The sequence below is a fragment of the Esox lucius genome, chromosome 19 (assembly GCF_011004845.1).
Source record: "Esox lucius isolate fEsoLuc1 chromosome 19, fEsoLuc1.pri, whole genome shotgun sequence".
Lineage (NCBI taxonomy): Eukaryota > Metazoa > Chordata > Actinopteri > Esociformes > Esocidae > Esox > Esox lucius.
Genome location: NC_047587.1, coordinates 1472246 through 2048961, shown reverse-complemented (window position 1 = coordinate 2048961; position 576716 = coordinate 1472246). Strand labels below are relative to the sequence as shown.

The window sequence follows — 576716 nt, the reverse complement described above, 5'->3', positions numbered from 1 at the left end:
CTAGCGTCTTTACACTGGCTGTCTGTTAGGGTTAGGGCTGATTTTAAGGTTTTACTCTTAACCTATATATTCAGGGACTTGCTCCTACTTACCTTGCTGAAATGATCCAGCCATACATACCTACACGCAACCTACGATCGCAAGATGCAGGCCTTTTAATTGTACCTAGAATTTCTAAACAAACAGTTGGCGGCAGGGCCTTTTCTCATAGAGCTCCACTACTGTGGAATGATCTGCCAATTAAGGATAGAAATGCAAACTCAGTGGAAACTTTCAAGTGTCTACTAAAAACTCATCTCTACAGCACGGTTTATAATTAGGTGTAGCCTGGCCCGGGGGCGTGAAGGTGACCATTAGGCTTGATACTGTCCACCCTTGCTGTCTTGCCAGGTGGGCTCTCGTCGCCACTGGGATGCCCTCCCTCCAATGCCTTTCGGGGGAAGAGTCACTGGCTTGTTGTTGTCTCTCTATTGCGCACCTGTGCAATTGGGCTGTACGCTGCTGGCAATACTCGGCCGTCTTTCAGGGGGGTTGCGGTTGTTGGGTGTCCCTTTGGTTGATGCCTGGCAATGTGGGTGGATTGATTTCCTGCCTGTTGGGCCCTGTCCGGGGCCTCCCCCGGGTAGGGCCACAGTGTTGCCGGACCCCCCCGTCTCAGTTCCAAGGTGTTACGCTGCTATATTATTGTGCTGGGGGATATGAAGAATGCACTTCTAACTTTTCTCAGTCTCCTTCAGTTTTAAATTTTAGGAGGAAATGAGGTTCTGATCCACACCTTTGGAGTACCTGGTTTGGGGGGCCCGTTACTGTCCCTGTCCTTGTCCATCTGGTCATACTTTTGACCTAGTCTAGAATCAAATAGACTCTGGATTTAGCCCAGAGAAATGTATTTATTATTCTAATTGGACTCTTAATATCTCACCCGGCACAGCCAGAAGAGGACTGGTCACCCCTCTGAGCCTGGGTCCTCTCTAGGTTTCTTCCTAAAATTCTGCCTTCTTAGGGAGTTTTTCCTAGCCACTGAAATCCAACACTACTGTTGTTTGCTCCTTGGGGTTTAAGGCCGGGTGTCTCTGTAAAGCACTTTGTGACAACTGCTGTTGTAAAAAGGGCTTTATAAATACATTTGATTGATTGAGATCTTCAGAGGTGGCCTGGGGAAGGGAATGATGGGAGATCTTCAGAGGTGGCCTAGGGAAGGAAGGATGGGAGATCTTCAGAGGTGGCCTGGGGAAGGGAATGATGGGAGATCTTCAGAGGTGACCTGGGGAAGGGAATGATGGGAGATCTTCAGATGTGGCCTGGGGAAGGGAATGATGGGAGATCTTTAGAGGTGGCCTGAGGAAGGGAATGATGGGAGATCTTCAGAGGTGACCTGGGGAAGGGAATGATGGGAGATCTTTAGAGGTGGCCTAGGGAAGGGAATGATGGTAAATCTTCAGAGGTGACCTGGGGAAGGGAATGATGGGAGATCTTTAGAGGTGGCCTAGGGAAGGGAATGATGGGAGATCTTTAGAGGTGGCCTAGGGAAGGGAATGATGGGAGATCTTCAGAGGTGGCCTGGGGAAGGGAATGATGGGAGATCTTCAGAGGTGGCCTGGGGTAGGGAATGATGGGAGATCTTTAGAGGTGGCCTGGGGAAGGGAATGATGGGTGATCTTCAGAGGTGGCCAGGGGAAGAGAATGTGGAGTTTGAGGGGGCAGTCTGTTGAGTCACCGGACATCAGTAGGATTTCATCTGGAGAGAGAGGGGATGTGACCAGTAGACACAGTATTCTTAGTTGATGACGTGCATATGTCAGTCTTGTTTTCAAAGTGATTGAGACGCTAATCCACAGAGGGAAGATGGATGCGGAGGAGAGAGGAGAATTTTGCAACGTTTCCTGGGGTTAGAGGAACAAGTTGGACATTTGGAGTCACAGAAAGTGGTTTTACAAGTGGATAGATGAAGAGAAGGTAGCTAGGAGGAAGAGGAAGGACGATAGGTCACCCAGAAGTTTTGTTTTGAACTCATTTGCCAGCAGCCCTGCTCTGACAGCTGGCATTTAGCCACAGAGCAAGTGGGGAAGGCTCAACTGGACAGGAAGAGTGTGAGTGTCATAGAATATGGAGAGATAGTAGGGTCAAAGAATAAGGCTGAATCAGACAGATTCTCAAAGGGGGTTGCAGAGAGTTTAGTCGACAAACAGAATCTAGTAAGGATTAGGTAAATCACATTGCCTGCCTTGTGAGTGGGAGGGGGCTGGGAAATGGTGACGTAAGAAGAGGAAAGTAGTGGAAAGAACGATGTGGAAAGAAATTAATCAAAGGCAGACGTCAGGAGATTGAAGTTGCCCAGTATTATGGGTGGTGAGTCATCGTCAGGATATTAGCTTATAAAGGTGTCAAGCTCATTAAGAAAGTCAGAGATATTAGCTTATAAAGGTGTCAAGCTCATTGAGGAAGTCAGAGATATTAGCTTAAAAAGGTGTCAAGTTCATTGAAGAACTCAGAGATATTAGCTTATAAAAGTGTCAAGCTCGTTGAGGAAGTCAGAGATATTAGCTTAAAGAGGTGTCAAGCTTATTGAGGAAGTCAGAGATATTTGCTTATAAAGGTGTCAAGCTCATTGAGGAAGTCAGAGATATTTGCTTATAAAGGTGTCAAGCTCATTGAGGAAGTCAGAGATATTAGCTTAAAAAGGTGTCAAGTTCATTGAAGAACTCAGAGATATTAGCTTATAAAAGTGTCAAGCTTGTTGAGGAAGTCAGAGATATTAGCTTAAAGAGGTGTCAAGTTCATTGAAGAACTCAGAGATATTAGCTTATAAAGGTGTCAAGCTCATTGAGGAAGTCAGAGATATTTGCTTATAAAGGTGTCAAGCTCATTGAGGAAGTCAGAGATATTTGCTTATAAAGGTGTCAAGCTCATTGAGGAAGTCAGAGATATTTGCTTATAAAGGTGTCAAGCTCATTGAGGAAGTCAGAGATATTAGCTTAAAAAGGTGTCAAGTTCATTGAAGAACTCAGAGATATTAGCTTATAAAAGTGTCAAGCTTGTTGAGGAAGTCAGAGATATTAGCTTAAAGAGGTGTCAAGTTCATTGAAGAACTCAGAGATATTAGCTTATAAAAGTGTCAAGCTCGTTGAGGAAGTCAGAGATATTAGCTTAAAGAGGTGTCAAGCTTATTGAGGAAGTCAGAGATATTTGCTTATAAAGGTGTCAAGCTCATTGAGGAAGTCAGAGATATTTGCTTATAAAGGTGTCAAGCTCATTGAGGAAGTCAGAGATATTAGCTTAAAAAGGTGTCAAGTTCATTGAAGAACTCAGGGATATTAGCTTATAAAAGTGTCAAGCTTGTTGAGGACGTCAGAGATATTAGCTTAAAGAGGTGTCAAGCTTATTGAGGAAGTCAGAGATATTTGCTTATAAAGGTGTCAAGCTCATTGAGGAAGTCAGAGATATTAGCTTATAAAGGTGTCAAGCTCATTGAGGAAGTCAGAGATATTAGCTTAAAAAGGTGTCAAGTTCATTGAAGAACTCAGAGATATTAGCTTAAAAAGGTGTCAAGTTCATTGAAGAACTCAGAGATATTAGCTTATAAAATTTTCTCCCAAATTTTTTCCCACTATTTAGTCTCAGTCTCCCAATGGCCACAACAATTGAGGCTGATGAATATGGTTTATTGACAGAATTAATGCTGTTTTGGACATTGAATATTCAATTCAAACCGTGAGATGTGTTTAATGTCTTTTGTGAAGACATGGTTGGCTCTTTGAAATCTGACCATCTACAACAAGCTCCCACCTCTCCTCTTGCCTCTAATTAGATGATTATATCCAGAACAACATTATTTTTACTCAGAGACCCTTATTGCAGAACGGTAAATTCCTCCTCCCCACCAAACAGCTCCAGTCTGTCAAATCACTGCCAGATCCTCTCACAGAGGCTGAGGCGTGACATCTCGGACCTAGATCACGTGTGTGTGTGTGAGAGAGAGAGAGAGTGTGTGTGAGTGCTTCAGTGTGTGTCACTCTCCACCCATGAGAACATGGTGTGTTAGAACATTAGAGCAAAATGTAGACCAAAAGTCTCCATACACACATTTTGTATACATACAGTGTTCTGTATCTTCACACAGTGTTCGGTATCTTCACACAGTGTTCTGTATTTTCACACAGTGTTCAGTATCTTCATACACAGTGTTCAGTATCTTCATACAGTGTTCTGTATCTTCACACAGTGTTCTGTATCTTCACACAGTGTTCTGTATCTTCACACAGTGTTCAGTATCTTCATACAGTGTTCAGTATCTTCATACACAGTGTTCAGCATCTTCATACAGTGTTCTGTATCTTCACACAGTGTTCTGTATTTTCACACAGTGTTCAGTATCTTCATACACAGTGTTCAGTATCTTCATACAGTGTTCTGTATCTTCACACAGTGTTCTGTATCTTCACACAGTGTTCAGTATCTTCATACAGTGTTCAGTATCTTCATACACAGTGTTCAGTATCTTCATACAGTGTTCAGTATCTTCATACACAGTGTTCAGCATCTTCACACAGTGTTCAGTATCTTCACACAGTGTTCTGTATCTTCACACAGTGTTCAGTCTCTTCATACACAGTGTTCAGTATCTTCATACAGTATTCTGTATCTTCACACAGTGTTCTGTATCTTGATACAGTGTTCTGTATCTTGATACAGCATTCAGTTTATTCATTTCCAATGTTCTGTCTTCACACAGTGTTCTGTATGTCTTCACACAGTGTTCTGTATCTTCATACAGTGTTCTGTATCTTCATACAGTGTTTTGTATTTTCACACATGGAGTTCTCTAACCAGTCATCTGTTAGAATCAGCATCAGAGGCTTTTCCCAGGAGGTTTCAGAGCTGAATCCCAACATCACCTAGGTCTTGCAAAGAGCTGTTATGTACAAATTAAATGGGTCAAACCCTCTCACTTGTCTCTTTAAAATTAGGCAATGTGTTTTTAGTTTCTGAACAAACATTGACAGGAATAGCAAGTGAAGCGCTGAGTGAGAAACACTGGTTTAGGTTGTTCTAATGTTCTAAAACAAGGAAGAGGATGTTTGCTGTGCAATTATTCTGAGTTTAGTCTCATTCAAAGTGCTCTTTGTCATTTCAGCAAGAGAAGTTTTATTAGTGGTCTGCTAGGGAAGCTATTGAGTATGTAGCATTACATATCTTCACAGAATGGATTTGTATTTTAAAAATACATTTTAGTCTTGTCTAAATGTTTGCTGACAGGAAGAATGATAATATGCCATATAAATGTATACTTCTAGAAATAGGAATATTAGGAAAGAACTATGAACCAACTTCACCCTGACAAACACACACACACACATTTCACACTGACAGTGTGTGTATGTGTACATTTTCCATGGCCTGGTTTAGCACTGGCAAGGCAAAGGGAAAGTAGTGGCATATAACACGCACCACACATATGCACACACATCACACACACTTACACACAGCATGCTTCTGTAGCCAATATAACTTTGGGTGTTTCCGTTGAAGTCCTTTAAAACAGCATTACGAAAAACGTGTCTGTTTGCATGTGTAACCAGAACTACTGCAACAATGACATGATCACATTCAAATTTAAACTTTAACATAAGAATGGTAACATTTCAACTGTCACAAAAGACAGCACTATCAAACTGTAAACTGTTAAATGTAATACTTCAGAAAGAAGCTGTACTTTTTAACTATAACCTGTTAAGTGTGACATTAAAACTACATAATTTCAATTGTCACATTTAAACAGTAACATTTTAACTGTTGCAAACTGTACAGTCATACTGTAAACTGTCATATTTAAACCATACTCTTAAACTGTTTAATTGTAACATTCAAAATGTAGCATTCAAACTTTTGCAAACAAACTGTGTAAACACATTTAATCCTCCCTCAACTCCTTTATAACCACACTTAACACCCCCCACCTCCTTTATCAACACACTTATCACCCCTTCCTTTATAAGCACACTTAACATCCCCCACCTCCTTTATAAACACACTTATCACCCCTTCCTTTATAACCACACCTAACACCCCCCCACCACCTTTATAAACACACTTATCACCCCTTCCTTTATAAGCACACTTAACACACCCCCACCTCCTTTATAAACACACTTAACCCCCCCACCTCCCTTATAAACACACTTATCACCCCCACCTCCTTTATAACCACACTTAACACCCCCCCACCTCCTTTATAAACACACTTATCACCCCTTCCTTTATAACCACACTTAACACCCCCCACCTCCTTTATAAACACACTTAACCCCCCACAACCTTTATAAACACACTTAACACCCCCACCTCCTTTATAAACACACTTATCACCCCCCACCTCCTTTATAAACACACTTAACACCCCCCCACCTCCTTTATAAACACACTTATCACCCCCCCACCTCCTTTATAAACACACTTAACACCCCCCACCTCCTTTATAAACACACTTAACCCCCCCACCTCCTTTATAAACACATTTAACCCCCCCTCACCTCCTTTATAAACACACTTATGACCCCTTCCTTTATAAGCACACTTAACACCCCCCCACCTCCTTTATAAACACACTTATCACCCCCCACCTCTTTTATAAACACACTTAACCCCCCCACCTCCTTTATAAACACACTTAACACCCCCCCACCTCCTTTATAAACACACTTATCACCCCTTCCTTTATAAACACACTTAACACCCCCCTCCTCCTTTATGAACACACTTAACACCCCCCCACCTCCTTTATAAACACACTTATGACCCCTTCCTTTATAAGCACACTTAACACCCCCCCACCTCCTTTATAAACACACTTATCACCCCCCACCTCTTTTATAAACACACTTAACCCCCCCACCTCCTTTATAAACACACTTAACACCCCCCCACCTCCTTTATAAACACACTTATCACCCCTTCCTTTATAAACACACTTAACACCCCCCTCCTCCTTTATGAACACACTTAACACCCCCCCACCTCCTTTATAAACACACTTATCACCCCCCACCTCCTTTATAAACACACTTAACACCCCCCTCCTCCTTTATGAACACACTTAACACCCCCCCACCTCCTTTATAAACACACTTATCACCCCCCACCTCCTTTATAAACACACTTAACACCCCCCACCTCCTTTATAAACTCACTTAACCCCCCCACCTCCTTTATAAACACATTTAACCCCCCCTCACCTCCTTTATAAACACACTTATCACCCCTTCCTTTATAACTACACTTAACACCCCCCAACCACCTTTATAAACACACTTATGACCCCTTCCTTTATAAGCACACTTAACAACCCCCCACCTCCTTTATAAACACACTTATCACCCCCCACCTCTTTTATAAACACACTTAACCCCCCCACCTCCTTTATAAACACACTTAACACCCCCCCCACCTCCTTTATAAACACACTTATCACCCCCCACCTCCTTAATAAACACACTTAACACCCCCCCACCTCCTTTATAAACACACTTATCACCCCTTCCTTTATAAACACACTTAACATCCCCCACCTCCTTTATGAACACACTTAACCCCCCCACCTCTTTTATAAACACACTTAACCCCCCACAACCTTTATAAACACACTTAACACCCCCACCTCCTTTATAAACACACTTAACACCCCTCACCTCCTCTATAAACACACTTAACACCCCTTCCTTTATAACCACACTTAACACCCTCCCACCTCCTTTATAAACACACGTAACACCCCCCACCTCCTTTACAAACACACTTAACACCCTCCCACCTTCTTTATAAACACACTTAACACCCCCCCACCTCCTTTATAAACACACTTAACCCCCCCACCTCCTTTATAACCACACTTAACACACCCCCACATCCTTTATAAACACACTTATCACCCCTTCCTTTATAACCACACTTAACACCCCCCCACCTCCTTTATAAACACACTTAACACCCCCACCTCCTCTATAAACACACTTAATCACCCCTTTCTTTATAACCACACTTAACACCCCCCCACCTCCCTTATAAACACACTTAACACCCTCCCACCTTCTTTATAAACACACTTAACACCCCCCCCCACCTCCTTTATAAACACACTTAACACCCTCCCACCTCCTTTATAACACACTTAAATCCTCCCCACCTCCTTTATAAACACACTTAACACCCCCCACCTCCTTTATAAACACACTTAACACCCCCCACTTCCTTTATAAACACACGTAACACCCTCCCACCTCCTTTATAAGCACACTTAACACCCCGCCACCTCCTTTATAAACACACTTAACACCCTCCACCTCCTTTATAACACACTTAACACCCCACATCTTTTATGAACACACTTAACACCTCCCCACCTCCTTTATAAACACACTCAACACACACCCACCTTCTTTATGAACACAATTAACCCTCCCTCACCTTCTTAATAACCACACTTATCACCCCTTCCTTAACAACCACACGTAACACCCTCATGACCCCACTCATAAAAGTTACTTTGCCTTTTTCTGACTGTGCATCCCTTTGAACAGGAGCACCACAAGGATGTATGTTCTGTCATGCAGCCACTTTGACACAGTTCCTCACATGGCATTTCCACGAAAGCCCAACCTCTTTTCTCAGGCTCTTCTCCAACCATCGCTAGTACTGTCGCTAGTATTGTCACTAGTACCGTCCCTAGTACCGTCACTGTTACCGTCACTAGTATTGTCACTAGTATTGTCACTAGTACTCAGTGTCAATGTCAACTTTATTTATAAAGCACATTTAAAAACTTGAAACAATACAAGCTGCGCTACTGGTGTTTATCAGAGAGTTAAGAGAGTTGAAGAGATCCTGAGGCCTATGATTATTGTTGGAGACAAGGTTTGATATAAATTGTGCTTTTGCAGCTTTAACAGCTCTCTGATGGTTAGTACAACTGTCACGTAGCATTCCTAGGGAAACCTGGAGTTTATCCTTCTTCCATTTTCTTTCAGCTCGTCTAAGTGAACGTCAGAGTGCGGGTACTGTCGTTTAGCCAAGGCTCTAAAGATGGCTTTGCACGTTTAGATTCGAACAACGCGAGTCTAAGATATCAGTGCACGTGGAGTGCATGAGAGTAGTAAAATCATCAGCGCTAAGAGCACAGCTGTCATCTAGATTACACAACATTGACTTGTTAAAAGTATTAGAAAAATGCAATGAAGTTAAGGGGTTAATCGCACGCAATTTACATGCAGGAACACAATTGTCAGCCTTAGAGCAGGGAACTGTGACCGTGAACAAAACAGGCAGGTGATCTGATGTACAAATATCACAAATGTCAGTGACATGGACACACAAACCTTAAGACAACACAAGGTCCAGTGTGTGCCCTTTATCATGAGTCGGACCAGTCACTGACTGAACGAGATTGAAGGAGTCTATAAGACTCAATAAAAAAATTATCATAATCCAACAAAATCGCAGGTAATTTAGATGAGAAGGGAGGGAGATCTGTAATCTGCTCTCCCAAGCCGTGCTTTAGCAGCAGCAGTTCAAATGTCTCTACGGATGCTTGACGATCATATATGAATAATGAAGAGACATGAAGTACAATGACAAATACATAAAAACAAAGCAACAGCAAACACAATACTGAGCAGACGATTCCCGGAAACACTGGCACCATCTTGAATCAGTTGTACTGTCACTGATACCATCACTGATGCCGTCATTGGTACTGTCACTAGTACCTTCACTGGTATTGTCATTAGTACCATCACTAGTACCGTCTCTGGTACTGTCACAAGTTAATTTGTTTGTTTGCAAAAGATTCAATATGGTGCCCTGTCTTGAGTGTTGAATGACCTAACCAGGTCACACTAATAAAAGACCAGATATTTTTTAAGCTTTAACTTATAAACTATCGTTATGATCCTTGAGTTCCCCAAATATAAAGAGATATTCAGAAAAAGGTCAATCAGCGAACTGATTTACCCTCATTGTAGTATATTTTATTCCCTTGGCCTCTTACGGTAGATTCACATTAATTGACAAATGAATTATATAAAATACACTCAAAGCTAATTTTACAACAGTTTCGCTGTGTAGGCAAACTAGTTAGCCATGTTTTACTTCTTCTATCTTTGTGTTTAGTTGCAACATAAAAAGTCAATCTGCAACATTAAAATTACAACGTTTTTCTTCAAAATGTTTGCATTTTTGTTCAAGGTGAAGCATTTCCAAACCTATGGACCAAATCTTTAACAGTCCCCTTTGTGGATGAATTGGGTACAATGGAAATCAGTTCTAGAACAAATGTTTGTGAAAAATATTTGTGAAATTTGCATCTTGGACCAGAGCATTAGAGACATATCCAGTCCTTCACAATCATCTTGGACCAGAGCATTAGAGACACATATCCAGTCCTTCACAACCATCTTGGACCACAGCGTGAGAGACACATATCCAGTCCTTCACAACCATCTTGGACCAGAGCATTAGAGACACATATCCAGTCCTTCACAACCATCTTGGACCAGAGCATTAGAGACACATGTCCAGTCCTTCACAACCATCTTGGACCAGAGCATTAGAGACACATATCCAGTCCTTCACAATCATCTTGGACCAGAGCATTAGAGACACATATCCAGTCCTTCACAACCATCTTGGACCAGAGCATTAGAGACACATATCCAGTCCTTCACAACCATCTTGGACCAGAGCATTAGAGACACATGTCCAGTCCTTCACAATCATCTTGGACCAGAGCATTAGAGACACATATCCAGTCCTTCACAACCATCTTGGACCAGAGCGTGAGAGACACATATCCAATCGAGGGCGATTCAGTGTTTACACGACTTTGAAGGATTTCTCTCCTCGCTGCCACGGCATAATCTCACCACACACAGACACACACACACACACATACAAACACATACACTTCCACACAAAAGTACACATAGAGGCACAAACACACACATCCGGACAAATCTCTCCAAACACGACCACACTGACATTCATTTTCTCTTCATCCCGTTAGCTTACTCTGACCACACAGAGACGTTGTTGAGAGCGAGAATATAGTTGGACTGGAGTTTTGAAATCACACACACATACACACACACACACACACATACACACACACACACACACACACACACACACACATACACACACACACACACACACACACACATACACACTTAAACTCACTGGAGCTTTGAAATCAGCATCAGCAGCTTAAAGACCCAGAGTAGAGTATACTGATGATGTCTTCTCACCATGAGGCTGAAATAATACCCTCAAATTTGGAAAATTATGGTCAAACCCTTTTTGTGTGCGAGCTGCTTAAAAAAACCAACAACTAGAATTTCAGCCTGTTTGGGTGGGCGGGTCTTTTTGCCAACAATTTCATTACAGAAGACCAATGACTCTAGGTAATGGAGTGGGGTTTAGACCAATATCGTCTTCGTTTTCCAATACTCACAGAACACCGGGTTAAGCCTTTGTACACTTTTGTTCAACCCAATATTCCAGAGTTTCAGGGACTAAGTGTCCAGGCTATGATTCAACAACACAAAGATGACCAAATTAGTCTGGGAGATATCTGGTACCAGGAATAGGACCTTTCTGATAAATGCAGAGCTATTTGGTCCATAGATGTATTAGTAATGAGAAGGGCCACCATTCTCGCCCTTGCAGAGAAGTTAGCGTGAAACTCTTGGCCTACCCATAATGCATTTGAATTCTACCAGGTATCCCGTTATAGGAGTCATTACAGCCAGTCTACAAAACAAATTATTCAACTGATTCAATCAATCATTCTGGTGTCTGTTAATCTAAGCAGAAGCTCTGCGTATGTTTCGTTTAATGCTGTGTCTTTCATAACAATCAAATATTTACTGCCAACCTAGCAGACCATGTCACTGGAAATCCAATGTATATATTCTGCTACTGTATATCATTCCCATTTAATAAAAAAAAATACAGTTTAGTAAACATACTGGGATAAAAATAAATAAATTGACCCATCAGATGATATGTGGAGTAAATGTAATACAGGCCTGGGTAACAGTAATCAAAACCATCTGAAAACATATACTTTAATTGTCAGGCTATAAAATATCCTTAAAGCTAAGCCCTCTGTGTTCAACATGTATGTAAAATATATTTCCCCAGGATCAGAGAGAGAGCTCCCTCTAGAAGAGTTGGGTTGCCACGTCAACTGCCATGGCTATTGTCATATGTGGTGAGTTGGCATGACAACCCTTCTGGGAACAGATAACTTATTATGGGTTGGCCGGGGTTTCTGCTTAGATCAATCTTGCTACCTCCCTCCATCACCCACTTCCTCACTCCCTCTATCGTCCTCTCCCTCCACCTCTCTCGTCCTCTCCCTCCACCTCTCTCGTCCTCTCCCTCCACCTCTCTCGTCCTCTCCCTCCACCTCTCTCGTCCTCTCCCTCCATCTCTCTCGTCCTCTCCCTCCACCTCTCTCGTCCTCTCCCTCCACCTCTCTCGTCCTCTCCCTCCACCTCTCTCGCCCTCTCCCTCCACCTCTCTCGTCCTCTCCCTCCACCTCTCTCGCCCTCTCCCTCCACCTCTCTCGTCCTCTCCCTCCACCTCTCTCGCCCTCTCCCTCCACCTCTCTCGCCCTCTCCCTCCACCTCTCTCGTCCTCTCCCTCCACCTCTCTCGTCCTCTCCCTCCACCTCTCTCGTCCTCTCCCTCCATCTCTCTCGTCCTCTCCCTCAACCTCTCTCGTCCTCTCCCTCCACCTCTCTCGTCCTCTCCCTCCATCTCTCTCGTCCTCTCCCTCCACCTCTCTCGTCCTCTCCCTCCACCTCTCTCGTCCTCTCCCTCCACCTCTCTCGTCCTCTCCCTCCACCTCTCTCGTCCTCTCCCTCCACCTCTCTCGTCCTCTCCCTCCATCTTCCTGTCTCTCCTTATACAACCCCTTCCTGTCCCTGCTGGAGATTAGTGGCGGTGGTGAACAGGGCAAATCAGAGAAAGATGGCATCAGCAGATTTGACAAGAATGCTTTCAAGATGTTAACTATTCCTGTGCTTGTTTGACATTCTAAAATCAGCCTGATCTCAATCACATCCTTTATGCAGGACTTAGTTCCTGTCCTGTTCTAGCTTGTCTGCTGTGAGTGTAGAGAAGAAGGGATAGAGAAGACCTAGTGTGAAAGAGGAAACCTACATGTATCTCTTCTCTCCCTCTCCTCTGCCTTTTCTCCTCCTTCTCTCTGTCTCCTCTACTCCTCTTCCCTCTGTCTCCTCTACTCCTCTTCCCTCTGTCTCCTCTACTCCTCTTCCCTCTGTCTCCTCTACTCCTCCTTCTCTCTGTCTCCTCTACTCCTCTTCCCTCTGTCTCCTCTACTCCTCTTCCCTCTGTCTCCTCTACTCCTCTTCCCTCTGTCTCCTCTACTCCTCTTCTCTCTTTCTCCTCTACTCCTCTTCTCTCTTTCTCCTCTACTCCTCTTCCCTCTGTCTCCTCTACTTCTCTTCTCTCTGTCTCCTCTACTCCTCTTCCCTCTGTCTCCTCTACTCCTCTTCTCTCTGTCTCCTCTACTCCTCTTCTCTCTGTCTCCTCTACTCCTCTTCTCTCTGTCTCCTCTACTCCTCTTCTGTCTCTCCCACTCTTCTTCTCTTCCGTCTGTCCCTCTCTTCTTCTCTCTTCATCTGTCCTCTCCCCCTCATCTTCTTAGCCAGAGGTATGTTTTTAAGTTTCCTCTTCTAAAAAGATTTCTCTCTCATCTCTGCTTTCTGGTTTAAGCAATCATGGCTGACATTTATTACCAATACTCTTATGGAACTACACTTTCAATCATCAGATCTCCCTCTCCACCCTCTCAGGGCTGAACACCTCTCCACCCTCTCAGGGCTGAACACCTCTCCACCCTCTGGGTAAGGGTTTGGATTAGGGTTGGGGGTTAAGGTTTGGGCTAGGGTTCGGAGTAAGGATTGGGGGTTAGGGTTAGGGGTTAGGGGTAAGTGTTACCTCACCCTAATACATTTTGCAAGCAGTTGGAATTTGAAATGAAATTTGGAGGGGAGCTTTATAATTAAGTGATAATCACTTTCATCACAATAGTTTGGGGTTTACAATTATTTTGCCATTATAATTATTGTAAAAACAGCTTCCATCATGTCTCAATAAAGACACTTCGACCAAAGAAAGATCCATTCTGTTGAGTGGTTAAACATTTATTTGATGTTTAGACATCTTTCCTAAACATACATACATTATTTTTGTTGAATAACATTCTGTAATTTCTCATCTTCTCATCAAACAAACATAGTGCCTGGAAGTGTAATGAATGTATTTTGATTTGTTTATTACTTTTTTGGTTGATACATGATTCCATATGTTATATTTTATAGTTCTGATGTCTTCACAATTATTCTACATTGTGGAAAAGAGTAAAACTGAAGAAATACCCTTGAGCTGTTTTCCAGTGGTTTGCATGTGTTTCTACAATAAAATATTAAATGAATGTTAAAATGATAGTTTATGTGTAAATGATAATATGATATGAATTGGATACTCCACAGTCCCAATGAAATTCTTGTTTTGTATCCCCGATTGTTTTTGAGAACATTTGTGAAGATATTTTGTTGAGTTATGTTAGTTGGTATGAATAAATAAAACAAAATACCATCAGACAACAGCACCATCAACTGGTGACAACTCGCTACTTCCAGAAGATGAAGGTTCTGTTACAGGAGAAAGATTCACACATCCAGAAAAACACAATATCTATGGTCTCCAATTTTAGGTACTTAACCTCGCCCACCCATTTAATGAGCTAATCTTTTTCCGTGTTGCTTATAACCCACTTGTGTGGTATTTCTTGACCAGGTGAATGCAGTCTGTAGCGCCCCCTTGAGCCAGGGTAGATATCACCCCTGAACAACCCTAGAAAGAGGATATAAATATTCATGTCCATAAGGGTCTTCTTATAAAAACGTTTTGATCAATAAACAAATTTGAAAATAATAAATGAAATAATATACTGATGACATAGATATACAATAAAATCGGCAACTAAAAACAAAATAACAATCCATAATATTGGAAGATGCAATTTAGTTCCAACATCAATATATAAAAGTTATGTTAAAAAAATGACCTAACTTCCAGTTAGATTCAGGATTAGCCATGATAAAGGTCTTCATCAGTATGATAAAGGTCTTCATCAGTATGATAAAGGTCTTCATCAGTATGATAAAGCTCTTCATCAGCATGACTGCAGCATTTCCCTCTAGGAATGCCTCTGCCAGCAGCAGCCAGCGATGGGAAGCATCAGAAAACCCAAGTGCACATAATGTTACTGTACATCTGTCTACCTAAAGGGTTTGGGGGCAGGATTTACTACCACTAGAAAGCTGCTTGGGGGTGGGGGGGGGGACGGTAACAGAAGCCTTTTCGCCACACCTCATCTTCAAGGAGACCAAAACCATCACCATCTGAGTCATCATAACCCACATTAATCTCTATCTCAAAAAGTTATTGGTTATTGCTTTAGAGGGTCTCTAATATTACATTTGTTAAATTTATTAATTACAAACCCGATTCCAAAAAAGTTGGGACACTGTAAAATTGTGAATAAAAACAGAATGCAATGATGTGGAAGTTTCAAATGTCTTTCAAATGTTTTATTCAGAATACAACATATATGAAATATCAAATGTTTAAACTGAGAAAATGTATCACTTTAAGGGAAAAATAAGTTGATTTTAAATTTCACGGCATCAACACATCTCAAAAAAGTTGGGACAAGGCCATGTGACCACTGTGTGGCATCCCCTCTTCTTTTTATAACAGACTGCAAAGGTCTGGGGACTGAGGAGACAAGTTGCTCAAGTTTATGAATAGGAATGTTGTCCCATTCTTGTCTAATACAGGCTTCTTGTTGCTCAACTGTCTTAGGTCTTCTTTGTCGCACCTTCCTCTTTATGATGCGCCAAATGTTTTCTATGGGTGAAAGATCTGGACTGCAGGCTTGCCATTTCAGTACCCGGATCCTTCTTCTATGCAGCCATGACATTGTGATTGATGCACTATGTGGTCTGGCATTGTCATGTTGGAAAATGCAAGGTCTTCCCTGAAAGAAACGACGTCTGGATGGGACCATATGTTGTTCTAGAACTGGATTGTGTTCACCGACAATGTTTTCTGGAAGTATTCCTGAGCCCATGTTGTGATTTCCATTACAGAATCATTCCTGTATGTGATGCAGTGCCGTCTGAAGGCCCGAAGATCATGGGCATCCAGTATGGTTTTCCGGCCTTGACCCTTACGCACAGAGATTGTTTCCAGATTCTCTGAATCTTTGGATGATATTATGCACTGTTTATGATGATAACTTCAAACTCTTTGCAATTTTTCTCTGAGAAACTCCTATCTGATATTGCTCCACTATTTTCTGCCGCAGCATTGGGGGAATTGGTGATCCTCTGCCCATCTTGACTTCTGAGAGCCTCTGAGAGGCTCTTTTTATACCCAATCATGTTGCCAATTGACATAATAAGTTGCAAATTGGTCCTCCAGCTGTTCCTTATCTGTACATTATATATTACTATATTCTATTGTGAATTAAATATAAGTTTATGAGATTTGTAAATGATTCCATTCCTTTTTTACTCACAATTTGTACAGTGTCCACTTTTTTGGAATCGGGTTTGTAGAATTTGACCAGCTATTGCCAAGGGATGTAGCTAAATATAGTGAAAGAGCCAAGTACTGCATTTCGTTCCACTGTACTTGTACTGTTCAATGACAATAAAGTTGAATCTAATCTAATCATATTACTGGTTGAAGTTAGTGTTTAAGCCTTGTATTAAGCAGTACATTTAAATCTTAAAATCAAAAGAATAATCTGAATAGAGTGAAATGCCCTCACAAGCAACCTGAAGGAGTTGAGTTCTACAACATAATAAAAGGTAGGAGGCAGAGACAAGGTCAATATAATGTCTTTCTGTGAAATATAATTCATAATTGATGGTCTGAGATTTTGAAGGATGAAATTATGCAAAACTGTGGTTTGGTCTTTTTGCTTTCCCACCTGTTATGTCAGCTGTAAACCGACCTGACCCCTGACACGCGCACGCCCACGCACACACACACAGTCATACAAACAAACACACACCCATACAAACTGACCCAAACCTATACAAACACACACACAGATAAACATGCAAATAGCAAATCTAACAGGGTGCAAAGTCCTCTATTTTAGTGGCGGTTGCCATGTGAATTGCATATGCTTTCCTATTGGTCTGTTTGTATCCTCTGATTGGTTGCAGGAGTGGCTGAGGAGAATGCACCTGGTATAGTATGAGTACTTCTGTAATAGACACCCCAGATCATAGGCTGTGTCAAGGCGACGTAGAGTAACAAAGCTTGTGCGCAAAAATACTTCTTAGATTCTAACAACTCTAACAGGCCATCCAATCAAACTCATTCCCATAAAAACACACACACAGCAAGTCTTAACAGGCCATCCAATCAAACTCATACCCATAAAAACACACACACAGCAACTCTTAACAGGCCATCCAATCAAACTCATACCCATAAAAGCACACACACAGCAACTCTAACAGGCCATCCAATCAAACACATATACCCATAAAAACACACACACAGCAACTCTAACAGGGCACCCAATCAAACACATATACCCATAAAAACACACACACAGCAACTCTTAACAGGTCACCCAATCAAAGGCACAACATTGATGTGAAGTCCTTTTTTGACTAAACTACAACGTGTCAGTAACTTTCCAATAGTTGCAGTAATAAGAGTGATGTCAACTGTGAACAAACGTTTATCAGGATTTTGTTTGGTGAGGATTAGAGACCCTGTGCCCTGTGCTCCTTCTGTCCAGGAAAAGCATTCAATTAATTTGTAGTACCAGGTGGACAGGGAAGCTTTAAACCCAGAAGCGCCACATCGGGAGACTTGTGTGAAGACCTCAACTGGAGTACTAAAATGTCTCCTGGTTTGATTAATTTCTCAATATCTAAGTTGTTGTGTATTATTTTAATAATCTATTTCATGTGTTTTTCAGCATTGTCAATTAGGAAAGTGGAAGAAATTGTTTATTTGGTTGAGGTTATGTGTCCTGTACATTATGACACAGGAAGTTGAAACAGTACACACATATAAAGCATTTATGTGCAAATTTGAGATTCCTTGCTGTTAACGGTGGTTAGAGCATTCGTGTGATCCAGATGAAGAACCCTAATGGTTCTCCATCTGCAGCATCAGGATGGACTCCCCACAGGTAGACGAAGCCAGATACCCCATCTGAAGCATCAGGATGGATTCCCCACAGGTAGACGAAGCCAGATACCCCATCTGAAGCATCAGGATGGACTCCCCACAGGTAGACGAAGCCAGATACCCCATCTGAAGCATCAGGATGGACTCCCCACAGGTAGACGAAGCCAGATACCCCATCTGAAGCATCAGGATGGACTCCCCACAGGTAGACGAAGCCAGATACTCCATCTGAAGCATCAGGATGGACTCCCCACAGGTAGACGAAGCCAGATACTCCATCTGAAGCATCAGGATGGATTCCCCACAGGTAGACGAAGCCAGATACTCCATCTGAAGCATCAGGATGGATTCCCCACAGGTAGACGAAGCCAGATACCCCATCTGAAGCATCAGGATGGACTCCCCACAGGTAGATGAACCCAGATACCCCATCTGAAGCATCAGGATGGACTCCCCACAGGTAGAAAAAGCCAGATACCCCATCTGAAGCATCAGGATGGACTCCCAACAACTAGATGAACCCAGATACCCCATCTGAAGCATCAGGATGGACTCCCCACAGGTAGAAAAAACCAGATACCCCATCTGATTTTATCACAGATAAACAGGGTGTTGACATAATATGTGAGGGTAAACTGTAAAGAATTTACCAAAAACATCAGGGTTTCAAACATGGGTCAAAATATTATGAAAACAATCTGTTATAGTCCTTAAACAGTCACGCCAACTGTTTAAGGACTATTTATTGCAAACAATGCATTGATATAATGGGATAAAATGCCTTTGTGAATGATGAAAGAAAATGTATTCATTATTATTAGTCATAAAATATTCTGCATAATTTCCACCGGATTCAATCAGTTGCTCTACTTGGCTTAGACCAGCTTACACAACCATTAAAACCTTCCCCAATGTGTTACATTGGGAAACCTCATCTACAAAATGTATCATCATACTTACTTTATTACACAGGTTTAATCTTGTCCAGCCTGGCAATCTTTTGGCTAACTGAGTAGTAGAGGATAAAAATATCAATACCAGTCTGTGCATGGACCCTACATAATGTTTGGTATAAATATTTGTTCAGAGTAGGGAGTTTCAATGTTCTACACTGCTTCTGATGGTTAATCACTAATCCCCCCAAAAATTGCAGAAAATGACTGAGTAGAAGAAACATGAGTCAAACTGCTATTATCTAATGAAAGTATGATCAACTTCACAGTGTTATTTCAGTTTCCATTACCTGGTAAGTGTAATTGAGAACACCATTCTGATTTTCAGCAACACCCTGAGAGAAATTAGGGTTCATTGCCTTGATTAGGGACCGAATTGTCATTCTTTTTTCTCCTTTGCCGGCTTGGGAAATTAATCAGAAGTAAATGAAGTTGATGGCTGGGGGACAGCAACCACCTGACATGGTAATGGATTACAGAACCCACAGCAAATGGTCCAACCATGCTGTCACCCAATTTTAATAGACAATCAACCTAGTCTTTGTTAGGACCAACACCACCAGGTCTTTTAATAGACAATCGACCTAGTCTTTGTAAGGACCAACACCACCAGGTCTTTTAATAGACAATCGACCTAGTCTTTGTAAGGACCAACACCACCAGGTCTTTCAAGGTGTCTGAACTCAATATCTGGACTGGACTCTTCACAACCATTTTCAAAAGCTCTGTTTTCCTCCTGTTCTCTCTCGTTTTCTTCTTTCTTCTTCTTCATTGCCAAATTCAGTAGAAGTCTTGCCTGTTCCCCTGGTATCACCCGCATTGCCATAGTCATGTCAGGGAGCCTGTGATGTTTCGTAGCACACCGCAGGGAATGTTTCCTCTAGACACAGGTAGATTCATCTGTCATACGGCTGTGGGTGGGCGGGTCTATGCAGTACATGACCAATGAGTCTGACAGGTCTGTCATGTGGCTGTGGGTGGGCGGGTCAATACACCACATGACCAATGAGTCTGACAGGTCTGTCATGTGGCTGTGGGTGGGCGGGTCAATACACCACATGACCAATGAGTCTGACAGGTCTGTCATGTGGCTGTGGGTGGGGGGGTCAATACACCACATGACCAATGAGTCTGACAGGTCTGTCATGCGGCTGTGGGTGGGCGGGTCAATACACCACATGACCAATGAGTCTGACAGGTCTGTCATGCGGCTGTGGGTGGGCGGGTCTAAACACCACATGACCAATGAGTCTGACAGGTCTGTCATACCGCTGTGGGTGGGCGGGTCAATACACCACATGACCAATGAGTCTGACAGGTCTGTCATGCGGCTGAGGGTGGGCGGGTCTAAACACCACATGACCAATGAGTCTGACAGGTCTGTCATGCGGCTGTGGGTGGGCGGGTCTATGCAGTACATGACCAATGAGTCTGACAGGTCTGTCATGCGGCTGTGGGTGGGCGGGTCAATACACCACATGACCAATGAGTCTGACAGGTCTGTCATGCAGCTGTGGGTGGGCGGGATAAACACCACATGACCAATGAGTTCTGACAGGTCTGTCATGCAGCTGTGGGTGGGCGGGTCAATACACCACATGACCAATGAGTTCTGACAGGTCTGTCATGCGGCTGTGGGTGGGCGGGTCTATGCAGTACATGACCAATGAGTTCTGACAGGTCTGTCATGCGGCTGTGGGTGGGCGGGTCTATGCATTGTTTATAAAACTCTGACATCCCAGAGTCGCCTTTTCACTGTTGACGTTGAGACTGGTGTTCCGCGGGTTCTATATAACAAAGCTGCTAGTTGAGGGCCTGTGAAAAACTTACTAGACACTTCATCACATTTGTCCACTTGCACAGTTGAGCACCGGGGCCTCCCACTCCTCTTCATGTTCTGGTTAGAGCCAGTTTACACTGTTCTGTTCTGTGAAGAGAGTACTACGTATCGTTGTACGAGATCTTCAACTTCTTGGCAATTTCTCATATAGAATAGCCTACATTTCTCAGAACAATAATCAACTGACAAGTTTCAGAAGATACTTCTTTATTTCTGGCCATTTTGAGCCTGTAATTAAACCCACAAATGCTGATGCTGAAGATACTGAACTAGTCTAAAGAAGGGCAGTTTTATTGCTTCACTAATCTGCCCAAACATTTTCAGAGGTGCTAACATAATCGCAAAATGGTTTTCTAATGACCAATCAGACTTTTCAAATTATAGACTTGGATGAGCAAACACAATATGCCATTGGAACACAGGCATGATGGTTGCTGATAGTGGGCCTGTGCAGATTTTCCATGAAAAAAATCTGCCATTTCCAGCTTCAGTAGTCATTTACAACATTAACAATGTCCACACTGTATTTCTGATTAATTTGATGTTATATTAATGAAAAAATAAAATGACGTCATGTTGATAATATCATAAATGTCAAAACAATGATTTAAGACATTGCAACAGTTATCGCTCAATTATTATCAATAATGACAGTAATGATTACATTATAATGTATCTACAGGAATCTGAAGAAAAAAAAAATATATATATATATATTCAATAATATTATAATAAACAACCACAAATTGGGTATCCATAGAAAGTACTTTCTGGACAATGGGCCTCAAAACCTATATTAGAGAGGCGGGAAATAAAAGACCAGGTCTATATCTACAAACCAGGTCTATATCTACAAACCAGGTCTATATCTACAAACCAGGTCTATATCCTTGAGAGAAGGCTGGTTGAGAGAATGCCAAGAGCGTCCAAAGCTGTCATCAAGACAAAGGGTGGCCACTTTGAACAATCTAAAATATAATTGTATATTGATTTGTTTACACTTTTTGTTTAATACATGACTCCATATGTGTAATTTTTAGTTCTGATATCTTCACTATTATTCTACAATGTGGAAATAAAAAACAAATACCTTTGAATGAATGTTTGACTGGTACTGTAAATCCAAATGAACATTTTCAGCTTAACATCAAGACTGTATTTTTTATTTACTTTTATGGAGAAAAAAAACATCTGCTTTAAAGAGTTTAGTATGATATGTTTTTGTATACAATATTCTCCAGAGACATGATTAAAATACTTGATTTTCAACAACTATTAAAGTTAAATGATCTATAATGAATTCCATACTTTGCATATCACAGCAATAGTATAAAGATATTCATGATCTATATTTTTTCAGAATATGTTCAAGAAGCTTATAGACAAATATATTAATTTTTTGCTGCCTTAGTTAAAGAAAAGATTGAAGTAAAGTCGAATTTCTTCAAGGATCAGCTGATACTCTGGGGAATCCCGCTTCAGGTACTCTTTTTGATCCACCCATAATTTCAGCTCACATATTTCCCCATCGCTGACGATCCCCATCCTGTGGAATTCTTGGAGCAGGCGGCGATAACCACGTCTGTAATAATCCCTTGAATCGTCAGCAGAATAATCACCACTGGCCAGTCCTAGAACAAGTGCATATTTTGAAATGAACAAGAGAATTAAGAAACCACCTGTATTTTATTGTAAAACCAAGGAAGGGTCCTGAGAAAGGTAACAGATAAAATCATATAACGTAAGCATATTTGACGCCACATATTTGCATTTCAGTTATTTATCAGATGTACACAAGGGCCTTGCCAAGGGCATGGATTGATTCATTGAAACCAGGTACGCTTTGGTTACAGGCTCAATGCTCAAAGCACAAAACCTTCTGCTGCTATATTATACTGTATAATGTTTCTGTTTACAAACAGTGAATAAATACATTAAAACTGAGTCCATATTTTGGGTTAGGATAGAGTGCCACGGTTAATATGCTAATGAATAAAGCAAATTCATCATATAACTCAAACATTTACATTAACAATGAGAGCTATTTCAACTCTAGGCATCTCTGCATTATATTTCTGGTTGTCCACAATTAGAAGCAGCTGCCCTGTGCTGCCTCTAATTGGGGATCTTATTGGTATTTAGTTTAGTTCTGTTTTTCCTCTGTACTGGGTGGATCAGTTGGTACTGTGCCTTTGTTTTGTTACTTTGGAAGACTAATAAAGGAATGTCTCACTACTATTGCACTGCGCCTTGTGTCCTGACATCAAGCCGTGACGGTCAGGCTCAATTATTCTACAGATAATTTATAGAATATATGACTGATGCAGTGTGCAGTATAGAATCCTACAGTGTACTACAGGTTACAATAACACCCTAATATTCTGAAGCAAACTATAATGTTTTCACATGGGAATGTATTGAAGTGATATTCTTCAGGAATGAACAGGTATATACATTAGATACATTTAACTACAGTATATAAAGTCACCATCTCAAATACTGTCACGTTTCATTGAGGGAGACGGAGGCAGGTGCAGAATTTCAAGGCGTTTCCTTTTTTAATGAACAAAAGCAAAACAGGCACTATGAAATACTCAGGGTTTCAGGAGTTCAGGAAAACATAAAAACGACACGCAGACAAACACAAGGACCGACAGGGAGAAAATGCCTGAACTAAATACACAGACTAATGAGGAGAACAGAAACCGGTGGGGGCTAAACACAGGTGAAAGGAACATACTGATTGACTGAAACAAGAACAGGAAAGACCATACAAGGACATGACAAGAACAAACAGAAAACACGAAGTGGAACAGCCCCCTCAGGCAGGGACCGTTACAAATACAGAATACAAAGACAACATACAATAAAATTTTTTTTTACAAATCTAAACTATTGATTAATAGAAATGAAGAAAATAATTTAAAAAATATTACCTGCATCTTTTCTGATGTTCCAGCTAGATTGAGGATTACTCATAAGAGTGAGGAACTTAAACACTTTCCCACCGTTTCCCTTTAGCATTGTATCTGCGAGCAGCTGCCTGTAAATGAATGGGAATCAATCAATCAATCAAATTGGCCCTGCCAATCTAGGTACAATTAAAAGGCCTGCATCTTGCGATCGTAGGTTACGTGTAGGTATGTATGGCTGGATCATTTCAGCGAGGTAAGTAGGAGCAAGTCCATGTATTGATTTATAGGTTAACAATAAAACCTTAAAATCAGCCCTAACCCTAACAGGCAGCCAGTGTAAAGAGGCTAGTACAGGAGTAGTGTGTTTTTAAAAATATATTCTAGTTAGGATTCTAGCAGCCGTGTGCAGCACTAATTGAAGTTTATTTATTGATTTGTCAAGGTAACCGGAAAGAAGAGCATTGCAGTAATCTAGAAGTAACAAAAGCATGGATTCGTTTTTGTGCATCAGTTTTTGGTATGTATGTTCACTTTTCCATATGAATATTGAAATCGCCCAAAATTACAATGCTATCTGCCATGACTACAAGGTTAGACAATAATTCTGGAAACCCATTGAGGTACATTGTGTATGGCCTGGAGGGCCTGTAAATAGTAGCTATGGTAAACAATTTATCAGCCTGGTTAACTTTCATGAGTAAAAATTCAAAATAATGAAAACCAGTGATATGTTTGAGAGTAAATTTATATTTACTGTGATAAATATTAGCAACACCCCCTCCTTTTCGGGATGCACGAGGGATAGAATCACTAGTATAACCAGGAGGAGTGGCCTCATTTAACGCAGTGAATTCATCAGGCTTTAGCCACGTTTCACACAAGCCAATAACATCTAGTTTATGATCAGAGATTAATTAATTCACTGCAACTGCCTTTGGAGCAAGGGATCTAACATTTAAGAGGACCCATTTTGAGAGGCGAGGTGATACAGTCAACACAATTTGCTAAATTCTACTCCAATGAGAAAAACACCTCTACAGATTTGCACAACATTACACACAATGTCTGCTTCACCCTTTTTGCAAAACATTACACAGTGATTTTTAAAACTCTACACACATTTTCACACAGATAAGGATTGTGAGGTTACTTCCTTGTAATTACAAAGCACCGGATTGCCAATGACCACACTAATGAACAAATTGGATAAACACATCTACCAGGTGTGGAAGCACACATGCTAATTTGAAAACGCAGCACTCAGGTGTGCTATAAAAGGCAGCAGGTGAGTTCACCTGTCTTCAACAAAAATGAAGGAGCTAGAAGAAGAGTAGTGAGAGGGGGAGCTCAAAGAGGAGTTAGAGGAAGAGGCCTAGGTAGAGGAGGAGAAGGAGGAAGAGGCCTAGGTAGAGGAGGAGGAAGAGGCCTAGGTAGAGGAGGAGGAAGAGGAAGAGGCCTAGGTAGAGGAGGAGGAAGAGGCCTAGGTAGAGGAGGAGGAAGAGGAAGAGGCCTAGGTAGAGGAGGAGGAAGAGGAAGAGGCCTAGGTAGAGGAGGAGGAAGAGGAAGAGGCCTAGGTAGAGGAGGAAGAAGAGGCCTAGGTAGAGGAGGAAGAAGAGGCCTAGGTAGAGGAGGAAGAAGAGGCCTAGGTAGAGGAGGAAGAAGAGGCCTAGGTAGAGGAGGAAGAAGAGGCCTAGGTAGAGGAGGAAGAAGAGGCCTAGGTAGAGGAGGAAGAAGAGGCCTAGGTAGAGGAGGAAGAAGAGGCCTAGGTAGAGGAGGAAGAAGAGGCCTAGGTAGAGGAGGAAGAAGAGGCCTAGGTAGAGGAGGAGAAGGAGGAAGAGGCCTAGGTAGAGGAGGAGGTAGAGAAGGACTTGAAGAGTTGACAGAACCTGAACAAAGAAGATGAGGACCAAATTTGACTAAAGAAATCTGTGCAACACTTATTGACCATGTTATCAACCATGGACTGACACGGATGGAAGCTGGACAAAGAGTTCAACCAAATCTCAGCATAAATACTGTTGCGTCAGTAATTCAGACATTTCATCAAGGTAACAGGTAAGCTAACCACACAGTACATTGAAACTGAAGCTTGCTGTACTTATCATCAATATTTTTTACTGTGACATTTGACAGAAGGCTGCATGTGTATTTTTTTATATATTTTTTTTTACATGGAATTGCGGGTCGAGGACACCAAGGTGGAAGGGGCCCTATGTTCACTTGTGCACAAGAGGCCGCCATTGTGAACATGGTTTTGACCAATAATTGTATCAGGCTGCGAGAAATCCAAGCCAATATCATCAATGATGACCATATTTTCAATAACATCCAACGAGTCTCTCTGTCAACATTAGGTCGAATCCTCAAGAAAAATCTAATATACATGAAGCAACTGTATCGGGTACCATTTGACAGAAATTCAGAGAGAGTGAAACATCTGCGCAATGAGTATGTGCAGGTATGTATTGTTCATCTGACTAAGGTGTGGTATTGTGCACTACTCATAATGTTCTGGCACAAACAAATACTGTGCTATAGATATTGAATAGCATCCTATTGTCTTTTACTTTCAGAGTCTTGCAAATGGGTGCTGCAGAAATTCAACATGAATTTATATATGTGGATGAGGCAGGATTTAACCTTGCGAAAACAAGGGTGTGAAATGTAATTGGACACAGGGCAATCACCAATGTGCCAGGGCAGCGAGGGGGTAACATCACCCTTTGCGCTGCTATTACACAAACTGGGGTCCTCCACCACCATGCAAATCTGGGACCCTATAATGCAAATCTGATACTTGCATTTCTTGACAGATTGCACGAGATTGTCACAGCATTAAACCAAGTGGACCAGATGTGGTACATTGTCGTTTTTCTCAGCATGGCGGTGGAAGGTATACGACCTGAGGCCCTGTGACCGTTTGCCCCTCATTCAGGCCATGGAGCCTGTGATCATATCGAAGCAGCTGTGCAGGGGTGGATTCGTCACACGAGGCGATTCTTCCAACGGGGCCTTGCCAATGAAGACAGCCTGTGATTTGGATGAAATCTTATGGCCTGATCCAGCCAGACGGAGAGATGATGAGTAGTTACAGTATTCTTGTTGCTTTTACAGTAGTTTTTCTTCAGTGTCTACAGATTTTATTTGTTTCATTGATTTGATCGTTGGTTGATTACTGTAACTGATTATGGTAAAAAATATTGAAATAAATACTTGAAATATTCAGTCTGCAGCATCAGTATTGTGCAGTGCTTGGTAAGTTTATAGTAGGCCTATTTGTGTACGTTCTCCCTATGTCTCAAACTAATCATGAAGAATGTTGTGGGTTTGTCACAATTTTTTTTGTCATCTAAATTATCCCTTACATAACAATGTCTGGCCAAAAATCTAGCACTATTTCCCAAAATTAGTTTTTTATAAATGTTTTTTATTTATCGCAGCAGTGTGAAACTGGCTGCAATAATGTCTGATCATTGAGGACTGTTTTGGTTAAATGAAAACTAATAGCATTTTCACAAATATGTGTATATGTTTTGACTGAAGTGTTTCATTTTGCAAACAATCTAGGAATTATGAAAATTGAGTGTGGTGTTTGGATAATTGTGATTTATATTTTGAAAAAAATAACCCGGTTTTCAAAATTGCGTGTGAACAATTGAAAAAAAACCTGTAATACGGTTGCTATTGTTAGCACTACCTTGTTTAACTTTTCTCAGCCTGGAACGAGTCACAGTGGCAATAGGTAAAACTGTACTAACTACTCTGGCTATGCTATCGACAGACACACACTATGCTAGCAGGCTGGCTAACAGCCTGCGGCCTGACCTGCACCCTATCTCATGGTGAGGCTATAGGAGTGAGACTCCTGTCAATGTTCCTAGATAAAAGAAGAGCACCACTCCAGCTAGGATGGAGTCCGTCGCTCTTCAGCAGATCAGGCCTGGCCCTATTTCTGGGAGAGTCCCAAAAAGAAAGTCAGTTATCTACTAACTCTACCTCCTGTGATGCATCAGAAATGGGAAGCATCAGAAAGCATCAGACATTTACATAATGTTACTTCTCAGGCCCTGCTCCAGGATGACATACTTCTCATGCCCTGCTCCAGGATGACATGTACATAATGTTACTTCTCAGGCCCTGCTCCAGGATGACATGTACATAATGTTACTTCTCAGGCCCTGCTCCAGGATGACATGTACATAATGTTACTTCTCAGGCCCTGCTCCAGGATGACATGTACATAATGTTACTTCTCAGGCCCTGCTCCAGGATGACATGTACATAATGTTACTTCTCAGGCCCTGCTCCAGGATGACATGTACATAATGTTACTTCTCAGGCCTGGCTCCAGGATGACATGTACATAATGTTACTTCTCAGGCCCTGCTCCAGGATGACATGTACATAATGTTACTTCTCAGGCCCTGCTCCAGGATGACATGTACATAATGTTACTTCTCAGGCCCTGCTCCAGGATGACATGTACATAATGTTACTTCTCAGGCCTGGCTCCAGGATGACATGTACATAATGTTACTTCTCAGGCCTGGCTCCAGGATGACATGTACATAATGTTACTTCTCAGGCCTGGCTATCAATGGGGGGCATATCTAATTCATATACCATTGGCAGTGTTTATGGGGAAACAAAACTGGGGGGAACAGACTATCTGGGTGGGAAATGCCTGACTTGGTGGATCCTCGCGGATGCCCCTCATGGATCCGGGCCTGTTACTTCTGTCTACATAATGGGGTTTGGGAGGGGGGGGGTTACTGTGGCAGGGCCAAGGGATTCACAGCCACTGGATAGCTGCATGGAGGGGTGAGAAACCACGATCTAACAGAAGCCTTTTCTACACATAATGGCCATTTAAGTGACCGAAGGCCGGCCACTGACACCTGCATCTAGTCATCGTAGCTAAGCCTTTCAATGATTATTTGTAAACAAACAAGAGACATTGGCTCTAATACACTTGCAATAATGTTTTTATTATTGCTTCAAATGTCACAAAGATTAGAGTTGGTTAGTACATGTTTTAGATACATCAGTGGTTAGGTACAATGCCATAGCATGTAGGAAATAGGGGTGTCGAGACACACCAGTTTTGACGATAACTGTGATATTTAAAACATTAAATATTGATATTATGTTAATAATATCGTATTCACTAGAAAAAAACGAAAGTTGTATTTTTCCAAAAAAAACTTTTGGTTTTTCGATACCTTATTCATGTCAGCTGTAGATAAATGCATGTGCTTAAACGAGGAGACTGGACTGGCATTGAAATCAACACGTTAGCCCAAATAGAACCCCTGGGAGAGATCCGCAAAGACGTTTTTATAGCCTATTTACATGGAAAAAGGATGTTGTATATTTCCCAAAACTCCTCTCGGTTTTTCCATAGCTTATTCATGGACAAACGATGCATGTGCTTAAACAACGAGTCTGGACCTACACACGAGCGTTTGAATTAACACATTTTCGTAGCCTATTCACTAAGCGAAAATGTTTTGTATTTTTCCAAAAACTCCTCTCGGTGTTAGGCCTGTTTAGCAGTTCATCTGGTTGCATTTTCACTATCCATTAAGTGTCATTGTTATTTTTGTACGCTTTTATTTTTTTATTTGTACAGAATCTCACCACCTCCATATACTCATATTTTGTGTGTAATTCATTTGCCAAAAATGAGAATAAAAACACATTAAACAAAGTTGAAGATGAATTTGACTGAGCATTTTTATACTTCAAATTTTCTATATGATTATTTACTAGGGTACCACTAGATACCACTTTTTCATTGTCGGTACACATTCTGAGTACTGAACTTTTAGAGTCTGTCGATACCAAGTACCGATCCAGTGCTGCCATTTTTATTCTGTAAACATGTTATGATTGGTATACTTTGTTTACAAGACTTAATTTTATGCCATACAATGTTTTATTGACAACCTTCTCAAAATGTAAGATTATGGAATTTTTAATAGGTTAAAAGACACTCCAAGGTAGAGCAAGGGTTTTGTGGAAATTCTATAGCAATGCAGAATGGGAAAGTGGATACGTTTTGGACAAATAAGTCACTGCAGTGAAAATTAGGCATATACAAATATTGATATTTAGTTGTAATCACAAAATTACATTTGAATTGCACATTGTCGTCTAATCACAACTTTATGAAACTAGCACTAGAATAGCGATAGGCTGTTTAGGATAACTGATCTGGCTAATCCATTGAAAAGAAAACTAAAAGGAATGGTTGTACAGGACCAAACAGGTAGACTTGCTAATTAGTTATGAACCTGAATGGATATCGAGATTAGAAATTGCACAGTTTAAAGTGATGTACTTTCCATTAGTCTGATGTTAATCAGCTGGCGTTAGCTAGCATCAGCCAACCTTAGTCAATTTAACGAACATTAGCCAACTTAGCTACCGTTAGCCTACTTAGAGATAGCGTTAGCCTAAGCTTCTCTACTGTCATCCTTTGAAACATTTGCTAGTTTTATAAGTTGCTGTTTCATTTTTGCCCAGTATTAGAAACATTTCAGATGACAGCAGGCAGAGGGCCCCAGGCAGGGGTTAAAAAACATTTTATAAAGGATCCACAGGCTAAGTGCCCCGTTGACACTAGGCTACATTATTTTGTTTATTTAATCAAATTAGGGGCCCTGGAAATTGTATTAATCATATAATTAGGTGATTTGCTGCCTACTGTTGGGCATTTGCCAGTATTTGGAATTATGACTGGTTGCCATGTTTGGCAGCTATCATTAATGTTCTTTAAGTTAACCCTAGCTAGTAGCTGGTAGTTATTTTGGGACGGGATTAATTCATTCTAATAATTTTTTGTTTTGCATGAGCACTAAAAAGCATAAGAATGATTTTCATATTTCTTATGAATTATTATATTAAGACCAGAATGTTCTCCACTAATGATGTCTCCTTGATACCCATGAGCTTTAACATTTGAGCGCACAATATTGCTTAATGGAACTAAATGCTACGTTTGTAAGTATTTTATTTAATATTTAATGTTGTTCAATAGCATTGTTTTTATTTTATTTAAAGCAATGTACTTTCTTAAAAAAATAAAAATCTGACAGCTTCTTTTCTTTTGTCCCATGTTATGACATAATGTCCTTTGGTGTGACATTAGAAATTGGAGTATTAAAGGTTTTTGTCCCCCGGAAAACAAGTGATCTAAACATCACCCTCGGGCAGATTTCAGCTTTGTCAAACATAATGCATATCTAATGTACAATCCTGCCAATAAACAATATCTCCTCCTCGTCTTCCAAAAATTACTTTCAAACATTAAGTACATTGCTTGAGTTTATGCTATTAGTATAGTAAAAATCTTACATATTGCCCCTTTAATAAATTGTGAAAAAATATTAAATATGAAACCATTGATTCACACACTGATTCCCTCCACCTGTGCTGTCTTTGTAGTTCACCCCCACCAAGTGTCTCTCATTTCCCCATTTTCCCTTGTTTACTTAATCTGGGCCCTTCCCTTGGTACTGTGCCAGTTCAGCTTGTCTTTTGCCAAGGGTACTCACGTTTTCGTGTTTGTTCCTATTTTCCCAGTGTTACCTCTAGATTCCCGTGTACCGAACCTCTGCCTATCCATGACCACGAGCCTGTTTTACGCCTGCCTGTCCTAAAAGACTTTAAAGCCTGTGTACCGAACCTCTGCCTGTCCTGGACCTACCCATGCCTTTGCCCACAATAAACAGTGTTGGAACAATTCCCCTGTGTCTGTTTGGGTCTCACTCCTGAGCCCTGATTAACCGACCACATACATCAGACTTAGTAGCATAACACAATATACGTTTTTTATATTTACACTTACAGGAGCCACTGTTCCATAAAGGAATATAATTCCATATAAAAGCATTTACCTGCTCAAACAAGATTCCATGCTTCTGCCGGTGGTTAGAGCCATTCGGTGATGCCTGCGGCGAACTAGCATGGCTAACAGGTCCTGTCCGCGTGGGTCAGTATCGAGGCTCATGATCATCCTATAAAGGCCTGGATTCACGTCTCGGAGTCGGTCCAGCAGGTAATCATCCTCTCGGGCTCTCCTGAGTGACGCCCGTGGTGGAATATGATCTGCGTCTTTTCTGGTTCTCCCTTTTTTACTGCGCATACGGTGTCCTTTTTTAACCCTATACGTGGAGAAAAATATATATTAGGATGTTTGAAATCTTTTTGTGTCAATCAAACATGCATTCAAATAAATTTTTATTTGTATTTAAAATAGATGGTATTTTTTATTTCCTATTTATTTTCTGTGAATTTGAAATTTTGAAAAGAAAGTTTGTATGCGCCTTTTACCATTAACATTAGGGTTTCATATCCCTGAGTCATATTTCAGCTCCAAGGGGGACTTCACCCACCCCTTCACACTACATTATCAGTGGACACATTCCAATCCGTGCATTCCTTGGCGCCACCTGGTGGTGTCTATTTAAACAACAACCAAGCCTGAACAAATAAAGCATTTGGTCAGGGATGTGCGTACATAGACCAGCAGCAAGCAGTATTCAAATGATATTATACAGCATTATATAAGGCACATAAAGTACATATCATAGGATATACAGGTGCTGGTCATATAATATCATCAAAAAGTTGATTTATTTCAGTAATTCTATTCAAAGCGTGAAACGTGTATAATGTATACATTCATTCCACACAGACTGTTATATTTCAAAAGTTTTTTCTTTTATTTTGATGATTATAACAGTATCTCAGAACTTTATGGAGATGCAGATTTCATTTTCCAACAGGACTTGGCACCTGCACACAGTGCCAAAGCTACCAGTACCTGGTTTAAGGACCATGATATCCCTGTTCTTAATTGGCCAGCAAACTCGCCTGACCTTAACCCTATAGAAAATCTATGGGGTATTGTGAAGAGGAAGATGCAAATAGCCAGACCCAACAAAGCAGAAGAGCTGAAGGCCACTATCAGAGCAACCTGGGCTCTCATAACACCTGAGCAGTGCCACAGACTGATCGACTCCATGCCACGCCGCATTGCTGCAGTAATTCTTGCAAAAGGAGCCCCAACTAAGTATTGAGTATCCGGTTTTTGTATTGGTCTTAAGAAATATTCTAATTTTCGGAGATACTGAATTTGGGATTTTCATTAGTTGTCAGTTATAATCATCACAAATAAAAGAAACAAACATTTGAAATCTATCAGTCTGTGTGCAATGAATGAATATAATATAACATTTTCACTTTTTGAATGGAATTACTGAAATAAATGAACTTTTGTATTTAACCATTTTATGGATGGTAAATAAACATATAGTAAACTTTTTCTGTTCCTTCACTGGGTAGTTAAAAACTTAACTGCAGAAACAGCAGAATATTTAAATTGTCTAGAAGAAACCACGTGTTCTACCTATTTAGAGCTGGTGTGAATTAAGCGTTTGCCCTGTCTGAACTCAGAACCTCTCTTAAATCTCCAGCAGATATTTGCCAAGACAATCTATTGACCATGCTTCCTTGAACCACCCTGTTTTGAGACTCTTTTCTTAGTTCTGTGTAGATGTGACAATTATTAAAAAATAAATAATAAAAGAGCACATTACAAAACATTCACATAACATTAAACATCATATTAATTTGGAAGTTTCAAGGTCAGCAATTAGTTTTATAGCAGGCTTGGTTTTAACAAATCTTAGTGAGCATACAAAAATATAAAACTCTCGTTCAAAAATATCTACCAAGGGGAAGGTTTTAAGAAACCTACATTTATGTATGAAGAATTTAGCTAATAGAACTACAATATTGACAAGAAAACTCTCTCTTCTCTCTTCAACAAAACCACATTTTTATAACAGAATAAGTTAAGTAGGGAATATGAATATCAAATTCTAATTGTCTATTGCGACTACAAAAGATTTTACTGAAGGAAATTGAATATTTCCGAATCTCGTATTTCAAATATTCCCATTTACTTTTGTGCTTGCCAAACTCAAGGCTGGATTTCATTTTTCCAATCATATCTCTAATTTCTTTACAATAAGATTCATCTTTAAGGAGGTCATTACATTTCCAGTAGGCTTTCTTACCAGGTTTGTGCATTGTGGGTTTCAAACATATTTGATATAATACAGTGATCAGTGAGGGGAGAGGCTGAAATGGAAGTGTCATGAACATATGTAGCTGAATTATTTGAAATTAGCCAATAATCTATTCAGGATTTACTGATACCATTGGGTTTAAGCCATGCAAATTTATATCTGGGTTTTGAACTCTCCAGATATCCATTAAGGCATGAGCACGGTCCTCTTTAGTAAAGTCCTCAGCAAACCGAACGCCATGTTCCTTGCATACGGGAGATGTCTTCGTGATTTTCTAAAACTCATCTCGGTATCGACGCATGCTGAATTGTATAGTCACCTGTCTAAGTTTCTTTTCTTCCTTCCGACCTATCCGATGCACAACATCCACTACGTCCTCGAGCTTCCCTGACAAGTAGGGTGCAATCTTCGCTAGAAGACGGATGATTTCCTCTCTGGTATTTTCCTGGTGTGAATGATTCTCTTTCATTCCGTTTATTCTGAGGTTCCATCTGGGTTTATAGTGCTCCAGTTCCGCAGCTTTGGTTTTCATTTCCTGGTTGTCTTTGAGGAGTAGTGAATTTCTTTTCCAAATTGACAGTTTTCTCTTTATTTTCTTTTATCTCCGCAGCATTAAATTCAATTGCCTTTGTTGCATTGGTAATTAAAAGGCTATTCTGCTTAATTATGTCCTCGAGAGTCTTGTCTTGCTTATCAAATCTGATTGTAAGCATGTTGATGGCATCAAGGAGTATCCTATTGGAAACATCCTCAACTCCCGATTCCATACCTTCTTCCTCTTCGTGCTTATCTTTTTTTGAACGAAGTCCCTTAATAGGGGTAAGGTGTGATGAATCCCTTCGTTTCTCGTTCGGTCCCACTGAAGGCGAACTTAGGACATAGTCGTGGTCAGAATAGTTTCCACTTGTAGTAACCTTAGCGCCGCTGCCAATGGTGCTATAGGTCCTTTAGCGTTTGTATAGACATTTCCTGAGGTAGATTTTGATCTTGACATGTCGTGTTTAAATGTTATTTTAGATTTATCTGAGTATATTTAGACAAGAGAAGTTTGAGATATCCGTAAAAAAAGAGACTTCGATAACTAGCTTTGTGTACCTAAGACGCCATCTTCCTCATCCGCTTCCCGCCATTTCTTGTTCGTTATAGTTTGACTCCTAAATAGTTGTCAGGGGTTCACAGTGTCTCGGCAGACATAACAAGTGGCTATAACACGTTTATTTTACTCCAGTTTAAGATCATTCTGATTTATGTTCTGATTTAGTTATGTCTGTGAGTTTTCACCAGTACTCTTCTGCTACTGTTAGCCTACATTAGTAGTTATTTCTATTTAGAAATGTTATTATCATTGATGTTAATCATAGTTTCGTTTTCTAATCTAGCAATTTTCCAATGTAGTTATTTTCTAATTTAGTCGTGTACCCTACATTATAGTACTGTAATATACCTAGTGTAGATATATTTTAAGTTTAAGTATCTAGGGGTCCTAAGTATCTAAGTATCTAGGGGTCCTGTTCACGAGTGAGGGAAGGATGGAACGGGAGATTGACAGACGGATTGGTGCAGCTTCTGCAGTAATGCGGTCGATGTATCGGTCTGTCGTGGTGAAGAAAGAGCTGAGCCGCAAGGCGAAGCTCTCGATTTACCGGTCAATCTACGTTCCTACTCTCACCTATGGTCATGAGCTTTGGGTCATGACCGAAAGGACAAGATCCCGGATACAGGCGGCCGAAATGAGCTTTCTCCGCAGGGTGGCTGGGCGATCCCTTAGAGATAGGGTGAGAAGCTCGGTCACCCGGGAGGAGCTCAGAGTAGAGCCGCTGCTCCTCCACATCGAGAGGGGTCAGCTGAAGTGGCTTGGGCATCTGTTTCGGATGCCTCCGGAACGCCTTCCTGGGAAGGTGTTCCGGTCCCGTCCCACCGGGAAGAGACCCCGGGGAAGACCTAGGACACGCTGGAGGGACTATGTCTCCCGGCTGGCCTGGGAACGCCTCGGTGTCCCCCCGGAAGAGCTGGAGGAAGTGTCTGGGGAGAGGGAAGTCTGTGCATCCCTGCTTAGACTGCTGCCCCCGCGACCCGGCCCCGGATAAGCGGAAGATGATGCTATGCTATGCTATGCTATGCTAGATATATTGATTGTATAAGTTAGTGAACTGTTGTAAGCTGTTGTAAGAAATGAAACAAAATATTAATTGTTTGAGCTGAAACTGAAGGTGCAAGTAGGAGAATAGGTAACCCTGTTCAAGCGGTTGCCGGGGAGAGAAAGACTTAGTATGTCTGTCTTTTGAGAAACAGGGCACAGGTCAGACACACACACATAGTCGGACAGACAACACAGAAACCACAAGGGAGGCAAGGGGATACTTGCAGTTAACCTATAAGGAATAGAACTGGGATTGGGCCAATGGCACACTTGCTGTGTAACTTAACGCCTCTATCTTTTGGGCGTAGTGGAAGTATAAAATTATGTTTTGACTGTTGATCCTTAGACTTGTGCGGCGACACCTTGTCTCCAAAAGCTTTTGTAATAAACTGAATATGCGGTACGATAATTGACCTGACTCCTGGTGTTTTATTCTCCTTTCCAACAAACCAACTCGGGGAAGTGTTAGACTTCAACACTAACTAACTACTGCAGTTAGGGCAAGTTTTCTTTTAAGGTACACCTGGCTAGATTGCTACTGGAGATAGCAAACGGTACTGTACGACTACGTTAAACAAACATCAATTTAGTTCATTAAGACGACATCATTTCTGGAGCACCGTAATCATTTCTGGACAAGAAATCTCAGGTAAGCGTATTTAACTTCTTCACAAAGCAGATATATAACTATCTGTTAGGGATGCACCGATGCACCGGTTGGACATCGGTATCGGCCAATATTTGCCTTGTTAACTGCCATCGGCCATCGGGAAATAAATATGACATTCGCCGATGTGGAGATTATTATTTTTTTTTATTTTTTTTTTTGGCGGGAGGATACCGAGGCGGAAGAGGGCACCCGTGAACTCTCTTCAGTAACTTAGATTAAACAAAGAAGATGGCGGTCGTGTGGCAATATTTTAAAGTTTCAGAGAAAGATCAGCGTTTTGCAGTTTGCAATACGTGTTCCGTTGAAATCTCAAGAGGGGGGTCTGTTAGAAAGTCATTTAACACAACAAATCTCATTGGACATTTGAGAAGCAGGCACGAGGCGGTGTACGGGGATTACCTGCAAGCTGACCAAAAACGGAAAAATGAAGCCGCTAAGGAAGCGCAAACCCCTGTTAAGGCTCAGACTTCAATTGACACGGCGTTTGAGAAAGCCAAACAGCTGCCTCCAGACAGCACCAAAGCGAAACAGATAACAAACAAGGTGATGGAGTTCATAGCTTTAGATGACCAGCCTTTCTCTGTAGTGGAGGACGTGGGTTTTCGGAGTCTGATGAAGTTTATGGAGCCACGCTACACGCTGCCGAGCCGACGTCACTTTGCCGAGGTCTGTCTCCCCGAAATACACAACATTGTGGCCACGCACATTCATGAGCTACTGGCTTGCGACATCGCTGCAATCAGTTTCACCACTGATATATGGAGTTCAGATGTAAGCCCTGTGAGCATGCTTAGCCTCACGGCACAGTGGATTAATAAGGACTTCAACCTGGTAAAGGCAGTGTTGCACTCCCAGGAGTTTGCAGGTATCCACTCAGCATCTGCTATCTCGGAGGCTTTTGAGAAAATGTTCCAGACGTGGAAAATCGACAAAACCAGAGTGCATGCTGTCGTGAGAGATAATGCTAAGAATATGAAAAAAGCTATGATGGACAGTGTTCTGGCTAGTTTTGGCTGTATGGCGCACACACTGCAACTGGCAATTCATGACGGTGTTTTTAGCCAGCGCAGCCTCACTGATATTGTGTCTATATGCCGGAAAATCGTCGGCCACTTTAAACACTCACCCCTTGCCTATTCACGTCTCCAGGCTGTGCAGATCCAGTTGGGAATGAAACCAAAAAGGCTGCAGCAAGATGTTTCCACACGCTGGAATAGTACATTTTATATGATGGAGAGCTTGCTGGAACAAAAGCGCGCACTTGCTACATATGCCGCAGACTACGACCTCCCGGCCACTCTAAATGCGCACCAGTGGCAATTAATTGAAAACTTTATAACACTCTTCTCCCCATTTGAACAATTGACGAGAGAAGTTAGCTCATCAGAAGCATCAGCTGCAGATGTCCTCCCCTCTGTGACAGCCCTGAGACGTCTTCTGAGTAAGCAGGCTGACACCGATCACGGCATTAAAACAACAAAGACCTCATTATTAGAGGCTATAAATAGACGCTTCGATCAAATCCAGTACGATCCCATGTTCTGCATTGCCACCTATTTGGATCCCAGATACAAGGATCGTTACTTTGATGAGGATGTTAAACAACGCGCTCGAGAAATACTTGAGGCACACCTGTTGGCTGATGCCGGTGCAGAGGATGTGACGCGCGATGGAGAGCGCGCACATCACACAGAGCGCAAAAGGCAACGATCCGACAGAACAGGGCCCTCCCTGCATGATGTGTTTGAGGAGATTCTGGAAGAAAATGGATCAGAGAGGACAAGTACCTCGTCTGTATCCCAACAACTGGGTATTTTCCTGTCAGAGATCACTATTCCGAGAGGTGAGAGCGCACTTTGCTATTGGAGAAATAACCATCTGCGTTTTCCAGAACTCGCACAAATAGCACGCAAATACCTTAGTGCGCCATGCACCAGCGTAGAGAGTGAGCGGTTATTCAGCTCTGTGTCTCATGTCTTAGATGAAAAGAGAAATAGGCTTTGCTGTGACAAGGCAGAGATGCTTATCTTTGTAAAGAAAAACATGCATCTTATTAAGAAGTAGGCCAGAGATACAGCAGGTGACTTATGTGTCATTAATGATCAGAAGTGGAGGTACTGTTTTGTTTTATAAAATGCCCCGTGTTCGAGCCTGTGAGTTCTGAAAAAGTAATGTTTTATTCTGCATGAGAAATACACAAGGTGAAAGATAGCTTAAATAATATAATTTATTTATTTCACTTGTTTTTGCATTTACACTTGAAGTATTTTTTTTTTATTTATCAGAAAAATATTTTTTATTGGGCCATGAAAATAATCTCATTGAGAACATTTTTGTTTATTCTGTATGAGAAATACACAAGGTGAAAGATAGCCCTATTTATTTTTGCATTCATGAATAACATAATTTATTTATTTTAATAACATATTATTTAGCCTATTTCACTTGTTTTTACATTAACACTTGATGTTGTTGTTTTTTTTTATTTTATTTTTTATCAGAAAAAATATTTTTTATTGGGCCATGAAAATAATCTCATTGTTTAAGTTTTTGTTTATCAGGCTAAAAGCATTCAAATAATTTTGTTGGGCAATGTACTGCTGAAACAATCTTTTCATTGATTACTTTTAGTTAGCAGTCAAAGGTTTTTGAATGTTATATTTTTCAGAAAATAACTTGTTATAAATAAGATTATAACTGTCAACCAGAAAGTGACAATAAAGGTGTTTTTTGTTTCATAAATTGGTCTGATTGAATTTGTGCTCATTCTAGGATAGTGTGATCAAGAGCCAAAAGACTTTTGTAGCACAAAAGAAGGAATAAATAACAAAAAAAAAAAAAGCATCGGCCATCGGCCAAATTGTTATGTTAAACATCGGTATCGGTATCGGCCCAGAATTTCCCAATCGGTGCATTCCTACTATCTGTCATATTGCTAAAATCACTTTGGTAGTTCCCATCGAATTGCAGTACTGTCTAGCAAGCCAACTAACGCTAGCGCAAACGTTAGCAAGCTACAGTACAGTAAGTCAACTACTAACTAGCTTAGTTGGTAACTTTTTTCAAACATAGACGAACATCAAGTCACCTCACAAGTACTCAAATGTAAAGATTTTGACTATGAGTTCCACAAGTAATGATTCAACAAGATATTTGACAAAATTGTAAAAGTGATATAAATAAATTATGAACGAATTGAAACAAATGTTTGACACTTTGTTTTATACTGTTTTTAAACTGGTTTTCATTGTCCAGGTGCAGCAACGGGTCCAATGGCAGAGGAAGGTGTATATATATATATTCTATAGAATCTAAGACCACTCTTTTCTGACAACAAGGAAGAGTAAAGTGTCCATCTTTGCTTGTGTGATTGTATTTTGTCAGTTGGATAATATTGTTTGTTTCAATTTATTGTACATTTTTTCTTATCTTCATGAGTTTACAATTCTTCACCATTTGAAAGAAAATAACCCATTGAAGAGTAAAGCATTCATATTGGCTTGTGTTCTTATATTTTAATTATTTGTAAAATGTCCAGTTTGATAATATTTCAAAATTGTATCAGTTGATAGCTGGAACAAAATGTCAATGATTGGAGAAGGATAGAACTCTACTAGCGGAAAAAAATACTGTTTATCATGGCTATTGCCATTGAAGATCTACAGTTTCATTGGAGTTAACTAGATGAGATTTGCTATTCATCCTTCCTGATGGTTATGAAGTTCCACACAGTTCTGATATTAATTTCTGTGCTGTTGACCAACTTAAAAAATTAAAAATACATTACAGAAATGTTCTGGTTTGTTTGTAAATGTATATATTTTTTGCTACATATGGGGCGCTTGTATATTACAGAATATGTCATGTAATTTGCTAGGAGAAAATGTCTGGACAGATGATCTCACAGCATTGCCATTATTATATGTGGGAAGGGGTTGATAAAATAAATGTATAATATTTATACATAAAACCTCACTGTAAAACTAAACGTCGGTGTAGAACATTGCTGAAATGTGTTGTCCACATTTAAGATTTCATGGAACAGTTGGAGCAGGTAAACACAAGGTTGGAGAAACCTGTCAAGAAGTTGCCTGTACAGAAATGAACTTAGCTGAACATATTCTAGCTGTATGTATGAATATAGAAAATGTAATAGGAAAAGAGCAATGAATGTTCAACTGGATAGGATGCCTGGGATTCGCGATTACCAACAGACAACCTTAGAAATACCACGTTGCTACGACATGCTAACGACCAACTGACAAGTCAATTAGTTATGTCGTAGCGACAACAAGAAAACAACGTGACAACGTAGCTGACAACGTTGCTGCTACCTAATTTCAGTCGCCAGATAACGTCGTAACAACATTGTGACAAAGGAAAATTGTTAGCTGGGTAGTAATATTTGAGTATTGTCACGAAGATAATATCGTCTTGTCTCGTTTTTGTCAATCAAAATGAAAACTATTTTTCGTTTTTGTTTTTTCTGTTTCTATTTACAGTAGTCAGTTATCGTCTCGTCAACTACCACTGAAAAATAGGCATTTAACACATTTTTTGTCACTATATTTGTGGACAAAAATTAACACTGACGTTGGGAATGCTGGTTGCTGGTGAAGACGTGCTGTTGATAGCTATCGGCGGCGGCAGTGTTTCGTCTGTGACGGTGTTGATGATAGCTTTCTCTCTGGCTTGTCTAAATAAGGATGTAAACTTTGGGTGTTTACGCGAACATGGTCAGACAACACTATTGGTGCGCTTTTGAGCACCGGCTGCTTTGCGCGCTGCTTTGAAATGCGCGCTGCTTTGTGGCCCACCATCGAAAAAGCAAGGAAACAAGGTGAGAAGGCGTTCTACAGAGGTCCACATGGATGCATATAAGATACGCAAAGGCCATTGTTGCCTGATTCAGGGATTTTGAGACTATTAAGATCCCTTTTTGACTGGAAAGGGATGAAGATCTGTTATGTAGCCTACTTCACGGGATACCTGGCAGTCGAAACTCAAGGGCTCTCAGCGAGCGGAGCATTCACGCCCTCAACATTATTACATTTTTTATACAAGCTTAATTTTTGCTATGAAGGGAGGGGGTACTTGGGGTGTGGGGGGGCACAAGTGGCTGTGACACAAATGTCTCTTTTTTTCTTCACTTTTATATAATGAAATGGGGAATTATTAAAGTCTTGAGAAAGGTGTGAATGTTTCTGTCCGCAACTACATAGCATTCTTAGTAGCTAGAAGCAATTCATGAAAAAGTTGTGAAGATCACTGGGACTGCAGTGTAATCTATATGTAACCTTCCAAATGAGAATACTTTTTTGCTGAAATACTGTGGGCAACAGAACGTTTATTAATGTAACTTAAGTGTACTCTTGTACACAGATTACTGTCGATGGCTAGCTAATAGCTATAGCGTATCTATAACGAAAACAATGACTCCAATCACTCCATGGCTGGTTTGTTTCTTTAGAAAACAATAACAGTATAAAAGAGTCACGTAATACAGTTACTCTTTCAAATATATAAGATTTGTGGTATCACAGAGTGGATATACACTCACCTAAAGGATTATTAGGAACACCATACTAATACTGTGTTTGACCCCCTTTCGCCTTCAGAACTTCCTTAATTCTTAAGTCTCCCCTGTTGTCCTGTGTCCCTTTACTCCATGACACTGACATCATTTCTGGTGAATAAATATTGTGAGACACTGTCATTCCACTATTACTGAAGACATATTATGGATATTTTCTTACATCACATTGCATAAATTATACATATGGTCCCTTTAAGCCTAACTTGACCATTTCTGTTCATCTGAGTAGATAGAGGACTGAAGTGTCAGAGCAGCTAGCAGAGATGTTAAGATCACTTGACAATTTCACAACAGGATGTAAAGATGCTGATGGAAATGTTATTATGCTGGTGTTTTTTTCCTTTGTGGACTGAAGATATGGCAGCTTAATCAAATTATCTCCCCCTGCACAACACAGGGTTGTTCTATGAGGTTCAACAGTATGTGAGTACTAGGTCAAAAACGTGCACCCCTTTGGTTTTAAGAAACGGATTAAGAAACACTGGATTAGCATCATGCAGGCAACCTTAGAGATTTGCCAGCAACAATAAGACAACAGATTTTTGTATTTTGCCTTCAAAATAAAGGCCTGCAATGGATTATGTGTGTTGTTTATTTCAAAGGATAAACTATGTGGGGTAAAATCTAAATTAAACAAATTACTATTTAAATAATACATTATATAAAAGAACACTATCAGATTTTTTATGTTGTTGTTAATTTGCTTTTGCTCATTAGGTTTTGAGAGAGATTGTAAATCTGGGAGGCGATTCATCAACAGTTTCAAAGAATGGTTAATTGAGGGGGAGTAATTATGTTATTAGGGAATTATGTTAAATAAGTATTGTCAAATAATGTTAAGTTGACAAGGAAGAGAGACTGATGTAAAGGGATGACGTTATTGCAATACATAAAAAACATGTTTGTAAGATCACATAGAAAAAATAAAGTTTTGTTAGAATTGGAGGTTTGGAGATAAAGGAGTTTCAAGAGGCTGGTTACAGTACGATGCTGAGGCTGTGGTGACGAGTTGTTCTGTGTGTGGCCAGTATGCTAAAGATAAAAGCAGAAACAGATCATTTGTCATTGGATATAAGAAGTTTGTATTCAACAAAATACATTATTATCTCAATGAAATGTACTGAAATTAATGTATACATGACATGAAAAGGAAAGTTATTATTTTGGCCAGTAAAAATATGCTTGGCTGGAAGATTATTTCATCTACCTGTCCCTTTAGCAGGCGAGTCAAAAAGGTAATTTTGGACACTGTATGCAAGTATTGGGACTGATTGGGACACACTAAATTCTCATTAAACTGTCTTGACATTAGATCATTTTGTCACGCATTAACATCACGCCAAGTTTGAATATTTAACTAGAAACCACTAAGCATTGTGTTAAACTGACTAACGTTTCTTATGAAGTTTACTTACATTTATAGCATTAATAGCATCAATCAACTGTATGGCTTTTCCCACTGGCTCTATAAATAGCATATTAGCCTGTAATAGGCCTACTAGTATCTTACTACTTGGAATAGTCATAATTGCTAGTGAGACAGAAGACAAACTTTACACTGCCAAAGCTATTTAATTTCATGGCATGGTTTTTCTTTCATTCAGGAATGAAATTGATACAATAACTATCAATATACACTCACCTAAAGGATTATTAGGAACACCATACTAATACTGTGTTTGACCCCCTTTCGCCTTCATAACTGCCTTAATTCTACGTGGCATTGATTCAACAAGGTGCTGAAAGCATTCTTTAGAAATGTTGGCCCATATTGATAGGATAGCATCTTGCAGTTGATGGAGATTTGTGGGATGCACATCCAGGGCACGAAGCTCCCGTTCCATCACATCCCAAAGATGCTCTATTGGGTTGAGATCTGGTGACTGTGGGGGCCATTTCAGTACAGTGAACTCATTGTCATGTTCAAGAAACCAATTTGTAATTATTTGAGCTTTGTGACATGGTGCATTATCCTGCTGGAAGTAGCCATCATAGGATGGGTACATGGTGGTCATAAAGGGATGGACATAGGTCAGAAACAATGCTCAGGTAGGCCATGGCATTTAAACAGTGCCCAATTGGCACTAAGGGGCCTAAAGTGTGCCAAAAAAACATCCCCCACACCATTACACCACCACCACCAGCCTGCACAGTGGTAACAAGGCATGATGGATCCATGTTCTCATTCTGTTTACGCCAAAGACTCTACCATCTGAATGTCTCAACAGAAATCGAGACTCATCAGACCAGTCTTCAACTGTCCAATTTTGGTGAGCTCGTGCAAATTGTAGCCTCTTTTTCCTATTTGTAGTGGAGATGAGCGGTACCCGGTGGGGTCTTCTGCTGTTGTAGCCCATCCGCCTCAAGGTTGTGTGTGTTGTGGCTTCACAAATGCTTTGCTGCATACCTCGGTTGTAACGAGTGGTTATTTCAGTCAAAGTTGCTCTTCTATCAGCTTGAATCAGTCGGCCCATTCTCTGACCTCTAGCATCAACAAGGCATTTTCGCCCACAGGACTGCGGAATTCTGGATGTTTTCCCTTTTCACACCATTCTTTGTAAACCCTAGAAATGGTTGTGCGTGAAAATCCCAGTAACTGAGCAGATTGTGAAATACTCAGACCGGCCCGTCTGGCACCAACAACCATGCCATGCTCAAAATTGCTTAAATCACCTTTCTTTCATTCAGTTTGGAGTTCAGTTTGGAGTTCAGGAGATTGTCTTGACCAGGACCACACCCCTAAATGCATTGAAGCAACTGCCATGTGATTGGTTGATTAGATAATTGCATTAATGAGAAATTTAACAGGTGTTCCTAATAATCCTTTAGGTGAGTGTATATTGTTTTGCGATGGCTGAAAAGTACAGAGTGGATAAATATTTCGGAGAGACAAAACCTGGAACATCTGAGAGTGGAATCGAACCAGGGTCTGGGGAATCATTGAAGGTCGGGGATAATCCCACAAGACCAGAGGGCTTGCTTGTACGAAGTCCACCTCCGTACAGTCTTCAAATTTTATTTTTCCCCTTTTAAATCAGCTATTACATTTTTGCTGAAATCACGTGGGCAACAGAACGTTTATTAATGGAACTCAAGTGAACTTTTTTTAAAAGATTACTTTAGATGACCATCTACAATAACAGTTGAATAGCTAACCACTACGCTATGTGAACCACAAGGAAATCGAAAGCATTGTCTGAATCTCAAATCGCATACTACATACTACAAGTAAATACTTTGCGGATGATGGTTAAGTAGGTACTGTTTTGTATATAGTAAACTAGTATGCCAGTATTGGGACTGATTGGGACATACTACCTCGTCAGGAATTTGCATCTCAACATTAGATCATTTTGTCATGTATTAACATCACACCAAGTTTGAATATTTGGCTAGACACCATTAAGCATTGTGTTAAACTGACTAACATTTCTTATGAAGTTTACCTCCACCACAAATAGCATCTATGAACTTTATGACATTTTATTAGCCAGTAATAGGCTAGTATCTACTTTTTACTTGGAATAGTCATAAGAATAGTCATAAGAAGTCAGTCTCGCAATTACTAGCGAGACTGAAGATGAACATTACACTGCCATAGCTGTTTCATTTCATGGCACAAAGGTCGTTTTTCTTTCATTCATGAATGACATTGATACAATAACTATCAGTATAGATGAAAATAACTACTCGTCAAGTGAAAGAGAATCATGGAAACCCCTCCTCTTTTACTGCAAAGTGGGTTGTGATCTATAGGCAATTACCCCAAAAAGCATGCACGGATGTGTACTTCAAAAATCCACCAAAAATAGTCGCAATATAACCGTAAACAGTTTTACTACAGTTTAGCTACTGAAGGTTGGTAGCCAGCGACATTGAAAATGGCAAATCTAAGGGGTGTACTCTAGACAAGGAAGGTCAGTGACCATAATACAAGTGGTTTTAGATGTAGATGTCATGTGATTAGGAAGCTATTAAACATAGTTCATGTGAACTAGGTACACACCACACTTGTTTGTAGATCCCTTCTCATTTGGATAGTGAGGTATACATTTTTTTTTTACAGAATCACAAACTCTGGTAAAATCATGGAAATTCAAAATGGATTACCGAATGTGTCTACTCTAGATACCAAACGTCAGTGACCAAAATACAAGTGGTTTTAGAGGCATGTGTAATCTCTAAAGGAAATCTATTCAAAAAAAATTATATATCAGCTTCAAAACACAAAAAGTGTCTGCACGTATTGTATGGTGGTAGAAACGTTCTTATTCTATAGTACATTAATACCATATTGCTTATTCTAAGTATAATCCAGTCATTTAGTAAGGCCATTGTGTGTTTCGACTCTGCTCTCTTGTACAGGATGTGTCAACATGTGGATAACTATAGCTTTAGCTAACTTCTCAAGGGCTGTAGACATCTTGTTATCTTGGTAAGCGAAGTTCGCAAAGCAGCGGGTGAGACATGTAGACTAACCATGCATGGGAGGGGGACACAGTGGGCTGTACTGAATGTGTAGGCCTGAGCTCAACCTTCAAAGGAGAGCGCTTGACCTGATTCAGTTGAGAGTGTTGTTAACTTCTCCAGGTTTATAAATCTTGAATAAAGTTTTACTTGTTAAAATACTCTACAGACTCTGTACCTTTCCCATTAAAGTGATTTAAACGACAGTATGTTTTTCCTTTTGGAGGAGAAGGTATAAGCTGACACAAAAGAGAATATATAAATTTTTCCTCATATTCAATCAGCGGTATTGCACTTTTATGACGATTCCGAAACTACTGAACCCACATTCAACAGCGTATTGCAACAATTCGGGCTCTGCTAAAATCAGACTAATCAGACCCAATTTCATATACATTCCCGTCATCTTTGTACGAATTTTTTTGGAAGAGGTATTGTTGAGCAAACTCCGAATGTCATATATAAAACCAAATTACCTCTGTGCTCTCTACCGTAATCTGCTTCTGGATATCAAAAGTGAAAGTACATTACCTGCAGAAGCGTTCACTTCCCTGTTTTAAGCATTTCTTTTTTAACCAGTTACTTTTTGAATGAAATAATAGGCCTACTTTTTATATGGACCAACATCTCCAAGGCCTTCTTCATTGCTGCTGGACTCTTCTTCGCTGCTGGACTCTTCGTCGCTGCTGGACTCTTCATCGCTGCTGGACGCTTCATCGCTGCTGGACTCATCTTGTCCTACTCCTCCTGCCTCCTTCCTCTCTTCTTTCTTTCTTTTCCTTGTCTCTTCTCTCTTCTCTATGCTTTTTAAAGTGTAGATCTTTCTTTTTCTGGAAATACCACATTCTACTAGGTCTTCTTCATCACTGGGGTCTACTGTATCTTCTTCATCCCTGGGGTATACATTTCTTTGGGACACCACTTCAAGTGTCGGATTATTTCCGAGGACACCAATTAACGCCACCCCGCCTAAAACGCCTGCAGCCAACCCTACTGGCCCCAGCAATCCTAAACCGACCAATGGTAGACCCATTTCCACTCCTGGTCACCTACAATGTCTTAAGGAATTATTCTGTGAGCGAACTGTGAACGTTATGCTCTTGGTACACCTAGATTAATGAGTGTCTCATGCGGCTGAGGGTGGGTGCGGTGTGGGGAAGTACCGGGGGACCATTTCGTTCGACGAAAACGGTTTCCAGGATGTCACGTGTCTATGATTTTACGTTTCAAAATGATGGTCGTTTATATTTAACATTAAGTCCACACAGCTATCAAGTTAACGACTAATTAAAAAAAATTACAAATTGCTTTTGGGAAACTATGAAATATTGAAAAAAGCTGAGGGTACAAAACTGCACCTTTCGGAATGAGAGGGAAAAGGAAACGACTCTTCCCATGTAACATTGCAGGATTTAGTGTCCAATCACCGAGTTAGATAATAGTGATGGGAAGTTTTCTGGTCTTATGTTTTAGGGGGACCCAGTAGGTGCAATTATCAGTTGCAGCTCGTTTAGTTCATTTTTGGATTGAGGTGAGAAAAACATGTCAATCTTGAGAGTCTTTAACAGTTTGTTCCTATATATAGGCGGCAGCGAATTGGAAAGAGTGTCAGCGGAAGGAAACCCATGCTTTAAGAGCGACCAAATTGAGAGACTGCTTACAGAATCACAGGCCTACTGGGGTTAAATACCGATGATCAAAGTAGACCTACGCATTTTTGTTCACGAGCACATCCTAACATTTGAACTGAATCTCAAATCGCATACTACATACTACGTAATACAAGCACGTACTTCACGGATGATGCAGCTATTCCCTACAAATCTGCGGTTTTTCTGTTCTACCTCATCATTTATTGGACCCACCTGGTGTCTTAAGGCTGAATAAGTCCCTGATTAGAGGGTTGCAATTAACAAATAGAGTGGAACTGGCTTTGAGGGCCAAATTTGAATACCCCTGCTATATAGTATGCAAGTATGCAATTAGAGCTTCTACCATAATGTCATGAACGCAAAGACCACAAGGGGGCATTCAAGTATCATCCCACTATGTTGTGGGCGGTGATTAATACCGGAAATGTCTAAAATGCAGCCCACGTGAATAAAATGAATAACAGGGACTGCAGCAATATACTGCCGCTATTATCTAAAGCTAAATTCCTATGTGTAGCTTAAACTAGTTCAAACATTAAGTAGCAGTTTATAAACCGTTATAACGTAGCTCTGTAACAAATGACGTGAGTTCGTTAGGTGCTAAGCTAATCAATAACATTAAACCAAACTCGCACTTCTGTGCACGTAGCAACCTGCAAGTGGCCTTGTATTTTTTGTTTTTTACAGCAAAAAGGAGTTTTACAAACGAGCGCTTTAACGGTAAAGCATTTGTTGTGAACTATTTAGAATATCAGTGTGCATGATTTGACAAAACCGAGTTTGTTATTAGCATGTATTTTCTAGCTTCAGATGACGTTACGTTATTTTTACTGAATAAATCAGTTACGGACAATGGACGGTTGTTAGCATGTTATAGAATGTTCCATACCTGTTTAATAGGAACATAGTTTCACGATAATATTAACTAGATGATTTTGTGCACTGTTAGCTTTGCTGCTTTGAGTAGATTTACCACATCCCTCTTTTAACTCTTAACAGCTAATACAGCTAGTTATCTCTTGTATTCCACTTCTGTAGCTGTATGTCTGCCGTGATGTGAATGAGTATGCAAGAATGTAGTAGCAGATCGCAATGACAAGGGAGTTCATTTATCTAGTGTAACATGCAAATCGGAACCAATCAGACATTATGAGTAAACAACAGGAGCTGAAGACGGGTCATACTAAGGCTCTCTCGTGCTTAATATTACTTTCACAAACCCTCTCTCCTTCTCTGTGTTTTTGTCTTTTATTCTATCCATCTCCCTCCATCACCCTCTCCTCTGACCATAAATCACGTCGTCGCCCCCCCCCCTCTCTCTCTCTCAGTATTTAAGAATGTTTTAGCCAGACCCGCCACAATGTTAAGTCGTCTACAGGAACTGAAGAAGGAAGAAGAGACTCTGCTGAAGATCAAAGACATGTTACAAGACCAGCTCAACAGACTCAAGGTATAATGTACTGACAGCAGTCATTCCTTGTAATGTACTGACCACTATAATTCCCTGTAATGTACTGTCAACAGTGAATCCCTATAATGTCCTGTCCACAGTTAATCCCTGTAATGTACTGTCCACAGTTAATCCCTATAATGTACTGTCCACAGTTAAACCCTATAATGTACTGTCCACAGTTAAACCCTATAATGTAATGTCCACAGTTAATCCTTATGATGGATTGTTCACAGTTAATCCCCATAATGAATGCACCACAGTTAATCCCTATGATGTACTGTCCACAGTTAATCCCCATAATGTACTGGTTATAGTTTATCCCAATAAATCACCTGTCGTAATATTGATAGGGTGGGCATAACGATTATTGATGTCAGCTTTTAGTTTTGCTTCAATATGTCTGTCCTGTTTTAGTTTGAAGAAGGCGCCCTGAAGTCTATTATCAACGCTCAGACAGACGACGGCCCTTCACAGCCTACCAGTCCTGCTGAGGTACCTTACATAAATACATCTCAGACAAACAAGTCTAACACACAAGGGCTCTTGATATTCAACAGGCAAGTCAACACAAGGCTTCCTATGCAGTAGATTTCAACTGTGTTCTAATTAAACAAATGGAAAGTCAGTTCCTGGGTCCACTTAGTTTCATGTCCAGAGGGTGTGACGTCAACTGGTATTGTGTAATCACATACGTGTTAGTATAATCACATACGTGTTAGTATAATCACATACGTGTTAGTATAATCACATACGTGTTAGCATAATCACATACGTGTTAGTATAATCACATACGTGTTAGTATAATCACATACGTGTTAGTATAATCACATACGTGTTAGCATAATCACATACGTGTTAGTATAATCACATACGTGTTAGTATAATCACATACGTGTTAGTATAATCACATACGACCCTGTGTTAGTATAATCACATACGTGTTAGTATAATCACATACGTGTTAGTATAATCACATACGACCCTGTGTTGGTATAATCACATGCTACCCAGTGTTAGTATAATCACATACGTGTTAGTATAATCACATTCAACCCAGTGTTAGCATAATCACATATGTGTTAGCATAATCACATATGTGTTAGCATAATCACATACGTGTTAGCATAATCACATACGTGTTAGCATAATCACATACGTGTTAGCATAATCACATACGTGTTAGTATAATCACATATGTGTTAGCATAATCACATACGTGTTAGTATAATCACATATGTGTTAGTATAATCACATACGTGTTAGTATAATCACATGCGACCCAGTGTTAGTATAATCACATACAACCCAGTGTTAGTATAATCACATACATGTTAGTATAATCACATACGACCCTGTGTTGGTATAATCACGTGCTACCCAGTGTTGGTATAATCACATTTCTATGAGTACAAGTACATGAGCCCAGTATTGGTCCGCTACTTGCATGCACACACCCCCCCCCCGCACACACGCACATACAAACACTCACAAACTGCATCTAATAGCTACTTCAGGCTGGGTGTTTTTGTAAAAGCACTTTGTGACAACTGCTGATGTAAAAAGGGCTTTATGAATACATTTGATTGATTGACTTCCTGTTGACTTCCTGTTCCCTGCAGGCTCCGGTGAATCCGGACGATGAGGCAGAGATCAACCAAACTAAACTGCTCCTGAGCGGCCCGGTGGACTATGACATGGAGGAGGAAGAGGAAGATGATGAGGAAGATGTAGATGACAACGAGCTTGAAGCAGTGCCTGAGGAAGAGGAGTATTACTGAGTTTCTAACAGCTCCAAGTGGCCTGATCAACAGGATGTGGATAAAGGCACTGGACAAAAGTGCTGGACTGTTTTGGGAATTGCAGTACCTGTAGCACCGAAGAGGACGTGTGGATAATATAGAAATATATTCCAGGCGGTTGGTTTTCTACTGGATCCCCATCCTATGACTCTGATTTTATTTATTAGTTAAGCTGTAACATGACATGTAGCCTGGAACCTCACAAACACGTTTCTTAACTCCTTACAGAACTGATATAGCCCGGAGATAGTCCCTTAATGCTGAGTCCTTATGAAACGGACATAGCCTGGAGATGTTTAGTCTCTTTGTGCCAACTCCTTATGAAACTGACATTAGATTTCTTCTCGTTTCTGAATCCACAGTTCTTTCTGTTTGGTTATCTTATGTTTTAGCTTTAAAAACAATATTAATTGCAACAGACAGAATGTTTACTCTGAACATTCTTAAATGTGACCGAAATGTTGTTTAGTTCTGTGACTAAGTTAAAGTTCAGTTTTCAAATTATTTTTGCCTCTCGTTTTTTGCCATATAATTTTTTTTGAGACTGGTTGGTTGCAACATTGGCCTCACCGACCCCTACATTTTCATTCAAATCATAGCCTTTTTTCACATAGTTAAAAGCAACAAAGAAATCAAACATTAGCATATTAATCTGAATGCTTCTTCGCACCGTTTATACCTGCTTTTAACATGCGTCATTTAACCCGATTAGATCTGATCTTTGCTGTTTCAGATCACAGTGCATTTATTATTCATATACACTTGTGGCACAATCACAATGTGGATGAAGTCATAACAAAGGACGCATGTTAGAACCAAGTATGAATGAAGCTCCAGAGACATTTCATATGTAAGCTCATACTGTATACATACTGTTACAACTAAATACACAGTATATATGACCTCTTGAGGTCAATCAAGCTTACACACCACTAATCATAATTGGTTTAGAAAAATTCTGGGTACTTTGAGCACATTGGTTTTTTTGTGGTTTTCAGCTTTACTGATTTCCTGCTTATTTGCTTGTGACTTCGGGAATCCTCTTATTGCAAACCAGGTCATTTTGTATCCCTACAGTATAATACATTTCTGGCAATTGTAACCTGGATATATCCAGTATCTTTGTACCAATATTCCAGGTTAATAACAAGGAGTGGAATGTTAACACACGTTCTGTATTGCATGCTACAGTTACTGCTTTGGAGTTGTCATGAAGAGCATTTCTTGCATCTAGATAATCAGTATAACAGACAGAACAGGGACAGGACTGAAACCGGTGTTCTTCCTGTCAGTAGTTTAGGTGTCTTCTAGCCTGGTTTCAGATCTGTCTAAACCTGGAATTGTAGCAGTGCTCTCTGAAATGAGCCACATTACAAATCCAGTGGGTTAGCTATACTGTCTGAGGCGCAGGGTCTCTACCTGTCCCTCCGTTCACCACACACCATGCTATGTCTTATCTACCACACAGGTGTTGTTCAAACCCTGGTACTGTTCTATGGTTTCGTCCCAAACAGCACCATATTCCCTTTGATGTGCTCTGAGCAGAGCTCTATGGGCCATTATGACGCATTAGGTTGTGAATAGACTGTTGTTTGGGACCCAACCAGTCCCCAACTGGAGCAGCAGCTGGGATCCAGTTCTAGTATTCACTTTACAGTTGTGTTGATGATGTTTGTTCATCTCCATGAATGATGAGGTATGGTTCTGTTTCTGCCTGAGCCAGCAGGGTTGTGTTGATGATGTTTGTTCGTCTCCATGAATGATGAGGTATGGTTCTGTTTCTGCCTGAGCCAGTAGCGTTGGGTCGTCATTAGCTGCTCTAGCCACAGTCATAAGCCCTGCCTGACTCAATTAATCTTGTTATAATGTGATTTTAAACTTAACCCTAAAGAAGCACATTGGTTTTCCAAATATGTTTATTTACTAGCTAGAAAATGTGGTTATAGAATGTAGTGGAAACTTAACAGGTTGTGGGGAAATTACACTTCAGTTCAGGAAGTGAGCTGAAATTTCAATTACAAACAGTCTTTACTGGAAAAGCTTTGAAGAAGCAGCAGTTGGTGACTTCAAATAGCCTTTAATTAACCACAACTGAGGGTCAAAGGAACTGAATTTATGTGTCTATTTAAGCATGGCTGGGCCATACAGGGACCAGGGGTCCATAGAGGGGTAGAGGTAGAACACTGTGTATGGAATAGGGACCCATAGAGGTGAAGTGGTATAGCACTGTGTATGGAATAGGGACCCATAGAGGGGAAGTGGTAGAGCACTGTGTATGGAATAGGGACCCATAGAGGTGAAGTGGTAGAGCACTGTGTATGGAATAGGGACCCATAGAGGTGAAGTGGTAGAGCACTGTGTATGGAATAGGGACCCATAGAGGGGAAGTGGTAGAGCACTGTGTATTGAATAGGGACCCATAGAGGTGAAGTGGTATAGCACTGTGTATGGAATAGGGACCCATAGATGGGAAGTGGGTGGAGTTTGGGGCACAGACTACAGAACGATGCATGTCACAGGGACCCTCATGTGAGGGTCTTCCCTTCTTAATGAGCACAAAATAAAGAACTTCCTGTCATCACGGTAGATTTCTTCTCATTTCTGCATTAAAAGCTGTTTAGTTCTGTGAAATGTTAGTTGAAGTTTAGTTTTCAAATGTTGTTTTGGGATCTGGGAAGTCAGCTAATCGTTCACATCATTGGCCTAAAGGTTCACAGCCCACTAAATGATCATTCAAATCATAGCTTATTTTCATATAGTTGGAAGCAACAAACAAATCAAAAGTGTTAGCATATTAATATGTATGCTTCCCCTTTGCATTTAGCTTCTAACATGCGTCCTTTATCCTGATCTGAGCTGATCTGTTTACACTTACAACATCTGATTACATTCCCTACATTATAGTACAAGTCTGTCCTAAGACTATGCTAGTTGGGTTGTCAGTTCCACCCATCCAGTGACAGCCCTGTCATCTGACCCACCTCCACCCATCCAGTGACAGCCCTGTCATCTGTCCCGTTTACCCCCATGCATTGTCAACCCTGTCGTCTGACCCACCTCCACCCATCCAGTGACAGCTCTGTCGTCTGACCCACCTCCACCCATCCAGTGACAACCCTGTCATCTGACCCACCTCCACCCATCCAGTGACAGCTCTGTCGTCTGACCCACCTCCACCCATCCAGTGACAACCCTGTCATCTGACCCACCTCCACCCATCCAGTGACAGCTCTGTCGTCTGACCCACCTCCACCCATCCAGTGACAGCCCTGTCATCTGTCCCGTTTACCCCCATGCATTGTCAACCCTGTCGTCTGACCCACCTCCACCCATCCAGTGACAGCTCTGTCGTCTGACCCACCTCCACCCATCCAGTGACAGCTCTGTCGTCTGACCCACCTCCAGCCATTCAGCATTTTCCAAACAGGCCAAAACAAAACAAATTTCCTCACAATAAGGCTTGGTGTTTTCAACCTGCCCCCAGAGACAACTCTGGCGAAGATTGGCAACATCACCTCATTCTGGAACTGGAATGGGATTATAGCTGGTATATACTGTTTTATAAACAGCACCCCGGCCCAGAGAGATCACAATCTCCTCAGGATGACGGGGCTAGGATACCCTGCAAATGGTACAGGTTCTGCTGATCACTGGAAATAGAGGGTACAAGTTCAGCTGATCACTACTGGAGACAGGAGGTACAGGTTCAGCAGATCACTACTGGAGACCGAGGGTAAGATTTCAGCTGATCACCACCAGATACACAAGGTACAGGTTCAGTTGATCACCACCAGATACACAAGGTACAGGTTCAGTTGATCACCACCAGATACACAAGGTACAGGTTCAGCTGTTCACTACAGAAGGTAGAGGGTACAGGTTCAGCTGTTCACTACTACAGGTTCAGCTGTTCACTACAGAAGGTAGGGGGTACAGGTTCAGCTGTTCACTACAGAAGGTAGAGGGTACAGGTTCAGCTGTTCACTACAGAAGGTAGAGGGTACAGGTTCAGCTGTTCACTACAGAAGTTAGAGGGTACAGGTTCAGCTGATCATTACAGAAGGTAGAGGGTACAGGTTCAGCTGTTCACTACAAAGGTAGGGGGTACAGGTTCAGCTGTTCACTACAGAAGGTAGGGGGTACAAAAACAGCTGTTCACTACAGAAGGTAGAGGGTACATGTTCAGTTGTTCACTACAGAAGGTAGAGGGTACAGGTTCAGCTGTTCACAATCTTTTCTGAGCAGAAACAAAGGTTCTCAGACTTCGTTTCTAAGTAGATTTTTCTGCCTCATGTTGTACCAAGTTTAATGGATATAGTCATAAGATATGCCCCCATTAGTTATCAATCACCTGCGTAAGTTAACCAGAGCATTGTTTAATGTCACTATATAATACATCCCAGTTCTCTGCAGCCCCTGTTGCCCACAGCCTTTGTCCCAGCCATTAGACAACCACCAGCCTCCGTCACAGTAGCTTTGCTTACAGAGTCAAACCAAGTTTGTAAGAGATCTGCGTGTCTAAGCAGAATGTGCTCACACACCATTGAGTTTCAATGGGGTTGCATTTGGAGCGGTTGGCCCAGGTTCGAGGTCACAAGACCCCCTGTATAGAATGATATGGGCTGGATGCTTCTGGCCGGTGGGTGGGCGGTGACACAAGCAGGTGACTCCTGGAGGTGAACCAGTTACAGGCACTTTAATCAGGCTCTTTATGCTGTTTTATGCCATCTACCAGAGAGGACTGATGCTAAACCTTTGACAGGTATGCCTCTGTATGTGTGTGTATGGGGGGGGGGGGGTTATACAATATAATGCACTGTATTTGAGTATGCTCAGTAGAGGTCTTTGACATAAAACTGATCTCTGTTTAGGCCTGGTTTTAAATTGCTGCCGAAAAACACAGAGAAGTAGAATGTGGCTAGTTTCAACTAATCTGATTGGTCGCCTGATCTTTTTGTGCATGTGGTTCATTTTCTTAGAAAGGACTGAATGGAATAATATATTGTTTTGTATACCTGAGGTCTAAGAGTCCAGACAACACACTTCCGGCAGGGCCAACTGTCAGCCTGTTCTCTCTGTATCTACATGCCTGTCTCCCTTGCTTCTTCCTGTTGTCCTGTCAATAGGAAATAATTAATATAAGTAATATTTAAAGAAAAAGACAACAGCTACAAAGACCTGTTTTGCAAAGCTTATGCATGTCACATTATAATAGGAAATGTACTGGTGTAATTGTCACACTGGGGAAAAAGTGGGAGAGAAGAAGTTCATAATGAGTGTAAGTTAGGTCTCATCCTTCTCTGTTGCTGGTGTGTCTGGAACAAACCAGATTGAGACGGAGCGGTAGAGGATCCATCACTTGGCCAGGAGGACCGTCATGCTGTCCCACTGCGCCGTCACGGCGTGCTGCTATGTGTTTGTGCTGGTGTTGCGTCTGTCTGCGGCTGAGGACTTCGACTGGACAAAGAACGACCACGGCTCCTTCTATTATGGCACTTTTCCAGCTGGTATGTTACGAAACCCTGCACCACTCACATCCAACCCTGCAAAACATCAACTTACCAACAATGTCAAACCTATCAAAAAACACAAAGAAATGTCTAACCATAAAATTCTAAAGGTATATTTCAATTTGTATTCCAGAGGTTCTATCAGAATAATTGGCTGACTGACCAATCAATCTCCCTCTATGTACATGAGCAGAATGTTTGTGGGGGTTGGCTGTAGTTTGGCCTATTAAACTAACTCTCTGATTGGTTGATTGATTAATTGCAGGATTTTCGTGGGGTGCCGGAAGTTCAGCCTATCAAACAGAAGGAGCCTGGGACCAGGATGGTAAAGGACTGAGCATCTGGGATGTGTTCTCGCACAAGAAGGGAAAGATTCTGCAGAACGACACGGGAGACTCTTCCTGTGAGGGATATTACAAAGTCAAGGTAATCACACATCTCTCTGTTCTCTCCTCTGTCCAGGATGACATCTCTCTGTTCTCTCCTCTGTCCAGGATGACATCTCTCTGTTGTCTCCTCTGTCTAGGATGACATCTCTCTGTTCTCTCCTCTGTCCAGGATGACATCTCTCTGTTCTCTCCTCTGTCCAGGATGACATCTCTCTGTTCTCTCCTCTGTCCAGGATGACATCTCTCTGTTCTCTCCTCTGTCCAGGATGACATCTCTCTGTTGTCTTCTCTGTCCAGGATGACGTCTCTGTTCTTTCTTCTGTCCAGGATGACATTTCTGTTCCTTCTTCTGTCCAGGGTGACGTCTCTGTTCTTTCTTCTGTCCGGGATGACATCTCTGTTTTTTCTTCTGTCCTGGATGACATCTCTGTTTTTTCTTCTGTCCAGGATGACATCTTTCTTTTTTCTTCTGTCCAGGATGACATCTTTCTTTTTTATTCTGTCCAGGATGACGTCTCTGTTCTTTCTTCTATCCTGGATGTCATCTGTTTTTTCCTCTGTCCTGGATGACAACTCTGTTTTCTCTTCTGTCCAGGATGACATCTCCCTGATGAAGGAGTTGAAACTGAACCACTACCGTTTCTCCATCTCCTGGCCGCGCATCATGCCCACTGGCATCAGGGGTAAGGTGGTTCCATAGGGGGTGATTAGATCCACTTCAAATGAAGAATTTATTTTTCTCAGACTCAGTATTTTGATAAACATGTACATCTCTTAAGGGCAAGGGGGTCATTGTCAACATATTTGCATACATTTTAATGATAAATATAGTGGATTTAATATAGTGGATTATGATTCATACTGTGTCAACAGGGGTAGACGCAATGTTTACTTAGTAACCCTTTCACCCCAATCATAGGGCTCCTCAATATCTTTAACTGTAGTTTCTCTACTGTTTAACTTTGACCCTAAAGGAACCTCCAGGAACAGATTTGTTTTAAGTGTAGGTGTGCTGTGCTAAAGGTTGGGCTATGGACACTGGAGAATACAGTTGATCTCCACTATGGATGTTTTCACAGCTGACCATGTGAATGAGAGAGGGATTAAGTACTATGATGAGCTCATTGATAACCTGTTGGAGAACAAGATCACCCCAATCGTCACTCTGTACCACTGGGACCTCCCTCAGGTATGTCTGTACCACCGGGACCTCCCTCAGGTATGTCTGTACCACTGGGACCTCCCTCAGGTATGTCTGTACCACCGGGACCTCCCTCAGGTATGTCTGTACCACCGGGACCTCCCTCAGGTATGTCTGTACCACCGGGACCTCCCTCAGGTATGTCTGTACCACCGGGACCTCCCTCAGGTATGTCTGTACCACCGGGACCTCCCACTGGTATGTCTGTACCACCGGGACCTCCCACAGGTATGTCTGTACCACTGGGACCTCCCTCAGGTATGTCTGTACCACTGGGACCTCCCTCAGGTATGTCTGTACCACTGGGACCTCCCTCAGGTATGTCTGTACCACTGGGACCTCCCTCAGGTATGTCTGTACCACTGGGACCTCCCTCAGGTATGTCTGTACCACTGGGACCTCCCTCAGGTATGTCTGTACTAGGCCGGACAGACTTGGATGGGGCCAAAATGTCTGTTATCTGCTCCTTTAGTCCTGAACGTCTGTGTTCCTCTATCTCCTCCTCTAGTCCTGACTGGCTGTGTTCCTCTATCTGCTCCTCTAGTCTTGACTGGCTGTGTTCCTCTATCTGCTCCTCTAGTCTTGACTGGCTGTGTTCCTCTACCTGCTCCTCTAGTCTTGACTGGCTGTGTTCCTCTATCTGCTCCTCTAGTCTTGACTGGCTGTGTTCCTCTATCTGCTCCTCTAGTCTTGACTGGCTGTGTTCCTCTATCTGCTCCTCTAGTCTTGACTGGCTGTGTTCCTCTACCTGCTCCTCTAGTCTTGACTGGCTGTGTTCCTCTATCTGCTCCTCTAGTCTTGACTGGCTGTGTTCCTCTACCTGCTCCTCTAGTCTTGACTGGCTGTGTTCCTCTATCTGCTCCTCTAGTCTTGACTGGCTGTGTTCCTCTACCTGCTCCTCTAGTCTTGACTGGCTGTGTTCCTCTACCTGCTCCTCTAGTCTTGACTGGCTGTGTTCCTCTACCTGCTCCTCTAGTCTTGACTGGCTGTGTTCCTCTATCTGCTCCTCTAGTCTTGACTGGCTGTGTTCCTCTACCTGCTCCTCTAGTCTTGACTGGCTGTGTTCCTCTATCTGCTCCTCTAGTCTTGACTGGCTGTGTTCCTCTACCTGCTCCTCTAGTCTTGACTGGCTGTGTTCCTCTATCTGCTCCTCTAGTCTTGACTGGCTGTGTTCCTCTACCTGCTCCTCTAGGTCCTCCAAGAGAAGTATGGTGGATGGCAAAACATCAGCATGGTGAACCATTTCAATGAGTTTGCCAACCTCTGCTTTGAGAGATTTGGAAACCGGGTCAAATATTGGATCACTTTTAACAACCCATGGGTATGTTGTTCTTGTGAAACCTTTGGGTTTTTGCAAGAGCCATGTGGTTTTTATTGATATTTTACATTTTAGTCATTTAGCAGATTAGCTTTTTTTCTAGAAATGTATTTCATTCTTGCTGTATTTGATGAGACTGGCAAGTTGACAGACTTGTTGGCTGACTGACTGGTTGACAATCTGGATGGCTGACTGATGAGTTTATTTCCAGTCAGTAGCGGTAGAGGGCTATGAGACAGGAGAACACGCTCCTGGACTGAAGCTGAGAGGAACAGGAGCCTACCGGGCTGCGCATCACATAATTAAGGTCAGAGGTCTGGTGCTGTATATGCAAAACAGATGTATGACTTGGCAAGACAGCACAAACATGTTTGGCACCAGGCTAACTATGTGCTTTCACTTCTTTAACAAAGTCAATCAACCACAACCCACACGCTCTTTAAAATGCAGATGCAGACAAATAGTATGCAAAGCCCAGGAAGAAGTAACTTAAACTTTTAACCCAACCACCCTTAGCTAAAGAGGTATGAAGGGCAGCCTGAAACCCAATGAACTCTCTTACTCAAAAACAGAACAATGTATATTTAATTTTGCCAGCTTAGGATTAAATATAGCAGTGTTTCTTAGTCTATATTATACACACATCTTTTAACTTTCAGAAATAAGAATTAAGATTTTGTCAAGGACACTGAAAATAAAGATCAACCTCATGGACACTTAGTTAATGAAAAGTGGTGTGTGGGAGACATTGTTACATTATAGTGATTCTAATATGACAGTACAGGGATTCACGTTAACTTTGCAATATAAACATATTGTTTGTATTGTATTTAGTGAAATTCTGCTTGTGATACCTGCTACAAACCCAATTCCAAAAAAGTTGGGACACTGTACAAATTGTGAGTAAAAAAGGAATGGAATAATTTACAAATCTCATAAACTTATATTTAATTCACAATGGAATATAGATAACATATCAAATGTTGAAAGTGAGACATTTTGTAATGTCATGCCAAATATTGGCTCATTATGGATTTCATGAGAGCTACACATTCCAAAAAAGTAACAATAAGAGGCCGTAAAAGTTAAATGTACAGATAAGGAACAGCTGGAGGACCAATTTGCAATTTATTATGTCAATTGGCAACATGATTGGGTATAAAAAGAGTCTCTCAGAGCGGCAGTGTCTCTCAGAAGTCAAGATGGGCAGAGGATCACCAATTCCCCCAATGCTGCGGCGAAAGATAGTGGAGCAATATGAGAAAGGAGTTTCTCAGAGACAAATTGCAAAGAGTTTGAAGTTATCATCATCATCTACAGTGCATAATATCAGCCAAAGATTCAGAGAATCTGGAACAATCTCTGTGCGTAAGGGTCAAGGCTGGAAAACCATACTGGATGCCTGTGATCTTCGGGCCCTCAGACAGCACTGCATCACATACAGGAATGATACTGTAATGGAAATCACAACATGGGCTCAGGAATACTTCCAGAAAACATTGTCGGTGAACACAATCCACCGTGCCATTTGCTGTTGTCGGCTAAAACTCTATAGGTCAAAAAATAAGCCGTATCTAAAAAGGATCCAGAAGCGCAGGCGTTCTCTCTGGGCCAAGGATAATTTAAAATGGACTGTGGCAAAGTGGAAAAGTGCTCTGTGGTCAGACTAATCAAAATTTGAAGTTCATTTTGGAAAACTGGGACGCCATGTCATCCGGACTAAAGAGGACAAGAACAACCCAAGTTGTTATCAGCGCTCAGTTCAGAAGCCTGCATCTCTGATGGTATGGGGTTGCAAGAGTGCGTGTGGCATGGGCAGCCTACACATCTGGAAAGGCACCATCAATGCTGACAGTTATATCCAAGTTCTAGAACAACATATGCTCCCATCCAGACGTCGTCTCTTTCAGGGAAGACCTTGCATTTTCCAACATGACAATGCCAGACCACATACTGCATCAATTACAATGTCATGGCTGCATAGAAGAAGGATCCGGGTACTGAAATGGCCAGCCTGCAGTCCAGATCTTTCACCCATAGAAAACATTTGGCGCATCATAAAGAGGAAGGTGTGACAAAGAAGACCTAAGACAGTTGAGCAACTAGAAGCCTGTATTTGACAAGAATAGGACAACATTCCTATTCATAAACTTGAGCAACTTGTCTCCTCAGTCCCCAGACGTTTGCAGTCTGTTATAAAAAGAAGAGGGGATGCCACACAGTGATAAACATGGCCTTGTCCCAACTTTTTTGAGATGTGTTGATGCCATGAAATTTAAAATCAACTTATTGATACATTTTCTCAGTTTAATCATTTGATATGTCATCTATGTTGCATTCTGAATAAAATATGAAAATTTGAAACTTCCACATCATTGCATTCTGTTTTTATTCACAATTGTAAAGTGTCCCAACTTTTTTGGAATCGGGTTTGTACTAGGCATCAAGGAGGCCCTCTCCTCATGGGCCAACTCCCCAAGGTGTTCCTTGGTTTGCTTATTAGGAAACAATATCCCTGAGAGGCAGTTATCTTGGCAGCTAAGTAATATCTCCCTGGGAATCATGATGTTGTCCATGTCCTTTGTCTTTATTTTCAAAATTGTTATTATAATCTTAAATGTGTATTCTGTCATTTGTGGACACTGGTTGTTAAAGTGGTGCTTTTGAGCAAAAATAGGTCTCTGAAAATTGCGCACCATGTTGAAAATCCATAAGTGGTCAAATGCTGTAAAAATGTATTTAAGAAAATTTAAAGGGTGTCTAAAATATGAATTTGTCTCCATCTGTATTTTCTGTCTTTGCACAGTTCCAGTCTACTAATGTTCAGTATAATGTCATGTGTGATTTTTGTGAGGACCCCAGAAAGTGTAGCTGCTGCTTTTGTCTGTAGCCTACATGGATCTTAATAACATTCAGAATCCTTTCCTTTTCAGGCCCACGCGAAGGTCTGGCACGCATACGACACACAGTGGAGGGCAAAACAGAAAGGTACAATCTACAGGCAGGGTGCCAGAAGACTATCAGTCATTTACAGGAAAATAAATGGACATGTTCAGTACTCACATTTGACCACAAATTGTTCCCCGGACAAATAAATAAAACAATTAAGATAAATCTCTGCCTCCTCCCCCACTGTCCTGTCTCCTCTTTTTCCTCTGTCTCCTCCCCCATTCCTGTCTCCTCTTTTTCCTCTGTCTCCTCCCCCACTGTTCTGTCTCCTCTGTCTCCTCCTCCACTGTCCTGTCTCCTCCTTTTCCTCTGTCTCCTCCCCCACTGTTCTGTCTCCTCCTCGACTGTCGTCTCCTCTTTTTCCTCTGTTTCCTCCTCCACTGTCCTGTCTCCTCCCCCACTGTTCTGTCTCCTCTGTCTCCTCTTTTTCCTCTGTTTCCTCCTCCACTGTCCTGTCTCCTCTGTCTCCTCCCCCACTGTTCTGTCTCCTCCTCCACTGTCCTGTTTCCTCCTTTTCCTCTGTCTCCTCCCCCACTGTTCTGTCTCCTCTGTCTCCTCCTCCACTGTCCTGTCTCCTCCTTTTCCTCTGTCTCCTCCCCCACTGTTCTGTCTCCTCTGTCTCCTCCTCCACTGTCCTGTCTCCTCCTTTTCCTCTGTCTCCTCCCCCACTGTTCTGTCTCCTCTGTCTCCTCCTCCACTGTCCTGTCTCCTCCTTTTCCTCTGTCTCCTCATCCCCTTCAGGTTTGCTGGGAATCTCTCTGTCTGGAGACTGGGGAGAACCGGTGGACATTAGCAACTCCAAGGACATTGAGGCAGCAGAGAGATATGTCCAGTTCTACATGGGCTGGTTTGCTACTCCCATCTTCCATGGGGACTACCCGCAGGTCATGAAGGACTTCATTGGTAAGTCACATCAAATGTACATGACAAGTGACACAGAGCTGGAATAGAAAACGTAGCTATTCCAAAGGAAATGCCTGCTAGCAAGTACTGAGAGGATTTCACTAGCTTTGTGACTGTCTTTCTTAGTTTTCATTAGTTGTATGCTTGAGACAAACCACACAACATTCTTGCTTGGGTGTTCCTTTCATGGTTAAAACACTTATTTTTTTACTAAATCAATAATACTATTAACAACATTTTAAAAACAGTATTTAGTGTAGGTCAGTGTATTTGGTCAGTGTAGGTGGGCCCACCTCTTCACCCCCCCCAGGTCGTAAGAGCAGCCAGCAGGGTCTGAGTTCCTCCCGGCTGCCCACCTCTTCACCCCCCCCCAGGTCGTAAGAGCAGCCAGCAGGGTCTGAGTTCCTCCCGGCTGCCCACCTTCTCCACCCAGGAGAAGAGCTACATCAAAGGTACCAGTGACTTCCTGGGCATCGGCCACTTCACCACCCGCTACGTCACCCAGAAGAACTACCCATCGGGGCGTGGAGGGAGCAGCTACTTCACTGACAGGTAGTCCATCAGAACCTCCACCTTCCTCGAGGACTCCGTTAACCAAACTTCTCCTCGGGGACCCACAGCCGTTCAGTTTACCAAACCTCTCCTCAGGGACCCACAATCATTCAGTTTTTACCAAACCTCTCCTCAGGGACCAACAATCATTCCGTTTACCAAACCTCTCCTCAGGGACCCACAATCATTCAGTTTACCAAACCTCTCCTCAGGGACCCACAATCATTCAGTTTACCAAACCTCTCCTCAGGGACCCACAATCATTCCGTTTACCAAACCTCGCCGTTCCAGAACTTGAATGTGATTTGCCTGTTTAAGGGCTTGATAATTAGTTTAACCAGGTGTGCTAGCTGTGGAAATGTTCAAATATATGATATAGAAAAGAAGAGTGTGTGTATAAGAGACCATTTTGGGCTGAACGTGTAGTATGTTTTTATACAGCTCCGGAAAAAAATGAGACCACTCCACCTTTTTCTTTCCTTTCCAAAAAAGTCAAAAAGGAAGGTTTTGAGTGAGGAACAGAAGGGATAAAATTAAGAGGCCGCTTCTGTTCCTCACTCAAAACTTTCCTTTTCAACTTTTTGGGACAGGAAAGAAAAAGGTGCAGTGGTCTTTACATTTTTTCCGGAGCTGTGTGAACACTACATGTAGTAGTAGAATCACTATCATATCTTAGTTCACGTACATTCAAGTCTGAAAGTGGTTTAGATGACATAGCACACCGTTTTCAGGGGCCCTTTTTGGCTTTACATTGTACATTGTACATTGTACCGTTGCAGAAGGCAACAATTGCAGAATGTATCTTTTAACACTAACCCAACATAATAGTAAAATAAAAGACGTTTAACACTAACCCTACATAATAGTCAAATAAAAGACGTTTAACACTAACCCTACATAATAGTCAAATAAAAGACATTTAACACTAACCCTACATAATAGTCAAATAAAAGACGTTCAACACTAACCCTACATAATAGTCAAATAAAAGACGTTCAACACTAACCCTACATAATAGTCAAATAAAAGACGTTTAACACTAACCCTACATAATAGTCAAATAAAAGACGTTTAACACTAACCCTATATAATAGTCAAATAAAAGACGTTTAACACTAACCCTACATAATAGTCAAATAAAAGACGTTTAACACTAACCCTACATAATAGTCAAATAAAAGACATTTAACACTAACCCTACATAATAGTCAAATAAAAGACGTTTAACACTAACCCTACATAATAGTCAAATAAAAGACGTTTAACACTAACCCTACATAATAGTCAAATAAAAGACGTTTAACACTAACCCTACATAATAGTCAAATAAAAGACGTTTAACACTAACCCTACATAATAGTCAAATAAAAGACGTTTAACACTAACCCTACATAATAGTCAAATAAAAGACGTTTAACACTAACCCTACATAATAGTCAAATAAAAGACGTTTAACACTAACCCTAAATAATAGTCAAATAAAAGACGTTTAACACTAACCCTACATAATAGTCAAATAAAAGACGTTTAACACTAACCCTACATAATAGTCAAATAAAAGACGTTACCACTAACCCTACATAATAGTCAAATAAAAGACGTTACCACTAACCCTACATAATAGTCAAATAAAAGACTTAACTCTAACCCCATCTAAGGATTAAATTTTTTAAACTACCATAAAGTAAAACTAAACACACAACGCCCCAACACCAATGTGGTTTGATTTCCCGCTTAGGCTACTGATTAGTAAAATATCTGTATGTCTCTTTGGATAAAATCTATATGTTTTTAAAATTGCCAGAGACCTAGCAGAGCTGGTTGATCCTCGTTGGCCTGATCCAGGATCGGAGTGGCTCTACTCCGTCCCCTGGGGATTCAGACGCTTGCTCAACTTCGTCAAGGTATAAGTTCAACAACCATGACTACCCCACTAACTGGCTGTGTTTAGGGTTAGGATTAAGTTTTGTTAAAGGTTTCCTGAACTACGGTCCAGAACATTCTAAAACTAATTGCAAACTCTGCCTACAGTGTATTAATGGTGATTATTCCAGAGTTTGATAGCACCAGTCATCTAGTGTCCCAACCAAACTCATCAGTGTTGAGCCTGGCTGTGACTCTTATCTTTATGTAGACCCAGTACGGTAATCCCTTGATCTACGTGACGGAGAACGGGGTCTCTGAGAAAATTATGTGTACGGAGCTCTGTGATGATTGGAGAATACAGTACTTCAAGGACTACATCAACGAAATGCTGAAAGGTTAAACTAAATCCTTACCGCTGTTATTGTTATCATAATTATAGGAGTATACAAATATTTTAGTTGGTCTTCTTAACTGAATGACTTGGCTGAGAAAAATATGTTGTTTACATGTGCATAATCTATAAGTAGAATCACTATCTTCCCTGAGCCATAAAATTCCAAGTTAGTCATGTATATGCAGATATGCCCCATGTCATCTAAATTTCTAAGTATACCATGTTTTGGGACCCGTAGCCTCATAAGGGCAATGTGCTCTTTTACAACTGTATCTTTAAGCGGATTGGATTTGGTTGCGTGAAGTCAATCTGACTTGATCCTGTTAAGTGAATCAGACTTTTCTGTCCCTCAGCCATCAAAGACGGAGTGAACGTGCATGGCTACACTGCTTGGTCTCTGCTGGACAAGTTTGAGTGGGACGAGGGCTACTCGGAGAGGTTCGGCCTGTACTACGTGGACTTCAGAAACAAAAATAAACCACGTTACCCAAAAGCCTCTGTTCAGTACTACAAACGCATAATCGGTTCCAACGGATTCCCCAACCAAAGAGAGGTGAGAAAGTGTTCAACGCCGGCATGCGTCTCAGTATTCAGTGTTCAACGCCGGCATGCGTCTGAGTATTCAGTGTTCAACACCGGCATGCGTCTGAGCGTTCAACACCGGCATGCGTCTCAGTATTCAGTGTTCAACACCGGCATGCGTCTGAGTGTTCAGTGTTCAACACCGGCATGCGTCTCAGTATTCAGTGTTCAACACCGGCATGCGTCTCAGTATTCAGTGTTCAACACCGGCATGCGTCTCAGTATTCAGTGTTCAACACCGGCATGCGTCTGAGTGTTCAGTGTTCAACACCGGCATGCGTCTCAGTATTCAGTGTTCAACACCGGCATGCGTCTCAGTATTCAGTGTTCAACACCGGCATGCGTCTGAGTGTTCAGTGTTCAACACCGGCATGCGTCTCAGTATTCAGTGTTCAACACCGGCATGCGTCTCAGTATTCAGTGTTCAACACCGGCATGCGTCTCAGTATTCAGTGTTCAACACCGGCATGCGTCTCAGTATTCAGTGTTCAACACCGGCATGCGTCTCAGTATTCAGTGTTCAACACCGGCATGCGTCTCAGTATTCAGTGTTCAACACCGGCATGCGTCTCAGTATTCAGTGTTCAACGCCGGCATGCGTCTGAGTGTTCAACACCGGCCTCTAGCAACTCCTTAAAGTCCCTTAAGTTAGAAAATCTGCATTTGACAAGTACTGTTATATATCTTTAATACATTTTACAGGTTCATATAAAAAAATTAAAAATACATTGTTTAATGTTGTTTACAGTTTTATTTCACGCTTTTGCAATGAAGTTAATGTCTACATTGAACTCCATCTGCACCCAGGTCGATTTCACTAAATCACACACACACACACACACACACACACACACACACACACACACACACACACACACACACACACACACACACACACACACACACACACACACACACACACACACACACACACACACACACACAGAGAGAGAGACAACAACAAATCATTAGAACATTCTTTGTGATGACCATTGTCTGTATTCCATGTTATTATTAGTCCTGACCTAATCCCTGTCAAGGCCAACTTAATACCTATAAGGTATTTTTGCACACAATTCCACATTATCAAACACCATTATTAACACACAATTCCACATAATCAAACACCATTATTAACACTGTTATGATTTTTTTTAAACAAATCAATATAACACATAACCAGTGGATAAAGACAGTGATTTTTAAACCTGTGAGGATGATATACGGTTTCTTCCAACTGGCTCATTCACCCCCTTTTCCTCCCCAGTAACATAAAGGAGCGTGAAGGTGTGTGACTTCACTAATGTATACACGTCTCCTTCTGTTGCACATTGGTAATCCATTTGTTAATGGCACCAGTCATGAAATGAAATAGGATTGGTTTGATGGCAGAACTGTATAACTGACAGGCCAATCAGACTTTTTAAGTGCTAACAAACAGGCGTCCTAACCCCTCCTATAGGTGGACAGCTGGAAGAGGAGGGCCATCGAGACCTGCTCCTCCAGTAACCAGCTGTTGGCTGCAGGTAAGTTTACATGTAATATGGTACATCATAGTGATATTAACAGGGGGCAAACAAACAAAGATTCTGCCTCCAACAACATTTATCTGGGAAAATATAAACAAATGTGCGTAAGAGCATCTAAGTTCTTACTGTGTAAAGTTCCAAGCTGAATGACTTAACAATAGTAATAAATCATGAAATCAATGACCTGTTGATCCAGGGAGGTTTTAGATGGAGAGACAAGGGGCTCCGTGTGACGACTGGCATTGTAGCAGTTTACAGTTAAGGAGAATATTTTCTTTCCAAGCAGAGTCTCAAAACCCCTCTGACTGAGGCCAGAACGCTGACCTCCGGGCCCAGGCATCTGCTAACAACCCACATATAAAACCTCTAACAGGATATTTCTTTGTTTGCCCCTCCAGCCAAAAGAAGGTCCAAGGAACATGCAGAAAAGCCCAGGGTGGGGCAGGTGCATGATGAGGTTTAGACAGTAGGCTATTTATTTATACATATGGGTGATCTCAGTGTGGCTGTGTGCCTTTGGGTCTGGCTTGCTGTGCTAACACAGCTCTGCTTCGGCCCGGCCGTAACCCCAGCAGCATCAAGCCCCACCGCCATCAGGACTGACACTTCCTGTGCAGTCCTGTGAGTTCCAGTAACAGGGAAACAAAACGGCCGGGCAGCTTTTGCTTTAGTGCAGGTCCGCGCTGCGCTAGCCCCCTGGACGTGACGTGGCGGTTCTCAAAGGGTTAACATGCTGTGGCTGAACTGTCAGTTTGTTTCTGTCTCTCTCTTTGGTAGAGGAACAGCGGAGTACTGCTGCCAATATTCTAAGACTTATACATGGTAAGACCCCGCCCACTGTTGTTATTAACTAGACCACGCCCACTGTCATCATTAACTACGTGTGTTTAACCCTTTGAGCGCTGTGCTCGCTTCAGCAATAGAAGTCAAATGTGACCTGTAGTGAAATGGTTGTGCTAATTTATTTGTGTTTCTGTGTGTCACAATGTGTCTCTCTGTCCGCGCTTCTCTGTATTTGCTTTTGTTGGTGTGTGTCGCTCTGTGTGCGCGTGTTTGGCTCTGCGTGTGTGTGTGTGTGTTTGCTTGGTTCCAGACCCTCTGACCAGCCACATGGAGATGGTAACAGAGATCGTGGTTCCCACTGTCTGCACCTTGTGTATCCTGCTGTCAGCCGTTTTCCTCATGTTCCTACTGAGGAGACGCAACTAGAACACAGTCCTACCGATGAGACGCAACTAGAACACAGTCCTACCGAGGAGACGCAACTAGAACACAGTCCTACCGAGGAGACGCAACTAGAACACAGTCCTACCGAGGAGACGCAACTACAACACAGTCCTACCGAGGAGACGCAACTAGAACACAGTCCTACCGAGGAGACGCAACTAGAACACACACCTACCGAGGAGACGCAACTACAACACACACCTACCGAGGAGACGCAACTACAACACACACCTACCGAGGAGACGCAACTACAACGCACACCTACCGAGGAGACGCAACTACAACGCACACCTACCGAGGAGACGCAACTACAACGCACACCTACCGAGGAGACGCAACTAGAACCCAGTTCTACCGAGGAGACGCAACTAGAACACAGTCCTACCGAGGAGACGCAACTACAACACAGTACTACCGAGGAGACGCAACTACAACGCACACCTACCGAGGAGACGCAACTACAACGCACACCTACTGAGGAGACGCAACTAGAACCCAGTTCTACCGAGGAGACGCAACTAGAACACAGTCCTACCGAGGAGACGCAACTAGAACACAGTGCTACCGAGGAGACGCAACTAGAACACAGTGCTACCGAGGAGACGCAACTAGAACACAGTGCTACCGAGGAGACGCAACTAGAACACAGTCCTACCGAGGAGACGCAACTAGAACACAGTCCTACCGAGGAGACGCAACTACAACGCACACCTACCGAGGAGACGCAACTACAACGCACACCTACCGAGGAGACGCAACTACAACACACACCTACCGAGGAGACGCAACTACAACGCACACCTACCGAGGAGACGCAACTACAACGCACACCTACCGAGGAGACGCAACTAGAACACAGTCCTACCGAGGAGACGCAACTAGAACACAGTCCTACGGAGGAGACGCAACTAGAACACAGTCCTACCGAGGAGACGCAACTAGAACACAGTCCTACCGAGGAGACGCAACTAGAACACAGTGCTACCGAGGAGACGCAACTAGAACACAGTGCTACCGAGGAGACGCAACTAGAACACAGTGCTACCGAGGAGACGCAACTAGAACACAGTCCTACCGAGGAGACGCAACTAGAACACAGTCCTACCGAGGAGACGCAACTACAACGCACACCTACCGAGGAGACGCAACTACAACGCACACCTACCGAGGAGACGCAACTAGAACACAGTCCTACCGAGGAGACGCAACTAGAACACAGTCCTACCGAGGAGACGCAACTAGAACACAGTCCTACCGAGGAGACGCAACTAGAACACAGTCCTACCGAGGAGACGCAACTAGAACACAGTCCTACCGAGGAGACGCAACTAGAACACAGTCCTAACGAGGAGACGCAACTAGAACACAGTCCTACCGAGGAGACGCAACTAGAACACAGTCCTACCGAGGAGACGCAACTACAACACAGTCCTACCGAGGAGACGCAACTACAACACAGTCCTACCGAGAAGACGCAACTAGAACACAGTCCTACCGAGAAGACGCAACTACAACACAGTCCTACCGAGGAGACGCAACTAGAACACAGTCCTACCGAGGAGACGCAACTAGAACACAGTCCTACCGAGGAGACGCAACTAGAACACAGTGCTACCGAGGAGACGCAACTAGAACACAGTGCTACCGAGGAGACGCAACTAGAACACAGTGCTACCGAGGAGACGCAACTAGAACACAGTCCTACCGAGGAGACGCAACTAGAACACAGTCCTACCGAGGAGACGCAACTACAACGCACACCTACCGAGGAGACGCAACTACAACGCACACCTACCGAGGAGACGCAACTAGAACACAGTCCTACCGAGGAGACGCAACTAGAACACAGTCCTACCGAGGAGACGCAACTAGAACACAGTCCTAACGAGGAGACGCAACTAGAACACAGTCCTACCGAGGAGACGCAACTAGAACACAGTCCTACTGAGGAGACGCAACTAGAACACAGTCCTAACGAGGAGACGCAACTAGAACACAGTCCTACCGAGGAGACGCAACTAGAACACAGTCCTACCGAGGAGACGCAACTACAACACAGTCCTACCGAGGAGACGCAACTACAACACAGTCCTACCGAGAAGACGCAACTAGAACACAGTCCTACCGAGAAGACGCAACTACAACACAGTCCTACCGAGGAGACGCAACTACAACACAGTCCTACCGAGGAGACGCAACTAGAACACAGTCCTACCGAGAAGACGCAACTAGAACGCCACCTACCGAGAAGACGCAACTAGAACACAGTCCTACCGAGGAGACGCAACTGGAACACAGTCCTACCGAGGAGACGCAACTAGAACGCGTACCATGTAACCTAACGACCTAGGTGCCATTTCAATAGTTCTGAAATTGAGTTTCAATTTTTTTATTAATTAAAAATTGATGTGACACTGTTTGCTTTATTTCCTAAATCTAGTCGTAACCTCTTGTACAGCCCATTTCCTGAAGGGATTCAGTTAAGATGTGAAGCTGAAGCATCTGCATTGCAATTTTATAATTTAACATCTTCAATCTGAGGGTTAAGGTGTTGTGACATGACACACTTACACTTAGAAGCACTTCAATTGTGTCGTTTTTGAAATGAAAAATAAACCATTTAAAACCTACTTTCTGCTGTAGTTTAATATTTCACATACGGTCTCAGGCCAGGCTTTACTTACTTATATGTGTCTGTTTTTTACTAAACAGAGAAGTTGACCAGGCTGCAACATGTCATTGTGGTGAAATAGGCCACCTCCTCACTGTCCCGGTTCACCGTCACCTCCTCACTGTCCCGGTTCACCGTCACCTCCTCACTGTGCCTGTTCACAGTCACCTCCTCACTGTGCCTGTTCACAGTCACCTCCTCACTGTCCACGTTCAACGTCATCTCGTTCTGAAAGGCTGAAACAAAGTTAACCGTTATTTACATGTTCCCGTTTACTGTCCTCCTTATTCTAGGATCATGAGAAATACTAAAATACAACGATAACGTTTTACAAGACAACAATAGTGAGGAATATAGCAAGGACTTTCTGGTAGCCGTTCTAATCGGACCTACATCTCTGCTAGGTGGCTCTCAGGCTGTGAATTTGTTCTACTGGAGAGTTCCAGAAGGACTCGCCAGCTAAACTACCTGACTAAAGAGCCTTGCCAAAGTAATCAGACCAATTCTCTCATTATTGAATTACAAACGATACACAGACAATTTGTTCTGTTTGATATTTTCTTTCAAAACATTGAAACTCAAAATCTGTTATTGTAAGGTAACACTGGTTTTGCGTGGAAATATTTAAAAGATGTAAAATATTGAATAAACAATACATAATTGTAATTCTATGTGAGTGTGGAATAAGACAGTAATCTGTTAGCCAATCAATTAATATTTAGTTGGCGCAATAGAAGAGGATAAGTTATTTTCAATAATTTGATTTATACATAAGAGGAATCACCTGTTTCAAAAACAACGTGATTGACCAGGGGCTTGTCACTCAGCTGCCAGGATGTCTTTACCTCTCTGGGACCGTGGCCGCTGGAGACCTCCACACTCCAGGACACTGCCGGCTCTCTGCCAAAGATCCATATTACAGTTAGACCACATACATCAATACATTACATTTAGACTCACGCCATTCACTAAGACATTCTCCGTGTCCTGGCACTCCCAAGGGAGAACCAGCTTTCCATGGACAGCAGAGTCCATTGCCCATTTAATAATTGTGGAGGATTCCCTAGAGAGAATTAATGAAGTAGAAATCAATGCCAATGTTGGATATTGTCATCATATCTCATTTCTAGTATTGTCTACACAGCCTTTATCACCATTATGAAGAGTGACAATAATTTTGGAGGTGACACTCTACTAGTGGGGGGGGGGCTGCCAATCATTTTGGTGGTGACCCTGTACTAGTGGGGGGGGCTGCCAATCATTTTGGTGCTGACACTGTACTAGTGGGGGGGGTGCCAATCATTTTGGTGGTGACACTGTACTAGTGGGGGGACTGCCAATCATTTTGGTGGTGACACTGTACTAGTGGGGGGGACTGCCAATCATTTTGGTGGTGACACTGTACTAGTGGGGGGGACTGCCAATCATTTTGGTGGTGACTCTACTAGTGGGGGGGCTGCCAATCATTTTGGTGGTGACTCAACTAGTGGGGGGGCTGCCAATCATTTTGGTGGTGACTCTACTAGTGGGGGGGCTGCCAATCATTTTGGTGGTGACTCTACTAGTGGGGGGGCTGCCAATCATTTTGGTGGTGACTCTACTAGTGGGGGGGCTGCCAATCATTTTGGTGGTGACTCTACTAGTGGGGGGGCTGCCAATCATTTTGGTGGTGACACTGTACTAGTGGGGGGGACTGCCAATCATTTTGGTGGTGACTCTACTAGTGGGGGGGCTGCCAATCATTTTGGTGGTGACTCTACTAGTGGGGGGGCTGCCAATCATTTTGGTGGTGACACTGTACTAGTGGGGGGGGACTGCCAATCATTTTGGTGGTGACTCTACTAGTGGGGGGGCTGCCAATCATTTTGGTGGTGACACTGTACTAGTGGGGGGACTGCCAATCATTTTGGTGGTGACACTGTACTAGTGGGGGGGCTGCCAATCATTTTGGTGGTGACTCTACTAGTGGGGGGGCTGCCAATCATTTTGGTGGTGACTCTACTAGTGGGGGGGCTGCCAATCATTTTGGTGGTGACTCTACTAGTGGGGGGGCTGCCAATCATTTTGGTGGTGACTCTACTAGTGGGGGGGCTGCCAATCATTTTGGTGGTGACTCTACTAGTGGGGGGGCTGCCAATCATTTTGGTGGTGACTCTACTAGTGGGTGGACAGTTACTTTTGGTAGAAGTGGCTGATCAGGGCAGGTTTGATTGGCAGTTTGAACTCGTGGTCTTCATCATAGGAGCAGGTTTTGTAGTACTGCAGACACGACCTGGGATTACAGGAAACACATGATAACAACGTTAATGAGTGACAGATGACAACCAACTAGTGATATAACATGTCTGTGACTGGCTGGGTCAATATTACATAGAGAAAATGTGAGAGGTTGAATAGTGTTCCTGTGTCAACTGCAATTTAGCCAGGGTCCGAACATCATTCAACAAGCAGTGGGGTGGATCTGAGCCTAACCAACGTTTCCTGCAATTGCTGTATGAATAAAGGATCAATTTGAGTAATCAGGCCTTTCTCCATAATTTGTCATAATTTCCACTACAACAGGAACAGCCTGTCATAGGGCAGACAGACAGGTCTTACTGTGTCAACAGGAACAGCCTGTCATAGGGCAGGCCCAGGAAGCTGCTGCAGGTCACCATGATCTCCAGCAGATGGTGTAGTTTCCTCAGTCTGATCACCTGCTCCTGAAGATCCACCTCAGTATTCAGGAAGTAACTCTGGGAAAAAAAGACACCTACATATAACGTTTATCTTTCCTTCTCTCTCTCTTTCTCTCCTTCTCTTTATGGATCTTCTCTTAGTTCAATCTGAAATGGAAGTCTGGGTACACTTCCTTTCCATACATTTGCTGAATGTTGAACCATAACAAGCAAATCTTCATTGACCCACTTCAGCTAGCCACTGTTAACCATGCACCAACTTACCATCTTAATGAGCAATTCATTCATAATTAAATCAAAAGGTCATGACCAAAGGTCTCACAGGTGAAAACATAAACTCGGACTCACCAGATGGTTCAGTGTGGTAAGTTCTTGACCTGAGGAGAAGCAAACATGAACTATGTCATCAGACTGTGTAAGTTAAGAATAAGATGGTATTTGGGGCCCAGAGTGTCCAGGGGTGCCGGCTGCTAGACAGCCACAGTACAAACTGTTTGTAAAAAGTACAAATGCCTAAAAAGTTATGTTGTAAAAATAACAAAGTATGTTAGTATGTCTGGAACCAACGCACAAGGAGCCCAAAACCATGACGACATTTATATCTATCTATAGCTATCTGCTGTCCTGGATACGACGGTGTTGTGTTGTCATGGACACACAGTCTGGAACCATCGCACAAGGAGCCCAATTGGTTGGGTTGTGTCGGTGTGCACCAGTATCACTATCTGTGGTGTCCTGGACAACAGTACACCACTCAGTATTAAAGACACCCTGAACCACCACAGCCAGAAGATACAGGATTTGAACCCACAACCCTTTGGTCCATGGTGTGCAGTGCCTGTTAGCTATGAGACAGGGCACCAAACTAGGGCTGTGACATTTGATTAAATGGGAATATATATATATACACACAGCTCTGGAAAAAATGTGTGTTTCTTAAATCAGCATCTCTACATGTATGGCAGCCATTCCATTCCAGTGTCTGTTAAATTACAACACAGGCACACCTAATTTTACTTAATGGGGTACTGATTACGTGATTACCTGAACCAAATCTAATTTAACGTAAAAAAGTATTTAAAAAAGAACTCTGCTGTGGTCACCATTATCCTCTTGCAATAGCTAGATGGCAAAACAAGTGCAAGTAGTACCTCAAATGTAATTTGAATAAAAAAATAACTATTCAGCATGACAAAAAAGTTGAAAAGAAAAGCTTTGAGTGAGGAAAAGGAGGGTTCAATTCCAGCTTTACTGGCAGAGGGATACAGTGAGCGTTAGGTTGCTTCCATCCTGAAAATCTCAAAGACATCATTGATAAGCAAAGAACCAGGCTGAAGTTTGCAAAGGTCATCGTAGAGGAACATAGAGGAATGGAGTAAGGTCATCTTCTCTGACGAGTCATATTTTCAGCTTTGCCCAACACCTGGTTGTCTAATGGTTAGACGGAGATCTGGAGAGGCCTACAAGCCATAGTGTCCCGGAAGAACACCTGCTTCCTTCTGCTCAGAGAATTGTTTTTTCCAGCAGGACAATGGTCCATGCCACACAGGCAGGTCAATCAAGGTGTGAATGGAGGACCACCAGAACAAGACCCTGTCATCGCCAGCCCAATCTCCAGACCTGAACCCCTTTGAAAACCTCTGGAATTTTATCAAGAGGAAGATGGATGGTCACAAGCCATCAAACAAAGCCGAGCTACTTCAATTTTTGTGCCAGTAGTGGAATAAAGTCACCCAACAGCAATGTGACAGACTGGTGGAGAGCATGCCAAGACGCATGAAAGCTGTGATAAAAAAATCAGGGTTATTCCACCAAATATAGATATCTGAACTCTTCCTAAGTTAAAACATTAGTATTTTACATTTAACTCAAACACGTACCTATGAGTAGTAAAATTAATTTGGCAGTGGTGTCTTAATTTTTTCCAGAGCTGTATATATGTTAAAAAAGGCTTTCTGAACACATCAATTTTTAACATAAAGATAAATTCTGTAATTTCAATAGGTATTATGGGTAGACTGCAGTCCTTAACATCTGTGATTATGCTACTAGCACAGGCACATCAGACCATCACTGTTAAGGAACTCATGGCTACTGTACATATAATAGAGCATTTGTGGACAGCATTGGACATCGTCTTGGGTTGACTGATAATCTTACATTTTAGTAAATGTCTTGTGTACTGACGTGTTTGATTGCAACACGGCCAGTGACGAGGAATACAAATCTATTTACAGACTCTTTTTAATCTTGCAGTCGTTCAGCGAAAAGCACAAATCCTTAGATTTTATTTAAGTTAGGAACACTCAGAGCAGTATGCAGGCCTTACTACATATAAAACCAGAGCTATCCAGTTTCCCAGGAGAGGTGTGTTTGTCAGTGTGTAGGGGGTGAGGCAACTTTGTTTACAGTATATTTGTTATAATGTGCGTTATGATATCAATAAACAGGGCACATGGTATCTTTAGCATTAACGAGCTGACAAAGAACCAACCTCAGCTGACCTCAGAGTTTTGTGTTGATGTGTTACCTATTAGGTAGTTGATGTAGTCCTTCCTCATCTTGTCTAAGCCCATCTCCAGCAGCATGTGAACAGGAGTGAGGCCGCTCAGAGAGACAAGGTCCATCTGATGGTGGTACGACTGGAGAATCAGCTTACTGAGGGAGCTACTGCTGTCCCTGTGGATCTGTGTTCATACACAAACACTACTCAGCAAATGGAAGGCAGTCCCGCGAACACACAGTAAAAACACTACAGATACGAAGTCTTTACTTGACAGATGTGAAGTCTAAAATGATATACCTGAAAAACTGATAAACCAAGTAAATAAGTAGTACATTTTGTTGCCACCATCCTTCTCACTGAGCATAACACAAAAAACACAAGCACCCACAAAAAACACCAGCACCCATAGACAACATGTTTACATATACAAAACAGTTGATTTTCTGTGACAAATCCTACCTAGTGCAGCTTTAAATAACAGTAAAAAAAATACAATGACAGCCTTTTGTGGCATACTTACTCGGGGTAACTATTTCTGGGGGGCACTTTACCTCCATGCATCCACAGCTTTAATACATACCCATGGTTTAATGTCACCATACTGCAGTGCTTGGATGACCAGTTTCAGACAGTCTCTAACGTCCTGGTATGAAGTCACACCTGTGAAAAAAGAAATCAGCAATCTACAAAACATCTCTCACAATGTTGAGAAAAATGTAAATGTATATATTTTACGTAAAACTAATTGTTTAAGCTCATTGCGTAACTAGAGACGAAGTACTTGGTAAATGTACGCACTCTTCCTCATGCGCACCCAGAGCTGCTCTACGAAGTCCAGGTCTCCTCGCTCCATCAGGTTGGTGAATATGGACGCCTCTACAGCTGAATCCACCTTCACCTTTTCTGTCTGGAGGACGACAGGATCAATACATTATTACGACATTCTGTACATCAAATCTACCAACTTTCACCTATTTCATTACCATAAGATGGGAACAGAAAGAGATTCATTAATTTATAATGCCTTTATTCAACTTAGTTCACACAATCTTTCCTCACAAATGTTGAGGTCAAAATATCAGAAAAAGTTGTATGTTAAAAAAAATTGTTGAACAAAGGACGTAGTTGTGTGGTTTATCTGGTGAATCCTGAAATTCGATTAATAAAACAAACCTCCACCTCTTTAGCGGTTTGGTCCTGCAGGGACTTCACTGTGTTCTGGACTTCTGGAGAGGGAGAGAAGATCGTTTCACTTGGAATTAGTAACAAATACATCTAACAAACCAATGGTTTCCCAATAACAATACTACAAAAACAGCAAGATGGACATTAACCATCCATATATTCCCGGGTTAGATCCACAGCAGACCTACCATCCAGATATTCCCTGGTAAGATCCACAGCAGACCTGCCATCCAGGGGTTCCATCCACTCAGTCTCCCCGGTCCTCAGACCATCAGCCAGAATCTAGCAAACACAACAACAGTCTTTGGGTTCTACTATAACGCAACAAGAATCGTTGGGTTCTGCCACAATTTTGTAGCAGTGCTTTACTCTATAATCAGCCATTTCCAGCTACAATAGTTATTTACAACATTAACAATGTCTACACCATATTTCTAATCAATTTTATTTTATTGGACCGAAAAAGTTATTTCGCAAAGCTAGGACATTTCTAAGCGACCACAAACCTTTGAACAGTAGTCTATTTATGAATATAGAATGTGCCACAGTGGCATAAATGTAGCCAATGTTGTGGGGTTTTCTATCTCTAACTACAACAACTTTATTATAATAAACGTCTAACTAGATGTCGTTTTGATTTCTCTATCAACATTTAGATCAAGTGAATAAGATGGAAACCACGTTCATCATCAAACACAAAGAAATAAAAATCCAGCCCTATAGATGAATCTTCATTTGTAAACAGTCCTGATACTATAGTAGTCATAGTGGGTCAGGCAGCCATTGTAATTGTACATATAACTGAGGCTCTAAGAACCATGATTCTGTTGATTAAACCAATCATTAAACACTTAAATGGAAGCTTGTAATAAATGGAAGCGCATGTTAGACTGAATAAGTGAAATTCATATTTGGTATTAGGTTACTTCAAAGGGATGTGGTTGTTTTTCTTATATGGATGATGAGCTTACTGTTGTTGATTGTTGTTGTTCAGGGTGATATACTTTATATAATATCTGGATACACTCTGTGATATACTTTATATAATATCTGGATACACTCTGTGATATACTTTATATAATATCTGGATACACTCTGTGATATACTTTATTTAATATCTGGATACACTCTGTGATATACTTTATATAATATCTGGATACACTCTGTGATATACTTTATATAATATCTGGATACACTCTGTGATATACTTTATATAATATCTGGATACACTCTGTGAAATACTTTATATAATATCTGGATACACTCTGTGATATACTTTATATAATATCTGGATACACTCTGTGATATACTTTATTTAATATCTGGATACACTCTGTGATATACTTTATTTAATATCTGGATACACTCTGTGATATACTTTATATAATATCTGGATACACTCTGTGATATACTTTATTTAATATCTGGATACACTCTGTGATATACTTTATATAATATCTGGATACACTCTGTGATATACTTTATATAATATCTGGATACACTCTGTGAAATACTTTATTTAATATCTGGATACACTCTGTGAAATACTTTATTTAATATCTGGATACACTCTGTGATATACTTTATTTAATATCTGGATACACTCTGTGATATATTTTATTTAATATCTGGATACACTCTGTGATATACTTTATATAATATCTGGATACACTCTGTGATATACTTTATTTAATATCTGGATACATTCTGTGATATACTTTATATAATATCTGGATACACTCTGTGATATACTTTATATAATATCTGGATACACTCTGTGATATACTTTATTTAATATCTGGATACATTCTGTGATATACTTTATATAATATCTGGATACACTCTGTGATATACTTTATATAATATCTGGATACACATTTGAAGACAACTATGATAGTGTTAAATCTGCCCTGTTGTCCATGTTCACTTGAGCAACTAATGCACACTACAATGTCCTCCCTAATACAATAGTAACCAAAAAACAAGCAATAAATCTATTCTTTACATATTAACATGTTATGTATTTGATATTTTATTTTTGTGTTTCATACAGCTCCGGAAAAGATTAAGAGACCACTGCACCTTTTTCTTTCCTTTCCAAAAAAGTTGAAAAGGAAAGTTTTGAGTGAGGAACAGAAGCGTTACATTTGCAGTGGTCTCTTAATTTTAACCCTTCTGTTCCTCACTCAAAACCTTCCTTTTTGACTTTTTTGGAAAGGAAAGAAAAAGGTGAAGTAGTTTCTTCATTTTTTCCGGAGCTGTATGTAGGATTTTACCCTCATGTGTTGTTTGTTCTCCTCTGCCTGTCCAGGACTAGTAGACATTTTATTGGATTTTAGTGTATCCAGCCTGTAGTTTCTGCTTGGCTGTTTTCCTAGGCACCCAAACACATTGCATGCTAGAAGCATTGTGGAGACAGAGCATATCATTCCCTTGTCATTATGTCTGAGCTACCAGAAAACATTTTGCAATTCAGCATCAAAACCATGTTCATCAAGCTTTATAATTAATCACAGTCAATATTAATGTTGTCTATTTTCATTGTTATATTGTGTTCCTGTTATTTTTGACCTGCATTAAAAAGGCTAAAGAGCTGCATATATTACAGCCTTGTTGCATTGTGTTGCGTTGTTCTCCTCCATCCTTGCCTTGATGCCTCATCATTTATCCGCCCCTTGACTTCTTTCAGCTGTAGGCTACTTGGCTGTGCTGCTTGCGTTCATTCAGCATCTTAACGTTCATATATTCATGAACAAAGACGCTATATTTCCAAAATTTCTCATTTTGATTACTGTTTGACTACCTGGTCTCTTGCCTGCCCCACAACACTTAAAACCATAGAAAGCCTATATAAAAAGGCATTAAAAACATTAGATAAAAAACCGCTATCCCACTACCACTGTCAAGTTTTAAAAAAACATAGACTATTGGATTTTCAAAATATGATTAATTTAAAAATGGCCTGTCTGATATACAAGGTCCTTCACTCCCTCGCTCCGCCACCTCTGAAGGACTTTATTAAATCTAAAGAAAATTCTTTGAGGATCACGCGAGCCTCTACCAGAGGAGACTTGATAATACCTCACAGGCGCACCACCTTCGGTCAGACGGTCCTGTCTGTCCGGGGTGGGAACCTGTGGAATAGTCTTCCTCTAACACTAAGAGAATGTACTACATATAGCTTGTTTAAAGTCCAGTTGAAGAAATGGCTATGGGAAAATCAAAGTTGCACACATTAGTATGTATGTTTTATCCTTTTTTAAATTGTTTTACTTTGTAATGTGTATATGGATTAGTGTTTGTGAAGTTGAATGTAGTTTTGTGTGAATATTGTATATAGGATTTAGCAAATTTATGAACTGACTGTAGATGTAAATTTTATTTTGCAATGTTTTTGTGAGCTGTGTGATCTTAGCCTGTGGGACTACGGATGGAAATTAGCCCTTGGCTATAATGCCCTTGGCATTTTTACATGCATGTACTCCATGTTTTGTTCATTAACATGCACTGTCCCAATCAAATAAAAGTATGTATATGTATATGTATATATATATATATATATATATATATATATATATATATATATATATATATATATTGTTAGTGATTTACATTTTTTTCTTGTATATTTTTACACAGTATATTTTAAATAAAATGTGGTTGGGGACAATAACCTACATATAATCGTATTTTCACCAGTCATCTTTGTCACGAACTCTATTGAAAAAAATCTGTGATTCTACTAGATCTAAAACGTTAACAAATGTTATTGCAGCATTCGCTGCAGTATTTCACTAGTAGGCTATTAAGCATATGAGCGCAAAAATTATGTTTTACCATGATTTACCAAATTGTGTTTTACCATGCCGACACGCAGAGGCGGGGCGATATTTTGGGAAAGCGGCTGCCTTTGAGTTTTATATGCAGGAAAATGCCTGTTGTTGATATGGATTATTATGGATGACATGATTATTATTGTTGTTGATGGTTGTTGTTTTTTACATGGATGATATTGTTATTATTGGTTGTGATGATGGATGATGATGATGTTGACATGGTTGTTGTTGTTTGGCACCAACCTGCAGAAACTCCAACTCCTTGAACATCTGAAACATGGGGCTCCTCATGTCTCCACTGGACACCCTGATGTTCTGCAGCAGAGAGGGAATGGTTAATAATCACAGAGACACTCATCTCTCAAAACAATACGGCTGTGACAGGACACCATGATGTTAGCAGGCAATGAGTTTAACATAGGAAGTAAATTCATATCAGGCTGGAGATTAGACCAAGAATGTATTCAAGACTATTCAGACTTGAGATTAAAATTATTGGATGGCTCACACATAAAATACACAAAACACACTCCAACACCCCAGACTGACCAGAGTGGCCATCGAGGAGAGAGGCGGGGCCTCCAGGATGCTCTCCACATTGTTCCACCTGAAGTCTGCCGTCACACTGCTCTGAGACTGGATGGTTGTGTTCTCCACCACCGTAGAACCAAACAGGCTGTACTGGGCCGAGCCCCGAGACACCACCTGGAACGGAGAACCGCTATCATACCTACTAGAACCTCATTTCCATTTCAAAATGCTTCTTCAAAAATAGGCAATATAAAACAAAATACATGACCAAAATAGTAAACTCTTGAATTAAGGAAAATAATCTGATAATTGGGGGAGAAAACTGTACTTGTAAGAAGGTAGACATGAAAACAAGCTACATAGTCAAATTCAGACACAAAAAGGCTGATAATCTTGTTTTCATACTCTTTTTCAGACACCATTTGTAAGATTCCCACCATTCAAATGCAGGGAAATGCTGATTATGAAGGGAGTACTTCACAAATAGTTTGTTTGGATTTACTTTCAGCATTCATGGAGTCGGCGTCTTCCCAAATAATTTATCTTTCTTATTTTCGTCTGGTCTTTTATATAAAAAGTGTTTGATAGGCTATAAAATCAGCAACTCTAAACCAAATGTTGTAGTTAGATAGTTGTTACATAGTTAGCAAAAGTAAGGTAAAAGGTAAGAACATTGCTTATGCTATTCCCCTTATAATTGCTTGAGGGAGTAACTTACCAACTTCACCTTAAAAAATCTAACTGGTATTTGAATTAGACTATACAGCATATTTTCAGTATTTCAGGTCTAAATATAGATATACTTCTTTCAACAGATTAGCTTTATTCAGTTTTGTTGTTTTTGTTATTTTTCAATCCTTTTTTTAACTTATTTTTGAGGAAGACACATTCAAACATAATGAAATTGAGGACAGAAGATGAAAAAGGCATAATATCATGAAATTATGTTTTATCCAGGTCACAGAAAATATGAATCTACGAGTCACATAGGGAGGTGGCACTGAACAGCGTTGCTTGGCCACTCAAGAATGAGTCTTAACATCTGAAGTGCAGTTTCCTAGCAGCAGAGGGCCGAGATTCAGGCCTTACCGACGACTGATGGTGTCGCTTCTTATGTTCCTGTTTCAGCTCATCTAAGGTGATGAATGTGCCTTTGTCAACAGTTGAACCTGCGTAAGAAAATGTAATATGACAGATTAGAAGAACACCAAAGAGCTGTCACTTTGTATAACCACTTCTTTCCAGACACTGGATCCAAGCACTTAAATTGATACTTCTGTTTATTACATGCTTTATGTAGAGAGTCCGGTGATTGTATGGAGACTGCAACACATCACAGATTACAAAGGGAGAAATAGCAATGATGCCCATCCTGCCACTTCGCTCCCTGATGAGCTCAACACCTTCTATACATGGTTTGAGGCGACCAACACAATTCCTTCAGTGAGGCTTGCTGAGGACCAGGACAACTACACTCTGTCCCTAACCACAGCTGAAGTGAGGAGAGATTTTAAAGATTAAACCCTCGGAAATCACCAGGGTCAGATGGTATTCCAGTGTCCTCAGGGGTGCGCTGACCAACTAGCGGAGGTTTTCACCTCCATACTCAACCTCTCCCTCTATCTGTCTGTAGTCCCCACCTGCTTCAAACAGACCACCATCGTCGCTGTACTGAAGATACTTTCCATTACCTGCCTGAATGACTACCGCCCTGTAACACTGACCTCCACCATCATGAAGTGAATGACTACCACCCTGTAACACTGACCTCCACCATCATGTAGTGAATGACTACCTCCCTGTAACACTGACCTCCATCATCATTAATGACTACCACCCTGTAACACTGACCTCCACCATCATGAAGTGAATGACTACCACCCCGTAACACTGACCTCCATCATCATTAATGACTACCACCCTGTAACACTGACCTCCACCATCATTAATGACTACCTCCCTGTAACACTGACCTCCACCATCATGAAGTGAATGACTACCACCCTGTAACACTGACCTCCACCATCATTAATGACTACCTCCCTGTAACACTGACCTCCACCATCATGAAGTGAATGACTACCACCCTGTAACACTGACCTCCACCATCATTAATGACTACCTCCCTGTAACACTGACCTCCACCATCATTAATGACCACCACCCTGTAACACTGACCTCCACCATCATTAATGACTACCTCCCTGTAACACTGACCTCCACCATCATGAAGTGCTTCAAGCAGCTGGTCAGAACTCACATCTGCTCCACCCTTCCTGACACCTCCGACCCTTTCAATTTGCACACCACCCCAATAGATCTACGGAGGATGCCGTCCCCCTGATGACACACCGCCCTCCCCCACCGGGAAAAAGACAACACATATGTGGACTACAGCCCTGTATTCAACACTATTGTGCCCACCAAGCTTGTTCCTAAGCTCAGGACCCTGGGACTTAACACCTCCCTCTGCAACTGGATCCTGGACTTCCTGACAGGCAGATCCCAGGTGGTGAGAATGGGCAACCTCACCTCCTCTGCGCTGACCCTGAGCCTCGGAGCTCCCCAGGGCTGTGTACTCAGTCCCCTCCAGTACCCCCTGTTCACACATGAGTGAGTGGCCTCACACAGCTCCTACATCATCCTCAAACTCGCAGACGACACAACCATCCTTGTTCCCATCTCCGATAACGATGAGACTGCGTACAGAGAAGAGATAAAGAACCAGGCTACATGGTGCCAGGACAACAACCTGTCTCTCAACGTCTGTAAGACTGAAATGACGATTGTAGACTTCAGGAAGCGGGGGGGGGGTCATGCCCCCATACACATCAATGGAGCTGAAGTGGAAAAAGTCTCCGAATTCAGGTTTCTCTGTGTTTTCATCCAGGATGACCTCACTTGGTCCAGACAAGCAAACTTGGCAGTGAAAACTGCCCCAAAACAATTATACCTCCTGAGGAGAAGTTTGTCATGTCTGTAAAAACTCTCACCATTGAAACCATCCTCTCAGGCTACATTACTGCCTGGTACGGCAGATGCTCTGCTGCAAGTCCCTCCAGAGGGTGGTAAAGTGTCCGTGCAAGGCATCTACCATACACGATTACTGAGGAAAGCATGTAACATCATCAAAGATCACAGCCATCCAGCCTATAGTCTGGTCACACTGCTGCCGTCTGGCAGACACTTCCAGATCATCAAAGCACGCACTTCCAGACTCAAAACTGTTTTTCTTCAGGCCATAAGGCTTCACAACCAGCAACATTGATCCATGATCATAATGGTCACACACGAACATTCCAGATGCTCTGATCCCCTTTCATTATATTACCGCCATATTTACAATATTCAATACTACTACCAATATTGCTGCTAGTTTACAGTAGTCTTTTTAAACTGCTGCTATTTACAGTGTTATGTATATTATTGCTTTATCCTCTTGCTATAATTTTAATGTGTGTAAAGTTCTTCTTAATTGTCACTACGTAATTGTAGTGTGCTGTGCCACCATTTATAAGCTTATTGCACTCATGTGTATTTAGAATATTCAACAACTCTACAAATTGCTGCTAGTTCACATAGTATGTATATTACTGCCATATCTAAATGTTCAGTAATACTACCCAGACTACTGCTAGTTTACAGTACTCTTTTTTAAACGGCTGCTAGTGTACAGTGTTATGTATATTGTTTCTTTATTTTTTATTTAAAAATTTCTGTCTGGTTATATTTTTGCTTATGCATTCTTCATAACTCTCACTATGTGGATTGTCGGGTGCCATGTCACAGGAATGTCATTGTGCAGGATGACGCTGTGTTGTTAGGTGCATTTGACAAATAAACCTTGAAATCCAGAACTATCCCTTTAAATGGTTAACATCTACTGGGCCCCTGACCTTTACAACTGTCCCTTTAAATGGTTAACACACATCTACTGGGCCCCTGACCTTTACAACTGTCCCTTTAAATGGTTAACACACATCTACTGGGCCCCTGACCTTTACAACTGTCCCTTTAAAATGGTTAACACATCTACTGGGCCCCTGACCTTTACAACGGTCCCTTTAAAATGGTTAACACATCTACTGGGCCCCTGACCTTTACAACTGTCCCTTTAAATGATTAACACACATCTACTGGGCCCCTGACCTTTACAACTGTCCCTTTAAATGATTAACACACATCTACTGGGCCCCTGACCTTTACAACTGTCCCTTTAAATGGTTAACACACATCTACTGGGCCCCTGACCTTTACAACTGTCATTTTAAATGGTTAACACACATCTACTGGGCCCCTGACCTTTACAACTGTCCCTTTAAATGGTTAACACACATCTACTGGGCCCCTGACCTTTACAACTGTCCCTTTAAATTGGTTAACACATCTACTGGGCCCCTGACCTTTACAACTGTCCCTTTAAATGGTTAACACATCTACTGGGCCCCTGACCTTTACAAATGTCCCTTTAAAATGGTTAACACATCTACTGGGCCCCTGACCTTTACAACTGTCCCTTTAAATGGTTAACACATCTACTGGGCCCCTGACCTTTACAACTGTCCCTTTAAAATGGTTAACACATCTACTGGGCCCCTGACCTTTACAACTGTCCCTTTAAATGGTTAACACATCTACTGGGCCCCTGACCTTTACAAGTGACAGAGTACAGCTTCACCCCGGACACCTTGTTGCCGGTGCAGACGGGCTCCGCGGCGAGCCAGGCGGTTGCGGCGGCGTCTGCCATGTCACAGCGCACCCAGAGTGGCAGCAGAGGGGCCAGGTTCACGGCCGGAGGTGTCAGAAGTGGTGTGGACCCGGCCGGAGGCACGGCGGTGTTCTGAGACATGGTGTACCAGGACAACAGCTGCCTGTGAACAGACACACAACAGCTCGGATTCTGACCAACAGACAATGATAATCACAGGGTGATGTCCAGTCACTGCACAACTGCGACTGTAGGGGAAACTAAGGAGGAGCAGGCAGTCACCTTGCTTTCGAGAGGGTGAGAGGCTGTGGTCCTGGTTCTATCCGGGCCTCCTGACTCATCTCATCTCCAGAGTGTGACTCGTCCATTTCCTCATCATCAGGGTCTGGAACATCTGGGGCCTCATCCCCGGACAATACAGCCTCATCCAAGGAGATTACAGTAACAAGTATAAAGCATAGCACCTACCGAGCCATACGTCTATAATATTAACTACCGAGCCATACGTCTATTATATTAACTACCGAGGCATACGTCTATAATATTAACTACCGAGCCATACGTCTATAATATTAACTACCGAGCCATAGGTCTATAATATTAACTACCGAGCCATACGTCTATAATATTAACTTCCGAGCCATACGTCTATAATATTAACTTCCGAGCCATACGTCTATAATATTAACTACCGAGCCATACGTCTATAATATTAACTACCGAGCCATACGTCTATAATATTAACTACAGAGCCATACGTCTATAATATTCACTACCGGGCCATACGTCTATAATATTAACTACCGGGCCATACGTCTATTATATTAACTACCGAGCCATACGTCTATAATAATAACTACCGAGCCATACGTCTAGTATATTAACTACCGAGCCATATGTCTATAATATTAACTACTGAGCCATACGTCTATAATATTAACTACCGAGCCATACGTCTATAATATTAACTACCGAGCCATACGTCGATTATATTAACTACCGAGCCATACTACCGAGTACATTTGCTGTCCCCTCAAAATAACTCAACACACAGCCGTTAATGTCTAGACCGCTGGTCTTGCTTTAGCTTTTGTCTTACTAAGACTCATAATCAATTAAACATCTCAGTCTGGAAGCTGACCGGACAGATATTTGACCTCACCAAACCTCTCAAGAATCGGTGATGACTATGATATGCAGCCATATAATACGGACTGACTGATTGCAATTTTCCAGCAGATAGCGGTGTAACTTACAATTTTTTCACAGATGAAGACTGGTCTGTCGCCATTGTAGATGTAATGTAATGGTTTAGCTCCATTTACTTTCAGAATCTGGATATGGTCCTCATAAAAACATGAGTCTCTGCCTTCATCCTGAAGCGTCCTAAAAGGATGAACACAGCCAACAATGATGATCAATTAGGTAGTCACAACACCCTGAATCCTGTCTTGTTGGATAGCTACAACTCTTGTTGGAAGCTAAATTTCCTGACTTAAAACAACAGAACACAAAAAATAACAAACACAAAGCGAAGGTTGAAAGACATTTTAGCGAAATTCGATAAAAGAAAAAACTCACCTTAGAATTTTTAAAAACTGTAAAGCATCAGCGATTATCTTGGAGCCCATTTTATTACATACATATATTGCAGCTGTTGTGAATTTTGAAAAGACATCAAAACATTTTGAAAAGTGAATGCCAAAGTTAGCAACGCCTACGATTGAATTTGACGTTCGCGCGAAAATTGCCAGCAAACGTATGACGTAATTGAGGTCATCCGCACCACGAACAAGTTTTTTATTATTATTATTATTATTATTTTGTATTATTATTTTTACATCCGTAATGACAATGCAATTTTAAAAAATCTGACTCTTATGAATCGTGCATGCATTTATGAAAAGAAAAATAAGTATCCAGAAAGTAGTCCGGTCGGTGCACTTTTATTCCCTCCGCCGTACTGCGAAGTGGAGACCGAGTTAGTCCGAATTATGAAATATGTTTAAACGGTTATGTAGTATTTACAAATCAAAATTAAATTTTTATATGTTTAAATAATACTTTTTTTGCCTTTTAAATGAAATATTTTAACTCCAAAAGTTGTCTATCGTAAATGTTGTATTTATCGGAAGTGTGACGTCGTCGGAAGCATATGACTTGAGTGAGTTGCATTACCAACTTCCTTTTCTACTGTGGCCGCCATTCAGTAAGGAGCGTGGTTCCCGGCGAGCCGAGATAATAATACAAAAATGGTGAGAATCTTAATCCTTTTTCAGTCTCATGTACCATTTTATATTTCTTTATTGGTCAGTGTATAGTTCGAAATGTATTATTTGTTTCGAGAAAACGTTTTAAATTCACTAAATTCTCACTAATGCATTTGTCGAGTCTAAACGAAGTTGACACGAGGAGCCATTTTGGATATGCAGAGTCTTGTTAGCCGAGTCACACGTGTACTTTCCTAGCAACCACAGGCCTGTGAATCGGGACGTTTTTTGACACGGGAATGCGTATAATTTTTTTATGCCTGTTTTTGTGGGGTTTTCCTCAATGTCTGCTCAGTAAAGTATAGGTGAATAATTTACTAAAACGACCTAAATAAATCTAAAAAGAACGCGTTAACGATCTAGCTAACGCCGGCCAACATGGCTTCTGCGGTAGCCAAACGTTGCTACGATTTAGTTGACATTTTTACAGTATTTTAATAGCATTGCAGGCTTACATGCTATGATGGTGTAATTTGCGTCCTACTTTGCGATCAGTCGACAGATGCCTACTGTCAAATGCTGGTGCAAGTGAATGACGACAATTGATTCTGAGCAAGTTGGCTAACTATTGTATCGCTTCAGAAGTACTGTAGCCTATTTCGCTACCTGCTTTGGATTAGGGAAATTGTGGGGTCTCGTTGCATATGTTTTCAGATTTTCACTGGCACTATTCTCTTCCTCAGGCTTGTGCCCGGCCTTTAATCTCAATCTACTCCGATAAGGGAGAGAGCTCAGGCAAGAATGTCCTTATGCCTGCAGTGTTCAAGGCTCCTATACGCCCGGACATCGTCAACTTCGTGCACACCAACATGCGGAAGAACAGCCGCCAGCCCTATGCCGTGAGCGCACTGGCAGGTGAGTTTGGACATTTTCATTTAAAACAATAATCAGTGCTATTTTTGGAGAAGTCTTACTGATGAGTTTTAACTTTGTCCGTGTTGCTGAGAGCAGTGATTGTACTAGAAGTTCTGAGAGGCTTGGTCTGTTTCAAGAGGTTAATCTGTTGACCGGGATGTTTATTATACATGCTTGATGTGTTGTGTTCTCCATGTTCCAGGTCACCAGACCAGCGCTGAGTCCTGGGGCACAGGCAGAGCCGTGGCCCGTATCCCCAGAGTGAGGGGAGGCGGTACCCACCGTTCTGGTCAGGGAGCCTTCGGGAACGTATCCTTTCCTTTATAGTCCACCTGTTGAGCACCTGCATCCAAAATTCTTCAGTGGATCTCGAACCTCTCCTGAGGGACCCCCACCCCCCTCGACATTCCATGTATTTGGTGTATTCCAGACCTAGTACACCTGAATCCAATTCTCTACTGGCTTTCGTGCCCTTGATTCGGGTGTGCCAGGTCTGATCTACGGCTGAGTTGAGACGGCTTGGGGTCCCCAGAGTTCTGAGTACCACTGTTCTACTTGTGTTGTTCACTAAGCAAGGAATTAATTATCGATGCATACCCATGTGTACATAATGTGCCATGGCTCCCCGGACTGGGGGACTTGCCGTGATGGTGTAATTTGCGTCCTACACTGTGATCAGTGACATTATGCCTGATGTCATATGCTGGCACAAGTGGCTGACGAACCTAAAGTCTGAGCGAGCTTCTCTTCATGTGTCTGGGGGAACCATTACCTCAAGCCAAAGCTCCTTGACTGTGTGGCTGTAGATGTGTCGCGGGGGTCGTATGTTCGCCCCCACCAAGACCTGGCGCCGCTGGCACCGTAGGATCAACACCACCCAGAAGCGCTACGCCATCTGCTCCGCCCTGGCTGCGTCCGCTCTGCCCGCCCTTGTCATGTCCAAAGGCACGTCCTCCGCTGGCGCTCACCACACAGCGTGGCAACGGTGTTGTTAAAATTGCTTCTAATTTGTTTCTGCTCAACGCCAATTGTGTTAGACACCTGTCCGTGGGAATGTTCCTGACCCGGGCGGCTTGCTATGATGGTGTAATTTGCGTCTTACTCTGCGTGCAGTGACGGTTTGCCTACTGTCTTATAGCTGGCGCAGTGGGCTGACGAGAACGTGATTCTGAGCAAGATTTAGTATGTTTCTGAAGTACATGACGTCTGTGTAGCGAGATCAATGTCATATGTTCATGTGTTTTGAAACCAAATCCCATTTTTCTGAAATTAGTCTTGAAAAGGTTCTCCAGGGCGACGCTAGACATTCCAAAACATGGAGAGATTTTATTTAATCATTTAGACGTCTAGGTGCGTTTGGTTATCTCCTCCTCGGTCTGGACACTGAAGCTGCTGAATGAGTCTGTACATCTAGACACAGAACACCTTAGATAGGCATTACTAAGAGGTCTCTGGATGTTCAGGACACCGCATTGAGGAGATCCCAGAGGTTCCTCTGGTGGTGGAGGACAAAGTGGAGGGCTACAAGAAGACCAAGGAGGCCGTGTTACTGCTGAAGAAGCTGAAGGCATGGAATGACATCAAGAAGGTACATTAAATGCATGTATGTGAAAATGCAGTCAAATAAAGCCTTGATGAGTTTCCACTTCAGGTCCGTGTTTCTGAACCCTGATTTTACTGGAAGTCCTGAGCCTTTTGTCATGATAAATTAGTTGTAATGAGCACATGTGGAACTGGGTTATGACCCCATATGATTGTTCTCTCTATACTACATCTCATTTTTAAACCCCATACTAGGGTTTCTTTTCAGACACTGCTATTTTGCCATTTGCAGGTGTACGCGTCCCAGCGCATGCGTGCTGGGAAGGGTAAGATGAGGAACCGCAGGCGTATCCAGCGCAAAGGGCCGTGTATTATCTACAACCAAGACCAAGGCGTGACCAAGGCCTTCAGAAACATCCCTGGTACGTTGAGCCCTCAAGCCCAAGTTTAGCATAGCGCACCGCTCTATTGGAACCATGTGTTCTGCTGCACGGCCCTCTTTGGTGTACTTGGCTTCTGTTTTGAACGGTCCCTTGTGCCCCAGCCGCTGTGATGATCCCCACTTCTGGTCCGTGTTTCTGAATAACATGATTGTTGTGGAAGTTCTGAGCCTCTTGTCACCACGTTTTCTCATGAATCTGTGCACATTCTCATTAAAGAGAAGACTGATTTTCACTTGAATAGCATCTGCTAATCAAAATTTACATATAGATGCTTTTCCCTGAGTTGTAGTTGCCAACATTTGTGACCCAGTGGTCAGTGTCTCTGGTTAACATGGTGGGGGCTGGATAGTGGTGTAAATGCTGTCCTCTGCCAGGAATCACCCTGCAGAACGTGAACAAGCTCAACCTGCTGAGGCTCGCCCCCGGAGGTCACGTCGGTCGCTTCTGCATCTGGACCGAGTCCGCCTTCCGCAAGCTGGACAACCTCTACGGAACCTGGCGTAAGCCCGCCTCACTCAAGGTCGACTACAGGTCAGTGAACCGATGGCTCGCTGTGCCGAATAGCTTGGTTAGTAGCAGATTTGAATGCCATTTTAATTTCTACAGTGATGAGCTTCCACTTCGGTCCGTGTTTCTGATTCCTGATACCCAACAGAAGTTCTGAGTTTGGTTAAAAGGCTAACTGTTACTGAACCACATCCTGATGTTCTATGGTGCTGCTGGGCTTTGGGTTCTGGCCGCGTTCTGATCTCTGCATCTGTCTTGACAGTTTGCCCATGCATAAGATGACCAACACAGACCTGAGCAGAATTCTGAAGAGCGAGGAGATCCAGAAGGCACTTCGTGCACCAAAGTAAGTCCCAAGACATTTTGGGTACTGTAGTAAAATTGTCCTCTGCTATTTGTTATCCGGCCATGATGAGGTTCCACTTCAGGTCCGTGTTTCTGAATCCTGATTTTAATGGAAGTCCTGAGCCTTTGTCCCCTGAATCAGTGTGTCACTTTTGGTCTGCTTGGTCTCAGTAATTTACTGTTGGAATGGAGTGATTGTTTGGAGTAATCAACTTTGAATGCCCAGAAATGTTAAATCCTTGTCGTCCTACTGACCATCTCTTTCCTCTTGGCTCACAGCAAGAAGATCAGGCGTAGAGTTCTGAAGAAGAACCCACTGAAGAACCTGAGGATAATGTTGAAGCTCAACCCCTACGCCAAGACAGCCAGACGTCACGCAATTCTTCTGCACGACCCGGCTGTGAGTAAACAGACTGGCTTTGAGATGCTTTTTGTCCTTCACAGCGTTTTGGTTTCAAGGGTGGTTTCCCAAAGTCTAGGCCTGGGCTGAGGTAGGTGGGGAATCTTTAGACCACTGTCTGGGCAGAAAGTCCTGGATGCCAACCTGAAACTATAAATTTGGTAGCAGTGAGTTGCTTGTAGCTGATTGAGCCATTTTAATTTCTGCAGTGATGAGCTTCCACTTCGGTCCGTGTTTCTGAATCCTGATACCCAACAGAAGTTCTGAGTTTGATTTTAAAGGCTCTTTAATAGTCACTTCCTGAAACAACCACTTACACATCAATCTGTGTACTACCCTGGGACAGCCTGTTACTATAAATGCATGCTTTAGAAACTCTTCATTAACCTGTACACCATTCTCTTATCCAGATCAAGGCCAAGATGCTGAAACCCAAGAAGAAGAAGCCAGCCAAGAAGCCAGCTGCTGCCCCAGCCGCTCCCACCAAGGCATAAAGAAGCTCTTCTCTAAGGGAAAAAGACTGTGGGGTTCCAAGATGGTTTCCAATAAAATCTATAGAAAAATAACATTTGTTGTGATTTTTCAATCCTTGCCCCTTGTTGTGGCAAATGCATTGATATTAGCAAAAATGTATCAAGTTAAAGATGCACTGACTTATTAGTGCAACATTCTGTCTAATAGTTTGCAAGCAAATTGTAGCATAGGAATCCTGAATGGTGGCTTTTACTTGTGGTATATGTAAGCAGTAATGCAGTATACCTTGGCTGTGAGTTTTCTTATGCCTGGAGACAGACGTCAGTTGTGGTTTTTAGGCAGTGTATCGCTGATACTTGCGCTAATGAGTACCACTGACGTCTACTGGCTGTAATTCAAATTTGACATTGTCTACTTTTCAGCATAAAATCTTGGGATTTCAGTAAAACGTTCTGCTTGAAGTTTTGCGAACTGCTTGGTGGAAGGTGTTCCACTGCATATTGCTCTACAGCAGAGGCTGTGCATGTCTGTCTTGAGAGGTATGCTGTAGTTTAGGGTAAAGCCCTTGAATTTGTGTTAATTGGGTGGGGTTGTTTAGATGTGTATACAGTGTATAGAGTTCATAGTATCTCATTGGTGTCTGAACTGGAGCCTCAGTTCATGAACAGTACACCTGTGGAGTACCTGGTTTTGGGGTCCCATTGCTGTCCCTGTCCAAAATCCTGGTTGTGTTGCAGATCAAGATGATACCTGATGATTTCAGTTGACCCTCCCCTGTTTTGTCCTTGTCCATATGGTCATGCTTCCGATCTGGACTGCGTTGAAATAGACTCTGGACTCTGCCCACATGCATTTATAAATTAGTTTATGCTCTTAATATGTTCACCCGGCACAGCCAGTAGAGGACTGGTCACCCCTCTGAGCCTGGGTCCTCTAGGTTTCTTCCTAAATTTCGTCCTAAGGGAGTTTTTCCTAGCCACTGAAATTCAACACTACTGTTTGCTCCTTGGGGTTTAAGGCCAGGTGTTTTGTAAAAGCACTTTGTGTCAACTGCTGATGTAAAAAGGCTTTATAAATAAACTACATTGTGTTGTGGTGGTGGTATTAGTAGTTGTATTAGAATTGGTAGAACATGTTTAGTATTTATGTTTGTTTGATTTAAAGTCATGGAAACAACTACATATTCTGTGTACATATGTCAGCAAGAGAAATTATTAGGTTTAAAAGAGAGAAGCTTTAGATCATTAAGTTGAATAAGAACATGTAAGATCTTTCTATCAGCATCTTTTACATCGTGTTGTGACGTCCTCATGTGATGGATTTCAGCATCTCTGTTGACTGTTCTGACATGTCACTCCATTCGCAAGACTCCTTATTTATCAACATGGTGGTGTGGAAAATTAAATATGATGAATGACCCCCAAAAATTGCAGGCTTTTCTTGAGTTGCCGTAATGAAATTCAAACAAGTTGGAACAACCTGTGATCTCAATAGTTTACTTAGATTTTCGGTGTGAGTTTGAATCCAGCCCTCAATCGCTTGGTGATTTTGGTTTCCAGTGACCATTTACCTTTTGTGTTTGGTTTTCTTTGGTTATGGTGTTTGTTTTTTCATTTGGCTTAATAAATACACTCTTGGGTTACTGTGTCTCCCCTGTTGTCCTGTGTACCTTTACAAAACACTGTCATTCCACTATTACTGAAGACATATTATGGATATTTTCTTACATCACATTGCATAAATTATACATATGGTCCCTTTAAGCCTAACTTGACCATTTCTGTTCATCTGAGTAGATAGAGGACTGAAGTGTCAGAGCAGCTAGCAGAGATGTTAAGATCACTTGACAATTTCACAACAGGATGTAAAGATGCTGATGGAAATGTTATTATGCTGGTGTTTTTTTCCTTTGTGGTCTGAAGATATGGCAGCTTAATCAAATTATCTCCCCCTGCACAACACAGGGTTGTTCTATGAGGTTCAACAGTATGTGAGTACTAGGTCAAAAACGTGCACCCCTTTGGTTTTAAGAAACGGATTAAGAAACACTGGATTAGCATCATGCAGGCAACAATAAGACAACATATTTTTGTATTTTGCCTTCAAAATAAAGGCCTGCGATGGATTGTGTGTGTTGTTTATTTCAAAGTATAAACTATGTGGGGTAAAATCTAAATTAAACAAATTACTATTTAAATAATACATTATATAAAAGAACATTATCAGATTTTTTATGTTGTTGTTAATTTGCTTTTGCTCATTAGGTTTTGAGAGAGATTGTAAATCTGGGAGGCGATTCATCAACAGTTTTAAAGAATGGTTAATTGAGGGGGAGTAATTATGTTATTAGGGAATTATGTTAAATAAGTATTGTCAAATAATGTTAAGTTGACAAGGAAGAGAGACTGATGTAAAGGGATGACGTTATTGCAATACATAAAAAACATGTTTGTAAGACCACATAGAAAAAATAAAGTTTTGTTAGAATTGGAGGTTTGGAGATAAAGGAGTTTCAAGAGGCTGGTTACAGTACGATGCTGAGGCTGTGGTGACGAGTTGTTCTGTGTGTGGCCAGTATGCTAAAGATAAAAGCAGAAACAGATCATTTGTCATTGGATATAAGAAGTTTGTATTCAACAAAATACATTATTATCTCAATGAAATGTACTGAAATTAATGTATACATGACATGAAAAGGAAAGTTATTATTTTGGCCAGTAAAAATATGCTTGGCTGGAGGATTATTTCATCTACCTGTCCCTTTAGCAGGCGAGTCAAAAGGGTCATTTTGGACACTGTATGCAAGTATTGGGACTGATTGGGACACACTAACTAGTCATAAAACTTTCTTGACATTAGATCATTCACACATTAACAGTCACACATTAACATCACGCCAAGTTTGAATATTTAACTAGACACCACTAAGCATTGTGTTAAACTGACTAACGTTTCTTATGAAGTTTACTTACACCATTAATAGCATCAATCAACTGTATGGCTTTTCCCACTGGCTCTTTAAATAGCTTATTAGACTGTAATAGGCCTACTAGTATCTTACTACTTGGAATAGAATTGAGCAATTGCTAGTGAGAAGACGAACTTTACACTGCCAAAGCTATTTCATTTCATGGCACAACAATGTTGGTTTTTCTTTCATTCAGGAATGTAATTGATACAATAACTATCAATATACAGTAAGTATTTGATCACCTACCAACCAGTAAGAATTCTGGCTCTCACAGACATGTTAGTTTTTCTTTAAGAAGCCCTCCTGTTCTCCACTCATTACCTGTATTAACTGCACCTGTTTGAACTTGTTACCTGTATAAAAGACACTTGTCCACACACTCAATCAAACAGACTCCAACTTCTCCACAATGGCCAAGACCAGAGAGCTGTGTAAGGACATCAGGGATAAAACTGTAGACCTGCACAAGACTGGGATGGGCTGCAGGACAATAGGCAAGCAGCTTGGTGAGAAGGCAACAACTGTTGGCACAATAATTAGAAAATGGAAGAAGTTCAAGATGACGATCAATCTCTCTCGGTCTGGGGCTCCATGCAAGATCTCACCTCGTGGGGTATCAGTGATCATGAGGAAGGTGATCAGCCCAGAACTACACGGCAGGGACCTGGTCAATGACCTGAAGAGAGCTGGGACCACAGTCTCAAAGAAAACCATTAGTAACACACTATGCCGTCATGGATTAAAATCCTGCAGAGCACGCAAGGTCCCCCTGCTCAAGCCAGCGCATGTCCAGGCCTGTCTGAAGTTTGCCAATGACCATCTGGATGATCCAGAGGAGGAATGGGAGAAGGTCATGTGGTCTGATGAGACAAAAATAAAGCTTTTTGGTCTAAACTCCACTCGTCGTGTTTGGAGGAAGAAGAAGGATGAGTACAACCCCAAGAACACCATCCCAACCAGGAAGCATGGATGTGAAAACATCATTCTTTGGGGATGGTTTTCTACAAAGGGAACAGGAGGACTGCATCGTATTGAGGGGAGGATGGATGGGGCCATGTATCGTGAGATCTTGGCCAACAACCTCCTTCCCTCAGTAAGAGCATTGAAGATGGGTCGTGGCTGGGTCTTCCCGCATGACAACAACCCGAAACACACAGCCAGGGCAACTAAGGAGTGGCTCCGTAAGAAGCATCTCAAGGTACTGGAGTGGCCTAGCCAGTCTCCAGACCTGAACCCAATAGAAAATCTTTGGAGGGAGCTGAAAGTCCGTAATGCCCAGCGATGACCCCGAAACCTGAAGTATCTGGAGAAGGTCTGTATGGAGGAGTGGGCCAAAATCCCTGCTGCAGTGTGTGCAAATCTGGTCAAGAACTACATGAAACGTATGATCTCTGTAATTGCAAACAAAGGTTTCTGTACCAAATATTAAGGTCTGCTTTTCTGATGTATCAAATACTTATGTCATTCAACAAAATGCAAATGAATTACTTAAAAATCATACAATATGAATTTCTGGATTTTTGTTGTAGATTCCATCTCTCACAGTTGAAGAGTACCTATGATAAACATTACAGAATTACATGCTTTGTAAGTGGGAAAACCTGCAAAATCGGCAGTGTATCAAATACTTGTTCTCCCCACTGTAGGTAAAATATTATTTCTCATGTAGATCACCGGTTGTGTGGTGAAATCAACGGTAATGACGGTGAAACTGGAAGTACTGGGGACATGACACTTCCTGTTGTGGTGCGTGTTGTTTTGGTTGCATGCTGGACATCGAATAAAGCACAACCTTTTTCTGTCTGGTCTGCAAAAGAAAGTTCTCAAGTCATGCTCTGTATGCACAGGCCTCCGAGTCCTCTATGTATGATGTCAGATCTTTTTCCGCTACTGAGGGCCTGGCTCCAATAGTCACGGTTCGCCACTGAAAATATGTGATATTCTCTAGATCACATAACTCAGATCTAAATCATTTTTGTACCTTTAACTGGATAACCCACCCAATTTATCATTTGAATAGTTCCTTGTTGTGTTTGGAAACAAATATAAGAGAACTAGTATTAGTAAAGAGCTGGATTCTCGGTCCCTAAAAACCAGGGACCAAGTGCGTAAACTTGGTGTTCTGATAGACTCAGACCTCGGATCTCACATTCACTAGTCATATCAAAGTGGTCAGTAAAACAGCATTCATCTTAATGCTATTTTATCATCTTAAAAATATAGCCAGAATCAAGGGCTTGGTGTCCCAAAAAGACCAAGAGAAGCTCATCCATGCTTTTATCTCCAGTAGGGTTGACAACTGTAGTGGCCTCTTATCTGGACTCCCCAAAAAGACTGTAAAACAACTGCAGCTCATTCAGAATTCTGCTGCTAGAATGTTAACCAGGACCAAGACAACAGAGCACATCACTCCAGTTCTTAAATCTTTGCATTGGCTTCCAGTCAGTTACAGAACAGATTTTAAAGTGGTGCTTTTAGTCTATGAATCACTGAATGGTTTAGGCCCCGATTATATTTCTGATATGTTTGACGAATATAAACCGAGCAGGGCTCTTAGATCCATGAACACAGGTCAGCTAGTAGAGCCCAGAGTCCAAACTAAACATGAAGAAGCTGCGTTGTGCTGTACACAACTGGAATAAACTACCAGACGATCTTAGACGTGCCCCAAACTTATCAATTTTTAAATCCAGGTTAAAAACACTTCTCTTTTCACGTGCCTATGACTGAGCACTTAAACTTAACCACACTGTTTAGCCTTAAAGCTTCTTCATGGAATCTACTACAGACTCTACCAATTTAGTATGTTTTTATTCTATTTAGTTTTTATTCTATTTCTATTTTCTTATTCTATGTCAATCAAATTCCAATCAAATTTATTTATAAAGCCCTTTTTACAACAGCAGTTGTAAAAAGACACCCGGCCTTAAACCCCTTCAAAATGTAAGACACATTGCATATTGGATGTATTTTTCTTTGTAAAGCACTTTGAATTGCTTCTATGTATGAATTGTGCTATATGAACAAACTTGCTTGCTCAACCAAAGAAAACATTACCTAAAAAAACACATGATCCAAGCAACATTAAAATGATACATTGACAACAACCATTCTCAGCAAGGTGAACAGAGTGGCTGGGGAATATCACAATATTATAGTGGTCAGGAAGGAATAAGAGAGCCACTGCTCTCAAAAATGAATATCAAGACACAACTAACATTTGTCAGAAATCACCTGGGCAAACAAAAAACCTATTAGAACAATGTGCTCCGGCCAGATGAGCCTCAGTTGAAGATGTTTCGCCACAATGCCAGACACCATGTGGGGAGAAAAAGAAACACAGAAGAACATCAACCGTAAATCATGGAGGTGGAGGCATTGCAGTTTGGGGCTGCTTTGAGCTCTGGCCAACTTGCCATCCTTGAGTCAATCCGGTAGAAAGATACGTTAGAAAATTAGTTACAGATAAACAGTTACAAGAAATGGCTAATGTACATCAAGTTATTTTCAGCCCAAGGGAGCAACAGCAGTTATTGATGCTTGGGGTGTACTTGTTTCTCTCACATAGGGTAAAATGCATTTCTGCAGATTTTTAAACAATCTTTTAACAAGTGAAAATTTAAATATCCATGTGTCCAAATGCATAAACACAAGGACTTTCTAGGGGGTGTACATACTCAGCATTGATTTAACTGCTATAAATATTGTATTGATTGTTGCAAATCTACTATTAAAACATTGTTTTATTTGTAGAAAAAGCATAAGCATGCAGTATCAATACTATAAGATTACACCAAAATGTAAATACTCAACCACTTTGTCTACTACTTAGTTATAAACTGTTATGATTATTACTACAACAACTACAAGTACTAAAACACTATATGAAACAAACACTATAAAAGTTGTATAAAGTTAACAACATAACTATCTATAAGCAACGCAATTATCTTACCTTTCTCAATAAATCCCTTCTACATAGAATATTCAGACTGTTTTGCAATCTGGCAGCAAAGCATTTCTGTTTCTTGTGGGTCTTTAAAATACAGTAATAATGAGACAGGCAAATATGAAAGCAGTAAACCACAAGGTTGTGTGGTATATGGTCACTATACCATGTCTACTCCTGAGATGTGATATCATAGCTGGGGTATATGTGAAGTTGTGATATCATGTGATGTCATTACCGGGGTATATGTGATGTCATGTGATGTCATTACTGAGGTATATGTGATGTCATGTGATGTCATTACTGAGGTATATGTGATGTGGTGATGTCATGGCCAGGGTATATGTGATGTGGTGATGTCATGTGATGTCATAGCCGGGGTATATGGTCTTTAATAAACCAGGTGGATTGAGTCCTGATGCTTATTCGCTGATAGTCGTGGTATATGAGGTTATTCTCTCTTCTCTTTTTTTATTTATTGTCTTTTCTGTCCTCTTCGTCAACCTCTTCTCTCTCCTCTTCCACTCTGCTGCTCCTCTGCCTCTGTGTCTGGGCTGCAGTCCTCCTGGTCCTCAGGGTCACAGTGATCAGAACACAGACCATCCCCAGCAGAGCACAGGACATCAGTGAAGAGTAAACTCTGTAGAACGTGGAGTTGATGCCAAAGGGGTCCCACACCAGTAAGAGTGTCTTAGTAACTGAGACACACACCCCTTCATAGAAGACACCACACCAGTACTCCCCAGTGTCCATCAGGGAGAGATTAGAGAGGGCCAGAAAGGAACGAGTGGCAGTAGCATTAATTCGTCCATCCAGGTCTTGGGCCAGGTTTACTTGTGGATATTTTGTGTCCAGAAAGACATTGTCCCCTTCAGGAGTCCGTCTGTACAAAACCACCCTGTCAGACTCAATGAGATCAGAGTCACATCTGAGAACAACCTCCTCACCCACTGAGAAGAACACTGTGAGAGGCTCAGACTTGGGGAACACCAAGACAAAATGGGATTTTATGTCTGTACTGCATCTATACTTCCCTGAGTGGTTGAGCATCAGTGATGTGATGACCAGGAAGTAGTTTCCTGACCTTCTTCCATCTGTCATGTACGTCTGTTTATCTGTCTTAGTGAGAGAATCAGAGTCCCATCTTAAGGCACCAAAGACACTGTTAAAACAGGGCAGTACAGCCTCCTCTCCAACTGAACCAACTACATAACATACTATAGGTAACAGACTAATATACTGGAAGGAATAACATTTTCTTTCTAGGACTAAACATGTATATGGCTTACTTCTAATGTGTTCCAGTGTGACTTTGAAGTGGAGATCCAACTTCTCCATGTTATTGATTGTGATGGAGGTGAAATACTGGAACCATTGTACTGACATTTTGTCACCATCTCTGCTCCCGTCACACTGCAGTTCTACTGACTGAATCAGATTGTTGAGACTGATGTTACAGAGCCCCTCTAACCTGCTTCAGCTCCAGTCGACCTCTGAACTCTGCAGTCAGGGTGGAATTCTCAGGTGAAGGGTTAGAAGTGTTCCACAACAGCAGGTTCTCTTCATCTGGAGATTGAAAGAACAAACAGTAGTCTTCATCCTCATTAGGAATTTTGATCATATAGTTATCCACTACATCTTATATCACATCCTTCATGTTATGTTTCCATGTTGTCTCTGTTCTATACCACTACATCCAATATCACATCCTTCATGTTATGTTTCCCTGTTGTCTCTGTTCTATACCACTACATCCAATATCACATCCTTCATGTTATGTTTCCTTGTTGTCTCCGTTCTATACCACTACATCCTATATCACATCCTTCATGTTATGTTTCTCTGATGTCTCCGCAATCTACCACTACATCTTATATCACATCCTTCATGTTATGTTTCCCTGTTGTCTCCGTTCTCTACCACTACATCCTATATCACATCCTTCATGTTATGTGTCTCTGATGTCTCCGCAATCTACCACTACATGTTATATCACATCCTTCATGTTATGTTTCCCTGGTGTCTCCGTTCTCTACCATTACGTCCAATATCACATCCTTCATGTTATGTTTCCCTTTTGTCTCCGTTCTATACCACTACATCCTATATCACATCCTTCATGTTATGTTTCCCTGTTGTCTCCGTTCTCTACCACTACATCCTATATCACATCCTTCATGTTATGTGTCTCTGATGTCTCCGCAATCTACCACTACATGTTATATCACATCCTTCATGTTATGTTTCCCTGGTGTCTCCGTTCTCTACCATTACGTCCAATATCACATCCTTCATGTTATGTTTCCCTTTTGTCTCCGTTCTATACCACTACATCCTATATCACATCCTTCATGTTATGTTTCCCTTTTGTCTCTGTTCTATACCACTACATCCTATATCACATCCTTCATGTTATGTTTCCCTGTTGTCTCCGTTCTCTTCCACTACATCCTATATCACATCTTTCATGTTATGTTTCCCTTTTGTCTCTGTTCTATACCACTACATCCTATATCACATCCTTCATGTTATGTTTCCCTGTTGTCTCCGTTCTCTTCCACTACATCCTATATCACATCTTTCATGTTATGTTTCCCTGTTGTCTCTGTTCTCTACCATTACATCCAATATCACATCCTTCATGTTATGTTTCCCTTTTGTCTCCGTTCTCTACCATTACATCCAATATCACATCCTTCATGTTATGTTTCCCTTTTGTCTCCGTTCTCTACCACTACATCCAATATCACATCCTTCATGTTGTTTCCCTGTTGTCTCCATCCTTCCTGTGTTTTGTAACAGCCATACAAGCCTTAATATGCAGTTAAAACATTATTAATTCCACCTCTTTCCCATAAGTCCATCCTGTTCTTCACTACTATTCTAATAACATGCTGTTAAAACATTATTCATTCCTCTTTCACATTAATCTATTCCTGTTCTTCACCACTATTATTTTAACATGCTGTTAAAACATTATTCATTAAACCTCTTTCACATTAGTCCTTCCTGTTCTTCACTAATATTCTGTTGGTAGAATTTAGCAGTTACGTATAGTGGTTAAATAATAGGGAACCCTCACAAATCAAGGGAAAAAATACATTCAGTATTTAGTGGAATAATGCAGCAGAATTGTCCTGTTTCAACGAACTTTCCAAAATGTTCTCACTGTATGAATGGTTGCTAGCTGGTATATTGAGGGGCGTTTCTACGAAGGACAGATCATGTGTCCAAGACGACAACCCCCATGCCAGATTGTCAATGTAAACATACGGCTCTGGAAAAAATAAAGGTACCACTGCAATTTTTTCTTTCCTTTCCAAAAAAGATGAAAAGGAAAGTTTTGAGTGAGGAACAGAAGCGTTCAATTTGCAGTGATCTCTTAATTTTAACCCTTCTGTTCCTCACTCAAAACCTTCCTTTCCAGCTTTTTTGGAAAGGAAAGAAAAAGGTGCTGTGGTTTCTTAATTTCCTCCAGAGCTGTAGGTTTGGAAGAGCGCAACCTACTGAAAGAGAGAATCTAAACACAGATGTTCCTACTGTTCTCATTACCTAGGCGCATTTAACTCTCAATGAAACATAGCTTCATAATATGTTTAGAATACTACATTATTACACAGATTCTACACTATTAACATACAGTAAAAAACATTCCTCATTCAACTTCTTTCAAATAATTCTTCACTAATACTTTCATGAGGACTTAGTTACCAGTAGGAAGTGTATGGGGACCTCTAGTGGCCAGAACCTGCAATCTAAAGTTATTAAAATACAATGTACAGAAAAGATTAAACAATCTGGGTGACCAGATACAGCATTCTGCCAAAGTACAACAACTGTTGGATTAACAAAGCAAATGTAATTTAAGCAAGTGAGAATACCTCACTCCAATATCCCCCAGTTTCTTCATTTAGCACTACATTTACATTTTCTTTTTTTGATCCACCTCATTTTGTCATAGGTAGTGCCATCATATTTAAACAAACATTACCTGTGTGAGATACTGATGATAAATGGATACACCTGTCATGAAGGTTAATGTAATCAATATTATGTGTACTTCTATTCAGCAAAATAATCACTAATGCCCACTTAAGTAACATTTGCATGAATATGTAATAATGTTTTTCTTAATTTGACCCTTGAAATGCTTAGTCTGATTTTATCGACTAAACATTATTTAAGGTACCGAATCTGATCATGTTTGGCTATTTTATGCAGTCAAACATACCTAACTGTGCCCATAGCTGGAGGGAGAATGGGTGCTGAAGGGGGACAACTCCACTCTGGAGGTGAAGCAGCTCCCCCTGGTGGTGAGACTGTAAAAACTCTGGTGTTTTCAAACTGCCCTGCAGCACCAGTTGACCAACGGTTTGTTAAAGAGACATGAAGCAGCCCCCACCCAGCAGCCCCCACCAAGACATAAGATAGTCACTGTCCCAGCAGCCCCCACCAAGACATAAGACAGTCACTGTCCCAGCAGCCCCCACCAAGACATAAATAAGACAGTCACTGTCCCAGCAGCCCCCACCAAGACATAAAAAAGACAGTCACTGTCCCAGCAGCCCCCACCAAGACATAAGACAGTCACTGTCCCAGCAGCCCCCACCAAGACATAAAGACAGTCAATGTGCCAGCAGCCCCCACCAAGACATAAAGCAGACAGTCACTGTCCCAGCAGCCCCCACCAAGACATAAATAAGACAGTCACTGTCCCAGCAGCCCCCACCAAGACATAAATAAGACAGTCACTGTCCCAGCAGCCCCCACCAAGACATAAAGACAGTCACTGTCCCAGCAGCCCCCACCAAGACATAAAGACAGTCACTGTCCCAGCAGCCCCCACCAAGACATAAAGACAGTCACTGTCCCAGCAGCCCCCACCAAGACATAAAGACAGTCACTGTCCCAGCAGCCCCCACCAAGACATAAAGACAGTCACTGTCCCAGCAGCCCCCACCAAGACATAAGACAGTCACTGTCCCAGCAGCCCCCACCAAGACATAAAGCATATTTTCTCTTCTAGGGGACACAAGACAGAGGGGTTCAGAGATGGTTCCCAAAATAAAAAGGGATTCAATGCGATTATTGTTTTCAGTCAGTCAAGGCCCTTGAAGTCAATCCTTTGTGACAATAAATGTATTTTGTGACTTCCTCTATTATTACATTTGCATAAGTTAAAGCTCTGATGCTATACATTCATTTAGATATAATTTGTGAATCACTTGCAATATTTCAACGTTTCACACTGACAATGAAGCATTCATGAAGACATACCATATGGACACAATGACTAATTAAGCATTTATAAAGACATACCACATGGTCATGAGGACTAATGAAGCATTTATACAGACATGGTTACATGGTTGTGGTGTGATACTGGCCTGAGGTAAACTAGCCTGTTGCATAATCTGTTTGTACTATTACCATTCTTTGTCTTGCCAATGAGATGACAAAGAAGAATAGGGGAAGGATCAGTCCAGATCAGTGAACTGCCTTTATAGTTTACAGCTTTTATTTTAACAGACAACAAAAATAAACCATAGCACATAGTTCAGCTGTCAACTGCTGTCTGGGCTGGTGGTGTCATTAGTGAGTTTGATGCCTGAGCTGTGGTAGGATTCAAGGGAGATTTCTTCATCCGTAAACATTCATCCTAAATCCTCTGACCTCTCACATGAGCAGACTGTGGTGAGGAGCAGTGTTTCTCAAGTGGTGTGTCATGACCCAAATTTTGATGCAGACTTAATATAATAAATAAAGAATAATTACATAATCAATGTTACATTTTTGAAAGACCATAGCCACATACAGGAGCACATTTCATTACTTGTTGTTGCTGGAGACATACAAAAGTCCAGTAACAGGACATTGAGGTGCCAACACAGGCTTGAATAACCAAACTAACAAAAATATTATATAGCATTAGTACAGTTGGGTTTGGTAATAATTGAACACTGACATAAGTTTAGGTATTTTGGCTTTTTACCAAAATATATTAAAGTTACAGAAAAATATGAATAAATATGGCCTTAAAGTGCAGTCTCTCAGTTTTAATTTGAGGGTATATACATCCAAATTAGAGGAAGGGTTTAGGAATTACAGCTCGCTAATATGTAGCCCCCTCTTTTTCAAGGGACCAAAAATAATTGGAAATGTGACTCAAAAGCTGTTTCATGGACAGGTGTGGGCTATTCCTTCGTTATGTCTTCATTAATTAAGCAGGTAAAAGATCTGGAGTTGATTCCATGTGTGGCATTCACATTTGGAAGCTGTTGCTGTGAATACACAACATGAGGTCAAAGGAACAATCATTATAACTGAAACATTTCATTATCAAAGTCTACCATAAATAGAAAACTTCACGAGAGCAAATACAGAGGGTTCACCACAAGATGCAAACCTTTCATAAGCCTCAACAATATAAAGGCTAGATTTGCCAAAAACATCTAAAAATGCCAACCCAGTTCTGGAACAGCATTCTTTGGACAGATGAAACTAAGATCAACCTGTACCAGAATGATGGGAAGAAAAAAGTATGGAGAAGGCTTGGAACAGCTGAAGCAAACCACATAATCTATAAAACATGGTGGAGGCAGTGTGATGGCATGGGCATGCATGGTTTCCAATGGCACTGGGTCATTAGTGTTTATTGATGATGAGACAGAATAAAGAAGCAGCCGGATGAATTCTGAAGTGTATAAGGATGTATTGTCTGCTCAGATTCAGCCAAATTCAGTGCAGTTGATTGGATGGTGCTTCACTTTACAGATGGACAATGATCTAAAACATACTGCAAAAACAACCCAGGAGTTTTTAAGGCAAAGAAGTGGAATATTCTGCAATGGCTAAGTCAATAACCGTATCTCAACCCGATCAAGCATGCATTCCACTTGCTTAAGACAAAACTTAAGGCAAAAAGACCCACGAACAAACAACAATGGAAGACAGTTGCAGTAAAGGCCTGGCAAAGTATCACAAAGGAGGAAAACCAGCGTTTGGTGATGTCCATGTGTTACAGACTTCAAGCAGTCATTGCCTGCAAAGGATTCTCGACAAATTATTAAAAATGTGTAAATTTGTCCAATTACATTTGAGCCCCTGAAATAAGCGACTGTGTATGAAAATGGTTGCAATTCCTAACATTTCATACGATATATTTGTTCAACTCCTTGAATTAAACCTGAAAGTCTGCACTTCAATTGCATCTTGGTTGTTTCATTTCAAATCCATTGTGATGGCTTACAGAGCCAAACTGTGTCAGTGTCCAAATATTTCCGGACCTAACTATATGACTTTTTTCTAAACTGTGCATTTTATTTATACTGAAATGCTGTTCATTAATGCCAAAAACATTCCACAGATTCTGAATATACAGTATACAGCGAAATCTATTGTGACATCTCCCTCTTTTTTAATGGTGAACAGTCATTACAGTATAGCCTATTTATTTTACCTCTATTTAACAGAAAAAACACCCAATACCAATTTTGGTTCCTGATGCAAATCCAGCTAAGAGCCACCTGTGTAGGGAAGGAACAGGGTCAAAAGACCAGACTGTGGTGTAGAGAAGGGACCGGGTCAAAAGAATAGACTGTGGTGTAGAGAAGGAACAGGGTCAAAAGACCAGACTGTGATGTAGAAAGGAACCGGATCAAAAAACCAGACTGTGGTGTAGAGAAGGGAACGGGTCAAAAGAACAGACTGTGGTGTAGAGAAGGGACTGGGTCAAAAGAACAGACTGTGGTGTAGAGAAGGGACCGGGGCAAAAGACCAGACTGTGGTGTAGAGCAGGGACCGGGTCAAAAGACCAGACTGTGGAGTAGAGAAGGGACTGGTTCAAAAGACCAGACTGTGGTATAGAGAAGGGACCGGATCACATGACTAGACTGTGAGTGGGGGTGATTGGCTGGTTGAGTCCTATGGTACTACACAGCCAGCCAGCAAAGTCCACCTCCTCTGCCTCCGACTGCTTGATGAACTGATGAACCTAGGAATCAATACACAAAGATAAAAATAATTGATTAACCTAAAGAGTCAATACATAAATACATGATGATCAGATGAACCTAGAGGAGTCAAGACACAAATATATAATGAATTCATGAACCTAAAGAGTCGACACACAAAGACATCATGAAGGGATTAACCTAGAGAAGTCAACATTGTTGAAGTGTATGTTATGTTTAGTTTACAACAGACCATCTGTTTATCCGTACACAGGAAGTCACGTTCATTCAAAGTGTGTCAGTAATTTGCCAATAGGCTTACAGTACCATGGTGTGTATTCCAGGTTGGGATGTCTATAGGGAGAGGACAACCAGAAGTTTCTCTGAGATTGAATGAGATGAGCTTGAGTTTGTAAGTCAGAGTGTCGTGTCTGTAACATTATGAACAACATACTATCAAATACTGCAATAAATAATTGAATTACTCTTTTCCTTGACGACCGGGTACACAATCATTATTTCAACCACTATAGGACACAAAGACATGATGAACCAATGAACCTAGAGAAGTCAAGACACAAAGAAATGATGACCCAATGAACCTAGAGAAGTCAAGACACAAAGACATGATGACCCAATGAACCTAGAGAAGTCAAGACACAAAGACATGATGAACCAATGAACCTAGAGAAGTCAAGACACAAAGACATGATGAACCAATGAACCTAGAGAAGTCAAGACACAAAGACATGATGAACCAATGAACCTAGAGAAGTCAAGACACAAAGACATGATGAACCAATGAACCTAGAGAAGTCAAGACACAAAGACATGATGAACCTACAGGAGTCAAGACATAGAACCTCTATATATGTCCCTATTTATTTATCTCTCATTCATTATTTCTGAAGGCTAAGCTCTGAGAGATCTAAACCTCAATGAGTTATTAGAAAATATCCCAAACATAGAACAAAAACATATGAAATTGTTTTACTGTTTATTAACCAAAAAGGGTTTATTCAACAAATCTCCATGTTGTGTTTGGATTGGCATTTACCTGATCTATTATGTTTCTTGTGGCTCTTGAAGATATTTTGGACGGGCGTCCACTTCCAGGCCGAGTCATTACACACATACAGTAGATGCTCTCTATCTCTCAGTGATTTGCCTCACAGTGGACTGAAGGAGCTCAAATCTTTTTGAGGCGTTTGTATAGCCAGACTGATGTGCTATCACTCCCCTCTTCCTGCTGTCTTCTGAGATTGACTTTGTTCTCTGAATGCATTATTAGGTGGGGCTGAACAGGTCTTTTCACCTGCTCCAGCAGCTTGACTCAGCGAAGGGAGCGAATTGTCACGAATGAAACACTGCGACAGTGTGAACAGTGGGCAATAAATACAGGGACAGACAACATTATGAACTCTGAGTGGGATTTATACAGTCTTAATAGAGTCGCACACAGTGAAAGAAAACTACTAATAACGTGCAACAGGCAGCTGATCTGGACACAATAGGTGCTGGAACAATTGGAGCCAAATCTGAGGTACTAGATCCTTTTCAGGCAGGATCCAGCTCAACTTAAATAATGGGTCACACCAAACTGAACAGGTTTCCAGTCAATGCTTATTAATCACGCCAAAAATCTTTGCTAAAGATCCTGTTTAGATTGGTTCATTTGGTACCCGTTTATTGACCCACCTGATTCTACTCACCTTCTTAATAGAACCAAGGCAACTTGGGGTTTACTTATTTTTGCACCTGTACTAATTCATGTTAATTTAGTTTTTCTACTACACATGATTTCCTACAAACCAACATACGGAGTTGGTAACTATAAACCTGTTATGTCAGACAAAAAAGACAGGTTCTGATTAAATAAAGATTTCATGATTAACACAAAGAAAATTTATAGTTGCAAAAGGGATTCACATATTTTTTAGCAGCACTGTAAGTCAGTCCTGGAAAGAAGTCTGTATAATAAACACAAGTTCTTATTAAACACAAATCATTGAAATCCTTACTAAATACGTACATAAAACAGTGTTGAATATGTTTTTCTTCTTCTGTAGTACTGGGATATGAGCTTGATATCACAGGTACACCGATCAGCCATAACATTATGATCAACTACCTAATATTGTGTAGGCCCCCATTTTGCCGCAAAAACAGCCCTGACCCGTTGAGGCATGGACTCCACTAGACCTCTGAAGGTGTACTGTGGTATCTGACACCAAGATGTTAGCAGCAGATCCTTTATGTCCTGTAAGTTGTGAGATGGGGCCTCCATGGATCGGACTTTGTCCAGCACATCCCACAGATGCTCAGTTGGTTTGAGATCTGGGGAATTTGGAGACCAAGGCAACACCTTGAACTTGTCGTTGTGTTCCTCAAACCATTCCTGAACAATTCTTGCTTTATGGTAGGCTGCATTATCCTGCTGAAAGAGGCCAGTGGCATCAGGGAATACCGTTGCCATGAAAGGGTTAGTCTGCAACAATTATCAGGTAGGTGGCACCTTTCTATCAGTACCAGCATTCCATTTTTCAGCAATATGAGCTACAGTAACTCATCTGTTGGATCGGACCACACAGGCCAGCCTTCACTCCCCATGTGCATCAATGAGCCTTGGCCACCCATGACCCTGTCGCTGGTTCACCGCTTTTCCTTCCTTGGACCACTTTTGATAGGTACTGACCCCTGTAGACCGGGAACACCCCACAAGGGCTGCAGTTTTGGAGATGCTCTGACCCAGTCATCTAGCCATCACAATGTGTCCCTTGTCAAAGTTACTCAGATCCTTACGCTTTACCATTTTTTCTGCTTTTTACACTTTTTTAAGCAACTTTGCAGACAGAATGTTCACTTGCTGCCTAATAAATCCCACCCACTGTCAGGTGCTATGATAACGAGATTATCAGTGTTATTCACTTCTCCTGTCAGTGGTCATAATGTTATGGCTGATGGGTGTATATAACGAACCACTAAATAAATCCACTCACCATTAACTGCTTCAGGTCTGCCCTGTCTGTGGGGTTCTTGATCAAGCTGCCAAGAAGAAATAATATAAATATTATATTCATGAATAATATAAAATAGACATCAATCAATCAAATTTATAAAGCCCTTTTTACATCAGCAGTTGTTACAAAGTGCTTTTGAAAAACATTCATCCTGAAACCCCAAGGAGCAAACAACAACAGTGTTGATGCACAGTGGCTAGGAAAAACTCCCTAAGAAGCCGAAACTTAGGAAGAAACCTGTAGATCAGGATCCAGCACATTTTCACTCATTATTGTGCTTTGATGGTTTGAATCAGCTGTCACAGTGTTAGGACAAAGAAAGCAAACGTACACTCTGTGCAACATACATTTTTGTTTGCTTGTTTTGTAATTGGCAAATTAGGTTGAGTAAAAAAAAGCGTAATAAATATTTTAATCAGTTTGTTATCTTCCAATACAAACTAACTTCTTTTAAAGACCACGTGTTTTAGTGTAGGCCTTGCACAACATTTTTAAAGGGGGAATATCAACCAGTCAACCGTTTGTCTTATTTACAATTCTCTAGGGGGGTGGTTTCTTAGTCAAAAGCAAGTTGCATGCCAAAAAAGGGCAGTTATTTGAAAATGTACAGGCCCACTATCATATTCACTTTCTGCATTGGATGCGGAGGTTTACTGGACCAGCCCTGTACTGCCAACTTGCTGCTGGCTGACTGTTGACAGATCAACTAAGTTCAAGGGGCAATCTGTCAGTGTTTCAAATTATCATGGTTTTTATTTGTTACTTGTTTACGTTGTCACTGTTCTACTAAACAGCTGTTTTGATGGGGAAAACAAAGAAAGTTCTGCAGCGTTGTTCTCCAGAGGAAGGTACGAGAGGAAGACCACACACCAGTCATATGAGCATTTACAGTATCTTAGAGGTTACTGTTCTTCTTCATCTGCTGTCAACAAGCTCAGTTCGTCTCGACCAACACAACCGTTCAAACCTTTGGGGTCATTTAGAAATGTCCCTGTTTTTTAATGAAAAGCAAATTGCTTGTCCATTAAAATGACATCAAATTGCTCAAAATTTCCAAAAACAAAGAACTTTCTTCTGAAATTCGTCAGTCAATTCTTGTAATGAGAAATGAACAAAACAAGAATAGACTGACGAGTTTGAAAATGCTTCTACAATCTCTCTCTGACCGACTTTCCTGTTACCTCCCTGACCAACTCCACGCGGCCCTGACCAGTCAGGCTTCCAGACGGATCAGTGAGACTGCACTTATTTTAGATCTGTCTGTTGCCTTTAACCTGTGAATCATCAGACCCTCGTCTCCACCCTATTAAAGTGGGGCACCTGGCAGGCTGCTCCTTTAGATGGGGACTCTAAGTTGCTCTGGAAAGTCTACAACATTTCTGAAATGTAAAATGCTGTCCCTGTGTTGTCTTACTCACCATTTATTCACAAAGTCTTGAAATTCCAAGCTGAAAATACCAGGTAGCTTAGGAGGAGGCTGTAAACAAACAATATAAACAACAACAAACATTGTTACTTCCGATCAGATCACAGCAGAGGGAAGATTAAAGAGGTTATGAATCATTCAGCCTGGATGACATTATACTGACAACAGCAAGGCGTCCTACTCACCAGCCTTTAGTTGAATTCTTTCACAGTTTACTGCACCACGGTAACATAATAACCAAAATATAATTCCTCTAACAAAAGAAAACTAACAAAGAACTCAAAACAAATGCAGGTGGGAAATAAAATGGGTTCTGAGGGTTGTTGGTTCGGTTCCCACAGTGGGCCGGAAAATAGAAACGTAGACACCCGCTACTGTAAGAGTGACTAATAACAGAGCCAGCCTGCAGAGACATGGACAAAGGCTGCACATGGTCTGCAACAATGCTTAGGTAGGTGTTACGTGTCAAAGTAACATCCACATGAATGGCAGGACCCAAGGTTTCCCAGCAGAACATTGTTCAGAGCATCAGACTCCCTCCACCAGCTTGTGGTCTTCCCACAGTGCATCCTGGTGCCATCACTCCACCAAGCGCACGCATTCACAGCGGTGCACGTGATGTAAAAGAAAACGGGACTCATCGGACCAGGCAATTTTCTTCCACTGCTCCATGGTCCACTTCTGATGCTCGCTTGCCGGTTGTAGGCCCTTTCGACGGTGGACAGGGCTCAGCATGGGCACCCTGACCGGTCTGTGTCTACACAGCCCCATATGCAGCAGGGTGTGATGCACTGTGTGTTGTGACATTCCTCCTGTAACCATTCAGGTTTTCTGTGACTTGTGCCACAGTCGACTTTCTGTCGGTTTGGACCAGATGGGAAAGACTTTGCAGACCTTGTGCATCGATGAGCCTTGGGCGCCCAACACCCTGTCGTCGGTTTGGACCAGATGGGAAAGACTTTGCAGACCTTGTGCATCGATGAGCCTTGGGCGCCCAACACCCTGTCGTCGGTTTGGACCAGATGGGAAAGACTTTGCAGACCTTGTGCATCGATGAGCCTTGGGCGCCCAACACCCTGTCGTCGGTTTGGACCAGATGGGAAAGACTTTGCAGACCTTGTGCATCGATGAGCCTTGGGCGCCCAACACCCTGTCGTCAGTTTGTGGTATGTTCCTCCTCGGACCGCAGCCAGTAGGTTCCCACCACTGCTGACTAGGAGAACCCCACAAGCCTTGGCGTTTCAGAGATGCTCTGACCCAGTCGTCTGTCCATAACAATTTGGCTCTTGTCAAAGCCACTCAGGTCTTTACTCCTGCCCATTTTCCCTGGCATCCAACATGTTGACAACTATAACTGATCATTCCTTTACTATCTAATCTATCCAGACCTTGACATGTGCACTTGTGAGGAGATGATGAATGTTATTCGCTTCACCTGTGAGTGATCATAATGCTTTGGCTAATCAGTGGATACACTGGCTGGGTGAACTATTTCAAGAACACACCCCAAAATAAGAATAAGTTGCTTTACTCACCTCATTGACTATGTAGTCCAGTAGCTCAAAGATAGCCATGGGAGGCCTGCTGTCTGAGCTGTAGGCTGAGGGAAAACACAATTAGAAATGTGACCCAACAAAAACACCCTACATTTGAATCTGTGTCCTCCAGGAAGTGAGCTCACGGCATCCACCAGAGACTCACAGCTGCCTGGCCGTCCCGGAGGTCGGGGCTTTGGAGAGGTGTTGTCACTCGAAGAGGCTCCCCCCTCCACCGGGAGGCCAAAGATCAGTTCCAGTTGGTGGGCATCAGGGGGAGGAATCGGGAACCGTCCGATGGCCATCTCCACCAGAGACAGCCCCATGCTCCAGATGTCTGACTGGACCGAGTAGTGGGTTCCCTGTAGACGCTCCGGCTGGGCCAGAAAAAACACGGCATGTAAAGCAGCATTTCCTAAACTCAGTCTTGAGGTAGACTTAGATTTTTTTGCTGTAGCACCACACAGCTAATTTAACTAGTCAAAGGCTAATGATTATTGTTTTTGGGTTAGGGTTTCTGTACTGCTTGCTATGCTGCCATCTTATATGAACAGGAGATGCCAGTTACGTCCTAATCTGAAATGGAATATTTTCAACTGTAATGCAGAGGAAAACATCAAAATATGTAAACATTTACCAAACTGGCAACATTTTAAATAAATTGTGATTAACTACAGAAGATCATTGGATTAATCCTTATTAATTACTTTTATAGTTTGAGATCACTAATAAATATCCCCCTTGTTAATGTGAGCGGACTGTGTGACAAGGACAACATCCTTATGTAATTCCCTATGGTCTGCATCCCACTGAGCCCTTTATACAGGTATAATTTATTTAGACTGTGTTGACACTAGTTACCATGGTAACTTACAGACATGTAGGAGCGGGTTCCGACAAAGGAGTTGGCCATGGAGTCTATGAGCTGACCACTCACTCCAAAGTCACACAGCTTGATCTCTCCACGGGAGTTAACAAGGATGTTAGAGGGTTTTACATCTGAAAGAGATTGAGAGACAGAGGAACCGAAACGGAGAGTCAGAGGAGAGGGGAAGAGAAAGAGGAGAGAGAGGAGAGAGAGGAGAGGAGAAAGAGAGAGGGAGAGACCGAGAGGAAGAGAGGAGGAAGGGACAGGAGGAGGAGAGAGGAGGAGATAGGGAGAGATGAATCATTTAGATAAATGTGGCAACCTGTCCCAGTTGGGTTCCTAAGCTTTACCATTTATCCTGACCTTTAAACTGCACCTAACTAGAACCTTTGCCCTTGGCCCACCATCCTGACCTTTGCCCTAACTTTACCCTGGACTTAACATTTACCTTTCCCCTTGACCCTAACTTTACACTTTATCCTGAGCTGTGCCCTTGACCCTAACCTTTACCCTTTATCCTGAGCTGTGTCCTTGACCCTAACCTTTACCCTTTATCCTGAGCTGTGTCCTTGACCCTAACCTTTACCCTTTATCCTGAGCTGTGTCCTTGACCCTAACCTTTACCCTTTATCCTGAGCTGTGTCCTTGACCCTAACCTTTACCCTTTATCCTGAGCTGTGTCCTTGACCCTAACCTTTACCCTTTATCCTGAGCTGTGTCCTTGACCCTAACCTTTACACTTTATCCTGAGCTGTGTCCTTGACCCTAACCTTTACCCTTTATCCTGAGCTGTGTTCTTGACCCTAACCTTTACCCTTTATCCTGAGCTGTGTCCTTGACCCTAACCTTTACCCTTTATCCTGAGCTGTGTCCTTGAACCTTTAACTTTGTTACACAGACTGGTGACAAATTAAATGAAAAAACAGAATAAAAGACTGAAGGATCACAACAAGATGCTTCCTTACAGGTGTACTGCACGATACAATTAAATAATGAACATCCTATCATGCTCTGTGGCATGTATGAAAATGCTGAGCAGGCCCAGTTGACCTTGATTTTGGATCTAGATAATGATTTTTTTAAAACAGACTGAGACCTGGATCTCTGTTGACAAGAACAGTTTTAGGAACACAAAGAAAACATTTAGAGAAAGAAAATTTCAAAACATACACAAAGACATTCAATTTAACAGAAACAATCACAGACAACATCATATTGATCCTCCATTACAGATCTAAAATGGGCAAGGGACACTCGAGTTAAGTTGGATCTGCAGTTTGTTCCATAAATAAGGAGTGAAGGAACTGAAAGCAGTCCTACACAACTCTGTGGAGACCACAGGAGTCTATAATGTAATCCATGTCTGTGATCTGGTTTTGAAATTTGTTAGTCAAATTGAAATTAAAGATGATATATATGGAGGTAATTTTAAAATAAGTGCTTTATAAATAAACAAGAGAACATAATGCTCTTGCTTCACAGAAAGAGAGACCCCACCCACATGTTGATGTAGAATACAGCGATGCGTTCTGTAACTATCACCAGTGATTAACCTGAGTGCACAATGGTTTTAATGTTCGCCGAAGCAGGAATGTAGATAATATCATAATAATATCATAATCAAAGACGGGCATAAAAGTAGCCTGAACAATTTGTCTTCTATTTACAGAAGACAGACAAGCTCAGTTTCTGTAAAGGAACCCAATCTTGAATCCAAATTCAGCGACGTGTTTTTTTAAAAGAAAGCCTGTCTAACCATGCCCCTAAGTATTCAAACAAACATTGATTGATTGATTGATTTCAGTCTCTGGGGTGACCTGCTAAGGACAGGAGGCGTTTCTGTCTCTGGGGTGACCTGCTAAGGACAGGAGGCGTTTCGGTCTCTGGGGTGATATCCAGGTGTGTGACATCCAGGTTTTCAGGTATGTGTGACATCCAGTTTTCAGGTATGTGTGACATCCAGTTTTCAGGTATGTGTGACATCCAGTTTTCAGGTATGTGTGACATCCAGTTTTCAGGTATGTGTGAGCTCCTGGGTTTTCAGGTATGTGTGACATCCAGTTTTCAGGTGTGTGACATCCAGTTTTCAGGTATGTGTGACATCCAGGTTTTCAGGTATGTGTGACATCCAGTTTTCAGGTGTGTGACATCCAGTTTTCAGGTATGTGTGACATCCAGTTTTCAGGTATGTGTGACATCCAGGTTTTCAGGTATGTGTGACATCCAGTTTTCAGGTATGTGTGACATCCAGGTTTTCAGGTATGTGTGACATCCAGTTTTCAGGTATGTGTGACATCCAGTTTTCAGGTATGTGTGACATCCAGTTTTCAGGTGTGTGACATCCAGTTTTCAGGTATGTGTGACATCCAGTTTTCAGGTGTGTGACATCCAGTTTTCAGGTATGTGTGACATCCAGGTTTTCAGGTATGTGTGACATCCAGTTTTCAGGTATGTGTGACATCCAGGTTTTCAGGTGTGTGTGACATCCAGGTTTTCAGGTATGTGTGACATCCAGGTTTTCAGGTATGTGTGACATCCAGGTTTTCCGGTATGTGTGACATCCAGGTTTTCAGGTATGTGTGACATCCAGTTTTCAGGTATGTGTGACATCCAGTTTTCAGGTATGTGTGACATCCAGGTTTTCAGGTATGTGTGACATCCAGGCTTTCAGGTATGTGTGACATCCAGGTTTTCAGGTGTGTGTGACATCCAGTTTTCAGGTATGTGTGACATCCAGTTTTCAGGTATGTGACATCCAGTTTTCAGGTATGTGACATCCAGTTTTCAGGTGTGTGTGACATCCAGTTTTCAGGTATGTGTGACATCCAGTTTTCAGGTATGTGACATCCAGTTTTCAGGTATGTGACATCCAGTTTTCAGGTGTGTGTGACATCCAGTTTTCAGGTATGTGTGACATCCAGTTTTCAGGTATGTGACATCCAGTTTTCAGGTATGTGACATCCAGTTTTCAGGTATGTGACATCCAGTTTTCAGGTATGTGTGACATATGGTTTTTGAGTCGGTGGAGATGATCCATAAATTGTTGATCAATATAAAAACTTCAAATTGTTGATCAATGTAAAAACTTAGGCCCCTTCAAATTGTTGATCAATATAAAAACATAGGCACCTTCCTTAACACTAAACTATTTTTTGAAACCAACAGGGATGTCATTTGTGGGAAATCAGCGCCTGTTCTTCCTGATGAAACAAGGCACTGATTTAGATCTACTGAATCCCTTTATAATCTGCTGTTTTGGTAACTTAAACTTAAAATGTGGGAATTGATTGGGCAACATTACCTAAGGAACAATAAGGCTTTTGTCAGTGATGTGTAACAAACACATACATAAGGAGCAATCCTTTATTTATCGTCTTTATTCTACTTCCCTCTGAGCAAAGTTATTAGGCTCCCAAACTGAAAAACAAACAGGCAAATCTATTCCATCTCTGATCACCTTTCTCAATAAGCTGCAGAAGTATTGCGTACATATTGTTTGGTTGTTGTATATAGTATGCATTGTGGCGTGAATGTGCCTAAATCAGCATCACACCATCGCTTCCAAGAGAAAACACTGACAGGTGCCAGAACGTCCCGGAGGCCGCTAGAAGGGCATGCCCCTCCCCTACATAGCCCCTCCCCTAGACAGACCCTCCCCTAAACAGCCCTAAAGTATTCTTGGGGTGAGTAAGTGGAGCAGGATGGCATGCTGGGTACTAAACCATCAACTCTCACTCACTGAGTTCTACTAGTCAAATAAACAGAAAACTATGTTGAAAAGAAGATGGGTCCAGTTAAATTAAGACTATTCTAGAAATAGGTTGTGTGGTTCCACAGGGAAATAATATATTTTGTCTGAGTTGTATGTACGTAAATGACTCACTAAAAACCTGCAGTTTTAAAGTACACCAACTTCATTTGAGAACACACATGGTTAAAAGAAATGTCTCTGTTCCACAAGTCTTACCTCTATGCATGATCTTGTGTTTCTCCCTCAGGTAGGACAGTCCTTTAATTACCTACAGTAGATGATAAGCAGACACCATCAGCATACAATAGATCAGGGGTGTCAAACCGGTTCCACCGAGGGCCGTGTGTCTGCAGGTTTTTGGTTTTTCCTTTAAATTGGTTCCCAGTTCAAACCTAAACTACCAGGTGAGGGTAGAAACTAACCAATTAACTAATCAATCAGGTAAAAAGTGAAAGCGAAAACCTGCAGACACTCGGCCCTCCATGGAACCAGTTTGACACCTCTGCAAGAACAGACACCATCAGTATACAGTAGAAGAACAGACACCATCAGTATAAAGTAGAAGAACAGACACCATAAGTATACATTAGAAGAACAGACACCATCAGTATACAGTAGAAGAACAGACACCATCAGAATGCATTAGAAGAACAGACACCATCAGCATAAAGTAGAAGAACAGACACCATCAGTATACAGTAGAAGAACAGACACCATCAGTATACAGTAGAAGAACAGACACCATCAGTATACAGTAGAAGAACAGACACCATCAGAATACATCAAGCATACCTTTGCATATTTTGCAACAAAGTCAGCTAATTTCCATCAAAGGATATAGACAGAGGGACAGATAAAGAGGACGAAAGAGGGAGAGAGAGGGGGAAAATAGAGAGCAAGAGTTGTCAGAGATACCCACTGCAATGCTGACTTTCCCCAGGATCTGTTCTGGTATCTTTCCGGCTTTCTTCAGAGACTGATCCAGAGAGCCCCCATCCTGTGGACAGAGAGACAGACAAGAATAAAGGGAGAGGAGGGGAAGGGGTTAAAGTATATCTCTACCGACCATCCAGTCAAGCATTCGGACAACAGAATATTGGGAAACACCATTCCAGCAACATTGATGGATGCCTTGTCTTGCAGCTGTGATGGTTGTCATGTTAGTAAGGATGTCTTGCAGCTGTGATGGTTGTCATGTTAGTAAGGATGTCTTGCAGCTGTGATGGTTGTCATGTTAGTCAGGATGTTTACAGTTGTGATGGTTGTCATGTTAGTCAGGATGTCTTGCAGCTGTGATGGTTGTCATGTTAGTCAGGATGTTTTCAGCTGTGATGGTTGTCATGTTAGTCAGGATGTTTCCAGCTGTGATGGTTGTCATGTAAGTCAGGATGTCTTCCAGCTGTGATGGTTGTCGTGTTAGTCAGGATGTTTACAGTTGTGATGGTTGTCATGTTAGTAAGGATGTCTTCCAGTTGTGATGGTTGTCATGTTAGTCAGTATGTTTCCAGCTATGATGGTTGTCATGTTAGTCAGAATGTTTCCAGCTGTGACTGTTGTCATGTAAGTCAGGATGTCTTCCAGCTGGGATGTCTCTACACTACCCAGGATCTACACTACCTAGGCTCAACACTACCCACTATTTATAGTAATGTTTAGTAATGTATAGTAACAGCATGTGTACCATCATCATAGTAATATTATAGTAATACTGTGTAGTAATAGTATAGTAGTGTTACATCAGTGTAGTAATAGTTTATTAATAATATGTGTTCCATCTCTGTAGAAATAGTATAGCAATACCATGTGTTCCATCTCTGTAGTAATAGTTTCGTAATACTGTGTTCCATCTCTGTAGGAATAATTTAGTATTACCATGTGTTCCATCTCTGTAGTAATAATATTGTTGTAACATGTGCTCCATCTTTGTAGTAATGATATTGTAATACTATGTGTTCCATCTCTGTAGTAATAATTTTGTAATACTATGTGCTCCATTTCTATAGTAATAGTTTAGTAATATTATATGTTCCATCTCTGTAGTAATAGTATAGTAATACTATGTATTCCATCTCTATAGTAATAGTATAGTAGTAACATGTGTTCCATCAGGGTAATAACAGTAATAGTTTAGTAATACCATTTATTCCATCTCTATAGTAATAAGGTTGTAATAACATGTGTTCCATCGCTGTAGTAATAGTATAGTATTAACATGTGTTCCATCAGTGTAGTAGCAGTACTAGTATAGTAATACCATGTGTTCCATCTCTATAGTAATAGTAAAGTAGTAACATGTGTTCCATCTCTGTAGTACTAGTATAGTAATACCATGTGTTCCATCTCTATAGTAATAGTAAAGTAGTAACATGTGTTCCATCTCTGTAGTAATAGTTTAGTAATACCATGTGTTCCATACAGATGCTGATCTCTCCATCGCTGTAAAAGGCCCCATAGAAGCCCACTATGTAGGGGGAGTTACACTCATGCAGCACCTGCAGCTCTCTGATTATTTGGTTCCTGATGGCCGGCTTGATCTCCAGGTGGATCAACTACGGGACAGAACATAGAAAGGCTTGATCTCTATATGGATCAACTACAGGACAGAACACAGAACACAGGCAAGACAGAAAACTGACAGAACAGAAGACAGACAGGACAGAACACAGACACGTTGAGAGGACTCAGTACAGCCTACATTCTGAAGATAGGACTCGGCACAGTCTATAATCTGATTAGATGACTTGGCACAGTCTATGGTCTGACTAGAGGACTCAATACAGTCTACATTCTGATGAGAGGACTCTGTACAGTCTATATTCTGATGAGAGGACTCTGTACAGTCTATATTCTGATGAGAGGACTCTGTACAGTCTACATTCTGATGAGAGGACTCTGTACAGTCTATATTCTGATGAAAGGACTTGGCACAGTCTTTATTCTAAGAGGACACAGTACAATCTATATTCTAATGAGAAGAGTGAGTACAGTTTCTAACCTGATGAGGACTCATTACAGTCTATAGTCTGATGAGACACACACACACACAAGCATAATGAGACACACACACAAGCAGACATGCATACAGACACACACATGGAGACAAAGCCGTTCCATCCTGTTACCTTCCGGGCCATGATGAGGCCTGATGGTCTGTGTGACACCTTGAAGACCACCCCTCCATTACCGGCACCCAGCTCACAGATCTTCTCCATGTCGTCATCCTTCAGCTCTCCAACCTTCTGCTTCTGAGTGAAAAAGGCCTCCAGACGCTTACGCTGCTGTTCGTCCAATTCCAGCTCTTCAAGCTTCTTCTGAAGGGCCTCTAGGTTGGTCCTGAGAGGGAGGGAGGGAGGGAGGGAGGATGGATGGGTGGGAGTGAGGGAGAGGTTAAAGAGATGAAGTGTCATGAAGTCACTGGATGCTGCCATTCATCCAAGCCATTCATCCAAGCTTCTTCTGCAGGACCTCTAGGTGGGGACAGGCTGAGGTCAGGCCTTGTTGAGAAGGAGATCCAAGAGGAGAGGTGGAGGGAGAGACAGATGAAGAAAGAGCCTTTTCCCTCTAACAAGGCAAAAGGAAACGTGTCCTGGCCAAAGAGCAATGCACCTCCTGAGCCAGCCAGAGGATTGTAGAAAGGCTGGATCTCCATTCGTAAGGCACATCATTCGCCTTGGCATTCAAGGTTTAGTCAACAGTCTGCTAGTGACGTCTGAGGTACCACACAAGATAATGAGATATAAAGATCAAACAGATCTAGAAACCAAGACCAAGAAATGTGTCTGTGCTGCCCCTCCCGGCCTTCAGGAAGTTCTCAGACCTGACATCAGACCGACACACGTTCTTTGTTCTGACCTCTGGTCTCCTGGCCGTCCCATCCGCTATGTGAGTGCAGCTCCCACCAACTTCAAGCTAGGACAGCATAGTCCCTGTCATTTCCAAGAAATGTCAGAAATTTCTATTTCAAAAAGTGCCAATAACAACTTATCAGTTAGCCCTTATATTTCTCTCATGAACTAACGATTGATATGTTCATTATGTTTCTTATTTGAATAGTCTGGCATCCGGTTCTGATTTTTTCTGACTACTCCTTAATTGAGCAGAATGTAACTACTAATTATGAGTAGGGAGGTTGTTCCAACTAGCTTCTTAAAATGTCTGTACTAACTATAAGTGGCTCTGGGTAAGAGCATCAGCTAAATTACTAAAATGTAAATGTAAGGCCGAAAGATGACAGAGAGATTGCTCCATTAGCTTGCTACATAAATATATGCCTAAACATAGAGAAGCAAGTCCATTAGCTAGCTACATAAATATAGGCTCAGAGATAGAGAAGCAGGTCCATTAGGTAGCTACATAAAGACAGGCCTGACAGACAAACATAGCCAGGGCAGAGATGTGTGGAGTAAAGACGCTTCCATCAGCTGAGTGTTTTTCTCCCCTGGTCCTGCTAACTCTGACTGTTTCACTTTCTACCTCGCTCTATCTTTCTCTCCTGGCTATGCTTTAGCTTTGCTTTTGTCATGGAGATGCATTTCCTTTTGTCATCAATTGTTGAACTCAGCAGACCTTCGATTGACTCGCCAGTCTCCTGCTAATCCTTCCTGTCTCTTCTCCCTTCCCATTTAAATCCTTAATAACAGTTCAACAACAGCACCTGCACATTATCAGCATGTAAGGTGTAGCCTCGCCCTGGAGAGCAGGATTTAGCGGAATGGAAATAGAAGAAATATAACACAGGTCAGACCCATCACAAATATAACACAGGTCAGACCCATAACAAATATAACACTGGTCAGACCCATCACAAATATAACACTGGTCAGACCCATAACAAATATTACAAAGGTCAGACCCATAACAAATATAACACTATTCAGACCCATAACAAATAGAACACTAGTCAGACCCATAACAAATAGAACACACGTCAGACCCATAACAAATAGAACACAGGTCAGACCCATAACAAATATAACACTAGTCAGACCCATAACAAATAGAACACTGGTCAGACCCATAACAAATATAACACAGGTCAGACCCATAACAAATAGAACACTGATCAGACCCATAACAAATAGAACACTAGTCAGACCCATCACAAATAGAACACTGGCCAGACCCATAACAAATAGAACACTAGTCAGACCCATCACAAATAGAACACTAGTCAGACCCATCACAAATAGAACAATAGTCAGACCTATCACAAATAGAACACTTGTCAGTCCCATAACAAATAGAACACTGGTCAGTCCCATAACAAATAGAACACTGGTCAGACCCATAACAAATAGAACACTGGGCAGACCCATAACAAATAGAACACTGGTCAGTCCCATAACAAATAGAACACTGGTCAGACCCATCACAAATAGAACACTGGTCAGACCCTTCACAAATAGAACACTGGTCAGTCCCATAACAAATAGAACACTGGTCAGACCCATCACAAATATAACACTAGTCAGACCCATAACAAATAGAACACAGGTCAGGCGCATAAGAAATAGAACACTAGTCAGACCCATCACAAATAGAACACTGGTCAGTCCCATAACAAATAGAACACTGGTCAGTCCCATAACAAATAGAACCCTGGTCAGATCCATAAGAAATAGAACACTAGTCAGATCCATAACAAATAGAACACTGGTCAGATCCATAAGAAATAGAACACTGGTCAGGCGCATAAGAAATAGAACACTAGTCAGACCCATAACAAATAGAACACTGGTCAGTCCCATCACAAATAGAACACTGGTCAGACCCATAAGAAATATAACACTGGTCAGATCCATAAGAAATAGAACACTGGTCAGTCCCATAAGAAATAGAACACTGGTCAGATCCATAAGAAATAGAACACTGGTCAGATCCATAAGAAATAGAACACTGGTCAGACCCATAAGAAATGGAACACTGGTCAGATCCATAACAAATAGAACACTGGTCAGATCCATAACAAATAGAACACTGGCCAGACCCATAACAAATATAACACTATTCAGACCCATAACAAATAGAACACTAGTCAGACCCATAACAAATAGAACACTAGTCAGCCCCATCACAAATAGAACACTGGTCAGACCCATAACAAATAGAACACTGGTCAGTCCCATAACAAATAGAACACTGGTCAGACCCATAACAAATAGAACACTGGTCAGATCCATAAGAAATAGAACACTGTCAGCCAACAATAGACACTGGTCAGATCCATAAGAAATAGAACACTGGTCAGATTCATAAGAAATAGAACACTGGTCAGACCCATAACAAATGGAACACTGGCCAGACCCATTAGAAATAGAACACTGGTCAGACCCATAACAAATAGAACACTAGTCAGACCCATAACAAATAGAACACTAGTCAGACCCATCACAAATAGAACACTGGTCAGACCCATAACAAATAGAACACTGGTCAGACCCATTAGAAATAGAACACTAGTCAGACCAATAAGAAATAGAACACTGGTCAGACCCATCACAAATAGAACACTGGTCAGACCCATAAGAAATAGAACACTGGTCAGACCCATCACAAATAGAACACTGGTCAGACCCATAAGAAATAGAACACTGGTCAGACCCATAAGAAATGGAACACTGGTCAGACCCATTAGAAATAGAACAATAGTCAGACCAATAAGAAATAGAACACTGGGCAGACCCATAGGAATTAGAACACTGGTCAAACAGGAGGTGGTCTAGCTGTTATAACACTATGTGGAGGTGGTCTAGCTATTACAACACTATATTGAGGTGGTCTTGCTGTTATAACACTATGTGGAGGTGGTCTAGCTGTTATAACACTATGTGGAGGTGGTCTAGCTATTACAACACTATGTTGAGGTGGTCTAGCTGTTATAACACTATGTGGAGGTGGTCTAATTGTTATAACACTATGTGGAGGTGGTCTAGTTGTTATAACACTATGTGGAGGTGGTCTAATTGTTATAACACTATGTGGAGGTGGTCTAGCTGTTATAACACTATGTGGAGGTGATCTAGCTGTTATAACATTGTGTGGATTTGATTAAGCTGTTATAACACTATGTGGATTTGGTTACGCTGTAATAACACTATGTGGATTTGTTTAAGCTGTTATAACACTTTGTGGATTTGTTTAAGCTGTATGGAACTATGTAAAAACAGTCACCAAGGAAACAACATGTTACATGTTCAAAACTAGTCAAACTTAGATAACAGCAGATTATATTTTCACTGGAATAAAATTTGGAACACTACAAAACCAGCTGCAACACTACCTCAAGTTCAAACCCTAGAAAATGGATTCCCAAACCTTTTTGCACCCCCCCCCCCACCTTTCAAATCAGATAATGACCAGCCCTCCTTCATTTAGGGGGACAGCCCCAGGACACAGAAATCCTTGCCCTAGAATACACATCGGAACACTACAGCACACTGTAACACTAGAACATGTAGGAACCATAAAAAACATGTTAGAACACTAGAACATGTCGGAACACTAGAACAATCCCCACAACACAGAGACAGTTAAAAGAAACTGCTGTTTCAGCTATTGCAGAATCAGTTTCTAATCAGGATGAGAACTGCACTGCTTTCTACATTTACAGTGAGGTACTGTCATAGTGTTATAATCATGTTTTCTTTGAAGTATTCAGGACAGGTAATTAGTTATGTTAAAACTCACTAATTGGAGAGGTACTAGAATGAGATACACACAGAAGAATACCCACACACACACACACACACACACACAGACACACATAGAGCAGGAAGGGAATGGAGAGGAGAGAGGAGAGGGTTAAGTGTTTTTCTTTTTGACAGCAGGCCTGTATATCCATGGAGACGAGATGTTAAGAGTGGGGGGGTGTTGGTGGTGGGAGGAGAGAAGCGTGGGCACACAGACTACCAACACTGTTGACTGGAGAAGAGGGGAACAAATAAAAACTAAAGGACCGAAGAGAAGAAGAGAGAAGAGGCAAGGAAAACAAGAAAGGAGTGAAGAGGAGGGGAGGGAAAAGAAAAGATGAAAAGATGAGAGAAGAGAAGAGAGGAGGAGAGGAGACAGAGAAGCCTTGGCAAGGTGAGGTGTGGGAGGGACACCGTTCGGTGAAACACTGCAACCCACTGCACTCACAAATGAAAAGTACTTCAAGTTCACAACAGGTTTTCCGAAGCCTTCCAAAGTCCCCAACAACAGGTCTGCTAATCTGCAGTTCAGTGGTTCTACATCGTGGCTCTGGTCCATTTCTCAGTGTTCTAGTGTTCCACTCCACACCAACATAACTCTGTCTTTCCTGCTTGTCCCAGCCTGCCGACAACAGGAATGTGTCCTCTTTCAGCTCACATCTCTCCACCGTAAGAAAATGAAAAAACATCAGTCGACACACAACTGCAGAGACATCGGCTCACAATAATAATGTTTGCTGGTGAACATGTCCCTGAACCTGCAGGAAGTGATCTGTTTTGCATAGACACCCCGGCCGATTGGGTGGATAGGCCAAGCAGCTCGTCAAACATAATATTGCAGGTAACATTGTGAATACAAGTAATACATGAATAAAAGCAACGTTGAAACTGCTACATTGCAAGCAATTAGCATTAAAAGTACCAAATGTTACCCCTGCTGTCAGAAAGGGTGTGAACAGTTTGGAGTTGCAGAGGTTCTGAGGTCAGTGTTCATGACAAACTTTGCCCCCAGCAGGGTGTGATGAGGCTTAAACACCTGGGATTAGTTTCTTCATAGACAGATGTGTTCTTGTAGACATACAAGAGGGTATTTATTGTACACAAAAGATAGGACAAAGTAATGCACATTTCGCACACTAACAACCAAACGCAGATGCTCACAAACACAAAAAACAAGCTCACAAACTCACACTCGCAAACTCGTTCCCACACACGAAAATCCCACTGAAAAAAAGGAAATCTGTTATACTGAAAACATCAGAATATTGCTGAACTTGCACGTCTGCACGTCTTTCTATGTATTTTTTTATTTCCTATTAACATTCATCATTCTGATCTTTTCTTTTAGGAAAGAAAGCGGATGGTGATAATTACATTTATATTATTTTCCTATATCTATAGAAATCAGTTCAAAGTCTACTTACTCTGTCGCACCGGTTCCGTTGATTGTATTTCCATCCGGGATCGGGTTGAGTTGAATTGGTTCGGGCTTTCTTCTCTTCTGCATCCTTTCAGTAACTCTTTAGTTTGTTTAAAAACGATAAACTGGATCAGGCTAATGACTGGGATAATGTTCCTGTAACACAGTTCGCTGTCGAGAACGACCTAACCCATGCAGCTCGGTTTGAATAACTCCACAAAATGATAGCTAAAGTCAAACGTGAATGATTTGTAATGTTGGTTAATTCACATATGCAATAACTTTTTGCAAAATAATGATATATAAGAATACTGTAAAAAATGTAAAGTGAAATAGATGATTGTTATGGCTTTCCTGTTCTTGTTAATGGGTGAGTAAAATGTTCTGAGATGTTACGTCACTGCAATATTTACGCAAGTCTTTCGGACCGCATGATTTAGTGTGGAGAAGGGTGGCTCCTACTGGATCATACTGGTAGTTTCAGGATTTATTTTTCGTATGATCAGGATGAGCAAGCTTCACCCTGGCTCCACCTGTCATTGACAGCACTATTAAGACAGAGAACCGAATCACACATGGTCAAGATTTAGCCTACACAAATGCCAGCTTTGGTTGACTATCACCTAAGACATGTTTATGCAATCAAATAAGGACTATGTATATGCACACATGCATGTAAGCACTACAACACTACAAGTGAAAATCCATCTGCTCCAAACTGGGCAAACGTTATGCATTCCCATATTGGCAAGGTTCTGTCAGGTAAAAATACAGTTTCATCTTAAATATTGACAAAAGTCCACTCTTAAGGTAAGTTGTGTCTTTCTAACTGAAATGTATTTTTAATTGAATTTAAATTAGATTAGATTCAAGTTTAATGTCATTGAACAGCACGAGTACAGTACGATAAAATGCAGTTAGCATCCAACTTACAAGTATTATGTAAAGTGTATGTTAAAAGTGGAATGTATACAGTAGATGTGCAATGAAGGCAAATACAGGGCATAATGGCAATTCTAAATGAGCAAAGAAGGTAAATAGGGGAGGAAAGAAAATGTACAAATATACAAGTATTAAGTGTATGTATGCGCAAGTGGGAAAGAGTAGTTGTGCAATGAGGCAAATGCAAGTACAAATGGCAATTCTGACTGCAATCAAGCAAGTTGGAGGTTTAAGGTTGTCAGTGCAACTGAAATGCAGGCACAGTAGCAATGAGGTTCCCAAGGTAGACAAGTAGTACAAGGGAGTAGTGCAACAAGGTCCCTGAGAGGCGGTACTAAGTGGAGGGTGGGTGGGTGTGGTTAGTGATGGGATGGGTACAGAGTTCAGCAGGGTTGCAGTAGAAACTGAAACTGTTCCTCAGTCTGCTGGGGTGGGACCAAAGAGACTTGTACCACCTGCCTGATGGTAGGAGGGCAAAGAGTTTGTGGCATGGATGTGAAGGGTCCCTGGTGATGCCGCATGCCCTGTGCAGAGACAGTTTACGCTGGAGGTCTATGATGGTAGGAAGCAGGGCACCAGTGATGTGCAGGGCGGTTTTCCCCACCCGTTGCAGGGCCTTCTGGTCGGCTACGGAGCAACCGCCAAACCACATTGTGGCACAATTAGCCCTCAATTGTGCAGTCAATTGTGCAGTGCAACCAAACAAGCAAGCACATTTATTTATATAGCACAATTCATACATAGAAGCAATTCAATGTGCTTTACAAAGAAAAAGAAAAAATATAAAAATACAATGGCATAAAAACAAATACTTAAATGAAAACATCAAAAGAACATCATAATAATAAAATTAGAAAATAGAAGAAAGAATAAAAATGAAAACAAAACATAGGAAGCTATAAAAGCTGTAAGGCTGAACAGTGCGGTTAAGTTTAAGTGGTAGAAGTTCATGACGATCTGGAATGACAAGCGGACCTTCTTCAGCCTCCTCAAAAAATACAGGTTCTGCTGCGCCTTTTTGATCAGGGTTAAGGTGTTGAGGGTCCAGGAGAGGTCCTTGGAGATGTGGACACCCAAGAGTTTGAAGCTGGACACATGACCCACCTCAATGACATGGATGAGAGCTGGGAGGGGGCTGGGAGGGGGGGCTGGGAGGGGGCTCAGCACACAGCCTTGTGGAACACCAGTGTTCAGGATCAGGGTGGAGGGGGCTCAGCACACAGCCTTGTGGAACACCAGTGTTCAGGGTCAGGGTGGAGGAGGTGAAGTTGTCTAACCTGACAGACTGGGGTCTGTTGGTTAGGAAATCCAAAGTCCAGTTGCAGGGAGAGAGGCTGATCCCCTGGTCAGCCTAGAGGGGATGACCAGAGTTGTTTTGTTTTTACTCTGTCTCTCACTGTTCAAATAAACCTACCTTTAAAATTATAGACTAATAATTTCTTTGTGAGTGGGCAAACTTACAAAATCAGCAGGGGATCAAATAATTTTTTCCCTCACTGTAAAAAAGTAAGTTTGTTAGATAATTTCACCATTGTCTAGAATATGAAGCAGCAGTTGAGTAACTAAGATATTTTCTGATGGATACCGCAAAAAAAATCTTACCCTGCTAAGACCTGAGCTTTGATAATGTATGTATTTTTTATTTCTCTTAGCTATTTGGGATAAGTAGGACCTGATCAGTATAATATCTAAGCATGGCGTAGACAACTGTCCTCTAATAAGGACAATAGGTTTAAGTTAAGCAGAATGAAGTACATGGTGCAGGAAGCCTAAAACATAATGTCCTTATATGTGGACACAGGGTCTCAGGAGGTTAAATTGGTATAGTAACCCAAGCTGATATTGAATTGTTGTTTAAACATAATCAACATGATTTACAAAACTTAAAAATGTAATCCAGAATCTAAACTCAAATCCAGATGTAGATCAATCAACAGTTTCAAGCCTTGTTTTATCACTTGTATACATTATTTGTCATCAATGTCAAAACAAATAAATACTTACCATTATTAGGCTGTTGTTTACATGGTAATGAAAGAAAATAGACAATTAGTAAGGTAGAAGCAGATGCACGATAATGAAAGAAAATAGACAATTACTAAGGAATATTAATACATAAGTCAAATAAATCAGGAAGAGACGCCTAGCCAAGGTGTTGGCAGTAAATATTAGGTATCCTAATAAAATATTTGAAGATATTGGGACTTTGGCGTTTAACAAAATAATTTCCTAAACCTACCATTTTTAGGGGGCTGGATGTATAATCTCACCTCATATTATCTCAATGTGTAAATTATATATACGTTCAGTCACTATCATCCTTCAGTTATCCATGAATTTCCAAGTTTCCACAAATATTCGCATAAATCACACAAATGTCACACAATGGATATTTTTCAACTCAACAACGGCACTTTTACAACCAGTGGCCAGAAACTGCGGACTTCATCTTCAATACTACACATCTTTTAATAGGCAACAATGTTTTCCTGGGCTAAATTGATTCTGTTCTTTTCTGTTTTATTCAGCTCTATTTTATTATTCAGTATTCTATTCTATTATTTTCCATTCCATTCTATTCTGTTTTGCTCTGTTCTTCTATGTTCTGCCTTGTTCTGTTCTGTCTGTCTCAACATATCAGCCTACATCTCAGTTGTTTGTGTAACAGAATGGTAGAATAAGGCTGTTTGGCATCATCACGACATCACATTAATCTTTCAGAACAGACACAGGAGAGCCGAGCCTGGCCTTGATACCACCACTGAGAGAATACATGAGAGGACAGAGACGTTCCGCGTCTCCAATAGATCCCTACGCTGTATTCAGTGCCCTACTTTTAACCAGGACCACTAGGGCCACTCGGGGACTAAACAGGGACTAACGTTCCATATAGAAGGCTCGGGCACAGATTGAGGAGCGGCATGCATGTTAAGGGGAACTAGCTTATTAAGACCTGCTGGCCTGAATACGTCTGGGCCACCATTCAGGACAGTGGTACTAGGGCAGATGATCCAGATCATGAGGAGTAAAGACAGGGGCACAACCTGGTCTTGGGTCAGCCCTTCTGTCTGCTACGCGATTTGTGGTTAAAGGGTTCTGGAGTTCTGAAGAGAGATCAGGTTGCGTCCCTAATAAGAACATATTCCCTAAATGGTTATAGATGTATGTATACTGACAGCTATTACCAGAGAGGTAACTTACAACTGACCAAAGAATTTAATCAATCTACACACAATAATCATATAATAGCAAAGTGAAAGCATGTTTTTTTTTATGTCTACCAATTTATTGAAAATAAAGAACCTGAAATAGAAATGTACTTAAATATTCAGTCCATTTATTCAATACTTTGTAGAAGTGCCTTTGGCAGCAATCAAAGCTTTGAGTCTCCTGGGGTATGACTCTACCAGCTTTGCACACCCAGTTTTGGGCAGTTTCTCATATTATTTTTTGTAGATCTTCTTAAGCTCTGTAAAATTTGAATGGGGAGATCTTTAGGTCTCATTTCATTCCTTCCTCAATCCTGGCCAGTCTACCAGGCCCTGAAGCAGAGAATCAACCCCCATAGCATGATGCTCCCACCATCATGCTGTACTGCTAGGACGGTATTAGCCAGGTGATGTGCTGTACCATGTTTTTGCCTAATAGATCAATTTGAGCTTTATCAGACCAGAGAATCTTTTTCCTCACATTCCTTTGGGTGACATGTCATAAGCCTTTTACACTGCTTCCGTCTTGCTGCTCTGCCATAAAGGCCTGATGGAGTGCTGCAGAGATGATTGTCCTTCTGGCTGATTTTGCCATCTAAAATTCTGAAGTTTTCTTAGAGTGGCCATTGGGTTCTTGGACACCGCTTTTATCAAAGTCTGTTTTGTTAGTTAGTTTGGCCTGTAGGTCGTACTTAGTTTGGCCTGATGGTCGTACTTAGTTGGTCTGACGGTCGTACTTAGTTTGGCCTGACGGTCGGTATGTGTTGTGATCCGAATTAATATAGTCTAGTTTTAACCACACGTTACATTTTTGTGTGTGAAAATAACATTCTAAACTCAGAGTATCCCCCCGGAGACAGATCTTGGAGCAGTAACTTAGCAACCGAAGTAGCCTAAAACATGTAACGCAGCTTCGTAAATAAATATGGAGAACACAAATGACAAGCCAGAGCTTGAGGACCCACGTTATCCTTCAGGTCTCCCGTTTGGGAAAATTATGGCTTTTCCAGTTAAAGCTCTATTATGTAGGATTTGTTCAGTAAAAAAACTCAGGTTTTGTCCCCTATAAACATGTTGTGTAAGCTGATGAGGCCCCCTAGGAGTTAGTTGTTTAGCAACACAGACAGTTCAGTGCCAGTGGAATGTCAATCTATCATTTTTGGAGCCTGCCACTACATTCCAAACAATTCTGTTTCAGCCAGTCACCTTCTGTGAGGCAGGCTTTCCTCCTTGGTTTATTTTGTGAATGTGCATTTTACCTGGATTATATAGCTCAAAACTCTGCAAAACTCTCAGTTCCTCAGGTTTTACTATTCATAGATATGTGTTTGAATAAAATGAAACATTTTGTTATATTCTATATAACTAGTCAAAATAACCAAAAAAAGATGCATTGTTTTCAGACCTCAAATAATGCAAAGAAAACAAATTCATATTCATTTTTCAACAACAGAATACAACTGTTTTAACTTAGGAAGAGTTCAGAAATCAATATTTGGTGGAATAACCCAGATTTTTTATCACAGCTTTCATGCATCTTGGCATGCTCTCCACCAGTCTGTCACATTGCTGTTGGGTGACTTTATGCCACTCCTGGCAAAAAAATTAAAGTAGCTCGGCTTTGTTTGATGGATTGTGACTATCTTCCTTGCATCCATCTTCCTTTTGATCAAATTCCAGAGGTTTTCAATGGGGTTCAGGTCTGGAGATCGGGTTGGCCATGACAGGGTCTTGATCTGGTGGTCCTCCATCCACACCTTGATTAACCTGGCTGTGTGGTATGGAGCATTGTCCTGCTGGAAAAAACAATTCTCAGAGTTTGGGAACATTGTCAGAGCAGAAGGAAGCAGGTGTACTTCCAGGATAACCTTGTACTTGGCTTGATTCATGCGTCCTTCACAAAGACAAATCTGCCCAATTCCAGCCTTGCTGAAGCATCCCCAGATCATCACCGATCCTCCACCAAATTTCACAGTGGGTGTGAGACACTGTGGCTTGTAAGCCTCTCCAGGTCTCCGTCTAACCATTAGATGACCAGGTGTTGGGCAAAGCTGAAAATGTAACTTGTCAGAGAAGATGACCTTACTCCATTCCTCTACGGTCTAATCATTATGGTCTTTTGCAAACTTCAGCCTGGCTCTTCTTTGCTTCCCATTGATGAAGGGCTTTTTTCTATCTTTGCATGACTTCAGCCCTGCCCCTAGGAGCCTGTTTCGAACCATCCTCGCCGTGCACTTCACCCCAGCTGCTGTTTGCCATTCTTTTTGTAGGTCACTTGATGTCATCCTACGGTTGTTGAGTGACATTCTAATGAGTTGACGGTCATCTCGGTCAGTGTACAGTCATTTTCGCCCCAATGTCTGATGCTTGACCTTGTTCTTATGAACTGCTGTCTTTGAAATTTTCAGTATGGAAGCAACCTGACGCTCACTCTATCCCTCTGCCAGTAAAGCCAGAATTACACCCTTATTTTCCTCACTCAAAGTTTTTCTTTTCAACTCTTTCTGTCATGCTGAATAGTAATCCTCTGAGACCCCAAAACAATCTCAAACATCCAGGTAACTGGCCACTTCAGAACGTTCGCCTTTTTCTGCTGTAACCACTGGAGGGTCAACTTGGCCTCGTGCTTAGGGTCATTGTCTTGCTGGAAAGTCCAAGAGTGTTCCATGCACAGCTTTTGTACAGAATAATGCAAATTGTCTGCCGGTTTGTTCTGATAACATGCTGCATTCATCTTGCCATCAATTTTCACTAGATTCCCTGTGCTTTTAGAGCTCACCCCCCCCCCCCCCACACACATCAGTGAGCCACCACCATGCTTCACAGTGGGGATGGTATTCTGTTCACTATAGGCCTTGTTGACCCTGCTCCAAAAATAGCACTTACAGTTGTGACCATAAAGCTCTATTTTTGTCTCGTCACTCCAAATTACAGTGTGCCAAAAGCTGCGAGGTATGTCAAAGTGTTGGTGCAGTAAATTCCTCTTTCTGGCAACTCCTCCATGTACCTCATTTTTGTTCAAGTATCATCATATTGTGCTCCTTGAAACAACCACACCGTTTTTTCTAGAACAGGCTGTATTTCACAGGTTACCTGTGGGTTTTTCCTTGTATCCCGAACAATTCTTCTAGCAGTTTTGGCTGCTTGGTCTTTCTTGGTCTACCTGACCTTGGCTTGGCATCAAGAGATCCCCAAATTTTCCACTTCTTAATAAGTGATTGAACACTACTGACTGGCATTTGCAAGGCTTTGGATATCTTTTTATATCCTTTTTCATCTTTATAACGTTGCATTACCTTGTTACGCAAGTCTTTTGACAGTTCTTTTCTGCTCCCCATGGCTCAGTATCTAGCCTGCTCAGTGCATCCACGTGAGAGCTAACAAACTCATTGACTATTTATACAAAGACATTAATTGCAATTGAAAAAGTCACAGGTCTGGGAAATTCACATTTAATTGCCATTTTCACCTGTGTGTGTCACCTTGTGTGTCTGTAACAAGGCCAAACATTCAAGGTTATGTAAACTTTTGATCAGGATCATTTGGGTGATGTCTGTTATCATTATGGTTTAAAAAGGAGCCAAATAACTATGTGATAATAAATGGCTTCATATGATCACTATCCTTATATAAAAGACAGTTTTTTGCATGATCAGTCATATTTTCAAAATCACCGCCAATATTTCACAGTTTCTGCCAGGGTATGCAAACTTATGAGCATAACTGCTCTTACTACTTAGTATAGTCATAAGAATTGAACAATTTCTAACAAGACTGAAGTTGAACTGAAAAAAGCTGCCAAAGCTGTTTCATTTAATAGCACAACAATTTTCATTTTTCTTTTACTATGCAAGGGGCTATGATCTATATTACCCCAAATGCACCAATGCATACTCCGAAAATCCACAAGAAATAGACGCCACATAACCGTAAACAGTTTTATTTTAGGTTTACTAAAACATAGCTCCTGAAGCTTGTAGCCAGGGAAGTGTTTGTTGGTATGGAACAAATCCTAGTGAATCATTTGTTTTGTTCGTGGCATGGCTTAAGGCTTAAACACCGGTCACCTGCATGGCAGTCTGCGTATCTAACCATTACACTATTTAACAACGGGTGGCCAGTCAGTCAGTCACTAACTCAGTAAGAGATTTTCACTCTTCTTGGCCGGCTCCTCTTACACGGTCCAGCAAAAAAAAAAAGTACAGTGGGGAGAACAAGTATTTGATAAACTGCCGATTTTGCAGGTTTTCTCACTTACAAAACATGTAGAAGTCTGGAATTTTTATCATAGGTACTCTAACTGTGAGTGATGAAAAATCCAGAAAATCACATTGTATGATTTTTAAGTAATTCATTTACATTTTATTGGATGAAATGAGTATTTGATACATCAGAAAAGCAGAACTTAATATTTGGTACAGAAACCTTTGTTTGCAATTACAGAGATCATACGTTTCCTGTATTTCTTGACCAGGTTTGCACACACTGCAGCAGGGATTTTGGCCCACTCCTCCATACAGACCCTCAGGTTTCGGGACTGTTGCTGGGCAATACAGACTTTCAGCTCTCTCCAAAGATTTTCTATTGGGTTCAGGTCTGGAGACTTGCTAGGCCACTCCAGGACCTTGAGATGCTTCTTACGGAGCCACTCCTTAGTTGTCCTGACTGTGTGTTTCGGGTCGTTGTCATGCTGGAAGACCCAAACACGACCCATTTTCAATGCTCTTACTGAGGGAAGGAGGTTGTTGGCCAAGATCTCGCGATACATGGCCCCATCCATCCTCCCCTCAATACGGTGCAGTCCTCCTCTCCCCTTTGCAGAAAAGCATCCCCAAAGAATGATGTTTCCACCTCCATGCTTCACGGTTGGGATGGTGTTCTTGGAGTTGAACTCATCCTTCTTCTTCCTCCAAACATGGCAAGTGGAGTTTAGACCAAAAAGCTCTATTTTTGTCTCATCAGACCACATGACCTTCTCCCATTCCTCCTCTGGATCATCCAGATAGTCATTGGCAAACTTCAGATGGGCCTGGACATGCGCTGGCTTGAGCATGGGGACCTTTCGTGCGCTGCAGGATTACTAATGGTTTTCTTTGAGACTGTGGTCCCATTTCTATTCAGGTCATTGACCAGGTCCTGCCGTATAGTTCTGGGCTGATCTCTCACCTTCCTCATGATCACTGATGCCCCACGAGGTGAGATCTTGCATGGAGCCCCAGACCGAGGGACTGGTTGGTAGGTGATGCAATAAAATCCAAATTAATTATTTAAAATCATACAATGCGATTTTCTGGATTTTTGTTTTAGATTCCGTCTCTCACAGTTGAAGTGTACCTATGATAAAAGTTACAAACCTCTTCAATCGGCAGTTTATCAAATACTTGTTCTCCCCACTGTATTTATGCATACATACTTTCAATGGTACCATCAGTGATCATGTCGCTGGTGATAAATAACAAAGCATTTTTTTTTCCTAGCCCCTGAAATTCAACACTACTGTTTGCTCCTTGGGGTTTAAGGCCAGGTGTCTCTGTAAAGCACTTTGTGACAACTGCTGTTGTAAAAAGGGCTTTAGAAATATGATTTATATGTGATTTATGACAGGATTTCCTTAAAAAAAGTAGTTACTTATAAAATGTCATATTTTATGTCATGCTTTTTGTTATATATGCAAAAATAACAATTCCATTTGCTTTCCTTGAATTTTCAGACAATAGTGAGAATGTCTATGTGAATTAAATTGCCCCTGTAATGAAATACATGGTTGGAGTTTATGATAGTGCATTTCAGTTTACTATTGGTGATAGGTTGAACCACAGCACCTAACTTCTCTCTTGACATGCAAATAGTCATCTGAGGCTCTTTCCAAAGCATAATCTGACAGTCTCAGGAACAGGGTCCAACCTGCTAGCTAAATTAGCTTTCAGTTTGTTTTGGGAATAATCTCTAAGCTACTTTAACACTGGATGAATTGGTCCTTGGAGGGCAATTCAGAGGGAGGTTTTCTTTTTTTGTTGTGTTTAGATGTTTGTGATTGTGTTGTAGACATGAACTGGTAGATATGAACAGTGTGTGAAGAGTTTGTGTTTGATGTTTTCAGGGCACCTCAGTAAAATACCTTAAACACCCAAATAAAGGTCAGATATCAGAACAGGGAACGGGGTACTTTGAGGGAACACTCAGGCATACAGTCAGGCAATGCAGTCAGATTATTCAGTCAGTCTGTCACTCAATATATTCATTCAATGTAGTAAAAAAAAATAACAGAAAAACTTTGAACATGCAGAAGAAACAAACTATGGGAATAAATCTGTAAAGTGTTAGCACTGACCTTAGGGTTCATTTAGGGATTAAAGGCATTGTTCATGGGAATCAGAGGATTTTCAAGACAGAACACTATTTACTACTGTATCTCTGTTAAGACCAACACTGCTGTCCTCCCTCGCATCTTCTCCTCACTACTTCTTTTCCTGTTTCTCTCTTCCTCTCTCCCTCTCCCTCTCCCACTGTATTTTTCTCTCCCTCCCACTCAATTCAAATGGAGTTACATTTACAACCCTGATTCCTAAAAAGTTGGGGCTTGTGTAAAGTGCAAATAAAAACAGAAGTGCAAATCATTTACCCTATATTTAATTGAAAATACAGCTCCAGAAAAAAATTAAGAGACCACAGCAACTTTTTTTTCTTTTCCAAAAAAGTTGAAAAGGCAGGTTTTGAGTGAGGAACAGAAGGGTTAAAATTTTGAGACCACTGCAATTTGAACACTTATGTCCCTCACTCAAAACCTTCCTTTTCAACTTTTTTGGAAAGGAAAGAAAAAGGTGCAGTCCTCTCTTAATTATTTCCAAAGCTGAAGTACAAAGAAAACATTCAGCTGCTCAACAGTTCGGGGTCTCCTTTGTCATATTATTTGTTTCATAATGCGTTTAATGTTTTCAATGGGTGTCAGGTCTGGACTGCAGGCAGGCCAGTTTAGCACCCAGACTCTTTTACTACAGAGCCATGCTGTTGTGCTAATGTGCAGAATGTGGTTTGGCATTGTCTTGCTGAAATAAAGCAAGGCCTTCCCTAAAAAATATGTTGTCTGGTTGGCAACATATGCTGCTCCAAATCCTGTATATATTGTTCAGCTTTAATGTTGCCTTCACAGATGTGCAAGTCAACCATGACATGTGCACTAATGTGCCCCAATACCATCACGAATGCTGGCTTTTTTAAATGTGCGCTGATAACAAGCTGGATGGTCCCATGATTCCCAAAAATAATTTCACATTTTGATTTGTCAGACCGCAGGACAATTTTCCACTTTGCCTCAGTCCTTCTTACATGAGCTCGGGCCCAGAGAAGGCGACAGTGTTTCTGGATCTTTATATCTGGTTTCTTCTTTGCATGGTTTTACCTTGCATTTGTGGAAACAGCGACGTACTGTGTTCACAGACAATGGTTTTCGGAGGTGTTCCTGAGCCCATGCAATGATTTCCATTACAGAATCCTGTCTTTTTTTAATACATTGCCACCTGAGGGCCCGAAGATCACGGCCATCCAATATTGTTTTTTGGCCTTGTCCCTCGTGTACAGAGATTTCTCTGGATTCTCTGAATCTTTTAATGATATTATGTACTGTAGATGAAACTCTTAGCAATTTTCCTTTGAGAGATGCCATCCATCCATCCATCCATCATCTTCCGCTTATCCGGGGCCGGGTCGCGGGGGCAGCAGTCTAAGCAGAGATGCCCAGACTTCCCTCTCCCCACACACTTCCTCCAGCTCTTCCGGGGGGACACCGAGGCGTTCCCAGGCCAGCCGGGAGACATAGTCCCTCCAGCGTGTCCTAGGTCTTCCCCGGGGTCTCCTCCCAGGAAGGTGTTCCGGAGGCATCCGAAACAGATGCCCAAACCACCTCAGCTGACCCCTCTCGATGTGGAGGAGCAGTGGCTCTACTCTGAGCTCCTCCCAGGTGACCGAGCTTCTCACCCTATCTCTAAGGGATCGCCCAGCCAGTATCCGGGATCTTGTCCTTTTGGTCATGATCCAAAGCTCATGACCATAGGTGAGAGTAGGAACGTAGATTGACCGGTAAATCGAGAGCTTCGCCTTGCAGCTCAGCTCTTTCTTCACCACGACTGCCTTACTGCAGAAGCTGCACCGATCCGTCTGTCAATCTCCCGTTCCATCTTTCCCTCACTCGTGAACAAGACCCCTAGATACTTAAACTCCTCCACTTGAGGCAGGAACTCTCCACCAACCTGAAGTGGGCAAGCCACCCTTTTCCGACTGAGGAATGTTATTCTTATTGTTGTGCTATTTGCTTGCATAATTTTTCACAGAGTGGTGAACCACTCCCCATCTTCTAAAATACTTTTTTTTTTTTATAGCCAATCATGTTATGGATTTGTTGTCAATTAACCCATTCAGTTGTGAGATGTTCCTCCAGGTTTGTTTTTTAGCATTAAACAACTTTTCCAGACTTTTTTCACCCCATGTCCCAACACTTTTAAAACGTATTGCTGCCATTCAATTCTAAATGGGCAAATTTTTCAAGAAACAAGAAAATGTCTCAGTTTCAACATTTGATATGTTGTCTTTGTACCATTTTCTATTGAATATAGGGTTTAATTATTATTCGCACATCATTGCATTCTGTTTTTCTTTACATTGTACACAGCGTCCCAACTTTTTGGGAACGTAGATGTAAATTTAAAGGGTTTAATCGGCATGAGAAACAGTTCCTTTCACTATCTCACTCTTTCTATATTCCCCTCTGTCTTCCTCTCTATCTCACTATCTTGGATGTGTTGGTATTAGGGTATGGTTTGATAAGGTCAGTAAAGCTTTCTGCTGATGTTTTGCTGGTCAGTCAGTCATTATAATACAATCCCATCATGTCACACACATGTACTCTTGACATTATGTTTTTATATGTAGCAAGAAGACCTGCTATTCTTTCTTCATATTACAGGAGATAAATACTTCTAACTGATCATGTTTTGAGCCAATTAGAGTTAACTTCCTACTTTTCCCACAGTGTTCACCGAGTATTTATTTCTGACATCCATGTATTTATGGCATCCTGTCTCTATGGCCAGACTATGTTCACTACATAGTTTATGACTTTATTTGATCCATTATTTTACAAGGAATTGTGTCAATTTAATATCTCTATTCAGAATTCTGTAATTGCGACATTTGTATTACATGTAATTTATTTTGTCCAGCAATTAGTGCACAAATATTTGTATATATTTGGGGTTTGTTATTGATGGTCTACTCTATGTTTGAATTATTAAATTATTCTCTGCAATTTGCCCTAAAGTGCCTCTCTGGGTTAATCTGTTTCATAAGAATGCCTAGTTAAATACTCTGGATTAGAGTGTGTTATGAGAGTCATAAATGTGGTGGGTCTTTTCTCAACAACAATAAGTTCTGCTGTATCTCTCCTCTTTACTTTTCTCTCTCAGTTTAATTTAAATTTAAAGCGATTTATTGACATGGGAATCCTATTTCAATTGCTAAAGCATGTGAAAAATTAAAGGAATAATAACAAAAAAAAGCAAAAACAAAAATCTGTTTTAATTAAGCATTACTCAGGTTTAAACATTTTTAAAGGCATTTCAAATGTTATGTGCTTTGTATAGCATGTAACAGCATACACATCTCTATCTCTCTTTCCTCTCTCTCTTTCTTCTCTATTGGTCTCTCACTTCTGCTCTTAATTCACTGTCAATTCATAGGTTTTTTTTGGCATGGGAAACATTTCTTTTACATTGCCAAACCAAAAGACAATTTATTATCGACCAAATGCACACAAAAATATTTCAACAGGATACGGTCAGTTCAAATGTTGTATTAGTTATGCACAGTTATCTAACAATGGTTTATGCATTACATTGAAAAATAAATAATATGAATATTGCTTACGTTTACATGCTTTTTGTGCTCCACTTTCACTCCATTTCTCTCAGTAATATGTGAAAACTTGTTGCTGTCATTACACATCAGATACAGGGGTTTGTCATTGCTTGATTTGTTTTCAACTTATTTGTGGGTCTGAATGATCTGTGAGAAATGTGTCTCTAATGTGCTTATAGTACATTTGACAGGGGATTTGAAAGTGCAGCTCTGTTTCCACCTCATTTTGTGTGCTATGGTCAATCTTACGGGTTCTGGAGGAATTTGAATAAACTCCTCTAGCTCTGTCTTTTTCTTTCTCCTCCTCTGTCTTTCCTCCCTATAATTCTTTCATCGCATTCCTCTGACTCTCTCTCTCTGTATTTGCTCTCTTCCATCTCTCCCTTTTCATTTTTCTCTCAGTCTTCTCTCTCAGTCACTCCCCTTCTCTCTCTCCCACAGTCTCATTCTACTCCACCCCAAGCTGGCTCAGCAAACAGCGGTATAATCAACAGCAGCTAGTGGAGGGAGGTGAATATTATTCATGCCAAACAGAGGTGTGCGAACGTTGGCAGTCTGCCCTACAGCAACACATAATTTCCTGTTTGTTTTGATGAATAAAATCTGTCACTGGCTATTCGATTGACAAAATATAATAAATATGCCTCAGTTTCTGCTTTTGCCTCATATTTACCAAATGCGCACATAGAGATTGTTGTTTGAGAAGTTGTCGGGATAGATGCGTTTTGTTTTAAATGAGCACTGCACTTTTCTTAAAAAAATACAACCGAAGAAAGTAAGTGAACAGAATCTGTATAGGATGTAGATGTGGGCCATTTGTTTCTCTGCGCGTGCAGCCTCAGCACCAGCCAGCGGTCTGTCCTGACGTCACATGCTTTTAAAGTGGGCCGCGCTCTCCTCAGCGCGAGGGAGATGAGAGAACAGACCAACCGTCCGCCGTAGCTGAGCGGAGAGGGATGCTGCTTCACAGAGCTATTACACGTATCTCACTGACTTCGGCACATTTATATCTCACAAGAAATCGGTCCAAAGTCCGTCAAACATTGTTCCACATTTTTGCTGCGTTTATTGTTAAATATTTTGGAAGAACGTTGTATTACAATCTCTTTTTATTTCAGTAAAAGGACGCAAAACATCCAAACCGCCGTACCTTCTGGGTACTTTCCAGTCATAGAAAGAAATATCACATCTTCAACTGGTAAGTTTTCTTTTTTCCAGTTATTCGGATTTTATGGTTACTCCCACTCAATGTCGCTTTCCCTTGCTCTCTTTCTCTCTGGTGCAATGTTTTGTCCAATAGGCTACACCTGTTTTGCCACCACAGCTGTCAGCTTGTTCAGGAACACTCAGCAATTAATTTACGTTTCAATGAAACGCTATTCTCTTTTTCAAACTGAGTAAATAGATGAGTGTGCTTCTTACTAATGCAGGCTAGACTACTTGTGATTGATAGGACTGTCAAACTGCTTCTCTGCTGTTGTTATTCTGCACAATTATTAAGAAGACTGCCCTAGTTCAGTTGAGTAGCTAGCTAGCTACTTTAAATTGCACAGACTGTGTCTTACGCTCGAATATTAATTGAAATGTTACGCATGATGTAATGGAAAGTAATTTGAATTTGCCTACAAATAGACTACATTATCAGGATAGATTCCCCATGTTCCTCTAAGTCACAACCCTAAGAGATAACTGAGCAACGTAAATACAACCCTGTCCCATATTACGCTAGTCCCCTAGACCAGCCTTTCTTTATTCCGGTCCTGGTTCCCCAAAGGGGTGCACATTTCTGAAAGTGCAGTGTATATAGAATAATTTCCGTCTCCGTCTCCAGAAAGTAAATTGTTTGTAGTTAGTCTAGTTAACGTTGATTGAAACGGACAGAGGGGTCAAGTGTTCCCGTTATCAGGCGGGACAGTTGTCCTTCAAACCGGCCTGGAGGGAGAAGCATCAGTGGAATAGAATCACTATTGATTTTACTGCATCAGAAACTAAGCGTTTTTAATGTGCTGTATTATAATGAACCGCTAGATGGCGCTGCGGGATTAAGACGTGCCAGGTTATCGTTTACTGGGAGTGAGAACCCATCAAATCAGCAGCCCAACTGTTGACAAATAAGCAACTTGTAATTTGTCAAGAATTACAAAAAATGAAAATTCATGCCCCCCTCCCCCAATGTTTCTTTCATGAGAAACAGCGTTTGAAATATAATGAGAACATGCGCTTTCAGCATTTAACTTCATGATTATGGAGTTTCAGCTGACAAAAGAAAAAGGTTGTCTACCTGTTTTTTAAAAGGTACTTGAACATTAGCTAGGAAGGCCGTTTTGCCCTGTGGAATGGGCTGATTATTTCCAATATTTACTGATTGATGTCTTTATGTCAACATTATTTTTATATTTTTATTTAAATTAGGCTATATAGTGTAATAATTATTTGCAATATTTCACATCCATTGTTATCATTTAGTTAAATATTGACAGGTCTAATATTCTGACTTCAATCTGCCTTCCTAAATAAATAAAGGTTAAATGAAAATAGAAGATACTAAAGAGATTCTATGTTTAATGATTTATAGGTTTACAATTTTTTTGATGATGTAGTGTAGAAACGGAGCTTGTGTGTGTTATATGGTGGAGGCTGTTGTCTCTCATAATGACAAGCCAGGGCCTTTATGATCTACTGTCTCTACTGTCTCTATTAGCTCTGCTGTCTCTACTGTCTGTACTGGCTCTAACATCTCTAATGTCACTACTGTCTCTACTGTCTCTACTATTATGAAAGGCCAGGGTCTGCCAATTATGCCATCTCTACAATGTCTATCGTCTCTACTTTCTCTCTATTATAATGACATGCAACATGAAATACATGCTGTCTATTGAATGCTTTTGTAAAGTACTATGTGTTGCGGTGAACGTCCTTTTCACATATTACAGATGCTCACAAGCCCTCATACACACGGAAACACTGTGCAAAAATAGCATGGCGGGTTAGCTATAATTCAAAAATTAATATACTTTAATAACTTCCTTCAGCATGCTGTGATATGTAAATAGCTCATTCTTTGTGAGTGGGTTTGTAGCTGCATTAAGGTAACCTGTCACCAACTCGTTCGTCAAAACTGCACTTTCGCTTTACAGTATTACAGTCATGCAGCTTTTGTTTTCTGACCTGGAGGAGACCAGAGCTTTTAGTATAATGAAACAGCTTTCTGTTTTAAAAGAATCATTCATTAGTTCAGTTGTATTCCTGTTCTTTAAAGAAGTGACTGCTTGGTCCCTTGATGCTGGTACTTAACAGTCGGCTCAGAGGGAATATCCTGGACATGTATTCCTCTTCATAATGTAGATGGATTGTAACCTCCTTCTTGCTCTCACAAGGCCTTCATAGTATGATTTGTTTTCCACTGCGCTGCTTGTCAACATGTTTCTGTTCTGTATTACTGGTCTTATAGACCTGCTAGTTTATAGATGGTTGCCTCCATTGCTAGATCAATGTTTTGACTTACACATTAATAATACTGTTTACCCATTGATTACTAAAGAATGATACTTAGAAGTTCCCACAACACAGATGGGTTGACTTGTAATAGTTCAAATTAAGGATCACAGATTTAACCTTAATAATTAAGTGCAGAAAAAAGAAAAAAGAAAGTTTGTATGCTTGCTTACATGCATGAAACAAAAGTCTACAGATAGTTTTCCTGTATGGAATTTAGACCAGAGGCAGAGCTCTTTCTTGTTTAGCTACTTTAATCTTTACATCTTTTGGGGCTATTTATAAAATTGACTTTGCTCTTGTGTTCTGATTCATCTTTGCTGGTGATTCTTTTAAATCTGCTGCATGAATGTTTTTGCAAGTGTCTTTTTTTTCCAATATTAATCAAAAAACACAAAAAATGTCAAACACTTCTCAATCTGAACAGTGAAATCATGCAGTACTGTACCTGTGAGAGGTTTGCCCTGCTGAATGTGTTTAAGAAAGGTATGGTTGTAGTTGTGAGTTCCCGACAGGTCTGATAGTAGTTACATATGTTTAAGACAGGTTTGGTGGTAGTTGTTGGTTTTTAAGACCACTCTAGTTGTAGTTGTACACGTTTAAGACAGGTTTGGTGGTAGTTCTATGTTTTTAAGACCATTCTGGTTGTAGTTATATATGTTTAAGACAGGTCTGGTGCTAGTTGTATGTGTTTAAGACAGGTCTGGTGGAAGTTCTAGGTTTTTAAGACCATTCTGGTTGTAATTGTATGTGTTTAAAACAGGTTTGGTGGTAGTTGTAGGTTTTTAAGACCATTCCGGTTGTAGGTGAATGTGTTTAAGGCAGATTTGTTGGTAGTTATAGGTATTTATAAAGTTGTGCTAGACTACTGGAGCCCAGTACAATATGCTACCAGTCAACCAGCCACCAACCAGCATGGCAACCAATCAGTCAGCCAGTTAGTCAGCCACTCAGACAGCCAGTTAGGCAGTCAGTCAGCCAGACAGTTAGTGAGTCAGTCAGTCAGCCACATTGTATTTTTCTGTTACAACAATTTACTGTTGAATCTTTCATGATTTTTCTGTGTTTCATAGTAGAAGTAGAATGTGAAATTAGAGGGGTAAATTAATTTATTGCCTGTAGAATAACTTTATAGTGCACATTGATAAAGTGTAGAATTATCCACACCTTAAAGTGAGTATATTACTGTATTTCTTTAAAGATACTGACTTTAACCCCCCCAACTTATTTTATTTTATTCACACTTTACCCAGTTTTAGTTGAAAAATATTAGAATTATTTCCAGGAGTGCCTTGTCCTTCACACATATGGTCATGGATGGTAACTCTCCGTTGGAGTCTGGCATTCCTGTGGAGGAAACGCACATAAATCACTTAACAGAACAAAACGTTTATGACTCACGGTTCAGAACTTTTATTTTGAGGGTGGGAAATGTTTAATATAAAGAGGAAACTTTATTTCTGTGGGGTGAGATAGATAATCATCTTCAACACAGTGAGCAGGAACTGTCCCTCTCCCATATGGGAGGAGCATACTGACACTTAAAAAAATAGGGATGGCCACGGTAAGTCAAATATTTGAATAACCAAAATTAAGTTAGTCTTTGAGTACTTGTGTGGATTTATTTTTGTCCCTCAAAAATGATCTTACATTTGTTTTTGTTTGTTTTTATATATAGTTCTGTACATGATTTTTGTAAATACATTTCCTATATACTATTTTACATAAGATGACATAGCTTCACATTTGACTAAATATACAATGTTTCTAAGTAATTTTTATGGCATGGGTTCCTTCACACGTGTTTTTGTTTACAGTCGTCAATTTGAGCCGTAGTGGTGTGCGGGCCCAGTCAATTTATGTTTAGTCTACTGTTAGCAAGTGGATGAAAGTTAACTTATTCAAGGGAAGATGTAATATATTTTCGGAAATAATTGTTACCTATCAAAATATTTTGGCTACAAAATGCTATGCAAAGTTTGTGTTTTTAAAAAACATGTATTTTGGGTAACCAAATATTTTTCTAATAATAACGAATACAATTCGGACAATAACAATGCAGACCTCTATTGAACATGTAAGTACAATCCCATTAGCGTTTCTGCCAGCCGGTGTAACCTTACACAGCTAAAGATATCAAGTATCTAATATGTAGCTACTTTAGTTGCGGTGTAAAGCTACTTCAACCTGCATGTAGTCACCACCCTTCATCCACAAAATATTTAATGACTCTACACTCGCCTGCCTGCCCTGAGGATAAAACCACAAAGACCGTAGGTTAGGAGTCAGCCTGCGCGCACAGACACACACACACACACACACACACACACACAAAACACAGGGTGCAACACTAAGCATACTGAGCCGTTCTGACAGACATTTAATGAGAAGCAAGCAGAAACGTCTTTGTCTCTGAGCTGTTCCCAGAGATACACATGTGTCCTCCAAGGATGCATGAGGGGTTTGTCTGTTTCTCTAAAATCCACATACAGGCTGCCTACTACAATAGTCTGATGGTGTCTGCACTTTACAGTCTAGTAAACCTTTTCAGCAGGAGGCTTGGTGTGGGGATCAATCAATACATTTAATTAGGACTGATTAATGAAGAGGGGTTTGTTGCTTTGAATTCCCAAGGACAACATGTATTGGCATCCTGGGTGGATGCATGGCTTTGTATGGGATGAATGTGTGTGTGTTGATTTTCTGACTCAGAATTACTGTATTTCTATGAAATAATCAGTTCACACTAGAGTGAGTGAAAGGCATTTTAATTACTTAATTCATTTTCTACTGAGATTCTAGTGGGTAATAAAATACCCAGCATTCAGTAAGGCAAAGAACACACAGGCCTAGTTGTTATAGCAAAGTGTTTAACACTTGTAAATTAATACAGGTTAACACACTTTTTTGAATACTTTTGAATACTTTTTAAAATATTTTATAGTACATTTATAGTAAATATCCACATACAGATTCATTGATTACTCTGTGCTTGAAAGTGGAGATTTTACTACCGGTTTTGATCAGTTGGAATAATGATCATTTAGAATAACATTAAATGCTGATTGCAACAATATGAAACAGAAGTGTTCAGTTTTTCAGTGGTCTCTTAATTTTTTCCTGGAGCTGTATATTTATATACAACGATCAGCCATAACATTATGACCACCTGCCTAATATTGTGTAGATCCCCATTTTGCCACAAAAACAGCCCTGACCCATCGAGGCATGGACTCCACTAGACCTCTGAAGGTGCTGTGGTATTTGCCACCAAGACGTTAGCAGCAGACTTGTTTGTCCAGCACATCCCACAGATCCTCGATTGGATTGAGATCTGGGGAATTTGGAGGCCAAGTCAACACCTTGTTGTCGTGTTCCTCAAACCATTCCGGAACCATTTTTGCTTTGTGGCAGGGTGCATTATCCTGCTGAAAGAGGCCAATGCCATCAGGGAATACCGTTGCTATGAAAGGGTGCACATGGTCTGCAACAATGCTTTGGTAGGTTGTACGTGTCACAGTAAAATCCACATAGATGGCAGCACCCAAGGTTTACCAGCAGATCATTGCCCAAAGCATCACACTTTCTTTCCCATAGTGCATCCTGGTGCCATATGTTCTCCAGGTAAGCGACGCACACGCACCTGGCCATCCATGTGATGTAAAAGAAAACATGATCATCAGACCAGGCCACCTTCTTCTATATATATATACACACTCACCTAAACGATTATTAGGAACACCATACTAATACTGTGTTTGACCCCCTTTTGCCTTCAGAACTGCCTTAATTCTACGTGGCATTGATTCAACAAGATGCTGAAAGCATTCTTTAGAAATGTTGGCCCATATTGATAGGATAGCATCTTGCAGTTGTTGGAGATTTGTGGGTTGCACATCCAGGGCACGAAGCTCCCGTTCCACCACATCCCAAAGATGCTCTATTGGGTTGAGATCTGGTGACTGTGGGGGCCATTTCAGTACAGTGAACTCATTGTCATGTTCAAGAAACCAATTTGAAATGATTCGAGCTTTGTGACATGGTGCATTATCCTGCTGGAAGTAGCCATCAGAGGATGGGTACATGGTGGTCATAAAGGGATGGACATGGTCAGAACCAATGCTCAGGTAGGCCGTGGCATTTAAACGATGCCCAATTGGCACTAAGGGGCCTAAAGTGTGCCAAGAAAACATCCCCCACACCATTACACCACCACCACCAGCCTGCACAGTGGTAACAAGTTATGATGGATCCATGTTCTCATTCTGTTTACGCCAAATTCTGACTCTATCATCTGAATGTCTCAACAGAAATCGAGACTCATCAGACCAGGCAACATTCTTCTAGTCTTCAACTGTCCAATTTTGGTGAGCTTGTGCAAATTGTAGCCTCTTTTTCCAATTTGTAGGGGAGATGAGTGGTACCCGGTGGGGTCTTCTGCTGTTGTAGCCCATCCGCCTCAAGGTTGTGCGTGTTGTGGCTTCACAAATGCTTTGCAGCATACCTCGGTTGTAACAAGTTGTTATTTCAGTCAAAGTTGCTATTCTATCAGCTTCAATCAGTCGGCCCATTCTCCTCTGACCTCTAGCATTTTCGCCCACAGGACTGCCGCATTCTGGATGTTTTCCCTTTTCACACCATTCTTTGTAAACCCTAGAAATGGTTGTGTGTGAAAATCCCAGTAACTGAGCAGATTGTGAAATACTCAGACCGGCCCATCTGGCACCAACAACCATGCCATGCTCAAAATTGCTTAAATCACCTTTCTTTCCCATTCTGACATTCAGTTTGGAGTTCAGGAGATTGTCTTGACCAGGACCACACCCCTAAATGCATTGAAGCAACTGCCATGTGATTGGTTGATTAGATAATTGCATTAATGAGAAATTGAACAGGTGTTCCTAATAATAATTTAGGTGAGTGTATATATATATATATATATATATATATATATATATATAAATACACATATATGTGTATTTGTGTATATACACTTCCGTTATGTGTACTGTACATACAGTGGGGCAAAAAAGTATTTAGTCAGCCACCAATTGTGCAAGTTCTCCCACTTAAAAAGATGAGAGAGGCCTGTAATTTTCCATCATAGGTATACTTCAACTATGACAGACAAAATGAGAAAATAAATTCAGAAAATCACATTGTTGGATTTTTTATGAATTTATTGGTAAATTATGGTGGAAAATAAGTATTTGGTCAATAACAAAAGTTAATCTCAATACTTTGTTATATACCCTTTGTTGGCAATGACAGAGGTCAAACGTTTTCTGTAAGTCTTCACAAGGTTTTCACACACTGTTGCTGGTATTTTGGCCCATTCTTCCATGCAGATCTCCTCTAGAGCAGTGATGTTTTGGGGCTGTTGCTGGGCAAAACGGACTTTCAACTACCTCCAAAGATTTTCCATGGGTTTGAGATCTGGTGACTGGCTAGGCCACTCCAGGACCTTGAAATGCTTCTTACGAAGCCACTCCTTCATTGCCCGGGCGGTGTGTTTGGGATAATTTTCATGCTGAAAGACCCAACCACGTTTCATCTTTAATGCCCTTGCTGATGGAAGGATGTTTTCATTCAAAATCTCACGATACATGGCCCCATTCATTCTTTTCTTTAAACAGATCAGTCGTTCTGGTCCCAGAAAAACAGCCCCAAAGCATGATGTTTCCACCCCCATGCGTCACAGTAGGTATGGTGTTATTTGGATGCAACTCAGCATTCTTTCTCCTCCAAACACATGATGGTAGCCTTTGTTACTTTGGTCCCATTTCTCTGCAGGTCACTCACTAGTTCCCCCGTGTGGTTCTGGGATTTTTGCTCATCGTTTTTGTGATAATTTTGACCCCACGGGGTGAGATCTTGCATGGAGCCCCGGATCGAGGGAGATTATCAGTGGTCTTGTATGTCTTCCATTTTCTTATAATTGCTCCCACAGTTGATTTCTTCACACCAAGCTGCTTACCTATTGCAGATTCAATCTTCCCAGCCTGGTGCAGGTCTACAATTTTGTTTCTGGTGTCCTCTGACAGCTCTTTGGTCTTGGCCATAGTGGAGTTTGGAGTGTGACTGTTTGAGGTTGTGGACAGGTGTCTTTTATACTGATAACAAGTTCAAACAGGTGCCATTAATACAGGTAATGAGTGGAGGACAGAGGAGAACTCTTTCTTGTTTGTAGGTGACCAAATACTTATTTTACTGAGGAATTTACCAATAAATTCATTAAAAATCCTACAATGTGATTTTCTGGAGAAAGAAAATCTCATTTTGTCTCTCATAGTTGAGGTTTACCTATGATGAAAATTACAGGCCTCTTTCATCTTTTTAAGTGGGAGAACTTGCACAATTGGTGGCTGACAAAAAAGTGTTTTGCCCCACTGTATAAACATATTATTATTTTATATTTTTGATATATACAGATTTGTGTGAGAATAAGAATTCTATCATAAGCCTTCAATTTAAACAGCCACTCTGACCTTTATTCTGCACATTAAGTTATATGCCTCCTAAGTAGCCCTCTATTCTCCTAATGGTGCCCTACTGTTTACCAGGGCGGGCACAGGCAGGGCACTACAGTAGTGCACTACACGGAGCAAGGGGCTATTTGGATAGCAGGCGTTTTCTTCAGCAGTATGACTGACTTTCAGCATCTTAAAACGGCACCCAATGCCCTGTTGAGTGCCCTACATTTCACCAGAGCCGTGTTTGGCCCAGGTGAAAGGTAGTGCGCTATCTAGGCATTAGTGTGCCATTTCAGTCACAAGCACTGACTGATAGATGATATGTTATTTTAGCTGAAAGTACACTGAACGTTGAACTAACAGCCTGGAGCCACAGTAACGACTGTATTAGCAGAAGTTAATGAAAAATATGAGTATATGAGACTAAAACCCCTGAACTTTTCAGGGGCGAAAAATCTCAGTCTATATTTTTGTGAAACCAGGATCTAATTTAAATTTCCTTAACCCCTGGGGGATGCAAAGGGGGGTATTAATAATAAAAGCATCTCAATAGTAAATATTACAATGCTGTTTGGCAGAGCTGGAATACTCAGACCTCCGTCTACCACTGTCCCACTGTCGAGTGCTTGTGTCCAGTATCAATACAGTTTTCTCAGACAGAACTATGTTGCATTTTGCCAAACAGTGAATGTGTTTACAAAATGTAGCTGCTTTTTTCAAAGTGTAAATACATTCATAACAAATATTTCTTATCATCAAAATTACAAATGCATTCATTATAGAAGCATGGCTGTTTGCAAAAACTGTACATAAGCACAAACACATTTCTGTAGAGACCAAGCAGATCAAACAGGATGTCAGTCTGGGTACAGGCGCCTGTTGCAGTCACTAAATCATGATTATCAAAATTGGATATCCGATTATCAAAATTGGATATCCGATTATCAAAATTGGATATGCGACTATCAAAAGGGGCAGAACTGTGGGAAAGTACCTCACTTCTACAGCTGTTTCACCAACAAATCAAATGTAATCCCTGATCCAAAACAAAATGAGACAATCTGTGATTGTGTTGCTTTCATGAAACTGCTACACTGCACCCACGGCACACTGAACGCTGCCACGGCAACATAAATTAGCATGAAAAAATATCAAGATGCTAGAAAAGTCACATATCATATTCCTCTGCAAACATACAACTGAGTAATGAAACCCTTAGTCAAATTTGTTTATCTGTTACTTATAGGCTTTTTGTGGTAGTGTGTGCTCCTCAACAGAAATATTCCTTGTCTTAAGGCGCTTTCAAGATGTGAACGCCATGGGAGGGAATTTGGCATCTAGGTTTAGCTCAATAGGTTATGCAGAAAGGCAACGCCGAGCTTCAGCTAATTTGTATTTATAGACACTATGTTTCATTAGTTGAGCATCATATGATAATATACATCTTATAGCATACCTAATAAATTATGTATAGGCTATGGATCTACTATGGTACAATTATTTTAACAGTGTTATTGGGCTCATTTCTGGAAGTGGAAATAATATTTTGAATGGCATCAGCATTAGTTATTTTTCAGTTGTTTGGAGTACTAGGAATGTCCTAGTAAATTCCCCAGAACTTAGCTTCTCAGTATATAGCAATTCTCTCCACACCTCCAAAACAAGGGAACATGCCCAACAGGGAACAATTCATAATGTGGATTTATTCATCGGTATCATCAAAATCCAATTCCATGTTTTCAACACAAAGGATGGCCTGCTCATAGGTTTGGCAAGTGGAAACACAACCCTCTATAGAAGCTTTGTAATGGGAAGGACACAATGTTTAATTGATGTAAAAGTAGAAGTGAGCCAACTTATTCTTCTGACTCTCTTCAAGTCCACGATGGCTGTTGTTTAGATCTTTCTCTATGTTGTACCTGACCTACTACTGACAAAAACATTCCAGATTTTGTACAGCAGTATTTACAAAAACAGAGAACGCATTGCAACCTCTTCTGCTGTGCTGAGAACAACATGTCGGTGTCCTGTGAACAAAACACTTGACAGAGAATTGTTTTTTCATGGATGACAAGGGTATTTACTTTTTACTAAAGTGAATCTAAGATGAGCAGTCCAAACATTGCATTCAAGCTATTTATTCACAAGTATTTTACCACTGTTGTTGTGCAAAATGTATTTGTAATGACATTTCCAAAAAAACCTCCTGTAAGTCATAAAGAAAAACTACTGTAAGTCATTAAGAATAATTATTGTAGGTCATTAAGAAAAACTCTTGTAGGTCATTAAGAAAAACTCTTGTAGGTCATAAAGAAAAACTCTTGTAGGTCATTAAGAAAAACTCTTGTAGGTCATAAAGAAAAACTCTTGTAAGTCATTAAGAATAATTCTTGTAGGTCATTAAGAAAAACTATTGTAGGTCATTAAGAAAAACTCTTGTAAGTAATTAAGAATAATTCTTGTAGGTCATTAAGAAAAACTCTTGTAGGTCATTAAGAAAAACTCTTGTAAGTCATTAAGAATAATTCTTGTAGGTCATTAAGAAAAACTCTTGTAGGTCATTAAGAAAAACTCTTGTAGGTCATTAAGAATAATTCTTGTAGGTCATTAAGAAAAACTCTTGTAGGTTATTAAGAAAAACTCTTGTAGGTCATAAAGAAAAACTCTTGTAGGTCATTAAGAAAAACTCTTGTAAATCATTAAGAAAAACTCTTGTAGGTCATTAAGAAAAACTCTTGTAAATCATTAAGAATAATTCTTGTAAGTCATTAAGAAAAACTCTTGTAGGTCATTAAGAAAAACTCTTGTAGGTCATTAAGTAAAACTCTTTCCTGACTGCAGCAGCCAACAGCATTGATGTCGGTCAGCTAGGACTCTGCAGAGGAAAAGCTGGTGATCAAACGCTCACACACTCTCTCTCTCTCTCTCTCTCTCTCACACACACACACACACAGACACACATACACACACACGCACACACACACAGGAATAGATTATGATGGCACAGCACGTTGAAGTAAGCTGCTATCACTGTGAGGAGGCAGTTTGTCCAACACATTCAGAGGGTCTGGAAATTCTACTAATTACAGAAGACTCCCACATAACAAATAAAGGTCCTTTTATTAGCATGAACAATCTTAGTCTGGAGTTCTCCTCTAAATGTACAATATTAGGACGACTGCTACCCCCAACACTTACTGTGTAAATGAAAACATTAGGTATTATAGGCACACACACACAGACGCACAATACACGCACACAGCAGACATACACACACACACACACACAGGCACACAGACATATACACACATGCACAGACAAACAATCACAGACAAATACACACACACACTGATGCACACAAACACAAAGACACACAGAGAGACACCCACACACACACACACACACACACACACACACACACAGCGGACACACACACACACCACATCTGCCCACAAGCACACTACAACTCATACACACCCCACACGCAGAGCAGCACTAAGCATGCTGAGCCCTCCTGACAAACAGTTATTGAGAAGTGAGCCCAAATGTGTTTGTCTCATTCTCCTGTTGCAAAGTGAGGTGTGTCCACCAACGGCACACATGAGGGGTTTGTCCATCTCTCCAGGATCCACGTCCAAGCAGGCAGCTGCTATAGTATGACTCGATCTGAAGCTCCATCTCTATGGTGAGCTAAATGTCTTTATTATAACTTTATTTTTCTAGGTCAATCTCACTGACAATTATAAATCGATTTTCCCAAAGAAACCATGGCCAGAAATGCAGCTAACAGAGTTGCAAAACACATTAAAACATGAAGCACAAAGCACTTTAGTTTAAAACCTCAAGTTACACATTGAGAAATGGATGTTACTTACTGGGTTGTGTGGTGGAGCTATGGGTGAAAACACTGACAGCTTCATTGTCCATGATTGTTTAAACTAATTCAGAGAGACTGACCTGATATTTCATGTCTTTTGTGGTTCCTTCCTTCCAGTACAACGGGATTGCTTTTCCCCCAAATCTATACAGTACGTGCCTTAGGGCATAGTTGACATGTGTCTGCTGGACAGTGTAGGTGCACAGGTAAAATGGCAGCTGTTCCAGCCTTATGACGGGTGAGAGTTTGTAGAGGGTTTGTTTCAAACCTCAGCACCCCAACATACACAGTGTCCAGGCTATGTACTCAAACCACCGGGGCTAGTGTGTCCAAAGCGTCTTCATAGTCATTAACCCATTGCTTTCTACTTGAATTTAATAATGTGATTTGACTATATCTGTAAATCCCAAACCAATATTTTTTTCTATTTATTCCAAGTTAATCCATTTTTCCTTCACCAATTTTGAAGATATTGATATTTATGTGTTGTTGTGACTTTCTGGTAATGGAGGACTCACACTGAGCATTTATACAGTTTCTTTTACGATTGTAAACAAACATTATTTATTACTGCGGATACAATTGCAAAACTCTAAATACAGTTATCACAACACTTTCTGTGACACAAAATGCATTCAAAGATAACATCATACAAAAACATATTTACTAACAAAACTCTATGTATCTACAGGTCATTTTGCAAATGTTAAGATACCCTTATCAAAACTGTTAAACATAAGTTCAAAAGCTGTTTAAAAGCTACTCAAAATTGGATTAGACTGCAATTGTCTGCAATTTCTACAGTAAAATAGACAATCTAAAATAATAACTTTTCATTATTCACTGCAAATTTTCATTCTACATTACCTAACTGAAGATCTACCTGGGCCATATGGTGTGATGTGGAGGAGAACTGTGGCCCAATGCAGCAGACAGGGTTGACTAGCATTGGTATATATCTGTTTCATTTGGACATTGTGCTATGCATATTTATAGGGGGTAGATACTCTTTGTTTAACAGTAATGTAAGTATTTTTTTGTGTATTTTGGAATTACTCAGCAAAAAGCGAAAATCCAGTAAATTGTATTGAAGCATATTGCAGCCTTTCAGACTTATTTATACTTCTTACAGAACATTCTGTACTGTACAGATTGTGCCACTCTTCTTTTGTAAAAATGGTTGAATGGGTCATACCACAGATTCTCGATTGGATTGAGGTCTGGGCTTTGACTAAGCCATTCCAAGACATTCAAATGTTTCCCCTTAAACCACTTGAGTGTTGCTTTAGCAGTACACTTAGGGTCATTGTCCTGCAGGAAGGTGAACCTCCATCCCAGTCTGTAATCTCTCCAAGACTGAAAGAGGTTTCCCTCAATAATTTATCTGTATTTAGCACCATCCATCATTCCTTTGAAACTTTTTTACTTGAAGCAACAGCTTTTTTCTGGCCACTCTTCCGTAAAGCCCAGCTCTGTGGTGTGTATGGCTTAAAGTGGTCCTATGGACAGAAACCCCAAAGTCGCTGTGGAGCTTTGCAGCACCTTCGGGTTATCTTTGGTCTCTTTGTTGCCTCTCTGATGTATGCCCTCCTTGCCTGGTCTGTATGTTTTGGTGGGTGGCCCTCTCTTGGCAGGTTTGTTGTGGTCCCACTCTTAAAACATTTTTATAATGGATTTAATGGTGCACCGTTGGATGTTCAAAGTTTCAGATATTTTTTATAACTCAATCCTGATCTGCACTTCTCCACAACAAAAAAAAAACTGACCTGTTTGGAAAGAAAAAAATGACCAGTTGGGATAGCTTCTTTGGTCTTCATGGTGCTGGGGCTTTTCAGAATTGGTGAATATATACTGAGATCATGTGACAGAACATGTGGCACTTAGATTCCACACAGGTGGACTTTATTTAACTAATAATGTGACTTCTGAAGGTTATTGGTTACACCAGATCTTATTTAAGGGCTTCATAGCAAAGGGAGTGAATACATATGCAAGCAGGACTTTTACGTAGTTTATTTTTTCTGTAACATAACTTTTTTTAAATTTAAATTTCACTTCACGAATTTGTAATATTTGCTGTCCTGCTTTTATGTCTATTACATGAAATCCTATTAGAAATCAATTTACATTTCATATTGTAATGCAACATAATAGGAAAAAAGCCAAGGGGGATAAATACTTCTGCAAGGCTCTGTACATTTCACATTTTTATTTGAAAATAAAAAGCTAATTCTAAAATAGAAAGAACATCGATTTGGTAACGCTTTACCACATCTCAGAATTATCTTGTATATTCTTTGGCTACTTTGTGAGCCAACGTTTTCAGCTATTTAATTTCCATGAGTGATTAAAACTTCTTTTCTCAGGGCTCTTGGTTGTCTTTCTGCATAAAACATACAGTCAGCAATATCTCTGGGACATGAAATGGCAATACAATTGCTGTATTGAATTGCAATATATAATGGTTGGAAGCAAAGTGTACGGCAGTTTATCGGCACCTAAGCATTGGGAGCTAATTTCCAGGTCTAATATACAGAATGTGTAAATCAAACACTAAGGTCTCTTTCCTTTGGTGAAATAAGCCTGTGGTGAAATAAATAAATAGATGGATAAATAGAGGTGTGTGAGGGGGACAGAACCAATAGAGCTTACAAATAGTTACTCCTCTATCTGCCTTAACATCAACCCCACAGGAACTTCAAGGCTGTAAATGACCTGAGAGACATTGCAAGAAGGGCCTTATACATGATCAAAAATAACTTGAATTCCCTATTAGAATGTGACTTAAAACACCCCAGTTGGTCTTAGAACCCAATGCCTTCAATGGTTGTGAGGTCTGGGTTCAGTAAAGTATAAAGGAGCTGTAGAATTTCACAGCCACCTAAAGGAAAGTGATTTTCAAACCTATCCAAACCAATCCATAACTAATCCTTCATCTATAGAGGGATGAACCTAGAGAAGATCTTTCCAAGCCAGCTGGTTTTGGGACTCGTTTCACAAACACAAACAGTCCCAAAAGGACAGCGAAACAGTTAGATCCAGACACATTCCTACTGATCATACAGACCCATAAATAATATGAAAACACATGATAAACGAGTAACCAGTGGAGCATAAATAATACTGTAAACAAAATAATAATACCTGGTTGTTAATTGTTACAACACTGTATATTGCTAACAATTTAAAAACATTTTATAAAATAATTTTGACTAAAGATGCAGAATGTCACTGAAGAGCATGAATATCCAACAACAAAAAGGCTCCAAAAGGATTTTACCTTTTTTCGTATACACAGATAATATAAAATAAAATGCAAAAGTTAATAAATCACTGAAAAAGCAAGCAATGAACAAAAGTCCTTTTGGTGTAGCGGTACGAGTGACAACTATGTTAGGATTAGCCACAGAAACATATTCGGTCTAGTTATTCATATGGTGTAAGATAGCCAATTGCAAAAGTGCAATTCCATAATGTGTAACAAGGCATTGTGTTCACTAAAATAATAATATTTTGTAATTAACTGTTATTTTTCCACAAGTGTACTAACATATACCAATAAATCATTATTCTATTGTTATTACAATGTAATACCTGTGGTATTACACTGTTAATACAGTTGTTAATATGTGTTTCTATAGCAGTTTCATAGTAATAAATGTCAACTTAAGGGAACGTCTTACCATGAGTTTTTATTGAGGATTGTTTTTACTGGTTGGACAAAATATGCTTACAGTAGCATTTGTAACATTGTGTGTGAAAGCAATGAGAAATGACTAACGGTTTTCAAACAAAGAATACGGCAGTACTCATTAGGTTATAATAGAGATAAACTTGACCTCAGTTTCAGTTAAAGAATCTTAGCAATTGAGAACAACTGGTCATCTTAAATTTATTAACTTAAAATATTATAGTCTACACTGTGGTATTTGTCATTGTATAACACATCTTTGTCATTATTGAATATTCTTAGTAAATTCTTACAACAGTTGATCTAATAAAATTGGGCTGAACCTGCTGCCTGCTTTTCTCATTAAAAGACCTAATTTACAATGTGGTCAATAAAAGTACCACAGATTGAATCTAAAACCACAGGTGTTTGTATTCACTTTGAGCTACTACATCTGAACCCGTTTTCCCTCCCTTGTCCCTGCCAGAAGATGTTCACATTCAAGGGGGTAGTTTGTTTCAGTTGTGACCATAGGTTTTAATTTAGTTTGACATTTTTTATTCAATATTACTGCTGTGCTCATTAGGTTACAATGGAGATCAACTGGTACCCAATTTCATTAAACGTATCTCAGCCATCTAGAAAAACTGTGAGAAAGTGAAAGAGAGAGTGAAATGGAAAAATATAACTAATATTAGTTTTTTTACATTTCATTTCTCTTGTCACTTGCATATTGTTACAACATTATACATACCTAATAATATAATATTTAAAATGTCCTTAACATTTTGAAGATTTTGCTTGTGTAATGTGTTATTGAAATCTAAATGTTTATTCTGAGCATTATTCCTTTTTTTAAATTTTGTTTTAAAGCCACTTGCTTTGGCAATGCAAACAAATTATTCCATTGTGAATAACATAATTTAAGTAAATAGATGGATATAGACAGACAGACATACCAATGGAAACAAGACTCAAAATATTTAGTCTACAATTGAACCAGTTGCCTCATATGGAACCTTAAACCAATAAAGATTATAAAAATTAGCAAAACATGAAATTTAAATCTTATGGGAAAACCCCAAATGATGCCTGCTGGGCAGAATTAGGCCAATATCCATTATTTATAAATACCCCAAAATGAGCTTATTAAATAACAACAAGCCACAATCTGTACCATTCCAAATCCCTGATATGCCAAACATTTTATATAAAGAAAAGTCCCTTCTTCAGTCAATCAATCAATCAAATTATTTGACATCAGCAGATGTCAAAAAGGGCTTTTGCCCTTCCAATTAGTCCTGAGGCTATGTTCACAAACCACTGTGAACACAACTCAGATAATCTAGCCCAAACAAATTAGAACCACAAAATGTTCCTGCCGTTCCTGCCGTTTTAAATTTAGGAGGACATGAGGTTTTGGCAAACACCTGCGGAGTACCAGGCTTGAAAGTCCTGGTTGTGTTGTAGATCAAGATACCTGACGATTTCAGCTACCACTCTGCTGAAATTGTAACTAGTCATCACAGACAAACCTGGTTGTGATCATTCTGCTTCCAGGGAGAGGTGGAGAGCGAGCTGCATTTCTTAGTACACTGTGACAAATACCAAGATCTAATCTTTCTTTACCAAAATTATCAGTCGCTACAATGAATTCAAGACTAGAGAAAAGGAAGAAAAAATCTAATACTGTTTAGAAGAAAAAAATCGAAGAAATTTCTTGAACTGATGTATTTTTTTGGATTCTACACAAATGTATAGAGGAATGCTAGAGGAGATCTGGTCCTCGTTGATTTGTGACATGTCTGAATGATATCATTGGATCATTGGGTCCTCTAACCATTTGTTAATCTGCATAAACCAGATGTGTCAAACTTGTGGAACAGGTTTGACACCCCTGGCCTAAACCATCAGTGTGTCTGTTCTTTGTTATTCAGGAATGTTGCCGGCAGTCATTTACAATCTTCCCCTAGCCCCTCTGGGGAAGTTGGGGCAATTTGCTCATTTGGGTAAACACTTGGGACAGGACAGAGGAAGAGACAACCAGGGAAGGGATAAACCAACAAATGTTGTCTTTACAGGATATATATGCAGATTCTTACCTCCACCCATTCTTGTGTATGTATTGAATGTATTTCCAACCGACCCCAGAGATGTCTCACGGTTTGTTCTATACATTTCCATGCTCCAAATTTTCTTTACCCCAATGACCCAATCTGAGGGACAGCAAATTAAATAATTAGGGGGCCAAGCAATGAAGTTGCTGGAACCCTTTTATGTTTCTATGTTTTATTAGGGGGCCAAGCGACGAAGTTGCTGGAACCCTTTTATGTTTGTACATTTTATTAGGGGACCAAGTACCGTAGGTACGGTACCCTATTGTTTTTGTTGGTTTTATTATTTATTTATTATTATTTTTAGTATTAAGTCTCTGGGGTCTTTCAAATTCGCCCCTTGGATTTTCCTCCATTTTGAATTTGGTGAAAAACACATTAACAACATTTCCTCCGAGACCGCTGAACGGATTTGCATGCCGTTTGGTGGGAATGACCTTTGAACCATTATCTTTAAAAGTTATATAAGAAAAGTTTATATCTCAAATAGTATGGCCGAAATCAGCGAATGAAATAGAGCTGGGCGGGTCTATGAATTTAGAAGTCCATTAATCCCAAATGGAACATCAAACAGCTATGAAACGAAACATACACGTAAATGTGTCTGTCACGAATGGACAGAAAAAGTCCCATACAGAAATACCTCTTGGCGGTGCTACAAACATCACCAATGTTTCTCACGGTTTTGCTGTTAACAAAAACACACTTAAACAGAATCTCCTCCGAAACCGCTGAACAGATTTGGTTGACAATCAGTGTGAAGGACCACTGGACCATTGTCTTTAAAAGATACATAAGAAAAGTTGATATCTCAAACAATATGGCCTCCATTTTGAATTTGGTGAAAAACTTGTTAATGACATCTCCTCCGAGACCGCTGAACGGATTTGCATGCCGTTTGGTGTGAATGACCTTTGAACCATTATCTTTAAATGTTATATAAGGAAAGTTGGTATCTTAAATAGTATGGCTGAAATCAGCAAATTAAATTGAGCTGGGCGGGTCTACGAATTTAGAAGTCCATTAATCCCAAATGGAACATCAAACAGCTATGAAATGAAACATACTCGTAAATGTGTCTGCTACGAATGGACAGGAAAACTCCCATACAGAAATACCGCTTGGGGGCGCTATAAACATCACTGATGTTTCTCACGATTTTGCCGTTGATCAAAACACACTTAAACAACATTTCCTCCGAAACAGCTGAATGGATTTGGATGTTAATTGGTGTAAAGGACGACTGGACCATTATCTTTAAAAGTTCTATTATTGTAAATGTTTCTGGTGGATTTTCAAAATAGGCATCTGTGTGCTATTTCAGTTATTATAGATCATAACTCGGTGAGACTGTTCAGCCAGCCAGCCCTGTGGTGTAGTGGGAACATCCCGGGCCTTCAAATTTGTGACCCCTGTTCGATTCCCTTCTCCAATGTTCCAAATTCTGTATCTCATAAATGCTTTTCCACAAGGTGCTTTTTTGCCTTCACACAGCAATACATATGTGAAATTCCATGATTTTCATTTATTTGCAAGAATAATTGTTTTACGTGACCCTTTTATGCTGTTATTGTTTTCCAAAGAAAGGAACCAGCCATGGAGTGATTGGAGTCAATGGTTTTGTTATAAGTAGGATGTATAACTAGCCATCTATAATAATCTTTGTACTACAGTACACTTTAGTTCCGTTTCAAACGTTTTGTTTCCAACTTTCTCAGCAAAATTGTAATGGCTGGGGTAAAATTTACATTTGGAGAGGGTAGAGAGCTGTAGGGCCAACCTGTAGCCCCTGTGGTGTAGTGGGTACATCCCTTTTCTGCAATACTCTGACCCTGGTTCTATTCCCCTCTGAGATGTTCCAAATATTGTATTTCAGTTATGTATATCCACTCCGTACTTTTCAGCCTTTACACAACAATATATATCCCCTCTGTAATACCATGCTTCTCATATGTTTAGGAGAAGAATTGTTTTATGTGACCCTTATATACTGTTATTGTTTTCCAAAGACACAAATCAGCCATTAAGAAATTGGAGTCACTGTTCCATTATAAGTAGGATGTATAGCTATTAGCTATATAGTCTTTGTGCAAGACTACTCTTTAGTTCCGTTAATAAATGTTATTTTGTCCACGTTATTTCAGCAAAAATGTAATGGCTGAGGTAAAAGTTACATTCTGCTGTTTAAATTGTGTAATGATTAAAGACAGTCTGCCACATAGAAAACCAGGGATTGAAACCTGCCAGCCACAACAACATTCAACCCTCTTAATCGCCTGAACTAGGATTGCCTGGTTCCTTTTCTGGTTTCAAGGTTTTGTTTTGATTTCCTCTCCTTCGATTGGACATCCTGACTACTAGCGGTGTTTGGCATTTTTAAATAGCAATACATTTCTCTAGTGAGAGCATGCAGTGAGATGCTTCCTGTGCCCTGCTTGGCCCCCTGAAACGCTGCTCGCAGCTTGAATTTGTTTTTGTTTTTCATGTAACACCTTGAGGCTTTGCAGTAATTTCATACTGACTCTTTAATCGTCAGGTTACTCACTCAGTCTGATGTGTGCTGGTCTACTAGCATGCGGGTGGAAACCCACCCTTGTCTCCCCCCTGTCTCCCCCTGTCTCCCCCCTGCCTCCACCCCTGCCTCCACCCCTGCCTCCACCCCTGCCTCCACCCCTGCCTCCACCCCTGCCTCCACCCCTGCCTCCACCTGTTTGGTTCTGTTTCCTTTTCATGGGGGGGATTGGTACTGCATACCTTGCCCATTGCCTATGGGGATTGTTGTAAATTATATTATGGTGTATATATCGTTATTAGTATTATTGTATACATAAACATGGGGTGACTGTGAGGAACCCCAGAGGGGCTGACCCTAATGCCAAGACCTGTAACAGTATGTCTTGCATGTCGCCAATAAATGGTTGAACTAATACATGGCGTTATCTGTCTGAACTATTCTCATTAATGATAAGACCTGTTAGTAAAGCTGTTGGAAATGGTTTAATATTATTACCATTATTATTGTCTCTATGCTGTTGTTCTGACTTATGTAATTTAATGTATACTATGACAACTTAAGCAACCTCGCCTTCCATGTCAATACATTTTGTTGAATTGAATTGAATCGCTAGATAGACATGCAGACATAGACAGATAGACAGAGAGAGTTATATATAGATGGAGAGACAAATATATAGACAGATAGGGAGATAGATACTTGCCCATTGGAAGGAGGAAGAGCCAGAGCTCTCATCTCTCCTCCAACTCCTCCACCTCTGCCTCCTCTGTCCTGGGTCTGATTAATGCACTCATCAGTTCTTTTCCTGTTTGTCCTAACGACAAGCAAACCCCTCCAGGGAATCCTCTGACTTTTTACAAATACTGCTGATTCATCTGTCCTGTTCACATCTGATGCTGTTTCTCCTGATTCATCTGTCCTGTTCACATCTGATGCTGTTTCTCCTGATTCATCTGTCCTGTTCACATCTGATGCTGTTTCTCCTGATTCATCTGTCCTGTTCACATCTGACACTGTTTCCCTCCTCCTGTCAAAGATACTACTAACATGAACACTAGCAGGCTGTTCTCTCTTCTCTCTTCTATTTCTCTCCTGTCCCCCCATTTCTCCTCTCTCACTTCTGTCTGACCTCTCTTATCACTGTATGCATATAAGAAGCAGGTATAAATCTTCACGTTTTTTATTGTCTGTATGGACCCATAGATCAGTAGTAGTAACAGTAGTAATAGAGGCCCTGTTCATACCTAGTTCTAACATGCAAACTTCATGCTGTATATTCTAACATGCAGACTTCATGGGCTGGATTTGCAGACCAGACTGTGAAGGTTTTTGGTCCTAGACTGTATCTGTGAAACTGGACCCATATGTTCTAATATGCATACTTCATATGTTCTAACATGTGTCCTTCATCTTTTCTAACATGTGTACGCCATCTGTTCTAACATGTGTACGCCATATGTTCAAACGTGCCCTTCATATTGTAGCACCCTTGGCCAGGATGCTGAATCAGGAGATGGAGTTAGAGGTAGAGAGCCCTGGGTAGAATATATGAATCTAAATACAGACAGCTGTTGGCTACTGTCTATGACCAAACCCAAACAGCACACATACAATAGAGACTCTCTCTGTGAACATTAGGACAGTAACAGGCTAACTCACAGGTAGATGGTTCTCTCTCACACATGGGAGTGGTGCCGAAAGAGGCAGATGCTCGACAAAACCTCACTTTATATAAGCTACGGCCCGGGGAACCCTAGACACACCCCTGCTGTCCCCACAGGCCACCTGGAGCTTGCACCTCACCGCAGGGCTTCATCTGTTCTGTTGAATTGTCTTTAATTGCCTTACTTCGTCTGTTTAAAAAGTATTTATTTGGCTGCTTTTTTCGTAACACTGTTGTTTGTGAGGTAGATAGCTAGCTAGAACCAAGCTAGGTAATTTAGCTACATAACAGAGATTGGCTGTTAAATGTCCCGCAGATAACATGGGAAAATGCTAATTCAATCAGAAGTGGTTGGACAACAGCAACTTTGCTTTGTAGTTGAAATCTGTTGAAGGGAAAAAAATGAAGCCCGCTGTTTTTTTTTGCAAGAAGTCTTTCGAATTTGGCACTATGGGAATTAAATCTGTGGAATCCCATATGAAGTGTAAGGAACACAAAAACAACAAAAACACATCGAAAAGCCTCCAACAAATACCCGGCATTTCTCAGTTCTCTTTGGTCGTATCACAGACGACAGTCCTGTGAAGTACAGCCAGTAACGTTATGGTTAACAGTAGGCCTATGGTGGGTACTTAAGTCAAATTGGTGTTCTTATGTATTATTTGAATGTGGTGTTGTTGTGAAATGTATCTTAAATTGAATTCGAAGTGGCATTAAAAAAGTAATAAAATGACTTTAAATTTAAACTTCAATTTTAATTGTTGAAACCTGCAGATACCCTGTAACATATTGGGTTCAATGTCAGGTTCATACTTTCTGAAAAAAATATATCAGAAATTTGTGCCAATAAGATTACAACCCCGTTTCCAAAAATGTTGGGATGCTGCGTAAGATATAAATAAAAAGAAAATGATGTGCAAATCATTCAAACCCTGTATTCAATAGAAAATAGTAGAAAGACAACATATCAAATGTTGAACTGAGACATTTTATTGTTTTTTGAAAAATGTATGCCCATTTTGAATTTGATGCCAGCAACTCGTTTAAAAAAAGATTGTGCCGGGCATGTTTACAAATGTGTTGGATACCCTCTTCTTTTAACATTAGAACCGCCAGGCCTTACAGACCCCCAGTATCTGCCAGAGCCGAGCGCCATTTTCACAGCATTAGCATACGAATCGTCCCTTTTAGCATTACACATACAGCATCACCATCCAGCCAGAGCATCAGTTCATCTATCAAACTATATAGAATAGTCTAAAAAATATTGAATTACAGAATGTGTTTATTTTAAATGGTTAATGAATTTGAAAAATACAAGAATGTGTTTGTAATGAAGGTTTTATCATACGGAAATAAAACGATTAAGAAAAGCATATGAAGACTGATTATTTCTAAGAACACAGGCTATAGTATTTTCACATGTTTATTAGGCCCTACAAACATAAAAAATAAAAATGACACAACATCTAAATTATTCAAAGATAAATCCATTAGTAAATAGTTTTAATTTTGATCTCATTTTGATGAGATACAAGGTAAAATAAGAGACATTATCAACCAGTTTGTGACGATCAAAGGATATACAGGGGTACTCATGTAACCCTAGTTATAAGGGAGGTTCTTCTTGCAAACCCTGGTTCTAATGAAGGTTCCTCTTGTTACCCTTATTCTTACAGAGGTTACTCCTGTAACCCTGGTTTTAATGGAGGTTACTGCCTTTACCCTGGTTCTAAAGAGTTTACTCCTGTAACCCTGGTTCAAGTTATTAAGGACATGCAAAATTCTAATGCTAAACTATTGTCACCATAGCTTGGACTTTAGAAACCTAAATGTGTTTTGCTCTTGGATTAAGCTGTACTTTTTCATCCTAAAATATATTATGGAACCTGATCCACTACACCAAAGGAGAATACATTTAGAAGTTATTCCTCCGGCATCTCCACTCGCTGGTCATGTATGTAGTGTTGGTAGATAAGGCTCCTTGCAGAAATGAGTGGGGTTGCTACTAGGCATACTAGATCCTTGAGTTGACAAGGTCCCCTACCATTAGTATTCCAATGTCATATTGTAATTCTGCAGTATGCGCGGTAGCCCAGTTGCGGATAGCTATCAAGCCATCATCTCAACAGTCTCACGCACACACTCCATTATCGCTCTTGGACCATAGAGAAGTGGGAATGGGCATGGCACATTACGTCTTAATTCTGATTTGATTTGATACATTTATCTCAATAGGGGCAGATTACCCAATGTGCCATTTGTTAAAGTGTGTAAGGTCAACCTCAGACAAAGGGAGATTTGGTCTTGTAAAAGGCTCAGCCCAGTCAAAGTGTATGCCATTTCCAATTCCTACTTGCCTGTAATTTCAGCCTGTTTGTTTTGGACTTTTGTTTTACTGCATGATGTCACACAGTGCTCTGGGTCCATCTTTAAGACCACTAGGCCCATTGCCTAACACATGCGGTCATGACCGAAATCTAAAACAGTAAATCTGCAAATAATGGATAAGCAAGTCATAATCTTTTACAACTAGTAAAGTTGTTTTGTGGACTGATCAGTATTTTAGTAAGTATGATGATGTCACATAAGCTAACATGATAACACTCTACACCCTGCTAAATGTTGGTAGATTTGTTTATACTGCAACTGCCATCGATGACATCATATGAAATTACCACAGTATAGTAAAATGTCAGGATAGCGTGGGGCAATGGAAGACATTTTCTGACAGATAAAACACACAACAATGACAGACCAGAACCGCTAGGGCAGAAGGAACTTCAATAGAGACATAAACTAGACACAAGTGAAACCAATAAACACAGGGGATCCAAACTGAACATAGAAACAGAGAAACTAGACCTGAAATACATAGAACATAGAGATGTAACAGGCTGGGTGCTTTGTAAAAGCACTTTGTGACGACTGCTGATGTAAAATGGGCTATTTAAAATACATTTGATTGATTGTAACAGCTTGCGCGGCACAGCCCATGACTGGCCATTACACTGCCGAACTCACATGGCTAACATCTACAGAAACCTCTCCTTGCTAACTCGTCAACTCCACTAGCTACCATAACATCCTATCCTGACAGGATGAGGTTGCGAACTCACATGGCTAACATCAACAGAAACCTCTCCTTGCTAACTCGTAAACTCCACTAGCTACCATAACATCCTATCCTGATAGGATGAGGCTTCGAACTCACATGGATAGCTATGAATAGCTAACGTAAACAGAATCCTCACCTTGCCATGCCCGAGTCTAATGACTCTTTTTTTTAGATGTTCCAGCATTGATGATGTGCTGCTGTAACATGCTAACAGTTTTGCATGAAATGCTCTGAATCTAAGACAAGGTTCAGTACTATTAAAATTGAATTAAAAGTCAAATAAAGAATTGTTTACTAAATACCTATTTTAGAGACAATTATGGGTTATTTGAAGAAAGTGCAAGGCTTACAGCTTTTTTGTCCATTGCAGTATATGTTTACATACAGACAGTGCTGTTGGGCTAGATTGAGCTAATGGGTTCGGATAGCTTGGGAACTTTATAGCTAAAATTCCACTTATGTACTCCATGTTTGAAGAGGATTGGAAGTTACCTAGGCTAGGATGACACTAACCTATGGCATCTTCCATAGTGATATTTTTTCAGTGTGACTATAGTTAGCTGAGATGTTGTATGGGCTTTGTTGAACCTAGCAAGCTAGCCAAACAATGGAATTGTTCCAAAATGTATCAACAGGGCTGCCAATAATTGTAATTGATCAATAGGGCTGCCAATCATATCTGATTAACCTGAAATTGTTTTCAAAAGTTAACGCAGGTGGATTTTGCGAAAGCATAGGTGAATACATTGAGAGTTGTCAGTGAGCCTGCATTGAGCTCTACATAACACGGTAATATATTGAGACTTATAATTGAGCCTGCTGTGAGCTCTACTTAACATTTTGCACAAACAGTAATGCAGTTTCCCTGCTCTCAGCTTATTCAGCAACATGCAGGGTCCCTGGTGTGAGTGTGTGTGTGTCGGTGCGTCTGTGTGTGGTGTGCGATCAATTTGGGTCTGTCAGAACAGTAAATTGGGAGTGTTAGACCCACACCTGGGGGTTAAGAGCTCTGCTTCCCCACTGGCACCCTATCCCCTACATAAGTAGTGCATTACTTGGCCACTGCCCTGTGAGTTCCAGTCAGAATTAGCATCCTATGTAGGGAATAGGGAACCATTTCAGACAAAGATGCTTAATCCAGAAGAATTGTTCAGTCAACACAAGGCCCGGGTCATGAATTATACAGTAGACTGACCCTCACCACCATTTTGCGTGTGTGCGTGCTTTAGGGGTGTCATAGTGGTGTCACATGGGGGTCATAGTTGTCCTATAGTGATGTCATAGTAATCTTAACATGGTGTTATAATGGTGTCATAGGGATTTGATTGTGCTGCTGTATTGTTGTCTCAGTGGTCTATAGTAATTGTAATAGTGGTGTCATATTTCTTCTTGATGCATGCTCTTTTGGGTTTTATCCTGGGTGTTACTTTGTTACAACTGCTTCATAAAAACTTTGGTTGTTAACTTTTGGTGGTAGTTGTGTTGTAGGGATGTTAAAATAATGTCATACTGGTGTCATAGTGGTGCCATAGTTATATTGTAGTAGTGTTGTAGGGGTGTTATAGGAGTGTTGTAGTGGTGTTATTGTCTTATTCTTGTGTCATTCTCAAATCAGAGACATTCTCTGTTATATATTATATTTTTGTAACCCTGTGTATAATGACAAAACAGTATATATTTGTGTGCGTTGGTTTATTTATAATTAGTTGCAGGTTCCCTTGTCATGTCAACCTTGAATAGGATGATCTGTTATGATGTTGCAGACAGTGGTTCCCTCACCTTGCCTCTCCCTTCCCTGCTAAATTCAATACTTAACTGGACTGACTCATATTGCTAGCTGCTGGCAATCCTGCTTTCATCATAATATTCAGTTCAGCGCAACAATGGCACCAGCATAGAACTCATTTATTGCTGAAAAAGAATAATATAGATTCCTTTTACTAAAGTGCAAGGCTGTAAAACTGTTGTCAGACATGACATCAAGTGTACAATGTCATTTTAAAACGAGACGTGAGAAAAACTTCCCTGATGAGGCAGAGAGGGCTGTTTCAAGGTATGAAAAGCAAAGCAGTGTGTTCAAGAATCAAGATGCAGAAAAAAAAAATCTAGCTACAGAAGGGAGCTACAAAGTTGTGCGGTGCATTGCTGAACATGGAAAACCATTTACTGATGGAAAATATATCAGGGAGGCTTTCCTGAGTAGTAATATATCACAGAGGCTTTCCTCAGTAGTAATATATCATGGAGGCTTGATGGATTGTCTAAGACACAATCATCTTAAACAAACTGTAGCGTTAATACCTGCTCCTGGGTTTAGTGTGGTTCTCGGTAAGTGTGGACGTGAATGACATTCTACGCCTAGATCTCAATAAATGCAGCTGATCAACAGAATAATGTCCATAAATCAAATCCACTACTAAGCATGTCTGCGAAACAAATCCAGGTTGGCCTGTTAAAGCTACTAACATGCGGTAGTGACAATGCAGACTGACAGCGCGTCAATTGTCTGCATCAAAATAACTGGTGCATTAAATACTCATCATCAGATCTACACACATTGTGCCCTGAAATTAAATACCCAAAAGGAACGAGTTAAAACATCGAAGTGCCCTGTAAATAAAAACCTCTACACATGCCTTTATAAAGTCTGCTGTGGATCCAGCTTCTCAGAGGAGCCAGTTCTCATGCGATGCAGGTAGGCAGGCCTAGATATACTGGGGTGACAATTAACTGACTACACTTTTGTTGTAGAGTTTTTGCTTATCCCAGTATCCTGTGACCTAACATTACCGGGTCAACGGAGCAGGGCCCCCCACTCAGTCCATGATCCAGCTGGTGTTGTCCCTGGCCAGGCTGGGAGTTGGACATTAGATTAGATTAGAATCTACGGTTCAAAACCCCCTTAATGATGAATCAAATTTTGAGTACCGTGACGTCGCCCGGTATGGCGCAGCCGGGGCCCCACCCTGGAGCCAGGCCTGGGGTTGGGGCTCGTATGCGAGCGCCTGGTGGGCAGGCCTTCCCCCATGGGGCCAGGCCGGGCTCAGCCCGAACGGGCGACGTGGGGCCGCCCTCCCGTGGGCTCACCACCCACAGGAGGGACCATAAGGGGCCGGTGCGAAGAGGATCGGGCGGCAGTCGAAGGCGGGGGCCTAGACAACCCAATCTCTGGACACGGAAACTGGCTCTAGGGACGTGGAATGTCATCTCGCTGGCGGGGAAGGAGCCTGAGTTAGTGCGTGAGGTTGAAAGGTTCCGATTAGAGGTAGTCGGGATCACCTCTACGCACGGCTTGGGCTCTGGAACCACACTCCTTGAGAGAGGATGGACTCTTCACCACTCTGGAGTTGCCCATGGTGAGAGGTGGCGGGCTGGTGTGGGTTTGCTTATAGCTCCCCAGCTCTGCCGCCATGTGTTGGAGTTTACCCCGGTGAACGAGAGGGTCGTTTCCCTGCGCCTACGGGTCGGGGATAGGTCTCTCACTGTTGTTTGTGCCTACGGGCCGAACGGCAGTGCAGAGTACCCGACCTTCTTGGAGTCTCTGGGAGGGGTGCTGGAAAGTGCTCCGACTGGGGACTCTATTGTTCTACTGGGGGACTTCAACGCCCACGTGGGCAACGACAGTGACACCTGGAGGGGCGTGATTGGGAGGAACGGCCCCCCTGATCTGAACCCGAGTGGTGTTCAGTTATTGGACTTCTGTGCTAGTCACAGTTTGTCCATAACGAACACCATGTTCAAGCATAAGGGTGTCCATCAGTGCACGTGGCACCAGGACACCCTAGGCCGCAGGTCGATGATCGACTTTGTTGTCGTCTCATCTGACCTGCGGCCGTATGTCTTGGATATTCAGATGTGTTTTAGTTAGGCTTTCACTGTCATAGATCATCTAGCTGTGGTAGTGTGTCTTGATCTTTGTAATGGCTAATATTGTTTGCCTTTGTGCATGCATGTGTGTGTGCTTTTTCTCACACTCTCAGACATACACTCAGGTTAATGCCACGTGTAGTCTTTTGAACTAGGCCAGGGCAACCTAGCATACATGCCCAGCATTTACGTAGTTGTAATAGTCATGATAGCTGGTAATGATGACTGGACATCCTGGAGGTTAATTGGCTGCCATATTGAAAGGAATTAATCTACCAGAAACAGAATGATTTACAATGACCAAGGCCCGTCAGACAACAGGAATTTCACTGGACACTTGTAGGTCATTACAGTAATCAGACGCTGATATCCGGTATGTTTGGGAGGAAGAAGGTTTGGCTCTGGAGAGATGGACTCATTGAAAGGTCATCACTACTGCAGATCCTCTGACGATGCCAGTCTGGTCACACAGTACCGTGTCTCATGACAGTGCACCCTTCACTACGTCTGACAGCATGGGTGGGAAGAACTTGTTTGTTTCAGTCCAAAGTGATTAGTGGATAGGATGATCTAGAGCACGCCTCCTTACCCATCTGAAAGTTCATTGGTCTAGTATAATGGGTTCAGCCCGGTGACACCAGTTGGACAGAAATACCATTCCTCTGAAACATACAGATATTTCTAGGCTTTCCAGAAACTGTTCATCAAGAAGGGAATCATCATTTGACCCATTTCAGAGTGTTATTTCAAATTTATAATCTGGAAATATCATCCCAAGAATCTCATTATGGACTTTACTTTAAGATGCTAGTTGTATTTACTCTTACACATTTCAGTAATTTAGAAGCCACGCTTATCCAGAGCGACTTCACTGTGTTCATATTAGTTGAGACATTAACAAATCACAAGTACAGTTATGTTTTAATGGTATGCTGTCAGTAATTTCTATGTGTTACAGGACAGGAAAGAGCAGTGGGCTGCATTTAACCACGATGCAGGAGCCTATACCACTACACCATCCTAGACCACCTTAAACCAGCCTAGACCAACCTAGACCACCCTAAACCAGCCTAGACCAACCTAGACCACCCTAAACCAGCCTAGACAGCTAGACCACCCTAAACCAGCCTATACCTCTACACCCGCTTAGACCACCTTAAACTGGACTAGACCAACCTAGACCACCCTAAACCAGCATAGACCGCTAGACCACCCTAAACCAGCCTATACCTCTACACCCGCTTAGACCACCTTAAACTGGCCTAGACCAACCTAGACCACACTAAACCAGCATAGACCGCTAGACCACCCTAAACCAGCTTATACCGCTACACCACCTTAGACTACCTTAAACCAGCCTAGACCAACCTAGACCACCCTAAACCAGCCTAGACCAACCTAGACCACCCTAAACCAGCCTAGACCGTTACACCACCCTAAACCAGTCTATAACGCTACACCACATTAGACCACCTTAAACCAACCTAGACCAACCTAGACCACCCTAAACCAGCCTAGACCGCTACACCACCCTAAACCAGTATATACCGCTACACTACATTAGACCACCTTAAACCAACCTAGACCAACCTAGACCACCCTAAACCAGCCTAGACTGCTACACCACCCTAAAGCAGCTTATACCGCTACACCACCTTAGACCCCCTTAAACTAGCCTAGTCCGCTACACCACCCTAAACCAGCCTAGACTGCTGGACCACTGTAGACCACCCTAGAGCGCTAGACCACCCATAGACCAGATATCAAGTAACATTTCCCTTCACAAGGTACTTATCAGCAAATCCAGTGCTAGTTATGTTATGCTACTACAAGAAAGGATGGAAATAACAGATACAGTTGTTGTGCTACTACAAGAGAGTAGGAACTAACATGGACAGACGTTGTGCTACTACAAGAGAGAACAAACTATAACTACCTTATAGACTCAGCAGCTGGTGTATTCTGGGACACAACAGCCCTCCTGCAGAAGGTTTAAAATGGAAAATATATGGATGTGCCCTTGAGCAAGGTACTTAACCCTCATTGCTCCAGTAAGTGGCTCTGGTTAAGAGCGTCTGCTAAATGACTTAAATCTAAATGTAAATGGTTTCAATGTGGAGCGTATATCATTATGACAGTATTTAACACAGTAGTTGACCGGCTGTGGTTATGTGAGAGCAGAGCTTTTAAGGCTGTAACCATCTGAACAACAAAAAAACATTTCCATTGAGATACAGGATAGCCTTTAGAAGGGCGTTAGAAGGGCGTTAGGATGGGTTCAAATGGTGTTAGGACAGTTTTATGATGGGTAATCAGGGGGTTATTACTGGGTTTGGATGGGTTAGGAAGGGGTTAGACTGGGATTAGGACATGGTAAAGATGGGGTTTCACTGTGATAGGAAAGAACACGTGTGGAGCACTAACGTCCCTTGTCGCTGAGCCTATGACATGCAGGATGCTGGGTTCTCTGTTCAGCCTCATCCTGGCCCTTCTGATACTAACACAAACTCTGAGAGGGTCCTCTTATGTGGAACACTGTTTGGGTTAGGACACTAACTGTTTGGACTGCTCTCTCACTATTTTCTCTCTCTTCGCTCTCCCTGTCTCTGTCCCTCTGTCTTTCTCGCTGCAGACAGAGGGCTGAGGTGTGAAACAGGCTGATTCTCTCTCTCTCTCCTATGAGGGAGGCTGGCTTGTGGACAGAGGGCTGAGGTGTGAAACTATCAGGCTGTAAAATTAACCTGCTGGCGGAAAGACAGGCTGTTGTTTCAGCATTTCATGGGCCGAAAGTTGCTCTCTCTTTCTCTTCTTCTCCCTCTCTCTGTTCCCTGTCTCTCTTTCTCTTCTTCTCCCTCTCTCGGTTCCCTGTCTCTCTTTTACTTCCACTTTCTCTTGCTCTCTTCCTCTCCCTTCCTCACTCCTCTCTCTCCTTCCTGTCTACCTGTCTATTTCTTCATGACATGGTCCAGCCACTCTCTAAGTTCTGCTGACTTTGGCCCTGGTCAGTGGGGCTGGAACTAATAATAAGCTGTTTAATTTACACAGACTGCTCTGTATGCAAAACCTGTGCAGGCGGTTGTGTGTGTGTGTGTGTGTGTGTGTGTGGTATGTCCTATCTTGAGCAAAACACCCAAAGACCTGTTCTGGCTTTTAATTGACCCCAGTAGGACAATAACAGGAAAATGGTGGGTCTCCTAAGTTACACCCATTTCCCTATGTAGTGCGCTACTATTTGAGCAAAGAGATCAGCACAACTCATAGTGAATCGAACTGCCAGGAAGATGAAGTGTGGCAGGGGCTTGGTGACTGCAGGAACCCGAGGAGAAAATCCCCAGAGTAAACTGACATTACATTTGGAAAATATTGGATGTTTTGTCAATGTTGTGATTACTTCAATTAGATAGATTCTGCTGCCCTAACAGAGACTGCATATTGCAAACAAATGTTAACATGTTTGATTTGGCTTGATAGCCAGTTACCCTAACCTTAAAGGGGAGAGTCTGATGACTAGAGTAACCCTAACCTTAAAGGGGAGAGTCTGATGACCAGAGTAACCCTAACCTTAAAGGGGAGAGTCTGATGACCAGAGTAACCCTAACCTTAAAGGGGAGAGTCTGATGACCAGAGTAACCCTAACCTTAAGGAGAAGAGTCTTATGACCAGAGTAATCTAAGCTTAAGGAGAGTCTGATGACCAGAGTAACCCTAACCTTAAGGAGAATATTCTGATGACCAGAGTGACCCTAACATTAGGGAGAAGAGTCTTATGACCAGAGTAATCTAACCTTAAGGAGAAGAGTCTGATGACCAGAGTTACCCTAACTTAAGGAGGACAGCCTGATGAACAGAGTAACCCTAACATTGAGGAGAGGAGAGTTTTGATCTATACAAATTGAGAAGTCTGTGGATGTGCCCACGAACAAGGCACTTCACCCTAATTCCTTCCATAAGGTCCTCTGGAGGAGAGTGCCTGACTAAACTGCAAAATGGAAAACGTTTGAGTGAAGAGGAGATGAGAGCTCATTTAGTATTTGATCAGGATCTGTATCCGTTGCCAAAACTTGGTGCCCACATGGTTAGCTCAATGAAGCCGACACAGAAACACGAGAATTACATTTGTACCTTTTAGTAAATTAGCAGATGCTCTTATCCAGATCAGCTTACAGTTAGTGCCCCCCCCCCTCCCTGCACACACGCACCCACACACACACCAACGCACACATTCAACCCAGTGAATTCCAGGTGCATCTCAGCTTCTGAATCATAATTTCTTTATTTACAGCAGCAACCCCCAAAATCAGTCTCCTGTAGCTTGACTCAATTTGCTCCCTGTATAATGGAAATTATATAGAATCATTCAGAGCTCCCATTCAAACTCTGGACTAGAGTTCCAGAAAGCACTGATTTCTATTTTCCTTTAAAGATTGACTCAGCAAAAGGACGTTGTCATGGCAGATATCAAGATGAGCAAGATGCCGGGCTTGTCCCTCATGTAGTCTCTCACAGTGCTCTGCATGTGGACAGGTCAGCTTCCAGCTGTTATTGTGAGGTCAGCCCGGGCCTAAATAGAGGCGGAGTGGTGCATTACTGTTCAATGCTCTGTGTTTTTCTGGAAATTGACCCACACATTTCTGAATATACAGTGTTATTTGTTCTTGAACTGTTTTAATATTACTGTAGAACACTTTAAAGCAGTGTTCTTCACCAATTCTCTGACGTGTGCCACTATGGTGGATGTGAGGGCCTCCACAAGACAATTATAATCAATCCTTAATGCAATGGGGGGGCAGGTAATGGAGCAGAGGGCCACCCAACAAAGAGCCAAACATTTACAGATAAAAACTGAATTTTGTACAGTTTAAAAGTACATTTGTGCTCATAAGTTTGCATACTCTGGCAGAAATTGTGAAACGTTGGCATTGATTTAGAAAAATATGACTGATCATGACTGATTAAGGATAGTGATCATATGAAGCTATTTATTATCACATAGTTGTTTGGCTCTTTTTTAAATCCTAATGATAACTATAATCTACCAAATGGCCCTGATCAAAATTTTACATACCCTTGAATGTTTGGCCTGGTTACAGACACACAAGGTGACACACTCAGGTGAAAATGGCAATTAAAGGTGAATTTCCCACACCTGTGGCAATTAGTCTGTGTATAAATAGTCAATTAGTTTGTTAGCTCTCACGTGGATGCACTGAGCAGGCTAGATACTGAGCCATGGGGAGCAGAAATGAACTGTCAAAAGACCAGCGTAACAAGGTAATGTTACGATACTTGAACAAAAATGAGCTGCATGGTCGAGTTGCCAGAAAGAAGCCTTTACTGTGCCAATGCCACAAAAAAGCCTGGTTACAATATGCCCAACAACAACTTGACACGCCTCACAGCTTCTGGCACACTGTAATTTGGAGTAACGAGACCAAAATAGACCTCATTGGTCATAACCATAAGCGCTATGTTTGGAGAGGGGTCAACAAGGCCTATAGTGAACAGAATACCATCCCCACTCTGAAGCATGGTGGTGGCTCACTGATGTTTTGGGGGTGTGTGAACTCTATAGAGACAGGGAATCTAGTGAATATTGTGAAAATTGATTGCAAGATGAATGCAGCATGTTATCAGAAAATACGGGCAGACAATTTGCATCCTTCTGCACAAAAGCTGCGCATGGGACGTTTTTGGACTTTCCAGCACAACAATGATCCTAAGCAAAAGGCCAAGTTGACCCTCCAGTGGTTACAGCAGAAAAAGGTTAAGGTTCTGCAGTGGCCATCACAGTCTCCTGACCTTAATATCATCGAGCCACATTGGGTTCATGCAAAACGACCAAAGACTTTGCATGACCTGTATTAAGAACTAAGGGTAGGGAGACTTTTGAACAGGGGTCAGTTCATTTTTTCTTTGTTGCCATGTTTTGTTTTATATCTTGTACCAGTCTGTTATGACCTACAGTTGAATGTGAATCCCATAAGAAATTAAAGATGTGTTTTGCCTACTCACTCATGTTTTCTTTACAATCTGGTACAGATATTACCAATTCTCCAAGGGTATGCAAACTTTTGAGCACAACTGTATAATGAATTCCCAGATGATACTGCCTGATGTTTTTTGTGTGATAATATCTGTTTATTGTGAGATAATATCTGTTTATTGGGTGATAATATCTGTTTATTGTGTGATAAAATCTGTTTATTGTGTGATAATATCTGATTATTGTGCTACATGCTTGGATACATTTCTTAGCTGTGATATATCGACCATTGACCACATCACAGAGGTACCTTTTATTAACCAGTTACCAACGCGGTTCTAAAAGTACTTATTTGTCTGTCTCATACGTCATAGCACCAAGGTTCAAATCCGCAAATCAGCATTCAGGGTTCAAACCAGCTGGTGTAGTGAATTTAAATGTATAAGGCAGGGGCTTAGGTGGTGGGTATGGCCAGAGGTGGCCAAGTGCAGGGTGATCATCCCATGGACTTAAATAATCTTAAAGACCCTCCCGTAGAGCTCTGTTCCTCTATACACCTTTCAACCAGCTACACCTGTAACTATAGTGAACTGGGCAACTGGTTCCAGTGTTGATAACATTTGAATAGACCATTTCAATACTTCCACAGTTTAAGAAACATTTTCTTGCCACCACTTGTTAATTACTAGTTATTGATTGTTCAGAATGAGTCGACTAATTTAAGCGAACATGAGTCATAAGGGACGCCTTAAGAAAAAGGAACGCCCCTTCACTACCAGAGTAGGGGTAAACAGATTACAAAGAAACGGTAGGTTAACTGTAATCCTTTACCTTAACATCTAAAATATTGTTATTGGATTACAGAAACTTACCAATACTATACTACTATTACTTAAATAAAAATAATAATAAGTGCGTGAAATAATTATGACACGTTGCATGTTTGATTTTTTAAATGTATTGTTTTAAAAACGTGTTACTTTGAAACCAAATTACATAACCAGATTAGTGGTGGATGAAGCACAAGTTAAATTTTCTCTGGTTTTGGCTGGTAAAAAGAGTATGTTTAGGATCAAATTTGCCCACCCATATTAATGTGATTTAGTAATCTACTATGGACGCACCAATGATAGGCGATACCTGGTGTTTATCTTTTTCAGATAGGATTTAGAAGATTAGCTATTTGTCATGTAGCTGTAACATGGCGCTGCCTTCAAGATAAAACATTATGTAATTCATCATGATATTTGAGAAGGAAAGGTGTGTCGGGAAGTACTCAGCCAAAGGATGTCCATTTGCTTTTGATGCAGCCACCTAAACTTCATACAGGCAGGTCATGTGATTCTGCTTGCTCTGGATCTCAGAAAGTGCGGTCATTGGTTATCTTTGGATACCGACAACATTGACTTTAAGCTAAGTTTGCAGATGCAAATTCTAGTTTATTTCTGTAATTTGCATTTTGAAAATACATCGCTGATCCTTCACCAACCTGATAATGATGGTGGTGTCGCCATCATTAAGTTTGCTGTCGACACCACCTTCATAAGCCTTATCTCTGACAATGACGAGTCAGCCAATAGAGACGACTGACTTTGTGGTGTCAGGAAAACCACCTCCAGCTCAATGTCAGCAAAACAAAGGAGATTTTTGTGGATCACAGGAAGCAGCGGCGGGGAGACCACGCCCCCATACACATCAATGGATCTGCAGTAGAGAGAGTTCATAATATCCGGTTCCTTGGTGTCAACATCAGCGATAACTTAACCTGGTCTCATCACTCTAACATTTTGGTGAAGGAGGCCAGGAAACGGCTCTTCTTCCTATGCCGATTAAGGAGATTTGGCACAGATTCTAGGATACTCTCCAACTTCTACAGATGCACTATCAAGAGTATCCAGCCCGGCTGATTAAAACAGCAGAGCCCATCACTAGTTCTGACCTGCCATCCCTGCAGGATCTCTACACAGAGAGATGTAGGAGGAGGAGCAAACGGATCATTCCAGATCCCTGCCACCCATGCCACGGACTGTTTACCAAGCTGCCGTCAGGCAGAAGATACAGAGTATTCAGTCCAAAACAAACAGGCTACAGGACAGTTTCTTTCCTCAAGCCGTAAGGCTGCTCAATTCAGGAACCCCTCCTCCTTTCCATCCATAATACATACACACCTTTATATCATGCTCATTGGCCAATCATATCATGCACACCTGTCACTTTTACATTGCACTACGGTTGTACAGTTGTATAGTTATTATTATTGATGCAAGTTTTTTGTATAGTGTTATTATGGATAGTTTGCGTAATCTTCTTATTAATATATTATAATTACTGTTACATTTTAACTTTTAACTGCAATGTCGGGAGTAGGAAAACCAAGAATTTCACTGCCATAACTTGTTATTACAAATGACAAATAAACCTTTTGAACTTGAACTTTGAACTTAATTGCAGGTTACGTTAGCGCCAGTTAAACGTATTTGTGTGCAGGTGTTCACGGTTGCAAACGTGCATTTGCGTGCCTGGGGTTTCTGAAACATTTGGACAATGCTGGGGGTTGTTGAGCAAAACATCGACTGCTGCAAATTTAGTAAATGTGTGAAAAGTCTGGATTTTTGGGACACTGTACAAATTGTGAGTAAAAAAGGAATGGAATAATTTACAAATCTCATAAGCTTATATTTAATTCACAATAGAACAATCGATAAAATATCGATTGCTGAAAGTGAGACATTTTGTAAAGTCATGCCAAATATTGGCTCATTTTGGATTTCATGAGAGCTACACATTCCAGAAAAGTTGGGACAGGTAGCAATAAGAGGGCAGAAAAGTTAAATGTACAGATAAGGAACAGCTGGAGGACCAATTTGCACCTTATTATGTCAATTGTCAACATGCTTGGGTATAAAAAGAGCCTCTCAGAGTGGCAGTGTCTCTCAGAAGTCAAGATGGGCAGAGGATCACCAATTCCCCCAATGCTGCGGCGATAAATAGTGGAGCAATATCAGAAAGGAGTTTCTCAGAGACAAATTGCAAAGAGTTTGAAGTTATCATCATCAACAGTGCATAATATCATCCAAAGATTCAGAGATCTCTGTGCGTAAGGGTCAAGGCCGGAAAACCATACTGGATGCCCGTGATCTTCGGGCCCTCAGACGGCACTGCATCACATACAGGAATGATACTGTAATGGAAATCACAACATGGGCTCAGGAATACTTCCAGAAAACATTGTCGGTGAACACAATCCACCGTGCCATTTGCCGTTACCGACTAAAACTCTATAGGTCTAGAAAGAAGACGTATCTAAACAGGATCCAGAAGCGCAGGCGTTTTCTCTGGGCCAAGGATCATTTAAAATGGACTGTGGCAAAGTGTTCTGTGGTCAGACGAATACAAATTTGAAGTTAATTTTGGAAAACTGGGACGCCATGTCATCCGGACTAAAGGACAACCCAAGTTGTTATCAGCGCTCAGTTCAGAAGCCTGGATCTCTGATGGTATGGGGTTGCATGAGTGCTTTTGGCATGGGCAGCCTACACATCTGGAAAGGCACCATCAATGCTGACAGTTATATCCAAGTTCTAGAACCACATATGCTCCCATCCAGACGTCGTCTCTTTCAGGGAAGACCTTGCATTTTCCAACATGACAATGCCAGACCACATACTGCATCAATTACAATGTCATGGCTACATAGAAGAAGGATCCAGGTACTGAAATGGCCAGCCTGCAGTCCAGATCTTTCACCCATAGAAAACATTTGGCGCATCATAAAGAGGGAGGTGCGACATAGAAGACCTAAGACAGTTGAGCAACTAGAAGCCTGTATTAGACAAGAATAGGGCAAGATTCCTATTCATAAACTTGAGCAACTTGTCTCCTCAGTCCCCAGACGTTTGTGGTCTGTTATAAAAAGAAGAGGGGATGCCACACAGTGGTAAACATGGCCTTTTCCCAACTTTTGTGAGATGTGTTGATGCCATGAAATTTAAAATCAACTTATTTTTCCCTTAAAGTGATACATTTTCTCAGTTTTAACATTTGATATGTCATCTATGTTGTATTCTGAATAAAATATTAAAATTTTAAACTTCCACATCATTGCATTCTGTTTTTATTCACAATTGTACAGTGTCCCAACTTTTTTGGAATCGGGTTTGTAAATAAAAGCAATAAAAAACAAAATAAAACACAAATTGCAGAATAGGCTAAACCATTTTGGGTTATGTCCACATAAAATGATGGCCATTTTGGGTTATGTCCAGATAAAAAAAAATATTCTGAAAGGATTATTGGATTAATTAGAATGACTGAATATCTGATAGTCTTTTAGTGTGTAATGTAGAGATATAGCCCAATCAATAAAATAGAAAGCAATGGTTTAGAAACCCTTTCCAAATGCACTGTACATAACCCTTAAGGTAAAATGTAAATTCCGTTTTTGGCCAACTATGTAAACTCTAAAGTTGATTGATCCCACAAAAGGTGTTCAATTGGTTATATTCCTTTTTGTCTTCTAATGCTTTTTAATATGTTAATTACAAGCTGGTAGCAATACATCATTCAGCCCAAGGCACAGGGAGGGCGTCTGTGAGCCAATTGGCTAACTTGGTTCTTGTGACACACATTCCAAACCCACCTTCTGCTGAGGAGGTTACCATGTTATGTCCAAAAATGATGCCTCATTTCTGATTTAGTAATGTTTTTATTTGTGAAGCCAGGCTTCAATTTGTCATGTTTGTTAATAGTCTTGCAGAAAAAAGTTTAGCCGGCCCACCTAAGAGTTTCTATGGCGGATGAAATCCTGACCAGTATACTGAAATATTGTGAAACAAAACCTTCTGGTCTTAGACCATGCAAAGAAACAAAGACAAGCAGATAAATAATGTATAGCTATTTCAGGTCTGGTCCTGTACTATATCCAAGGGGTAGCAAAATTACGCTACAACTAGTGTTAGCAAACTCAATGCGCTGATCAAAACAGCCAGATGTTTCATTTGCTAGTCTCATGGATCTGATTTCCCCCATATCTGTCCCAAAGACGACGAGTTCCCAGCCGGAGGGCGCTTAAGTAAGATAGACTCAAGAGAGTTGGTAATGAACTCAGGTGAATCAAATCATCTCTGTTCACCCTTATGGCCGGGCACCCTCTGTGTTCTCCAGTCCCCAGGAAGCTCACTCATCCTTTCATATGAAAGGAGGAGTGACTTGCTGGTTATTGAATGTTGTTAGTAAGACCTATTAATGATCTGCATAGAGACCAGTGAAATTAGCAATGATCTACAGGTTCCAGCTGGCCAAATCATACCACCCACTCAAGCACCTCATTACACAAACACACACACACACTTTGATGCTTGTGGGTTTGCTCATTAACTGTCAAAGCTGATCAGAATTCATTTATCTAGCTGGCCTTGATCATAGTCCGGGGCTACACTCATCTTGCTGGCCTTGATCATAGTCCTGGGCTACACTCATCTAGCTGGCCTTGATCATAGTCCTGGGCTTCACTTATCTAGCTGGCCTTGATCATAGTCCTGGGCTACACTCATCTAGCTGGCCTTGATCATAGTCCTGGGCTACACTCATCTAGCTGGCCTTGATCATAGTCCTGGGCAACACTCATCTAGCTGGCATTGATCATAGTCCTGGGCTACACTCATCTAGCTGGCCATGATCATAGTCCTGGGCTACACTCATCTAGCTGGCCATGATCATAGTCCTGGGCTACACTCATCTAGCTGGCCATGATCATAGTCCTGGGCTTTTAATATTCTGTGTTTGTGTGCGTGAAAATGTGTATTTGAGGATGAGGACATGAGCTTGAACACACCTGGCAGCCCCCATACTACAGGTCATTTAACAGAACTTAATACTGGTTGCATATTTTATTCATCACACAGCCAGAAAACAGAGAGATGAAGTAAGCGACATTGAGAGAGAGGGAGAGATGGAGAAATAGATGTAGAGAGTGAGAGAAAAAGGGAAACGTAAAGAGAGGGAGATTGAAAAGGAGACATGGGAGGTATAAAGAGACCTGCAGAGAGAGAGTGAGATGGAAAATGAAATGTGGAGAGAAAGAGTGCGAGTAGCCATTAGTTGATCCTCACAGCAGTCATAAATCACAGAGCAGTGTGCCACACTGCCTGGCGACCACAGCCGGCACAGGGCCAACACCACGCCGTAACACAGGCACAACACCACGCCGTAACATGGGGCCAACACCACGCCGTAACACAGGGCCAACACCACGCATTTACCCAGGGCCAACACCATGCCGTAACACAGGGCCAACACCACGCCGTAACAAAGGGCCAACACCACGCCGTAACACAGGGCCAACACCACGCCGTAACACAGGGCAAACACCACACTGTAACACAGGCACAACACCACGCCGTAACACAGGGCCAACACCATGCCGTAACACAGGGCCAACACCATGCCGTAACACAGGCACAACACCATGCCGTAACACAGGCACAACACCACACCGTAACACAGGCACAACACCACACCGTAACACAGGGCCAACCCCACACCTTTACCCAGGGCCAACACCATGCCACAACACAGGGCCAACACCATGCCGTAACACAGGGCAAACACCACACTGTAACAAAGGGCCAACATCACACCTTAACACAGGGCCCACACCATGCCGTAACACAGAGCCCACACCATGCCGTAACACAGGGAAACACCACACTGTAACACAGGGCCAACACCACACCTTAACACAGGGCCAACACCACACCATAACACGGGGCTAACTCCACACCTTAACACAGGGCCAACATCACACCTGAACAGTTTTTAATTCAGTCAGTTAGCTCTGATGTGGAACATTATAAGGGACAGTCAGTAAAACTAAGTTAAACAAACCCCATGCAACCTGGTAACAGCACTGTGCTGTCCTGACTGTCAAGTCAGATGTTTTAAATGAGTTCCATCACTACACTATGGTGATTTAGACTAGCCCCATTAAACAGTGTGTATGAGAAACAGACTTCTGGGATTTACCATTGGAATCATCTATTTCTTTTAATGCCTGGTCAATGTGGGCTGAGCTTTGTAAGACAAAGTTGTCTCCCGAAAGGTCCTTCCAGTTGACGCAGTTGTCCAAGGCGGGCTTTAGCAGCACCAAGCTGACCACCGCAGTTAAATAGCTAAATAGCTAAATAGAAGGACTGGATATGCAGATAAATGAAAGTCAAAAAAATCAAAGGGGGATGAAAGAAAGTTAGATGAATAAATGTTTGGTGAATTGACAATGGATGAATGAAAGACAGATTGACTATTCAGAAATTACTATTTCTTCTTGGGACAGATAGGGTTAATGCCAAACCCTCTGGTTTCTTGAATTGAATGTAGTTCTGCCACAAACCGTCTTCTGGAGCACCGAGGTTCCACCAACTGTGGGTGTGTTTGGGACTGTCCAATTAGCGTTATAATAAGTGGTATTGGTTTTGAATCAGGAAATCTGTTCTTTTCCACATTCAGCAATTGTTTTTTAAAATAAAAATATACAGTTGTGCTCAAAAGTTTGCATACCCTTGGAGAATTGGTAATATATGTACCATTTGTAAAGAAAACATGAGTGAGCAGCCAAAACACGTCTTTCATTTCTTATGGGATTCACATTCAACTGTAGGTCATAACAGAATGGCACAATCATAAAACAAAACATGGCAACAAAGTAAAAAATTTAATAGTTGTCTATGAGGCCCCGAATTCTTGCAGGTGGTATAGCTGCCCATTCTTCTTGGCAAAATGCCTCCAGGTCATGCAATGTCTTTGGTCGTCTTGCATGAACCTTATGATTGAGATCTCCCCAGAGTGGCTCGATGATATTAAGGTCAGGAGACTGTGATGGCCACTCCAGAACCTTCACCTTTTTGTGCTGTAACCACTGGAGGGTTATCTTGCGCCTTTAGAGCTCACAATCCCCCAAAATATCTGTGAGCCAGCACCATGCTTTACAGTGGGGATGGTATTCTGTTCACTATAGGCCTTGTTGACCCCTCTTTATGGTTGTGACCATAAAGCTCTATTTTGGTCTTGTCACTTCAAATTACAGTGTGCCAGAAGCTGTGAGGCGTGTCAAGTTGTTGTTGGGCATATTGTAACCAGGCTTTTTTGTGGCATTGGTGCAGTAAAAGGCTTCTTTCTGGCAACTCGACCATGCAGCTCATTTTTGTTTAAGTATCATCGTATTGTGCTCCTTGAAACAACCACAACGTCTTTTTCCAGAGCAACCTGTATTTCTCCTGAGGTTACCTGTGGGTTTTTCTTTGTATCTCGAACAATTCTTCTGGCAGTTTTGGCTAAAATCTTTCTTGGTCTACCTGACCTTGGCTTGGTATCAAGAGATCCCCAAATGTTCCATTTCTTAATAAGCGATTGAACAGTACTGACTGGCATTTGCAAGGCTTTGGATATCTTTTTTCCATCTTTATAAAGTTCCATTATCTTGTTACACAGGTCTTTTGACAGTTATTTTCTGCTCCCCATGGCTCAGTATCTAGTCTGCTCAGTGCATCCATGGAGAGCTAACAAACTCATTAACAATTTATACACAGACACTAATTGCAATTTATAAAGCCACAGGTGTGGGAAATTCACCTTTAATTGCCATTTTAACCTGAGTGTGTCACCTTGTGTGTCTGTAGCAAGGCCAAACATTCAAGGGTATATAAACTTTTGATCAGGGCCATTTGGGTTATTTCTGTTATCATTATGATTTTAAAAGAAGCCAACAACTATGTGTTAATAAATGGCTTCATATGACCACTATCCAAAGCAGCAGAAGCGGAAGCAGCAGAAGCGGTGAGGTCAACCTGGTGTCAGGTTCATGGCTGAAGATTTTCAGAAAAATCAAGACAGGCACACACTCTCACACTTTTATGGGATAAACGATGAAAAAGATATTAGAGTGCTCTATGTTTGGGGTAAGCACTTGAGAGTGGTACTGTGAAGGAGGTAGAAATTAAAATCATTAAATGATCTACATACCAGAAAAAAGAACCAGGCAAGCGCAGTTCATCTGGCCCACAATTAGAAGGGATGAATGTTGTTTCTGGTTTCAGTTTTCTGTGTGACAGACTGTTCCTTTTTACCATTATGCTGAAATGGACAACAGAACATTTATTAATGGAACCAAAGTGTATTCTTGTACAAAGATTACTGTAGGTGGCTAGCTAATAGCTATTCAGCACCTATAATGAAAACAATGACTCCAGTCAATCTATGTCTGGTGCATTTCTTTAGGAAAAAATACAAATATAGGGTCAGGTAATACAATTATTCTTTTAAATATATGAGAGTCATGGTATTACTTGAAAAAAATAAAAATACCACTGCACCTTTTTCTTTCCTTTTCAAAAAAGTTGAAAAGTAAAGTTTTGAAAAAAGCGTTACATTTGCAGTAGTCTCTTAATTTTAATCCTTTTGTTCCTCACTCAAAACCTTCTTTTTCTACTTTTTTGGAAAGGAAAGAAAAAGGTGCAGTGGTCTCTTAATTTTTTCTGGAGCTGTTGAACAACAGAGAGGGGAATTGAACCAGGGAGGTTCACACCAGACCAGGCCTGGTTGCACTCAGTTCAGCTCTGTATCATCTCCAAAATATTTTCCCAGCCATTAATTTTCTTATGAAATAATGTGGGCAACTGAATGTTTATTAGTGGAACTAAAGTATACTCTTGTACAAAGATTACTGTAGATGGTCATCCATACAACAACAGTTGAATAGCTAACCACTACCCTATGTGAGCTACGAGGAAATCAAAAGCATTGGCTGAGTTTCTAATCGCATGCTACATACTACGAACTACAAGTACATATTTGTGGATGACGGTGAAGTACGTACTGTTATGTATATAGTTTGCTAGTATGCCAGTATTGGGACCGATTGGGACATACTACCTCGTCATTAAATTGCGACTTTAGATTATTTGGTCACGCATTAGCATCACGCCAAGTTTGAATATTTAGCTAGATACCATTTCTTATGAAGTTTACTTCCACCAGATATAGCATCTATGAAATATATGGCTTTTGCCACTGGCCGTTTTAATAGCTTATTAGCCAGTAATAGGCCTACTATTATCTTACTACTTGGAATAGTCAGAATTGAGCAATTGCTAACGAGACTGAAGATGAACTTTACATTGCCAGAGCTATATCATTTCATGGCACAACAATGCACATTTTTCTTTCATTTGTGAATGATATTGATACAATAACTATCAATAAAGGTAAAGATAACTGACTATTCTAGTCAAGATGAGAAAATATGAAAAGATGAGTCATGGGGTCGTGATCTATATGTGGTCTAACTGGAGTGACTTAGTGGTCCAGCGGTATAACTGGAGTGACTTAGTGGTCCAGCGGTATAACTGGAGTGACTTAGTGGTCCAGCGGTCTAACTAGAGTGACTTAGTGGTCCATCGGTCTAACTGGAGTGACTTAGTGGTCCAGTGGTCTAACAGGAGTGACTTAGTGGTCCAGCGGTCTAACTGGAGTGACTTAGTGGTCCAGTGGTCTAACTGGAGTGACTTAGTGGTCCAGCGGTCTAACTGGAGTGACTTAATGGTCTAATCTGCAGCCTTTGCTGGTGACGTAGGATTTTGGTGACATAGTGATTTTTTTCTCAATCACAGCGATGTGTCTGTCAACAAGGATAATTAGCCTTTCTGTTCTTTTTCTCATAGATTCACGGTCACATATTAAGTAGTGCTGGACAAAAAAATAGTTTCATGGAAAATCTCCATGGGTATTTATTTGCTAGACTAGACTAATCTCTGTACTGGAAACTGCCACTTTGAGTTTGTTAATTGTGTCATTTGTTGTAGGTAACAGCAGCCCCCCATCTCCATTCGTCTGGGAACTACATTTCTGTCTAAAAACCAATAGCACTTGTGACACAAATGGCTCATTTGGTTGTTCATTTCCAGTGAAACACAGGCTGCAACTGCAGATCTGACTCAGATCAAAGCTAGATCAATGCTGAATCAATGTCTGCCAGATCACATGGCAATAATTAAATATAGTAGCATAGTATGACAGAAAAAGACCACCACAGTAAATCGTAAATGATAACTCTTTATCGTCCATGTCACAACATGTCAAGTCACCGCATGTTAGCAATTCTGTGATCACTCAGTGTCAGTTGATGGATATACATTTACATCTTTCTGTGAGCTTATCTGTGTATTTCTTTTTGGAATGGGTACTGTTGAACTTGGTCAGCACATGCCCAGAACACTTTGCCCAGAACACACCGACTGGATGTTTGATTTAATGGACAAAAGACAACAAAAATTACACTAAAACAGAGACGGAGAGAGAGGGACAGAAGGACAGGGAGCGAGAGATGAATGATGAATGTTAACAGTCCAACATAGGGTCAGTGGTAACAGCAATCCAACATAGAGTCAGGGGTAACAGCTGTCCAACATAGAGTCAGGGATAACAGCAGTCCTAGATAGAGTCAGTGATAACAGCAGTCCAACATAGAGTCAGTGATAACAGCAGTCCAACATAGAGTCAGGGGTAACAGCTGTCCAACATAGAGTCAGGGATAACAGCAATCCAACATAGAGTCAGGGGTAACAGCTGTCCAACATAGAGTCAGGGATAACAGCAGTCCTAGATAGAGTCAGTGATAACAGCAGTCCAACATAGAGTCAGTGATAACAGCAGTCCAACATAGAGTCAGGGGTAACAGCAGTCCAACATAGAGTCAGGGGTAACAGCAGTCCAACATAGAGTCAGGGGTAACAGCAGTTCAACATAGAGTCAGTGGTAACAGCAGACCAACATAGAGTCAGTGGTAACAACAGTCCAACATAGAGTCAGTGATAACAGCAGTCCAACATAGAGTCAGTGGTAACAGCAGTCCAACATAGAGTCAGGGGTAACAACATTCCTACATATAGTCAGTGGTAAAAGCAGTACAACAGAGTCTGGGGTAACAGCAGTCCAAGAGTCTGGGGTAACAACAGTCCTACATAGAGTCAGGGGTAACAGCAGTCCTACATAGAGTCAGGGGTAACAGCAGTCCTACATAGAGTCAGGGGTAACAGCAGTCCTAACAAAAACTCTGGGTTTTGATGAACAAATAAGTTGTCTGTGTTTCAAGTCTTGTCCCTCCCTGGCTAACCAAAATATACTATATGGCTACGTCATAGTCTTTTTTGAGCTGTTGCCTTGGCATCAATCTAATTCAAGTTTATCTGGATTTGTTGAATATAAACATTGACAGTTGGGCTGTCATGATGATGATTAATTGTCACACAAATATAATTGTGATTAACCTTTTAATTACGTAAATTCTATACATTTCAGATTTCTGTTTTTTGGGCTTGTGAGCTCCACCTTTCTAGTGCAAATCCAGCAATTCGGCTCCTCAGAATTATTGGTTTCACTTCTTTCATTTAGCTTAAAACCAAAATCCGCCCAGGGCGGTGCAGTTGTGTTCAGCTTTGGAACTACCACTAAATCAATGTTGTTAACGAATGCTTTTAACAAAACGCAATCGCAATGACAATTACATTTTCCAACGCATCATGATGTTTCACCTCTCGCTCTGCTGTAAATATTATTGCCTAGTTATTGAAATAGCCTTTTTTACGAGTTTCAACGCTCAGTTAATTCAGTTTGAGTTGATGCGACAATAAGCGACTGAAACGCGTTTGTCTATTAAATAATAATGTTGTGAAATTACATTGTGGTGCACCGGAGCAAACAATCCTAAACTACATTAAAACAGGGAAATTAAGAAGTTTCAGTACATGATCTGCGCGCCTTTCTGCAGAGCTTGGAATACTCAGCCCTCATTCAGGGTGTTTGCGGTTGGTGGGTGTCCCTTTGGTTGATGCTTGGCAATGTGGGTGGATTGATTTCCTGCCTGTTGGGCCCTGACCGGGGCATCCCCCAGATAGGGCCACAGTTTCCCCGGACCCCCCCGTCTCAGTCCCACGGTCTTACGCTGCTATATTATTGTGCTGGGGGAGTAGGGTCAGTTCTCCTTCTCCACTAAGTTCTCCTCCTCCACTATAAATCCTTGTTGATATGAGGGATGCTTTTTCTGAATTTTCCCAGTCTCCTCCCGTTTTGAACTTAGGGGCCCATGAGGTCCTGGCACACATCTGTGGAGTACCTGGCTTGGGGGAACCATTGCTGTCCCTGTCAAGAGTACTCCTGGTTCTGTTGCAGATCGAGACGATGCCTGACGATTTCAGCTGCCACTGTGCTGACACCTCCCCCTCCCATTTTTGTCCCTTTCCTTGTCCATCTGGTCATGCTTCTGACCTGGACTAAGTTTAAATAGACTCTAGACTCAGCCCACACCTATTTGTTAATTATTACAATTGTAATCTTAATCTGTTCACCTGGCACAGCCAGAAGAGGACTGGTCACCCCTCTGAGCATGGGTTTCTTCCTAAACTTTGGCATTCTTACAGAGTTTTTCCTAGCCAACGGAAATTCAACACTACTGTTGTTTGCTCCTTGCGGTTTAGTGCCGGGTGTTTTGTAGAAGCACTTTGTGACAACTGCTGATGTAAAAGGGCTTTATAAATACATTTGATTGACTGATTGCACCATGCACTAGACATCTTAATGCCTGATGTCCACCAAATGCTCCAAATTTTGCATATGTTATTTTTGTCGGATGTCCTTGAGTATTTTGTTGTACTTGACTCACATGTGCTTTCACAAACACAATATAGGTTTGAAACGGCCAAAATGCTCACTGGAGCAGGATTGCTACTACAGTTGGGTTATCTGCACAGTTTAATGTGATACTGTAATTAGCTGTGGACTGTAATTAGCTGTGGAGGTGTGGGCTAAACTACAGCAGAATGGTTAACTGATACAGTAGTTTGATAATAAGATAGCTGACTTGTTAGCTATCAAACTAGGCTAATTCGTTTTTGAGTTGGTTAGGTACTATAGCTTCTAAAATAATTTTTTTTAGCAGATTATAACATGTTGCCTGCCCAATGTAGATTTGACATTGTAAATAATATAAAATGTGATAAACCTGACATTTTCTGACTAGTTGGCTATGGTCTTGTACACAAAAGGCCTATTCCTCTAAAATATTGTTTATGACACTGAACCCGAAACTTTTAATAACCATATTGTTTTCTATGTGGGACAGTAATTCTTGGTGCCACTCGCTAACTTGAAGCAGACATCTTCGCTAGCAGGTGCAGTGTTAACTCAAACTAACATTGAAAATCCATCAAGTATTTAACCAAAATTAGTCCAGGTATTTAAGTAATCTACAAAAATACTAAACAGCACCCACAAGAAAAACAATTATGGATGTACGATGCATTGTTGCCTTTGCGTGAAGCGCTAATCATTCAACGTTTTTGGAACTGAAAATCACGTAAGTTGGGAATTTGGATATTGCACATGCCAATATAGCTATTTTGATTATATTTCTATTAATTGTGTTGTTACCCCTGACTTTTTATAAGACTGTTGTTACCCCTGACTCTGTGTAGGACTGTTGTTACCCCTGACTCTATGTAGGACTGTTGTTACCCTTGACTCTATGTAGGACTGTTGTTACCCTTGACTCTAAGTAGGACTGTTGTTACCCCTGACTCTATGTAGGACGGTTGTTACCCCTGACTCTATGTAGGACTGTTGTTACCCCTGACTCTATGTAGGACTGTTGTTACCCCTGACTCTATGTAGGACTGTTGTTACCCCTGACTTTTTATAAGACTGTTGTTACCCCTGACTGTGTAGGACTGTTGTTACCCCTGACTCTATGTAGGACTGTTGTTACCCTTGACTCTATGTAGGACTGTTGTTACCCCTGACTCTGTGTAGGACTGTTGTTACCCCTGACTCCATGTAGGACTTTTGTTACCCCTGACTCTTTATAAGACTGTTGTTACCCTTGACTCTATGTAGGACTGTTGTTACCCCTGACTCTATGTAGGATTTTTGTTATCTTTGACTCTGTGTAGGACTGTTGCAACCCCTGACTGATTGGTGTATAATCAAATCTTGGTCATTTCAGAAAACAAACTAATATCTTAGAAAGGAGAGACAAAGACTCTTGACTTGTGCAGAATGTTTGTCGTGTTCCTGGCACTTTGTTTCTTTCAGTTGTTGAACAATGGTTGCTTTTTCAGCAGTTGGTGGTCCTCCTGTAATAGCCTCCTCCTGTTGTGAGGAGAGAAACTGTGTGTGAAACGGTCCAGTTTCCTGAGTAATCACAACAGCTGTAAACACACACACAGCCAGAGGTGAATAGGCCTTCTGACTGGGATGATATTGTGTTGCTGTTGTAAAATCTACACCATTGGAGATGTCGAAGAAACAAGTTGTCCATATTGTGGTCAGGCAGAGGGGGTGCAGTAAGACACATGCACAGACAACCACATACACACGCACACACACACATACAAACAGAGAAAAATTCAGAGAACAGCAAAATATTGATCAGTTTTCTTCCTGTTATTGTTGTGTTGGAGTATTGGAGTCTTAATTCAGAATGATCATTATGACACCACAACACCACCCTCATCCCTGTGGCTTTGGTTAAATACTCCAACACCACAACACCACCCTCATCCCTGTGCCTTTGGTTAAATTCTCCAACACCACAACACCACCCTCATCCCTGTGGCTTTGGTTAAATTCTCCAACACCAAAACACCACCCTCATCCCTGTGGCTTTGGTTAAATTCTCCAACACCACAACACCACCCTCATCCCTGTGGCTTTGGTTAAATTCTCCAACACCACAACACCACCCTCATCCCTGTGGCTTTGGTTAAATTATCCAACACCAAAACACCACCCTCATCCCTGTGGCTTTGGTTAAATACTCCAACACCACAACACCACCCTCATCCCTGTGGCTTTGGTTAAATACTCCAACACCACAACTCCACCCTCATCCCTGTGGCTTTGGTTAAATACTCCAACACCACAACACCACCCTAATCCCTGTAGAACACCACAACACCACCCTCATCCCTGTGGCTTTGGTTAAATACTCCAACACCACAACTCCACCCTCATCCCTGTGGCTTTGGTTAAATACTCCAACACCACAACACCACCCTCATCCCTGTGGCTTTGGTTAAATACTCCAACACCACAACACCACCCTCATCCCTGTGGAACACCACAACACCAACCTCATCCCTGTGGCTTTGGTTAAAACCAGTGTACTACAGAGAAACTAATGTGCAGTTTGGGATGCCGAAAAACTCAAACCCAAAAATGGAAATACTACTCTTTCCTCCAGTCCTTGTTTCTCTATTATCCTCTCCATTCATGTCAGATGTCAAATTGTGGATGAAGTCAATTGTAGTAAAGTAGCCTATACAGTGACCAACTAGATCGGTCTCTGTAGAAAGATTTGTGTCTGACTAGATGTGTCTCTGCAGAAGGTGAGGTGCTCCCTATATTTTCTCCTAAAACTCAGATGTTGAAGCCTGTGCCAGCAGAAATGACACAAATATCTTTTGTCAGCTCAATATCTGAAATGTGTTGCTTGTTCTAATAGTTTGATGAAATTATTTATGAACTGAAACCGCGTGGCTTTTGGTTGGTTTGAATCATATCACACTACTGTTTTTATTACATAAAACTTCCATTGGAAGATGCACTTTTCCCCACCACTTGGCTCCAGAATGATGTAACATTCTGTACAGTAATGACAAGTTGAGTAAATGTCATTTTTGTATTACTTTCCTTGGCAGCAGTTCAACAGCTCTTAATATCTATTAATTATAACTCTATTAGTTGTGTTAGTTATATCTTTTTTGTTTTCTATTGGTTTTCCCTTCATTGGTTTTCACTGGTTATACCTTTTGGGGTTTCTACCAGTTCTAACATTATTTGTTTCAATTGGTTATAGATTATATTGATTTCTATTAGTTATACCTTTATACAACCCTTGGTTTCTACATTCTGTTGGTTATAATAATACACAATATTATTGTAATAATACTCTTTATTGTGTTGGTTAATGAGGACGTTTAGTTAAATAGATTTTAGAATAAGGCTGAAAAGGCATCAATTTGTGGACGAAGTGAAGGGGTCTTTCTGAAAGCACCCTAGTTTGGAGGTTGCAGGTGGTTTATTTGGAATTAAGGGCCTTTGAGGTTGAAGAAACATAGCTGTCCTGTGCACCATACTATTTCTAAATTCAGATGCATTAATATTGGTATGGTTACCTCTTTGTAGTGATAGCCACCACAAGGACTTCTTGTAAAGGGTTTCCACTGTATGTTGGTACATTGCAGCTTGGATTTCCATTCAGTGTTTTAGTGAGGTTGGGCACTAATGTTAGGCGATGAGGCCTGTTTCAAATTTGGCATTGCAAGTCGTCCCAAAGCTGTTTGATGTGCTTTGACATCAGGGTTCTGTGCATGCCAGTCAAGTTCTTCCACACTGAGCTCGACAAACCCTTTCAGTGTGGTCTTTGTGAGTATTGTCATGAGGAAATATGAAAAGACCTTCCCAACGACTTAAGACTTCACTGGAACTAAGGGGCATAGGCAGAACCATAAAAAAAGCCCACGGACCATTATTCCTCCTCCATCAAACTGAATGTTGGCACTATGCATTTGGGCAGTTTGCGTTATCCTGGCATCCGCCAAACGCAGATTTGTCTGTTGGACAGTAATATGGTGAAGCGTAATTCATCACTCTATAGAACACGTTTTCACTGCTCCAGAGTCCAGTGGCGGTGAACTTTACACCACTCCAGCTGACACTTGGGATTGCCCATGATTCATCATCCATGGAAACCCATGCCATGAAGCCCCTGACGAATGGCTCTATGCTTTCAGAGGCAGTTAGAAACTCAGTAGCGAGTAGAACTACTGAGCACAAGTTTTTCACACTTCAGCACTCTGTGGTCCCGTACTGCGAGGTTGTGCGTCCCACCACTGCGTCCCACCACTTCTGTTGCTCCTGGACATTACTACTTATCTCATCATAAAATAAGGCAACACACAAATATTTTTATAAATTTCTAATCTAAAACCCACTGATCAGATATGCCCTCTGCACTTCCCCGATCCGCAATGGTGTCCAGCTGGTGTCCAGTAGCCCATTTATATATTACAGTATTGCGTCACACTGGTGATGGTGGTACAGTAGTAGACAATTCTTTCTGAAGAATTGTTTCTGAATTATAGATGGACTTAATATCACTCTCAAAAATAGATATCTGTGTCAACATTCTTCAGAGTGTAGAAGAATGTTAGTGGGGATTTTAATAAATATTTTTTTAACTTCCCTAGGATGTTACAGGGAAGTCTCTAGGATGTTACAGGGAAGTCTCTAGGATTTTACAGGGAAGTCTCTAGGATGTTACAGGGAAGTCCCTAGGATGTTACAGGGAAGTCTCTAAGATGTTACAGGGAAGTCTCTAGGATGTTACAGGGAAGTCTCTAGGATGTTACAGGGAAGTCCCTAGGATGTTACAGGGAAGTCTCTAAGATGTTACAGGGAAGTCTTTAGAATGTTACAGGGAAGTCTCTAGGATGTTACAGGGAAGTCTCTAGGATATTACAGGGAAGTCTCTAGGATGTTTTAGGGAAGTCTCTAGAACGTTATAGGGAAGTCTCTAGGATGTTACAGCCTCTTCACTACAGGGCACCTTACACATTTATTTGAAAATACTTTATAAAATGCTTATTTTCTTTTATGTCTATGGTTGTTTTGTCTAATATTGTCTATATGTTTATGGTTGTAATGTCTAATATTGCCTATGTATGTCGGATTGTTATGTCTGCTATTGTCATGTATGTTTCTGGTTCTTATGTCTGATATTTTTATGTGTGTTCAGTTTTGTTATGTCTGATATTGTCATGTTTGTTCAATGTTGTTATGTCTGATATTGTTTTGTGTTTATTGTAATATCTTATATTCTCATGTATGTTTATGGTTCTTACTTATATTATCATGTATGTTTATGGTTGTTTTGGCTAAGGATCTGAGTGACTTTGACAAGGGCTAGACGACTGGGTCAGAGCATCTTCAAAACCTGCAGCCCTTGTGGGGTGTTACCGGCCTGCAATGGTCAGTACCTATCAAAAGTAGTCCAAGGAAGGAATAGTGGTGAACCGGCGACAGGGTCATGGACGGCCAAGGCTCATTGATGCACGTGGGGAGTGAAGGCTGGCCCATGTGGTCCGATACAACAGACGAGTTAATGCTGGTTGTGATAGAAAGGTGTCAGAACACACAGTGCATCGCAGTTTGTCACATATGGGGACGTATAGACGTAGACCAGTCAGGTTTACTGCCGAAGGCGCCTAAAAAGGGCATGTGAGCATCAGATCTGGACCACGGAACAATGCAAGAAGGTGGCCTGGTCTGATGAATCACGTGGGCCGGGTGTGCATCGCTTACCTGGAGAACACATGGCACCAGGATGCACTATGGGAAGGAGGCAAGCCGGCGGAGGCAGTGTGATGCTTTGGGCAATGTTCTGCTGGGAAACCTTGGGTCCTGCCATTCATGTGGATGTTACTTTGACATGTACCACCTACCTGAGCATTGTTGCAGACCATGTGCACCCTTTCATAGCAACGGTATTCCCTAATGGCATTGGCCACTTTCAGCAGGATAATGCGCCCTGCCACAAAGCAAAAATGATTCCGGAATGGTTTGAGGAACACTATGTTATGGCTAATGTGTATGTTTATGGTTGTTATGTCTATTATTGTCTATTTATGGTTGTTATGTCTATTATTTTTTATGTATATTTATGGTTGTTATGTCTATTATTGTTTATGTATATTTGTGGTTGTTGTGTCTGTTATTGTCTATGTATATTTATGGTTGTTATGTCTAATTTTGTCATGGATATTTATGGTTGTTATGTCTATTATTGTCTGTGTATATTTATGGTTGTTATGTCTATTATTGTCTATGGATATTTATGGTTGTTATGTCTATTATTGTCTGTGTATATTTATGGTTGTTATGTCTATTATTTTTTATGTATATTTATGGTTGTTATGTCTATTATTGTTTATGTATATTTGTGGTTGTTGTGTCTGTTATTGTCTATGTATATTTATGGTTATGTCTAATTTTGTCATGGATATTTATGGTTGTTATGTCTATTATTGTCTGTGTATATTTATGGTTGTTATGTCTATTATTGTCTATGGATATTTATGGTTGTTATGTATATTATTGTCTGTGTATATTTATGGTTGTTATGTCTATTATTGTCATGGATATTTATGGTTGTTATGTCTATTATTGTCTATGGATATTTATGGTTGTTATGTCTATTATTGTCTATGTACAGTATATTTATGGTTGTTATGTCTATTATTGTCTATGTATATTTATGGTTGTTATGTCTATTATTGTCTATGTACAGTATATTTATGGTTGTTATGTCTATTATTGTCTATGTATATTTATGGTTATGTCTGATTTTGTCTTGGATATTTATGGTTGTTATGTCTATTATTTTCTATGTATATTTATGCTTATGTCTATTATTTTCTATGTGTATTTATGGTTGTTATGTCTGGTTTTTTCTGTGTATAATTATGGTTGTTATGTCTGATTTAGTCTGTGTATATTTATTGTTGTTATGTCTATTATTTTCTATGTATATTTATGCTTATGTCTATTATTTTCTATGTATATTTATGGTTGTTATGTCTGATTTTGTCTGTGTATATTTATGGTTGTTATGTCTGATTTTGTCTGTGTATATTTGTGGTTGTTATGTCTATTATTGTATATGTATATTTATGCCTATGTCTATTATTTTCTATGTATATTTATGGTTGTTATGTCTGATTTTGTCTGTGTATATTTAAGGTTGTTATGTCTGATTTTGTCTGTGTATATTTGTGGTTGTTATGTCTATTATTGTATATGTATATTTATGCTTATGTTTATTATTGTCTATGTATATTTATGGTTGTTATGTCTATTATTGTCTGTACGTAGGAGGCGGTCAGTAATCGTAACCAACCATTACACAGTCTATTATCCTCCAATAAGAAAGGTTTATCCTACCTAATACCCTTGTATTTACCCCTATGGTCCATTGGTCGATCGATAGAATATATGACAGTCAGATGAACAGATTCTAGTAGGAGGTGTGGACAAGGTGTGTGGGGCCTATCAGTAACGGCCACCCCATGTCTTATCTATTGTCCGTTGTCCAGTGTTATTCAGCACTGATGCATTGTGTTGTTTCTCATGCCCATAATCTCTCATTGTCTAATATTGTCTATGTAGCCTATGTTTACAGTTGTTATGTCTGATGTTGTCTTTTTATATGGTGAGCACTTGGGATGAGACAGCCTGTATGAATAAAGGTTTAATTTTAAAATTAAATAAACAAATTAATTTACTATATTTAGGCCTTTTGGATGTAATTATTGGTTTGATGGAGTTTTCCTTTATCTGACAGATAAAATATAAATTAGTTTCCGGACCCAAATTGGATAATTTTCCTTTTTCTGTGATTTTAACAGTTTATTGAGAAAATGAATAGATGTGGCTACCTTCAAACAGCTCACAGACAATTCCAACATCTGTGTTGCTAGGAATCCACTGACTTTAACTATTCATTTGAATCTCATGTAATGAGTTTTTTTTTTTTATAGCTGAGAGGACATTGTAGTCATGGAACCTGTTCTTATAAAGCAGCTCTCTCTTGTAGCCTACAAGCTCCATGTTTTTATTCATCAGTTGTTTGTAGCGCACGGTTGCAGTTTTACAGAAAAAACTGGATGTTGTTTTATTGTCTTATGTTCACTCTGATGAAACACTAGCTATTCTCTACCTCCCTTCTATGGAGTGAGTGAATGCAGCACACGAACAGATTATTTAGAGAACTATGGTCAGTAAAACAGTGTTAAAATGTAATTGTGTATCCAGAGTACCAAATAAATGTGAATTAGGACTTGAATGCTGAATTGGGGGTTCACTTACTCAGATGAGATGTGTAAGTGGCTATATACAATTATAAACGTGATTTATAATTATAAACGAGAGAATGCGATGTGCTGACATTTCATTCAGTGTAACTTTAGTGTTATAAACAGGCATTACTACATGGGACCTTTTGGTTTGAATGAGAGGCTCGAAGGCCCAAAGGAACACAATAGTTACAATGAACTTCTCTGTCTCTCTGTGGGGAATAAATTACAGCAGCAGAGAGTGGTTGATGAGTATTTTAACACAGGAGCTACATTTTATGAACCCATACCTAATGTTACACTGTACATCCACAGGTAGGTAGGGCCATTCATAATAGGAAGGTCCACATTACGTAACCTTAGAGAGTACAATATATAGAAGAGACGTCTAAGATTGAGAAACGAGTTACAGTGGGGTATGAAGACTGTCTGTCCCATGCAAGTCGGTTGTATCTTCTGGTTTGTGTTGAGAAGAGTATCGGCCTCTTTGACCTCACCTCTTTTGAATCTTTCTCCTTTTTATGCATATCTGTAATATCCATCTGTATAACCATCTGTAATAACCTCAACCTGAGTAGGTAGAAATCATTAGAATGTACATTTACAGTGTAAATTGGGTGCAAATAAGGTCACCTATTTTTGTATACAGTTCAATGGGGACACTGGTGTTTTTTCCACAATTCAGGGCTTCTATGTTTGTTTAACAATATATTTCTGTTGGTTAAAAATGTGTTTCTACAGTTGATAACTATTGTTTCTATAGTTGATTTCTATTCGTTTTAGTTCTATTGGTTTCTACTGGCTTTAAATCCTTTCCTTTCAGTAACTCAGCAGTGTCTTAGTTACATTTACAACAATATTGATTCCCCCTTACCTTCAATGAAGACATTTTGTTTCCTATTAAAATGTTCCACACACTCTATTTATGAAGTGTCATTAGTTGTTTTCAGACATTGTGATTCCAGGACCGTTTTAGGCTCTTAACACGGTCCTTCTCCCCCAGTCCTCACCCCTCTTCACCGCCGCCTCTACTGGGCCCTGACACACATCATTAACATCTCTACATCTGATGGAAAACAAAATGATGAATTATTTATTGAGTTAAAGAACAAAAACAGGACAGCAATTTTATTGTAATGTTGTTTTGATCATGATTCAGATCACAGCACCAGAGCACAGGGTAGAGGATCTTAACACTGACCTCTGACCCTGTCTCTCACTAAGAATAATTAGTGTGTGAGTCTGTGAATGTGGGTCTGGGTACGGGTGTGTTTGATTTCTATGAGTGTGGCTGTCTGTGAGTGTGTTTATGATCCAAGTATAACATTACTTCTGGGGATCAGAAATACAAACCTGACAAATAAGTCAGGTTGTTTGGGTGATCCCCACAAGATTTTTTGGTGTATCCCCACAAGGTTGTTTGAGTGATCCCCTCAAAGTTGTTTGATTGATTCCCAGAAGGTTTTTTGGGTGATCCGCTCAAAACTGTTTGGACATTTCTCAAAAAGGTGTTTGGTCGATCCCTGCAAGATTGTTTGGTCGATCCCCACAAGATTGTTTGGTCGATCCCCACTAGGTTGTTTGGGTGATCCCCACAAGGTTGTTTGGTCGATCCCCACTAGGTTGTTTGGGTGATCCCCACAAAGTTGTTTGGTCGATCCCCAATAGGTTGTTTGGTCAATCCCCACCAAGAATAATTTGTTGTGGAACGACGTAGAGATTCTACAGTAACATAGAGTATGGAAATAGACTCACATTTGCACAAATAATAGACACTGTATTTAATATAAATAAACAAAAATGTGTCAGTCTTGAACACTACACGGACCAGTGTACCACATTCACTCAGAGATACTATAGGGATTATATGCAAATTAGCCATCTCATTTACTGAAATGTTTGTTTACCCCCAATATCAAAAGCACAACTTTAGATTACAAAATCTTTCACTAAAGCCCTAATATTCCCTTTAATGTTTTTCTGCAAAAATGTTAATTCCATAGGAGTGCTTTAGGAACATACCAGTTCTGACAGGTAAGATCCAGGCTCTCTCTCACTCACTTGTGTACTAACAACACAATTATATCAACTAGCCAGAGAGCTAGTCAGAGAGAGGTGAGCAAATAACGTAACGATGGAACCGTAAATAAAGTTTTAAACTTATTCAGTGTGTTAACATTTCACTGGTACTTCTTCAGCCTGTTTGTTAATGTGTGTTTCTCTCCCAATCTGGTGTCAATCCATATTACAATAGTAACTTGCTTGTCTGACTATATACAGCTCCGGAACAAAATTAAGAGACCACTGCAACTTTTTCTTTCCATTCCAAAAAAGTCGAAAGGGAAGGTTTTGAATCAGCAACAGAAGGGTTCAAATTAAGAGACCACTGCAAATTGAACGTTTCTGTTCCTCACTCAAAACCTTCCTTTTCAACTTTTTTTGGAAAGGAAAGAAAAATGTGCAGTGGTCTCTTAATTTTTTACGGATCTGTATGTTAAATGTGTATAAAGTTCATTGAATTTGTTAGGTAGTTAGTAAAGTGATTCACATTTCTTTCAATTTAGTGAACCAAATGGCCCCTGCATACAACCATTATTATCTGAACATAGATGCTATCTGAACATAGATGCTACAGCATAGCTGTAGAATAGATACTGAATAGAATTTTTTTTTTAGAATGCCGGTTTTGCGGTATACAAATACAATTGATATATTTTACATATTATGATTATCTGCTTGCTTCATACCTGCAAAGTACTTTAGAGGGTGTCAGTTCCACTTTAACAAAGAGTGTGAATTCCACTGGGATTATGGTCATTATTAACTCAGAGATTAAGGTATTTATCTCAGATTATGTGGTCATTACTAACTCTGTAAGTATGTTCATTATTTACTAACCCTGTGATAATTTATGGTCATTATTAACTCAGAGATTAAGGTATTTATCTCAGATTATGTGGTCATTGCTAACTCTGTAAGTATGTTCATTATTTACTAACCCTGTGATAATTTATGGTCATTAGTAACTCTGGGATTATGGCCATTATTTTTCTAACTCTGGGTGTATGTTCAATCCCTACCAACTCTGGGTATATGGTCATTCTTTACTAACCCTGAGATGATGGTCATTCTGTACTAACTCTGGGATTATGGTATTTTATTTACTAACTCATGGATTATGGTCATTCTATATTAACTCAGTGTTTGTTTCTCCACCACAGGTCCAAGACCCATCGACTCTTCTGTCCGTGTTTGTCTTTGACTAGTAGAACATTGGGACAACACAACCATTTGATCATCAGAGCAGTTAAACATTGAAACATCAGAATTTCAGAACATTAGTCAGAACATAAGTAGTAAAACAGTTGAAGAGCAATGCCACTGAACACCTGAACCTCTGAACATTAAAACACCTTAAAATCAAACAGTAAAACACTATAGCCATACAACATCAGAACAACCAAACAGTAGAACACTATAGCCATACAACATCAGAACAACCAAACAGTAGAACACTATAGCCATAAAACATTAGACAAACCAAACAGTAGAACACTAGAGGCATAGAACATCATAACAACTGAACAGTTGAACACTAGAGGCATAGAACATCAGAACAACCGAACAGTAGCACACTACAGCCATAGAACATCAGAACAACCAAACAGTAGCACACTAAAGCCATAGAACATCGGAAACAACCGACCAGTAGAACGCTAGAGGCATAGAACAACAGAACAACCGAACACTAGAACGCTACAGCCGTAGCCCAACAGTTATCTGACCAGTGTTCCAACAGTCTCTCCAACTATTATCTACACCACCCAGGGACCATAGGAAATATCCTGGGATTACGTTGAGGTGAGCTAAATCGCTGAATCCCCCAGGCACATACAGCTGTTGTCGTTTCTTTCTTCAAAATGCCCTCACTGACATCTCACTGTGGGATGAAAGCTCTCTCTCAGTTCTGTCAAACCGAGTTACTTCCCTGGAGACTTTTAGTCTTGCAGGCCTGGGTACGTATGAGAGTAAATGTAGGTCCAAATCTTAAAAAGACTGATAGGCTGGAAGAGAGGCCTTAGAAGAGAAGAGTTCCACAGATTTCCCCAGGTCACAGAAAAAAGGATTTGGGGTTTTTGTGGAAAGTGTTCTGCAATTTACATGGATCCTAAAATGCTCCCACCTGCATCCCAAAAAGTTTCTGCCTGGATACTGAAATGTTTTTTCAAAGGGTTCTCGCATTTGAACAGACAGAGAACCCATTCAAAAGTATTTTTTCTAAAGTGCTTACGATGCTGCTGTGGTTCTATAAAGCAGGGTCCATTGATATTCTTACATTCTGAACAAAAGAGTCCACAGGTCTAGTGAGAGAAGAGCACTTATTAATTCTGCTGAGGAATTCAATGCAACCATCAGGTTTAACGAGCATCAAAATTGAACAAGTCACTCAGAAAAGAAATCATGACTCTGGAATCTGTAAAAAAAAAAAGATTACCCCCAAAAAACATTGGTCCGTCTAATAAGAATGTCTAGACACATCAATTACCCCATTCTTTAAAACTCTGAAGTCTTCACTTTCATTTGATAGTTTGGACACTACTGGTAGTCTCCAAACTGTCGTGCCTAAAACAACTTAAGCCTAAACTTATTCTGAATTGTAAAATGTGTAAACATGAATCATACCTATTACACAACATACTTCTTAATTCAAGTAATTACATCCTGTGTAATTTTGAAAGACGTTTTAAACATATGGGTGTTCTTGAGCCTTAGCAAACAGAACTAAGAAGGTTCTAATCTGGATCCCATATACAACTGATCCATAATTTGTGACTCAAAAATATGCAGCACTCCTCACGGCCCTCACTGGAGCAACTCACAAGTACACTGCTCTAAAATATTAAGGCAACACGTCATCACAGTGTAACACCAAGTAAATTAAATGTCCAGATATCAATCTGTCCCGTTAGGAAGCATAAGCGATTGTGCATCAGTGTCACCTGTTTTAGTGCAATTGAAAGTGACAACAGGTGCACTGAGGAGGCAACAGCAAGACAACCCCCCAAATAGGGAATGCTTTTCCAGGTGGTGGCCACCGGCAATTGCTCTCTCCTTATCCTTCCTGACTGACTCTTCTCGAGTTTTGCGTATTGCGAGTGTCCTCGTCACTGCTGGTAGCATGAGGCGATACCTGCAGCCCATTCAGGTTGCAAAGGAAGTTCTGCTCCTCCAGGATGGCACATCCATATGTATAATCGCAAGAAGGTTTGCTGTGTCTCCCAGTACAGTCTCAATAGCATGGAGGAGATACCAGGAGACGGGCTGTTATGCAAGGAAAGCTGGACAGGGCATCAACCAAGCAGCAATTGGACCGTTATCTGCCCCTTTGTGTGAGGAGGAACAGAAGGAGCACTGCCAGAGCCCTACAAAATGACCTCCAGTGGGTTTCTGGTGTGCATGTTTCTAACCAAACTGTCAGAAACAGACCCAGTGTGGGATTTAAGTGTTCCTTTAATTATTTTGAGCAGTGTATTTAAGTCCTCTCACATATGTAATTCAAGTCACAAATCTGTAAAATGCAGGTGACAAATGCTGTAACAATCACAAAAACATGTTAGACCATTAAAAACGGTCTTACATTTATTTTCTTATCATCATTTGTTTTTGTTAATGATTCATCATTTGTTTTTGGATTCTAAAATGTTTGTTAAACCATATGCACATACACTCACCTAAATGATTATTAGGAACACCATACTAATACTGTGTTTGACCCCCTTTCGCCTTCAGAACTGCCTTAATTGTATGTGGCATTGATTCAACAAGGTGCTGAAAGCATTCTTTAGAAATGTTGGCCCATATTGATAGGATAGCATCTTGCAGTTGATGGAGATTTGTGGGATGCACATCCAGGGCACGAAGCTCCCGTTCCACCACATCCCAAAGATGCTCTATTGGGTTGAGATCTGGTGACTGTGGGGGCCATTTCAGTACAGTGAACTCATTGTCATGTTCAAGAAACCAATTTGTAATTTTTCGAGCTTTGTAACGTGGTGCATTATCCTGCTGGAAGTAGCCATCAGAGGATGGGTACATGGTGGTCATAAAGGGATGGACATGGTCAGAAACAATGCTCAGGTAGGCTGTGGCATTTAAACGATGCCCAATTGGCACTAAGGGGCCTAAAGTGTGCCAAGAAAACATCCCCCACACCATTACACCACCACCACCAGCCTGCACAGTGGTAACAAGGCATGATGGATCCATATTTGTCATTCTGTTTACGCCAAATTCTGACTCTACCATCTGAATGTCTCAACAGAAATCGAGACTCATTAGACCAGGCAAAATTCTTCCAGTCTTCAACTGTCCAATTTTGGTGAGCTTGTGCAAATTGTAGCCTCTTTTTCCTATTTGTAGTGGAGATGAGTGGTGCCCGGTGGGGTCTTCTGCTGTTGTAGCCCATCCGCCTCAAGGTTGTGCGTGTTGTGGCTACACAAATGCTTTGCAGCATACCTCGGTTGTAACGAGTGGTTATTTCAGTCAAAGTTGCTCTTCTATCAGCTTGAATCAGTCGGCCCATTCTCCTCTGACCTCTAGCATCAACAAGGCATTTTCGCCCACATGATTGCCGCATACTGGATGTTTTTCCCTTTTCACACCATTTTTTGTAAACCCTAGAAATGGTTGTGCGTGAAAATCCCAGTAACTGAGATTGTGAAAATCTCAGACCGGCCCGTCTGGCACCAACAACCATGCCACGCTCAAAATTGCTTAAATCACCTTTCTTTCCCATTCTGACATTCAGTTTGGAGTTCCTAATAATCCTTTAGGTGAGTGTATTTCTTAACAGTGACTTTTATTTAACAGTTCCATTATCCATTATATATTTGTGACTCACTGTATATATTTGTGACTTGCTGCTTACAAGTTTACAACATTTTAATAGAAATTAGTCTTTATTGCTATGGAGTATACAGATGCATTAAAAACTGCATACTTAACATAGCTAAAATGTATACAGTGCCAGTCAACGGTTTGGACATATTTGCTCATGGGTCGTTTTTTATTTTTATTATTTTCCACATTTATTGAATAATAGTGAAAAAAATCTAAACTATAAAATAACACATGCAATCATATAGAAATCAAACATATAGAATCATATTGTTATCAAACATATGGAATCATATAATAATCAAACATGGAATAATGTAGTAATCAAACATATGGAATAATGTAGTAATCAAACATATGGAATAATGTAGTAATCAAACATATGGAATCATGTAGTACTCAAACATATGGAGTCATATTGTAGTCAGAAAAGGTCTTCTTCAAAGTAGTCACCCTTTGATGACATCTTTTCATCTCCATTATGCATCTGAGAGATTGCTCAGCTTACTTTTAAATGCATTCCAAACCCAGTATTTGTGGTAGAAGTATAATTCTCCTTAGTTATATTGCAACTTCTCAGGCAAAAATGTATTTTGATCATTCTGAGCACCGTGGATGGACACTAATGGGTTACACAACCAGTGCACCTAAATGACCAGTACATTTCTCAAATATTCGGTCAGTTAATATGCTGCCAGTCACTATTTCTTTGCACCATATTTTCCTAATGGAAACCTGGTAGTGTGTGAGTATGTCTTTGTAGGTATGCTTGTATAAGTGTAAGTATGTGTATATGCATGTAAGTGAGTTTGTGTGTGGGTGTTTATGTGCCTGTCCGTATATGTGTCTGTGTTGATAAATATTTCTGTTAGAGAAGTGACCATGTTAGAGACGTTCAGGTACCATTGAACTACTGTTAGAGACGTACAGGTCCCATTGAACTACTGTTAGAGACGTTCAGGTACCATTGAACTACTGTTAGAGACGTACAGGTCCCATTGAACTGCTGTTAGAGTCATTCAGGTCCCATTGAACTACTGTTAGAGATGTACAGGTCCCATTGAACTGCTGTTAGAGTCGTTCAGGTCCCATTGAACTACTGCTAGAGATGTACAGGTCCCATTGAACTGCTGTTAGAGTCGTTCAGGTCCCATTTAACTTCTGTTAGAGACGTACAGGTCCCATTGAACTGCTGTTAGAGTCGTTCAGGTCCCATTGAACTACTGTTAGAGATGTACAGGTCCCATTGAACTGCTGTTAGAGATGTACAGGTCCCATTGAACTGCTGTTAGAGTCGTTCAGGTCCCATTTAACTTCTGTTAGAGACGTACAGGTCCCATTGAACTGCTGTTAGAGTCGTTCAGGTCCCATTGAACTACTGTTAGAGATGTACAGGTCCCATTGAACTGCTGTTAGAGTCGTTCAGGTCCCATTGAACTACTGTTAGAGACGTACAGGTCCCATTGAACTACTGTTAGAGACATACAAGTCCCATTGTAGTGTTGTTTGAGATGTACAGGTCCCATTCAACTGCTGTTAGGGATGTACAGGTCCCATTGAACTACTGTTAGAGATATACAGGTCCCATTGAACTACTGTTAGAGACATACAGGTCCCACTGAACTACTGTAGAGGCGTACAGGTCCCATTGAACTAGTGTTAGAGACGTACAGGTCCCATTGAACTACTGTTAGAGACATACAGGTCCCATTGAACTAGTGTTAAAAACGTACAGGTCCCATTGAACTAGTGTTAAAGACGTACAGGTCCCATTGAACTACTGTTAGAGACGTACAGGTCCCATTGAACTACTGTTAGAGACATACAAGTCCCATTGTATGTTGTCAGAGATGTACAGGTCCCATTCAACTGCTGTTCTGGATGTACAGGCCCCATTGAACTGTTGTTAGGGATGTACAGGCCCCATTGAACTACTGTTAGAGACATACAGGTCCCATTGAACTAGTGTTAAAAACTTACAGGTCCCATTGAACTAGTGTTAGAGACGTACAGGTCCCATTGAACTACTGTTAGAGACATACAGGTCCCATTGAACTAGTGTTAGAGACGTACAGGTCCCATTGAACTACTGTTAGAGACGTACAGGTCCCATTGAACTACTGTTAGAGACATACAAGTCCCATTGTATGTTGTTAGAGATGTACAGGTCTCATTCAACTGCTGTTCTGGATGTACAGGCCCCATTGAACTGTTGTTAGGGATGTACAGGCCCCATTGAACTGTTGTTAGGGATATACAGGCCCCATTGAACTGTTGTTAGGGATTTACAGGCCCCATTGAACTACTGTTAGAGACATACAGTTTCCACTGAACTGCTGTTAGATACATAAAGGTCTCATTAATTTACCCTTAGAGACATACAGGCCCCATTGAACTGTTGTTAGATACATACAGGTCCCATTGAACTGTTGTTAGAGACATACAGGCCCCATTGAACTGTTGTTAGAGACATGCAGGTCCCATTTAACTGTTGTTAAAGACAAACAGGTCCCATTGAACTGCTGTTCGAGAAGTATTGGGTAGCATGTGCAACTGAAATACAGGGATAGCAGAAATTAGTTTCTTTAGGTAGATATATATGTAACAATTGAAAATGCAAGTACAGTGGCAGTTCTAAATGTGCAAATTAGGTGCATTTTGGCATTTGCAAATGAAATACAGGAATAGCACGTACCTGTACGTGTACAAAGTCTGAAAACTTCCTTATCAGACTTTGTAAGGCAGTGACAGAGTTCAGTAGTACAAAGGCTGGGTGTGGTTAGTGATGGGTCACAGAGTTCAGCAGGGTTACAGCAGATGGAAAGAAACTGTTCCTGAGCCTGCTGGTGTGAGAATGGAGAGACCTGTACCGCCTGCCTGATGGGAAGAGGGCAAACAGTTTGTGGCATGGATGTGAAGGGTCCCTGGTGATGCTGCGTGCCCTGCACAGACACCGCTTGCGCTGGAGGTCTGGAATGGCTGGGAGCTGGGTACCAGTGATGTGTTGGAGGTCTACGATGGCTGGGAGCTGGGTACCAGTGATGTGTTGGAGGTCTACGATGGCTGGGAGCTGGGTACCAGTGATGTGTTGGAGGTCTACGATGGCTGGGAGCTGGGTACCAGTGATGTGTTGGGCGGTTTTCACCACCCATTGCAGGGCCTTCCGGTCGGCTACGGAGCAACCGTCACTGAACTGCTGTTATGGTCTTACAGGTCCCATTGAACTACTGGTAGAGACATACAGGCCCCATTGAACAGTTGTTAGAGACATATAGTTCCCATTGAACAGGTATTAGATATGTTTAAGTCCCATTGAAGTGCTGGTAAAGACACTTATGTTAGACACGTAAAGGTCCCACTGAAGTGCTGTCAGAGACATACAGGTCCCATTGAACTGCTGTTAGAGACATACAGGTCCCATTGAACTGCTGGTAGAGACATACAGGTCCCATTGAACTGCTGGTAGAGACATACAGTTCCCATTGAATAGTTGTTAGAGATGTACTGTTCCTATTGAACTGCTGTTAGATACATACAGATTCCCATTAAACTACCCTTAGAGACATACATGTTCATGAACATGTTCACATTTGCCTACAATGTGTCATGCCCAGGTGCATGTGACTGTCCAGAACTCTAAAGCCTAATGTATCGTTCACAAGCCCAGGTGGATGTTACTAACCAGAACTCTAAGGCTTAATGTATCGAACACAAGTCCAGGTGCATGTTACTAACCGGAACTCTAAGGCCTAATGTATCGAACACAAGCCCAGGTGCATGTTACTAACCAGAACTCTAAGGCCTAATGTATCGAACACAAGCCCAGGTGCCTGTTACTAACCAGAACTCTAAGGCCTAATGTATCAAACACAAGCCCAGGTGCATGTTACTAACCAGAATTCTAAGGCCTAATGTATCGAACACAAGCCCAGGTGCATGTTACTAACCAGAATTCTAAGGCCTAATGTATCAAACACAAGCCCAGGTGCATGTTACTAACCAGAACTCTAAGGCCTAATGTATCGAACACAAGTCCAGGTGCCTGTTACTAACCGAAACTCTAAAGCATAATGTATCGAACACAAGCCCAGGTGCATTTTACTAACCGAAACTCTAAAGCATAATGTATCGAACACAAGCCCAGGTGCATTTTACTAACCAGAACTCTAAGGCCTAATGTATCGAACACAAGCCCAGGTGCGTGTTACTAACCCGAACTCTAAGGCCTAATGTATCGAACACAAGCCCAGGTGCGTGTTACTAACCAGAACTCTAAGGCCTAATGTATCGAACACAAGTCCAGGTGCCTGTTACTAACCGAAACTCTAAAGCATAATGTATCGAACACAAGTCCAGGTGCCTGTTACTAACCGAAACTCTAAAGCATAATGTATCGAACACAAGTCCAGGTGCATGTGACTAACCAAAACACTAAGGCTTAATGTATTCAACACAAGTCCAGGTGCATGTGACTAACCAAAACACTAAGGCTTAATGTATTGAACACAAGCCCAGGTGCATGTGACTGTCCAGAACACTAAGGCCCAAATGTATCGAACACAAACCCAGGTGTGTGTGACTATCCAGCTAATCTTTATATTTTCAGTCTACCCTCCCTGGATCTCAGTTGGATCACAGTTGGATCTTTTTCAGGAACACACCCTACTGTCCATCTCCAACTGCTTGGAACAGCATGCTAGCCTGTCCACTTTGCAGAAAGATTGAAGTGAAGTGGCCTGCCTGAAAACAAAGTTGCTTATTTCTCAGAATGAGTATGAGTTTCCAGTTCCTTAAATTGCATAGCAGTCTGTGTCTAAAGAACAGCTAATGATACGTGCTACTGGAATGGAGCATTCATTCTCCAGAATCAATGTTCAATACTAAAGGTCTAGCACGTCCTGCTCCGTGTGCAATCTGAGGAGTTGAGACATGAAAAGGGTTTTCTAAATATTAAGTTCTATATTACAGAAAACAGTGTAATTCCTTATGACAGAGGCTGACTAAACCTCAATGCAAATAGCAAGTTGAAACTTGGAGGAAGAGGTGATCTTTGGTCTTAAGTAGTTGAGTGCCAGAGAGAGGGGCTAGATTGTGTGTGTGTGTGTGTGTGGGTGTGTGAGGGAGGGAGAGTTAGATAGCGCAAAGGAATAAAGGAAAGAACAAATCGTAAAACACAATTATGTTTGTTGTTGTGATACAAGCAAAACACATGAGTTCAAAAAATTTGACACAGGCCCAGCCCTAATGTGGTGACATTGACCTATGATGTCACGTATGTAATTCACATGCATTGTGGTGTCTACATGTGGGACATGCCTGTCTTCTAAACAGATCTTCATAATCCTCTCTCATAGGTTGGCACGCCCAGTCTAACTCTCCCTCATTCAGGGTGCCAACATGGATACTACTATCAGTCCCTTCTTGACCCGAACCCTGACCCTGGTGGTTGTCCTGGGGGTCACCACACCCAGTGTCTGGTCCCTAAACCCAGATGACCCCAACGTCTGCAGCCACTGGGAGAGGTGAGCAATGAACCATTATTCTTAATTTACCAGGTAAGAATGACAAGAAAATAATCTCATTGAGAGGAACAAGTTGGGAGCAGTTGGCTAAAACTGCTTTACTTACTAACAGAACAACTGATTCTCTACCCATTTGTGACAACTATTGACAGGTTATGTTAACTACAGACATGTGCTGACTACAGACATGTCATAACTACAAAACTGGTTGTGCTGAGTACTGACAGAAAGTTCCGAAAGCCAGCTATAAACAGACATATAAGGAAGATCTCAATGGCATCTTCCTATATCCTCTCTCTTTGTTTTCCTCCTCAATCAATCAATCAAATGTATTTATAAAGTCCTTTTTAAAACAGCAGTTGTCACCAAGTGCTTTACAGAGACACCCGGCCTTAAACCCCAAGGAGCAAACAACAGTATTGTTGGATTTCAGTGGCAAGGAAAAACTCCCTAAGAAGGCCGAATTTTAGGAAGAAACCTAGAGAGGACCCAGGCTCAGAGGGGTGACCAGTCCTCTTCTGGCTGTGCCGGATGAGATATTAAGAGTCCAATTAGAATAATAAATACATTCCTCTGGGCTATATCCAGAGTCTATTTGATTCTAGACTAGGTCAAAAGTATGACCAGGTGGACAAGGACAGGGACAGCAACGGGCCCCCCAAACCAGGTACTCCGCAGGTGTGGACCAGGACCTCATCTCCTCCTAAAATGTTAAACTGGAGGAAACTGAGAAAAGTTAGAAAGTGCATTCCTCATATCCCCCAGCACAATAATATAGCAGCGTAACACCTTGGAACTGAGACGAGGGGGTCCGGCGACACTGTGGCCCTACCCGGGGGAGGCCCCAGACAGGGCCCAACAGGCAGGAAATCAATCCACCCACATTGCCAGGCATCAACCAAAGGCACACCCACCAACCGCCACCCCCCTGAATGAGGGCCGAGTATTGCCAGCAGCGTACAGACCAATTGCACAAGTGCGCAACAGAGAGACAACAACAAGCCAGTGACTCTTCCCCCGAAAGGCATTGGAGGGAGGGCATCCCAGTGGCGACGAGAGCCCACCTGGCAAGACAGCAAGGGTTAAATGAGACAAACAATGGTTCTTCCCCAATTCTTTGTCCAGTGAACTTTGAGAAGGAGAGCAGGGAACAGGATGCTGTGCCTTTACAGACAGATAGTAGGGTGTGGAGTCTAGAGTCATTTACAATGCCACTATGTGATGGTGTTGTGGAAAATCACAGAATGATAGAAATATGGATACCAATAGTAAACCTGTATGCTTGGAAGCAGTGATCTACCATTGTAGAAGCCAAACTTCATGAAGGATGGTCACCCCAGCTTTTATCCAGAGAGAAAGGAATACGTCTGGGAGTGGACAACGAATGTCTTGAGGCCAGGGGAGATTCGTTTCCTGACAAATCCATCAGTCATTCAGGGTTAAAGATAATTCCTTTATCCATCAAAAGGATACATTCCTAGCCTCTGCACCCTGATTACCAGTGATAATATTAAAAAAAAAATGTTTATCCACAATGGTACTCTTCTGTCTATGTAATTGTACCTCTATGATTGTACTGACCTATCCGTAGGACGGTACTGACCCATCTGTAGGATGGTACTGACCCATCTGTAGGACAGTACTAACCCATCAGTATGACGGTACTGACCCATCAGTAGGACGGTACTGACCTGTCCGCATGACAGTACTGACCCATCAGTAGGACGGTACTGACCCGTCCGTAGGAGGGAACTGATCCATTTGTAGGACGGTATTGACCCATCATTAGGAGAGAACTGACCAGTCCGTAGGACTGTACTGACCCATCCGTAGGAGGGAACTGATCCATCTGTAGCACGGCATTGACCCATCTGTAGCACGGCATTGACCCATCTGTAGGACGGTATTGACCCCTCTGTAAGATGGTACTGACCTATCCATAGGAGGGAACTGATCCATCTGTAGGACGGTACTGACACATCCATTGGACGGTCCTGACCCATCCGTAAGAGGAAACTGATCCATCTGTAGGACGGTACTGACCCATCCGTAGGACGATACTGGCCCATCTGTAGGAGGGAACTGATCCATCTGTAGGACGGTACTGACCCATCAGTAGGACGATACAGGCCCATCTGTAGGAGGGAACTGATCCATCTGTAGGATGGTACTGACCCATCCGTAGGAGGGAACTGATCCATCTGTAGGACGGTACTGACCCATCCATTGGACGATACTGACCCATCTGGAGGGCGATACTAGCCCATCTGTAGGGTGGTTCTGACCCTTCCGTGGGGCAGTTCTGTTCCATCGGTAGGATGGTATTGACCCACTATTGATCCGTTAGAGAAGGAGGAACTGCATCTCGAGCTGGTGATGAAAAACAGTCCATAACTCACTGAGTTGGGTGCTGCCAAATCCCAGGATGAGAAAGGATTCCATTGACTTATTTACTTTGATGTATTATCAGTAGTCAGAATAGATTTGTTTTGGCCATCAGGACGTTGCCAAGTGTTCAGACCGATCCCTGGACAGGAGATCATTTTCCACTCTGCAGACAGGCAGGCAGAAAACAAAGACAGCCTGGTAGACAGGCAGGAATACGGACGGACAAACAGAAGGTGAGCCAAGGAATGTTGATCCATTTCCAGTGCGTCTGTGGGACAGTATTGATCTGTCAGAGGAGAATGAGAGCCATGCAGCCGGTACCTACAGGTCCAGATGAAATTCCCAACCGGATAATTGATCAACCAACGACTTCTCAGCACTCTCATCCTAATCAATCAACACATATCAGCCATGTTGCCTGAATAATTATTAGTTGTGCAAGGTGGTGCCTGCAATTTATGAGAAATCTGAAGGAATAATTCCTCCTGAAGAGGGGAGGAGAGGGCTGGTAAGATGAATTGTCTCTCTGAGGTGATTCCTGGCCAACTCTCTGTGGTGAGGATAGTTAGGGATGTCTGATGACACTAATTAATTCCTCACTGGGATTACATATACCACTGTCTACCTGAGGTCTGTTATTTGGACTTATTGTTTTGTGGTCTTTAATTTGGACTGTCTGTTGTGGTTCGGTGATTTGGACTGTCTGGTTAAGGGTCTGTGATATGGACTGTCTGGTTTGGTGTCTGTGATTTGGACTGTCTGGTTTAGGGTCTGTGATATGGACTGTCTGGTTTGGTGTCTGTGATTTGGACTGTCTGGTTTGGGTCTGTGATTTGGACTGTCTGGTTTGGTGTCTGTGATTTGGACTGTCTGGTGTGGGGTCTGTGATTTGGACTGTCTGGTTTGGGGTCTGTGATTTGGACTGTCTGGTTTGGGTCTGTGATTTGGACTGTCTGGTGTGCGGTCTGTGATTTGGACTGTCTGGTTTGGTGTCTGTGATTTGGACTGTCTGGTGTGCGGTCTGTGATTTGGACTGTCTGGTGTGCGGTCTGTGATTTGGACTGTCTGGTGTGCGGCCTGTGATTTGGACTGTCTGGTTTGGTGTCTGTGATTTGGACTGTCTGGTGTGCGGTCTGTGATTTGGACTGTCTGGTGTGCGGTCTGTGATTTGGACTGTCTGGTGTGCGTCTGTGATTTGGACTGTCTGGTGTGAGGTCTGTGATTTGGACTGTCTGGTTTGGTGTCTGTGATTTGGACTGTCTGGTTTGGTGTCTGTGATTTGGACTGTCTGGTTTGGTGTCTGTGATTTGGACTGTCTGGTGTGAGGTCTGTGATTTGGACTGTCTGGTTTGGTGTCTGTGATTTGGACTGTCTGGTGTGGGTCTGTGATTTGGACTGTCTGGTTTGGTGTCTGTGATTTGGACTGTCTGGTTTGGTGTCTGTGATTTGGACTGTCTGGTGTGAGGTCTGTGATTTGGACTGTCTGGTGTGGGTCTGTGATTTGGACTGTCTGGTTTGGTGTCTGTGATTTGGACTGTCTGGTGTGAGGTCTGTGATTTGGACTGTCTGGTGTGGGTCTGTGATTTGGACTGTCTGGTGTGGGTCTGTGATTTGGACTGTCTGGTTTGGTGTCTGTGATTTGGACTGTCTGGTGTGAGGTCTGTGATTTGGACTGTCTGGTGTGAGGTCTGTGATTTGGACTGTCTGGTGTGGGTCTGTGATTTGGACTGTCTGGTGTGGGGTCTGTGATTTGGACTGTCTGGTTTGGGGTCTGTGATTTGGACTGTCTGGTTTGGGTCTGTGATTTGGACTGTCTGGTGTGCGGTCTGTGATTTGGACTGTCTGGTTTGGTGTCTGTGATTTGGACTGTCTGGTGTGCGGTCTGTGATTTGGACTGTCTGGTGTGCGGTCTGTGATTTGGACTGTCTGGTGTGCGGCCTGTGATTTGGACTGTCTGGTTTGGTGTCTGTGATTTGGACTGTCTGGTGTGCGGTCTGTGATTTGGACTGTCTGGTGTGCGGTCTGTGATTTGGACTGTCTGGTGTGCGTCTGTGATTTGGACTGTCTGGTGTGGGTCTGTGATTTGGACTGTCTGGTTTGGTGTCTGTGATTTGGACTGTCTGGTGTGAGGTCTGTGATTTGGACTGTCTGGTGTGAGGTCTGTGATTTGGACTGTCTGGTGTGGGTCTGTGATTTGGACTGTCTGGTTTGGTGTCTGTGATTTGGACTGTCTGGTGTGAGGTCTGTGATTTGGACTGTCTGGTTTGGTGTCTGTGATTTGGACTGTCTGGTTTGGTGTCTGTGATTTGGACTGTCTGGTGTGAGGTCTGTGATTTGGACTGTCTGGTTTGGTGTCTGTGATTTGGACTGTCTGGTGTGGGTCTGTGATTTGGACTGTCTGGTTTGGTGTCTGTGATTTGGACTGTCTGGTTTGGTGTCTGTGATTTGGACTGTCTGGTGTGAGGTCTGTGATTTGGACTGTCTGGTGTGGGTCTGTGATTTGGACTGTCTGGTTTGGTGTCTGTGATTTGGACTGTCTGGTGTGAGGTCTGTGATTTGGACTGTCTGGTGTGGGTCTGTGATTTGGACTGTCTGGTTTGGTGTCTGTGATTTGGACTGTCTGGTGTGAGGTCTGTGATTTGGACTGTCTGGTTTGGTGTCTGTGATTTGGACTGTCTGGTTTGGTGTCTGTGATTTGGACTGTCTGGTGTGAGGTCTGTGATTTGGACTGTCTGGTTTGGTGTCTGTGATTTGGACTGTCTGGTGTGGGTCTGTGATTTGGACTGTCTGGTTTGGTGTCTGTGATTTGGACTGTCTGGTTTGGTGTCTGTGATTTGGACTGTCTGGTGTGAGGTCTGTGATTTGGACTGTCTGGTGTGAGGTCTGTGATTTGGACAGGTGTGAGGTATTGTGTATTGGATTGGTGTGAGGTATTGTGTATTGGACTGGTGTGAGGTATTGTGTATTGGACTGGTGTGAGGTATTGTGTATTGGACTGGTGTGAGGTATTGTATTCTTTAAAAGCATGTTGTAGTAGGATGGTGTTGCTTATTTGTAAATGCTGTTTTAATCACGGTCCTCTAGCTATGCTGTGACAGTCCAGGAGACCTACGCCCACCCCTTCGACCAGGTCTATTATACCAGATGCACGGACATCCTCAACTGGTTCAAGTGCACCAGACACAGGTGGGTACCAGGTGTTAGAATACAGTGTGTCAGATCCTCTTGTGCAGCAGCCTTCTGAAGTGTCCCCGTTCATTATTGTCCTGAAGTCATTTTTATACCCATGGTTACCCATGGCAGGTAACGCTTTTTGTAGACGTCAAATGCTGTGTCCCTAAGATTTTATGGCTTTGTCTGCTGTAATGCGTCTAACTGGGCCTTAATCCCAAATCACATACTACTCCCTATGGACAATGGCCATGAGAAGGTCGCTAGTGAATATTGTGCCGTTTGTGCCTGACAGTGATGTGGCAGTGTGACCGTCATCATACGCAGCATCACATTTAATCACCGCATTAAGGTTTTATAGTCTACTGTGGACATCTCAACTCAAAGCTAAGCGCATAGTGAGTGAGTCACTGGTCAGGATATAAACTTGTCTAAAGTAGATCGATTCTGCCTCCAGGTGTCCTTCAACCCAAAGGAGACTGGTCTGTTTTCTGTCATCTTTAATTCACTTTGTTTGTTTTCTTCTCTAAAGACTTGGCAGTAGTGTGAATGTTGGGCAAAAAGTTAAGGCGCATTTGAATATCTCTCTGTCTCTGTCCGCCCATTAACTTTCCGTATCTTTCTCTCTATTCTTCCTTTTTCTCTTCCTCTGCCTGTATTTCTCTCTAGCTAATTTATCTGTCTCGATCTGGATCTCTTCTTTCTCTTCTGATGGTTTAGTTTGTCTGGCCCTTGAGGGATTGAAGGGTTGCTCTGTGTCCTCTCTCTCCCAACGTGACACAATGCCTCTCCTCTGTCTTTGGTTACAGGATCAGCTATAAGACGGCTTACCGGCGGGGTGTCAGGACCATGTACCGCAGGCGATCCCAGTGTTGTCCAGGTTACTTTGAGAGCGGAGACTTGTGTGTCCGTGAGTTCCAATTTTCTGCTTCCTGTCATTGAAACAGCTTGAACAAAGTCCTGTTGTGAAAATGCGAAGACATCAGTTATAAGAACTGAAAACCATCAGATATATCAACGGACAAACCATCCGTTATGACACCTGAAAAACAGAATGCCATCAGACACAGGGAATAAAATCTAAATCAAACGACTACTCACTGTCTGCCTACGAGGCCTCATCGCGGTACTTAGTTGAGCACTGTAAAAAAGTCAGTCAGGCAAACGCACCAACAATCTTAGAATCTTCAATAGCTACTTTAAATAAAAATCTTAGAATCTTCAATAGCTACTTTAAATAAAAATCTTAGAATCTTCAATAGCTACTTTAAATAAAAATCTTAGAATCTTCAATAGCTACTTTAAATAAAAATCTTAGAATCTTCAATAGCTACTTTAAATCCGGTGTATTTACATGAAGACACTGAAACTGTTGAGAGGGCCTTCTGAAATGTGCACAGTTCCACAAACCGTCCACCATCATCCATCCTCAGCCTCTTCTATCTCCTGGACTTAGGCCGTTGTTAATGACCCCTAGTCCCTATATATTTCCTCTGGAGAGTCCTGAGGATGCTGGTCAAGTCCAGTGGTTTACACACAGAATGGTCCTCCTGGAGCACTTTAATTGAACTTCCAGAACAATGAGAGAAATTAATGACCCAGAATGTCCTTAGTTACAGGCACTGGGTGCCAGATATTGTTTACTGTTGGAGCTATGGAGTAGCTTGGCAACAACATCTTGCTGACAACTATGAAGTAAAGACGACCAAACAAATTGACTTGACAACTAGAATCCAAGTTAGCTGGAGAACTTCATAATCCTTTGATGAATGTGAAACCCCCGCAATTTCTTAGAAGCAGAAGTGTTAGCTGGTGAAATGTGTGTACCACTACTGAAAACCTCTACAGGGCTAGCTCTACAATGCCACATTTCACTTGCATATGCAACAAAAAATGTCAGTGCGCGTAGTTACAAAATAAGGTATTCACTAATGTGCGAGTGCCGATTGCTGTGATACTGTGATGCTGATTCATACTACCCTGCACAGCTGAAATGGAAAGCTGGTCTTGGAAACAAGCTCTCCTCTGCTCTTCTTTCACCCGTTCCCAGCTGCTATCTAATGAATGCACCAATGAAATTATCCAACCTCTGTTTAGCCAGTTTTGGCTTCAGCCCTTAACCCAATTGTATTTCTGCCAAATACATGTTGTTCGTCTGTGGTGCAAGCATGGTTATCAGCTGGTAGCTGTACAGCTCCGTAAAAAATTAAGAGACCACTGCACCTTTTTCTTTCCTTTCCAAAACATTTTAAAAGGAAAGTTTTGAGTGAGCAACAGAAGCGTTCTATTTGCAGTGGTCTCTTAATTTTAACCCTTCTGTTCCTCACTCAAAACTTTCCTTTTACATTTTTTTGGAAAGGAAAGAAAAAGGTGCAGTGAGGCTTGTATGGTGCAATCCTTAAACATTACCTCCATGCAACAGTTGCACCTGTGACATCGCAAATGTACACTGAGTTACAACATCATTTGGATCCATTTGTTATTCGTTTAAAAGAGCAGCTGAAATAGGCTACATTTATCAAAGAATACACATTTCTCTTTTGCCTGAAGCACAATGAAAGGATAGATACAAATCCTAAAAAAGAAGGATAAGCCAGAAAAAATACAACTGAGAAAAAATTATCAGAAATATAATTTATAGGGCCCCTTAAGAGTCATTTATACACCCAGGTGTATTGAAAGAAAATGTGGTACATTATTTTCTACAGAAGAATGTGGCTGGTTGAAAGCAAAAATAGTCGTTCACAACATTTATTTGTTTTTATCTGAAAAGATTGAAGACAGACCCCTGAAATACACATGTATGTATAGTATGTCCAGATCTTTGTTATAGACTGACCCCTGTAATACACATGTATGTATAGTATGTCCAGATCTTTGTTATAGACTGACCCCTGTAATATACATGTATGTATAGTATGTCCAGCTCTTTGTTAAAGACTGACCCCTGTAATACACATGTATGTATAGTATGTCCAGATCTTTGTTATAGACTGACACCTGTAATACACATGTATGTATAGTATGTCCAGATTTTTGTTAAAGACTGACCCTTGTAATACACATGTATGTATAGTATGTCCAGCTCTTTGTTAAAGACTGACCCCTGTAATACACATGTATGTATAGTATGTCCAGATCTTTGTTATAGACTGACCCCTGTAATACACATGTATGTATAGTATGTCCAGATCTTTGTTAAAGACTGACCCTTGTAATACACATGTATGTATAGTATGTCCAGATCTTTGTTAAAGACTGACCTTTGTAATACACATGTATGTATAGTATGTCCAGCTCTTTGTTAAAGACTGACCCCTGTAATACACATGTATGTATAGTATTTCCAGATCTTTGTTATAGACTGACCCCTGTAATACACATGTATGTATAGTATGTCCAGCTCTTTGTTAAAGACTGACCCTTGTAATACACATGTATGTATAGTATGTCCAGATCTTTGTTATAGACTGACACCTGTAATACACATGTATGTATAGTATGTCCAGATTTTTGTTAAAGACTGACCCCTGTAATACACATGTATGTATAGTATGTCCAGCTCTTTGTTAAAGACTGACCCCTGTAATACACATGTATGTATAGTATGTCCAGATCTTTGTTAAAGACTGACCCCTGTAATACACATGTATGTATAGTATGTCCAGCTCTTTGTTAAAGACTGACCCCTGTTATACACATGTATGTATAGTATGTCCAGATCTTTGTTATAGACTGACCCCTGTAATACACATGTATGTATAGTATGTCCAGATCTTTGTTATAGACTGACCCCTGTAATACACATGTATGTGTAATACATGTTCTGCTCTCAGTTTTTGTCCATCATTGTTGTGGTTAGTTGTCAGCATCAGAGAGCACCAAGACCAAATCCCCACTAATGCTAAATGTATTCCAAATGTTATAGAGATGTAAACATTTCTTTAGGAGAAAAGGCAACTTTGACATTTTCAGTAGGACTTGGCTCAAGTAGGACTTGGTTGGTTTGGAATAACTTGATCTTGTTGTCCTACCTGACACACTGTCCTACCTGACACACTGTCCTACCTGACACACTGTCCTACCTGGCCCACTGTCCTACCTGACACACTGTCCTACCTGGAGGCCCATTGTCCTACCTGACACACTGTCCTACCTGACACTCTGTCCTACCTGGAGGCCCACTGTCCTACCTGACCCACTGTCCTACCTGACCCACTGTCCTATCTGGAGGCCCACTGTCCTACCTGACCCACTGTCCTATCTGGAGGCCCACTGTCCAACCTGACCAACTGTCCTATCTGGAGGCCCACTGTCCTACCTGACCCATTCTCCTACCTGGAGGCCCACTGTCCTACCCGACCCACTGTCCTACCTGGAGGCCCACTGTCCTACCAGGCCCACTGTCCTCTCTGGAGGCATGCTGTCCTAATTGGCTCACTGTCCTACCTGACCCACTGTCCTATCTGGAGGCCCACTGTCCTACCTGACCCACTGTCCTACCTGGAGGTCCACTGTCCTACCTGACCCACTGTCCTACTTGGCAGTATAATGTCCTACCTGACCCACTGTCCTACCTGGCCCACTGTCCTACCTGACACACTGTCCTGCCTCGCTGCATACTGTCCTGTCTGGCCCACTGTCCTTCCTGACCCACTGTCCTGTCTGGCCCAGTGTCCTACCTGGCCCATTGTCCTAACTGACCCACTGTCTTACCTGGAGATATACTGTGTTATGTGATCCACTGTCCTACCTGGATGCATACTGTGCTTCCTGGACCACTCCTACCTGGATGCATACTGTCCTGTCTGGCCCACTTTCCTACCTGACCAGAATTTTGAATCAGGATTTATATCAGGATTTTGAAGGAGAATAATACGTTCATATGTACTTTAAGCTATTAATCTGAATAGAGTATATATCAATATATTATATTCATTATTTGGGCGCTAACGAGGGTTTTAGGTTATCCTTTTCAGTAATTCCCTGCAGGAACCTTGAGCCGCCACTGGTTACAAGCTGCGGATGTAGAACCTGCTCCATAACCCCCCCATGAGGATTCTCTCACACACACACACCCACACACACTCTGAGGGAAAATGCTGAATATTAATTTATCTTATTTTGATAGACTTATTAATGATAATATATTTCTGTGTTCATTCCTGCATTTAAAAAATTAGCTGTTTGCTTTCAACATTTTCTTTCAAATGTTTGACTGTACAACAACTTAGTTTGATATAAATAACAGAACAATATATATCGATTAGGGATTTTCTTGCATATAAAACTCTAAAGCACCCAAAATCTCACACCGCCTCTGTGTGTTGCCTTGATAAAACATGATTTTGTGATGATACTCTTAATAGCCTGACAGCAATATACTGCAGCGAATGTGACTGTAGGAGGAAACTTTTCATAATAGCAGTGTTGCCTTACAGGTCCTGATGTTGCGGAGATGAGGAATGTGTCAGAAAAACAAGTGGATCCTAGTGGATTCTTTTACACACAAGCATATAAATTATTAAAATAAATATCGCCTAAACTACATCCATTTAATGTTTCAGATGACAGATTTTTATCAGTAGAGTTTGTGTGGCAGGTATAGTTGACTGGTGAAATAACGATTACATTAGGGTATGTAGGGTACTGTCCCCAACAACTGTTTAAATGCATTATACAGTGTAAAAACTATACAATGAACATAATTAAGTCACTAACAATATAAATATAGGAATGTGAAGACGCTGGATGAGCGCAAGCAGCATAGCCAAGTAGCCTACAGCTGAAGGCAGTGGAGAGAGGGGGATGAATGATGTGGTGTCAAGGCAAGGATGGAGGAAAACACAACCCAACAAGGCTCTAATATATACAGTGGGGAGAACAAATATTTGATACACTGCCGATTTTGCAGGTTTTCCTACTTAGAAAGCATGTAGAGGTCTGTCATTTTTATCATAGGTACACTAAAACATTGAGAGACAGGATCTAAAACAAAAGTCCAGGAAATCACATTGTTTGATTTTTTAATTTTCAATTTGCATTTTATTGCATGACATAATCATTTGATCACCTACCTACCAGTAAGAACTCGTTACCTGTATAAAAGACACCTGTCCACACACTAAATCAAACAGACTCCAACATCTCCACAATGGCCAAGACCAGAGAGCTGTGTAAGGACATCAGGGTTAAAATTGTAGACCTGCACAAGGCTGGGCTACAGGACAATATGCAAGCAGCTTGGTGAGAAGGCAACAACTGTTGGCGCAATTATTAGAAAATGGAAGAAGTTCAAGATGACGGTCAATCTCCCTCGGTCTGGGGCTCCATGCAAGATCTCACCTCGTGGGGCAACAATGATCATGAGGAAGGTGAGGGATCAGCCCAGAACTCCACGGTAGGACCTGGTCAATGACCTGAAGAGAGATGGGACCACAGTCTCAAAGAAAACCATTAGTTACACACTACGCCATCATGGATTAAAATCCTGCAGCGCACGCAAGGTCCCCCTGCTCAAGCCAGTGCATGTCCAGGCCCGTCTGAAGTTGGCCAATGACCATCTGGATGATCCAGAGGAGGAATGGGAGAAGGTCATGTTGTCTGATGAGACAAAAATAGAGCTTTTTGGTCTAAACTCCACTCACCGTGTTTGGAGGAAGAAGAAGGATGAGTACAACCCCAAGAACACCATTCCAACCGTGAAGCATGGAGGTGGAAACATCATTCTTTGGGGATGCTTTTCTGCAAAGGGGACAGTAGGACTGCACCGTATTGAGGGGAGGATGGATGGGGCCATGTATCGCGAGATCTTGGCCAACAACCTCCTTCCCTCAGTAAGAGCATTGAAGATGTCGTGGCTGGGTCTTCCATCATGACAACGACCCAAAACACACAGCCAGGGCAACTAAGGAGTGGCTCCATAAGAATCATCTCAAGAAGCATCTCTCCAGACCTGAACCCAATAGAAAATCTTTGGAGGGAGCTGAAAGTCCGTATTGCCCAGCGATAGCCCCGAAGCCTGAAGGATCTGGAGAAGGTCTGTGTGGAGGTGTGGACCAAAATCCCTGCTGCAGTGTGTGCAAAACCTGGTCAAGAACTACAGGAAACGTATGATCTCTGTAATTGCAAACAAAGGTTTCTGTACCACATATTAAGTTCTACTTTTCTGATGTATCAAATACTTATGTCATGCAATAAAATGCAAATGAATTACTTAAAAATCATAAAATGTGATTTTCTGGATTTTTGTTTTAGATTCCGTCACTCACATTTGAAGAGTACCTATGATAAAAATTCTACATGCTTTGTAATTTGGAAAACCTGCAAAATCGGCAGTGTATCAAATACTTGTTCTCCTCACTGTAGGCCTACAGCTCTGATGCGTTTTTAATGCAGGTCAAATAACAACAAAATAGTATAACAATGAAAATAGAAAACATCACTATTGACTGTGATTAATGATAAAGATTGATGAGTGATTTCATGTTTTTTTATGTGATTCCAAGATATTTTAATAAACATTGTTCTGATGCTTAATAGGAAAATGTTTTCTGGTGGCTCAGACATAATGAAGAGGGAATTATATGCTCTGTATGCTAGATGCATTGTGGAGACAATGTGTTTGGGGGCCTGGGAAAATAGCCAAGCAGTAACTGTAGGCTGGATGCACTTAAATCCTATAACATGTCTACTAGTCCTGGACAGGCAGAGAACAAAAAACAACACATGTAAAGGTAAAAATCTATATATGTAAAATATTTAACATGTTATTATGTGCAGAATAGATGTATTGCTTGTTTTTTGGTTGCTATTGTATTAGGGAGGACATTGTAGTGTGCATTAGTTGCTCAAGTGAACATGGACATGGATAGAGTGTATCCAGATCACCGAGGGGCGTCCGGTAGAGTGCAGGGTAGCAGGGTACCACCTTTGACTAATTTTCAACCAGGAGAAACCCTGATTGATGCGTTGTACTTAAATAGTAGGAGATCATCTTAGATGTTTATCTGTTTCATTATATATCTTCGTAGGTAGTTCCCATTATTCTCAAGATGTTATCATAACATTGCTGATTTATTGATAGAAGGATGTGAACCCAGTCATGTGAATAGAACTGGTGTTTTAATGTCTGAGACACAACACAACAGTGGGGGAATGAACATTGTTGTACCGTTTTAAACTACAACTTCACAGGCTAATTTACATTCCATTTAATAAGATGAATTACCATCATCTAAATGGGGTTTTGGTCATTCTGGGCACAGTGGGTGGATAATAGGTTACGCACCCTTTGGATCCCCAGCTCATTTCTCAAACGTCTGGGAAAATCAAATGCTGCTGGTCAGAGACCCTAAAGGATGTATAGCCATTGTAAGTAGTCTGTAATTGTCCCCCAGCCAACATAATGTGCAGGTGTGTAGCAGGATCCCTCAATTGGCTACAATTTTGTCTTTTACACCAATGTGTAGAAAACACCTTTTCATTTTTAGTTTACCACCATTTGCATCGAGGTTCCTGTAGCCTTTGACTATCTAGGGTCATGGTTGTGACCTCTAAATGTCTAGGATCATGGTTGTGACCTTGGACTATCTAGGGTCATGGTTGTGACATTGGACTATCTAGGGTCATGGTTGTGACCTTAGACTATCTAGGGTCATGGTTGTGACCTCTAAATGTCTAGGGTCATGGTTGTGACCTCTAAATGTCTAGGGACATGGTTGTGACCTCTAAATGTCTAGGGTCATGGTTGGACCTCTAAATGTCTAGGGACATGGTTGTGACCTTGGACTCTCTAGGGTCATGGTTGTGACCTCTGTAATGTCTAGGGTCATGGTTGTGACCTCTGTATATGCTGAGAAGTCTACCATAACAGAGTTTTCTTTGATTATACCAACAAACATTAACATTTACATGTTTTTCAAATGATAATTTCATTTTGACAAACACATTCCTGCATAGGAGTCCTTCTCATAAGGTGAAATGTCTATTAAATGGGTAGGTTTCTGGGATAAAAGTTAGGGTTAGTAAAAATTGGCATTATACTTTGTTGTATACTTGTTTCAACAGTTGAATTAGGACCAGAAGTCCTTACAAGCATAGAAAAAACTGAAATATCTTCCCCTTTTCCAGCTTAAAGGGTTTAGGTTTAAAAGAGTTAGGTTTCTTCAAGGGGTATGAAATATTTTGAGTACAACTCTATGTGTATATATGTGTACATATATTCAAGGGGGCGGTCTGCGACGAGGCATACAAGTTGCAGTGCTGTGCAGCATGGACAAAAACATAAAATAAAATATATAAATGGCCACCAGGAGGCATCTGTGAGAATGTCGACACCCGCCTGAAACTGCTGTTATTCAAGCCTGCTTCTGTATTTATATGGCCAGAATGTGAGGCATGTCAAGGTGTTGTCGGATATATTGTAACCAGGCTTTTTTGTGGCATTGGCGCAGTAAAGGCCTGTTCCTGGCAACTTGACTATGCAGCACATTTTTGTTCAAGTATTGTTGTATTGTGCTCCTTGAAACAAACACACCGTCTTTTTCCAGAGAAGCCTGGATTTCTCCTGAGGTTATCTGTGGGATTTTCTTTGTATCCTGAACAATTGTTCTGGTAGTTTTGGCTGAAATCTTTCTTGGTCTACCTGACCTTGGCTTGGTATCAAGAGATCCCCGAATTTTCCACTTCTTAATAAGTGATTGAACAGTACTGATTGGCATTTGCAAGGCTTTGGATGTCTTTTTATATTCCTTTCCATCTTTATAAAGTTCCATTACCTTGTTATGCAGGTGGTTGACAGTTCTTTTCGGCTCCCCATGGCTCAGTATCTAGCCTGCTCAGTGCATCCACGTGAGAGCTAACAAACTCATTGACTATTTATGCAGACTAATTGCAATTTAAATCATTATGATTTAAAAAGCAGCCAAACAACTATGTGATAATGAATGGCTTCATATGATCAGTATCCTTCAAGATAAGACAGTTTCTTTGCACGTCATCAGTCATATTTTCAAAATTAAAGCCAAAATGTCACTATTTCTGCCTGGGTATGCAAACTTATGAGCACAACTCATACTGTACTAGTCTATATATATACAGCTCCCGAAAAAATTAACCGACCACTGCACCTTTTTCTTTACTTTCCAAAAATGTTGAAATATATATATATATACACTAGTACCGTATGTATATACATACATAGTGTACTAGTCTATATATGTACATGTATATATACATACATAGTGTACTAGTCTATATATGTACATGTATATATACATACATAGTGTACTAGTCTATATATGTACATGTATATATACATACATAGTGTACTAGTCTATATATGTACATGTATATTTACATACATAGTGTACTAGTCTATATATGCACATGTATATATACATACATAGTGTACTAGTCTATATATGTACATGTGTATATATACACTCACCTAAAGGATTATTAGGAACACCTGTTCAATTTCTCATTATTGCAATTATCTCATTGTTGCTTCAATGCATTTAGGGGTGTGATTCTGGTCAAGACAATCTCCTGAACTCCAAACTGAATGTCAGAATGGGAAAGAAAGGTTAAGCAATTTTGAGCGTGGCATGGTTGTTGGTGCCAGATGGGCCAGTCTGAGTATTTCACAATCTGCTCAGTTACTGGGATTTTCACGCACAACCATTTCTAGGGTTTACAAAGAATGGTGTGAAAAGGGAAAAACATCCAGTATGCGGCAGTCCTGTGGGCGAAAATGCCTTGTTGATGCTAGAGGTCAGAGGAGAATGGGCCGACTTATTCAAGCTGATAGAAGAGCAACTTTGACTGAAATAACCACTCGTTACAACCGAGGTGTGCAGCAAAGCATTTGTGAAGCCACAACACGCACAACCTTGAGGCGGATGGGCTACAACAGCATAAGACCCCACCGGGTACCACTCATCTCCACTACAAATAGGAAAAAGAGGCTACAATTTGCACAAGCTCACCAAAATTGGACAGTTGAAGACTGGAAGAATGTTGCCTGGTGTGATGAGTCTCGATTTCTGTTGAGACATTCAGATGGTAGAGTCAGAATTTGGCGTAATTCTGTGCAGGCTGGTGGTTGTGGTGTAATGGTGTGGGGGATGTTTTCTAGGCGCACTTTAGGCCCCTTAGTGCCAATTGGGCATTGTTTAAATGCCACAGCCTACCTAAGCATTGTTTCTGACCATGTCCATCCCTTTATGGCCACCATGTACCCATCCTCTGATGGCTACTTCCAGCAGGATAATGCACCATGTCACAAAGCTCGAGTCATTTCAAATTGGTTTCTTGAACATGACAATGAGTTCACTGTACTGAAATGGCCCCCACAGTCACCAGATCTCAACCCAATAGAGCATCTTTGGGATGTGGTGGAACGGGAGCTTCGTTCCCTGGATGTGCATCCCACAAATATCCATCAACTGCAAGATGCTATCCTATCAATATGGGCCAACATTTCTAAAGAATGCTTTCAGCACCTTGTTGAAACAATGCCACATACAATTAAGGCAGTTCTGAAGGCGAAAGGGGGTCAAACACAGTATTAGTATGGTGTTCCTAATAATCCTTTAGGTGAGTGTACATACATACTGTACTATTCTAAAACTTGGACACATACTCATTCAAGGGTATTTCTTTAGTTTACATTTTTTTTGCGTTGTTCAACAATAGTGAAGACAACACATATGGAATCATGTAGCAACCAAAAAAGCATTTGTTATTGTTGATTCTTCCAAGTAGCCACCCTTTGCCTTGATGACAGCTTTGCACACATTCCCTCAAGCAGCTTCATGAGGTGGTCATGAACAGACCGCTGACCAACATCAGATTAGGGACAGTGTCTGACAGACAAATAAACCTACAAATGCCATTGTTATTTTAAATGTCACATGTAATATAATTACTTTTTTCACATTGATTATTGTTGTACTGATTGTTTTGTTGTCACTTGACTATTAATATAATTATTTTAATGATTTTGTATTATGAATCAACATTTAATTTCCAAATAATGTTTTGGCAATATGTACATTGTTACACTTTAAAAAAAGCAATTTAAATGGAATTAAAGGGGAAGAGAGAGAGTAATACATGAGAGCGACAGAGACAGGCAGAGATAGAGAAAGAGACAGACAGAGACAGAGAGCAATACAGAGAGATAAAGACAGACAGACAGACAGACAGACAGAGAGACAGATTGAGAAACACAGAGAGACAGAGAGACAGAGAGATAGAGAGAGAGGGAGAGATAGAGAGAGAAGGACAGAGAGAGAGAGAGAGAAATTAGAATTCTATAATGAGTCCTGTGTGTTCCAGGATAAATTATGTAAGCTCACTTCTCTTCCCCTGGAGCTGAAGTATATTGTATGCCCTTTAATTTGAAGACGGTACTGTAGTAATTGGTGTGTGTGTTTTCAGTATGTGTGTTCAGTGTGTGTGTTTCTTTGACTTTCACTTCATTCCTAACAAATCTAATTATCGCAATCGTTGAATAGAAAGAAAGTCATTGAAGTGGTGTAATGAGCAGTGTTATCTGAAGACCTATGCAGTGTTTTATAAGTCTTCTGAAGACCTTTATCAGCCCCTATGCCACCTCTACGAAGGCTCATCTGTCTTTACAGTGTTCCAGTTATTTCCATATCAGACGTCTCTGCAGGAGGAATGGAGCCTCCTTTCTCTCTGTCTCTTCTAGAGATTGTTATTAAAATGACAGAGGAGTACCAACCATCCATTGATGGTGATGTGGAGATAGTTGGAGATAACCCTTCTTATCGTCTATTCAGGTCTATTACGTCCAAAGCAGCCTTCCATGAAGGGTTGCACCATGTCCTAGAAGCCTCTGAGTCAATAGTAAGGAGACTAAAGGAACTGTTCCACTGAGTTACACTGTAGAGGTAGTTGATACATTATTATTAATATGGTATTTGAAGTAGTTTAGAAAGTTAGTTGATACATTATTATTAATATGGTATTTGAAGTAGTTTAGAAAGTTAGTTGATACATTATTATTAAAATGGTATTTCAAGTAGTTTGGAAAGTTAGTTGATACATTATTATGAATATGGTATTTCAATTAGTTTCGAAGGTTAGTTGATACATTATTATTATTATTATGGTATTTGAAGTAGTTTAGAAAGTTAGTTGATACATTATTATTAATATGGTTTTTAAATTAGTTTAGACAGTTAGTTGATACATTATTATTAATATGGTATTTGAAGTAGTTTGAAAGTTCGTTGAAGGGGGTTTCATTATTTAGTTGAGGGAGGTTTGATAAGTTAGTTGAGGGAAGTGGTTTTAATAAGTTATTTGAAGGAGATTTAACAAGTTAGAAGGAGATTTCTTTAGTTAGTCAGTCACAGGTTTTAAAGTTTACAGTTTCCAACACACTGACTTGTACAGTAAGCCCACATGTCATCTTTAGAGGAGATGACAAAGAAAACTGTGACTGACATTTATTTCACAAAGTTCTATCAAATCCCATTAGAGATGTAACGCTCTGACGCTGCACTCGTGCTTGCTCGACTGTGCTCACCCTGGATGAGGGAGTTGCATGCACAGAGAGGCAGTCCAACAATTACTTCAAGAACTTATCTTAGATATTCGTCATTATTCTCCTTTATTAAGTTGCTTGAAGAAGGTTAAATATGTTATTTGAAGTACGTTTAATGTGTCATTTGATGGAGGTCTTGTAAGTTAATTAAGGGAGGTTTAATAAGTTATTTGAAGGAGGTTTAAAATTTGATTGAGGGTTTAAAATATATTAGAAAAAAAGTGACTTATGTTTGTTACATGCAGGGCTCCTGAGTGATGCAGGGGTCCACGGGACAGCACCACAGGGTTCCACAGGGTTCCACCTCACCCAGTCACACCACAGGGTTCCACCTCACCCAGACACACCACAGGGTTCCACCTCACCCACATGCACCACAGGGTTCCACCTCACCCAGACACACCACAGGGTTCCACCTCACCCACATGCACCACAGGGTTCCACCTCACCCAGACACACCACAGGGTTCCACCTCACCCAGACACACCACAGGATTCCACCTCACCCACACGCACCACAGGGTGACCAGTCCTCTTCTGGCTGTGCCGGGTGAACATATTAAAATTACAATTGTAAAAATTAATAAATGCATGTGGGCTGAGTCTAGAGTCTATTTTAACTTAGTCCTAGTCGGAAGCATGACCAGATGGACAAGGACAGGGACGGGGGGGGTGTCAGCACAGTGGCAGCTGAAATCGTCAGGCATCGTCTCGATCTGCAACACAACCAGGAGGACTCTGGACAGGGACAGCAACGGTTCCCCCAAGCCTGGTACTCCCCAGGTGTGGGCCAGGACCTCATGCCCTTCTAAGTTCAAAACAGTAGGAGACTGGGAAAATTCTGAAAATGCATTCCTCATATCAACAAGGATTTATAGTGGAGAAGGAGAACTGACCCTACTCCCCCAGCACAATAATATAGCAGTGTAAGACCTTGGGACTGAGACGGGGGGGTCCGGTGACACTGTGGCCCTATCTGGGGGATGCCCCGGACAGGGCCCAACAGGCAGGAAATCAATTCACCCACATTGCCAAGCATCAACCAAAGGGACACCCACCAACCGCAACCACCCTGAATGAGGGCCGAGTATTGCCAACAGAGTACAGCCCAATTGCACAAGAGTGCATCAGAGAGACAACAACAAGCCAGTGACTCCACCCCCGGTGGCAGCCAGTGTAAAGAGGCTAGTACTGGAGTAATGTGTACAATTTTTTTTGTTCTAGTTAGGATTCTAGTAGCCGTGTGCAGCACTAATTGAAGTTTATTTATTGATTTGTCAAGGTGAACAGAAAGTAGAGCATTGCAGTAATCTAGTCTAGAAGTAACAAAAGCATGGATTAGTTTTTCTGCATCCATTTTTGATAGAAAGTTTCTGATTTTTGCAATGTTTCGAAGATGAAAATTAGCAACTCTTGAGACATATTTTATATGTTCATCAAAGGAGAGGTCAGGGTCAAGGGTCACACCAAGGTTTCTTTTTTTGAGATAATTTTAATCTCATTTTGATGATGTGGCTCTTCACTATAATGCACACCTGTTCCTCATCAAATCACTCTGGACTTCCCGTTATTGCACACACCTGTTCCTCATCACATCACCCTGGACTTCCCATCATTACACACACCTGATTCTCATTACTACGGCCTATAACTGCCCTTCAAAACCTTCTCTTCAAGTAAAAACATTGCAGTGTATTAGTCAATTAAATGTATTTGTAAATTCGATTAGCAGAGTAAAATGATGATCAAAGGATGATTTACAGTAGCCTACATGAGACACTGAATATTTGATAAAATATAGAAAAGTAAAATTCAAAAAGAGATGTTTTTCTCTTCTAATCTTAACAGTAATGGTGTAATAAGATTGTTGAATTGGTGTTTGCTAAAGCATGTCTGGTATTTCGTTTCCTGAATAATTATTTAGATTTACATTTTAGATTTACATTTGATAAATTTGCCTTCACAAGAATGCTGAATCTCCTACTGAAAAATGGTAAGGTGTGATACTATATTATTCATCTGGGAGTATCATGCATTCATCCATTGACATCATGCAATCAGTGAGGGGTGATTAGCACCTGGGTACCATTTGGGTACCAACGCTAAGTGCCATGGGCTACTGGCGATTATGTCGGAAAGCAGGGTAAATAAAACAGGTAAATAGTCTCTAAATAGTTTTCTGTTTGTGAGTTTAGAATTCTAACAATGAAACAATGTAATATACACCTATTTAGGAAATGTAATGGATGGAGGAGGGTGTAGCTTTCAAAATGGCAGTTTTATTTACAAACTCATATGCCAAGTCCCCTAGGCATTTGATCATCCTAGTTTTAAAGAGGGGTAGAAAACATTGTTTTTCTGGATGTTGCACCATGGCTTCACATTATTGTTGTATCTTTACAAACTCTCCTGATTATTTCGCAATATACATTTACACTGTGATTTTTTTATGCAAAAAGTATTGCTTGTACATTAGGGGGGGCTGGATATATAACACAATCCCTCTCAAAAGCTAATGAGCACAACCAAATTAACAACAATAATACCATCAAAATCTGATTTTTTTATGTTAACTTAAGCTCTAACTACAGTGGATATAAAAAGTCTACCCAACCCTGTTAAAATGCCATGTTTATGTGATGTAAAACAATGAGACAAAGATAAGTCACAACTTTTTTCACTTTTAGTGTGACCTATAAAGTAAACAATTCAATTGAAAAACAAACTCAAATCTTCGAGGGGGAAAAATGAAAAATAAAAACCTTACAATAACCTGGTTGCATAAGTGTGCACACCCTCTTATAACTGGGAGTGTGGTTGTGTTCAGAATTAACCAATCACATTCAAACTCATGTTAAATAGAAGTCATTACACACATGGCATCATTTAAAGTGACTCTGATTAATCACAAATAAAGTATAGCTGTTCTAGTAGGATTTTCCTGATATTTTCTTAGTTGCATCTCAGAGCAAAAGCCACGGTCCACAGAGAGCTTCCAAAGCATCAGAGGGATCGCATTGTTGAAAGATATCAGTCAGGAGAAGGGTACAAAGAATTTCCAAAGCATTAAATATACCATGGAACACAGTGAAGACAGTCATCATCAAGTGGAGAAAATATGGCACATCAGAGACATTACCAAGAACTGGACGTCCCTCCAAAATTGATGAAAAGACGAGAAGAAAACTGGTCAGGGAGGCTTCCAATAGGCCTATAGCAACATTAAAGGAACTGCAGGAATTTCTGGCAAGTACTGGATTTGTGCTAAATGTGACAAAAATCTCCCGTATTCTTCATATGAATGGGCTATGAGGTAGGGTGGCAAGACGGAAGCCTTTTCTTACAAAGAAAAACATCCAAGCCCGGCTGAAGTTTGCAAAAACAAACATCAAGTCCCCCAAAAGCACGTGGGAAAATGTGTTATGGTCTGATGGAACCAAGGTTGAACTTTTTGGCCATAATTCCAAAAGTTATGTTTGGCGCAAATCAACTGCACATCTCCCAAAGAACACCATGCTTTGGGACTGTTTTTCTTCAGCTGGAACCAGGGCCTTAGTCAAGGTGGAGGGAATTATGAACAGTTCCAAATACCAGGCAATTCTGTCTCAAAACCTTCAGGCATCCGTTAGAAAGCTGAAGATGAAGTTCACCTTTCAGCAAATCAATATCCCAAATCACACATCCAAATCCACAAAAGCATGGCTTCACCAGAAGAAGATTAACACTTTGTATGTGTTGACATTAGTTAGCTACTATACTGTACTGTATTATACATTCATCTAGCATGGTCAGGATTATAAATACACTACAAATCAGTTACTTAAAATTTGACAACATTACTGCTATACTTTTATTAACCGCACAGCCCCATCTGAACCCACATTTTTCTTCTTCAGATGCCTTTTCAACAAAGTCCTGATATGCATTAATGGTCGTGTTGTAGAGCTCTGGGATTTTGTTAATCAAACAACTGGACCACACACTGTATTCTCTTATGTTGCCTGTATGACGTTAATCTGTTGTAGCTGAATGTAGCTATTGAGATGTGACATTTAGCTAGCTAGCTAGCTTCTTACCTTTGGTTGTCGCTCTGATGATGGCTACCTGCTTTATATCATTGTGACAGTCTCTGACAGTTCAACAGAAACGTGTGTATGCACAGACACAGAGAGTTATGTTTCTCTGACCTGACTCGCTTGCTTGATGCTGAGAACGTTGGATGCAGGACGTTGTTGCTCTGCTGTGATGCTTGTGTAAGGGTGAACTACACTCTGCTTGGTAAAACAAATTCATAAAATTATTCTGTTTTTCTGTGGCGGTGCAACATTATTTGGCAGCTGTGGGGAGCCACTGTTATTACAATTAGAGGGAAACAGTGGCTTACTGTGGCTGCATCTGAAATGGCACCCTATTCCTCATGAAATCCACTACATTTGACCAGGGCCCCTTAGACTGTGAGAAATAGAGTTTGATTTAGGCTTATCATATCTGTTATTTAGTCATGACCTGAAAAATATTTCACTCAGGGTTAGTTTCAGCCATGGTTTATTTCAGCCAGTGTTTGTTTTAGCCCGGGTTGGCGGTAGCCAGGGTTAATTTCATTCAGGGTTAATTTAATTGAGGGTTAATTTCAGCCAGAGTTTGTTTTAGCCAGGGTTAGTGGTAGCCAGGGTTATTTTCAGTCAGGATTAATTTCATTCAGGGTTAGTTTAAGCCAGGGTTAATTTAATTTAGGGTTTGTTTTTGCCAGGGTTAATTTAATTCCGTGTTCGTTTCAGCTAGGGTTAAATTCACTGAGGGTTCGTTTTTGCCAGGGTTAATTTCACCCAGGGTTAGTTTCAGCCGAGGTTTATTTCACTCAGGGTTAGTTTCTGCCAGATTTCGGTTCACTGAGGGTTAGTTTCAGCCAGGGATAATTTCACTCAGGGTTAGTTTCAGCCAGGGTTTATTTCACTCAGGGTTAGTTTCTGCCAGATTTCAGTTCACTGAGGGTTAGTTTCAGCCAGGGATAATTTCACTCAGGGTTAGTTTCAGCCAGGGTTTATTTCACTCAGGGTTAGTTTCTGCCAGATTTCAGTTCACTGAGGGTTAGTTTCAGCCAGGGATAATTTCACTCAGGGTTAGTTTCAGCCAGGGTTTATTTCACTCAGGGTTAGTTTCTGCCAGATTTCAGTTCACTGAGGGTTAGTTTCAGCCAGGGATAATTTCACTCAGGGTTAGTTTCAGCTAGGCTTAATTTCACTGAGGGTTAGTGTTAGCCAGGGTTAATTTCACTGAGGGTTAGTTTCAGCCAGGGTTTATTTCATTGAGGGTTAGTTTCAGCCAGGGTTTATTTCACTGAGGGTTAGTTTCAGCCAGGGTTTATTTCACTGAGGGTTAGTTTCAGCCAGGGTTTATTTCACTGAGGGTTAGTTTCAGCCAGGGTTTATTTCACTGAGGGTTAGTTTCAGCCAGGGTTTATTTCACTGAGGGTTAGTTTCAGCCAGGGTTTATTTCATTGAGGGTTAGTTTCAGCCAGGGTTTATTTCACCAAGTGTTAGTTTGCATTAGCTCCCTAATGCAAGAATCTTACAGTAGGACGCAGTACGGAGGAAAGGGGATGGAGCTCTCTAGTGGTGTGTGGCGCCCGCTTTGCCATAGCGCCAGCGTTTAACAGAATAGACTAAAGGACATCTCTTGTAGCGGACATTTTAAATGACTGATTTTAATTTGACGACTGTGGATGGAAGAAGAATAGAATATTACAATTATTAACACCTAGCCTGACAATCACCAATTACGTTCATTGTTCTCTTGTCCGCTAGCTACAGTACATAATGACTTAGATTATTCTTTTATCTTCATCAAAGAGCCCCGTCTCCAGAAGATAGTGTACTGTAGGACGACATGGTAGTCTTCCAAATGGCATGCTTTTTCCTTTATACAATTGAGACCCTATTTCCTCATAGATCTGCTGAGGACTAGTGCACTAAAGAGGGACAGGCTGCAATTTGGGACTAAGCCACTCTTTTAACAGAGTGATTCATGAATTTAAATTAAATTAAAATGAAAGACCTATTTCCTTTTTTTTTACTTTTATTATATTAGCAACCTACAGTAGGCAGTTAGTAGAAGTAAAGCAGTGAATCGGTCAGACACACACACACACACACACACACACACTCACACACACTTCTCTCCTCAAGTCCTGGTCCCTCTGGGTCAGGATTCTATATGTTTCTGGTCTGGGGTTGGTGGTGGGAAGAGACAGACTTCTTCTCTCCTCAAGTCCGTTGTCAGTTCTCCCCATTGTGGGGTCCTTTACTTATGCCCGGTTTTCTCCATTCTGTGGTTCTGTAGGATTAGCTCTCATCCTAAATGGCATCCTGTGTTCCCTGTCTAGTGCATTCCTTCTTATGACACCACTTTAGCCACCCTGATGCTGGATTTTGTTGTTTCCACCAGTCTGCTGCAATATGTCTGATATGAGTCCTTTCTGTGTGTTATTTGAGATGCCCCTATCGTCTGGTCCCTCCTCTGACCACCACAAGCCTCCCCAGCCCCTCCGCCATCCACGGCCCTCTACCAATCGAAGTCTGATTGAGTGATAATCAATAAAGTGTTGGCCAGGAGGCCTAGGGCTCAGGGCCAGGTCCCACTAACCACTCAGCCTGCAGTAGATTCCATGCTGATCCAATTGCCCAACACTTGTGATTCTGCTTTTCACACAATCAACTCTCTTTCAAAATCAAAGCTAAAGGAAAACTCTCTTGGAGACCTTTGTAGAAGATGTTGCACTGGGCTGTTTGCCTACTTCCTGCCTTTAACCTTGCTGGTCGGCTGGCTGACTCTTTGTTTAAACATCTGTAACTGACTGTTTTAACCTGTCTAGATGACGGTTTGTTTATTCACCTGTCTGGTTGACTGTTTATTCACCTGTCTGGTTGACTGTTTATTCACCTGTCTGGTTGACTGTTCATTCACCTGTCTGGTTGACTGTTCATTCACCTGTCTGGTTGACTGTTCATTCACCTGTCTGGTTGACTGTTTATTCACCTGTCTGGTTGACTGTTTATTCATCTGTCTGGTGACTGTTTATTCACCTGTCTGGTTGACTGTTTATTCACCTGTCTGGTTGACTGTTTATTCATCTGTCTGGTTGACTGTTTATTCACCTGTCTGGTGACTGTTTATTCACCTGTCTGGTTGACTGTTTATTCACCTGTCTGGTTGACTGTTCATTCACCTGTCTGGTTGACTGTTTATTCACCTGTCTGGTTGACTGTTTATTCATCTGTCTGGTTGACTGTTTATTCACCTGTCTGGTGACTGTTTATTCACCTGTCTGGTTGACTGTTTATTCACCTGTCTGGTTGACTGTTTATTCACCTGTCTGGTGACTGTTTTTCATTCACCTGTCTGGTTGACTGTTTATTCATCTGTCTAGCTGACTCTTTGTGATACAACATTCAGTCTAACATTTACTGCTCTGCCCTGTAATGAAAAACAAATGTGTGATTTTGCTGGCTCAATGGAGAGGGGGGAGCTTGCATTTCTGAATGCTCTGAGAAGACATTTGACCAGGGTTGGTGACACCTCTCCCTAACCTTAACCCTTTTTTAATGTGAGAATGTAAGCTACGCCTGCTATGCCCTCTCCACTTTGTCTACCAGTAAAGAGGGCACAGCTATATTCCCTCATATATGAGTCTTTTGGCTTTCCCTAGTTGGAAAACATTTTTAGAACCCTTTTTGGAACTACTTGGAAAATAAAAGGGATCTATCTAAAATAATGAGGGCTCTATCTGGACACACTCTGGTACCCATTTTTCTATGGGTACAGTTGAATGATTCCTATTTTGGAACCCTTTTCTTCAAAAGATTTTAATAGCCTTTTTATAAAGTGGGTGTAACCTGCCTGTCTGTGTCAGCACTTCTCATGCTGCCTTTTGTTGTTTGACTGTTCTTTGGGCACCACACATAACCTGGCCTCTACGCAACACACAAGTCTTGTTGTTCCCATAGAGTAGAAACTCTGGTGAAGAACTAATCTGGGTCTAATCAATCCACAGACTGCCGGATTGATCAATCCCAATGATCAGGAAAACTGCTGCACACCTAGTAAACATTTTGTGCGTGGGTGTGTGTGTGCTGACAAGCTTCCCCAGCCCCTCCACCAACATTATCACCAGCCAGGGTTGAGTAGGTGGATGTTGGAGATGTTTCCTGAACTTTATTACCGGCTGGTGTTGTAAAGATGGATGAGACATGTCTCCTGAACTTTATCCCTAGCTGGTGCTGAGTAGGTGGATGAGACATGTCTCTTGAACGTTATCACCAGCCAGTTTGAGTAGGTGGATGAGACATGTCTCTTGAACGTTATCACCAGCCAGTTTGAGTAGGTGGATGAGACATGTCTCTTGAACGTTATCACCAGCCAGTTTGAGTAGGTGGATGAGACATGTCTCTTGAACGTTATCACCAGCCAGTTTGAGTAGGTGGATGAGACATGTCGTGTTGAGTAGACGTCAGACATGTCTCCTTTTAATCCTCTAATTAATTTGAATTCCTTTAACTCCTCTAACTCTTGTGACTCATGTGACTCCAATATCTCCTTTAACTCCTCTAACCTATTTCAACCATAATTTAACTCCTATAACCTATTTCAACCATAATTTAACTAATCTAGCTAATTGATGTCCTCCAACTAATTGAACCCCTCCTTAAACTTATCTTACTTATTTAACTTTTTCAGGCTTGTTTTCTTCCTCTAACTCATTTAATTCCTCTTTATCCTTTAACTCCTATAACACATTTATCTCCTCAAACTCCAAATTCCAATAATGTATCACTCCTCTAAATGTATCACTCCTCTAAATGTATCACTCCTCTAAATCCTTTAACTGTTGCATCTCTTACTCCTCTTTGACAGAGTGGGACACTCAGTTGCACTTCTTTCTGTTTCTGGTAGAGTTTTCTTAATTTGACCACTCCTGATGTCTTATGTTACTGTCCTGTTTATGCAGGTGTAATGTTGAGAGCAGGAGGTAGGACACAGGCATAGGGAGAATAGAGGACTTTTAATAAAAATACATACAACTAAAACGCACCAGAACAGAACAGACGTTACATAAGAATGGAACCATACAATGCCTGACTAGAAACACGGGAAGATGGAACTAAAACATGGACAGTGGTACGGAACACACGTGAGGCAAATAATAACAAACAGATGTCCGTGCTCCAAATGAGGAAGAGAGGGGTTTGGGGCATGGCAGGCTTGCCAGGATGTGACAGCAGGACTTTTCCCCTGCTAAACAGGCAATTCAAAATTGTGCTCTATTCAAGTATTCAAATATTCAAAGGCTTCCAAAGTTTGTAATTTATACTTGATTTGCCCTAAACTAAAAATGTATCAACCTCTACAAAGATTTAATTAGTTGTATTCCACATAATAATTCACATTAACAGAGATGTGTTCAGCTGGCAGTTAATTTTATGGCACATTCTCTTTCTACTTTTCTCTCTCTTTCCCTCTCTCTTCTCCCTCTCTCTTTCCCTCTCTCTCCTCCTCTCTCTTTCCCTCTCTCTCCCCCTCTCTCTCCTCCTCTCTCTCCTCCTCTCTCTTCTCCCTCTCTCTTCTCCTCCTCTCTCTCCTCCTCTCTCAAGATAGATTTGGACATTACATAGACTTAGCCAACATTAGGTGGGTACAGTTGTTAATGAAATCCCTGTGTGTGTGTTCCAGCACTGTGTACTGAAGAGTGTGTCCACGGAAGGTGTGTGTCTCCTGATACGTGCCAGTGTGAGCCAGGCTGGGGTGGTCTGGACTGCTCCAGTGGTAAGTGCATCTTACTAAACTCTAAGTTGCTGTGTATGACAGCGTCTTTAAAACAACATGCTGGTTTGACACGTGCACCACAACATACACAAACTCAGAAGTTCTTCAGGAGGTAAGGCTGGATCGGACGGCATATGGCATCGTATCGTATATGGCTTCATATTGCTTCAGATATTGATATTTCCACTTACAAACCTTGGCAAATTAAACGGCTTACAGGTAAGTCACAACAGATTCATTTATCTGTTGAAAGTGGAAGTATTTGGTTTTGGTGGGAATGAATGTAGCTGAGAAACATCTGGCTGCCACCTACTCATTTCACCAGTTACAGGAGAGCCTTGGGCTGTGTCCCAAAAACAACTCTGTACTCCACTGCTGTCAGTAGATACAACAGGTACCTACTGACAAAATGTCACTACTAACAAGTTTCTACTGACACCATATCACTACTGAAAACAGGTATCTTCTGAGAACAGGCATCTACTGACACCATTGTAGAGTAGTGGTTATGTAGGGTCCTAGGCTCTGCTCCCTGGTAGAGTAGTGGTTATGTAGGGACCTAGGCTCTGCTCCTTGGTAGAGTAGTGGTTATCTAGGGACCTAGGCTCTGCTCCTTGGTAGAGTAGTGGTTATGTAGGGACCTAGTCTCTGCTCCTTGGTAGAGTAGTGGTTATGTAGGGACCTAGGCTCTGCTCCCTGGTAGAGTAGTGGTTATGTAGGGACCTAGGCTCTGCTCCTTGGTAGAGTAGTGGTTATGTAGGGACCTAGGCTCTCCTCCCTGGTAGAGTAGTGGTTATGTAGGGACCTAGGCTCTGCTCCCTGGTAGAGTAGTGGTTATGTAGGGACCTAGGCTCTGCTCCTTGGTAGAGTAGTGGTTATGTAGGGACCTAGTCTCTGCTCCTTGGTAGAGTAGTGGTTATGTAGGGACCTAGGCTCTGCTCCTTGGTAGAGTAGTGGTTATGTAGGGACCTAGTCTCTGCTCCTTGGTAGAGTAGTGGTTATGTAGGGACCTAGGCTCTGCTCCTTGGTAGAGTAGTGGTTATGTAGGGACCTAGGCTCTGCTCCCTGGTAGAGTAGTGGTTATGTAGGGACCTAGGCTCTGCTCCCTGGTAGAGTAGTGGTTATTTAGGGACCTAGGCTCTGCTCCTAGGTTTGGTTAGTTGGGTCTTTATCATGATTAGACCCTCTTACTTGTTTTGCAGTGGGAGGAATCGATACCAGGTTGTAACAAACTGACCACTCTGTCTGTCCTCTGGTGTTACAATAGGTTCAGAGGGGAGGGGGGTGGTGCTGCCGGAGGTGGGATGAGGAGAGGAGGCAGGAGGAGGAGAGGAGGTGGGAGTAGAGTGTGGGGTGGTGCTGCAGGAGGAGATGAGGAAAAGAGGTGGGAGGAGAAGAGTGGGGGGGTGCTGCAGGAGGAGATGAGGAGAGGAGGTGGGAGGAGGAGAGTGGGGCGGGAGTTGAAGAGAGTGATGAGGAGGACAAGGAAGTGGGATTGAGTTCTTATCTTGACTTATTCCTTTTAGTTCCTGTGGAGCAGAAGGACGTATCTCCTGGTCAATCAGTTGTTCAATCAGCTAAATGCAGAAGCCTGTTAAAGGCAGACAAGAGATGGAGGGATTGAATCTGCAGTTGTATATATCTGTGGAGAGATGGAGACTGAATGATGGAGAGTTGGAGGGAAAGAGAGGAACAAATTGAGTTATATAGATGGAGAAAGAGTGATATACGAACGGAGAGAAAAGAGGGACAGTAAGAGAAAGAATGGTGATAGATGAAGAGAGAGACAAAAGGATGAAGAAAGATGGAGAGAACATTTTTGGAGAAATATTTACAAAGAAACAGCGCGAGAGAAAGGGATCTTGATAAATGCCTGTGTCTCACAATATCCTGCAATGTAGAATCCCAGCAGCAAAATGTGTTACCTGTTGCTATGAGGAAACAGTAACCAGTGGAGGATAAACAACATTGGGAACATGATCAGTATTTATCTCTTTATATTCTGGTCGTTCATACTCATAACTACCGGGAATGCACCAACAAGAAATGATTGTCCGATTCCCGATTGCCGATATTCGTACATCAGAACCAGCCAGTGTAAAATAAAATATTCCTTTTGATGATGCTTCTAATTTCAATTAAATCACACAATTTTTCTATATATTTTAATGACACAAGATTAACCAAAGAAGTTGGATAATGTATAAAAATGTATAAATTATATTTACTTTATTTATTTAAATGTGTTACATTTTTGATACAGATAAATCCACTGAGACCAAGGTCTCTTTTACAGAGTCCTGTATAACAACAGTAAAAACAAAACATAAATAAAGAAAAACAATCACATTTGACAGTAAAAAGATAATTTATAAGAAATTCTAAAGGTCTTATTTGCACTAAAACATTTAATTTAAGATCACTTAGGATGGCATTCCGTGAGTTAATATTCAAAAGCAGTTCTGAACCGGCTTGCGGTATATCCATCACTATCCAGTTCTGAACCGGCTTGCGGTATATCCATCACTATCCAGTTTTGAGAGCATGTTTGGCAACTGCTATTCTTCTAACAAATATTCTCTGTTGGATATTCAGGACGTTTTTAAACGACTGCCTTGTATAAAAGAAATGCCCTTTCTCCCACTATTCAGAGCACGGACACCTGTCTATATTTATTACCCTCATCTGTGTTTCTGATCACTGTTAAGTTCCTCTTTTCCTAGTGTATCTTGTTGGTCTTTGCTTCTGCTTTTTGTTTCAGATGTAACGTGTCTTTCTGTTTTTGTGTCTTTGTTTCACCCTGTTTCTGTCCTTCCTCGTATATGCAGTGTTAGAGTGGAGTGGTTGGAGTCATCCAAAGGAATATTCTGCGACCTAGAAAATAGCATGTAGATGTGCTTTCTTTGACATGATCATAAATATAAATAAAGATACACTTTATGTTTCCATATCTTTAACAATCCCGGGATAAAAATGTAAAAAATGTGGTATTTGACAACATAATTCTGAAAAATATATTGCTGGAACATTTTGGAATCCCTGGTCCCATCATTGTTACCCTTTACTTTACATCCTATCCCTGGTCCAATCATGGTTACCCTTTACTTTACATCCCATTCCTGGTCCTATCATGGTAACCCTTTACATCCCACCCCTGGTCCTATCATGGTTACCCTTTACTTTACATCCCATTCCTGGTCCCATCATGGTAACCCTCTACTTTACATCCCATCCCTGGTCCCATCATGGTTACCCTCTACATCCCATCCCTGGTCCCATCATGGTTACCCTTTACTTTACATCCCATTCCTGGTCCCATCATGGTAACCCTCTACTTTACATCCCATCCCTGGTCCCATCATGGTTACCCTTTACATCCCATCCCTGGTCCCATCATGGTTACCCTTTACTTTACATCCCATCCCTGGTCCCATCATGGTTACCCTTTACTTTACATCCCATCCCTGATTTCATCATGGTTAACCTTTACTTTACATCCCATCCCTGGTTCAATCATGGTTACCCTTTACTTTACATCCCAGCCCTCGTCCCATCATGGTTACCCTAAAATTCCCGCTTAGCAGTGACAGATCTAAATATAATTTATATGTTTGGAATTCAAATTAATTGTATTTTGAGAGCAGTTTGTTAAAATTTACTCCCATGAACCATTGCGTCTCAAACAACTGCTTGGATGCATTACAGGCTTATGGGCTGTGTGCCTGAAGGCCAACTTAGGCACTTGATGATTCATGTCATTTTTTGGACCCAACATCCAACACTTTAACTCCTCATCTGGACAGCTTTACCGTCTAGTGCTTATCTACCAACTGCCTTTACAGGACATATTCTGGCTTAAAGCATCTGCTAATTAGCATATATTATCCATATATTATCCATCATAATCATTCAGCTATATCCATCTAGTGAGGTGGTAGTCTGCAGTTGGAGCTGGTCTGTATCCTTAATCACACTCTACATCCTGTCACGTTAGCTTGTGCCCTATGGCCCAGGTCCACTACAGATATAATGTAGAAATCCTAGATCTTTGCTCTCCATACAGAACAGCTCTCTATACAGAACAGCTCTCCGTACAGAACATCTCTCTATACAGAACATCTCTCCATACAGAACAGCTCTCCATACAGAACAGCTCTCCATACAGAACAGCTCTCCATACTGCTCTCTATACAGAGCAGCTCTCCATACTGCTCTCTATACAGAACAGCTCTCCATACAGAACAGCTCACTATACAGAACAGCTCTCTGTACGGAACAGCTCTCTATACAGAACAGCTCTCTGTACAAAAAGTTTCTTCATACAGAACAGCTTTAGATGCAGAATAGCTATTTATACAGGGCGGTTCTCTCTCTATACACAGAACAGCTCGTAGGTGTTGATTAATTGAATTTATATGATGAAATGACACAACTGAGCTCTTGTTTTAACTACACACAAATTCTATATAGCCAAGAAGGATTTGGCTGAAGCAGAATTTTGCAGCATTTCTTAGTCGTGAACCTAGTGTGCTTGTAGGAAGAACGCTGCAGGAAGAAATCTTATTATCAATGAAATTTTGTATCATGTGGTGAATAAGATGAATGTCAGGAAATGAATTGTCTCTGCACCATTATAAATTGAATACTGGGAAACCCCTTGCCATTATGGTTATCTGTCACATTGGAAAGCTCGGGAAAGCCCATCACAGCTGTTATCAGTTTTTCTAGTTCATGCTCTATTTATACTCTGTTTTCTAGGTTAATAACTTTGTTGGACCATTTATTGATTCGACAACAGGGAAGAAAGTGTAGTAGGACATGCTCAAAATGCTAGGATTTGTTGGCACCGAGCAAACATTGCCAAGGATTTGCAAGTTTTAAAAAGCCAGATTAAATGAGAAGAGATCAGAACATGGCGATCATCAGTGAATGAAGGCAGAAATAACACTACAGCCCCTAACCCTTTATTCCTGTCTTCCTGTCTTACTGTCTTCCTGTCCTACTGTCTTTCTTTCTTCCTGTCTTACTGTCTTACTGTCTTCCCATCTTACTGTCTTCCCGTCTTCCTGTCTTACTGTCTTCCCATCTTACTGTCTTCCTGTCTTACTGTCTTCCTGTCTTACTGTCTTCCCGTCTTCCTGTCTTACTGCTTCTCGCAGTTTCTATTGAAACTTCTCACAGTTTCTTCCAGTGCAGTTTCCCATCTTCTCCACAGTATCTTGCCAATTCTGTTTCTTATTTTCCCTGTGCTCGCATCGCCACCCAGGCCCCCGCCCACTTCATAAAAAGTGAATAGGAATCTGATGTGGCTCTGGTCTGAAGGGCACTGATAGGAAATAGGGCTCTGGTCTGAAGGGCACTGATAGGAAATAGGGCTCTGGTCTGAAGGGCACTGATAGGAAATAGGGCTCTGGTCTGAAGGGCACTGATAGGAAATATGGCTCTGGTCTGAAGGGCTCTGATAGGAAATAGGGCTCTGGTCTGAAGGGCACTGATAGGAAATAGGGCTCTGGTCTGAAGGGCACTGATAGGAAATAGGGCTCTGGTCTGAAGGGCACTGATAGGAAATAGGGCTCTGGTCTGAAGGGCACTGATAGATAATAGGGCTCTGGTCTGAAGGGCTCTGATAGATAATAGGGCTCTGGTCTGAAGGGCTCTGATAGGAAATAGGGCTCTGGTCTGAAGGGCTCTGATAGGAAATAGGGCTCTGGTCTGAAGGGCACTGATAGATAATAGGGCTCTGGTCTGAAGGGCTCTGATAGGAAATATGGCTCTGGTCTGAAGGGCTCTGATAGGAAATAGGGCTCTGGTCTGAAGGGCACTGATAGGAAATAGGGCTCTGGTCTGAAGGGCACTGATAGGAAATAGGGCTCTGGTCTGAAGGGCACTGATAGGAAATAGGGCTCTGGTCTGAAGGGCACTGATAGGAAATATGGCTCTGGTCTGAAGGGCACTGATAGATAATAGGGCTCTGGTCTGAAGGGCACTGATAGATAATAGGGCTCTGGTCTGAAGGGCACTGATAGGAAATAGGGCTCTGGTCTGAAGGGCACTGATAGGAAATAGGGCTCTGGTCTGAAGGGCACTGATAGGAAATAGGGCTCTGGTCTGAAGGGCACTGATAGGAAATAGGGCTCTGGTCTGAAGGGCACTGATAGATAATAGGGCTCTGGTCTGAAGGGCACTGATAGGAAATAGGGCTCTGGTCTGAAGGGCACTGATAGATAATAGGGCTCTGGTCTGAAGGGCTCTGATAGGAAATAGGGCTCTGGTCTGAAGGGCACTGATAGATAATAGGGCTCTGGTCTGATGTAGTGCACTGCTTAGGGAATATGGATCTGGTCATAATTAGTGCACTACTTAGGGAATAGGGTGCTATTTTAGATGCAGTCAGGGGCATTATTCATGACTGTGAAAGATTTCCATACTGGGCAGCCAGCCAGGCCTTTTCATTTACGAGCTTTCATCTATAGAAATAAAGGAATGTAATGTGTGCCAAGTTTTAAATTAAAATCTGCCCCCCTGTTTTCCACACTATAAATGACTGGGTTTTTTTGGTTTTCATTTTAAATGTGACTGTGTCCCCTTGGGGCTGGTGGTTAGAGGTGATGGACACTTTCCTGGTTAGTCTGTATGAGTGTGTTGCTGTGTATGTGTGTGTGTGTAGAGAGGGAGCGAGAGAGAGGATCCAGACATCACATCAGAGACCTATGACATGCACATAATAAAACTCCTGTTTTGCCTCAGAGGCAAAGCCTGGGACCTGCCTGGGACTAGCCTGGGACCTGCCTGGGACTAGCCTGGGACCTGCCTGGGACTAGCCTGGGACCTGCCTGGGACTAGCCTGGGACCTGCATGGGACTAGCCTGGGATTAGACTGGGACCTGTCTGGGACTAGCCTGGGACCTGCATGGGACTAGCCTGGGATTAGACTGGGACCTGCCTGGGACTAGCCTGGGACCTGCATGGGACTAGCCTGGGATTAGCTGGGACCTGCCTGGGACTAGCCTGGGACCTGCATGGGATTAGCATGGAACTATCTTGGGACCTGCCTGGGACTAGCCTTGGACCAGCCTGAGACTAGCCTCGGATATCCTGGGACCTGCTTGGGACATGCCTGCGATTTGCCTGGGGCCGGCCTTTGACAACCTGGGACTAGCCTGGGACTTGCCTAGGACTTGCATGGAACTAGCCTGGGACAAGCCTGAGACTAGCCTGGGACCTGCCGGGGACTATCCTGGGAACTGGCTGGGAGGACATCAGTCCTCCTGCTAAAGGCACATAAACACCTATTCAGCTCAGCTCAGCACAATCCCAGGCTGGTTTATGGCGGTCACATCTCAACAGTAGACATTGATAAAGAGTGAGAGAGCTATTTGTTTGCATTAGAAAACAAATAAAAGGCCTTTTCCCTGGAGAGGGGAGGACCGGATGATTAAAGGCCCAGAATGGATAAAAATGTGATATTATTTATTTCTCCACTCTGAGGATGATGACTCTATAAGGTCAAAATAACATGAAGATAAAAATAAAAATGTTGGTAATATGGTACTTTTAGAAATCTAAATGAGTGAGAATTCAGGAAACAGGGACCTATTGGAAAGTCTGAGTTTCTTTTTTATACATTTTGTAAAGGTCCAGATTCTGAGCTTTGTAATGATATATAATACAATACTGTTTGATAAAGTTATGGGAAAAATATTCTGCTTTAAAAGTAAATAATCGGCTCCACCTAGTTCTGTGAAAAAAGGCTTGAAAGATTTTCACACTTGGCAGAGAGCCGGTCTTTGTTTACGCCCATTCAGCGTAGGTCACACCCTCTTAGGCCCTAACCCCACCCAGCTACAGTGGGGAGAAGTATTTGATACACTGCCGATTTTGCAGGTTTTCCCACTTACAAAGCATGTAGAGGTCTGTCATTGTTATCATAGGTACTCTAACTGTGAGTGATGAATTATCCAGAAAATCACATTGTATGATTTTTAAGTAATTAATTTGCATTTTATTGAATGACAAAAGTATTTGATACATCAGAAAAGCAGAACTTAATATTTGGTACAGAAACCTTTGTTTGCAATTACAGAGATCATATGTTTCCTGTAGTTCTTGACCAGGTTTGCACACACTGCAGCATGGAATTTTTCCCACTCCTCCATAAAGACCTTCTCCAGATCCTTCAGATTTTGGGGCTGTCGCTGGGCAATACGGACTTTCAGCTCCCTCCAAAGATTTTCTATTGGGTTCAGGTCTGGAGACTGGCTAGGCCACTCCAGGACCTTGAGATGCTTCTTATGGAGCCACTCCTTAGTTGCCCTGGCTGTGTGTTTCGGGTCGTTGTCATGATGGAAGACCCAGCCACGACCCATCTTCAATGCTCTTACTGAGGGAAGGAGGTTGTTGGCCAAGATCTCGCGATACATGGCCCCATCCATCCTCCCCTCAATACGGTGCAGTCGTCCTGTCCCCTTTGCAGAAAAGCATCCCCAAAGAATGATGTTTCCACCTCCATGCTTCACGGTTGGGATGGTGTTCTTGGGGTTGTACTCTTCTTCCTCCAAACACGGTGAGTTGAGTTTAGACCAAAAAGCTCTATTTTTGTCTCCTCTGACCACATGACCTTCTCCCATTCCTCCTCTGGATCATCCAGATGGTCATTGGCAAACTTCAGATGGGCCTGGACATGCGCTGGTTTGAGCATGGGGACCTTGCGTGCGCTGCAGGATTTTAATCCATGACGGCGTAGTGTGTAACTAATGGTTTTCTTTGAGACTGTGGTCCCAGCTCTCTTCAGGTCATTGACCAGGTCCTGCCATGTTGTTCTGGGCTGATCCCTCACCTTCCTCATAATCATTGATGCCCAGCGAGGTGAGATCTTGCATGGAGCCCCAGACGACGGTCAGGGGAGATTGACCGTCATCTTGAACTTCTTCCATTTTCTAATAATTGCGCCAACAGTTGCCTTCTCACCAAGCTGCTTGCCTACTGTCCTGTAGCCCATCCCAGCCTTGTGCAGGTCTACAATTTTATCCCTGATGTCCTTACACAGCTCTCTGTTCTTGGTCATTGTGGAGAGGTTGGAGTCTGTTTGATTGAATGTGTGGACAGGGGTCTTTTACAAAAATTACAGACCTCTACATGCTTTGTAAGTAGGAAAACCTGAAAAATTGGCAGTGTATCAAATACTTGTTCCCCCCCCTGTATGTAAGTATTCAAATGGAAACACATAACGTGTCCTAAACTGGTCTGGTTGGTCTCTGATTGTGACGTTGTTAGTGTAATGTGGGCGTATAAATGAGTCAGTGAAAAAAAAAGAGGAAAAACAACCAGAAACAGTTCCCAACTTTATCTATGAAAAACACACCTCACGTAATGACAAGCAAACAATAATCCGTGCTGAACAGTGACTAACAGAACCAATATACACTGAACTAATGACTAAGTGAAAACAGGTGCGTCCTCTGGGAGTGGTTAGTACACCGACGAGCTGGAGCGCCGGAGAGGAAGAGGAGCTGCAGTGCCATGCGGAGTGGACATCACACTAATAAACACATACTATATCAAACCAAATTCTTCACATGCACTTGATACACCAGGTATAGACAGTAGAGTTAAAGGTAAAGTGGCTTACCAGAATGATTCACAATAAATAGTAACAGCAATGTAATTGCAGATATTTTGAGGGCAGGTGGACAGCCACTGTGCTGTTAAGCAGTCTTACTGTACTGATGGAATGGGTTGTCTACATCACACATCATAATCAGGTAGCTTATTATCAAACTAAGTAATTTGCTCACTTTTGTGAAGAAAAGCTAGCTACCCAACCAACAAGCTAGAAAACAGAAAAACTTGGCTAGCTGGTAAGTTAATGTTGTTATCTAGCTAGCCAACGTTCACAGTAATGTCAGTAGCTATAGTAACATGTGCACATTCCACTTGTAATATACCCTCACCTAAAGGATTATTAGGAACACCATACTAATACTGTGTTTGAACCCCTTTCGCCTTCAGAACTGCCTTAATTCTACATGGCATTGATTCAACAAGGTGCTGAAAGCATTCTTTAGAAATGTTGGCCCATATTGATAGGATAGCATCTTGCAGTTGATGGAGATTTGTGGGATGCACATCCAGGGCACGAAGCTCCCGTTCCACCACATCCCAAAGATGCTCTATTGGGTTGAGATCTGGTGACTGTGGGGGCCATTTCAGTACAGTAAACTCATTGTCATGTTCAAGAAACCAATTTGAAATGATTCGAGCTTTGTGACATGGTGCATTTTCCTGCTGGAAGTAGCCATCAGAGGATGGGTACATGGTGGTCATAAAGGGATGGACATGGTCAGAAACAATGCTCAGGTAGGATGTGGCATTTAAACAATGCCAAATTGGCACTAAGGGGCCTAAAGTGTGCCAAGAAAACAACCCACACACCATTATACCACCACCACCAGCCTGCACATTGGTAACAAGGCATGATGGATCCATGTTCTCATTCTGTTTACGCCAAATTCGGACTCTACCATTTGAATGTCTCAACAGAAATCGAGACTCATCAGACCAGGCAACATTCTTCCAGTCTTTAACTGTCCAATTTTGGTGAGCTTGTGCAAATTGTAGCCTCTTTTTTTAAATTTGTAGTGGAGATGAGTGGTACCCGGTGGGGTCTTCTGCTGTTGTAGCCCATCCGCCTCAAGGTTGTGCGTGTTGTGGCTTCACAAATGCTTTACTGCATACCTCGGTTGTAACGAGTGGTTATTTCAGTCAAAGTTGCTCTTCTATCAGCTTGAATAAGTCGGCCCATTCTCCTCTGACCTCTAGCATCAACAAGGCATTTTTGCCAACAGGACTGCCGCATACTGGATGTTTTTCCATTCTTTGTAAACCCTAGAAATGGTTGTGCATGAAAATCCCAGTAACTGAGCAGATTGTGAAATATTCAGACCGGCCCGTCTGGCACCAACAACCATGCCACGCTCAAAATTGCTTAAATCACCTTTCTTTCCCATTCTGACATTCAGTTTGGAGTTCAGGAGATTGTCTTGACCAGGACCACACCCCTAAATGCATTGAAGCAACTGCCCTGTGTTTGGTTGATTAGATAATTGCATTAATGAGAAATTGAACAGGTGTTCCTAAGAATCCTTTAGGTGAGTGTACAGTATCTGACAGAAGTGATTACACCCTGCACATTTTTGTAAGTTTTTTTGATTATATCTTTTCATGTGACAAGAAGAAATGACGACACTGAAGAAATGACACTTTGCTACAATGTAAAGTAGTGAGTGTACAGCTTGTATAACAGTGTACATTTGCTGTCCCCTCAAAATAACACAACACACAACCATTAATGTCTAGATCGCTGGCAACAAAAGTGAGTACACCCCTAAGTGAAAATGTCCAAATTGGGCCCAAAGTGTCAATATTTTGTGTGGCCACCATTATTTTCCAGCACTGCCTTAACCCTTTTGGGCATGGAGTTCACCAGAGCTTCACAGGTTGCCACAGGAGTCCTCTTCCACTCATCCATGACGACATCCCAGAGCTGGTGGATTTTAGAGACCTTGCGCTCTTCCACCTTATGTTTAACATGCAGCTAGCTTGGCATTTTAGCTAAGGTTATACGTGTGTTCTGATATAATTATATAACTGTCCCAGGCTTGTGGTGCAGGACAGAGATGCTATGTGGGTGTCTGCAGCATCTCTCTCAGGTGGATGGTGTCCATGATTTCATATGCCTGCCGCATCAACCAAAGGTGGCAGCTCTGAGATGTGGGAGCTGGTTATGGTGTCAGTGGCCACAACAGGCTTTCTGTGGGGTTAGACAACACACCAGCAGTCAAGCCCTGATCAAGAAATGTTTTTTCAAAAAATGTTGTCTCACGGTGATTGGAACCCTGGTATTTAATACTCCATCCATTAAGAATCCCTCCAGTTTCTTGGTCCTCAGTTGTGGATTCTTATCTTCACATACCGACACAGGCAATTTGGGTCAGAAAATTGGGATGTTCATTTTTGAAATGCTTGACTCTTTAGTCAATTTTAGTGCAGATTTGGAGCAATGCTTTAAATCATTGTCCTGCTGGAAGATCCAACAACGACCCAATTGTAGCCTCCTACCAGGGGAAGACATTTTGCCCCAAAGTTCATGATGCTGTGTATCATAACAAGGTCCCCAGAGCTATTGGAAGGAAAACAACACACCATCATACTTACAGCTGGGAAAATCTGCTGTTTGTGGCCAAGATGCTCTATTTCTGTGTCCTTTAATTCCACCTGGTTACAAAGATCCAGTTTAGCAAAAACCAGACGTTGATGCTTGATATGTTGATACTTATTGGCATTGAAGTGGAGTCTAATTGTAATTTTCATGACATGGTATCTTCAACTTCTGTGATTCTTTGATCTTGGTGTAAAAATGCAATAAAATGCAAATTAATTACTTAAAAATGTGATTTTCTGGATCTGGATTACAGACTTCTACATGCTTTGTAAGTGGGAAAACCTGCTAAATGGGCAGTGTTTGCGTTGCTTACCATAGTAACAACAATGCTTTGGTCAAGCTAGGTTTAGTATGTTGTCAAAAAATACTTTATAGATGTTGTACGTTATTGTAAATTGAAAATAATGAAATAATGTTGTTGGCTAGGTAAGTAGATTATTTGTATTTTTTATTTGTGTGCAATATTATTATTTTTTGGATTATTAGACTATATGCCCATTGTTATAGTTGTATTAATTATTAAAGTTAATAGTTGAACAAAAGTCCAAGATCAGAGATCACTAGCCCTTTTGGCATCGAGATGATAAACCATTATGTTCATGATGGGGACACTTGGCCACACACTGGAGGGAATTAAACAAAGTTGTACGGAGATGCAGTAGCCTACTTCACTAACAATGCATATCAGTGCTACAGTCATGCTCTCCTGTCGTTGCACGCAGATACGGAAGCACCTTAAACAGCTGCTTGTTTTGGTGCTCATCAACAACTAAAGTCTGTAGGTGCCTTACTACAGTCAAATTGGTGTCCTTATGTATTTTTTGCGTGGGGTGTTGTAGTGATCTTAAATTGAATTCGAAGTGGCATTAAAAAAGTCGTAAATTTAACTTGCTGAAACCTGCAGATACCTTGTTTAAAGTCACTGCCATCTGCACGCACTGGACCTGATTCAGCCTCATCCACGGACACATCATGGTTCTTCATGGCATTAGTTAGCAATGAATCCCACTCCTAATGTGGGCTACAGTTTAGTAAACGAGGCCAGTTGCTGGATAAATCCTCCTTGCAGACAGATTTGTGTTGGTTTACCAGCAGCTAATAGAACTTCTTGGCATTTGTCTTTGAGCTAGTATTTTATTCTAGCTAACATGAGCTACAGTTTTGTAAACAAAGCTGGTTGCCGGATAAATTCTCCTCGCAGACAGATTAGCATTACTAGCAGCTAATACAACTTGCTAGCATTTTTGTTTGAGGTAGGAGTCTACACTAGCTAACATGAGCTTCATTTCTGTAAACAAAGCCGGTTAAGGATAGAGCCTCCTCACAGACAGATTCATCCACATGGCAGCTGCTTATACATTTTCCAGAAAGAATAAACAGCGATAACCATTGATACCATGCTCATTTTGACACTAATTGTTTTCTGAGGACATATATCAATATACCTTGGCCTTTCCGGCAATAAACCATGGACTCCCGGAACATGCAACCTCAGTCAGCATTCTAAAATGCCTAAATGCCCAACAATGTAATGATTTTCTTTTTTTTATAATGATTCTGCATTTACATTATCTAAATAACTGCATAACGATGCCTTGCCAGGCATCATTGTTTCAAACCTAAACCTAAACATTTTACATAGCCTATCTTAGCTTCCTTGAAGCCCATAGCCAAAATCCGACCATAGAGCAAAAGCAGATTATTTTGAAGACTTCCAGATTTACCAGTAAAACCAGCATTTCTTTCCTATTTGGTTTACAAAAACGTTCTCTTGATTTATTCATATAGCACAATTCATACATAGAAGCAATTCAATGTGCTTTACAAAGAAAAAGTAAAGAAATATAAAAATACAATAGCATAAAAACAAATACTAAGATGAAAACATCGTCCCGATGAACGCATTGCAGTGCTTGTTATGTGACTCAGTTATTCATAGTTAATTAACTTTTTAGCTAAATATGATGATTTCATCGGCTCACAGTAACCCCGTAACTCCAGCACGGTTAACAGTGACTTCACTTTGATGCGCAGCAATTTGAGTGTTCTGGAGGGCAGCGAAACAAAGACAAAGAACCTTAGCTGATGTTACCGGATTCTGCCTTGGCTTCTCTAGGGCTTCTGGAAGTTACGGCAAAGAATCACACATATTTTCTAAAACTAAAACTACATAATTGACTCAATATGTACCAAAAATGAGTTATGGACTTTTGCCTTTGCACAGCAGTAGACACTTTTCACATCCAACACTACCCGCTATTTAAATAGCGTAAGGGTTCAAGACACACATAAAACCGCCAGATGAAAACCAGCCAGGGAGGACAACATTCATCCCTTTTAATCGCGGGCCGGCTGAACTAGGTTTGTCTGGTTCCTTTTCTGGTTTAATTTAATTGTACTTCAATGAAAGGATATATTTCTTCAAGGGTTTGAGTGTAAGATCAAGCTGATGAATAACAGTCAAAGGTTTTTTGCTAATCTTTATTGCTGAGGGCACTGTGATGCACACCGGAGGCTATGGCCATGAAGTCGGCTCCAAACCAAATGATATGAGGTCTGAGCAGGGCATTTATTGTTTGATGTAATATTATACTGACACATGACTGATATATGTAGTTCATCTGCGCTGCATAGCTGCATTTTCCCGGTGGCCAAGTAATGTAGAGTCGTCACAGACCTGATCTCTTGGTGTTATTGGGTTGTTTCTGTTTGTTGGTGAATTGACTGCATCGATGACTAGCTCTACTATGATCGTAATACCCTCTCGATTAAGATGATTTCTTGTTAAAAGCTGAGTATCAATAAAGGTTTCTAAAATGTCGACCTGATTACGAGGTGGATTGCTGGCAGCAGCCCTTTTAGGATTGTTTGTGACTTGGTCTTAGTGACTCCTTGACTACCCATAACATGGGTAGAAGCTGATTTTAGCGCTACAACGCTTTGTGAAATATTCTTAAGTCAAAAATGTGGAGTTACTCTTAAATCAGCAAGTTAGGAGCTACTTGTAGCCTTAAGATGTTTTGTGAATACAGCCCCAGAGCAATTAACACTAGAACCGCCAGGCTTTTCAGACTGCCAGTATCTGCCAGAGCTGAACGCCGTTTCACAAATCGTCCCTATTAGCATACACCTCCTCCGCAGCATCACCATCCAGCCAGAACATCAGTTCATCTACTGGGTGGTCATCAAGCTATACAGAATAGTCAATGATTTACAGAATTTGTTTGTTTTAAATGGCAAAAAAATACAAGAACGTGTTTGTATTGAAGGTCTTATCAAAGAAACATACGACTAAAAAAGAATACTTAGAACGATTATTTCTAAGAACACAGGCTATAGTATTGTCATTAGTTTATTAGGCCCTGTAAATGTACAAAATGAAAATTACACATCTCTTAAATTATTCAAAGATAGATCCATTAGAATTTAGTTTTCATTTTGATCTCATTTTGATGATGTACAAGGTAAAATAACAGACATTATCGACCAGCTTGCGACGATCAAAGGATATCTGCATAAAAAGCGATACCCAGGCCTAAAGCACGGTTGCTTGATAAACATTTCAATGAATGAATAACACAAAGGCTACAGCCTAATCATAGAAATAAAATTGATAGATCCAAGGATATGTAGCCTCTCTTCAAGTAAAAACATTGCAATGTGATACAATTCTTATTGAAACTTACGCAACTAGCTTATTGTAAGGTTTTTATTTTTGCCCCTCAAAGATTTGAGTTTGTTCACATTATAGGTCACGTTATAAGTGGAAAAAGTTCTGACATTATTTATCTTTGTCTCATTCTTTTACATTACAAAAACCTGGCATTTTCACAGGGGCGTGAAGACTTGTTATATCCACTGTATCTTTTTTCTCTAATTTAGTGATGTGTTTCTGAGCCTTCATGAAGGCGTGATGTCTTTTGACACCTCTGACATGGTCCCACTCATCGCAAGTCACATTGTTATTTGTTGGTTCTACTGTCATTCCAAGATCAGGGAAAATATGATTGGATATATATATTTTTTTTTTTTTTTAACCCTTCCCTTACTAACACAAATCCTACAAATTGAAAACGACCATTAAAAGTAAAAAAATTATTAAATCAATAAAAAAGTAATAAAATAATACAAAATGATAATATACATAAATCCTTATTTGTCAATCCTTGGACCATATCCGAAGACATAGAATGCCCTGATGGGTCCTCGGTGTTTATTTCAGTTGACAGTCTTTGAGCTGGATCAAAGGCTCAGTGACCCTGATTCTGTTTTTGAGCAGCACAGGACACCAGAGAGAGAAAGATGATGAGAGAAGAAGAGAGAGAAAGATGATGAAAGAAATAGAGAGAAGGCTGCTAGCATGACTGTATGTGACTATCTGGGTCAGGTGGAATATAAACAGATGGACTGGTCAAGGAGAAAAGAAACGTGGGACGAGAGGGAGGAGGGAGACGGATAGACCTAACAGAGTTTATGTGCCGGGAGAGGAGGTGTAGTAGAGGAGGTTGGAGGTGAGAGAGGAGGTGTGGTTGGGGAGGTTAGAGGTGGGAAAAGGAGGTGTTGTAGGTGAGAATGTGCGTTGATAATATTGTTGTCAAGTTCTGGTAAACAGGTGTTCATACTGTAGTCAATATCTGACCTGTATTAATAAATACTGTAAAAAGAAAATAGGCCTGTATTGTGCCATTTTTAGGTTTCTTTGGACAAATTGTGAAATATACAGGAGAGTGTTGGTGCTGAAAAAAGCAGTGGGACTGATTCAAAACCATGCTGCAGCAGTACATGTGCATGGAAGGCAACAGTTCAGACCACTGGACCTCCCTAGACCACCGGACCACACTAGATCACTGGACCACCCTAGATCACTGGACCACCCTAGACCACTGGACCTCCCTAGACCACTGGACCTCCTTAGACCACTGGACCACCCTAGACCAATAGACCACCCTAGACCACTGGACCACCCAATACCACTGGACCACCCTAGACCACTGGACCTCCCTAGACCACTGGACCACACTAGACCACTGGACCTCCCTAGACCACTGGACCACCCAAGACCATTAGACCCCTGGACCTCCCTGGACCCCTGGACCTCCCTAGACCTCCCTAGACCACTGGACCTCCCTAGACCACTGGCAGTTGAATCTGCCTCTGCCAAATAACCCAGAAGACTGACAGGAACCCCCAGCTGGTAATTACTAGTGGGGATATTCGACTATCACCCTGCACTCCCATTTTTCTCCCATACTGTGACCTCTAATGTCACTGACAAATGAAATGACCTTGAAAACAGTCATTTTGGCTGTTAAGTGCCTCAATGTAAAGTAATGTATATAAAGCAATCAGTTTGTGTTTTTGTTTGTTTGTTGTTTTACTTTATAATTTGTTTAGAATCACATAGCTGTACTTTTATGGTTGTCACAGCTTGTTGGCCATTAGCCATCAGCATTTCTCAATGAATTCAAAGCACATTAATGCACCCAACTGGTATTCATGACAGCTGGTAATTAACACTTTCCACATGGTTTTGAAGGGAGCAGGGCCCAACAGAACAGTTCTACCACCGCAGACAAAGCCAGGAAGATTTTGAATACTGAACACGGTAAAGGTTGTTACATTTTCCTTCTGTACTGAAACCTAACCAAGCTGTGATCCTGCACAGCAAAAAAAAACTCACTATTAAAACTCACTATTGAAGTTGTACATTAGCCAGCCAATAAGCTATGTGTTGAAATCCACTGTACTATTCATGCTTAGTTCATGTAATAGTGTAGCTAGTTGACTGGAAAAATATCTGCTTGTAATTAGGCAACACATATAATTAGCATCAGAATTCACAAGAGCCCAACATTTGGATTATTTTTAATCAGTACATTTTAAGAATCTAAGTCTACAGTACGGCACATAGGTGGGCTGGCAGGCTCCTCTTGGACTTCAAAGTCCTGGTGAACATTTTCTGGCATGACTTCACATATCTAGGAATCCTGAACTAGGACGTGTACTTTTGCATTGTGACCCTTTAATCTTCCAGAAAGAGCACTTGTTTTCCTGAGTGTAGGGACAGCAGCGAAATTATCAGATCAATGAAAGACGGTGAAAAACTTAAGAGACGCCAGTTTCTGTTTTTCTGAGTTTGTTTTTCAACTTTTGAAAGCTGCAGGCATCTATTCATACTGATGACTGTGTGTCAATTGACTCCCTAATCCATGTCAAATGGCTCCATAAGGGATGACGTCAGAAGTAGCACGCTATTAAGGAATATATGAGTGGGGCATTTGAGCCACGCTCAGGCTCCGGCCCTTTGTCTTGAGGGCCGTTGGTTCTGTGAGAGCCTGGCTGCGTCTTCTGAAAGCATCTAATATCAAGCCCTGTCTGTCCCTGTGCCTTCCGGGCTTCTGCACTCCTCCAGAACTTTTCCTTCAGCGCGTCCCACTTGGCACCCTATTCCCGTGCACTACTTTTCACTGTGTACACCGTTGAACCCTGGTCCACAGTAGTGCACTATGCAGGGAATAGAGGGCCTTTTGGGACAGCCGGTGTATTTCATTGGCTGTGATGTGGCCCTGTCACACTGCCTGTCACACAGTAATACCAGCCTTCCAATAAAGAGCACGATGAAGACAGATGATTCTCCCACACTATATATTTAGGCCAGACCACTGTAGCTTCAGACATATTAGGTGCGATGAAGCGCTATCATTGATTTCGTGATGCTTCGGTGGGATAAATGATCGGTTTAACCTAAAGCTCTTGGTAGAAGAACTCAGCGGAGAAGTGGGAGGTTTTGAACAGTTTTATCTTTTTACAACCACCTCCATAACTGAGACTGAAACTGAGAGGACATGTCTAACCTAGCGATCTAAAAAGGGACACCAAAGTTGATTGACCTTAAAGATTTGAGTTGTACTAGATTTATCCCAAATTTCAACCTCACCACTAAACTTAACTCTTAATCTCTAATCATAAACCTGACCCCAGGTTTTACCCTAACCTGAATTTTTACTTCTAGTCTAAGCACATAAAAAAAAAACTAAATAATTCCCCATTTGTTGCCTTTACACCATCGTATGGTTTATTATGTAGTGTCAATAACATGTGTGTGGTTTAGTGTTTAGGGTATTCAAGTCTAGACTCAAATTAAAAGACAGCAAATGATTATCTCTGCTTCCTATGAGATTTTCCCGTTGTGGTTTGTAGCGCAAGCTACCCGTTGCATTGTAATGAACAGACAGACAGCCCACTGTAATGTTAATGGGAAAACTCCAGCATTTGTCTCTGTGAATAGTTTCAGAATAAAATAAAATATACACATATTACAAAATAAAAATAAAATAAAATATAAGGCGAGGAGATACCAAGTGAACACAAAATTCTTATTTTACTTTTGTTTAGGAAATGAGTTATCCAACACCAACTGGCCCTCTGAAAAAGTGATCAATCAGCACATTAACCAAATTCAATTGATCTTTGGATTAAATTAGAGCAGAGGACATGCAGGCTTGATTACAGCCAGCCCAGTTCAATCTAAATGTGACTTACATAGAACTTCACCATCAATGTGAAGTAGCCTTCAAGGTGAAGGGGAATGTCCGGTCATCAGTCTGTGATCTGAAGGGGAATGTCCGGTCATCAGTCTGTGATCTGAAGGAGAATGTCCGGTCATCAGACTGTAATCTGAAGGAGAATGTCCGGTCATCAGACTGTAATCTGAAGGGGAATGTCCGGTCATCAGACTGTAATCTGAAGGGGAATGTCCGGTCATCAGTCTGTGATCTGAAGGAGAATGTCCGGTCATCAGACTGTAATCTGAAGGGGAATGTCCGGTCATCAGTCTGTGATCTGAAGGAGAATGTCCGGTCATCAGTCTGTGATCTGAAGGGGAATGTCCGGTCATCAGTCTGTGATCTGAAGGGGAATGTCCGGTCATCAGTCTGTGATCTGAAGCTGAAGCGTAAGTAGGTTATGTGATCCTTTTAGGACAGTGATCCTAAACACGAGTAAGTCCATCTCAGAATGTCTCAGAAGCCATTTTAAAGGTTTAGATTGGCCTAGTCAAAGTCCTGACCCCATCGACATGCTTTGGCAGGACCTTAAACAAGCAGTTCCTCTCTAGGTTTTATCCTACATTTCACCCCTTTCAGGGAGTTTTTCCTAGACACTGTACTTCAACACTGTTCTTGCTTGCTCCTTGGGATTTCAGTCTGGGTGTTTTGTAAAAGTGGTTTGTGACAACTGCAGATTTAAAAAGGGCTTTATAAATACATTTGATCAATTGATTGATGCTCAGAAACCCTCCAATGTCACTGAAATGCAACAATTCTGCAAAGAAGAGTTGGCCAAGATTCTTCCGCAACAAAGTGAAAGACTGCTCTCCAAATATAGGAAGAGTTTGGTTACAGTTGTTCCTGCTAAAGGTGATTGCAAGCAGTTATTAAGTTTAGGAGGGTTGGATTACTGTTTTGCTTCAATTAATACAATTATAATTTCAACACTGATTTTTGTGTTTTCCTGGGTTCTCTTAATCATGTATTACATTTTGTATTAAGATCTGACACCATTCAGTGTGACAAATATGCAGTAATAGAGGAAATCGGGGAGAGGGTAAATACTTGTTCACGGCTCTGTATTAGCAACCCAGTGGGATCCCTTAATGTAAGAACTAATTTCTCCTGGACTCATTACACTACCATAACTGCTGCTGTAGACCTCACGACACAACAGCTCTTCGTTTGCTATGACCTCTTCTCTTTGGACATATACTTACGACAAACATTAGCTCTTGGTTATCCTGCGTTAAATAAGAATAGACCAAAAGGGTTGGGTGAAGATAGACAAAACCTGCCCAATACTGATATGAATGATCCTGAATCTGATCAGGTTCAGTCAGAACCTCACAGCATCATGTTAAAACAGATCTGAAATGTTTGGTCAAGTATGTAAATTCAGATGGAGTGTCCAGGTGTACGAGAACTCTGGGAGAAATACTTTATCTATAACGGCAATTATTATGTCACTATTATGTCACTCATTACTTTCAAGTCAGTAGAAATGGTTGTGCAAAAACTCATTCTCAAGCTGCACGTTAACAGGCCTTCTTACGATGTCTAGGCAGGTATTCTATCAATCAACTTTTATCAAAAAGCCCCACAACAGAATAGCTTTCATTTTGATATGCCAGAAAGGCATAGTAATACACAATCAAACGCGCATAAAGAAAACAGAGTGGTGGAACAACTTCTCAGCCTAATTTCCATTCTATTAAGATAATTACCATAAATTAAGCATGATTTTGGTCATTCTGAGACTGTGGATGAATGCACTAATGGGTTTCCCAGCCATGCACATGGATGACTGTCCGGTCCATTACACATTTTCCTTATGTAAACCCTGGTGTGTGTGTCTGTGTCTAAGTGTGTGTGTGTCTGTGTCTAAGTGTGTGTGTGTCTAGGTACAGTATGTGTATGTATGTGTGTTTTGGCACCCCCCTGGGACACCTGGACTCATTAGAGTAGCAGATGGTTAATTGGTTAATTACACTAGGTGACACAAGTCAATGGCTGCTGTTGTATTCAAACACAGTGAAACGGAGGGAAAAGAGGATTTATTTTTATTTTATCTTTATTTTATCAGGGGAGGTCATTCTGAGACTAAAGGTCTCTTGTGGATGAGCCCTGCATCAACACAATTATTAAACAATAGAAAGTATGGGATGCACCCATCAAAAATAAACACATGAACACACAATTCATAATATACAAACACATTCTGTAGGATGAAGGCCGCCAGTATGTTAACGCACTGCGGGGGAGAGATGAATTCTCAGACGACTCAGTTCTCACGGAATCAGTCACTGAAATGAGGTGTGTCCTTGTTTTTCAGGGTGGGGCCATGGGAGTGTGTGACGTGGTGCGGATGAATGGCATTAGAAACCTTTCAAGAAGTTAAATATTCACAACTAATAAAGTTGAATCTGAACTCCAGTTACTGAGGAATAAACCCTGTCTGGGTGGGAGTAGTGAAGACACTGTCATTGCTGGCCTGCAGGATTCTAATCAGCTGCCATATTCCCTGACCACCACATTGTGGGGTTGTCAGTGATGGAGCTGGACGTGGTTTTCAGACGGTTAACTGAGGTGCAGCTGAGGGTTGGTGGGAAGACGGTAGTGTGGTCTGGTACTGGCGGGCTGCCAGGACACACCATGGCCTGGCAAACCAGCACCGTGGCGAGTGCCTGTTCATTTTCAAGTGTTTGACAAGCATTTGCTGGATATGTAAGAAAAGGGAAATAAGCCATATTGCAGTCCACGAGTAGCACCAGGGATGTTAATACTGAAGAGGAATGGCTTAATCAGGTTCTGTGCAGATTAAAAAAGGTTAGATGAGAACAGTGTGAAAGATGCATATTCACTTTCTGAGATAAAAGAGACCTTGGACTCACTTTTCAATGCTCAGTGTAAATCCTTTTTAAACCTGCTGAGATGCAACTCGATCATTGAATCATTGGATCCATGAAAAACTGTATTTGTGACATAGAGAGAGCTTTTTAAATTCCAGGTGTTAAGGTTTGGGACCTGGTTATGGAAGACTTACAGTGGATCATAACAGATGTGCTTAAACAATATTAGTGTTTGTTCATTCCTCCCAAGAGCATGTTAAGCTCCTATAGCCTAACCCTAGACAAGCTGCATGTGCTTGGTGTCTTATTAAAATAGGTTCATACCAGATTCTGCAGCTACGGCCAAGCCATGAACAGACTGACAGATAACATATCCCGTTCTAGCTTTCCCTGACCCAAATTTAGATGTGATCCTCTATCAGAAACACAAGGGTGTGGACATAGTACCTGTAGCAATATGCCAGAAAAAGGAAATACTCAGCTATCTAAAAGGAGTGTCTTTCTGAGGAGGGGTTTCTGAAGTATTTCAGAACTTTCTACTGAAGAGATTTCTACTGAGAACTGATCACTTCTTATTGAGGTGGTTAAGTTCAAACAACCAGAGGGACGGCTAGCTAGATGGCTATAGAATCTGGATCAGTCTGACTGTAATATTGTCCACAGGCCAGGAAGACATCTGCAAACACAGCATTGGCACAGAGGCCATCTCACTCAACCTCATGGCGTCACTTTAGAGCCTGCAGTCAGATCCCACTCAGTCCCAACATATTCAACGTATTTCTTGGAAGCAGGACAGAGATTCAGTGGCCTCTGTGAAATATTTCAAAATGTTGATCAAAGAGGGTAGAGCAGAGCTCCCTGTTGAAATGTAATCTGAGCCAAAGCCCAAGACTTTCAAACTTTCAAGTGTTTGAAAGCATTGCATGTGAGAAATGGTGAGTTATGTCTGGAGAGTCAAAAACCTGAGCCACATTACACCATTTGGAGGGGAACCAGATGAGCTTCTTACCTTCATCAAACATGAGATGCTTACCTTCATCCAACATGACAGAATGGGAGCTGTTTCAGAGTTGAACAACCCACCAGTCAAATCAGAGATATTTTATGGGCCCAGCCAGCAGGGAATCATAAAACAGAGCCCTGATGACTGGTTCTGTCACAGACCGCCTTTTGGAGAACATGGCTACAGTCTTAATGGGTCCTTTTACATAGACTGGATGAGGTAACCAGCACATGATGGAGATGTCAGATGGTTTTACTTGGTGGTCAGAGGCATATGCCATACCCAATCAGGAAGCAGACACAGCAGCATGTGTTGAAACTAGGCATTTCTCTTTCTATCCACAGTCATCAGAGGACACATTTTCAATACACTGTTTTTAAAGTGTGCAATCTGTTCGTAATGAATAAAATAAAAAACACTCGTATAACCCCCAACTTAAGGTTAGAGCAGAACTCCAGAAAGAGTCACTGTTTGTAGATGACAATAAATAGACAAGGGTTGATTCTTCCCCTCATCCTGCTCCATCCAGGAGTAGTGTTCAGTCTTCCCCTGAATTCCTGCCATCGAAGGTGCTGTTTCAGGCAGACATTACTTTACCTGTTGATGTGGTTTTGGGAACACAACAAAACAAACCAACCAATGTGTTAACCACTATCTTTAAATAGTATTTAATCACTGTAGGGGACGTTGTAAAGAGAAATACCCTTAAAGCCACATCTAAACAAAAGCAGTGCTTTGAAATTCAACACTACTGTTGTTTGTTCCTTGGGGTTTAAGGCCAGACATCTGCTGATGTAAAAAGGGCTTTATAAATACATTTGATTGATTGATTGATTGATCTAAAGGTGACACCTCAGAGGTACGAGGAAAATGAATACGCTCAGAGCACACAATAGTAGAAATAGTCCTGTCACAGAACATATGCTAGTAAGTTACCTTTCTCATTATGTTAGAGCATCCGGGTCTAGTTAACTTAGGATGGGTGCCTTTCAATGGCTTTTTGCAGGAACCGTGTAACATACTTTATTGGTATGCTAAAACTAGGGTAAAGCTACTTACACATTAAAAGATTCTTTTAGTCAAACTGGTAAACATAAACAACCCAGATATACAAACCAAATGCTTTCACATAAGACAAATGAGCCATATTGAAACATGTTATTACATTATAAATGCCTCATTCAAAGATATTCTGCTTTATTTTGTCAGTTGGACTGTATTTCAGATGTCGTCTAAATTGTGGTGGGTTGATATCATTTTGAAGGATGTTGTTTTGAAAATCATGTTTTTGAGACGACATTCAACAGGCTACATGTTCATTGGTTCTCATCACACACAAACTCACACTCCACAAGTTCTCCCAGTGCTAATCACAGCAGAAGAGAGTAGGCCCATCAGCTCTGGAGATCTCCTGACCAGTTCATTAAACACGATTTATTGTTCACCAAGTTGTCAGCATCATTTACTCTACAGACATCTCTCCCTCTCTCTGTCTTTCTCCCTCACTATGAAAACCCGAAGACATCACCAAAATTTAGTACCCCATGGCAGATCTGGCAAAGTTCAAAGCTGTTCTCGGTTTCCGTACTTTAAGGAAGAGCTGAATGCTATAGTACAATAACTCCATGACACTAAAACACATTACTTAAGTGTGTGTCACGGTGTGTTTATTTCGTAGTCTGAGAGTCATTATTTCAGGATGTAATTCATTGGTAATGAATTTCATTGCTAGTCAATTTCTATTGCTATAGATTCAATTGATTTCATTAGTCATTACGTTTCATGGCCTCCTCGTTGAAGGAAATAGTTATCTAATTCAGGAAGGCAGTATCTCTGAGGATGTAAAGCTGTTAAAGTTACAGTGAGAGGATAGAGTAAAGGGACATGTTACTGTTGTAGGATAGAGTCAGACCTGATAACAGTAAAAGAACATGTTACTGTTAGAGGAGCCAGTCAGACCTGATAACAGTAAAGGGACATGTTACTGATAATAGTGTAACACTAGTTCTTCAGTGTGATGTGATGATTAAGGGATGAAGATAAAAAGGTTATACTACTTGTTCCATGTGATGTGATGATTAAGGGATAAGGACAATAGGGTAACACTAGTTGTTCCATGTGATGTGATGATTAAGGGATAATGATAATAGGGTAATACTAGTGGTTCTGTGTGATGTGATGATTAAGGGATAAGGACAATAGGGTTTTACTAGTGGTTCTGTGTGATGTGATGATTAAGGGATAAGGACAGTAGGGTAATACTAGTGGTTCTGTGTGATGTGATGATTAAGGGATGAGAATAAAAAGGTTATACTACTTGTTCCATGTGATGTGATGATTAAGGGATGAGGATAAAAAGGTTATACTACTTGTTCAGTGTGATGTGGGTGTTTACAGAAGAGTGGTCTGGGGGATATTAGCAGTCTGGTGAACCTTCATCTCCTGGTGTTTAACCCAGACACTATTGGATCTCTGCAGTGATTACACACACACATACACACACACACAACATATACCCACTAACAGATACACATTCTTAAAGGACAAACACACACTCAGGTTTGTCTGTAACACCTGATTGTTTTGAACTTGCAAGGTGAGGGGAGCATAGAGAAATTCTCTCACACACATGCAATCTAAACAAATGCACGCACGAACACACACACACACACAGCCAGACAAAGTCACACACAGCGCAGGGCTGATGAATTAACTCATGGCCCTGCCAAGTCCAATCAACCATCAGTGCCGCATCAAGCACTCTCTCTCTCCCTCTGTTATCCTCCCCTCTTCTCTCTCCCTCTGTTATCCTCCCCTCTTCTCTCTCCCTCTGTTATCCTCCCCTCTTCTCTCTCCCTCTGTTATCCTCCCCTCTTCTCTCTCCCTCTGTTATCCTCCCCTCTTCTCTCTCCCTCTGTTATCCTCCCCTCTTCTCTCTCTCTCTGTTATCCTCCCCTCTTCTCTCTCCCTCTGTTATCCTCCCCTCTTCTCTCTCTGTTATCCTCCCCTCTTCTCTCTCCCTCTGTTATCCTCCCCTCTTCTCTCTCCCTCTGTTATCCTCCCCTCTTCTCCTTTCACTCTCCTCTCTCTCTCCTCCCTTCTTTTCTTTGCTGTCTTCTCCCCAAAAAGAGAAGCTCCTCTTCTCTTTCTCCTCTCATGTACTCCTCTCTCCTCATCCCCTCTTCTCCTCCTCTTCTCCTCTCTTTTTTCTCTGTCCCATTTCTCTCCTCTACTTTTGTCTCCTGTTCTCCCTCTGTACTCCTCCCCTCTTCCCCTCTCTTCTTCTTCTCTTCATTGTCTTCTCTCCACTTTTTTCTCCTCCTTTTCTCCTCACCTCTCTTTCTCCTCTCCTGTTCATGCTTTGTCCACATCCTTCTCTTCTCCTCACCTCTTCTCCTCCTCTTCGCTTTACTTCTAATCACCCCTCCCCCTCTAGCTCCCTCTACTTCATCCTTTGCTTCTCCTCCCCTCTACTCTTTTATTCTTTCTGTCCTCCTCCTTCCCTCTTCTCCTCCTTCCATCTTCTCTCACTCCCTTTTTTCTCCCTTTCTTCCCCATCTGTCTGTCTGTCCATTTGTTTGTTGAGGACAGGGAGAAGAAAATAAGTTTTAATCAAGTTTGCCCAGGGGTATGTGGGTGGTATTTGACATTCTGCTCTGTTTTCTCATCTGTTCCTCCCACAGCCTGCAGGTTGAACAGACCCACACAGGGAGGACATCTGACACTTTAGTCATTTAGCAGATGCTCTCATCCACACTGACTTATAGTAGTCAGTGGCACCCTATTCCCTGTTTAATACACTACGTTAGTCCAGAGGGCTATTCACTATATGGACTAATTTAGACCAAAGCCTTATTCCCTAAATAGTGCGCTACGTTTTTAACAGAGCCCTGGATGAAGTGTACAAATGAATGTTAACAGTCTATCTGGATTAAGTGTATGGATGAATGTTAATCGTCTGTCTGGATGAAGTTTGGGGTTGAATGTTAACTGTCTGGCTGCATGAAGTATATGGATGAATGTTAATCCTCTGTCTGGGTGAAGTTTAGGGATGAATGTTAAATGTCTGAATGGATGAAGTGTATAGATGAATGTAAACTGTCTGCCTGAATGAAGTGTATAGATGAATGTTAACTGGCTGTCGGGATGAAGTAAGTGGATGTATGTTAACTGTCTGAATGGATGAAGTGTATGGATGAATGTTAACTGTCTGCCTGGATGAAGTGTATGGATGAATGTTAGAATGAGGGAAAAAAATATTTAATCCCCTGCTGATTTTGGACATTTGCCCACTGACAAAGAAATGATCAATCTATAATTTTAATGGTAGGTTTATTTGAACAGTGAGAATAACAACAAAAAAAATCTTTAAAATGTTATGTCAAAACTTTTATAAATTGATTTGCATTTTAATGAGTGAAATAAGTATTTGACCCCTCTGCAAAAACATGACTTAGTACTTGGTGGCAAAACCCTTGTTGGCAATCACAGAGGTCAGATGTTTCTTGTAGTTGGACACCAGGTTTGCACACATCTCAGATCTTTGCAGATCTTCTCCAAGTCATTAAGGTTTCGAGACTGCCGTTTGGCAACTCAAACCTTCACCTCCCTCCACAAAATTTGACTGCCCTGAGTACACTGGACTAGACTGACCTGGACTTAACTGGGCTGGACTGACCTGGACTTAACTGGGCTGGACTGACCTGGACTTAACTGGGCTGGACTGACCTGGACTTAACTGGGCTGGACTGACCTGGACTTAACTGGGCTGGACTGTCTCTGAGGCTGATTTGGATCAGACCTCATACTGTAGGTAACAGGATCCAAACGGAAAAGTGAATAGGACTTATAGGCAATGGGAACCATAGGTAATAGGACTCATAGGTAGTATAACTCATAGGTAATTGTACATATAGGCAATGGGAACCATAGGGAATAGGACTCATAGGTAATATAACTCATAGGTAATTGTACTTATAGGCAATGGGAACCATAGGGAATAGGACTCATAGGGAACAGGAAATATAGTCTTGATTACAGTGATTAGAGTCATGATTAAACTAATGATTAGAGCCATGATTACACTAATGATCAGAATCATGATTACACTAATGATTTGAATCATGATTACACTAATGATTAGAATCATGATAAAATCATCATTACACTAATGATTAGAGTAATGGAAAGAAGAAAGGACAAAAGACAGGTCTGGTTGGAGCCCACAGACACACAAACACACACACATATGTGCATATAGTGTATAAACAATAGCAAGCACCACACACACAAACACAAATACACACACACAGCTGACATGGTGTAACAACAGAGTAACAGCCAGTCTGTGATCTGTGCAGCATCTACAAGGCCGGATGATAAGGATCAAAGAGGAGGACTTTAAGAGGATGCTTAATCGCCCCCAGACACAGAGGTGTGTGTGTGTATGGGGGGTGGGGGGGGGGGGGGGGTGTTTAACTGCAGATGAGGAATGCCAAACATATTGTGCCTGGTTGCGTCTTCCTGACAAGCTACTATTACTGGTCTGGTCCACTACTTTAACTAGTCTGGTGTACTATATTAACCTGTCTAGTGTACTACTTTTACTTGTCTAGTGTGCAACTTTAATCAGTCTAGTGCTCTACTTGAATCAGTCTATTGCACTATTTTAACTAGTCTAGTGCCCTACTTTAACCAGTCTAGTGCACTGTTTTTATCCAGTCTATCCAGGGTATTATGTCCAGTCTATTTTATCCAGTCTATCCAGTGTATTATATCCAGTATATTTTATCCAGTCTATCCAGTGTATTATATCCAATCTATTTTATCCAGTCTATCCAGTGTATTATGTCCAGTCTATTTTATCCAGTCTATCCAGTGTATTAAGTCCAATCTATTTTATCCAGTGTATTATATCCAATCTATTTTATCCAGTCTATTCGTGTATTATGTCCAGTCTATGTTATCCAGTCCATCCAGTGTATTATGTCCAGTCTATTTTATCCAGTCTATCCAGTGTATTATGTCCAGTCTATTTTATCCAGTCTATCCAGTTTATTATGTCCAGTCTATCTTATCCAGTCTATCCAGTGTATTATGTCCAGTAAATTTTATCCAGTCTATCCAATGTATGTTGTCCAGTCTATTTTATCCAGTCTATTCAGTGTATTATGTCCAGTCTATTGTATCCAGTGTATTATATCCAAACTATTTCATCCAGTCTATCCAGTGTATTATGTCTAATCTATTTTATCCAGTCTATCCAGTGTATGTTGTCCAGTCTGTTTCATCCAGTGTATTATGTCCAGTCTATTTCATCCAGTCTATCCAGTGTATTATGTCCAGTCTATCCAGTGTATTATGTCCAGTATATTTTATCCAGTCTATCCAGTGTATTATGTCCAGTAAATTTTATCCAGTCTATCCAATGTATGTTGTCCAGTCTATTTTATCCAGTCTATCAAGTGTATTATATCCAATCTATTTCATCCAGTCTATCCAGTGTATTATGTCCAATCTATTTTATCCAGTCTATCCAGTGTATGTTGTCCAGTCTGTTTCATCCAGTGTATTATGTCCAGTCTATTTCATCCAGTCTATCCAGTGTATTATGTCCAGTCTATCCAGTGTATTATGTCCAGTATATTTTATCCAGTCTATCCAGTGTATTATGTCCAGTCTATTTTATCCAGTCTATCCAGTGTATTATGTCCAGTCTATTTCATCAGGTCTATATAGTGTATGTCGTCCAGTATATTTCATCCAGTCTATCCAGTGTATTATGTCCAGTCTATTTCATCCAGTCTATCCAGTGTATTAAGTCCAATCTATTTTATCCAGTGTATTATATCCAATCTATTTCTTCCAGTCTATCCAGTGTATTATGTCCAGTATATTTTATCCAGTCTATCCAGTGTATTATGTCCAGTAAATTTTATCCAGTCTATCCAATGTATGTTGTCCAGTCTATTTTATCCAGTCTATCAAGTGTATTATATCCAATCTATTTCATCCAGTCTATCCAGTGTATTATGTCCAATCTATTTCATCCAGTCTATCCAGTGTATGTTGTCCAGTCTGTTTTATCCAGTGTATTATGTCCAGTCTATTTCATCCAGTCTATCCAGTGTATTATGTCCATTCTATTTCATCCAGTCTATCCAGTGTATTATGTCCAGTCTATTTTATCCAGTCTATCCAGTGTATGTTGTCCAGTATATTTCATCCAGTCTATCCAGTGTATTATGTCCATTCTATTTCATCCAGTCTATCCAGTGTATTATGTCCAGTCTATTTTATCAGGTCTATATAGTGTATGTTGTCCAGTATATTTCATCCAGTCTATCCAGTGTATTATGTCCAGTCTATTTCATCCTGTCTATCTAGTGTATGTTGTCCAGTATATTTCATCCCGTCTATCCAGTGTATTATGTCCAGTCTATTTTATCCAGTCCATCCAGTGTATTATATCTAGTCTATTTTATCCAGTCTATCCAGTGTATTATGAATCACAGTAACACTAATATGAATCACAGCTGATAATAACACTAATGTAAATCACAGTTGAAAGTAACACTAAGGTTCTGTGGGAGTATATTATCATGATGTCTCCATTCACACTTTAAACTTTAAGCAGTGTTGCATGTTCTTAATTTAAAATTTCAAATGCCTATCCTGTGCAGATCACACAGCTCTTGCAGACAACAGGGAAGTGCTGATATACTGTTTTAGACACATACACATCTTCAAACTGACAAATTCTCACTGAGCAAAATAGATTTGCTAAGGATAGAATGCTATAGGATAGAATGTTTGGTCACACATTGAGCTATAGGACAGAATGTTCTCTCACACACAATGAGCTATAGGGCTCAGCTTGTTGCTTAAAGATGGAAAATCAAGCCAAGATCACTGATCTAAGAGCTGAATGCTTCTCACAAAGATACTCTAATGAGATTAGAATAGTTGATAGTAAATCATATCTCCTAGCAATTTCTTCACGCTACGTAAAGAAAGCAGCAGCTGACACAGGGATCTACAGTTATGTTTCTCTAGTGGGCGTCCTGGAAGTTTTAAAAAAAAAACTCCTAATAATGTCATCCCTCAGTTGCAAATGTATCAATTATTATCTTTAGTGGAATACCATTCATGACATTGTCGAATTGACTAAATACTGATCATTTGACCACAAAACTCTTCAACCACTTGGAAAATGTCATGTCTATGACAAACTTTTTAAACTTAATCAGCGTTATTTATATTATTTAAAGATCTGTAATTTTTGGTTATTGCCGGACCACGTAAGCGGAGCCGGCCAAAAAGAGTCTCTTACTGAGTGAGTGAGTGACCTCCCCTTGTTAGATAGCATAGTTGTTAGAGATGCCGACCTACAAACAAAGGTCCTGCGTTTGAATCTCATCACAGTCAAAACAAATTACATTACGATTTGTTCCAGATAGAAAAATCTTCGCTGGATACAACCTTCAGTAGCTATGTTATAGTAACCCTAAAATAAATTGGTTTTTGGTTATATTGCGACTATTTCTGGTGGATTTTCGAAGTAAGCATCTGTGCATACTTTTTGGGTCAGGATAGACAGAAACATTGCTGGCTACAACCTTCAGTAGCTACATTATAGTAAGCCTAAACTGAAACTGTTTACGGTTATATTGCGACTGTTTTAGCATTAAAACCAGCTCCTAAATCTGTGACACATCCTTCTCCGTTATTGCTTTGATGTATTCACTGACAGAGACCCTTCCCCTATCAGCCAAACACTGTGGGTATAGTTATTAAGCTTGTTCGTGGAACACAACATCATCCATAGCAACAGGGTCAACCCCGCCCTTTCTGTTAGCTTAAGACCCCATTCCTTAGTAAAAGTTGGTCTTAGCATGTTTGTGAATAGGTTTTAAGAGGAAACTCTTAGCTAGGAACTTTTAGTGCTGATTAGGAGTCCTCCTAGTGGTAAGATCAAATGTTTTGTGAATACAGCCACCAGATTGATATGCCTGAAGTTTCATTGACTTTGTGTTATATTTGCCCTCTATGCATACACCCGAACAGTAATAATCTGACTGGCCCCATATCTGAACGTGATGATAGCAGTTGGCTGTAAATCTGCATTCTCAGATCTGGGACCAGGCAAGTACAATTCAGCATTTAAAGAACGAACTCCTTTACTACCTGCCAAGAGTGCGATGAACTCATGGATGCTATGTCTCTGTGTGTAGTTTGAAGGAAGTTTTGGCGTTAGTGCATTTGCTAATTAGCTGTTTCCATGGGCTTCCAGTCATTGTGGTAACACTAGTTAGTTGTTTCCATGGACTTCCAGTCATTGGGCTAACTCTAGTTAGTTGTTTCCATGGACTTCCAGTCATTGGGTAACTCTAGTTAGTTATTTCCATGGACTTCCAGTCATTGGGTAACTCTAGTTAGTTGTTTCCATGGACTTCCAGTCTTTGGGTAACTCTAGTTAGTTGTTTCCATGGACGTCCAGTCATTGGGTAAATCTAGTTAGTTGTTTCCATGGACTTCCAGTCATTGGGTAACTCTAGTTAGTTGTATCCATGGATTTCCATCCATTGTGCTAACTCTAGTTAGTGGTAATTCCTGAAACCTCCTCGCGCTTCCTTAACATTGGATGCTGGGACCTAACAATCGTATGTCCATGAGACTCCTCATCAGAGTTTGGTGAACTAGATAATGGCTTAATTGTGAAACCCTGAACATTTTAATTTGAAATTTATATTTCAGTCCTTTTGCAGACCCCTTATCCAGAGCCAGTGCCAAAAAGAAAAAAAAGCCTCATTGTACCTTTTTCAATATTACATAGCAGCCTAATCAATACATTTCAAATGTGGTAAAGACAGAAATAATGTGGTAAAGACAGATAATTCAGTAACAGAGTTTCTTTAAGTCACTGTTTGGCACCAAATAATGACATTCTTAACAACGTGTGGGTTGCATATACTTATTTTAGTGATGTCAAGGACAAGGGGACAACTTTAAAACATGAGAGATATTTAAAAGTTTTTCCATTTCCAGTGTTTAAGGGCTTTGTGGTAACTGATTGTCCTCCTGAGTCTGATTCCATTGTATTGATGATAAGATGTTCAGACAGGAGCCAGAAAACAGACAACTGTCCTCTCTGCCTCGCTGATTGAGTTTTACCTGTTGTCTCGTTACTGCTGCTCTCAGACTGGCACAGGACAACAGACAGATGATTTATCTACTGATGATTTATCTCCCCCCTCACTCCTCAGTCTCCATCTGTCTCCCCCCTTTGTCTCTGCCTCCCCCCCCTCTCTCCCCCTCTCTCTCCCCCTTTGTCACCCCCTCTGTCACCCACTCTGTCACCCACTCTGTCTCCCCCCTCATCTCCTCATTTCCCTCCGTCTCCCTCGGTCTCCCCTTCTTACTCCTCAGTCTCCCTCTGTTCCCCCCTCAGTCTCCCCCCCCCTCCCAGTCTCCCCCTCTCCCCCCCAGTCTCTTCCCATTTTTCCCCTCTGCCCCCCCCCAGTCTCCCCCATCTCCCCCTCCTCCCCCCCTCTGTCTCCCCCTCTCACCACCTATCTCTGTCAGGTTTTTTCTCTACCTGTTTCTCAACTCTCTCTCTCTAGTTATCTTTCTGTGTATGTATCCTTCTGCCTCCTCTTTCTTTACAAGTCTCTCCCTCTCTATCTCTCCCCTGTCTGTCTGTCAGTCCATTTCTCTCTCTTTCTCTCACCCCTCCATACCCCCCTCTCTCTACATCCCTTCCTATCCTCTCTCTCTTTCTCTCTCTTTCTCTCTCTCTTTCTCTCTCTCTTTCTCTCTCTCTTTCTCAGAGTTATGTTGTTACCTTTAACTTCTCTGTGACTTTGACGATCCACAGGAATAATTCATGTTGTGGTGGCAGCAGCCGAGTCACTCAGACAGAAAAAGAACAAAACTGCATTCAGAGTGTCATGGTGGGAGTTCATCTGGGATCATTCTGCAGGGAGTGTGGGGGCAAAGTGCTGATTGAAGTGTAGTCCTGCTGTCACTTCATACTCTTGTATAACGGGGAGGGATGGTACTTTTTTTCGGGGGGGGGGTTGTTCATTTTTACCAACAAAGCTGTAAGAACAAAAATTTAAAATAAAATAATCACTGCTTCTTACAGACTTTTACAACAGCGTAAGCAATGACTAAATACTGTAAACTGATATATTTCGTTATTGTTGACACCTGGAAACTCCCAAAACGCTCCTGCCGTTTGCTGACCCTTCCTTGGCCTGGTCATAGTCCATTATTTAGTCCAGTTCAGTAACATTGTAGGGTGTTACTGAACTCCACCAGACCCTGGTACAGTAGGATGTTACTGAACTCCACCAGACCCTGGTACAGTAGGATGTTACTGAACTCCACCAGACCCTGGTACAGTAGGATGTTACTGAACTCCACCAGACCCTGGTACAGTAGGATGATACTGAACTCCACCAGACCCTGCTATGGTAGGATGTTACTGAACTCCAACAGACCCTGCTTTTGTAGGACGTTACTGAACTCCACCAGACCCTGCTTTGGTAGGACGTTACTGAACTCCACCAGACCCTTCTATGGTAGGATGTTACTGAACTCCACCAGACCCTGCTATGGTAGGATGTTACTGATCTCCATCAGATCCTGCTATGGTAGGATGTTACTGATCTCCATCAGACCCTGCTATGGTAGGATGTTACTGATCTCCATCAGACCCTGCTTTGGTAGGATGTTACTGATCTCCATCAGACCCTGCTATGGTAGGATGTTACTGATCTCCATCAGATCCTGCTATGGTAGGATGTTACTGATCTCCATCAGATCCTGCTATGGTAGGATGTTACTGATCTCCATCAGATCCTGCTATGGTAGGACGTTACTGAACTCCACCAGACCCTGCTTTGGTAGGACGTTACTGAACTCCACCAGACCCTTCTATGGTAGGATGTTACTGATCTCCATCAGACCCTGCTATGGTAGGATGTTACTGATCTCCATCAGATCCTGCTATGGTAGGATGTTACTGATCTCCATCAGATCCTGCTATGGTAGGATGTTACTGATCTCCATCAGACCCTGCTATGGTAGGATGTTACTGATCTCCATCAGATCCTGCTATGGTAGGATGTTAGTGATCTCCATCAGACCTCACTTAGGATGTTACCCATTTCGTTCCTTCCAGAGGATCTTACAAAATAAAGCTCTGACAACTTAAAGGCCTACTGTGATACTATGAATTTATCTCAGTGGATACATGCCATGACATGCCCTTTGTTTCCATTATTTCCATTCCTGAACAAGTAAACAGACTGCTTCATGGAGGTGTACAGGTAACCTTAGAAAACCTCTAATGCTTCAGAAAGGCATTCAGTTGTTGAATGCTAACTCTAACTATGACATGTCACCTTAAATGGACTCAGAGCTACTTATTTTTAATAATTTTAATTAATCTGGTTATATATTTAAGTCTGCATCAAATCCAGGTAAACATACTCATGTAGACATGTTGATGTAAGTTAGTTGATGTTTGTTGAAAGCTTCTGCTTTTATTATTTTTGCAGTAGGGAAGTGGATTGCTGCCTTTGATTCATACTGGCTGAATGAATCAGTAAGTTCCAAAACATTTCCATGTAGCCGTCTGATCAGCTAGACGTCTACACTCTCCACAGTTCCTACAGAATGCTTTTTCAGTGCTCCTTTCTTCCCTGCTGTCCTTTGTGAGATCCGAGTAGCAGGAAGTAAAAATTGCTTCATGATTGTAGAACATTTCAAAATGCAATGGCAGAAAAACATCTTGAAAGCATCCACTGCTTCTGTCGAAGACAGAAACCAAGGCTTATGTAACATACAGCAAAAGTCAGAAACTGCGGCCTATGTAAAATTCAGCATCACCCAGGGATTTTGGGCCTGTGTGAAATACAACAACACCTAGGGATGGCTGCACATGTGAAATTCCGCAACTTCCAGGGTTTGCAGCCTATGTAAAATACAGCTACACCCTATGTAAATTATAGCAACACCCAGGGATTGGGGCCTACGTAAAATACAGCTACACCCTATGTAAAATACCGCAACACCCAGAGATTGCGACCTATGTAAAATACAGCAACACTCAGGGTTTGCAACCTATGTAAAATACATCAACACCCAGGAATTGCGGCCTATGTAAAATACATCAACACCCAGGGATTGTGGCCAATGTAAAATACAGATACACCATACAGCTCCGAAAAAAATTAAGAGTCCACTGCACATTTTTCTTTTTTTCCCCAAAAAATCTGTGAAGTGACCGGGGTACCAGTGATGGACCCGCCAACTCTGGTGTTCTTTGGCGAATGCCATTCAAGCTGCACAGTGCTGGGCTGTGAGCACAGGTCCCACTAGAGGACGTCGGGCCCTCATGCCACCCTCATGGAGTCTGTTACTGACAGTTTGGTCAGAAACATGCACACCAGTAGCCCACTGGAGGTCATTCTGTAAGGCTCTGGCAGTGCTCCTCCTGTTCCTCCTCACACAAAGTAGCAGATACCGGTCCTGTTGCTGGGTTGATGCCCCTTCTACGGCCCTGTCCAGCTCTCCACGTGTAACGGCCCGTCTCCAGAAAAAATTAAGAGTCAACTGCACATTTTTCTTTTTTTTCCAAAAAAGTTGAAAAGGAAAGTTTTGAGTGAAGAACAGAAGCATTCAATTTACAGTGGTCTCTTAATTTTAAACCCTTCTATTCCTAACTCAAAACCTTCCTTTTTGACTTTTTTGGAATGGAAAGAAAAAGGTGCTGTGGTCTCTTAATTTTTTCTGGAGCTGTATGTAAAATACAGCAACACCCAGGGATTGCCGTCTATGTAAAATACAGCAACACCCAGGGATTGCCGTCTATGTAAAATACAGCAACATCCAGTGATTGCCGGCCATGTAAAATGGGCCAACCACCCAAGTGAGACCTATATAAAGTAGAGCAACTGCTAGAATCAAATGCTTTTGGAAATGGAGTACAGCTACAGGCAGAAACTAAGGCCTAGGGAAAAACAGCCTAATTGTCAAACCCAAACTCCATAACATGATTGTCACTAGTTTAGGTTACACATGCAAATATATAATACAGTTGTAGCCGATAATGTGTACACGCTTGTGCAGTTGTTTTTAATTTCATTTTACACTGCAAAGCAATCTATGAGTTTGGGTTATAGTTGACAAAAGCAGTTTGATTTAACTATGAATTAGCATGTAGCACCTCTAGTCCTATGAGTGTGTTTGATAACTGACACACTGGCTGTTTACCAAAATATATTCAAGTTAAATAATGAGTATAGCCTTAAAGTGCAGTCTCTCAGCTTAAATTTAAAGGTATTCACATCCAAATTGCAGAAAGGATTTAAGAATTACAGCTCTTTAATACAGTGGATATATAAATTCTACACACCCCTGTTAAAATGCCAGGATTTTGTGATGTAAAAGAATGAGACAAAGATAAATCATGTCAGAACGTTTTCCACCTTTAATGTGACCTATAACGTGAACAATTCAATATAAAAAAAAACTGAAATCTTTGAAATTAAAAATAAATAAAAATAAACACCCTTAAATGAATACTTTGTTGAAGCAGCTTTTGATTTTATTACAGCACTGTCTTTTTGGGTAGGAGTCTATAAGCATTCTTCTTCTGGTGAAGCCAGATGTGTGCTTTGGGTCATTGTCGTGCTGAAAGGTGAACTTCCTTTTCATGTTCATCTTTCTAATGGACGCCTGAAGGTTTTGTGCCAAAAATTGCCTGGTATTTGGAACTGTTTATAATTCCCTCCACGCTGAATAAGGCCCCGGTTCCAGCTGAAGGAAAACAGCACCAAAGCATGATGCTGCCACCACCATCCTTCACTGTGGTTATGGTGTTCTTTGGGTGATGTGCAGTGTTGTTTTTGCACCAAACATACCTTTTGGAATGATGGCCAAATAGTTCAACCTTGGTTTCATCAAACCATAACACATTTTCCTACGTGCTTTTGGGGGACTTGATGTTTGTTTTTGCAGACTTCAGCCAAGCTTGGATGTTTTTCTTTGTAAGAAAAGGCTTCTGTCTTGCCACCATACCCCATAGCCCATTCATATTAAGAATATGGAAGATTGTTGTCACATGTAGCACACAGCCAGTACTTGCCAGAAATTCCAGCAGTTCCTTTAATGTTGCTGTAGGCCTCTTGGTAGCCTCCCTGACCAGTTTTCTTCTCGTCTTTTCATAAATTTTGGAGGGACGTCCAGTTCTTGGTAATGTCTCGGTTGTGCAATATTTTCTCCACTTGATGATGACTGTCTTCACTGTGTTCCATGGTATATCTAATGCTTTGGAAATGCCTTTGTACCCTCCACCTGACTGATATCTTTCAACAGTGAGATCCCTCTGATGCTTTGGAAGCTCCCTGTGGACCGTGGCTTTTGCTCTGAGATGCAACTAAGAACATGTCAGGAAAATCCTACTAGAGCAGCTGAACTTGATTTGTGATTAATCAGAGTCACTTTAAATGATGGCTGGTGTGTAATGACTTCTATTTAACATGAGTTTGAATGTGATTGGTTAATTCTGAACACAGCTACATCTCCAGTTATAAGGGTGTACACACTTATGCAACCATGCTCTTGTAAGGTTTTTACTTTACATTTTTCCCCCTCAAAGTTTGTTTTTCAATTGAATTGTTCACATTATAGGTCTCATTAAAAGTGGAAAAAGTTCTGACATGATTTATCTTTGTCTAATTTTTTACAACACAAAAACCTGGCTTTTTCACTGGGTGTGTAGACTTTTTATATCCACTGTATGTAGCCCCCTCTTTTTCAAGGGACCAAAATTAATTGGACAAATGACTCAAAATCTGTTTCAAGGACAGGTGTGGGCTGTTGCTTTGTTATTTCTTCATCAATGAAGCCCCATACGCAGCAGGGTGCGAAGTGTGTTGAGACACATTCCTCGATAAACATCATTAAACGTTTCTGTTACTTGTGCCACAGTCGACCTTCTGTTGGTTCAGACCAGATGGGATAGCCTTCATTGCCCTCACACATTGATGAACCCTACGCACCCAACAGTGATTGTTCACAACCAACACCCAACACTGATGGTTCACCTGATCTACCCAGACTTTGACATGTGGCCTTGTTAGGAGATGATCAACATTATTCGCTTCACCTGTGAGTGGTCAGAATTTCTTTTTTCTTATAGGTTCATGTATTGCCACAATTCTATGCAGTGACACAATATCTATGGTCTGTAGAGTGTTCATTTGACTTTCACGGCTTGATTTTTTTCTCTGACATGCAAAGTGAAGTATGGGACCTTATATAGACAGGTGTGTGCCTTTTTAAATCATGTCCAATCAACTGAACTTGCCACGTTTCTAAAGACATCTCAATAATTATTACAGTAGAGAGAATGCATATGTGTTTGATTTGGAGAGGCATGTCAAAGGGTCTGAATTCCTGAGATTAGTGATGGCCATTCAAGACTTCATTACCTTTCTTCTAGCAGCAGGATATGATGCTAGCAGTGCTAACTCAGATTTTCTTTTTCAAAATAAAAGCCATCATAAAAATATATAAGGTAATATAGTTAACAATCTAGTCTGTACATTTTATGTTTAATGTCCGTTCCAATGTTATTCTTCTCTGTTCTTTTTCACAGACTAGATTGCTAACTATATTGCTTTATACATTTCAATGATGGCTTTTATGGTGATAAAGAAAATCTGAGTGCTGCCAGCATAATATCCTGCTGCTAAAATTACACTAATGAAGCCTGGAATGGACATCACTACCTGAGATGAGAAAGGAAAGAGTTTTTGCTTAGAGAGCAGTGGGTGGGACTCAAACCCACACCACACCAAACATGTAAACAAGGACACAGATGTGCTGTAATTTACAAATGGTTAATCCCACATGGATGAAAAATACAAACAAATTAAAAAATATGTTGTGCCTTTCAAGCCCTTAATCATCCTTTCATTTGAAGTCCCAACTGCTGGAATATAAATCCAAAAGAAAATTATAGAGCAGTGTTTCTCAACCCTGCTCCTGGGCACCCCCCTGCCCTGCATGTTTTAGGTCTCTCCCTGCTCTGTCACACCTGATTCAAATGATCAGCTCATTATTATCAAGTCCTTCATGAGCTACATCAGGTATGTAAGGGCAGGGAGACCTAAAACATGCAGGGCGGGCGGGCGGGGGTTTGGGGGGGGGGGTTCTACTATAATATCCTTCTCTGTGTAATTCAACTATAATATCCCTCTCTGTGTAGTTCTACTATAATATCCATCTCTGTGTAGTTCTACTATAATATCCCTCTCTGTGTAGTTCTACTATAATATCCCTCTCTGTGTAATTCGACTATAATATCCTTCTCTGTGTCATTCTACTATAATATCCCTCTCTGTAGTTCGACTATAATATCCTTCTCTGTGTAATTCTACTGTAATATCCCTCTCTGTGTAGTTTTACTATAATTTACATCTCTGTGTACTTTTACAATAATATACATCTCTGTGTAGTTCTACTATAATATCCCTCTCTGTGTCATTCTACTATAATATCCCTCTCTGTGTAGTTTTACTATAATATTCCCCTCTGTGTAGTTCGACTTTAATATCCTTCTCTGTGTCATTCTACTATAATATCCCTCTCTGTGTAGTTTTACTATAATATACATCTCTGTGTAGTTCTACTATAATATCCTTCTCTGTGTAATTCAACTATAATATCCTTCTCTGTGTAATTCAACTATAATATCCTTCTCTGTGTCATTCTACTATAATATCCCTCTCTGTGTAGTTCTACTATAATATCCCTCTCTGTGTAATTCGACTATAATATCCTTCTCTGTGTCATTCTACTATAATATCCCTCTCTGTAGTTCGACTATAATATCCTTCTCTGTGTAATTCTACTGTAATATCCCTCTCTGTGTAGTTTTACTATAATTTACATCTCTGTGTACTTTTACAATAATATACATCTCTGTGTAGTTCTACTATAATATCCCTCTCTGTGTCATTCTACTATAATATCCCTCTCTGTGTAGTTTTACTATAATATTCCCCTCTGTGTAGTTCGACTTTAATATCCTTCTCTGTGTCATTCTACTATAATATCCCTCTCTGTGTAGTTTTACTATAATATACATCTCTGTGTAGTTCTACTATAATATCCATCTCTGTGTAGTTCCACTATAATATTCCTCTCTGTGTAAGTTTACTATAATATTCCTCCCTGTGTAGGTTTACTATAATATACATCTCTGTGTAGTTCTCAACAGTTCTTGCTGACAGTCTGATCACATCCTACACTGACATTCTCAGTCACCTGGAAAACAGTTTCTCTTCTGTGTATCCTTTCAAACAGTAGAAAAGCATAACGGTCACCGAATGTGCTCTTCTAATCAAGATCTAAGTGCAGATGTAACTTCACAAGCCAGTTGAGCAGTCTTTGTGACTGAAGCTCCTGCCATCAACAATGAACCCTCTTTCAAAGTCACTGAGATCCTTTCCTCTTGCCATCTTGATCTAATAGGTCAACTGGGCTTCTCAGATGTGCAGTGGGGAGAACAAGTATTTGATACAATGACCATTTTGCAGGTTATTCCACTTACAAAGCATGTAGAAGTCTGTACTTTTTATCATAGGTACTCTTCAACTGTGAGTGACTGAATCTAAAAAAAACATTGTATGATTTTTATGTAATTAATTTGCATTTTATTGAATGACATAAGTATTTGATACATCAGAAAAGCAGAACTTCATATTTGGTACAGAAACCTTTGTTTGCAATTACAGAGATCATACGTTTCCTGTAGTTCTTGACCAGGTTTACACACACTGCAGCAGGGATCATGGCCCACTCCTCCAGACAGACCTTCTCCAGATCCTTCAGGTTTCAGAGCTGTTGCTGGTCAATATGGACTTTCAGCTCCCTCCGAAGAATTTCTATTGGGTTCAGGTCTGGAGACTGGCTAGGCCACTCCAGGACCTTGAGATGCTTCTTATGGAGCCACTCCTTAGTTGCCCTGGCTGTGTGTTTCGGGTCGTTGTCATGCTGGAAGACCCACCCACGACCCATCTTCAATGGTCTTACTGAAGGAAGGAGGTTGTTGGCCAAGATCTCGTGATACATGGCCCCATCCATCCTCCCCTCAATACGGTGCAGTCGTCCTGTCCCCTTTGCAGAAAAGCTCCATGCTTCACAGTTGGGATGGTGTATCAAATACTTGTTCTCCCCACTGTAAATATTAATGTTTTTTCTTTTTAATTTCTGTTTTGGGACTCAAACCAGCAAGCTTTTGGTTACACTATCTGGGAGATCTAAATTCTCTTACAAACCTGAAACCCGGGTTTTGGTTTAATAAGCCTGCATGTATGAAATGAGAGCAATCTAAAACTAATTAAATTGCTTACAGTACTGATTAGTTTTCATGTAAATGTAATTATTTACAGATGTTTTTACGTAGTATGCCCAACCTGCCAGGACATGTCCCTGTAGTGTTTCTGGGTATGCAGAATATTGTGTACCATGAGGTTTGTTCCAGATTCCCCAACCCTCACCCATCACTGTACCCTCTAGCCTTCCCTAGCTCTACAGATATTAACTCATTGGTACCTTTTCATATACAGTATGAGGCTACTATAAGGCAGGTACCATTATACCTAAGATTAATACACTGGTACGTTTTCATTTATAAGGCCATATTTAGACAGCTTCCATTTTACCTGTGTTCATACATTGTCCAGCAGACAAATTATACCAACATATCGCGTGGGCTCTTAAAATTGTTTTTTCTCTGATGGCCTAAGGACCCTCTCTAGTCCTTTTCCCAACGTTACCTGGAATGAACTATAACAGGTCTTGAAATAACATGATCATGTTTCCTTCAGTGATTTTTAACCTGGTGAGTTATGGTAAATTATGAAGTGGGCGGTGTAAATGTTTCCAGGTTAACCCCAGCTTGCATCTCGCTGTGTGTCCAGTATCACTGGGCAACCAGACACCTGCTGTAAACTCTGTACAAGACATAGAGCCTGATGACGAACATTTGCATAATGTTAGATCATTAAAAACCTATTACCCCCAATAACACACACACACACATAGTTTGAGATCAACACACAGACACATAGTTTGAGATCAACACACACAGACACATAGTTTGAGATCAACACACAGACACATAGTTTGAGATCAACACACAGACACATAGTTTGAGATCAACACACACACACATAGTTTGAGATCAACACACAGACACATAGTTTGAGATCAACACACACACACATAGTTTGAGACCAACACACAGACACATAGTTTGAGATCAACACACAGACACATAGTTTGAGATCAACACACACATGTTTGTGACAGGAGGGGGATGTCTCAAGATGCATTTATCATGTTCCAGATGTTGGGAACAAACACATTTCTCCACCCTCTGACTAAACATGTTCACCTGTCTGCAGTAACAGCAGGACTGACAATACATCACAAGGAAAGGAAGAGAGAAAAGAGAGACAGACAGGGGGAGGGAGAGAGAGGGAGAGAGAGTCAGGGGTAGACAGAGAGAGCAAAACACTGAGATGGAAAGGGAGTGAAAGACAGAAAGTTGGATGTAGAGAGGGAAAGGGGGAGGGGTAGGGGAAGACAGAGAGAAAGAGGGAAGGAAAGAACAAGAGGGGAAGACAGAGAGGAGGAGGGAGGGAAAGACAGAGAGGAGGAGGGAGGGAAAGACAGAGAGGAGGAGGGAGGGAAAGACAGAGAGGAGGGAGAGAAAGACAGAGAGGAGGAGGGAGGGAAATACAGAGAGGAGGAGGGAGGGAAAAACAGAGAGGAGGAGGGAGGGAAAGACAGAGAGGAGGAGGGAGTGAAAGACAGAGAGGAGGAGGGAGTGAAAGACAGAGAGGAGGAGAGAGGGAAAGACAGAGAGGTAGACAGGAGCGATGGGAGGATAAACAGAGGAAAGGAATGGGAATTGTTAACAGACAGACAAACATCTGGTTACCAGTCTGCTGAACAGCGGCAAACAGTGGAATTATAGTACAGGCCAACTAATAACCAGGCTAACGTCTGCCTGCATCTGGCAATACAGTTTAACTAGTAACCAGGCTAACATCTGCCTGCATCTGGCCAGACAGTTTAACTAGTAACCAGGTTAACATCTGCCTGCATCTGGTCAGGCGTATTTTGCACATCAATCTTTGTAAGAATATTGAGTAATTTGTCAATTTGGACTTTTATAGCACATCTCAATATCAAATGTATGTCTGACCATTCCTTAAATTAAGTTATAATTACCAGCATTTTGCACCCACTACCCTCAAGATGAATGGGTTGACAACTGAAGTCTTGCTTTTCTAACCCAGAGATTATGGAAGCTACACAGAAGAAATGCTTTGATTCAGTGCAGCTGTTTCACCATTGACTTCTTCATAAATGTAATTTTTGTAATTGTCTTCTTGACTATTGTCCTCTTCACAAGTGTCTGTTCCACCAGTGGCTATCTATCTAACTATCTGTAGTCTCACAAATTGTAGACCCATTCCAAAAATACTAAAAACAATGTGTTGAATAAGGATATGTTTTAGTACCATGTACTGTGAGCATGAATATGTAAAACAACTGACACTTTGTATAAAAAACACAGAACATGTTGGTCAGCTACAGTGACGTGCATCTCAGTGTCAGTCAGATGTTGGTCAGCTACAGTGATGTGCATCTCAGTGTCAGTCAGATGTTGGTCAGCTACAGTGATGTGCATCTCAGTGTCAGTCAGATGTTGGTCAGCTACAGTGATGTGCATCTCAGTGTCAGTCAGATGTTGGTCAGCTACAGTGATGTGCATCTCAGTGTCAGTCAGATGTTGGTCAGCTACAGTGACGTGCATCTCAGTGTCAGTCAGATGTTGGTCAGCTACAGTGATGTGCATCTCAGTGTCAGTCAGATGTTGGTCAGCTACAGTGATGTGCATCTCAGTGTCAGTCAGATGTTGGTCAGCTACAGTGATGTGCATCTCAGTGTCAGTCAGATGTTGGTCAGCTACAGTGATGTGCATCTCAGTGTCAGTCAGATGTTGGTCAGCTACAGTGACGTGCATCTCAGTGTCAGTCAGATGTTGGTCAGCTACAGTGATGTGCATCTCAGTGTCAGTCAGATGTTGGTCAGCTACAGTGATGTGCATCTCAGTGTCAGTCAGATGTTGGTCAGCTACAGTGATGTGCATCTCAGTGTCAGTCAGATGTTGGTCAGCTACAGTGATGTGCATCTCAGTGTCAGTCAGATGTTGGTCAGCTACAGTGATGTGCATCTCAGTGTCAGTCAGATGTTGGTCAGCTACAGTGATGTGCATCTCAGTGTCAGTCAGATGTTGGTCAGCTACAGTGATGTGCATCTCAGTGTCAGTCAGATGTTGGTCAGCTACAGTGATGTGCATCTCAGTGTCAGTCAGATGTTGGTCAGCTACAGTGATGTGCATCTCAGTGTCAGTCAGATGTCGGTCAGCTACAGTGATGTGCATCTCAGTGTCAGTCAGATGTTGGTCAGCTACAGTGATGTGCATCTCAGTGTCAGTCGGATGTCGGTCAGCTACAGTGACGTGCATCTCAGTGTCAGTCGGATGTTGGTCAGCTACAGTGACGTGCATCTCAGTGTCAGTCAGATGTTGATCGGCTACAGTGATGTGCTACTCATTCTCAGCTGGTCTATCATCGGATGGACATCATCTCGATAGGCATGCCCATAAAACCCTCTCCGACACACCCATGGTCATCATTATAGCTTTGTCAAGATGACCATGACAACTCCCCAGGCAATATAAATCCATGGAGCCTCACCTCTTCGGCCTGCTCAATGGTCTAATCTATTTAGGGACAATTTGTTGATAATCACCCATTTTGATGCTGACTGCAACTCTTGTTAAGAGTCTCAGTGAGTCTCTGGTTTCATGGGCTGATTTATAACACATGGAGTAATTGGCATAGATTAATTTAGAACATGTTGAAACGTAACAGGGTACAGATCACCAAATAATTTAAAACGTTGAAACGTAACAAGGCATAGATCACCAAGTCATTTCAAACATGTTGAAACGTAACAAGGCATAGATCACCAAGTCATTTCAAACATGTTGAAACGTAACAAGGCATAGATCACCAAGTCATTTCAAACATGTTGAAACGTAACAAGGCATAGATCACCAAGTCATTTCAAACATGTTGAAACGTAACAAGGCATAGATCACCAAGTCATTTCAAACATGTTGAAACATAACAAGGCATAGGTCACCAATTATTTCAAACATTTTGATAAGTGACCAGACACTTTAGATGTCTGATTATTGAACACTTTGAGTTGTGTTGTATAATTAAGTCTTTTAACCGCTGGGGATGTAAAGTCATAACACATGAGTTGTTCCAGAACTGTTTGATTAATAACATCAATGACTGAATGGCTCCAGCTATCATCTTATTATTCAAAGAAATGTTGCCTGTGATCAGTCATCTGTTGAATGCTCTTCTTCATTCTGACAGTCCAGGTTAAAGGGCCATTGTAATAATAGACAAGGTGCGTATCTACAGTAAAAGTGCAACGATATGCTTTTCTTTTGGGTGGATACAAGAGTGTTCTGAAATGGAAATGTTTTGCCCCCCCTCCCTTCCATTGGAATCTTCTGTTCTCAAACAGCCAGTGGCAGACAGGGGCAAGCAAAATCAATTGGTTGCTGAAATTCTCCAAAGTTCACTGTATGTCTGTTAAAGTGGGACAACAAGCCCTAGATTGTGTAGGGAGTCATATGCTTTAAGAAATCATCAACAAATAATTTTCCTCCATGCCATGCCCTAAAATTTCCCAGAGACACACTGTTGTCATTTCCGTTCTGCATTTTACCACCAGGTCAGTAACATAATAATTGAAATGACTGGCAATATAAAGGCTTAGTTATAAAGGACCCCTCAACTTTAATTAAGGATGGAGATTTATTGGGTTCACTGCCTCTTTAATCATTCGTGGTAAGTCTTTTTACATTGTGACTTGTTTTGGTAATGTAACCTATTTTGTCTATTGTTTAGGACAAACCATCCATTATCTTAGATGAGTCTATTGTTTAGTACGTAGACCTCTCTGGTCAGACCATCCATTATCTTAGATGAGTCTATTGTTTAGGGTGTAGACCTCTCTGGTCAGACCATCCATTATCTTAGTTAAATCTATTGTTTAGGGTGTAGACCTCTCTGGTCAGACCATCCATTATCTTAGATGAGTCTATTGTTTAGGGTGTATACCTCTCTGGTCAGACCATCCATTATCTTAGTTAAATCTATTGTTTAGGGTGTAGACCTCTCTGGTCAGACCATCCACTGTCTACTTAGATGAGTCTGTTAGCATGTACTTGAAATGTACATGGTCCACTCTCGTAACTACCAGCCAAGCAGTCCCCATGCAAAACTATTAGTGTCTGTTTGGATGTTAGCATCACGATCTTACACCAAACAATAACATTAACAATTTAGTCAGTAAGGTCCTACACTAGTGTCAAAGGGTAACTATATCCAAAGTCAGGTGGAGACAAACGTAGAAATAAACCCTTTACAAGCTTTCAAATACAACAAACTGAACTGTGTCACTGCATCATTCAGTTTGTCAAGTACTCTGCAGGTATTCTGATCCCAGGTGGCTGAAACTTATGTTTTTACTTAGTACATAACATCAGTCCCACTGCAAAATTTTTTTTTTTTTACAGCTGCAGACTTTAAAAATATATATGAAATAGTTATTTTGGATGAGGCCCCACACAAGATTCTGCACCTGGAATTTTACATTCAAATCAACAAAGTCTTATATTGTATTTAAGGTCTCTGTATGTGAGGTCTACTAAACCTACTGATAATGCCTCATTGTCAACTCCACACTGCAAGGCCACATGAAGACCACACACCCGAATGTAGGTTGCACCCACCTTCACTACTTATCTCCCCGTCTCATTTCCCAAGAGGGTGTGCGACAATAACGGTGCCATGAATTTTAACCAGCCCTGCCCTCAAGGCCCTCCACCTCACACCTCCACCTGACCGCTGTTGCCCCTGGCAAAACAATTTACTCCGTCCTGATTACAATTAATAATTGAAAATTGGAAATCGATGGGTGCAAATTAAATGGAGGCAGGAGGAGTTGACTAAATTGGGTTGACATTGTCCTGGGTTGACAGGCAGAGTGCTGCTGGCTGGTCACCTCTGACATTTTTACAGGGTGTTTTCTATTGTGTCTTTTGTTGGCACAATCAAGGCCTCAGGAGAGGCTGGCGGTCGTTGTTTGTGGCTGCATGTTGTTATTGAGACCAATCACAGGACATAACTGAAGAATATCAAATGTTATATATCATGATACCCCCATACCCCCCTGGCCATACCCTTGCTTCCAGCTAGAGAAATAGGAGACTCCTCCCCTATGGGCTGTTCTGCCTTATACTACAGACACAGGAGATAGACTCCTCCCCTATGGGCTGTTCTGCCTCCCACTACAGAAACTGGAGAGAGACTCCTCCCCTATGGGAAGTTCTGCCTTATACTATAGACACAGGAGATAGACTCCTCCCCCTATGGGCCGTTGTGCCTCCCACTACAGAAACAGGAGACTCCCCCCTTATGGGCTGTTCTGCCTCCCACTACAGAAACAGGAGATAGACTCCTCCCCAATTAGTTGTTATGCCTCCCCCTACAGAAACAGGAGATAGACTCCTCCCCAATTAGTCATAATGCCTCCCCCTACAGAAACAGAAGACTCCTGCTCTATGGGCCGTTCTGCCTCCCACTACAGAAACAGGAGATAGACTCCTCCCCAATTAGTCGTAATGCCTCCCACTACAGAAACAGAAGACTCCTGCTCTATGGGCCGTTCTGCCTCCCACTACAGAAACAGGAGATGGACTCCTCCCCAATTAGTCGTAATGCCTCCCACTACAGAAACAGAAGACTCCTGCTCTATGGGCCGTTCTGCCTCCCACTACAGAAACAGGAGATAGACTCCTCCCCAATTAGTCGTAATGCCTCCCACTACAGAAACAGAAGACTCCTGCTCTATGGGCTGACAAGACATAGGACAGGACATTCTTAATTTTAAGCATTCTGCACTTTATTACTGGAGCTGTGAGCTGTCCCAAAGAGACACATATTGAGGGAGCACAGAGTTGTTTTCTGGACTAGAGGGGAAGAAGAGGTGAATCACTAATTGGCAGAAGAGAAGGGAATGAATGTGAGGAGAAAGCAAGAAAAAGCAAAAGTGTATGTGTGTGTGTGTCTATGTGTGTCTATGTGTGTGTGTGGGTGAATGTGCGCGTGTGTGTATGGGTATGTGTGTGTGTGTATGTGTGTGTGTGTGTGTGTGTGTGTGCATGTGTGCATGAATGTGCGCGTGTGTGTGTATGGGTGTGTGTGTGTGTGTGTATGTGTATGTGTGTGTATATGTGTGTGTATGGGTGTGTGTGTGTGTGTATGGGTGTGTGTGTGTGTGTGTATGGGTGTGTGTGTGTGCATGTGTGAATGAATGTGCGCGTGTGTGTGTGTATGGGTATGTGTGTGTGTATGTGTGTGTATGGGTGTGTGTGTGGTTATGGGTGTGTGTGTGTGTGTGTATGGGTGTGTGTGTGTGTGTGTGTATGGGTGTGTGTGTGTGTGTGTGTATGGGTGTGTGTGTATGGGTGTGTGTGTGTATGGGTGTGTGTGTGTATGGGTGTGTGTGTGTGTACTGCGGGTGAGGATTCTTGTACTGTTTTGCCCTCACTAGCTTGGTGCCTTTTCAGACCCTACAAGACAAGGCAAACAGACATGAGACCAGGTTATGAGCAGTAAGTGTTGGAGTGTGGGATTATTCCTCAGCTGTCATCTTTTATCGCTTTGAATCCCTCAGCTCTCTAATGGACACTATTCCCCGACTGTGATCTCACTGTAAAACATGATGTTATCCTGAAATAGAATCCCCTGACTGTGATCTCACTGTAGAATATGATGTTATCCAGAATTATAATCCCCTGGCTGTAAACTCACTGTAAAATATGATGTTTTCCAGAATTAGATGCCCTTGACTGTGATCTCCCTGTAAAACATGATGTTATCCAGAAATAGAATCCCCTGGCTATGATCCCTGTAAAACATGATGTTATCCAGAAATAGAATCCCCTGGCTATGATCCCTGTAAAACATGATGTTATCCAGAAATAGAATCCCCTGGCTATGATCCCTGTAAAACATGATGTTATCCAGAAATAGAATCCCCTGGCTATGATCACTGTAGAACATGATGTTATCCAGAAATAGAATCCCCTGGCTATGAACACTGTAGAACATGATGATATCCAGAAATAGAATCCCCTGGCTGTGATCACTGTAGAACATGATGATATCCAGAAATAGAATCCCCTGGCTATGATCACTGTAGAACATGATGATATCCAGAAATAGAATCCCCTGGCTATGATCACTGTAGAACATGATGATATCCAGAAATAGAATCCCCTGGCTATGATCACTGTAGAACATGATGATATCCAGAAATAGAATCCCCTGGCTATGATCACTGTAGAACATGATGATATCCAGAAATAGAATCCCCTGGCTGTGATCACTGTAGAACGTGATGTTATCCAGAAAATATTTTTCTGTTTTGCTCATGTGTCCTATCCTTTCATTGTTATTATTTCTTCCTCTGTTGTATTTTTGTTGATAAAGTAATAGTAATATTTACAAGAATAATATTAATGAATTGTATAATGTACAATTTCAGATTTTTTTTTAATATACTAAATGTCCCATTCAGAATCACATTTTGTAAATTATATATCTACATTTTATTTGTTATAAAAATATTTTGAATTGAATAATGTTAAAATCCAAAGCAACATATTAATATTGTTAATGCCAGGGTACATTGGTACACAAATGACAAAACATCAACATGGGCAGATTGTTTTATTTATATTGTCCGTCTGTATCAGCCAAGGTTTGTCTTATCGGTGCATGGCTAAAATACGGTTTACACATCTGCTAGCTGTTCCTGTTGTTGCTGGTTTAGATCAAATTCCAGGGAAGATGGCTGACAAATTGCTGCATTTGAAAGTGCAGCGGCTCTATGACATCAGCCTGTCTACTGTTTTAATATCTATGGTGATCAGTTTGTTGAGAGAACCTGGTTACTGTTGACTGCTGTAGGGATCTGTATTGATCCAATAGGTCACCTCCTTCCTGACCAGCCCAGAGACTAGGTATTTCTCTGACAAAAACAAATCTAATGCTTTGGGCCTATAAATGTATCAGTATTTTGTTGCTAGTGATTCTCTTTGTTTTTTCTGAAGCCCAGTTAGACTGCTGCTTTAGCAGAAGCTAATGGGGATCCAAATAAACAATAAAGAACCAGTCAAGACCCAGACTTTCTAATCAGGTAATTGATCGCCTTATAAGACTACAGATTATTATTCAGTCATTAGATGTGTGCTACCAGGCAGACAATAGCCGTCCCACCTGGTTAACCTCTTGTTCAATAACGAGTTAGAATCGGCACTGAGCTCTCATATCAACGAAGATATTGGGTTCAGTGTAGTTCTGCTGGTAGACCATGGGGCTTAGAATACCAGGGTTGTTGGTTTGTTTCCCGGCCTTAGGGGACAATATGAAAATATAGGAATCTACTACTGTTGTTAACTGATTTAAATGTTTAACAATGCTGCCTCAAGTCCCCCAAATATTCTGCTAGTCATTATTGGGTCTACTGTAAGACTCTTCACTGCCCCCCCCCCCCCCAGTGGACACACTGGAGTTAAACTGAAACCAGCCTTTAACAGATTTGTACCAACAAAAACCCTAACTACAGGTGACAAAACTCGACTTCTGTTATGCAGGCCAACCCACAAAATATTTTTGGCAAACCTGACCACAACTCAATTCTCTTGCTTGCTGTCTACCAGCAAGATGTGTGAAGGTGATGCTAAACTACAGGAATGTTTCATGAACAAAGACTGGAATGAGTTCTAGGATGTATCTGGTAACATCAGTGAGTTGACAAAAGCCGTCACATGATTAATTTATAAATGCACCAATGACATTGTCCCCACTTTGACCACACTAACACATCCTAACAGAAAGACAAAATATGAAAGGCAACATCTGCACAACTTCAGAGTTGCTGCTTTCGAGGAGGTAGACATAAATATTGTTGCTTACAAGGAATCCCATATAAAAAAACTGTTGAATAGTCAATACACGACTAATAGAATCCTGGTACGCCAGCTCTGATGCTCATTGGATGTGGCATTGCTCGCCAACTTTCAGGAACTACAAAGGGACATTCTGCTCCCAGCTGCCTGGCGACGCCAGTCCAACAGATGAGCTAAACACCTTATTTGCTCACTTTTGAGGCAGGTAACATTGAACCGTGCTGGAGAGCACCTGCTCTTCCAGACAGTTGTGTGATCTCACTCTCCGTAGTTGATGTTAGTAAAACCTTTGAACAGGTAAACATTTGCCAAGCCAGACAGAACACCAGGACGTGTGGTCAGATCAGCCATGGACCATCTGGCAAGTGTTCTCATGAGTATTGGCAAGCTGCCTAAAAGACTATTGTCCAGTAGCACTTTGATACCTGCATGTAGCCGTGAGTTACATTGATAGACTGGACATGTCTCACATCAACCTCGTCCTCCCAGACACATTGGCCAGCCACCAATTTACAGGCTTCCCCAACAGATCCATAGACAAAGCACACTACCCTCTCCCACCTGGACCAGAGGAATATGTGAGAATTATTTTGTACACACTAAAGCTCACCATGATATCATCCAAGCTCATCACTAACACAGGCCCTGAATACTGCATCTACTACATGCAGCAGTGCTTAATTCCTGTGAGTGTTTACTCAAATTACTATTAAAGTGTGGACCTGTTTGCGTTTTACGCTGTTTTAGTGAGAACCGTTTGGGAATTTTACTTTTTTAAGCATGGGGTTAAGTTTAGGGTTTGGGTTAGGTTAAAGGTTTGAATTAAGACTGCTAAGAAATAAAAGTTAGAGCCGATATACAGCTGGACACCCAGGGGTTAAATTGAGTGCATGCTTACCTTTCTTAGGACTGCATACTGAAAAGCAGTGGAAGGTGTTAACATTAGTAATGTCACACACAGCTCACAATTATAAGGAGTTTAGCATTGACTTAAAATAGTGCATGTAAATGTTTTCAATTATCTGAGCTGAAGAAACACTGTACCAACAGCTTCTTTAGCAAACATTAATTCCCAGATCTGGGCTCCAAAATTAAATAGTAAATGAAATGGCAGTGTAGATGTAAAACCAGTACGTGCAAATGTTTCTGCTAAATAATTTGTGTCTATAAAGTGTAGGTTGTTGATTCTGTGTGTCGTTCCACCCGTGTCTTCATGTCACGTGCATTCAAGTCATGTATGCAGCCCTTCCTCAAGGGCTGTTGATAACCGATCGAGGAATTCAGATGTTAGTACCTGGGCCATTTGGAAAATGAGAGTCGGGGGGGCTTGTAAAATAAACAGGTCATAATATCTAATTAGACATTCTTGATTATTTGAGCATGGTGAAGAGTGACCTTTGCAAATATAAATACATCTGATTATCCGATCTGGTATCATACTGGGTCAGTTCACATGCTGGTGTCCATGGATATCAGATCGTTGTGATCACGGTCCAACATTAACACCAGCCTAGGGCCATATGCGTTGCAAAATACAATTTAACATCCATTTTATTCAATTATTGTTTCTACACAGCTCACTCCCGTCAACTAGCGTCTGCAATGTCCTGTGCTCAAATAGAACTTCTATTTGTTCTATTTGGGACACTCAATCTGCTGCCAGTCCCACTCTCATTGGTTGACTCCACGTGGGACACTAAAATATGAACAAATAGGAATTAGGCAAAGTTATTGGCAAAGAAACAATATAGATAAAGCTAAAAATACAAGTGCTGGTCATAAAATTTGAATATCATCAAAAAGTTGATTAATTTCAGTAATTCCATTCAAAAAGTGATACTTGTATATTATATTCATTCATTACACACACTGATATATTTCAAATGTTTATTTCTTTTAATTGTGATGATTGTAACTGACAACTAATGAAAATCCCAAATTCAGTATCTCAGAAAATTTGAATATTACTTAAGACCAATACAAAAAAAGGATTTTTAGAAATGTTGGCCAACTGAAAAGTATGAACATGAAAAGTATGAGCATGTACAGCACTCAATACTTAGTTGGGGCTCCTTTTGCCTGAATTACTACAGCAATGCGGCGTGGCATGGAGTCGATCAGTCTGTGGCACTGCTCAGGTGTTATGAGAGCCCAGGTTGCACTGATAGTGGCCTTCAGCTCTTCTGCATTGTTGGGTCTGGCGTATCACATCTTCCTCTTCACAATACCCCATAGATTTTCTATAGGGTTAAGGTCAGGCTAGTTTGCTGGCCAATTAAGAACAGGGATACCATGGTCCTTAAACCAGGTACTGGTAGCTTTGGCACTGTGTGCAGGTGCCAAGTCCTGTTGGAAAATGAAATCTGCATCTCCATAAAGTTGGTCAGCAGCAGGAAGCATGAAGTGCTCTAAAACTTCCTGGTAGACGAATGCCTTGACCTTGGACCTCAGAAAACACAGTGGACCAACACCAGCAGATGACATGGCACCCCAAACCATCACTGACTGTGGAAACTTTACACTGGACTTCAAGCAACATGGATTATGTGCCTCTCCTCTCTTCCTCCAGACTCTGGGACCTTGATTTCCAAAGGAAATGCAAAATGTACTTTAATCAGAGAACATAACTCAGCAGCAGTCCAGTCCTTTTTGTCTTTAGCCCAGGCAAGACGCTTCTGACGCTGTGTCTTGTTCAAGAGTGGCTTGACACAAGGATTGCGACAGCTGAAACCCATGTCTTGCATACGTCTGTGCGTGGTGGTTCTTGAAGCACTGACTCCAGCTGCAGTCCACTCTTTGTGAATCTCCCCCACATTTTTGAATGGGTTTGGTTTCACAATCCTCTCCAGGGTGCGGTTATCCCTATTGCTTGTATACTTTTTTCTACCACATAATTTCCTTCCCTTCGCCTCTCTATTAATGTGCTTGGACACAGAGCTCTGTGAACAGCCAGCCTCTTTAGCTATGACCTTTTGTGTCTTGCCCTCCTTGTGCAAATTGTCAATGGTCGTCTTTTGGGCATGTCAAGTCAGCAGTCTTCCCCATGATTGTGTTGCCTACAGAACTAGACTGAGAGACCATTTAAAGGCCTTTGCAGGTGTTTTGGGTTAATTAGCTGATTAGAGTGTGGCACCAGGTGTCTTCAATATTGAACCTTTTCACAATATTCAAATTTTCTGAGATACTGAATTTGGGGTTTTCATTAGTTGTCAGTTATATTCATCAAAATTAAAAGAAAAAAAACACTTGAAATATAACAGTCTGTGTGGAATGAATGTATACATTATACAAGTTTCACTTTTTGAATGGAATTACTGAAATAAATCAACTTTTTGATGATATTCTAATTTTATGACCAGCACCTGTATATATATATATATATAGATAAAAGTATAGATGTCCTCTATAGCTTTTCATATCAATGTAATATATTATAGACCTACTGCTGGTAACAATATTAATACTATATAACATGCATTTATGTAGGTCTTACCCATGTTAATAATCCCAGAATGAAGTTGAAATCAGAATCAATGTCAACTTGCAGGATGGTGGAAACCCATCTTCCCACCCACACAATAAAAACTTGGTTCAGAGTTTGTTTTGATATTTAAATTGATCGCATCTGGTGAGGACGGGAAAAATTGCTTGCGCGATGGTGCACGCAGACGCTCATGCGCATCCAGTGCGGAATGCATGTTAGAGATTCGGCAGCAGCAATAAGACCTCCGGTTTTCGTATTTTGCCTTCAAAATAAAGGTCTGTCGTGAAACTTTTCGCGTTCGTCAGCAACAATAGGACTTCCGGTTTTCCTATTTTGCCTTCAAAATAAAGGTCTGGGATATGTAGTGTGTATTGTGTATATTTTCAAAGGAAAAACTATGTGGGATAAAATATAAATTAAATAAATTACAATTTAAATAATGCATTATGTGTAGGTAAGGACTATTACAAGGTGTAGCACATTGAGAAATGGTTAGAGATTTCTCATTAAAAAAATCTGATTTTGTTAATTTGCTTTTGCTCATTAGCTTTGGAGAGGGATTGTGTTATAACTCTGGGAGGCGATTCATCAACAGATTTAGATAATGGTTAATTGAGGGGGAGTACTTATTAGTCATTATTAAGGAATGATGTTAAGAAAGTATTGTTAAATAATGTTAAGAAAGTTGACAAGGAAGGGATGACGTTATTGCTATATCACATAGTAAAAGAATGCTTTGTGAGAATTGGAGGTTTGGAGGTAAAGGAGTTTCAAGAGGCTGGTTACAGTATGATGAGGCTGGGATGACGAGATGTTCTGTGCATGGCCAGTATGCTAAATATAAAAGCAGAAACAACTAATTTGTCATTGGAAATAAAAGATTTGTATTCAACATAACCTTATCATCTCAATGAAATGTACTGAAATTAATGTTTATGTGACACAAAGAGGCATACCTACCTATTTTTTACAAATATTGCTACGTCTCCTAGATACAATGTATCCATATGCTTTCCAGCATCTCCCCAGCAGACCTTAAGTCTTTTCTTGGCCTTCTTCATAAAAGTCTTGTGCAGGGCACTGCAACTTCTTTACCAGTATCTGGCGATCCCCAGCATTTTAAAAATATCCTTCAAAGATCTGACCACCACATTCTGGTCTTTATATAATCTCTTCTGAGAATTATTGAGTTGCAACTCCTCAGCTAAGCGTAGGTGAAAGTTGTTGTTGTTGTCCGCATTGAATGCACAGGAATTTGGGGGGGGATTACTCTGTTACTGCCAAAGTTGACCAATCTTGATAAAACAACATGGTTTCAGACATGGTTTCGGACATGGTTCCGGATATGGTTTTGGACGTGGTTTCGAATATGGTTTCGGATATGGTTTCGGACATTGTTTTGGACATGGTTTCAGATATGGTTTCGGACATTGTTTCGGACATTGTTTCAGATATGGTTTCGAGCATGGTTTCGAGCATGGTTTCGGATATGGTTTCGGATATGGTTTCGAGCATGGTTTCGGATATGGTTTCAAATATGGTTTCGGACATGGTTTCGGATATGGTTTCGAGCATGGTTTCGGATATGGTTTCGGACATGGTTTCAAATATGGTTTCGGACATGGTTTCGGATATGGTTTCGAGCATGGTTTCGGACATGGTTTCGGACATGGTTTCGGACATGGTTTCGTATATGGTTTCGTATATGGTTTCGGACATGGTTTCGGACATTGTTTCGGACGTGGTTTCGGACGTGGCTTCGGACATGGTTTCGGACATTGTTTCGGACATTGTTTCGGATGTGGTTTCGGACGTGGTTTTGGACATTGTTTCGGACATGGTTTCGGACATGGTTTCGGATATGGTTTCGGACATGGTTTCGAGCATGGTTTCGGATATGGTTTCGGATATGGTCGGTATTTACATATTATCACACCGATCCAAGATCCTTTGCCACCATTTGTGATATGATTTGGGATCCTACAGTCAACTACATAATGTTGCTTCCAAACCAATTGGATGCTGGATTGGATCATAGATTATTGAATTTGGATACAGTAAGGTCTGGAAATATTATGACACTCTCACAATTTTCATAATGTTGGCTCTGTTCAGCAGATTTTCAGCTTTAATTCAAGGGGTTGAACATAAATATTATATGAAACGTTTAGGAATTGCAACCATTTTCATACACAGTCCCCTTTTTCAGGGGCTCAAATGTAATTGGACAAATTAACACAATCATAAATAAAATGTTAATTTTTAATATTTTGTCGAGAATCCTTTGCAGGCAATGACTGCTTGAAGTCTGGAACGCATGGACATCGCCAAACACTGGCTTTTCTCCTTTGTGATGCTTTGCCAGGCCTTTACTGCAGCTGTCTTCAGTTGTTGTTTGTTCGTGGGTCTCCGGCCTTAGGATTTATCTCGATCGGGTTGAGATCAGGTGATCCAGTGACTGCAGAATATTCAACTTATTTGCCTTAAAAAGCTCTTGGGTTGCTTTCACAGTATTTTTGGAGTCTTTGTCCTTCTGTAAAGTGAAGCACCATCCTATCAACTTTGTTGAATTTGGCTGAATCTGGGCAGACAATATATCCCTATAAACTTCAGAATTAATCCGGCTGCTTCTGTCTTCTTTCACATCATCAATAAAAACTAGTGACCCAGTCCCATTGAAAGCCATGCATGCCCATGCCATCACACTGCCTCCACCAATGAGGGACCATTTATTCCATGTCAGTGCCAGTTATTTCATGTCAGGACCACTTATAAAACATCAGGACCAGCAATCCCATGTCAGGTCCAGTCAAAGAATATCAGGACCAGTTGACAGATGATGTAATATGCTTTGGATCATGAGTCATTCCATGTCTTCTCCATACTTTTTCTTCCCATCATTCTGGCACCGGTTGATCTTAGTTTCATCTGTGCAAAGAATCCTTCCTCCAAATTGGATGTGAATACCTTTGAAGGAAAGCTGGGAGACTGCACTTTAAGCCCATATTTACACTCACCAAAAGGATTATTAGGAACACCATACTAATACTGTGTTTGACCCCCTTTCGCCTTCAGAACTGCCTTAATTCTATGTGGCATTTATTCAACAAGGTGCGAAAAGCATTCTTTAGAAATGTTGGCCCATATTGATAGGATAGCATCTTGCAGTTGATGGAGATTTGTGGGATGCACATCCAGGGCACAAAGCTCCCGTTCCACCACATCCCAAAGATGCTCTATTGGGTTGAGAGCTGGTGACTGTGGGGGCCATTTCAGTACAGTGAACTCATTGTCATGTTCAAGAAACCAATTTGAAATGATTCGAGCTTTGTGACGTGGTGCATTATCATGCTGGAAGTAGCCATCAGAGGATGGGTACATGGTGGTCATAAAGGGATGGACATGGTCAGAAACAATGCTCAGGTAGGCCATGGCATTTAAACGATGCCCAATTGGCACTAAGGGGCCTAAAGTGTGCCAAGAAAACATTCCCCACACCATTACACCACCAGCCTGCACAGTGGTAACAAGGCATGATGGATCCATATTTGTCATTCTGTTTACGCCAAATTCTGACTCTACCATCTGAATGTCTCAACAGAAATCGAGACTCATTTGACCAGGCAAAATTCTTCCAGTCTTCAACTGTCCAATTTTGGTGAGCTCGTGCAAATTGTAGCCTCTTTTTCCTATTTGTAGTGGAGATGAGTGGTACCCGGTGGGGTCTTCTGCTGTTCTAGCCCATCCGCCTCAAGGTTGTGCGTGTTGTGGCTTCACAAATGCTTTGCTGCATACCTCGGTTGTAACGAGTGGTTATTTCAGTCAGAGTTGCTCTTCTATCAGTTTGAATAAGTCGGCCCATTCTCCTCTGACCTCTAGCATCAACAAGGCATTTTTGCCCACAGGACTGCCGCATACTGGATGTTTTTCCCTTTTCACACCATTCTTTGTAAACCCTAGAAATGGTTGTGCGTGAAAATCCCAGTAACTGAGCAGATTGTGAAATACTCAGACCGGCCCGTCTGGCACCAACAACCATGCCACGCTCAAAATTGCTTAAATCACCTTTCTTTCCCATTCTGACATTCAGTTTGGAGTTCAGGAGATTGTCTTGACCAGGACCACACCCTTAAATGCATTGAAGCAACTGCCATGTGATTGGTTGATTAGATAATTGCATTAATGAGAAATTGAACAGGTGTTCCTAATAATCCTTTAGGTGAGTGTATGATTTAAATGTAATTTGAATATATTTTGGGAAACAGCCAAAATAACTAAACGTATGCCGGTGTCCAATTATTTCTGGACTTAACTGTATTTCCTGAAAGCCCTCTAATTCTTTGTTCAATTTGGCCTAGTGTTGCACGGAACTAATCAAGTACCCCTAATTGTAAATTTTATTGAATATAGACCTGTCTGTCTTTTGGAAAGTGATTGAGTCATTCCTCAGTAATGTACTTCAGGTCGAACTGTAAAGAGCTTAACTGAGCTTTTTGTACCCCATGCATCACTCACATTTTTCTAACTGTTTCAGAACATTCTGCAGAAAAGGCCAAGTCTAGGAGCCAGTCAGACAGTCAGCCGGCCAGTCATCCAATCAGCCAGCCAGTCAATCAACCAGCCAGTCAGCCAGCCAATCAGACAGGCAGACAGCCAGTCAATCAGTCATCCAGCCAGCCAGTCAGACAGACAGCCAGTCAGACAGGCAGACAGTCAGACGGTGAGTCACCCAGCCAGTCAATCAACCTGTCAGCCAGCCAGTCAGACAGATAGTCAGTCAGCCAGCCAGTCAGACAGGCAGACAGCCAGTCAATCAACCAGTTAGTCAGCCAGTCAACCAGTCAGTCAGCCAGTCAGTCAGCCAGCCAGTCAGTCAGCCAGCCAGTCATCCCGTCAGAGAGTCAGCCCTGGGGTTCCTCATGCTTCACTGCATCATGGAGGGCTGTGTCCTGGTCTGGAGGCCTGTGTTGCCCAATTTTGTTCCCGCCTCGGGACTCTGCAATGGGATTTTGTGTGAGGTAGGGGTGCACAATATATTGACTTCATACCATTGTCGTAATATCACGTTGCGCAATATCACATCGAAATGTTGTGGAAAGTATGCAATATTATGTTTATTTTGTGGAGAGACGCGGCCGTTGGCTGTGTGATTTAGTTGTGTTAGAATTAGAGCCCGCTTGAAACAACTATAGAATGACCACGTTTCATTGGCCAGTTGCCCGGTCACATGCAAGTGTGAGCGCATGGGTCCACTACATGAACCTACCCCATGGAGCACATCATGTGACGTGTGTGCGTACTAATGACAGCGTGTGAGTGAAGAGAGAGAGAGAGCGAAACGAATCAGAGGGGCGAAAAAAAGAACAGAAAAGTAAGATGAGTGTGGCTCAGGGAGACAATTAAACAATGGAGATGGAAGAGGAAACATTAGTGGCCAAAAAGTTACGTGATAGACTGTAACTGTCCTTTTGTTCCATGTCACAAAAAGCATTACAAAAGTATAATCAAAAATAAATGTAATCATCTTGGCATTAAATGTCGGGAGTTTAGAAGACTTCGTGATAAAGAATGAATGAGTGTCTGGTATTAGCTATGGATGCAATGCATCTAAAATATTTTTAAAAATCTTAAATGATGTACGCGCTGCCAAGAAATACAATAGGCACCTTCACATTGGCTGAAACACCGGACTCTTCTAGCGAACAGCGGTCAGATTCCCTTTGTGGTAGCCTACAAAGCTTTGTGGAGCTAGTTTGCAGTCTGTGTCCAAGAGATAATTTGTTTTCATCTTTTAATGTTGATTAGGTATGATGTCTAAAAAGCTAATACCTGTGATTGGCCTTGTTTGAGAGTTGACAAGCATTCCTCTACTGTAGAGACCCCCCCCCCAAATGTCCCTGATGTCATCGGAAACAAAGTCCCAGTACCAGGTGTGCTCATCAGTCCCACGGCATTAGGGGGTATCTTTAGGAAGTATCATTAGGGGGTATCTTTAGGAGGTATCTTTAGGGGGTATCTTTAGGGGGTAGCTTTAGGAGGTATCTTTAGTGGTTATCTTTAGGAGGTATCTTTAGGAGGTATCTTTATGGGGTATTTTTAGGAGGTATCTTTAGGAGGTATCTTTAGGAGGTATCTTTATGGGGTATTTTTAGGAGGTATCTTTAGGAGGTAGCTTTAGGAGGTATATTTAGGGGGTATCTTTAGGAGGTATTTTTAGAGTGTATCTGTAGGAAGTATCTTTAGGAGGTATCTTTAGGAGGTGTTCTGCCCTGCTGTGACTCTCGGGGGACTCCTCTTGGCCTAATGGCTGTGACAGCATGTCTCCTGCAGGTCCCAGAGTCCTGTCAATCAGTTCTTTCTAAGTTCTGTCATTTATCATTCGGACACATCGTAGGTATTTGTATTTTTTGAATATGGGAAATGTAAGTGGACCTTTCTGGGGAATTTCTGTTTTGGTGGGTAATTGGCTAGCGCAAATGCAGAAACCTAAACCTACAGCTTATCAGTAATGCCTAACCTTAATTCCAACCCTACCTCGAAGAAAACCTTTTTTCAAAGTAGGGAGAGGAAAGAAATCCCCAATATATATATTTTTCAGATTTAATCACAATTTTAGGGCATTTTCGTCCCAGTAATGTAGTTTAGTTAAAAACACACATACCGACACACACACACATAGACACACACCTCAAGAAGGTTCATGTACATTATTATAATGTATAATTTCATGGTATATCTTTATTGAACAATGACAATTAATTCTTCTTCACCATATGTTTTATTCAAGTCCTGACACAGTCCTGACTCCTGACATACCCTGACTGGTCCTAACACATTCTGACACAGCCCTGACACAGTCCTGACTCCTGACATACCCTGACTGGTCCTAACACATCCTGACACAGCCCTGACACAGTCCTGACATGTTTCAATCTGGTCCTAACACGGTCCTCATTGGTCCTGACACAGCCCTGATACAGTCTTAAACTGGTTCTGACATGGTCCTGACACTGTCCTGACATGTTGTTAAAAGTCCTGAAATGGTCCTGACATGACTGGACTTGACATGGTATAACTGGTTATGACATTGTATGACTGGTCCTGACATGACTGAACATGTTCTGACATGGTCCTGACATGATTTAACTGGTTCTCACATTATACAACTGGTCCTGACATGGAATTGCTGGTCCTGATGTGTTATAACTGGTCCAAACATGCTTCTGACATGGTATAACTGGTCCTGACATCGTCCTCCCATAATTTAACTGGTCCAGACATGGATCTGACATGATATAACAGGTCCTGACAAGGTAGTGCTGATTCTGAAATGGTATAAGTAGCCCTGTGATGCTTGAATGGTGGTCCTGCCATGGTAGAGCTGGTCCTGACATGGTTTAACATGTCCTGACATGGTCCTGACATGATATAACTGGTCCTGACATGGTCCTGACATGGTTTAACATGTCCTGACATGGTCCTGACATGATATAACTGGTCCTGACATGGTCCTGACATGATATAACTGGTCCGGACATGGTCCTGACATGATATAACTGGTCTTGATGTGACATAACTGGTCCAGACATGGTCCTGACATGACATAACTGGTCCTGAAATGACATAACTGGTCCAGACATAGTCCTGACATGATATAACTGGTCCTAACATGGTCCTGATGTGTTAAAGTTGGGCTGTTGATTATGAAGGAGGTGAAAGTGCAGTAAATGGTATCTTAAGCAGATAGCATACAGTGAACTTGCTTCTGTAGACTTCTTTATCTAAGAAGGCACTGTTCTGATTTAATAATGAATGGTTTTAAATTATGTAGCCATGTTTGGCATTTCTACCACTCCTGTCCTTCTCCTCCACCTGCATATTATAGCATGTATTCTACCACTCCTGTCCTTCTCCTCCACCTGCATATTATAGCATGTCTTCTACCACTCCTGTCCTTCTCCTCCACCTGCATATTATAGCATGTCTTCTACCACTCCTGTCCTTCTCCTCCACCTGCATATTATAGCATGTCTTCTACCACTCCTGTCCTTCTCCTCCACCTGCATATTATAGCATGTCTTCTACCACTCCTGTCCTTCTCCTCCACCTGCATATTATAGCATGTCTTCTACCACTCCTGTCCTTCTCCTCCACCTGCATATTATAGCATGTCTTCTACCACTCCTGTCCTTCTCCTCCACCTGCATATTATAGCATGTCTTCTACCACTCCTGTCCTTCTCCTCCACCTGCATATTATAGCATGTCTTCTACCACTCCTGTCCTTCTCCTCCACCTGCATATTATAGCATGTCTTCTACCACTCCTGTCCTTCTCCTCCACCTGCATATTATAGCATGTCTTCTACCACTCCTGTCCTTCTCCTCCACCTGCATATTATAGCATGTCTTCTACCACTCCTGTCCTTCTCCTCCACCTGCATATTATAGCATGTCTTCTACCACTCCTGTCCTTCTCCTCCACCTGCATATTATAGCATGCCTTCTACCACTCCTGTCCTTCTCCTCCACCTGCATATTATAGCATGTATTCTACCACTCCTGTCCTTCTCCTCCACCTGCATATTATAGCATGTCTTCTACCACTCCTGTCCTTCTCCTCCACCTGCATATTATAGCATGTCTTCTACCACTCCTGTCCTTCTCCTCCACCTGCATATTATAGCATGTCTTCTACCACTCCTGTCCTTCTCCTCCACCTGCATATTATAGCATGTCTTCTACCACTCCTGTCCTTCTCCTCCACCTGCATATTATAGCATGCCTTCTACCACTCCTGTCCTTCTCCTCCACCTGCATATTATAGCATGTATTCTACCACTCCTGTCCTTCTCCTCCACCTGCATATTATAGCATGTCTTCTACCACTCCTGTCCTTCTCCTCCACCTGCATATTATAGCATGTCTTCTACCACTCCTGTCCTTCTCCTCCACCTGCATATTATAGCATGTATTCTACCACTCCTGTCCTTCTCCTCCACCTGCATATTATAGCATGTCTTCTAGTGTATCGTGTGTCTGTGCTGTGCACACCTATACCACTCAATTCATCCATGATTGACATCCGTAGTTTTGCGTGAAACGTCTAGAACATGATGGTGTAAATTAAAACGCTATGGAAACGCTGTGGAAACGATATGGATACACTATGGAAACGCGGTGGAAACGATATGGATACACTATGGAGATGGCTATGCAAACCAAGATAAGACGATCTAGTGTTTGATTCTCCCTCTCATAATGTAAATAAACCCAAAGTTATTACAATTTCACAACATAACCCATGTAAAAAAAACCATGTCGGCCAGTGGGTTTGAATTTTTTTTTTACTGTCCCTCCTTCCAAAATGTATTTATCAGTGCTACAACATAGAACCAAATACTTTTGTCACTAAACATGATTAATCATTTATGAAATGCATTCTGGATATATAAAACCAAATATTTTTATATTTATTTCATTTTATATTTATTTCATAACATTTCTAATTATAAAAATGAATAAAAAGATAAGTCAACAAATCATTTGACTTTCAAACAAAACTAACTAATTCACCACAGGGAACAAGGCAACCGGATGGTTTGTCAGTTACTAGGTATGTGGTTGTTATGTCTGCAATCACCCAATGGGCATCTGCATTTAAATTCCAGATAAAACCAAGGGCCCTGAAGACAGATTGCCAGGACGAAGTGACTGAGGGGGCAGAAAATAATAAATATTTCTCCATAAAACTTAAACTGGGGGGCCAGAAATTCACCTGAGGGGGTTAAGCCCCCTCTTGCCCCCTTGTGAAGGCGGGCATGAGGAACATTCTTTTTTGCACTGAGGTAAAACCGCTCGCTGTCATTTGAGCTCGTAGTTATCCTTCACTGCCTTTTTCAACTGACTGACTCGCACAAGTTTTTAAATGTTTTATTGAAAAACAATACAAGACATCCACGCGTCACGTCACTGCTCAACTATTGACTGGTCAACAGCGCACAAAAGGAACTGCAAGGTAGTTTTGTGCATGTGCCAGAATACAAAACAACTGGGGGATGTCGAGTTTATAATGCAATTAATATTTTACAATCTCTATTTTCTTTATGGTGGCCCAATTGGGACAGTGACTTGCTAGTTTGATTAGTCCCGACTTGACTTTTTCTGGCCCAGGGCCATTGGGCCATCGTTATTTTTGAGCCCTGTAACCTAAAGGTTTTTTTGCAGGTCCCCTCTAGAGAAAATTATATTTCCTGCTTAGAGGTGAGGTTGGATAAAACGTACGATCAGGGTTACTTTTAGATTCAAGCATTCATTTGGTTATTAGGGTTAGCAGGTAGGGAACATGACTTTCTGGGTTTTCGGTGTCCACAAACTTATAAATAAATGTGTGTGAGTGCGTGTGTGAGTGCGTGTGTGTTTGTGTGTGTGTCTGGCAGGTGAAAAGGGACTTTAATAAGCTTTTTAAGCGACCTAACGTGTATACCACCGCATATGCGTCCGTGTATACATTACATAGACGTATACACAAATACACGGTCCCATACGCGGTGGTAAACACTACATACACGGTCGCATACGCGGTGGTATACACTACATACACATATACACGGTCGCATACGCAGTGGTATACACTACATACACATATACACGGTCGCATACGCAGTGGTATACACTACATACACATATACACGGTCGCATACGCGGTGGTATACACTACATACACGGTCGCATACGCGGTGGTATACACTACATACACATATACATGGTCGCATACGCAGTGGTATACACTACATACACATATACACGGTCCCATACGTGGTGGTATACACTACATACACGGTCGCATACGCGGTGGTATACACTACATACACATATAAACGGTCGCATACGCGGTGGTATACACTACATACACATATACGCGGTCGCATACGCGGTGGTATACACTACATACACATATACGCGGTTGCATACGCGGTGGTATACACTACATACACATATACGCGGTCGCATACGCGGTGGTATACACTACATACACATATATGCGGTCGCATACGCAGTGGTATACACTACATACACATATACGCGGTCGCATACGCGGTGGTGTACACTACATACACATATACACGGTCGCATACGCGGTGGTATACACTACATACATATATACACGGTCCCATACGCGGTGGTATACAATACATACACGGTCGCATACGCGGTGGTATACACTACATACACATATACACGGTCCCATTCGCGGTGGTATACACTATATACACTACATACACGGTCGCATACGCGGTGGTATACACTACATACACATATACACGGTCGCATAAGCGGTGGTATACACTACATACACATATACAGGTCGCATACGCGGTGGTATACACTATATACACGTATACAGGTCGCATACGCGGTGGTATACACTACATACACATATACACTGTCGCATACGCGGTGGTATACACTACATACACATATACACGGTCGCATAAGCGGTGGTATACACTACATACACATATACAGGTCGCATACGTGGTGGTATACACTATATACACGTATACAGGTCGCATACGCGGTGGTATACACTACATACACATATACACTGTCGCATACGCGGTGGTATACACTACATACACATATACACTGTCGCATACGCGGTGGTATACACTACATACACATATATGCGGTCGCATACGCGGTGGTATACACTACATACACGGTCACATACGCGGTGGTATACACTACATACACATATACACGGTCGCATACGCGGTGGTATACACTACATACACATATACACGGTCCCATACGCGGTGGTATACACAACATACACGGTCGCATACGCGGTGGTATACACTACATACACATATACACGGTCGCATACGCGGTGATATACACTACATACACATATACGCGGTCGCATACGCGGTGGTATACACTACATACACATATACGCGGTCGCATACGCGGTGGTATACACTACATACACATATACGCGGTCGCATACGCGGTGGTATACACTACATACACATATACACGGTCCCATACGCGGTGGTATACACTACATACACATATACACGGTCGCATACGCGGTGGTATACACTACATACATATATACACGGTCCCATACGCGGTGGTATACAATACATACACGGTCGCATACGCGGTGGTATACACTACATACACATATACACGGTCCCATTCGCGGTGGTATACACTATATACACTACATACACGGTCGCATACGCGGTGGTATACACTACATACACATATACACGGTCGCATAAGCGGTGGTATACACTACATACACATATACAGGTCGCATACGCGGTGGTATACACTATATACACGTATACAGGTCGCATACGCGGTGGTATACACTACATACACATATACACTGTCGCATACGCGGTGGTATACACTACATACACATATACACGGTCGCATAAGCGGTGGTATACACTACATACACATATACAGGTCGCATACGTGGTGGTATACACTATATACACGTATACAGGTCGCATACGCGGTGGTATACACTACATACACATATACACTGTCGCATACGCGGTGGTATACACTACATACACATATACACTGTCGCGTACGCGGTGGTATACACTACATACACATATATGCGGTCGCATACGCGGTGGTATACACTACATACACGGTCACATACGCGGTGGTATACACTACATACACATATACACGGTCGCATACGCGGTGGTATACACTACATACACATATACACGGTCCCATACGCGGTGGTATACACAACATACAAGGTCGCATACGCGGTGGTATACACTACATACACATATACACGGTCGCATACGCGGTGATATACACTACATACACATATACGCGGTCGCATACGCGGTGGTATACACTACATACACATATACGCGGTCGCATACGCGGTGGTATACACTACATACACATATACACGGTCCCATACGCGGTGGTATACACTACATACACATATACACGGTCGCATACGCGGTGGTATACACTACATACACATATACACGGTCCCATACGGGGTGGTATACAATACATACACGGTCGCATACGCGGTGGTATACACTACATACACATATACACGGTCCCATTCGCGGTGGTATACACTATATACACACATACACGGTCGCATACGCGGTGGTATACACTACATACACATATACACGGTCGCATACGCGGTGGTGTACACTACATACACATATACACGGTCCCATACGCGATGGTATACACTACATACACGGTCGCATACGCGGTGGTGTACACTACATACACATATACACGGTCGCATAGGCGGTGGTATACACTACATACACATATACACGGTCCCATACGCGGTGGTATACACTACATACACGGTCACATACGCGGTGGTATACACTACATACACATATACACGGTCCCATACGCGGTGGTATACACTACATACACGGTCGCATACGCAGTAGTATACACTACATACATATATACAGGGTCGCATACGCGGTGGTATACACTACATACACATATACACGGTCGCATACGCGGTGGTGTACACTACATACACATATACACGGTCCCATACGCGATGGTATACACTACATACACGGTCGCATACGCGGTGGTGTACACTACATACACATATACACGGTCGCATAGGCGGTGGTATACACTACATACACATATACACGGTCCCATACGCGGTGGTATACACTACATACACGGTCACATACGCGGTGGTATACACTACATACACATATACACGGTCCCATACGCGGTGGTATACACTACATACACGGTCGCATACGCAGTGGTATACACTACATACACGTATACACGGTCGCATAAGCGGTGGTATACACTACATACACATATACAGGTCGCATACGCGGTGGTATACACTATATACACGTATACAGGTCGCATACGCGGTGGTATACACTACATACACATATACACGGTCCCATACGGGGTGGTATACAATACATACACGGTCGCATACGCGGTGGTATACACTACATACACATATACACGGTCCCATTCGCGGTGGTATACACTATATACACACATACACGGTCGCATACGCGGTGGTATACACTACATACACATATACACGGTCGCATACGCGGTGGTGTACACTACATACACATATACACGGTCCCATACGCGATGGTATACACTACATACACGGTCGCATACGCGGTGGTGTACACTACATACACATATACACGGTCGCATAGGCGGTGGTATACACTACATACACATATACACGGTCCCATACGCGGTGGTATACACTACATACACGGTCACATACGCGGTGGTATACACTACATACACATATACACGGTCCCATACGCGGTGGTATACACTACATACACGGTCGCATACGCAGTAGTATACACTACATACATATATACAGGGTCGCATACGCGGTGGTATACACTACATACACATATACACGGTCGCATACGCGGTGGTGTACACTACATACACATATACACGGTCCCATACGCGATGGTATACACTACATACACGGTCGCATACGCGGTGGTGTACACTACATACACATATACACGGTCGCATAGGCGGTGGTATACACTACATACACATATACACGGTCCCATACGCGGTGGTATACACTACATACACGGTCACATACGCGGTGGTATACACTACATACACATATACACGGTCCCATACACGGTGGTATACACTACATACACGGTCGCATACGCAGTGGTATACACTACATACACGTATACACGGTCGCATAAGCGGTGGTATACACTACATACACATATACAGGTCGCATACGCGGTGGTATACACTATATACACGTATACAGGTCGCATACGCGGTGGTATACACTACATACACGTATACACGGTCCCATACGCGGTGGCATACAATACATACACGGTCGCATACGCGGTGGTATACACTACATACACATATACACGGTCCCATTCGCGGTGGTATACACTATATACACACATACACGGTCGCGGTGGTGTACACTACATACACATATACACGGTCCCATACGCGATGGTATACACTACATACACGGTCACATACGCGGTGGTATACACTACATAAACATATACACGGTCCCATACGCGGTGGTATACACTACATACACGGTCGCATACGCGGTGGTGTACACTACATACACATATACACGGTCGCATAGGCGGTGGTATACACTACATACACATATACACGGTCCCATACGCGGTGGTATACACTACATACACGGTCACATACGCGGTGGTATACACTACATACACATATACACGGTCCCATACGCGGTGGTATACACTACATACACGGTCGCATACGCAGTGGTATACACTACATACACATATACACGGTCGCATACGCGGTGGTATACACTACATACACATATACACGGTCGCATACGCGGTGGTGTACACTACATACACATATACACGGTCCCATACGCGATGGTATACACTACATACACGGTCGCATACGCGGTGGTGTACACTACATACACATATACACGGTCGCATAGGCGGTGGTATACACTACATACACATATACACGGTCCCATACGCGGTGGTATACACTACATACACGGTCACATACGCGGTGGTATACACTACATACACATATACACGGTCCCATACGCGGTGGTATACACTACATACACGGTCGCATACGCAGTGGTATACACTACATACACATATACACGGTCGCATAAGCGGTGGTATACACTACATACACATATACAGGTCGCATACGCGTTGGTATACACTATATACACGTATACAGGTCGCATACGCGGTGGTATACACTACATATACATATACACTGTCGCATACGCGGTGGTATACACTACATACACGTATACACGGTCCCATACGCGGTGGTATACAATACATACACGGTCCCATACGCGGTGGTATACACTACATACACGGTCGCATACGCAGTGGTATACACTACATACACATATACACGGTCGCATAAGCGGTGGTATACACTACATACACATATACAGGTTGCATACGCGGTGGTATACACTATATACACGTATACACTGTCGCATACGCGGTGGTATACACTACATACACATATATGCGGTCGCATACGCGGTGGTATACACTACATACACATATACGCGGTCCCATAAGCGGTGGTATACACTACATACACATATACACGATCGCATACGCGGTGGTATACACTACATACACGGTCGCATACGCGGTGGTGTACACTACATACACATATACACGGTCGCATAGGCGGTGGTATACACTACATACACATACACACGGTCCCATACGCGGTGGTATACACTACATACACGGTCACATACGCGGTGGTATACACTACATACACATATACACGGTCCCATACGCGGTGGTATACACTACATACACGGTCGCATACGCAGTGGTATACACTACATACACATATACACGGTCGCATACTCGGTGGTATACACTACATACACATATACAGGTCGCATACGCGGTGGTATACACTGTATACACGTATACAGGTCGCATATGCGGTGGTATACACTACATACACATATACACTGTCGCATACGCGGTGGTATACACTACATACACGTATACACGGTCCCATACGCGGTGGTATACAATACATACACGGTCGCATACGCGGTGGTATACACTACATACACATATACACGGTCCCATTCGCGGTGGTATACACTATATACACACATACACGGTCGCATACGCGGTGGTATACACTACATACACATATACACGGTCGCATACGCGGTGGTGTACACTACATACACATATACACGGTCCCATACGCGATGGTATACACTACATACACGGTCGCATACGCGGTGGTGTACACTACATACACATATACACGGTCGCATAGGCGGTGGTATACACTACATACACATATACACGGTCCCATACGCGGTGGTATACACTACATACACGGTGACATACGCGGTGGTATACACTACATACACATATACACGGTCCCATACGCGGTGGTGTACACTACATACACATATACACGGTCCCATACGCGATGGTATACACTACATACACGGTCGCATACGCGGTGGTGTACACTACATACACATATACACGGTCGCATAGGCGGTGGTATACACTACATACACATATACACGGTCCCATACGCGGTGGTATACACTACATACACGGTCACATACGCGGTGGTATACACTACATACACATATACACGGTCCCATACGCGATGGTATACACTACATACACGGTCGCATACGCAGTGGTATACACTACATACACATATACACGGTCGCATAAGCGGTGGTATACACTACATACACATATACAGGTCGCATACGCGGTGGTATACACTATATACACGTATACAGGTCGCATACGCGGTGGTATACACTACATACACATATACACTGTCGCATACGCGGTGGTATACACTACATACACATATACACGGTCGCATACGCGGTGGTATACACTACATACACATATACACGGTCCCATACGCGGTGGTATACACTACATACACGGTCGCATATGCGGTGGTATACACTACATACACATATACACGGTCGCATACGCGGTGGTGTACACTACATACACATATACACGGTCCCATACGCGATGGTATACACTACATACACGGTCGCATACGCGGTGGTGTACACTACATACACATATACACGGTCGCATAGGCGGTGGTATACACTACATACACATATACACGGTCCCATACGCGGTGGTATACACTACATACACGGTCACATACGCGGTGGTATACACTACATACACATATACACGGTCCCATACGCGATGGTATACACTACATACACGGTCGCATACGCAGTGGTATACACTACATACACATATACACGGTCCCATACGCGGTGGTATACACTACATACACGGTGACATACGCGGTGGTATACACTACATACACATATACACGGTCCCATACGCGGTGGTGTACACTACATACACGGTCGCATACGCAGTAGTATACACTACATACATATATACAGGGTCGCATACGCGGTGGTATACACTACATACACATATACACGGTCGCATACGCGGTGGTGTACACTACATACACATATACACGGTCCCATACGCGATGGTATACACTACATACACGGTCGCATACGCGGTGGTGTACACTACATACACATATACACGGTCGCATAGGCGGTGGTATACACTACATACACATATACACGGTCCCATACGCGGTGGTATACACTACATACACGGTCACATACGCGGTGGTATACACTACATACACATATACACGGTCCCATACGCGGTGGTATACACTACATACACGGTCGCATACGCAGTGGTATACACTACATACACGTATACACGGTCACATAAGCGGTGGTATACACTACATACACATATACAGGTCGCATACGCGGTGGTATACACTATATACACGTATACAGGTCGCATACGCGGTGGTATACACTACATACACATATACACTGTCGCATACGCGGTGGTATACACTACATACACGTATACACGGTCCCATACGCGGTGGTATACAATACATACACGGTCGCATACGCGGTGGTATACACTACATACACATATACACGGTCCCATTCGCGGTGGTATACACTATATACACACATACACGGTCGCGGTGGTGTACACTACATACACATATACACGGTCCCATACGCGATGGTATACACTACTTACACGGTCGCATACGCGGTGGTGTACACTACATACACATATACACGGTCCCATACGCGGTGGTATACACTACATACACGGTCACATACGCGGTGGTATACACTACATACACATATACACGGTCCCATACGCGGTGGTATACACTACATACACGGTCGCATACGCAGTGGTATACACTACATACACATATACACGGTCGCATACGCGGTGGTATACACTACATACACATATACACGGTCGCATACGCGGTGGTGTACACTACATACACATATACACGGTCCCATACGCGAATGGTATACACTACATACACGGTCGCATACGCGGTGGTGTACACTACATACACATATACACGGTCGCATAGGCGGTGGTATACACTACATACACATATACACGGTCCCATACGCGGTGGTATACACTACATACACGGTCACATACGCGGTGGTATACACTACATACACATATACACGGTCCCATACGCGGTGGTATACACTACATACACGGTCGCATACGCAGTGGTATACACTACATACACATATACACGGTCGCATAAGCGGTGGTATACACTACATACACATATACAGGTCGCATACGCGTTGGTATACACTATATACACGTATACAGGTCGCATACGCGGTGGTATACACTACATATACATATACACTGTCGCATACGCGGTGGTATACACTACATACACGTATACACGGTCCCATACGCGGTGGTATACAATACATACACGGTCCCATACGCGGTGGTATACACTACATACACGGTCGCATACGCAGTGGTATACACTACATACACATATACACGGTCGCATAAGCGGTGGTATACACTACATACACATATACAGGTTGCATACGCGGTGGTATACACTATATACACGTATACACTGTCGCATACGCGGTGGTATACACTACATACACATATATGCGGTCGCATACGCGGTGGTATACACTACATACACATATACACGGTCCCATACGCGGTGGTATACACTACATACACGGTGACATACGCGGTGGTATACACTACATACACATATACACGGTCCCATACGCGGTGGTGTACACTACATACACATATACACGGTCCCATACGCGATGGTATACACTACATACACGGTCGCATACGCGGTGGTGTACACTACATACACATATACACGGTCGCATAGGCGGTGGTATACACTACATACACATATACACGGTCCCATACGCGGTGGTATACACTACATACACGGTCACATACGCGGTGGTATACACTACATACACATATACACGGTCCCATACGCGATGGTATACACTACATACACGGTCGCATACGCAGTGGTATACACTACATACACATATACACGGTCGCATAAGCGGTGGTATACACTACATACACATATACAGGTCGCATACGCGGTGGTATACACTATATACACGTATACAGGTCGCATACGCGGTGGTATACACTACATACACATATACACTGTCGCATACGCGGTGGTATACACTACATACACATATACACGGTCGCATACGCGGTGGTATACACTACATACACATATACACGGTCCCATACGCGGTGGTATACACTACATACACGGTCGCATATGCGGTGGTATACACTACATACACATATACACGGTCGCATACGCGGTGGTGTACACTACATACACATATACACGGTCCCATACGCGATGGTATACACTACATACACGGTCGCATACGCGGTGGTGTACACTACATACACATATACACGGTCGCATAGGCGGTGGTATACACTACATACACATATACACGGTCCCATACGCGGTGGTATACACTACATACACGGTCACATACGCGGTGGTATACACTACATACACATATACACGGTCCCATACGCGATGGTATACACTACATACACGGTCGCATACGCTGTGGTATACACTACATACACATATACACGGTCCCATACGCGGTGGTATACACTACATACACGGTGACATACGCGGTGGTATACACTACATACACATATACACGGTCCCATACGCGGTGGTGTACACTACATACACGGTCGCATACGCAGTAGTATACACTACATACATATATACAGGGTCGCATACGCGGTGGTATACACTACATACACATATACACGGTCGCATACGCGGTGGTGTACACTACATACACATATACACGGTCCCATACGCGATGGTATACACTACATACACGGTCGCATACGCGGTGGTGTACACTACATACACATATACACGGTCGCATAGGCGGTGGTATACACTACATACACATATACACGGTCCCATACGCGGTGGTATACACTACATACACGGTCACATACGCGGTGGTATACACTACATACACATATACACGGTCCCATACGCGGTGGTATACACTACATACACGGTCGCATACGCGGTGGTATACACTACATACACGTATACACGGTCACATAAGCGGTGGTATACACTACATACACATATACAGGTCGCATACGCGGTGGTATACACTATATACACGTATACAGGTCGCATACGCGGTGGTATACACTACATACACATATACACTGTCGCATACGCGGTGGTATACACTACATACACGTATACACGGTCCCATACGCGGTGGTATACAATACATACACGGTCGCATACGCGGTGGTATACACTACATACACATATACACGGTCCCATTCGCGGTGGTATACACTATATACACACATACACGGTCGCGGTGGTGTACACTACATACACATATACACGGTCCCATACGCGATGGTATACACTACTTACACGGTCGCATACGCGGTGGTGTACACTACATACACATATACACGGTCCCATACGCGGTGGTATACACTACATACACGGTCACATACGCGGTGGTATACACTACATACACATATACACGGTCCCATACGCGGTGGTATACACTACATACACGGTCGCATACGCAGTGGTATACACTACATACACATATACACGGTCGCATACGCGGTGGTATACACTACATACACATATACACGGTCGCATACGCGGTGGTGTACACTACATACACATATACACGGTCCCATACGCGAATGGTATACACTACATACACGGTCGCATACGCGGTGGTGTACACTACATACACATATACACGGTCGCATAGGCGGTGGTATACACTACATACACATATACACGGTCCCATACGCGGTGGTATACACTACATACACGGTCACATACGCGGTGGTATACACTACATACACATATACACGGTCCCATACGCGGTGGTATACACTACATACACGGTCGCATACGCAGTGGTATACACTACATACACATATACACGGTCGCATAAGCGGTGGTATACACTACATACACATATACAGGTCGCATACGCGTTGGTATACACTATATACACGTATACAGGTCGCATACGCGGTGGTATACACTACATATACATATACACTGTCGCATACGCGGTGGTATACACTACATACACGTATACACGGTCCCATACGCGGTGGTATACAATACATACACGGTCCCATACGCGGTGGTATACACTACATACACGGTCGCATACGCAGTGGTATACACTACATACACATATACACGGTCGCATAAGCGGTGGTATACACTACATACACATATACAGGTTGCATACGCGGTGGTATACACTATATACACGTATACACTGTCGCATACGCGGTGGTATACACTACATACACATATATGCGGTCGCATACGCGGTGGTATACACTACATACACATATACGCGGTCCCATAAGCGGTGGTATACACTACATACACATATACACGATCGCATACGCGGTGGTATACACTACATACACGGTCGCATACGCGGTGGTGTACACTACATACACATATACACGGTCGCATAGGCGGTGGTATACACTACATACACATATACACGGTCCCATACGCGGTGGTATACACTACATACACGGTCACATACGCGGTGGTATACACTACATACACATATACACGGTCCCATACGCGGTGGTATACACTACATACACGGTCGCATACGCAGTGGTATACACTACATACACATATACACGGTCGCATAAGCGGTGGTATACACTACATACACATATACAGGTCGTATACGCGGTGGTATACACTATATACACGTATACAGGTCGCATACGCGGTGGTATACACTACATACACATATACACTGTCGCATACGCGGTGGTATACACTACATACACGTATACACGGTCCCATACGCGGTGGTATACAATACATACACGGTCGCATACGCGGTGGTATACACTACATACACATATACAGGTCGCATACGCGGTGGTATACACTGTATACACGTATACAGGTCGCATATGCGGTGGTATACACTACATACACATATACACTGTCGCATACGCGGTGGTATACACTACATACACGTATACACGGTCCCATACGCGGTGGTATACAATACATACACGGTCGCATACGCGGTGGTATACACTACATACACATATACACGGTCCCATTCGCGGTGGTATACACTATATACACACATACACGGTCGCATACGCGGTGGTATACACTACATACACATATACACGGTCGCATACGCGGTGGTGTACACTACATACACATATACACGGTCCCATACGCGATGGTATACACTACATACACGGTCGCATACGCGGTGGTGTACACTACATACACATATACACGGTCGCATAGGCGGTGGTATACACTACATACACATATACACGGTCCCATACGCGGTGGTATACACTACATACACGGTGACATACGCGGTGGTATACACTACATACACATATACACGGTCCCATACGCGGTGGTGTACACTACATACACATATACACGGTCCCATACGCGATGGTATACACTACATACACGGTCGCATACGTGGTGGTGTACACTACATACACATATACACGGTCGCATAGGCGGTGGTATACACTACATACACATATACACGGTCCCATACGCGGTGGTATACACTACATACACGGTCACATACGCGGTGGTATACACTACATACACATATACACGGTCCCATACGCGATGGTATACACTACATACACGGTCGCATACGCAGTGGTATACACTACATACACATATACACGGTCGCATAAGCGGTGGTATACACTACATACACATATACAGGTCGCATACGCGGTGGTATACACTATATACACGTATACAGGTCGCATACGCGGTGGTATACACTACATACACATATACACTGTCGCATACGCGGTGGTATACACTACATACACATATACACGGTCGCATACGCGGTGGTATACACTACATACACATATACACGGTCCCATACGCGGTGGTATACACTACATACACGGTCGCATACGCGGTGGTATACACTACATACACATATACACGGTCGCATACGCGGTGATATACACTACATACACATATACACGGTCCCATATGCGGTGGTATACACTACATACACGGTCGCATACGCGGTGGTATACACTACATACACATATACACGGTCGCATAAGCGGTGGTATACACTACATACACATATACAGGTCGCATACGCGGTGGTATACACTATATACACGTATACAGGTCGCATACGCGGTGGTATACACTACATACACATATACACTGTCGCATACGCGGTGGTATACACTACATACACGTATACACGGTCCCATACGCGGTGGTATACACTACATACACGTATACAGGTCGCATACGCAGTGGTATACACTACATACACGTATACAGGTTGCATACTCGGTGGTATACACTACATACACGTATACAGGTCGCATACTCGGTGGTATACACTACATACACATATACACTGTCGCATACGCGGTGGTATACACTACATACACATATAAACGGTCGCATACGCGGTGGTATACACTACATACACATATACGCGGTCGCATACGCGGTGGTATACACTACATACACATATACGCAGTCGCATACGCGGTGGTATACACTACATACACATATACGCAGTCGCATATGCGGTGGTATATACTACATACACATATATACGCGGTCGCATACGCAGTGGTATACACTACATACACATATACACTGTCGCATACGCGGTGGTATACACTACATACACGGTCGCATACGCGGTGGTATACACTACATACACGTATACAGGTTGCATACGCAGTGGTATTCACTACTTACACATATACACGGCCCCATACGTGGTGGTATACACTACATACACATATACACGGTCGCATACGTGGTGGTATACACTACATACACATATACACGGTCGCATATGCGGTGGTATACACTACATACACATATATACGGTCGCATACGCGGTAGTTTACCCTACATACACATATACACGGTCGCATACGCGGTGGTATACACTACATACACTATACAAGTCGCATATGCAGTGGTATACACTACATACACGTATACAGGTCGCATACACGGTGGTATACACTACATACGCGTATACAGGTCGCATATGCGGTGGTATACACTACATACACATATACACGGTCGCATACGCGGTGGTATACACTACATACACTATACATGTCGCATACGCGGTGGTATACACTACATACACGTATACAGGTCGCATACACGGTGATATACACTACATACACATATACACGGTTCACAATTGTGAATGATTGAATTCAAATCAGTTTTTGGACGTTGTTTGTTTTAATATACTTCAAGGAAGTATTTTAAGGAACAACCCTGTGTTGACTAGGGTATAAAATTATATGCAGTTGATGAGTGGTAAATGCAAAATTTCTCTTTGTCAAAAATCGCTGTGATGACTTCGAAGGAAGGAGAAGCAGGAGAACGAGGTGATGTGTATTTGCTGTGTTTAATAGGAAAGACAGCTGCGAAGCTTAACAGCACTCTTTTCCATAAGAGAGACAATAACACACAAAGACAGGGGAAGCAGAGGGAACATATATACTGGGGGGAATAATGAGGATGAGAACCAGGTGCGCTAAACAAGACACAGGTGAAATGCATAATGAGATGGGCGGTGGTGTTAGAAGACCGGTGACGTCGAACGCTGGAGCCTGTCTGCTGCAGGGGGAGGAGAGGCAGCTGAGGGCGCAGTTGTCACAATCGCTAAGAATTGCTTGGATTATCTCAGTTTCAAATAAGAACTGTTGCTACAAGAACTCTGGATAAAAAAGCCACTTAATAGCTAAAATAGTTTCCTGTTTTATTAATTTAGACATTTAGAATTGAATGGAATACAAAATAATAGGGAGGGTGTTTAGTTACCAAATGGTTATGGAATTACTATTTGTGGAGCCGTGACTATTCTAGCATAAAGTTAGGCTAGATTTAGAAACTGAGACCTAAGCAATTCTGAGTTATGTATGACAGAGTATCCTATCGTACTTAGTACTTAGTCTGTTAAATCGATTTAAGATGGCCATAAACACAATTAAACAACGTCCACATTCGTTTAGGAATGGCATAAAACATAGCTAATAGCTTGGTAAGACTATTTTAATATATTTGTATTCATCTATGCTAAGTTTATCGCAATTGTGCCACATGGTAATGCAACAAACTTATTTATTTACCGGCACATATTTTACCGCACAAATTGTTTAGCCAATTGTCGCCAGAAACCTATACCGACATGAAGAATGACTGGAGTCGCGGTTCATTTTGACAGTAGGCCTACATCAGCACAATTTCGAGACTTAATACAGCCAATCGCAATCCCAAATAAATGACTTAATATTTCTTTAGCCAAGGCATGAAAAAATTACAACATGCTATATGTCTGATTTTACACGAACACAAATAACATTCTTTTCATTTTATTTATCTGCGATAAGTTTCCACTATAGCATATCTGTGATGTTTTTCACCTTCTTAAACGAAGTAGCCTATAAATGACTAATTAGATTTGCGGGGTGTTGGTTGAACCACGTTGTCATAGCTGGCTAGAATTTTCCTGTTGTTATTTAAATAAATGTATTGATAATATAAAACTGGAAATTGTCAAAATGTTTAAAAATGAAAAAAATTTAAGGAGTACACAATTATTTATAATATTCTCTCGAGAAATATGACACTGCACATGTTAGGGATTGCTTGAAAATTCAAGAGACACGACATAACGTGTCTTTTGAATGTGTATATAGTACATTTATTGAATAATAACCAGTAATTAACCAGTCGTTAAAGCATTTATTTCCATATTTACAATGTACATTTACAAGATATCTACAATACCGAAAAATTATGTATAGGGCTATAGACTACACATTACAGGTTGACCTATCAGTTTTCTGTGAAGACAAATGTAGGAGAAAGAAGACCTGTTTACAGAAAAGGCTAAAATAAAATAGATTCTTCATTGGAAACCTGAAAGAGAGATGCAAAATTGTAGATTATAACATGTTGATGTCTGCGATTTCAATTCGTTGTCTGTGGTTTTAACTAGCCACCCAGTCTCCTTGCGTTAAAACATATACAGAGAAAGCAGCATAGCAAAGACAATAATACAAAAAAATTGTCAACCAAAAATTATAAGCCTAAAAAACATGTTGCGGTTATAGGGCTACACAACATTATTAAGGAACAACAAGCTTGATTGAGGAATGGACAAGAACTTTGTTTTAGGAAGGGAGGATGTAGGCTGTATGCTATAGCCAACAGCCGATGGTTTAAGGCCACATTGATGAAATGTTCGAGAGTGAAAAAAATTATTACAATGTCGCTAGCAAACCAAGGCAACAAAACCCAATGCTAACTAGCTATATTGCATGTAACCAAGCACCTCCAGTTAGATTAATGACTACCTTCACTCTCCTATAGAAAAACGAACCCATTCTTCATCTCTTTGTCGGAGGTGTACTTCCTATTTGTAGAGATCCCCGGGCTACTGCGCCCTCTGCTGTATAGAATAATATCTACACGCGTATACACGTGCATTCAGTCGTCTGGGTAGGTCGTCTATGACAGTGGACTGAACGTGTATACTGATGCGTCGTGTATACGGGTATAGGAACGTGTATACATGGGTGCATACATGTATACACGGTTACATAAGCAGTGGTATGCACGTTAGGTCGTTTAAATAGCTTATTAAAGTCCCTTTTCACCTGCCATAGTGTGTGTGTGAGTGTGTTTGTGTGTGAGTGTGTATGTGAGTGTGTGTGAGTGTGTTTGTGTGCGAGTGTGTTTGTGTGTGTGTGTGTGTGTGTGTTTGTGAGTGTGTGTGTGTGTGAGTGTGTGTGTGTGTGTGAGTGTGTGTGTTTGTGAGTGTGTGTGTGTCTGTGTGTGTGAGTGTGTGTGTGTGTGAGTGTGTTTGTGAGTGTGAGTGTGTTTGTGAGTGTGAGTGTGTTTGTGAGTGTGTGTGTGTGTGTGTGTGTGTTTGTGCAGTGAAGTACTAGTAAGGACCAGAACTCCTCAAAGCCTGACAACCAATCCAATCTTCCCTCTAATTTCTTCGGTTACTTAGAAAATGTCTAGTCTCTTGAGTGGAAACTGAAGGTTCTGAATATTCTGTGCAACTTGTGAACTTGCAAGTAGCCAATAGGCTATTGTGACTATTTGAGCATAATGTCAATCTGTGTGTGCCAAAACCAGTGGAGCATAACTATTAGCACTTTCATATAGAAATGCTTCTTTTTTATAATCTAGCCTTTGGTTGGTGTGCAATGGAGGCAAACATTGAATTAAACATTTGTACATTAGATCCTGACAGTCAGGATGTTGTGCTTGGTCTGTACCACTGTGGCCCACCACTTAAGAACATGAACGCCCATAATGCCTTCTAATTACCATACAGAGAATTAAACTGGGTCTAAATTGCAACAGCATTTGAAGTATTTTACAGATGTGAAGCAAGGACAATAATTTATGTAAAACACCAAAAATAGCTGTATTTGTATATCAACATTACATGAGGTTATATTTTACTAAACATTTTATGACAGCCTAAAGCCAACAATTATGAAATTATTTACATTTTCCTATTAGTTTTTAATGGAAATTGACCATTACAGAAGTAAAATTACATATTTTGCATATGAAATAATATTTAATAACTAATTGTCTGTAAAATAATGTAAAAGAACAAAGAAATTGGCACAAGTAAACGTATTTGAAGTCATTTATTGGAATTTCTTCATATTGATGCCATCTTGCTCTACCTACAAAAAAACGAAATGCGTAGTTACAGTTTGTTGCGTTATGGTTACAGAATTAAGGTTTAGGGCACAGTTTTAGTTTTTCCAGCTTCTAGACCAGAGGTGTTCCACGGAGGGCCAAGTATCTGTAGGCTTTTAGTTTTTCCTTTTAACTGGTTCCCAGTTGAGGATACAGGTGGCCGAAATGAGCTTTCTCCGCAGGGTGGCTGGGCGATCCCTTAGAGATAGGGTGAGAAGCTCGGTCACCCGGGAGGAGCTCAGAGTAAAGCCGCTGCTCCTCCACATCGAGAGGGGTCAGCTGAGGTGGCTTGGGCATCTGTTTCGGATGCCTCCGGAATGCCTTCCTGGGAAGGTGTTCCGGTCCCGTCCCACCGGGAGGAGACCCCGGGGAAGACCTAGGACATGCTGGAGGGACTATGTCTCCCGGCTGGCCTGGGAATGCCTCGGTGTCCCCCTGGAAGAGCTGGAGGAAGTGTCTAAGGAGAGGGAAGTCTGGGCATCTCTGCTTAGACTGCTGCCCCCGCGACCCGGCCCCGGATAAGCGGAAGATGATGGATGGATGATGGATGGACTGGTTCCCAGTTCAAACCTAAACAATGAGGTAAGGTTAGAATCTAACCAATTAGTGACCTAATTAGTCAATCAAGGACAAGGTGAGAGTGAAAACCTGCAGACAATCGGTCTTCCATGGAACCAGTTGGACACCTCTGTTCTAGACCACTGTTAGAAGGGAGAACTTAAACATCAGGAACATTAATAGAAATAACAACATTTGGGTTGTTTTGGCAAAGAGCTACTAAAAACATTCTGATCCAGATTCTGATTTTGTTTCTGTTTCTTACGATATAATGGCATCATGCCTTTAGTTCACTGCCTTTTGAATGTAAACATTTTGATTTATCGTGATTCAGTACAGAGAAATCACATTGTTAATCAAGATGAATTGCATTAACTAGTTCAACCTTGTGACAGACTAGTTAAAGGAGGAACAAATCTACGGTTAGGTTGAGGCCTTCATTTCCAGAGGTCACGGTTGGGGTCGACAACCCTGATGACTGGAATATCAAAACAGAATGTTTCAGGAGACACAATATATTAGGGCCCATTTGATGCACAGTAATGGCTCTATCAGATATGCAGCACCACGGTTAGCAGATGGATTAAATTACCACCCAATCTGACGGTCAGGGTCACAGAGCCCTGGGCTGGACACAGTCACTGTCTGCTAGCGTCTCAGGGAGAATGGAAACCTCCGGAGGCTGCGCTGCCCAACTGATGTTACTATGTCATTCAAATTGTCAGACATGGATATATTCTCATTCAGTGGGGATATCCATCAAGCCCCACAAGTAATAGAATAACCAGTGAGTGTTAGAATGCAAATACAAATGTTAATTTTGGACAATATTTATGAAACTTTTAAAATTAAAATAAAGAGATGTCTTCCACTCCTACCCTGAGCTGCACTTTTCACTCAGCCAGCTTTCCACTTTAGCATATTACCATGCTCAAAAAAACGTGAACACATAATCATCCCAGTATAACACCAAGTCAATTGAACTTCAGGGATATCAATCTGTCCAGTTAGGAGGAAGTGACAACAGGTGCACTGGAGAGGCAACAGCAAGACAACCCCCAAAAAGGGAATGGTTTTGCAGGTGGTGGCCACAGACAATTGCTCTCTCCTTATGAAATTCAACACTACTGTTGTTTGCTCCTTGGGGTTTAAGGCCGGGTGTCTCTGTAAAGCACTTTGTGACAACTGCTGTTGTAAAAAGGGCTTTATAAATAAATTTGATTGATTGATTGATTATCCTTCCTGACTGATTTTTGCGTTTTGCTAGTGTCCTTGCCACTACTGGTAGCATGAGGCAGTACCTGCAGCCCATTCATGTTGCATAGGTAGTTCTGCTCCTCCAGGATGGCATGTCCATATGTGCCGTTGCAAGAAGGTTTGCTGTGCCCCCCAGTACAGTCTCCAGAGCATGGAGGAGATACTAGGAAACAGGCCGTAACACTAGGAGACTGGCCCACACGTTCCCCAGACCTGAACCCAATTGAGAACCTCTGGGACGTTATGTATCAGTGCATTCGACACCGCCAAGTAGCACCACAGACTGTCCAGGAACTCACTGATGCCCTGATCCAGGTCTGGGAGGAGATCCCCCAGGACACCATCCACGATCTCATCAGGAGCATGCCCAGATGTTGTTGGGAGTGCATACAGGCACTTGGGGGCCATACACACTACTGAGTCACATTATGAGTCGCCGTGATGATTTACTTACTTTGATTCTCTCTGTGAGTTTGAATCCATCCCTCAATCGGTTGGTGATTCTGGTTTCCATTGACCATTTTTACGTTATTTTGTTCTCAAAGAATTATACAATGTACTGTAAAGATTTTGATCTTAAATATATTTAGTTCATTGAGACCCATTTAAGAGTTCTCATCATTGTTTGGACCAGTGTATATTGAAGTGTTTATTTTTTATTCTTTATTTACGGTTATCTTTCCCTTTAAGTTGATTGAGAACCCTTAAGACAGTGACCCGAAGGAATGATGACCCAAGGAACAATTACAGGGTAGGAAGAGGGGGTGAAGGAGCCAATCGGAACCTGGGGATAATTAGGTGTCCATGTTGGTATGACAATTAGCAAGGACATCAGAGATAACACTCCTACTCCCAGAATAAATGTCAGGACACCCATTTAACCTCCCATCCAAAAGACAGCATCCAATGCTGAGCTAAGTGATCTACCCTCCTGAACACTGGGATTTGATATTCAGACCTCTCCAGCCCCCAAGCCAGCCTGGCTTCCTGCTTAAGACGATGGTCCAGTGGAATAAGCCTCTGACTCCAGGCAGCATCGTTCCGTCTCATTGGTGATTGGTCAGAGCTGTCTAGCCCCAGGAGCCCAGCAGGCTGGAATAACCGCCCAGCATGTGGCCCTGCCAGACGGCCACCAGGACAGGAAATATTTCACCATTAATTCCCTTATAAACCATATTTATGAGGGAAATAATATAGAATTTCAACCAGCCAGACCCAGTGACTTGATCAGGAAATATAACATCGGATGGCTGTAATTGCAGTAGTTCACAATCGCTAACACACTAAAACTGGTACTATGAACAATGTCCACAAAATCATTCTGCAAACCTCTAGAAGCCAGAATATTTACCTAACCCGTTAAACGCTAATTACCTGTCAATATAGATTTTGTGTCATGTATTTAAAGTTTCTGAGAATCACAGTGCTTTTTGCAAAAAACTGAATCGGTAAAAATTGAAGTGTGTTTCAGTTCTGGCCTGCATGTTAAAAATTTTGAAATATGGTTGGACAAAAGGACCAAAATATCAAGAAAACTGTAAAAAAGGGTTTTACCATATTGGTTGTTAGTTGTAATTTGTAATTACTATTTATTGGAACACATAATTGACACTTTGATTGTTATTACTTTTCATTACTTTTATGGTTTTGATGTAAGCATTTTATTTTCTGTCATGTATTTAATATTTTAGAGTCTTAGTGCATTTGCAATTAAAATGGTTTATTTCTGCCGAATGTGTTTCAGTTTTGGTCTTCATGTTAACTGTTTTGAGAAAATCAACTCTGGTTAAACAAAAGTACTTAAGCAAAAAAAAAAGCTATGATTGGCGCATAACCTTAATGAAGGCTGTCTGATGGCTATGATCAGGGGGCGGAGCCTTAATAAAGGCTGTCTGATGGCTGTGATCAGGGGGGCGGAGCCTTAATGAAGGCTGTGTGATGGCTGTGATCAGGGGGGCGGAGCCTTAATGAAGGCTGTCTGATGGCTGTTATCAGGGGAGCCTTAATGAAGGCTGTTTGATGGCTGTGATCAGGGGGGCAGAGTCTTAAAGAAGGATATCTGATGGCTGTGATCAGGGGATGGAACATTAATGAAGGCTGTCTGATGACCGTGATCAGGGGGTGGAGCCTTAAAGAAGGATGTCTGATGGCCGTGATCAGGGGGTGGAACATTAATGAAGGCTGTCTTATGGCTGTGATCAGGGGGTGGGGCCTTAAGGAAGGATGTCTTATGGATGTGATCAGGGGGGAGGATCAGGCATGAATCCAACAGCTACACACATACTCACACAAATATACAGACACATACACGCACACACAATAAGCACAGCAGTAGGGAACCAGGCACCTGCTGGCCTGATGATGGGTCTGAAACCAGGCTGGACGCAGTGGGAGCCAGGCTATATAATAGTCTATGGTTGTCTGTCTCAGGGTGGACAGAAATATCCAGACACTCAGGCTGGATGGAGCGGGAGCCAGGCTATATAATATTCTATGGTTGTCTGTCTCAAGTTGTACAGAGATCCAGGCTTATTTTATCATGGAAAGATGTTTATCAATGTCCTTCAAACCGGTAATTGTGACCTATTTTGCACAGACTATTTTACCAGAACCCCTGATGATGAGAAAAACAGTACGAGGCCGTAGCTGACTTGATGTTAAATAGAATTATTGATGTTTTCTGTTGTTAGACATCTCTAACCATAGCCCTAACCATAAGCAGTAGGAGTTAATGGCTGAACTTTTAACGTCAGACGTATCTGTTTTCTAAACGCCATCGCATCGCCTGTGAGGTCACACTGAGAGGGCAGCTGTCTTCTAAACCCTATCGCATCGCCTGTGAGGTCACACTGAGAGGGCAGCTGTCTTCTAAACCCTATCGCATCACCTGTGAGGTCACACTGAGAGGGCAGCTGTTTTCTAAACCCTATCGCATCACCTGTGAGGTCACACTGAGAGGGCAGCTGTTTTCTAAACGCCATCGCATCGCCTGTGAGGTCACACTGAGGGCAGCTGGGCCACATTTCTGGTTTTCACTGGAACCAGACAACTTTCTGATGCAATCTGCTTCTGGCATCTTCCTCTTTCTTCAATCTCTTCTGTCTTTATCTTCTTCTACCTACTATCTCTTCCTCCTTTTACTCTTTTCGCTCAATTTTATTTCAATTTCAAGGCATCAGTGGCATGTAATGCATTTTCCATGGCCAAAGCAAATGTAAAATAAAAGGTTAATAACTGAAGTTAAATGAATTATATTGTAAATCTAAGGTAAACATTACTTTATAAATAAAGATACTGTCACATTTTATAGCAGCAGGACACAGGCACACTCAATCTGCAACATCACATACAATGACCGACACCAAACACAGGGAACTGGGCAAACTAAATAGAGGGGGAATCGGGTGCAAACAAGACACAGGTGAAATCGATCAAAGAACATAGAATCAGAACAAACAGAACCAAAATACATTTAACATGGAAGTGCAATAGCTGTTACAGATATCATTTCCAATGTTATTTTATATGGTATGAACAGTTTTGCAAGGATGTGGACATGAAGTATGATACAAATATTCATTTTAATATACATGTTGGTTCACTTTGTTCCTTGAGTTCTCTGATTATCACATAACAACATGTAAAATATATTTCTGCATTTATTGCACGTTACGCCTCGTATCCATCGACTGTGTTACGCCTCGCGTCCACCGACTGCGTCAAATGCATTGCTTACACTCATTTGTTGTCAATGGAGCTCTCCGATAAAATGTATTGGGAATGCTCCATTTGTCTGCATTGCATTGTGGATGATGCATGCATTCAATATTTTCAACTGTTGCATGATTTTTACTGCTGAGATATAGCTGAAGCTTTGAAATATTAAAGGAATTATTATAAGTTGTATATTCCTCAATGGCTTCTTGATGAGGCACCTCATATTATATATACATATATACACTCACCTAAAGGATTATTAGGAACACCATACTAATACTGTGTTTGACCCCCTTTCGCCTTCAGAACGGCCTTAATTCTACGTGGCATTGATTCAACAAGGTGCTGAAAGCATTCTTTAGAAATGTTGGCCCATATTGATAGGATAGCATCTTGCAGTTGATGGAGATTTGTGGGATGCACATCCAGGGCATGAAGCTCCCGTTCCACCACATCCCAAAGATGCTCTATTGGGTTGAGATCTGGTGACTGTGGGGGCCATTTCAGTACAGTGAACTCATTGCCATGTTCAAGAAACCAATTTGAAATTATTCGAGCTTTGTGACATGGTGCATTATCCTGCTGGAAGTAGCCATCAGAGGATGGGTACATGGTGGTCATAAAAGGATGGACATGGTCAGAACCAATGCTCAGGTAGGCCGTGGCATTTAAACGATGCCCAATTGGCACTAAGGGGCCTAAAGTGTGCCAAGAAAACATCCCCCACACCATTACACCACCACCACCAGCCTGCACAGTGGTAACAAGGCATGATGGATCCATGTTCTCATTCTGTTTACGCCAAATTCTGACTCTACCATCTGAATGTCTCAACGTAAATCGAGACTCATCATACCAGGCAACATTCTTCCAGTCTTCAACTGTCCAATTTTGGTGAGCTTGTGCAAATTGTAGCCTCTTTTTCCTATTTGTAGTGGAGATGAGTGGTACCCGGTGGGGTCTTCTGCTGTTGTAGCCCATCCGCCTCAAGGTTGTGCGTGTTGTGGCTTCACAAATGCTTTGCTGCATACCTCGGTTGTAACAAGTGGTTATTTCAGTCAAAGTTGCTCTTCTATCAGCTTGAATCAGTCGGCCCATTCTCCTCTGACCTCTAGCATCAACAATGCATTTTCGTCCACAGAACTGCCGCATACTGGATGTTTTTCCCTTTTCACACCATTCTTTGTAAACCCTAGAAATGGTTGTGCGTGAAAATCCCAGTAACTGAGCAGATTGTGAAATACTCAGACCGGCCCTTCTGGCACCAACAACCATGCCACGCTCAAAATTGCTTAAATCACCTTTCTTTCCCATTCTGACATTCAGTTAAATCAATTAAATCATTCAGGAGATTGTCTTGACCAGGACCACACCCCTAAATGCATTGAAGCAACTGCCATGTGATTGGTTGATTAGATAATTGCATTAATGAGAAATTGAACAGGTGTTCCTAATAATCCTTTAGGTGAGTGTATATTTATAGATATGCCTCTGTCTGCTCTGCCTTTCTGGTCTCTGCCTCTATGTTCTCTGCCTCTGCTCTCTGTCTCAATGTGATCTGCATCTGTGTACTCTGTTGAGTGGAAGGTAGCATTCCAATTTGATTTGTTTTATAGTTGGTTCTTTTCAGTGGGCCAAATTGTTCTCTCTTTTTTCTTTGGGTCTTATTGTGTTGCCTTCCTTGGGCTAGACCAGCTGGCTCAAGAGGTTTTTTGCTAGGTTCTCCCCCAGTGGATGAGGGCTTAGTTATGGTTGGTTTGAGAATCTCTTTCCTTTATATGGGTGTGAAATGTAATGTTTTCTTTATAGGTTATGATAACTAGTTAGTCCTAGTTCTGCTCTGTCTACAATATTTAGGATAATGTATCATACTCTGAGGATACTTTTAAATTACTTACATCTCCCCTTTTACTCTCTCTATTCCTCCTCTCTTTATCTCTCTATCCCTCCTCTCTTTATCTCTATTCCTCCTCTTTTTATCTTTCTATCCCTCCTCTCCTCCTCTCCTCATCTCTCTATCCCACCTCTCTTTATCTCTCTATCCCTCCTCTCTTTATCTATTCATCCTCTCTTTATCTCTCTATCCCTCCTCTCTTTATCTCTCCATCCCTCCTCTCTTTATCTCTCTATCCCACCTGTCTTTATCTCTCTATCCCTCCTCTCTTTATCTCTCTATCCATCCTCTCTTTATCTCTCTATCCCTCCTCTCTTTATCTCTCTATCCCTCCTCTCTTTATCTCTCTATCCCTCCTCTATTTATCTCTCTATTCATCCTCTCTTTATCTCTCTATCCCTCCTCTCTTTATCTCTCTATTCATCCTCTCTTTATCTCTTTATCCCTCCTCTCTTTATCTCTCTATCCCTCCTCTCTTTATCTCTCTATCCCTCCTCTCTTTATCTCTCTATCCCTCCTCTCTTTATCTCTCTATCCCTCCTCTCTTTATCTCTCCATCTCTCCTCTCTTTATCTCTCTATCCCACCTCTCTTTATCTCTCTATCCCTCCTCTCTTTATCTCTCTATCCCTCCTCTCTTTATCTCTCTATCCCTCCTCTCTTTATCTCTCTATCCCTCCTCTCTTTATCTCTCTATTCATCCTCTCTTTATCTCTCTATCCCTCCTCTCTTTATCTCTCTATCCCTCCTCTCTTTATCTCTCTATCCCTCCTCTCTTTATTCCAACTCTCATTATCTCTCTAACTCACCCTTCAGTGTCTTTGTATCCCTCCTCTCTTTATCTATCCATCCCCTCTCTTTATCTCTCTATCCTTCCTCTCTTTATCCCCCCTCCCCTTCCCCTCTGTTTCTATTTCTCCACTATCTCTCTTCTATTTATCCTCCTATACCCTCTTTCTTTTCTTTTCAGTCATTTTTAAATTAAAGTGCTTTATTGGCATGGGAAATATGTATTTGCATTGCCAAAGGAATTTAAAAATATCTAAAGCTATAATAAATAACAAAAGTGAAAACAAAAATAAAATAAAGCTGCAAGCAGTTCCATGCTATATCAGGGTACCCCCTGTGCCACCATCAAGACAAATTAGACATTTGCCAATAATTAGCTTACTCCTTTGCACACATTCCATAACATAACAAATACACAATAAAAGATTGCATGGTTTTGTGAAGTAGGTTTTTAATGTACTTAAATTTTTCAGAATGTTCTATTTTGCTACGTAATTTACAATGAAGCTCCAGTAGTTCTAGGTAAATCAATATGGACGCTATTTGGTCACAGTGAAAACACAACATTGGCAATCCCCAAAAGATGAATAGATGATTGAATGGTACATACCATTTAAATTGTAAATAATGAATGACAATCACAGGTTTTATAGTTTCTAACACTTTTTTTTTTCTAATCTCCATCATGGGCTTACTGCACAAGCCAACGAGTCATCTTTGATTTCAAATTCTTTGTGGGTCTGTAAGGTCTGAGGAAAATATGTGGTTCTAATGTGGTCATACATTTGGCAGGAGGTTAGAAAGTGCAGCTCAGTTTCCACCTCAGGTTGTGTGCAGTGTGCATAAAGTCTGTCTTCTCTTGACAGCCATGTCTGCCTATGGCAACCTCTCTCTATCTCTCTACCCCCTCTCTTTTCTTTCTTTCTATCTCCATCTCTACACTCCTCTTTCTCACTCTAATTGTTATGTTTTTTTATTATCGGATTTATGCCAGCCTATTAGGCATTGTAATTATACATAACACCATGTATTGAGTTCAGATTTCTGTTTGGACTCCTGGAGGAATAGGGTGTGTTGGGCACACACACAGGCTGATGGGGATCCTAATAGATACTACTCTCACCACTTCTCAGTTCGGTCTTCTCTAGATCAGCATCAATACGTTTCCTGAGGTTTGGAGCAGCTGCCACGCAAATGACCCTGAGCTGTTAGGAGTGTATGTGTGTGTTAAGCCACCCTGGCACATTAAGGTTGAAGTGGTGGGGGGGTTGGGGCCATAGGGAGCCAGGGCAGTTGTCAGATTAATGGATAAGGAGTTCAGCCTGGGTTGCCCGGTTCTGTTCTGCTTTATGTTTGCCCATTTATTAACACTCATCAGTCTGGCTGGGGTCCAAATGGCACTCTGTTCCCTAGATAGATAGGGTTCCACCATTGCCCAGAGCCCCATGGGTCAAAGCTAGTGCACGGTGAAGGCGCTAGGTTGACAGTTGGGACTCTGCCTCATTCAGCCACCATCAGTCAGTCAGAGCTCATCAGTGTTCTAGTGCCTGCTCAGCCCACACAGGCTAACACAACATTCACACCACCACTTCCAGACTGACACAGGCCAGCGCCACCCACCCAGAGACCTCACCCAGATTCAGACAAATTTCCACCACCCACGCAGGCCCAGCTCCAGGATGACATGGGGGCATTTCTTCATCCACGGGTTTCATAATTTTTCTGTCAGCATTTGAAAACTTTAAAGCTTATGTTAGTGGCTTTAATAGGTATATGGTTTTGGGGTAATTTTTCATTGAATTTATTGGAATATTTGTTTGAATGTTTAATGTGAGCATTTTGTTAGATAATCCTACTAATATTAGAATCATATACATTGTTGATTAAATATAAATGTACATTTTTGAAAGTATTATTTTGACTGTATAGCCTAATGTACTGCCTTTTTTTAACTTACAGTGAATATTTGATCCCCTGCTGATCTTGTACGTTTGCCCACTGACAAAGAAATGATCAGTCTATCATTTTAATGGTAGGTTTATTTTAACAAAAAAATCCATGTAAAAAATTTTATAAATTGATCAGCATTTTAATGAGTGAAATAAATATTTAACCCCTCTCAATCAGAAAGTTGACTCCCATGTGTCTTTTAGTCTTGAAGGGAGTACTCCTAGTCTCAGCTTGTTACCTGTATAAAAGACACCTGTCCACAGTCAATCAATCAGATTCCAAACTCTTCACCATGGCCAAGAATAAAGAGCTGTCCAAGGATGTCAGGGACAAGATTGTAGACCTACACAAGGCTGGAATGGGCTACAAGACCATCACCAAGCAGCTTGGTGAGAAGGTGACAGCAGTTGGTGTGATTATTCGCAAATGGAAGAAACACAAAAAAAACTGTCAATCTCCCTCGGTCTGGGGCTCCATGAAAGATTTCACATCGTGGAGTTGCAATGATCATGAGAACGGTGAGGAATCAGCCCAGAACTACACGGGAGGATCTTGTCAATGATCTCAATGCAACTGGGACCATAGTCACCAAGAAAACAATTGGTAACACACTACGCCATGATGGACTGAAATCCTGCAGCGCCCGCAATGTCCTCCTGCTCAAGAAAGCACATGTACAGACCCGTCTGAAGTTTGCCAATGAACATCTGAATGACTCAGTGTTGTGGTCAGATGAGACCAAAATCGAGCTCTTTGGCATCAACTTAACTCGCCGTGTTTGGAGGAGGAAGAATGCTGGCTATGACCCCAAGAACACCATCCCCACCGTCAAACATGGAGGTGGAAACATTATGCTTTGGGGGTGTTTTTCTGCTAAGGGGACAGGACAACGTCACTGCATCAAAGGGACGATGGACGGGGCCATATATCGTCAAATCTTGGGTGAGAACCTCCTTCCCTTGGCCAGGGCATTGAAAATGGGTCGTGGTTGGGTATTCCAGCATTACAATGACCCAAAACACATGGCCAAGGCAACAAAGGAGTGGCTCAAGAAGAAGCATATTAAGGTCCTGGAATGGCCTAGCCAGTCTCCAGACCTTAATCTTATAGAAAATCTGTGGAGGGAGCTGAAGGTTTGAGTTGCCAAACATCAGCCTTGAAACCTTAATGACTTGGAGAAGATCTGCAAAGAGGAGTGGGACAAAATCCCTCCTGAGATGTGTGCAAACCTGGTGGCCAACCACAAGAAACGTCTGACCTCTGTGATTGCCAACAAGGGTTTTGCCACAAAGTACTAAGTCATGTTTTGCAGAGGGGATGAATACTTATTTCACTCATTAAAATGCTAATCAATTTATAAAAAATTTCACATGGGTTTTTCAAAAAAAAAAATCTGTATCTCACTGTTCAAATAAACCTACCATTAAAATTATAGACTGATCAATTTCTTTGTCAGTGGGCAAACGTAAAAAATCAGCAGGGGATCAAATAAATTTTTCCCCTCACTGTAGGAATTATCTTAGTTTCAGCAGTCACAACTACATCAAAACATGTCCACAAACTACGTCTGGGTCTACATTATTCCTCCTCCGTATTCCTTATTTTCCAAGCGACTAGGATCGAATCAGCAGCACATGCACAAAGCACAAAGCACACCCCCACAATTGTTCTTTGGTGCATAAAATTGTGTCGACAACATCTTGTCAGCTGGGGCCATAAGGTACAAGTAGAATAATTAAACAGCAGTGTAGCCTCCTTTTTGGACACTTCCACCCAAATTGCATGATAAACCTTGGAACAAGGTTTGCAGCAAACTTATGTTTATGGATAAACAATCCTGGGGGACAAGAAACCCAGGCTTCCACCCACCCAGAGACCTCCTCACCATAGGTCCTAACATACTTCAACAACACTATCTTGACTGTCTGTCTGAAGCCAGAGTACACTCACCTGCCCGTCTGTCTTTCCCCAGGTTGTGAGAGTGACTTCTGGGGACCCCACTGCAGTAACCGGTGCCAGTGTCAGAACGGGGCCCGGTGTAACCCCATCACCGGGGCGTGCGTGTGCACAGACGGGTACCAGGGCTGGCGCTGCGAGGAGCCCTGTGAGCCAGGTCACTATGGCAAGGCGTGCCAGCTCACATGCCAGTGTTTGAACGGGGCCACCTGCCACCATGAGACTGGGGAGTGTATATGTGCCTCAGGGTACTCCGGGGCCTTGTGAGTATTGACAGTAGACACCCACACTGTCTCAGCAGGCTTCTGCCAGGGTGTGTTCTCTGTGTGGTGACGCTGTGTCTCTTGTAGCTGCGGAGAGCGGTGTCCCTCTGGTAGTCATGGACAACAATGTGATCAGAACTGCCCCTGTCAGAATGGAGGAGTCTGTCACCACGTCTTGGGAGACTGCTCCTGTCCTGCGGGCTGGATGGTAGGACCTGCTGTCCGCACATTTTTAACATTCAACGTTGTAGTTCCTCCCCTGATTCCCAACCTGTGTGAGCGCAACCCCCCTCCCCCACCAAATACCCACCCAGGTCCTGACTATAACCCCCTCCCCCACCAAATACCCACCCAGGTCCTGACTATAACCCCCTCTCCCACCAAATACCCACCCAGGTCCTGACTATAACGCCCCTCCCCCACCAAATACCCAGGTCCTGACCATAACCCCCCTCCCCCACCAAATACCCAGGTCCTGACCATAACCCCCCTTTCCTCGCCAAATACCCAGGTCCTGACCATAACCCCCCTTTCCTCGCCAAATACCCAGGTCCTGACCATAACCCCCCTTTCCTCGCCAAATACCCAGGTCCTCATTATAACCCCTCCCCCACCAACTAGCCTGAAGATAGTATTTTTATGTTTGTTTTTCAACTGCTATCTCTTTCATTGTGTGGGTCAGTTTTTTGGGGTATTTGTTGTTATGACATGCATTTTGACCGTGAGAAGACTTGACCAGATCATTCTCTTTGTCTTTTTCATTTTTAATTATTATTGTCAGTCTTAATTGTATTTTAAATGCAGTAAAGAGGTTAATAGATCGCTACGAAACAACCAAAATGACATGACAACGCTTGATGGAAAGATGCCTTAGAGAACAGCTTGTGAATCTCTTCATTGCCCCCCAGAAAAATGTGCCTACATTTAGGCTAGAATTGTTTTGAGTATTTCACCCTTTGTTTAGGTAAAAGTCTGAGTGGGATGTTTGTATGGATGTGTTATGGTGTCAAACCAAATATATGAGTATTTTGTTTGTATGGATATCAATCCAAATGTATGAGTATTATGCTTGTATGGATGTCAATCCAAATGTATGAGTATTATGTTTGTATGGATGTCAATCCAAATATACTGTCATTGACAACTATCTGCTGAAACCATCTTTTACCACACTCAATTTCTTTATGCTAGCAATGCAATTAGCTGATTCTGTAGGTACGTTCTCAACCTAAAAACTGTTTCTGAAATATATATCAACGAAAACAACCGAATAAATCTAAATTTAGTCATTATTATTGTGGGCCTGTTATAAAACATACATCATAAAGGATCTGACAAATATTAATCTTATTGGATAAGAGTTTTTGACTATGAGCCAATGACAGTGTCCTAATGGTTATCCCTAAAGAGGGTGTGGCTTTCAGCATTCTATTGTGTTCCAACATCCTTACCATATCTATTATCAGTCTCATTCTTAATGGACATTTTAATTATTGTTCTCCTTGTTACTCTCATTCTTATTTTCATGAACATTTCATGAACATTTTATCTGGTTGTCATTGTCATTCATGTCTCTGCATGAGAAAGATGTATATCTCTGCTTGTTTCCAGGGCTCTGTCTGTGCCCAGCCGTGCCACGCAGGCAAGTACGGCATCAACTGCAGCAAAGACTGCTCTTGTCGTAACGGTGGACTGTGCGACCATATCTCCGGGCAGTGCCAGTGTACCGCGGGCTACAGTGGACGAAGGTACATCACGTGCATTACTCTGCCTTATTGACTTCCTGATTGATTACTTCCTGACTGACTACTTCCTGATTGACTACTTCCTGATTTACTACTTCCTGTTTGACTTCTTCCTTATTGACACATCTAGGACAAAGCGGCTCAATTGAAGTAAATAAAATAAAATGTTCCACAAGTTGTCATGAAGGCATCTGAATCCATTGTGTGACAAATACTTATTAACCACATTCATTCTCCTTGGGAAATTTAGTCCACCACCCTCATATGTATTTATGGATGTCCACCACCCTCATATGTATTTATGGATGTCCACCACCCTCATACACATTTATGGATGTCCACCACTCTCACACATGTTCATGGACGTCCACCACTCTCACACATGTTTATGGATGTCCACCACTCTCACACATGTTTATGGACGTCCACCACTCTCACACATGTTCATGGACGTCCACCACTCTCACACATGTTTATGGATGTCCACCACTCTCATACATGTTCATGGATGTCCACTACCCTTAAACATGTTTATGGACGACCACCACACTTATACGTTTATGGATGTTTACCACCGTCATACATGTTTATGGATGTTTACCACCGTCATACATGTTTATGGATGTCCACCACCCTCATACGTGTTTATGGACGTCCACCACCCTCATACGTGTTTATGGACGTCCACCACCCTCATACGTGTTTATGGATGTTTACCACCGTCATACGTGTTTATGGATGTCCACCACCCTCATACGTGTTTATGGACGTCCACCACCCTCATACGTGTTTATGGACGTCCACCACCCTCATACGTGTTTATGGATGTCCACCACCCTCATACATGTTTATGGATGTCCACCACCCTCATACGTGTTTATGGACGTCCACCACCCTCATACGTGTTTATGGACGTCCACCACCCTCATACGTGTTTATGGACGTCCACCACCCTCATATGTGTTTATGGATGTCCACCACCCTCATACATGTTTATGGATGTCCACCACCCTCACACATGTTTATGGATGTCCACCACCCTCATACGTGTTTAATGGATGTCCACCACCCTCATACGTGTTTATGGATGTCCACCACCCTCATACATGTTTAATGTTTATTTAGCTCTGATAGCACAAAGTCAATGTTTCTTGTCCTCTCCTGTTTTCCTCTTTTGTTCTCACCTCTCTATCGATCCCATTCTGCATTCCATCCTGCCTGGTATGTACTCATCCATTACAAATAATAGGCTTATGTAAGGGACTCCTCTGAAACCCACATATCTACACACATGTTCACACACACTTCCATTATTTTAGACTAAGCTGTCCTGTATGAAATGATTGCTGCAGCCTAAAGCCTTTGCCTCCCGGATCAACATTCTTCCTCCCAGAACAAGACTACTCTTTTCTTCTAATATTTCCCTCATTCATTGGGGAAGTGACAGGGGAATTAACCTGGAAGTTTAAGTCTCCACCTTCACGTCATCCACCTCACCCCACCACCCAAATGGTGCTATAACCACAGCACACCCCAACATTCACCCTATTCTAATAATAGTGGCACTAATTTTACTCAGACTAGATCAGAAGCACCATAAACAGATGACGGTGCCTTTTGAGGCAGGCTGATAACATGGACACGATGTAATTTAAACATGAAGCATAACTAGTCCATTTGACAATGTAATTGAGCCATTTATCTGGCTGCTAATGGCTCGGCTTGACACCTGAGATTGATATTGTGTCATGCAGAGTGTTACTTAAGGTCTTGTAAAAGTCTCCTATCTCACGTCTCTTTCTGCTTTCTCCTTTTCTTGGTCTCTGTCCCTCATGCTGAGAATCCACCTGTCTGTGATTACAGTCATGCTGTTGCTAAATGCTGATGGTGACCCTGCTCACCTCCAACTCCCCCTGTAGAGTAACATATTTGCCCTGATTTAAAGGTGTGGGGAGGGGGGCTGGTAGCTGCATGGAGGAGCCTGGGAAGAAGAGTTTTCCTGGGGAGTGGGTCTGCTGATGATGCAGCTCTCTTACAGACTACCTCATCTAGACCTTCTGATCTAGACTATCTATCTAGACCTTCTGATCTAGACTACCTCATCTAGCCCTTCTGATTCAGTCTAACAGACTACCCATCTAGACCTTCTGATCCAGACTAACAGACTACCTCATCTAGACCTTCTGATCCAGACTAACAGATTACATATCTAAACTTTCTGATCCAGACTCCCTATCTAGACCTTCTGATCTAGACTACCTCATCTAGGCCTTCTGATCAAGACTAATAGACTACTTATCTAGACCTTATAACTAGACTTTCTGATCCAGACTAACCGACTACCTATCTAGACCTTCTGATCTAGACTACCTCATCTATGCCTTCTGATCCAGACTAACAGACTACCTCATCTAGACCTGATCCAGACTAACAGATTACCTGATCTAGTGTCTCTGATGCAGACTAACAGGCTACCCCATCTTGACCCTTTGATGCAGATGAACAGATTTTGTGTCTCTGATCCATTTTTACTGACTAAATCATCAAGATTCCCTGATTCAGACTAACATAGTAATCTACACCCTCAGATACGGTCGTACTACATCACCTGTTATCTCCTATTATTATCACCTATTATTTGTTCTGCATCCAGTCCAGAACAAATTACCTTGTCTAGACCCCCTGATCCAGTATAATATAGTAGCTCCTCAATACTTTTGTATTAACAGGAAACACATTTTTTAATTGTAGCAGAATCATAGATGCTAGGAACATTCTTCACCTAGTGAAAGGTGAAATTCTGCTTAGAAGAATGCATCTTCCTGTGTGAATCACAGCTGGAGATGTTCAATCTCAAACATAGCAATTCTGGCTCCTGTAGTCTATCAACAATATTCTCTCTGTCAGGAGGAGTGCCTGGTCAGTGTAGGTTGATGTGTATATTCTCTCTGTCTCCAGATGTCAGGAGGAGTGCCTGGTCAGTGTAGGTTGATGTGTATATTCTCTCTGTCTCCAGATGTCAGGAGGAGTGCCTGGTCAGTGTAGGTTGATGTGTATATTCTCTCTGTCTCCAGATGTCAGGAGGAGTGCCTGGTCAGTGTAGGTTGATGTGTATATTCTCTCTGTCTCCAGATGTCAGGAGGAGTGCCCGGTCGGCTTCTACGGCCCTCAGTGCAGCCTGCAGTGTGACTGTTATAATGGGGCTAAATGTTACCATATCAACGGGGCGTGTCTTTGTGACACCGGCTTTAAAGGACATGACTGTCAGGAGCGGTTCTGTCCTCCAGGCCTGTACGGACTCATCTGTGACAAGTACTGTCCATGTAACGCCTCTAACACTGTCAGGTAACCAATTCACCTGTCAGTACTGTCTATGTAACTCCTCTAACACTGTCAGGTAACCAGTCAGTCAGTCAGTACTGTCCATGTAACTCCTCTAACACTGTCAGGTAACCAGTCAGTCAGTCAGTACTGTCCATGTAACTCCTCTAACACTGTCAGGTAACCAATTCACCTGTCAGTACTGTCTATATAACTCCTCTAACACTGTCAGGTAACCAGTCAGTCAGTCAGTACTGTCTATATAACTCCTCTAACACTGTCAGGTAACCAGTCAGTCAGTCAGTACTGTCTATGTAACTCCTCTAACACTGTCAGGTAACCAGTCAGTCAGTCAGTACTGTCCATGTAACTCCTCTAACACTGTCAGGTAACCAGTCAGTCAGTCAGTACTGTCCATGTAACTCCTCTAACACTGTCAGGTAACCAGTCAGTCAGTCAGTACTGTCCATGTAACTCCTCTAACACTGTCAGGTAATCAGTCAGTCAGTACTGTCTATATAACTCCTCTAACACTGTCAGGTAACCAGTCAGTCAGTCAGTACTGTCCATGTAACTCCTCTAACACAGTCAGGTAATCAGTCAGTCAGTCAGTACTATCTATATAACTCCTTTTACACTGTCAGGTAATTTGTCAGTCAGTCAGTACTGTCTATATAACTCCTCTAACACTGTCAGGTAACCAGTCAGTCAGTCAGTACTGTCTATGTAACTCCTCTAACACTGTCAGGTAACCAGTCAGTCAGTCAGTACTGTCCATGTAACTCCTCTAACACTGTCAGGTAACCAGTCAGTCAGTCAGTACTGTCCATGTAACTCCTCTAACACTGTCAGGTAACCAGTCAGTCAGTCAGTACTGTCCATGTAACTCCTCTAACACTGTCAGGTAATCAGTCAGTCAGTACTGTCTATATAACTCCTCTAACACTGTCAGGTAACCAGTCAGTCAGTCAGTACTGTCCATGTAACTCCTCTAACACAGTCAGGTAATCAGTCAGTCAGTCAGTACTATCTATATAACTCCTTTTACACTGTCAGGTAATTTGTCAGTCAGTCAGTACTGTCTATATAACTCCTCTAACACTGTCAGGTAACCAGTCAGTCAGTCAGTACTGTCCATATAACTCCTCTTACACTGTCAGGTAATCAGTCAGTCAGTCAGTACTGTCTATATAACTCCTCTAACACTGTCAGGTAATCAGTCAGTCAGTCAGTACTGTCTATATAACTCCTCTAACACTGTCAGGTAACCAGTCAGTCAGTCAGTACTGTCTATATAACTCCTCTAACACTGTCAGGTAACCAGTCAGTCAGTCAGTACTGTCTATATAACTCCTCTAACACTGTCAGGTAATCAGTCAGTCAGTCAGTACTGTCTATATAACTCCTCTAACACTGTCAGGTAACCAGTCAGTCAGTCAGTACTGTCTATAGTACTTAACATTCAATCAAATCAAACATTGGTTATTTATAATGCTGTTTTACATCAACGGTTAGTCAGCCAAATGTCATGTGTTTTTACAGTCCTGATTATTTGAACAGACTACGTATCCACTGGCTTTATCTCTCGCTAACACTAACCTCATCACCCTAACACTAACCCTAACACTAACCTCATCACCCTAACACTAACCTCATCACCCTAACACTAACCTTACCACCCTAACACTAACCCTAACACTAACCTCATCACCCTAACACTAACCTCATCACACTAACCCTAACCTCACCACCCTAACACTAACCCTAACACTAACCTCATCACCCTAACACTAACCTCATCACACTAACCCTAACCTCATCACCCTAACACTAACCCTAACACTAACCTCATCACCCTAACACTAACCTCATCACACTAACCCTAACCTCATCACCCTAACACTAACCCTAACACTAACCTCATCACCCTAACACTAACCCTAACACATACCTCATCACCCTAACACTAACCCTAACACTAACCTAATCACCCTAACACTAACTCTAACACTAACCTCACTACCCTAACACTAACCCTAACACCAACCTCATCACCCTAACCCTGACACTAACCTCATCCCCCTAACACTAACCTCATCACCCTAACATTAACCCTAACACTAACCTCATCACCCTAACACTAACCTCATCACCCTAACACAAACCTCATCACCCTAACACTAACCCTAACACTAACCTCATCACCCTAACACTAACCTCATCACACTATCCCTAACCTCATCACCCTAACACTAACCCTAACACTAACCTCATCACCCTAACACTAACCCTAACACATACCTCATCACCCTAACACTAACCCTAACACTAACCTAATCACCCTAACACTAACTCTAACACTAACCTCACTACCCTAACACTAACCCTAACACCAACCTCATCACCCTAACCCTGACACTAACCTCATCCCCCTAACACTAACCTCATCACCCTAACATTAACCCTAACTCTAACCTCATCACCCTAACACTAACCCTAACAATAACCTCATCACCCTAACACTAACCTCATCACCCTAACACTAACACTAATCCTAACACAAACCTCATCACCCTAACACTAACCGAATCACCCTAACACTAACTCTAACACTAACCTCATCACCCTAACACTGACCTCATCACCCTAACACAAACCTCATCACCCTAACACTAACCTCATCACCCTAACACTAACCTCATCACCCTAACACTAACCTCATCACCTTCACACTAACCCTAACAATAACCTCATCACCCTAACACTAACCTCATCACCCTAACACTAACCCTAACACAAACCTCATCACCCTAACACTAACCCTAACACTAACCTAATCACCCTAACACTAACCTCATCACCCTAACACTAACTCTAACACTAACCTCATCACCCTAACACTGACCTCATCACCCTAACACAAACCTCATCACCCTAACACTAACCCTAACACTAACCTCACCACCCTAACACTAACCCTAACACCAACCTCATCACCCTAACCCTAACACTAACCTCATCCCCCTAACACTAACCTCATCACCCTAACATTAACCCTAACACTAACCCTAACACTAACCTCATCACCTTAACACTAACCTCATCACCCTAACACTAACCCTAACACTAACCTCATCACCCTAACACTAACCTCATCACCCTAACACTAACCCTAACACTAACCTCATCACCCTAACACTAACCCTAACACTAACCTCATCACCCTAACACTAACCTCATCACCCTAACACTAACCCTAACACTAACCTCATCACCCTAACACTAACCTCATCACCCTAACACTAACCCTAACACTAACCTCATCACCCTAACACAAACCTCATCACCCTAACACTAACCCTAACACTAACCTCATCACCCTAACACTAACCCTAACACTAACCTCATCACCCTAACACTAACCTCATCACCCTAACACTAACACTAACCTCATCACCCTAACACTAACCTCATCACCCTAACACTAACACTAACCTCATCAACCTAACACTAACCCTTACAGTTTGGGCATCCACCCTAACACTAACCACTGTCAGAATATTTTTTTAATTTAAAAAACGACTTGGTAACTCATTTGTTTGACTGTCTTGTTCGGGTACAGAACAACAAGCTGACTTGATTGAGGCAGAGGGGCCATGGAAGACACCATACATGTACTGCTCTAACATTTATTACAATTAATTAAATCGACATTATCATGGAGGGATGTTTTGGCCTCAGAGTTTGGATACTTCAGGAAAGGTATAGTTTTAGACCTAATTGGCATGTAGTCTGTTCAAATAACTGTAAAAACATAATGAATTACTAACTGTTGAGATAGAAACAGCTTTGTAAATAACTGTGATGTTTGAGTGATTACATGTTAACTTGAAAATGGCTTCATATGTGTAAGTGATGTTTTAATTGTTGCTTGTCTCTGGTCCAGCTGTCACCCTCTGACTGGCGAGTGCACCTGTACTGCTGGGTGGGCGGGGCTCTATTGCAACGAGACCTGCCCACCTGGTTACCACGGAGACGGATGCCAGATGCCGTGCAGCTGCTCCAATGGGGCCAGCTGTCACAGAGTGACTGGAGCCTGTGTCTGCCCTCCTGGTTACATGGTAAGGGTTTGTGTCTGTCCTCCTGGTTACATGGTAAGGGTTTGTGTCTGCCCTCCTGGTTACATGGTAAGGGTTTGTGTCTGTCCTCCTGGTTACATGGTAAGGGTTTGTGTCTGTCCTCCTGGTTACATGGTAAGGGTTTGTGTCTGTCCTCCTGGTTACATGGTAAGGGGTGGTGTATGTCCTCCTGGTTACATGGTAAGGGGTGGTGTCTGTCCTCCTGGTTACATGGTAAGGGGTGGTGTCTGTCCTCCTGGTTACATGGTAAGGGGTGGTGTATGTCCTCCTGGTTACATGGTAAGGGTTTGTGTCTGTCCTCCTGGTTACATGGTAAGGGGTGGTGTATGTCCTCCTGGTTACATGGTAAGGGGTGGTGTCTGTCCTCCTGGTTACATGGTAAGGGGTGGTGTATGTCCTCCTGGTTACATGGTAAGGGTTTGTGTCTGTCCTCCTGGTTACATGGTAAAGGGTGGTGTCTGTCCTCCTGGTTACATGGTAAGGGGTGGTGTCTGTCCCCCTGGTTACATGGTAAGGGCTTGTGTCTGCCCTCCTGGTTACATGGTAAGGGTTTGTGTCTGTCCTCCTGGTTACATGGTAAGGGTTTGTGTCTGTCCTCCTGGTTACATGGTAAGGGTTTGTGTCTGTCCTCCTGGTTACATGGTAAGGGGTGGTGTATGTCCTCCTGGTTACATGGTAAGGGGTGGTGTCTGTCCTCCTGGTTACATGGTAAGGGGTGGTGTCTGTCCTCCTGGTTACATGGTAAGGGGTGGTGTATGTCCTCCTGGTTACATGGTAAGGGTTTGTGTCTGTCCTCCTGGTTACATGGTAAAGGGTGGTGTCTGTCCTCCTGGTTACATGGTAAGGGGTGGTGTCTGTCCCCCTGGTTACATGGTAAGGGCTTGTGTCTGCCCTCCTGGTTACATGGTAAGGGTTTGTGTCTGTCCTCCTGGTTACATGGTAAGGGGTGGTGTATGTCCTCCTGGTTACATGGTAAGGGGTGGTGTCTGTCCTCCTGGTTACATGGTAAGGGGTGGTGTCTGTCCTCCTGGTTACATGGTAAGGGGTGGTGTATGTCCTCCTGGTTACATGGTAAGGGTTTGTGTCTGTCCTCCTGGTTACATGGTAAGGGGTGGTGTCTGTCCTCCTGGTTACATGGTAAGGGGTGGTGTCTGTCCCCCTGGTTACATGGTAAGGGCTTGTGTCTGCCCTCCTGGTTACATGGTAAGGGTTTGTGTCTGTCCCCCTGGTTACATGGTAAGGGTTTGTGTCTGTCCTCCTGGTTACATGGTAAGGGTTTGTGTCTGTCCTCCTGGTTACATGGTAAGGGTTTGTGTCTGTCCTCCTGGTTACATGGTAAGGGCTTGTGTCTGTCCTCCTGGTTACATGGTAAGGATTTGTGTCTGTCCTCTTGGTTACACGGTAAGGGGTTGTTGTTGTCTTCTTCAATCAGTCACATATATTTTGCAAATCCCTATTTACATCAGCAGTTGTCACAAAGGGCTTTGACAGATACTCAGCCTGAAATTCAAAAGAGCAATAAATAACAAGGATAGGATAACTGCACAGTGGCTAGGAAATATTCCCTAGTAGGATTGAAACCTGGGAAGAAACATAGAGAGAGGCTGGATACAGGGACTGGCCAGACCTCTTTTGGCTGTGCTGGTGAAGATTATAAGAATGCATGACCTGATGTGGGCCACATCAATGTTTTTGTTTGTTCAGATGACCAGCAGGTCAATATATGCAGGGGCGCTGTGGCCAGAGTCTTTAGGCAGAGTCCATATCAGCTATAGAACCAGCTGGACATGGACAGGAACAACCAGGTGGGGTTTGACCAAAGTCTTTGAGCAGACTGCATATCAGCTGTAGAACCATGTGGACAAGGACAGGAACGACCAGGTGGGCTGTGACAGGAGGAATCATCAGGCAGCAATTAGATCAGCAACCTGACCAGGAAGACATTTCGGTCCGGGACATCTACGAGTCGTCAAGCCTTATAGTCCTGAGACGTTGTTCAAGGGCTCATGTCCTCCTAAGATTAAACAGGACCCAAGACAAAATACTAGAGAGACCAAAGGATACCTCGGCATATAGTTCAAACTGACTCATATCCCAGTTTTACAGTGTAAAACTACAGGGCAGTCAGACACTAGTTCTGCAGTGTAAAACTACAGGGCAGTCTGACCCTAGTTCTGCAGTGTAAAACTACAGGGCAGTCTGACACTAGTTCTGCAGTGTAAAACTACAGGGCAGTCTGACACTAGTTCTGCAGTGTAAAACTACTGGGCAGTCTGACACTAGTTCTGCAGTGTAAAACTACAGGGCAGTCAGACCCTAGTTCTGCAGTGTAAAACTACAGGGCAGTCTGACACTAGTTCTGCAGTGTAAAACTACAGGGCAGTCTGACCCTAGTTCTGCAGTGTAAATCTACAAGGCTGATTACTGTGTTCTGTTTCTATTACTGAACACTGTCAAGGCTGAGTGTTGTGTTCTGTATCTGATTACTGAACACTGTCAAGGCTGAGTGTTGTGTACTAATAATATCCTAAATCTTGAAATCCCTGAAAAGCAGGTTTGATTCCTGGGACTAACATATGTTAAATGTTTGTTTAAAATAGGAAATACAAATGCTTATGTAAAAGAGGTGATACAGTAATATGTTGCATATGGAAAAACAAGAAAGGTACAAAAACACATGCAAAAGCATACACACACATCAACACGCGTATACAGAGGGTTAACTAAACATTATTCTGATTAAAAAGGAAATGCTGATGATGAAATATTAATGCAAGCTGTAACCCAGTTGGTAGATAATGGTCTTGATTATGCTGGGACAGTGGGTTTGATACACTGAAGATGTATAGGTACATAAAATATGGCATCTGCTATATTTTATATATATACATATATATAATATGTGTAGATATATATATATATATATATATACTTATATATACATTTGTATATATATATATACAGTACAGGCCAAAAGTTTGGACACACCTTCTCATTCAATGTGTTTCCTTTATTTTCATGACTATTTACATTGTACATTCTCACTGAAGGCATCACAACTATAAATGTGGAATTATGTACTTAACAAAAAAGTGTGAAAACATGTCTTATATTCTAGTTTCTTCAAAGTAGCCACCCTTTGCTGTGATTACTGCTTTGCACACTCTTAGCATTCTCTTGATGAGCTTCAAGAGGTAGTCACCTGAAATGGTTTTCCAACAGTCTTGAAGGAGTTCCCAGAGATGCTTAGCACATGTTGGCTCTTTTGCCTTCACTCTGTGGTCCAGCTCACCCCAAACCATCTCAATTGGGTTCAGGTCCGGTGACTGTGGAGGCCAGGTCATCTGGCGCAGCCCTCCATCACTCTCCTTCTTGGTCAAATAGCCCTTACACAGCCTGGTGGTGTGTTTGGGGTCATTGTCCTGTTGAAAAATAAATGATGGTCCAACTAAACATAAACCGGATGGGATGGCATGTCGCTGCAGGATGCTGTGGTAGCCATGCTGGTTCAGTATGCCTTCAATTTTGAATAAATCCCCAACAGTGTCACCAGCAAAGCACCCCCACACCATCACACATCCTCCTCCATGCTTCACGGTGGGAACCAGGCATGTAGAATCCATCCGTTCACCTTTTCTGAGTCGCACAAAGACACAGCGGTTGGAACCAAAGATCTCAAATTTGGACTCTTCAGACCAAAGCACAGATTTCCACTGGTCCATTCCTTGTGTTTCTTGGCCCAAACAAATCTATTCTGCTTGTTGCCTCTCCTTAGCAGTGGTTTCCTAGCAGCTACTTGACCATGAAGGCCTGATTCGTGCAGTCTCCTCTTAAGAGTTGTTCTAGAGATGTGTCTGCTGCTAGAACTCTGTGTGGCATTCAGCTGGTCTCTAATCTGAGCTTTCTGAGGCTGGTGACTCGAATGAACTTATCCTCAACAGCAGAGGTAACTCTTGGTCTTCCTTTCCTGGGGCGGTGGTTCCTGCCATAATATGAATTCTAACAGTTGTCCAATAGGGCTGTCAGCTGTGTATCAACCTAACTTCTGCACAACACAACTGATGGTCCCAACCCCATTAATACTGGAAAAAATCCCACTAATTAACCCTGACAAGGCACACCTGTGAAGTGAAAAACATTTCAGGTGACTACCTCATGAAGCTCATTGAGAGAACACCAAGGGTTTGCAGCGCTATCAAAAAAGCAAAGGGTGGATACTTTGAGGAATCTAAAATATAACACATGTTTTCAGTTATTTCACACTTTTTTGTTAAGTACATAATTCCATAAGTGTTCATTCATAGTTTTGATGCCTTCAGTGAGAATCTACAATGTAAATAGTCATGAAAATAAAGAAAATGCATTGAATGAGAAGGTGTGTCCTAACTTTTGGCCTGTATTGTATATATACTTAAATATATAATATATATATATACTTATATACACACTCACCTAAAGGATTATTATGAACACCATACTGTGTTTGACCCCATTTAGCCTTCAGAACTGCCTTAATTCTACGTGGCATTGATTCAACAAGGTGCTGAAAGCATTCTTTAGAAATGTTGGCACATATTGATAGGATAGCATCTTGCAGTTGATGGAGATTTGTGGGATGCACATCCAGGGCACGAAGCTCCCGTTCCACCACATCCCAAAGATGCTCTATTGGGTTGAGATCTGGTGACTGTGGGGGCCATTTCAGTACAGTGAACTCATTTTCATGTTCAAGAAACCAATTTGAAATTATTCGAGCTTTGTGACATGGTGCATTATCCTGTTGGAAGTAGCCATCAGAGGATGGGTACATGGTGGTCATAAAGGGATGGACATGGTCAGAAACAATGCTCAGGTAGGCCGTGGTATTGAAACGATGCCCAATTGGCACTAAGGGGCCAAAGTGTGCCAAGAAAACATCCCCCACACCATTACACCACCACCACCAGCCTGCACAGTGGTAACAAGGCATGATGGATCCATGTTCTCATTCTGTTTACGCCAAATTCTGACTCTACCATCTGAATGTCTCAACGGAAATCGAGACTCATCAGACCAGGCAACATTCTTCCAGTCTTCAACTGTCCAATTTTGGTGAGCTTGTGCAAATTGTAGCCTCTTTTTCCTATTTGTAGTGGAGATGAGTGGTACCTGGTGGGGTCTTCTGCTGTTGTAGCCCATCCGCCTCAAGGTTGTGCGTGTTGTGGCTTCACAAATGCTTTGCTGCATACCTCGGTTGTAACGAGTGGTTATTTCAGTCAAAGTTGCTCTTCTATCAGCTTGAATCAGTCGGCCCATTCTCCTCTGACCTCTAGGATCAACAATGCATTTTCGTCCACAGAACTGCCGCATACTGGATGTTTTTCCCTTTTCACACCATTCTTTGTAAACCCTAGAAATGGTTGTGCGTGAAAATCCAAGTAACTGAGCAGATTGTGAAATACTCAGACCGGCCCGTCTGGCACCAACAAACATGCCACACTCAAAATTGCTTAAATCACCTTTCTTTCCCATTCTGACATTCAGTTTGGAGTTCAGGAGATTGTCTTGACCAGGACCACACCCCTAAATGCATTGAAGCAACTGCCATGTGATTGGTTGATTAGATAATTGCATTAATGAGAAATTGAACAGGTGTTCCTAATAATCCTTTAGGTGAGTGTATAAATGTATATATATATATATATATATATATATATATATATATATATAGCATATTATATGTATATATATATATAGCATATTATATATATAGCTATTTAGCTATTATTGTTTCTATTAATATTAATATTAACCCCACATATTAGTTTACTGGAGAACATTTATTGGAGAACTATGCAATGCAATGTTTTGGCATTAGGTTCTGCTCCTCTGGGGTAACTCACAGTTGTGTATTAGATCCTGGCCAGTTGACTAGATTCCAATGAGTTACAGTTGAGCAAGGGTGGGCTGGCCCTGCTGGCTGCCCAGGAAGTTTCTACCAACCAGCCTTCTTCCTTGGGGGCATTGGTGCGACACAGAGGAAGCAGGCAGGGGCACATTCAAGCCACTGTATTTCATAAAATAAGATAAACAGAATGTACTGTAAATATGTTATGTAGTCAGGTAAACACAATATACTGTAAATATGTTATGTAGTCAGGTAAACAAAATATACTGTAAATATGTTATGTAGTCAGGTAAACACAATATACTGTAAATATGTTATGTAGTCAGGTAAACAAAATATACTGTCATTATGTTATGTAGTCAGATGAACAGAATATACTGTATGTTATATATTCAGATGAAAATAATATATTGTATGTTATGTAGTCAGATGAACAGAATATACTGTAATTATGTTATATAGTCAGATGAATAGAATATACTGTATGTTATGTAGTCAGATGAACAGAATATACTGTAATTATGTTATATAGTCAGATGAATAGAATATACTGTATGTTAAATAGTCAGATGAACAGAATATACTGTATGTTATATAGTCAGATGAACAGAATATACTGTATGTTATGTAGTCAGATGAACAGAATATACTGTATGTTATATTTTCAGATGAACAGAATATACTGTATGTTATATAGTCAGATGAACAGAATATACTGTATGTTATATAGTCACATGAACAGAATATACTGTATGTTATGTAATCAGATGAACAGAATATACTGTATGTTATGTAGTCAGATGAACAGAATATACTGTATGGTATATAGTCAGGGGTCGTATTCACAAAACATGTTATCTTACCACTAGAAGGACTCCTAAACAGCACTAAAAGTTCCTAGCTAAGAGTTTCCTCTTAAAATCTATTCACAAAGCTGCTAAGTCCAACTTTTACTAAGGATATCTTAATTTATCGTTTCATGTAATATTCTACTGACAGATGACTGATATGCATAGTTCGTCTACGCTGCATATCTACATTTTCCCTGTGGCCAAGTAGCGTAGAGCTGTCACAACCTTGATGTCCAATGTTAATGGGTTGTTTCTGTTTGTTGGTGAAGTGACTGTAGACTAGGTCTACTATGATCACAATACGATTAAGATGATACCTTGTTAAAAGCTCAGTATCACCAAGAAACCAGGCAAGCCAAGGTCAGCCGGCCCACCCAAGAATTTGAACCAGGATTGCCCACATTAAAGGCTCTGTCTTTAACCACTATGCCACCAAGCTTAACATCTGCCAAGTGTTGGTATATCCTCTTGACATTAAATAATTCTGTCACGCATGAACATCACGTCAAGTTTGAATATTTCTTTAGACACCATTAACCATTGTGTTAAACTGAGTAACATTTCTTATTAAGTTTTCCTCCACCACAAATAGCATCTATGAACTGTATGACTTTTGCCACTGGCCGTTTTAACAGCTAATTAGCCATTCATGACTGACATTGAAAATCCACCGGAAATAGTCGCAATATAACAGTAAACAGGTTCATTTTAGGCTTCTATATAACGTTGCTATTGAAGGTTTTAGCCAACAAAGTTTTTGTCTATCCTGAACAAATCATATTTTGCCACAGGACGTTTCAACAGCTGATTAGCCATTTGTGAATGACATTGATACAGTATCTATCAATATAGGTGACGATAGTGATGGCCATTAGAGGCTTCATTTACCGTTCTTCTAGCAGCAGGATATGCTATCCGTGCTAACAAGATTTTATTTTTCTAAATAAAAGCCATCATTTTAATATATGAGGTATTAAAGTTAACAATCTAGTCTGTACATGTTTAATGTCCGTTCCAATGTTATTCTTGTCTGTTCTTTTTCACAGTCTAGATTGTTAACTATATTGCCTTATACATTTCAATGATGGCTTTTATTGTGCTAAAGAAAATCTGAGTGCTGCCAGCATAATCGGCAGTGTATCAAATACTTGTTCTCCCCACCGTAAAAGTGTCAGCTAAATTTCTAAACACCATAAAAATCTAATCTATCTAATCTGTATCTTAAATGCCCTCCTCTTCATGTGGTTACCCACGTCCCTGTCCCCTTCCCTTGGCCTGGGCTGCTTCAGACCCCTTAGAACTGAGAGGCAGCAGAACAACATCGCAGACATCAGGATTAGGTGCTGAACCAGGAACACATAGTTGTAAATAGAAGTTTTAGCCATAAAAGTACAGAACAAACAAGACTCGAACCTGTATCTCATGGGTTTGTACTTCAGGAAAGTGACAGGATGGACCACTGCCAGGTAGCGCTCCACACAGATACAGCTTTGAAACAGGGGTCGGCCAGTGTTCAAGAAACCAAAAGAACATTTCCAAAAACATGCAAATGCTGTGGTTTGGATGTATAGGTAGACAAAAAGAAGACAGAAGACAGGCAGAAGAAGACTTCCGGCAGGACCAGATTGAGAGCCAAGAAGTCGGAGGCCATTGTCCCTGATGCTCCATTCACTATCAGCCACAGGACGTAGGCATTGGTTGGGAAGCCCAGGAGGAGATTGAACCAGTGATGATAAATGTTTTCAGAAAGGGTCACTTATATGTAGGCCTCTGAGATGTTCATGTCTTAAAAAGGGGCAGCTACTGAGATGTATTTCATGAGATGTTCTGGTCTTAAAAAGGGTCAGTTAGTAAGATGTATTCCTCTGAAATGTTCTTGTCTTGCAAATGGTCAGACAGATGTATTCCTCTGAGATGTTCCTGTCTTGCAAATGGTCAGACAGATGTATTCCTCTGAGATGTTCCTGTCTTGCAAATGGTCAGACAGATGTATTCCTCTGAGATGTTAGAATTCTACACTAGAAAACTGTGGCCGACTACCTGACATGACATGCAAATGTACACCATTGGTTTTGACAACACTTGTGGCTTTTAGTAAAATAAATGAGAATAAGCTGTGCTGTTTGGAACTAGATAGGACAGGAGACAGGTACAAGGCAGGACAAGAGACAGAAACAAGTTAGGACAGGAGACAGGTACAAGGCAGGACAAGAGACAGAAACAAGTTAGGACAGGAGACAGGAACAAGTCGAATGAAAATGCACAGTAATAATGACCAAATCTGGAACTGTTAAAAGGAAACGTATTTCTAATTGCTGAATGGTTATTTATAGAAAATTGTGTTGTGTTGCAGAGCAGTGTTAGTCCAGGGATTTAGATTATTGATAATAAATATGTGGTAAATTGGCACTCTTTCTATTTTATTTTGATATTGGATATTCAGCCAGCAACCATCTTACATTTTTATATGAATAATTAAAAGATGCTTTTCCACAGAAGGTTATAGTAGTTAGCTTTTGTCTGTGGTGATCCTTGTTCATTGTAGAAAAATCACAGAAATGTACAATAATAACAGTTGTAGAAATAAAGTTGCCCATATTCCAATCAGATGTTTTAACTGCTAGTGTTTTTGTAGGATTAGCCGTATTAGTTAGCTAGCTAATGTTTACCAGCGATTTAGCTAGCTAGTGTTTACCAGCGATTTAGCTAGCTTGTGTTCAGTAACTATGTACACAAGCAACTGAACATCACACTTAGTGATCGTTCAGCAAAAAGCTATGTTAAAAAAACAAAATAATGATAACAATTTAAGCTGTTGTGTGGTTATATTATTTTAATTACACTCTTTTAAATACAGTCTGAATGGATATTGTACCAGGCCTAGCACCTACTAGACTCACACAGGATTAATAATGTTAAGGTTAGGGTTTCCATGGGGATTGACCAGAGGAATGGCAATTGGCCAGATTTGGCAATGGCAAATAAATCATATTTGACTGACATTCCATTTCCTTTGGGTGGAGTCTTAATGCCAATGGTGTCATAATCCACAATCAGCCCAGAGTGAAGTAGGAATATAACAGGAATCAAAATAACAGAATCCAGTTGAAAAAATAACAACATTCTTTGCTTGCAAATGCAGCTGCAGCAAAAAAATAAAATCTTGATCCATTCAATTAATTTACCTCCAATCGTGCTCATACTAATGTTCACCCAACAGTTTTGTTCACAGACGCTATTATTCCGCATTCATTTCATGCGCCAAGGGAAAGTGTCTATTTCCTAGGTCTTCAAACCTGTCCTCAGGGATTGCTTGAAATGTCACTGTTGTGTTGTTGCCCTGAGCAGGCACACCTGATTCATTAATCAAGGGCTTGATGATTAACTGACAAGACTTATCAGGTGTCCTGTCTCTGGAATGGCTGTGGGTGCCTGAGGGAGTGCGTTTTATGAATGCCGTGACTACGTTAGGGAAATAGTGCCAGATCTGAGAAATCGAATTCCAGCACTATTTCAGCAGTTTGCAGTGAAAAAATATCTGCTAACACAATATATTTGAAAATTAGTTTGAAGTGTTTTCCAGGAGGTTTCCACTTGCAATGTAGCTTTTTCTACAGCAGTGGCATGGTTTCCATTCATGAATTCATGAAATCATGAAAACAATGCTAAGCATACTCTGGGCTGGGAAAGAGCAAAACAATGTTGATTATAAAACCATTAGTCTACAGACACAACCCAAATATGATTTTTAGATAACTAGCGCTTTAAGCTATGGGTATACTTAACGATTAGGAAAGTTTAGGGCAGACTTAAGGGTTTGGGTTTTCATAGGGATGGGTTAAGGCTAGGGTTGTCATTGGGATGGGTTAAGGCTAGGGTTGTCATAGGGATGGGTTAAGGTTAGTGTTGTCATAGGGATGGGTTAAGGCTAGTGTTGTCATAGGGATGGGTTAAAGCTAGTGTTGTCATAGGGATGGGTTAAAGCTAGGGTTGTCATAGGGATGGGTTAAGGCTTGGGATGTCATAGGGATGGGTTAAAGCTAGGGTTGTCATAGGGATGGGTTAAAGCTAGGGTTGTCATAGGGATGGGTTATGACTAGGGTTGTCATAGGGATGGGATAAGGCTAGGGTTCTCAGGGATGGGTTAAGGTTAGGGTTGTCATAGAGATAGTGGATGTACACTGGTTTCATTTCAAATACTTTATACAATTCTTCTTTAGCTGGTGGTGATGTTACATTTTCTGACACCTGTCTTTTTTTTAATTGGTTTATTGTGTTCAAAAGTTACAGAGACTTTTCTGCCAACGCAACATGTCTGGGTAAATGGCTTCTCAGTATGTGTCTGTTTAAGCTGTGTGTGTGTGTGAGCAGGTGTGGTGAGAGCTGAACCTCCCAGCCAGGGCCCAGGGTGCATCTTAATTTGTTCCACCTGTTCAACATGGCGAAGGCTGGCATGGGACTGGCTCATGCTGAAGATGGGTGCCAGATCCATTAAGTAGAACAGGCCTGGAGGGCAGGAGACTGGAAACTACAGCTACAACAGAAACCAATCCAAGACCATGTTGTGCTACAACAGTACATTATTCAGTGAGAAAGTTGCATTCTTTTATTTATTTTTTGAAGAAAACATAAGCTGCTGTATTCTCCTCTACTGACAGCCCAGTCATTCAGTCCTCTTCTGACAGCCCAGTCAGTCTGTCCTCTACTGACAGCCCAGTCAGTCTGTCCTCTACTGGCAGCCCAGTCAGTCTGTCCTCTACTGGCAGCCCAGTCAGTCTGTCCTCTACTGACAGCCCAGTCAGTCTGTCCTCTACTGGCAGCCTAGTCAGTCTGTCCTCTACTGGCAGCCCAGTCAGTCTGTCCTCTACTGACAGCCCAGTCAGTCTGTCCTCTACTGGCAGCCTAGTCAGTCTGTCCTCTACTGACAGCCCAGTCAGTCTGTCCTCTACTGACAGCCCAGTCAGTCTGTCCTCTACTGACAGCCCAGTCAGTCTGTCCTCTACTGGCAGCCCAGTCAGTCTGTCCTCTACTGGCAGCCCAGTCAGTCTGTCCTCTACTGACAGCCCAGTCAATCAGTCTGTCCTCTACTGACAGCCCAGTCAGTCTGTCCTCTACTGGCAGCCCAGTCAGTCTGTCCTCTACTGACAGTCCAGTCAATCAGTCTGTCCTCTACTGGCAGCCCAGTCAGTCTGTCCTCTACTGACAGTCCAGTCAATCAGTCTGTCCTCTACTGGCAGCCCAGTCAGTCTGTCCTCTACTGACAGTCCAGTCAATCAGTCTGTCCTCTATTGGCAGCCCAGTCAGTCTGTCCTCTACTGACAGTCCAGTCAATCCGTCTGTCCTCTACTGACAGCCCAGTCAGTCTGTCCTCTACTGGCAACCCAGTCAGTCTGTCCTCTACTGACTGCCCTGTCAGTCAGTCCTCTACTGACAGTCCAGTCAGTCAGTCTGTCCTCTACAGACAGCCCAGTCTATCATTCCAGTCCTATAAAGACAGCCCTGTCAGTGATTTATTTTTCAACTTAACAACTGCCTTGCTTTAGTAAACAGCTTTAAGATGAGAACTAGAAATATAATGACAGGAGGAAGACTGACAGTCCATTTTAAATGTTTCGAATGTGGTTTAAACTATGTTCAATTATTTTATTCGTCACACCAGGTTAAGAAAGTTGTGCTGTGTTCATAAGGCATTTATACATACTATCCCAGAATATAATCTTTGGTTGGATAATTTAAATGACCATTGCACAGATACCCCGATCCCGAACTGTAGCATCAAGCTCTGGTTGCTATAGTGTTTGTGTAATCATTTAATCTTTTCCTCCATTCACTGAAATGTTTGCATTGCAAAATTGATCTCAGGTCCATAACAGACTGGCCTCCCTGGCGGTCTGATGAACATGATGCTTTCCAGCTGACTAACATGACAATGAAGCCTGCAGTGCTGTATCACTGGCAGTGTGAGGGGTCTGACATATCAAGTGAGACTAATGCAGTGGTCCTTTAGTCTCTCTCGGGGCCCAGTTCAGCAGGCAGGCCCTGCGTATTCTGTTTGGTGCTGATGTTGCCGTGATGAGGTTTTAAAATAGACTTAAACGTGGTTGTGTGTGTTTATCAACTGATAACGCACATCCCTCCCCCTGCCTCCAGCCAGCCTTTCCTGTCACATCAGGGGGTTAACCAACCCAGTCCTGAGAACATCCAGCCTCTCATGTCCCATCAGGGGGTTAACCAACCCAGTCCTGAGAACCAACCATGTCTTCAGGCTTGATTTAGAGTATCTGGTCACTGGGGTAAAAATATGACAAGCTGTTGTGTTCTACAATCAGTGATCCGCAAAGTTCTATAGTCAGTGATCCTCTGTATTCAATAGTTAATGATCCTCTATGTTTTGCGGTCAGTGATCCTCTGTGTTAAAAAGACAATGATCCTCTGTGTTCTACAGTCAATGATCCTCTGTGTTATACAGTCACTGATCCTCTTTGTTCTATAGTCACTGATCCTCTGTGTTCTATAGTCAGTGATCCGCTGTATTCCATAGTCAGTGATCATCTGTTTTGTACAGTCAGTGATCATCTGTTTTGTACAGTCAGTGATTGACTGTGTTCTACAGTCAGTGATCCTGTGTTTTTCTACAGTCAGTGGTCCTCGGTTTTTCTAGTCAGTGATCCTCCGTGTTTTGCAGTCAGTGATCCTCTAAGTTTTACAGTCAGTGATCCTCTGTGTTCTATGGTCAGTGATCCGAAGTATTTTACAGGGTGTGATCCTCTGTTTTCTACAGTCAGTGATCCTCTGTGTTCTACAGTCAGTGATCCTCTGGGTTCTACAGTCAGTGATCCTCTGTGGTCTATAGTCAGTGATCATCTGTTTTGTACAGTCAGTGATCCTCTGTTTTCTACAGTCAGTGATCCTCTGTGTGCTACAGTCAGTGATCCTCTGTGTTCTATGGTCATTGATTCTCTTTCTTTTACTCAGTGATCCTCTGTGTTTTACAGTCAGTGATCCTCTGTGTTCTACAGTCAGTGATCCTCTGTGTTTTACAGTCAGTGATCCTCTGTGTTTTACAGGGTGTGATCCTCTGTTTTCTACAGTCAGTGATCCTCTGTGTTATACAGTCAGTGATCCTCTGTGTTCTACAGTCAGTGGTCCTCAGTGTTTTGCAGTCAGTGATCATCTGTGTTCTACAATCAGTGACCATCTGTATTCTATAGTCATTGATCCACTGTGTTTTACAATCTAGTCCTCTGTGTTTTGCAGTCAGTGATCCTCTGTTTTCTACAGTCAGTGATCCTCTGTGTTCTACAGTCAGTGATCATCTGTGTTCTACAGTCACTGATCATCTGTGTTCTACAGTCAGTTATCCTCTGTGTTCTACAGTCAGTTATCCTCTGTTTTCTACAGTCAGTGATTCACTGTGTTCTACAGTCAGTGATCCTCTGTTTTCTACAGTCAGTGATCCTCTGATTTCTACAGTCAGTGATCCTCTGTGTTCTACAGTCAGTGATCATCTGTGTTCTACAGTCACTGATCATCTGTGTTCTACAGTCAGTTATCCTCTGTTTTCTACAGTCAGTGATTCACTGTGTTCTACAGTCAGTGATCCTCTGTTTTCTACAGTCAGTGATAATCTGTGTTCTACTGTCAGTGATCCTCTGGGTTCTACAGTCGATGATCCTCTGTTTTCTACATTCACTGATCCACTGTGTGCTACAGTCAGTGATCCACTGTGTGCTACAGTCAGTGATCCTCTGTGTTCTATGGTCATTGATTCTCTTTCTTTTACTCAGTGATCCTCTGTGTTCTACAGTCAGTGATCCTCTGGGTTCTACAGTCAGTGATCCTCTGTGGTCTATAGTCAGTGATCCTCTGTTTTGTACAGTCAGTGATCCTCTGTTTTCTACAGTCAGTGATCCTCTGTATTCTACAGTCAGTGATGCTCTGTGTTTTACAGTCAGTGATCCTCTGTGTTCTATAGTTAGTGATTCTTGTTTTTGTACAGTCAGTGATCCTCTGTTTTCTACAGTCAGTGATCCTCTGTTTTCTACAGTCAGTGATCCTCTGTTTTTTACAGTCAGTGATCCTCTGTGTTCTACAGTCGGTGATCCTCTGTGTTTTACAGTCAGTGATCCTCTGTGTTCTACAGTCAGTGATCCTCTGTGTTCTACAGTCAGTGATCATCTGTGTTCTACAGTCAGTGATCCTCTGGGGTCTACAGTCAGTGATCCTATGTGGTCTATAGTCAGTGATCCTCTGTTTTGTACAGTCAGTGATCCTCTGTTTTCTACAGTCACTGATCCTCTGTGTGCTACAGTCAGTGATCCTCTGTGTTCTATGGTCATTGATTCTCTTTCTTTTACTCAGTGATCCTCTGTGTTCTACAGTCAGTGATCCTCTGTGGTCTATAGTCAGTGATTCTCTGTTTTGTACAGTCAGTGATCCTCTGTTTTGTACAGTCAGTGATCCTCTGTTTTGTACAGTCACTGATCCTCTGTGTGCTACAGTCAGTGATCCTCTGTGTTCTACAGTCAGTGATCCTCTGTGGTTTACAGTCAGTGATCCTCTGTGTGCTACAGTCATTGATCCTCTGTTTTCTACAGTTACTGATCCTCTGTGTGCTACAGTCAGTGATCCTCTGTGTTCTATGGTCATTGATTCTCTTTCTTTTACTCAGTGATCCTTTGTGTTCTACAGTCAGTGATCCTCTGTGGTCAACAATCAGTTATCATCTGTGTTCTACAGTTAGTGATCCTCTGTGTTTTTGTTGTCTGTGATTCTCTGTGTTTTCTACAGTCAGTGATCCTCTGTTTTCTACAGTCTGTGAATGTGTGTGTTGTACAGTCTGGGATCCTCTGTGTTCTACAGTTCATGATCCTCTTTGTTTTACAGTCACTGATCTTCTTGGTCATACAGTCAGTGATTCATTGTGTTCTACGGACGGCGATCATCTGTATTCTGTAGTCAGTTATTCGCTGTGTTTTACAGTCAGTGATCCTCTGTGTTCTACAGTCAGTGATCCTCTGTGTTTTACAGTCAGTGATCATCTGTGTTTCACAGTCAGTGATCCGATGTGTTTTACAATGTGTGATCCTCTGTTTTCTACAGCCAGTGATCCTCTGTGTTATGCTGTCAGTGGTATTCTGTATTTTATAGTCAGTTATAGTCTGTGTTCTACAGTCTGGGATCATCTCTGTTCTACCGTTAGTGATCCTCTGTGTTTTTGTTGTCAGTGATCCTCTGTGTTTTTGTTGTCAGTGATCCTCCTGTGTTCTACAGTCAGTGATTCTCTGTTTTCTACAGTCAGTGATCCTCTGTGTTTTACAGTCAATGATCCTCTGTGTTTTACAGTCAGTGATCCTCTGTGTTTCACAATCAGTGATCCTCTGTTTTCTACAGCCAGTGATCCTCTGTGTTGTGCTTTCAGTGGTATTCTGTGTTTTATAGTCAGTTATAGTCTGTGTTCTACAGTCCAGGATCATCTGTGTTCTACCGTTATTGATCCTCTGTGTTTTTGTTGTCAGTGATCCCTTGTGTTTTACAGTCAGTGATCCTTTGTTTTCTACAGTCAGTGATCCTCTGTGTTCTACAGTCTGGTATCTTCTGTGTTCTACAGTCAGTGATCCTCTGTGTTCTACAGTCAGTGATCCTCTGTGTTCTACAGTCAGTGATCCTCTGTGTTCTACAGTCAGTGATCCTCTGTGTTCTATAGTCAGTTATCCTCTATGTTCTACAGTCAGTGATAATCTGTTTTCTACAGTCAGTGATCCTCTGTGTTCTACAGTCAGGGATCCTCTGTGTTCTACAGTCAGTGATCCTCTGTGTTCTACAGTCAGTGATCCTCCTTTTTATAGTCAGTGATCCTCTGGGTTCTATGGTCAGTTATTCTCTTTCTTTTAGTCAGTGATCCTCTGTTTTCTACAGTCAGTGATCCTCTGTTTTCTACAGTAACTGATCATCTGTGTTCTACGGTCAGTGATCCCTTGTGTTTTACACTCAGTGATCCTCTGTGTTCAACAGACAGTGATCTTCTGTGTTCTACTTTCAGTGATCATCTGTTTTCTACAGTCAGTGATCCTCTGTGTTTTACAGTCAGTGATCCTCTGTGTTTTTGTTGTCAGTGATCCTCTGGGTTCTATGGTCAGTTATTCTCTTTCTTTTAGTCAGTGATCCTCTGTTTTCTACAGTCAGTGATCCTCTGTTTTCTACAGTAACTGATCATCTGTGTTCTACGGTCAGTGATCCCTTGTGTTCTACAGTCAGTGATCCTCTGTGTTCTACAGTCAGTGATCCTCTGTGTTTTATAGTCAGTGATCCTCCGGGTTCTATGGTCAGTTATTCTCTTTCTTTTAGTCTGTGATCCTGTTTTCTACAGTCAGTGATCCTCTGTGTTTTACAGTCAGTGATCCTCCGGGTTCTATGGTCAGTTATTCTCTTTCTTTTAGTCTGTGATCCTGTTTTCTACAGTAACTGATCATCTGTGTTTTACAGTTAGTGATCCTGTGCTTTATGGTCTGTGATCGACTACAGGTACAATATGTTGTTGTGTTACTTTACTGTTACAGCTTGTTACAGTGGTTTTATTACCAGAATTGAATAAAAACAAGGTGTTGTTCTGCTTGTCATCATCTTGGATTAGAAGTTTTCTTTCTGTTAATGAACAGAGTTAAAGGAGTTCCTCAGTGGGTCCAGATTAAAATGCAGTATGACCTATGATATATGACCTTTACTTTTAAGAATGCTTCAAAACATATTTTGGATCACTCTGAACTGGATAGCATAGTTCTCCAAGACACCTTTATCACTGTGACCACAGTTCCACAGAGGGCTTGTGATTGGCTCACCCTCACAGCAAATTGGAAACCAGAAATGTGGGGATTTGAGTTACTGAATATGATTTTCACTAGGCTGTTAGTTTAATCCTCTCTGTTCAGTTTACCTGCTCCTGCTTGTCCTTGTTCATGCCAACCACATCAAACTATAATTTCCTGTTTTTGCTGTATCAGTTATGAATGTTAAACAGTCCAAACAGTGATTAGATTAACAGTACAGGAGTACAAGCCTAGAGCTTATTGGTCATTAGACAGTGCAGAAGTGAGACTGATGAGTCTGATTGGTCATTAGTGGTGGTCATTTGCATGCTGTCTCTATGGTAACCTAGCTAATCACTGTACTAATCACTACGGGTAACGTTACGACACTGATCAATGTTTGTTCCGCTCAGTGGGATGAAATAGTGCCCTATTCCATGTGTAGTGCACTCCTTTACCCCGAGTCTGATTGGTCCAAAGGGCACTTCAAAGGGTTTACTGGGCCATTTCGGTTGTTTCAGTAGGAGGAAACGGCTACACACTAAACACTAGAACATTAATGGGCCATATGCGTCCTTAGCTGCTAGGGTGCTTCGCCATGCAGATCCCCCAAGAAACACCAACCGAGAAGCACAACATCTTGCTCTACTCTGTTATCCCCCCCCCCCTTGCATGGCAACATAAAATCAACATAATTCAGCACTTCATAGTCCAGTTATTCTTTCTGCTGTAAGAGGAAGCTAGTTCCTGAACTAGGGTGGCAGGACAAAGAGGGGTTTTGACAGGACTGAGCAGAATCTGTTCGTCTGTGGGGGTAGATGGCCAAGAGACCAGAGGTGGCAGAAATAAGGATAGGGATGTAGGGTTTGGTCATTGCCTGAAGGTAGGGAAATAATGTTCTCTTTCTGTTACATAGACAGGCACCTTGTCTTGTCTTGGATGTGAGTTTTAACTGGATGCCTGTGGATTGTGTAGAGGACAGCGTAGGTATTTTACAACAACCATGATGGCCATAGTGCGGTGGTGATGCCCTACCCTACGGCCAACATGGCCTTTTTTTCAGGCTACAGTAAAAATCTTATAGCTGTTGGTTTGTTTGTACACTGAACAAAATTATAAATGCAACACTTGTTTTTGCCCCCATTTCTCTCAAATATTGTTCACAAATCTGTCTAAATCTGTGTTAGTGAGCATCTGTGTTATACTGAGCATCCCAAACATGTTCAATGGGTGACATGTCCGGTGAGTATGCTGGCCATGAAAGAACTGGGATGTTTTCAGCTTCCAGGAATTGTGTACAGATCCTTGCAACATGGGGCCGTGCATTATCATGCTGCAACATGAGGTGATGGTCGTGAATGAATGGCACAACAATGGGTCTCAGGATCTCATCATGGTATCTCTGAGCATTCAAAATGCCATCAATAAAATGTACCTGTGTTCCTTGTCCATAACACACGCCTGCCCATACCATAACCCCACCGTCACCAGAAAGAGAACGTCTTAGATCTTTGAGTTCAGCTCATGATAAATGGGGGCAAAAACAAAAGTGTTGCATTTATAATTTTGTTCAGTGTACTTAGCAACTGAGAACCACCACAAGAACAGACTACATGCAGGTAAGCAAGCTAGCTAGTTATCAATCGATAGATAGCTGACTTATTTAGTGCTTAACTGAATCAAACTGCTCTGTTTTGGAAGTTGTGTTCATGAGTAACTGGGAAGTGGGAAAGGCCCGACCTCAGAGTGGGAGAATACACCTGAACGCTTTTTGAGAGTGCTGAGAATGAACGTTAGGTTTGACATCACTAGACATGACAGTGTTTTTGGTAAAAAATAAAAAATTACTTGCTCCGTGCACAAATAAGTTACTGCATTTGTTTATTTAGATTGTACTCATCAGCACAGGTGATTGTGATATTAAAGGATACTTTGTAGTATACTTTTGTGTAACTGAGGTAATGTTATCCTTCTGGCTAGTTACATTACTTAACGTTACTTAACTGTCAGTACTGTTGCCTGTTTGTTGTTGTCATGTTAATGCTTTCAACTAAAACTTCTAAAATGAAACAAATTCCAGAATGTGTACACATTTTGAGGGAGGAGTAGATGTACTTTCAAGGATCAAAACATAATAATTGAACCTTTTACGTACAAAAACCAGTTGTAATAAGTTATTATTGAAAGTATGATATTAAAAAAGTTAATAATGTATGTTTTTATGTCATGCATGTTTTTTTTCTGTTAATCAATTCAAGTTGTTTATCTGTAAGCTCCAAATCCTCTTACTTCACTCAGTGGCCTTTGTGCCCTAAACATGTTTGTGACACCAAAGGCCAAATGACCTTGCCCCTAAAATGACAAAATTCCAAGCCTGGCAGAGGAGCGAGGCGACACAGAAGAACTTAGGAAGGCTGAACACCAGGCCAGTTCCAGAGGACCTGAGATCCCTTTCTGTCATGTAGGAGGAGCACGACTCTGAAGTGACATAAAGACCAACAAAAAGATCTTGAAAGAAGTTTTGAAACTCCCAGGTAGCCAATAAAGAGTTTTCTAACAGTGTGATGTGGGCTCATCTGCTGTCCGTCTTCTGCAAGGCAATGTCATTATACGTGAGAAAGTTACTGAAAACCAGACATTATTGTGTCACTCACATGGTGTGGAACGGCTTTCTCCAGCTGCTCTCACATGGTGTGGATGGGTTTACTCCAGCTGCTCTCACATGGTGTGGAACGGCTTTCTCCAGCTTTTCTCACACAATGTGGATGGGTTTACTCCATCTGCTCTCACATGGTGTGGATGGGTTTACTCCATCTGCTCTCACATGGTGTGGATGGGTTTACTCCAGCTGCTCTCACATGGTGTGGATGGGTTTACTCCAGCTGCTCTCACACGGTGTGGATGGGTTTAATCCAGCTGCTCTCACACGGTGTGGATGGGTTTACTCCAGCTGCTCTCACATGGTGTGGATGGGTTTACTCCAGCTGCTCTCACACGGTGTGGATGGGTTTACTCCAGCTGCTCTCACACGGTGTGGATGGGTTTAATCCAGCTGCTCTCACACGGTGTGGATGGGTTTACTCCAGCTGCTCTCACATGGTGTGGATGGGTTTAATCCAGCTGCTCTCACATGGTGTGGATGGGTTTACTCCAGCTGCTCTCACATGGTGTGGATGGGTTTACTCCAGCTGCTCTCACATGGTGTGGAACGGCTTTCTCCAGCTTTTCTCACACAATGTGGATGGGTTTACTCCATCTGCTCTCACATGGTGTGGATGGGTTTACTCCATCTGCTCTCACATGGTGTGGATGGGTTTACTCCAGCTGCTCTCACATGGTGTGGATGGGTTTACTCCAGCTGCTCTCACACGGTGTGGATGGGTTTACTCCAGCTGCTCTCACATGGTGTGGATGGGTTTACTCCAGCTGCTCTCACATGGTGTGGATGGGTTTACTCCAGCTGCTCTCACACGGTGTGGATGGGTTTACTCCAGCTGCTCTCACACGGTGTGGATGGGTTTAATCCAGCTGCTCTCACACGGTGTGGATGGGTTTACTCCAGCTGCTCTCACATGGTGTGGATGGGTTTAATCCAGCTGCTCTCACATGGTGTGGATGGGTTTACTCCAGCTGCTCTCACATGGTGTGGATGGGTTTACTCCAGCTGCTCTCACACGGTGTGGATGGGTTTAATCCAGCTGCACTCACATGGTGTGGATGGGTTTAATCCAGCTGCTCTCACATGGTGTGGATGGGTTTACTCCAGCTGCTCTCACATGGTGTGGATGGGTTTACTCCAGCTGCTCTCATATGGTGTGGATGGGTTTACTCCAGCTGCTCTCATATGGTGTGGATGGGTTTACTCCAGCTGCTCTCATGCTTGTAACTTCTCTGGTCTCCCGTCTTTCTCCAAACACATGGCATGTGTTAATCAGAGTCCTTTAATGGACAGGTTTAAGATGATATTAGCATGAAGTTCCTTATATTTGTAATAATACACATTTGTGATCTCCAAATGTTCCTTATTTTCTCTCTATCTAACATGGTGTTGAAGCAACTGTCCCACACTGAAATGCATGTAGTACATAATAAAGAATAATTTAGTGGCTAGTAAATAAACATAGAATTAACATGTTAGTTCCTTCACCCAGCCAATTATTCATCCAATCATTGTTCAAGTAAAAGAGAGCACGTCAGCCATTTTGATTTGTTATTGAAATGATAGTTTTCTCTTAGAGAATCACAATGTAACTGCAGTTATGGCTTTCTCCACTTCGGTTTAGCTCAAGTTCATTAGATTCCTCACTCATTCACGGGGCTCTGTGATTGGATGGGGAAAGTTTCCACTTTATTGGCTGCCCTGTAAGTTATTTGTTGTTGTCCATGTCGGTTATAGTTAGTTAACAAAAATGTCCCAAGAGGAAGATAGTAATGTTAGTAATTGTTTATACAATAGTTTATATCAGCAGTCATGTTTTGATCATGTTTTTGAATTATATATATGGAGCAGTGATTCAGGACTCATTCATGTGTTTTTTACCCCCTTCTCTTCATCCACCTCCTGTTCCTCATCCTCGTGGCTACTTCCTTTCACACTGCTCCGTAACTAGTTACACAACAACAGGAAGCAAACAAGTGCCATCTTAGGAATATTGAAGCCCATTTTGACAGCAGAACAAAGGTTACTGAGAGCTGACTGATAAAAATGTAATTGTCAGGCAGAATGTTTCAAGTCGGGGCAGGGGGGATGAGGAGAGGAGCGGGTTCTGCCCCCAGCGTCCATCCGCCTCTTTAATACTTTGTTTCAAACTCAGACAGATAATGATCAGACACCCTCACACACAGGACTCTTCTAAGGGTCTAATGGGACAGTAAGTCAGACTGTCAGCTGTCAATTAGGATGTAAATGTGACGGGAGAGACGTGGAGGGAGAGACTTGGCGGGAGAGACGTGGTGGGAGAGACGTGGTGGGAGAGACGTAACGGGAGAGACGTGGTGGGAGAGACGTAACGGGAGAGACGTGGTGGAAGAGACGTAACAGGAGAGACGTGGTGGGAGAGACGTGGTTTGAGAGACGTGGCGGGAGAGACGTGGTGGAAGAGACGTAGCGGGAGAGACGTGACGGGAGAGACATGGCGGGAGAGACGTGGTGGAAGAGACGTAGCGGGAGAGACATGGCGGGAGAGACGTGGTTTGAGAGACGTGGTTTAAGAGACGTGGCGGGAGAGACGTAGTGGGAGAGACGTGGCGGGAGAGACGTGGTTTGAGAGACGTGGCGGGAGAGACGTGGCGGGAGAGACGTGGCGGGAGAGACGTGGCGGGAGAGACGTGGTTTGAGAGACGTAGCGGGAGAGACGTGGCGGGAGAGACGTGGTTTGAGAGACGTGGTGGGAGAGACGTGGTTTGAGAGACGTGGCGGGAGAGACGTGGTGGAAGAGACGTAGTGGGAGAGACGTGGCGGAAGAGACGTGGTGGAAGAGACGTAGCGGGAGAGACATGGTTTGAGAGACGTGGCGGGAGAGACGTGGTGGAAGAGACGTAGCGGGAGAGACGTGGCGGAAGAGATGTGGCGGGAGATACGTGGTGGAAGAGACGTAGCGGGAGAGACGTGGTTTGAGAGACGTGGCTGGAGAGACGTGGTGGAAGAGACGTAGCGGGAGAGACGTGGTTTGAGAGACGTGGCGGGAGAGACGTGGTGGAAGAGACGTAGCGGGAGAGACATGGCGGGAGAGACGTGGTTTGAGAGACGTGGCGGGAGAGACGTGGCAGGAGAGACGTGGTTATTGAGATACTCAACTAGAGTATCTCAATAACCCCCCCCCCAGTCAACAACACCTCAACTAGAGTATCTCAATAACCCCCCCAGTCAACATCACCTCAACTAGAGTATCTCAATAACCCCCCCAGTCAACATCACCTCAACTAGAGTATCTCAATAACCCCCCCCCCAGTCAACAACACCTCAACTAGAGTATCTCAATAACCCCCCCAGTCAACATCACCTCAACTAGAGTATCTCAATAACCCCCCCCGCCCCAGTCAACAACACCTCAACTAGAGTATCTCAATAACCCCCCCCAGTCAACAACACCTCAACTAGTGTATCTCAATAACCCCCCCAGTCAACAACACCTCAACTAGAGTATCTCAATAACCCCCCCAGTCAACAACACCTCAACTAGAGTATCTCAATAACCCCCCCAGTCAACAACACCTCAACTAGTGTATCTCAATAACCCCCCCCCAGTCAACAACACCTCAACTAGTGTATCTCAATAACCCCCCCAGTCAACAACACCTCAACTAGAGTATCTCAATAACCCCCCCAGTCAACAACACCTCAACTAGTGTATCTCAATAACCCCCCCCCCAGTCAACAACACCTCAACTAGAGTATCTCAATAACCCCCCCCCAGTCAACAACACCTCAAATAGAGTATCTTAGTAACCCCCCCTAGTCAACAACACCTCAACTCGTGTATCTCAATAACCCCCCCAGTCAACAACACCTCAACTAGAGTATCTCAATAACCCCCCCAGTCAACAACACCACAACTAATGTATCTTAGTAACCCCCCCTAGTCAACAACACCTCAACTAGTGTATCTCAATAACCCCCCCCAGTCAACAACACCTCAACTAATGTATCTTAGTAACCCCCCCTAGTCGATGTGGAAGATGGAAAAAATTTGCAATTTATTATGAAAATAGACTCGACAGTCGTTCAAATAACAGTTGATTATTTCAGTTTAATTACGTGGATCCACGGGAACAATCGCTTTTACAAATCAGTATAAGTACAGAGACCAACAGAGTAGTGTCATAACAATTGTTCTGATCATACATTATTGCTTTCACCTCTTTATACTCCTCCTTGTCAGCTCCCAAAAATATGATCTCTTATGCTATGAGATATATAAAAAAAGTTGTCATAATAATAGGAAAACAAGTTAGGACAAACATGGCAAACATAGTTCTAGGACAGAGTTAACAGACCTCCTGGTCTGAGCTACCCCTGGTCTCTGTCCTGCCCAAATGAAAGACACAGAGGAGACACAGGCAACTTCACCTTGGAGCCATCTGTAATTGATAAGATAGGTTTGAGGCCTGGCGCCTTTGGTTGTGGCCATAATCACTAAGAACAGGGCATGCTGTCCTAGGTGTTCTCTTCTACATGGCAACCATGAACAGTCTAAAGCAAATTCAGGCCTAGTCTAACAGTCGATTTATTTCACTGGATTTGCAGAGTAATGGATAAATGAGGATATGGTAATACATTAATTATCCACAATACGCCATCTAGTGTATCTCAGTAACATGCGCTAGTTGACAACACCTCAACTAATATAACTCAATAACCCATGTTAGTTAACAACACCTCAACTAATATAACTGTTGTTAACCCACGCTAGTTAACAACACCTCAACTAATATAACTCAATAACCCACGCTAGTTAACAACACCTCAACTAACATAACTCAATAACCCACGCTAGTCGACAACCGCTCAACTAATATAACTCAATAACCAACGCTAGTTAACAACACCTCAACTAATATAACTCAATAACCCACGCTAGTCGACAAATAACAGCAGAAGTTCAGTGTGGAGAAAATGTTGAAGTAAATAGGTACAGTGGGGAGAACAAGTATTTGATACACTGCCAATTTTGCAGGTTTTCCTACTTACAAAGTATGTAGAGGTCTGTACTTTATCATAGGTACACTTCAACTGTGAGAGACGGAATCTAAAACTAAAATCCAGAAAATCACATTGTATTTGCATTTTATTGCATGACATTTACACAGAGGAATAACCTCTGTGTAAATGTAACAATCTGCGGATGACACACAGTGGGGCAAAAAAGTATTTAGTCTGCCACCAATTGAGCAAGTTCTCCCACTCAAAAAGATGAGAGAAGCCTGTAATTTTCATCATAGGTGCACTTCAACTATGAGAGACAAAATGGGGGGAAAAAATCCAGAAAATTACATTGTAGGATTTTTTATGAATTAATTGGTAAATTCCTCAGTAAAATAAGTATTTGGTCACCTACAAACAAGCAAGATTTCTGGCTCTCACAGACCTGTAACATCTTCTTTAAGAGGCTCCTCTGTCCTCCACTCATTACCTGTATTAATGGCACTTGTTTGAACTTGTTATCAGTATAAAAGGCACCTGTCCACAACCTCAAACAGTCACACTCCAAACTCCACTATGGCCAAGACCAAAGAGCTGTCAGAGGACACCAGAAACAAAATTGTAGACCTGCACCAGGCTGGGAAGACTGAATCTGCAATAGGTAAGCAGCTTGGTGTAAAGAAATCAACTGTGGGAGCAATTATAAAAAAAATGGAAGACATACAAGACTAAGGATGTCCTGATCAGATCACATGATCGGAAATCGGACCCGATAACGTGGTTTCAGACTCGATTGGAATCGGACGTTACCTCCCGATCAGGACTCGGATGTACACTCACCTAATGGATTATTAGGAACACCATACTAATACTGTGTTTGACCCCCTTTCGCCTTCAGAACTGCCTTAATTCTACGTGGCATTGATTCAACAAGGTGCTGAAAGCATTCTTTAGAAATGTTGGCCCATATTGATAGGATTCAGGGGGGTTGCGGTTGGTGGGTGTCCCTTTGGTTGATGCCTGGCAATGTGGTTGGATTGATTTCCTGCCTGTTGGGCCCTGTCCGGGGCCTCCCCCGGGTAGGGCCACAGTGTCACCGGACCCCCCCGTCTCAGTTTCCAAGGTGTTATGCTGCTATATTATTGTGCTGGGGGACATGAGGGATGTACTACTAACTTTTCTCAGTTTCCTCCAATTTTAAATTTTAGAAGGAGATGAGGTCCTGGTCCACACCTGCGGATTACCTGGTTTGGGGGGACCGTTGCTGTTCCTGTCCTTGTCCACCTGGTCATACTTCTGACCTAGTCTAAAATCAAATATACTCTGGATTTAGCCAAGAGAAATTTATTTATTATTCCAATTGGACTCTTAATATCTCACCCGGCACAGCCAGAAGAGGACTGGTCACCCCTCTGAGCCTGGGTCCTCTCTAGGTTTCTTCCTAAAATTCGACCTTCTTAGGGAGTTTTTCCTAGCCACTGAAATTCAACACTTCTGTTGTTTGCTCCTTGGGGTTTAAGGCCGGGTGTCTCTGTAAAGCACTTTGTGACAACTGCTGTTGTAAAAAGCGCTTTATAAATAAATTTTGATTGATTGATTGATAGGATAGCATCTTGCAGTTGATGGAGATTTGTGGGATGCACATCCAGGGCAAGAAGCTCCCGTTCCCCCACGTCCCAAAGATGCTCTATTGGGTTGAGATCTGGTGACTGTGGGGGCCATTTCAGTACAGTGAACTCATTGTCATGTTCAAGAAACCAATTTGAAATTATTCAAGCTTTGTGACATGGTGCATTATCCTGCTGGAAGTAGCCATCAGAGGATGGGTACATGGTGGTCATAAAGGGATGGACATGGTCAGAACCAATGCTCAGGTAGGCCGTGGCATTGAAACGATGCCCAATTGGCACTAAGGGGCCTAAAGTGTGCCAAGAAAACATCCCACACACCATTACACCACCACCACCAGCCTGCACAGTGGTAACAAGGCATGATGGATCCATGTTCTCATTCTGAGAAATTGAACAGGTGTTCCTAATAATCCTTTAGGTGAGTGTATATGTATATATATTCTCATAATATTTTAACACATCTATAGTTATGCGGTGGCACAGAGTTAGACCCTTTTGACTCCACACAGAAACAGCAACGCGTGCGGCAGGACATCACTTTTTTGCAGAGACGCTATTGGTTAAATGCCGGCAAAGTAGAACATGGAAGCAGCTTGAAGCGGAAAGCGCGAGTATGTCTGCGGTCTGGAGGTAATATAAAGTTGATGACAACCACATTGCCATAGAAAACTGTGAGATATGTAAACTTGGGATTGCAAGAGGTCGAAAGGAAAAGGCTACAATTAACACAACAAACCTGATATGGCACCTCAAAAACAAACAACCGACACAATACAGCGAGTTTATCCAGGCAACCCAGCCGAAGACGAGTCAGCTCACGCTGCAGGAGAGTTTGAAGAGTATTTACATGCCTGCCGGGTATTTTAAGTTGAGGTGCTATTTGTTTTTATATTAGACTTTTTTTATATTTACGGTTGCAAAAGTGAAGTCCAAAAGTGAAGAATTTATGTTATTACTTTGTTTCAAGCTACCTCACAGAAGTGCTCTGTTTGTTAAATGTTTGTTGAAATAAGGTGAATTAAATAAAAAATAAGGAACATACTGGATCTGTTTTTTCGCTATTCTTTATTCTTTTTTTATATATTATAGAAGTATCGGATCAGGACTCGGTATCGGTAGATACTCAAAATCAAATGACTCGAACTCAAGGGCAAAAAACCTGATCGGGACGTCCCTTTACAAGACCTCTGATAATCTCCCTCGATCCGGGGCTCCACGCAAGATCTCAGCCTGTGGGGTCAAAATGATCACAAGAAAGGTGAGCAAAAATCCTAGAACCACACAGGGGGACCTAGTGAATGACCTGCAGAGAGCTGGGACCACAGTAACAAAGGCTACCATCAGTAACACACTACGCCACCAGCGACTCAAATCCTGCAGTGCCAGACGTGTCCCCCCTGCTTAAGCCAGTACATGTCCAGGCCCGTCTGATGTTTGCTAGAGAGCATTTTGATGGTCCAGAAGAGGATTGGGAGAATGTCATATGGTCAGATGAAACCAAAATATAACTTTTTGGTAAAAACTGAACTCAACTGTTTGGAGGAGAAAGAATGCTGAGTTGCATCCAAAGAACACCATACCTACTGTGAAGCATGGGGGTGGAAACATCATGCTTTGGGGCTGTTTTTCTGCAAAGGGACCAGGACGACTGATTTGTGTAAAGGAAAGAATGAATGGGGTCATGTATCGTGAGATTTAGAGTGAAAACCTCCTTCCATCAGCAAGGGCTTTGAAGATGAAACGTGGCTGGGTCTTTCAGCATGACAATGATCCCAAACACACCGCCTGGGCAACGAAGGAGTGGCTTCGCAAGAAGCATTTCAAGGTCCTGGAGTGGCCTAGCCAGTCACCAGATCTCAAACCCATAGAAAATCAAGAGTTGAAAGTCTGTGTTGCCCAGCAACAGCTGTAACAACTCGTCGTGGTGTAGTGTTGGTTAGGAACCAGGCGCAGGCAGTACTCTCGTTCGTGGGTTTTTATTCAAACAACAAACAAACCAAACACGAACGGAAAACGAAACTAACTACTGACTGAATGAAAATAAAGTGCGCAACAACGTGTCTTAACAATCAACATTCAACAGTACATTAACAACACTCACCGGTATACTAACAGACAGCAACAATGACAAGCGACAGCAACAATGATCCACAATGTGGGGAGCAGAGGGGAAACATATATACACATACAAACGAGCTAGATTGGGACCTGGTGTGGAAGATTGGAAACGTGACAGTCCGGGATGTGTTCGTGAGATATGAGAACTTGTGAAAATATGGCACGGTGGCGCTGCTGCTCACCGCACCATGACAACAGCCCCAAAACATCACTGCTCTAGAGGAGTTCTGCATGGAGGAATTGGCCAAAATACCAGCAACAGTGTGTGAAAACCTTGTAAAGACTTACAGAAAACATTTTACCTCTGTTATTGCCAACAAAGGGTATGTAACAAAGTATTGAGATGAACTTTTGTTATTGACCAAATACTTATTTTCCACCATAATTTACCAATAAATTCATAAAAAGTCATACAATGTGATTTTCTGGATTTTTTTTCCTCATTTTGTCTCTCATAGTTGAAGTGTACCTATGATGAAAATTACATATTTTTAAGTGGGAGAACTTGCACAATTGGTGGCTGACTAAATACTTTTTTGCCCCACTGTAGATGTAGGGTATTATCTCACAAAAGGACTGACAAGTTTATCCAAGCGCTGGAGCGCAAGGATTGAGATACCGGGGTTGTTCAGTAAACAGTTATGGGAACTGTAATTGATTTAGGATGAATATTAAATGCATGTACAGACATGGGATAAATGTCCCCCTGGAGACAGCCAAGTAAGACATCGATGCAAAGATTATCTCACAAAGGGCTGATGGGTTCATCCTAGCATTGGAGTGCGAGGAGTGAGATACTGGGGTGTTGAAGTTCATGCAGCCCCCCTGGAGACAGCTAAGCCAGAGAATTGTAAAAATCTGACTGTTTTAATTCCATTGCATTTTGTATTTTTATTTTCACTGTAAAGCACATTGAATTGCTTCTATGTATGAATTGTGCTATATAAATAAACATGCTTGCTTGTTTGCTTGCACTGCAAAATGATCAGTTTCTCTGGTTTTACAATTCCTAGGTATGTGTTTGAGTAAAATGAACAGTTTTGTTTTATTCTATACTTGGAGGATAAAATTAATGACAAGATATCTCCCAAATTCCAAATAGAAATATTGTTATTTAGAGTATTTATTTGTAGAAAATAACAATTGGTCAAAATAACCAAAAACAGGTACATTGTTTTCAGACCTCAAATAAAGCAAAGAAATCCAATTCATATTCATTTTTTTCAACAACAAAATACTACTGTTTTAACTAAGGAAGAGTTCATACATCAATATTTGGTGGAATAACCCTGATTTTTAATCACAGCTTTCATGCGTCTTTGCATGCTCTCCACCAGTCTGTCACATTGCTGTTGGGTGACTTTATGCCACTCCTGACACAAAAATGCAAGTAGCTCGGCTTTGTTTGATGGCTTGGGGCCATCCATCTTCCTCTTGATCAAATTCCAGAGGTTTTCAATGGGGTTCAGGTCTGGAGATTGGGCTGGCCAGGACAGGGTCTTGATCTGGTGGTCCTCCATCCACACCTTGATTGATCTGGCTGTGTGGCACTCCATTCCTCAATGGTTCTTTTGCAAACTTTTTTCTAGCTTTGCACAACTTCAGCCCTGCCTAACCCTAGGAGCCTTTTTTGAACTGTCCTAGTCGTGCACTTCACCCCACCTGCTGTTTGCCATTCTTTTTGTAGGTCACTTGATGTAATCCTACGGTTGTTGAGTGACATTCAAATTAGTTGATGGTCATCTCGGTCAGTCGTTTTCCCCCTCTGCCAGTCTGTAGCTTTGTTGTCCCCAATGTCTGTTGCTTGATCTAGTTTTTATGAACCGCCGTCTTTGAAATGTTCAGGAAGAATGCAACCTGATGCTCACTGTGTGTCTCTGGCAGTAAATTGAACCCTTCTTTTCCTCACTCAAAGCTTTTCTTTTCAACTCTTTTGTTATGCTGAATATATATATATTTTTATTCAAATTACCTTTGAGGTACTACTTACACTGTTGCCATCCAGCTGGTCCTGTTGCTAGAGGATAGTGATGACCACAACAGTGGTTTTTATACTTTTCCTCATTAAATAAAATGTTATTCAGGTAATCACAGTACCGCATTAAGTTAAATGAGGTGTGCCTGTTTTGGAATTTAACAGACACTGGAATGGAATGGCTGCCATACATGTAGAGATGCTGATTTAAGAAATATCTCTTAATTCTTTCCAGAGCGGTATATAGCCTAGCTAGCATATTTTATTGATTTATAATGATGTTGTATTGATAACGGATAATGGCATAACTAAATGCCCTGCCTGTTATTAGACGATTGTCTCTACTACAAAAGTTCAATTTTACCCTCCGAAGGGAGGGGATCATGCTCTGCTTCAGTACATTTTGGCATTCATGGTTCCCTCAATGAACTGTAGCTCCCCAGTGCCGGCAGCAATCATGCAGCCTTAGACCATGACCCTCCCACCAACATGCTTGACTGTAGGCAAGACACACTTGTCTTTGTACTCCTCACCTGGTTGTCGCCACACATGCTTGACACCATCTGAACCAAAAAGGTTTATCTTGGTCTCATCAGACCACAGGACATGGTTCCAGTAAGCCATGTCCTTAGTCTGCTTGTCTGCAGCAAACTGTTGGTGGGCTTCCTTGTGCATCATCTTTAGAAGAGGATTCCTTCTGGGATGACAGCCATGCAGACCAATTTGTTGCAGTGTGCGTCGTATGGTCTGAGCACTGACAGGCTGACCCACCACCCCTTCAATCTCTGCAGCAATGCTGGCAGAACTCATACGTCTATTTCCCAAAGACAACCTCTGGATATGACGCTGAGCACGTGCACTCAACTTCTTTGGTCGACCATGGCGAGGCCTGTTCTGAGTGGAACCTGTCCTGTTAAACCGCTGTATGGTCTGGGCCACCGTGCTGCAACTCTGTTTCAGGGTCTTCTTAATCTTCTTATAGGTGCCATGTTGAACTTCCAGTGACCAGTATGAGGGAGTGGGAGAGCGATAACACCAAATTTAACACCCCTGCTCCCCATTCACACCTGAGACCTTTTAACACTAACGAGTCACATGACACGGGGGAGGGAAAATGGCTAATTGGGCCCAATTTGGACATTTTCATTTAGGGGTGTGCTCAATTTTGTTGCCAGCGGTCTAGACATTAATGGCTGTGTGTTGAGTTATTTTGAGGGGACAGCAAATTTACACTGTTATACAAGCTGTACACTCCCTACTTTACATTGAAGCAAAGTGTCATTTCTTCAGTGTTGTCACATGAAAAGATATAATCAAATATTTACAAAAATGTGAGGGGTGTATTCACTTCTGTGAGATACTGTATCTCTAGTAGTTATTTATCCAGTGGTAGACAATTGTTAATCTCATTATGAATTCTGTTTGGTCAGAGACTTAAGAAAAACTGTCTCATTAAAGCAAAAAGGCAAATTTCATATATAGAAGCAATTCAATGTGCTTTACACAAAAAAATTAAATACAAGGCCAAAGTTTCATTATATGATAAGTTTGAATGTTCTATGAATGTTTTAATTAAAGCGAAATACATTATATTTTAATAGCAATTGTTAATTTAAAAGAAATATACTATTGACGTGTTGGACCTTTTTGCCATTGTTTTGAAGTTCATCCATCAGGTCATCCATGACTCTCCTCTTCTTCATCACCCTTCTCTCTCACCTCCTCTCTCTCCTTCTGCCTCCTTCTATTGTATCTCTTCCTCTCTCCTCCCTACAGGGTGATGACTGTACCACCCCTTGTCCCCCTGGTCTATATGGTCCCAGCTGCTCCTCAGCGTGCTCATGTCATAACCAAGCCTCCTGCTCCTCCTTCGATGGATCCTGCAACTGCAGAGGAGGTACAGAACTTCACCACCATGAAGGGAGGAGGTACAGAACTCCCCCATCATGAAGGGAGATTGTAGAGTATTGTTACATGTTCAGACCGGGCCTCTGTCAGATGTTGGGGCCGGGCCTCTGTCAGATGTTGGGCTGGGCCTCTGTCAGATGTTGGGCCGGGCCTCTGTCAGATGTTGGAGCCGGGCGTCTGTCAGATGTTGGGCCGGGCCTCTGTCAGATGTTGGGGCCGGGCGTCTGTCAGATGTTGGGCCGGGCCTCTGTCAGATGTTGGGGCGGGCCTCTGTCAGATGTTGGGCCGGGCTTCGGTCAGATGTTGGGCCGGGCCTCTGTCAGATGTTGGGCCGGGCCTCTGTCAGATGTTGGGCTGGGCCTCTGTCAGACGTTGGGCCGGGCTTCGGTCAGATGTTGGGCCGGGCCTCTGTCAGATGTTGGGCCGGGCCTCTATCAGATGTTGGTCTGGGCTTCTGTCAGATGTTGGGCCAGGCCTCTGTCAGATGTTGGGGCCGGGCCTCTGTCAGATGTTGGGCCGGGCCTCTATCAGATGTTGGTCCGGGCTTCTGTCTGGACTCATCAATCGTGTGCTGCATGGTTAGTTAGGGCCTGGGACATAACCAGAGCTGACAGAATAATTGCTGTTTCAGATAATAGACTGATTGATTTGTTGACAGGGTAATTGATGTTTTGGTTAATTGACTGACTGGTGTGTTGATCCAGGTTGGCAGGGGATGGACTGTGCCATGCCTTGCTCTGAGGGGACCTGGGGTCTGGGTTGTAATCAGAGCTGCGTGTGTGCCAATGGGGCAGCCTGCAACCCCGTGGACGGCACCTGTACCTGCTCCCCAGGCTGGAGAGGGGAGCACTGCCTCCTGCCCTGTCCTGTAAGTATTCAACCCTTAACCCTGATCTTAACACAACCCTTAACCCTGACCCTCAAACCCTGCCCATGACCTTTAATCCTAACCATGAACTGTCATATCCCTGTCCTTTCTGGCAGGAGACTGCATTACCAACGCTGCCAAACTGACATGTCTAATGTAATCAGTCAATTCCTCCAGCTACCATAACATCCTATGCTATTTCTGACTGGATGAGGCTGCTAATTCACATGGATAGCTAACGTAAACAGAATCCTCACCTCACCATGCCCGAGTCTAATTCCTCTCAGATGTTTCAGCGTCATTGCCATGCCCGAGTCTAATTCCTCTCAGATGTTTCAGCGTCATTGCCATGCCCGAGTCTAATTCCTCTCAGATGTTTCAGCGTCATTGCCATGCCCGAGTCTAATTCCTCTCAGATGTTTCAGCGTCATTGCCATGCCCAAGTCTTATTCCTCTCAGATGTTTCAGCGTCATTGCCATGCCCGAGTTTTATTCCTCTCAGATGTTTCAGCGTCATTGCCATGCCCAAGTCTTATTCCTCTCAGATGTTTCAGCGTCATTGCCATGCCGAGTCTTATTCCTCTCAGATGTTTCAGCGTCATTGCCATGCCCGAGTCTTATACCTCTCAGATGTTTCAGCGTTATTGCCATGCCCGAGTCTTATTCCTCTCAGATGTTTCAGCGTCATTTCCATGCTGTTGTTTTGCAGTAGTGGTTTAATTTGTGTCGTCATCGGTGTTGTTGTCAGGGGGGCACGTACGGTCTGGAGTGTCGTGAGCAATGTGACTGCATTCATGCCAACGGATGCGAACCTGTGAGCGGGTTTTGTCGCTGTCTCGCTGGATGGACAGGTCAGTACTATGATAGGACACACCCACTGAACACAATACACACACTGAACAGCAGGTTGGATTCCTGAGGTTAGATGTGATTGGCTCCAGTTAGACGGTGTGATTCTGAGGTGATCATGTTGACACCCCAACACACACATCTTCAGAGTCTCTGTCGTTCTAGGGATACAAAGAGACAAAGTCCTCTCATCTCTAAGACTGACATTAAACAAAAACCTAATGACAGGAATCTAAACCCAACCTTAATCTCTAACCACAACTATGAGTTTTACTCTCATCTTAAAGGGATGGTTCGTCCAAAAATCTGATTTATGTGAAAGTCCACTTACCCTGAGTTCTTCTTGAAGGAACAAGGAGTCATTTTGTAAAATAATCCATGAATCAACTCTGTCCCAGTCCATAATTAGCATCATTAGCATCGTCCAAATTCATGAATGTAAACGGTGCATCCCACTATACCAAAGATGCTTGCAAGCAGGAAAAAGCTCCAAAACACTTCAAACTACAGTAATCTGTTGCGGTAGCATACATTTTTTAAACTGTACACTGATGAAAAAAACTGTGGAATTGGCTGAATTCAAAGTGGCACTAGTGAAATATTTCCTAAAGCTACCATACATAGCTTCTGTTCTTCGGCATTAATATAATTGAGGTGAGCATGAACTTTAACCTCAACAAGCTATGTGATGATAGGTTGCTTCGTGTAGCTGGCACATTTTCATCGGTGGACTTCATAATAATATTTGTAATTGTGGAAAATGGCATCATAAGAAAGGTAAAAGGGATGTGCGAGAAGACACATGAGGTTTCACTCGTTGCCACATGTGGAAGTTCTGTTCACCGTTCCATCTCAACCACATCACCAGGACGACATACAGCCTCCAGATCCCAAGATCCTCCAGATCTCAATCACAACAAACGCAGCACTCCTCCCAGCTCCCAATCACCAAAATACTAAGCCTGTTCAAGAGTTTGTGATAGCTTTCTAATGTTCTTGGATCCTAGCATGCCTTCCATGTTTAAGATTTAGCTTATCCTGGTCTGTACCTTCGCCTGAGCCTTTTGTCATATGTGCATGTATTTAGAATTTTGCCTTCAGCCTGCTCCTTTTGTGCTTCTGCCATTCTTTATGTTCCCCATCCTACTCTAAAATTGCTGCTAGTTTACACTGTTATTTGTATTATTGCTATATTTTTTGCTATATTTTAGCTTTATATATTTCTTAATTCTTACCACCTAGATGTCGTTTGCCATGTGACAAGAATTTCATTGTGCAGGATGACGATGTATTATTCGGTGCATTTGATAAATAAACTTTAAACTTCTGGATATTCACATTTGACCACGCTGTTTGCCGTCTCCTGGGTTTTGAGTTGAAAATAAATTCTACCCACACCGCAATTGGGACAATACCTCTGCCTCTCTCGAGTCGTATAATGGGAGAATCAATGGAGCAACTTCACCAATGAGACATACGAGTATGCAAGAAACATTTTACTGTGGAGGATCGTGACCCACATTTACTTAGAAGAGGACTAAAGGCAAGTGCAATTCCATGAAGTTACGCAGTTCAACCCATGGAGACAATACAAACACATTGCCTCTGATATATCCAAGCTTCTAGTTAAGTCAAATCATCCTCTGTGTTATTCTGGTTAGAACAAGTAAGGCTCTATCCCCTGAAAAGTGTTCTTCCTTGTTGTATTCAGAGTAAGTCCTTTCTCTCTCAAGCAAATAGTTTGACTGTCCGAGGTGAATATCAAAGACGAAATAGTTAACTTGCTTTCGAGCTAGCAAATATTAACTTTTGTTTATCGTGATGTATACACTTAATCTTACCGAAATAATCAGGAAGTACCTGTTTATTTGAAATGCAAATTCTATTGTGAAAATGTACACTTTTATTAGAGGAATCTAACAGTGTGATGTTCTTCAGGGTAAGTGGACTGTTACCCAAATATTACTTTTGAATGAACTATCCCTTTAAGTCGAAGGCAAATAGCCTTTTCAAATGTATCGTGTTTTACTTTCCTTTGCCACTAAGTTAGTAAAACATGAACACACATACACACAAATATACACCACACACACCAAACCACAGAATGTCTTAGCAGTTTTGTGTTAATTAAATGTGTTGTTTGTTTTGTGCTTGGAGATGGCTGGGCAATGTAAATAATGTAAATTAGAGATGGGATTTGTGATCCAATTTAACTCACTTTGAATCCTGGGCTAATCATGTTTAAATCACACACACTCACAGATCCGTAGTGAAGTTTAAATTGACTCAACAGTTGGTGATACACAATCATTTAAATTATTTACATAATTAATATATTATATCTATAAAATGTAAAGCTACAAGTCATTAAACCACAACGTGCTTTATGTAAGGGTTGAAAGCTGACGTTATATACATTACCATAAGTGAGGATGAGTGTTGATGTTTTATACATTACATCATGTAAGGGATGATCGCTGACCTTATATACATTACCTGGTGTGAGGAATGATCGCTGATGTCATAAACATTACCTTATATAAGGGATGATTTGTGAGGTTAGGGACATTAACTAATGTAACGGTTGAATGCTGATGTTATATGCATTACCTTATGTAAGGGGTGAGGGTTGATTTTATCTGCATTACCTTAAGTAAGGGAAGAGTGTTGATGTTGTATTCATTACCTTATGTAAGGGGTGATTGATTATGTTATATACATTACCTTATGTAAGGGATGGTTGCTGAGGTTAGGGACATTACATTATATATGGGACGATTGCTGAGGTTAGGGACATTACCTTATATAAGGGATGATTGCTGAGGTTAGGGACATTACCTTATGTAAAGGATAATCGCTATTATTATATACATTACCTTATATAATGGATGAGTGCTGATGTTAGGGACACTATTATGTGTAAGGGATGAGTGCTGAAGTTAGGGACATTACCATGTGTAAGGGATGAGTGCTGAAGTTAGGGACATTACCATGTGTAAGGGATGAGTGCTGAAGTTAGGTACATTACCATGTGTAAGGGATGAGTGCTGAAGTTAGGGACATTACCATGTGTAAGGGATGAACGCTGACATTCTGTATATTAGCTTGGAAATATTTGAGTCCCATCAAGTCCCTTTGGAATGAATTTCTTGAACATAATATACTGTTCATCTCATACTATATTTGCCAACAAAACAATACTGAAGGCCCACAATTGAAGATGGAAGTAAGTAAGTAACATTTATAACAATAACGTTTTCAAATTCATTTTTATTTGGAGCAAATTTCTATTTATTAATAACCCTTTCATCTGGTCATTAGATATCTCCAGGGACAAATATCTCTGGAAGCCATTCATTGATTTATTGAGTGTTCTGTTACCATGCTGACTATCACAGTCAGGTTAACCTCAACCTCAAAAAACATAATAACAGCAAAAATGTCCCCAGGTTCTCCCGTGTCACACCACTCCCCAAGTTGTCCCGTATCACCCCACTCCCCAGGTTCTCCCGTGTCGCCCCACTCTCCAAGTTGTCCCGCGTCGCCCCACTCTCCAAGTTGACCTGTGTCGCCCCACTCACCAAGTTGTCCCGTATCACCCCACTCTCCAAGTTGTCCCGTGTCACCCCACTCCCCAGGTTCTCCCGTGTCACCCCACTCTCCAAGTTGTCCCGTGTCGCCCCACTCTCCAAGTTGTCCCGTGTCGCCCCACTCCCCAGGTTCTCCCGTGTCACCCCACTCTCCAAGTTGTCCCGTGTCGCCCCACTCTCCAAGTTGTCCCGTGTCACCCCACTCACCAAGTTGTCCCGTATCACCCCACTCCCCAGGTTCTCCCGTGTCACCCCACTCTCCAAGTTGTCCCGTGTCACCCCACTCCCCAGGTTCTCCCGTGTCACCCCACTCTCCAAGTTGTCCCGTGTCACCCCACTCCCCAGGTTCTCCCGTGTCACCCCACTCACCAAGTTGTCCCGCGTCGCCCCACTCTCCAAGTTGACCTGTGTCGCCCCACTCTCCAAGTTGTCCCGGGTCACCCCACTCTCCAAGTTGTCCCGTGTCGCCCCACTCTCGAAGTTGTCCCGTGTCGCCCCACTCTCCAAGTTGTCCCATGTCGCCCCACTCCCCAGGTTGTCCCGAGTCACCCCACTCTCCAAGTTGTCCCGACTCACCCCACTCTCCAAGTTGTCCCGAGTCACCCCACTCTCCAAGTTGTCCCGTGTCGCCCCACTCTCCAAGTTGTCCCGAGTCACCCCACTCTCCAAGTTGTCCCGTATCACCCCACTCCCCAGGTTCTCCCGTGTCGCCCCACTCTCCAAGTTGTCCCATGTCGCCCCACTCCCCAGGTTGTCCCGAGTCACCCCACTCTCCAAGTTGTCCCGAGTCACCCCACTCTCCAAGTTGTCCCGAGTCACCCCACTCTCCAAGTTGTCCCGTGTCGCCCCACTCTCCAAGTTGTCCCGAGTCACCCCACTCTCCAAGTTGTCCCGAGTCGCCCCACTCTCCAAGTTGTCCCGTGTCGCCCCACTCTCCAAGTTGTCCCGTGTCGCCCCACTCTCCAAGTTGTCGCGAGTCACCCCACTCTCCAAGTTGTCCCGAGTCGCCCCACTCTCCAAGTTGTCCCGTGTCACCCCACTCTTCAAGTTGTCCCGTGTCGCCCCACTCTCCAAGTTGTCCCGAGTCACCCCACTCTCCAAGTTGTCCCGTGTCGCCCCACTCTCCAAGTTGTCCCATGTCGCCCCACTCTCCAAGTTGTCCCGAGTCACCCCACTCTCCATGTGGTCCCGTGTCGCCCCACTCTCCAAGTTGTCCCGTGTCGCCCCATTCTCCAAGTTGTCCCGAGTCACCCCACTCTCCAAGTTGTCCCGAGTCGCCCCACTGTCCAAGTTGTCCCGTGTCACCCCACTCTTCAAGTTGTCCCGAGTCACCCCACTGTCCAAGTTGTCCCGCGTCGCCCCACTCTTCAAGTTGTCCTGTGTCGCCCCACTCTCCAAGTTGTCCTGTGTCGCCCCACTCCTTCTCAGGCCCGGCTCCAGGATGAAATGACTGAGGGGAAATGTTTATCAATGGGGGGCATATCAAAGTCATATACCATTTGCGGTGTTTAAGGGGAAACAGAACCGGGGGGCCACAGATTCTATCGGTGGGGGGGCCATGCCTGGCTTTGCCCCAGCATGGATCCGGTCCTACTCCTCCACTCCCTCCGCTGGCTTTCAGGTGAAGCTAGCATCCACTACAAGAGCAGCAAAGGGAGTTTTCTCCAATGTACCTTCAGGCATGTCTCAAACCCTACATATCTACTACCCAGGCTCTTCATACCCACACTCCTGGGCCCCCAGCCCCCAATATAATTTGTATTGTCTTCTTTCCAGCTGTGATTTTTGCTGATAATTTATTGAGTATATTGAAAATCCTATTATTATTCCTATTATTGAGTTGAGTGGTTGTCCCACCTGGCTGTATTAAGATGAATTACTGTAAGTCTCTCTGGACAAGAGCATCAACTAAATAAATAAAATGTCAACAATGTAGCTACATAATCACTTTATGAGGTTGTTTCTAGTGACACTTATTGAAATATGTCTCTATAACAATGAGGTCATCATGCTAGATTGAACCTGGCATACCAATGTTTTCCTTTTCATTGTTTCATTGGCAGTCTGTAGAAGATTGCATTGCAGATCATCACTAGGCATGAGAAAATGCCTAAATCATTTGTTGCTAATATGTCAATGAAACCTCAAAATTCAACAAAACTAGTTGCTGGATACAACACCACAAACCAGAACAATTTGGATTTGACTGCTAACCCCTAAAAATGTTGCCAGACCAGCTTCATTCAAACAGAAAGAATGTATTTTATAATCAATTTTGTATTGTCAAGCACTTTCAATACACTATTACTGTAGATCTATTATAGACATTTAAATCTCTACACATTTTGATCGATTTTTCATTAGGGCAAGTCGAGCATATCATTTTAAATGGGAGATTTCAAGCTTTAGAAGTTTTTTTGACCTTACAAGAATCTACAAGTTTGCATTTAAATATTAAAACAGTCAAGTAACTTCCTCAAAGTTCCCTGAGTTCTCTGAAAAAAGGTAAGGAATAGAGTTCAGAAAACAACAGGAAGGAAAAACAAGGAGAGACAGAGGGGACAGAGGAGGGAGAGACAGGAGGGAGAGAGGAGGGAGTGATAGAGGGGGAGAAAGGAGAGAGTGACAGAGGGGGAAAGAGGAGGGAGTGACAGAGGGGGAGAGAGGAGGGAGTGACTGAGGGGGACGGAGGTGGGAGAGACAGGAGGGAGAGAGGAGGGAGTGAAAGAGGGGGAGAGAGGAGGGAGTGACGGGGACGGAGGAGGGAGAGACAGATGGAACAGAGTAGGGAGAGCCAGAGGGGAACTGAATAGAGACAAAGAGGGGGACAGGGGGAGACAGGGGAGGGAGAGACAGAGAGTGAGGCAGAGGAGGGAAAAAGAGGGGAGACAGAGGAGGAGGAGAGGGAGAGATGGAGGGGGGCAGAGGAGGGAAAGGAACATTGGAGGGGGAGAGGGGGGAGCCAGAGGAACATTGGAGGTTGATAAAGTGGGAGGGAGTTGAAGAGAGGGAGAGACAGGAGACGAGTGGAAGTATGGATTGAGTATAAAAGTCATCCCTGCGGAGACGAGTAGCGGTATGGACTGAATATAAAGGTCATCATCATTGTGAGGACAGGAAGAGGTATGGACTGGGTATTGAGGTCATCATCCCTGTGAGGATGAGTAGAGGTATGGACTGAATATAAAGGTCATCATCCTTGTGAGGACAGGTAGAGGTATGGACTGGGTATTAAGGTCATCATCCCTGTGAGGATGAGTAGAGGTATGGACTGAGTATTGAGGTCATCATCCTTGTGAGGACAGGTAGAGGTATGGACTGGGTATTGAGGTCATCATCCCTGTGAGGATGAGTTGAGGTATGGACTGAATATAAAGGTCATCATCCTTGTGAGGACAGGTAGAGGTATGGACTGAGTATTGAGGTCATCATCCCTGTGAGGACGATTAGAGGTATGGACTGAGTATTAAGGTCATCATCCCTGTGAGGACGAGTAGAGGTATGGACTGAGTATTAAGGTCATCATCCCTGTGAGGACAGGTGGAGGTATGGACTGGGTATTAAGGTCATCATCCCTGTGAGGACAGGTGGAGGTATGGACTGAATATAGAGATCATCATCCCTGTGGGATTTTATCTGGTTTTCCACTCAGCATCCTGAGCTCAGGGCCACAATGACTCCTATTACCTGCTCTGAGGACCACGCGGAGAGAGGCAGGGGACCAGGATGTCATGCTCTGAATACCAGACACGTATGGTTGTGTGCTCCATCTGGTGAAGTTAATTGAGTCACCTTTCACAGCAGTCTGAGAGCTTTCCAACCCAGTCCCCATTTAGAATCACCAGAGTCAGACACTCAGATTGACTGGACCTCAACATCAGACATTCAGGGTGACTGTATTATAAACCCAGTCCATAACATACTGTATGCAAACCATTTACTAGACTACATTATTATTAACCCAGTCCATAACACACTGTTTTCAAACTACATTACTAGACTACATTATTATTAACCCATAAGCTATGCATAACATCTACTAGACTACATTATTATTAACCCATAAGTTATGTATAACCTCAACTAGACTACATTATTATTAATAACCCATAAGATTTGTATAAAATCAACTAGACTACATTATTATTAACCCAGAATATTTGTATAACCTCTACTAGACTACATTATTATTAACCCAGAAGATTTGTATAAAATCAACTAGACTACATTATTATTAACCCAGAAGATATGTATAATACAGTATCTACATGACTACATCATTTTTAACCCATAAGATGTGGATGTACATACAGTGGGGAGAACAAGTATTTGATACACTGCTGATTTTGCAGGTTTTCCCACTTACAAAGCATGTAAAAGTCTGTGAGTGACGGAATCTAAAACAAAAATCCAGAAAATCACATTGTATGATTTTTAAGTAATTAATTTGCATTTTATTGCATGACATAAGTATTTGATACATCAGAAAAGCAGAACTTAATATTTGGTACAGAAACCTTTGTTTACAGACCGTCTCCATATCCTTCAGGTTCCGGGGCTGTCGCTGGGCAATACGGACTTTTAGCTCCCTCCAAAGATTTTCTATTGGGTTCAGGTCTAGAGACTGGCTAGGCCACTCCAGGACGTTGAGATGCTTCTTACGGAGCCACTCCTTAGTTGCCCTGGTTGTGTGTTTTGGGTCGTTGTCATGCTGGAAGACCCAGCCACGACCCATCTTCAATGCTCTTACTGAGGGAAGGTTGTTGGCCAAGATCTCGCAATACATGGCCCCATCCATCCTCCCCTCAATACGGTGCAGTCGTCCTGTCCCCTTTGCAGAAAAGCATCCCCAAAGAATGATGTTTTCTCCTCCATGCTTCACGGTTGGGATGGTGTTCTTGGGGTTGTACTCATCCTTCTTCTTCCGCCAAACACGGCAAGTGGAGTTTAGACCAAAAAGCTCTATTTTTGTCTCATAAGACCATATGAACTTCTTCCATTCCTCCTCTGGATCATCCAGATGGTCATTGGCAAACTTCAGACATGCCTGGACATGCACTTGGTTGAGCAGGGGGACCTTGCGTGCCCTGCAGGATTTAAATCCATGACGGCGTAGTGTGTTACTAATGGTTTTCTTCAGGTCATTGACCAGGTCCTGCCGTGGAGTTCTGGGCTGATCCCTCACCTTCCTCATGATCATTGATGCCCCACCAGGTGAGATCTTGCATGGATCCCCAGACCAAAGGAGATTGACCATCATTTTGAACTTCTTCCATTTTCTAATCATTGCGCCAACAGTTGTTGCCTTCTCACCTAGCTGCTTGCCTATTGTCCTGTAGCCCATCCCAGCCTTGTGCAGGTCTACACTTTTATCCCTGATGTCCTTACACAGCTCTCTGGTCTCAGCCATTGTGGAAAGGTTGGAGTCTGTTTGATTGAGTGTGTGGACAGGTGTCTTTTATACAGGTAACAAGTTCAAACAGGTGCACTTAATACAGGTAATGAGTGGAGAACAGGAGGGCTTTTTTTCTTAAAGAAAAACTAACAGGTCTGTGAGAGCCGGAATTCTTACTGGTTGGTAGGTGATCAAATACTTATGTCATGCAAAAAAATGCTAATTAATTACTTAAAAATCATACAAAGTGATTTTCTGGATTTTTGTTTTAGATTCCGTCTCTCACAGTTGAAGAGTACCTATGATAAAAATGACAGACTTCAACATGCTTTTTAATTGGGAAAACCTGTAAAATCGGCAGTGTATCAAATACTTGTTCTCCCCACTGTATCATATTGTATCTGTGTGTACAGTATATTGCAATGTGGGTTATATTTTAAGGTGTGCATATCGGAATGTGTGTTCATCTCAGTTGTGTTTAATAGGCTGGCTGGTTACACTGCTGTAAAGGGACTTGTTTCTCTCCTCTCTTCTTTTCCACCTCCCTCCTCTCAACCATATCATCCTATGTCCTTCTGCTTATCTCTTCTGTTCTTCTCCTCTTCTCTACTCTGTTCTTCTCCTCTTCTGTCCAGGGGTCTTCTCCTCTACTGTCTAGCTTGTCTTTCTGGGGTTTAAGTGTTTTACTATGTTCTCCTCCTCTCATCCTTCTCTTTCCTCATTTCTTCTCTTCTGGCTGGCCAGCTTTCCTGGGGTCGGAGTGTGTCTCCATTAGACTCATAGAGGAGTGATCTCTGCTGACAGGAAAGAGGGTGGGGCCAGTGTTTGCCCTGCATCCTGATTTGCCCCCCATCTGTGGCCCTGGTCAGTGTTGCACTATAAAGGGAATAGACAGGGTCTAACAGAGCAGAACCTCAAACCCGCTCTGAGACAAAACTCACTTTGAAGTCCAGGACCGACCTGCTTCTATAACTAACCCTCATCAGCACATAACTCCCCCTGGACTCCTCCACAAAGGGTTCCTTTTGAATACCTCACCCCTCTCCTCCTCACCCCTCACCTCCTCCACCCTCACCCCTTCACACCTCTGCATCTCCCCCACTTCTGACTAACTCCCCCCTCCTCCCCTGTCCTCACCCCTCCCCCGTCCCACTCAAAGGGACCGAGGCAGATATTGTAGTGTGGTGGTTTCCTGAGTCCCCAGAGTTTGGCCCTGCTTTAATTCAAAGCAATTCCTCCTAATGCTGTTTTAATGGCCGCTCTGCTCAGTCGCTCCACACTGTTTTCTGTGGCACTTCTCTGTCAAAGAACATTTCAAATGAGAATACAGAGAGCAGGCTGGAAGAGCTTGAAAGGATGGCGTGCATGTGTGTGTATGTGTGTGTGTCTGTATGCTTGCATTTCTTCATTTACATGCATGTTATAGTTGAGAGTATACAGCAACCATGTCTCTCCATGCATGTCTCTCCAGTATCTTATTTTTTGGTTCAGTATCTTTAGTTCTATACCCCAGTCCTATACCCTTGTCCTATACCCCAGTCCTATACCCCAGTCCTATACCCTTGTTCTATACCCCAGTCCAATACCCTTGTCCTATACCCTAGTCCTATACCCCAGTCCTATACCCTTGTTCTATACCCCAGTCCTATACCCTTGTTCTATACCCCAGTTCTATAACCCAGTTCTATACCCCATTCCTTCACCTCAGTCCTTTACCCTAGTCCTTTACCCCAGTCCTATACCCTAGTCCTTTACCCCAGTCCTATACCCTAGTCCTTTACCTAGTCTCTCTTTCTCTCTCTAATAGAGAAATAGTGCTTGCATATGTGTGTGTTCCTATATAACCTCCATAATGAGCAGCTAGTGGCTGGGCGGCCCAGTTGGATGTCTCTCGCATCAGATCAAACAGGAATACATTGGAAAGGAGAGCAGGAGGCTGAGCAGAACTGAAATAACACTAACGATCTACATCAAAACCGGGCTTTGTTTATTCAGAGCAGAACCTCAGATGGCCCATTATACAGCTGGTGTTCCTGTAGTTAGCCGTCCTGCCTGTGATACAGTATTCACACATCGTTTACATCTGAAACCCTCCAATACGTTTACTGTTCATAGTCAGCCATGCATCTCATGAACCTGATCTCCTCTGTAAAAACACATCTCAACATTATCAAGTATCTTTCGTTGTGTTCAGAACCAAGATCAGAATCCCAATCTGATGTTCTGGAAAAAATTGAAAGAACAACCAGAGAATGCTTATCACAGCACATAACAACCAGTTTCAGTGGTTGTAGCATCATGTGGTTTAAGAATAAATATTGATTTTAAATTCTAGCTATGTATTGTTGTTAAAACATTAAGTTAATGTGATATGGGCTTTATAAAATGTTTCTGGTGGTCGATATTAGCCATCACATATATGAACACATGCCACAGCCATATACTTGTATTAGTACTAAAATTCACAGCAATGATGGTAAGGTCATTCTCTTGTGCATATTTATATCAGTAGTGATATTTACAGCCATAATGGTAAGGTCATTCTCTTGTGTATATTTATATCAGTAGTGATATTTACAGCCATGATGGTAAGGTCATCCTTAGTGGCTGTGATTGTTATATGTGATGTGTTATATGTGATGTGATGTGATTTTTAATGTCTCTCAACAAAAGTAAATCATGTGTGTGTGTTTGTGTGTGTCTGTGTGTGTGTGTCTGTGTCTGTATCTTTGTGTGTGTGTGTGTGTCTGTGTGTGTCTGTCTCTGTATCTTTGTGTGCGTGTGTGTGTGTGTGTGTGTCTGTGTATGTCTGTCTCTGTATCTCTGTGTGTGTCTGTGTGTCTGTGTGTGTCTGTCTCTGTATCTCTGTATATCTGTTTGTGTGTGTATGTGTGTGTGTGTTTGTCTGTCTCTGTATCTCTGTATATCTGTGTGTGTGTGTGTGTTGTGTGTGTGTCTGTCTGTCTGTCTCTGTATATCTGTGTGTGTGTGTGTGTGTGTTTGTCTGTCTCTGTATCTCTGTATATCTGTGTGTGTGTGTGTGTTTGTCTGTCTCTGTATCTCTGTATCTCTGTGTGTGTGTGTCTGTGTGTGTTGTGTGTGTGTCTGTCTGTCTCTGTATCTCTGTATATCTGTGTGTGTGTGTGTGTGTGTGTGTGTGTGTGTTTGTTTGTCTGTCTCTGTATCTCTGTTTCTCTGTGTGTGTGTCTGTGTGTTGTGTGTGTGTGTGTGTGTGTGTGTGTCTGTCTGTCTCTGTATCTCTGTATATCTGTGTGTGTGTGTGTGTGTTTGTCTGTCTCTGTATCTCTGTATCTCTGTGTGTGTGTCTCTGTGTTGTGTGTGTGTGTGTGTGTCTGTCTGTCTCTGTATCTCTGTATATCTGTGTGTTGTGTGTGTGTGTGTGTCTGTCTGTCTCTGTATATCTGTGTGTGTGTGTGTGTGTGTGTGTGTGTGTGTGTTTGTCTGTCTCTGTATCTCTGTATCTCTGTGTATGTGTCTGTGTGTGTGTGTCTGTGTGTGTGTGTGTGTGTGTGTGTGTGTTTCTAGGCTTCCACTGTGACAGCGTGTGTCCCCAGGGTTTTTGGGGTCCTAACTGCACTGTCAGCTGCTCCTGTCAGAACGGAGGTACCTGCTCCCCTGAGGATGGTACCTGTGTGTGTGCCCCCGGATACAGAGGCACCTCCTGCAAGAGAAGTATGACCTTCAACCCCTGACATCTGACCTTTATGGTAGCTCTAGCTGAACCTGTGTTACATAAAGACTCTTATCTGATAGGCTGAGGTCTTTAAATGGAGCTAGGCTCTGATTGGCTGAGGCCAGCTCTCTGTGATCTCTGTTGTGCACAAGCTATGAGCTCAGAGATTAGAGGTTATCTTCACAGAACAAATTAAATATCTGAAATCCAGGAGTAAGTCATCTTTACTGGACAAACTAAATATCAGACATCAGGGAGTAGAAGTTACCTTCACAAGACAAACAAAATATCATTATATAATTGAACAGAGAGTGGGAGGGATGCTTCTCAAAGAGGGATTCCACTAACCCAGATCCTGTCCCAGGCTGTTAGACTAAAAGACCAATGATGCAAATAAATACATCAATAAAAACCACAAGAATAGTATGAGACAAGGCAGACAGACAAAATAACATAGAATAGTATGAGACAAGGCAGACAGACAAAATAACATAGAATAGTATGAGACAAGGCAGACAGACAAAATAACATAGAATAGTATGAGACAAGGCAGACAGACAAAATAACATAGAATAGTATGAGACAAGGCAGACAGACAAAATAACATAGAATAGTATGAGACAAGGCAGACAGACAAAATAACATAGAATAGTATGAGACAAGGCAGACAGACAAAATAACATAGAATAGTATGAGACAAGGCAGACAGACAAAATAACATAGAATAGTATGAGACAAGGCAGACAGACAAAATAACATAGAATAGTATGAGACAAGGCAGACAGACAAAATAACATAGAATAGTATGAGACAAGGCAGACAGACAAAATAACATAGAATAGTATGAGACAAGGCAGACAGACAAAATAACATAGAATAGTATGAGACAAGGCAGACAGACAAAATAACATAGAATAGTATGAGACAAGGCAGACAGACAAAATAACATAGAATAGTATGAGACAAGGCAGACAGACAACATAACATAGAATAGTATGAGACAAGGCAGACAGACAAAATAACATAGAATAGTATGAGACAAGGCAGACAGACAAAATAACATAGAATAGTATGAGACAAGGCATACAGACAAAATAACATAGAATAGTATGAGACAAGGCAGACAGACAACATAACATAGTAAAAGGTAATCAGGATAGAATGACAGACAGACAGACAGGATGACAAACAAACCGGTGGACAATCAGTCAGACATTCAGTGTGTGGAAACAGACAGTCAGACATTCAGTGTGTGGAAACAAACAGTCAGACATTCAGTGTGTGGAAACAGACAGTCAGACATTCAGTGTGTGGAAACAGACAGTCAGACAGTCAGTGTGTGGAAACAGACAGTCAGACATTCAGTGTGTGGAAACAGACAGTCAGACATTCAGTGTGTGGAAACAGACAGTCAGACATTCAGTGTGTGGAAACAGACAGATATGCATTGTATGTAGTGTAAATAAAGGTCTTCTCTCTCAGCATTTTCTGCTTCCTAATCAGAAGAAACGCTACTTCATTGTTGTTTGGCATTACCACAGCACATGTTTATTATGTCATTACCATTATGTAATTAATTAACATTCTGACTGACAGCAATGTTTAAAAAGAAATTGAAATCCAAATAATAATTAGTTATAACATATTTCTGTGATATTATCATTTGTTATCATTTGTATTTTATTACAGCAAGCAGAACAGTTTCATTATGCTCCCCACCCTACACTCCTCCCTCTCCTCCCCACCCTACACTCCTCCCTCCCTCTTCTCCTTACCCTACACTCCTCCCTCTCCTCCCCACCCTACACTCCTCCCTCTCCTCCCCATCCTACACTCCTCCCTCCTTCTTCTCCTTACCCTACACTCCTCCCTCTCCTCCCCACCCTACACTCCTCCCTTCCTCTTCTCCTTACCCTACACTCCTCCCTCTCCTCCCCACCCTACACTCCTCCCTCTCATCCTTACCCTACACTCCCCCCTCTCCTCCCCACCCTACACTCCTCCCTCTCCTCCCCACCCTACACTCCTCCCTCCCTGTCCTCCCCACCCTACAATCCTCCCTCCCTCTTCTCCTTACCCTACACTCCTCCCTCCCTCTTCTCCTTACCCTACACTCCTCCCTCCCTCTCCTCCCTACCCTACTCTCCTCCCACTTCTCCCTCTCCTCTCTACCCTACCCTCCATGTTCTCTCCTCTCTACCCTACTCCTCCATCTTCTATCCTCAATCTCCTCCCTACCCTTCTCTCCTCCCTCTCCTCCATCTTCTCTCCTCCCTAACCTCTCCTCCCCTACTCTTTCTCACCTCTTCTCCCTCACCCCCCCCCCTCCTCTTCTCTCCCCAGTCTGTTCTCCTGGGTTTTATGGGCCCCGCTGCAGTCAGTCCTGTCCCCAATGCGTCCACAGCTCTGGTCCATGCCATCATGTGACTGGACTCTGTGAGTGTCTGTCAGGCTTCTACGGATCCCTGTGCAACCAAGGCAAGTAGACCAGGTTTTACTACAGGCTTTACTACAGCTACAGGTTTTACTACAGGCTTTACTACAGCTACAGGCTTTACTACAGCTACAGGTTTTACTACAGCTACAGGTTTTACTACAGGTTTTACTACAGCTACAGGCTTTACTACAGCTACAGGTTTTACTACAGGTTTTACTACAGGTTTTACTATAGGCTTTACTACAGCTACAGGTTTTACTACAGCTACAGGTTTTACTACAGCTACAGGCTTTACTACAGCTACAGGTTTTACTACAGCTACAGGTTTTACTACAGCTACAGGTTTTACTACAGGTTTTACTACAGGTTTTACTACAGCTACAGGTTTTACTACAGCTACAGGTTTTACTACAGGTTTTACTATAGGCTTTACTACAGCTACAGGTTTTACTACAGCTACAGGTTTTACTACAGCTACAGGTTTTACTACAGGTTTTACTACAGGTTTTACTACAGCTACAGGTTTTACTACAGCTACAGGTTTTACTACAGCTACAGGCTTTACTACAGCTACAGGTTTTACTACAGCTACAGGTTTTACTACAGCTACAGGTTTTACTACAGCTACATGCTTTACTACAGCTACAGGTTTTACTACAGCTACAGGTTTTACTACAGCTACAGGTTTTACTACAGCTACAGGCTTTACTACAGCTACAGGTTTTACTACAGCTACAGGTTTTACTACAGCTACAGGTTTTACTATAGGTTTTACTACAGCTACAGGTTTTTACTATAGGCTTTACTGTAGCATTTCTCAGTAGCTATCTTACCCAAAAACTGTTGATAAGAAGAAAGATAAACCCAATGGGAATTTGATTGTCTTGTCATCAGCCTGTCAGAGCCCTGCTATGCTGCCCAGACTTACATGAAATCAGGCTAATGATTTAAGGACAGACTTACATGATATCAGGCTAATGATTCAAGGACAGACGTACATGGTATCAGGCTAATGATTCAAGGACAGACGTACATGGTATCAGGCTAATGATTTAAGGACAGACTTACATGATATCAGGCTAATGATTTAAGGACAGACTTACATGATATCAGGCTAATGATTTAAGGACAGACTTACATGATATCAGGCTAATGATTTAAGGACAGACTTACATGGTATCAGGCTAATGATTTAAGGACAGACTTACATGATATCAGGCTAATGATTTAAGGACAGACTTACATGATATCAGGCTAATGATTTAAGGACAGACTTACATGGTATCAGGCTAATGATTTAAGGACAGACTTACATGATATCAGGCTAATGATTTAAGGACAGACTTACATGATATCAGGCTAATGATTTAAGGACAGACTTACATGATATCAGGCTAATGATTTAAGGACAGACTTACATGATATCAGGCTAATGATTTAAGGACAGACTTACATGATATCAGGCTAATGATTTAAGGACAGACTTACATGATATCAGGCTAATGATTTAAGGACAGACTTACATGATATCAGGCTAATGATTCAAGGAAAGACTTACATGATATCAGGCTAATGATTTAAGGACAGACTTACATGATATCAGGCTAATGATTCAAGGACAGACTTACATGATATCAGGCTAATGATTCAAGGAAAGACTTACATGATATCAGGCTAATGATTTAAGGACAGACTTACATGATATCAGACTAATGATTTAAGGACAGACTTACATGATATCAGGCTAATTATTTAAGGACAGACTTACATGATATCAGTGTTAAGTGTAAAGTCTGTAGGAACCAGGACATAAAGACACTGTTCTGGTCAGATTGAATAGAGTGTATGTGTGTGTGTGTATGATCCAGGTCTTGTGTGTAGATTTGTAGAAATTGATGAAACTAATGTTAAGGTTAGGGTTCGGTTAGAATTAAGGTCAGAATTAGGTTTAGGGCTAGGGAATTGGAAACATAGGGTTCTGGGTCATGTTCTCAACAAGGATAGTGTGTGTGTGTGTGTGTGTGTGTGTGTGTGTGTGTGTGTGTGTGTGTGTGTGTGTGTGTGTGTGTGTGTGTGTGTGTGTAAAGACAGTACAAATGGTTTCTGTTTATATATGAATGGTTTAACAAACCTCTTAGTCATTATTTGTTGTGCGTATTCGGGGCTCAGATTTTGTGTCGATTTTAACTTCCCAAGCTGAAGATATTGAATAGGGATCGTGGGAAATGTTCTAGCAGTTTGAATTACACTGTCAGCTATTCCACTTATTTACCAAGGCCCTAGCAGCTGCTATTGTAGCTGTTGGTTTAAACATGAGATCCATAGTGGTGACAGGGCCAGGTCAAACCTCTAGGTCAAACTTACACATTAATCTGTTTTCTGATATAATGGAGACATTACTTCAAAGGAGGTATTTTTCATAATAATAAATATTACTGTATTACATCTGTGAAATATTTCAGAATCATCTCTAAAAGCAAAATGGAGACAGTGGATAAACATATTGACTAGTAAAAGGATTTGAATCGGACCATCCTGCTAAATGTTAAGATAAGTTATTAAACCTTCTCCCAAAACAGCACTTTTTTGGTTTCAAGCCTCTGGTACATAATGTAGTGTTGATACAGACCTACATCACATCTCTGGTCCATACTGTGGTGTTGATATAGACCTACATCACATCTCTGGTCCATACTGTGGTGTGGATTTAAACCTACATCAAAACCTCTGGTCTATACTGTGGTGTTTATATAGACCTACATCACACTTCTGGTCTATACTGTGGTGTTGATATAGACCTACATCCCACCACTGGTCCATACTGTAGTGTTGATATAGACCTACATCACATCTCTGGTCCATACTGTGGTGTTGATATAGACCTACATCACATCTCTGGTCCATACCGTGGTGTTGATATAGACCTACATCACATCTCTGGTCCATACTGTGGTGTTGATATAGACTTAAATCACTCTTCTGGTCCATACAGTGGTGTTGATATAGACCTACATCACATCTCTGGTCCATACTGTGGTGTTTATATAGACCTACATCACATCTCTGGTCCATACTGTGGTGTTGATATAGACTTAAATCACTCTTCTGGTCCATACTGTGGTGTTGATATAGACCTACATCACACCACTGGTCCATACAGTAGTGTAGACCTGATGCCCTATGGGCCATTTTCCCACACAGTGCAGAAACATAAGATAGACTCCTGCCCTCCAGCCTTTTCTGGCTGCGACAAGCCCACTTCCTCTCCCTCTATTTACGGCTGAAGAGAGACTTCCTTTTCATTATGATTTACTAGTCGTAGTTATAAATTACTGAAAAGCAGATCTAGAATTCCCTTTCATGGCTTTGAGCGCTGTCTTGTGAATAAAAGTTTTATATGTTAGCTGAAGAAACGAGGAGCAGTGAATATGACGTCCTGTGTCCCATGTTCCTGAATCTAGATGGTAGTGTTGTGTTCCAGGAAGACCTGCCCTCTGGGGAAGTGAGTTGGCAGAGCAGAGCTCACATAGTTATCTGCGTACTTAGTAAAATACTTCCTTCCTTCCTTATTTACTTACTTATTTACTTAGGTTTGGCATGCAATGGTTATGTTTCTTTTTCGTTCACAATTTGCCTTTTATATTTTTATTATCATGATTTATTTAAACAGTGGTCTAATGTTAATTTTACCAAAAATAAAACGTATGAAAGTGCTTGTCCCGGTTTCTGTCATCAGTGTGAGTTGTCTCCTGAGGCACATGACTTCCACAGTTTCTGAATGCTACAGTTTGTGTGGAACTGATAATACTGTGGGAGAAAGCAACTTTCTCTCTCTCTCTCTCTCTCTCTCTCTCTCTGTCTATTCCCATTTCTCTAACTCAGATCTTTCTTTCTCTCTCCCTTTTTTCTCCCTCTTTATTTCCCAGTCTCTCTCTCGCTTTCCCTCTCTACTTCTCTCTCTCTCTCTCTTCCTCTATCTCTCCCTCTCTCTCTCCTTCTCTCTCTCCCTCTCTCTCTCTCTTTTCCTGTCTATTTGTCTGCCTTTCCATCTTCCCCATCTCTCCATTACACTCCTCTCTTTTCTCTTAAAAAATGCCATATAAAGTTAATGATTGCTTTATACATGTCAATACTATTTTATCTTTTTATCAATACTATCTTTTTTATTAAAATTTCTAATATTTAACATGAAGGGTTCACCACAAAGGTTAGTGTAACTTTTGACCATTTGGAAGAAGATTAATCAGTAATTTAAAGAGGAACCAGCCGTTTGACTGACCTTAGAGGATGCATAGACTGAGCTATTGCATAGCTCTTCTGTTAGTTTAAATTCAACATTATTGTCACTGAACAGCACAAATACAGTACAATGAAATGCAGTTAGCATCTACAATGGCTGTGAGCTGGGCACCAGTGATGTGCTGGGCGGGTTTCACCACCCGTTGAAGGGCCTTCCACTCAGCTACGGAGCAACCACCAAACCTCACTGTGGTGCAAGGATCTTGGAAGACAGGAGGGCCTTCTACAGCCTCCTCAAAAAATGCAGGTGCTGCTGTGCCTTTTTGACCTGGGCTGAGGTTTTGAGGGTCCAGGAGAGGTCCTTGGAGATGTGGACACCCGGGAATTTGAAGCTGGGCACAGTCTACCTTAGTGCCATCAATGAGAACTGGGGCATGACTGCAGCCTTTAGACTTACTGTAATCCATAATGAGCTCCTTGTTTTTCTCTGCATTGAGGGCCAGGTTGTTGTCAGCGCACCATACCAGCAGGCACTTGACCTCCTCCCTGTAGGCTGACTCGTCATTGTCACTGATCAGGCCTATTGTACCACTGTGGTGTCATCAACGAACTTGACGATGGTGTTGGAACTGTGTACAGGAACGCATACGTACAGGAGTACACACTGGGGTCTGTTGGTTAGGTAGTCCAGAGTCCAGTTGCAGAGAGAGGTGCTGATCCCCAGGTCATGGAGTTTGTTGACCAGCCAAGTGGGGATGACCGTATTGAATGCTGAGATAAAGTCTATGAACAGCGTTCTCTCAAAGGTGTTGGTTTTGTCCAGTTGGGTTGCATTTAGTTAAGTCATGCTGCTACATCCATTAAGATGGCTATAGAATGTGGGACACCCATGCTGCTACATCCATTAAGATGGCTACAGAATGTGGGACACCCATGCTGCTACATCCATTAAGATGGCCACATAATGTGGGACAACCATGCTGCTACATCCATTAAGATGGCTACAGAATGTGAGACTACCATGCTGCTACATCCATTAAGATGGCTACAGAATGTGGGACAATCATGCTGCTACATCCATTTAGATGGCTACAGAATGTGAGACAACCATGCTGCTACATCCATTAAGATGGCTACAGAATGTGAGACAACCATGCTGCTACATCCATTTAGATGGCTACAGAATGTGGGACAACCATGCTGCTACATCCATTAAGATGGCTACAGAATGTGAGACAACCATGCTGCTACATCCATTAAGATGGCTACAGAATGTGGGACAACCATGCTGCTACATTCTGCTCAATGAAGCATCTATCAGCAGATTTGTTGGTATAGGGAGTTATTTCGGATTTATTTTGCCTTACCTGCCTTTTTTGTCTTAGGTGGCGAAATGCGGGGGAAAAAACAGGCAACCTGATTGAATTTGTCTTGGCTGGTCCAGGAAGAAAGCGACGATAGAAGTTTAATCTGAAATGAAATCTTTAATTGAGGGAAAGTGTCAGAGGACCATTGAAATATTAATTTTATAAAAAATGTATTTTAATACTCTGGCACACCATTCGTCCTGTTTTATGATTTTCGGGAATGGAAGGGGACAGTATGAGTAGTTGGAATCAAACTGCATTTGTTACATACTTGGTAAACAACAGCTCTGCACTAACAGGGAAATGCTTACAAGGCCATTCTGTAGTATTGCAAAGTTAAGTAGAAAGATATTGGAATGAAACAATAAAATGAAATATAAAGATTCAAAATTAGTAACCTAAGGAATATTTACACAGCCACTATATTCTGATTACATACTGGGAGTAATGAGGGATGATATCTTGGTTACATACTGAGAGTAATAAAGGATGATTTTGTCGTTACATACAGATAGTAATGAAGGATGATATTCTGGTTACATACTGAGAGTAATAAAGGATGATTTTGTCGTTACATACAGATAGTAATGAAGGATGATATTCTGGTTACATACTGAGAGTAATAAAGGATGATTTTGTCGTTACATACAGATAGTAATGAAGGATGATATTCTGGTTACATACTGAGAGTAATAAAGGATGATTTTGTCGTTACATACAGAGAGTAATGAAGGATGATATTCTGGTTACATACAGAGAGTAATGATATTCTGGTTTAAAGGTTTAAATATTGCGATTAGGATTGAGGTTAGGGTTAGGAGTTGGGATTAGGTTTAGGCATAGAAGTAAAAAACTATATGGAGAGGTCGGGTCTAAAATGGGTTCTGAAAGACATCCATAGGGATGGGTTGACTTGCAAGACGTATACAGTCAAGGTTGTCACTTGGGGCCTATTAACACTAAAATTGTTTTATTGAAATAAAGATTTGTCTCAGGTTTTGTGTTGGCTATACATTGACATTGCCAACTGTTAAAAAGTAAAATATGGGCCATAACCTTCTGAGGTCCTGTGGTTCACTGCAGTGTGAATACAATGCTTTGCTCAATATCTCCACCCAGGCAGGGCTGAATGTCTGAATCTCTCCAGCCTGTCAGGGCTGAGTGACTCAATATCTCCACCCTGTCAGGGCTGAGTTTCTCAATCTCTCCACCCTGTCAGGGCTGAGTGTCTCAATTTCTCCACCCTGTCAGGGCTGAGTGTCTCAATCTCTCCAGCCTGTCAGGGCTGAGTGTCTCAAACTATCCACCCTGTCAGGGCTGAGTGTCTCAAACTATCCACCCTGTCAGGGCTGAGTGTCACAATCTCTCCACCCTGTCAGGGCTGAGTGTCTCAATTTCTCCACCCTTTCAGGGCTGAGTGTCTCCATCTCTCCACCCTGTGAGGGCTGAGTGTCTCAAACTATTCACCCTGTCTGGGCTGAGTGTCTCAAGCTATCCACCCTGTCAGGGCTGAGTGACTCAATATCTCCGCCCTGCCAGGGCAGTTTCAATCACTTTTCTAAGACTAAGACAAAATATCTTGTCAATGTCTTTGTTATGACAACTTGACATTAAACACAACAACATTAGATTAGATTCAACTTTATTATAATTGAACAAGTACAGTACAATGAAATTGAAGGAGTAGGGTAGCATGTGCAACTGAAATGCAGGGATAGCACCAATGAGGTTCCAGAGGTAGACATGTACCTGTAACTACTGAAAACTTCCGACTTAGGACTTAGTACAAAGGGTGGATATGGTTAGTGATGGGTCACAGAGTTCAGCAGGGTTACAGCAGATGGAAAGAAACTGTTCCTGAGCCTGCTGGTACGGGAACGAAGAGACCTGTACCACCTGCCTGATGGAAGGAGGGCAGTTTGTGGCATGGATGTTAAGTATCTAGGGGTTCCTGATGATGCCACACACCCTGTGCAGACACCGCTTGTGCTGGAGGTCTATGATGGCCGGGAGCTGGGTACCAGTGATGTGTTGGAGGTCTACGATGGCCTGGGAGCTGGGTACCAGTGATGTGCTGGAGGTCTATGATGGCCGTGAGCTGGGTACCAGTGATGTGCTGGGCGATTTCCACCACCCGTTGCATGGCTTTCCAGTCGGCTACGGAGCAAACGCCAAACCATGCTGTGGCGCAGTTAGTCAGAAACATAACCTGTCATAAACATGTCATAGCAGGCCTGATTATCAAACTTGAAGAAACTATTTAGCTTTATGTGTTAGCATTAAATACAACTGTCATATGTGGTTAGTTTTGACATTGGTTGTCATGTGACCATTACAATTGTGTCATTTTAATATTTTTCTTGACCTCAAATAAAAAGGTACAATTTGGAATTTTCATAAAGATGTCGTGACATGTTGTAACACTGTCAAAGACTTTCATAACAGTGTCATGAATGTTTTTCTTGACCTCAAGTACAGGGGTACAATCTGGACTTAAAGGTCATAAAGATGTCATTAAGTTTGTCAAATACTGTCAAAAATATGTAATTAAGTCTGTCATATGCTTTTAAATAACTTAACAAAAGTAATAAATTTCCTTTATTGTTTTTGCACAACAAATGTTTCCTAAAAAAAAAAATACTTTCAACAATCCTACTTTGGTAACACTTTCCGATAAGGGTACATGAACAACCATTAACAAATGCAGTAGTTACCTTGAACGAACATTGATGAAAAATTATGAACAAGACATGAACAAACGGTTAACAAAGATAACCCTTACTTTATTAATGGTTTACAAATGCATTAACAAACAGAGTGTAGTATCATTTGTTCATGTTGACACAGGACATAAACTTGTTGTTTTTTGCAAAGACACAGTACTGTAATTTGTTAAGGTTGATAAAGGACATCCTTTGATGTACAGTACCTAGTTCTTTGCATAAACAATGGCCTAAGTAATATAAACTATTAATAATATAATCACATTGAAAACATTATTTATAAAGTAGGCTAGACAGTGATAGTTTAACAAATTACCTTCATGTTAACACAAATAGAACATGGCTGAGCAAGTTAGCAAAGTGCTACACGGAACTGACAAACACCAGACTGGAGCTAGCATACAGCTAACTAGGCCAGCTAATTACCAGCCAAAGCCAGCTAACAATCAACTAGCTAATCGCCAAACCTTACAGTGAAAAAAATCCTAAACAATACATTTACTAAATTCTATTACATTAATCCTAGGGATATTGTCAGGAGTGTTGTTTTCGAAAAAAAACAATTCAGTACAATACAGTAACAAATTCGTTTTTTCCAAAGGAATGCACCACCGTCACGGCATTTTACATAGACATGGGTCTCTGTCATAGTTATACAATTACCACGCTTTTCCAACCCTCCACATACACTTTAACAGGCAAGTTATCAAACTGTATCGAAAGATCCAGTGTACTTTTGTACTTTACCGACCAGGAAAACAGGATAAATTATGAGAAAGACATGGCTTTTCCTTGAAGAGTGGCGAGAAATCACAGGTGTTTTGATCGTTAACAGTCCCAACACAAAACGACCACGTCAATCTGCCCCCTATAGGCCGTAGTAAGTTTCCTTCAATATAAAAGTCCATCCATTGTCCATCTTCTTCCGCTTATCCGGGGCCGGGTCGCGGGGGCAGCAGTCTAAGCAGGGATGCCCAGACTTCCCTCTCCCCAGACACTTCCTCTAGCTCTTCCGGGGGGACACAGAGGCGTTCCCAGGCCAGCCGGGAGACATAGTCCCTCCAGCGTGTCCTAGGTCTTCCCCGGGGTCTCCTCCCGGTGGGACGGGACCGGAACACCTTCCCAGGAAGGCGTTCCGGAGGCATCCGAAACAGATTCCCAAGCCACCTCAGCTGACCCCTCTCGATGTGGAGGAGCAGCGGCTCTACTCTGAGCTCCTACCGGGTGACCGAGCTTCTCACCCTATCTCTAAGGGATCGACCGGCCACCCTGCGGAGAAAGCTCATTTCGGCCGCCTGTATCCGGGATCTTGTCCTTTCGGTCATGACCCAAAGCTCATGACCATAGGTGCGAGTAGGAACGTAGATTGACTGGTAAATCGAGAGCTTCGCCTTGCTAGGCATTTACTCAACTCTTTCTTCACCACGACAGACCGATACATCGACTGCATTACTGCAGAAGCTGCACCGATCCGTCTGTCAATCCTAGATACTTAAACTCCTCCACTTGAGGCAGGCACTCTCCACCAACCTGAAGTGGGCAAGCCAACCTTTTCCGACTGAGGACCATGGGCTCGGATTTGGAGGTACTGATTTTCATCCCCACCGCTTCACACTTGGCTGCAAACCGTCCCAGTGCATGCTGAAGGTCTTGGCTTGAAGGGGCCAACACGACAACATCATCTGCAAAGAGCAGAGACGAAATTGTGTGGTCCCTAAACCTGACACCCTCCGGCCCCTGGCTGCGCCTAGAAATTCTGTCCATAAAAATTACGAACAGAACCGGTGGTAAAGGGCAGCCCTGCCGGAGTCCAACATGCACTGGGAACAAGTCTGACTTACTGCCGGCAATGCGGACCAAGCTCCTGCTTCGGTTGAACAGGGACCTGACAGCCCTTAGCAAAGTACCCAGGACCCCATATTCCCGAAGCACCCTCCACAAGATGCCGCGAGGGACACAGTCGAATGCCTTCTCCAAATCCAATATAAAAGTGTCCTTCAAAATTCATTATCAACCCCAAATGCGACCATTTGAAGACGCAAGTAGCCAGTCTACCTTATTAATAATGATTACCGTACTGAAATCATATTAACAAATTGGATTATGGATATTATCTCTTGAATAATGTATATTACTTAGCCTATTGTTCATGCAAACCACTAGTTACATGAATGGATGTCCTGCATCAACATTAACTAAATTACTGTACAAACTATATTCCTGCAAAAAACTTTGATATTACCTTGACTTGTTTTTTCACATCATGGAAAAGTCTGCCAAAGACAGCATTATAATGGCGTATGGCTAACCAGTGGTGCCACTATCATTTTGAGGTGAATCTTCAGTGACTCAGGCGATTACCTTTATGACTCCATAAAGGCGATTACCTTTATGACTCCATATTTCCACTTTGAATTTCTGCCATGCATGCTCAATATGCTGAGTATGAGCACCAGTCTCAGGATCAGCAAAGTTCCTTTTATGGCAGACAGAATACTGGCTAAATTGTTTCTTAAAGTATGATAATTAGGCCCATGATTATGTCAGGTTGTGTTGTCTCAGTTAATGTCAAGTTGTCATAACAAAGACATTGACATGATATTTTGTCTCTGTTAATGTCAAGTTGTCATAACAAAGACATCCCAAACAATGTCAACCTTGCATAAAAAATGACATAATCAACCGAATGACACCTAATGACAACATTCGTAAACGTTCAAAATTATTCCTTCATGTGTCATGTCACTCTTATGCACACCCCTTCAAATAAAGTGTTACCAGAACTTTTTTAATGAGGGGTATACACTCACCTAAAGGATTATTAGGAACACCTGTTAAATGTCTCATTAATGCAATTATTTAATCAACCAATCACATGGCAGTTGCTTCAATGCATTTAGGGTTGTGGTCCTGGTCAAGACAATCTCCTGAACTCCAAACTGAATGTCAGAATGGGAAAGAAAGGTGATTTAAGCAATTTTGAGCGTGTCATGGTTGTTGGTGCCAGACGGGCCGGTCTGAGTATTTCACAATCTGCTCAGTTACTGGGATTTTCACACACAACCATTTCTAGGGTTTACAAAGAATGGTGTAAAAAGGGAAAAACATCCAGTATGCGGCAGTCCTGTGGGCAAAAATGCCTTGTTGATGCTAGAGGTCAGAGGAGAATGGGCCGACTGATTCAAGCTGATAGAAGAGCAACTTTGACTGAAATAACCACTCATTACAACCGAGGTATGCAGCAAAGCATTTGTGAAGCCACAACACGCACAACCTCTCCACTACAAATAGGAAAAAGAGGCTACAATTTGCACAACCTCACCAAAATTGGACAGTTGAAGACTGGAAGAATGTTGCCTGGTCTGATGAGTCTCGATTTCTGTTGAGACTTCAGATGGTAGAGTCAGAATTTGGCGTAAACAGAATGAGAACATGGATCCATCATGCCTTGTTACCACTGTGCAGGCTGGTGGTGGTGGTGTAATGGTGTGGGGGATGTTTTCTTGGCACACTTTAGGCCCCTTAGTGCCAATTGGGCATTGTTTAAATGCCACGGCCTACCTGAGCAATGTCCTTCCCTTTATGACCACCATGTACCCATCCTCTGATGGCTACTTCCAGCAGGATAATGCACCATGTCACAAAGCTTGAATCATTTCAAATTGGTTTCTTGAACATGACAATGAGTTCACTGTACTGAAATGTACAATGCTGGAGCTGCTGCCCCCGCGACCCGATACGGATAAGCGGATGAAGATGAGATGGAGATGAGATGAGATCTTTGAATCAATATTTGCCTCCGGGATCAAAATCCCCCCAGTGGGAAGCTTGAGATTTATGGATCCTATATGCATCCATGACTGACTGTAAACTGTGGTGACTACGAAGCAGTCACCAGATCTTAACCCAATAGAGCATCTTTGGGATGTGGTGAAACGGGAGCTTTGTGCCCTGGATGTGCATCTCACAAATCTCCATCAACTGCAAGATGCTATCCTATCAATATGGGCCAACATTTATAAAGAATGCTTTCAGCACCTTGTTGAATCAATGCCACGTAGAATTAAGGCAGTTCTGAAGGTGAAAGGGGGTCAAACACAGTATTAATATGGTGTTCCTAATAATCCTTTAGGTGAGTGTATATGACAGTTAATGACAAAGTCATATACAGTCAGTCATGGATGCATATAGGATCCATAAATCTCAAGCTTCCCACTGGGGGGATTTTGATCCCGGAGGCAAATATTGAGTAATCTCATCCCCATCTCATCTTCATCCGCTTATCCGTATTGGGTCGCGGGGGCAGCAGCTCCAGCAGGGGACCCCAAACTTCCCTTTCCTGAGCCACATTTGCCAGCTCTGACTGGGGGATCCCGAGGCGTTCCCAGTGTTGAAATATAATCTCTCCACCTAGTCCTGGGCCTACCCCGAGGTCTCCTCCCAGCTGGACGTGGCTGGAACACCTCCCTAGGGAGACGTCCTGGGGGCATCCTTACCAGATGGCTGAACCACCTTAACTGGCTCCTTTCGATGCAAAGGAGCAGCGGCTCTACTCCGAGTTCCTCACGGATGGCTGAGCTTCTCACCCTATCCCTAAGGGAGAAGCCAGCCACCCTTATGAGAAAACTCATTTCAGCCGCTTGTACTCACGATCTTGTTCTTTCGGTCATGACTGAGTCAAAGGTGGTCAATACAAATCACAATTTTTATTTCATGACCTAATCAATCACTTTATTCTTAAATGGGAACAATCACATTCCCATTTCCAGAATAAGGTCACTTGATCACCCTATTCAAATTGACATGGTCCTCAAACACCATTTAGTCTTAACTTTATAATCTATAATTTTTATTTTATTCTTTTAAAGGAACTCAAAGAAAGATAAGCGTCCAAAATTACTGTAGTGTAATTTCCATTTTAACTCACTGAACAATTTTGATATTATTGAATGTTCTAAAGTACAACAAATGTGGTTCCAAACCAGGAAAGGAACCAGTCAAGCTTATTTCACCCATTTCCACATTTGATCCATGAACAGAGTAATTGATTAAACCAAAGTCAGGGGGGAATCTTCATTTAGCATGAGTCCAAGATGTTGATCTTCCATAGTACTTACATTTTCTCCAGTAATTACAAAGTTAACACAGTCTTTTATACCAGGACACACAGGAGGTGGTCAGTGGTCATAGCCAACCAGTACACAGACTATTATAAGAAAGGTTTATCCTACAAAATACCCTTGTATGGTGTATTCTAACCCATGACCCAAGGGTCTATTCAGAGAGTCCTATGACAGTCACATACACAGTTCCTAGCAGGTGGTATGGACAGGGTGTTTGGGACCCATCAGTAATGGAGCATCACATTTCCTACCTAGTGTCCTCCATACAGAGATAGTTAGTACTCTCATACATTGTGTCAAGCTTAATTCAATTACTTTTCATGCCCATAATCTCACAAAATGAACCAGCCATGGAGTGATTGGAGTCATTGTTTTCATTATAGGTGCTGTATAGCTATTAGCTAGCCATCTACAGTAATCTTTGTACAAGAATACACTTTAGTTCCATAAATAATATTCTGTTGTCCACGTTATTTCAGCAAAAATTTAAATGCTGAGGTAAAAGCTGCATTTGGAGACAATACAGTGTTCATCTGTGTACCAGCAAGCCCTGTGTTCTTGTGGGAATGGACCTGATGTAATGAACACTGGGACCAGGGGGTTGAGGTACCAATTGGGGAACGCAACTGTCGGTTTATTGGCAAAGGTACAAAGGGATGAGGCATGAAGAAAACGAGAGAGGCAGGCAGGCAGATACGGTAACCAGTGTTTAGTCCGAGAAGGCGACGGTACAGGTAAGGGCAGGCAGGATAGTCTACGAAGCAGGGAGGCAGGATAGTCTACGAAGCAGGCAGGATAGTCTACGAAGTAGGGAGGCAGGATAGTCTACGAAGCAGGCAGGATAGTCTACGAAGCAGGCAGGATAGTCTGCAAAGCAGGGAGGCAGGATAGTCTACGAAGCAGGCAGGATAGTCTACGAAGCAGGGAGGCAGGATAGTCTACGAAGCAGGCAGGCAGGATAGTCTACGAAGCCGGCAGGATAGTCTACGAAGCAGGCAGGATAGTCTACGAAGCAGGGAGGCAGGATAGTCTACGAAGCAGGCAGGCAGGATAGTCTACAAAGCAGGCAGGATAGTCTACGAAGCAGGCAGGATAGTCTACGAAGCAGGGAGGCAGGATAGTCTACGAAGTAGTGAGGCAGGATAGTCTACGAAGCAGGGAGGCAGGATAGTCTACGGGGCAGGCAGGTACGGTAACCGATGATCAGTCCGAGAAGGCGACGGTACAGGTACGGGCAGGCAGGTCAAGAGGCAGGCTTCTATACATGGAGACAGACAGGGACAGGACAAGGGGAGGAGAAGACAATTCTGTTGATTGAGATCTGGATTGTGAGCTGCATTCAGTTACACTGTGTTGTGAGTGCGTAGTGGTGGCTGGTAGAGGGCGCAAGAGGGAGGAGCTGGAGCAGGAACGATGCGAGGACCTCACACCAAACATTGTTACATATTATTGATGTTTTGACCCCTGTTCAGTTCCCCTCTCAGACTATCCAATTTTTTTCACTCTAAATTTTCTTAGCCACTGTGCTTCAACATTGTAGTTGCTTGCACCTTGGGGTTTTAGACTGGGTGTTTTGTAAAAGCACTTTATTACAACTGATGATGTAGAAGGGGCTTTATAAATACATTTGATTGATTGATTGATTTGATTGATATTTATGTTGTAGCAACTTTCTCACATTGATCTTGGTGGATTGTAAAGTCTCCACCAACATTTTCCCTCAAGAGCAATGGACCTTTCTTACAAGCTAGATGTAACGTTTGTCAAAACGACGACTGCAGAACTATTTGCTTTACACTTTAGAATCTACTTTGTGTCAGAAATGCTTCAATTACAGATATTAATACATAAGCGAGCCCTACCTCACTTTGATGTGCAGCATTTGGAGTGTTCCGGAGGACAGCGAAACAAAGACAAAGAACCGTAGCTGATAGGACAGTCTGATAAATAAGAACAAAATGCAGATGTGGGAGCAGAGACTCAAGAGGTCAACAGACGCTTCCCGTTGACCATATTAGCATGGTGTTCCTAGAATTTAGCTGCTAAATTCTCTCTACTCGTCTCATATCCTAGAAGCACTGTGCCAGCCGCTCCTGAAAGGAAGCCACAAAAAGTGGTTGTGTGGCCAAACAGATCCTGTATGCCAATCTGTGTGTGGGGTCGAATTACTAGAGTGTTCTAGTGTGTCCGTGCAGCAGATAAAAGTCATGTTCTCAGAACTATCTCTGTGTTCTAGTCTGTTCTAACAGCAGATATCAGGTGTGTTCTCAGAGCTGTCTCTGTGTGTTCTAGCGGCAGATGTCAGGTGTGTTCTCAGAGCTGTCTCTGTGTGTTCTAGTGTGTTCTAGCAGCAGATATCAGGTGTGTTCTCAGAGCTGTCTCTGTATGTTCTAATGTGTTCTAGGGGCAGGTATAAGATGTGTTCTCAGAGCTGTTTTTGTGTGTTCTAGTGTGTTCTAGCGGCAGGTATGGAAAGGACTGTTCCCAGACGTGCATGTGCACCAACAACGGCACATGTAACCCCATCGATGGATCCTGTCAGTGTTTCCCAGGGTGGATCGGTGAAGACTGCTCTCAAGGTGTCCCTCTCTCTCTGTTTCTCTTTTTCTCATTCTGCTTCTTCCTTTCTCAAGCTTTCTTTCTCCTCTCAACCTGCATACATCTTATTTCTTCATCTCTCATCACTTACATTAACATATACAATAGAATACCAATTTGGCTTGACACTGTCTCTCTACTGCCTCTGCCTGAATTATATTGTATTACAGGTTGTAGATCTTTGTTTACATCCCAGGACTAACACTAGAACCCTATGTTGTAGATCTCTGTTTACATCCCTGGACTAACACTAGAACCCTATGTTGTAGATCTCTGTTTACATCCCTGGACTAACACTAGAACCCTATGTTGTAGATCTCTGTTTACACCCCTGGACTAACACTAGAACCCTATGTTGTAGATCTCTGTTTACACCCCTGGACTAACACTAGAACCCTATGTTGTAGATCTCTGTTTACACCCCTGGACTAACACTAGAACCCTATGTTGTAGATCTCTGTTTACACCCCAGGACTAACACTAGAACCCTATGTTGTAGATCTCTGTTTACATCCCTGGACTAACACTAGAACCCTATGTTGTAGATCTCTGTTTACATCCCTGGACTAACACTAGAACCCTATGTTGTAGATCTCTGTTTACACCCCTGGACTAACACTAGAACCCTATGTTGTAGATCTCTGTTTACATCCCTGGACTAACACTAGAACCCTATGTTGTAGATCTTTGTTTACATCCCAGGACTAACACTAGAACCCTATGTTGTAGATCTCTGTTTACACCCCAGGACTAACACTAGAACCCTAGGTTTCCAGATCTCTGTTTGCACCCCAGGACTAACACTAGAACCCTATGTTGTACTTCTCTGTTTACACCCCTGTACTAACACTAGAACCCTATGTTGTAGATCTCTGTTTACACCCCAGGACTAACACTAGAACCCTAGGTTTCCAGATCTCTGTTTGCACCCCAGGACTAACACTAGAACCCTAAGTTGTATATCTCTGTTTGCACACCAGGACTAACACTAGAACCCTAGGTTTCCAGATCTCTGTTTTCACCCCAGGACTAACGCTAGAACCCTATGTTGTAAATCTCATTATCACACCCCAGGACTAACACTAGAACCCTAGGTTTCCATATCTCTGTTTACACCCCAGGACTAACACTAGAACCCTAGGTTGTAGATCTCTGTTTGCACACCAGGACTAACACTAGAACCCTAGGTTTCCAGATCTCTGTTTACACCCCAGGACTAACACTAGAACCCTATGTTGTAATGGTATGTATTAAGCTAGAGAGCATTTAGCATCATAGTCTGTCAATTTAGTCTATTCTGCTTTGTTCTCTTTTGTTCTGCTGTGTTCTATTCTGCTGTGTTCTCTTTGTTCTGCTGTGTTCTATTCTGCTTTGTTCTCTTTTGTTCTGCTGTGTTCTATTCTGCTGTGTTCTCTTTTGTTCTGCTGTGTTCTCTTTTGTTCTGCTTTGTTCTATTCTTCTTTGTTCTCTTTTGTTCTGCTGTGTTCTATTCTACTCTGTCCAGTTCTGGTGTGTTCTGTCCTGTTCTGTCCTTTCGGTTTTGATCTGTCGTCTCTGTTCAGTCTGTTCAGTTCTCTCTGTTCTTGTCTCATTCCTTTACCAAAGACCCTGAGGGGGTCTGTAAAAGCTAGAACAACTTATGACTGCAGGCCATTTGAGTGTGATTGAAGATTGAATATTGCGTGTGTCTGTGCGTGTGTGTGTGTGTGCAGTGTGTCCGTCAGGATACTGGGGTGCTGACTGTCTGAACAGCTGCATCTGCCATAACGGAGCTCAGTGCAGGCCATACGACGGAGAGTGTAGGTGTAGCCCAGGTTGGACAGGACTCTACTGCACACAGCGTGAGTCCAGCCACAGTGTGTGAGTGAGTGTGAGAGACGCATGGCACACAGCACAACCAAATGCTCCCAGATAGATATACAGGGACATCTACTGTCAGTTTAATGGTACTGACCAGATATACAGGGACATCTACTCTCTGTGTAATGGTACTGACAAGACATACAGGGACATCTACTCTCCGTGTAATGGTACTGACCAGACATACAGGGACATCTACTGTCAGTTTAATGCTACTGACCAGACTTACAGGGACATCTACTCTCTGTGTAATGGTACTGACAAGACATACAGGGACATCTACTCTCCGTGTAATGGTACTGACTAGACATACAGGGACATCTACTGTCAGTGTAATGGTACTGAATAGACATACAGGGACATCTACTGTCAGTTTAATGGTACTGACCAGACTTACAGGTACATCTACTCTCAGTGTAACGGTACTGACTAGACATACAGGGACATCTACTGTCAGTGTAATGGTACTGAATAGACATACAGGGACATCTAGTCAGTGTAATGGTACTGAATAGACATACAGGGATATCTATTGTCAATGTAATGGTCCTGACTAGACATGCAGGGACATCTACTGTCAGTGTAATGGTACTGACCAGACTTACAGGGATATCTGCTGTCAGTTTAATGGTGCTGATCGGACATACAGGGACATCTACTGTGAGTGAAATCATACTGTATTGCCCCACCTTCCTGGAACTACGAGGAAGATATAGCTCCACAATGATGGGAACAGAGTCTCCTACACTTTCTGTATAATACTTAGTGTTCTGGTGGAAGGCAGCCCTATTGTATAACTTATTGTCCTGTAATCCATCCTGTCATTCATCCAGCCATGTATCTATGCATTCCCTACCCTGTCATCCATGTAGTCATCCAGCCATTAATCCTGTGATTCTTCCTGTCACCAACCCTTCGGTTTATCCAGCCATTCCTCATCCAGTCATCCATCCCGCCATATATCTAGGTTTTTCCCATCATGTCATCCAACTAGTCATATATTCAGCCATTCATCATGTGATCCATCCTGTCATCCATCCTGTGATTAATACATTAATTCCCCATCATGTCATCCATCCAACCATTTATCTAGAAATTCCCCATCCTGTCATCCATCCAGCCATTAATTTAGACCTACCCCATCCTGTCATCCATCCAGCCATTTATTTAGACATTCCCCATCCTGTCATCCATCCAGCCATTAATTTAGACCTACCCCATCCTGTCATCCATCCAGCCATTTATTTAGACATTCCCCATCCTGTCATCCATCCAGCCATTAATTTAGACCTACCCCATCCTGTCATCCATCCAGCAATTTATTTAGACATTCCCCATCCTGTCATCCATCCAGCCATTTATCTAGACATTCCCCATCATGTCATCCATCCAGCCATTTATCTAGACATTCCCCATCCTGTCATCCATCCAGCCATTTATCTAGACATTCCCCATCCTGTCATCCATCCAGCCATTAATTTAGACCTACCCCATCCTGTCATCCATCCAGCCATTTATCTAGACATTCCCCATCCTGTCATCCATCCAGCCATTTATCTAGACATTCCCCATCCTGTCATCCATCCAGCCATTTATCTAGACCTACCCCATCCTGTCATCCATCCAGCCATTTATCTAGACATTCCCCATCCTGTCATCCATCCTGCCATTTATCTAGACCTACCCCATCCTGTCATCCATCCAGCCATTTATCTAGGCATTCCCCATCCTGTCATCCATCCAGCCATTTCTCTAGACATTCCCCATCCTGTCATCCATTCAGCCATTTATCTAGACCTACCACATCCTGTCATCCATCCAGCCATTTATTTAGACCTACCCCATCCTGTCATACATCCTGTGATTTGTCCAGTCATTCCCGATCATGTCATCCATCCAGCCATTTATCTAGGCATTCCCCATCCTGTCATCCATCCAGCCATTTCTCTAGACATTCCCCATCCTATCATCCATCCAACCATTTATCTAGACCTACCCCATCCTGTCATCTATCCAGCCATTTATTTAGACCTACCCCATCCTGTCATACATCCTGTGATTTGTCCAGTCATTCCCGATCATGTCATCCATCCAGCCATTTATCTAGGCATTCCCCATCCTGTCATCCATCCAGCCATTTCTCTAGACATTCCCCATCCTATCATCCATCCAGCCATTTATCTAGACCTACCCCATCCTGTCATTTATCCAGCCATTTATCTAGACATTCCCCGTCCTGTCATCCATCCAGCCATTTATCTAGACCTACCCCACCCTGTCATCCATCCTGCCATTTATCTAGGTATTCCCCATCCTGTCATCCATCCAGCCATTTATCTAGACATTCCCCATCCTGTCATCCATCCAGCCATTTATCTAGACATTCCCCATCCTGTCATCCATCCAGCCATTTATCTAGGCATTCCCCATCCTTTCATTCATTCATATTAAAGTGAAGCCAGTCACACATTCATCCATCCATTCATTCAATAATTAATTTGTTGTTGGGGACTAGAATGATTAGTTTTATTATTTTTTTATGATGATTAATTCACTTTTAACAGGCCTGGCTATGTGCTGTCTGTTCTCACAGTTCTGTGTCTGGTGTGTTTTGGTTGTGTGTCTGCACCTGTGCCTTGTGACTATACCAGATAGTATCTGTATATTGTGTTGCATTTTCCTCACTGTGTGTTGTGTCATTAAAGTTTTTTATTTATGAACTTCACCCTGTTTTGCGTCATAACTGTTGTTTATCTATGAGCTTCACCCCGTGTTGTGTCATTGATGTTATTTATCTATGAAATAATTAATTGATGTGCCTTGGGTTGTGTTGTGTTTCTATGTGTTGTTCTCCAGGCTGTCCATCAGGGTTCTATGGCAGGGACTGCTCAGAGGTATGTCGTTGTCAGAACGGAGCGGTCTGTGACTATGTGACCGGGCAGTGTGCCTGTCGCACCGGATTCATCGGGACCAACTGTGAACAGAGTAAGTGAATCTACATCTGAATGGTCTCAATGGTCCACTGGATGACTCACGAATGATTGAATCAGTCATTCTTCTTCAGTATCTTTCCCAAAATTCATTTGTTGAGAATGCACCTCTTAGTGAAAATTACAAACTTTAGACTACTTTTTAAACCTTTAATGCACTATATTCCAGCAAAATCTAATTATTATTTTTTTGTATTTTGTTTAGAAAAAGTATCTAAAATGTATTCACACAAAAATTAATCTGCTGAAATGGTTCCTTATTAGTCCTTATTAGTATTGGTAATGCAATACCCAAAAAGTGTATACTTAAATAGTGAAGTTGTCAAGCTGGAGAACTGTTCCCCACATTACTTCAATCTCTGTGACCTCTCTGTATGACAAGGCTATATTTTACTGTACAGCGTGACCTCTCTGGATGCCAGGCCTCTATTGTCCTGTACAGTGTGGCCTCTCTATATGACAGGGCTATATTTTCCTGTACAGTGTGGCCTCTCTATATGACAGGGCTATATTTTACTGTACAGTGTGACCTCTCTCTCTGTATTACAGGGCTCTATTGTACAGTACTATGTGACCTCTCTGTATGACAGGGCTCTGTTGTACTGTACAGTGTGACCTCTCTCTCTGTATGACAGGGCTCTATTGTACAGTACTGTGTGACCTCTTTGTATGACAGGGCTCTGTTTTACTGTACAGTTTGACCTCTCTCTCTGGATGACAGGGCTCTGTTGTACTGCACAGTGTGACCTCTCTCTGTCTTGCAGGGATCTATTGTACAGTAGAGTGTGACTTCCCTGTATGTATTTTATGATGTTACTCTAATGTGGTCTATATGACTGGGCTCTATTGTACTGGCCTGTTGATTTCCCTTCTCCTCTGCAGAGTGTCCTCCTGGTACATTTGGCTATGGGTGTCAGCAGCTGTGTGAGTGTCTGAATAACGCCACCTGTGACTACGTCACTGGAACCTGCTACTGCAGCCAAGGATACAAAGGCATCCGCTGTGACCAAGGTTAGATGGACTGGAGAATCTCATACTGATGTCTCTATTCATCCCCCTTTCTCGCTCACACCATTGCCTATGTTTTTGGGATGTAAATGTTTCTGTGTGTGTGTTTCTGAATGTTTGTGCTTGTATGTATTTATGGACTTCTGAGGATGTCACCAGTGTAATAACCCATGATGTACATGACTAGTGAGGACATTCTGTATAATATAATAACCCATGGTAAATCATGACTAGTGAGGACATTCTGTATGATATAATAACCCATGGTAAATCATGACTAGTGAGGACATTCTGTATGATATAATAACCCATGGTAAATCATGACTAGTGAGGACATTCTGTATAATATAATAACACATGATGATCATGACTAGTGAGGACATTCTGTATAGTATAATAACCCATGATGATCATGACTAGTGAGGACATTCTGTATAATATAATAACCCATGGTAAATCATGACTAGTGAGGACATTCTGTATAATATAATAACCCATGGTAAATCATGACTAGTGAGGACATTCTGTATAGTATAATAACCCATGGTAAATCATGACTAGTGAGGACATTCTGTATAATATAATAACCCATGGTAAATCATGAATAGTGAGGACATTCTGTATAATATAATAACCCATGGTAAATCATGACTAGTGAGGACATTCTGTATCATATAATAACCCATGGTAAATCATGACTAGTGAGGACATTCTGTATAATATAATAACCCATGGTAAATCATGACTAGTGAGGACATTCTGTATAGTATAATAACCCATGATGATCATGACTAGTGAGGACATTGTGTATAGTATAATAACCCATGATGATCATGACTAGTGGGGACATTCTGTATAGTAAAATAACACATGGTATATCAGGACTAGTGAGGACATTCTGTTTAGTATAATTACCCCTGATGATCATGACTAGTGGGGACATTCTGTATAGTATTATAACACATGGTAAATCATGACTAGTGAGGACATTCTGTATAATATAATAACCCATGGTAAATCATGACTAGTGAGGACATTCTGTATAGTATAATATCCCATGGTAAATCATGACTAGTGAGGACATTCTGTATAATATAATAACCCATGGTTAATCCTGACTAGTGAGGACATTCTGTATAGTATAATATCCCATGGTAAATCATGACTAGTGAGGACATTCTGTATAGTATAATAACCCATGGTAAATCATGACTTGTTGGCTTGGGGTTAAGGTTAGGGTTCTAATGAGCTTTAAGATTAGAGTTAGGGTAAAGGAAAGAGGATGATTTTGTTAATTATTTGATGATTTTTGTCTGTATTTGTACATGTGTGTGTGTGGGTGTGTGTATGTGTGTGGGTGTGCATATGTGTGTGGGTGTGTGTAGGTGTGTGTATAGGTGTCTGGGTGTGGGTGTGTGTGTCTGTGTGTATGTTTCCAGCTGCTCTGATGATGGAGGGGTTGAACCGCTGTGTTTCTGTTTCCAGCTGCTCTGATGATGGATGGGTTGAACCCCTGTGTGTGTCTGTTTTCAGCTGCTCTGATGATGGAGGGGTTAAAACCCTGTATATGTCTGTTTTCAGCTGCTCTGATGATGGAGGGGTTGAACCCCTACACTAAGATGGGTCCAGCACGGGGGGGTTCAGAACGCCAGTCAGCTGGTGCTGTGATGGGGGTAATCTTCCTCCTCCTCATCATCATGGCTCTACTCAGCCTGTTTGTCTGGTACCGCCAGAGACAGGGAGACAAGGGTCAGCACCTTCCGCCTAGTGTGGCTTACACCCCCGCCCTGTCTGGTGAGTTCTGACCTCTGATCCTACCCCCTGCCCTGTCTGGTGAGTTCTGACCTCTGACCCTACCCCCCTTCCCTGTCTGGTGAGTTCTGACCTCTGACCCTACCCCCCTGCCCTGTCTGGTGAGTTCTGACCTCTGACCCTACCCCCTTGCCCTGTCTGGTGAGTTCTGACCTCTGACCCTACCCCCCTGCCCTGTCTGGTGAGTCCTGACTTTCGACCCTAAACCCCCCGCCCTGTCTGGTGAGTCCTGACCTCTGACCCTACAACCCTGTCCTGTCTGATCTCTGACCCCTGACCTCTGTTTTTCAGAGTGTGGTAGTACGATAGCCATGCGTCCCTCCACCGTGGATGTGTCTCAGGCTGTAAGCCAGAGTGCCAGCAGCAGCTGTTTCTCCAACCCGTCTTACCACACTGTGTCTTTGGCCCAGTGTAACGCTGCCTCAAACATCGCCACCAGTCTGGATGGCACTCTCACTCTCCAGGTAGAACACCTTCATCAGCACTCAGTTGTTTAATGCAGTTGTTCTCAATATTCTCATATTGATGCATACTAGAAAGGTGTTTAAAGACTGTTTTACATTGAAGACACCATTTAGAGAACCAGTGTGACAGGTTGGTATGTTTATTCTCGTTCTTCAGTCCAGCACCCTCAACGGAGTCAGGAATGGGTCCGAGTGGAGAGCCTACTGCAACCTCAGCAATCTAGGTACAATATAACCCTAAACTCTTAACCCCTTAACCCCCTGACTCTAACCCCATTAATCCCCTAACTCTACTGCAATTTTAACAATCTAGGGACGATATGTAACTCTAACCCCCTAACTCCTTAACCCCCAGGAATAGGACTCTGTAGGGAATAGGACTCTGTATGGAATAGGACTCTGTATGGAATAGGATTGTGTAGGGAATAGGATTGTGTAGGGAATAGGATTGTGTAGGAAATAGGACTCTGTAGGAAATAGGATTGTGTAGGGAACAGGACTCTGTAGGGAATAGGACTTTGTAAGGAATTGGATTGTGTAGGGAATAGGACTCTGTAGGGAATAGGACTCTGTAGGGAATAGGACTCTGTAAGGAATAGGACTCTGTAAGGAATAGGACTTTGTAAGGAATTGGATTGTGTAGGGAATAGGACTCTGTAGGGAATAGGACTCTATAGGGAATAGGATTCTTTACAGAATAGGACTCTGTAGGGAATAGGATTGTGTAGGGCAGGGCTGTCCAAACCATTCCACGGAGGGCCGTGTGTTTGCAGGTTTTGGGTTTTTCCTATAAATTGGTTCCAAGTTCAGACCTAAACAACCAGGTGAGGGTAGAAATGAACCAATTAGTGACCTAATTAATCAGTCAAGGACACAGAGAGAGCAAAAACCTGTAGACACTCGGCCCTCCGTGGAAGAGTTTGGACACCCCTGGTGTAGGGAACAGGACTCTGTAAGGAACAGGACTCTGTAAGGAATAGGACTCTGTAAGGAACATGACTCGGTAAGGAATAGGACTCTGTAAGGAACAGGACTCTGTAAGGAACAGGACTCTGTAAGGAATAGGACTCTGTAAGGAACAGGACTCTGTAAGGAATAGGACTCTGTAAGGAACAGGACTCTGTAAGGAACAGGACTCTGTAAGGAACAGGGCTCTGTAAGGAATAGGACTCTGTAAGGAAAAGGACTCTGTAAGGAACAAGACTATGTAAGGAATAGGACTCTGTAAGGAACAGGACTCTGTAAGGAACAGGACTCTGTAAGGAATAGGACTCTGTAAGGAACAGGACTCTGTAAGGAACAGGACTCTGTAAGGAATAGGACTCTGTAAGGAACAGGACTCTGTAAGGAACAGGACTCTGTAAGGAATAGGACTCTGTAAGGAACAGGACTATGTAAGGAATAGGACTCTGTAAGGAATAGGACTCTGTAAGGAAAAGGACTCTGTAAGGAATAGGACTCTGTAAGGAACAAGACTCTGTAAGGAATAGGACTCTGTAAGGAATATGACTCTGTAAGGAATAGGACTCTGTAAGGAATAGGACTCTGTAAGGAACAGGACTCTGTAAGGAACAGGACTCTGTAAGGAATAGGACTCTGTAAGGAACAGGACTCTGTAAGGAACAGGACTTTGTAAGGAATAGGACTCTGTAAGGAACAGGACTATGTAAGGAATAGGACTCTGTAAGGAATAGGACTCTGTAAGGAAAAGGACTCTGTAAGGAATAGGACTCTGTAAGGAACAAGACTCTGTAAGGAATAGGACTCTGTAAGGAATATGACTCTGTAAGGAACAAGACTCTGTGAGGAATAGGACTCTGTAAGGAACAGGACTCTTTACAGAATAGAACAATGTAGGGGTGTTGTTCTCACACTCAGTTGTTGTCTTGGTGGTTGGTAACATGATTTACCATCTCTCTGCACACCTGCTACAGGATTAGTTCAAGCTGCCAGGAGATAGAAAGATGTTATTGGTTTAATATCATGAACACCAACTTTAATCTTTTAGTAACAATGTGTTTCCCAGGAGAGGGTGACTCTAGTTTTGTAATGATATTATTAACAGCTTGAAGTAGGTTCAGAGGATTTTCTGGGGCTCTAGGATGTTTATTGTAAATGGGCTACGTATTAAACTCACACAACCACTCCAGCTACAGGCCTTTCTGATTTAGCCTACTGACTTATTTCTCCTTGACTACACAGTGTTTCCTTGTTGTCTTTATGATGACTAGGCCTGGTCAAGCAGGTCATTTTCCTTATCTTTCTTTTTCTTAATGTACCAAACAGTTTTGGCATGCCTGCCTAAGGAAGATCAGTATGATTTGTGTTGCCACCTCTTTGGTCACCATATTGTCAGACACAAGCAACACACAACAAATGCAAATGCAAAGGCCAGAATCAAGACCAGACCCAGCTAAGTTTCTTAAGTACCATGAAGGAGCTTAGAAAGGCTGGCCTGGAGATGTTAATACAACAACATGTTAATACCCAGATGTTTATACCAAGAAACAAGCCATTATAAGATACCTCTACAAATGTCTGTGAATGCAGTCTGTTTGTTTGTCTGAGAGTATAGCACATGGAACAGAAGTCTTTTAAAGGTATTCTTTGGTATTCATTATGTGTCTATCAAATCCCAGTGTTCTTATTTCAGCAGAATCTAAACATTTATTTGTTATTATGTAAACATTTCCCAGAGCCTCCTTGACATCGTCTGACTGTGTGTGCATTAGGGCTAATCTCAAATCGCATACTATATACTATAAGTACGTACTTTGCGGATGATGAAGTATGTACTGTTTAGTATATAGTAAGCTAGTATGCCAGTATTGGGACCGATTGGGACATACTAGCTTGTCATAAAATTGCGTCTCAACATTAGATACTTTTTTCAAGCATTAACCTCACGGCAATTTTTATTATTTAACTAGATACCATCAAGCAAACTGAATAATGTTTCTTATGAAGTTTACTTCCACCAGATAATAACATACATTTTTCCTTCATTCATGAATTACATTGATGCAATAACTATCAATATACACTCACCTAAAGGATTATTAGGAACACCTGTTCAATTTCTCATTAATGAAATTATCTAATCAACCAATCACATGGCAGTTGCTTCAATGCATTTAGGGGTGTGGTCCTGGTCAAGACAATCTCCTGAACTCCAAATTGAATGTCAGAATGGGAAAGAAAGTTGATTTAAGCAATTTAGAGCGTGGCATGGTTGTTGGTGCCAGACGGGCCGGTCTGAGTATTTCACAATCTGCTCAGTTACTGGGATTTTCACGCACAACCATTTCTAGGGTTTACAAAGAATGGTGTGAAAAGGGAAAAACATCCAGTATGCGGCAGTCCTGTGGGCGAAAATGCCTTGTTGATACTAGAGGTCAGAGGAGAATGAGCCGACTGATTCAAGCTGATAGAAGAGCAACTTTGACTGAAATAACCACTCGTTACAACCGAGGTATGCAGCAAAGCATTTGTGAAGCCACAACACGCACAACCTTGAGGCAGATGGGCTACAACAGCAGAAGACCCCACCGGGTACCAATCATCTCCACTACAAATAGGAAAAAGAGGCTACAATTTGCACAAGCTCACCAAAATTGGACAGTTGAAGACTAGAAGAATGTTGCCTGGTCTGATGAGTCTCGATTTCTGTTGAGACATTCAGATGATAGAGTCAGAATTTGGCGTAAACAGAATGAGAACATGGATCCATCATACCTTGTTACCACTGTGCAGGCTGGTGGTGGTGGTGTAATGGTGTGGGGGATGTTTTCTTGGCACACTTTAGGCCCCTTAGTGCCAATTGGGCATCGTTTAAATGCCACGGCCTACCTGAGCATTGGTTCTGACCATGTCCATCCCTTTATGACCACCATGTACCCATCCTCTGATGGCTACTTCCAGCAGGATAATGCACCATGTCACAAAGCTTGAATAATTTCAAATTGGTTTCTTGAACATGACAATGAGTTCAATGTACTGAAATGGCCCCCACACTCACCAGATCTCAACCAAATTGAGCATCTTTGGGATGTGGTGGAACGGGAGATTCGTGCCCTGGATGGGCATCCCACAAATCTCCATCAACTGCAAGATGCTATCCTATCAATATGGGCCAACATTTCTAAAGAATGCTTTCAGCACCTTGTTGAATCAATGCCACGTAGAATTAAGGCAGTTCTGAAGGCGAAAGGTGGTCAAACACAGTACTAGTATGGTGTTCCTAATAATCCTTTAGGTGAGTGTAGGTGACAATAACTGACTTTTTGTCAAGTGAAAAAACAACAGAATTGTGGAAACCCCTCCTCTTTTACAGCGCAAGGGGTTATGGTCTATATTACCCCAAAAAAGCATGCACGGATGCGTACTTCGAAAATCCACCAGAAATTGTAGACCATCCGAGAACTTTTGGCATACCATGGTTTGAGACATACTAATCTGGCCCAGACCATTTCCATCTCAGCAGTCTGAAATACATATTTAGTATTTATGGATTGCGTGTTTGTCACCATAGCTGGGCGCAAATAATCAGTTAATCCGTTCACCAAAAAGTTTACTTCGATAACCGTTATTCAGTTAAACCGTTAAAAATGTAAGGTAAGTTACCTTACCTTACATTTAGAGGCAACGTAAAGGGACGTTGAAGTTACTCAAATTTTGGAAGGTCTCGCCCCAGCACAACAATGAATAGCTAGTCCATTTCACAGATACTAGAGAGCCATTCTGACTAATTTCGCCAAAGTGTGGTTTAGCGATTGCTCCGTAGCCGACTGGAAGGCCCTACAACGGCACATCCCTGGTGCCAAGCTCTCAGCCATCGTAGACTTCCAGCGCAAACGTTGTCTGCATTGGGCATGCGGCATCACCAGGGACCGTTCACATCCATGCCACAAACTGTTTCCCATTCTACCATCAGACAGGTCTCTTCATTCCTGCACCAGCAGGCTCAAGAACAGTTTCTTTCCATCTACTGTACAAATGGCAATTCTAAATGTGCAATGAAGGCAAATTAAAGGTGCAATGAGCAGCAATGAGGTTAGACACACCTGTAACAAATGAAGGGTTTTTAAAGTATATGTACTACATAATATACTACGACACACCTGAGTGATGACGTTGTTATCCATTAATTTTACAAAGAAAATTCACATATTCAAAGTGTTATTTTGACCTCTTATTCGTTGAAAGGTTAACTTTTCACTATTGACTTGTGTTCTAGATGTCCAACCAGGAGACACAGGGACACAGAAAAGATCCATCAAGACAGCAGGTACACATCATACACACTGTTTAAGCTTTAAAAGCAGTAATGTAATGAAAATTACAATATTTCAGTATTTTGTTTGACATTGAGCTTTCAATGTAATTGTGTTTTTCTGTGCATGTTTGCTATGTGTGGTCTTTGTGTGTCTTTGATTGTGTGTGTGTGTATTTTTGTGTTCTCTATAGATTTCATGAAGGGCAGTCACAGCCAATGTTCTTTGAGTGGTGAGAACCCCTATGCTTCCATCAGAGACCCGCCCATTGCTGCTGGGTCTCTGGCCCCATGTAAACACACAGCTGGCTCCAGAGGTCTATTGGCTCCTGACTCTGGAAGTCTGTTGTCCCCTGGCCCTGGAGGTCTGTTGTCCCCTGGCCCTGGAGGTCTGTTGTCCCCTGGTCCTGGAGATCTGTTGTCCTCTGTTCCTGGAGGTCTGTTGGCCCCTGGCTCTGGATGTCTGTTGTCCCCTTGCCCTGGAGGTCTGTTGTCCCCTGTTCCTGGAGGTCTTTTGGCCCCTGGCTCTGGAACTATGTTGTCCCCTGGCCCTGGAGGTCTGTTGGCCACTGTTCCCGGAGGTCTTTTGGCCCCTGGCTCTGGAAGTCTGTTGTCCCCTGGCCCTGGAGGTCTGTTGGCCCCTGTTCCCGGAGGTCTGTTGGCCCCTGGCTTTGGAGGTCTGTTTGCCCTTGGCCCCAGAGGTGTGTTGGCCCCAGGCCCCAGAGGTCTGTTGGCCCCTGGCCCCAGAGGTCGGTTGGCCCCAGGCCCCAAAGGTCTGTTGGTCCCTGGCTTCAGAGATCTGTTGGCCCCAGGCCCCAGAGGTCTTTTAGCCACTGGCTCCAGAGATCTGTTGGACCCTGGCTCCAGATGTAAGCACACATACAGCAGCTATGTGGAGATGAAGTCCCCTGGTCACCCTGCTACCCACTGCGATGTATTGTCCTCCTTCTGTCCTCCTACAGGGGAGCTGTCCTCCTTCTGTCCTCCTTCAGGGGAGCTGTCCTCCTTCTGTCCTTCTTCAGGGGAACTGTCCTCCTTCTGTCCTCCTTCAGGGGAACTGTCCTCCTTCTGTCCTCCTTCAGGGGAACTGTCCTCCTTCTGTGTTGGTGCTGCTACAGTCCTCACCTCAGCCAACAGGAAGCTATATGACGTGGGTGAGTGGCACATTGAGAGGGCCTCAACTAGACAGAATGGGACATTGAGAGGGCCTCAACTAGACAGAATGGGACATTGAGAGGGCCTCAACTAGACAGAATGGGACAATGAGAGGGCCTCAACTAGACAGAATGGGACATTGAGAGGGCCTCAACTAGACAGAATGGGACATTGAGAGGGCCTCAACTAGACAGAATGTGACATTGAGAGGGCCTCAACCAGACAGAATGGGACATTGAGAGGGCCTCAACTAGACAGAATGGGACATTGAGAGACAACATCAACTAACACAGCATCAAGCCCTGTAGCATCAACCACCACAGCATCAACCACCACAGCATCAACCATCGCAGCATCAAGCATCCCTGCATCAAGTCCCGCAGCATCAACCACCACAGTATCAACCACCACAGCATCAAGCCCCATAGCATCAACCACCGCAGCATCAACCACCACAGCATTAACCACCACAGCATCAAGCATCCCTGCATCAAGCCCCACAGCATCAAGCCCTGCTGCATCAAAGACTTGGCTGAACTGGTACTTACTCATCACTTTTTTATGTGCAACCATTTTTTGCAAACAAGATGCACAGCGATGGGGAGCACTATGACTACAAGTTAAGTCATCCTTCATGATCCTTCATGGAATGAGACAGTATGTCCACAAAAAACTCCCACAAAGAACACAGATGAGTCAACACCCTGTTCCACCTAATATTCCTCATTATGAAGACAATTTGAAAAGATGTTCAAAGAACACTTGCATGCACTGAATACAGATTATCCACTTTATTATTTACCTTCCAATCAGCCATTTCCTAGAAATTTTATGACAACCACTAGGTATTAAAATCTTCATCGTACCGGGTCTTAATGATTATGCAGTCACATACAGTATGTCACAAAAGTGAGCACACCCCTCACATTTATTATTAGTCATTATCTGATTATATCTGTTCATTTGACAACACTGAAGAAATTAAACTTTGCTACAATGTAAAGTAGTGAATGTACAGCTTGTATAACAGTGTAAATTTGTTGTCCCCTCAAAATAACACAACACACAGCCATTAATGGCTAAACCACTGGCAACAAAACTGAGTACATCCCTAAGTGAAAATTTCCAAATTGGGCCCAATTAGCCATTTTCCCTCCCCGGTGTCATGTGACTCGTTAGTGTTACAAGGTCTCAGGTGTGAATGGGGAGCAGGTGTATTAAATTTGGTGTCATTGCTCTCACACTCCCTCATACTGGTAACTGGAAGTTCAACATGGCACCTCATGGCAAAGAACTCTCTGAGGATCTGAAAAAAAGAATTGTTGCTCTACATAAAGATGGCCTAGGCTTTAAGAAGATTGCCAAGACCCTGAAACTGAGCTGCATCACGGTGGCCAAGACCATACAACGGTTTAACAGGACAGGTTCCACTCCGAACAGGCCTCGCCATGGTCAACCAAAGAAGTTGAGTGCATGTGCTCCGTGTCATATCCAGAGGTTGTCTTTGGGAAATAGACATATGAGTGCTGACAGAATTGCTGCAGAGGTTGAAGGGGTGAGGGGTCAGCCTGTCAGTGCTCAGACCATAGCACTTCGTCCATAGCACTTCGTATAGCACTTCGCCATAGCCCTTCGTCCACATCACATGTCCACTCGGAAGACAGCAAGGGAAGATCTACTTGAATGGCGAATCTATCTTTGCAGACACTGAATCAATTTGGTTGCATGGCTTGAATAAGGTATATCCTGACATAGGGCTGGAGATTATGTACTTTCACCCCATGGAGGACAATGAGAACTACAACATACACTGTAAAATATATCTTATCAAGAATATTTAACTTGTTTTCAGTTTAAAAAAATCCAACCATCCTTAAAATAAGGTACATTTTTCTTAACAAGCAAGAATATACCGCTTGTTTTTAGAAAATATGCCTTGAATATCGTGTAATTTGTCTTGATTATTTCACTTATTTCAAGCAAATATCTCCTTAAAAATGACAGGTGGTAATATGTCTGAGACAAGGTGAGGTCACTTATAGACAAGCTGACATTAATGTTTTTGGAGTATCTTGGCGATTTCCTGGAGGACTAGGTAGTGAGCATGGCTCACTGTTACAACACTGTAACAGCATGGCTGGTTTGGAGGCTGCAAAGTCATCTGTTTCTACCCCCATTATACCTCCATTATACCTCCGTTATACCCTCGTTATACCCCCAATTATACCTCCATTATACCCCCATTATACCCCCTTTATACCCCCATTATACCGCCATTATACCTCCATTATACCCCTTTTATACCCCCATTATACCTCCATTATACCCCCATTATACCCCCATTATACCCCCAATTATACCCCCATTATACCCCCAATTATACCTCCATTATACCCCCTTTATACCCCCATTATACCTCCATTATACCCCCATTATACCCCCATTATACCCCCATTATACCTCCATTATAGCCCCTTTATACCCCCATTATACCTCCATTATACCCCCATTATACCCCCATTATACTTCCATTATACCCCCATGCATGAAGTGTCTCAGGCTTTTGTTTCATGGCGGGTCATTTCTTGGTCCTCTCTTTCTGCCACTCCCTCACTAAATCCCAAATTAACCCCTCTGTTATTAATAGTACATAATATAATATGGAATATGGTAATTGTATTTTTTTTCCTCCCTTTAATTCACTTTCTCAATTTCAATTCAATTTAAAGGTCTATATTGGCACAGGAACCTTTTTTTGTGTGTGGAAAATGTATTTTTCCAATGAACATTTATTTCGGTCCTTCAGAGTTCCTGTTATTCTGAGAATAGCAAAACTATAATGAACATGAAAACATAGTTTATAAAATAAAAAAATGAAACATTCACATTTCTCTCACTCTTTCTCTCCCTCAGAGCCAACAGTGAGTGTTCTCAAGGGACCCAATGGGATGGCCACTGGTTTCTCCCAGAGTCCCTACGACCTTCCTCGGAGTAGCCTCTTACCCAGCCATTATGACATCCTGCCCATGCGCCACAGCCCTACAAACAACTCCACCCCTCCCCCAGAGAGCCCCAGTTCCCTGCTCTAAATTGGGGACACCCTGGCCCTGACATTCTAACAACGTTCTTCTGACAATGTTGCCCCCCGTCTCCACCCATGATGACTACAGTGCAAAACAGGGCGGTGCTGAGATGGAGGAGAGCTGACCTTCTTCTACACAACAACAGTTTTTCCTCTTCTGCTCGCTTTTTTTCGCTTTCATCCACTGAGGACATGGACTCCAATTAACCCTAACACAGACTCATCAACAGGGGACTGAGAGGGAGTGTGAGGGGTAGAGGCAGAGGCAGAAGTGTGAGGGGTAGAGGCAGAGGCAGAAGTGTGAGGTAGGTAGAGGTGGAGGCAGGAGTGTGAGGGAGGTAGAGGCGGAGGCAGGAGTGTGAGAGAGGTAGAGGCGGAGGTAGGAGTATGAGAGAGGTAGAGACGGAGGCAGGAGTGTGAGAGAGGTAGAGGCGGAGGTAGGAGTGTGAGAGGTAGACACAGAGGCAGGAAGAGACAGAGGGACAGTCTCCCTGTCTTCCCTCTACAAGAGTCACACTGACACCCATTAATCTGTTCTTTCTTTACTTAGTGGATTCTGCTCAGCATCTGGACTGTAGTAGTGATTTTATTGAGATATCATCTGTTCTATGGCCGATGAAAGCAAATGAGTGTTCCAGCATAGAGCAACCTCTGTCTTTGAATTGTGTGTTCCAGCATAGAGCAACCTCTGTCAGTGAATTGCGTGTTCCAGGATAGAGCAACCTCTGTCAGTGAATTGCATGTTCCAGGATAGAGCAACCTCTGTCAGTGAATTGCGTGGTCCAGTGAAGAGCAGCCCCTCTGTCCTATTCTGCTCTTGGTTTAAAGTAAAACCAGGTGTCATATCAATCTCTTGGTAAACAGTTACGCCAGATGTTTTGGGTCCAGTAAACCATATAATTACAAGATATAAGATTTGATTGGATTCCAAACCCCAAATGATTAAGCATGGTTACATTGTAAGATTTCCTAGATGGTCTAATTAGTGATGTAAAAGTATGATCTATATTAATTATTGACCAGGCTACAGGCTCTATTTAGTCTGTAATGTTCAGCCTTACAGGGTGGTTGAGATTTGCAGGAGGCTGTTTCCTATTTAGCAGAGATTTATGATAAACTCTAAAGTTTTTGGATCAACCAAAAAATGATTTTTCAAACCTTAACATTTTAGTGAAGCGGATTGAATGGAGCCTTTGCTCTGTTTATTATGTAAAAGCATATCTTCTTTATCATAATGTCTTTGTTTACATATGCTGGTGATGCTTTGACCTTTATGTTCTGTATTTAACATTATAATGTATTTAATTATTTATGGTTTACGCTAGTGATAGTGATGAATTTTGTTATTGTGACACTAGAACCAAACTAAAAAGCTAGTTAAGAACCCAGAATGCATCAGGTGTGATCGTGGGATGTGTGTTCCGTGTGAAGTGTTGTTTTAGAAGTTAAACTGAAATTGCACTAGTTTGGGTGCCAGTTTGTTTGTGCTATCATTCCACTCCAAGTCACAACAGTACGAGTGGGAGGTTAAAACTAAATAGGTCTTAAAGCTAAAGCTTTTCTCTCTTTCAGTGCATTTCCAATTTCAGGTGAAAGGTATTCCTGAATGAGACTGGATGAAACCAGTCTGAATGCTTACTGTAGCCCTTGTTCTATTCACTAGAAATTAACAGAACCAACTGGAACCAAAAAGAACCCAAACTAACAAAAAAGAGATGGACTTAGTTTAATAGAAAGTAGTTGTAGGTTGTAATATTTTTCAAAACATGTTGGGACTGTTTGTTATGGTGTGCCACGCTAATAATGAACTTTAAGAGAAATTAAACCGCAGTGAACCGTATGGAAAGGAGCTAGGCTTACTTGCCCTAGTACAACGCGATGATTGCATTGATGATAATGTGTACAACCTTGTAAAAGTTTCACAAATTCTGTTTTATGATGCTACTTCATTTCATTTGAGAGAATACTCAAAAACAACACGTCCGCCTATAGCAGAAATCCTACCATGTCTACATGTTAGATGGGTCCCTGATGGACCAGTTTAGGGCCACCAGCGGATTGGAGGGGGAGGTTCTGTCTGCCATGGAGGGCATGCAGATCTGGAAGACCCAGTTTTTCATCATAGAAATAGAATCTATAGAAGGGGCTTAAGGCTTCCCCGAATACCCAAATGTACTGCTCCGCCACTTCTTCTGCCGATGTCAGTTTAGCCTCTGAGTCTGGATGACTTCAATGAGTTCATTGCAAAAACAATCTGAATGTTCTGATTGGTCCCTCAAACTGATGGGTAGGGCAAGACCCACAACAGAAAGAGGCATTTAAAAAAGAAAATCTGTCTCGTACACTGGCTAGAGTTGATGTAAGACCAACCGTAATACTGAGGCCTATACTACAAAGGGAGTTCAACCTACTTAGATTTAACTTGGGGTAATCAGGGATGACAAACTCAGATAGCCTAATTCTTTGTTAAACGGTAATACGACGGTGAGTAAAATGTTTGTTAGCTGACTCGGTGTTATCTTAATTGGAGTTTGTGCGCGTTCGCCGAATGTATCATTCACATTAGATTCACGCACTCCATTATGTTTGCGCCGGATGTCATTCATTCCAATGAAGTCCGTCACAACGGAGTGGAATCGGAAAGGCCCCCTCGCGGCTGAGGTCTCCGTCGAGAAACGGACACGTCAGACTTTTAAATATTTCAAACTTTGCATCGTCTTCGTTGCAGCGGAATCCGTTCACATAACCGGAAGTTACCAAATTACAGCAAAAAATCTAAATAAGTGGTAGGACATATCCCCCATCCCTACATACATGTTACATTTCAAAAATAGGACATGTGAATAATATTACACTCTTGTAGTTTTCCGTTTATGTAACTATAACGTTTGCAATAACCATGTTCCAATTACATGTTCCATTATTAAATAATGTTCCCATGTTGTTACGTTTCTTGTGAAAATAAAAGTGATGGCTATAATGACTTAATCGTTTATTAAATAATGTTCCCAACTAAAATGTATATTGTGATAATATTGCTGGTTATAATTATCGGTCCTTTCTTGAATAATATTCACATTATATTCTAAAAAGTATCTTTAAATATTAATTATTGAATGTAATGTTATCATTAATATGGTTATTGCATACGTGTTTATTTTATATTTTCAGATTATTCTTTACTTAAATTGATATTGAACTTTTAATTATTCTCGGTTACTCCCTCCAAAATGTATCTATTTTCCCAGTAAAAGTAGTTAAATAAACTGGGATGGAAGACTATTAATTCAAACCAAAATGAGAGACACAAAGCTTTGTAAAGATTTCTTGATCGTTATGCTGGAGGACAGCTGCAATAGTCGCCGTGTGACCAGATCTTTCTGGGTCCACCCCGCTCCTAAGGACCCGAAAGATATACGCCAAGTACCATCGTCTGATTTAGGAGATGCGGTTACATGGAGAGCAGTTTAGACGGTACTTTCGAATGGACCGAAGCCAGTTCGACCTGCTACTGAAAGAAATTGGCGTCTCCATTACAGCCATCGCAGATATGGGAGTCCATCAGTCCACCCGAACGGCTCGCTAATTGTCTCCGGTTATTTGAGTGCTTTACCTACCTATACTAACCGTATTGGTTAAACATGAAATTAGCTACACATACTAGACTACTTTACAGAAACTGTTCAATTCTTATATCTCCTGATGTTCAGCATCATCGATGGAATCCATGCAATGTCTGCAGACAAAATATCGCTAGGGAAGGCATAAGTGTTCAACTGTGAGGGCATTAATCCTGCGAGTGGCTTTGGAGACGTCTGGGCCTAGAAGTCGGCATATATACGGAATTCCATCAGAATAGAATCGATTTCTTTATTAGAAAACATCATCAGGGTAACTGGAGGACGATCTCTAAACACCCTCGCCCTGCCGAGTGAGCCTCTCACTATCCGTGCGACAATGTTGATTGGGTCCTCCAAATGTGCCGGAATATTTGTGGGCGGAGCTTATGTTGGGTAACATCTAGTTAACCATTAAGTTTACCGGCTCAATTTAGACATGCTGCGTAAAATGCCATGACAGCATAACTCGGGTAAAACGTAGTATTTTTCGTAGTACGGGATATTCGGGACGTTACACCTGACGTCATAGGTTACTCCTGAAGTGACCTCGATAAGCCAGTTACCTCGCTTCGTAGTACACCCCTCAGGAGTCCAAGAAAACCAAGTTAACATACATAACCACGTAATTCAACAAAACACATGGACCTCTGGACAATAGATGTTGTTTGTAGCCCTCCATCTTTGTCTAGGGCCCAATATAGGGCTGTATAATAGTCCACTACAAAGAACAGGATGCCACCTGGGATTCCCTACACAGCTTCTCATGCGGGGCAGAACTGAGTCATTGACTTCAGCCAGTGTGGTTTGTTATGTTTTGGGTGACTGGAAGTTATCTAAAGGAGCTTCTCTTTACATTGCTGTCATTGAAATTCTGCTTGATGTTTTTGGATACAAATAAAAAATCTAAACCCTGAAGTATGTCTGGTGACTAATAAATCAGTTTACAGTCACGTAATTCAAACGCAAGTCATCTCACACACCACTCTGATACTTAAGTTGTAATATTTATTTGCACTTTTCAATTGTAATTAGTGGACAGAGATAACAGTTTAATTATGAACAAAACAATTAACATAAAATCACAATACAGCACAAATGAAAAGAATTGGTGGAGCTGAGGCATAAAGTGAAGAATGGTATACATAATGATTCACATAACAGCGGTAGGAACAAGATGTGCCTTCTGTAACCTAAACATCATTGGCACTTCCAGTCTGACACACGCACACACATGCACACACTTTTTCCCAAATGGCAATCTATTTCCTATACATTGAACTACTTTTAAACGAAGTCAGAATCAGAGCCCTATAGGGAATAGGGAGCCAGATCAGAGCCCAATAGGGATTAGGGAGCCAGCTCAGAGCCCTATAGGGAACAGGGAGCCAGATCAGATCCCAATTGGGAATAGGGAGCCAGATCAGAGCCCAATAGGGAATAGGGAGCCAGATCAGAGCCCAATAGGGAATAGGGAGTCAGATCAGAGCCCAACAGTGAATAGGGAGCCAGATCAGAGCCCTATAGGGAATAGGGAGCCAGATCAGAGCCCAATAGGGAGTAGGGAGCCAGCTCAGAGCCCAATAGGGAATAGGGAGCCAGCTCAGAGCCTTATAGGGAATAGGGAGCCAGATCAGAGCCCAATTGGGAATAGGGAGCAAAATTAGAGCCCTATAAGGAACAGGGTGCCAGATCTGAGCCCTATAGGGAATATGGAGGGGAATCAGATCCCTAAAGGGAATATAGAGTGGAAACAGCCCTTTAGGGGATAGGGAGTCAAGAAGTGTGTTCATTGCAGTGCACTACAGAAAAGCATTTCAAAACAGGAAAACAAAAACTAGTGTTTGGTGTTGGACAGCAGGTCAGGATAGTCCCATCCTATTTCAGTCAGTTTTCTTGAGTGTGGTTCCTAAAGAACATGACTGGGTCCACCAGGTTCTGATATAGAGCCCTAGTTTAGGACTCTGGTCAGATGTAGGGCACTGGGTTGGGAACATGAGTCCATTATCGATGCAGTCACGGTCAAGTCTCCCTGGTTCCATTTACCATGGGAACAAGTCTCCCTGGTTCCATTTACCATGGGAACAAGTCTCCCTGGCGCCATTTACCATGGGAACAAGTCTCCCTGGCGCCATTTACCATGGGAACAAGTCTCCCTGGCACCATTTACCATGGGAACAAGTCTCCCTGGTAACCTACAACATTCCACATTCAGTACAGCATATCAATCTAATTAATTTATCATTCATCATTTGAAGTGATCAGAAAAATCCTTAACACTTAGAAGCTGTGCAAACTAATCGGTAGTGCTCTCAGTTGGGTCGGGGAACAATATTTTAGGACGCTAAAGACATTTATCTTGGCGGATCCCAGGCAGTATGTAGACCATGTTGAAGCATGATCAGCCTTGCTACCCTCTGACCACTCAGACCTCAGAACAGCTGTTAAAGCCAGGAACTGTCCTGTGCACTAACCCAGAGACCGACATGAGCCATGCTAGAAGAGAAGGGAGGTGGTGTCTGAAAACTAGCTGCAGTAGTAGGAAACAGCTGATGTGTGAAATGAAGGCATCCCAACATACATTCTACCAGAAAGGCACTGGAATAATTCCCTACAACTCCTAGCCTACACTACCCATGAGGCCATAGGAGCCCGCAGCCATATCTCAGGGTTAGCGAGAGCAGGGTTGGGGTCAATTCCATTTGAATTCCAATCAATTCAGAAAGCAAACTAAATTCTCACCTCAAACACTACTCAATGAAGAGTAATGTTTGGAATTAGTTAAATGGAAATGTCAGTATACTTCCAGACACAAGTGGATCTTAAATGGACTTGACTCTGACATAAAGCATGTTTAAAACCAAAAAGAAGAGCAGCAGATGAGTGCTGAGAGGCACTGTTTGGAGAATCCAACTCTAGTGTTCATTGTCACCAGACATGAAGGGAGAACCGGTTCTGAATGACACAGAGGAGATCATGTTTAGACTGCCAGACCTGTTGCACAATCCTGCCACAGCCACTATGTCAAGTCTGGACCTCCAAGCCAGGACTGGGTTGGACCGTGGGCACCAGGTGGGTCAAGCCAGGACTGGGTTGGACCGTGGGCACCAGGTGGGTCAAGCCAGGACTGGGTTGGACCGTGGGCACCAGGTGGGTCAAGCCAGGACTGGGTTGGACCGTGGGCACCAGGTGGGTCAAGCCAGGACTGGGTTGGACCGTGGGCACCAGGTGGGTCAAGCCAGGACTGGGTTGGACCGTGGGCACCAGGTGGGTCAAGCCAGGACTGGGTTGGACCGTGGGCACTAGGTGGGTCAAGCCAGGACTGGGTTGGACCGTGGGCACCAGGTGGGTCAGGTAGAAAGGCCTGATAGGATTCTGGCCAGAAAGCAGGCGCATCCATCAAACACCTGGAGCAGCAGCAACTCAAGTGTCAGTTCTATAGCTGCAGGCCTGGTGAATAAGAAACCAGGAATTCTGACAAACCTGGAAAGTGTAGAAATGCTTATGGCCATACAGGTTTGAAATACTGTGTGAATAGTGAAAACCTGGCCTGGACACCCGGGTATTTGGGTTTTGTACAGGGTGACGGTCGATTGCATTTTTGTTTTGGAACTGGGCTTCCTTAGAAGTGGGCCAGATGCACTGTCCAAATCCCCCCCAAAATTTAAATATGTTAAAGTAACGACTGGGACTGGGTTGTCGCATGCAGAGGTGACTGTTCTTCATGAAAACCTTGCAGCTCAGCCTAACAGATACCCATGTGGGGGGGGGCTCAGTGTCAGGAGACAAAACTGACCATGGGGAGGGGGGCTCAGTGTCAGGAGACAGAACTGACCATGGGGAGGGGGGCTCAGTGTCAGGAGACAGAACTGACCATGGGGAGGGGGGCTCAGTGTCAGGAGACAGAACTGACCATGGGGAGGGGGGCTCAGTGTCAGGAGACAGAACTGACCATGGGGAGGGGGGCTCAGTGTCAGGAGACAGAACTGACCATGGGGAGGGGGGCTCAGTGTCAGGAGACAGAACTGACCATGGGGAGGGGGGCTCAGTGTCAGGAGACAGAACTGACCATGGGGAGGGGGGCTCAGTGTCAGGAGACAGAACTGACCATGGGGAGGGGGGCTCAGTGTCAGGAGACAGAACTGACCACCAGCCTGACATCCTTGTCATCATATATTTACCACAGACAGAGAACATGATGTAGTTTACCAGCAGCACAAAACCCCATGAGCCTCCCCATCTCCACTGACAGAGACACGTCCCAAGTGGCTGCCTAGGCCCTTTAAAGAGCTCTACATGGGACTAGGACAGGCTGAGTAAGGACACTGCTGAGGGCCCATGTCACAGTGTCGCGGTCAGTGGCGACAGTGCAGGTCAATCACATTTTACATTTTACAGATGAAATTAAGATTAAATAAACCTCACTGTTATCCAATAAACAAAAACACCTCAAAAGAAACAAAAATAATATATTAAGACATTTCTGTGAAGATTCGCCCAGCTTTTGTCTGATTAATCAAAGATTGCTATATAATAATAGAAAAGCCGAACTCGGCAGAAAGTAGAAGCTGTATAGTTCTGACTGCAGGCATGGAAAACCAGGACTCAGACAGTACCCAAATTCTCCACCACCTTCTCAAAGCATTCACTCCCACATCATGGATTTAAAAACAGTGGGAAGTAACTCCCTACAGCCAAGGATTAGAATGCAAGACTTTCCAATTCATGATAGTGTCAGACAAGTCCCTGTTTTGGGAGGAATGGTGGAGAACATGAATGCAGCCTTGCAGCTGTGTCTACAGGCTCACAACTAAAGCAGTCTTTTAGAAGGGGTTTGGGCTTTAGGTCAGGGTTATGCAGGTAGTGCCGACAGGAGTCATGTTTGGTCAGGGGGTACTAATGGGGTCGGGTCAGAGGGCACTGACGGGGTCGGGTCAGAGGGTAAGGACGGGGTCGGTTCAGAGTGCACTGATGGGGTCGGGTCAGAGGGTAAGGATGAGGTCGGGTAAGAGGGTAAGGGCGGGGTCGGGTCAGGGGTCAGAGGTCTAGATGCTCTGACAGCACTGCATCTTTGGTTTATTTTCCGTCGGCTGCACCTGGATGTTGACCACGTTGTTGCTAGGCGACATGTCATTGTCTCGTCGGTCAGACATCTGTTTCTGAGACACAATGCGATAGATTTCTGCAGGGGGGAGAGGTCATTATGACATCAGCAAACAGAGAACTCTGGAGGTCTACCTCCACCTTCATGTCCTCCTGCAGCCCATTACACAGCCCATTGGACGTGGAGGAGCCTCCCACTCAGACTCTCCACCAATGGGTGTGAAGGATGAGGCCAGGAGAGAAAGTTTTGCAGTAAGAAAACTGTAGTACCCTTTCACAAAAACCTCTGAGTGGGTGTGCCTGGTTATCTTATTGTTTTAGTACAGGAAGCCAATATAACACAGTCAACAGATAGACGCTGATAACTCCTGGACTGTTAGATTAACACGAGTGGAGAATCAACACTACAATAGCTAGGCCCTATAACACACAGAACAATAATACAACACAGCCCACTGAAACTATAATGAATAACTTTGGAATTATGTTACTCTCATACCAGACAGAAATCAATACTTGCAATGCTGTACAGATCAGACAGAGAGAAAAATTAGAGAAAGACAAAAAAGAGGGAGAGAGAAAGACAGGGAAAGAGAGCATCACTCACCAGTTAGAATGGTCTGGAAGGCTGTCTCCACGTTAGTGGAGTCCAGAGCTGAAGTCTCCAGGAAAGACAAACCGTTCTTCTCTGGAGGGACAGAAGTAGAGTCAACCACCTAAGGAGTTGAGGTCAGTGCCCCTAACTCTAACCCCAAACCCCACCTTAACCCTACCCTGACCTTAACCCCAAACCGACCTTAACCCTAACCCCACCTTAACCCTAACCCCACCTTAACCCTAATTGTAAACTAACCATTACCTCAAGCAATATAACCTTTATGCCTAAACATTACACCTAACCCCCAAACCTAAAACATACCACAATCCTAACACCAGCCCCACGCATAGGTTTTACTCTAAACTAGGGTTGCACGATATTGACAAAATGTGATATTGATCATGAATATTGCGATATTGATATTCATTTTGATATTCTTAAACATATGTAAAAACTGCCATTTGCACTTGCCTTCACTGCACACACGCACATACATCTGCCCTCTTCTATTTGCACTTCTGGTTAGATGCTAACTGCATTTCGTTGTACTGTACTAGTATGTTCAATGACAATAAAGTGGAATCTAAACTACAGTAGAGGAAAGCTTGTCAACTCTCAAACAGGGCCAATCACAGGTATTGGCTTTTTAGACATGATACCTAATCAACATTAAAAGCGAAATTATTTTGAAAACATAAAAACAAATTATCCCTTGGACACAGACTGCAAACTAGCTCCACAAAGCTTTGTAGGCTACCACAAAGGGAATCTGACCGCTGTTCGCTAGAAGAGTCCGGTGTTTCAGCCAATGTGAAGGTTCCTATTGTATTTCTTGGCAGCGCGTACATCATTTAAGATGCATTGCATCCATGGCTAATACCATTCCTTCTTCATCACGTAGTCTTCTAAACCCCCGACTATACTTTTAAAATGCTTTTTGGCCACTAACGTTTCCTCTTTGATCCCTGTTTTTTTGTCTCCCTGAGCCACACTAATGTTCTTACTTTCCTGTCCTTTTCTTTCACTACTGACTCGCTTCGCACGTGGCTCTTCTGTCCTTCCTCTTCTTTCGCTCCTTTGACTCGTTTCGCTGTCTCCATCTCTCTCTTCACTCACACGCTGTCGAAGTACGCACACACGTCACATGGTATGCTACATACACCCTATGTTTGTGTAGCGGACCCATGCACTCACACTTGCATGTGACCGGGCAACTGGCCAATGAAACGTGGTCATTCTATAGTGGTTTCAAGCGGGCTCTAATTCTAACACACCTAAGTCACACAGCCAACGGACGCGTCTCTCCACATAATAAATTGAATATCGCATTCTTTCCGCAACATTTTCGATGCTGAGCAATGCGATATTGTGATAACAGGATTAAGTCAATATATCGAGCACCCCTACCTCACTACAGTAATACTGTAGAACCAGGATCACACAGACACAGACACAGACACAGACACAGACACAGACACAGACACAGACACAGACACAGACACAGACACAGACACAGACACAGACACAGACACAGACACAGACACAGACACAGACACAGACACAGACACAGACACAGACACAGACACGCACACAGACACAGACACAGACACAGACACAGACACAGACACAGACACAGACACAGACACAGAAACACAGACCTGCGAATGCCCGGGCCTCATCGGTTGGCACAGCCCTGAGGTGGCGGAGGTCACTCTTGTTGCCCACCAGCATGATGACGATGTTGCTGTCTGCGTGGTCTCTCAGCTCCTTCAGCCAGCGCTCCACGTTCTCATAGGTCAGGTGTTTGGCGATGTCATAGACCAGGAGAGCCCCCACCGCGCCACGGTAATACCTGACAGGACAAACAATGACATGTGATTTCCAGGAGAGCCTGTCCATGTTGATTGTAGGTTGAGATCCTCATGATTTCATCTAATATGTAGTAAGATATTAATGAATTACCTGTTCCAGATTATATTTACAACTGAAGGAAGCATAGTGCCTTATATTGATCAGCGCTGGGTGGACCATTCCATCAGATGGTTAGTTATACGCTGGGTGGACCATTCCATCAGATGGTTAGTCATACGCTGGGTGGACCATTCCATCAGATGTTTAGTTATACGCTGGGTGGACCATTCCATCAGATGGTTAGTCATACGCTGGGTGGACCATTCCATCAGATGTTTAGTCATACGCTGGGTGGACCATTCCATCAGATGTTTAGTCATACGCTGGGTGGACCATTCCATCAGATGGTTAGTCATACGCTGGGTGGACCATTCCATCAGATGTTTAGTCATACGCTGGGTGGACCATTCCATCAGATGGTTAGTTATACGCTGGGTGGACCATTCCATCAGATGTTTAGTCATACGCTGGGTGGACCATTCCATCAGATGTTTAGTCATACGCTGGGTGGACCATTCCATCAGATGTTTAGTCATACGCTGGGTGGACCATTCCATCAGATGTTTAGTCATACGCTGGGTGGACCATTCCATCAGATGGTTAGTTATACGCTGGGTGGACCATTCCATCAGATGTTTAGTCATACGCTGGGTGGACCATTCCATCAGATGGTTAGTTATACGCTGGGTGGACCATTCCATCAGATGTTTAGTCATACGCTGGGTGGACCATTCCATCAGATGTTTAGTCATACGCTGGGTGGACCATTCCATCAGATGTTTAGTCATACGCTGGGTGGACCATTCCATCAGATGGTTAGTTAAATCCAAGGTTGACTTTTATCAGGTGGTTAGAGTGGGAAAACTAAATACACGCCTAGCTTCAATATCTGGTTTTGCCCCATTGGTTGAATCAAATTCATGTAGACGTTTCTTGTAACTGTGTATCAGTCTTTTAAATTGCCTGGAAGGAATTTTTGCCCACCTCCTTTACAGAACCACTTCAACTTTGACATGTTTGAAGGCTTTCTTGCATGCACGGCCCACTTCGAGTCCCCTAACAGCATTTTCATAGGATTGACATCTGTGCTTTTACTCCTCTCCTTAACCCTCCATTTCTTCTTTTTGAGCCAATCTATTGTAGCTTTGCATTTGAATCATTGTCATGTTGCAAGATCCATTTTCGATTCATTTTGATAGATGGCTTCAAATTCTCTTCAAGGATTCACATTTACAATACAGAATTCATGGTTGACCCAATGATGGCAACTTGGCCAGACTGTAAAGCAGCCCCAAACCATAATGCCACCACCTCCATGCTTTACAGCTGGTATGACAGTGTTCTGTTTAATGGCAGTGTTTCATTTCCCCCAAATATGGCAACTGGCTTTGCATTTATGGAGATTGCCAGTGGTCTGGAATTATGCAACCCCTTGGGCATCAATAATCTTTCTTCTTGGGCCTCTGACAGATCTTTTGACGTAGGAATGATTTGTCACCACACACCCGTATGGTTAAGACCAAACCAGACCCTGTTGCAAGTTTTTATGGGAGGCTGATCCTTCCCAAACCACCCTCTAATGGTTTTCTAATAATGTGCACCTGTTTTGCTGTATCTTACCAAAGTTTTAGCTAGGGATGCACCGATACAGATACCAATATCGGGACTGCTCAGAAAGCAGTTCCACACCAATGCCTGATAGAGAATGAAGTTCAGAAAAATTATATAATTACCTGTTCCAAAGAAACAGCGCTAACTCAGAATTCAACGTTTTTCTTAGCCTTGCTAATTTTAGCTTAGGGTTCCTCGTTGTTAGCTAAAGAAAACCTTTTGCTTCTTTGCAGTTTGTCGACAAGGAAGGAATTGATTGTTTGTCATCCTGGTCTCTATCTGCCAATTGCATATTAATGACCAACTTATTGTTGCTAGCTTTACATTTTCAAAGAGCTACGTTCGGGTCATATCTTTGCAGATACCAAATTACTCACAAAAGTTTGTACGTAGAAAAACGATTTGTAAACAAATAAATGGAGACAAAGTAAGAATTTAACGTGCGAAAAGTTGTAAAAGGGTGTTTGTACATTCACAGATCTAATTTCATGCTTATGTTTCATGTTTAACATATGACCTTTTTAACGATCATACCAATTTACAAATATATTTTCTTACGACCCTAACAATATGTACGCTTAACCTTTTGGCAGATATCTAACTCCATACATCCTTTCATGGCAACAGTATTCCCTGAGGGCATTGGCTTCTTTCAGCAGGATAATGCGCCCTGCCACAAAGAAAGAATGGTTCAGGAATGGTTTGAGGAACACAACAACGAGTTCCCCAGATCTCAATCCAATCGAGCATCTGTGGGATGTGCTGGACAAACAAGATGGATCCATGGAGGTCCCACCTTGCAACTTATAGGACTTAAAGGATCTGCTGCTAATGTCTTGGTGCCAGATACCACAACACACCTTCAGAGGTCTAGTGGAGTCCTTGCCTTGACGGTCAGGGCTGTAAAAGGGGGGACCTACACAATACTAGGCAGGTGGTCATAATGTTATGGCTGATCGGTGTACATGCTCAGTATGTTAGGGTACAGTGGAACTAGCACCATAACAGGCCAACGTTGTTGGCTTTAAATGTAAAAACATTACCTCAAAGATTACATTACGCACCATTTCAGCAGGAAATAATCACATTTAAAACAGCTGCAGCCAGAGTGAAGGCGTACTCACGCTGAGGTGATGGCTCTGTATCGTTCCTGTCCGGCCGTGTCCCAGATTTGAGCCTTGACTGTTTTCCCATCCACTTGGATGCTGCGGGTCGCAAACTCCACACCAATGGTACTCTTACTCTCCAGGTTAAACTCATTCCGGGTGAATCGAGACAACAGGTTACTCTTCCCCACACCAGAGTCTCCTATCAACACCACTAGTGACAGACCGAAAGAAACGAATGGTTATAAACAATTACATTGAGAAAAATCTATCAGAGGGAATCACAAAAGTAATGTGCATAGTTAGTTTAAATTGATAGTTCTGGATACTGGCAGAGGCCCTTATCTAATTCTCCAGGGTCAGATGAACTTGTGGATACAATCGTTATGTCTCTGCATTCAGTTTAAGCCAAGTTGCCAAAAACCTCAAATTTCTAACCCACGTTGGCTCAATAACTATGGAAACTGCTACACTAGACTTTCCTTCTGATTTTCCTTCTGTCCTTCTGCTAACACTAGTTAGCAATGTCACTCAAAACTACCTTTAACTTCCTCAATACTGGATGGAAAAACATAAATACAGTCCACAAGTTCATTGGACTCTGGAGAAGAAAAGGCCCCATAATGTTAACAAAAACATAGAGACAAACGAGCAGATATGATCACATTCCACAACACAATCCATGCCCCTGTAATAAATACACTTTGTTTGGTACTGAATGTGCTTCAAATGGACTAACATTACACTGTAGGCTGGTAAAGTAACAAGTTGTAGCCACATCCATTTGGTTCTGCTGTAGTACAGGGTTGCAGCTGCGCAGATCAGGGCTAATGTCATTAGTTTATAGCAGCAGAACAGTCACTGAAGCCCAACTCTATTAGCAGTAAACACTATCATGGACAAAACATGACTGATGCTTAAATAAACCACTAATTCAGCATTGGTGATTGTGTGTTTGTATGTGTGTCACAAGTGAAAAAAAGTCATATAACATGTAGCTCTGGCAGCTTGAATCAAATTTGGCTTCTACGACACGCCACAACAATCTACCACAGCCATATAGGCTATCAGGGCAAGGTTGGTGTCTGACCATGGATGTCTTTTCTCAATAATAATAATAATACTTTTTACACACTTTTCTGGGACCCACAGACAATTTACATCAGATACAAAACATGAGGTATGAGTGTCATTGAGGGAGATGTAGTGGGTCTGGTTGGTGAGGTACGAGTGTCATTGAGGGAGATGTAGTGGGTCTGGTCGGTGAGGTACGAGTGTCATTGAGGGAGATGTAGTAGGTCTGGTTGGTGAGGTACAAGTGTCATTGAGGGAGATGTAGTGGGTCTGGTTGGTGAGGTACGAGTGTCATTGAGGGAGATGTAGTGGGTCTGGTTGGTGAGGTACGAGTGTCATTGAGGGAGATGTAGTGGGTCTGGTTGGTGAGGTACGAGTGTCATTGAGGGAGATGTAGTGGGTCTGATTGGTAAGGTATAAGTGTATCCAGGAGTGTGGTTCCCTCAACACCCAGAGCCTCCAGCCTGGTGAGGAGGATCTAAGGACTGTTGTGTTTGACACAGTTAGTCATCAGATCCTCCTTAACCTGAGTGTTGTGTTTGACACAATTAGTCATCAGATCCTCCTCAACCTGAGTGTTGTGTTTGACACAATTAGTCATCAGATCCTCCTCAAGCTGAGTGTTGTGTTTGACACAGTTATTCAGCTTGAGGAGGATCTGATGACTAATTGTGTCAAACACAACACTCAGGTTGAGGAGGATCTGATGATAAATTGTGCCAAACACAACACTCAGGTTGAAGAGGATAAGGATGTTGAGGGCACCAGCATCAGCAGAGATGAGGAGGTCATTGACAACCTTGAGGAGGGCAGTTTCAGTACTGTGGAGTGGTCGGAACCCAGACTGAAGAGGCTTGAATAAACTGTTATTGAGGAGGTGACATTGCAGTTGGGAGGCTATGCTTTTTTGTAATGTCTCTTCAACTTGTATTCTCTGTAAATGTTTAGATACCTGAATTCTGCATCATCTGACAATAATAAAAATGCTAAGTAAATGTTAGCTACAAAACCAATAAAATATTTTGCACATCAATCTCGTGCTTGAGATCATAAAATGCTCAATGGAACGCTCTAAGTCACATTCCTCGCAGAGGATATCCAAAGCTCCTAAACCCATACCGAGAATGACAAGTCTTGTCATGTGGATGACAATGTTGCTGTTGAAGCAACTGTATTTCACAAATTAATTTATGATAACGATAGCTAGCTAGCTTGAACAAGCTAGAGATGATGTCATCTGTAAGAAAACTAATTAATTATATCACATATTTACTTAGATAGCTGGCGAAAATGTCCGTTGTTTTCACTTACCACTGTACGCTTTGTGTTTTAGTAGTTTAAGTGGCTTGTTTGGTAGTTTTAGATTAAGCCGCATCTATCTGGTTTATTTATTTCGAGACGGTATATTGCACAACGAACACAAATAGGGACTGTTATGAGCCATACATACAATCTGTTGTAGCTTGGTAATGTTAGCCAACAAGCTAAAGAATTAAAGACAAATGATCTACGGCTTTTATTATTGATAACAGTGATACAATAACGTTAATTGACTGTGTTTACATCCAGTAAAAGCCCTCCGGTTAGTTTATAAGATATACAGTTGATGGTAGGTGTCTATGATTGTGCAGCAGATAGCTAGCTACCTTAGCATCGAACTCTAGCTATTAGCAAGGCAAAGGCGACCACTCCTAGCAAGCTCGTAAGGATAAAACCATGATGACGTCACATTTTATGGACAGGTAACGTTAAGGTTGGATTTAGCGTAGATTTACCTTTAAACAAGTAATCATACTCATCATCTCTGGTCCCCATCCTGGATAAAGATTAAATCTAGGTTTGATGTCTTTGATTTCAAATGGCACTGTTCCGTACTTCCTTCGTCTTATCCTGCCGGGTACTGCAATGTACTGCAGCTGGAGCCTTGTCAGTTACAACAGCAGCTTGCTAGCAAGTTAGCATACCACCGCTAATGCTCTAACGACCACTTCCGGATCAAGCGTTTCTATTGATAGAATTTTTCATTGTATGATTTCCTGAGTTAATTTAAATGAATGTACTTCATAATGTATTAGATTTCCGTTGTGTAAGTACATTTTCCTTGACCATGAACGCAATATATCAGTATTACTGTCAGCACCACGCAGTCTAATAGGTAAGACGGAGCCAACATAAGCACGGTTCTATGGTGTAATGGTTAGCACTCAGGACTCTGAATCCTGCGATCCGAGTTCAAATCTCGGTAGGACCTAATCTTTTTAATTACATACACATAAATGTTGTCGATTACAAATAGATGTGAGTATTGTGTAATTTAATATCAAACTAAAACGTGCATTTGTGAATTTCTTGATGAATTGCGTTGGCCCCTGGTATCATCTATAGCAGAGGTGTCAAACCGGTTCCACGGAGGGCCGTGTGTCTGCAGGTTTTTGCTCTCTCCTTGTACTTGATTGGTTAATTAGGTCACTGATTGGTAAGTTTCTACCCTCACCTGGTTGTGTAGGTATGAACTAGGAACCAATTTATAGGAAAAACCAAAAACCTGCAGACACTTGGCCCTTTGTGGAACCGGTTCGACACCTGTGATCTATAGAAAGACAAACGTTAAACAGTATTTTTTCACTACCCAGTCATAAGCTCATGGAGGCAGTAGAGCTCCGCAGTTCAGTTCGTAAATCTGCATAATGTATGTCTATATTCAGTTCCTCAATAACACTTACAACTTCTATTACGTTTTATAAATGAAAGATTTCACAGTTTTTATGTTGGTTGTGTGAACTATATATTTTTAAATGTGAATAAAAATGTGTAAAATTATGCATATTCATCTTGGTACAGTAGTAGTCTGAAACATCCCATAAATGCTGCGGTCTTCTCTACCACCGTGTCACCAATGACGTCCGTGCGCGTTCGTGTGATTTGTGCCGTCACGTGGATAACGGGTCTTGGATAAAGCGCAGCTCAGGCCAAGTGTATTTATATCGTTGGATGCGTATTATTTTTGGACGACTCTATACACATTGTTCTTATACAACAGAATTAAAGGAAATAATCCAACAGAAATGGCGTATCAATTTTAGTTTTATTTATAAGTAGATTTTTGTTCCGATAGCAGTGTTCAGATCTGAGAGCGTTTAACAACAATCGTCGTGTGATCCTGGGATGTGAGTTGATAACCAATTTTATCTAATTGAATGAGAATGCCATGATTTTATCAGCTACATTATTTTACTTTTCAAATATAAGCTCTCCTGCACCCTATGCTGTTTGGTTTAATTTAATGAGTGTATATGCGTCATTCTGTTTTTTCAAATGAAGTGTCTTTCTATTTACGTGGGCTGGGCAGTGGGCATACATTCAGATCAGCATAGCATCATTGTGATGCTCAAGTCTTTAGTGTTTCACTGTTACTGAGGGGTAAGATCCCACCGTTTTACAAACACGCAATGACAATTAATTAACTCAGTGTTTTCTTTTGACCTGGTGCCTGGCAGTTAATGCTACAATATATCGTGTCATGTGTAAGCTATACTGTTAGTAGGTGATACAGCCTGTAGTCGCATTTCCCTATTCTGTTTAAGTATGTTGCTTTTAAAATATGCTACATGTTTATAAAAAAAATATTATTCTTAAAGAATCGTTGTATTACAATGTTTTGTAATTACCGTGTTGGTAGCTGTAAAGAATGAACTGGTCCTGTTGTGTACTTGTGTACTTGAAAAGGTGGGACCATATACAACTTGTTTCCCGCCTGCCCCTTTTTTCTCATGGTAGGTCCTTTACAAGGATGCTCATGTTTAACTCTACTTGAAACAACAACATTGATACTTTGATGAAAACATTCTGGCATTCTCCCACCGTCCAACAGTTACCTTTAATTTGCTTGCAGTCATTTATTATGGCAGTCCCATTGTTAATGTTTCACTACAATATTTGCACGGCTAGAGATTTAATATTATCGCAATTTATTATATAGACATTCTGGTAGTGGCTCTTTCCACAACATAATGTGTTTTAATGGAATCTTACATGAAACAATCCCCAAAATCTGACAGTTTTTCTCCTTGTCTGCCTGTCTGTACTTTTCTCTGTCTGTTTTTCTGTCTTTGGGCCTGTTTTTCTGCCTGCCTGGCTTCATGACTCAGAAATCTAAGAGAGACCAGATGCTGCACAGTGAAATTTTTAATGTTTTCTCTCCTAAATCAAATTGGCCTGTTCATTCTCCCTTAACCCTCGACCCCTGCTGTCCCATAACCCCCGACCCCTGCTGTCCCCTAACCCCCGACCCCTGCTGTCCCCTAACCCCCCGACCCCTGCTGTCCCCTCACCCTCGACCCCTGCTGTCCCCCCTAACGCTGTGCTGTCCCCCCAACCCCTGAGCTCCTGCTGCCAACCCTGACCCTGTGCTTCCCCCCCAATGCTGACCCTGTGCTGCCCCTCCAACCCAACCCTGGATATCACAGACTGCTGAAGGAATACTGACTTATAGGGTATGGTCAGTTTCTTAAGGTGACCGACTTAACATTGATTCCATCTGGGTGGTGTTGACATTATGTTAGGCCTATTCAGTAGTTTTTTTGTGGTGTTTGGAAGAAGTAAAGAAATGTTAATAAGAGTGGCTTATGATTCAGGGTGGTTGTTGATGAGTGGTTGAATGTGTGAAGTAGTCAAGTTTTGATTTAGACAATGCTACTCTCATGAATCACTACAGTATTGGGAAATAATGCATTTACATGCAGGAAATGTGTCACTGTGTCTTCTTGACGACCAAACCGAAAGAGTTCCTCTTTCTGGTCAGTCCATCACCCGGAGCCGGGGACTTTTCTGACGTCAGGTGGTTTCCACATTTGTAAGTGAATGTTATGGGAGGAAATGTGTTGTAATTGGCTTCTCCGCAGTTTGATGATGAAAGAGCTTATGAATGGGGAGATTACAGAAACATTCAGGACAGAGAATCCTGGGGTGATTCTCTGATGCGTCTTTTAATTTCTCTGCAGAAGGATGTAAAAATGTAGTCGGCCTGGTTATGAGAGGACTGATCCTTAGCTGTTTTCAGTTTGACTCGGTTAGCTTCCAGGCAGTTATTCCAGTACAGTTACGTTAGATCCATTATTTGGCTGATATCTTATAAGCTTCTCATGAATTTAAAATATATCATTAGTTGGCACTGTAGTAAACGTTACAAACCAATTTTTAAAGCTAAAGCTAAAACACGCTGCCACCCTACGGAAAAGGAAAGTTCTGGTTCCTGTCTGAAGTTCCTTGCTGTCAGTTGAATGTCAGACTACAGGGCTTTAGATATGCTCCACTATTGGCCATGAGCTCTGTGTTGAAATGACAGCTTTGTGTGGAGGAATAGGGTGTCATTTGGAACACAAGCATTCTGTTGGGTTCCCTCGGCTACTGATTCAAATACAAGTCTGTTATAGCTCCAGAACACAAGCACTTCACCATCTTGGATCACCCAGCTATAAACTGCGTAGGTCACTTGATATGTGAATGGCACCAGTAAAACTGGGGTTATTTGCTCCAATGGATTCTCAGATATGAAGAAGTGGTTGATCTCCTCCTGATGCCTTGTTGAAGGATTAGTTATCATTCAGAGTTATTTTCTCTGTGGATTGTCGATGTGGAGAAATAGAGAGGCGGAGGAGAGGTGAAGGCATGAAGGTGGAGGGTTGAACGGGTGTGGTAGTAACAGCTTGCAGATGGTTTGGTAGTGACAGCTAGATTATGGTGTGGTAGTTACAGCTAGAGTATGGTGTGGTAGTAACAGCTTGCAGATGGTTTGGTAGTGACAGCTAGAGTATGGTGTGGTAGTTACAGCTAGAGTATGGTGTGGTAGTTACAGCTAGAGTATGGTGTGGTAGTTACAGCTAGAGTATGGTGTGGTAGTTACAGCAAGAGTATGGTGTGGTAGTTACAGCTAGAGTATGGTGTGGTAGTTACAGCTAGAGTATGGTGTGGTAGTTACAGCTAGAGTATGGTGTGGTAGTTACAGCTAGAGTATGGTGTGGTAGTTACAGCTAGAGTATGGTGTGGTAGTTATAGCTAGAGTATGGTGTGGTAGTTACAGCTAGAGTATGGTGTGGTAGTTACAGCTAGAGTATGGTGTGGTAGTTACAGCTAGAGTATGGTGTGGTTGTAACAGCAGATTTCTCTGTCTACATTTCATTTGACATCTGACATTATGTGACTGTGACACATTTGTTTTTGTCAGTATGGGGATAAAATGTTTGCACTTATGGATGCAAGCGGCTTTGGCTAAAAGTGTCTGCTAAAAGGAACAATTACAATGAACTATTATCTTACCACAGCATGTAAATGGGGAGGCAGGCCTCTAGCAGTGTGTGTGTGTGTGTGTAGAGTTGTTTTGTGTTTGTGTAGAGGTGTGTGTGTGGCGTGTAGAGTTTTTTTTGTGCTTGTGTAGAGGTGTGTGTGTGGCGTGTAGAGTTTTTTTGTGTTTGTGTAGAGGTGTGTGTGTGGCGTGTAAAGTTTTTTTGTGCTTGTGTAGAGGTGTGTGCATGGTATGTATCTCCTCAGTGGGTCAATGTCCGGCTGTTATCTTCCCAGCAGTCAGCAGGTGCCTGTACTTCACATGGGAACGCTGCACTTAAAAAGACACCAGCCTGAAGTCCAGAGAAACTAAATGACCCCTAGCCTAGAGTAGGCCAGCCTCCTTGAAACAATTCCGGTGCCTGCAATGAACAAGGAATATTCAAATCTATTCTAATATATTTCTATTCTGTTGATCATTCTTTTCCACTCTTATTCCATACAACTTATTTTCGGTGGGTATTAACAGTTACGGCAAAAGAGCAATGGCTTTATGCTAACTCCATGCTACAACAGAGAGGATGGCTTTTTATTAATCCAACACCATCCATGTCTAAGCTGAAACAAACATGTGGCTACCCTGGAGAGAACAGCTTTACGCATCATGCTAATGAATATTCCAACACCCCCAGTCCTAGAGGCATTATGTGGAGGAGCATGCTAATGGCTATTCCAGCATCCTCCCCATCAGCAGCTATATGCGAGGGGAGCAGGCTAGTGGCTGTTCCAACATTCCCCTTCTGAGCGGCTCTATGCGGTGGGGATCTGAAGCTAGCTTTATCAGCAGGCCTCTGAGTGTGAAGGACCTGCTGTAAAAGATAACACATGCAGCAATACTCTAATGACCAGTAGACAGCCTGGGCCCGACGCTGCAGACCCAGCTTCCACTGTTATCAGAGCGATAACCCGGGAGTCCGAGAGCCACGGTCTCATCTTTAGCAAACCGGGCTGGACCAGGCTTCAAAGCTGTTTGTAATTAAACGAAATTAAGCTTATCAAATTGTTCAGAGATTAACTGAATGTATCTGGGTTAATAGTCCGTTTGGTCCAAGTGGTTGCCTGGCCAAAAGTTTAGACATTACAGAATATCACACATAACAGCTATATCACAACAACAGTTTATAATACATCACACCTGTAGGTTATAGTATATCACAACAACAGGTTATAATACATCACCTGCAGGTTATACTATATCACAACAGCTGGTTATAATATATCACACCTATAGGTTATAATACATCACACCTCCAGGTTGTAATACATCACACCTATAGGTTATAATACGTCATACCTCCAGGTTATAATACATCACACCTATAGGTTATAATACATCATACCTCCAGGTTATAATACATCACACCTATAGGTTATAGTATGTCCATACCTAAAGACCTCAAGTAATAATAATCCATTGGAAAAATGTGAAAAAAAATGCTTCAGGATTATTTTAATGTGAAACTGTCTTAAAGTAAGATATGTCATCTGATAGTTGGCCCTGAGCAACGCCACATTTCTCCCTGCTGAATTATTATGTCTCCTGGTGGAACAGGAACGTTTTCCAGATGGACAAATGCTCAGATTTTATATGCTCAGATTTTTTCACAATATTGTGTGTGTGTGTGTCTTTCTGCGTCTTATGTAAAGAAAGCAATTTCTAAACATTCATTATGCTGAGTAAAACAGACTAGAACAGGTGAGCAGAACAAGGAAGTAATGGACCTCTTTATATTCGGTATGTTATACTTATTTTATGGTTGCTGTCGGGTGTCACTAATGCAGTCCAGACTGTGAAACGCTTGATGTCTTTACTCGCTGGCCTGGATCTCAGGTCCAGAAATATTAGACTAACATTATGCTAGAAGTACGATAGGATTACAGTACCACACCAGTCCAGAAGCATTAGGCTAACAATACCACACCAGTTCAGTAGCATTGGGCTTAAAAGTACCATAACAGTCAAGTAGAATTAGGCTAACGGTAACTAGAATTGGGGAGTAACGGATTACAAAAACAGTAACTGTAATCCGTTACATTGCCAGCTAAAATATTGTTTTCGCATTACATTTACTATAAAAAAAAATTATGATTACTTATTGGATTACTTAAATTAATTTAATGTTTTAAAATATATATTTAAAGCTGAACTACATAGGATTTTCAGTAAAAAAAAATTACAGCATTTTGCATTGACTGACCGGTCAGAAAGCGGTTCCCCACCAATGCTTACAATCATAGGTTAGGTTTGCACAGGTAAAACGTATTTGTGTGCTGGCGTTCACGATTACGAACATGCTTTCTCATGCCTGCGGTTTCTGCATCATTTTGACAATTTTGGTGGTTGTGGTGCAAAACACCAGACTACTGTTAATTTAGTAAACGTGCAAAAAGTTACAGATATCTTGAATTTTATATTCAGTAATGTCAATAACACGACTAATATAGTCGTGTAGCCTATATTATAGCACTGTAATATACCTAGCTAACTACTGCAGGTAGCGCAAGGTACACCTGGCTAACTAGCTACTGCAGCTAGCAAACGGTACTGTACAACTACGTTAAACAAACATCAGTTTAGTTCGTTAAGCCGACATCCTTTCTGGAGCACCGTAATCATTTCTGGACAAGAAATCTCAGGTAAGCGTATTTAACTTCTTCACAAAGCAGATATATAACTATCTGTCATATTGCTAAAATCACTTGGGTAGTTCCCATTGAATTACAGTACTGTCTAGCAAGCCAACTAACGCTAGCGCAAACGTTAGCAAGCTACAGTACAGTAAGTCAACTACTAACTAGCTTAGTTGGTAACTTTTTTCAAACATAGACGAACATCGAGTCACCTCACAAGTACTCAAATGTAAAGATTTTGACTATGAGTTCCACAAGTAATGATTCAACAAGATATTTGACAAAATTGTAAAAGTGATATAAATAAATGATGAACGAATTTAATCAAATGGTTGACACTCTGTTTTATACTGGTTTTAAACTGGTTTTCATTGTCCAGGTCCAGCAACGGGTCCAACAGCAGAGGAAGGGAGAAAGGTGAAGATAGAATTGAAGAATCATTTCTGACAACAAGGAAGAGTAAAGTGTCCATCTGCTTGTGTGATTGTATTTTGTCAGTTGGATAATATTCATTGTTTGTTTCAGTTTATAGTTCATGATTTCTTATCTTCATCAGTTCACAATTCTTCAACTTTTGAGAAGAAAATAACCAAATGAAAAGTAAAGCGTTCATATTGGCTTGTGTTCTTATGTTTTAATTATTTAAAAAATTGCCCATTTGATAATATTTCTGAATTCGATCAGTTCATAGCTGGAACAAAAATGTCAATGATTGGAGAAGGATAGAACTCTACTAGCAGAAAAAATAACTGTTTATAATGGAAGATCTACTGTTTCATTGGATTTAACTAGATGAGATTTGCTACTTTATCCTTCCTGATGGTTATGAAGTCCCACACAGTTCTGATTTTAATTTCTTTGCTGTTGACCAACTTGGGAGTGTGAGGTGGGTGATAAATAAAATATTTTTTTAATTACGTAAGTGTTCTTGTTTGTCTGTAAATGTATAAACGTTTTTGCTACATACACTTTTTTGCCACATGTGGGGCTCTTGTGTATTACAAGGTATTCATGTACTTCGCTAGGAGAAAATGTCTGGACGATCTAACAGCATTGCCATTATTATATGTGGGAAGGGGTTGATAAAATAAGTGTATAATATTTATACATAAAACCTCACTGTAAAACTAAACGTCGGTGTAGAACGTTGCTGAAATATGTCATGCACATTTAAGAGTTTGTGGAACAGTTGGAGCAGGTAAACACAAGGTTGGAGAAAACTGTCAAGGTGGACAGAAATTAACTCAGCTGTACATATTCTTGATGTAGGTATGAATAAAAAAATTGTGAGAGTAAAAAGGGCAATGAATGGTGAACTGGATAGGACGGCAGGGATTCGCGATTACCAACAGCCAACCTTAGAGATATCATGTTGCCACGACATGCTAGCAAACAATTGACAACGTCAATTAGTTATGTTATAGCGACAACAAGAAAACTTTAACTTTTCCGGTTGTGACAACGTTGCTGCTACTTAATTTAGGTCGCCAGATAACGTCGTTACAACATTGTGACAGAATATTGTTAGCTGGGACATAGCTACGTAATAGAAAGGCTAAAATAAAACGGTTCTGGTGGATATTAGGATTTGTTTAGGATAGGCAAACTCTTTGCTGGCTTCACGATTCTCTCATCTTTTCACTTGGCAATAAAGTCAGTTATCGTTAGTTTGGTGGCGTAGTGGTTAACGACAAAGCCTAACCTATCCAACCCTGACAGTACTATAACATTCCAGTAGCATTAGGCTAACACTCATCCTCTCTGTCTCTCCCCTCATCCTTTCTGTTTCTCCCCTGATCCTCTGTCATTCCTCTCATCCTCTGTCTACCCTCATCCCCTCTGTCTCCCCCTCCCCCACCTTCCAGCCTAGTGATGGTTGATGATGGAGGAGAAAGGCCCCCGTGTAGCAGACTACTTTGTGGTAGCAGGACTCACTGACTCCTCGAAGCCCTTAGAGGAGGAGGTGCAGCTGGAGGACGGCCCCCGGCAGGCCCCTGGGGGTCGGTCCCTGGCCCCCATCACGGATGTCGCTGTGGTCATACGCTCGCTGGGGGAGGAGGTGCAGTACTTGACACTGCATATATTTTCTGTTGTTACATTTCAGTGTTGATTCCCTTCAGGGGGCAGTGTAGAACTCAGTACATACTGTTTCTCTGCATATGGTCATCTCTTAAGTTACTTTAAGGTAGATGCTAACAGTTAGCAGTGTGGTTAGGTTGAGAGATACTTTTATGATTAAATACAACTTTAAGATCATCATAGCTGAACTGTATTTTATAACACAATTTCCATTCATTCTAATTATTAAAAATATTATTTTTTTGTCTGTTTTGCTTTTAGTTAGTGCTTCATGCTTGTGAACGGCTTTGCAAATCAATTGGGGTTCTCCAAGATTCTATGTAGTATTCCATTATTTATATACTGACACTAGTGCAATGTATTGTACACTCATTAATATACCCACACTAGTGCAGTACCCTTATTAAAGTCAAAACACCAGTGCAATGTAGTGGACCCTTGCATACACTAGTGCGGTGTACCTTTCTGAATGTAATGTTGTTGGTTTCGTGATTCCTAGGTGCCTTCTGGGTACATGTGCCTGGATGTGACTCCCTCTGGTCTGTCAGCAGAGCTGAATGGAGCCAGCCTCAGAGGGCCTCAGATCTTCCTCTGCTACAAGAGAGGCCGGGATAAACCCCCTCTCACCGACCTGGGGTCAGTCTTCTCGCAACATTACTGCAAACCTCGTCAGCATGGCTGCCCAAGCGACATCCTACTGAAAGCTGGGAATAGGGTGCCATTTGTGCTAGAGGCTAATTCTCCTGTTCCTTTTAAAACGGACCTGTGATCCTCTGTTGCCCTGTTACTGTCAACCCTACATTGACTACATACTTCTCCCAGATCAGACAAAATATAATTGAGAAATGCTCAAGTTGTCAAGGAGATTGATCCTTTTTTAAATTGTCTGTCAGAGTTCTGTATGAGTGGAAGGAGAAGCTGAAACCTGGCTGCCACATCGTTCAGACAACGCCCTGTGGTCGCCCTGCCAACATCAGTAGCTCCTCCTCCCAACGAATCTACATCACCTATCGCCGTGCACCACAAAGTCAGCCTCACACATCGTTAGCTGTCACAGATGTCTGCATCATCATTCCGGGGAAAGGAGAGACGCCCCCTCACACCTTCTGCAAAGTGGACAAGAACCTCAACAGCAGTATGGTGAGCAAACACAAGCAGAGGTGTACTGTGTAGGAGGTGTACTGTCTAGGAGGTGTAGTGTCTAGGAGGTGTACTGTGTAGGAGGTGTACTGTCTAGGAGGTGTACTGTCTCAGAGGTGTACTGGGTAGGAGGTGTACTGTCTAGGAGGTGTACTGTCTAGGAGGTGTACTGTCTAAGAGGTATACTGTCTAGGAGGTGTACTGTCTAGGAGGTGTACTGTCTAGGAGGTATACTGTCTGGGAGGTGTACTGTCTAGGAGGTGTACTGTCTAGGAGGTGTACTGTCTAGGAGGTATGCTGTCTAGGAGGTGTACTATCTAGGAGGTGTACTGTCTAGGAGGTGTACTATCTAGGAGGTATGCTGTCTAGGAGGTGTACTATCTAGGAGGTATACTGTCTAGGAGGTGTACTGTCTAGGAGGTGTACTGTCTAGGAGGTATACTGTCTAGGAGGTATGCTGTCTAGGAGGTGTACTATCTAGGAGGTGTACTGTCTAGGAGGTGTACTATCTAGGAGGTATGCTGTCTAGGAGGTGTACTGGGTAGGAGGTGTACTGTCTAGGAGGTGTACTGTCTAGGAGGTGTACTGTCTAGGAGGTGTACTGTCTAAGAAGTATACTGTCTAGGAGGTGTACTGTCTAGGAGGTGTACTGTCTAGGAGGTGTACTGTCTATGAGGTATACTGTCTAGGAGGTGTACTGTCTAGGAGGTATACTGTCAAGGAGGAGTACTATCTAGGAGGTATGCTGTCTAAGAGGTGTACTGTCTAGGAGGTGTACTGTCTAGGAGGTATGCTGTCTAAGAGGTGTACTGTCTTGGAGGTGTACTGTCTAGGAGGTGTACTGTCTAGGAGGTGTACTGTCTAGGAGGTATACTGTCTAGGAGGTATGCTGTCTAGGAGGTGTACTGTCTAGGAGGTGTACTATCTAGGAGGTGTACTGTCTAGGAGGTGTACTATCTAGGAGGTATGCTGTCTAAGAGGTATACTGTCTAGGAGGTATACTGTCTAGGAGGTATACTGTCTAGGAGGTGTACTATCTAGGAGGTATGCTGTCTAAGAGGTATACTGTCTAGGAGGTATACTGTCTAGGAGGTATACTGTCTAGGAGGTATACTGTCTAGGACATGTACATGTATCGTTTATCTATTTAATCTAATGAATTATGTTTTTTATGTCAGTGGGGATCCTCAGTGTACCTGTGCTACAAGAAGTCTCTGGCTAAAACCAACACCATTGCATATAAAGCAGGTAATGTACTTCTATTGCAGAAGAGACAGAAACATGCTGGGACCATTATAAACCTGTACAGGTGCTTTACCTTAATTTGAGCCAGTTTCCCAGAGCAATTGAAGGATCCTAGATTAGCAGTAAATGTGAATTGATATTTGTATTGTGGACATTCCTTTACACTACACATTTGGAATTTATGCTGTGCATGAGAATTTTTGCATCAATATGATGCCTGAATAAACATGCAGCATCTGTAGTTGATGGTATTGGATACAAAGTTTGTGTTTGTGTTGCCAGCATTGTAAGGCCAGCGTCCATGTTGTTTTTACTCTGACCAGGTCTGCTGTCTAGATACCCCGAGGAGGACGATGTCTCCTTCCCACTGCCCGAATCCGTCCCACTGTTCTGTCTTCCAATGGGAGCGAGCATTGAGTTCTGGCCCGCCCACACGAAGCACTCCCTGCCGGTCTTCTCCACCTTCGTTCTGACCAGGGCCTCCGGGGACAAGGTGGGGACAAACACACACAAGTATACACACACACACACATATACACACACACACATGAACACACACACATATACACACACACACATATACACACACACACACATATACACACACACACATATACACACACACACACACACACACACACACATATACACACACACACATATACACACACACACATGAACACACACATATACACACACACACACACATATACACACACACACATGAACACACACACATTAACACACACACACATATACACACACACATGAACACACACACGTATACACACACACACATATACACACACACACATGAACACAGAGACATTCACGCGTGCACGGATGGGTTTAATAATGGATTGCTCATCCGCTGTCCTGCTTGGACTGTCACAACTCAGCCAACGGGTCTGTGCACACAGTCGGCTGAGGTTGTCCTCCTGACACAGGCTCTAGCGTCTCACTGGATGATTTATGATGTCATGACTACAGAGAGAAATAGTCATCGATCTTTTTTTACAGCAGGGTTTTAGTTCAGATACATTATCAGATTATTACTAGACAGTTTGCAAATGGAGATTTATTACTGATGCTTTTGAGTGTTGTGTGTTTGTGTGTTTGGGCGTGTATGTGTGTGTGTGTGTGTGTGTGGTTTATCTGTAGGTTTATGGAGCTGCCATTCAGTTCTACGAGTCGTACCCAGAAGACCAGCTAACTGACCGACAGCGTTCCCTCCTGGGCCTAACGAGTACCTGCAGTAGAGGCGACGTGTCAAGGAGTGTCCATGTTAACAAGAGCATCTGCCTGCTGTCACACTGGCCTTTCTTCGATTCCTTCCGGAACTTTCTGACATTCCTCTACCGATATTCCATCTCAGGACCCCATGCTCTGCCTATAGAGAAGTCAGTCCACAGCTTTTCAATTATTCATTTCCTATTTGATCTGTTAAATAAAGATATTTCAACTAAACTGAGGTCCTTTTGGGCCAGTTATTACAATTACAGTGTATTTGAGGAAATTCTTAATCTAGTTGCACTTGCAGCAGTGCGTTTTCTGGACTATGTATGAATTTCAAAGCAGTCATTAATATTGTATTGCACTTAAAATACAGTTGAGCTTAAAATCTAAACCACACTCACTGCAGTGCATTCACCATAAGAGCTATAAGATCTTTTCATAAGTCTTCAATTCTCTCCTCCGGGACCACTAGATGTTTTACAATTTTGTTGAGGCCCTGAACAGGCACACTTGGCTGAAGTCTCATCAGGTGTGCTAGTTCTGAAATAGATCAAATACATGGACTGGCTGGGGGTCCCTGAGAAGAGTTGAAGACTTCTGATTTACATGCTTGTATTCACAGATTTCTTTCCATTAATTTGAGGTGTGATTATTTATGTCTTGTGTTGGTTAGGTCTATCGCATGTTAGTGTGTAACACTTTCCAGACATCTTCGGAGACAGTTGAATAAACCCTTTCCTATCTTCCTGTCTACTCGTACCTAACGTCCTCTGTTCAATGTCCTGGTTTTGGTTTGCTGCTTTCCTCGCACATCTTACCGCCAGCACACATTATGCCATCATCACTTAAAGGAGACACCTGTTCAATTCGTTCTGTTTCTATGACCTGAGCGGTCCCGTCTCTTGAAAGGAGTTGGATCTTCTATTTGTTCTGTCTCTGTGACCTGAGCTGTCCCGTCTCTTGAAAGGTGACTTCTGTTCTATTTGTTCTGTTTCTATGATCTAAGCTTTCCATTTTGTCTCTTCCACAGGCACATCTCCCACTTCATGCACAAGGTCCCATTTCCCAGCTCACAGAGACCCCGCATCCTACTTCAGGTAACAGTCTTTGAAAATTTATAAGAAGTGTTTCATTAAAGCAGCCTCAAACCATAATGCTTCTGGCTCCATGCTTTCAGTTGGTATGAGGTTGTTCTGGCATTTCATTTTCACAAAATATTCTCCTCTGCCCAGAGCACATTGTTCCAGTCATGTTGGTCTTTACCCAGGTGTTGTTCCAGTAGTTTTGATATTTACCCAGGTGTTGTTCCGGTTGTTTTGGTCTTTACCCAGGTGTTGTTCCAGTAGTTTTGATATTTACCCAGGTGTTGTTCCGGTTATTTTGGTCTTTAGCCAGGTGTTGTTCCAGTAGTTTTGGTCTTTACCCAGGTGTTGTTCCAGTAGTTTTGATATTTACCCAGGTGTTGTTCCGGTTGTTTTGGTCTTTAGCCAGGTGTTGTTCCAGTAGTTTTGCTCTTTACCCAGGTGTTGTTCCAGTAGTTTTGGTCTTTACCCAGGTGTTGTTCCGGTTGTTTTGGTCTTTAGCCAGGTGTTGTTCCAGTAGTTTTGGTCTTTACCCAGGTGTTGTTCCAGTAGATTTGGTCTTTACCCAGGTGTTGTTCCAGTAGATTTGGTCTTTACCCAGGTGTTGTTCCAGTAGATTTGGTCTTTACCCAGGTGTTGTTCCAGTAGTTTTGGTCTTTACCCAGGTGTTGTTCCAGTAGTTTTGGTCTTTACCCAGGTGTTGTTCCAGTAGTTTTGGTCTTTACCCAGGTGTTGTTCCGGTTGTTTTGGTCTTTAGCCAGGTGTTGTTCCAGTAGTTTTGGTCTTTACCCAGGTGCTGACTGGCAAAATTCTTCCTTCCTGACATCCCATGTATTCCAGGTTTGTGCAGTCTCTACCTGACAGTTGACACAGGTACCTTTGGTTGGTCTAAGAACTTGGGTTCTAAGGGATTTTATGAGCATGTTTTCAGTCAGCTCTTGTGCTGAATTTGGAGAAACAACCTGTCCCTCGTAGAGCACCAGTGGTCAGTAATTATCCATCAGACAGTGGAATTATGCACTTTGAATTGCTTGATTATGGTTTTGTTACCTCTCTCAGACTAATGGACATACATTTTCTTTCTTCTGGAAGTCATGGATTAGTCTTTTGATCTTGGCCTGATGTTTTACTGTACACCCATCTGGTTAAGACCTAACCAGAAAAGGTTTCTAATCGTTATGGTATGGTACCCTCACATGTTACTCTCAAATTATTTTCCAATTATATTCACCGGTTTTATGCACCTGATTCTGAATTTTATGTGATGGTAAAGTGTACATCACTAAAGTTTTTTTCCTAGTTTACTTTCATAAGTTAATGTGGTTTGAATTTAGCTCAAATACCAATTTTTGTCGAAGTATAACAGTGTGTACTTTATCACATGACTGTAGATGTTATTTAAGCCTCTGATTTTTCTCCCAGCTGTCTCCACATGATAGTCTGATGTTGAGTCAGCCTGTCTCCTCCCCTCTGCCTCTCAGGTGAGACAGCAGAACTACTGTATATAATGAGTACTGATTGGATTTTATATGTTAACAGCAGAACTACTGTATATAATGAGTACTGATTAGATTTTATATGTTAACAGCAGAACTACTGTATTGAATGAGTACCATTTGGATTTTATATGTTAACAGCAGGACTACTGTATTGAATGAGAACCATTTGGATTTTATATGTTAACAGCAGAACTACTGTATATAATGAGTACTGATTGGATTTTATATGTTAACAGCAGAACTACTGTATATAATGAGTACTGATTGGATTTTATATGTTAACAGCAGAACTACTGTATATAATGAGTACTGATTGGATTGTATATGTTAACAGCAGAACTACTGTATATAATGAGTACTGATTGGATTGTATATGTTAACAGCAGAACAGCAGCTGCTGCTTGTGGAACACTGTTGCTCAAAGCATCTCTCTCTGTCTGTCTGTCTGTCTGCCTGTCTGTCATCCTCTGTCTCCATTGTCTTTTTGTCTGTCATTTTCTCTCTCCGTATGTCTTTCTCTATGTCTTTCTGTCTGTGAAATCTCTCTCTCTGTGTTTCTGTCTTTCATCCTCTCTCTCTGTCTGTCTGTCTTGTCTCTGAGACAGTGGTGGCCGTCTCTCCACTCTGCTCCTGAACTTAGGTCCTAAGAATGCGGCCACCCTGCTGGTTCTGGCTGTCACGGAACACAAGATCCTGGTCCACTCTCTCAGACCAGCCGTGCTGACCAGCGTTACTGAGGCTCTGGTGTCGGTGAGTGTATGGTGTGTGTTCGGTCGGTGAGTGTGTGTGTGTCGGTAAATGTGTGTGTCGGTGAGTGTGTGTGGTGTGTGTTTCGGTCGGTGAGTTGTCAGTTGTGTGTTTGGCTCGGTGAGTGTGTGTGTGTCGGTAAATATGTGTGTGTCAGTGAATGTGTGTTGTGTATGTTTGGGTCAGTGAAGGTGTGTCTGTGAATATGTGTGTTTTGGTGAGTGTGTGTGGTGTGTCGGTGAGAGTGTGTGTCGTAAATGTGTGTGTTTTGGTGAGTGTGTGTGTGTCTCAGGGAGCTGAAGAAAAAGATTTCCAGCTTCTTTTAAGTGCAAAGATGTTCCTCATTGTTGGCTGCCCTGATCCACTGGCTGTAAATGTCCCAATATTGGTTGACCTGCTTAATGACTGGATGTACATCAAACAACAATATTGTCTTAAGCACTTTACTTGAACTAAGGCTGTCAACCTAAAAGTGTAGAAACTCACTGCTGTAAGTCGGTCTGGATGAGGGCGTCTGCTGATTAACTAAATTAAATAAATATGAATTCCTTAGCCATTCTGCTGTCAGGGCAAGCTGGGACCGGCATGTGTTATTATTCTTGACCCTTGAACCCACAGATGATATTCCCGTTCCATTGGCCGTGCCCTTACATCCCTCTGTGCCCTTTGGCCCTGGCGGGGGTCCTCTCCGCACCCTGCCCCTTCATCGTGGGGGTCGACTCACGATACTTTGACCTCTATGTGCCTCCATCCGACGTCTGCTGTGTTGACCTGGACACCAACAACATATTGCAGTGAGTCACTTGTAACCCTTGACTACTGACCTTTGACCCTTAAAAGTTATTTCAATGTGTTTTTTTATTTACAAATAAAAAAAAATACTTAAATACAATGCATATCATACAAATAAGTATTTCAAAGTCCTTTCAAATAGTATGTATTTTACCAAAATAGAATTAAAAACATAAAATATTCAAATACTTCCAATAGAAGTAGTTGCTTTGGACCAATTTTGAAAATACTCAGATCCACAGAAGGAATATTTAAAGAACACTCTGGTAAACATGTAAAACCAGGTCTTATGTCCCATGAGTCACCATGAATCCTCCCATCTCTGACCTTTTGTCTTGGATTTATCCACACTTAGATCTTGTAATGGTGATGACTCACTCAAACAAGATCATAATATTGTCTAAATTATTTTAACAGATATTAGTTTCCAAGACGTATTTCCGTGTTGTCTTAAGAAAAGGAGCAGTGAGCGATGTGTGATGGGTGTCTCTGTTAATATTAACATGAAGTACTGGTGAGACGTGCTCTCCTCACAGAGGTGGTGATGTAATGATGTCTTCCTGTCTGAAACAGCACAGCAGAGCATGAGAACCCAATCCTCTACCGAATAAGATGTCACTCCCACACCTGTACTTTCCACATCAACTACTGATTACCTTATCGTTGTTGTCAGGGAGTCTGTCCTCATAAACCACAAATCTTCCTGCTGTCAGAGTGGCTGTCCTCCTAAACCACATCTCTTCCTGTTGTCAGGGAGGCTGTCCTCCTAAACCACACCTCTTCCTGTTGTCAGGGAGGCTGTCCTCCTAAACCACATCTCTTCCTGTTGTCAGGGAGGCTGTCCTCCTAAACCACATCTCTTCCTGTTGTCAGGGAGGTTGTTGTTCTAAACCACATCTCTTCCTATTGTGAGGGAGGCTGTTGTTCTAAACCACATCTCTTCTTGTTGTCAGGGAGGCTGTCCTCCTAAACCACATCTCTTCTTGTTGTCAGGGAGGCTGTCCTCCTAAACCACATCTCTTCTTGTTGTCAGGGAGGCTGTCCTCCTAAACCACATCTCTTCCTGTTTGCAGTATTTCACCTGTCTCTCCTTTCCACTCTCTCTCTTTTGATCTCTCTCTCCTTCCCCCCTCCTTGTCATAACCTTTCAGGGTTGTCTGTCTGTCTTTCCATGGTTGTTGTGATCTGTAATGTTATGTGTTTATTCAGGGACTTAATAATTAATTAATATGTTGTGCTGTGTTCTCAGTAAAGATGAGAAGAGGGCCCTAACGTGGAAGATACTACCAAGGAGAGCCTGCAAACACCTCCTCAGTGCTCTGGGCAGCCTCTACCAACAACTGACTGAAGGTAGGGAAAATGTGTGTGGCCATGTTGTACCTACCTTCTGGGGAGTAAAAGTCAGCAGAAGGTAGGTAAAACATGAATTATTGTGGGGACCATGTGGGGACGGCCACACTAGGAAAAACTACATTTTCCGGCTTTGTGGACAATTGTGAGTCTGTATAGAAAAACATAAGAAACAGAGCTGGATATCTCAACAGTAACCGGGAACTTTCAATAAGTGACCTTTATTAGTGACCTTTATTTATAGATGTGTCATTTTCATCTTCCATGTATTCAGACATATTTATAGATGTGTCATTTTCATCTACCATGTATTTAGACATATTTATAGACGTGTCATTTTCATCTACCATGTATTCAGACGTATTTATAGACGTGTCATTTTCATCTACCATGTATTCAGACATGTTTATAGACGTGTCATTTTCATCTACCATGTATTTAGACATATTTATAGACGTGTCATTTTCATCTACCATGTATTCAGACATATTTATAGACGTGTCATTTTCATCAACCATGTATTCAGACATATTTGTAGACGTGTCATTTTCATCTACCATGTATTCAGACATATTTATAGACGTGTCCTTTTTATCTACCATGTATTCAGACATATTTATAGACATGTCATTTTCATCTACCATGTATTCAGACATATTTATAGACGTGTCATTTTCATCTACCATGTATTCAGACATATTTATAGATGTGTCATTTTCATCTACCATGTATTCAGACATATTTATAGACGTGTCATTTTCATCTACCATGTATTCAGACATGTTTATAGATGTGTCATTTTCATCTACCATGTATTTAGACATATTTATAGACGTGTCATTTTCATCTACCATGTATTCAGACCTATTTATAGACGTGTCATTTCCATCTACCATGTATTTAGACATATATATAGACGTGTCATTTTCATCTACCATGTATTCAGACATATTTATAGACGTGTCATTTTCATCTACCATGTATTCAGACATTTATAGACGTGTCATTTTCATCTACCATGTATTCAGACATATTTATAGACGTGTCATTTTCATCTACCATGTATTCAGACATATTTATAGACGTGTCATTTTCATCTACCATGTATTTAGACATATATATAGACGTGTCATTTTCATCTACCATGTATTCAGACATATTCATAGACGTGTCATTTTCATCTACCATGTATTCAGACATATTTATAGACGTGTCATTTTCATCTACCATGTATTCAGACATATTTATAGACGTGTCCTTTTTATCTACCATGTATTCAGACATATTTATAGACGTGTCATTTTCATCTACCATGTATTCAGACATATTTATAGATGTGTCATTTTCATCTACCATGTATTCAGACATATTTATAGACGTGTCATTTTCATCTACCATGTTTTAGACATATATATAGACGTGTCATTTTCATCTACCATGTATTCAGACATATTTATAGACGTGTCATTTTCATCTACCATGTATTCAAACATATATATAGACGTGTCATTTTCATTTACCATGTATTCGGACATATTCATAGACGTGTCATTTTCATTTACCATGTATTCGGACATATTCATAGACGTGTCATTTTCATCTACCATGTATTCAGACATGTTTATAGACGTGTCACATGTGTGTGCATTAAACTAATGCAGAAAATGTCCATAACTCTGACTGAAAATCTTTTGGTCCCAGGTGGCCTAGCCAACAGAGAGGACGGTCACACCGAGCCCACAGCCCGTGATCCAGACCTGGCTTGCGGGGGGAAGAGCCTCCACACACTGGAGATGGAGATACAGGAGTCCTTCCTCAGGTTCATGGCAGCCATCTTGAAAGGCTACCGCTCCTACCTGCTGCCCATCACCCAGGCCCCGTCTGAGAGGACCACGGACGCCGGCTCGCTGTTCGACCTGCAGGGTTGGTACACCGTTTCTTCACATTTGGGACCATCTCCTTTGACCCCATCTATCTAGTTGGATTTACGTCACCTTCCCTAGCTCTCTGTCTGTTCTTATGGGTTTATTCAGATGCCTGCTGGAAACACCATAAGTTCTTCCCAGGTTTAAGAATGTCAGCACCATTTCTCTTCCTGTGTTCTCTATGACTCCTCTATGTTTCCTGTCTGTTTCCTATGTGTTTCCAGTCCACTTCTTGTTTTTCCTGTCTGGTTTCTGACTGTTTCCTCTCTGTTTCCTGTCTTATCCTGTCTGTTTCCTGTCTGTATCTTTTCTGTATCCTCTCTTTCCTCTCTGTTTTCACTCTTTATACTCTCGGTTTCCTGTATCCTTCTTGTTTCCTCTGTATCATCTGTTTCCTGTTTCCTCACTTTTCACTCTTTGTTTCCTGTCTGTTTCCACTCTTTATACTCTCTGTTTCCTGTCTATTACCTCTCAGTTTTATATGTTTTATTTTTCCAGGAAGCTCTTTCAGATAAATCTTAATTTCTTTTGAAGGAGACCCAACCTGTATTTTCACATTTTATGGTTGTAATGTGGCTGTTATCTTTAGCATACTTCCAGTATGTTTCCAGTATGTTTCTAATACAATACTGTTCAGTGATGGATTAAAAAATCTAAAATAGTTCTAATGTTCTTTAGGGTTCTTAAAGAGCCGGGACCGTTCACATCAGAAGTTCTACTCCTTGATGATCAAGACCCAGATGTTTATCCGGTTCATCGAGGAGTGTTCTTTCGTTAGTGACAAAGATGCCAGCCTGGCCTTCTTTGATGAGTGTGTCGATAAGGTATGATCATGATGGAGTATTGTACAGTTGCCAGAATAAATTCTATCCTGGCTTGAGCGGGAAGGTAAGGTACGATTTGTTAATCCATAGTGAATGAGATGAACTAGCATGCCATGAATCATGTTCAGTAATGGACTTTAATTGTCATTGCTTCTGGTTGGAGGGGTGGTTGGGGGAAGGCTTTGGCACTGCTCCGCCCCATTGGAGGAGTGGTCAGGGGAAGGCTTTGGCACTGCTTCATTCTGGTTGGAGGAGTTGTTGGGGGAATGCTTTGGCACTGCTTCACTCCAGTTCGAGGAGAGGTGGTTGGGGGAAGCCTTTCGCACTGCTTCACCTTGGCTGGAAGAATGATTGGCTAGGGATGCCTTGCCATATGACGCTGGAGCAGTTTCTTGTAGTGGCTTGAGCATATGAAAGCTAATTGTAGTCGTTAGCTGGAGAAGCACTGTTCAGTTTGACTTTTTCTGGAGTGAGATGTAAGGCCTAAGATATACCTATTCCCTACAGAAGGCCTTATATACACCAATTCCCTACAGAAGGCCTTATATATACCAATTCCCTACAGAAGGCCTTATATACATCAATTTCCTACAGAAGGCCTTATACACACCAATTCCCTACAGAAGGCCTTATATGTACATATTCCTTACAGATGGCCTTTTATATATTTCTAGTAATTTCTGTTTGTTAGGAATGTCATTCTCTTGGTTTAGAATGAATCATTGACAGAAGACACAGATAATGAGCTCCTTCAGTTATACAAAATTCAGTATGTTCAGTGTCTCATATCAAGTGTTTTCATCATTTATTATAATCACTCAGGGCAGTTTGCTGAACTAATCAGATCCAGTAAGAGGTTTGAACCTGCAGGAAGCTGAACTATTTAACCCAGACTCATTCTTCAGTATCTCATTAGTACCAGGCTGTATCTTGCTCTTCTATAATAAATCTTTCTGTCTCTATTCTTGTTTCACTTTTTTCTCCTTTTTCCTTCATCTTATTTATTGTTATGTTTCTCCCCTTTCCTTTGTGTGCTGCGCACTCTCCTGTCTGCCAATGTGGGTTCTTGGCTCATGCTTGGACAGCTTTACACCAATGGAAGCAAGGTACCTGGGTTCTTGTCTTCTTGTCTCTTTACTTTTGATATTCTTCACGTTTCAATCCAGTGGTGGTGATGCTCTGATGATCATGATATTGTGTAATACTAACACAACACAAAATCCTAAATAATGAATGCCAGACTATACCCACCAGTTATCAAAAACCTAAAAAAGACGACGTTTCATTTATATAGTAATGCAACTTTGTCCTAAAAACAGAGCACTCACGTGGCAGAATACCTGAACATGAATCATGTAAATTGTCTCTCATGAAAAGCCAATTAAAATTGAAATTCAGAATAAGAGATGAGACAGAGATAAAGAGAGACTGGTGGAGAGAGAGACAGAGAGACCAAGTAGAGAGAGTTAGAGAGAATCAAAGTAGAGAGACACGGAGAGAGAAAAAGTAGAGAGAGATGAAGTGAGAAAAAGTAGAGAGGGATGGCAAGAGATAAAGTAGGGAGGCATGGAGACAAATAGAAAGCAGAGAGGGATAGAGAGAGAAAGGGACCCAGGTCTGTTGCATTAGCTGTGTGTGTTGGAGATTTTCACTTACATTATTGAACAAGAACCATTAGAGAAATGCTAATGAAGGCTTTGCATATCCTTTTAGACTTCACAGTACAGACACACCTTTCAGACATTTATAGAATGTGACAATACCAGCAATAGGAGAATGTGACAACCATTCAGACATTCATAGAATGTGACAATACCAGAAATAGGAGAATGTGACAACCATTCAGACATTCATAGAATGTGACAATACCAGAAATAGGAGAATGTGACAACCATTCAGACATTTATAGAATGTGACAATACCAGAAAAAGGAGAATGTGACAACCATTCAGACATTTATAGAACATTACAAAACACCATATAGCCATGAGAGTGTGACAACAACATATTTATAGAATGTGACTACTTTTCAGATATCTTTAGAGAATGTGGCAGTGTTTCAGACATTTGTTTTTGAATGTAATAATCTGTCAGATATTTGTAGAAAGTGACAACCTTTCAGATATGCTTTGGTGTTTCAGGCTATATCAGATCCAGTCATGGGTGTCTTTTTGGTTTTGTAATATAATCTCTGAGTACATTTGAGCTGAGATACCCAGAGCAGAGGCTCCCAATAAAGTGAGTCATCTCATTTTGCTGTTCTGTTTGTCTGGATGGAAACAGTGGAACTGATAGTTGACCTCAGTTGAGGACTGGGTTTGGAGTATTAGGCTGACAAAGAGGATTACGTGAAGTGGCTGTGTCTTTTCAGGGGACAGTCAAGAAAAAAGTTATAGACGAGACTTAGATGTCCCTGAGGCCTTAGATGAGAAGAGACCAGTGGAAACAAGGGGAAGAGGAGCGATAAGAGGGGAGGTGAGGAGAGGAAAGGAGAGGAGATAAGACCAGAGGAGAGCTAAGAGGGGAGGTGAGGAGAGGAAAGGAGAGGAGATAAGACCAGAGGACAGCTAAGAGGGGAGATGAGGAGAGGAAAGGAGAGGAGATAAGACCAGAGGAGAGCTAAGAGGGGAGGTAACTGGAGGAAGGGAGAGGAGATAAGACCAGAGGAGAGATAAGAGGGGAGGTGAGGAGAGGAAAGGAGAGGAGATAAGACCAGAGGAGAGCTAAGAGGAGAGGTGAGGAGAGGAAAGGAGAGGAGATAAGACCAGAGGAGAGATAAGAGGGGAGGCGAGGAGAGGAGATAAGACCAGAGGAGAGCTAAGAGGGGAGGTGAGGAGAGGAAAGGAGAGGAGATAAGACCAGAGGAGGGCTAAGAGGGAAGGTGAGGAGAGGAAAGGAGAGGGGGTAGATGAAAGCAGAGGAGAGCTAGTTGACTGAACAACAGTGTCAAGTGGAAGACATGAAATCAGGAAGAGGGAGGTAGCTTGGAGGACGAGTGGAAGAGCAGAATGAGGAGGACTTGTAGGGTCATACCTCATGATGTGAAGGGGGGATGGTCACACCTCCGTGGCACAGCTGTGAGGGGGAGGGTCACACCTCCTTGGCATGGCTGTGAGGGAGGAGGTTCACACCTCCTTGGCATCGCTGTGAGGGAGGAGGGTCACACCTCCTTGGCATGGCAGGGAGGGAGAAAGTCACACCTCCTTTGCATGGCTGAAAGGGGGCAGGTCATACCTCCTTTGCATGGCTATGAGGGGGCGGGTGACACCTCCTTTGCATGGCTGAGAGGGGGGAGGTCACACCTCCTTTGCATGGCTGAGAGGGGGGAGGTCATACCTCCTTTGCATGGCTGAGAGGGGGGAGGTCACACCTCCTTTGCATGGCTGAGAGGGGGGAGGTCACACCTCCTTTGCATGGCTGAGAGGGGGGAGGTCACACCTCCTTTGCATGGCTGAGAGGGGGGAGGTCACACCTCCTTTGCATGGCTGAGAGGGGGGAGGTCACACCTCCTTTGCATGGCTGAGAGGGGGGAGGTCATACCTCCTTTGCATGGCTGAGAGGGGGGAGGGTTCACAATCAGATCATTGTAATGAGGGCAGTCGGCTATTATCCCTGCAGGACGTTGACCTATATGTGATAGACATGCCTAGTATCAGTGCCCGTCTTTCTGGATGGACATTCAAGCTTTTATCAGATCAGACCAGAAGGTTTCTCAGGGGTCAAAATTAGGCAAAGGTTGTACCCCAACCCCTGTTCCCCTGCGCTCTACCGGAAGCCCCTCTGTGATATACTTTATATAATATCTGGATACACTCTGTGATATACTTTATATAATATATGGATACACTCTGTGATATACTTTATTTAATATCTGGATACACTCTGTGATATACTTTATATAATATCTGGATACACTCTGTGATATACTTTATATAATATCTGGATACACTCTGTGATATACTTTATTTAATATCTGGATACACTCTGTGATATACTTTATTTAATATCTGGATACACTCTGTGATATACTTTATATAATATCTGGATACACTCTGTGATATACTTTATATAATATCTGGATACACTCTGTGATATACTTTATATAATATCTGGATACACTCTGTGATATACTTTATATAATATCTGGATACACTCTGTGATATACTTTATTTAATATCTGGATACACTCTGTGATATACTTTATATAATATCTGGATACACTCTGTGATATACTTTATATAATATCTGGATACACTCTGTGATATACTTTATTTAATATCTGGATACACTCTGTGATATACTTTATTTAATATCTGGATACACTCTGTGATATACTTTATATAATATCTGGATACACTCTGTGATATACTTTATATAATATCTGGATACACATTTGAAGACAACTATGATAGTGTTAAATCTGCCCTGTTGTCCATGTTCACTTGAGCAGCTAATGCACACTACAATGTCTTCCCTAATACGTAAAAGAAAGCTAGGATCCCCTTGTTTTTCCGACCTTAATCATCCCCGCAATGCCAGGACCGCTGTAGTCCTGTATGCAATGTTGCCAGATTTTATTGACAGTACACTGCTATATCTCCTGCTGACTCCACAAAAACCGACCTGCCCAAGCCCATTAAAAATGGCCCAATTGGTTAGGAAACCCACCTAGCAACACTGCCAATATGGAAGTAGTTTCCTCCTACGGTCACATTCACTGTAGTATTTTGCTTGAGTCCAAGATCATGTTTTACCATGCCCACACACAGAGGTGCAAGATTTTGGGGAGGCCGTCGTCTTTGAGTTTTGAATGCAGGAAAAACCCTGGTTTCTGGCTGATAGATCCTGATTCAGTCAGTTGCTCCTAGATCAGTAGTTCTGTTTCCAGCAGATTGTAGAGATGTAGCAAGACAGACAGGTTAATAACTGTAGTTTTCTTCCTCCAGACAGACAGACAGGTGGTTGATGACTGTGGTGTTCTTCCTCCAGACAGACAGGTGGTTGGTGTCTGTGGTGTTCTTCCTCCAGACAGACAGACAGGTGGTTGATGTCTGTGGTGTTTTTCCTCCAGACAGACAGACAGGTGGTTGATGTCTGTGGTGTTTTTCCTCCAGACAGACAGACAGGTGGTTGATGTCTGTGGTGTTCTTCCTCCAGACAGACAGACAGGTGGTTGATGTCTGTGGTGTTCTTCCTCCAGACAGACAGTGATCGTCCTGAAGACTTGAAGTTGATAGAGCTGGATGAATCCCATCGCAGTGAACACACAGTCTACATCAACCCTCCTGACCTGCCCCCCTTACCCCCGGGACAGGAGTACCCGCTCTGCTACAGGTACGCTCTCACACGCACACACACATACTCACCCACACAGTCTACATCAACCCTGCTGACCTGGTAGAGGTAGAGCCCTTCCCAGTATGAATCAGGTGAGGTAGAGCCCTTCCCAGTATGAATCAGGTGAGGTAGAGCCCTTCCCAGTATGAATCAGGTGAGGTAGAGCCCTTCCCTGTATGAATCAGGTGAGGTAGAGCCCTTCCCAGTGTGAATCACATGAGGTATAAGCCTCCCCAGGGTGAAATCAGGTGAGGTAGAGCCTTTCCCAGTGTGAATCAGGCAAGGTAGAGCCCTTCCCAGGGTGAATCAGGTGAGGTAGAGCTTTGCCCAGGGTGAATCAGATGAGGTAGAGCCCTTTCCAGGGTGAATCAGGTGAGGTAGAGCCCTTCCCTGGGTGAATCATGTGAGGTAGAGCCCTTCCCAGGGTAAATCAGGTGAGGTAGAGCCCTTCCCAGGGTGAATCACATGAGGTAGAACCCTTCCCAGGGTGAATCAGGTGAGGTAGAGCCCTTTCCAGGGTGAATCAGGGGAGGTAGAGCCCTTTCCTGGGTGAATCGTGTGAGGTAGAGCCCTTCCCAGGGTAAATCAGGTGAGGTAGAGCCCTTCCCAGGGTGAATCACATGAGGTAGAACCCTTCCCAGGGTGAATCAGGTGATGTAGAGCCCTTTCCAGGTTGAATCAGGGGAGGTAGAGCCCTTCCCTGGGTGAATAATGTGAGGTAGAGCCCTTCCCTGGGTAAATCAGATGAGGTAGAGCCCTCCCCAGGGTGAATCACATGAGGTAGAACCCTTCCCAGGGTGAATCATTTGAGGTAGGGCCCTTCCCAGGGTGAATCATGTGAGGTAGAGCCCTTCCCAGGGTGAATCATGTGAGGTAGAGCCCTTCCCAGGGCATATCAGGTGAGGTAGAGCCCTTCCCAGGGTGAATCAGATTAGGTAGAGCCCTTCCCAGGGTGAATCATGTGAGGTAGAGCCCTTCCCAGGGTGAATCACATGAGGTAGAACCCTTCCCAGGGTGAATCATGTGAGGTAGAGCCCTTCCCAGGGTATATCAGGTGAGGTAGAGCCCTTCACAGGGCAAATTGGTAGAGGTTAAAGAAACACTGCTTCATGTGCTGTGGTGACGTAATTGGGTTTTCCTGCAGCTACTCTGGGTTTCCGGTGCTGAGTCCTGACCTGTTGGATCTCCAGGAGGGCCCCCACCCCTCCTCCGCCCAGATGACTCAGAGACACGTCAGTCCCGTCAGTCCTGCCACCATCTTCAGACGCTCCAAACAGGTCAGGGGGCAGGTGCACACATTATCCATCTATACACACTCATACACAATCCTCCTTATCCATCTATGCACACACACACACACACACACACAATCCTCCTTATCCATCTATGCACACACACACACACACACACACACAAACACACAATCATCCTCATCCATTTATACACACACACACACACAATCCTCCTTATCCATCTATGCACACACAAACACACACACACACACACACACACAATCCTCTTTATCCATCTATACACACACACATACACACACAATCCTCCTTATCCATCTATACACACACACAATCCTCCTTATCCATCTATACACACATACAATCCTCCTTATCCATCTATACACACCCACACACACACACACCCAATCCTCCTTAACCATCTATACACTCCCACACACACACACAAACACAATACTCCTTACCCATCTATACACACCCACATACACACACACACACACACACATACACACACAATCCTCCCTGTCCATCTATACACACCCACATACACACACACACACACACACACACACAATCCTCTTTATCCATCTATACACATCCACACACACACACACACAATCCTCCTTACCCATCTATACACACCCACACACACAAATACACACACAATCCTCCTTGTCCATCTATACACACCCACATACACACACACATACACACACAATCCTCCTTGTCCATCTATACACACCCACACACACATACACACAATCCTTCTTATCCATCTATACACACCCACACACATACACACACACAATCCTCCATCTCCACACACACACACACACAATCCTCCTTATCCACCTATACACACAGACATACTATCCTCCTTATCCATCTACACACACGCACACATCCTCCATATCAACTGAAAGCGTTGTTGGATTTCTGGCCATACAATGCGTCCTAATCTCCCTACTGTGGTTCCAGGAGGTCCGGTCGGCCCAGAGAATGGCTAGAACCTACTCCTCAGTACCCCAGATGTGGTCCAAGTGTCTACTGCGCCACTGCTACGGGCTGTGGTTCGTCTGCCTGCCGGCCTACACTGCCGCCTGCCACTCCAAGGTCCGAGCGCTACGCGTGGCCTACGACGTCCTGAGGAGGATGCAGGACAAGAAGATACAGGCCCCTGATGAGGTAAGAACACATTGATGAGAACCTATTATAACCAGGGTTTATTATTAGACAGCCCCTGATGAGGTAAGAACACATTGATGAGAACCTATTATAACCAGGGTTTATTATTAGACAGCCCCTGATGAGGTAAGAACACATTGATGAGAACCTATTATAACCAGGGTTTATTATTAGACAGCCCCTGATGAGGTAAGAACACATTGATGAGAACCTATTATAACCAGGGTTTATTATTAGACAGCCCCTGATGAGGTAAGAACACATTGATGAGAACCTATTATAACCAGGGTTTATTATTAGACAGCCCCTGATGAGGTAAGAACACATTGATGAGAACCTATTATAACCAGGGTTTATTATTAGACAGCCCCTGATGAGGTAAGAACACATTGATGAGAACCTATTATAACCAGGGTTTATTATTAGACAGCCCTTGATGAGGTAGGAACACATTGATGAGAACCTATTATAACCAGGGTTTATTATTAGACAGCCCCTGATGAGGTAAGAACACATTGATGAGAACCTATTATAACCAGGGTTTATTATTAGACAGCCCCTGATGAGATAGGAACACATTGATGAGAACCTATTATAACCAGGTTTTATTATTAGACAGCCCCTGATGAGATAGGAACACATTGATGAGAACCTATAATAATCAGGGTTTATTATTAGACAGCCCCTGATGAGGTAGGAACACATTGATGAGAACCTATTATAACCAGGGTTTATTATTAGACAGCCCCTGATGAGATAGGAACACATTGATGAGAACCTATTATAACCAGGTTTTATTATTAGACAGCCCCTGATGAGATAGGAACACATTGATGAGAACCTATTATAACCAGGGTTTATTATTAGACAGCCCTTGATGAGGTAAGAACACATTGATGAGAACCAATTATAACCAGGGTTTATTATTAGACAGCCCCTGATGAGGTAAGAACACATTGATGAGAACCTATTATAACCAGGGTTTATTATTACACAGCCCCTGATGAGGTAAGAACACATTGATGAGAACCTATTATAACCAGGGTTTATTATTAGACAGCCCCTGATGAGGTAAGAACACATTGATGAGAACCTATTATAACCAGGGTTTATTATTAGACAGCCCCTGATGAGGTAAGAACACATTGATGAGAACCTATTATAACCAGGGTTTATTATTAGACAGCCCCTGATGAGGTAAGAACACATTGATGAGAACCTATTATAACCAGGGTTTATTATTAGACAGCCCCTGATGAGGTAAGAACACATTGATGAGAACCTATTATAACCAGGGTTTATTATTAGACAGCCCCTGATGAGGTAAGAACACATTGATGAGAACCTATTATAACCAGGGTTTATTATTAGACAGCCCTTGATGAGGTAGGAACACATTGATGAGAACCTATTATAACCAGGGTTTATTATTAGACAGCCCCTGATGAGGTAAGAACACATTGATGAGAACCTATTATAACCAGGGTTTATTATTAGACAGCCCCTGATGAGATAAGAACACATTGATGAGAACCTATTATAACCAGGTTTTATTATTAGACAGCCCCTGATGAGATAGGAACACATTGATGAGAACCTATAATAATCAGGGTTTATTATTAGACAGCCCCTGATGAGGTAGGAACACATTGATGAGAACCTATTATAACCAGGGTTTATTATTAGACAGCCCCTGATGAGATAGGAACACATTGATGAGAACCTATTATAACCAGGTTTTATTATTAGACAGCCCCTGATGAGATAGGAACACATTGATGAGAACCTATTATAACCAGGGTTTATTATTAGACAGCCCTTGATGAGGTAGGAACACATTGATGAGAACCAATTATAACCAGGGTTTATTATTAGACAGCCCCTGATGAGGTAAGAACACATTGATGAGAACCTATTATAACCAGGGTTTATTATTACACAGCCCCTGATGAGGTAAGAACACATTGATGAGAACCTATTATAACCAGGGTTTATTATTAGACAGCCCCTGATGAGGTAAGAACACATTGATGAGAACCTATTATAACCAGGGTTTATTATTAGACAGCCCCTGATGAGGTAGGAACACATTGATGAGAACCTATTATAACCAGGGTTTATTATTAGACAGCCCCTGATGAGGTAAGAACACATTGATGAGAACCTATTATAACCAGGGTTTATTATTAGACAGCCCTTGATGAGGTAGGAACACATTGATGAGAACCTATTATAACCAGGGTTTATTATTAGACAGCCCCTGATGAGGTAAGAACACATTGATGAGAACCTATTATAACCAGGGTTTATTATTAGACAGCCCCTGATGAGATAGGAACACATTGATGAGAACCTATTATAACCAGGTTTTATTATTAGACAGCCCCTGATGAGATAGGAACACATTGATGAGAACCTATAATAATCAGGGTTTATTATTAGACAGCCCCTGATGAGGTAGGAACACATTGATGAGAACCTATTATAACCAGGGTTTATTATTAGACAGCCCCTGATGAGATAGGAACACATTGATGAGAACCTATTATAACCAGGTTTTATTATTAGACAGCCCCTGATGAGATAGGAACACATTGATGAGAACCTATTATAACCAGGGTTTATTATTAGACAGCCCTTGATGAGGTAGGAACACATTGATGAGAACCAATTATAACCAGGGTTTATTATTAGACAGCCCCTGATGAGGTAAGAACACATTGATGAGAACCTATTATAACCAGGGTTTATTATTACACATCCCCTGATGAGGTAAGAACACATTGATGAGAACCTATTATAACCAGGGTTTATTATTAGACAGCCCCTGATGAGGTAAGAACACATTGATGAGAACCTATTATAACCAGGGTTTATTATTAGACAGCCCCTGATGAGGTAAGAACACATTGATGAGAACCTATTATAACCAGGGTTTATTATTAGACAGCCCTTGATGAGGTAGGAACACATTGATGAGAACCTATTATAACCAGGGTTTATTATTAGACAGCCCCTGATGAGGTAAGAACACATTGATGAGAACCTATTATAACCAGGGTTTATTATTAGACAGCCCCTGATGAGATAGGAACACATTGATGAGAACCTATTATAACCAGGTTTTATTATTAGACAGCCCCTGATGAGATAGGAACACATTGATGAGAACCTATAATAATCAGGGTTTATTATTAGACAGCCCCTGATGAGGTAGGAACACATTGATGAGAACCTATTATAACCAGGGTTTATTATTAGACAGCCCCTGATGAGATAGGAACACATTGATGAGAACCTATTATAACCAGGTTTTATTATTAGACAGCCCCTGATGAGATAGGAACACATTGATGAGAACCTATTATAACCAGGGTTTATTATTAGACAGCCCTTGATGAGGTAGGAACACATTGATGAGAACCAATTATAACCAGGGTTTATTATTAGACAGCCCCTGATGAGGTAAGAACACATTGATGAGAACCTATTATAACCAGGTTTTATTATTAGACAGCCCTTGATGAGATAGGAACACATTGATGAGAACCAATTATAACCAGGGTTTATTATTAGACAGCCCTTGATGAGGTAGGAACAGGTAACTCAGAACTGTTATTATTTACAGGGTTTATTATTAGAAAGAGCCATTCCCTTCTTTCACTTTAATGTCAACAAAAGGACGAGGAACTCAACAAAAACTCAATTATCAAGCAGTTCAAGGATGTTTTACCTTCTGTAATTTCTGTGTTGTCTTAATGTATAAACCCCAACCCTGTCTGTCCTGCTGTGTTCCAGGTGTGAATGTATAAACCCCAACCCTGTCAGTCCTGCTGTGTTCCAGGTGTGAATGTATAAACCCCAACCCTGTCTGTCCTGCTGTGTTCCAGGTGTGAATGTATAAACCCCAACCCTGTCTGTCCTGCTGTGTTCCAGGTGTGAATGTATAAACCCCAACCCTGTCTGTCCTGCTCTGTTCCAGGTGTGAATGTATAAACCCCAACCCTGTCTGTCCTGCTGTGTTCCAGGTGTGAATGTATAAACCCCAACCCTGTCTGTCCTGCTGTGTTCCAGGTGTGAAATGTATAAACCCCAACCCTGTCTGTCCTGCTGTGTTCCAGGTGTGAATGTATAAACCCCAATCCTGTCTGTCCTGCTCTGTTCCAGGTGTGAATGTATAAACCCCAACCCTGTCTGTCCTGTTGTGTTCCAGGTGTGAATGTATAAACCCCAACCCTGTCTGTCCTGCTGTGTTCCAGGTGTGAATGTATAAACCCCAATCCTGTCTGTTCTGCTCTGTTCCAGGTGTGAATGTATAAACCCCAACCCTGTCTGTCCTGCTGTGTTCCAGGTGTGAATGTATAAACCCCAACCCTGTCTGTCCTGCTGTGTTCCAGGTGTGAATGTATAAACCCCAATCCTGTCTGTCCTGCTCTGTTCCAGGTGTGAATGTATAAACCCCAACCCTGTCTGTCCTGCTGTGTTCCAGGTGTGAATGTATAAACCCCAACCCTGTCTGTCCTGCTGTGTTCCAGGTGTGAATGTATAAACCCCAATCCTGTCTGTCCTGCTCTGTTCCAGGTGTGAATGTATAAACCCCAACCCTGTCTGTCCTGCTGTGTTCCAGGTGTGCTACCGTGTCCTGATGCAGTTGTGCGGTCAGTATGGCCAGCCAGTCTTGGCGGTCAGGGTTCTGTTTGAGATGAAGAAAGCTGGTGTGCATCCCAACGCCATCACCTATGGTTACTACAACAAGGTGAGCGCTGATAAAGAAAATATGTCTGTAAAGACTTACACTAGAGAGAAAGAAGAGAGAGAGAAAGAAAGATGGCTGATTGATAGACTGGTGTACTGACTGATTTATTGATTGATCAGGCAGTATTGGAGAGCACATGGCCATCCAGTACCAGAGGGGGCTACTACCTGTGGGGCAAGCTGAGGAATGTTGTCTTGGGTGTGGGGAGGTTCAAACAGCTGGGACGGAAAAACACAGCCCACAGCCAGGACCAAACCCAGGCCAGAGACACACAACTATCGGGTGGGTTACAACAACACAACACAGAGACACAACTATCAACAATGTTATAACAACACAACATCGAGACACAACTATCAGAGAGGTTGTAACAACATAACACAGAGACACAACTATCAGGGAGGTAATAACAACACAGCACAGAGACACAACTCTCCGAGAGGTTATAACAACACAACACAGAGACACAACTCTCTGAGAGGTTATAACAACACAGCACATAGACACAACTCTCCGAGAGGTTATAACAACACATAATAGAGACACAACTCTCCGAGAGGTTATAACAACACAAAACAGAGATACAACTCTCCGAGAGGTTATAACAGCACAAAATAGAGATACAACTCTCAGAGAGGTTATAACAACAAAAAACAGAGACACAACTCTCCAAGAGGTTATAACAACACAACACAGAGACACACAGATAATGAGAGTAATGAGGCTTCAGTGAAGTGTTTCCCCATTACTATCTATTGACTAATGAAATGACAGAAGTCTAAGAGGTCAGGGGTTACGATTAGGCTGTGGTTGTATGCACTTGACTAACGCTTCTGTTTGGTTGTGGTTAGACTGCAGTGATCTGGACACCGTCAGCCATGGTAGTGTGGATAGTGTTAACGATTCCACTGAACACATCTCCATCGATACTGATTTCACTAAGATGGACTCCAGCGATGATGGATCCAGCACAGGTGCCTAAAACACCACCCATCTCATTTTATCTCACCTCACATCTCTTTCCTCCCCTCATCCCTCACTCCTCCTAGTGCAGATAAACCTTTTATCCCACCTCGTCCCTCTCCTCCCTCACCCCAAGCCCTTTCTCCCCTCATTCCTAAAGCCTTTACCCTCTCCTCCCTCACCCCAAGTCCTTTCTCCCCTAATTCCTAAAGCCTTTACCCCTCCAACTCCAGTCTCCCTCTTTTCATCTCCCTGTGTGTGGAGGGAATTCAGCAGGAAATATTGTGTGAACAGTCCTGGAAAAACACTTTTTTCTGCATACCTATTTTTTGCACCTAGTAGGTCTTGGATATATTGTACCATAACCCTGTTGAAGGCTGTTCTATTCCTCAGCTCAGCTGTCATCTCTGTCTATTCTGGGAGTGTGGTGAGGCTCTGTGCTTCATTCAAAGCCGTAAGGAATATCACTGAACTTGCAGGAAGAGAATAGTGTTAGATCTTCCAGTGATCAATCCACAGAGTGAAATTACCAACTCAGCTCTTCTTGGAGAGGAGAGGGGAGGAGAGGGGAGATGATCTGAGGATAGTGTAGGAGAGGGGAGGAGAGGGGAGGAGAGTGGAGGAGAGGGGAGGAGAGGGGAGAGGATCTGAGGAGAGGAGAGGGGAGGATAGTAGAGGAGAGGGGAGGATAGTAGAGGAGAGGGGAGGATAGTGGAGGAGAGGGGAGAAGATCTGAGGAGAGGAGAGGGGAGGATAGTGGAGGAGAGGGGAGCAGAGGGGAGAAGATCTGAGGGGAGAAGAGGGGAGGATAGTGGAGGAGAGGGGAGGAGAGGGGAGAGGATCTGAGGGGAGTAGAGGGGAGGATAGTGGAGGAGAGGGGAGAAAAGGGGAGGAGAGGGGAGGAGAGGAGAGGAGAGGGGAGAGGATCTGAGGGGAGGAGAGGGGAGGAGAGGAAAGGGGAGGATAGTGGAGGAGAGGGGAGAAGATCTGAGGAGAGGAGAGGGAAGGAGAGGGGAGAGGATCTGAGGAGAGGAGAGGGGAGGAGAGGGGAGAGGAGAGGGGAGGATAGTGGAGGAGAGGGGAGATGATCTGAGGGGAGAAGAGGAAAGGATAGTGGAGGAGAGGGGAGAGGATCTGAGGGGAGGAGAGGGGAGGATAGTGGAGGAGAGGGGAGGAGAGGGGAGGAGAGGAGAGGGGAGGATAGTGGAGGAGAGGGGAGAAGATCTGAGGAGAGGAGAGGGGAGGAGAGGGGAGAGGATCTGAGGAGAGGAGAGGGGAGGAGAGTGGGGAGAGGAGATGAGGAGAGGAAAATAAAAGAATGGAGAGGAGGGACAGTATATAGTAATAGAATAAACCATCTATATTAGATGCAAGGCTTTGAGTCAGAGTTTGGATTTCATCCTAAAACCCTGTTTCCAAAAAGGTTGTGACGTTGCGTAAAATCCGAATAAAAACAGAATGCAATGATGTGCAAATCTTGTATCCCTATATTTAATTGAAAATTGTACAAAGACAATATATCAAATGATGAAACTGAGAAATGTTATTGTATTTGGAAAAATACATGGCCATTTTGAATTTGATGCCAGCAATACGTTTCAAGTGTTGGATCACCTCTTCTTTCAACAATACTGTGTAAGCCTTTGGGAACTAAGGAGACCAATTGCTGTAGTTTTGAAAGTGAAATGTTTTCCCATTATTGCTTTATATAGGATTTCAGCAGCTCAACAGGCCAGGGTGTCCTTTGTTGTATTTTTCGTTACATAATGGGCCAAATGTTTTCAGTGGGGGACAGGTCTGGACTGCAGGCAGACCAGTTTAGCACTCAGACTCATTCACTATGGAGCCATGCTGTTGTAATATGTCAAACCAGAATGTGGTTTGACATTTTCTTGCTGAAAAAATCAAGGCCTTTCCTGAAAAAGATGTCTGGATGGCAGAATATGTTGCTCAAAAACCTGTATATATTGTTCAGCATTTTTGGTGCTTTCACAGATTTGCAAGTCACGCATGCCTTGTGCACTAATGCACCCCCATACCATCACGGATGCTGGCTTTTGAATTGTGATAAGATTCTAGATGGTCCCTCTCCTCTATAGTCTGGAGTACGCAGCATTCCTGATTCCCAAAATAATTAAACATTTTGATCAATCAGAGCACAGGACAGTTTTCCTCTTCACCTCAGTACATCTTAAATGAGCATGTGCCCAGAGAAGGCAATGACAGTTCTGGATCTTGTTTATACAGTACGTACTGTGTTCACAGACAGTGGTTTTCAGAAGTGTTCCTGAGCCCATGCAGTGATGACCACTACAGAATCGTGTCTGTTTGTAATGCAGTGCCATCTGAGGGTCTGAAGATCATGGCCATCCAATACTGGTTTTCAGCCTAGTCCCTTCCGTTCAGAGATTTCTCTGGATTATCTGAATCTTCTAATGATATTATGTACTGTAGATAAAATCCCTGAACTCTTCACAACTTTACATTGAGAAACATTTTTCTTAAATTGTTGCACTATTTGCCTGCACAGTCTTTCACAAAGTGGTGAACCCCTCACTATCCTCACTTCTGAAAGAACCATCCTCTCTGGAATTATCTTTTAATACCCAATCATGTTACTGACCGGTTGCCAATTGACCTAACTTGTGGTGTGGTGTTCCACCAGGTTTAGTTTTTAGCATTACACAACTTTTCCTGTTTTGTGTTGCCTCTGTCACAACTTTTTTGAAACGTGTTGTTGGCATCAAATTTAAAGTGGGCATATAATTTTCAAGAAACAATAAAATGTCTCAGTTTCAACATTTGATATGTTGTCTTTGTACCATTTTTGATTTAATATAGGGTTTAAATGATTTGCACATCATTGCATTCAGTTTTTATTTACATTTTACGCAGTGTCACAACGATTTTGGAAATGGGGTTGTAATACAAGAGTCCCCCCAAGGAGGTGTCTTAAGCCCACTGTTCTTTTATGGGAACTTAAACTGAATGTCGTCTGATTCAGGGGGTCAGTCAGACCAAGGCTATGACTCTTTGTCCAAGGAGGAGGAGAGGATGGCAGGAAGAGAGAACAACACTAGACCATTGGTGAAGATACAGCGGAAAACTGGTATGTTGACTATATCTGACTAAATAACTGTAATGTATAGTCAATCATTTGACATAACAGATTAATATATACTATAATTTAACATAACAGTAATATATACTCCATCATTTAACAAAGCTGTAATGTATAATTTATCATTTATTAAAACACTTCAATATATACTAGAATTTAAAATAACAGTAATATATACTTCATAATTTCACATGAGAGTAATGTATAATATATAATTTAACATAACAGTAATGTATACTCTGTAATTGAACAGTACTATGTAGTCTATCATGTAACATAACAGTAATATGTAATCTTGCATGTAACATAACCGTAATATGTACTCTGTCTTGTAACATTAACAATAACATCTTGGGATCTTGAGATGATTACAAATCTAAATAGAATTACTTGATTATTTGTATTGAAATATTGTAAATGCAGGTCTTTTACCAGAGGGTAGTATTAAAAAACTAGTTATTAACAGACTGAAATGGCTTCTCCGCCAAGGAAATCATCTCAGAGCACATTGTGTGGGTGGAATACGAACATCTTCAGTCTCTCTTTTGATATGCTGTTATATTCAGCTGTCTGCCAGACAGACAGACAAAGACAGACAGATATAAAAATGTTTGCAACTGATTGTTTGGTTGGATGAGGGATATTTACTTGTGGTATTTAATTACACTCATGAAGATGTTCTTGATTTCTATCACTGTTAAGCACAGTTTTGGTTTTAGTGATTCTTGGTGGTGTAAAGGATTACTTTCATAGATCTTCTCAGTTTATCTCCTACATTAAGCTAAAATTATACAATGACGATGGAGTTTATAGAGACTGGCATTCATTTGAGGTTACTTTCATCCATATCGGATGAACCAACCAGAAATAACAGCAGGTTTGGTACATTGTCCCCCTGTTTTATTCTACTTGGACAATTAGCATCGCAGCTGTCTCTGTTATTAGGTTGGTGTGTCTGTCTGTAGCATTAGTAAATGCAAAAGAGAGCTTTCACGTCTACTCTTGAATTCTAGATCTTGCATTTGGAGTTGGTTGCTGGTGTCTGACAACACGAGGACCAAAGAAGTGTCATTGTCAAGTTGGCCGTCATGATGTAGATAATCAGAACAAATCCATCAGAGACTTTGTCAAAGCATTATTCGTGCCAAAATCAACTGGTTGGTATAGTTGTGAAATGAAAGCACTGGTGGTCTCTGCAAAAACAATTACCCAAAACTAACATATTAGGCCTGGCAGTGTTTGGTGATGTCTTTGGGTTGCCAACTTCAGGCAGTTATTAAGTGCAAAAGATTACTAAATGTGATTACTTTATTTAAGGTTATGTTAATTACTTTTGGTCACCTTAATTGGAGAGACTAAGTATAAAGAACTATAAGTCCTACTCAGTTCATAATTTATTAATGTAAATAACCTCAAATTATTAAGTCTGTACTTGCCAATGAACCATCACTGTTTAATTTCAGGGATAAACAACATAACTTTGTCACTGTCAAAATGTATTGTATATCACCTGTTTTCTAACTTATTGTGCATCATGTTTAGCTTATGTGGCAAGTCAGGCCCCAAACGCCACCATCTCTACTGCCCCTGGAGATACCAGTAACCCTACTGTCCCTGGAGATTCCACCACCAGCTCTGTTGCTCCTGGAGATACCATCAACCCTACTGCCCCTGGAGTCACCAACATCAGCTCTTCTGCCCCTGTAGATGTCACCACCAGCTCTACTGCCCATGGAGATGCAACCACTAGCTCTACTGCCCCTGGAGATACCACCACCAGCTCTTCTGCCCCTGTAGATACCATTACCAGCCCTACTGCTCCTGTAGATAGCACACATTTTTTTGGAACCCGACCAAAGAGTCGGAGACTGAGGCCTAACTCCCTGGACCTGACCGGAGGACAGGGCTCACTCAGGAGCATCACTCTCAACTTCACCTCCACTACCAAGCAGATCCACGGCCCACCTCCAAAACGCCCCCCACCACCCACCAGCCGTCCTGGGAAAGTTGAGTCCTCTTGGGAATCGCTGACCCAGAGCCAGGACAGACTGCATGCGCAGGGAGCAGACAAGGCAGAAGTCAGCGAGGAGGTGGAGAGGAGAAGGAGCACGAGCTGCAGTGGTGGAGTTGCTGAGAGGGAGGAGGTCTGCAGTGTTGTAGCTGGGGCTGGAGCTGTGAAAATGACTGGTGTGGTTGAAACAGGCTTGGACCCTCTGTCTCTGATAGCAGCTGAGATGGAGACAGAGAGGGACAGAGGTAGCTGTACACCCACTACCCACAGGGACCTGGCCCAGGAGATAGAGATGTACATGCAGGCCACCAGCCCCCTGAGCAGCAGGACCTCCAGTATGGACCTCCAGATCTCATCCAGCCCAATGCTCCATGCTACGCTACCCCTCCACTCCACCCCTGTGCCCTCCACCCACCCCCATGCCACCAGCTCCCCATCCCCCCATTCCTCCCCTGTGCCCTCCACCCACCTCGATGACACCAGCTCCCCGTCCCCCCATTCCACCCCTCAACCACCAAGCGTCCTTCGCTCTCCCCGCCCCTCCCCCCGACCACGCCCTCTCAGCTTAACCTATTCACCCCTTACATCCCCCAGACCTCCCCCTCCTCTGCTCAGGGCTAACTCCAACCTGCCCCTCTCCAGACCCAGAGAAGTTCTCCGGTCCTCACCCTCACTCCCCCTGGGGTCATCTCGTCCATCCTCCCTGGTGTCGCCCTGCTCCCCCACTCCCTCCACCTCCTTCTCCATGGACGCTCTCCTCACCCCCAGTCTAAGCTTGGACATGTTCAAGAGCAGCTTCCTGTCTGCTGGGAAGGGCGTGGCTGAGAAGGCTAGCAGGCTGTACTCTCGGCTCTCCTCACAGACCTCGCTGACACAAGTAGGTCGTCTGTTATTACTCATAGGTTATTACACAGATTATTACAAATTATTTTACACAGGTTATTGCGCAGGATATAACATTGGTTATAGCACAGGTTACTACCCTCGATATTACAGATTACACAGGTTATTACGCAATTACAAACGCAGCTGCAGAGGTCACATTAGGTTGATTGCCAAGTAGCAGCATGTGTCATCTGTAAAAGAGGTCTGACAATTAGCACTTTAATATCTGAGTTTTCAAGAGGCAACTAACAGAGCTCCAAAGAGACCCACAATGTCTGCAGCCAACTGTTAAACATGTTGGGGGATCTGTAATGATATGGGGAGCCAGTGGGTCTGATTATTGCTCAGCATGGTTATATAACAGCCATGGAAAATTAGGTCATTTTACAGGACCAGGTACATCTTATAATGCAAACACTGTTCCATCATGATGTTCATGAATATTCCAGGATGATAATGTCCTCACACACACTGCTAAACAAATTTATGACAGATTTTATGAACATCAGAATGATGTCAGACACCATGGCCTCCCCATTCACCAGATCTGAACAGATTAGAACTTTTATGGGAAGTTCAGAGTGCAGAGTGCAATGTAAATTTCCACCTCCTTCATCCCACAAGAAACTTGAGACTTTTCTTCCTGAAGTGTGGTGAAATATATCACTACACACAGTTCAGTATTTAAAGGATGGATGGATGTTCATACCGTGTTAAGGTGTTGATAATGGATGGATGTTCATACCGTGTTAAGGTGTTGATAATGGATGGATGTTCATACCGTGTTAAGGTGTTGATAATGGATGGATGTTCATACCGTGTTAAGGTGTTGATAATGGATGGATGTTCATACCGTGTTCAGGTGTTGATGACAGATGGATGTTCATACTGTGGTATGGATGATGGGTGGATGTTCATACTGTGTTAAGGTGTTGATAATGGATGGATGTTCATACCGTGTTAAGGTGTTGATAATGTGGATGTTCATATCATGTTAAGGTGATGATGATGGATGGATGTTCATACCGTGTTAAGGTGTTGATGATGGATGGATGTTCATACTGTGTCAAGGTGTTGATGATGGATGGATGTTCATACCGTGTTAAGGTACAATTAATTCTCCACCCACAGGATGTGAACTGTGACCAGATAAGCGTGTCATCAATGACATCAGGAGACCCGGAATGCACCTCTTTGTTAGAGGAGGGCTCTATCCTGGACCCAGAAGGGTTCTCCTCCCGAACTTCATCTTTCACCGCCTCCTACGCTTCCCCCCAGCACGACAGCATCATGCGCCTCCGGGGGAGTCCAGCCCGGGGACGCCCTGCCTCTCAGAGCCCCAGCACGCCCTCCCGGGTGTTCCGCCACAACTCCTTCTCTGGTGCGTAAATTTGTCCCTCTGCCCTCCCAATCTAAAGAGCTCCATATTCACAGCTCAATATTACATGTTTTTATCTGTATTTGTTTAAATGTGATTTCCATAATACAGTATCTCTTTGTGCTGATTGGATTATTTTAGTTGTATTTGTTGTCATGATGTAATTCTAGTGTAGCCTAGGAGGATGTAAAATATTTTGTTATTGATTTATTTTATTACCAATGTATTTGGAGTCATATAATATTAAGTATCAGTTAAAAAAGTAAAGAGGCCTTATGCAATAATGCAAAATTGGATGATGATAACTTTGAGTCATTGGTGCTCAGTAGAGTCCTCAAAGATCAGCCTTTCTTCTTTTATCAGCTCTGAACTGGTTGTGGAGTAGAAGGCTATTGTGATCTAAATAAGTCAGTTAGATCAGAATGACTTAGTGAGATGGAGAGTGAAGTGTTGGGGCTGGCGGAAACTAGGCCAACAGACACACAACACACACACACTTTGGTACACGCATGCATGCACACATGGACACACACAACACACATGGACACACACAACACACATGGACACACACAACACACATGGACACACACAACACACATGGACATACGTGAGCATGTAAAAATCCTCTAACACACACCCACATACACACATGCGTGGGTGCACACACAAACACACACAAGTGAACCCCTGTTGAGAAAGCAGTCTGATGGCAACCTGCTGGATGTCCTTCACATCCTCATCAATCCCATACCACTTTGGACTCTGTTGATGAATACATAGATGTGCATAAGTGTTCTGTGCCATCGACTTGCTGGATGTCCTTCACATCCTCATCAATCCCATACCACTGGAGACTTTGTTGATGAATACATAGATGTGCATAAGTGTTCTGTGCCATCGACTTGCTGGATGTCCTTCACATCCTCATCAGTCCCATACCACTGGAGACTTTGTTGATGATTACATAGATGTGCATAAGTGTTCTGTGCCATCGACTTGCTGGATGTCCTTCACATCCTCATCAGTCCCATACCACTGGAGACTTTGTTGATGAATACATAGATGTGCATAAGTGTTCTGTGCCATCGACTTGCTGGATGTCCTTCACATCCTCATCAGTCCCATACCACTTGGGACTCTGTTGATGATTAAATAGATGTGCATAAGTGTTCCGTGACATCACCAAAGCTGTATTCTGTGTGGTGTTCTCATTAGAATGTAACTAGTCATGTTCCGTTATTTCCAGGTGGTTTAGCTCCTTCTATCCGGCCTCCTCAGACTCCAGAGTCTTCTCCTGACGCCTCCCGCGTCCACCTCAGTCAACACTATACTACCGAGGTGAGTCTGTTATAGTCTGTTATAGTCTTTTATAGCCTTTTATAGCCTTTTATAGCTTGTTATAGTCTGTTATAGTATTTTATAGCTTGTTATAGTCTGTTATAGTCTTTTATAGCCTGTTATAGCTTGTTATAGACTGTTATAGTCTGTTTTAGGCTGGTTATAACTTGTGTGTTGCTGAGGTTGTGAGCTCTGTTTAGGTGGATGGATGTTAAATGGATAAGGAGTTGATGATGGATTGATGGATGGATGTTGATACTGTGTTCAGGTGCTGATGTGGATGGATGTTGATACTGTGTTAAGGTGCTGAGGATGGATGGAAGTTGATACTGTGTTAAGGTGCTGATGTGGATGGATGTTGATACTGTGTTAAGGTGCTGATGTGGATGGATGTTGATACTGTGTTCAGGTGTGGATGATGGATGGATGTTGATACTGTGTTAAGGTGCTGAGCATGGATGGAAGTTAATACTGTGTTAAGGTGCTGATGTGGATGGATGTTGATACTGTGTTAAGGTGCTGATGTGGATGGAAGTTGATACTGTGTTCAGGTGCTGATGTGGATGGATGTTGATACTGTGTTAAGGTGCTGATGTGGATGGATGTTGATACTGTGTTCAGGTGCTGATGTGGATGGACGTTGATACTGTTCAGGTGCTGATGTGAATGGATGTTGATACTGTGTTAAGGTGCTGATGTGGATGGATGTTGATACTGTGTTCAGGTGCTGATGTGGATGGATGTTGATACTGTGTTTAGGTGTTGAGGATAGATGGATGTTGATACTGTGTTTAGGTGTTGAGGATGGATGGATGTTGATACTGTGTTAAGGTGCTGAGCATGGATGGAAGTTAATACTGTGTTAAGGTGCTGATGTGGATGGATGTTGATACTGTGTTCAGGTGCTGATAATGGATGGATGTTGATACTGTGTTCAGGTGCTGATAATGGATGGATGTTGATACTGTGTTCAGGTGCTGATAATGGATGGATGTTGATACTGTGTTCAGGTGCTGATGTGGATGGATGTTGATACTGTGTTCAGGTGCTGATGTGGAGCTGCTGTCACTGTAAGACATGTGACTGTCTGGTGTACGACGAGGAGATCATGGCAGGATGGACCGCTGACGACTCCAACCTCAACACCACCTGTCCCTTCTGTGGCTCCCCGTTCCTCCCCTTCCTTAACGTTCAGATCAGGGACCTTAGACTCAGGTAACACACACACTTCACACACTTTACACAAAAACACACACGCTGGTTTTACAGCTGATTTCAATAACATTATTTTTCTAAATCCAACCTAAACCTAAAAATGCTATTTATTTAAGTGAGGACCGGCTAAATCTACTCACTAGCTAAGATTTGCCACAGGTTACTATACTAGTGAGGACATCAGGACCTAACACGAATGGTATTACTCACTACAACACACACACACTACAACAACACACAAACTACAACTACTCAAATACTATAATGACACAAACCTAATGTACTTTATCTTTATGTTGTGTTTAGGAGCAGTGTAGAGAGAGGCCCATCCACTGGAGAATCATTGACATCCCAGTTATCCACAGTTTCACCAAAAGAGCAACAGCAGAACTCTGGGAGTTTAGTCCCAACATCAACCCTAACCCATGACCCAGTCCCAATATCAACCCTAACCCATGACCCAGTCCCAACATCAACCCTCACCCAAGACCCAGTCCCAACATCAACCCTCACCCCAGACCCAGTCCCAACATCAACCCTCACCCAAGACCCAGTCCCAACATCAACCTTAACCCTGGACCCAGTCCCAACATCAACCCTCACCCCAGACCCAGTCCCAACATCAACCCTAACCCTGGACCCAGTCCCAACATCAACCCTCACCCTGGACCCAGTCCCAACATCAACCCTAAACCCCGACCCAGTCCCAACATCAACCCTCACCCAAGACCCAGTCCCAACATCAACCCTCACCCAAGACCCAGTCCCAACATCAACCCTCACCCCAGACCCAGTCCCAACATCAACCCTCACCCAAGACCCAGTCCCAACATCAACCTTAACCCTGGACGCAGTCCCAACATCAACCCTCACCCAGGACCCAGTCCCAACATCAACCCTAACCCAGGACCCAGTCCCAACATCAACCCTAACCCAGGACCCAGTCCCAACATCAACCCTAACCCAGGACCCAGTCCCAACATCAACCCTAACCCTGGACCCAGTCCCAACATCAACCCTAACCCAGGACCCAGTCCCAACATCAACCCTAACCCAGGACCCAGTCCCAACATCAACCCTAACCCAGGACCCAGTCCCAACATCAACCCTAACCCAGGACCCAGTCCCAACATCAACCCTAACCCTGGACCCAGGCTTGACATCAACCTTGGGAAGTCCCTTGGACTGTGGAAGTGTGGCTGGTGACCCCCAGGCTCTGTCTTCATGCCCGCCTTCAGCCCCTCACCCAGTAACCGTCCCCTACCTGAGTCCTCTCGTCCTGTGGAAGGAGCTGGAGTCTCTGCTGGGAAACGAGGGGGACCAGGTGATGAGTTCCCCCAGCATCGTGGACCAACATCCCATCGTCTTCTGGAACCTGGTGTGGTTCTACCGCCGACTGGAACTGCCCTCCAATCTCCCAGGGCTCATACTGGCCTCACAGCACTGCACACAGGGATATGGGCTGCAGGTGGTTACCACACACATCAACCAGCCAGGGCTCATACTGGCCTCACAGCACTGCACACAGGGATATGGGCTGCAGGTGGTTACCACACACATCAACCAGCTGGGGTTCATACTAGCTACCACACACACCAACTAGCCAGGGTTCATACTAGCTACCACACACATCAACCAGCCAGGGCTCATACTGGCCTCACAGCATTGCACACAGGGATATGGGCTGCAGGTGGTTACCACACACATCAACCAGCTGGGGTTCATACTAGCTACCACACACACCAACCAGCCAGGGCTCATACTGGCCTCACAGCACTGCACACAGGGATATGGGCTGCAGGTGGTTACCACACACATCAACCAGCTGGGGTTCATACTAGCTACCACACACACCAACTAGCCAGGGTTCATACTAGCTACCACACACATCAACCAGCCAGGGCTCATACTGGCCTCACAGCATTGCACACAGGGATATGGGCTGCAGGTGGTTACCACACACATCAACCAGCTGGGGTTCATACTAGCTACCACACACACCAACCAGCCAGGGCTCATACTGGCCTCACAGCACTGCACACAGGGATATGGGCTGCAGGTGGTTACCACACACATCAACCAGCTGGGGTTCATACTAGCTACCACACACACCAACTAGCCAGGGTTCATACTAGCTACCACACACATCAACCAGCTGGGGCTCATACTGGTTACCACACACACCAACCAGCCAGGGCTCATACTGGTTACCACAGACACACACCAGCCAGGGTTCATACTGGTTACCACACACACCAACCAGCCAGGGTTCATACTTGCTACCACACACACCAACTAGCCAGGATTCATACTGGTTACCACACACACACACCAATCAGGGTTCATACTATTTACCAAACACACAAACCAGCCAGGGCTCATACTGGTTACCACACACACCAACTAGCCAGGATTCATACTGTTTACCACACACACCCACCAGCCAGGGTTCATACTAGCTACCACACACACCAACTAGCCAGGATTCATACTGGTTACCACACACACCCACCAGCCAGGGCTCATACTGGTTACCACACACACACCAACCAGCCAGGGTTTATACTGGTTACCATAAACTGGTTCCCCTTTCTCTACCCTTTTGAATGTTGTGCCACAAAAGGTTTAATATGTACAGTAATTTTAGTCTATCTCATTATAACACTGCATATCTGAAAAAATAACACAAAAAGTAGGCATTCTGGTACTGCATTTATTAAGTAGAAAATAAATAGTGCGGCACAAAGAGAATCAGATAACACAAAATTACATTACCAAATGTATACAGTGTCGTGATAGCCTGGCTCGTATGGACTGAACTGACACTGCAAATTACTAGGGGCCATTTGGGCTTTCTATCACATTTAGTTGAAATAGAAATGTGCTTTTTGTTTGTTGGCACAGTAATCTCTTCTTTTTATATATTGTTTTTATTCCTTTAAAGAAGCGTGGACAGCCACCAATTGTATTTATAGATTTTTTGCCTGGCTTTTATTGACAGTAACATGTGAGTCCTTTCCATCACATAGTTTGATGCTGCTAAAGCGTTCTAGAATGTTAATGGAAATGACTGAACTGACTTGGTTACTAACATGTTGTCTGTAGGTCCCTGGTCAGAGCGTGTCATCGGAGGACAGTAAACATGTGCTGGTCAGGATCCTGTGGGACAACCTGCAGCTACAACACGACCCTGTCAGGCCTTTATACACACTCTGGAACACACACTGTAAGTTGTTGATGTTGTTATTCTTCCTCCTCCAGATAGAGATGATCCTATGTGATGTTGGTATACCGTGTGATGTTGGTATACCGTGTGATGTTGGAATACCGTGTGATGTTGGTATACCGTGTGATGTTGGTGTACCATGTGATGTTGGTATACCGGGTGATGTTGGTATACCATGTGATGTTGGTATAATATGTGATGGTGGTATACTGTGTGATGTTGGTAAACCATGTGATGTTGGTATACCGTGTGATGTTGGTATACTATGTGATGGTGGTATACTATGTGATGGTGGTATACCGTGTGATGTTGGTATACCGTGTGATGTTGGTATACCGTGTGATGTTGGTATACCATGTGATGTTGGTATACTATGTGATGGTGGTATACTATGTGATGGTGGTATACCATGTGATGTTGGTATACCATGTGATGTTGGTATACTTTGTGATGGTGGTATACTATGTGATGGTGGTATACTATGTGATGTTGGTATACCATGTGATGTTGGTATACCATGTGATGTTGGTATACCATGTGATGTTGGTATACCGTGTTAACCAGTGTTGGAGGTCACTTTGAGCTACACATTTTTCAGCAGCCTGAGACAAGGACCTTCAATTTGTTACACAAATAAATATTCAAAAGTTAGGGGAGGTATCATGATGATAAGATCTGGTCAATAAAATACCAGTTCATAAAGAAGCAAAGGTTGGCCAAAAACACAAAGTAGTAGAAAGCAAGATTAATGGATTAGAAACAACTGTAGGATGAGACAGATTGTTCATAGTCTACAGACTCAATCCTTATCAACCTCAATGTATATGCAGAAATGTTTAATCCAAAACCATTAGAAATATCGCTACTTTTCTTCATGTTTTGTTGGTGCTGATTTAGCAAAATTCTTTGTTGTTTTTAGTTATTTTCGTCCCAGTGGTGTCCTAGTGGTGTCCTTTCTTTTGTCTGTTGAGACCAGGCTGACAGCCGTGTCGTGTGGCTGAGTTCAGTATAGATCTGATGCTGATATAAGGTACACATATCGTATGAAGCTTTTTGTAGCTCAGTCAAAACCCACTTGAGGGTATTAGTATGTGGATGTCACTGGTTTTAATTTTAGACAACAACATTCGTAAGAATGGTTTAATGACAGATACTCATTTGTAAAGTATTTCAGAGAGAGAGTTCATTCTGGCTCTAGGGACGTGGAACGTCACCCCGTTTCCCTGCGCCTACGGGTCGGGGATAGGTCTCTCACTGTTGTTTGTGCCTACGGCCCGAACGGCAGTGCAGAGTACCCGACCTTCTTGGAGTCTCTGGGAGGGGTGCTGGAAAGTGCTCCGACTGGGGACTCTATCGTTCTACTGGGGGACTTCAGCGCCCACGTGGGAAACGACAGTGACACCTGGAGGGGAGTGATTGGGAGGAACGGCCCCCCTGATCTGAACCTGAGTGGTGTTCAGTTATTGGACTTCTGTGCTAGTCACAGTTTGTCCATAACGAACACCATGTTCAAGCATAAGGGTGTCCATCAGTGCACGTGGCACCAGGACACCCTAGGCCGCAGGTCGATGATCGACTTTGTTGTCGTCTCATCTGACCTGCGGCCGTATGTCTTGGACACTCGGGTCTCCACCGCCATTGTCGAAGCAGCCGCTCGGAGCTGTGGCCGTAAGGTCTCCGGTGCCTGTCGAGGCGGCAATCCCCAAACCCGGTGGTGGACACTGGAAGTAAGGGATGCCGTCAAGCTGAAGAAGGAGTCCTATCAGGCCTGGTTGGACAGGCCAAGCGGGCTGCAGCCCGGGTGGTTGTGGAGGCAAAAACTCGGGCCTGGGAGGAGTTCGGTGAGGCCATGGAGAAGGACTGTCGGCTGGCCTCGAAGAGATTCTGGCAAACCATCCGGCGCCTCAGGAGAGGGAAACAGTGCCCTACCAACGCTGTTTACAGTAGAGGTGGGCAGCTGTTGACCTCAACTGGGGATGTCGTCGGGCGGTGGAAGGAGTACTTCGAGGATCTCCTCAATCCCGCTGTCACGTCTTCCATTGAGGAAGCAGAGGATGAGGGCTCAGAGGTGGACTCGTCCATCACCCGGGCTGAAGTCACAGAGGTGGTCAAGAAACTCCTCGGTGGCAAGGCACCGGGGGTGGATGAGATCCGCCCTGAGTACCTCAAGTCTCTGGATGTTGTGGGGCTGTCTTGGTTGACACGCCTGTGCAACATCGCGTGGCGGTCAGGGACAGTGCCTCTGGGATGGCAGACCGGGGTGGTGGTCCCTCTTTTTAAGAAGGGGGACCAGAGGGTGTGTTCCAACTATAGGGGGATCACACTTCTCAGCCTCCCCGGGAAAGTCTATGCCAGGGTTCTGGAGAGGAGAATACGGCCGATAGTAGAACCTCGGATTCAGGAGGAACAGTGTGGTTTTCGTCCGGGCCGTGGAACACTGGACCAGCTCTATACTCTCTACGGGGTGTTGGAGGGTTCATGGGAGTTTGCCCAACCAATCCACATGTGTTTTGTGGATTTGGAGAAGGCATTCGACTGTGTCCCTCGCGGCATCCTGTGGAGGGTGCTTCGGGAATATGGGGTCCTGGGTCCTTTGCTAAGGGCTGTCAGGTCCCTGTACGACCGAAGCAGGAGCTTGGTCCGCATTGCCGGCAGTAAGTCAGACTTGTTCCCAGTGCATGTTGGACTCCAGCAGGGCTGCCCTTTGTCGTCGGTTCTATGTCTCCCGGCTGGCCTGGGAACGCCTCTGTCCCCCCCCGAAGACCTGGAGGAAGTGTCTGGGGAGAGGGAAGTCTGGGCATCCCTGCTTAGACTGCTGCCCCCGCGACCCGGCCCGGATAAGCGGAAGATGATGGATGGAGTTCATTCCATGTGAATCTCTGTCAGGCACAGGGAAACTGGACCATTACATACCGTGGAGTGGGAAACATATTTGTCTTGAAGTCAATTAAGCAAATTCCAAGATTAAAGGTGCCGAAACAAAACACAAACTAAAGAAAATGGGACAAATGAAAAGCAGGAGCCACAAATATGGGAAAGGAAATGGTCGGGAAGGAAAAGGTCAGAAAGAAAAACAAAACGAACTGAACAAAAACTCTCCAGACTAAGAAGAAACCAGGCAAGCCTTGTTCAGCTGGCCCGCAATAAAAAGTGTTGATTGTGGTTGCCTTCCGGAGATTCCAATCTGGTTCACCCACATGAAAGGCTGTATCTTTAACCACTACGCCACAGAGCTAAACATTTGCTGGGTGTCGTATAGCCTCTTGACATCTTATCATTTTATCACGCATTAACATCTAGCCAAGTTTGAATATGTCGTTAGGCACAATTAATCATTGTGTTAAACTGACTAACGTTTCTTATAAATGTTACCTCCACCACGAATAGCACCCTGGCCGTTTTAACAGCTTATTAGCCATTTGTGAATGACATTGAAACAGTAACTACTGTATATTTTGTTCTAGAATATATGGTTTACCTCAGAATTCATGGTTCAGAATTCATGTCCAGTGAATGGGTTGGCTTTTTGCACAGCAGTTTTGATCTTGACCAGAAAGGAGATGTTTCAGGTTTGTCTCTGGCTTTTTTGACAGCAGAGGTTTCTTCCTAGCAACCCCCTGGTGAATACCATTTAGATTCAGTGATCTTTTTATTGTTGAAGCACAGTAACCAGAGATGGAGGTCTGCAGATCTGTAGATGTTATGTTTGGGATGACATTTGCCTGATTTATTATTTTTCTTCTGGCTTTGGGGATATTTTGGATGGGCGTGCAATTCGAGGTTAAGTTGCTGTCATGTAAAATGCTTTCCATTTGTAAGTGATTTGCCTCACAGTGAACAGAAGGAGCTCAAATCATTTTGAGATAGATATAGCCTTCCACAGATTGATGTGATTTCATTATCGTGCTCCTGCAATCAATCAATCATATTTATTTTATAAAGCCTTTTCTACATCAGCAGTTGTCACAAATTGCATTTACATACCCAGCCTAAATCGCCAAAGAGCAAGCAACAAGAGTTAATGCTCAGTGGCTATGAAAAAATCCCTAGTATGGTCAAAACTTAGGAAGAAACCTAGAGAGGAACCATACTCTGAGGGGTGGTCAGTCCTCTTCTGGCTGTGCTGGGTAAGCATTATCATGAGTACATGACCTTTTGGGCAGCGTCAATGTGTTTGCATAATCAGAAGAGAAGCAGGCCAGTATATGCATGTAGGCTGTGACCAGAGTCCTTAAACAGAATCCAAATCCCCTGCATTACCAGGTAGGCAGTCCCAACTATAAACCTCTTAGTGTAGATAAACTAGACTGGTTCTGATTAATTGAAGATTTCTTGGTGAAAATCTGTAATTGCACAAGGGGTTCACAAACCTCCATGCAACACTATATATTACTATATATCTATACAGCTACAGAAAAAAGAGACCACTGCACCTCTCTCAAAATCTTCCTTTTTGACTTTTTTGGAAAGGAAAGAAAAAAGGTACAGTGGTCTCTTAATTTGTTCTGGAGCTGTATATACCTGTAGAATTACTATATTTTTCTGCCCCCTAAAGTGTCTCTGGTCTCTTCAGGCTCCTCTTCCTGGTCCAGAGGCCCAGTTTGTGGGGAGAAGGAAGGCCAGCCCCAGGACCATCTGTTCCCAGCGGAGGTCCTCCAGGGCATGGTGAGGAGCCTCCAGAGGAGTGATGTCTACCAGCCCATGAGTGTCATCCTACGACTGCTGGGACCAGAGCTGGGCTTCAGCCGACAGAGGTACACACACACGCACACACACATTATACACACACACACACACACACACTATACACACACACAAACACACACTACACCCACACACAAACATACACACACACACACACACACACACGATACACGCACGCACACACTATACACACCCACATACAAGTACACATGCTCTACTGTGCCTTCCAGAATTACTGGTTAACCCCTGGTAACCACCTAGTTAACATGTGGTTATCCCCTGGTTGATACCTGGTTACCGCCTGGTTAGGGTTTGTGGTTATTCCCTGGTTAATACCTGGTAAACATGTGGTTATCCACTGGTTAATACCTGGTTAACATGTGGTTATCCACTGGTTAATACCGGGTTAACATGTGGTTATCCACTGGTTATTACCAGGTTAACTTGTGGTTATTCCCTGGTTAATACCTGGTTTATACCTCGTTAACATGTGGTTATCCCCTGGTTAATACCTGATTAACCTGTTATTATCCCCTGGTTAATAGCTAGTTAACGTGGTTATCCCCTAGTTAATAGCTGGTTACCACCTGGTTAACATTTAGTGATCACCTGGTTACCACCTGGTTAACATTTAGTGATCACCTGGTTTCCACCTGGTTAACATTTAGTTATCCCCTGGTTAATACCTGGTTACCACCTGGTTAACATGTGGTTATTCTCTAGTTATTACCTGGTTAACAGGTGGTTATTCTGTAGTTATTACCTGGTTAAATTGTGGTTATCCCCTGGTTAATACCTGGTTAGTCCTTGGTTTAGTCCTTGGTTAACTAAGTGGCACAAAGTACTAAAAAGCAGGGGTGCTTCTAACAATCGTGACATGTGTGTTTAGGCATTCAAAAAACTTTTAGTAAAAGATCTTGCTGAAGTACAATCTTTACCAAGAGATGAAAGGCTTTGAAGAGGGAACCTTCCCACCACACACTGACAGGCCTTCAGCAGCTCACACATACACACACACACACACAACTGCCTATGTCCATTTATATGCACCCAGACCCACACATTCTATATATATAAAGAATCAAGTTAGGGGACAAGGCAGAGCCCAGGTTCTGGGACAAGGCAGAGCCCAGGTTCTGGTCCATAAATGTCTCCTTGGGAACCAGGGGACCTTTGAGGCAGATACACAGGGTGAGCAAGCAGTGTTGGGAGCAAGTATCAAGTACCGTGTTACCAAGGTTTGGAATGGGGCCGAAAACAGACGGGGGAAACTCCTGATTAATGGAGACACGTAAGAATGATTTAGAGGGTAATGATTGGCCATGAAAGGAGGGGGTTGAAAGGGAAGAAGATTTGTTTCATCTTCTTCTGGGAGCCGTGGCAACAGTCAGGGGCTGTGATGATTTGTACAGTTGAAATAAAGGAATGTAGACACAGGTTATTGATACAATACTGTGCCTTAGTGGGAGTTCTAGATAAGAACTAAGGGGTTCTAGCCAAGCCTAAGTGATGCTCATTGAACTCTAGCGGGGAAGCTAATAAAATTCTGAGAGTGTAGGTGTGTGATTCTGGGGATCCCAGTTAGACTGTACATCCTCTTTGACAGTTCATGGATAAGAACCTCTAGCAAACAGAGGCCCTGTTAGCCAGGTATTTCAGCCATCTTTGGACTCGGACTTGATGTGAGGATAATCATCTGTTTTGCGGGATAGGACTGTATCGATCGAGGATCAGTGTGAGGGTAAGGACGGCTCAGAGCTCGAACACCAAAGGGTTAAAAAATGTGGCACTATACACACACACTAACTGCTCTGCTTGTCCTCTACAGGAGTCTGTACAGAGACCTGCTGTTCCTGGCGCTAACCTCTCTGGGCAAGAACAGCGTCAGTATCGGTGGGTGAGGTGGTTCCGTGTCACTAAATCTTATGTTTCAAACTCATCTCCACACCGCTCTGATTCCTCTGCCTGTGAAGCTGAATGGCATCCCTATGATTGTCATTATGTGTTAAGTGTTTATGAACCATGCCATGAATGTTGAACACATGGCCTGTTTTGATCTTTGACCTTTGGCGGTTACAGATGCATTTGACCGTGAATACAAGGCTGCGTACGACCGGCTAACCCCCAGCCAGGTGAAGCTAACTCATAACTGTGACCGACCTCCGGGCGCTGGGGTCATGGAGTGCAGGAGAACATTTGGGGAACCCAGTCTTTGATCCCCCCCTCTATTTCCTTCTAATCACCTCACCTCCTTCACCTCCACATCTGGAGAACTTTATGGTTCTCAGTCAGTGATCTCCTCCTACTCCTCAGCTGGGATTTTACTTTATCTTCTCTGGCTCATTTCCAAAGCTCCACCTCCCCTTGGAAGCCGAGTCTCTTCTCCTCTCACCTCCATGTTTTCTTCTCTCACATCCTCTGATCACCATCCATCGATCCATCATCCATTTAATCCTCTCTGTGGGTCTGGTGTTGTTCTCCAGACTTTGCCTGATCCACCTGATTAACTGTAACTAGCCAGGGGTGAACTTCAAAGGAAACCCGGAGGGACTGACCTCAATCTGTTACTAAATTCTGTTACTAAAGTTTGAAACTATTTGCTATGATGTGTAGAAATGAACGTACACCAGGCAACGACAGAACCCACCTCATCTTGACATAGCAATGATATACAGGACCAATCTCACCTGGACACTAACGAACAGAACCCATCTCACCTGGACACTAATGAACAGAACCCATCTCACCTGGACACTGACCACCAGGACTCATCTCACCTGGACACTGACCAACAGGACCCATCTCACCTGGACACCAACGCACAGAACCCATCTCACCTGGACACTAACGAAGAGAACCCATCTCACCTGGACACTAACGAAGAGAACCCATCTCACCTGGACGCTCGTACTACATACCAAATGGTATTACAGTACAGGTCTCTGGTACCACATGGTATTACAATACAGGTCTCTGGTACTACATGGTATTACAGTACAGGTCCCTGGTATGACAGTATTACAGTACAGGTCTCTGGTACTACATAGTATTACAGTACAGGTCCCTGGTACTACATGGTATTACAATACAGGTCTCTGGTACTACATGGTATTACAGTACAAGTCCATGGTACTACATGGTATTACAGTACAGATCCTTGAAACTACATGGTATTACAGTACAGGTCCCTGGAACTACATGGTATTAAAAACAGGTCCCTGGTACTGCATGGTGTTACGGTACAGATCCCTGGTACTACATGGTATTATGGTACAGGTACTACATGGTATTATGGTACAAGTCTCTGGTACTACATGGTATTACAGTACAGGTCCCTGGTACTACATGATGTTACAGTACTGGTTCTGGTACTACATAGTATTATGGTACAGGTCTCTGGTACTACATGGTGTTACGATACAGGTCCCTGGTACTACATGGTATTGCATTATAGGCCCCTGGTACTACATGGTTTTACAGTAAAGAGCCATAATATTACAGTACAGTGGTATGGTAATACAGGGGTTATATATGTGTCGGGTTGTATTATAGATATCCCTCAGTATTTTCACTAGGATGACATTACCAATATATTTGTATTATACACAGTTATATTTGAAGACAATCTGTTTGTTTTTAATTTGTGACTGAGTGTGTGAACATTTTGTTTTTAGAGTTTCATGTCTGTTATGCACCACATATAGGACTGTTTGTTTTTTTCCTCTAGTTTGACACTTTATTGAGACAGCTGTGGAATGCCAGACTGTAGGGTCTAAGCGGGGGGGCTGTGATGACGTCTCTTAGGGAGGAGTGTTATAGGACCATACCCGCTAGAACACAGAACCCCTGTCGCCATGGCAATATTCTCACCGTCTTGTTACTGTCTTTTACACAACAATGTGATTTGAAGCACTTTGCCAGGAGGAACTTACAGTAACTGTAATGAGATTTTTTACAGTAAAAAAAATGGAAATAAGTAATATACTGTATTGTCTGTTTTGAGGACCCATAACTTACTGCACTTACAGTTGATGGCACAGCTATATCATAATCTCCCTTTCAGCAAACTCACATGATGGATCTACATTTGACTAGCCTGGCCCCAGATCGAGCTAGTCCAATCTGTCCCCCCGTCTCTGGCAGGGCCAGAGAAAATCAACAGTTAAGGAGCCATTTTGTTTTGGGGTTCGATAATTGACTGTATTGTTGGGAAAATAAAAATTAATGCGTTATATTCTTTACTTACATGGGCATGAAATATTAATTTGTTAACCATCATGTCTTTGTACCTTTATAGGTGTTTTCATTAATTGTTTATTTTCTACAAAGCATGACTAGAAACAAAACAAATGAGTCTACAAAAAAGGGAAATTATTGATGTATGATTTGTTAATGTTTTTAATTAGTTGATTTATCAAGCAATACATTTTTATAAAGTCATTTTATTATCATTGGTTGGAAACTGGTTATGGGTCCATAAATGTTTAATCAACACAAATACACATATCATTTTTTTTGTAAATACATTTATTTATTGACACATACCAGAAGCTATAAATGTACCTAGATTATAGGAAATGGGAGCTGTCTTACAATTGATTAGATTATACGTTAAAGTATCTATATTCTTCTGACTTTAGTTTGAAACAATTTCACCAACAATTAACTTTTTTATATTATGAACAGTTGGAGAATGAATCCAGAACATTCCAGAACCAAATGGTTCCAAAACTGAATGGTTCCAATATAGAATGGTTCCAGAGCAAAATAGTTCCATACATGTCTCCGTAAAGAGCACATCAAATAAAAAGCACTGGTTGACAGTTTACAGTTGAGTAACTTCCAGCTTAGCATGACCTCACCAGTGTATCCAAAGGAAGCAGAATAGACCTGCCTTGTACACCCACTGCCAAGGGAATTACTGTGATGTGATATAGATATGGAATTGACAGACTTTTCACTCATAATTACAGTCTGCGACTACCATGACTTAGTCTGATAAATCTCTAAACACTAATCTTAAAAAAACAGCCACTGGAATTAAAAATGGATTGGATACAAAGAGAATCCTGTAACTATGTAGGGAGCAGAAACACCTACCATACTGTAGTATTACCATAGATATAGACAATATGTTGATGTTTACATATCACAATATTATTACCATAGATATAGACAATATGTTGTTGTTGTTTACACTGTTGGACCACTGTTATGTCTTGAATATAAATATATATATATACACATTATGTATAATTTTTACAACAAATTAATACTAATCATTTATACAATTTTTTTCATGAAATCTGCCTGACTGGATCTACAGATTTAAAATTCTAAATAATCCAACTGAATAAAATGTTACAATTATGAATAAAAAAAAATGAAAAATATTTTTGAGTATGGAACTGAATATGAAATACAGTGATAATGTTTCAGCTGAACTTGTGGTAATTCTTAACATTCCAATTTGTCATGTTTATACACACAGTATAATATGGTGTATTATATTCACATACACACAGATATTAGTTCATTACTAAAAGTGAGGACTGGAAAAAGTATTTGTTTGTTTTTCTTTATTGTACTCATGAGGAACTTTGGTACACACACTACAAGAGTATTTGACTGTGCTCTAACTAGTGAAGTGATTAAGTATTTTACTGTGCTCAAATAAGTACAACCCCATTTCCAAAAATGTTGGGAAGCTGTGTAAAATGCAAAGAAAAACACAATGTAATGATGTGCGAATCATTTTATTGTTTCTTGAAAAACATATGCCCACTTTGAAGTAGATGCCAGCAACACTTAAGTTGTTTAATGCTAAAAGATAAACCTAGAGGAACATCTCACAACTAATTAGGTTATTTGGTAACAATTCAGTAACATGATTGAGTATAAAAGAGCATCCCAGAGAGGATGAGTCTTTCAGGAGTAAGGTTTAGGGAGGGGTTCACCACTCTGTGAAAATCTATGCAGGCAAATAGTGCAAGAAATAATGTTTAAGAATTAGAATAACGTTTCTCAACGTAAAATTGCAAAGTGTTTGGGGATCCCATCACCTACAGTACATAATATCATTAAAGCTGCACTAGGTAGGATTTAAAAAACAAACAATTACAGCATTTTGCAATTACTCACCGGTCAGAATGCGTTTCCGCACCAATCCCTGATAGAGAATGAAGTTCCGAATAATAAAATAGAATTACCTGTTCCAAAAAAACGTAACTCAGAGTTCAAAGTTATTCTTAGCCTTGCTAACATTAGCTTAGGGTTTCTGGTTGCTAGCTATAGAGAGCTAGTCTAAGTCTTCTTTCACTTCTTTGCAGTTTTCATAGTGTATGCTGTAGTAGATTTGTAGGAATTGTCAGTTTGTCGTCCTGGTCTCTAGCTGCCATTATCGTTTTTTGCTCCCTATGGCATACTTATGGCATATATATATAGAGATGGAAACAGGGTATATACAGTATATATATACGCCTTCCAGGTAAAATGAGCTTTCCCAAAATAAGCCAAGAATGAAGGCCCACCTCGCAGAAGGCGATTGGCTGGAACGGGATTGATGGAACAGAACTGGCTGGAAATAATGCCACGCTCCAAAAATGATTAGCTGTTTGTGTTGCTAAACAACTCTTAGAGGGCCTCATTAGCTTGCACAACATGTTTATAGACGACGAAACTTTTGTTTTTTTTCTGAAAAAATCTTAGTGCAGCTTTCAAAGATAACGAGAATCCGGAGAAATCTCTGTACACAAGCGACAAGGCCGAAAACCAATAATGGATGGGCGTGATCTTCGGGCCCTCAGACGGCACTGCATTAAAAACACTAGATTTTGTTGTGGAAATCACTGCATTAAAAACACTAGATTCTGTAGTGGAAATCACTGCATTAAAAAGACTAGATTCTGTAGTGGAAATCACTGTATTAAAAACAATAGATTCTGTAGTGGAAATCACTGCATTACAAACACTAGATTCTGTAGTGGAAATCACTGTATTAAAAACACTAGATTCTGTAGTGGAAATCACTGTATTTAAAACACTAGATTCTGTAGTGGAAATCACTGCATTACAAACACTAGATTCTGTAGTGGAAATCACTGCATTAAAAACACTAGATTCTGTAGTGGAAATCACTGCATTACAAACACTAGATTCTGTAGTGGAAATCACTGTATTAAAAACACTAGATTCTGTAGTGGAAATCACTGCATGGGTTCAGGAACACTTCTGAACACCATTGTCTGTGAACACAGTACATTGCTGCAACCACAAATGCAAGTTAAATCTCTACCATGCAAAGAAGAAAACATATAAACCAGATCCAGAACCACTGCCGCCTTTTCTGGGCCCGAGTTCATTTAAGATGGACTGAGGCGAAGTGGAAAACTATCCTGTTGTCTGACAAATCAAAATTTGAAATTTTATTGGTGAATCATGGACTCCCCACGTCCTCTGGACTATAAAGGAGCAGGACCATCTAGCTTGTTATCAGCACACAGTTCAAAAGCCAGCATCCGTGGATATATGGGGGTGCATTAGTGCACATGGGATGGGTGACTTGCACATCTGTGAAGGCACTATTAATGCTGAACAATATATACAGGTTTTGGAGCAACATATGCTGCCATCCAGACAACGTCTTTTTCAGGGAAGGCCTTGCTTATTTCAGCAAGACAATGCCAAACCACATTCTGCATGTATTACAACAGCATGGCTCTGTAGTAAAAGAGTCCGGTTGCTGAACTGGCCTGCCTGCATCCAGACCTGTCTGGATGCAGGCAGGCCAAAAAACATTGCACATTAGGAAACAAAAAGTATTACAAAAAAGACCCCGAACTGTTGAGCAGTTGAAATCCTATATCAAACAACCAACTTGTTGCTGGCATCAAATTCAAAATGCTTTTCCAAAAACAATAACATTTCTCAGTTTTAACATTTGGTATGTTATCTTTGTACTATTTTCAATAGAATACAGGATAAATGGATTCTGTTTTTATTAGCATTTTATGCAGTGTCCCAACTTTTTTGAAACGGGGTGGTACTTAAATTGATAACCCAGTTCCTGGTTTTACTAATATCATACTCTAGCTGAATACTTTCAGCCAAAGCCATTTACAAGGAGCATAACTGAGACATGTTTACCCTGGATAAATGCCTTGGAAAGAGAAAGGACTTTTGGATTCAGTAATAGATGGAAACAAGGTATATAATGACTGTCAGCAGAGTTTGTGTGTCTGTGATCCAGATGTACATGTACATGCGGTGACCCAAAGCCATTAAAATCGGAATAATTTTTGGCAGGTCCTCAGAAAATCTCCAGCTTGAGGTTTATATTTAGGGAGAAACATACAACAGGGCATAGTGTAACAGTTGGGGTTAATTTGTGGGTTAGGCATTAAGGGAAAATATCGATTTAGGCATTACGGCTAGTTTATGTTTGGTTTAAAAGGTTAGGATTAGTGGACAAGGATGGATTTCTGGATCTCTGAAAGGATATAAAAACAAGTGTGTACTAAATGCTGTAAAGAAGGGCTGGTCAATACTGGTAGGCTGAAAAACATGTCTGCTTTAGGAAGACATAGAGGATCACATGTATCTCCTACCAGACCAGAGTAGTGTTAAATGGATACAGGGCAGAGAATAACCCTGTCCTCCAGCATAACACTGACAACAAGGAAGATGAAGTAGAGTAGGAACATGGTGGAGCCTAGCATCTTGTTCATCTTCCACTGACAGGCGGTGATGGAGATGATGACGAAGAGGAGCATGATGAAGAGCAACACAATGGCACAGAACAGTCCGTTAGAGCTGACGGGCACCGGGGCAAACCCATGGAAACATGACCACAGTAACCACGGAACTGGCAACCTGGGGGACAAAGTTACAATGAAACACGACCACAGCCTGACGGACAGAGTTACCATGAAACAAGACCACAGCCTGATGGACAGAGTTACCATGAAACACAACCTCAGCCTGATGGACAGAGTTACCATAAAACCCGACCTCAGCCTGATGGACAGAGTTACCATGAAACCCAACCTCAGCCTGATGGACAGAGTTACCATGAAACACGACCTCAGCCTGACGGACAGTTACCATGAAACATGACCACAGCCTGAGGGACAGAGTTACCATGAAACATGACCACAGCCTGAGGGACAGAGTTACCATGAAACATGACCACAGCCTGAGGGACAGAGTTACCATGAAACAAAACATCAGCCTGAGGGACAGAGTTACCATGAAACACAACCTCAGCCTGATGGACGGAGTTACCATGAAACACAACCTCAGCCTGATGGACAGAGTTACCATGAAACACGACCTCAGCCTGATGGACAGTTACCATGAAACATGACCTCAGCCTGATGGACAGTTACCATGAAACACGACCTCAGCCTGATGGACAGTTACCATGAAAAATGACCTCAGCCTGATGGACAGTTACCATGAAACAAGACCACAGCCTGACAAACAGAGTTACCATGAAACATGACCACAGCCTGAGGGACAGAGTTACCATGAAACATGACCACAGCCTGAGGGACAGAGTTACCATGAAACATGACCACAGCCTGAGGGACAGAGTTACCATGAAACAAAACATCAGCCTGAGGGACAGAGTTACCATGAAACAAAACATCAGCCTGAGGGACAGAGTTGCCATTAAACACAACATTTGCCTGATGGACAGAGTTACCATGAAACACAACATTTGCCTGAGGGACAGAGTTACCATGAAACACAACATTTGCCTGAGGGACAGAGTTACCATGAAACACAACATCAGCCTGAGGGACAGAGTTGCCATGAAACATGACCACTACAGCCTGAGGGACAAAGTTATCATAATATTTTCTACTAGGTCGACCACCTTATGATGTTAACATTTCAGTACGCTTCAAAGCATTTAAGCATTTCATACTGTTTCCCTGGGAACGTTCATATTGCTTCCAAAATTTACTGAGATATTCAGATGTATTATCATGTTGGCCCCAGGCTTCATGGTTTTCCAATACTAATGCATAACTACCAGAGTACTAATACATTTCTACTAGAATACATTTCTACCACAACCACAGTGGGCCCCCCACCCACCGCGGCCCCCCACCCACCGCGGGCCCCCAACCACAGCGGGCCCCACCTCCTGTACCCCCGATAGTTATGTCCCTGACTACACCATTACCACCACTACATACAGCTCTGGAAAAAATTAAGAGACCACTGCAAAATTATCTGTTTCTCTGGTTTTACTATTCATAGGTATGTGTTTGAGTAAAATGAACAGTTTTGTTTTATTCTATAAACTACTGACAACATTACTCCCAAATTCCAAATAAAAATATTAACTGGTCAAAATAACCAAAAGAAGATGCTTTGTTTTCAGACCTCAAATAATGCAAAGAAAACAAATTCATATTCATTATTCAACAATAAAAAACTAATGTTTTAACATAGGAAGATTTCATACATCAATATTTGGTGTAATAACCCAGATTTTTTATCACAGCTTTTATGCGTCTTGGCATGCTCTCCACCAGTCTGTTACATTGCTGTTGGGTGACTTTATGCCACACCTGGCACAAATATTCAAGTAGATCGGCTTTGTTTGATGGCTTGTGACCATCCATTTTCCTCCTGGGAATTCCTCAAATTCCAGAGGTTTTCAATGGGGTTCAGGTCTGGAGATTGGGTTGGCCATGACAGGGTCTTGATCTGGTGGTCCTCCATCCACACCTTGATTGACCTGGCTGTGTGGCATGGAGCATTGTCCTGCTGGAAAAAACTATTCTCAGAGTTGGGGAACTTTGTCAGAGCAGAAGGAAGCAGGTGTTCTTCCTGGATAACCTTGTACTTGGCTTGATTCATGCGTCCTTCACAAAGACAAAACTGCCTGATTCCAGCCTTGCTGAAGCACCCCCAGATCATCACCGATCCTCCACCACATTTCACTGTGGGTGAGCGACACTTTGGCTTGTAGGCCTCTCCAGGTCTCCATCCTTATGGTCTTTTGCAAACTTCAGCCTGGCTCTTCTTTGCTTCTCACTGATGAAGGGCTTTTTTCTAGCTTTGCATGACTTCAGCCCTGCCCCTAGGAGCCTGTTTCGAACCATCCTCGTCGTGCACTTCACCACAGCTGCTGTTTGCCATTCTTTTTGTAGGTCACTTGATGTCATCCTACGGTTGTTGAGTGACATTCGCACTCGAGTTGACGGTCATCTCGGTCAGTGGACAGTCGTTTTTGCCCTCTGCCAGTCTGTAGCTTTGTTGTCCCCAATGTCTGTTGCTTGACCTTGTTCTTATGAACCGCCATCTTTGAAATGTTCAGGATGAAAGCAACCTGATGCTCACTGCATCCATCTGCCATTAAAGCCAGAATTAAACCCTTCTTTTCCTCACTCAAAGCTTTTATGTTCAACTCTTTTGTCATTCTGAATAGTTATTTTTATATTCAAATTACATTTGAGGTACTACTTGCACTGTTTTTGCCATCCAGCTTGTCCTATTGCAAGAGGATAATGATGACCACAGCAGTGGTTTTTATACTTTTCCTCGTTAAATTATATTTGGTTCAGGTAATCACCTAATCAGTACCCCATTAAGTGAAATGAGGTGTGTCTGTGTTGGAATTTGACAGACACTGGAATGGCTGTCGTACATGTAGAGTGGAAATTCAATGTTGTTTGCTCCTTGGGGTTTAAGGCCGGGTGTTTTTGTAAAAACACTTTGTGACAACTGCTGTTGTAAAAAGGGCTTTATAAATACATTTGATTGATTGATCGATTGATGTAGAGATGCTGATTTAAGAAACATTTGTAGTGGCTTTTTCCAGAGCTGTATATCAGACTCACCCCATGGTGATGTCGAAAATGTTGGAACCCACAGAGCTGGACACGGCCATGTCGCCCAGTCCCTTACGGGCCACGATGACGCTGGTGATCAGGTCAGGAATGGAGGTCCCTGCTGCCAGGACGGTCAAGCCCATGACCTCCTCTGAGATGCCAATGGTTTCTCCCACCTGGCAGAGAAAGGTGACACCATGGGCTGTGGTTTGTTTTCTAGCCTGGATGCAAGTCTGTCCAGATGTGGGTTAGTTTTAGTTTTGAAAACACTGTTCACAAGGCTGTTAGGGCTAATTCTAGCCTGGGCACCACTCTGTTTAGCCTGGGGATGTAGTAAGCCTGGGCGGCAGTAAACCTGAAGATGTAGTTATACTGGGGACAGAGTTATCCTGGGAATGTAGTTATCCTGGGAACAGAGTTATCCTGGGAATGTAGTTATCCTGGGGACAGAGTTATCCTGGGAATGTAGTTATCCTGGGGACAGAGTTCTCCTGGGAATGTAGTTATCCTGGGGACAGAGTTCTCCTGGGAATGTAATTGGTCTTACTAACCTGATGAGCCCACCACACCATGAGGTAGGAGAACACAGCGATCCACAGGATGGAACCCAGGAAGGTGATCACAAAGAACTTCTTATACATCTACAGACAGACAGACAGACACAGTCAGTATTGATGTACCACAGACAAACCTCTCTCATGATTCTGACAGTACTGATATACCACAAACAAAACTCTCATGATTCAGTCAGTACTGATGTACCACAGACAAACCTGTCTCATAATTCTGTCAGTAGTAATATACCACACACAAACCTATTTCAGGATTCAGTCAGTACTGATATATAACAGACAAACCTCTTTCAGGATTCTGTCAGTACTGATATACCTCAGAGAAACCTCTTTCAGGATTCAGTGAGTACTGATATACCACACACAAACCTCTTTCAGGATTTAGTCAGTACTGATATAAAACAGACAAACCTCTTTGAGGATTCAGTCCATACTGATATATAACAGACAAACCTCTTTCAGGATTCTGTCAGTACTGATATACCTCAGAGAAACCTCTTTCAGGATTCTGTCAGTACTGATATACCACACACAAACCTCTTTCAGGATTCTGTCAGTACTGATATACCACAGAGAAACCTCTTTCAGGACTCTGTCAGTACTGATATACCACACACAAACCTCTTTGAGGATTCAGTCCATACTGATATATAACAGACAAACCTCTTTCAGGATTCTGTCAGTACTGACATACCAAACACAAAACTCTTTCAGGATTATGTCAGTACTGATATACCACAGAGAAACCTCTTTCTGGATTCTGTCAGTACTGATATACCACAGAGAAACCTCTTTCAGGATTCTGTCAGTACTGATATACCACAGAGAAACCTCTTTCAGGATTCTGTCAGTACTGATATACCACACACAAACCTCTTTCAGGATTCAGTCAGTACTGATATACAACAGACAAACCTCTTTCAGGATTCTGTCATGACTGATATACCACACAAAACCTCTTTCAGGATTCTACAGATTATCAGAACAGTGATTCCAAGAAGCATGCTGTTTATTCTGACATTTCTGTGCTTGCAGATTGAAAAGTAAGCCAAAAGTACTACTCTGGGTACTTCTCAGAGGTAATGTATAGAGATGGTACTACTCTGGGTCAGAGGTCCTGTGTAGCCTAACAGTATGGAGATGGTACTACTCTGGGTCAGAGGTCATGTGTAGCCTAAAAGTATGGAGATGGTACTACTCTGGGTCAGAGGTCATGGGTAGCCTAACAGTATGGAGATGGTACTACTCTGGGTCAGAGGTCATGGGTAGCCTAACAGTATGGAGATGGTACTACTCTGGGTCAGAGGTCATGGGTAGTCTAACAGTACGGAGATGGTTCTACTGATGGTTCTACGGAGATGGTTCTACTGGTTCTACAGCCTAACATTAAGTAGGTTCATCCTGTACCTGTGGTTGTGTAGATATTTATGTTGATTGAATGTTTTCTATTGTAATGTTATTGTGTGTCTGAGGGCCTTACGGGGTTACGGACATCTGGCACAGTGAGCCACAGAGGGAACACTATGGGAAGCAGGAACAGATAGTTGGCCTGTTTACACCTGGTGTCTGGCCACATCAACGACAAAGGCTTGTCAGTGTCATCCTCATCTTCCTCTTCTTCAATAGAACTCTCCTCGTCAGAGCTGTCTTCGTCACTGTCTTCATCAGTGTCTTCATCAGTGTCATCTTCATCATCGCTACTTTCAGAGCACTCAAGTGCTGCTGCTGTTTCGTCCTATGAAAAAGGGAGTCAATACAACAGTCTACATGTTGAGAGGGAGGGAGTCAATACTACAGTCTATATGTTGAGAGGGAGGTAGTCAATACAACAGTCTACATGTTGAGAGGGAGGGAGTCAATACAACAGTCTATATGTTGAGAGGGAGGGAGTCAATACAACAGTCTATATGTTGAGAGGGAGGGATTCAATACAACAGTCTATATGTTGAGCGGGTGGGAGTCAATACTACAGTCTATATGTTTAGGAGGGAGGGAGTCAATACAACAGTCTATATGTTGAGAGGGAGGGAATCAATACAACAGTATATATGTTGAGAGGGAGGGAATCAATACAACAGTCTATATGTTGAGAGGGAGGGAGTCAATACTACAGTCTATATGTTGAGAGGGAGGGAGTCAATACAACAGTCTATATGTTGAGAGGGAGGGAATCAATACAACAGTATATATGTTGAGAGGGAGGGAGTCAATACAACAGTCTATATGTTGAGAGGGAGGGAGTCAATACAACAGTCTATATGTTGAGAGGGAGGGAGTCAATACAACAGTCTATATGTTGAGAGGGAGGGAGTCAATACTACAGTCTACATGTTGAGAGGGAGGGAATCAATACAACAGTCTATATGTTGAGAGGGAGGGAGTCAATACAACAGTCTATATGTTGAGAGGGAGGGAGTCAATACAACAGTCTATATGTTGAGAGGGAGGGAGTCAATACAACAGTCTATATGTTGAGAGGGAGGGAGTCAATACTACAGTCTATATGTTGAGAGAGAGGGAGTCAATACAACAGTCTATATGTTGAGAGGGAGGGAATCAATACAACAGTCTGTATGTTGAGAGGGAGGGAGTCAATACAACAGTCTATATGTTGAGAGGGAGGGAGTCAATACAACAGTCTGTATGTTGAGAGGGAGGGAGTCAATACAACAGTCTATATGTTGAGAGGGAGGGAGTCAATACAACAGTCTATATGTTGAGAGGGAGGGAGTCAATACAACAGTCTATATGTTGAGAGGGAGGGAGTCAATACAACAGTCTACATGTTGAGAGGGAGGGAGTCAATACAACAGTCTGTATGTTGAGAGGGTGGGAGTCAATACAACAGTCTATATGTTGAGAGGGAGGGAGTCAATAGAACAGTCTATATGTTGAGAGGGAGGGAGTCAATACTACAGTCTATGTGTTGAGCGGGAGGGAGTCAATACAACAGTCTATATGTTGAGAGGGAGGGAGTCAATACAACAGTCTATATGTTGAGAGGGAGGGAGTCAATACAACAGTCTATATGTTGAGAGGGAGGGAATCAATACAACAGTCTATATGTTGAGCGGGTGAAGCAACACCAAGCCTTTTACCTTTTTCTCTTCCTCCTTGGGTGGGGCTGAGGCGGCTGGCTCTTTGTGTGGCTCATTTCTACCACCTGCAACCACAGACAGAGAACATGTGAGAATAACAACAACAACAGACAGGTGGATATACAGACAGACAGGCAAACAGACAGATGGACATAAAGACAGACAGGCAAACAGACAGATGGATATACAGACAGACAGGCAAACAGACAGATGGATATATAGACAGACAGGCGAACAGACAGATGGACATACAGACAGACAGGCAAACAGACAAATGGATATACAGACAGACAGGAAAACAGACAGATGGATATACAGACAGACAGGCAAACAGACAGATGGATATAAAGACAGACAGGCGAACAGACAGATGGATATACAGACAGACAGGCAAACAGACAGATGGATATACAGACAGACAGGCAAACAGACAGATGGATATACAGACAGACAGGCAAACAGACAAATGGATATACAGACAGACAGGCAAACAGACAGATGGATATGCAGACAGACAGGCAAACAGACAGATGGATATATAGACAGATTGACCAACAGATGGACAAAAATACTGACAGACTGACATAAAGAGAGATGAATAAAGTATTTAGACCCCTTCACTTCATTTGTTGTGATATAGATTTAAAGTATAATTTATTAAATATTTGCAATCAATCTACATGCAATACTCCATAATGACACAGCAAAAACATGGTTTTAGAAATGGGTGCCAATTTATCTCATGTTCATAAGTGTTTAGACCCTTTTCTGAGTACTTTGTAAAGTGATTGCAGCTTTAAATCTTCTGGGGTATGTCTCTACTACAAGCATTGAGTCTTCTGAGGTATGTCTCAACTACCAGCATTGAGTCTTCTGAGGTATGTCTCAACTACCAGCATTGAGTCTTCTGAGGTATGTCTCAACTACCAGCATTGAGTCTTCTGAGGTATGTCTCTACTACCAGCATTGAGTCTTCTGAGGTATGTCTCAACTACCAGCATTGAGTCTTCTGAGGTATGTCTCAACTACCAGCATTGAGTCTTCTGAGGTATGTCTCAACTACCAGCATTGAGTCTTCTGAGGTATGTCTCAACTACCAGCATTGAGTCTTCTGAGGTATGTCTCTACTACCAGCATTGAGTCTTCTGAGGTATGTCTCAACTACCAGCATTGAGTCTTCTGAGGTATGTCTCTACTACCAGCATTGAGTCTTCTGAGGTATGTCTCTATTACCAGCATTGAGTCTTCTGAGGTATGTCTCTACTACCAGCATTGAGTCTTCTGAGGTATGTCTCTACTACCAGCTTTGCATACCGGGATTTGATCAGTTTCTCTCCCTCTTCCAAGCTCTGTCAGATTGGAAGGGGAACATCTGTGAACTGCCATACTCAGTTCTCCCCACGGTTGTTACATACGGCTCAAGTCCAGACTTTGACCTCCTTCGCATTCACAGACATGAAGCCTGAAGCCACTACAGCACTGACTTAGCTGTGGGCTTCTGGTCATTGTCATGCTGAAAGATGAATCTTTGCCCAATGCTGATGTTCTGTGTTTCTTTGGATGAGTTTTTTTTCTCCATTTATCCTTCCATTATTCCCAACCAGTCAGTCTCTGCCACTGAGAATCATGCCCATACCATGATGCTTCTAACATCCTTCACCTTATGTACAGCATGTTCTTAGCCAGGTGATGAGCAGTACCTTGTTTTTGCCAGATGTAGCGCTTGGTAGTCAGGTCAAATAGTTACATTTTGGTCTCATCAGTCTAAATCATATTTACCCTTATGGTCTCAGAGTCCTTTAAGTGATATAATGGCAAACTACAGAAGGCATGTAATGACTTTTACACAGGGGGGGTTCCCTTCTAGCTACTCTACCATAAAAGCCATGTTCACTGATGGAGCCTACTGTGCTCCTGGGAATTTTAAATGCTTTCATTTTTTATGCCCTTCTCAAAATATCTAAGAAGACTTTCTTGGACATTTTGTTTGCCACAAGTGGACTCCAATTGAATTCTAGAGACATCTCAAGGATGATCAAAGGACCTGGGAGGCATCTGAGCGCAGTTTGGAGTTTCAGCTAATTTCATAGAGATAATTACAATCAGTAATTACTGTAATTCATATATAAGTGCATCTCCTTTTTACTGGAGGCATGGCTGAGTGATCATGACGATGTCTGGATTTAAATAGCTCTAGCCTGTCTGTGTCTACTGGATGGACTCAGCAACCCTAGGTCTTTTTCATTTATCACACAGAGCAAACATGGCCTACAGGTACATATTGGGTGTTGTTACTGTTTATACTGAAGTTGTAATGAAATTGAGGTAGTCTTTACATTGACTTGCTGTTTATATTGAGGTAGTGTTTATATTCATTATGTGATTATATTTAGGTTGTGTTTATATTGATGTGTTGTTCATATTGATTTTGATTGATTATGTGAAACATGGCTAAAGCCTAATGAATTCACTGCCTTAAATGAGGCCTCTCCTCCTGGTTATACTAGTGATCATATCCCTCGTGCATCCCGAAATGAGGGGGTGTCGCTAATATTTATCACAGTAAATATAAATTTACTCTCAAACATATCACTGAGTTTCATTCTTTTGAAGTTTTACTAATGAAAGTTAACCAGGCTGATAAATCGTTTTACATAGCTACTATTTATAAGCCCCCCGGGCCATACACAATGTTCCTCACTGAGTTTCCTGAATTCTTGTCTAACCTTGTAGTCATGGCAGATAGTAATAAAATTTTTGGCGATTTCAATATTCATATGGAAAAGTCCAATGATCCTCTTCAAAAAGCCTTTCAAGCCATAATTGACTCAATGGGTTTTATCCAACATGTCTCAGGTCCAACACATTGCCACATTCACACCTTAGATTTAGTCCTGTCACGAGAAATAGATATTGTAGATCTAATAATTTCCTGTCTTATTAAATTTACCGTTAAAACAAGAAATCCACTTGCTCCGCAAACAATGAGTTTCAAAAGCCGTACTATAAATTAGCGGACTACAAATAAATTCCTTGATATTCTTACAAGTTCACTCATTAACGACAGAGTAAATAAATCTGTAAACGATCAAATCGAGGATCTAAACTCAACACTGCGAAATACATTAGACACAGTTGCACCACTTAAAACTAAAGAAATACGCAACAAGAAACTTGCTCCCTGGTACACAAACAATACTAGAGCACTTGCAAGCCTCCAGAAAATTGGAGCGAAAGTGGCGCTCCACCAAGTTGGAAGTATTTAGACTAGCCTGGATAGACAGTACACTACATTACCGAAAATCACTCACGTCTGCTCGATCAGCTTATTTCTCCAACCTGATTGAGGTGAACAAAAACAATCCAAAATGTCTCTTTGATACAGTCGCAATGTTAACAAAAAAGCACTTAAATTGTAATGAATACATTAACTACTTTGATGAAAAGATCATCACCATTAGAAAACAAATAACTGACTCCTCAAAATCTCAGTTGTCCTAAAAATGTCCTGAACCTCCCTGACCAGGTGTCAATGGGGACACTGGAATTTTTTGATACCGTATCGCTCAACACATTTACTAAATTTGTAATGAGTCCTAAACCCACAAATTCTCAGCTAGACCCGATTCCAACAAAATTACTTAAGGAGCTGTTTCCTGTGCTAGGTCAGCCAATGTTGAACATAATAAATTGCTCCCTTTCCTCCGGATGTGTACCAAACTCAATAAAAATTGCGGGAATTAAAAAATGTAATCTGGATCCCGACATATTAAACAATTATAGGCCAATATCGAACCGTTCCTCTCAAAAATCTTAGAAAAATGTGTTTCCCAACAACTGAATGCCTTCCTAAAGACAAATAATATTTATGAAATACTCCAGTCCGGTTTCAGGTCCCATCATAGTACTGAGACTGCACTCGTGAAGGTAACAAATGGCCTTCTAATGGCCTCAGACAAAGGTTCCGCATCCGTACTGTTGCTTCTTGATCTTAGTGCTGCTTTTGACACTATTGATCACTCCCTTCTCTTAGAGAGACTGGAAACCCATATTGGGCTACGTGGACATGTTCTAGCCTGGTTTAAATCTTATTTATCTGAAAGATATCAGTTTGTTAGTGTGGATGGCATATCCTCTGACAAGTCAAAGGTATGCTTTGGTGTTCCTCAAGGCTCGATTCTGGGCCCATTATTGTTCTCACTATATATGCTCCCTCTGGGCGATGTAATCCGAAATCACAACATAAACTTTCAATGTTATGCTGATGACACACAGTTATATATTTCAATGAAGCATGGAGAAGCCCCTAAATTAGCTACTTTGGAAGCATGCATTTCAGATATTAGGAAGTGGATGACAGAGAATGTCTTGCTCTTAAACTCAAGGAAAACAGAAATGCTCATTTTAGGACCCAAAAAACAAAGAGCGTTGTTAGCAGATCTCACTGTGAACCTCGACGGCTTCATGGTCGTATCCCAAAAAACTGTAAAAAACCTGGGCATTACCCTTGACCCTGACCTCTCCTTTGAAGAACATATAAAATATGTCTCAAGAGTTGCTTATTTTCATCTTCGAAACATTGCAAAAATTTGAAACTTTCTATCAAAAACTGATGCAGAAAAATTAATCCATGCTTTCGTTACTTCTAGACTAGATTACTTCTATGCTTTTCTCTCTGGTTATCCAGAAAAAATTAGAAATAAACTTCAATTAGTGCTGCACATGGCTGCTAGAATTCTAACTAGAACAAAACAATTTGAACACATTACTCCTGTCCTAGCGTCCTTACACTGGCTGCCTGTTAGGGTTAGGGCTGATTTTAAGGTTTTACTCTTAACCTATAAATCAATACATGGACTTGCTCCTACTTACCTTGCTGAAATTATCCAGCCATACATACCTACACGTAACCTACGATCGCAAGATGCTGGCCTTTTAATTGTACCTAGAATTTCTAAACAAACAGCTGGCGGCAGGGCCTTTTCTCATAGAGCTCCACTACTGTGGAATGATCTGCCAATTAAGGATAGAAATGCAAACTCAAGTGTCTACTTAAAACTCATCTCTACAGCACGGTTTATAATTAGGTGTAGCCTGGCCCAGAGGCGTGAAGGTGACCAGTAGGCTTGATACTGTCCACCCTTGCTGCCTTGCCAGGTGGGCTCTCGTCGCCACTGGGATGCCCTCCCTCCAATGCCTTTCGGGGGAAGAGTCATTGGCTTGTTGTTGTCTCTTTGTTGCGCACTTGTGCAATTGGGCTGTACGCTGCTGGCAATACTCGGCCCTCATTCAGGGGGGTTGCGATTGGTGGGTGTCCCTTTGGTTGATGCTTGGCAATGTGGGTGGATTGATTTCCTGCCTGTTGGGCCCTGTCCGGGGCCTCCCCCGGGTAGGGCCACAGTGTCGGTGGACCCCCCCGTCTCAGTTCCAAGGTGTTACGCTGCTATATTATTGTGCTGGGGGATATGAGGAATGCACTTCTAACTTTTCTCAGTTTCCTCCAATTTAAAATTTTAGGAGGAGATAAGGTCCTTGTCCACACCTGCGGATTACCTAGTTTGGGGGTCTGTTGCTATCCCTGTCCTTGTCCACCTGGTCATACCTCTGACCTAGTCTAAAATCAAATAGCCTCTGGATTTAACCCAGAGAAATGTATTAATTATTCCAATTGGACTCTTAATATCTCACCCGGCACAGCCAAAAGAGGACTTGTCACCTCTCTGAGCCTGGGTCCTCCTAAAATTCGGCCTTCTTAGGGAGTTTTTCCAACACTCTGGCTCTAGATCATCAACACTCGGGGGCTGGACCAAAACACTGGGACTGGACCAAACCACTGGGTCAGGACCAACACACTGGGTCTGGACTGCATCACAAACTCACTGGAGTCTGGACCAAACACACTGGGTCTGGACCAACACACTGGGTCTGGACTACCACACTGCGTCACCAACACACTGGGGTCTGGACAAACACATAGGGTCTGGACCAACACACTGCGTCACTAACACACTGGGGTCTGGACCAACACACTGGGTCTGGACCTACACACTGGGTCTGGACTGCATCACAAACTCACTGGGGTCTGAACCAAACACACTGGGTCTGGACCTACACACTGGGTCTGGAATACCATACTGCGTCACCAACACACTGGGGTCTGGACCAACACATTGGGTCTGGACCAACACATTGCGTCACTAACACACTGGGGTCTGGACCAAACACACTGGGTCTGGACTACCACACTGCATCACCAACACACTGGGGTCTGGACCAACACATTGGGTCTGGACCAACACACTGCGTCACTAACACACTGGGGTCTGGACCAACACACTGGGTCTGGACCAACACACTGGGTCTGGACTGCATCACAAACTCACTGGAGTCTGAACCAAACACACTGGGTCTGGACCAACACACTGGGTCTGGACCAAGACACTGGGTCAACAAAACACTAGGGTCTGGACCAACACACTGGGGTCTGGACCAACACACTGGGTCTGGACCAACATACTGCGTCACTAACACACTGGGGTCTGGACCGACACACTGGGTCTGGACCAACACACTGCGTAACTAACACACTGTGGTCTGGACCAACACACTGGGTCTGGACCAAGACACTGGGTCTGGACCAAGACACTGGGTCACCAAAACACTAGGGTGTCGTCCAACACACTGGGTCTAGACCAACACACTGGGTCTGGACTACCACACTGAGTCACCAACACACTGGGGTCTGGACCAACACATTGGGTCTGGACCAACACACTGCGACGCAAACACACTGGGGTCTGGACCAACACACTGGGTCTGGACCAACACACTGGGTCTGGACTGCATCACAAACTCACAGGAGTCTGAACCAAACACACTGGGTCTGGACCTACACACTGGGTCTGGACTACCACACTGCGTCACCGACACACTGGGGTCTGGACCAACACATTGGGTCTGGACCAACACATTGGGTCTGGACTAACACACTGCGTCACAAACACACTGGGGTCTGGACCAACACACTGGGTCTGGACCAACACACGGTGTCACAAACATACTGGGTCTGGACCAACACACTGGGTCTGGACCAACACACAGTGTCACAAACACACTGGGTCTGGACCAACACACTGGGTCTGGACCAACACACGGTGTCACAAACACACAGGGGTTGGGACCGACACATGATCAAGACTGGGTCACCAAAACACTAGGGTCTGGACCAACACACTGGGTCTAGACCAACACACTGCGTCACAAACACACAGGGGTTGGGACCGACACATGATCAAGACAAAGCCAGGGAGGTAGCACAAAAGGCCATAGGCTATCCAATAGCAGAACTTTTTTATCCAGAGGACAACAACCCCATCTGCTGGTAGAAAGCTGTAACCTGTCCAACTGAAAAACCTCTGGTACTTAAAGGTAAAGTTACAGATATTAGGAAATCATTTGGGTTCAACAGCTGGTGTGCTAATAGCCAACAACACCTTTAAATATACACTAATTACCTCCACTGCATAGGCAATAACCAAGCTGCCATGGTCACAGATCTGATTAAGCTGCCTTATCAACTCCTACAGTCATCAACCTAATGACTGATCATCTCTCCTTCAGGTTTAACTGTCTTTGCTGACCCCAGGTCTGTTCAAACAACTACCCTTTCTTTCTAACTTCCCTGAAAACAGGATGTGTGTCATGGTAGGAATATCAAAAGGAATTGCTAAAATAGCCCAAAATGCAATGGAACCAAGCTACAATGACCAGATCTGAAACCAGGCTATAACAACTACAGGATTAGACAAGCAAGCACACAAATATACAGAACCTGGCAATAATCACCATAGAAATAAGCAGGGAAGCACAAATAGATCCACAACCAGACTATAACGATCACAAGACAAGACAAACAGATCCAGAACCAGGCTGTAATGATCACAAGACAGGACAAACAGATCCAGAAGCAAGCTATAATGATCACAAGATAGAACAAACAGATCGAGAACCAGGCTATAATGATCACAATACAGGATAAACAAATCCAAAATAAGGCTATAATGATCACAAATCAGGACAAACAAATCCAGAACCAATTTATAATGATCACAATACAGGATAAAAAAATCCAGAACCAGGCTATAATGATCACAATACTGGACAAACAGATCCAGAACCAGGCTATAATGATCACAATACTGGACAAACAGATCCAGGTCCAGGCTATAATGATCACAATACTACATAAACAGATCCTATAGCCTGTAACTAGCATGTTCTGATTGGTCCACAGGAAGCTGTAGCCAGCATTAAGTCTTGATTAGCGTTAAAACGCTTGGGTCAGTGTATCAATCTAATCCATACTCTACCTAATAATGCAAAGGCATACGAGTATTAAACACACACAGTGACATCATGTTATAGTATACTCACAGACAGTGACATCATGTTATAGTATACTCACAGACAGTGACATCATGTTATCGTATACTCACAGACAGTGACATCATGTTATAGTATACTCACAGACAGTGACATCATGTTATAGTATACTCACAGACAGTGACATCATGTTATAGTATACTCACAGACAGTGACATCATGTTATAGTATACTCACAGACAGTGACATCATGTTATAGTATACTCACAGACAGTGACATCATGTTATAGTATACTCACAGACAGTGACATCATGTTATCGTATACTCACAGACAGTGACATCATGATACAGGTGACACAGTGGTGAAGTAGAGGTCTGATAGAGGAGATACAGGTGACAGAGTGGTGAGGGACAGGTGTGGTAGAGGAGATACAGGTGACACAGTGGTGAAGTAGAGGTGTGATGTAGGAGATACAGGTGACACAGTGGTGAAGTAGAGGTGTGATGTAGGAGATACAGGTGACACAGAGGCGGTCTTACCCTGTCCTAAGGGGTCCAGGGTGTGGATCATCAGTTGAAAGAGGGTACTCCTCATGGTGGAGTTGTGGAGAGAGGCTGAACTTCCTCCTCTTTGGAGTAGAGGCTTCAGCTCAATGAAGGACAAACAACAAGCATCTCAAATACACATTCCATTATGCCTGACCCAGTATTTGGGTGTGTCTGTGTGTGTCTGTGGTGCCCTCTACCTTTAATTTATTCTTGTCTTGCTGGTCTGGAGGTTGGTTATCTTGACCTGCTGTCCCATTCTCCTTCTGTGGACAAGGATCACACACAACCCACAAGGTCAATAGGAAACTTACATCCAAGGGCTTTCTCCACTCTTCAGTCAGGCATCTGTGTAGTATATCTTTAAGGGTCTAACTCAACAATAACTATTGAGGATGTCTTTGTACACTATAAACTAAGACTCAGTTACCCTCAGTGGTTACAGGGGTATAAAGTTGAAGCTTAGATGTAGTGGGCTTTGTTCCATTTCCATTTAGGTACATTTCTTTTTTGCAATGATTTATAAAAACACCCAGCTAGGTGGGTGAACAAAAACAGTTCATCATCATGGCAGATCCTCTCAATTGAAGCTTTCATGCTCTGCTCTCCCTTAATAATGACTCAAAGCTCCACTAACCATCAAAAGTAAGACGTTTAGCTGAAACACGGCACCAAGAAGTGTAGAAGAGTTAATATACACATTAACATATACCATGACTGTACCTCGCCAGACTCATCCTGGACCGCGACATGGATGATTTTAATGATGTCTTGGTGTTTCCTGAGCTGGTTTTTGAAGGCAGTCTCCAGTTGTGTGTTGTACTTCATAAAGCAGACATAGGAGCTGTATCCAGCCACCAGAAATAAGCTCTCCCACCACATGATGGTGTTATCGAGGAAGAAGATTATCAGCATGATTAGGTCTGGGATGGTGTGAAGAGGGAAAGGGGGAGAGGGAGGAGGAAGAGGAGATGAAGGATGAGGGGAAAGAAGAAGAGAATGTTTAATTGCAACCATATATTCATGTAAGGGGTGGTCTTTTTTGTCCACTGTTCTTTTTCAAATGTGATTAAGATCAACTGTTGGCCCAAACTATTAATTTATTTACTCAACAAGACAACAGTTTGCTTGACCATAAATCTGCTCGATTTGATCTTAAAACAGTAAATAGATTAGTAAGCTTTATCCTAGATCAGTGTGAAAAGAGTTACTGTAGCTTGGTCGCAGACAACTTTGTTGCTGTCATTATCAAGCCAAACACGCATGACATGTCAATGAGTGACAAGACGTTTTCCTGACCACACAAATAGACTCTTTACCTTTATTTTTATTATCACCTGTGATGTAGAAGGAGACGTCCCTGAATAGAGGCCACCAGGTAAGTTTGAGAATCTCCCTGGAGAAGATGGCGCACATCCCGATGACAAACAGAATGTTAAAAACCGCTGACCCCACAATTGTACCGATGCCCACGTTGCTATGAGAGATGAACACGCCAATCAGAGACGTGAACAGCTCCGGGGCGGAGCCTCCGGCCGCCATGAACGTTGCCCCGGCGACGTCGTCTGAGATGACCAGGACGTCTGAGATGACGGAGAGTGCCGGGACAAAGAACTCGTCGCACACGACGGCCAGTGACACAAACATGTACATCATCCCGAAGATGTGCAGCAGCACCCAGCCCCGCCTGCGGTCCTCCACAGAGAAGATGTCGGGGGGGTAATCCCCCTTCTGGTGTGGAGCGTCCCCGGGGTTGGCTGGGGGGACCAGGGTGGTATTGGGGACAGGTGGCTCAGGTGATGGGGTGGGGATCAGGAGCGGGGGATCAGGGTTTACATAAATGCAGTGAACCAGATTTCGCATGGTGGAAGGGGATGAGGCTGATGGCCCGGTGGCTCCATCCGTGGTGCCCACTGTGGATGATTCTGGTTTGACATCCCCTCCTGCAGCCGTCTCCGAGAGATCATCCAACTCCTCAGTCTGATCCATCACCTCTGTGTCTCGTGTGTCTCGCAGGTTAACACCGCGTCCCCTCTCCTCGAAGGTCTCCAGGACCACTTCGTCCTGGGCCCCTGCCAAGCCCTCTCCATCCCCAGACCCGTCACTGAGCTGGGGCAGGGGCCAGTGCCCGGGCGAGAGCCTGGAGGTGACTGTTAGCTGATAGAGGCAACACAGCAGAACTCCCGACAGAAGAAATATCACCCTCCTGAGCTGCAGTCTCCTCCTCCGGGTACAATACATCTCTCCTCCAGGAGGTGGTGCCGAAACAAGGTTTGTAAACTCACTAAACTTGAGAAGTCACTAATGCCGCCATTGAATCCAATCGTTCACAGTAACACGACTGATTGGAATGCTTCAGGTGTTGCGGTTGCATATGTAGGGGTAGCAGGTTACAAGGTAAGTTCCTTGGCTGAAAGTGTGCTTGGTGAAATCCTGAGCTGACAAAATGAACACACTTGTTCTGCTCTTGACAAAAGCAAAGGTCAGGTGTTGCTGTGTAATTGTCAACCAGCTGAACTCTATTGAATTGAATTTGTTTAAAGCAAAGATTTAGTCTTCAAAGACCACAGTGATGTCATCACTTGTCATCTTTATGGGTTAGGGTTAGTTTATGGTTGTATGAAGGGGTGAATGTGAACTACCAGTCTGGATATATTCTCACAGAGCGCTGGGCTGCTAGAATACTGCAGAATTAGGCAGAGTAATTCATGTCCTGCTTAGATCCTTGAACAAATCCAACTCCTCTCCAACCTGTTGTTGAGGTAAGGAAACATCATGATGTTAGCAATGCTGGTAGTCTGAGGGGACATAGCTAACCATGCCACCAGCCTGAATGGACATAGATAACCATGCCACCAGCCTGAATGGACATAGCTAACCATGCCACCAGCCTGAATGGACATAGCTAACCATGTCACCAGCCTGAATGGACATAGCTAACCATGCCACCAGTCTGAAAGCATATAGTCAACCATGCCACCAGTCTGAGAGGATATAGTCAACCATGCCACCAACCTGGCAGGACATAGATAACCATGCCACCAGTCTGAAAGGATATAGTCAACCATGCCACCAGTCTGAGAGGATATAGTCAACCATGCCACCAGTCTGAGAGGATATAGTCAACCATGCCACCAGTCTGAGAGGATATAGTCAACCATGCCACCAGTCTGAGAGGATATAGTCAACCATGCCACCAGTCTGAGAGGATATAGTCAACCATGCCACCAGTCTGAGAGGATATAGTCAACTAGCCACCAGTCTGAGAGGATATAGTCAACCATGCCACCAACCTGGCAAGATATAGTCAACCATGCCACCAGTCTAAATGGACTTAGCTAACCATGCCACCAATCTAAATGGACTTAGCTAACCATGGTGTGAACAGAAGGAAAAGACGTGAGGAGTTGGGCTGATCAATGGACAGGTCCATTGAATGTAATCAATGTCAAAACATATCCAATTTTAGCTCTCCTACTAGGTGACACTTTCAGAATATGATGGACTCGACCTGTTAAGTAACAAGTGACCTCATTTCCGGTCATTTGAATAACACATGCGGCAGCTCAGTAATGTCGGGATAATTTATTATTACGCATGTCACTCAAAGCCTGACAGTGATTGGGAACCCAGGCAAATGTTGCTATGGCTACAGACGTAGTTACTGTCTGTCTCAGTCCTTATAACGGCTTTGAGAAATAGCCTGCTAAAATGTAATACAGTGTTTTAAAGCTAATGAAAAGGCTTCTGGCCAAATAACAACCCATACCAATGAAACATTTGAGAATTAAAATCAGATAATTTATGGGGCTTTTGCCGATATGCGTTAAAGAGAATTAGTAGTCAACAACATATTTTGAAACATAGGCATTTCGCATTTAGGAATAATTCATTATATAAACTGTTTGAGTTTAACGCTACAATGAATCATTATTAAACAATAACCAAAATATTATTCAATAATTATTAAGCTATGTTTTCAGTGATGTGTGCAATCCTACCTGCGATCAAAAGCTAAGATTCAGATGAGGTATTGTATTTCCACAGCTGGGGTGCACCAAGAAGCTGGCGAGAGGTTCACAATGCGCGAATGGCAGGGTCACCCCTGGGACGTCCAGGTGGACCTAATACACCCTGCTGGGGTTAATTATCTTCCATAATACCTATAAGAGGATTACGGTATGTAGTGTTTAGTTGGTCTGCTGGAGCCTACAAATCTTTAAACATTTTACTTTTTAATTATTTTAAGCTATTAATTTAATGATTAATAGTTCCACGCCAGTTTAAAAGTTATGATGGCTTGGGATGTATGGTACATTTTGATTATGTTCTTAGCTAGACAGAACTGTGGGGGAAATAAAAATGACAGACACATAGGCTACTTTATCAGACTGTTGGTCAAGAGACATTGGAATAGAACGATGGGGATGGAACTATTTTAAGGTCATTCAAATATTGAGTTATCTTCTTATATGATCTACATTTACTCGGGTTGGTTTAATTGAAACAGCCGTATAATTGTGGAAAATATTATATATGCACTCACTACCACTAACAAAATATTCGACACCCGTTTAACTGTTGTGAATGGAAAGTGTCAAACAGCGGTTTACGGTAGGAACTAATTAAGCAGGTTAAGTTTCTTTCCGGACTGAGTATTCCGCAGTACAAAACCATCGATATTTTGTCGGATTTGCCGATTTGATGGGTAACGTTAGTTGTGCATGTTTTTATATATTTATATATTATGTAGCTGTTCTGTGCAAAAACCATGTACCCGTTAATCTGCAATTAATTAAGATTTGTTCTTAAAATGACAGCGTGGAACTTTCATTATCAGTCTGCTAAAATCGGTTAGCTAGCTTTTACGTTAGCAGTATTGTTATATTGTTAGCCACTTTGAATGGATCGAAATAGGAAAGACAGCATTTACATTTTTGTTCCTTATTACTAATTCTGGGTGAATGTTAATTGACCCCAACGTTAAATTATGCTTTAAATAGCAGCACATTGCAAACTGCTTCAGTACTGTAGTACTTTAGCATAAGTTCTGCAAAACGTAACAATATGTTGTCCTAATTGATATATTCTTTCCCTAACATTTTTGTTCCCTGTTTTGTTTTAGCATTCTGTATATATTTTCGGACATATCAGTAACACCTCTGAAAACAACCTTAAAATCCTGATTGATAATCATGGGGGTGCTTTAATACAATGCTACATTCATATTGATATTTATGAGTGTGTTCTATAATTCCCACATGTTTTTTATTGCTCTCAGGAGATACTTTGGAGGTCCCCATAAGCTAATTCTGCTCTAAAAGAAACCCTTCTGCACTGTCAACATGCCGACAGTGGTCCTTATGGATGCGTCTCTGTCAATGACTCGTCCTGTGTCTCTGGACCAAGGCAGTGAGGAGTTACAGAGGAAGAACCTGGCTGTGGCTGGCCTCACCATGCTGTTTGAACACATGGCTTCCAACTACCGACTGGAGTTCACTTCTTTAGTGGCGTTCTCCTCTCTGTGGGAACTACTTGTGCCTTTCACCAGGGACTACAACACACTGCAGGTAGGTGAAAACCTGGTTTACACCAGACACAGTTTGGTACATCTGGTTTATACCAGAGCGACAGTAAGTCAAACCTGGTTTACTTCAGACAGACATCTGGTTACACCTGGTTTAACTCAAACAACCAAAGATGTCTTGTGACAAATCTGTTAATGTTCTTTTGAGTCGTGATTCCACGTTTTCCGAGTCTCTCTGGCTCTGAATCTTTCTGGCTCTGAGTTTTTCATGTAGATGACTACAGTGTAACCAACACATTGCCCTACTGGCCTCCTTTTTATAGGAACATCTGGTGCGTTTCTGTTGTGGTTCATTATGACAAAACGAAGGACAAACAACAAACCAAGAGTGTTTTTTATTAGACCGTGTTCCTAATAAACACCCTGAGTAGATCAAGTTCAGTTAAACTTTCTGGGTTAAATAGCCTGTGTGACTCTCTGCTGTGTTAATGGTCTGGGTCAGAACCTGTCACTTGTGACTTTCTGTTGTATTAATGTTCTGGGTCAGAACCTGTTACTTATGACTGAAGATTTTGGGTTTAGAACCTGTCACCTGCATCTCCCTGCTGTGTTGATGGTCTGGGTCAGAACCTGTCACCTGCAACTCCCTGCTGTGTTGATGGTCTGGGTCAGAACCTGTCACCTGCAACTCCCTGCTGTGTTGATGGTCTGTGTTTAGAACCTGTCACCTGCAACTCCGTGCTGTGTTAATGGTCTGGGTTTAGAACCTGTCACCTGCAACTCTGTGCTGTGTTAATGGTCTGGGTTTAGAACCTGTCACCTGCAACTCCCTGCTGTGTTAATGGTCTGGGTTTAGAACCTGTCACCTGCAACTCCCTGCTGTGTTGCAGGAGGCCCTGAGTAACCTGGAGGACTATGACAAGACGTGTCTGGAAGCAGCTCTACATGGAGTCAGCAATGTGGTGCAGCAGGAGTGGGGCCACGCCTGTCCTACACAGGTAATATAATCATATAATATTATACTGTATGTCAATTAGCAGACATTAAACCCATTTAATAATATGCTGTAAATAATTTAACTAACACTAGCCCCATATACTAATATATATATATATATATATATATATAGAAATTAATTGCATGTTATTTAGCCGACAGTAGCCCCCATAGTTCTTGTGGTGTCCTGCAGGTGGTGCTGGTGACCGATGGCTCTCTGGGGATCGGTAAAGGCTCTCTCAGACACTCTCTACAGACCCTGAAACAACGACCGGAGGATAAGAAGTTCCCCCTGCCCTTCCCTTTCCCAGCCAAGCTGTTCATCATGTGCATTGCCAGTGCAGAGGAGGTGGCTTGGTCTTCCATTATCACTTAGAAATTCAGTACTGGTCTGAAGTGTGTGTGTTAGGTCTGTGTGTGTGTTAGGTCTGTGTGTGTGTTAGGTCTGTGTGTGTGTTAGGTCTGTGTGTGTGTTAGGTCTGTGTGTGTGTTAGGTCTGTGTGTGTGTTAGGTCTGTGTGTGTGTTAGGTCTGTGTGTGTGTTAGGTCTGTGTGTGTGTTAGGTCTGTGTGTGTGGTAGGTCTGTGTGTGTGGTAGGTCTGTGTGTGTGGTAGGTCTGTGTGTGTGGTAGGTCTGTGTCTGTGTGTGTGGTAGGTCTGTGTGTGTATGTGTGGTAGGTCTGTTTGTGTGTGTGTGGTAGGTCTGTGTGTGTGTGTGGTAGGTACAGGCGGGTTCTGCTCTGCAGGTATGATGTCCCGATGGGCCCAAGGGAAATGTCTTAACAATTGTGACTTTGGTTTCTATAGTTACAGATGACTGACACCATGGACAACCTGGAGAAGCTTCTCCAACTGAACGGAGGAGATGGCCAGATCTTCACCATGGAGGGCCAACTCTGTCTGAAGAGTGTTCAGTCCATGTTTGGGTAAGTCTATGGATTGACTCATAATGTGCTTATAACATGTAATAAGACTGGCTGGTTTGAATGCCAATTGGCTGTTAGCCCAGAGTTGTTTTTAGGCACAACGAATCCGAGGTCATGTAATTATGGATCTGAATTTCAGTTTGGAATGTTAAGTACTTTGAATTTCCCCCGTGTATGAACTGTGCTATACAAATAAACGTTCCTAGCCTTGCCTAGACACAGCCCTTACCCATAGTATATTGGTAATACATTGAAAATATATACATCAGCCAATCAGAATTCAGAATTCAAACCACCCAGTTAAGAGATTTTGACTTCACACCACTTTTTACTGCCCTAATTGATCTTGTGTCAGATGCTAGTCGTCTTTTTGCACTAGCAGACTTTTTACGTCTCAAGGTGGAGGTGGCTAAATCTAAATAGTGACCATTCCCTGATCTATCGTCTGTCAGCTGTGGCATTCCAGTGAGTGTTGTTTTCTGCTTCTCCACCCGTCTCCCTCCAGCCGTCTGATAGATGCAGCCTACTCGCCGTTCCACGCGGTGCTGCGCTGTGGGAACCTCACCTCTGACGTCCAGGTGTTCCCCAGACCAGAACCCGTGTTCCTGGATCAAGAGGTCGACCCTCTGCCCAAACACGTCCTCACGGGTATCTAACTGTACAACCTGGCTCCGCCTGCTTTACTCCCTTCCTTCACCCCGGACTAGTCTGATGACTGCTTGAGTTTCTGGATTTAGAGGTTTTCTTTGAATGACTTCCCTTCTGCTGCTCAGGTTATACAAGCTAGACGAACTGCTTACAATCTGACTGTTCTGTGTTGTAGACCTGGAGATTGTGGGATTCATTGAGATCGGGGACATCTCCAGCCCCCCTGTGATATCCAGACACCTGGTCCTGCCCATCGCCGTCAGCAAAGGTAGCACTTCTGTTCTCCTCGGCATCTGCGTTTTCACCTCAGAGATGGTTTAGTGTTTCTGAGGTGTTTATTGTGCTCTTGGTTCCAGAGGTGGATGATGTGGGTGCTGGGGCCCCAGAGGAGCTGGAGGAGGAGACGTCAGCCAACCAGCAGGCAGGGAAGGCGCCCAACTTCTGTGTCCTCCTCCATGGTAGTCTGAAGGTGGAGGGCATGGTGGCGCTGGTGCAGGTGGGGTAAGAACACACGTCTTTATCTTAATGAGCCCTAACCAAATCTGCCTGTTGGAACGACGGCTGTGCCTTTACCCATTAAGGTACAGAATACAACACAAGAAGGACGTTCACTTTTTCACAAGGACGAACCGTAACAGGGGCCTCTGCAGTTCTATGAAGCTTCCATAACAGTTTATTTCTCCGTTCCCTCCCCCTCAGTCCGGAGTGGCATGGCATGCTTTACTCTCAGGCTGACAGCAAGAAGAAGTCCAACCTGATGATGTCTCTGTTTGAGCCTGGGCCAGAACCACTGCCCTGGCTGGGGAAAATGTCTCAGCTGGGCCCCATATCAGGTAGAGACCTGACCCTCGTGGACACTGTTGTTCCACCACGGTCCTTTCCATTTTCAAAGGCTGTGTTTACATAATTGAATGGTTCACCCTTTACGCCCTCACCTGCCCAGAGCCAGAGTTCTGTCAGCAGAAGGGTTTTGCATTACCATGACAACCATGGCCTCTGTCTGTTGGGTTCTAGACGCAGCAGAGAACCCGTACGGGGAGGATGACAGCAGGAGTCCGTTCCCTCTGCAGCCTCCGGTCAAACGGAGCTACGCGCAGAACGTCACTGTCTGGATCAAAGCCAGTGGACTGCAGGTACAGACTCAGGGATTGGAGAATCTAGGAACTCTTCCAGGGTACAGAGGGCAGGATGTGATAGACTGACTCTGGGATTATACCTGGGTTTAGGTCTTTGCGGTAATGCCTGTGTTCGTTGGTTACATTGTTTGTACTGCTGTTGCGATTGGTTGAGGTGTTTGACGACTTGTGTGTCAACCAATCCACAGACTGATGTCCAGAAGATCCTGAGGAATGCCAGGAAACTGCCAGAGAAAACACAGACCTTCTACAAGGTAACATTTGAATATAATGTAAGCTGTGCCTACATGTTGTCCATCCCGAGCAGTACCTACCTGATTGTCTAAGTGTACTCTGTGACTCCTACCTGATTGTCTAAGTGTACTCTGTGACTCCTACCTGATTGTCTAAGTGTACTCTGTGACTCCTACCTGATTGTCTAAGTGTACTCTGTGACTCCTACCTGATTGTCTAAGTGTACTCTGTGACTTGTTTTTCTCCTCCAGGAACTGAACCGGCTTCGTAAGGCTGCCCTGGCCTTTGGTTTCTGGGAGCTGCTGAAAGGTGTAGCGGAGCTGTTGGAGAGGGAGTGCACCCTCCTGCCAGACACAGCTCACCCAGACGCTGCCTTCCAGCTGTCCCACGCTGCCCAGCAGCTCAAACTGGCCTCCACCGGAGATTCACAGTACTCACTCTTTGAACACAACATCAACCCTATGCACACAGACTTCTCTGGGGGAGGAGTCGGCGTGTAGAAGGCGGGGCATCAACCCTATGCACAGACTTCTCTGGGGGAGGAGTCGGCGTGTAGAAGGCGGGGCATCAACCCTATGCACACAGACTTCTCCGGCGTGTAGAAGGCGGGGGGATGGACAGTTCATGTATGTGGACTCTTGAAATGGCTTGCTGTGTAAACCTGTAGTGCCTGAGGACTTCTGTCACTGTAACATAAAGGCAGGGCAATGGCACAGCGATCTCAACTTTACAGACAGTACACAAGGTTTTCTGGTCATGTTTTGTATATATCGTTTTATAAACAACTTTCCTAATTGATACTTTTTTTTTCTCCCACTACTCCATAAGGTTTATTTTGTCACAGATGTTGGGACTCCTGGTTGGCACAGCGTTCTGTAGCACTGAGTAGCAGTGCTGAGGTGTTGACCGCTGTCTAGGTTTGAACCATCATGAGTCCTGTGAGGGTGGAGCTTATTGACCAGCCTTACCCGGCTTATTGACCAGCCTTATTTCAGGGAGCGATCTCTGACTCAACTGACCTGACCATAAGTGAATGGTCCCCTAAAACAGGGGCTGGGGGAGGGGGGAGGGGGGAGGGGGGGGCACATCAGACATTTTACTGTGAAGGTGATTAAAATGGCAACATTTTATTCTGACATAGTCATGACAAAAGCAGCGGTCAGTTTCACTTCCTGAAGATCTGGGCTTTTTTTTTTTGTTGCTCAAAGCTCACAATTACTAGATGTTTGAACAAACACCCTGGAACCACTGACCTAATACCAAACCATTTTCAAGCTTTTTTCACAACACCAAAACACCTAAGCTATTATTTGTGATTTCCACATGTTTAGAAATACAGGTTAGATTCATGTTTTCCTGCATATTCTGCCCAAATCCCAGGAATATTCCAATAAGGGTATCTGGAAAGTTTGGGGACTGTTTTGAATTTGCCTCCCTTGGAAAGATGTCACTAAATGAGGCTGATTGGTAAAGAGGCAGAGGACCGAGGTGATTATGTAGGTCAGGGGTCTCAGTTAGATTTCCTCTTCTTGATGTGCAACCTCTTCCTCCTCAGCCTGGAAAGGTGGCGGAGATTGATGAACAGACCTGCCGCACAGACAGGAGCAGTTGGTCATTGATATTACAGATTAATACAGCAGAAGCCAAATACTGGCATTCCTGCACTTTTCTTAATTCCAACTTAAACAGGTTATTTACAGAGGACACAGGACAAATGTATATACAGTTGTGCTCATAAGTTTGTATACCCTGGCAGAAATTGTGAAGATTTGGCATTGATTTAGAAACTATAAAAAAAAATTTGAGGCGTGTACTCCACTAGACCTCTGAAGGTGTGACATCACTTTAGATCCTGTAAGTTGCGAGGTGGAGCCTCTATGGATCGGACTTGTTTGTTCAGCACATCCCACAGATGCTTGATTGGATGGAGATCTGGGGAATTTGGAGGCCAAGTCAACACCTTGAACTCGTTATGTTCCTCACCATTCCTGAACCATTTGCTTTGTGGCAGGGCGCATTATCCTGCTGAAAGAGGCCAATGCCATCAGGGAATACCGTTGCCATGAAAGGGTGCACATGTTCTGCAACAATGCTCAGGTAGGTGGTACATGTCAAAGTAACATCCACATGGATGGCAGGACCCAAGGTTTCCCAGCAGAACATTGCCCACAGCATCACACTGCCTCCGCCGGTTTGCCTCCTTCCCACAATGCATCCTGGTGCCATGTGTTCTTGAGGTAAGTGATGCACATGCACCCAGCCATCCATGTGATGTAAAAGGAAACATGATTCTTCAGACCAGGCCACATTTTTCCATTGTTCCGTGGTCCAGTTCTGATGCTCACATGCCCATTGTAGGTGCTTTCGGCAGTGGACAGGGGTCAGCATGGGCACCCTGAATGGTCTATGGCTATGCAGCTGTGTACGCAACAAACTGCGATGCACTGTGTGTTCTGACATGTTTTTATCAGTACCAGCATTAACCTTTTCAGCTATTTGAGTTACAGTAGCTCATCTGTTGGATCGGACCATACAGGCCAGCCTTTGCCCTCCATGTGCATCAATAAGCCTTGGCTGCCCATGAGCCTGTCATCGGTTCACCACTTTTCCTTCCTTGGACCACTTTTGATAGGTACTGACCCCTGCAGACCGGGAACACCCCACAAGGGCTGCAGTTTTGGAGATGCTCTGACCCAGCCATCTAGCCATCACAATGTGTCCCTTGTCAAAGTCACTCAGATCTTTACACTTGTCCATTTTTCCTGCTTCTAACCAGAGGCTTCACTAGGATCCCCCGCTAGCGATGTCTACATTGTCATAATGCGCAGTCGGAATTACCAATTAATAGATATGGGTCTATTTTCTTTTATTTGGTCCATTTTAGATCCAGGGCTATTCATAAAAAACGCCCAGGGCTAACTACGCCACTGCTTCTAACACATCAACTTTGAGGACAGAATGTTCACTTGCTGCCTAATATATCCCAAACACAGATAAAGGGATTATCAGTGTTACCCACCTCACCTGTCAGTGGTCATAATGTTATGGCTGATGGGTGTATCAGTGTTATTCACTTCACCTGTCAGTGGTCATAATGTTATGGCTGATGGGTGTATCAGTGTTATTCACTTCACCTGTCAGTGGTCATAATGTTATGGCTGATGGGTGTATCAGTGTTATTCACTTCACCTGTCAGTGGTCATAATGTTATGGCTGATGGGTGTATCAGTGTTATTCACTTCACCTGTCAGTGGTCATAATGTTATGGCTGATGGGTGTATCAGTGTTATTCACCTCACCTGTCAGTGGTCATAATGTTATGGCTGATGGGTGTATCAGTGTTATTCACTTCACCTGTCAGTGGTCATAATGTTATGGCTGATGGGTGTATTAGTGTTATTCACTTCACCTGTCAGTGGTCATAATGTTATGGCTGATAGGTGTATTAGTGTTATTCACTTCACCTGTCAGTGGTCATAATGTTATGGCTGATGGGTGTATCAGTGTTATTCACCTCACCTGTCAGTGGTCATAATGTTATGGCTGATGGGTGTATCAGTGTTATTCACTTCACCTGTCAGTGGTCATAATGTTATGGCTGATGGGTGTATCAGTGTTATTCACTTCACCTGTCAGTGGTCATAATGTTATGGCTGATGGGTGTATCAGTGTTATTCACTTCACCTGTCAGTGGTCATAATGTTATGGCTGATGGGTGTATCAGTGTTATTCACTTCACCTGTCAGTGGTCATAATGTTATGGCTGATGGCTGAACTTACCGATGGCCATGAGTGGTAGGTAGACGTAGAGGATGCAGGAGAAGCTCACGGAGGAGCCGAGGCCGAGGCCTTCAGGTAGGGGGATGCTGAACAGCCTGCGCTCGTCAAACACAGAGATCGATTGGAACACTGCAACCCCTGATGGAGAGGGAGGAAGGGGGAGTATAAGTATTGGTATAAAATAGAAAACCCACAAGGCATTGTGCTTCTAGGAATCAGACACTTGTTCCAAGTTTAGCGATGCACCAATACACATTTTACATGCCGGTACCAATTCTCAATTCTGAACTTCCAGTAACTGCCGATTATGATCATTTAACGTGTGCTATGATCATTTGACGTGTGCTATGATCAGTTGACGTGTGCTATGATCAGTTGACGTGTGCTATGATCAGTTGACGTGTGCTATGATCATTTAACGTGTGCTATGATCATTTAACGTGTGCTATGATCATTTGACGTGTGCTATGATCATTTGACGTGTGCTATGATCATTTGACGTGTGCTATGATCATTTGACGTGTGCTATGATCATTTGACGTGTGCTATGATCAGTTGACGTGTGCTATGATCAGTTGACGTGTGCTATGATCAGTTGACGTGTGCTATGATCAGTTGACGTGTGCTATGATTGTAACTCGTACATGACTGAATTGTATCCTACAACTTTTTATTAACTTTTCTCAATAGTTAAGATTCCCGAACTTTCATCATTTTAACAACATCAAATCGTATAAAGATCTGTTCTTGAACACAGCCTCCAATCACAACTTGATCAAAGTTGTATTAGATTAACTTTAGGCACTTCAGGAAATAGGGTTTCTGGCTAATCAAATGAAGTTGGAACTAAAAGGAAATGCTTTACAGCACAGCAAACAGGTAGGCTTGCTATTTAGCTATGAATCTGAATGGATTTCTAGATAAGAAATCGCACAGTTAAGATTTATTCTCAAATAGCCTGGCGTTAGCTAGCTTGCATTGGCGTTAGCTATCTGGGTTTTATTAGTGGCTGTTTTAACCAAAGTAATTCCTGGCTGCAGACATTTTGGTTGTTGAGTTCACTGGGCATAACCCACGTTTCCGATATGCTCGCCTTAAAGAGCTTTGTATTTATGGAACTTTGCAATGTAACAAATGTTCCTGACATGGGGTCATTACATATACTCGCTGTCAGCAATACCCAATCCCGTATTTTTAGTAATGCATGTGTGGACATGCATTTTTTGCCCATTCTTTGCAAAATTGCTCAAGCTCCATCAGGTTGGATGGTGAACAGCAATTTATAACTGGATTTACAATTGGACTGAGGTCTGGGCCAGGCCACTCAAATACATTCACAGGCTTGTCTCAAAGTCACTCCAGTATTGTCTTAGCTGGGTGCTTGTGGTTGTTGTCGTGCTGAAATAAGAGTCTTCACCCCAGTCTGTGTGCAGTGCATCCTGGATCAGCTTCTTCAAGGACCTCTTGGTATTTTCTCTATTCATCCACCTCCAATCCTGACCAGTCTCCCAATTCCTGATGATGAAAAGCATTCCCACAGCAAGATGCTTCCACCTCCATGCTTCACCATGAGGACTGGTATTAGCCAGGTGATGAGCAGTACCATGTTTTCACTAGACATTTGGCATTCAGTCCTAATACTTTTCAAAGGCACAGTATACTGTGTATCACTTTAAGAAGGTCCAACTAGAAAATGAAGAAAACCTCTGCAAAACCCTGTGAGACTTGTGTTAGTCTCAGCTGTCAATGTATAATATACCTTCAAATTAACCTAACCTAACCCTACACCTGCAAAATACTACACACAACAGATCAAAAGTCCAGTCACTTTCAGCCAACACCTACAGGTGTTACAGTGGTACACAAAGTTCACACATCTTTAGGAAGTCCAGGTAAAGTTACAACTGGAAAGATAAACGCACCCTCTGCCAACACACCCAGGGGGTACAGCGGTACCCAGGCCGTGTATCTCAGCCAAGTGATGGTCTTCCACTCTGTGTCGATACACGCCAGCATGTAGAACGGGTATCTGACGGGGAGAATTTCATTAATTAATTTATTCTTTAGCATGTCTAGTTCAGAATCACCGTTTGAGGAAAATCTTTTCAAAGTGGTTTAGCCTTTAATGTTGGGTTTTCAACAAGCCTTTGGTTAGTAAGCCTTTAGTTAATAAGCCCTTTCATTCACCTAAAGACCTCGATGGCGCTCCAGAGGTAGAAGACAAAAAAGACCACAGGCTTGTTGTGCATCTCCTCCACACTGCCGAAGATGATAAAGAGGATGAAGTTCCTACCAACCACCTGGAGGAGACGAAGACAACAACAGTCAGAAGCACCATCATGATACACCATCCAGACACCACCCAACCTTAGCACACCATCCAGACACCACCCAACCTAAAAAAATAAAATATATATATATATATATTACCTGTATAAAAGTGGGCACCACACCAGTCTTGACCAATCCAAACACAGCGTTAAGGACCTCCACACTGGCCAATATCTGGCAGGAAAACATCACATCCGAAATAGTGTAGAATGTGTCATAGAGAGAAACCTTTTTTAATATAGACCCCTACAGGGTCCCAGACAGCCCATTCAGCAGATCAAGGGACGTTGTTACATCAGGGTTGTGCTTTCGATTCCCACTACCAATATAAAAAAGTATGAAAATGTCTATAACTACTGTGAGTTACTCTGGATAAATCTACAAAAAAGTTTTTGGAAAGGAAAGAAAAAGGTGCAGTGGTCTCTTAATTTTTTCCAGAGTCTAATCAGGCTTTCTCTTTAACAGTTTGTAATGCAGCTCTTTCATGATTAGTTACTAATAGTAAACAATGACAGCCTGTAAACCAGTATGTCCTGCTAAAGAGCATAAAACCAACTGGATCAATAAAACTAAGAAAGCAACTGAAAGCACATGTGTGTGACAACAGTACTGAAAAAAACTCAGATAAAACCACCTTGCCCGAGAATAATGAGTCTGACAGTCATGTTGACAAAGATCCAGGAGAAGCCCAGGAACTGAACCAGGTTGTATGTGAACAGGAGACCTTTCTTTAGAGTAATGAGTGCTGGAACAAGAGGGTTTCGGTTATTCTCTGATAATGAAGTGAAAAATAATTGTTACTTTCCTAATGACATGGATCGATTACTCACAGTTCTCTGTTCGTCTTGATTCCATGCTGAGACAGTTTTTTCTCTCCTAAATACAAACAAACAATTCACTGGTACAGCTATGGCCCTAACCCAATGCACATCCACCATATAATTCTTCAGATTCAGTTCTAATGTCATTTTACTGTTAATATATATATATAGGTGCTGGTCAAGGTTCCTGGGAAGGTGTTCCGGTCCCGTCCCACCGGGAAGAGACCCCGGGGAAGACCTAGGACACGCTGGAGGGACTATGTCTCCCGGCTGGCCTGGGAACGCCTCGGTGTCCCCCGGAAGAGCTGGAGGAAGTGTCTGGGGAGAGGGAAGTCTGGGCATCCCTGCTTAGACTGCTGCCCCCGCGACCCGGCCCCGGATAAGAGGAAGATGATGATGATGATGATGAGGTGCTGGTCATAAAATTATAATATCAACAAAAAGTTGATTTATTTCAGTAATTCCATTCAAAAAGTGAAACTTGTATAATGTATAAATTGATATATTTCAAGTGTTTATTTCTTTTAATTTTGATGATTATAACTGACAACTAATGAAAACCCCAAATTCAGTATCTCAGAAAATTTGAATATTGTGAAAAGGTTCAATATTGAAGACACCTGGTGCCACACTCTAATCAGCTAATTAACCCAAAACACCTGCAAAGGCCTTTAAATGGTCTCTCAGTCTAGTTCTGTAAGCAACACAATCATGGGGAAGACTGCTGACTTGACAGCTGTTCAGAAGACGACCATTGACACCTTGCACAAGGAGGGCAAGACACAAAAGGTCATTGCTAAAAAGGCTGGCTGTTCACAGAGCTCTCTGTCCAAGCACATTAATAGAGAGGCGAAGGGAAGGAAAAGATGTGGTAGAAAAAAGTATACAAGCAATAGGGATAACCACACCCTGGAGAGGATTGTGAAACAAAACCCATTCAAAAATGTGGGGGAGATTCACAAAGAGTGGACTGCAGCTGGAGTCAGTGCTTCAAGAAACACCACGCACAGACATATGCAAGACATGGGTTTCAGCTGTCGCATTCCTTGTGTCAAGCCACTCTTGAACAAGACACAGCGTCAGAAGCATCTCGCTTGGGTTAAAGACAAAAAGGACTGGACTGCTGCTGAGTTATGTTCTCTGATGAAAGTAAATTTTGCATTTCCTTTGGAAATCAAGGTTCCAGAGTCTGGAAGAAGAGAGGAGAGGCACAGAATCCACGTTGCTTGAAGTCCAGTGTAAAGTTCTACAGTCAGTGATGGTTTGGGGTGCCATGTCATCTGCTGTTGTTGGTCCACTGTGTTTTCTGAGGTCCAAAGTCAATGCAGCCATCTACCAGGAAGTTTTAGAGTACTTGCTTCCTGCTGCTGACCAACTTTATGGAGATGCAGATTTCATTAGCTACCAGTACCTGGTTTAAGGACCATGGTATCCCTGTTCTTAATTGGCCAGCAAACTCGCCTGACCTTAACCCTATAGAAAATATATGGGGTATTGTGAAGAGAAAGATGCGATACGCCAGACCCAACAATGCAGAAGAGCTGAAGGCCACTATCAGAGCAACCTGGGCTCTCATAAAACCACAGACTGATCGACTCCATGCCACGCCGCATTGCTGCAGTAATTCAGGGAAAAGGAGCCCCAACTAAATATTGAGTGCTGTACATGCTCATAATTTTCAGTTGGCCAACATTTAAAAAATATATTTTTTTAAGAGATACTGAATTTGGGATTTTCATTAGTTGTCAGTTATCATCACAATTAAAAGAGCGGGAGATTGGCCGGAGAATCGGAGCAGCAGGGGCGGTATTGCATTTGCTTTACCGCACCGTTGTGACGAAAAGAGAGCTGAGCCGGAAGGCAAAGCTCTCGATATACCGGTCAATTTTCCTTCCTACCCTCACCTATGTTCATGAAGGCTGGGTCATGACCGAAAGAACTAGATCGCGAGTACAAGCGGCTGAAATGGGTTTTCTCAGAAGGGTGGCTGGCTTCTCCCTTAGGGATAGGGTGAGAAGCTGAGCCATCCGTAAGGAACTCGGAGTAGAGCCGCTGCTCCTTTGCGTCGAAAGGAGCCAGTTGAAGTGGTTCGTGCATCTGGTAAGGATGCCCCCAGGATGTCTCCCTAGGGAGGTGTTCCAGGCACGTCCAGCTGGGAGGAGACCTTGGGGTAGGCCCAGGACCAGGTGGAGAGATTATATTTCGACACTGGCCTGGGAATGCCTTGGGATCCCCCAGTTAGAGCTGGCAAATGTGGCTCGGGAAAGGGAAGTTTGGAGTCCCCTGCTGGAGCTGCTGCCCCCACGACCCGATACGGAAAAGCGGATGAAGATGAGATGAGACAATTAAAAGAAATAAACATTTGAAATATATCAGTCTGTGTGTAATGAATGAATATAATATACAAGTTTCACTTTTTGAATGGAATTACTGAAATAAATCAACTTTTTGATGATATTCTAATTTTATGACCAGCACCTGTATATATTTTTATGAAGTTCTTCCATCATCATTGTTTTCCTGCCAGCCACCTCGGTTGCTCTGGTCTCGAGTTGGAAGATGATACGGCTTAGAGAAAGAGGTTACCTTTTCGCGTAGCTCCATCTCTGCATCGGACTCATCTATCCAGCGGTCAAAGTCGGGAGCCAGGAACACCGGCTTCTTTTCCTGTACGGTGAGTCTCTCCCACCAACCTCTCTGCTGCTTCTTCACGGTGATGTTAACCTGGCGCTGGGTCGACCGATAACTCACCTGGAGAACACCAAGTACATTAGACCAGATACACCGTCTCCTAGACACACGTATTAGTACAACCACAAAGTGTCACATGCACACACACACACACACAGATATACTGGGACGCTCTATGCTTGTGGGGACATACATTGGTGTTCCCATTTAAAATGCTACCTTCCCTAAACTTAAACATAAATCTTGAAAGATGAATTCATGCAATGTAAGTGATTAATTCAAAACTACTGTAGATTTCAAACAATGACTTGTATTGTTAATCGTGGCTCTGTAGGTTAGTTAGAGAGGGAACGTTGTTGGCTGGTCCTCCTTTGTGCTGAAGAATCAACACTCCTACTGTGATTCCTACTGTGATTCATCAATACTAACGTCATTGCTTTAGAAGACAGATTTCTATTTTCTCTGCTTCTCTTGTGGACACTAGCACAACTGACGTAATCTGACTGACCTCACCCGATTGAAATTCAGAAATGCAATAATTGTCTAAACCCTTCATTAAATTGTTTGGTTACAAAGTAGTTGATCAACCAGGTGACACTGAACGTCAGCTGTGTCTAACACTAACACAGATGACTGTGAAGCAGGAAGTGTAGGTCGGGTGTATGGGTGTATGATGGCGAAATGTTTTAGTTGTTGAAAAACTTCCTTATAGAACCAAATCCAGATATGGAAATGTCTCTGTAGGAAAGGTACTATGCAATGTATATAGTACAATGATTTATATGGCATACTACACAGATTTCCATGATGTAGTACATAGCTTTACATAATGACCAATGTGTCAAATGCGTCAGGATCGAATGAGGAAATGTGAACAATTAATATTCCAGCAAGATTTAACAGTCATTAGTGAGAATATTAAACCTGATAACACACACACACACACACACAAAAACATGAATAGTCAGGGTACCTCGGTCTTCACAGCATTCAGGAACATTAGGCTGAACTCATAATCATTCTGCCCTTTAGCTCCATGACCTTGGGCTGGAAACAAACAACCAATCAATAAAGAAAACAATACAAATGTTTAAAATATTACAGTTAATTTCTAGATTAAATCCAATCACTACTGTCTATCTTTGATAAAAATGAATATAACTAAACTTACCCTTGAATTGTAGGACATTATCATGAACGCTGATGTCGAGATTCTGGCAGAGGAAGAAGGGAACAGAAAAAAGACCAGAAGTTGAAACAAACAAACACAGGAGACATCTGACTCAGAGAGACACACAGGACACATCTGACTCAGAGAGACACACAGGACACATCTGACTCAGAGAGACACACAGGACACATCTGACTCAGAGAGACACACAGGACACATCTGACTCAGAGAGACACACAGGACACATCTGACTGAGAGAGACACACAGGAGACATCTGACTCAGAGAGACACACAGGACACATCTGACTCAGAGAGACACACAGGACACATCTGACTCAGAGAGACACACAGGAGACATCTGACTCAGAGAGACACACGGGAGACATCTGACTCAGAGAGACACACGGGAGACATCTGACTCAGAGAGACACACAGGACACATCTGACTCAGAGAGACACACAGGAGACATCTGACTCAGAGAGACACACAGGAGACATCTGACTCAGAGAGACACACAGGAGACATCTGACTCAGAGAGACACACAGGAGACATCTGACTCAGAGAGACACACAGGAGACATCTGACTCCGAGAGACAGACAGACAGGAGGAGACATCTGACTCAAAGACAGAAGTCCATGATCATTAGGCAGTCAATGAGGCGAGGCAAGCTCATTCAACTTGATGAAGTTTCTGGCCAACTTTGTGCCCTAGATGTCGAGGGTTGAGTCAGAACACTGGAACACACAGTAACTAGATCAAACCAAGTATTTCCCTTATCCCCGGAATTTATAATTTAATACAGTTGTATAGGCATTAGTTCCTACTGACATACAGAAGGTATGCAAATAAAGGATAGCCAAGAAAAGTAAGAAACACACATCTTATGCCAACAACCCAACTCCTCCTACTGCTCCTCCTTTCCACGCCTCCAACTTAGTATGGGAGACTCTACTAGGCTCTTATGTAACCCTATGACCTTCTACTAGGCTCTGATGTAACCCCATGACCTTCTACTAGGCTCTGACGTAAACCAGTGACCTTCTACTAGGCTCTTATGTAACCCTATGACCTTCTACTAGGCTCTGATGTAACCCCATGACCTTCTACTAGGCTCTGATGTAACCCTGTGACCTTGAACTAGGCTCTGACATAACCCTGTGACCTTCTACTAGGCTCTGATGTAAACCAGTGACCTTCTACTAGGCTCTGATGTAAACCAGTGACCTTCTACTAGGCTCTGATGTAACCCTGTGACCTTCTACTAGGCTCTGATTTAACCCTGTGACCTTCAACTAGGCTCTGACATAACCCTGTGACCTTCAACTAGGCTCTGACATAACCCCATGACCTAGGGTACTTCATCACTCCTAGGCAGCTGGTAAAAATGAAGCCAACCTAATCCCGACACTGTCTGTATTTCTCCGTTCTCACACTCCTGTTCAGTTATCATGTGTTGTCCCAGCCTGCTACTCCCCCAGCCTGCTACTCCCCCAGCCTGCTACTCCCCCAGCCTGCTACTCCTCCAGCCTGCTACTCCCCCAGCCTGCTACTCCCCCAGCCTGCTACTCCCCCAGCCTGCTACTCCTCCAGCCTGCTACTCCTCCAGCCTGCTACTCCTCCAGCCTACTACTCCTCCGGCCTGTCACTCCCCCAGCCTGCTACTCCCCCAGCCTGCTACTCCTCCAGCCTACTACTCCTCCAGCTTGCCACTCCCCCAGCCTGCTACTCCTCCAGCCTACTACTCTTCCAGCCTGCCACTATTCCAGCCTGCTACTCTTCCAGCCTGCTACTCCTCCAGCCTGCCACTCCTCCAGGCTCTATTCTAGTACATTTCCATTCATGCACACAGTTGGTTACTTGGCTTATCTCCTTCACAGAAAGGCAGTGTCCAGTCTGTCCTTGGAAAGGCCCATCTATCAGGTTCTCTAACAATTGAGCCTCAATTAATTTCAACTCTGCAAAACATTACACACACACACACACACTCTCAGTTTCTTTTTACTCAAAATCACACATGTATACAATACATGTGTCTATCATTAATCATTTATTCACTAATATTAATAATTTTTTTGAAAATTAAGGGAACACTTAAATCGCACATTCCTGCCGGTTGGGCCCTGTCCGGGGCCTCCCCCAGATAGTACCACAGTGTCACCGGACCCCCCTGTCTCAGTTCATAGGTCTTACGCTGCTATACTATAGTGCTGGGGGATTGGGTCAGTTCTCCTTCCCCACTAAGTTCTCCTTCTCCACTATAAATCCTTGTTGATATGAGGAATGCATATTCTGAATTTTCCCAGTCTCCTCCCGTTTTGAGGTCCTGGCCCACATCTGCAGAGTACCAGGCTTGGGGGACCCGTTGCGGTCCATGTCCAGAGTCCTCCTGGTTGTGTTGCAGATCAAAACGATACTTTTCTGATACCTCCCCCTCCCCCGGTTGTCCCTGTCCTTGTCCATCTGGTCATGCTTCTGACCTGGACTAAGTTTAAATAGACTCTAGATGATACTGTTCACGAGTGAGGGAAGGAAGGAACGGGAGATTGACAGACGGATCGGTGCAGCTTCTGCAGTAATGCGGTTGATGTATCGGTCTGTCGTGGTGAAGAAAGAGCTGAGCCGCAAGGCGAAGCTCTCGATTTACCGGTCAATCTACGTTCCTACTCTCACCTATGGTCATGAGCTTTGGGTCATGACCGAAAGGACAAGATCCCGGATACAGGCGGCCGAAATGAGCTTTCTCCGCAGGGTGGCTGGGCGATCCCTTAGAGATAGGGTGAGAAGCTCGGTCACCCGGGAGGAGCTCAGAGTAGAGCCGCTGCTCCTCCACATCGAGAGGGGTCAGCTGAGGTGGCTTGGGCATCTGTTTCGGATGCCTCCGGAACGCCTTCCTGGGAAGACCTAGGACACGCTGGAGGGACTATGTCTCCCGGCTGGCCTGGGAACGCCTCGGTGTCCCCCCGTTAGAGCTGGAGGAAGTGTCTGGGGAGAGGGAAGTCTGGGCATCCCTGCTTAGACTGCTGCCCCCGCGACCCGGCCCCGGATAAGCGGAAGAAGATGGTATGGTATGGTACTCTAGACAAGTGATGATACTTGGTACACATGCTCAAGGAATCTACAGCTGGTTTTAGCAAGCTATATATTTGTGTTCTGGAACATTCACATAGAAATATGATGTACAACAAACATGCCTCCCTTACATGAAGGGATAAGTCATGTCTATTAATGGAATTTCCTCTGAAATGTAAAAAAAATGTTTGCAACAAAACAAGGCCCTGATTGTTCTTAAAGGGGCCATATGTAATAAATACAAAAACGACCAGTAAACATACGCACTTTGTTTTATGTGCTTTCAAATATAATTTTCCAAAATGTTTTGTACCTGACATAGTCCCCTTTCTCACCAATCTGTTGTAATCTCACCCTAAACCACCCTGGACTAGCTGGTACTATACCAGTCAGTACTACCCTTCCCATCCTAAACCACCCTGGACTAGCTGGTACTATACCAGTCAGTACTATCCTTCCCACTCTAAACCACCCTGGACTAGCTGGTACTATACCAGTCAGTACTATCCTTCCCACTCTAAACCACCCTGGACTAGCTGGTACTATACCAGTCAGTACTATCCTTCCCACCCTAAACCACCCTGGACTAGCTGGTACTATACCAGTCAGTACTATCCTTCCCATCCTAAACCACCCTGGACTAGCTGGTACTATACCAATCAGTACTATCCTTCCCACTCTAAACCACCCTGGACTAGCTGGTACTATACCAGTCAGTACTATCCTTCCCACCCTAAACCACCCTGGACTAGCTGGTACTATACCAGTCAGTACTATCCTTCCCACCCTAAACCACACTGGACTAGCTGGTTCTATACCAGTCAGTACTATCCTTCCCACTCTAAACCACCCTGGACTAACTAGTACTATACCAGTCAGTGCTATCCTACCCACCCTAAACCACCCTGGACTAACTAGTACTATACCAGTCAGTACTATCCTACCCACCCTAAACCACCCTGGACCAGCTGGTACTATACCAGTCAGTACTATCCTTCCCACTCTAAACCACCCTGGACTAACTAGTACTATACCAGTCAGTACTATCCTACCCACCCTAAACCACCCTGGATAAGCTATAACAACTAAGGTAAGGAAAGATCCAGGCAACAAGCCATGCTATTGTTTTAATGCAGTCTTGTAAACATCAGTCAGGATTCTGTTTCAATGCCCCTTTAAGGGAGCCCACAGTCCTTGCCAGCTAAACATGGGAAGTAACACCTGTGTTTAGCTGTAAAACAATTCTTTGTCTCAGTTTGTTCCTTGTTGAAATAAAGATAAAATAATGTTCAGGTCTGCTGTGATAAAATATAACAAGTCTTAAATGAATGTCATTTTGGACTGTGAACATTAATTGTTTTGAATTCATTTGGACAAAATTGAAATGTATCTATACATTTTGACATACATTTCGGAATAAAAGGTGAAATACATTTTGATACCTGAAATGTGATTTCAATTAAGTTAAATGTATGTATACATTTTCAAATACATTTAAGAATAAAAGGTGAAATACATTTTCATACCTGAAAAGTATTTAGAATAAAGTTAAATATAATTCATCATACATTCTACATGCATTTTGCATTGCAAATTCTTTTTTTTTCCGTATGTGAATATTAACCATATTTGACAGGTGAAGTCCACTCCACTCACCTGGGCGTCAATCAGCTCCACACGTAGATAAATATCTTCATGCCGCTGAGCCCAGTACACGTGAGGAGTAAACGTCTGCTGCATCGCACGTGTTTAGTTTGTTTTCAGCAAAATTCAGGAATGAATGGAAAAACTACAAGAACATGCCGGACGCTCTCTCTACATTGGAGGAAAGCAAAGCCGCCAGAATATTCTTTGAGACAGCGTGCGCGCTCTCGAAATGGCGTGGGGGTACGGGCTCGTCACTGAAGGAACGGCAGTTGTGTGAGTCACGTGGAGCGGATGTTTAGTGATTACGGAAACTGTCCAAGGCTTCATGGGCTTATTTGCGTCATGCTGGCAAAATGTTTGATTTAGTAGCAACAAAAATATTTCCGGTTATCCGATTCTGACTTTAAAATAAACGTCCGCGGTAAAACGCGATATTAATTAAATTAATCTATTTTAAATTAAACTACTTGTTTGTCTACATCTTTTATATCTATTAGCTTTATATATATATATATATATATATATATATATATATATATATATATATATATATAAAGCTGTTTAAATAGTACTTCACATAGGATGAATAATAACAAAGGATCCAGTAATTAAAACTGGGCTCCCCGAGACAACCTCCCCCTCAGACTATCCATCACAGATGTGTTGTCTGCACTGAGTGAATGCACGCAAGGCTGCTTGCTGGTCCTGATGGCGTCCCCAAGCATGTTCTCAGAGCATGTGCTGGGCAGCTGGCCGAGGTCTTTACTGACATTTTCAACCTGTCACTGGCCCAGGGGGTTGTCTTCACATGCTTCAAGACCATAACCCTTGTGCCAGTGCCAAAAGCACTCGACAGCATCAAAGCCTGAATGACTTCCGACCTGTTACACTCACCCCCACAATCATGAAGTACTCAAAAGACCAGTCCTGGCCTGTCTTAAGTAAATTGTATGTAGTGAAAATCTGCTAAAAAATCTAAGGGCACTTTACATTGCAACAATTGCTTTCATTTAACTCTGCCCATACCATTGTCTACAATGGAACTCACTGGATATGAAATATATATTGACTCACACAGAAAAACACATTCCCTACAATACATTCACTGCGGCGTATAAAATGTTTTTTTCTGTATGAGTGAATATGTATTTTATATCCATTGAGTTACAGTGGGGAGAACAAGTATTGATACACTGCCGATTTTGCCCATGATTACCCAGGTTTGTCTTACTCTACACACTCTCCTGAACATTTCCTACATTGCATTCTCTGTGGCACATTCAATAGTTTATGTGGCATTCTATATTCAGCCATTCCCATTGTCCGAATTTTGATCTGGAACATGATTTAATACCCACTTTTTATTGAAATTACTCTTAAATATGAACAAATATTAATTGTTGTCGATGTTCTGAGAGGTACGTTTTCTTAAACAATACATTCAATTCATGTCAGTTTTTAAGTAACCTTTTTTATTATGAATTTCCAGATTTTCGTGACCCGGAAGTGTTTTTTTATAATGTTGCTCACAAGACGCTGATCAGCAGGTCAGTGTGCATAGTTGATAGCTGCTGAAGTTGATGCAATGCAGCATATTGCCGGCATTATATTAAAGTATTGACGGTTTTTGTGCCGCTTAGATGGCTAACATGCAAGCGGATTCACTCCGAGCCCCCCCGAAATTGGATTTATTAACCTCTTGTGGCAATTTTCACGTTCTTGTTGGTGTCACTGGTAGTGTGGCAGCTGTTAAACTGCCTCTGTTGGTCTCCCAACTTCTTGAGATACCCGGGGTAAGCAGCTGTCTATCTCAGTATTGGATTTGAGTTGGATGTAAAATATGTCAGTTATGCCACACTGCCGAAGACCGCTTCTGTTTATGCAGAAATGCGTGATTGTTCCGCTGGGTGGCAATGTGCACCTCATCAAAGTCAACCAAGCAAGCGCAGTCTGTATTATTAACCTTCAAGGAAGAAACTGATGGGGAATTGCACCAATAATAATAATAATAGATATTTAATTTACAAGTACTAGAGGTGCGGTAACAAAGTGCCAAATCAGCATGAGGCTGGTAGCCTATGGGAGTACTAGACTACATCTACAGAGTAGTACATTACTGTTAGGTTGTTGTAGAGATTCTAGCTGTGTACAATACACATTAGTTTAATTATTTAGAAACAGATGTTATGCATAGTAATCCTGTTTCAGGGAATAAAAATATACATCACTGTCCCAACACTCATGGAGGGCACCATATTCGCTACAGCTAGTACCACAGTTCTCCTAACCCCTAGTACCATCTATCTCCTAATCCTAGTACCATCCAGCCCCTAGTACCATACAGGTGCTGGTCATATAATTAGAATATCATCAAACATTTTATTTGTCAGTAATTCCATTCAAGTGAAACTTGTATATTATATTCATTCATTACACACAGACTGATATATTTCAAATGTTTATTTCTTTTAATTGTGATGATTATAGCTTCTGACGCTGTGTCTTGTTTAAGAGTGGCTTGACACAAGGAATGCGACAGCTGAAACCCATGTCTTGCATATGTCTGTGCGTGGTGGTTCTTGAGGCACTGACTCCAGCTGCAGTCCACTCTTTGTGAATCTCCCCCACATTTTTGAATGGGTTTTGTTTCACAATCCTCTCCAGGGTGCGGATATCCCTATTGCTTGTATACTTTTTTCTACCACATCTTTTCCTTCCCTTCGCCTCCCTATTAATGTGCTTGGACACAGAGCTCTATGAACAGCCAGCCTCTTTAGCAATGACCTTTTGTGTCTTGCCTTCCTTGTGCAAGGTGTCAATGGTCGTCTTCTGAACAGCTGTCAAGTCAGCAATCTTCCCCATGATTGTGTTGCTTACAGAACTAGACTGAGAGACCATTTAAAGGCCTTTGCAGGTGTTTTGAGTTAATTAGCTGATTAGAGTGTGGCACCAGGTGTCTTCTATATTGAACCTTTTCACAATATTCTAATTTTCTGAGATACTGAATTTGGGGTTTTCATTAGTTGTCAGTTATAATCATCAACATCAAAAGAAAAAAACACTTGAAATATATCAGTCTGTGTGTAATGAATGAATATAATATACAAGTTTCACTTTTTGAATGGAATTACTGAAATAAATCAACTTTTTGATGATATTCTAATTATATGACCAGCACCTGTACATTCTCTAAAAACATCAACATCCTAGCCCCAGTACCATTGATCTACTAACCCCTGGTTACACCTGTTTTCTAGTCCTTATTTCCATCTGTCCCCTAGCCCCTATTACATCTGTCTGCTAACATCTAGTGCCATATTTCCACTAAACCCTAGTACCATCTATATCTTAGCCCCTAGTCCCATGTATCCCCTTACCCCTATTGCCATCTATCCTAGTACCACCTGTCCCCTATTTGTGAGGTGTCTGATGTGTGGGGGATAGGTTCTAGGTGTTGATTTCTGGTTGCTGTGGAGTAGTACCCTTCTCTGCCTCTTTCCCTTCCAGGTGGATGTGAGAGTGGTCACCACTGAACACGCCTGTCACTTCTACGACCCTGGTGACGTGGATGTCAGAGTCTACAGCGATGTGGATGAGTGGCAGGTTGCTAGGGGTTCACACATGGATATTTGTTCTATGCTCATGCTAATGACTCCTTTCACTTGGTTTTCTAGAAAAATAAGATCTCCCCCTGTGTGTTAATCATTGAAACATTTCTGTTCTCCATTATGCAGGTGACCTAGCGGTTAGATAAATGAGTTACTGAAAGCTAGCGATATCGAATCCCTGAGACGATAAACAAAACCAATCTTATCATATGCTCGTGAGCAAGGCACTGAACACAACAATTAGAACCCAGCTAATTATCTGTTTTATTGAAGGATATGGTTGACGGGTGCAATTTTGAGCATATCCCCCCTTTCCAAAACAATGCCTGTTGCTATGGCCTCATCAAACGGTTCATGCATACTAGCTATGCAGGTTTTTTCAGGAGTCTTGGTGGTATGGCACCAAACAACTGTTGTTACTGTCAGAATTGGGGAGTAACGGGTTACGTTTTAAACGTCACCGACCCAACCCTGGTTACACATTGGCTTGGTTTTGGATCCTGATGTGATCATGTACTGTTGCTCTATCTTCCTTTAGCTGTGGAGCAAACGCTCCGACCCTGTCCTTCACATAGAGTTGAGACGCTGGGCTGACCTCCTTGTCATAGCCCCTTTGGACGCCAACACACTGGGGAAGATTGCTAGCGGGATCTGTGATAATCTATTGGTGAGACTGTGATTTGCCTTGTATTGTTTCAGACTTGATTGTCAGTAAGTATTCTGTAATATTATGCTCTGTGCTGTTCTACTGTATTGACCTGGTGGGTCTTACATTTCTATAGAGTCCTACATCCATTCTTGTGTGAATTAATACTGACATTCATTCTCATGTTCATAATCATTCTCATTCTTGTTTTGAGGTGGGGGTGTATGGTTTCTAGTTGACATCATGAGTGTAGTGTTGTAAACCTTGGTGTCCTGGCTATGTATTCAATCAGTTTTCAGCGTAGCTGGTAAGACTGTTAAATTAATATTAATGGTTAAAAGTAGCATAGCACCACTTCCTACTGCTAACGGGAAAAGTTAGCTGTTGATTTAATTGCTGTTTATCACTTTAAGGAAAATATTATTCACCTTTCTGTAAGCTTGTGTAATGTTCCGCAACAAAATGTTTGCTAATATCCAGCTACTTTAATTGTGGTCGAAGCTAACATAGTTGCCCCCAGCCAGGGGAGTTTGCATATCAAAAGTGAAACTAATCATTTTAGTTCAGACACAGATCTTGTTTTACTTACATTAACCCCACTGGTACCAAACTAAATGCTAGGCTAGAAACAAGAGAAAATAATCAGTGGAAAGATATTCTGGCAGCAACATGGACTTGGTGAAATTCTTATGGAGGCCCATTGATCATTTTCAGATGGAACTTTTAGCGTGGCACAGTTGTTGTGACTAACTGTCAATACAACACAGATGGGAATGTGGATTATCTTTCCAGATACATACCAGTTTTATAATATATAAAAAAAATGTATTGCCTGTTTAATTAAATCATAGGATACACAGTAACATTTAACATGATTGGCACCTTGTTAAGTATGTTGTCGCACAGTAACGATTTAAATTAGTCAGCCAACATGTTAAAATTGTTTGCACCCATGTTTTGAGTATTTTGTGAACCCTTGTCTTCCAAGACCCAGGACACTTTAACCAAACCTGGTGGTCTCTGCCAGGAGGCGGATATTTCACCACAAGTTAATCTTTAAGCAAAAATAATGACCACAAGCACACATCGGAATCCACCAGAAAAATGTTTATCGGCCAGAAACATTTTAAAATGTACATCTCAATCTCTGGACTTCGCAGTGAAATCTTGCAGCTTGATTAAAGAGAGCAGGTCACAAACACAGACCAAAAGAACTTTATGGAAGTATTTTGTATGGAGGGATGGTCTAAGATCAACCTCATAAAACAATAAATGGCTCTGTGCCCTTCTCCTTGTCAGAGTTCATGATACTGTTGACCTTATCCAGGTCTTAAGGAAACAAAACAGCCCCACAACATCAAAGACCCATCATCATATTTCACTTTAATTATGTTTTTCTTTGAATACTATTAGAAAGAGATGAATGGTTGAGGAATGTAACTAAGCCAGAGGCTGTGTGAAGAGAAGGCTGACCACAAAGGAAACAACTTTAATCCTGACCTCCATAATGAGTGTGAAGACATGGACATGCATAAACACATACACAGAATCACACGGGCACATCTAGGCATGCACATCCAAACGCACTCATATTCACACATTCCAGGTAGTAGTGAGGGCTCAACAGATGTGATCCTGAAAAGAACCATCTGTTCTTATTTGTCATGTGTCATAATGTCCCATCATGTGTCCTTATGTCCCATCATGTGTCCTTATGTCCCATCATTTGTCCTCAATTTTCCTTATGTCCCATCATGTGTCCTCAAGTGTCCTTATTTGTCATCATGTGACCTTATGTGTCCTTTTTTGTCATCATGTGTCCTTATGTGTCATCATGTGTTCTTATGTCTCATGTTTCCTCAAGTGTCATTATTTGTCCTTATGTCCCATCATGTGTCCTCAAGTGTCCTTATTTGTCATCATGTGTCCTTTTTTGTCATCATGTGTTCTTGTGTCTCATGTTTCCTCAAGTGTCTTTATTTGTCATCATGTGTCCCTATTTGTCATCATGTGTCCTTATGTCTCATGTGTCCCTATGTGTCATCATGCCTCCTTATTTGTTATCGTGTGACTTATGTCATCAAAACACTTGCTTTCAAACTTTAGATTTCATGCCCAACTGATGGTGATGTAGTATATTATCCATCAGCCTCAAATGGGAGGTTTAAGATTTTTTTTTTCTTATTTACAAAGATCCCTGACTGCATTTTTAAGATTCAAAATAAAAGTAAAAGAGTTTACTACAAGACTCTATTATACTCTACTTAATATTTGACTGTTCTCATCTACTTAACTCTGCTGGACTCGAATGTATTGAACTTAACTGTATCGTTTAATTCAAAATATATTATACTTAACTCTATTGTACTCATGTCATCTACTTACCTGTACTGTACTTTAATACGTTTTACTTAACCCTCCTGTGATCTCCTGGTCCCTGCCCATGTCAGACGTGTGTGGTGAGGGCCTGGGACCCCAGCCGTCCCCTGTTGTTCTGTCCTGCCATGAACACTGCGATGTGGAATCACCCCATCACATCCCGGCAGGTGGACACTCTGAAGGAGTTCGGATATGTTGAGGTCCCCTGCATCTTCAAGGAACTGGTCTGTGGGGACAGAGGTCTGTGTGTGTTCCTAATGACTCTTTCATTGTGAAATCTTGGATGTTTTGAATGAAGATGTGTTAGTTGTTCATCATTGCTGAACAAAGCTGATGGATTCAAGTCTGTTTTGTGTCTACTAGCATTATTATGTGGTTTATATATTATGTCAGTAACTGGTTCTAACTGTGGTTTATAAATCAATAACTTGTACTACCTGTGGTTGATACCCTGCTAAAAAATGTTTTTATTACAAAATATATATTTCGTTCACCAAGACCTGATGTTTGATTTTAGTGTTCCCTTAATTTTTTTGAGCAGTGTATATTTTGTCAATGACTGGTTCTACCTGTGGTTTATATATTATGTCAATGACTGGTTCTACCTGTGGTTTATATATTATGTCAATGACTGGTTCTACCTGTGGTTTATATATTTTGTCAATGACTGGTTCTACCTGTGGTTTATATATTATGTCAGTGACTGGTTCTACCTGTGGTTTATATATTATGTCAGTGACTGGTTCTACCTGTGGTTTATATATTATGTCAGTGACTGGTTCTACCTGTGGTTTATATATTATGTCATTGACTGGTTCTACCGGTGGTTTATATATTATGTCAATGACTGGTTCTACCTGTGGTTTATATATTATGTCATTGACTGGTTCTACCTGTGGTTTATATATTATGTCATTGACTGGTTCTACCTGTGGTTTATATATTATGTCATTGACTGGTTCTACCGGTGGTTTATATATTATGTCAATGACTGGTTCTACCTGTGGTTTATATATTATGTCAATGACTGGTTCTACCTGTGGTTTATATATTATGTCATTGACTGGTTCTACCTGTGGTTTATATATTATGTCATTGACTGGTTCTACCTGTGGTTTATATATTATGTCAGTAACTTCTATATATTTTTCCAGGTAAAGGTGCCATGGCAGAGCTATCAGTGATAGTGGATGTTGTGAACCAGTACATTCAGAAAGCTGCTGAGTCATCTCAGGAACCAGCCAGACCGGGTGGAAAATGACCCCCACATGCCTTCCAAGAATCTACAGATATTAAACCCTCTATCCACTGGTAATGGGACATTTGGGATGGGTTGTTTAGGGGTTGGGCCCCTGACTGGGTTGATTAGGGATTGGGCCCCTGACTCGAGGCGTGAAAATGATGTCTTCATCTGATGATAAAATTATTTTGGACATTTGCTACGTTTATTTCTGATGTCATTTGAATGTAATGGAGCCAGATGTTTACAGAAATACAGCATTTGTAATAAATATATTTGTTTGAATTTATATATTTATATATTTGTCAAAGAATATTTGCAACAGCTGCAATGTGAGTGTCACATTTGTAATGTTGCATTTGTGTGGTCTGATGGTCGCTGGACATCTGTAATGTCGTATTTGTGTGGTCTGATGGTCAGCAGGCATCTGTAATGTCGTTTTTGTGTGGTCTGATGGTAAGAGGTGGTCTGTGTTGTAGCAGTCCCTCCCACTCCAGAAACAGGACACAGCCATTCTGGCTTGAACAGGGCTTACTGTTGTTTACTATAAAAGTTTAATTTAAAGAAATGTTGCTCTGGTGACCTGCTGGGTATAAATCAGTTCAGCCATGACTTCTGAACTTTCAGCTTTGAATGCAGTCAGTTTGACTTGTCTTGGAGTCAATCTCATTGGAGGCGCACAGGAGAATCACTGGGACACTAGGAAGGCTGGGGTCTGATCAGTTCTCAGTGTGAATGCAATCTGGTCAACCAAGTACCAAACAACAGTTCTAGTGAAGCTAATACTTGTTAACTTTCCTGGAAAACAAATAAGTCACATAATCGTGGCCATATTTACAACCCTCAAACACTGGAACAGGCAGTACATGGCTCAGCCTGAGGACATTAGACTCAGTCCAGTATGTCTGGAACCAACTGGTGACGTGTTTCAGACCTGCCACACACTTTGAAATAGATAGGAGTGGAGATAAGGTTAGGGCAGGGGTGTCAAACCGGTTCCACGGAGGGCCACGTGTCTGCAGGTCTTTGGGTTTTCCTTTAAATTGGTTCCCAGGTCAGACCTGAACAACCAGGTGGGGGTAGAAACTAACCAATTAGTGAACTAATTAATCAATCAGGTACAAGGTGAGAGCGAAAACCTGCAGACACTCGGCCCTCCGTGGAACCGGTTTGACACCTGTGGGTTAGGGGGTATTCAGCTGATTCCTTTTGGCCGGCTGAAGAATGTCTGGTTATTGTCCTTGTGGTTAATGAGAGAGGTACTAAACGAATAGTGAGACTAAACTTGTGAGTCGAACAGGAGTTAACAGGAGTAGCGGGGCCTGTGATGGTGTTAACAGGAGTAGCGGGGACTTAAACTTTTCTGGAGAAGCATCTCTGTGTTTCAAGGTGATTTAGCTCCGAGCTTAAGAAGGAGCTACAAAAAATACTTTTGTAAATTCATATAAACAAATGTAATTATTTGTGAAGGACTTGGTATTGAAATAAGTGCATTGATTGAGGTCCATGAGCATCTTGGGCAAACCACATGTCTAAATCTGGCCAAATATCCTCCTGGAACACACTGGTTGCCAAACAGCTTTTTATTAATATAATTATGTATAAAAGTTATATATTAAAAATAGATTCTGAAGTGTTGTTGGTGATCCATCCTCTAAGTCTCTGCCTCCATGGCGCACGTCCTGCTGCAGCATGTAATTGGACAAATTGACACAATCATAAATAAAATGTACATTTCTAATACTTTGTCGAGAATCCTTTGCAGGCAATGACTGCTTGTCTGGAACACATGGACATCACCAAACGCTGGGTTTCCTCCTTTGTGAAGCTTTGCCAGGCCTTTACTGCCGTTGTCTTCAGTTTTTGTTTGTTTGTCACATCATCAAAAAAAACTAGCTTTTTGGAATCACACTGCCGGTTTCTCTTTACCATGGAAAGGATCCTACGATCATTCACCACTGTTGTCTTTGAAAATCGAGAACGTGCTGTAGGGATTTTATGCTTCGGGCTCTTACCGATACATTGGATTATAATGTGTAATTGGACACTAATTATTCACAATAACATTATAGGTTTTGGGTATCCATGGTTTCAAAATTAACCTGCTCACATCTGTGTCACCACATATACACACACCCTGGAGCCAAAGTAAACATCACCCTGCAGTGTCTTACTGTGCTGATGTGATGAATGTTTTTATAGATTGTGTGTGTGTGTGTGTGTGTGTGTGTGTGTGTGTGTGTGTGTGTGTGTGCGTGCGTGCGTGCGTGCGTGCGTGCGTGCGTGCGTGCGTGCGTGCGTGCGTGCGTGCGTGCGTGCGTGCGTGCGTGCGTGCGTGTGTGAGAGAGAGAGAGAGAGAGAGAGAGAAAGGGGTCAGACAGAAGGGAACATCACATTCCTTACATGCGTTATGACCATCAGGATAATCAATCCTGTTTCCGTGCCATTGTTTTGACAACCCACCAGGCCCAGCTTAATGTGATTACTAACAAGAGTTGGTCACACACAGGTGGCACTAAAAATGAGCTCCGCATGGAATGTCAACATGGCTGTGAATGGAGAGTTTGGTTTATGCCATTAACTTTTTAACAAAGTATCAGAGAAAGCTCATTCCAAGTCGAACACAGTCTACATTAGGCTGCACAACTTTTACAACCTTTAATTTGATGGAAATAGTACACTTCGATTTTATACACATTTTCAAACATTGATAAACGCAGTTTTAATGCAATAACCTTTTTAAATTTAATCAAAGAAAATTAATTCCAAGATAGAAATATTCTAACCTATGGTGGACAACTTTTACAACCTTCGATTTGAAACCAGAAATCACTACTAGATTTCATCAAAATTATGCACATACATTTTATTTAAAAAAAATTCCTTTGAAATTATTGTTACATCGCAATAACTTTTTCAAAAATAATTATGGGAACTTCAAATAAAGGATGATTAAAAAATTGCTTTGACATGGTGGTTATTCTTGTTATTTTAATAACATTTCAACCAATCGGTCAAAGTTGAGTTACATTGAGTTGTCACAAACTGCTTTGACATATACCAGGCCTGAAACCCTAAATGGCAACCAACAAGAGTTAATGTACAGTGGCTATGAAGAAATCCCTAGTAGGGCTCAAACGTAAGAGGAAGCTTAGAGAGGAACCAGACTCTCAGGGATGGCCAGTCCTCTTCTGGCTGTGCTGTGAAAAGATTATAAGGGTACATTACCTTCTGCATGTTCATAAAATGTGAATGCAAATACATTGCACCATTATTTTATACAGACAGCCAATTAAGAACAAAATTGATATTTGGAACTGACCTAAGGAATAACATGGGAAAGACAAGGGAAAATTACATGGAAATCCACTATGTAAAGTTACAAAATGTTATAAGAACAGATTAATAAATTATACCAATAAATTCCAATACAAAATAGTACAATAATGTAATTGTTTTTTCAATGTTAGAAAACCTGTATAAATTTGAGGTGTGATTGTATGATAAAAGGTAAGGTTGTAAAAGTTGTCCAGCCTACTGGAGAATATTTGTAATTTCAAATAAAGTTTTTATGATGCTTTTTGAAAAGGTTATTTCGATATAACAGTCATTTTCAAAGTTAGAAAGTGTGTACAAAATCTAAGAATAGGATTCGAATCAAATTTAAGGTTGTCCAGCCTGGTGGAGAATATTTGGAATTTGGAATGAGATTTCAATGTTACTTTGTGGTGAAGTTATTGCAATAAAATTGTGACTTTCAATCCACCCACATTGCCAAGCATCAACCAAAGGGACCCCCACCAACCGCAACCACCCTGACATTTTAAAAGGTTATTGCAATTAAACTGTTTTTTCAAAGTTTGAAAATGTGTTTAAAATCTAAGCATAATTTTTCGATCAAGCTAAAGGTTGTAAAAGATGTCCAGCTTACTGGAGAATATTTTGAACTATGTTTCTATGAAACTTTTTGACAAACTTTGTTTGATCAAATAAAGACTAGTTTTTAACGTTTAAATGTTTGCTTTGAATGTCTGTTGAATCTCTGAATATAAAACCAACTTTACCTTGTTATCTGTATATAGCCTAGATTAGCTATATATTTAAAATGCAGATCGTCTTCTAATTTAAGATTTCATCGTGCTTGAAAATTTTAGCCCATATTATAGGATTGGTTTAACTTTTCCAAACGTCTTTAAAATATGAATATTGTAACAACTACAGCACCTGCTAATACGCATAGCCTAATATGCACAATGCTGCACTAACTGCATGCCCTTGCAACTAACGGAGAGAGCGCTGGTTTCTATTATTATTTATTGTTGCATTTATTTAAAGAAAATCACTGTCGCAAGCCAAGCCCGACTACAAATCAGAATTTAAGGCCCCCGTTGGTAATCGGGTTCAGGTTTAGAAGGAACTTGCTACCTCTGGATCACAATGGCGTCACCTGGCTTTCATGCTACTAGCCTTTCCTCCTGAATTAATTCCCTGATAATCGTTTGTATATTAAAACAGTAATGCCATAATCGGCGTTCAGTATGCAATCAGACCCAGCGCCATGACCCAGTTGTATTTTTTGCCCCCCCCCAGTTCAAGTTTTAAATACCCTATCGAAAAAGAACCCAAAAAAAGATTAGCCCCCTCAGTCACAGTATGCGAGAAGGTTACTATGTCCCTAACCATTGTACGCTGAAAATAGTATGCCAAACATTCCCGGATGGTCAATTATTTCTGGTGGATTTTCGAAGTATGCCTCCGTGCATGTTTTTTGGGGTAATATAGACGACAACCACTTGCGCGCAGTAAACAGTGTTGCCAACTTAGCGACTTTGTCGCTAGATTTAGCGACTTTTCAGACCCCCTTAGCGACTTTTTTTCAAAAAAGCGACTAGCGACAAATCTAGCAACTTTTTGTGGTGTTATTGGAGACATGTTCTTACTCTTCTCAACTAGCAGCGGGGGCCCCTCCCCCATCTGAAAGCACTCACTGGCGGCACAGTCCTCGCACAGCAGTTCCTCCGAGCTGCAGTCAGAGCAGGAGATGTTAACTCCTCCACGTCCAGACTGAAAATCTCTAGCTAATTATTCAAACTTGGCATGATGTTAATGAGCGATAAAATCTAATGTCAAGGCGCAATTTTATGACGAGGTAGTCTGTCCGTACGGTCCCAATACTGGCATACAAGCTTAGCATGTACTAAACAGTACGTATACATTACCATCATCCGCGAAGTACGTACTCGTAGTATGTAGTATGTGATTAGAGATTCAGCCCTCATCTTTTCACTTGATAAAAAAGTCTATCGTCACCTATGTAGGTAGTTATGGCATCAATGTAATTCATGTATGAAAGAGAAACAAACGTTGTCATGCCATGAAATTAAATGGCTTTGGCAGTGTAAAGTTTGTCTTCAGTTTCGCTATCAATTGCTCAATTTCTATGACTATTCAAAGTAGTACGATACTAGTATTACTGGCTTGTAAGTTATTAAAAGATGCTATTTGTGGTGGAAGTTTACTTCATAAGAAATGTTAGTCAGTTTAACACAGTAATTAATAGTGTCAAGCAAAAACTTCCATCTTGGCGTGATATGGGACAAAATGTGTGACAAAATGCATTACAAAATGATCTAACATTGAGATGCAATTTTAGTAGTATGTCCCAATCGGTCCTTATACTGGCATGCTAGCTTACTATATACTAAACAGTACGTACTTTACCATCATCCGCAAAGTACGTACTTGTAGTACGTAGTATGTGATTTGAGATTCAACCTAAACATCCACATGGACTATTTTCTACATTCAGTAGCAGCAACTCCTCCAACACGATTCATTCCACTCGCTTTTTTCCCCAATGGAACATCTCTCTTCGAATTTGAAAGTCCATTGAATATTTCAAGACTATCTACTGCGAACAGAGACTGCAAAGTAAACTCAAAAATTATAGAGCCTTTTTGTTTTCAGGTAGAACCCTTTGGCTTCCATGCAGAAATGTATAGCCTGGATGTACAACCCCGTTTCCCAAAAAGTTGTGATGCTGCATAAAATGTAATAATGCTAATAATTTAAACCCTATGTTCAATAGAAAATAGTATAAAGACTACATATCAAATGTTGAAATTAAGACATTTTATTGTTTCTTGAAAAATATATGCCCACTTTCAATTTGATCCCAGCAACACGTTTCAGAAAAGTTGGGGCAGAGGCAACAAAAGGCTGGAAAATGTGTGTAATGCTAATAATTTAAACCCTATGTTCAATAGAAAATAGTATAAAGACTACATATCAAATGTTGAAATTAAGACATTTTATTGTTTCTTGAAAAATATATGCCCACTTTCAATTTGATCCCAGCAACACGTTTCAGAAAAGTTGGGGCAGAGGCAACAAAAGGCTGGAAAATGTGTGTAATGCCAGTCATTCTAAAAAACTAAACCTGGTGGAATATCACACCTAATTAGGTCAGTTGGCACCAGCTCAGTAACATGACTGGGCGTTAGAGAGTCTTTCAGAATTGTTGATGGGGAGGAGTTCACTCAGTGATAGACTGCGAGGGCAAATGGTGCTGTGAGGTTTCTTGTTTTGTGTTTGTTTTTTCTGGTAGTGTGTATTTTTTTATTTTCTAGTTCTAGTACCGTCTATCTTTGCTCAGTCTTCAATTAATCATGTTTATTTATGACACCATTGGTTTCACCTGTTTTTGTCCACACCTGTTTCTATTTACATTATCTACTTAGTTCCGTTCAGCACTCAGTTTCTTTGTGAGGTACTGGTTGTTTCATGCAGCATTTTAAGAATGTTTTGATATTCCAAGTTGTTTTGTACATGTACCAGACTGTTAGCCTGTTCTGTGTTTTTGACCACCTCTCTTAGCCTAGCCCTTCTTGTACTTTTGCCTTTGCTAGTTTTGCCTTCCTGTGTACAGTCTCTCTGCCAGACCTTAGACAGTTTTTTGGACTGTGTTAATAAATCTAAGAGTGCTCTGTGCTTGGATCCACAACCTGTCCCTTACATTTCTCAATGTAAAATTGCAAAGAGTTTGGGGATCACATCCTCTACGGTACATAATATCACTAAAACATTCTGAGAATTCTGAGAAATATCTGTATGCAAGAGACCAGGCCGTAAACCAATATTGGATGGCTGTGATTTTCAGGCCCTCAGGCGGCACTGCATTGAAAACAGACACGATTCTGTAGTGGAAATCAGTGCATGGGCACAAGGACACCTCCAAAAAACACTGTCTGTGAACAAAGTATGTGCATCTACAAATGCAAGTTAAAACTCTACCATGCAAAAAAGAAACCCTATTGAAGTGGAAAACTATCCTGTGGTCTGACAAATCAAAATGTGAAATCATTTTTGGGAATCATGGACACCGCATTCTCCGGGCTAAAGAGGAGAGGGACCATCCAGCTTGTTACCAGCACACAGTTCAAAAGCCAGCATCCAAGATGGTATGGGGGTGCATTAGTGCACATGGCATCGTGACTTGTACATCTGTGCTGAAAAATACATACATGCCCCTGTCCCAACTTTTTCAGATGTGTTGCTGGCATCAAATTCAAAATGGGCATATGTTTTTCCAAAAACAATAACATTTCCTTCTTTCAATATTTCATATGTTGTGTTTGCACTATTTTCTATTAAATATAAGTACAAATAATTTGGTTTTCCTATAGTCTTCTGTGTGAATGCTGGTTAACACAACTTCTTTCACAACATCAACCACATTCTTAATTCGTCTTACTACTACAAGGAAATGTAGGTCTCATATATGGCCAGATAAATATTAGAGATGCTTCCCCATGCTATTACATGCTCAGAAACACCAAGAGAAAAAGGGTTAGAAAGGGAGAGAGAAATCGAAGAGGGAAAAGTCAGAGGGGTGAGAGAAAGTGAAAGAAAGACAGAGATGATAGGGAGGTAGAGAGGGGAAAGAGAGGGAGAGGGAAAGGGAGAAAGAGAAGGATGAAATGGAGGGAAAGTGAGAAAGACAGAGAGAGGGAGGAGGGTGGCAGCAAGGGGGCGGTGGTTTGACTTGCAAAGTATCTAGTGTGTTGTTACTGTTGATGTCACAGTGTCTGGTGACACCTCTGTGTGTGTGTGTCTGTGTATCTGTCTGTGTGTGTGTCTGTGTATCTGTCTGTGTGTGTGTCTGTCTGTGTGTCTGTGTATTTGACTGTGTGTGTGTGTCTGTGTGTGGGTGTACTTGACTGTGTGTGTGTATGTGTGGGTCAACTGAGATTAAGTCTGTGTGTGTGTGTTAATTTCGTTCGTCAGAAGCTCAGCCTCCCTGTCTGCCTTGAGATAAAACCTGTCATGTTGCTATTGGCTGAACCGACTGTAGGTACACACACACCCAAACACACACAGAATTTAGTTTTTCTATCCCTGTCAGGACCTAAGACCTAACCCTGACCCAGAAATCCACGTTCCTTATTCCCTAAATCAAATCCATATGCATTTTTCCTGGTAGGGACCTGCCAAAAACCCTTTGGGGACTGATGTGTCATGTTTTACTGTCTTTGTGGGAACATTGGGCCCCTCTACCCACAGGTAATATTGAACATTTAGAAGACTTCACACCTTCTGTTAGAAAGACAGAGAATAAGTAAGTCCCAAATGACACTATCTTCTTTTCTTAATACACTGTGTGATCCATCTGTTTGTAATAGAAGTTACAGCGTGAAGTCATATTCTACATTTCTAATATTATTTGGTCCATCCCCGTATATGTGTCTGTGTGTGTGTGTGTGTGTGTCTCTGTCTGTGTGTGTGTGTCTGTCCATGTGTGTTTGTTTTTGTGACTTGTCAGGACATTTTGTCCCCATAACTATACTAAAACCTGAACAAGGTGACTTGTGGGGACATTTTTCATGTCCCCACATTTCAAAAGTCATTTTCTGGCTCAGGGTTAAGTTTTAGGGTCAAACTTACAATTAACTTTAGACTTAGAATTGGGGTTTCTTTAAGGTCCAGGTGTTGTTGGTTAAGTTTAGGGTTAAGGTTAGGCATTATATCTAGGTAAAGTTTAGCCATAAATGTTACTTTATTGAGGTTAAGGTTAGGGTTAGGTTAAGGTTAGGGTTAAGGTTAGGGCAAGGGAGCATGGAATTTTGTTTTTCTGGTCCCCACATTTCACAAAAACAAGTGTGTGTGTGTGTGTGTGTCTGTGTGTGTGTGTCTTTGTGTGTGTGTGTGTGTTTGTGTTCTTCTGTGTGTGTGTCATTATTGTATTAATATTACCTTCTGTGGTGAGTGTCTTTGTGCCTTATTCCAGTTGTATTTATGTGTTTTTGTCCATCTATTATCTTTCCTCTCATAGACAGCTCAGACTTCATGTTGGATTATGCCTACTGACATCTAACCAAGACTCCAAAGGCCAAATCAAAGGACGGAACTGACTGCACATGCGCAGCTCTTTTATATGTGAACATTGAAAGCGTACAGGAAACTGGATAATGTTGAGATGGACAGAAAGAAAAGGGGACACCCTTCACTTTTGCCTCATTCCTATTTGTATGTGTTGCTCAAGATGTGGGATACTGAAAGCAGCCAACAGCCCTGACGTGCCACACCTGAAGACAACGAGGGCTCGTCAGGGAAGATGAAAATCACCCCGACAGATGAGGAGACCGGACAGACTCACTGTACTGTTATGTGTTTGTTTGAGCAGAAAGCGAAGGAGGTACAGCTTAATCAGCCTGTCAGCCAAATCAGCCAGTCAGCCTAATCAGACAGTCAGCCAAAGGAGGAAGTCAAGGTCTGCTCTTCATTTCTCTTTGGTTTAACCCCTGGGCATTTTGTTTCTTTGTTACCTTGTTTCCAGGTGTTTTATTTGTTAAAATAAACTCCAGGGGACCACCCAGCAGCTCTGCGTTGTGTCCCTTTTTTCTCTGCCCCACTACAACATATGCCCAGATTGTTGTTCATATGTAAGTCAGGACCTGCAGCCATTAGGAAAGTAAAATATATACTTTTATACCTTTACGGACCTGTTTTAACCTGGACCTGTGTGTGTGTGATAGGTTGTCTTGGCTGATGTAACTCTCCAGCATTGTTAGCTCACGTCAGCAATCTGACACCTGGGAGTATTCTAGTTTCATCAGAATCTTCAGGGCCATGGGGCATCTTACACACACACATACAGACACACACACACACACCCTCTACGGCATCATAATGCATTAACTAAGAGATCAGGGGAATCATATCATCCGCTTTGTATTGCTCTATTCTGTTCTACACAGTTCTATTCTGCTCTGTTCTTCTGTGTTCTGTTCTTCTGTATTCTTAACTGTTTTGTTGTGTTTTACTCTATTAAACTCTGTACTATTCTGCTCTATTCCGCTCTGTTCTGCTTTATGCATTTCTGTTCAGTTCCACTCTCTTCAGTTCAGTATAGTTCTGCTTATTTCAGTCTTGCTAGAGTTTATATACCTGTATAAGGTGATGATGAAACACTCAGATCCAGCACCCTGAAGGAAAATCCCATTATAGTTTGTTGTTAAACCATTCCCTGTCCAACTGGTTTCATATCCTTTTGCTTCCCAAAGGGCACCATATTTCTCAATGTTTCAGTAATTCCCCCAGGGCCCGGGTTGTCAGAGGACTGCTGTGTAGGGAGTTGGGTTCCTCTTGCATATCTTCATCTGAAGGCCCAGTAGGGTAATTATGGTATTATTGTCAAGGTTTTGATTGACAGCACTGTACTCCCTTCAGGGCTATACCACCTCATGGATGTATACAAACACACAAATACTTTTTACAACCCCATTTGGCACACTGTGTAAAATGTAAAGAAAAACAGAATGCAATAGTGTGAAAATCATTTAAACCCTAATAGAAAATAGTTCAAAAACAACATTTTAAATGTTGAAAATGAGAAATGTTATTGTTTATTGAAAAATATATGTCCTCTTTGAATTTGATGTCAGCAACATGTTTCAAAAAAGCTGGGACTGAGGCAACAAAAGACTTTGTAATGCTAAAGATAAAACCTGGTGGAACATCTCACAATGAATTAGGTTAATTGGCAACAGATCGGTAACATGACTGGGTATAAAAAAATAATCCAGAGAGGATGGGTCTTTCATAAGTGAGGATAGTGAGGGGTTCACCACTCTGTGAGAGACTGCACAAGCAAATAGTGCAACAATTTCTGAATAACATTTCTCAACGTAAATTTGCGAAGAGTTTGGGAATCTCATCATCAATGGCAGGGACCCCGACAGGAACATTTATTAATAGTAATTAAATGACTGTCCAAAAAACAAGTCAGAGGATTTTTTCCGTAAAAAAACCAATTACAGCATTGTGCAATTACTCATCCATCAGAAAGCGATTCTGCACCAATGACCAATAGAGAATCACGTTCCGAATAAAAATATGAAAAATGGAATTACCTGTTCCAATAATGCACTAACTCAGAGTTCGACGATGTTCTTCTTAGCCTTGCTAATGTTAGCTTAGGGTTTCTGGTAGCTAGCTACAGAGAGTTGGTCTAAGCCTTCTTTTGCTTTGTTATTTGTGTAGTGTATGCTGTAGTAGATAAGAGAGGAACTAACGGTTTATCATCCTGGTCTCTAGCTGCCATTATAGTTTCTTACAGTAAGCAAACCTCACCCCTTACGGCATAGTTATGCTATGTATAATATCATCCAGGTAAAAGAGGCCAAGGAGAAAAGCATACCTCGCAGAAGGCGACTGGCTGGGAAGTAGCGGCATGCTCTAAAAATTATAAAATTACATTGCACCAGCACGTAATTTTTTTTTTTTTACTGAATAAATCCTATCTAGTGCAGCTTTAACAAAGTTATGTTGGCACTGGTGTTTAGGGTATCACCCTGATTGGCTGTTGGTGTTAGGGTATCACTCTGATTGGCTGTTGGTGTTAGGTTATCACTCTGATTGGCTGTTGGTGTTAGGTTATCACTCTGATCAGGCTTGGGCCCGGTACAACATTCACGGTTGTCCCCCCCTGTCGGTGTCACTGCCCACAACTACTACCAGACTGGTCTTGGTACTGTATAAAACCTACATCAACTACCAGACTGGTCTTGATACTGTAAAAAACCTACATCAACTACCAGACTGGTCTTGATACTGTATGAAACCTACATCAACTACCAGACTGGTCTTGATACTGTATAAAACCTACATCAACTACCAGACTGGTCTTGGTACTGTATAAAACCTACATCAACTACCAGACTGGTCTTGGTACTGTATAAAACCTACATCAACTACCAGACTGGCTTTGATACTGTATAAAACCTACATCAACTACCAGACTGGTCTTGGTACTGTATAAAAGCTACATCAACTACCAGACTGGCTTTGATACTGTATAAAACCTACATCAACTACCAGACTGGCTTTGATATTGTATAAAACCTACATCAACTACTAGAGTGGTCTTGGTACTGTATAAAACCCACAATTACTAACAGACTGGTCTTACTCTATACACAGAAAAAGAAAAAGTATAAAAAATACAGTAGCATAAAACCAAAGAAAATATACAGTATAAAGTACCAGTCTGGTACTAAACCTAGGTTTATATACAGTACCAGACCAGTCTATAGTACTATAGTAATCCTAGGTTTATACACAGTACCAGACCAGTCTATAGTACTATAGTAATCCTAGGTTTATATACAGTACCAGACCAGTCTATTGTACTATAGTAATCGTAGGTTTATATACAGTACCAGACCAGTCTATAGTACTATAGTAATCCTAGGTTTATACACAGTACCAGACCAGTCTATAGTACTATAGTAATCGTAGGTTTATATACAGTACCAGACCAGTCTGTAGTACTATAATAATCGTAGGTTTATATACAGTACCAGACTAGTCTATAGTACTATCGTAATCCTAGGTTTATACACAGTACCAGACCAGTCTATAGTACTATAGTAATCCTAGGTTTATATACAGTACCAGACCAGTCTATAGTACTATAGTAATCGTAGGTTTATACACAGTACCAGACCAGTCTATAGTACTATAGTAATCCTAGGTTTATATACAGTACCAGACCAGTCTATAGTACTATAGTAATCCTAGGTTTATACACAGTACCAGACCAGTCTATAGTACTATAGTAATCGTAGGTTTATACACAGTACCAGACCAGTCTGTAGTACTATAGTAATCGTAGGTTTATATACAGTACCAGACTAGTCTGTAGTACTATCGTAATCCTAGGTTTATATACAGTACCAGACCAGTCTATAGTACTATAGTAATCCTAGGTTTATATACAGTACCTGACCAGTCTATAGTACTATAGTTATCGTAGGTTTATATACAGTACCAGACCAGTCTATAGTACTATAGTAATCCTAGGTTTATATACTGTACCAGACCAGTCTATAGTACTATAGTAATCCTAGGTTTATATACAGTACCAGACCAGTCTATAGTACTATAGTAATCCTAGGTTTATATACAGTACCAGACCAGTCTATAGTACTATAGTAATCCTAGGTTTATACACAGTACCAGACCAGTCTATAGTACTATAGTAATCCTAGGTTTATATACAGTACCAGACCAGTCTATAGTACTATAGTAATCGTAGGTTTATACACAGTACCAGACCAGTCTATAGTACTATAGTAATCCTAGGTTTATATACAGTACCAGACCAGTCTATAGTACTATAGTAATCCTAGGTTTATACACAGTACCAGACCAGTCTATAGTACTATAGTAATCGTAGGTTTATACACAGTACCAGACCAGTCTGTAGTACTATAGTAATCGTAGGTTTATATACAGTACCAGACTAGTCTGTAGTACTATCGTAATCCTAGGTTTATATACAGTACCAGACCAGTCTATAGTACTATAGTAATCCTAGGTTTATATACAGTACCTGACCAGTCTATAGTACTATAGTTATCGTAGGTTTATATACAGTACCAGACCAGTCTATAGTACTATAGTAATCCTAGGTTTATATACAGTACCAGACCAGTCTATAGTACTATAGTAATCCTAGGTTTATATACAGTACCAGACCAGTCTATAGTACTATAGTAATCCTAGGTTTATATACAGTACCAGACCAGTCTATAGTACTATAGTAATCCTAGGTTTATACACAGTACCAGACCAGTCTATAGTACTATAGTAATCCTAGGTTTATATACAGTACCAGACCAGTCTATAGTACTATAGTAATCCTAGGTTTATACACAGTACCAGACCAGTCTATAGTACTATAGTAATCCTAGGTTTATACACAGTACCAGACCAGTCTATAGTACTATAGTAATCCTAGGTTTATACACAGTACCAGACCAGTCTATAGTACTATAGTAATCCTAGGTTTATATACAGTACCAGACCAGTCTATAGTACTATAGTAATCCTAGGTTTATACACAGTACCAGACCAGTCTATAGTACTATAGTAATCCTAGGTTTATACACAGTACCAGACCAGTCTATAGTACTATAGTAATCCTAGGTTTATATACAGTACCAGACCAGTCTTGTAGTAGTTATAGGAAGGGTTAAATTGGAATTTGGAAGGTGAGGGAACACTTGAAGTGGAACGGGGGCGGAGGGGCGGCAGCTTACCATAAATAAATCACTTTCCATATTGCTGAAGGAATCACATTTGTATAATAATTAACTAAGGCATACGGTAAGTTAACACTAAGAACTATAATCCTTTTCACTCCAGCAGCATGAACAGTGCCAGAACACCATATTCCCATATATTATATTATTATATTATTTTGGGCAGCTGTTCAATCTATTTTTATGTTATTTCTTTTTATTAACATATTTAATTGTTGCATTATCACATTTATTTTCTAGTTTAGGTTATGTGGACAGTAAACCCCGCTAGCACGGTTAAAATGAACTGAGTACATATACAAATTTAAAGAAGTTCGTTCCGGCATAGACGCGAACATTTGACACAGAGCTTTCTCCTCTAGTACCCGCAGTGACTGTGACGCACTTTAACAAATCTGAAACATGATTACCTCTTAACAACGACACCAAATACGGTTCAGGCTGCAAGTAAAACTAAGCAAAAGATGGGCGGTCAAATCATGTTCTATTTTTTATTATATTTTCCCTCTCCTCCGATGTATAGAGTGCCTGAACGTCTTTCCTGTCCGTTCCGGTCCAATTTAAGCCCTGGTTGTAGGTTTATGTACAGTAACAAGACAGGCAAGGTATTGTATAATCCTCAGATGGGGTCATCATCTACCAATCTTTTTTTTTACATCACTCCAGGGCCAGGAAGTGAGATCACTGCTGACTCCTCCCACCCACGGTTCCAAAAATTCTCCTCTGGAAGGTGGAGGTCTGGGAATGCATAAACCTACTTAGCAAACAGGCAAAAGCAATTCTGTTTTGAAGTTTATATTTCTGATTTTTGTAATGTGGAATTGCATGGAAATGGTTGGTTTGCTTGTTGTAGCCTCTGTAGCCAGGTCTCTGTCTGGCCAGGATGGCTGTCCTGGAGTGAACTTTCACAACAACCTTCAGAGCTGTGAGTTCACCTGTCATGTGTTCTTCCAGTTCACATCCAGAGTGACGGGGCATTTCTCCTTAACCGCTACCAGTACAACATGGAGAGACACGGTGTCATGAACCAAACAGGATCACTGGGTCTTGATAACCAGCACCAAGCAAGTTTATTTATATTGCACAATTCATGCATAGAAGCAATTCAATGTGCTTTACAGAGAAAAATATATGAAAGTACAATAACATAAAAACAAATACTCAAATGTAAACATCAAAACAAATGAAAAAATCACAATAAGAAAACATATAAAGATTAAAAATGGGATAGAAACATAGGAAGCTATAAGGCTAAACAGTGTGGTTAAGTTTAAGTGCTCACTCATAGGCGTGTTAAAAGAATGTTTTTAACCTGGATTTAAAAATGTATATGTTTGGGGCACGTCTAAGATCTTCTGGTAGTTTATTCCAGTT

At 42.1% G+C, this 576716-nt stretch overlaps 15 protein-coding genes and 9 non-coding genes across 39 annotated transcripts; 17 read left to right on the top strand and 7 right to left on the bottom strand.

The window, feature by feature from the left end:
* Positions 1–21329: 21329 nt before the first annotated feature.
* LOC105006972 lies at positions 21330–48341 on the bottom strand. Its single transcript, XM_010865715.5, has 4 exons — positions 47601–48341; positions 31921–32187; positions 24041–24147; positions 21330–22735 (listed from the first exon to the last, which is right to left on the bottom strand). Exons 1-4 carry the CDS (start codon positions 48023–48025, stop codon positions 22512–22514), a joined length of 1023 nt encoding a protein of 340 aa, XP_010864017.2. The 5' UTR covers positions 48026–48341; the 3' UTR covers positions 21330–22511.
* Positions 37107–39309, top strand: LOC117593399 (zinc finger BED domain-containing protein 4-like). The gene is made up of 2 exons (XM_034288357.1): positions 37107–39130; positions 39292–39309. Exon 1 carries the CDS (start codon positions 37158–37160, stop codon positions 38991–38993), a length of 1836 nt encoding a protein of 611 aa, XP_034144248.1. The 5' UTR covers positions 37107–37157; the 3' UTR covers positions 38994–39130; positions 39292–39309.
* Positions 48342–48437: 96 nt separating the features above from the next.
* Positions 48438–54477, top strand: snapc5 (small nuclear RNA activating complex, polypeptide 5). 2 transcript variants are annotated; one of them, XM_010865716.5, is made up of 4 exons: positions 48438–48523; positions 49973–50094; positions 50512–50589; positions 51717–54477. In XM_010865716.5, exons 2-4 carry the CDS (start codon positions 50005–50007, stop codon positions 51873–51875), a joined length of 327 nt encoding a protein of 108 aa, XP_010864018.2. In that variant the 5' UTR covers positions 48438–48523; positions 49973–50004; the 3' UTR covers positions 51876–54477. The 2 variants fall into 2 exon arrangements, with proteins under 2 accessions (XP_010864018.2, XP_012994194.2); XM_013138740.4 differs by lacking the exon at positions 48438–48523 and adding an exon at positions 49059–49364.
* A 1070-nt stretch (positions 54478–55547) lies between these two features.
* lctlb (lactase-like b) lies at positions 55548–70394 on the top strand. Of its 5 annotated transcripts, XM_034288474.1 has the most exons (17): positions 56553–56658; positions 57226–57403; positions 57672–57832; positions 58391–58478; positions 58875–58984; positions 60189–60317; positions 60526–60621; positions 63248–63302; positions 64005–64166; positions 64541–64718; positions 66523–66622; positions 66853–66979; positions 67332–67531; positions 69023–69086; positions 69488–69555; positions 69867–69911; positions 70183–70197. In XM_034288474.1, exons 2-15 carry the CDS (start codon positions 57274–57276, stop codon positions 69550–69552), a joined length of 1665 nt encoding a protein of 554 aa, XP_034144365.1. In that variant the 5' UTR covers positions 56553–56658; positions 57226–57273; the 3' UTR covers positions 69553–69555; positions 69867–69911; positions 70183–70197. The 5 variants fall into 5 exon arrangements, with proteins under 5 accessions (XP_034144364.1, XP_034144365.1, XP_028970696.1 ...); XM_034288473.1 differs by lacking the exons at positions 56553–56658; positions 69488–69555 and adding an exon at positions 55548–55629 and having other exon boundaries at positions 70183–70394; XM_029114863.2 differs by lacking the exon at positions 69488–69555 and having other exon boundaries at positions 70183–70394.
* Positions 68277–90208, bottom strand: zwilch (zwilch kinetochore protein). Of its 3 annotated transcripts, XM_034288472.1 has the most exons (19): positions 90013–90208; positions 89688–89817; positions 88714–88853; positions 88374–88594; positions 84813–84892; positions 83742–83897; positions 83436–83507; positions 79545–79638; positions 79345–79397; positions 78970–79078; positions 78752–78831; positions 78196–78352; positions 76014–76042; positions 75586–75722; positions 75164–75259; positions 73772–73887; positions 73183–73223; positions 73001–73128; positions 68277–68377 (listed from the first exon to the last, which is right to left on the bottom strand). In XM_034288472.1, the coding sequence occupies exons 1-18, from the start codon at positions 90060–90062 to the stop codon at positions 73021–73023; spliced, it is 1869 nt and encodes a 622-aa protein (XP_034144363.1). In that variant the 5' UTR covers positions 90063–90208; the 3' UTR covers positions 68277–68377; positions 73001–73020. The 3 variants fall into 3 exon arrangements, with proteins under 3 accessions (XP_034144363.1, XP_028970693.2, XP_028970692.2); XM_029114860.2 differs by having other exon boundaries at positions 73001–73223; positions 79351–79397; XM_029114859.2 differs by having other exon boundaries at positions 73001–73223; positions 90013–90207.
* On the bottom strand, positions 71178–72649 carry LOC117593336 (keratin-associated protein 5-4). The gene is made up of 4 exons (XM_034288159.1): positions 72621–72649; positions 71478–72424; positions 71392–71417; positions 71178–71207 (listed from the first exon to the last, which is right to left on the bottom strand). The coding sequence occupies exons 1-4, from the start codon at positions 72647–72649 to the stop codon at positions 71178–71180; spliced, it is 1032 nt and encodes a 343-aa protein (XP_034144050.1).
* Positions 90209–90580: 372 nt separating the features above from the next.
* rpl4 (ribosomal protein L4) lies at positions 90581–95359 on the top strand. Its single transcript, XM_010865723.3, has 10 exons — positions 90581–90686; positions 91385–91556; positions 91759–91865; positions 92363–92501; positions 93020–93144; positions 93391–93520; positions 93916–94072; positions 94311–94394; positions 94673–94793; positions 95204–95359. Exons 1-10 carry the CDS (start codon positions 90684–90686, stop codon positions 95285–95287), a joined length of 1122 nt encoding a protein of 373 aa, XP_010864025.1. The 5' UTR covers positions 90581–90683; the 3' UTR covers positions 95288–95359.
* Positions 91158–91256, top strand: LOC114829612. The gene has a single exon (XR_003777498.1). It is a non-coding gene; the product is annotated as a small nucleolar RNA SNORD16 (small nucleolar RNA).
* LOC114829613 lies at positions 92197–92295 on the top strand. The gene has a single exon (XR_003777499.1). It is a non-coding gene; the product is annotated as a small nucleolar RNA SNORD16 (small nucleolar RNA).
* Positions 92631–92731, top strand: LOC114829611. Its single transcript, XR_003777497.1, has one exon. It is a non-coding gene; the product is annotated as a small nucleolar RNA SNORD16 (small nucleolar RNA).
* Positions 93183–93250, top strand: LOC114829671. Its single transcript, XR_003777545.1, has one exon. It is a non-coding gene; the product is annotated as a small nucleolar RNA SNORD18 (small nucleolar RNA).
* On the top strand, positions 93643–93711 carry LOC114829669. Its single transcript, XR_003777543.1, has one exon. It is a non-coding gene; the product is annotated as a small nucleolar RNA SNORD18 (small nucleolar RNA).
* LOC114829610 lies at positions 94142–94209 on the top strand. The gene has a single exon (XR_003777496.1). It is a non-coding gene; the product is annotated as a small nucleolar RNA SNORD18 (small nucleolar RNA).
* Positions 94452–94519, top strand: LOC114829670. The gene has a single exon (XR_003777544.1). It is a non-coding gene; the product is annotated as a small nucleolar RNA SNORD18 (small nucleolar RNA).
* Positions 94997–95064, top strand: LOC114829609. Its single transcript, XR_003777495.1, has one exon. It is a non-coding gene; the product is annotated as a small nucleolar RNA SNORD18 (small nucleolar RNA).
* A 7858-nt stretch (positions 95360–103217) lies between the features above and the next one.
* On the bottom strand, positions 103218–130203 carry map2k1 (mitogen-activated protein kinase kinase 1). 2 transcript variants are annotated; one of them, XM_034288041.1, is made up of 12 exons: positions 129852–130203; positions 123862–124072; positions 123142–123288; positions 121659–121736; positions 120956–121007; positions 116995–117119; positions 116287–116497; positions 116121–116185; positions 114578–114636; positions 113139–113184; positions 103659–103753; positions 103218–103306 (listed from the first exon to the last, which is right to left on the bottom strand). In XM_034288041.1, exons 1-11 carry the CDS (start codon positions 129932–129934, stop codon positions 103694–103696), a joined length of 1137 nt encoding a protein of 378 aa, XP_034143932.1. In that variant the 5' UTR covers positions 129935–130203; the 3' UTR covers positions 103218–103306; positions 103659–103693. The 2 variants fall into 2 exon arrangements, with proteins under 2 accessions (XP_034143932.1, XP_034143931.1); XM_034288040.1 differs by lacking the exons at positions 103218–103306; positions 103659–103753 and adding an exon at positions 109260–110180.
* A 14647-nt stretch (positions 130204–144850) lies between these two features.
* Positions 144851–434486, top strand: megf11 (multiple EGF-like-domains 11). Its single transcript, XM_034288058.1, has 27 exons — positions 144851–145105; positions 205859–206498; positions 214889–215056; positions 220529–220630; positions 221425–221525; positions 243923–244015; positions 341364–341610; positions 341698–341818; positions 343222–343358; positions 346488–346700; positions 350623–350797; positions 383501–383621; positions 384337–384500; positions 385249–385351; positions 397881–398027; positions 400372–400506; positions 416368–416496; positions 418228–418356; positions 421232–421360; positions 422248–422376; positions 423955–424167; positions 424477–424649; positions 424807–424873; positions 429886–429936; positions 430116–430154; positions 430884–431075; positions 433990–434486. The coding sequence occupies exons 3-27, from the start codon at positions 214932–214934 to the stop codon at positions 434163–434165; spliced, it is 3411 nt and encodes a 1136-aa protein (XP_034143949.1). The 5' UTR covers positions 144851–145105; positions 205859–206498; positions 214889–214931; the 3' UTR covers positions 434166–434486.
* Positions 434487–438769: 4283 nt separating this feature from the next.
* rab11a (RAB11a, member RAS oncogene family) lies at positions 438770–451132 on the bottom strand. The gene is made up of 5 exons (XM_013131231.4): positions 450954–451132; positions 448123–448318; positions 445135–445328; positions 443486–443566; positions 438770–442957 (listed from the first exon to the last, which is right to left on the bottom strand). Exons 1-5 carry the CDS (start codon positions 450991–450993, stop codon positions 442821–442823), a joined length of 648 nt encoding a protein of 215 aa, XP_012986685.1. The 5' UTR covers positions 450994–451132; the 3' UTR covers positions 438770–442820.
* A 225-nt stretch (positions 451133–451357) lies between these two features.
* On the top strand, positions 451358–451429 carry trnaq-cug. Its single transcript has one exon. It is a non-coding gene; the product is annotated as a tRNA-Gln (tRNA).
* Positions 451430–452115: 686 nt separating this feature from the next.
* On the top strand, positions 452116–508177 carry dennd4a (DENN/MADD domain containing 4A). 3 transcript variants are annotated; one of them, XM_034288239.1, is made up of 32 exons: positions 452116–452345; positions 460014–460207; positions 460727–460863; positions 461121–461367; positions 462546–462615; positions 462936–463105; positions 463774–464012; positions 464879–464945; positions 466353–466411; positions 467035–467179; positions 467795–467970; positions 469218–469318; positions 471020–471241; positions 471922–472067; positions 473153–473173; positions 477268–477401; positions 478549–478681; positions 479633–479839; positions 484467–484595; positions 484715–484877; positions 485447–485569; positions 488563–488667; positions 489693–489836; positions 490222–491567; positions 492707–492956; positions 494200–494291; positions 495337–495506; positions 495813–496974; positions 498612–498732; positions 503306–503486; positions 505265–505329; positions 505516–508177. In XM_034288239.1, exons 2-32 carry the CDS (start codon positions 460028–460030, stop codon positions 505650–505652), a joined length of 6642 nt encoding a protein of 2213 aa, XP_034144130.1. In that variant the 5' UTR covers positions 452116–452345; positions 460014–460027; the 3' UTR covers positions 505653–508177. The 3 variants fall into 3 exon arrangements, with proteins under 3 accessions (XP_034144130.1, XP_034144131.1, XP_034144132.1); XM_034288240.1 differs by lacking the exon at positions 473153–473173; XM_034288241.1 differs by lacking the exon at positions 489693–489836.
* A 3231-nt stretch (positions 508178–511408) lies between these two features.
* On the bottom strand, positions 511409–532053 carry slc24a1 (solute carrier family 24 member 1). 2 transcript variants are annotated; one of them, XM_034288011.1, is made up of 10 exons: positions 531886–532053; positions 529204–530635; positions 528608–528807; positions 528085–528150; positions 527879–527987; positions 518956–519020; positions 517338–517592; positions 515837–515926; positions 515295–515461; positions 511409–512307 (listed from the first exon to the last, which is right to left on the bottom strand). In XM_034288011.1, the coding sequence occupies exons 2-10, from the start codon at positions 530123–530125 to the stop codon at positions 512058–512060; spliced, it is 2124 nt and encodes a 707-aa protein (XP_034143902.1). In that variant the 5' UTR covers positions 530126–530635; positions 531886–532053; the 3' UTR covers positions 511409–512057. The 2 variants fall into 2 exon arrangements, with proteins under 2 accessions (XP_034143902.1, XP_028971136.1); XM_029115303.2 differs by having other exon boundaries at positions 529222–530635.
* A 476-nt stretch (positions 532054–532529) lies between these two features.
* ints14 (integrator complex subunit 14) lies at positions 532530–538149 on the top strand. 5 transcript variants are annotated; one of them, XR_004574762.1, is made up of 13 exons: positions 532530–532592; positions 533166–533454; positions 534302–534409; positions 534601–534756; positions 535213–535331; positions 535837–535979; positions 536155–536247; positions 536336–536480; positions 536679–536812; positions 536994–537112; positions 537304–537369; positions 537601–537908; positions 537955–538149. XR_004574762.1 is itself a non-coding variant. In XM_034288013.1 (13 exons), the coding sequence occupies exons 2-12, from the start codon at positions 533230–533232 to the stop codon at positions 537847–537849; spliced, it is 1557 nt and encodes a 518-aa protein (XP_034143904.1). In that variant the 5' UTR covers positions 532530–532592; positions 533166–533229; the 3' UTR covers positions 537850–537852; positions 537955–538149. The 5 variants fall into 5 exon arrangements, 4 of the variants coding, with proteins under 4 accessions (XP_034143904.1, XP_034143903.1, XP_012986686.2 ...); XM_034288013.1 differs by having other exon boundaries at positions 537601–537852; XM_034288012.1 differs by having other exon boundaries at positions 537601–537852; positions 537909–538149.
* A 308-nt stretch (positions 538150–538457) lies between these two features.
* hacd3 (3-hydroxyacyl-CoA dehydratase 3) lies at positions 538458–553086 on the bottom strand. The gene is made up of 11 exons (XM_034288393.1): positions 552873–553086; positions 548144–548186; positions 547946–548019; positions 546868–547032; positions 544291–544336; positions 544095–544205; positions 543560–543687; positions 543317–543429; positions 543052–543158; positions 541130–541267; positions 538458–538936 (listed from the first exon to the last, which is right to left on the bottom strand). The coding sequence occupies exons 1-11, from the start codon at positions 552954–552956 to the stop codon at positions 538860–538862; spliced, it is 1086 nt and encodes a 361-aa protein (XP_034144284.1). The 5' UTR covers positions 552957–553086; the 3' UTR covers positions 538458–538859.
* A 1279-nt stretch (positions 553087–554365) lies between these two features.
* On the top strand, positions 554366–561025 carry ppcdc (phosphopantothenoylcysteine decarboxylase). Its single transcript, NM_001310888.1, is given in 5 exon segments — positions 554366–554656; positions 556371–556466; positions 557010–557138; positions 559568–559736; positions 560651–561025. Coding segments are annotated over 5 exon segments (645 nt in total). The 5' UTR covers positions 554366–554512; the 3' UTR covers positions 560758–561025.
* The last annotated feature ends 15691 nt before the right edge of the window (positions 561026–576716 follow it).

Excerpts from the sequence above, each read along its gene's own strand:
- LOC117593399 (XM_034288357.1), top strand. The coding sequence starts at position 37,158 with ATGGCGGTCGTGTGGCAATATTTTAAAGTTTCAGAGAAAGATCAGCGT.
- LOC105006972 (XM_010865715.5), bottom strand. The coding sequence starts at position 48,025 with ATGGGTCTACCATTGGTCGGTTTAGGATTGCTGGGGCCAGTAGGGTTG. Across the intron at positions 24,148-31,920 it reads ATGGAATCTTGTTTGAGCAG|GCAGCTGCTCGCAGATACAA; the intron begins GTAAATGCTTTT and ends ATTCATTTACAG. Across the intron at positions 22,736-24,040 it reads GAACATCAGAAAAGATGCAG|GACTGGCCAGTGGTGATTAT; the intron begins GTAATATTTTTT and ends CACTTGTTCTAG.
- snapc5 (XM_010865716.5), top strand. The coding sequence starts at position 50,005 with ATGTTAAGTCGTCTACAGGAACTGAAGAAGGAAGAAGAGACTCTGCTG. Across the intron at positions 50,095-50,511 it reads ACCAGCTCAACAGACTCAAG|TTTGAAGAAGGCGCCCTGAA; the intron begins GTATAATGTACT and ends GTCCTGTTTTAG. Across the intron at positions 50,590-51,716 it reads AGCCTACCAGTCCTGCTGAG|GCTCCGGTGAATCCGGACGA; the intron begins GTACCTTACATA and ends TGTTCCCTGCAG.
- lctlb (XM_034288473.1), top strand. The coding sequence starts at position 57,274 with ATGCTGTCCCACTGCGCCGTCACGGCGTGCTGCTATGTGTTTGTGCTG. Across the intron at positions 58,985-60,188 it reads ACCACTGGGACCTCCCTCAG|GTCCTCCAAGAGAAGTATGG; the intron begins GTATGTCTGTAC and ends CTGCTCCTCTAG. Across the intron at positions 60,622-63,247 it reads CTGCGCATCACATAATTAAG|GCCCACGCGAAGGTCTGGCA; the intron begins GTCAGAGGTCTG and ends TTTCCTTTTCAG.
- LOC117593336 (XM_034288159.1), bottom strand. The coding sequence starts at position 72,649 with ATGGTACGCGTTCTAGTTGCGTCTCCTCG. Across the intron at positions 72,425-72,620 it reads GTTCTAGTTGCGTCTCCTCG|TTGCGTCTTCTCGGTAGGAC; the intron begins GTAGGACTGTGT and ends ACTGTGTTCTAG. Across the intron at positions 71,418-71,477 it reads TAGTTGCGTCTCCTCGGTAG|GACTGTGTTCTAGTTGCGTC; the intron begins GTGTGCGTTGTA and ends TCTCCTCGGTAG.
- zwilch (XM_029114859.2), bottom strand. The coding sequence starts at position 90,062 with ATGGGCTCCAAGATAATCGCTGATGCTTTACAGTTTTTAAAAATTCTA. Across the intron at positions 88,595-88,713 it reads CTCACCCTCTCGAAAGCAAG|GCAGCTGTTGTCCTGGTACA; the intron begins GTGACTGCCTGC and ends GTCTGTTCACAG. Across the intron at positions 79,639-83,435 it reads AGGAGTTGGAGTTTCTGCAG|ATTCTGGCTGATGGTCTGAG; the intron begins GTTGGTGCCAAA and ends TGTGTTTGCTAG.
- rpl4 (XM_010865723.3), top strand. Across the intron at positions 91,866-92,362 it reads GTCAGGGAGCCTTCGGGAAC|ATGTGTCGCGGGGGTCGTAT; the intron begins GTATCCTTTCCT and ends GTGTGGCTGTAG. Across the intron at positions 94,395-94,672 it reads AAGGCACTTCGTGCACCAAA|CAAGAAGATCAGGCGTAGAG; the intron begins GTAAGTCCCAAG and ends CTTGGCTCACAG.
- map2k1 (XM_034288040.1), bottom strand. The coding sequence starts at position 129,934 with ATGCAGAAGAGAAGAAAGCCCGAACCAATTCAACTCAACCCGATCCCG. Across the intron at positions 124,073-129,851 it reads AACGGAACCGGTGCGACAGA|GACCAACCTAGAGGCCCTTC; the intron begins GTAAGTAGACTT and ends CCTCCCTCTCAG. Across the intron at positions 114,637-116,120 it reads TGGACTACATAGTCAATGAG|CCTCCTCCTAAGCTACCTGG; the intron begins GTGAGTAAAGCA and ends GTTTGTTTACAG.
- megf11 (XM_034288058.1), top strand. The coding sequence starts at position 214,932 with ATGGATACTACTATCAGTCCCTTCTTGACCCGAACCCTGACCCTGGTG. Across the intron at positions 341,819-343,221 it reads CCTGTCCTGCGGGCTGGATG|GGCTCTGTCTGTGCCCAGCC; the intron begins GTAGGACCTGCT and ends GCTTGTTTCCAG. Across the intron at positions 400,507-416,367 it reads CGGATCCCTGTGCAACCAAG|TGTGTTCTAGCGGCAGGTAT; the intron begins GCAAGTAGACCA and ends TGTGTGTTCTAG.
- rab11a (XM_013131231.4), bottom strand. The coding sequence starts at position 450,993 with ATGGGGACCAGAGATGATGAGTATGATTACTTGTTTAAAG. Across the intron at positions 445,329-448,122 it reads TACAGAGCCATCACCTCAGC|GTATTACCGTGGCGCGGTGG; the intron begins GTGAGTACGCCT and ends TTGTCCTGTCAG. Across the intron at positions 442,958-443,485 it reads CTTCCAGACCATTCTAACTG|AAATCTATCGCATTGTGTCT; the intron begins GTGAGTGATGCT and ends TCCCCCCTGCAG.
- dennd4a (XM_034288239.1), top strand. The coding sequence starts at position 460,028 with ATGATGGAGGAGAAAGGCCCCCGTGTAGCAGACTACTTTGTGGTAGCA. Across the intron at positions 460,864-461,120 it reads CCCCCTCTCACCGACCTGGG|AGTTCTGTATGAGTGGAAGG; the intron begins GTCAGTCTTCTC and ends ATTGTCTGTCAG. Across the intron at positions 489,837-490,221 it reads ATTCGTGCCAAAATCAACTG|CTTATGTGGCAAGTCAGGCC; the intron begins GTTGGTATAGTT and ends CATCATGTTTAG.
- slc24a1 (XM_034288011.1), bottom strand. The coding sequence starts at position 530,125 with ATGTATTGTACCCGGAGGAGGAGACTGCAGCTCAGGAGGGTGATATTT. Across the intron at positions 515,927-517,337 it reads TGCCAGATGTCCGTAACCCC|ATGTATAAGAAGTTCTTTGT; the intron begins GTAAGGCCCTCA and ends GTCTGTCTGTAG. Across the intron at positions 515,462-515,836 it reads TGGTGTGGTGGGCTCATCAG|GTGGGAGAAACCATTGGCAT; the intron begins GTTAGTAAGACC and ends TTTCTCTGCCAG.
- ints14 (XM_034288013.1), top strand. The coding sequence starts at position 533,230 with ATGCCGACAGTGGTCCTTATGGATGCGTCTCTGTCAATGACTCGTCCT. Across the intron at positions 533,455-534,301 it reads GGGACTACAACACACTGCAG|GAGGCCCTGAGTAACCTGGA; the intron begins GTAGGTGAAAAC and ends GCTGTGTTGCAG. Across the intron at positions 536,248-536,335 it reads GCCCATCGCCGTCAGCAAAG|AGGTGGATGATGTGGGTGCT; the intron begins GTAGCACTTCTG and ends TCTTGGTTCCAG.
- hacd3 (XM_034288393.1), bottom strand. The coding sequence starts at position 552,956 with ATGCAGCAGACGTTTACTCCTCACGTGTACTGGGCTCAGCGGCATGAA. Across the intron at positions 548,020-548,143 it reads TAATGTCCTACAATTCAAGG|CCCAAGGTCATGGAGCTAAA; the intron begins GTAAGTTTAGTT and ends GTTTGTTTCCAG. Across the intron at positions 538,937-541,129 it reads CCTACCACTCATGGCCATCG|GTCTGTTCATCAATCTCCGC; the intron begins GTAAGTTCAGCC and ends TCTGTGCGGCAG.